Below are 571,025 nucleotides of genomic sequence, written 5' to 3' on the forward strand. Positions count from 1 at the left end.
ACCTGGCTCTGTCCAAGCAGCGATTCTCTCTGTGGGTACTGGTTTCATCAGCCACAGCATTTCTGTGGCTGTGTCCTGCACTGTTTTCCCTCCTGGCTGCCAAAGGAGGAGGTCTGAGGCTGGCTCCTGGAGCACACGCTCCTCTCCCCAGCTGGAGTCCTCTCCCTCTGGGAGCACTGCCAGTTGGGCTGGGATAGAAGAGCCCTTGGGCTTGGTGTGCTCCTCTTTCCCTTCACTGAACCCAGTGGAGAAGCTGCCAGTGTGTGGCTCCATGTGGAGAACAGTGCGTGTGACAAGTGTGGGGGTGATCCTGGGTGATTTGTAAGAGTTTGGAAAAGGATGTCACTCGTGTGGTGTGCTTTATGAGCAGGATAAATATTTCACTCTGAGAGGTCTGTCTAGTTAGCAGAATTATGCATCTAGGCAGCAGCAAATTGTCTTTTTGTCTGAATGCAAGAAGGGCCTTTGAGATACCAAGCCAGGCAAAGAGCAAAAGCTACACAAAAGGGGAAGTTGCAGCAGGCAGGTGCAATCAGTCTGGTTCCTGGGACAAGTGCTTGGGTCTCTACAGCGTTATTCCAGCTAAAATAAATAAATAAAGACTTTTCATTATAATAACGTGTTGATTAGCACGTGGATGCCTGCATCACATTAAACATCCTCCAGTGCTGGCCTGAGTTTTGGGAGCAGTGAGATCCAATTGCACCTGTACAGTCAGGTGGAGCATGAACATGAGCTGGAGCCTGTGCCTTCCAAGGCAGGACAATAAAAAACAACCTGCATCTCTGTGTCCTGGCCCTGTGAACAAAGCCAGGTCCCTTCCTGAGAAAGGAGAGGATTATCAGGAGGAAAGGTAAGGGCCTGTACAGAACTTTGAGGATAAGACTGGAAGAATGACAGGATTATACCTGGGGAGAGGTGCATGGGTGTCCACAGGCTGAGAAAAGGCAGAAGTGAGCAGAGTAGAGCTGCCTGTTACCATGACAATAGGCAACAGAGGATCTGTGTGAGGAACAAAAAGATTAGCAGTCACTCAGGAAAGATTCCCATCTTTACCTTACCTTTTTTGCAGCTAAATGAATGGAAATTTAACCTTTTATTTGAAAGATTGTCAACTCGTTGGAGTCTTGCCTTCCCATCCCACCAGCAACTAATACATTCTGTAGCAACTACAAATTTTGTGTATTACAACATTTTTCACATCCGTCTGAAGGCATATTAGAATTCAGTGGTAGCTGTAAGAGTGATGTGAATGTGAGGAAAAAGTTTTCCAGGAAAAAGAGTCTCTGTGTAGTTCAAAATTTTGCATTCCCACTCTAGTGAATCCTAAATGAATCTATATTTTTAGCTTTGATATGATGATGTGGCTGGTCCATTAATTCATTATTGCCTGTCACATATGCAATCATTTGCCTGACTATGAGGTGGTTGTAAAATACTGTCACCCTGAAGAGGTGATATTTTACCTCCACTTTGCATTGTTACAGCAATGATTCCTGGTTCAGGGCCCTGGTTAATAAAATTTAACAGCTTTTTCCACAGGAGCTGTTTTTGTGATCCTCCAGCTACCTCTGCTCTCATGGGGTGAAGAGAATGATATATCCAAGACTGGCATGTTCTAAGGCCTCAAACTGTCTGCCAGATGCTTAATGAGAAATGGGAGCTTAAAGTCAAGCAAATGGTAGAAAAACCAGTGTGATGGGTTAAGCTTGATAAAGGGACCAGCTAATTAAAAAAAAATCTGAAGGGAACAAATTGTTCTAAAAGTATAATGTTTGAGTAGGTATTGATGCTCTATACTGTAAATTAATTGCTTATTTTCATGCAGCAAGTAATCTTAATTTGTGTTTGTCCTGCAGCCAGGTCTGTATGAACATTATGGAACAAATAAAAGGGATGACAATGCACTTCTCTGGATGTAGAGACACACACAAAAACGAGCAGGTTCATCCGAGTGCATTTATACAAATACCTAGGACAGCCTGTTTGGAATATTCATGGCGAGCTATTAGTCATCTTCCCAAATATTCATTTAGATTTTGTTAGGCTCTTAGAGGAGATATAATCAAATATTTGTGAAGCCTGCGTGCAGCACTGCTGCTGGAATTGTGTTTTGGATTCTCTAACATGAGGGCAGAGCAATGTGGGCTGCTGCTGTGCGCTCTCTAACAGGCTCTGCAAAGCCTTCTAATTTGAAACACAGCTATTATTTCCCCAAAGCCTGACACAGGGAGTGTTCACATCCTGATTTTCATTACTTTCATTTTTGGAAGCCCTTGGACTGTGGGCTGCAGAAGTTTCCTTCTAATCAGACTTTTTCTTTTTTTTGTTGTTTTGTTGGCTTTTTTTTTTTTTTTTTAAACTTTACTGAGCTACTCTTTGCATCTGAAGCAAAAGAAAGACATAAGATTTGTACTTTCAGTCAGGTCCCTTTTCCTTCCATAGCATATCCAAGACTGGTTATTTTCTCTTAATTAATGACATAGGACACATTTGTTGGCGACTCTTAGGAAGTTTCCTAGCAGTTTTAGAAAGACACTGTTCGTCTTTCTAAAACATTGAAAATTTAGAATGAAATTAAAACATTCACCCTGGTTTTTTTACTCTGTAATAGGTATTGAGAGCCTATTTCTTGAAGTTTAGACAAGGTTTTGCTCTAATAAATTTGTAAATATATATTTTACTTCGCAGTCCTCAGCTTGAACTGGATGAAACAAAATAATTACAGCCTTACAGATTAGTATATATATCCTGTATAAAAATCGATAAAACTCTATGAATTATCATAAGAAAGAAGTAATCATTCTGTTTCTCAAACATAAGAATCTTTAAGTACCAGTAGGAGGCCTGTAAACCACATCTAAGGGGCAATTTCCGCAGTGTAAAAATTGGCAAATGCAAAATTTGCCTAGAGATGCTAATATTTTATGAGTTATGATCCATGTAATGTTCTGCAGCTGATTTTTCTACACTAAAGTAAAGGCAGGTCTTTGTGGAATAATGGTAGTTATTGCACAAAGCAGAAGTGGGCATTATAAGCATTTTTAAACACTACTGTGTGCCTTGGAAGTTCAAAATGTGTCAGCAGGAAAACCAAGATTGTAGGAAATTCAGAACCCTGATGCCATCAAAACACGAAGTGGATCAATTAATTTTTGGTTTAAGAACTTAATGGTTTTTAAATACTGGAAAAATTCAAGGCTACTGGTGGACCAGGAGTGTGAGACATGCACAGTGTAGACAATGTCATCAAGACTTAGGTGTTTGACTTCTTGAATTCCCCCTGAAAACCCTTTTCTTGTGTCTAGAGGAAGGAAACCACAAACACAGGGGGTTTTTGTTTTGTTTCTAATGACATTGAGCAATGTCATCTTTGCTGGAGATCTTTAACACCCAGTTTCTCTTAGTGCAACAGAGCAATAATGAAACCTGCTTGCAAAATTAATATTTAAATTTAAGATAGCTAAGTCACTTTTATCCAAAGCATTCAAATATGTAAAACACTACTGCTCTGTGAGCTGCACAAATGTGCCCCATTGCTTGGGGAATGGCTGGTGCCTGTTGTATTGCAACCCTGATTTAATGAGCTGCCCCTATAGTTCAAAACAGAAAATATAAAAACTATTCAGCTGGGATCTTGATTACCTTTTCCCATGTTATAATAAGACCTTTGTGATAAAACAAAAAGTTCTGAACAATGCTGTCTGCATCATCATCACAAGCCAAGATTAAAATAGATGTTCTGTTATGTTTGGGAAAGTCTGGTGGCCTGATTTTCCAAAGCGCTGTGTGTCTGAAAGCAACCTTTGCATTTAAGGTGCAAATGATAGAGAAAGAAAAAAAAAACCAACTATTTACTTGTAAAGAGTAGTCAGATTGGAAAAAGTTAGAAATTGACTTTTACAAAATGAGTCCATGGTCAATAACAACTTTAGCAGAAGGGAGACTAAATTTACTGGCATATATGGAACGAGTGATTTAATCTATTGCTGAACGACTGCCAGTGCTGGGGTGGAATGCAGCAGATGTTTTTCATGGAAACTTTAAACATAATTTTCCAATAGAAACTGAGGCATAATATTGTCTCTAATAGAAATAATAGGAAAAACTTCAGTGGGTCCAGTATCTACTGTCTTGCTCCTAGTGAAATCCTTTGCACCCTTTTTTCTCATTCCAGTTTTAATCCTTTTTCTGCTAAAAAACCATTATACTTAGGAATAAAGGAAAATTATCATACTAATCAAAGGGGATTAATTCTGCATAAAAGCAGCAGAATTAACTAGTCTGAGGTGAGTGAGCTTGAGTACTAAGCAAAGCCTATGTATTTAGACCTTGTTACTCATCTCAGCTGCTCCACAGATGGGAGAACAAACTCTTGAAAATGCTACTCCCCAATGGCAGCACCAGGTATTAGAGGCAATTTAGGTAATTATTAAAGGGAAATGGTGACCTCTGATGTGGCTGTTCTCATTACTTCTGCAGAGCATCCCTTTGGTGTATTCACACAAGATGGGCTCTGTCCCTGCGACTGCGCGATGCCAACTCAAAACCTCCAAAATATTCCGTTTTTAACCTAGAAATGCCTATGCTAAGATGCACAATAAGAGAACACAAAAGATCTTGACCCATAAAAGTCTTGTTTTACCTGAAGTGTTCTAGGATTTGACAAGGCAAGGAATATTTAGTATCCTGCAAAGTTATGGGGAAGCATTAGATGCTAAGGGGAGTCCGCAGAAATGCTTTTAGGAGTAAGTTTTAAATTAACATTGGTATTGCATGATTACACGAAACAGAAGAATGACAAACAACAGTCCTTTAATCCTGTTGGTAATCTTATCAATTTATTTGGATAAGTATCTATTAACGTTTTGCAAGTTAAATACATTCATGAGTTGATATGGATTATCCCATAGCTCATGCTTTGGAGATTTAAGGGGAGTGTGCTTCATTAGTTATAAAGAGAGAGAGAGGAGCCATAAGCCAGTCCACAGCCCCCACAGTGTTCACTGTAGAGCTGTTCCAACTCATTTAAAATGGCTCAGTGATGAGGTTTTCATTACTTCCTCTGGGAGATTATTCTACAGAATTGCGAATCTCAGAAATGGGAAGTGTAAATATTCCCTCAGTTAATTTAATTAAGCTCCTCTCCATTCTTGCCCTCTCACCACCTTGTAATTTCTCTCTTTTCTCACTTAGCATATTCCTTTAAAACTCTATGCTTGAGTGGCTGCTAATCTGGCTGGGGATAGGGAGTAATCCTTCTTTTTCTGGTTCCCCATGTTGCATCCAGTGCTTGATGGTGCTTGGAAGGAAGGGAGGAGCTCAGGAGGGCTTGGGGAGGCCAGGGGAACCCACATGGAGGGGCTGCCTCAGCCTGCACCACCTCCAGAGGGATGTGCTGGACTTCTGCATGGCTTCTTCCACCAGGCTGAGCACTCCAGTACTTTGCCTGACTTTGTGCCCGTAGCACTCCTGTAAGGAAGCAAAACAACCCCATTTTAAGATAATGGAAGTGGCAGAAGCTGTTAAGCAAGTGCTAATGTGTCTCCACCACAGCGTGCAGTACCAAGCTGAGATGCTCGAGATGCACCAGGTGGGGTGCCCGAAGCAGCATCTGCTGGCGTGCTCTGCACAGAATAATTTGCCCTGTAAAGAAGCTAACTTGGGTCTGTTTCCACTGCACTAAGGAGTCTAAGTGTGGTGTTTGTGACAGATGTTAAACGAGCTCAGCTCTTGTTAGGCAGCTAAGAAAGGAAAGATTGAGGGGGCTCTGGTGGAGCCCTGGTGAGAAAGCTGCTGACTGGTGTGAAGATCACAAAAGATGATAGTGATGCAGGACCTTTCTTGTCAAAAGGCTGGGATAATGTCATCTTAGCTCTGTAAACTTAGATTAGAAACCAGAGGGTATTAAAGCTAAAGTTTACATAGCAATAATGTCTGGTTCTGTTGCTTGGCTACTTATTAGGCTGGTAATTTTCTACTTTTTTATATTTGATAGGCTACAATCTCCTGCTTTGTAATAACTGAAGTCAGATCACCTCCTTGATCCGGTGGAGCTATTGATATTTTACTCTGCTGTAAGTCAGGCATCATAATTAAAAGGGAATTAGAGCTTATGTGCTCTCTTCACATATGAACAGAAATGGATCTCCTCAGCTGTCCCTGTCTCACTAATGTTGAGAAAACATTATGAGAAAACAGTATGAAACTTATAGGGAAGGGATTCAAACCCCTCTCTCTCTCTCTGTCTGTAGTCAGAGCAGTAAAGATAAATAGATGTCCAATACCTTTTGTCCTAAATACTTTTTTTTTTTCCCAAGAAATGCTCTTTTTTACTTCTTGACTTTCTGTTTATGAAATATTCATGAATTCAGAGTATCAGTAGATCTGAGGGTTTAAAATAGGAATGGTTTGCTTTATTAAAAAAAAAAAAAACAACAAAAAACAACAAAAAAAATCAGTCAAATTATGAAGGTTGCTATAGTTATGTCAGTAGGGTTATCAATGTTGAGCAATTATAAGTGAAGGAACCAAACTCTAAAAGGACTGTAGGATTTGACCTTTAATGCACAGCTATGAATACTTCAACTTCACTCTTTGTACTTCTCCTCAGATCTTCACTCATGCCTGTTGTCTCCAGTTCCTTTTTCTACTTGGCACTAAAATGTTCAAAACTTAATGTCTTCCCAATGATCTTCTCTACCCACAAATGTTTTTTTTTTCCCTTTTTGCCCTTTATTTATGAACTTTCTTTTAAATTTAGTAGGTGTCAGAAGCTTGTCAAACATTCTCCTTTCAGTCCTTTACTACCTCCAGACCTCTTCCCCTCCGTCTTTAAAATCCTACTGTTCTTCTCTGCCTGTCTCCTGCTGGCACTGGTAGATGTACTCAGTAACTTAGGGGAGGCAGTTCTGCTCCTTCGAGTTCAGTAAATGGATCAGCTCAGCATGGAAGATCAGGAGAATAGCATGGAAGTGTCAGAGAGATGCTTTTAAAATTGCCCAGTAAGAAATGGATGAGTGAACATCTAATGGTGAAGTAAGAGGGTAAAGACAGGCAGTAAATCTCTCCTGGATTTGCTTTATTATGTTAAGAATGTGTTCCTGTGACATGCAGTGTACAATATTTTCTGATAAACTACATCTCATCTTCAGCATTTTCCTCTTCATGCCTGTGAGGCATGCTTGTTGTTTTTTATTTTTTAAATTGGGCTTGTGACCTTTCTGATTCATGAAATATAAAAATAGAAAGTTCTTATGGTGTCTTTTTTTTGGGGGGGGAGGGGGATTTATCTGATGGTGTTGAATTTTGTGAGTGTATTAGTAGTATAAAGACTTTTCTTTGGGGTTACAAGTAGTGTTTACTCTGACATTTAGTGAAGAGGTGTTCTGTTCTCATGACTGCATTTGCTCGAAAATGCTAAGTAACCACAGAAATTATAAAAAAAATTACAATTGCCAACCCTTTAAGTATATGTTCGTATTATCATATTTTGGTTTGGCTGTGATGCTCACCCTTTCAGTAAGTGTTTTGTTTTGTTTTCATGTTTAGGTCATCTTTGAAAAGAATGCAGCTTTGCAAAGAATGACCTTTACCAAGTTTGTAAGAAATGCCATTTTGCTCTCAAGTGAGGTGAGATTCATGTGGGAAAGGCTGCTGCTCTGCAATCCTGGAAACAGTCACTGTCTTCTTTCTTCCTCTCTGGATAAGCAGATGCTTCCTGCAGGCCTAGGAGAAAATGTGGCAACCCCTTTTAGTGAAGACTCCTCTTGGGGACCAAGTCAGGCCTTTTCAGAGACATAATGCTCTCTAAAGTAGTGGTATCAAACAAAATGCTCTCGTGTTCTCACAGAGGTTGCAATGTTGATCTCACCAATATTGACCTCATCAATATTGACCTCATCAATATTGACCTCATCAATATTGACCTCATCAACTTCCCTGCACTATGTTTGGAAGGTATAAATCCAAAAGTAAAAATTACAGACGTTCCCCAGAGGGCACAGATTCATTCTAACCTGATCAAATCTATCTTGTAGAAAAAAGGGGTGCAGCCTCAGCAAGCTGTTTTCTATCTATAAAGGTATATATTCTATACCTTTAGTAAAAAATCTCTATTCAAAATGCTGATAAGATTAAATAAAAATTTCAAAGGAAATTTGCCATAAGCCTTCTAAAATGTTTGCCAATACCCTTTCTTGAAAGAAAAGAAAAAAAATTAGATCTTAAAGCTGTTTGTCTTAATTTGAACATTTAATGTCAGTGCTATGACAAAAAGCTCAAGTATTGTTGAAATGTGGATAGAAAATCATGTAGCTGTTATAATATTAGTTACACATCTCTTATCAGCATGAGTGTGAATGGATCCTTTGTTAATCAACAATTTCAAATTTTCAAATTTTGTATTTCACTCATTTATAGGTGGAATAGTTATTTTTAATAAATGTATAAATATATAGTCTGATTTCTGCCACAAAGTTGTTTTTAAATTGCCTGATTACTTCTAATACTTTTGTTTTTCCTGTATTTAGTCAGCAGTCACCAATGCTGATGTAGTTCCTGATCTTTTAAGGTTTAACATATCCTTAAATTTTGACAATATGAGAATTCCTGCTAGCTTTGATAGGACTAGTCACTGGGTATGTGTAAAAGTCTTAGTAAGAGCTGATGCCAAGTCCTTTGCTGTCTAACTCTTGGCAGGAGAATGACCTGAGGCTGGAAGGGAATACTAGGAAATAAAAAGGTACATAGATGCTGTTACTATTCTCCTGAGTCATACAGACTCTAAAAATATTTTAGAAGCTCTACACTTCAAAATGAAAAAGTGCATTTCAACCTTCAAATAATTTAAGAGATCATGTGTAGATATACACCTCTAACTTTGTTTTTCCATCTTTATTGAAAAGTATTGTTCTTTAAGTGAAAGGCATTTTTGTAGTTAACCTTAAAAGGAGAATATCTGTTTATTAACTAATAGCAAAAACTGTAGTGCTTGGTGGCAGCAGGAGAAGCCTCATATTTCAGTTTGAACAGCTGCTATCTCCATGGCCAGACCTGGCAATCCTTTCTGAACTTAGACACAGAATAGGCCCAGACAAGAAGATGTGATTCAGCAGTGTCCCTAGAAAGACTTTTATGCCCATACTGCAGCCACACCTATGTGGCCACCCGTGAGTCAGCAGAGCAGAAATTAAATTTTCATTGAGTCCAGTGAATTCAGCAAGCAAAGAGAACTCATCATTTTCTGGTAATTCAGGTCCCCGTTGTGTCACTGACCTTGGGTAAGGTATTCAGGTTTCCAATGTTTCATCTTCTATGCTAAATGGGTTTTACAAGACCTAATCATCACATGGTGTTCTGTAGACCTCAGTGGAACTGCAGCCATGGAAATAAAGGGAGAATTTAGCACACAGCCCTGACACAGTATTCTGGGGTTCTCAGATGACTTTTGACCAAAATTAAATATAAATTATTAAGGGACCTGCTAACATTTAATTAAGTGAAGCCTCTTGCTATTTTGAGGACAATTTCTTAAGCAGAATTAGCAGAAGTATTCTGCTGGTGGAAGCCAATAGCCTCTCCAGGCAGAGCTGGTATCTCCCCATCCTCTATAAGCCTGTAAACTCTTTTTGTTTTTTATGAATCATTTATCTCCTGATTTCTCAGATTTTGGGTGCAATTTTCCCTTTGCTTAGTTCTGAAGAAGCCATGCATCTACCAGGGCAAGATGACAGATGTTATTTTTTGTACACCCATGAGCTGAATTGCTTAGTAGTTAAAGCCACTTTGCAACTGTACAAACACATTGTGAGCAGTAGGAATGCACTTATGTCCCCAAGGATGTAATCTGGCTTGCAAAGCTTCCACTAGTGGCACAGATGTGCAAAAAAGCAAAAAAAATCCATCTTCATTCTCTGTTTGCATTTGCAGGATATGGATTTAGCTAGAAAATAATATATTAACATTTATACATCGATTTGTATTCATGTTCTCAAAGCATTTTATTTACATTGAGTGGTAAGAATCATATCAGTTTATATTTCATATTCGGAAACTGAGCCAAAAAGTGACAAAGTGTTTCCTTCAAAATCATGCAGCAAGTCAGTCTTGGAGAGAAATGTGCCTTTTCCACTAGACCCTGTTTGTATATATCTTCCTATTTATGAACAGCTGTGACTATTAGAATCTATTATTTATATTTCCACTAAGCTTACTTTTTCCCCCTTGCAGCAGACACCCTACAAAGGAGAATTGTTGTCATTTTTCTGCAGGTACTGTGACTCACTGGGGTATTGTGGACAGTAATGAAGCAGCACTGCAGATACTGTTCAGCAAGGATCTTTGTAAAGCCATTTCAAATGTGTTACTTAAAACTAACGTAGCACTTTAAAAAAGAATTAGAAGTGGCTGTGGACTTTCACTGGTGAAATAACTCATAAAAACTTGGTTCTGCCTGTATTACTGACCCCACCCCATCAAGAATTTTCAGGCAGTGTCAGTGCTTATCCTCACTGCCAGCATCTCCATTTACATTCACCAACAGCACATGCACTGAGAGCTGCTCCCAGCCAAGAGGGAGAATCTGTCACCTGTCCACAGTAGTGGCCTGAGGTTTACACTGGTTACAAGCAAATTTCAAAAAGCCCAGAGGATTGGCTTCAGGCCCAGAATTTCAAATCGTCAGCGTTTGGCAGCTCACTGAGGAAAACAATAATAAAATGCCAGAAATGATCAGTGGCAAGCTACAGAGGTGTCTAGCACAGAAGAGGTGTGTGTAAGGCACTAGGGCTGCCTGCCCTGTGATCAGTGCTAGAGCTGTGCTTTAGGGAGGTTGTGGCTCTGGGGAGATGGTAAAACAGGTTGTGTGAAGAATAAGTGCATAAACTAACTAGCACTGACTGAAGACGCAGACATCTGTTTTCAATTTGCATGGAGTTGCTAATTTTTAAAGGACGAATTAGCATATATCTAATTTTAACTAGGGAGTTGTAATTGGTATTTTCAGAAAATGTGGTGGTCTCTGCAGGCACTGGAGAGCAATATCCAGGTTCCAATCCTGCACTGGTCACATGGAGGAACAAACCCTTTTGGCCAGCACAAGAGTAGGTGAGACACAAGAACCATCACACATTTTGTTCAGTAAGAAAGAAATTTGAAACCCAGCCATCCCTTTCCTCCCTCTCTCACAAAACAACTTGATTTGCTCTCGGAGAATGCAGCATTCTGGTTTTTCCCCTGAGCAGCAACAGATGGATTTCAAAGAAATCTCCACTATTACAACAGAACTTCAGTCCCTCTGTTGTTTCTTCCTCTTTAGAAAGCCAATAGCTGATTTAATCCAAGGCAGTTTTCCTTCATGGTCTTTCACAGCTCTAGAATGGATATCCTGTTTCCTGAACTCCTCAGCTTTACTTCCCTCAGCCTCAGGGATCCTGTATCTCACTGTAGCCACCTCCCAGCCACCTTCGAGCATCCATCACACACTGAGGGCTGGGGAACTGCTCCTCTGGTCTCCAGTGGCTCCAGGAGCAGGTTTGGAACAGAGTGGGGTTGAAACATGAAAAACCAGCAGTGTAGTGCATTATCCACCCCTGACAAACTCTTGGAATACCTTCCTTAGGCTCTGAAAACATGCCTCTAGCTTGTCATGCCAGTAAGACGTTATTAAAGTGGATTGGAATTGAAACATGAACTCACTTCCCAGAGGGGATGGTTTAGTGTTCTAAGCACCACGTTTAAAATACCCAAATGCTTTCAGTCTTGTGAGACCCACTGAGCCTTTCACTACTCTGGAGTACAGATAGTGAATCTTACAGTTTGCTCACCAGGCTTTCTTCTCAAATGAGACCTTAGAAACCAAGTAATGCACCTTGTAGTAATTTTGGGGTAGAGATGTCTCCTGTTTAGCTATGTACAGAAGGAACTCATACATTTCAATCCTCACTACATTGTTTAGTGAATCACACCATGCAGCAATAGTCACTTTTTAGTGGCATAGATTAGCAAACTGAACCTTGGTCACTCCAGACACAGCTTCAGTTTTCCACCAGCTGCATGTCCTCCAACAGCTCTTTATGCTGGTTGAGCTTGTCCCTATCAGCAATTGCTTTAAAGTGGTTAGGCAGGCTGTGTATATCATTTGTAAAGTAATTTGCAATTCTTTGGAGTGAAAACTGCAATATAATGTAGTATCACGAGCCAGACACTCAGCCTACTTCTATTACCCGAGACCTGTTCCAGATAAGGATGTAGTGGGTTAAATGTTTGACATCCTATGACATGCTCCTCAAAATGGACTTTTCCTAAATTCACAATAATCAAATTCATCCTGGTTTATGGGATTTTTTTATTCGTGAAGTTTTGCATTCCAAAGCCTCAGTGAGCTAAGTGGAGCAGCTCTTTCCCCACAGATGACTCTGTTAATCCTGTGGGATAAGCAAGGGTGGTACTTCCAAAAGGACACTAGGTTCTCATATCTGCCTAACATCAGACAGATTCCAGGCTCTATTCCCATGCCACAATATCTCCATTCATCACACTCTTGTTTGGCTGTGAAGGAATAAAGACAGCTTAGGAGTCCTGATGGGAGGAAATGTGTGACTTAAGTTTTGATTTAATGGCCAGATTGTGACTTTTTTTGATAAGGAACATGGGAAGGAAATTTTTTTAAAGATGCTCTTAAGTTCTTGCAGAGAGAGGCCAAGGCCAGAGCTGTGTCCCAAGCTCTGAAAAGCCTCCTTCTCTGCCTGCCAGGTATCCTGGAGACTTGCTGGAAAGCAGAACACCTCCTCTATCTTCCCACCTTCTGGAAATAACTTTCTTCAGGGCTGCATGTGTTAGCTGAGGGTGCTTTTCCTCAATGTATTGCTGACATGGCATCTCTTCTCTGGTGCAGTCTAATTACCAAGACTTGCTCTACTCTTCCCATGGTTTGTCCCTGGAGGAGGAATTACAGATCACAGGGGCTGATGGGGGAGGAGGAAGAAGAGCTGCAGAGAGATATCTGATATTCTGGCAGAAGAGCAACAACGGTTCTCGTGGGGATCTCTGTGTATTGAACTTAGGCAAAATACCTGTATTCCATTTTAAACAAAAAAAACCCTTCAAACCAAACAAGAAGAAAACCCCAGCAACAAAAAATGCAGTTTTTCAATTTGGTTTTTCTTTCACCTCCTACCTTTACCCATGCTTTCCTCCTTCTCTTCATAATCCTAAATATCATGACCTCCTTTGTTAGATTTCCTTTATATAATGTATTATCTGCAAACTATAGATAGAAATTAATAATGTCAAAATCTAGCCAGACTGGTAATGGGAGGTGTAATCCACTACATAACACTGCTATAGGAATGTCAGCTGTGTTTTTTTAGGAGTAGCCTGGAATTTTCTGAAATTGTTTATTCTCAAAAGAGTAAAATTCATCTTCTGTTGTATTTGCTGTGTTTCTTTTTCTCCAACTTTTTACATTGTGACTATGTGTGTAGAAAGCATGATTTTTTTTCTTCTAAATGTCTTCTACACATCAGTTTGATGAATAGCAGAATAATAATTTTAAGTATCTTGATTGTAATGTATGTGTGTTTGTCACAAAGCAACTTAAATGGCTACTTAAGCTTCCATGAAATCTGGATTTTGCAATTGACAATATTTTTGTCTTTGTCTGCCTGGCTTCACAGCAGAGTGACAATGAAAATGCATTTAAACAAAAAGAATGAAGAAAAAAAAATCTGATTTAAACTTGTTGTTGTTGTTGTTGTTGTCAGAAAAACAAGCATGGTGGTTATACAACAGCCTCAGAGCACACTGAATGAATCTTCTGAAATCAAAGCTCCAAAGGCTATGGGATTATTTTTAAACTGCCTGCCAAGACCCCAAAATATGATAATTAATGAACTTTAGCATATATGACAAAATTCCTAATTGAAGTAGAAGGGGTGCAGGGAGCATTAATGAAATGAAACTGAGTTTTTGAAGCCTCAGTTTTGAACCCTTCAATTTCAAACTTAATTCTTAATTTTAGGGGAGAGCCTTGAGAAGTTCAGTGACATTCATGGTAAAGTCGGAGGTGTGGAGAACCATGGAGAGAGAAAATATTGCCTGGAGAGAGTTTTCAATGAAGTCACCAATCTTGCAGGTCTTCTCTGTGGTTTTTTCAGACTCAGGCTCTAGGAAAAAAAGAGATGGTAAAAAGCATGAGGAGATGAAACAGCTTGGGTGTACTTCACACACAGAGTAGGCAGGAGAGGCAGGAATGGCATCCAGCTGTTCTGATGCCTAAGCCCAAGGCACAACCCTTCAGGCCTCGCTGACTCTTACCCTTCAGCATTCTCATTCATATTTACAATGGAAATGTGATTGCAATGGTGATTAAACCCAAGTTATTTTGGGCAAGTTAGAAAAAGACTAATCCCAGAAATAAATGATAAAGAGCGGTTCGTGAATGAATGTAGCTGGGATCTTGCCCTCTCCCTCTCCCTCTCCCTCTCCCTCTCCCTCTCCCTCTCCCTCTCCCTCTTCCTTTTCCTCTCCTCTCCATCCTGGCTCTGGATTTAGTCCCTCCTGAGGGAAACTGAATCCCTCACACAACATTTCATATGAATGCACACAGAACTCGCTGTGCATATATGTTTGCGTCAGGAAACTGAAAAGTAAGTTTAAAAAAAAAAAATAAAAAATCACAGTTTCAGCTTCTCTTTTACCTATTTGCTTAAATAAAACCCGAAGAAAAAAATGACCTTTACTGCTGTCTTTCATTTGCTTTCAATTAGAAAATGCAATCCTTCTGGCCTGTAAAATTTGCTAATATTTAAAAGGATTCTAGACATAGTCCTTTAACTGGAGAAAAAATATTACAGTTTTTAAACTAGTCTGGAGGAAAAAAATCTTTTTCTAGTGCCTCACATTTCTCTCAGAATCACTGTATGTATTAAAGATGAGAAAAATGCAAATATTTTGTTTTATGTTCTCCTAACTGACCCAGGCTGAAAGCTAAAAATGCTACTTCTCTCTGAGAATATATTTTTTAAATTATAGTTTAAATTATAACTTTTTTTTTTATCAAGATTTTCATGTTCCTTCAGATTATCTTAGAGAATCAGAAAACATGGGAGTGAAAAGAAAACCAAAGATGGAGTGTGTGATGGATGCGTTGTGCACACATGCTCCTCGACAAAGAAGCAAATGCTGCTATTAAGAAAAAACTGAAAAGCAAGGCAGGAAACAAGCAAAATTCTTTGTCACTCTTTGCCTTCCATCACATTTTCTCCAGCGAGAGGCTTGAATCCCCAACACGGACACAATTACCAGTGGCATTTGCACTCTTCCAGGGCCTGGAGGTCTCCGCTGGGGCCGGGGCCTGGAGGTCTCCACTGGGGTCAGGGCCTGGAGGTCCCTGCTGGGGCCAGGGCCTGGAGGTCCCTGCTGGGGCCAGGGCCTGGAGGTCTCTGCCGGGGCCAGGGCCTGGAGGTCTCCACTGGGGTCAGGGCCTGGAGGTCTCTGCCGGGGCCAGGGCCTGGAGGTCTCCACTGGGGCCAGGGCCTGGAGGTCTCTGCCGGGGCCAGGGCCTGGAGGTCTCCACTGGGGCCAGGGCCTGGAGGTCTCTGCCGGGGCCTGGAGGTCTCCACCGGGGCTGGGGCCTGGAGGTCTCTGGTGGGATCAGGACCCTGTTGTGCAGATGCTGTACAAACAGGTTGGGGAGCTCACTGTCAAACTCCTAAAGCAAGAGCTAAGCAGAATCTGAGAAGCAGCAGAAGAGCAGACGAAGGGTGCTGCGCGGTCGGAGGGAGGTGATTGTGATCACAGCTGAAGCAGCAGTCAGTGCAGCCACAGACTAATCATTGCTGAAGGGCTTTTTGGCATTTCATCTACGCAGCCAACGCTGGCTTTTGTAGCCGCCAGCGCTGCAGTAAGCGAGCATCTTTAATATGTTTATCTTCACTCTCCCTCCCTGGGATAGGAAAGCATTGGCCTCGTTTGATGCAGAGTTCACGGGTTTAGCTTGATTGGGGCCCTCTGGCCTTGCAGGAGCACCCCGGGCACGTCCCGGTCTTCTTCCCTCTGTCCACGCTGAGGCTGTCCCAAGCTTCCGGCAGCATGATTCCAGATCCCAAAGGGTTCCAAGCCCTGATCTCCGACCATCAGCAGCACCTTTCCCCCAGGGGGAGGAGGAGACCCGACTGGGATCTTGGCCCTGGGCGCTGCACTCCCTGGGGCAGCTGGAACCCAGCAGCTGAACCCACCAGGCTTAGCCCCTCTCTTTGCACATTATCACAGTCATGGGGTATTTAGAGAGCAAAGGCTGTGTAAAACATTATGACTTCCTAATCTCTCCTTTGAGAGAAATCTATCTCAGATTGCATTCAAGAAAATTAAATATATATACTTTCATATCAATGGCTCCAAGTGTTGAGCTTTTTCATTGATCAGGTGTTTTGGGGTCTTTTTTTGTCTGTTTTGTTCTGTTGTTTTGGTTTTTTTGGTTTTTTTTTAATAACTGGTAAAAACCCTACAGAGCTTGATAAAGCAACCCAAATTTGCAAGAACAGGTAAAACATGAACCCAGCACCTCCCCAAGGTCTCCAATGTTTTCCAGTGCTCGCTGTTTTGAAACACAACCCTGGGAAAATCTTGTGAAAATACACTAGTCATCTACTGAAATACTCTTCAGTTTAATTTTGCCTGCCTTCTTTCAGTTTTAATAACTGATTATCTTCCTAAATATACAATGCAGATTAATTGACTCTATGTTTTAACTACAAAAAACAGAGGCATAATCAATACCCTTAACCAATTTATTAGGCATGCATGACATTTAGGTAATTAGAAAGCAAAACATAAGGATCAAAAGAGCAGAACAGTATATTATTAACTGTAAAAGGGACTTTGTTTTCTTTCCCAAGTGAAGTGGTATTAAAATAGCTTAAAAGAGGTAAAAATAGAAAGTTTGGCAGATACATTTTGCCCTTGGTGCACTGTGGAATCCCTGTGCTTTTGAGGCCTTAAAAAAGTTTACTATTATAATTTAAGGCTCTTATTCCACACTGAATAGGAAAACAAACACCAAAACAATTTGGAAAACTTCATGCTAATAAATAAGACAAAGGATTCTTGCTCCTGCAGTTTGCAGTCAAACTGGAAGTCCTATTGTACACATTTGGGTATTTTTGCCAAAAAATATCCTCAGACTCCCAGCTGTCCACTTCAAACTACTGTAACATCCATTTTACACATGGGACATCTTCTACTGCCATTGGCTCCTCATGGATAATGTTTTTTTCCATTATCCATGGCTAGCATTGGTCACAAAGAAGTGCAACATTCCCAGCTATGGCTGCTGCAGGTGAGCTGATGGTTGCATTGCTCTGACAGCTCCTTGTGCCACTCAGCTGAAAATACCACTAAATAACAGAATAAAGAATCTGTGCCCCTTTGCTGGGCCTCCTTGTTTTTCCTCATCTGGTGTTCCCATGGCCCTTTCCCTGGCAGCCCACTGTACAGTGAGCTATTGTGTGCAAAACAGTGCAGGCTGGTTATATAAACCAGAAAACCTGTGACTGGCTGTCACCAGCTTTGTCACAGGCATATAGCCCCTCCCAGGCTTTTAATTAGGGTTAATGAAAGTGTGGTGAACTCTTGCTTCCCAGGAAAATGGGAGATTTCACCCACTTGTTCCTGTCCCACCACGCCTCAGCAAACAGCTCTGGGAAGCTGCTCGTTGCTCCCTGTGGTTATGCAAGTTCCACACGGGCTGGACTCCTAAGATGTAACAAAATATGGTGAAATAAACAATTATTTCACTGGAGAAGCATCAAACTACAGTTTGGTTTCACTTTCTACACTCCGTTTGACAAATTGGGAGCTTTGTTTGGACTTGCTCAAAGCCAGAGCAGTAAGGAACACCGACACCTCTGCTTGTTGCTCCAGCTTCTGTTTGCCAGAGAGGAAACATCCCTGACACCCAAAATTTGTGTGTGCCAGCCCTCACATTGGCCCTGAGCATTTGTGCAGAGATACTTCCATGTCTGTGATATTTCTGCAAACACACAGCCTTCAAAAGTCTCATATTTGGTTTTATTTGGATCCGCTTCCCTCATGGAGATGGAGCAACCTGGGTTTGCCTATTTCACCTCGCTGCACTTTGCACTCAAAATACAAGGTAAAGGTAGCAGGTCACAGTGACTCCTCCCTCACAACCATGCAAACACACACATTTGCATTTATTGAGCAAGATTTAATGCCAGGATATCCAGACTACTAAAAGTAGGTAAACAAGCAGAGCAAACAGAAGTGCAGCCCTAGGTTCCCTTGATAGCCTGATACCTTTCTAATTGCCCTGTGTCTGTCAGCCAGAGTAACTGAGCAGCTCAGCAGCCTTTAAAACTGGAGGTTCAGGATCTCTGCTAACCCTACCTATATCCTCTCCAACATGAAAGACTTTCTTCCTGCTGGTGTATCTTTGGAGTTTGAATTCCTGCTGTAAATATGGCAATTCCTGACAGCTCCCTGGAGAAGGCTCAGCAGCCCTCTGAGTACTGAGCAGTGATTTCCTCCCTGCCATAATAATTTGGGCACATGGGGGTTGTTACTGAGGAGCTTGGGAGTGTGAAAGCTGAAAAACTTTATCTCCTTTCTCATTTTGGCTTGCTGAACCCATGTCTGCTTCCTGTCCCCACCTGGGCAGGGCCTTTTATCTGGTTTATTGGTACGTGCAGGCACTACTGACACAGGATCACTGCAAGGACTGGCACTAGGGCTGTGCTGCAATTTTTTTTTTACAAAGAAAACATGTGACATGAGACATCCTTGTGACACACTGAAGCCTGGCATGAGCTTTAGGGGTGCACAGCCCTGTGTAATTAAAAACCTTTAACATTTTCACATGTTTTGAAAGACAGTGTTCTGCTTCCCCAAGTAATTTTTTTTTTCTTTCCACTTTTCCACATTGCCACGGGTGGTCAAATGTAATTGTGTAACTACTGAGTTATTTCTGTCAGGTTATGCTTTAATGTCTCCATTTTCCAGTGCTATTCTGAAAGTAAAATGTTATCTGCTAGCTCAGAAGAAAAGAATCCCCAGGATTTGCAGGTGAATGACAGATGAATTGACTTTCAAATTCTTGACTTAGAAGTGCAAATGACTTTTAATTAAGTTTAAATACGTTTTCCATCCTCTGTTTTCCGTTCACTCTTTCCAGAAGCAAGCAGTTGCCCGTGTGATGTCCCCTGTCATTTTTTATTTCTGCTGTTTACAAGGCTATGGCTCTGAGGGCTTTTGGATTGCAAATGTTTTAGGTATTACAGAGAGTGAAAAAAAAAAGGGCCTGGTGAGCATGTTTTCTAGAGTTTAGAGGAAGTTTTGGTATCTACTCACTGTAGATAGCATCCAGAAAAAAGGAATCTGATTGATTTACTAGATACACTGAGATCTCCCTGTGCACTAATTTTGCAGATGCAAGTCATTTCAAAAAACACAAGATTACAGATCTTTCAATGCAGGGCCTTCTGTAATCAAGTCATATGCTGTGGTCAAATAATAGGAGTACCAAGACACTTCAGCTAACTAAACATTAATATTAGGGGTGGGCAGAATTCTGGTGATTCATCATTAAAAAATATATTTAATCACAGTAAATATTCCAGGTCATGAATCACAACCAAGACTTTTTTTCCCCCTCAAAGCTTCAAATGCAAGATGGAGGTAATAATGTTAATGTACCAACATGAGGTAGTGGTGGCTCTTACATCATTTTTAAACACTTGTCCAAATGTGAGAAAAACTCCCTACACTAAAACTTCTTTTGCTTTCAAGTTAAAGCTACTGTCATTTTTGTGACCAGAAAACAAGTGTCATTTCAGGCTGATGGCATTTGGTGCTAAATCCTTTTTTTGGCCATCTGAAATAGTGAATTTCCCCCAGCAGAAAGTAATAGTCTGTGTCAACATAATGAGCCTAACCAGTCTGGGCAACCTGCTTATTGATGTAACTCTATTGCTAGTCAATGAAGACTAAGCTTGTTTGTGAAACACTGCAGTATAAACTCCTAGAGCACTGCTGGACTGCAATTCAGGTACTTATCTTCAGAGAAACACAGAAATTTTAAATAGTCCAGTTTTATTTTGTGTCAAAGTAAAACACGTTTTGCTAATTAGCCACTGGAACCATGCACTGTCCAGTTTAGCTTGACAGACGCAATAAGTGGTTTTCTAAGACACATAGAAAATTCAATTAACTTTATTGTAAGTATTCATGCAATTTATTCCTGTTCTTTCTGGATTTTGCAATAGATACACTGAGTTGTCAGCAAAACAAAATGTTCAGGCGTGTCATAACGAGACTTTTTTGTTATCTAAGAGCGAGCACACTCTGAGCTATCTCTTTCATTCAGGTATTTTATCAAGACTGAATATTTATGAGCTCTCATATAGCTCAGCAAAACGAAAAAGTGAAAGATACCAGTCATTTGATCTCAATTTAGCCTTAATTACACAACGACCCTTTATAATGGTTATTTCCTAAGACAGGTTGCTGCTTACCATGTACCAGACACTGGGGATGGAACATTACTGGTATCCATAAAAATGTTTACTCATTTTTCACAGCCACAAATGTCTTTTCCACATAGCAGCCATACAGGAATTTTTACTATGTGTGGACATTTTGGAGGATGGTGTTGATAATGATACTGAGAATTAGGTTATGCTGTGGTCTGCTAATGATCTGTCTTCCAGTTTTCAAACACTCTTTGCAGTGTCTCATTTAAATACATGGCTCAAACATTCTTGCACAGGTGGGTGTCAAGGTGCTGGATCCCAATTTCAAGCACAGAAATGCTGAACAAGATAAGCCTATTGTACAATCCAGATGCTGCCAGTGGCACACTGGGGTTTAAATTTGAGCTCCTTGTAGCTATCATGATTTTTTCCCCTTTATTTTTCTGTATTTTCTTTGGTTTTAAAAGTGTATGGGTATGTAGATAACAGTGATTTTGAGCTCAGATTTGCTTTTGTTTATTAACAGTTTGGGAAACACCCCCTGAGATTTCAGGTAGAACTGTTACTCTCCCTTATCTTTGTTTTTTATTAAACTAAAAGCAAAGAGCATTTTCAGCTACTCCAAAACATGCCTTTGTTTGAAGATGTGTTGCACAGCAACTTTAACAGCTTCTATGTGGATGGTACTAAATTACTGAAACTGAAGAGTCTTTCTGGATTTTTTTCACGGCCTATTCTGGTTTGGTGATGATTTTATGAAAACAAAAGTGTCCTATCTCATTTTGGAATAGAGAGAAAAAAACAACAACCCCAAACCTGAAAAGGACAAGGAAAAAAACCTCCATAACAAAACAAGACAAAACAAAGCAGAACGCCACAAAAAAACCTTCAAACCAAATTTCAACTTGAAATGAAAATAATAACAATGTATCCATTTAAAAGTATGGGCAACCTGAGAGGAAAATTTGGATTTCTAAACACAATCCAGATAGGACTCTCATCTGGTTTTGTAATGGTAGATTTGCTTTGACTGTAGTTTTCAGTCACTCAGAATATCTGTGGTTCACAGGATGTGGGTGGTACTCGATCAGCAAAGAATAAAAATGGTGCTCAAGCTTTGTGGCAGCTTGTTTGCTTTTGCATTTGCTTGTAACTTGTTTTTCTAATAAGTAAATTTTATCTTTTTTTTTTTTGGTTTTGCTTAAAGGGGTTTGAAGAGGCACAGCTGGAAAATCCCTTGATTTTATAGAGCAGGTTCTCGGTTTTATGGGACGGTTTTTAGGAGTATCCTGACTGATCTGTGTCTTTCTGAGTCAAATGGAAGATCCAAAAGAATTGGTTACATACCAACCAATAACTCCCACACCCCTCTCCACCCCCAGTCTGTATTCTCCAGTCTTTGTGCAGAATTATCTCTTTTCATTTACAAATGATTAGCAAGTCCATGTCCCCAGATGGTGCCTGTGGATACACGTGCTGAGCAATTTAATTTGCATATGTGGTTCTTACACTCTAATGAAAGGTTCTGCGTCTTTTTATAACTTTATTTTTTAGAGTTTCTGCCTGCTTTTCTTTCCTTCCCATCATTTTATTTCCTTCTAACTCCAAAAATACATTTTCTTCTAGATGGGGGAGATACTTGGCAGATCAGGCGAGCGCGTTGAGCGAGGAAATCATAGCGAGGGTAGCGTAGAGCACAGAAAAGTCTTGTTTTTTAAAGGGAAGGTGCCAGGTCAGCCCTTGAGCTGCTTTGACAGCCATGGAAGGCTCCTGAGCTGGGAGCTGTGCCTGTGAAGTGCTGGCTGGGTGGCCCTGGTGTCATTTTCAGGGGTGACAGGGTAATGGGGAGCAATAAGCAGGTCGGGGCCTCGGAGCTCTGGTGTGGAACCACTTTTGTCCATTTAGCACTCCAGCCTTGTGCAGGAGCAGGAGGAACAGACCCTCCCTCCAACTCTGCTTTTCTAGATGTCACCAGAGCATCTGACAATTTGCAGAGACACTTAGCAGCTTCCCTTATGAAATGATTGAAATTCATTTAGTCATCTTTGCCTTCTCTCGAAAAAAACGATTTCTGCAACCTATTCATTGAAAAAGAAAAAAAAAAAGAAAAAAAAGGCAGCTCTTGGTGACTAATGTTGATTGTACTGTGAGGTTTTCAGCAGACAATTATATTTAAATATGTGGGTTTAAGACTAAATAATTGAAGCAAATTAATGCAAACTAATAGAGTTCTTTCTAGACGGAAATAATTTCTTGAGGGAAGTGCTGTGGCAGTTGTTTCTTTGTTTCTACTGTTTGCTTGAGAGTGTGTTTTATACTGTGAATCTAAATAAAACTAATTAATAGAAAAAAGGTGTGAAATTAAGACTGAGTTTATTTTTTGGAATTCCAATGCAGCCTTCAACAGACTTACTTTAGTCCAAAAGAAGAATCAAGGCTTTTGTCTTTGCATCAAAGCAACTTTTGAACCTGATATTTCACTTTGCAAAGGAGTTTTTGATATACCATGCGGGATTACAAATAGCAAAGATGAAAAGCTGTGTTTCTGAACCTCTATAATTGCCACCTATGAACTGATATGTATTCTGGAGCTGAAATGGTTTGGACAGTGACCATATTAAACCTCTCCCCTTGGATTAGCTCATAGAAAAATATATGAAAAACAAGTCAGTTATTGTGGAGTGATTAGGGCCATGCAGAGCAGGGTCTGTGTAAGATGCATTCAGTGCCACCTCAGGACAACAATTCTGCTGTTTGATGCAGAATGAATTTAATGAAGGATAAAAAAAATGAGCTCTCCTTCTTGTACTAAAACATAGCAGCAGGTGGTAGGAATCGCTCTGCCTTGTTTTAGCTCCCAGCAAAAATAGAATTTTTCAAGATATTATGAAAACTTTCCATGTACAGTTAAATTTAGTTTTAATATTTGGTTATTTTTTGTCCTTCATGTATACCTAAAGATACTCCAGCCAAAACCTAAGAAATGAACAAATTCTCATGCTGTTTAGGTTTGAAAAATGAGTACAATATATGTAAGATTTTGATTTAACCCCTAGAGGCTCACACATTTTAAGTTGTTCACACTAATGATCTTTCCAGAATGTCTCTGTTTGAGTTTAAGCTGTAGGTGAAGAGTTTGGTGAACCAAATACAAAAATTTATGATAATGAAACAGTGAAGCTGAGAAGAAAAAAACATCAAGACACCACTGGAAGTGGGAGATGAGACAGACTAGCAAATCTTTTTGTCACATAATGAACTTGTAAATACAACACTCTGTGGACACACTGGAAGGTCAGATAAAAAAATCAGTAATAATTGTAAAAAGCTAAACAAAAGCTTGCAGAATTAATGGAATTATGCCTGGAGTTAGGTGAAATCAAAGGTTTAGGCAATCTAGGCTAACTAACACCGAAGAGTCATGGGTTTAATGTCAGTCAGTCATTATATGTTAGTTCCAGTACATCTGCTTCAAGAGATGCATCCATCCAGACACCCTTCAAAAAGGGAGTGAAGACTTAAAGTTCCTTCTGCAAAGGGAAGAGAAAGTTCACGTTCCCCCCTCCTTCCCCAAAGTTTTTTAACTTTCTAAAGCTCCAAAGACCATTACAATCAATAACTCTCCCAAGACTCAGTGGAAGCTGGCAGGATTGCACAAAGTGCATAGAATTTTGTCATGAACTTACAGGCTAAATTGTGGAATGGTTTGAACTTGTGACACTGCCTGGGTCCAATCCAAAGTGATTGTGGGAGTCCTTCTCTGGACTTGGGAATCTTATCTGTCCTTGTGGCAGGTGCCATTAGGGCTCTTTTACAAAGAGAAGCCAGATTTCAGAGGGGAGGTGAAACAGCCTGAGGTTCCAAAGCCTTTCACACTGCATGTGACTGCTTTTTGTTTTGGATATTGCTTAAGGGTCCTCCATATGCCAAGGCTTTCCTTAATACTTTTAGGGAATCCTCTCCAGAGCTGGCCCTGGGAGTACTTCAGAGCTCATCTCCTGTAGACAGGTACCAATTTTGGCTTTGGCAGCATTTCTGGAGCATTAACCACAGCAATGCAGACATATCCATAAGGCTGGATTTTCAGAGAGAGAGAGAAAATGTGTCACAAGACACAAGAAATGTGTCAGAAACGCCAAAAAAATTGGAGCAAAAATAGATGCTCCTGCCTGAATTGCTAGAAGACAGTAAAGATAGAAAACAGGAAGCTGTGGTTTGGCACAGTTCTTACAAAATGTGCTAATAAGAAATGCACCTAATAATTCTGCATTAATGGAAGGCCAATATCTTTTTAAAATATTGGTTGCACCAAAGAGGTTTTCTGCTTTGCTGCCCTGAGCAAACTTGAAGCAGTGACAGGTATTTCAATGAAGAAGCAAAAACTTTAATAAAAAGAAAGGAAAGCATTCTGTTCTACTTGGAATAAAGACTCCTAATATTTTGTATTCCTCACATTTTTTTGCTTATGCTCCTTATGGATATATAATTAACATTACAGGTTTTTTTTACATACTTCTTTGAATAATAAGTCTTCTCAAATGTGAGCCATGAGACTGAGATATATATCCCCTGCAGAAAAGCACAAATTTGATAGTTTTATTGTTGTGTTGTAAATTATTACAGGATTAACCAGCTTTATTATTCTCTAGTTAAACTTTGGAGAGTAAGAAGGTATGGCAATTCCTGGAAAATCTTCAAGCAGGAAAACTTGCCCCTGTATCAGCAGTGTGAGTGGTCAAAAGGAGAGGAGATTTTTACAGTGGATAAAATTAAACTTAAAAAATTTAAAGCCTAAAGATGTTCCTAAATTGGTTGAGTCTAGCATAGGAAATTATTGTTTTTTTTCAACCAATTTCCAAACCAATTGGTTTTTTTCTGGTATAGGCAGTGCCTGGGAATGTAGCTATGCAATGAAGTCATTGTGCATAAGAAGCTTTGGGGTGATGCTCAGGCTTCTCCACGGTAGAAAAAAAAAAATATCAATGTCACCACTGAGTTTTAAGATAAAAAGCTAAAATCCCTATGGGTGGGATAAATCCCAGATAAATCCTGCTCCCTCCTGAGTAAAGGGAAGGAGGAATGGATGTTGTGGGCAAGGCTGGGGACAGATGAGCACAGCTTGTCCACTTCTGACTGGCCAACACCCATGTGTAGCCTTTTCCCTCGCGGCAGAGAACGTGAACCAAAGCTGAAGGAAGATGTTTGAAATACAAAAGCTGTTGTGCACCAAACAGCTCTGATAACAGAGATTTCTCTCTCCCTTAGTCTGCTGTCATAGGAAGGAATGTGCTGACAGAGCCTCCCTCTCCTTTCTTCTTGAACTGCAGATGAGAAGCTGTGGGGTGAAGCTTCCCTTGAAAATCCACCAAGTATGACCAGAAAAGTGGGCTGAAATCACTCCTTCCCTTCAGTCAATACTTCAAAAAGAACTTAAAAAAAAAAAGGTAGCTCTTGAAAGCAAGAGTCTACTTCCCAGCATCTCCCAGGGGCAAGACTGATGTACTGTTTTCCTGCTGCCTGAAACTACCTTGTGGCTTTTTTAAATGTGTTGGTTTTCAAGGTGCTGCTGATTTTTGGCATGCTAGCTGTTTTAATTTCTTTTATGAAATACCTCATGTTTTCCATGCAGCACACTGGCAACTAGTGTGTGCAACAGAGTTTAGGAATGAGAGGTGCTTAGGAGTTACAGAGCTTTACTTCTGCATAACCGAGTCCTTTATTTGGGATTCTGAATCTTACTGGACCTCAGCTCCCAGCTCTGGAAAGGATAAAACCAGCACATTAATAAATGCTCTCTAATTCATGCAGAAATAGTGTTTGCATCCTCCACAAGACAAAGCTCCCCTAGGAAAATTACCCCTGGTTTTGGAAAGTTAAATTACAGCCCTCATCATAAGCATTTATTACTGAGCCAATGATTGTGCCAGTCGAAGTCATAACCATTTAGGTATGAAGGCCTGGAGCCAAAATGTTGATGCTACTCTTATTGTTGTGTGACCTTTCCTATGTTTCCAAGAAAGCTTTGCTGTGCTGAGAGGAATCTCCTGACCTAAGCTTTTAAAAAAGATTGGCAGACTCTTCTGAGTGGGAGGCTGCATGAGAGCAAAGGATAAATATTTGCAATACAATGGAGATAAAGAGGAGGTTGGAAATGTTACTGCAGCATCAAGGCTTTATTTTACTTTTGAATTTGGGTAAGTGCCAAAAGGACTAAATCAGCACACTGGAAAATGCAAGAATGAACCCTCTTGAAAGAAAAAGATAAGCTACTAGAATCAGGAGTACAAATTTTATTCTGAATATGACTCTTGGAATATTTTCCCATCTGAACCTGAAGTAATACTAATGGAAAAAAATATCGTGTTTTTATTTCCAGCCTATATATATCTGCCTTTATAATTTACATAGGTCTTGTAGTAGAATATTAACTTCCATTATTTATGAATCTATTGAACTTTGCAAGGATGTACTGACAGTTGAAGGATTATAATTTTAAAGGCAGTTCAGTTCACATCATAAATATCCTAAAAGGTCACACACTACCTTACAGTATCATCTGAAGGACAGGGAGCTTAAAGTCAGAGCGGTTTCTGTCAGTTCAGAAAAAGTTCCATCAACATTATCATTTCAGAAATCAACATGTACCAATTGATCACGCTGTGGGAATATTTTTCCACACATTTTTGTGAAATGCTGAGCTCCCATGGAGTCAGTACTTGGAGTCCCTCTTTTTGGTCCTTACCAGGCCTCCTCACTCTGGGGTTAAGGAACAAAGTGAAATCCCGGTGTTCGGGCTGCCCTTGTGCAACGTGGACATTGCAATACCAAAATCAGCTGGATTCCTAACATCTTTGTTCCTTATGCCTACTCACCCTGGAAGTACCAGAAATAAAAAAAGACACTTGATATTTTCTGGCAGATAGGTCAGCTTAGAGGTCCACTGACTAGAGTAATATAATTTCATTTGTAGCATCACAGAACCATAGAAGATCCTCACTTGGCATGGGTGCACAAGGATCATTGAATCCAACTGCTGGCCATATCCAGGGCATTCCAAGAATGGCACTATGAGCCTCAGAGTGTTGTCCAAACACTTCTTGAACACTGTCAGGCTTGATGCTGTGACTATTTCCCTGTGGAACCTGTTCCAGTGCCCAGCCACCCTCTGGATGAAGAACCTTTTCCCAATATCCAACCTAAACCACCCCGACACAGCTTCATACCATTAGTAGCTGTTAATTTCCTGCTTCTTGATGATCCAAAAGCAAATAATGACATCATTTCCAATTACCTCTTTACAGCAGAGAAGGAAAAATAAAGCATTTATTAACTTGCTGCAATAAAACGAATGACTAGATCACACCGAAAAAAATTGGAGTCTTTCATTGCATTAAAAAGTGTGCCTGTAAAATTTCTTGTTAACTCTGTTTTATATACTTGAGTTATCTGCCATAATAAAAAGTACTAGGACAGATTTATAAGAACTTTTCATTATAAAGATGCAAAGGAGACTGACAAATATAAATTGATGCTCTTTGGCTGGAATAGCAAGTTTTTCTAAGAGAGTTTTGAGCAGAGTGTTACATTCATATTCATTGGCAACAACAAAGAATAGGGCCCAGTATCTATATGAGTCACATGCAGACTTATTTTTGTTCATCACTGAGTGAAAGACAGAAAACACCCCATTTTTTTTTATTTAAACAGTTCCTAAATGTGGGTCTCTCACACTGTATCCCTGTTTCACGTGGCTTAAAGGACTGAGGAGAAAAAAAGCAGTAGCTGCTGTCAGTCTGTGTGCTGCTGGGTGATGTGTGCTGGCATCAAGTGGAGAGCCTGTTTTACACTGCCTGCCTTAAAACAAACTCACCTGTTCAAATATGGGGAGCTGGAGTGTCCCTGTTCATGAAAAAAGTTGGGAAAATTCTTTCTTAAACAGATAAATACCACGATTATTTTAGTGTTTTCATTCTTATGGCAAAGACAAATTGCTTTTGTTTTTCAGGAGCAAAACACATGCACAACTGCAAGATTTCTGATTTGGGGATTAATTAAAATGCTACAAATGTTCCAGGAAATGAAAAAAAAACCAAACAAACAAACCTATGGCTTTCAATTTTTACCTCTCATAATGAAAAATAATCCCCAGTATGTTCTCAGAGGTGACAGCATAAACTCCTTGTGCTGAAGGAGTAAAGGAGAGAGATACAGGGCTGTCCAAGTGAAACTCCCAAGGAATTTAGGTAAATAAACTCCAGAAATCAAGATGGAGCCACAAGATCAGATTACTACCCTTCAACATTTCCTTGGGAAGCAGTGTGGGATACACAGCTCTTGTTGGAAGTGTGTGCCTCCTGACTGCTCTTAACTATTTCAGCATCAGGATTACACCCACCAACTTCAGGGAGACTGCTTGTTAGACAAAGGATGACAAATCTGGTCCTAAAGTGGTAGACTCTCTTGATGAATGTGCATCCTAATTCTCAATGACATTTAAGTGAGTGAAACATATGTACAGAGAGAATAAAATGCCAAAATGTGTTGCTTTGCCAAGTTGCCACAGTTGGAAGCTTTCAGTAAATTTCCAACGTGTTTGTTGATAAATCCTTCATTTTGAATAAAACATAATTTCATTTTTAGAGTAGATTCAGAATGACAGGCCCTGAAAGGCTAAGCAATACCTTGGTTGGTTTGGAACACCTGTGAAAGAGGGAAATTTCTTCCCTTTTTCCCTAGATATCTGCAAGAAGTGTGAATTTTCTAGTAGCTAACTTATTTGTTACACAGATGTAAATTTTTACAAGCTCAGAGGCAAATATCAGTTCAAAGGTCCTAAAAGTTTATTGCTAGAGGTAGAAATGAGCTTGGTTAATTGTTAAACAACAGACAATTTCCTGGGTGATTCAATACATCACAGGAGATAGGTAGGCCTGATTAGGACCTCAGAAATTATTGAACAGGATAGGTTACAAAGCTTAAACTGCAAAAGTACACAAGAGATAAATTAATTTAGCATAAATAAAATGCTGTTACGTTCAAATTTCATTAAAGGGGTGGGGTTTTTTTGGGTATCATTCTACAGCATGTTTCAAAGCTCGTTGAAGTTATTGAAAATACAGTGAGATGGCAGCGAATATCTGGAATTAAACCAGGATATTAATTAATTATTTAATTTTGCACCAGTCAAGAGAGAGATCTATGCACTCCAATTAAAATTTAATACCGTAGAACAGCGACAAAACAATTTTAATTAGCATTAGATTGCTCCATAATGCTAGTTAACATAACAGCAGCTAATTCACATCCATAACAAGCGATTCTGTGATGCAGCTCACACAGCACAGCGAGCCCTGAACTAACAATGAATGAACTAACAAAGCTGTTTCCCCTCTGTCAGAGACCTTGTAGAAATCAGGGGGCTCTGGAATGGCTGAACAAGGAAGTCACAACGTTTGGAAGCCAGCAATGTACTTTTCCTCAGGTAGAGAATTAATTTCCATTAACCTCTGGCCCTGTAAATCTCAGTCCTGCACCAACCCAAGCTGCAAAGTCCATCTGACAGGTACCTGGGATGGAAGGGGGAGAGCCAACAGCTCCCAGCAAGGAGCTGTGCTCTCTGTCCACAGCTGCTGCCAGATGTCCAGGCAAGCTGTAAAGACACAGCAAATACACAGTTTATTAAATATACAATTTATAACCAGAATATTCCCAGTATCGACCACTACAACTCAAGAGCTTCTTATTCATTAAAGCAAGCAGAGTCCAGATTCATGCCTGGATGTTGGCTGAATCATCTGGCAGCTTTTGGAATCATCCTTAACGTATTGCTCCTTTCAAATCACGAGCAGAGGACCTCTTGGTGCTCTGAGGGAAACCTCACTGTCCTGTGGGGTCTGTGTCCTGTGAACCTTCCCTTTGGCACCACATTCCCAAAGTCACTCCCTGCTTTTATGCACCAGTACGAATTGTTTGTGACCACTGCCTTCTAACACCAGGTTCCTTCTCCTTTTCACTAGCAATATCTCTAACATTGAGCAGCTCCTGTGTTTTCTGCCCAGCAGGTATCTCTGTAACACCCCAGTTTAGACTCTGCCACGTGATGAAAAACCTTAAAGTTGCATGGAAAATTACTGTAAGGGAGCTTGGAGTTGTTTGCTTTCCAATTGCCTGAAAATCTACTTCATCTCAGACCATGTGAAGGCTCAGCCTGATTGAAAGCTGAATGTTTTTTCTGCAGAAGCTTATAGAAATTAATTGTAGGTAATATAGTTACAGAAAGGAAATCAAAGTCTTTGAAATGTCACACTGGCAAAACATTTTTTTTTAAATGTAATGTGGCTACTATGGATTAATTCAAAATGTCTTGTAAACCGGAAAACTCCTAAAATGTAAATAGATTAATCACAGTTTCCAATTTGTCCAAATATCCCATTAATGATGTGTTATTTTAAACAGATGTAATCACTTCTGAGATCCATATATATTTTCTTTTTTATATCCTTGCCAATATCAATCTTATTAGCATTTAATTCACCAGTATGACTGAAAAAAGCTGGATATTTGCATTACTGAAGGAGATGTTAGTAAATGTAGTAGATCCAGAAGCTCCTTGTAAAAGTCATGCAGTGAACGAGCAGATGAAAGCCAGTTTTACCAAATACACATTAAACCATTAATCAAAATGGCAAATTTTAATGTACATAAGTAGTGAAGAATGATGGTGATATTCTTAAATATTTAAAAATGTTTTCTGGATTGTTCCTAGCCAGAGAGGAAACAACTCTGGGGCAGTTTTATCTACTACTCTGAAATAAATTCTCTTACACTGAGTATTCTGGTTTCCTCCACAAGCCTACATAAAACCGTGCTAGCTTTAATTAATTTAAGGCTCAATTTGTAAAACATTAACACATAAAATAATTTTTTTTTTTTTTAAATGATCCCTATTGGCAAAAAAAGTTTTGATTTCAAGCAAGGACTTTCACAAAGTTCAGTGTTGTCAGAACCAACAATGGTTCAAACCATTCCAATAATGACTATTTACAGAAGAGATGGAGTGACTCACAAAAAGAGCTTTCAAGGCAAACTGTAGCAATATATTTCCAGAGAGTAGCCAGTTTCTTTTCAATTGTCAGCTGCTCACTATGATCTAAAAGGGTTCAACTGCAGTGATTTGTACCACTCTCCATTTTCATCGATGCTTCACAATTCATCAGTTTCAAACCTAAATAATACTGTACCCCACTGCAAACGTTCCTCTAATCTTTTCCTCCACCAATGACCTGATCTGCAGAACTACAGGGTGAAAATCCCCACTGTTCAGCACTAAATATAAATCCTGCATGAAAGAGATGTCTTCCCTTTATCTTTTCCAATGCTTTGGTATTGTATTTAATGATCTGCCTATGGTTTCCCTTATTTCCTGTCTTTTAATAACCAAAGAAGAGCAGACAAATCCACTGCAATACACTGATCTCTTTGAAGTCTCCCATCTGATAATTATAGATAAAATGATGTTAAAGAATGTAAAACCCCACAGGTTTCAGGGAGCAAACACACCATGTACCTATAATATTGTACTCTGTTGTACCTCAGTGTTTATTATAACCTTCCATCTTTGAATGTCATACAAAACCCCTGAGACATCAATTGGTGTCAAATTGTATTCTTACAATTTCATGGTGCAATTCCTGAATTTTGCTAGAGTTACTTTAAATATTGAATATTTTTGGGTTTAAAATGTTATTTAAATAAAAAGGGATACATCCAGGATGCATATCTCCTTTCCCAGTGCTCACCCCTTTAACACTTGATTGATATACTCTCCAGATCTGATTTTTCAAAAGAATTGAAAAAGCAAGGCAGGAATCTAAGTGTCCTATTTTCCCTGAAATCCCTGTTATTTCCTCAGTTTTGCTGAAATTCTCAGCATATCCTACAGAGACTTTCAAGGTGTTGGCTTCCTTATCAATGCCAGAATTCACCACATATCTGAGAATTATCTCCTGCCTCTTGTTCTATACGAGGGTGAGCTCCACAATAGCAAATCGGGATTTCATCCCTCAGAAAGATCCTCTGCATATGTTAAAACTGGGCTTGAAAATCTTGTATTTCCTGGGCAGAATTATGGCAAAGTAGAGAGCTGGATTCCTCGTGTTCCATAAGTGTGGGCTGCAAGGGGACTGGGTTCAGAGGAGACACAAAAATCTGGAAAAGTCTGGAATGGAAATCAGTCCTGCAGAAGCCCCATTGCAGAGCACCTCACACTCTCTCTAATCTCTCTTGTTCAGAGAACAAGGCTGCAGCAGCAAGTCATTTCTAGGTCCTTGAACTTGTGCAGCTCACTATAATTCAGAGATGAATTCTCTATCTATATAACTTAGAACATTACTCTGCTTCCTGTCTTCCTCATGGAGGAGAAGACTTTCCTCACAGCATTCTGATCCTTTCACGTTTCAGTTTAATCCTGTTGTCTCTTTTACTCACACCACTGTGACCTCATTTTCTTGATACCTCCTCCCCTGCAGGGCTGGGTGGGTGCTGAGGAACCCCTGGATCCATCTCTTCTCCAAGCTCTCAGCCTGCAGGGCAGGGTCTCCAGCCCTGATCCATTGTGGCATTCTCTCCACTGGACAGGTGTCACTTTGTCAATGATGTTCTTGTCCTGAGGATCTGAGAATGGGTGTGGCATTCCAGCTTTGTTACCTGTGACACTGTGTCTCCTGACATCTCTTAGAGCACAAATTATTTTCTGCTGTTATCAAAATGTTGTCTGAGCTACTTATTGCAACACAAGGGGGGATGTTTGGCATGATTAATTAGCACTTTAGGTAAGAGGTAAAAGAAAAGCTTTAAAATCTGGGGAAAACCAGCCAGCTTGAAAAGGAAAATTTAGAATGAGTGAATCTGATCCTTGTGTCCAAGCTGAGCATGCTTTTGCCATAGTGCAAGCCCTTCTGTGCTCTTTCTGAGCTGTAGCTGCTCCTACAGGGTCTGAAAGAAGCTCCATCCTTGAGACTGGGGAGCTGGTAGGCTGGATCGGCACTTTGGGAATGCACAGCATACAGAAGAAGAGCTTGATATATTTGATGACATTTCATCTTTGTTCATGTATTTGTTGGACTGACAAATAGCTGTGGAATGCAGATGCATAAGGAAATCTTTTTAAAAAGAGCAATGAATCAGTGTTTGAGACTGATGTTGCATATGATGACAAATCCCTGGCTCTCCACAGTGTTTCTCCTGTCTCAGGCACTGTTCTTCATGTCATGTCCAATAGCTTGTTTTCCTTTACCTCAAGTCCCCTCTCCCTAGTTATCCTTCACTCTGAAATATTCTACTTTGTCCTGTTTTTCCTTCCCTGTCACCAGAGTCCTCCCTCTCACAGAAAAGCATCTTTAACACACAAAATTTTGAAAGTGGGAGCAATAGCTTGGAGGTCAACATCAAACCATTCAGTGTGCTTCCCTGAGGAGAGTCATTGTGAGCTGCACAAATAGAGATGCATGTGAATAAAGAATAAATGCTTCATTACCACTGCAATGGAATAATTGGTATTCTAATTTACATCCTCCCAACACTATCTATCTATCAGGATGTAATGAGATATTTAACATGTTGTTACTCTATGTACGCACATGTTTTATACATAACAACCTGTTATCTGTCAGCTTAAACCAGCACTGTATAGTACAATTAGATTCTTTTCCCCTATAATTATCCCAACATATGTCTGGGCAACCCCAGCAAAGTCAAATAATATGCACTGGATATAAATCATGACAGAATAGGGCCGTGAACACTTTTAGTTCGGCATTTCATATTATTTCGCTTTCTTGAAAATTTAGATACTTAAAGACAAATGGATTTTTAAAATGAAAAATCTATTCATTTTTCTAAGAAGATGGCATAATGCTTACAAATTCCTTCTCTACATTCTTATTCAAAAAAGAATAAAATGAGCTATCCAGCAGGGTAGAATATGGATCAATATGTGTTTTCAATGGCTCGTGGTTTTATTTCCACTGAAGTCAGGAGGTGTTTTGCCACTCATTTCCAAGACTGCAAGATTAGGTTGAAGCTAGAATTTGTATCAATCCTGTCTATATCTTTTTTAGGTTCACAAGTGCTCCAGAAATCTTTAAATCCCATTACATGTGAGTAAAATTGACTCAGAAAAGTGGAGTTCCCCCATAATCTGAAAGTTCTGCCATCACACAAAGTCCTTCCAGTTCTCCCATTCAAATCACTGCTCTTGCAAATAATCTTTCTCAGTAGAATTAAAGCAGTAACTTTTTGCTTGTTCCTATTAAAACCTGTCCTTTTCATCATCAAATACAAGAAGAGTTTTCTGCCTTCTGTGTCTCTTTTGCACTAAGAACTGCAGTGAAAGAGTACCTGTGTTCCTACTGAAGATGCTGCATGGTAATTTCAAGGATAACTTAAGCCAGGATATTCTCTCCACCTTGCCTGGAACCCTCTCCATGAGCAGAAGGTATCCTTGTCTGACAAAGGCAAGCACACCAATTTTCCAAAATGTTCTGTTACTTCAAATTCAAGAAAGAAAAAAATGAAATTATTCAAAGATTCATTAAGAACATAATGAAGAATGTGCATTATTTTGAAAAACAGATGGAAACAATCTAAATTACACTAAGACTGATGGGACTGTTCTGTTCCATGGACATGCTGGCAAGGAGATTTTAACCCTCACTTTAATTTTTTTTCCTTTTTTTCCTGCAGAGAATTTATGATTTTTTTTTTTTTTCTTTTTTTAATTACACCAACTGCAGTTTAACCAGAGTGAAGGGACTCTAGTGCATCCAGTTCTTTTGGATTTCTCATAATATCCTTGTCTGCTAGTTGCTTAGACACCAGCAACTAGCAAACCGTTAAATTATTTTATTTTCTTAAAAAGAAACACCTTTATTTAATAAAAAATATAATCTTCTAAGAGGTATTACATCTGAATTTTTAGGGACTTCAGAGGTTAAATAATTTTAAAAATTAGTGTACACAGTTTTAAACTGCTTTTGCTTTGCAGACAATAGCAGTGGATAAAATACTGGGTGCATTCAGCATGGAGCAGCTTTGAGACAGGATTAGGGAAATGCTCTGGAAATTAGTGCCCATCCCTTTGGTATTTCAGATTTACATCTTAATTTCCCTTTCCTTCAGAAAATATTCAATGTATTTCCACGTGGTTTTGTCCAGCTAACATAAGGGGTTAGGGTATATTTCATGTGCACAGATATTTTTCTGAAATACAACAATCCGCAGCTATTTGATAAATAGGTCTGGAGGCTTTCTTGTGAGAACATTTAATTTCCATTTCCAATTTCAGATCACCTTACTGGCACTTGATTTATTCTCCTACATCAGGAATGCAAGAGAGATCAGTTATTTTCTCTAGACAGTAAATAATTTGGAACAGGGTCTATAATTTACTTAATATTTGTATCACTTTCAAAACAATGTATTCTCAAATTGATTGACTTCTAGTCAGTACCATAATCTGAACGTTAAAACAGGGTTCCATTTCATACTAAAGCACATATTAGCCACTATTTGTGGAACCCAAATTTAATTCTATCTTGGGTGAGTATCTACACTACAGAGTTCAAAGTTACAGTCATCAAATGTCTGAAAAGAAGCAGATCCAATACCTAACTGGGCAGTCCAAACAGCTCCAATTTCAACTATCAGACACTTATGATTAATTGCTCATGAATAAGCAGCAGGCTAAGGATTACTGACAGAAGCTATTCTGAGAGGAGTTTTGTACAAATCCTGGGAAAAAAAAAAAATTGTGCTCTTTCAATGACAGTTCACAAACAGAGAGTTGACATTTGGCAAACACATAATTCAACATGAATTACTCAGTCAAGACTAGTAATAACACCTAGCAATTATACAGTCCTTTACACATTCAGTGGATTATACAAACTCTGACATTAATTAAGTTGAACTGCCTCTTCTCCTCTGCTCTTTCCCTTAAAATTCTCTTTAGCAAAAAAACTTGGTTTGGCACACACAGATTTTCACACAGACTGGCTGTGTGACCAGCAAAATCTCCATCTTCATGGGAAAAACAAAACAAGGTTAAAATCTGAGGTAAAAACATGAGGCTGGCTTGTAAATTTGCAGTCCAGCATAAATTAGGAATAAAGCACAGTTTTGACAAGGCAAAGATGGACTTGAGATTTCTCAGTTATTGTCCTTATTACTGGGAGGAGGAGGAGGAGGAGGAGGAGAGGAGGATGAGGATGATTTGTCTGCTGGGTTGGTGCCAGCAGCCAAATCAGCAATGCAGAGCCTATCCTTGCACAGGATGAAGCAGGAAATATTTACAGTAAAAATTTACCATCATTGCAGGAAATATTTACAGGTTTTTTAGTGTCTGAGCTGTGTGTCAAAACCCTTCAGAGGGTGATAAAGGCATAAAGCCTTCACAGGGAACTTTTTTCTCTTTCCCTTCTCTCAGCCTCCTTTCCCCCTGTACATATAGAACTTATTCAGGAGTGCATATAAAACAGCAGAATTCTACAAAACCAGAGTAAAACCTATTGGAAGAAAACAGGAAGGCTGATAGGCTTGGATCCCACTCATAGCTCAAGATGGTATTTTCTGCTATTTCTTTTATGATTTCTATGAAATTAATTTCCTAAATACTGTCAAATCATGCACCCTTTCTGTTCAGATAGATATGTATGCATGAAGCTGATTAGTCTGTAACAAATATGTCCTGAAATGATATCAGGCTGCTGATAGGGGTATAATCCAAATTTATGGAGGATGCCTTGAATAGATCAGAAATTAGAAATTGTTCTTAATACACTCAGGAGACTGCATATCAATTTATAGAGATGATACATGTTCTAAAGAGACAAAGGAAAATAAATGTACCCCAGCATTTTTAGCTGATGGGGTTAGAAGGCAAACTCATTAGCACATTCATAAGACATTTGCTTATCTATACACCAGCCCTGTGTTGCTGAACAAACCTCCAGAGTATCCCCTGGTTCATTTCTCTGCCTTTGTCAGTGGTGCCATATTTATGGGGTTCAATCTTGCCCTAGTTACTCAGCACTGGTGAGTAATCAGTGTGCCCAGTAGCCACTCAGTCATGTGTAAGAAAATCAAATGGTTCAGAGTCTTTGATCTCATTGCATTTCACTGCTCGTGTAATTTATAGGGCTGATAATTGAAAGTGGTACAGGTTCCCTGAGTTAAATTCTCTGCTCATTTTCTAATGTGCTTTGATAAATGAAGTAGGTTGGTAAGCATAATTACAGTCCTGGATTTTGATATTTCTCTCTCTCTCTCTCTCTCTCTCTCTCTCTTTGGGATTATATTTAGATATAGTGGCAGTACAATTTTTGAAAGAGCTTTTCCTTAACTACCATATGCCGAGTATCTCCCAAAACTCAAGTCTTTTAGGTACAAACTTAGAGAACATATAAGTTTCTGACAGACAACCACCTGTCATGTATTTGAATGTATTCTTTATAAATTGCATATCCCTTCTATGATTATAGAAAGTGAACACTCAAATGAAACTTTCAAGGTTTGCTAATAATCAATAGTTCCATCTTCTCCTGATATTTCCTGCATCTACATTATCAAACCCATCTGTGCCAGATAGCAATTCCTGGCTCTGTGGGCCTGAGACATAACTGGAATGTTTTGTGTTTTCACAGTGAGATAATCTGAAAGAAGAAGGTGAAATCTGTGCTGCAGCCTCCTGGAGCACTGCCCCCAGAGCAGGATGCCAAAAGCATGCATTGCTTGCCCTGCAGCCTGTCCTTAGGGCATGAGCTTGTCTTTGTGGGCACAGGGCCTGCTGGCATCGTGTCAGGAGTCTGTCCAGGGCTAAAGGAGCCCCTTTTGGCACCATCTATTTCATGTTTTCTGCCTGCAGTGAACCCTGGAGCAAATTAGCTTGCCAGCTGTCCCTTGGCTTCCTTCTGGAGCAAAAGGAGTGCATTCAGTCAGCAAGGAGCCTGGGAAGCCCTGGAATACCTGCATTAGGAATAGCCAGCACCTAGGCTGGGCAGCTTGCTCAGCACAGCTGGGCCCCTTAGGACAGATGTTAGGGGGTCTTGCTATGGGCTCAGGGCTAGAAATGTTTCCATGGTGGGATAGATAATAAAATATCACCCACATCACATTTTCCATGACTATATGAGCTCGCAGAACTTCTTATCCTCACGTGTAAGTTGTAAAGAGCAAGCTTTTTTGTCACTCTGTGTGAGATCCTGGGTTTAATACAACAATTCTTATGGAAGGACACTTTAATCTCTTTTCTTCCTGTAGTATGATTCTCCATTGCATAATAGTTAGAGGAAAGGGAGAGAATTGGTGGAGTACTGGGGCTCTGAAAAGATGCTGTGAGCATCAGAGATCTGCCTTCCAAGCATCACACCCTTTTTTTGGACAGCTCTTTCATCTTGCCACTTTCACAAATATTAAGAGTAATTAAAATCACAGAAATAAAAACATTGACTCCTACACACCTGCGTTTCAGACTGCTGCTTAATAGTTACTTAATTTTCATAATAGTATTTAGTGCATCCACTTCTTTAAATGGATCTGTAACCATAGCAACAACATCATAATCTCATAACTCGTTCTTTAAAGTCACACTCTGGAAACAGCACATTATTCCAGCTCGTATTGTTTACTCTGATGCTTTGGATAACAACTGCAGTGATTTGGCTGTTGCTGGAGCTAGGTAGCCCCTTCCAAACAAAGCACCACTCATATGCCACTAAATGTCCCCCAAAACTTTTGTTAAGGACACTCTGCATCATTCCCAAAGGGAGGAAACTAAGGCACAAGTATATGAGCTGGCTTGTTCTGCTGTCAGACAGAATTTCTGGGCAAAAAAGAGGCACCAGAACGTATTTTCTACACTTCCAGGCAAAACATTCACTGGTCATCCACCAAGCAATGAGGTGTCCTCTAGATCTTAAGTGAAAAAACAAAAAAAAAAAAGAGAAAAAAAGAAAAGAAAATATAAAAAAATAGGATCTTTTCATTCAAAATCAGGCTGAAGCAGAGTAGTTCCAGAGGTCTGAGTGCAATGCAGTTTGGATAAAAATTCATTCCAGCATCTAGGTCATTGGCCATAAAACACACTCAGAAAGCCAGTGTGGGATTTCTTTTGCTTACACTGCTATTTGTTTACTGTAACTGTTGAATTTCAAATTTATGCTGATTGGAGAGCAGAACTTGACCTCTTGTTTTCATGCAAACATCCACCACATGAAAAAAAAAAAAAAGAAAGAAGCAGTAAAAACATCTGAAAGAAGCCAAATAGTTTCTCAACAGCATGAATTTCATAGTAGGTTGTAAGGCCTCTCTGAAGGGTGCAGTTGTGCTGCTTTTTGTGTAATATGACATATTTTTGCCCTTCCCCTTTTATTGCTATTCCCATTAGAACAGAGCGGTAAACATTTTTAACGATGATATGTTTTCACCAATTATTCAACAAATATAGAGAATGTCAAGTTAGGGGAAATGAGGCATGAAGTACTGCAGGCAGAGTTTGTACAAAGAGACTTGAGAGCAGCTGCTGAAAGCCATTGTGCTAAAATTTCACTTTGAAAAAGGTACACTTCTGTTCAATAGGCCAAAATATTTCTAAAGGAACCATTCAGAGGCTTTTTTTGTAAATAGTTTACATTCCCATTGTGAAAATAATTTAATCTAAAAATATCTGGGCAACTGGAATGCCACAAACACTCATATGAGTGTCTGTTGGGCCTGAAAATGTGGAAATACAATCCAGATAAGCATTGCAAAGGCTGCAGACTGTCCTTGGTTCCCTTTGCTTTGGAAAGAGATGCAATGTGTGATGAGCTGACCACAGCCCCCATTCCTGTCCCCCTGCAGCACTGGTAGAGGAGGTAGAGAAATTGTGAGTGAAGTTAAGAAAGAAATGGTGGGAGGAAGGTGTTTTAAGGTTTATTTTTTGTTTCTGATTATCCTACTGTGATTTGGTTGGTAATAAATTAAGATAATTACCTCAAGCTGAGCGTGTCCATAACTTTAATATGGTGAGTGGTCTCTCCCTGCCCTCCTCTCAACTCATGGACCTTTCATTATGTTTTCTCTCCCCTGCCCAGCTGAGGAGGACAGTGACAGAGTGGTTTTGGTGGGCACCTGGCATCCAGCCAGAACCCACCACACCACCTTATTAGATCTCTTCCTTTCATGTAATTAATCCTTCTTTAGCACCATTGCTTTTAATGAGACGCAGGGAGTTGTTTATGTTTTCTTGTTATCAGATTTAGAAAGTAGCACAGTGATGTCATTTTTATACTAATACACCTCTGGCCATGCTGACCATGGACTGTCAAATGCCATTTCTGGTGACTCATGCACTTAACTGGTTATTCTCTTGCCTGCCTTTTCCTTTGATGCTCTGGCCTTTCAACTTTGTGATTTCTCTGCTCCTCTGAGCCACTCTGTGTCCTCGTCTGACCCTGCCTGTCTCCAGCCTCTCTGACTCTCTTATTAGGCAACCTGCTTTCCATCATTTTTATTTTTTAATTTCTTTATTTCTGTTTCTATTCATGTATGGAGTTTTTCAGACTCCTTTGGAGGGAAGTTAGTTTCCTTTACTGACAAGAAGCACAGTTTTAGAGCTGGGGATACCATGGTATTTATGGGTGCCGAATAAAAAAATAAGAATACAAAGGACCATACCATGTGATTGAGAAACACTACCTGAGTGTCAAGGAAGGGAAAGAAACTCTATGAAGTTTTCCCTCTCCCCTCTCATTTTTTTTTTTTTTTTTCAATTTAAATAAGCTGTAAAAAGGGACTCAATTTAACTGAGAACTGATATCACCGCCAACGAGGAGTAACGCACTCCAGCAGTTTCCACAGCGCTGCTCTGTGGAAAGAAGAATGGATCACTTTGTCTTCAGTTTTCATCTGCTGAGGGCAGGAAAATGGGAGGTTCTCAGGAACTGCCCCAGCTGGGCCCAGCTCTTTCCCAGATCCTCTTCTGGGTCCCTTGCCTGGCCAAGCTTCAGACCCTTGTCCCCAGCTTCGTGTCCAGATTGCTTCTCCCCTGCTTCCATGCCCTCCACACCTCGTGTTCCCAGCCACAGAGGCTCTTAGGACTTGCTGGGGATGCCCCTTCCTTATTCCCTGCACTATTTCTTCCCTCCTGTTCCTGCTGAAAGTTCTCAGGGGTCCTGTGCTGCATCAGGTTTAGATAATTCACTGCAGCTCCTTTCCTGGCGCCACTTCTCAGCCTCCTCACCCACCAACTCTTCCCTCATGGTGGCAGAACCACTCTTCACAATTTCACTTTCCCAATCAGCATAACTGGAAAAAATATATTTGTTATTATCCTTATTCACTGATACAGTTGGGTCATGTAGCTCAGGCTGTACTTATCATGTAGACTGAGGGAGATATCTATCTACTGTGGCAAATTTTAGCACTTTCAGTAAAAAGCTGTGAGATTAGAAACTGGTATTGGAACAGATAGTGCCTGGCAATCTTAATAATAACCATAATAACCTTAATAATAATAATACCACCAGCAGTCACTCATAATATATGTGTTTTCCTTGATTGTTATGGGACATTTCCCTGCAATATTCTTTTGAAATTATGTTATCTTTTCTCTCTGTGGGTAAATTATAATTGACACTACAATTTATCATTCGAGAATAACACCATAACCGTACATTTTTTAAAAGCTGCTTTTATTCAGATCACACAGTGGGACAGACTCTACCCAGTAGAAGAGATCAGGTGGTGTAGTTTGTCTTTCAAGGTCAGCAAGACTACAGTGACACAAGGAGATTTGGTCTGTCATTGAGAGATTTATGCCATACCTCTGTTTAAAGATGTTAATTTCATTCTTATGTGTTCCTCTGCTTCAACCAGCATCTCCTCTCTCTGTCCCCCTGCTTTCCAAATCAAACAGAAAACTGTAGAAGAAAACAGTTCCCAACTGTTCTGCACCATCTCAGAGAAAAAAAAAAGTGAAAATTGAATGCAAAAATAAAAAAAAAACCAAAAACATATCCAATACCCATTAGTGACATCAAATACAGGTGGCTTGTGGCTCTAGGCATTTGGGGGACTGACCAGAAAACATGTCAGTGTGAAATTCATGATATTAGTGGACCTAATAACTTCTAATATTTCTTTTGACTTAGGAAAGAGTCGCCCAGAAGTGTGCAGGAATCCAGAGGCTCTCTTTACATTATCATTACCTCATTGCTTAGATTACTGGAAGGGAAATAACAACAACTTCAACACCAGTAGTGTAATATAGGATTTTTTTTTTTTAATCTTTAGTTTACCCAGATGGTTGGCAAAAATATTGTCTTAATGGTAGTATTATCCAGCTTTTCTAATGTGTAACCAAAGCCTTAGAGAATATATACCAAATGCCATAATGACTTTCTTTTCTTTTCTTCAGACATTCTTAGCCATAAAATCTCTTATATAGTTTCCCAAACCAAATTAATATTGCACTGAGCATGACATAGATGTTCTCCCAGAGTAAGTCTAATTTAGCAGGCAATGTGTAGAAAAGTTTAGATCTCTTCCTATAGGAAATTTTGCTGAAATTACTCCACATAAATCAAAGAGAAGATACCAAAATAACTTGAATGAGTCTCCTGCTTTCTCAATGCTTGCATGTTGGGCACAAGTGATTCGCTGTCTAGTGTGCCCTGGAGAGTTATGAAATCCAAAAAAGGAAGCCTTCTCTGTTGAAACAGCAGTGTTATTCATTAAAATAAAACTGCATTGAGGAAAAAAAGCCTACTAATTAACATGGGGCTACTGTGAGTAGATCTATTATTTTCCAATATTAAATAATTAGCGTTTTTATTACGGTACCATTATATACACACCACTTGCTTATTTACTGAAGAGATGTAAGGGTTTTTAAACTTTCATTAATATGGTTTGATGCAGCAGAGAATTGCTTTACTGGAACAAACTACTTCAAACCTCTTATTTTTCTCACCCACTCTTAAAAGAATGAAAGGTGAAGAGCCCAGTAAAGCTGAATGTGTTGTATCTTTTCATATGCACGTGTATCATTACTGTGATTTGGCAGTGTGTGGCTCCTGTCATTGTTTCACAATTCTAGTGTGAAAATAAATGAATTCCTGAGCTCCATTACCCTGTGCAGCTCTCTGGAGTTGGAAGTTTCATTTGGAAACCTGTCTTCAAAAGATGCTCCCCAGGAGTCACAGGTTCTGTGGTACCCACATCCACTGACACAAACCTGTGCCCTGTGAAAATGTCCTAAAAATTGGCACAACAAAGAAAACACATATTTCAGCAGAGTCTGAGAGAGGCACAGAGCTCTTTAGGGCTGTGTTTGATTACCCTCTGGTGCCAAAAAGGAATGATGCCCCTGTTCTGCTTGTTGCCTGGAAAATGTTTGATTGTTTTTAATAACTGTGTGTCAGCTCTCATTGAACAAAGAATGTCAGAACAATTGCATGGAGTCTGGTCAGTGTCCAAACACCATTTGGCAGTCTTCTCTGGATTATGATGTTTTACCACAGCTGGGTTTGCTGACCAGCCTAGCAGCTACCTGAAATTCTGTTTATGGAATATTTGGACTCGTTGAGCTGAGCAGTCACAACAGCCACATCAACTAACATCAACATTTGATTTTTATTGTTTTTCTTGGCTCATCTTTCCAAGCCTAGTGCAGCAACAAGGATGAACTCTTCTGTGCAGTTATGTCCAGGCAGGCTAAAGCACTCCAATGACTGCCTGCCAGGAGTGGAGTTTCCCCCCTTTGCAAGGGGACTCTGTTGTCAAAGATTGTTACAGCTTTAGCTTAATTTAGACATAATTAGATATAAATAGACATAAATATTCTTGAGAGAGAGAACTATCTTGCAAAATAGAAGTATAACATGAATCTCACAGATGGAACATATCATTGTAGAATCCAATCATAAGGGACAGCCTCCCCTCCAATATTTAAATATTGACCTGATTTCCAAGTCCTCATAAAGCTAAAAATCATCATTATTAATGATCTCAAATGAAGTTGACCCTTAACTGGCTGTAGATACATATTCAGGTAATTCTGAAGATCCTTATCTAGAATAAAAGTGATATAGTAGTTTGCAATTACAGAATTATAGTTGAACTCTGAAATACAGAGCTTTTCATGGTCTTATCTTTGATATGAACTTCAAACTTATTATTATAGACATATTTTATAGGGCAGAATTTGACCTGCATAGAACAGCATATGTGTGTAATTTTTTTATGAGGGGTTTTTAATTTTTGTCCCCCAAGATGTTTTTAAAAATCTTATATGAAGTTAATAAATACCCATATAAAAATAACAAAGCCAACTAATCTAATATAGCCATTAGGTTATTTTGAATGGAGTGCCATGAGCTGGGAAAGATTTTAAAGAGATTATGGGCTGAAGATAAGAATTCCTCTCTGACAGATCCCTCTGGAGGTCATGCAAGGGAAACAAAGAAGAAGCCATGTGGCCAAAAGATGATCCACTAAAAACAATTAGAGGGTATGTGGGTCAGAGAAGGGGGAGAGGAAGAAAGCAAAATTGAAGGTACTCAGTTCTACAACATGACTGAGATGCTGATGCAAACAAATGTTTTACCCCTGCATTCAGCTCATGTCCCAGTGCTTCAGCTTTCTGGGTTTTTTTTTCTGCCTGAGCTCCATTTCTAGATGCCTTGGTGCTTTGTCTGCTTGTACAGCCAGAAAATGCTCAGAATTAGACTGAAAATGATCAGTAGCCATGATGTATCACACAGGGCTCAGCTGGGAGAGGAGGGGCAGAGTGGTTTCACTCCCCATCAGATGAAAAGTTGCATATGAAGTATGGATCCCTCTGGGGCAAACATCCCAGAAAACATGACAACTTTTCATCAGAAAGTCCCAAGCTAATGTTAGTGCTCTGGCCACTGTCATGAAGAAGGAATTGCCCCAGGAGGAAAATGTCATTGGAAGGAGAAATATCAACATTATAGCTTTGGGGAGAGGCTGCAGATATGGCACAGAGAGACTGAGGATTGTTCAAACTGGACAGTACATGAAGAAACAGCTTTTGCCAATGAAGTCTTGAGCTTATAGGAAAAGAAAAAAAATTACAGTCTCCAGCCCCTGAGATTGTAACAAATATGAATTCTGCCTGAAGACCTCAAATGCATTTAAATAATTTCTAAATTAATTCTGTGAACAAACCCAGCTGAAGTTAGGAGGCTTGAGAGAATGGAAATGTTCATATTTTTTTGATTTTCTTCTCATTTCCTGTGAATTTGTGCTGGCTGAAGTAGAACATTTGAAGTAAGACAGATTCCACAGAATAACTGGAGTGAAGGTTGGAGTGTGTTTTCTGGCTGAAAGCACTCAGAAAACAGCAATGTCCATTTACAGAGCAGTTTCCAAACAGAAAAAGAAAACACTGAAGAGAAGGAAAAAATACAACAGGTTTGAAGCAGTATATTGAAGCTATATTTACTATTTAGGTAACCTCTATGTTTTTATAATATTTTCTGTTAATCTGATATTTTCATTGTCACAATTTTGCCTGGTTTTTGTTTTTTTTTTTAATGTACAATTTTTCCCCCAACCTGCAGCATTTGGGTCAGCTGTGCTGTATGTAAGTGATGCCTTGGCCATCACTCCTAGCACTGCATTACTCAGAAGGAAAGACAACTGCAGAAGTGTTTCCTTGCTATACTTCCCAAGTAATCCTACACTAATCTGTAAGAAAAAAAGATACACTAAAAAGTGTGTCAGGAGTGAAGGCAGAAAAGGAAGAAGACAGAGAAAGAAATACCTAAATTGCTGAAAGAATCTTAGTTTTCCTTGTAGTTGCACAGCAGTTTTTTCCAGACCAAAAGGATCACTGGTTATCCAAGATACACAAGTCATGAACCCCAAAGGATATTGGTGAATATTATCAGAAACACAGAATATTGGTTGTTCCTTTTGTTTTTTTCTCATTCAGAATGATGTTCAAAATCACTGGACTACCTTCTAATTTGCCCTTTCCCCCCCCCCACTTCATTTCATTTTCATTTGCTGTCATGCTGAGATCTATTTAGGGTATCTAATACAAAATTAAAACATGATCCTACTAGAGGTAAATTTTTGGTGCAAATAAATCATACAGAAAACCCCAAACCTTATTATTGTTGCTATTATAAAAGAAAGGGATATTTCTTGTATATAATAACCAAAATGTTATTCCTATTGGGAAATCAGACTTCTGTAACCATAATCCTCAAATCCACTGCACAAGTTCCACTGAACTGATTACACAAAATTTAGATTATTTCATAAGATGCTGCAGGTTTTCAGAACTGTTATCATTGTTACATGCTGGTCATATGTAATGTATCAACAGTTTTGCAAAACTGAGTTTGTCTCTGAGTTGTTTCTCTTCTCCAAAGCCTCTGCTTATGCAAGTATTGCTAATTCCCATTTCTAACCCATGCAGCAAGACTGGCTACAGCAGTGGCTGAGTGACATTCAGTGGAGAGAACAAGAGGTCTGTGTAAAAGGGAGGTGGGTGTATAACCTGGGATGTTGTACCTGCTCAGGATTTAGAACTCTCTTTTCATTGCTCTCTTGATTATCAGTGCTGGGAAGGAAAGTGCTGTGTTTACACTGCTGACTGAAAACACCCTGCGTAGCTGTGAACAGCAAGTGGGAAATCAGTCTAAATGAAACTCCAACCTGTCACAGCTAGGCTCTTTTTATTCCTGAGACAACTCTTTACAGCTGGCCTGGGCAGAATCTCCATGGTAGACATAATCAAAGGAAAAAACTGGAATGTCTTAATGCATCCCCGTGTGGCTAATGAAGCATCTTGACAGGTCGTTTTGTGCCTGAGTTCTTGTGTGGAGGAGGCAACAGTGACTCCACCCTGGGAAGTTTCACCAGCTCCACTTTGCCTACACAGACACATCTCAGAAAACTTTGTTAATTAGTCCAGGCTTCACAGCTCAGTTCCCAGTGAGGCATAATTAGAGGGGCTGCAGGACAATAGGTGTGTGATGTGAATCACTGAGTCAGGTCCCCAGCGTGGAAAACTCTGGGCGACATGGAAATATGACACGAGAAGGAAGAGTGCTACCAGGGAAATGCATTTGTATTCTAAAAGCACAGCCAGGAAGGCAGAGCAGATCAGAAAAAGCCCATGCAGAAGAAAAGCATCACTCAAGGAAAAAGGAAGTGAATAGGTTGTCATGATGGAACTGGAAGAGACAGCTCTCTCAGGGGCTGTATGGAATATGTTTGTGAACGAGCAGGAAGCATAAAAATGCAATGCCATGGACAGGAACTTAGATGACAAGTGAAGAGACAGTGACAGGACAGATATGAGACTGAAAGTAGCTCTAGACTGCAAGAGAAGGAATTATAAGGGAAAAAAACATACTGAAAGAAAGAATAGAACTTGTGACTGTGACTTGGCCATTGCACAAACCCTTTCCCTAAATTCACAGGTGCTGGACATATGATGAAACCATTTTAGGGCAGGCTTTTTTTTCTTTTAATCTGAAAACCAGAATTTGTCTGGTGGAAAAGGCAGCAGCTGAAGTCTCCAGTGCTGATCCTTGGTTGCTGAAATGTCTCGTTCAAGCATAAGCAGCTACACATCCTAAGCAGTAAGTGAGGCTGCTCTCATCTGTGACCAAGAAGTGTTCACACAGTTTATTGCTACCTATCCACATTCTTTTGAGCTGGTCTGCACACAGCTCTTTTTTCTTGGCACGGTTATATTCCTCAGGAAGCATAAGATGCTCTCTAGAAGAGAGAAAAAAACAGAACCACTGTTTAAGGAAATTAGGTTAAGGCAGGAAGCACAGAAATGCCTTTTCATCTGATGGTTCAGACACCAGCAAGATCTTGATGGCTGAACAGGTGGAACCAATTTGCAAAGTGCTTTTGAAATCTCTTACTGTATGGTAAAGTGTTAGTGGTGCCAGAGCAGTTCAGTAGAAATTCGAACAACAGACTTGTTAATGTAATTTCACTCATGTGTTGTATACACACACACACACATTCATATGAGAATGACAAACAGTATTTTATGTGGAACACTGAAAGGAGGGAAAAAGTAAATCCAGAAAGATCAGGACTCTCTATGAGACCTAAACCCCCAGAATTTTGTGCTACTGACTGTAAGGCACTGAGGGGAGAGTGTGATACAGAGCATGGCTAAAACTCCTCACACTCTAGAAGTTTCAGTAGCTAGGGTGTGGAAATATTGGTTGGATTATGCTGCTATTAAAGCAGCATCAATGATATATCTTTGCCTGTATCAAGATTCATTCCCTGAAGATTATCCCAGCACACCCATATAAATCGTGTCATGGATGTCATCAAATAGAGCAGGAACTGTGCTCTAAGAAATGCTGCAGTTGGAGACAATAAAGTACACTAAATGCAGGAGGTTCATTCCTGCCTGTCTGACAGGCATTCATCCAGCAAGAAAATGGGAGGGGGAGAGGGAAAGCCTGGAGAGGATGCAATTTCTTGATTTCTCTGTAATAAGAAATTGTTCTCATCAGTTTCCTGAGGCATTCCTGAGGTTAAAGACTGTCATTTCCACTATCTACCAGTGAAGCAGACAGAAAATTTGACTTCTCAGTGAAGGAGGAAAGACCCTTCCACTGCCATTTTAGGGTACCTGCACAGCAGAGGTGTCCTTTAACATCAGACATTAAAAAAAAAATATTGCTGAAATTCCTATTGAAAAGAGTTGTCTGCAGATATAGGTACAATCTCAGTGACAGCTTTCCCAGTCAGCATAGCACTCTGGAAGAGTATGAGAGGTGACCAGGAATAAACAATCCAGTTTCCAATAGTACAGGTCAGCAGAAAGTGTCTTCACCCTGAGCTAAGGTGAAGGAATGGTGGTTTCTAACGCAGGAATGACTTGTTTGAGTTTGCACATAATCCCTCTAAACACAAGCAGTGTGGCCTTATGGAACTGCAAACCTACAGCTGAATTTCAGACACCAAAGAAAGTGGTGCAGATAGGAAATAAAGAGAATCAGCTGCCAGAACATGATTAGAATTGTGTGCAGTTTGCTTTGTTCGGTTTTTTCCTTCAGTACTTTAAATCACTGTACTTAGTATTAAAACATATCAGTTCAGGCAGCTATTAATATCCTCTGAGATTTTAAAGCAATTACACTTAAAAAGGAATTGCAGAAGATGTATAAACAGGAATGATGTTTTAAAGAAATTAAACAAAGATCTTAATTGCAAATCCAGTCATATGGCTGAGAACAGGAATAAACCTTTTCTAAATAAAGTCTTAGTGACATGAAGAAGTAATAATCTGACATTTTATTGCATGAATTACACTTTTATTCCTAACTACTAAATACTTGTCTGATCTTCACTTGCTGCCACATTTAGAACTGTAAGTTCCCCCAGAAAAAATGGAGTGTGTTCAATGAGATGCATTACTTACTATGGATCTGGGACAACAGCACCAGGGACTAACGTGGTCCTGACACAGGCTGTGGCCATATCGTGTTAGCTTCCTTTCAGTAATTTGTAATACATGATAACAATAAGCATTTGTAACTTTAAAGTGAGCTGAGAACAGTCTTGGTCTTTTTTCTGCTCAGATATTTTTACATACAAGTCCGTGATAAGAAAGAACATTTCTCTGTAAATGAAATTGCACAAGATTTTTTTTTTACTTTCATACTCTAGATAAAAATTGAATCATGTTCAGTTCTGTTCCACTCTTTCCTTATAAATTCCTGAACAATATGTATCACTTACTTGGGTTCAGATCTTGTTATGACCCTGAATTTAAGACCATGCTCATTTCTGTGCCAGAAGCTTCATGGAGGTTTGGGTGAAGCGTGCAGCTTGCATTACATTCAGAGGGAAATTTGGCTGATTGTTTGGCTTGGCATTGCAAAATGCTGATTTCACAGCACAACGACAGCTTGGCAGATGCCCCAATACTTCTTCCCTCAATATTTATCTAGTTTTTCATAAGACTTCTTCACAGTTGTGTTTTCCCAATGATTATTTCTATGTTTGAGGATCCCACAGGCCTTATTTAAATTGACATTATAGTAAAATTAAATTAAATGTAGTCATTAAATTGTATAATAAAATATAGGCAACAAAACACAAGTGCAAAGATCTGTTGAAGCAAATGGGGTAAATGATGAGGATCATGAGGCACAAAAAAAACTAAGAATATAAACATTCATATCACTAGCACATATATATTCCTGACCTTAATCCTTACAGAATGGCTTCACTTTCTGACATGTTACAGCAATTCTTTAGTTTGTAGTTCAAGAAGCTCATGCAAAATGAGGATGTGAAGATGGAGGATCATTCTATTCAGTAAAAACCAATAGCTCAAGTATTAAAACCCACTCAGAATAAATAGCAGAACACACTGCTGTGAAGTGACTGACTTTCAAGAAAAGAGGTAGCCAGCCATATACAATTTGCAATGCAAAAACCATGGAATTAGACAAAGAAGTTAATCTGATTTCTTTTCCCAGCTCAAATTGTAATGCAATATCAAACAAGAGTATGGCAATTATTTAACTTTGTGGATGAGTAATATACCTTGAATTCTACTAATGTAAAGCTTAAATCTGATTCAAAAATATGTTGCTGAATTTCCTGAGCAAAGAACAAGAATTAAAAAAAAATATTCTGTGGGTTTATCAAAGTTTTCCCTTATTTGAAAGAAAGTCCCTTCAAAATCATAAAGACTATTTCTTGCTCTTCTTGTAATAGTAAATTCTAGGTTTTAAATTACACCTTCTGGTACTTCCAACATTTTTGATGCTACTAAATAAATGCTTTCTCAGCCAGGAATATTAATTACCACAATGCTTACTTTTGATTATAGAGGAATAGAAATAAGAGCTTCAAAGTTGTCTGCCTAAGTGGTCTAATTCTTTCCTCAGTTATGTTGGAATCAGAGGCACAGAGAATGTGCCCTTATCTCTGATACCTGGCTCTGACATCCAAGAAAACACTGAATTTCAAATAACACTGTGGAAACAACTGTTAAATAGAAAAACTAGGAGTGCAAGTGTGTAAATTAAAGAGTTTTCTTAAGTCACCGGGTGAAAAAGTTAAAGTTTGGTGTTTAAACTAGCTTAGAGAACAGAAGACAAGATGGAGAATTTAGGGTGTTGTCTCTTGTCCTTCATCTTCTTCTTCATCTTCTTCTTCCAGAGGTTTTTGGGTAGCAATGAGTGATTGGATAGAGAATGCCACAGTGCAGCTCACAGGTGTTGGGTCATTGGGTCACTAAGAAAAATAATTTAGTTGGCATTTGTTAATTGGGTAAATGGACATATAAAAAACCATGAAGAAATTCTTTGTTGGCCATTTTCCACCTTTCTATCTTAGTGCCTGTAGCTCCTTGTACCCTGTACACATGTAATGCTGATAAAAGAACAATAAACAACCAAGTCTGAACAAGAGACTCTCTCTCATCAGTCTCAGTCCAAGGGGGAAAGGAACCCAACCACAAGTGTCCCATCAAGACAAGTTACTGATGGGCATCTGCTGAATTTTCCAATCCAGAACCTCATCTTGGGTAACTGAATTCAATGAGGGATTTACTATTGAAGCCTAAGAATTCTGTTGATGTCTATAATGAAGAGTAAAGTGCAAATTGTTATTTTTCTGATCTGGGCTAGCCAGGACAGGAAGCTGAAATTACAGCTTCAGTTTCCAGTCCTGTAAGAAGACAAAAAAGGTGACCAGGAAAACAAGAGCAGCTGTAATCACCAATATCTGCATTTATAATATAACTAATAATAAATCTAGAAGTTTATCCTCTAGTCCAGCCTCAACTAATTCCTAGCCCTCTACAGATCTTAATTCTGCAGAAACCAAGCTAAGGTATAGCAATGTTGTAAGGCAATCCCCTCACACCTCTGTGTTTGCCTTGTGTCCTTCCTGGTGAGCTAGAAATAATTCATGACTGCACACAGTGTTAGAAATTTCAAAGTTCAAGCATATACTTAGGAGAGTTAGAAGCCTGGCAGATAAGGTGAAAGATTCAGATTGTTTTTTGGGTATTTTTTTGTTAAATGACTGAAGTTTTCTTTACTTGGAAGACCAAGCAAAGCCAAACTTGTGGAGTAACATATGGGCAATCACATTCTTTGTGGAAGATTTCACATTAACATTTAATAAAGGGGGAAAAAAACCAGCTAATAGTCCTGTGCTTATTCTCTCCTTTATACCATATATCACATAGTGAAAAGCTAGAGTGAAAGAAAATAAAGGCCACAAAATTAACTACAGGGAAAAAAAATGGGATTGTGATTACCTGTATTTGAAGTTATTCTTCCCTTGTGTATATTAATTATTCCACAGTCTAATTACACGATCACATATTAATTTCTTCTCTAGACTCCAGACTCAGCCATGCACAGAATGGATGGTTGCCTAAGGATTTTCAGCATTTGGTTCAGTGCACAGCCCCAGGCCTCACATAGATTCAAGCCATGTTCTGAAAACAAAATTTTTTCACTCCCACATGGACTTTTTTACCTACATTGCAATATCAAAGTGCCTAACCAATATTATTTAAGCAAGCTCCTACCACTTTTGTGAGTTAAATGGCCTTTATGGCTTCCTATTTACAAAGGGAAATTGAGCCACAGCAACTTCTGCCTGTGGCAAGGAGTGCAGAAAATGTCAGCCAAAATGGTTTAAATCAGGTGATGTCATGAGTTGCTAATTAGAGGATCTAAGGATAGAAAACATCAGCAAATTTGTAAGTGAAATTGTGCTCTGCACTCTTTAATATATTTCCATCATTTTTCATATTTACTTCCAGCATTCCAGGGTATATCAACAGTAAGAACTCTTTGGACCAGAATTTTAAGAGTAATTATATAGTGCCTGCTTCTAAAGTATTGGAGTAATAGGATCAATGCCTAAAGCTGCTGTAGCTTGTTTATTTGTGAGCTGGGATCTCACAAACAGAGCAGGGTCATTTTAGGCAAATCCTCAGAGTAACTTCAGGAGACGTTTCCAAGGAAATTTGAGATGCCACGGGGGATTGTAGGAGCATGCTCATTCTTCAGTGAGCGATGCATAAAGCTGTACCTTCCATATGCTGAGCGTCTCCGTCTCGCCGTGAATTTCCCAAGAGAAAACGCTCAGAACGTGAATTTCATGTTGGGCTTGTGGTGCTGACATCTCTACACAGGTCTCAAAGACCCCAGATTTTTGTGCCACAAAGCATGCCTTGTGCTACAACAGCCACGAATGAAGAAAGCACTAACTGACCTGACGTTCTTTGCCAGGCAGGAAACTCACAGGAATATACATTTCCCTGTATATTTAAGAGCATGCTAATGTAGGTGTGAGAAGAAACACTGCTGCCTGCTGGAGCTGACAGCAGCAATCATAGCCTTTTCTCAGAAACAGAATATATTTTAAACAATTCAGAACAGAATTCACAAAGCCCCAAGGTTGAGTAGACACTTCCAGAAGTGAGTATGGGTACAAGAGCTGGTGCAAGTTAGGAGCTGGTTGAATTTTGAGTGTGACATTCACTTTTCAGGTGTCAATTACTGTTACCTTCACATTCCCGTCACCTAGAGCAGGGTAATATTATGGCACAAGGCTTCTGTGAAGCTTAATATAAAGCAAATGCTTTGAAATGGCAGAGGGAAAGGTATTAAATAAATATCATAAATACTGAAAACTGTAAGATGCTGTTGATGGTTGCATTCTTATTCCTGGGTAAGAGTGATAAGTTTGTTCATTTTCCTTGTATTGTTTATATTTCTCACAATATGTATGAAACACACGTTTTTACCCTTGGAGGATCTTGGATTTTTATTTACTATAAGACATTTTATTTCTCTCTTTTAAAGGAATGGTGTATATATTTACCTGCATGGAAATTTATTATTTTACTGAGGTACCTAAAGCCTTTGGTAATTGAAGTTGTAAGGTAAAATTTATGGTGTTATTTGTAAAGTAGCTTACTGATAAGTAAACTAAAGAATTCTAGAGTTCTCTGCCTTGAATCTAGAGTAAACAAAATTTAGTTTTCTTGGAATTTAAACCTAAATCTACCTTTCACAGTCTTACTGTAAATCTCATGTATTTATTAATACCAGTGGCCTGAATTAGTAGGATAAAAACAGTTAACAGTTATCTCCTGCTCCACAGTTGTTAATTGTAAAATCAGGACACTCAGGTTAAGATTAATGCTGCTAAAATGCCTACTCCATTTAATTCTGGGACATATCAGGTCAATAGGACATATCAGACCAAAGAGTGTGAACATGATTTAAAAATATATAGCAAAATATGATTTCAAGGTAAGTTATATGTGTTGCTCAATTTATAGCTGGTTTTATTTTTGCAACAAGAACAGGAAATTCATGTCCAGGACACCTCTCCCCAAAGTCTGGGTGTTGCAGCCGTATAATACAGAGCATATAAAAACCTGCAGGAGCCATGATTAACTCCCCACACCTGGAAAAATTACAATTCCTATAATATCCAAATAATACAGGTGGTCTTCTGATGATGGGTTAAGAGAAAAGTACTTGAGAATTTTCAGATGAAAATTAAGGATGTCTCAACCATCCCTTCAATCCCTTCTCCCCACATCTGATTTTCTGGCTAAAACTACTTCTCAGGAAAATTCTTTGGTATCAGTGATAGCTTGAGGAGATTCTGTCCTCCTGCACCTTTGTTTCCTCTTTGGAAAGGTATATTTAACTCTAAAAATTTGAATGAATAGCTTTGAGCCGCCCTTACTAAGAAACATGCAAAAATCATTCCAAGATGAGAGGTGATCCAGTCAACAAAGGTCAGAGCCTGCAATTAGGGAAGCTGTTTTCTGGTAACTGTAATGCATGATTTAGCTCCTTAAAGAGCATTATGGGCTGAGCAGGACCAGCTCTACCTACCCTTAAATCTCTGGATCAGTCTGAACGTGAGGCAAAGCTTTGTGCTTAGAACATTAAAGCAATCCTCCACTTGGCACATTCCAAACTACAAGCAGCTGTGTGCAGGTTTAATTTTATTCCAGCTGTGTGTTAACTCAGGAGTTCTCTGGCCCGTGTGTTTTTGGTGATTGTTTCATTACCCTTCCACGGGCTAATGGCATGATCTGAGTGCTGGATATCTAATCCCATAGGGGGATTTGATCATGCAGATGTCAATGACCTGGCAGAGTATTTATGCTAATGGTTTCCAATAATGGATCGGGGCTCAGGTTTTCCGTGTGTGCCAAAGGCTCTCCGGGTTTTATGGCACAGCAAGTTGTCTGCCTCTTCCTTGATCTGTGTGCCTCTGATCCCAAGTGGGCAGCTTTTCTGTGGAAACAGAGCAGTTCTTGTTGCTGTGACAATGGAACTCCACAAATAAAACATTTCAAGAAAAGCTTTCATTTCTTTATATATTAAAAAAAAGCAATAATGTAAAAAAAAGCTGTAAGTTCTCTATTGATCAGAAAACAAGATGCCCCCATCTAGGAAAACCCAGATGCCATTTTAAGTGATCAACAGTACAGCATTTTTGTTTTGTTTGCTATTTTATATGCTGTAATACATGTCTAGAGGGTTTGAATCAGTTATATCTTCTAAAGCAACATAAGGATAGCAAAACCATACCTATTTCAAAATACACCCTTTTGGGACTGCTCCTGCATTTCATTTAAGGATTATACAATATATATATATATAAATGGAGCTGGGTTTTTGGTTTTCCAAGTGTTATATTTTGCATGACTTGTTGTACCTGAACTGATTTATCTCAGGTTCATTTACCTAGAGCTTTACAAAGAAGCTTTTGGACTACTAAATCCTTTTATTCTAGTACACCAAGGGACCTGACTTTTGTAGGTGTTCTTAAATTTAATTTTCCTGTCACGATACAAAGGTGTTGTAGAAGAAAAATCAGTATATAACAGAAAAGTCCAGAAACAGTGACCTTTCCCTTGTTACAAGAGCTGAAGTCTGTGACTGAACACATCAATTTAATCAGCTGAAAAGATGAGATATGAACGAAAAATAGGAAAGACCAAACTGAATTTCCAAGAGCTGGGATGTGCACGCAGAAGGCATTGCTGCAACCACCACTGAGTGCAGAACTAATGTAGGCTGTTAGCAGATTTGCAAAACGTGTGTGCAAATCCTATTTTTGGATTAAATGAGTCATGTTAACTGCACACAAGCCAAGTGACTCTCTGAGTACAATAGAAATAACTTCAATGCAAGGATGTCCTTCAAAGAATGTTGGGTATAGACATTATTAATTTTATTTATTTATTTTTTTTAAACAGGCAAATGACCTGCTGGTAGAACTGGCACAAGACTAGGTCAGGCTTCTACCAGCCAGCTCAGTGAGTGCCACAGCAATTCAGAATTTGAACTGCCATCATCTTCCTCCAGAAGAAAGGAAAGAATGAAGTGACATTTTCCAAATAATATTTGTCAGGAGGAAACAACTCTCTCCCACCTGGAAGGTTCAGTGCCCTCTGTCAAAAGCTAGCCTCCAGTCCTTTCCAGAAGGATCTGCTCCCTGTGTCAGCCCTTTGCCCTTTCTATACCTTCTGTATTGAACTTGAAATTGCATAAGAGGTGAAAGAAATTGCACCTGGAGTTTACATGTCTTCCTCAAGATTCCTTTCCAGTAGACCCAAAAACTTAAATAACTGGCTGGAGATTAGTAGTTAAGGTGCCAGAACAGCTTTATAATTTCTGATTTGTAATATTTCTACTTGCCTCTTGGGAATAATAACAACAACAACAACAACAACAACAACAACAACAACAACAACAACAACAACAACAACAATAATAATAATAATAATAATAATAAATGTTTCAATTGCTTTGATATCCTACATTTACAAATGTGCCTCCCCCAGTCATTCTCCTTCTATAGAGAACGAAACCAGAGGGAAGACAAGCACGTGTGCTTTGGGATGGTCAGCATGGGATTCTGGGGCTAAACTGATGGAGAACAAGGTAGAAACCATCAGTTTTACTCCTCAGAAAGACAGATCTGTTGGAATCTGGCTCTATTTTCTTGAGCATGTAACTGGCCCAGTTTTAAGCTCTATTTCAGATACAGCTGACTAACAGGATTGACTCAGCTCTGTGCTAACATTCCAACATAAACCAACATGAACCCCATCAAAATTAAGACTTCCTGGCAACAAGAAATTGCAGTTTCCTTACTGCAAGAGATATTTAGTTCAGTTACATTCAGAAGTGATCACAAATCCTCAGTCTATCGATTTCCTAGACTTACCCCTACTTCCAGTTTTATTCATGTCACAGTGAGTGATTTTCACTCCACAACAAAGAGAGCCCTGCAGAGTTACAGAGAAGGAGTCACTGAAGTGCTGCTGGGTTTAAAGAAGGCAAGGCAAGCTTGAGAACTGGTGCAAGTAAAAGGAAGTGGCTTTTTCCCTTAGTTACAGTGGGGAATGGAAGGCTGCAGGGACCTAACCATCACCACTGCAGTGTCCCCAGAGGGTTTGGGCAGGCCCTGGTGGAGCTGGGGCCAGGGTCAGGATTTCTAGGAGCACCTTTGGAGAGCAGACAGCAGAGAAGGGGCTTGGAGCATGACAAGGTTTAAAACTGGTGTTAGGATTAGGACTGCAGCACCTACAAGCTTTTTTTAGTGTTAAACACAGCTAAACAGTAAGATTAGGGAGGAAGCCATTGCTGGCAGATATGGTCTTATATTTTGCTGTAGGAGAGGATCATGTTCTCTGATATGGTATTAGGAGATAAGGTAAGGTACAGGCTAAAGAAACTAGGATTTACAAAACCTGCTCCAAAGCATTTGTGAGCCAGGCCCCTCATGCTGCCAGCTGTCTTTACTGTGTGTGCTTTATGGTTGCTCACCTTTCTGTCTCCAGGAATAATCCTGGAATCCTGCTCTTTTCATTATAACTCAGTCCTTCTGAGGGCTGTGTTGGATCAGCACATGCAGCACCCACTACACCTTCACAAGCCACACCAACGTGGTATTTTTATTCTGTGAATAAGTGTTGAACCATTAGTAGCTTTAGTCAATCCTTTGCCAGGATATTTTGGAAGTTCCCAACAAAAATAAATGCTGCTTCTTGCCAATGCCACCACCTCCACATCCCTAACCATATTTTCAGGATGAAGAGGAAGCTGTTTGTTCTTCCAAGAGGATTCACAGGCCACTGTAATGAAAATACAGGTGATGTGTTGTGGGCAAAATTTTAGCAATTACAGTCTGTCTATCTGAAATCCCCTGCTGAAGCTGCTCACTCTTCAGCACAGCATTGCAGTATTTTCTTCAGAGACCACAAGGGTGTTTTGTTTTGCAGAGAATGATGCAATTCCAAATTATTGCTGTGATTTGTGATAAAATACACAGTGAGTATGGGAGATTTATGGTAGTGAACTGTGCCACTCCAATTAACTGTTGGCTTTGTGGATTTAGGCAATAGTTTAAAGGTCCATCAGCTTGACCAGAAAGAAGCTTTATCCTCTTGCTGTTTCTTTGTGATTGAATCTCTGTTGTATAATCAATCAAGTCTTCCATTTGTTAAGACATTTTCTAGCCTGTGATAGAATGTGAGAGTAAAACCAAGAAATATATTGATGCTACCATTATATTTTTCAGGCTAAAGCTGTTAGAAAATGGAAACATGAATTACTGGGAAAAATATTTTTTCATAAAATGGACATAAATCAGGCAGGAGAAAAGCAAATAGGATTAAACAGATTTCCATAAATTTGATGTACAGAAGTTAAAATTTTCAGTTAGAGTTTTCTCTGCCCAAACCCTGGTTGGCAGTTCTGTGTTTTGTGAAATATTACAATGAGCAGAATCCATGAGCAGAACTTAGCACTGGTTTTCAAGACTTTACTCTATTTCAGAAAATCACTCATACATGTTTGCTACCTGCTGGCTGGAATCTGAATTTCCCTGATCAACACCAAGACACCTCATTAAAAAGCATTTTTACTTTTCCAAAACCCAAGAAATCAACTACTCAAAGCCCAAGCATGGGAGGAATCAGAGCACTTGGTGATGTTTGAACACTTGTGAGAAAACCCCCCCAAAAGAGGAGTGTACATTTATTACTCCTGATGTGGCCTGCAATCAGAACATCAGTCAAGGACTCATTCTGTCACAACATTTACTGTCAAAATGATAATGCTTACCTATAGCTAACAGCTAGAGAGATTCACTGGCGTTTTTAAATGAATTATATGAGAATTCAGTGCAGTAGCTGATATATTTTATTTTATTTTTTTAGCTTTGCCCATAGGAATGGATTGCATCAGATCAGCAGTTGAAATGGGGTACAAAATGTGTGTAAAAATACCAACCAGGTGCTGCAAAACCAGCCAGCAGTTTTGTTCATTGCCTTGCTCCTGCTAGTCCTTGGCTCAGCTCTGTGATTCACACCAGTTTATCTCATACTAACAAATTTCTTGATTTAGTTTCCCAGTTCCAGAATTTTCTGAAAAGAAAGGAAAAAAACCCCAAAACCCTTCCCTGAATGTCTTTTTTAATTCTTTATAGGGGACACCTGATCAATTCCCAGTGGGATCTGATAACAGCACATGCAGTTATCCAGCTCCTTGCTTCCTTGCCTTTGGAGGATTTCTGTAACAAATATAGAACAGACTCATTTAAAGATATAAACCCCTTATTTTTAGCCATAAAAGTTTATTACTTAAGCACATGCTGAATTATATCATTCCAACACAATCCACATTAGCATCATGCATTTGCACACCCATAACCTGAGAATTTTGAAAAGGAAAAGGGAAAAATCAGTGTTTTCTATGTAGTTTGTCTCATCCTAACATGAGGTTTGTAGAAGCACTGCTTCTTCTCCCCTGACATGACCTCTTACCTTGACACTTACAACATCCCAGCCACCAAAATTTCAGTGTGGTGGCAGTGATGGGCAGAGGAAAAGGAAAATTGTTATTGGCAACTAGGAGAAAACTAGACCAGACTGGAATAAAATTGGTGTGATGAGGGAAAAGATGCATTGTAACATTTCTGGGCAGATAAATAATGGTCTGAGGACAACAGCCACATCGTTGTTACAGTCACTGATTTCTCACTATTAATCTGCACTTTGCAATTAGCCTGTCAGAATAAATATGGTCTACCTTTACAAAGCCAAACACCAGTTACATCAGGGCTGAAGGTGGTGTGTGGTGTGTGCCAGTAGCTGCCCTCTGACAGCTCTGAGCCAGTCTTACCCTCCTGCTTCTGAAGAATTCATGAATTTGACCTCAGCAGTTCAGAGCACACACCCTGGATCCTGCAGGACAGAAAGCAGGAGGACATTTGGAGAGACAAAAACACTGCAGTCCTCCTGCAAAGCTTCCTCCAGCACTGAGACTGCCAGCAGAGCCAACAGTGGAACTGAAACACTAAAAAGGATGCACAAGAAACCTTGAAAGAGCTGACACCTGGATACAGTTACCTGAAATAAACTCGCTGCTGTGGCTGAGGTCTGGGCAGAGGAGCTGCCAAAAGTCACCTGTTGGGCACCAGACTCGGTGATTCTGTCACTCAACTGGACATCAGGGGAGATCAGATGTCAAATTTTTTTGCCAAATAACCAAATAATAGCCCCATTTGTCAGCTGGAGGAAGAGCAGAGCTTTCTGAAGGTCTTGGCAGAGCACATCCAGCCTGCTTCCTGCTGTTGCTGGGGAAAGCTGGGGGAACAGTGGTGGGCAGGGCTGGAGGTGTCCCCTGTAGGCAGCACCAGGTTCCCTGATGCCCAAGGCTGCCTCTCATCTCAGTTTTGTACTTTCCTCTCACCTTATTTTCCCTCTGATGACAGCAGCAGTGCTGCTCCTTGTGATAGAGCAAGATTCCAGAAGCACAAAGCTTGCAGAGGGAAGATTGCAGAGGGTTCAGAGATGGCCATAATGGCTGTGACAGAGAGCTGCAGGAGAAGAGCAAAGCAGGTTCTGTGATTCAAGGTGTTATTTTCTGTACACTGATATGGCAGTTTCCTTCACAGTTTGCACAGGGCACACCTGCCCTCTTTGTGCACACTGATTTTGGGTTATTCACACAGCTTGCTAGGCTAGGTGATAACTATGCAAAACCAGAGGCCAGTTTAAAAATTCCCCTTAGAAAATACAGTTGAATATATTTTTTACTATCTTTCTGTACTATTGAAATTTTCAAGAGGCAGTGGTACTAATTCTTGGAAGACAAGATGATTTTTTTGCCTGTGCACTAGAAGTAAGATGACAGGCTCAGACATCTTCAGAGAAGAAATAAGCATTTATTCTCAGAGTTCTATATTAAATTGAATACTACTGCAGATTTTCACAAGAAAAAGAGTAGGTTCGGTGTACTCTGGTTAACAAACAAAGCGAGAATTTTCTGCTGTGACATGAAATACTTACATCCACAAACCAAAATTTTATTTTGAATGATGAATGGAACAGAGGAGATGATTCTGTGATGGTCATTATAAGGGCTTGGAGAGACCAACTTGATCCATGTCCTGATGGGTGCACAAGTGGCTAAAATTTATGTTTGGAGAAAGCTCTGTAACTATGGGGAAAGGTAACACCTATAACCATAAAGGGCAGATTTATTATATTTCCTTGAATTCCCTAACTTTGAAAGTTAAAAGTCTAGCAATGACTTTATGAACACAGCAGTAAATGATCCATAAAGAAACTGCACTTATATCAGAATGTATGGTCCTCCACATCCATAGCTGAAAGTCAAAGCTGTGCATCAAACAGGAGGGATGCTTCCTGCTGGCATTTATTACTCTGCTCTGGAACCCCATTAATCCTAGGAAGCACTTTGCCATCCTGAGTGTCTGCATGGCAAACATGTTACCAAGAAATAGGGGGACAGAGGAACAGCAGAAACTGTTAGCACTGAGGTTTGCCCAAAACAAGAGGCAGGTGACAGAGGGGTGTGGCAGGCTTCTCATTTTGGCTGAATATTAGTTCTGAATTTGTAAGGTTTTTTTATGAAAAGAGTCTCAAAGTACTTCAATGCCAGAACAGCTATCCTGCTTGTCCTCTGCTAAAAACAATTCAAACAATCTTCTCACCTGCCATAATTAATTTTTAATTATGTAAATAAATTTCCTCGCATTCATAACCCTTCTTGGGACTGATCTTCTGTTCCTCTCTTTTTCTAATGCTTTTTTGTGGGCTTGCACTTCCTTTTTTTTTTCCTGCACTCTGTAGCCTGCAAGTTTCCAATTCCCTGAAAAGTCATTTTCTGTACAGCTGTGCTTTCCAGCCCTGTCTTCCACAGCTTGATGGTTCCTGGCATTCACTTTCTTAATTTTCTACTCTTGGCTTTGAGAGCTCTGTAAAAAGCCCAACTCTGAGCAGGGTTTGAAACTTGACTGTACAATATTTGCCCAATTGTTTAATTCCTTCTCCAAGGCTATTTTGGTAGCTAAGAGAAACATTTAGGCTCCAAGATGAGAAATGGCCATGAGTTAATCAAATTTCCTTGTCCCACAATCTTTCTTTCTGTGATTTAATTCTCCTCCAAACAACCTGTCTACCCCATTTCCAGAATTGTGTTTGTGACTTTGCTTCCCCAAAATGTCTCTTCATCACCCTCACATTTCCTAGCCTTAAGTGCTTAGGATTCATTGCAAGGGTCTTGACCAATTTTCCTTGAAGCCAGCAGGAATTTCTGTCCCCTCAAACAGAAGTCAAATCTTGCAGTAACCCCTATGTATTCTAGTATATTCTTCAGAGAAATATGAAAATTAGGTCATATTACTTTCCCCCATAAGGACAAGGAATTTTGTCATTAACTTCTGATTTTAAAACCTGAAACATGGCCTGAATTGCAAAGTATTTATCATCCAGGTAGTCTCATTGAACGTGATTTAAAAGAACCCACACGAGACAAGAGCATGAAAACCACGTGTTTTGAACCTTATTAACTGCTCCTAAAACACAACAGTATAGAAACCAACAGAACTGAAAATACAGAGGAGCAGAGATGACAAAATTTTGTCTCTATTATTCAACTAGCAAAGAAGTTTTCACTGGTATAACCAGGAGGAGACAATTTTTAGGATGGCAAAGATGTGCTGTAGTCAAAGTGAATTAAACTGGATGTGTAGTTATGCATCCAGCAGGGATTTTAAAAAAGAACAAACTAATACACTTTACAGATATTTCAGAAGATAGAACCATTAAAAGGGAAGAGTTCAGTTCAGTCTCTGAGCTGGTGTGACAGGCCTGGTGAAGTATGTTAACCATGAATAAAAATAGAAAACTTATAAGCACATAAATGAATCAAGAGTCTCTTAAAACACATGCCCTACAGCACTTGCTTCCAGCAGTTTTGACACATTTGTCCATCAGTATGTGAATCAAACAGATTAGCTTGAGAAAATTTGCCTTACAGTGAAGAAAAACATAAAACAAAAGAAAAAGAAAAATTTTCTTTGGAGCAACCTCCATTTCTTGCTATCATAGCACTGGAAAACTGTTTTTCATACAATTTGCCAGGCTTACCAATATTATTCCCATGTTGAAGTTTCTCCCATTGTCTGCCACGTTTGAGTGCATGTAAGTATAATTCTCTCATGATGAGAAAGAGCAGGAAAAACCTCAAATAGCATTTTATATGCCAGCAGCAAAGATCTTCATTGCTTGAGAAGAAACACGGTAAGTGGGTGCTAAAGAAACTTCTTCCCCTAATGCAAATGTTACCAGAATATTATTTAGGTTTTTCAGAGTGGAAAAAAGGCTCATTCCACAGGACAGCTAACCACATGAGCAGGGAGGATGGACCAGGTGACCCACTTTGGGTCCTTTCCAACCTTCCCAATTCTGTGACATTGATAAATTAAAATGAGTTTTTTCACCATATCTCATCGACCTCTTATCTCATATTGGTTTGCACGCTAAAACTAACAGAGATTATTCTTCTCATGCTTCCCAAATAGCAGATGTTCAGAATGCAACAAGAAGCAATAACTCATAATATGTTGCACGTTACAAAACCCAAACCTAAATCCCTAACAGGATTGTCAAAAAATTAATCTCCTAAAAATAAAAAGAGACTTAAGATACAGAAATTAATTATGGAAGAATTAATATTATTACAGTATTTAGGGTTTCCTGCATTACTGATCTTTCTGTCTCAGTTCAGCTGCACTTCCACAGCACTTCAAATACTCCATTTGGACTTTCACAGGGCATGAAGCCTGGCACTTCTCATCTGGAGGACATGGAAAATAAAAATATATTGAAGGCAAAGAGCAAGAGACACAGATGGACAAACTGTAATCTTTAACAGTGATACAGCATTGGCTTTATGAACTGCAAAATCTTTTCTAAAAAACCCCACTTACTAATTTACTTTCATACATTGAGATATAGGTATGTACACATGCACATAAAACATATTATTCTCTGATATTTTATTCATTTATTATACTGCAGTGAGTTGTCAAAATATCTTGCCACAGAACAGGAAAAACATCCCACAGTCTAATAAAAACAATGGCAAAGACATTTGGTCACAGAACCGAAGTGTTTGTCATCTGTGCTTGCCAACAGCAAATCCCACACCAACTAAAGGCAGACAAACAGCCTTCTCTTCCACTGTGTTCTGGCAGCTGCCAAAAATCAAAATTGGACAGATCTTATGTGGAAAAAAATTTGGGGAGTTCAAATTTGAGGCATATGGTCACTGTATTACATATAGTTATCTATCATTCCTCGTTTGACAGGAAAATATTATTTTTCCATTTTTTTTGTCCTAGTCTTCATGTACCAACGCCTCTTACTGAAATTTTGAGGTCAAATGTGACCCTTCCTCGCTGCAGGGTGAAGATTTTTTTTTTTTAATGATTAGGCCCTAATCCAGCTCCAATTAAAGTCAATGAAAATACTCTAATAGCTACATTGAACTAGGCACTATGCCAGCGCTTCCAGACTTTGCAAAAGCCCCAAACAAAGGTGCTTATTGTACTGCAGATCCCACATTTGCTAATCCAGCTATCTACATCCAGTGAAGTGGTAGCCAGATTTTTGCACACTGCTGTAACCTTTCTGACAAGCACTGGCTGGCAAGAACAATGGCCAGGTTCACTGGAAAACTACTGAAAATAATATGAAAGAAAACATAAAGCCCCATTTCAGCCCTTCCTGAATATGAATTATATTGTTTGGATTCTTGGTAAGGAGTGCTTGTCAATCTCCATTTGCAAGTGGGTTAAAGTGATTTACAGAAGCAGAACATTGTTGGGAAGCAGAGATGAAAGGGAAACTCAGTAAGAATAAAACTTGGAAAACTAAATGTCCTAAAACTTGCAAGACCACCCCACCTCAGGATAAAAGGAGCAAAAGCAGAAGTAGCCAGCCTTAGCCATCCTCAGCAGCACCTTACACACTCACAAGGGCCCAGATAGGAATGAAACCAGCTCATGGACCTCACTCCTCTAACTTCATAAAGAAACAGATAACATCATCTACATCTTTCTTAGTGTTAAGAGTTCGTAACAAAACTGCAGGCCCCAAAAGGCTCTTCTGGTTTCTAATGGTTAATTGGGGTTATACACAGGGTCGTTCCTCCAGAACAGATTGTTCCTACAAATTCTATTTGTTAGCAGACTGAAAAGGGTAAAAAGAAGCTTAGTTGGAGTTTTAGGTTTTGGTTCTGTTGTTTTTGTTGTTTGTTTTTTCTTTTCTCCCAGAAAAAAAGCCCCCAAAACTCCCAACACTGAATTTCTTTGTGTATCTCTTGAATAAATTACTGCAGCACTTTAAATGTAGAGAGCAGAACTTTTTGTATGCCACGCCAACTGCTTTACAAAGTTTGAGAAGAGTAGGTGCTATATTAAGTCCACAGCACAGTGTTTGTTGTGCGTTTGCCAGGTCCAATTAAGCAAAATTTATCAAAGCTGGCAACAATCAGCTTGTTTCATCTGCTCCTTGGAAGGCCTGATCCATATTTTCTGTGAGAGAATTAATGGTTGGTCTGACTTAGAATACTGATCACCACTTGAGGAAAACAGTTAAAGATAGAGAAAGCTGAAGAGACCAGAACTGTCTGTGGAGTTTATTATTCTATATGCAAAATATTTCTCATAATACTCTCAGTTTTGTATGGGAAAAACATGATTAATTAGCAGGCAACAAAAAAAGCTTGGGTACAAGCATCGTGCATGACATGAAATTGGCAAAATACTCCTTTTTCATGTTAGCTGGAGTCTGAGGTTTGTCATCTTACTGGAAATCTGTAACGAAATCATCGTAACATCAGTTCTGTAGTACATACCTCATCTGACAGATGTTTTACTTGCTTTAAATCCAGCCTTTCTGTGTATCCACTGGCTTTTGTTGATGGCTTTAAGAGAATGTTTAGGAGCCCACTGAGAGTTGTGGTGCTGGGCCAGCAGAGAACAGATTGGTAGAGCAGTGTTAGAACGATCACAGGATAAGTTACTCCTCACACTGACAATTCCACTATAACCCACTCTACAGAAAACATTACATGCCAGAGTGTGGAGTAACAGAGAGATATTGTGCTACCAAAAAAAGTTGTGACAAGCTCTTATCATTGTAAAACAATATAAAACTTGTGCTCTCCTATTTGAGCCACACAGTCATCCAAAACCACTGACAGACACTCTTTTTACCTGTCTCCTTGCCCCCTGGATTATATTGTCTGCCCCTGACACAGCTCAGTCCTTTGAATGGGAAACTGTAGGTCATTCATCTGACAGCCTGGAGAGGTTGATTTCTTCTGCCATTACTCATGCAGAGGCCATCTGGGGACACTTCACTTGCCATTCTGCCTTTAGGGAGAGCTCACTGATCATCTGAAAGCAGATGGAAGTTTGTTGTCTCTGCTAAAAGACAGTTTCTGTGTTCTCAAGCTGCTTGCTAGCAGCTTGATTTCAATCATTAGTACTGCTCCAAAATGAAGACCACGACTGACGTGACACAGTGAACATTCCCTTAACTCAGTGCTGACTGTACTGAGAATTTACTGAGCTTTGTTATCTAAAAATCTAATTAAGCACTTTGGGGCTGGGGAGGGGGGAGAGGGGAAACTGACAGCAGTGAGTTACACTATGGGAACTTTGTTTATCTCCTGAAAAACAATATCTGGAAGAGAACAGAGTCTGATGGAGAAAAAGACCAAATTGGTCCTTTGAACTTTACCAAAGTTGTTTTTGGACTGTTTTTGGACTGCCTCTTCATAGCTCACACTAAAATTACTTTTTGAGATACCTGGGAGAACACAGCAGAGAACAAGACACCCCAAGTGAGGTAAACTTAATTAATTTGGTATTTTATGCTACTCATGACTCAAAGAAACCACTTGAGATAATTTCCAGTACCAGGGTATGGTATTTTTCACAGTAAAATTTTCACAATTTATGACAGTAAATAAGAATGTAAAACTCCCTTCCCCATGAGTTCTCCTTCCTTGTTGGAGACCAAATTTTGGAATTTCTATTCAGTGGGCATTTTTAAGATAAAGAAAGGCCAACCATCCAAGAAAGGCCCAGGTCTATTCCTCCCACCCAAGTAAATCTGACACAGGAGAACTGTTGTCTGATTGTTCCTCACTAGATCTAGTGGAGTTACTGAAATCCTCAAAATTAATCTTAGTTCAGACTCTGATGTGAGCAAATTTTAGATGCCTGGATTTAGAAATATCTTTACTAGACTATTATGTACGACCCACATCTTTTGGGTGTTATTTATAAAGACCAAATGGACTTACCCAGGGCAAAATGGAACTTCTTCTTTCTCAGGAACATTTTTTATTAATTTCCCATTAATTTTTTCCTCAGCCACACCCATTTTCAACAGTGTTGTTATAATTTCCCTTTTTCCTGCTCACTTTTTACTTAATGGCCTTTCTGATCTGTCTAATGATTATTTTTCCTCTTTTACTATACTCTGAGATAACTAGCAAACCCCCAGCATTTGCTATCAGACATCTTCATTTCCTATCCACTGAGCCTGCTTAATCAGCATACAGTCTGCTCTCAGTGGCAAATTGCAATAATTGCATAATATTCACCAGAAAATATTCACCACAAAAATGCCATTTTATTAATAAAGTGAATATTAATGGAGTTAATTTAGATGTGATGTGCTGTATTTGTGTCAAGTAAGCATTTTCCTTGCTTGTCCTTGAAAGGAACTGCATGTGAAACAACAGTTTTCTATTTTATACCAGATAAGAGTCAGAAGTCCTCCTGTTTTCCCATATCAGGCAGTGAATAGGGGACTCTTGGGTTCTATTCTGAAAATATGCATTGAAGTTATTAGGCACGTTGATTGTGGCTATCAGTGTTCATTTGTTACAAAAAAAGAGAATAAAATAAAAAGAAAGAAAATATAAATAAAAATAAAAGAAAGAAAATATAAAAAGAAAATAAGAATAGATAATACAGGCTCTGTCAGAGCATGAAATCTGTATGAGGAATACACAGCAGCCACTACTTGTAGCTGGACACAGAGAGTAAGTTATTTGTATTGTTAGCCTCCCCAGAAGCACGTTGTAGTGTTCTCTGAGCAGAGGAAACAAATGGCAGTGTGAATGGCACATTCACTGTTATACACTCACCATATAAATAAACTCCTCTATTCCCATTTTTCAGGACAGCTGGAGGATGTCCTATCACTATTAAACTGAGAGAATAAAGACCCAACATCATATAATTTATTGCTCTTTTTGCTGAGTGTGGTCTCTTCTGTGTGATTCCTTTAGAGCCATAAACAAACACGGTGTTTGATGCCTCTACCTGCCTAATTCTTGACTTCATGGCTAATCTTTCTATCATGTTTATCTATCAAAATATAAAAAAAAACCCAATTCAACTGAGTTACGAGTATCATGAGTGGAAAATGGGATTCTCACAACCCTCACAGCTGCTCAGCTGCTTCCTCTGAGATATGTGATATGTGGTTGTTGCAACCACGCTCTGGTTGAAAGCAAGGGACTGGTTTTGTGTAAATCTGATTCAGTGCTGTGGGAGTTCAGTTTTGATGTTAAGCTCAGCAAAACTTTGGGATGTGTTGTGCTGTCCTGAGCACTCAGGGTTTAAATGCAAAGTGGCTACAGACTCCCCTGCTCTGGAGAGGAAAGAATGATTCTTTTTCAAAATATTGGGCCCTTACCCACATGACTGCATTTTTCTACAGCTCTGTATGTGCAGCTCTGATACACAGTAGATAGAACCCTTCAACTTTATTTTTTTCTGGAGAGTTTACTAAGCAAACCAAATTGGGATCAACAAATATCAAAAAGAGCATTTCTGTATGACTCTTCTGTGACTGGTTGGGCTTTGTTTGCTTTGTTGTTTTTTTGTTTTCCTTAACAAAACAACAGCGGTTGCCTCCTTTAGCATCTCTAAAATCAAAGCAGTTGTCATCAAGGACAAAATGTGTCCCTGAGGGAAAAAAAAAAAGAAATCAAGTTAAAAGACACACCTCTCCTGGATTCTTGGTTTAAGCCAATGGGCACACTGAATAGTTTAGGATTATGATTTTAGTGCTTCAGTTTTGCCATCACTAAAACAACAGCAAGCCTTGTGTGTGGTACAATAGCTGAGAGACCCCAAAACTAATTCAAGAATTCCTCAAGGCAGGGATGCTCCTAATACAGCCAGAGGGACACAGCTCTGCCTGCTGAAGACTTGCATTCAATATTATCTTGCCCTTCCCCAAAGCCTGAAATCTTAAACCACTGGCTTTGAGCTTTGTCTGCTGCTTGTACTGGGAGAGAAACAGAGATGTGTATCTCCACCCCAAGAGTTCACAAGAATTATTATTTACACAGCATTTCTTAGACACCGAGCGTTGCATACTGTTATTTTTGTATTCTTTTGTACTCTGTTGAAAAAAATTGTACTCTGCTGGCACAGGACAATTGCTAATTCATTTAATTTATGTCCTTAGAAGATAAGATAGGGTAGAATAGGAGAAAAAACAGGCCCTGCAATTAGTGCAGGCAGAGTGTTTTACTGTGCTTTTTAAACCCCTTAAGTTGCCAATGTAGTTATAGCACTTAATTTTACAATACCCTAATCTCTAATAAAAACGTTTAATCTACAGCTTTATTCTCCTTTTGAAAAGGCATTTTTGTGGGTCTCAGAAGCAAAGCATTTATGTTGTCAAATGGCACATTTAATGGCTAAAACACTCAAACATATATAATGCATTAGCTTTGCATAAAAAGTCTTCTGACATATCATAGAGGTGTTATTTTCATTGCTGGAAAAAGTTAGTAAATACTGAATACATTTATGTTTGTAACTTTTGACTGCCCTACAAAAACAAATTTTAGGAAGCAAACTTGCAGTCAAGAGATAGTTTTTAAGATCAGTTTTTAATTTTACTTATCACAGCCATTTTGAATTTTAAATAAATCAAATGCTTTTAAATAATAATAAATGCTTTTAAATAGAGCAGAGCCACTGTTCCTGCTTGTGTTTGCAAGACAGGATACAATGCACAAGACACTGTGTAAAACTTGGACTTAAAGTAACCAAAACAACAGTGAATCAGATTTAAAGTTGTCCTTCCACAGAATCACTTATTTATTCTCTTTCTAACTTTGGCTTTTTCATCCTTCCTGTTTTCCTCACCTTGGTTCCTACTGAATTATTCTTTTTCTTTACCTGCTTAGCACCTTCTTTTCCTTTTCTCTCCCAGAATACACATTGAAATTATTCTATTTAGCTTTAAAGAAAGAGTACCATCTCAGTTAATAAATGCCAGTCTTCCACTCTGTCTACAAAGAATTTTTTTCCCTGTTCTAGAATAAGACAATTTAATTTATAGATACTAATTTTTGAGGGCAACTGGGGACAACATAATACAACAAATAAATAAATAAATTGGCTAAACCAAAGCTTGAGTTCTATTTTTATCTTTTCTGTACTCTATTCAAGTAAATCATGCCCTAAACTGGACTTGTTTTGTTAACACATCTTCCCAAAATATCTGCACGGATTTGTTGGAATGTTTTTTGGGGTTTTTTTGTTATGCAAAGGATCTGTGCCTGTTCATGGCCTCTTGCCTGGTGCTGCCACGTTTCCCACCACCCCGAGCTCAACCTGCAGCTCCTGCTGCACTAAAGGAACTCCTCAAAAACACATTGGTGATCTGCCCTCTCCAGTGTCAGCATCACAGTCAAAATAAAGCAGTGACACCAATTTGATGGCCTTAGGGCATGAAGGATGCAAAAATTAACCTATTTTAGGTTTATCACTACACTGAGCCTGAAAAATCAGTTGAGGAGAGAGAGAGGTGAGTCTTCATAATGGCTGTATTCTCAATTAAATATAATCCAGGTCTGAAATGCAAGGAGTTCACTAGCCAAAAATATGATTATTGCTGAGTTAATGAGTAGGTGTGGTTGCACAGGAACATGTTTTTCCTCCAGTTTTTTTCCAGGGAAAATTGCCTGTTAGAAATCTTTTGCCCTTTCAGTGACTGATGCTTTTGCAGTGTTTATTCAGCTTAATATCTGTCCCTACTCCTCCTGACCCTTGTAATTAATTCAGTCCTAAAGTTTCTCCAGATGAAAAGAGGATCTATAATCTGCAAAGCACCACCTTCATCCCAATCTAAACAGGTGACAAAAGGTTAAAAGGAGGAGTCTGTTTCAACCTCATTCAACAGAAAACTGTGGCCCAAAATGTGTGGGTCATTTTCTCAAGTCTCTGGTGAAACAGTCATTAAATGACATCTCATACATCCCACTTCAAGAACTCTTAATCACAAGGATTCCTTTGTTGAGGATTCTTACTTAAATGAGATAAAAATCAGTTTGTACAGAAATTTTGTGTAATGGTCAAGGAAATGTAATTACCAGCACTTATATCCTGGCACTTATGCTCTGTGTTTGCTGAGGGGAAATCCGTGGCACCACACTTGAGGATGAGACAGCACCAGGGAAAGGAAGGGGAAAGAGGAAAGGAAGCCCTAAAACCCAGGGAGAAATCCAGGGGACAGGAATGAGGGCAGCCTCTCCAGAGCATGACTCAGACAGATTCAAGTGAATCATGGCTGTGACACCGTGCTTTCTCCAAGGCTACATAAAATCATTGTAGGCACCATTTTTTCTGTCCCTAATATCAGGAAAGTGCTTGCTAAAAAAAATCTCAATATTAAGACAAAATGATGTGTTCTGCAAGGCAGACTAATGGTTTGGCAGGGGTCAAAAGCTAAAGTAGCAGCAGTACAGTAGAGCACTCTGAGGACTGGGAAATAAAAAATAAAAACACACAAATACATCTGCTTTGATTTTCTAATGATAGCTCTCAGCTAGACTACAGTATTTGAATGCCTGGTAGCCACTGCAAAGTGCCAGTAGTTATAAAGTGAATCATAAAGACACAGCTATTTGGAGTGACAATAATTACATAACTGGAAATTATTTACTTTTACGCATTTAAATGGAAACAACTTAAATAAGCCTCAGATTTGGCACAATCTTCAGAAACACAGCCCAGAGCAATAAGAGACAAAATGTAAAAAACAACTGTGCATGAGGTAGGAAAACCAGAGAAGAGAGAAAAACTAAAAAACCCCAAACATCCTCTTTATTTACACTTGATAAACTCTCCCCAGATATCAATTCAGAATGACAGTGTCATAAGATGGTGCGCAGGTCTCAACCTCAAAATGTATCCTTGTGTTGATTAGTTTTATACACTCTGATCATGTTGATTAAATGAGAATTTTTTAATGTTTTCCAAAACATAAATAATGTTTATAATAATGTTTTATGCGTCACTAAATAAAGCATTAATATATTTTAGCTAAATTTAATCTTCATATAAAGAATTCAACAACAAGTTGTTGGTTTCTCTCACTCCACTTTCTGCTTTTCTGCCCTGAAATTCTACAGACCCAAATTTTTTGAGCTCATTATTCTGTGGAAGTGTGGTATGGAAGAAAAGGGAAAATACTGTTTGTTGGTACCAGATTTAGCTGTATTTTTTGGAACACACAGGATATTATTGTCTTTTAAGTAGTAACTCGAATTTAGGGATTACAGAAAGGCATTAATTTCTAATTTAATATCAACACATGATTTTGTATAAACCACATAAGAATCAAACTTGTGGAGCAGAACATGCCAAAAAGAAGTGAGCAAATAATTTAGGAAATGTTTGTAAATCCATATCTTTTATTTATTGTGTTGTCTCTGCAGTCCACTTCAGAGTACAAACTTGTGTGCATAATGCACTGATAAAAAAATAATGGGACACTACTTTTTTAAAATATCTCAGTGCATTCTGTGTTAAATTTGGAAGACAGTGAGATTTTATTTAAATACTTCAGAGCAAACTGTGCTCATCACAAATCAAATTCAAGGATTGACAGGATGCAGTATTCTGCAGAGAAGTCATGTAACTTCCCCACTACACAAATATTAAAGGACAACATGTGATTTAAAATCAAGATTTAAATCATTCCCCATAAGTACCTTTCAGAAAAGATTGAATTGATGGCTATTACTGTAACCTTGACACTCAGCTATTCTGAAAAGGAATCATTTGTGTCACAGCTGAAATTTAAGAAGCTCTTTCTTTTCATTTCATGTGCTGTTATAAGGCTGGAGCTTCTCTCACCTATGAAAAGCTGAATGTAGATTCACCAAACTATAAACAAACCAAAGTAAAACACCATGTAAACCCACTGCTAGCAAAGTTTCATGATCACTTTTGATAATTATTGTGGATTTATACCTAGGTAAACTCATACAGAAAACAATCAGAAAGGTGGGGAGTTTTTTTCTGATATATAAGCCCCCATTTCCTTATATAATATAATAGACTTATGTTTAAGATAGTGTATTAGACAAAAGAGTGGATTTTGTTCTTTTCCATGCTGATGAGATCATTGCAATTAATTTGATCTGCTGTTTGTTAAACAGTTGCACAATCTGTCCTTTCACCCTTGCAGCTCAACCTCAAATTAACAACAGCTATTGTTAAAATTTTCATATCTGAAAAACTGACTAGAAACTTTCGGTGGATATAAACTATATTTGCTACTTTTAACATTTTTTCAGTATGAAACAGGCCTACATGAATTAAGATAATCAGTGTTGTGCAGGAAGGTCAGCTGAATGAGGGAGGTTTTAGAAGGAGAATTTGTGGTTCCTGTGATTGCAAGAATACACAGCATTGTAAAATTACTCTGAGGGTCTTACAAAACACACAAAAAATACTGTCATTTAAAAAAACCTAAAGGATATTGGCAAGGGAATAGAATATTCCAGTGAACATGTGCATTAAGCAGGTAACTACTGCCAAGCGTTTTCTAACAAATTTGAGTCAAACTATTCAGCACACCAGCTTTTTTTGCCAGCCACGTTCAAAAAAGAATCAGATTATCTAATTTTAGGCATCAATTTCACTGTGCTTTGCTGCTCTATCAAATACTTATACCCAGAATAATTCTGTACAGAATGGCATAGCAGAATTGTTCAGGATACATATAATGTGTCTGCCCACACATCTGTGTTTGCAAATTGGCTTGTCAGCACTCTTCAATCCCAAGTCAGACCCAGTTATACCCATTACAAAACCCATAACATTTGTTTCACAGTTCCTGATATAGTTCTGTCTATCCAAAGACAATTTTCAGTATATTTAGAGTAATTCTATCGGTGAAATATTGCTAGCAGCCCTACAGACAGTAGCCATCAGGCAAAATACATAATGTTTCACATCCCATCTTATCCATCAGCTTACATTAATTTTCTTTGTATCTCAGAAAGTTATTACTGTAAGTTTAGTTCCAGGAAAATAGTTGTTCTTATAGCAGCTCTTTGAAAAATGTAAAGTATTTCTGTATAAAATTGCTGAGATAACAAGGAAAAAAAGAATAGCTTTTCATTCCTCAATGCTTTATTGAGTTTGTGAGAGAGAAATCAGATACATCTTCATCTATGCAAAATTTTCATAAAATAGCTTGAAATAGGAAATACTAAAATGTGTGTTACCCTTAACAGCCTGTCATACAGCTATTCACCTTTCTACCAAAACCATTCCCTTCTACAGCCAATTTTTGAGATGGTTTTAGGAACAGAAGCTTGAACCCTGCAGAACAGTTTTCTATAAACTTGATCATAGCACAGTTTCTGTCAAGGACAGTAGAACTTATTAAAAAGAAAAATCAATTTCATAAAGTAAGTTGCTTCATTTGGAGGGTTGGATGTAGTAAAATGGGAGAGGAGCTATTGGGGTGTGGGAGGCCCTGTCAGGAGGGTTACAGCAAAGCAGCTATTGGATGTTGGACTGTTTGTGGTTTTCTTGATGAATGTTTGTCCAAATGCAAATGATGTCTGAGAATCTTTTGGGTTGGACAGGTTATTTTTCCTGGCAGCAGCGCATTTCTGTACTCTCTGTTTTAGAAATCCAGGGTAATTCTGCTCATGGCAAAAGGGAACAGACAATTTCTGATGTAAAACTGACTGAATAATATGGTTAATTAGAAATTTTAGGGTAATGAATCAGGGCTATGAAAGAGTGATTGCAGTACAGCGGTTGCATCTAGTAAAGTGTGATGTATTATGGGGCAAGGGCTGATGATACGAGAGAATTAACACCATATTTCCTTGGAAAAATGAGAGATTCTCATATTAAATAAATCTGAGATGCCATAAAGAAATTAGAGAAGACAATCAATTTACTGGGATACAGTCAGAGTGAGTCAGAAAGACACAGGGAAGAGAAGTAGAATGCTTTTAAGATGTCTGAGTTCAACATAAACATGATTTATGTTAGAATAAAAGGAAAAAGCTTCTCTCAAGCAGAAATGATCCCTCTGATCAGATGAGTTATGATAAGGAAAACAGAGCATGTTTATCAACAAGTGAGTTCTTGATGACTAATCACAACAAACAAGACTTCAAACATGCAAATACATCACCACACCACAATACTTCTGAGGACCTCTCAAAAAAGACAGGAGTAAAGGAAAAGTTTTCAAGAGAAACCAAATGTGAACAAAATAATTACTGTTTTTTAAATATAATTTAACCTCAAAAGAGTTTATTCCTTTAATTAATTTTGGTTCTGAATTAACTTTATCTTGGATTTCCTCTGTATTTAGATCTTGAAATGAAATGGTATCTTGAATTATTGTTGGTGAGCAAAGATCCACAAACTAAACCTACTTTGTTTCACAGCACAGAGGTGCTGTAAAAGGGGAAGGGAAGACAAAAACAAGATTAAGGTTCTGCTTCAACCTCCTGTTCAGTATTCAGGGCAGCATGATGTCACTTGCCTTATGAATAGTGGAGACCCATTCACCACTTTGACAGCAGAGCTAGAAAAAAAATACTCTGTATGGGAACCCTTGGGAACTGACAAATTGAAAAGGTGATGGAAGACATTCATGCATTTTATATGGCCTTTGGTAACCTTAAGGACAGGAAATATATTATTCTTGTTATTATTTGATATGTGACTGTCCATAATAAGTGAGCATACAACATTTTGAAGTCTATAGTTCCAAAGATTTGGTGGCTGCTGAAATTTAGTGACAAATTATTGACTTCTGGGATATAATCTCTTGGAATGATTACATTTCTTCCTCCCTAAAAATGAGCACTCCTAGGATCCTTTCAGCCTTTAGTTTAAAATCATGATTTAATTATTTATGTCCTGTTAAAGATGAAAATTCCTGTCTCCCAGGTATCAGAGAGCAGAAAAAACTCGAGATGATTTTCTGGATATCTCAGTATTTTCTCACCCCTCCCTGTACTTTCTGTTTCACAAGGCCAAAGTAAGTCAAATTGCAATATTCTACCCCCATAGGAGAGTAAGAATAAATCATGTCAGATAGCCAACTTCTTAGGAGCATTTGTTTGGTATTTTAGGAGAAGGTGGCTTTCTGTGTGCCAAAACAAACAAGAGCAGAAACAAACCTTAATTGCAAAAATAAAATAAAAAGAAAGGCCAGAGATTTCCAGTTTGTCAATGCAACCAATGATTAGAATAACTGCTTTTAATATATTCCTACCTTAAGAGTTCTGAGCTTTGATTACTGCTGACCTTTCCCAAACACTAATGGAGACTTCTCAGCTGTACCTCCTGTATATAATCAAATCACATGGACAGGTTCTGTGAGCACTCCTACTCCTTGTTTACTTTCTGGGCAGAGAAGCAGCAGCAGAAAGCGATGCTGGGGTCAGAGTTCATGCATTTGCTTCCCCCTTTAGGAGCTGGCAAAGCAGGAGAGGTGCAGCAGGTGGACATGTGCAGCTTGTTGATCAGTTCAGAGCGAGTTTCACAGCAATTCAGAGCATGACCTGGGGCCAGTGGCTGCACCCCTGCTTTCTTTGTGGTAACTTTTGCCTCAGTGCTATTCTGTGTAAAGAGTGAAGCTTCACCTCTAGTTCCTTCCCTCCATGTCCCTAAATGGATATATTTGGAAGCACAGCAAGGCATATAGTGGGGATAAAATTTGTTTTACTTAGCTCACCTGTTTAAAAGAGAAGAGGTAACTTATTGCTTCTTTGCTGTAGTGCATGACCTAACAATCTGTGAAGTTTATGTGTGGTTTTTAACACTGTGTAAAATAAATGTTTCAGTCTTTACAGGTTTTAGATTTTAATCTCTAGAGGGAATATAGATTTTTCTAGTTTAGCCAAAGCAGCAGTCAGTACAGCAGAAGATTCCACAATCCTGTGTATGCCCTAATACAGACCCCACTAATACAGAGGAGACATGCAGCAACATTTAGGGATTTCTGTGATGAGACACTGGCACAACAGGGAGGTTATACACTACAGAATTTGCCTTCAAGGAATCTAGATTTTCAGGGAAACTCATCAGAATTTCTACATCTTTTGTAATAAATCTTTCTGAAGAAGGAGCAGGATATGCAGCAATAGCAAGGTCCTTTGGCTTAAATGAGAACAAAATCGATTTCCTGAAACATATTCCATCTTCTTGAGACTGGAAACCAACATCCAATAACTTAAAAGCTGAGAGTGTGAGCTTCTGAAAGTCTAGTGGTTTAACTTCATTTCTTTTCCATCTGCAATATTCCATCTAATTGATGACAGAAATGAAAATTTGCAGTGACCATTCAAATACACAAAGACATAAACAGTCACATATAGTGAATTGGGGTGGATAGTCTGCTGATGAAGTCAGGGATGCTAAGTTGTGCTATTCTGTTGTGCTGTACAGCAATAATAATCTCTTTAATCTATTTTAAAAATGGCCCACCTCAAAATGAAGTTATTTCTTCTTTTTCTTAACATGTCAAAAGGAAGAGAAAGTGTAAACTGTATCCCAAATTCATCCATGTGAATGAAATAAGGTAATGAAAAAAAGAGAACATTTGTTCAAGCTAACCAACACAGCAGCCAAGCCAGCAGAAAATAACTAATGTGTGATTGAGCAGTTAAAGAGGGTATCAGAAAGTAGAAATACATAAAGGTAAACATCTCACTGCTTTGCTTTCAACATATTTTTTGTTGAATAGAAAATTTAGACACAATTTTTAAAGAGCAATGGATCAAAACAAGAATTCTGAAACCTTGGAAAATATCGATATTTCTTTATTCATAAGAGTGGATCATTTTGAAGCAGAGTGCAGTGTCTGTCACTTTGATAAACCAAGGAAAATGTCATAACAAATTGACATATGGAGATAGTATTGACATAAGGAGATACCCATAAGAAAGGTGGTTATAGTGAATAAGAGGTTATTATGAATTGAATTTTGGAATTATATAGAATCAGCAGAATAAATTCAAAGCTGAACCATAGCAAAATGCAGAGTACTCTTCTGGAGCTATGGGCAAGTCTGCTTCTACAAAATCCATTTTCTTCCAGTCCTTTTCCATCTCCCCTTGTTTTAACTTCTGGTCTCTAGCCGTCCCTCTTTTATCCTTCACAAGATTTTTACCCCTGTGCATCATAATTCACTTAATTCCCGCTTCTCTAGGCTGTGCAGCTCTCTGTCAAAGGAGTACTAAAAAAAAAAAGGAGAGGTTTTCTGCCTGCTCAGTGTCATGTAGATGCAATTTCAGGGGATATTCTTCCTAAAGCTGGAAACAATCTGCTCAGTATTGATGGAGTGTCTGAAGACCTGCCCCCTGCCCAGCACCTGTGAGACTGTGACCATTAAATTCTCCACTATGAACTCCACCTCCTCCATCTGGGCCAGCTTCATTCCTCTCCCACCTAAGACTGAGCTATGACTTGGCACAATTTTATTCCCCTCATGGGTGGAAACTGATTCTCCTGATGCTGTTTGCCCTTGCTCAAGAAGCCAAGTTGTATTGGCTGCTCTGTGGATTTAATTGCAGGTGCTTCTGCAGCATTGCAGTAATTCATTAGGATGGGGCTTCCCATAGGATGGATGCAGGGTACAGGAATATAGTGGTACAAGTAATGTTTCTTTTCAGGAATTTTAATATTATTATATATTATAATATATTATAATATATTATTATTTTAATGTTTTATGCAGGATAAACATGTCTTTAATAAACAGTCATGTACCTTTTGTCTAGGTTTCTACATGGGCATTGCCAAAACTACAAAACTCATTTCATACACAAGCCTTTACTAAGTCTGAAAGCTTTTAGCAACAGACATCTACTCTCAGTGATATTTCACTTGATTTGACATAACTGAGGCATTTCAATGTTCTTTGTATATAAATAACAAAATTTAAATCAAATATTATGTTTAAAGCTATCCTGATGTGTATAAATACTGTCTTTGTAGAAACAGATTAAGTATGAGAGCAGGATAGATTTAATGTGGGATAGATTTTTATCATGAGTAATAGCAAGTTATACATAATAACTCCACTTTTAGAGATATTTACAGTGACCTGTAATCAAAACTGTTTTGTGTCCAAGTTTTTAAGTGATCAGATAGCATTTTCCAAGGCTGTTATACTGAAAAACACAGTAATTGCTGTTTTTTAAAAAAGTATGCAGATACTAATGAATGCTGTGCATAAACCTTCCTTGTTCTATAATTATATTAGATACAGTAGCTAAGTCACTATTTTAAACTGCATATTTGTAAAACTATCTGGCAACCAGGGAAAAAGTTTAGCTGTCAACTAATTATTATATTATTTTCTTTCAAATGAAAGCTTTTATTATCCTGACATATGTAGCATAATATAGATGTACCCAGTGCACTCAGGTTCATTTTGCTTAGATATATTTATTTTTCAATAATTCCTCAAATATTACGTTCACTACGACCTTATTTCTTGTGAGGATTACCTGGAATCTCCATAGACTGAATCTTCAATGATACAGCATTAAACATTGAATAAATGACAGCAACTTGCATCCTGTATGGGAATTAGAGCATACTATAAATATATACATAAAATATCTCAATAGAGATTTCTAGGTCTTCTAATTTTATTGGCTCTATTTCATCTCAAAGTGTGTACATATATGCACACACATGCTCTTTATGTTTTATAATATCTATATATATACATATACACACATACACTTAATATTTTAGGTGCAACTATAGGCTTTTTTCTTCCCCTGAAATATATTTGGCAGGTCTGTCCTGTCCTATATGGGGCATTTCATGGACACAACATGCTTGCAGTGACCCCAGAGTAGCAATGTCAGTTGTACTGTGCAGCACAACTGGGGATTCTCTCAGAGATCCAACATGAATTCCAAAATCAGCTGAGCTGCAGTAGTTCCACAGTGCATAGAATCTCCTTAGCCTGGGTTTTAGCTCTTCAGGCAGAGCAGGAATGAACCTGGTTCAAGAACTAGGCTGATCAGGGTTTGGATATCCCAGTACCAAGATCAGTTGTGCGAAGATTTTAGAAGGATTTAATGCCAACCAAATGTAGATTCATACTTGGCTATCCAAAATTCTTATTTCAGCAATCTGATAGAAACATATCAGCCCCACATTTATTGTATTCTGAGTCTTTTTAAAGAAACAGGCACTACTGTACTCTAAGAACAAACATTATTTCCTCCCCCAGCACACTTAGACTTTTTTCTGCCTCCTTCCATTTCTTTCATTTTCAGATGTGGGTACTCTCATTCACCAGGCTATTTGCCAAGCTCTTTTATTTTGGTGTGTTGGTGGAAAACAGGATTGTCTCTGTTGAGCATTTGTGGTTAGGTTCTTTCTCCCCTTGAACTGAAGTTGATGAGAAGGAGGCAGATTTTTCTCTCCTTCAGACTTGGTTGTTTATTCTTCTCTTATCAGCATTACATGTATACAGGGTACAAGGAGCTACAGGCACTAAGATAGAAAGGCACAAAAATGGCCAACAAAGATCTTCTTCAAGGTCTTTCATATGTCCATTTACTCAATTAACAAATGCCAACTAAATTATTTTTCTTAATGACCCAATGACCCAACACCTGTGAGCTGCACTGTGGCATTCTCTATCCAATCACTCATTACTACCCAAAAAACCTCTAGAAGAAGATGAAGGAAGAAGAAGGACAAGAGATAACACCCTAAATTCTCCAGCTTGTCTCCTGTTCTCTAAACTAGTTAAAACTCCAAACTTTTTCACTCAATGACTTAAGAAAACTTTCTAATTTAAACATTTACACTTCCAGTTTTTCTATTTAACTTTAACAGTTGTTTTCAAGACGTTATATGAAATTCAGTGTTTTCTTGGACGTCAGAGCCAGGTATCAGAGATAAGGGCACACTCTGTGCCTCTGACTCCAACACAGGCTCTTAATCCTTTCCACCTGACACATTGAAGAAGAATTCTGCTGTTAGGTGTGAAGGTGAGCACCCAGAGCTTGCTTTAAAGGGAGGAAGAAGGGGTTGCTTGGAGCTTTGCTGGTGGATGAACCACTAAATTGAGCTTGCAGCTCAGGTGATGTGTGTGCTTGGGGAGAGACAGCACCAAGACCAGCTTCCCTAGGAAAAAGTGCAATCTCCTATTTCATGCCACACTCCCTGACATCAAAACAAGGAGTCCAGATGAAGTGCTCTGTGTGATGACTTTATTCTCCTTCTCAGCAGACTGAGGAAAGAGGTCACCCAGCCTTTAGCCTGTGCACCTGGGCAGGAGCCTCTGAGGTGCCCAGCACTTGTGTCACAGCAGCCTGGAAGCTGACTCCTGGCCCACACATGCCCAAAGCCATGAGGCTAATTCAGCCTGTACTTGAATTTTCTTCAGGCTTCAAAAGGCAGAATGGGAACAGAACAGACTGAATTGAGCTCTCCTGTAAAACCATATATTGGCAGTCAGGGTTGCACAGCTGAGTAAAGAGAGAAATAGCAAAAAGAAAAAAGAAAAAAAAAGAAGTAAACATGCTGAGCAATATATTCTGACTTTTGAATTGTTTTCCTGCTTCTGAATGAAGCAAATAATGCACCCAAGAAAGAATTTCTGCCACTGTTGATATGAGATTGCAGATTCTACATGAGTCTCTGCATGGAATACTTGAAAATGCATAAATTGTTCTCTAATTACATCTTAAACAAACAGTTAATATAATTTCAGATTTCACCACATCATACTAATGAGCTACAAACAACTGTCCTTTGACCCAGAGCTTACAGCCTCTGGCAATTCCCTTTCTACTTAGCACATCATGAAGTCTTTAGATAGCAATTTTACAATATGACATGGTTAATAATTCGGTCCTTTAGAAGCAAATGAAATAGAGAATATTATTCTAGGGAATTGAAATTATCAGGATTATGCTGCCTGTGAGGAGCTTAACGAAACAGGAACAGACAGCATCAAAGTCACTTTTGACTGTAGAATTTTATGATAAATATATTGAGTTCTTTTTGTTTCTACTTCAACTTTTTGCTTATAAAAATATTGTGCCAATATCAGTAGAAATTAGACATGGGAATTGCCTACTCTGTTGCAGGGGTAAATCTGCAAATGCTTTCACCTCTTCTAGTCTGGTCCTATGTCTTCATAAAATTGGCAGAAATTCCCTTTTTATAGGAAATTCTTATAATAAATCTTGCTTTAAAAAAACACAACTACTGGACAACCTAAAATGCTAAACTAAAGATCCATGGCAAGCAAAATTCCAATTTTTTTTTTAACCTTATTATGAATTTAATTTCTAATCTCCTCCCTGTCATCTGAAAACACGTAAGTAGCCCACACTCTTGTAGAATCTCATCAGCTCACATTGCTTTGTGTATTTACTTTCCCAATACACAATGGTCAATTACCTCATAGAAATAGAATTTCACTCTTCTGAATCCACAAAAGCAGTATGGAAATTTTTTTAAAAAATTACTTTTACATCTTCCTGGTGGCAGAAGAAGTGAGCAGAACACACTTCTCCAGCTACTTCCCTGCTATGTCAGGAGTGATGCTAATCTTGCTCCTTTTATGCCCACAAACTGCTCGTTCTGTAGGACACATGAACATTTTCCTACAGCTGTAAGGGAGCTCCAGTGGAAAAATGGGTTGAAGCACACAGCTGAACCTGTAACTTTTCCTTTTTCATTTCTTTTTTCTCTCTCTTGATTCTGCTGCACTTCTGTATTTTTCTTTCCTCCCGGATTTCTCAGTCCCCTTTGGGCTGAGCTCCTTTGGGATCCTCCCTTGTGGAGAGACCTGCTTATCTCAGTTCTCTGGGTTTGAAGAAAAGTCCTAAGCTCATTAGAATCTTGTTTCTCATATTTATTAGGATGCTATCACAAAACTTGGCAGGTCTCTCCAGACTTTCTGCACAAGTTCTATTCACTGCAACCTGGCTCATTTTCTTCTGAAGGTACAGAATGGCCTTGTGGCTCACTTTGTGTTTGAAAGAACAAAATGGCCCTGAACTATGCAGTTGTTTTATCTTTATACTCATTCTTATCCAATTAACAATAGACACATATATTATTTTCCTTAATGACCCAATGACCCAACACCTGTGTGCTGCACTGCAGCATTTTCTATCCAATCATTCACTATTACCCAAAAACCTCTGGAAGAAGAACATGAAAAAGAAAGAAAAGAAACAGCATTCTAAATCCTCCCTCTTGTCTTCTGCTTCCTAAATTATCTTAAACTCTAAACTTTAACTTTTTCACCCAGTGACTTAAGAAAACTCTCTAATCTACACATTCACACTTTTAGCTTTTTCTACCTAACTTTAACAGTTGTTTTCATGTATCACCATGAAAACATGCTCATAAATTTCATATTGCATGAAATTCAGTGTTCTGCTGGATCTTAGAACTAAATATCAAAAACAAGGGCCCACACTCTGTGTCTCAGACTCCAACAGAACCTCCTCAAATTCAGAAGACATTGAACACTCTTGCTCAGATCTTAAATGGACAAGGCTCTTCACTTGAATGTTGTGTTTTTGACTAGAGCAAGAATAAATGCTTAGCATTTAATTTACCGAAGCTTCTAGACTTTTAAGAACATTTCTGGATCTAGTAGTATTAATTTAAAGAAAATGAATCAACTTACATTATATTTAAGACAAAAAAATGCGCAGTAGAATCGTGTAAATTAAGCTATAAAATAGATTTAAGCAAAGGACTGGAAACTGGTCTGTAGCAACTTTCTTCAGGCAGGTCTAAAGTTCACAGTCAAAAGAAGGGAACATTTCTGTTGTTCTCTGTACCCTCTTTATCAAGTCCTTCATTTTGTATGATCAAATTTAACCAACTGTAGCATCATGGTACCTATATCATACTACTCCTCTCAGTGGAAATAGTCACATAATTGTAATTAATCAGACAATTAAGCACTTTGTTGAACTGGGACTTAAACAGAGGAGCCAGAAAAGAGCTGAAGGCAAAATCGAGCCTATGCATTTTAATCTCTTTCTTCCCATGAATACTTCATGGGAAATAACAGGTTGTTTTGAAAGAACCTGCATTTTAAGCACAGTTTGTCCCATAATCTGTATCACACATTTGGCAGCCTATGTAATTTTGATAACAGAAAATAAATTATTGCACACCAAATACCAAAATGTTAATTATGTTTTTCATTGGCTTCATATAAATCCAGATTTTGTAATGGATTTAGGCATATGGAACTACAGCCCAGGGGCTGAAACAACAGCTTGGTTCTTGCAGGGCTTGCAGATCATAGGAGGCATGTTGTGGATGTGTCTTTAAAATGACCTTTTGATGGAAAAAGGAAGAATAAACTATAGTTGCTCAGTGAGTACATACAACGTTGGATGATAATTACTAAAGGAACTGGTTTGAGCAAGAATATATTAGCAGATAATGTTAATTATTGAAGAAAGAACAACAGAATAAATTTGCATGTAGATGTTAATATGGAAAGCAATGGTACTGAATCTTTGTAATGCAGTACCTGAAGCAATCACATTTATTTTATGGACTTGAAAAACTGATGAACAAGAAGGTGACTTCTTACTGCAGATGTGCTTCAGGCATTACTTCATTAACAATACAAGAATGAATAATAAATACTTCAAATAAGCTGCGCTTCTCATATCTGTCTCTAATGACTATGTAATTAAAGTAAGTTGAAAATGGGAAGTCTTGTGTGAAATATAGTTCTTAAATAAAATTAATATCTTCAGTGAGCTGGCAATTGCTTTCTTCTCAAAAATAATCACAGGGATTTGTAAAAGATATTTACTAATGAACTCGTAAGAATTGGAAACAAAAACTCACTTTTTCTCATCTGTTGAATGCTATAAAGCAAGAAAGACAGCATAAGGAAACTTGATGGCTTGGAACATGGCTGATTCTAAAGAGAAGTTATCTATGACATTTGCTTCAAGATCAATGGAGTCACTGGTACATAAAGGACAACACAGCTGTTCAAGGCATGTTCAGGAGTGTTTACTTCTCTGTGAGCCTGATTTCTGAGTGGTGAGTTTCTCAGAGGAAATCCTATTAACAGTATCTTCATTGCAGGGTAAAACCCACAAAACTCTACAAATATCCCCCATGCCCCACCAATAAATGTGTTCATCTTTACTTTGATTATCTTGTTTCAGAAACAGTTTCTATCTGAAACTAAAGATATTTATTGAAACTTTTTTTTTTCTTTTTTAACCAATACCAGTCTCTAGGAGGTTTAGCTGCAAATTCCCCACTCAAAGAGAAGTGGCTTGTAGTGTATTTATTTTTCTTAACCTTTAGAGGAACTTGGACTCTTTCAGCCATTGAGTTCCCATAGTGGGATATGTTCCTCAGTATGCTCTCCTGTCCCAACAGAACCCCAAATTAAACATTCTCCTCCAAGGGAAATAAATGTGAGTAGGTGGACAAAAAATGAGCCATATGGAATGGGCAGTTCACCATGTGCCCAGGTAGAATGACTGGAGGATTAATGCCAAAAGGAGCCACTGTGACAATCTTCAGCCATGAACATGAATGACTGTGAACACATACTCATAGTTTCAACTTAGTTGAATGTGTAGAATTTAGTATGGACTGATCTATGTATTTGGGTTAAAGTCTAACTCCTTGGTGGGCTGGTTGTGTCTCAGAAGTCAGATAGCAGTAAAATTACATGAGCAGCACCATACTCAATGTTTTATCTACCTCAGGCTTCTAAACCTGTGTTTAAGAATAAACAAAATAAATTTAAGAAAAAGCAATGATCAGCTGAATAAGCAAAAACCTTTGATCCTTTGCTTTCTGCCAATGAAGATGAGCACACCTAGAAAGCTGTAGGCTTGCCAGGGGCTGCTGCACTGATCTGTGATCTGTGATCTGTGTAGGTAGATCTTGAATCTTTGCAGAGAAGAAAGCTGTCATACATGAGAACACAGCAGTGTGCTTGAGGATGTAGGTTTGTAATTCTGAACTTCAACCAGGATAGAAAATTTCTTTTCCTAATGCTTTCTCATTTTGTGAAACAAATTTGCATCAGCTATCAAAGAGTTTCATCTGGGATCATGGCTGCCTTGCACACGTGCAATACATTATATATATTAATTATATATTTATATATATTAATATAATTATGTTAATCCCTGCCTAAGGTTTTAAGAGCCAGCTATTGTTGTCTCTAATTTAATCTAGATGCTGGTCTTCCATCCCCTTAATAATGTGTCTCAGGATATTTTCTGGGTATTAATTTAAGGATGTGTAGTAGTTCCTTTTTCCATTCAAGAATAATGGATTACATTAATGATCTAATATGGCATGGGTAATTTATTATTATTATTATTATTATTATTATTATTATTATTATTATTATTATTATTAATGTCTCTTGTTCCCTTAGTTTTGTATGGTGGCAAGTCATACTATAACAAACATGTCTCGTAATTTTGGAGAATCCCAGGATATTATGCTTTGAACAGCTCAAAATAGTTGTTTTTTTTTTTTTGAAATACTGACTTTTTTAAACCATTCCACATCTTTTATAACTCTGCAGCTTTCATTAAAAAGGACTATAAAATCCAATATTTGGCCAGGAATGGCATACTGACTTAGAAAATATCCTGCACTTGGCATGTAATAAATCTGCTTTTTCAGATTTATTGGAACATTTTAAACCATTCTTACTGTAGAAGGGAAAATAATCCTTGAATTTAGTCTTACTATAGCTGCAGCATCATGGTGTTGGTGGTTTGAGCTCAGTGAGAGAGACACTTGACAGAAGGTTCTTTGTATTTCCTTCATTTTTATTTCCTCTGTTTTAAAATCATATTTTCTTTTCTTTCTCACAGTTTGGAAAGGAATGGGAATTTAGGCATACAGTGGAGATTTTAGTACAGACTACAAGCTGGAAGACATACAAGCAAGGTGTTTTGTTTTACAAAAATTGTCTTTTCTGTTCCATGAATGAAGCAAAGAAAGAATTTTTGGAAAATGTAGAGAGGAAAACATTAATTTCTTCCACTGACTAGGAATATTGATAGACTTTGCTTTCTGCCAACAGATAACTGGAGTCTTTATTGCCTGTTACAGATTTATCTATCTATTCTGAAACAAAAAATAAATTAGTTTATAATTCCACATATATATTTGAAAATGTAATCATTAAGCTTGTTTCACTGTTTTCATTTTGACAGGTTTTCCACCTGCTGTAGTGGTAGCAAAATATGAAACAAACTTTAAAATGAACATTAAATATTCAGTCCAAATGCAGTCTTCTCATTTTAATGCAGCTGTAAGCTGACAATGAAGTCCAAGCTAAACTCTAATGTTGCTGGCATAGTAAAAATGATAATTTTCTTTACAGCAAGTTAATGAGAGATTCAAAATTACTATCAGAAATAAAAAAATCTGAGCCAGTTTGCCTCAGGTGCATTTGTACCAACTTGGTGATTCCAATGAGTCTGCAAACCTGAAAAGGGAGGAGCAGAGTTTTAACAAAATTCCCATTTTATTTTGAAAGAGAATTCCATCTCTGTGCAAAGCTATTCTGAACTTATGGAGCAGGTGATCTTCTCCCTGTAAAAAAGATCCATGGCCACTCAGGAGCAACCCAACATAAGAAGAACCAAAAGATACCTGATGATATAAAGAAATGTATTTTTGCAGGCACAAAATAAGTCTTTACCAGGAGAGAGCTATGACTGTAAATAGGACAGAGCTTCAATTCCAGGTGTGCTGAACTCCTTACTGCAGTGGAAAACCTGAATTTTTGTTTTTGTTGTATATATAAATATACATATATTATACATGCCAGTCCTTCATTACATTTTAAAATACAGGGAACTGAAAAAAAAAAATAAAAGAGAGGGGTTCACAATCAGCTATAAGAGTGTGAATGGTTTTCAAAGCATTAGAGAGAACAGGAGGAAATTTCAGGAATAAAAATAATGAAAGTTGGCATATTCCTTATGCAAAAAAAAAAAAATCACAGACAAAAAAGGGAGCGGTTGCAACTAAGTCTCAAAGACATTCAGAGGCACAAAAATGTATAAATGAAAGTTCAGTGAAGTTTTCCATGGAGTTGTACACCTTCAGTTTCTTCTCATAATGTTTATTCTTCATCAAATTTCCACTTTCCAAAAATAAAAATAAAATATAAAATAAAATAAAATAAAATAAAATAAAATAATAAAATAAAATAAAATAAAATAAAATAAAATAAAATAAAATAAAATAAAATAAAATAAAACAAAGCCCATCCTGGAGAATGTAGAGGGAAAATTGACAAAGCCTGTGTTGTAATTACCTTCTTCAAATTAATTTCTTAACATTGCAAAAAATGAGTAGGCATTTTCAGTGAGATCAGAACATTTATTCTGCTGAAATTTCATCCTTCTGAGCAGCTTTTGTTACAAATTCTTGTTTCATAGATCCCCTCTTTTCTAGAGAAAGGAAATTGAAAGAAAATGAGAAGTTCATAAAGGTAGACTGATAGACTGATACTACAATATTAAATACTTTTTATTACTGCACTCCTTGCTACAGTTTTACTATATAGAAACAGCATTTTAAAGTTAAGAGAATTTAATTCTACAGAAAAAACCAATGTATTGCAAAATTGCATCTCATAAGGGATTGATCTGGTGGAATAAATATTGAAACTGAAAGTTGTTTAACTGTTCAAACTTTTTCATCATTCTTTATTGTTCCCTATTATTTGTTCATGCTCAATATTTGTGAAAAAAGTGATTTTTTTGCAATCCAGAATTTCTAGTGTTATATCTGTTTCTGTTAGCACTTACATCTATGGCCAAAATTTCCTCTATTTTCTGGTACTGCAAATATAAAGATATAAACTACACTCCCAATAAGCCATCTTCACTATAGCAGCCCTGGATTGTATAATATTTTAATAAAATTACTCCTACTTTCAATAAAGAAATAATCACTTATTCAGCCAAATTTAATGTAAAGACAGCTGCTTGTTCATTGAATGGTCTCCAGCAGGAAATGGGCACTAAAGGGTTGGATTGGTGTTGGATGGATCTCAGTAGCAGCTGTGGGGTGAAAAGAGAATGACCCAAAGGTAATGCAGCTCTCTTTGAAGAAGGGAGAAGAAGAAAATGCTCTCTGTGCTCCATCTTTCTCTCTATTCAACTGCATTGGTTTCTCTGGGATATTAATTATCATATCCAGATACACAGAGAAAGGAACCTCCCAAATCAGAGGGCAGTAAGTATGCAAAATCTTCATTTGTCATCAGAAGAGTAATCTGAAGATGCCCATTTTTGCAGTTTTTTCTCCTTGAAACCATATCAATGCATAGTTCTTTATGACATTTTAAAGCCAAGACAATGAGGGCAATCATGGCCAGTCAGCAGTGAATCTATAAAGCCACAAATGAGTATTTACAAAAGGGTGTGTTCGACCCATGTGGCACTGCAATTCCCACCAGCTGTGATGAACAACAGCAAAATCTTATGCTTACAATAAAAACATCAAATATGTGCAAGAATAATGCTTAAATGTTTACACCTTATTTTTTTTTAAAGTGTGGTATTTACAGTAGTGCTTGCACTTAAACTTTGTTTCTGTTGAAACTAATTAAAAGTTATGTTTACAGAAAACAGCAAGGATGGTAGGCATTTGTAATAATCTGTGATAAATGTTAGGAAATAATCACTATCATAGTTTGAAAGTAAACCAAAATCACATGCATTCCTTTGACCTTTGTAATAAATACTGGGAGAGGGGAATAGCATTTCTTTATTCTTTAGTGCTGCAACACCCAGCCTACATCCCTGGTCAGTCCTGAAATATCTTCTGCACTAGCTATAAGAAATTTATTCCTCCAGTGTCCTGATCTTCTCTTTGTTCATGAATCTATATAAGGGATTCAGAGATACATGCACAAGCAAAGCCTGAAGGCTGAATTTACAAGGTTTCAGTAGCAATAAAAAAAAATCTAGATAGAATGTTCCAATGTCTTTGCTGATCTTCCTTACTAGATTCCTTATAATCAGTGGTTATTTGGTGTGAAGTTACATAAGTGAATATAATTTTGGTTAAAACTGCAAAGGAAAATAAGAATTTGCTTGCTATCTCAGCTGTAGCACTGTGCTGCCTTTGACATTTTGACCATTCCTGGTAAAGTACTTGAAAAGTACAAGAAGAAAGTGAAAAAAAAAACCAAACAAATTATTTCCAGTCACCACAGACCTGAATTATTTTTAAAGTGGTGATTGACTGATGGAAGTCTCTGTACTCTCCTGAGTGATCCAGAAATAAATCAATTAAACAACTCCATTTTGTCTTTTTTCCCCATTTTTTATTTAGGCCATGGTATCAAAGCTGGTATTTCAGTAAGCATTGAGGCACTTCAGCACCGGAGACCTTGGTGTTCAGATGCTGATTGTTCCATAGTTTATTCCACTTCATAGAAGTGTGAGTAACAGGGAATTCCTCGACAGATTTTCGCCCCATATATCCTCTGACAAAACCTGAATGTTTTCCAGAATGTCAATACAAAACTTGGTGTCCTCAGCTTTCACAAGTTTCATAAAATCTGTGGCAAACTGCCTTTGGTCTGTCACATTTAGAGTCTCACTCAGGCTTGCTGACAGCTACATGGAAGCTGGCAACTTCGAAGCGGTTTGCCTGGGGAAGAATTCCTGTAAAAGGAGTGGGAAATGGAGTCAGGGCCTAAGTCCAGCCTGATTCCCAAGGGCTGTCCTGGTGATTTGAAGGCTGATACTGGTGTGCCTCAAAGCAGGACGTGGACAGCTGCTCTTGCCCAGGCTGGTTTTGAGGACAGAGAAGTTCCCAGCAGGAAAGTGGGAGCTTGGGTGGCCTCCCAGCACTTTGGGGTGGCATCCCACAACTCTCAACATCCACCATCACCATCATCCAACATCCCCACATCAACCTGCTGTGAAGCCAGCTGGTTCCCCAAGGCCCAAAGAAGGGATTTCCCCCCAGGTCTCTGCAGTGGGTTGGTAGCACAGTGCTCCTGGTTATTTGGGGGAAGATGTTGTGCTGACAACCTCTGCCTTACCAGCTTGTCACCTCGGACCGGGACAGAGAGACCTCAGCCAAGCTGGCCAAGCTCCCCTGGAGGACATTGGCATGGCTGGCTGCAAAAGGCCTGCTCTGCCCCACACAGCTCCTGCCAGGACACGTGCTGCGGGTGTGGGATATCCTAAGGGTGGGAGACAGGGGCAGGGCCTGGAGACGCTTTGTGCTGGAAGGAAAAGGCACAGGATGGTGGCAGGGTGGTGGAGCGGTGGGAGATGGGGCCAGGGCCTGGAGATGCTTTGTGCTGGAAGGAAAAGGCACAGGATGGTGGCAGGGTGGTGGAGCGGGGGCAGGAAGGGGCCTGTGCTGGGCGCCTGCAGTTTGTGACATCACCAGAGCAGCATTGGAGCGACACTGGAAGGATGGTGGAGCGAACATTCCATGCCATTCTGTCAGGGCACAGTGGCATGAGGAGCCCACTGTGAGCCCAAGCGAGATGCTGGCTATGCCACTGCAGTGAGGGGGCTGGAGCAGGCGGTGCACAGCCACCATGGATGAGAATAGATATCCTTTTCCTCTTCTACCTTCTCCTCTTCCTCTGCTCTCCCTGCCCTGTGACAGCTGCCATTGAGATTCCCCTGACATGGCCCTTTCCCCTCAGGCCTGGGCACACAGGGGATGCCCTGGAGGGCCTGGGGCAGCCAGGCCCATCAGCCAGGGCCGGTTGATAGTGTTTGGGTGGGCACAGTGCTGGGAGCACTCATTCCCTGGTGTTTCTCAGCACTCCCCACCTTTCCCTGAGCCTGCTGAATCCTCTTGGCTTCTCCATGTTTCCCTCCTCTCACTCCATCCCTTTTTGCACCCTGACCACCCCTTGATCTCCTTCACACCCTCCTTTCGGCCCCTCTGGTCACTGCTCTCTGGGACTTTGAGGACAGAGCAGAAATCTCTTCCTGCACACCTTGGGGCCTGCTGCATTCTCAGAGGGCAGAAGGCAAGGATGTTCTAGAGTATGAGGAAAGGGAAGCACAAGCTTCTTAGGTTTAATGAAATTAAACTTTACCCCCTCCTCCCCTCCATTAAAAGGCAATTTCATTGGCCAGAATCTTCCTTAACCTGACGTCTCATACGTGGTTTTGGAATATAATTCAGAATGATTTCAAGAATGGGAATGTTGATTTAGAGGGTTGCATGAGACTGCTTGAAAAAATGCAAATAAATTTTGATGAAGACCATTTAAAACACATTTTCAAGGTAAGGTGTATGTACATTAAGCAATTAATGGTTTAGAAGTTCAGTTACACACATCATATGTTTGCTGATTTTTTTCAAGTTAATTTTTTGGGAAATGTATTTCAAGCTAGTGTGGTGTGCAAAATCAGCAAAGAATTTTCCTCCTCCACGTCTTTCATGTCTGTGTAAAATAGATAACCCAGGGTTTGAATTTGAATCATGAGCCTTTAGATTGGAAGATATTTTTAAGATCACTGAGTCCAACCATTAATACATTGAAAAGTCCACCTCTAAAACTTGTCCCTAAGCACCACATCTACAAGTATTTAAGTACTTTTGAGGAATGGTGACTCAGACACTTCCCTGGACAGCCTGTTCCAGTGCTTGACAACACTTTCAGTAAAGAAATTTTTCCTAATAGCCTGGCACAACTTGAGTCCACTCCTGCTTGTCCTACTGCTTGTTACTTGGAGAGACTGACACCCACATAACTCTGTCTTTTCTCCACAACAAATTAGTGTAAGATGGAAAATATGTTGGTTTTGATTCCCAGTTTCTTTTGTAACATGTCTACACTTGAGAAAAGTTAAAGCATTCTGGTTTCATCCTGTTCAGCTTCTCTGGTCAAGCTAATGAGCCCTGACATGTCTGTCTGATTCTGGACAGAGCCATGAGAGCAATCTTCTCAAAATCCTCTTTCCAGGAGGACAATAGGGACTTCTCTGAGCTGTTCAGGCTTTAGATCCAGCACACATTCATTCCTTTCTCCACTATACCTCTCCTGTAATATTTAAGAGGTGTGCCTGAATGGATGGGAATCACTCTCTAACTCCCTGGGAATGGATTTGGCCTTGAGAGGTGGCAGTTTTTAAGATATTTCTGTGAAGATTATATGATACAGCTAGAAGCTGGACTTAATTTAGTGTAGGCAAGCAAACTACTGCCAAGAAGATCGTGTCTCAGTGGGCAAATACTACACAAATGAGTGCCTTGGTACATACTGGGTACATATTTTCTTCATGTAATGACTCAAAATATGTAAGATTTTCCCTTTCACATCATTTCCCCCCCAAAAAAACCCAGCTGTCTGGTAATGCTGTTTCCCTAAGGGAATGAAAGAAAGTGTATATATATATATATATCTCTATATAAATACATGTATATTTACTTATTTTCACCTTTATAGATATGATTCTTTTGAGAATGTTACAACCATCTGGCAAATTTTGTCCTGATTTGGCAGAGAGAATTAACTATGGCAAGTCAGAAAGCTCATAAGAAGGAAGACTAAGTTTTCCTCACCCTGTCTTCCTCTCTCATTGTTTGCCTCCTCAAGCCAAGGTAGAACCAGCAGCATGAGCTCAACCCCGGCTAAAAAGGCTTCCTGTGGTTTTTTGAACTTGCACTGCATGGAGAAAGTTTCAAACCTAGAGGATCTCTTGAGAACTTAAAAATATTTCTCATTGTTTCCTCTATCTTCCCCCTACTTTGGTTTCTGGTAGGAATGTGAGAGATGGTCAGCTGTGGGAAGAGAAAAGAAGATTTGAGGGAAGTGACCTGCAAAGAACAAGTCTGATCAAGTTGTATTTAACAACATATTATACCCAATAGCCTGATCTAGTTATTTATAGCAGTACTGTTAGGTGCCCTATGCTATTTGAGAAAGATTTACAGGGGTTCAGTAGTTTGGGGGGGTTCAAATATTTCATCAGTGAAATAATATGTAAAAATCCAAAGCATTCTGGAAAGGAACGTTACTGACATCTTTGTAATTAAGTGCACATCAGCAGTTAATCTAATGGTTATTCATAGCAAAATACATTTTATAGAAAAACTAATTTTATGGAATAATCAGCTTTTTTTCTTGTCTGTTCTCTTTGAGTTTATTTTACTGTAATACTCTTTTGAGCAGTATCAGAATTATGAACATTAAGGTTTTAAGGAATAATAAATTTTCATATAATTTCTCTCAAGACTTTGTCTCTTCTTTTTCTGAACAGCAAAAATTTGATGTGCATTAATAAAAATAGGAATGATAAAAATCTACCCCAAAAATTTACAGTATCTTTTTATAGTGACATGATTTTTATCACTTTAATTTGAAGAGTTCTTTTGTGTAGTATTATTGCCTGTATTTCATCAGGAGGCAACTAAAATAGAAAATTTACTTTTTTGTCCAGCTTCTCTTTGTGCCAGTAACTAAGTGAACATCCTCCAAGTCCTGATAGACTCTTTATATTCAAAATAAGTTGGTATTTTCTTTTCCTGCTAAATGGTTATAAGCAAATTTGCAGCATTGTTAAGAACATTAAAAATTGGATGGAAGAAATCAACCTTAGATGGGGAATTTCTCAGCAGTAATGAAATGTGTATAATTAGCATTTGTACAGAAATATTTTCTTGCTGGTGATTTCTGTTAATAATGATCATTATTATTCTCTTTCTCAAACTCAAAGCAAATACTGAAGCACTCATTTGTAAGATTTTTTCACTAGAACTCCTTGTTAAATTTAATTTTGTACTCGTTTCAGTTATCTAATATATTTTTACTCCTATTGTTGCACTTATTCAGAAGTGCAGTAGGAATTTTACTGCATAGGAAGGAACTGGCAACGGATCTTTAAACTTTTAGCTTTCATGGTATGGCTTCAAAACCAAATTAATTTAGCAGTAATCCAAAGTCTTGATCAAAGAGCAGCCAGAGCTCAAGTAAGCAATTTCCTGTTTATAGACATTTCTGTGGAAGCCAAACCAGCCACAATAGGTGCCATGTTTGGATGTTTGGATGCTGGAACGTGGTCTCTTTGGCAGTCTCACTTTAAGGAGCCAACAACTGAGCATTTTCATCAGTTTACAGTGATAATCACTGAGGCAGTGGATTGCCATTTGTGGTTTTTGTGAGCAATTTTGTCAGAAGATTTCTCTTGATTTGGCAAGTTTTAAGCAAAAATGGCTTAAAATGTTAGAAACATTTGTATTTCTATATTGATATTAATTAATTAATCAGTACATAATTAATTAATATATAACATATAATATATACAATATACAGCATATAGCATATACTATATTTTATTTTATATATTAATAAATAATATACATAGTATATAGTATATAGTATAGAATATAATATGTTATATATTATTATATATACTATTATATATTAATATATAACATAACATAGCATAACATAGCATAACATAACATAACATAACATAACATAATATAATATAATATAATATAATGCAATATAATACAATATAATACAATATAATACAATATAATACAATATAATACAATATAATACAATATAATACATATATTAATGTTTCCATATACTATTAGATATAAATATATTTGTATTATATTTCTATTTCTATTTCTATTTCTATTTCTATTTCTATTTCTATAAAAATGCAATTTATATTTATATATATTTATATATATATAATATTTATATATATATATATGCAATACATATATTTATTTATATGCTTATTTATATATATGCAGTTATTTATTTTAAGTAGAAAATTTTAAAGGAAAAATAGAATTGTTAAACCTGTGAAAAATGTAAAAAGCAGAAATGGTAAAAACCCATTATTCTTCTCAAATTCTTTTGGCCTTTTGACTTTTCTAGTGGCTTTTATACTGAAACACAGAAATTAATTACTATGCTAACATTTTGTAAGCTGTATGAAAACAAGCTTGCAATTCAAGAATTCTGAAAGTGTGAATAATTAATCTAAGTTAAACATTCTGGCTTTTTAAGATTAGAACATGGTGTCATAGGTTATTATAAAATATCTTGTCTTCAAACTTGAATATTGTTTCTTATTTGAAGTGTTGAAAGCTTTGTACCTCTTGATAATTTGGTCATCCTTATTTCATTTTTAAGATTACTGGTTGCTGATTTTGTATGCAAATTTGACTGACAGTCTTTACAATATGGTGTAAATAGCTGTTGGAGAGGTATTATACTAAATATATTTTCCACTTGATAAGTTTTATGCTGCACATTTATTTTAATACATAGCATTTTAAAGATTTTCTACAATGTGTTTGAATATTAAAAATGCATTAAATCTAAATTTATTGCACTTATTTAGATGCTAATTGTGTCATATGGTCCATTTTACTTTATATAAAATATTTGTAGCACACAAAGTGTCATCTAAATGTTGAGGAGTGTAATCTGATTGTAGTCACTGTTGCCTGAGGATTCTTCTATGATGCTCACTCTTATGGTCAGTTATAAAAGACTGTTTGGTGCATAACTTTGTATAATTGCATGTTGTTTCATTAATTTCTTTTTTTTTAAAATAAATTTTGGTTGCTTTTTTCCCTCAGAAAACTGTTGACAAACAGTCAGGAAATATTATTAGCATGGACGACTTCAGAGCAATTTATCGAGCTCTTGTACACAGGCCTGAATTTGAAGAACTATTCAAGGCTTACTCAATAGATGGCAAAATTCTACCTGACAGCCAGCTCCTTAAATTTCTTATAAAAGAACAATTTCAAACTGAAGCTAATGAAACAACTACCTTAGAAATTATTATGAAGTATGAACCCATTGATGAAGGTATGTACAGTTTAACTATTTTATATCTAGCTTTTATTTCTTGTGCTTCTCTCAATGACTGTGTTTTCCTAAACCTCATATATTTATTTCTTTAAAAGCATGTCTTTTCATCTATTTATTATGTTTTCTTCCAGTGTTTTAATTTCTTTTCATGGTGCCCTCCTCTCTCTGCTCTGCTCTTTTTTCTGTCATTTCTTTATCTTTTTATTTCTAGTCCTATAAATTCTGTTCTTCACCTCATTACAAACCATTTTCTATTTGTTTTTCTTAAGGTCCATATCTGCCATTTTTCTTCTCTGCTCATTACACTGTCTTCTCTCCCTTGAGTCATTTAGTGAAAATTCAAGGCCTCAGACAAGACTTTTATGTCCTTGTGACTTCCTTGCAGGAGCACTGTGGAAAATTTTTGTAGGTGCCTGGTCACCTTTTGTGAATCACTAGAACGCTGAGATGAGGAGGGCTTCATAAATCTGTAACATGTTCTTTACCTATTTAAAGGTGCCTCAAGTTGGGGTGTAACACTTCTGCTGAGTATCACTGATTTCAGCTTGTGGCAAAATTTACAACTAGGAAAAGGATCTAACTGCATTTTGCTGCAAGCTGTTACTTTATTCAGTGGAATATGTTCAATTCTTTCGTTTCCTTGGTTCCCAGTTGTTGAAAATGTGTGGAATTGATAAGTGGTTAAGAAAAACAATCCCAAAGGGAAAATATTTCTTCTGGGATAATAGCATGGGATTTTCTATGCTGACCTGTGGTGGAAGAAGAAAATGGAAAATGCCACTTTTTCAATGAGAAACAGAAGAACATTTGGTGTTTCATTTAGAGGCACTTACTGCCCAGTAATAAAAACTTGTGACTCCTTATGCATTTACTCTTAAAGGTTGCCTTTCAAATTTGACTGTATTTTATTAAACATATTCTGCTCTTTCAGAGAAACTAATGTTTCCTAATTGTTCAAATTACCAGCTTAAAAGGTTCCTTTTATTTTGTGTTACCTGTTTTGATGGGAAAGTTAAAACCTATAGCACAGTTAAACAATGAACAATCTTCAGTCCATTAGAAAACACCTTTATAAATATCAACAGAAGTTTCTATGGGTTTAATTTAATGTCTGGTTCAAATTTCAGATGCTGAGACAAATTCTTGTTTGTTTCTTCACCTGTGATAAATTTGTTTGTCTTGTTATTGGAAATAATCTCGCTGAACAAAATAACCTCTGTATTGTTCATGCTCCTTTGAGTGAATTCATACTCCCACTCAAACATATTTATTGAAAAGTTCCAGTTATGATTGACATGAGAGATGATTCATATGGTATTGTGATAGACCATTTTGTGTAAGTGTTGTTCTGCATTTGCTACAGAATATTATTCATCAGGATGATCTGTTGGACTCATCTGTCACCCTTGCCCTCCCTGTGTCTTACAAAAAGGGAAAAGACCAGGCTTTGACATTTGATTGACAGGTTTGCTAATAGTAATGACCATTCTCTCATAAATGTGATAGCACTGGTATGTCAAGATTAGGATGAAAACAATGACTACATTTTACATATAATTTAAATAAATCCATTTATAGCATCTAGTGCATCCCTAACATTTGTGCAGAGAGATTTTCAAAAATATTGAGACAGATAACTTTGAATTTACTCTCTGTAGGTACTGTAGCTAGCTCAGGACAGTATGGAATAAACTAATCTTTAATTTTTGTAATAAAATTTAAATGCCTAATGTCAAAATACTACACTAACAGGTTTTTTTCACGTGTGTGCTAAAACCTTGCATTTTTGGTAGAAAGAGCCATTTCTTTGGAATTGATCACAAAATATGTGATTCACACCTGACAGGTGTGTCTTACTAAAACCCAAATGACAGTTTTATTCTTCCCAAACATTCCATTATCTTCCCATTTTACTATTAGCTTTGAATAGAAGAATCAACTCATTAAATGAGATTAAAGAAAACATGCTAACTAAATAATTTTTTTAAGCTTGGTATATATGTCTTTTTTAAAAAAAAATACTGCTCATTTACATGGATAGGATTAGAGGCACAGTGTGGATAAGAAAGTGCATCCCAGTATTATTTACAGTGTAGAGCCATTCAAGGACTCTACTCCTGCCTATTTTCCTGCTAGGCAATACAAAAACAGGGCAAAAATGCAATCCTGTCTTAAAAAAACCCAGCTTGCTTTGTAAATAACAATATAAGCCTGGTGCATCTGTCAGACAAGGACTTTGAGTAATCCAGAATGTATTTGTGAAGCAAAAAAAAAAAACAACCATTCTCAGTTTATTCCTAGTGCACACAGTCGAGAAGGTTTTTTTGGGATTTTTTGTGTATGTGAGACAGAGCAGGATATAGAGCACAAATTTGCAGAAGAGAGCATTTGATCCCATTGGCCAATGTAAATCAAACTTAATAAAGTAGACATCTCTGCCAAACTCCCACAGATTTCATAGAAAATCATGTGAAGTAAGAAAGATGGCTTAAAAATCTCAACTAAAACAATGGCTGTGGCTGGATTTGTGAGACACAATATATCAGATTATGAAAAGATGTGTAAAAGTCTAGTCTCAGGGAAAATTTTCAAGACAAGGTGATTATGAGATATAAACCCTTAGAAAACTGAACTGCTGTTCAGATAGATAATTTATTCCAGCATGCACCATTTGTAAGTGTGGGTAAGGGAGAAAAATCCTCCCTAGAATATAAACTCAGACTAGAAAAGAATTAAGTGTATTATAACTTTAGTGAAGGAAATACTTCTATCTTTACTGTTCCCTTAGAGCATGAATGTTTCATACTGATGTAGTCAAATTTCATAGTATGAAATTCCATCTGATGATGTTTCTGCCTGACTTTTAATGACTGAAAGATTCCTCCTTCCATTATAGCAGAGTAACACCCTTGTCTCTGAATGCAAGTATTTCTCATGAGTTCACCCCTAAAATTCCCAGCAAATGTATCTGTACCCACTCCCCTGTCTCTGTCCCAAGCACCATTTAATTACTCATTTAGCTCTCTGGAAGCAAAGAGCACTCACATACATTTAAAAACATGGGAAACATCTCTCTCTCCACATTTCCTAGTCTCACATTCAGTTCAGGCTCTTCTCCTGAGTCTCTGTTTCAGTCCAGACCCTGGCAGGGCTGCAGGTTGTACTCAGTCCCTTCAGGAGGAAATGGGTCTTGCAGGAGGGCTCTGGCCAGTGCAGAGTGATTTCATGCTTGTTTTGTCTGCCTCATTGGTACTCTAAAGGCCTTCAGGGCAGCAAACATCTTGTGATAGTTTTCCATTTTTTCTTTCTGAAAAGAAACACTTTCAAAGAAATTCCAAGGTAAATAAGAAAAAGGAATGTAATAAACTCTAAAAATAATGTATAATGTAATCCAAGTTTTTCAAATACCCAGATTATATCCATAATTCTTCTCTGATATGACAGTATTTGTATATATGGCAGAGCTGGATACCTCAACAGGAGGAATGAGAAAAAGAATTTTTTCTTAAATCAGATTAAAAAAAAACCCCTAAACAATATAAAGGAATATTGTTAATAAAATTAATTGCACACTATCCAAAAGAGGAGGGCAAGAAAAAAAAAAAAATCATTGAACTTTGTGAACAAAAAGAGGCAACGAGAAGACAGAAATCTTTTCTTGCCTTCCCTTTCTACAACAAATGGATATGTGTGTGCACACTAACTAGTGCTAAAAGGTCCTAATGGAGAAAAAGACTGAGGTTCCTCCAGGGGAGAAATGTAAGGTCTTGATGAAAGTCTTTTCACTGTGGAATAGTTATGGAGATGAATTCCCATTTCCTTTAATGTAGAAGCAGAAAATGTCTGTAAGTGGTCAGAAAATAGCATGGCTGGGCTATTCCTCAGAAATGTAAGCTCTGTAAAAATACAAAGATTTTTAGTCTGTTGATTGGAGACATTAGCTGAATGTTTTACTGAAGTCTATGAGCTTACATATTGACTAACAAAACAATGCTAGATGTTCATTTTTTGGGATATGCTCATTAGCATATTTGCCTAAACATTAATTTCTCTTGAGAATATTGCAGTTAACTTTTGTCAATGACAAGAACAACCAGGAAAACATCATAAATAATTCAAAAAAAAAGCAAGACTTTGAAAAGCCAGTATTTTTTCACTAATTTAATAAATGCAGAAAAGGTAGAAAATAAAAGATGCACACACACACACAAAATAAAATAGTTACTAGCTCTACTTTTAATTGCTCAGAGAAATACATAGACCATGAAAAATAAAATAATCCAAAATGAAATCCAGACAGTTCATGTAATTCATTATAGGCAAAACATACAGGATGAGTGTATTCTGTTTAAAGTAATGTGAAAAAATTCAAAGTGTTTTTTAAAGATCCAGACAGTAGAAACTTAATCCAGATATTACAAGTATAGAACAATATAACACGTGCATCTGGATAAATCTATAGGATTCACTTTTCAAGAGTCATCAAGTTTGCAAGAAGTCATCCTGCAAATCTCTCAGCTAAAAGAAGACCAAAGAAATTCCTGATGCAATAAGTACAGTTGTCTCTGTGATATTATTAATATTATTCATCTGAGTAAGATCTCAGTCAAAAATATGGATGGAACAGGGTAGGACCTTCTTAAATGATGTAATCAGGTCAGTGGAGACAGGTTGACAAATCCAAGTTCTTAGAAAATTGTAACAAGCTTGACTAATACAAGTCAAAGGTTACTTTTGAAAATAGGGAGGAAATGAATGATGAATTGAAAGACTGGAAAAGATCAAATGTAATATCTGTTATAGAAAGGGAACATCTAAAGGACTAGCCACTGTCAGTGACTAGAAAAAAAAAATGGAGAAAATAATAAATATATAAACCCTTGTAAGATGGTAAAGGTGAGTAGCAGTTTGTCAGGACATTCCATGAAGAAATGGTATCCTGTTTTCTCCTATGAAAGATTAACAGTATGACTGGATAGCAGAAAAATGAAAATGATCAGAAATCTGAAACAGAAAGATGCCCTGGATTGGATTTGTTTTTGAAGAAAGGAGTGGAAAGTGGGAAATGCAAGAGCAGTGTTCATAAAAGAAAAAGTGTGAAAAAAGAGGAGAGGAATAATACCAAACAGAACAAATATTTTGGACAGCAAGGAAGTTTCAGGGTAAATTTCTGTTTCCTGATTATGAAAAAAATTCCTAACAAGGTTATTTAGCTGTTGAAATGGTTTTATTGGGTTGTCTGTGGATTCTTCATCAATGGAAGTCTGGAAGAATAACTTCAGAAAGACTTCTGGTAGGAATAAGTTGTTGGGTGAATGCATGCTTGATGTTTGGATGCCCTTCTGTTTTTCTTTATCATTGTAAAACATTGCAAGTTTTCTAGTTCAAAGACCTGTGTAATTGAGAAACAATTATTTTCTGTAAATTCTCATCCAGGTGTAAAACTTTCAGTCTGTCACACACCAAAGATCGATAACTGCAATTCTAACTTGTACATTCTGATTCTTATAGCTGCAGTAAGAATTACCAGGGCAGAAAAGGGGGTTTTCCTACAGGTATTTCCAGTTCCCAAGTTTGTATCCATCAACTTCTAAGATATTATTAACATAAAAGAATCTTGGATTATTTACTTATTGTTAACTACTAGCCTAATGGTGACAATAAAATTATTTTAGAGGAAAAACTGGGCAAAATCCCTCACTAATTCAAATATTTTGAAGCAAATCTAACTTTTGAGATTGTATCATTTGTAAAATGACTGCATTACAAACATGACATTGAGAGCAGTAGCTGGCAGTGTAATAGCTCTGTTTGCCATTAAATCAGTCAAAACCAAAACAAATGGGATGACTATCACTGGTATGGACTCAGTTAGTTCATTTTGTTATAAATATAGTAGTGTAATAGGCTTGATTTGCAATTCATCTGTGTAGACAGTTATTTCTTTGATTACAATGCTATTTTTATTTCAAATATTTCTAAACATGATTTGATCAATATTTTTTTGGAATTTTCCACCCCTGGTGAAGACATTTGGTGCTAGAAGTCATAGTTTCTGCAAGATTATATTGAGAATTTCTGACTTCTTAGAGAACAATCCTGGTTCTTTCAAAAGAGAAAAGAAGATTCCCTTAACATGTTGTCTGGCATGTTACTTTCTAAAGTAAATGACAAATATTTTATTTATATTTAATTAGGACTACTGAAAATTCTTCTTAGTGCTGTCCATAGAAGAATAAAAGTGTCAAAACACATTTATTTCCTCTCAGAAGTTTGAACCACAGCAATTCAGCTCCAGAGTCACACATATCTGATGTTTGTGTTGTTTATACATTTGGTATGAATTTTAAAATTGCAGGAAAGCGTTGTGCTGTATAACCTTTAGCAGTGTTCAGAATTGGCTATTAAAAATTTCAGGAAGTGCATCAGAGTGGCTTCACAACAGACATTTCTTTTGTTTTTGTTCAGTGAGGAAGAAAAGGCAGTTGTCATTTGAAGGATTTATAAGGTACTTGAACTCAGAAGAATGTTCAATATTTAAAAGCCAGCACAAGACCATCTATCAAGATATGAACCAGCCATTATGTGATTATTTTATTTCATCTTCTCACAACACCTACCTGATAGCTGACCAGCTAATGGGACCCAGTCACTTATGGGGATATACCAGGTATATAGACACAATTTTTTAATATTTTAAACTTTCTTTGGCTTTTTTTTTTTTTTTTTTAATTAATGCTAAGTCACATACAATCCTACTTGGAAATAAGGGACAAAGCCATCAAAGATACAAGTTGAAATGAGAGTGGTATTTTATTTTGTGTGTACACTTTTCAATATATTTGCCAAACCATCTGTTCATAGTCTGGAAGCAATCTATTTTTTTCACTTACATCTCAGAAAATCAACCTTGCAGCAAATGAAATCTATAGTATATTGTACAGTACACGATTAAATCAGTTTTTAATCTCAACACTCCATGCAAAAATAAATAACTCCCTGAAAGAAATGTAAAATTCCCAGGCAAGCTCTGATCTGTTCAATGTAGAGGATGTGTGTTGGAGTTATGTCTGTGTCAAGGATATCTGTGTTCAGTGCAGGTTGCAGTGTGGGCAGGTTAGAAACAACAAAAACAACAAAACATGGGCATTCAAGTAGGCAGCAGGGAGAGGAATCTGTGCAGTGTGTGACTCCAAGAGGATGATGACCAGGATGCCTTATTGCCAAGGCAGGGAAGAAGGAAATTAATTGTGTAGTAAATGCAACACTGAGAGGGCAGGATGTATCAAGAATTAAGAGGAGATGCGTCCAGAATTCCTATTATTTGTACAACTTTAATGAAGAGAAAGCAGTAGGAATCATCATCTATCTGAGCACTTTTTTATTTTTTGTGGTTTCTCTCTTGATGTTCTATAGTGACTTGCAACCATCAGAAACAGTACTGAATCTCTAACAGTATTTAAAATTCCATTATGTTAATGCTGCATTGCTGAAAGTAATTGCAAAGATGGTATAACCCCCTCTCTCTTTATCTCCTATATGTGTGAGGAAAATGCTAAAATCAGCTAAAGGCATATTTGACATATTGTTAATGTGTGAAAAGCAGGATGTAAAAGACAGATTGGTAATTAAGTAAAACAGTTTATAAGAAATGTTTCAGTTAGTTGCAAGTCAAATATTAGAAACCTAAGAATTTAAGGGATGTCACTAACATATTCAGATTAAAGCAGTAAAGTCAGGGTGTCTCAAAAAATTTAGCACTCTTAGAAATGTGGTCTGGGGAGAGGAAATGATTTATGTAAAGACCAAGTGCAACCTGATTCTCTAAGTACAATAGATTTTTAAATATAGCGATTCTCAAAATTCTAAGCAAGTTTGGAATAGTAGCACAAAAGGGCATTTAAAGCATTAATGATATTTTATTATTTATTTATTTATTATTAATGATTTAATTTTATTTATTTTATGTTATTTATTTAATATATTATTTTATTTTTATTTATATAATATTTATAATATTATTTAATTTAATTTAATTTAATTTAATTTAATTTAATTTAATTTAATTTAATATATTATTAATAAATAATATTTATTAATAGAAATAAATTCTTTTATTTTAAGTGGTAAATTGCCTTTGTTCCAAAATTCCTTTATTGAAATCTTTTATTTTTAGCCTTATAAGGAACATAATTCAGGTAAACCCATATTCATTAATGGTCTAATAAAGCTTATTAAATAACACACGCCTAAAATAAGCAGAAACAGAAAGTATGTCTGTCTCATATAATTCTGTAGGATTTATATTTATGGTGAAAATGAGGTGTTTTTTCTGTAATTAATCCCTGTGCTTGTAATCAGAAACACAGCAACTTGAAGGAAAAAGTTTGGTATCTTTCTTTTGGCTGTAAAATTGTTTCTCTTGTTCTTCTGAAGTGCTCTCTTAAAAGGATGCCGTTGCCTGGAGATTGACTGCTGGGATGGCACCAACAATGAACCTATTGTGTATCATGGTCACACTTTAACAAGCAAAATTCCGTTTCGTTCTGTAATTCATGTGATTGACAAGTATGCATTTATGGTACGTACAGATCTCTGTGTGTATACATGACTTGGTTAGAATGGGATGGTGGCTTTAACTAAGTGGGGACATGGCTCTTGTAAATTCTCCAGGGTAAAAAAAAAAATGCAACAGAGACTGTGGCAATGGTATTTTAAAAACTAATTACAGAGCAATTGTGCTATTTGTTCTTAATGTATTTTAAAATCTTTTTAAAGGAATCGTAATCATTTTTCCTGATAATGAATATAAACCAAACTTAGTGCAAAGGATTCAGGTGATCTCACTCAGCTTGTTAGGTGGAATTCTCACCTGACATAATTTAAACAAGAACTGAATATATATTGAAGAACTAGCTCAGAATTGGTCTGATGTTTTCCTCCTTCTTTATATCTTTTAAAGGCTTTTTTGTCACTTATTCTTCTGCTGCTATGAGTCTGTCTTGTATCCTATGTGTGAATTTATAAAATAGACAAAAATATTAGATAATAGATGAGTCTGAGACTTTGTTTTCCATTTCCTCTCTTTTGATTTTCTATGTTGACACTGATAAATGTTAGCAGCTACTGATGCTTTTTAGTCAGGTGACTCATCAGAGCAAAGTTCCTTTCACTGAAAACTGGAGAGTTTTTGCACTGTCTCAGGCTTTTCTATAAGCTTCTGGCAAAACTCCTGCTCAAAGGAAATGCTGAATGACTACTAAGATAAATCTCAGAATCAGGCCAGCATTATGTGTATGAATATATACATCCACGATCATAAATTTATGTGGCTTTTCATGCATATGTATTTATAGCCTTCTCAGTGTTAATCAAAGCTGTGGTTTTTTTCTGTTTTCTATATAAAATGTAATTAGTCTCTGATTTTAAAAGTGACATTAAAAACATGATTTTATTCAATTGTTTTTCAAAACCCACTGGATAAAACTTTCCTATTCTTGCTAACACAGCAAATTGTGCTTAACTCTAATTCAGACTTCAGTTCTCAAGCCCAAGTGCCAATGAGATGATAAAATCACAACAGGTAATGGTTGGTACCAGCTGTCAAAGCAGGCTGAGCTTTGCTTCTTTTAAAAGTCAATAACAAGTGCTCAAATGTAAAGACAGGAAAAATATAAAATGGTGTTTTCCTTATTGACAGTTTAGGTTCTGCCTGAGCAAAGATTTCATTCAGACTATATTTTTGGTATCCACCAGTATTATTGGCAACTTATGAGATTTACTTATAAGTTTAGATGGATGCATTTCTTTTGAGTTATTCTCTAATTTTTACTCATTTTCCCTTTTTCACCTTTTACCTTTAATTTTTACTCAATTACCCTTGCTTGAGTAGTGTGATGAGAAAAGTGTATACTGTCCCTAGAAAAGTTTGTTGTATTGTGAAAAATAAAAAATATCCATAGCTTTTTCATGTAAAGGAAATAATTTCTGAACAAGCTTTGGGGAGACTATCCAAGTCTTGATAGTCTACTTGAAAAGTAGTCAATAAATCTGTCATAAACTAAAGCAAAATATATTTAATTCTACTTTATGCTGTTAATTTTAATTTTAGAATCTGATTTTACCTTTTTAAACGAAAACAAAGCAGTTCTTTTTTCATATATGTCAAGCTCTGTTTTAACTTTCTGAAGGTGCATTTCTTTTTTCTTCTTCAATTGTGCTTTCTTTTTTCCACAAATGTTACCTGTTTTATTGTGTTACTAACCTGGAACCAGTGATCTATAATCTGAAGTTTTTGAAAACGAAGTTAAATACAGATGGCCAAGGGGACTTTTGTAGCATATTTTGGAAAAGCAACTATTCATATTTTTATTTATTAATAATAAAATCCTAAAATTATATTTCCAGTCATCTGCCTATCCAGTTGTACTGTCTCTGGAGAACCACTGCAGCCCTAAACAGCAGGAAGTAATGGCAGACTGCTTGAAAAGTATTCTAGGTGACAAACTTCTTTCTACACCAATTGGTGGTGAAGTGGATATGACTGAACTGCCTTCTCCTGAGGTAAAAAGTTTTCATTTTTCTCTATGAAAGAAATGGAAATAATGGTGGGGTTCTTCATTATTTGTTTTTCAGTCCTCTGGGACTGGATTTATGGATCACATCTGGTGTCAGAAATAGACTTCAGGTAGTAACAAAAATATTTAAACTGCACAAAAAAACCACATGAAAATGTATCTGTTATCTGCTGATTTATTTTTTTGTTGCTTAAATTGAAGGAAATTCCTGAAATTTATACATGTTATTGAAATGGAAACCTGAGCCTACATTTTTTGTCAATAACAGCAATGATGGAGGTTTTTTTTGGTGCTCTGCTCCTTCAAAGCCATTCTCTTAGTGTGTTTGTCCCTCAGACAGCGTTTCTCAGTGGATGGCCTGAGACCCCTGGGACCTGAAGTCAGAAAAGGCAATTAGATGGGTGTTGAAAATTTCATTGCAAACTAAAACAAATACATTTCCTTTGTTCCAGTCTTTGCACATAATTTTCTTTCAAGGACAAAATTTTTTTTCAAGTCTCTTGTAGCACAAATTCGTGCATACATACAAAATACTTATTTCAGCTTCTCGCTGTTGCCAGTAAAGCTATATTTTATTCCTTTTATTTTTTACAGTAGCTAAAAAAAATGCAAATGAAAATGTAGGAAGGAAGCACTGTCAAAGGAAAAACAACACACAAAAGGTGTTTAAAATAATTTTTTTAAGGATTTGTCAAGGGAAAATATTTTTGAAGTGATCTGTCCAAGAAGATGTGCTAAAGTATTACCGTACTCTTATATTTCCATAACAATGTTGTAATATTTAATGTTCATGTTTCTCCACCCTTTTTTTTTAATTGTAGCAATATATTTTTTTGCATCATGGTTTCCAACATAATTTTGAAGCCTTGAAAAGTGTTTTTTCAATTAGGAAAAAAAATTAAACTATATCGAACAGGAGGGCTTGTGGTAAAGCTTCTCAAATCACGTCTGGATTCAGTGTAGGAGATGTGCAAGGATCATATGTCCTCTGAAGCAAGCACAAAATCAGTGAAATGGAATCACTGAATCACACACTTAAAAATATTACTTTCTATGATATATGTCCCTTACCATATGGTTACTGTGATACAGGGAGTTCATACTTCATATTTCCACAGCTTAGAGTTTTCATGAGTCAGCTCTGTAGAGTTTTGCCTGAAAATGGATTGCTGGGTCTATGTATGGAAATGCTGTCAGCTGAGACTAATTCTCCTGAGCTTTTAACATATTAAAGTATTGTGAGACATATTTCCCATCTGTGAAAGGTGTAAGGATTACCTAAATAACACCACTGTCATCACCTGATTTCAAAAGTTTTAATTTAATAAATTATTATCTTGAGAATGAACATAAATGAGGATCTGCTCTGTTTCCCCTAGGTTTTCTGATAAAGCATGTAAGAAAAGTCAGTAGGATTTCACTTAGCAATGGAAATATGTAGCTATGACTGAATTTGTAAATTCAGTTATAAGCTTGACTTTTGCTGGCATCTTTTTGAAGAGCCACTTTTGGTCCATGTTCAAAAGGAGTTTAGTGACATCACATCTTTAAAGTTTGGGACCTTGTGCATTTTCAAGGCCTGGGTAAATTCATTATCATTTGAGAAAGCCGAATTCTGAATTTAGTCTTCAGACTGCTTTACTCAAGCTGTGCAAAGGAGATGTTACAGAACAAAAATGATGAATTTAAAATGCTCTTTGTTGGAAGGTTCCTCAGTTAGTGTGAAAATGAAAAAAGCTGTCACCTATATAATTTACTGGTCCACTTTTTTCGAGGTGGAGCATTATCCAGAAAAGGGAAAAAAACACCTCAGTGTTCTTCAAGATCATAATTAAATGGTTATTTTGTGTGTACATGAAGTGGGAAATAACATAGTTTCTCCAAACACTTCAAAGAAACATTAGACAATTATAGGTTCCTATCAGGTTTTGGAGTTTTGGAGGCTTCCATGGAAATAATTTTCTCTTCTTTTATATGGTCAATCTTCTACTTCTTTCTTTAAGTAGGTCTTGAACTATACCTTTGTCAACTGAGATGATTGTGTGTGTGTGGAAGGAGGTTAAAATGAGGAACACACCCACTCTTAGGTGGTTCCTTGGACCACTTTGCAATGATGTCTCCTACCATTGTAATTCTAAGTGAAAATCACATGGAGGACCAGGAAATAAAAGTGGAGGACCACTGAACACTTCCTCTATCTGCTTTTCCCAACACTTGCTTCATCTGAAAAACAAACCCCAGAAAATTTCAGGAATAAAGGTTTTTTAATTCTTTGCCTTCAGTCATATATTCACACTTCCACCTGACTTTATTGATATTATTAATTCCCTGCAATTCCTGTATTTTGTGGCATCTCAGCACACAATTCCTCCTCTACATATGGAGGAAGGAGAAGACTTTTGCACTACTTCTTTCTTTCCCACAAACCTTATCCCATGAGAAACTGAGGCTGCCTTTAAGCTTCATCTATCCCATCTCTTTCCCGAGCAGATGTTTTGCCACCCAAAGCAACAGACCTGATACAATTCTCTGCTCCCAGTCCTGGCCATCATGGTGCTTCTGAAGAGACTCCATGAACTCCCTCTAATCTTCACTGGAATATCAGGTCCTTTGAGTCAGGTCCTGCACTAAATTAGATTTGACATCAGTGACGGGCGCCAGACATCTCTGCTGGTTGTACCAGCACTCCTGGTGATGTGCTGATGGAAAGTGAAGGAATGAAGTGCCTTATGCAGCAATTTGTAGATGAACTTAGAAAATATCAGGATGCTAGAAGAGATAAGGTTTTACTTACCCTGCTGTGTTCTTCCTCTCAAGAAATTTGACAGCAATTGAAAGGAGCATGTGGGCACCCAATATAACACAGAAAAGAATGTAAGCACATTGATGCTTTGATGAAAGTTTGTTCCTCAATTATTTTGCATTGTAGAGCATCGAACTGCCTTACACTGCTGACAGGATAGATATTTCAGATAGTTAGGAATCTTTTATTATTTGCAGGTTTCCTGTCACAAAGTTGGAATGAGATATTGATGTGTGATTAACTGAAAGTGAAGTGGCAACTACTGTGATTTTACAAGTTCTCTTTAATGTTTACCACACAGCTGCAAGATCAATTACTGTATTGTGGTGTCTCTGAAACATTTCTGGCCAGGATTGCCAAGGCTTCCCTATGGTTGTTAAACCTGTGGTGTCCAAATAAAAGGATCTGTTTAATGATGTCCTTGACAAAAATCAATAGAAGGCCTCCAGTACAACTTCATGGGCTATGGATATTTTAAATTCTGCTGTTATGGGGAAAACCAGCTAACTCCATAAGTCAGGACTCATCCTTCACACTTTTCTTCACCTTTATCTACTCAGTATAAAAAGGAGAGCTTTCTCTACACAGTGAGTGTTTCCAGTGAGAAATTCAAGATTAAGCACATCTAATTCTGTTGCTTCATTTATGAGATTAATTCCTATTTATTTTGACCGACACATTCACATATGCAAATGTCTTGACCAAGTCTTTGCATCAGAAATATTTTTGTTTCTTAGCAAGTCAAAATGTTTCTAGTCACTCTTATGCCTTTTGATCAGTCTATGGCATCTATTCTTTACAAAAATATGACAAAAAATATGAGAATGTGGTATGTCTTGGTGATGACCTCAAAAATAATAATAAAAAAATCCATACTGTTTCTCATAAAATTTCTGGAATCTCTAGGCTGTAGTGAGTACATACAGAAGACTCATCTAATTCCTTCACTATTTTTAGGCATTGCACTCTTGAGGGAACATGGTTTTCCCAGAAATGTGGCAAACATGTGACAGTCATTATCTGTTAATAGATTCCCTGTAGTGTAAAGCAGCTTCAGGAGGTAACTAAAAACAAGACATTGCCATATTTTATATCATTACCCAGGTAGGTCTTGGGTCAATGGCTTATTTGGTGTATAAAAATCATGTGGTTTGTTTGGTAAGGTGTCTTCTTGGATCATTGAACTTTGGAATCTGTGTAAGGAATCTGTGCAATGAAGACTCTGAGCCAACCTGTAACCGTCATTCTCTGCAATCATCTGGACTTATTTCCAATGCATCCAGAGATTTAGTTGCCCATGTAGAATATAATTTCTGCTATAGCACAGCTATTTATCTTTAAATAGACTTACTTAAGGTAAGCAGACTTACCTGAAGTCTACTACAGAGCACAAAACAGAAGTGGAATTTTCAGGGTAGGATGCTTCTCACTGGGTAAATGTGTTGTATGAAAACTTGCTATGAGGTAGCTAAAATGCTGCTCCTGATATAATTAATATTTGTTTGCCTAGAGCTCAGACCTTGCTGGTGGTATTGATTTAAAATATCTGTATAATAAGTATACAGTATTGATATAAAGTATCTGTAGGTAACTGTGATTTATAAGGCTGCCACAAAGACATCCATTCACACTTCACTAAGTGTGATTCGTTAAAGATAGCTGGTGTTGGGTTTTTTTAACAGTTGTACTTAACAAATCTTGTCATTGTCTCAAAACCTTTCCCTGTGTCAGACTTCACAGGAGGTGTTGTATCTTTACCCTGTATCAGTATTTAAGACAGCGGTATAATTCTTGAAATAGAATATTATGTAAAACTCAGAAGATATTTTAACTTTGTTACTTAGCAAGATTTTCAGGGCTTGATATTCCTCTAACTGAGCACCTACAGCTGGTCAGGAGAGAAGAAGGGAGAACAAGCAGCTCAATTTAAACAGGAGAAGCTATTCTGACTTTAATACTTATGTCTCAAATCCAGGGTTTGTTCCTTACATTTTTGGGCACTGAATTTTCACATTAATTGCAGTCATCAATAGGTGGGTTTGCCTGATCCAAAGTGCTTGTGATTTTTATCTTGGAAACTTGGCATTACTTCAGCTGATCTGTGTTATACATCCCATTAACCAGAATGTACAAGAAAAAAGTTTTGTTCATTTAATTATGTAAATATTTGTTCAAGCTGATTGCACTTCGAGGTTTTTGCTTAAGCCAGTCTTGAAGTCCCACTATGCTCTAGGGAGGTCCTATGATGTTTTACATATTTGAATTTTTTATTATGCTTGCAGTTTTTATAGAAGTAAACAGCAAATGTATTTTTAACATATTTTTCCTTTCAGAATAAAACTAGAAAGGAGAAGTTATAGTGAATGCTCAGACTTTCAGCTCATTAAAAGGCTTTTCAGCTCTCTTAGAAGACCTGGACATGTAGAGAAAAAGGTGTCACATGTTTAGCAGTGCTGATTACCAATTAAAGAACTCAAATTTCACAAGTCACTGAATTTGTAACCATACATTTGTAATAGGTTTTTTTGAAGATGTGTGAAGTTTAGACAAAAGCCTATGTCATTTTTTCACTCTGTGTTTCACTTTCAGTGATTTGGGGTAACTATTATTGTCATTTGCTTCTGGCCAAAAAATAGCAAATTCACTGGAGTATTTTTGTAACTGTTTCTGAAAAGAGACATGATTTTAGAATGTTATCTTTGTAGAAAACAAAGCAAAAAAAACCTTAAAAAACTTCTCCTACCTCAGGATGTTTATGTTTTTGCTAACAGCTCGTAAACAGAATTTTAGAGACTGACTGACATCATGACCCATTTTGATATCATTACACACACACTATTGTCTTTTTTTACTTAAAGCTATGTTTGTAGATAGGAGGCAGTAATGTAACCATAGAAAGTTTTTTCTTCCCTTGCATACCAGGTCTTTTTTTCTTTTTATTTTATTTGTATAATGAAGTCTTCCTGTGAAGAATAACAAAATACAAGATCAAAAGTGGATAGAATTGCTTTTAGATATGGGGAAATGTGAACATGCAAAGGAAAATTCAGAACTCTTAAAAAACACGAGTAGCATTAATCATATTAAAACTCTTCTAAAAATATCACAGAAAAATAAAAAAAAGAGTGCATTAATAAGAAATGAAGGCAATGTTAAAGGGCATCCTTATCCTGAGTCCCCAGTGCAGAGAGACTAATCAAACCTTCCAGCAGCATGGCACTGATAGATATTGGGCATAGGATGTCTCATTCCACTGGCACCCTGGCAAAGTACCAACAGGAGATCTGAAGTGATAGGGGGATTATGAGCAATGGAGCTTGCACTGGAAATAAATGGAATGTCTCTATCCTTGCCTATGGCTCTGGTTTCTATTATAAAACTTTGGGTTTATATATTTCTGTTATCCATATGTTTCATATTTACTTTGTGGATACCTTAAAACACAGCATTTCAGTTATCTTTCATTTATTGTGAATTTTTTTGTTCCCTATTCCTGCCACACTCCCAGTTGTGTAATCTTCCTTTTCACTAGAACATAAGAAATTCAAAGAACATTTTTGTGGATCACTTTATTCAAGAGTGACATTAAATCCTTTTACTTACTGACAGCTCTTGTGTACAGATGTGCTGCTACATAATAGAAGCTTTACTGTTAATATAGTTTTGTAAATTGAAGTGAAATATATACTCAGAGGATTCTGTTGTATAGATGAAAGCCATGCTGTTAGAATCAATATAATTCAATGTTTTTTTCCCCCTTTACATTATATATTATGGAGGTTGATACCTGTCCATTTAAAAATAGAGAAACTGCTTAGGCAAAATCACCAAACTTTTATTTCCCTGGCCAGGTAAGACCAACATAAGGTTCTACTGTAAAATAACACAAGTTATAAACAAAAGTTTTTATTTGGTGCACCAGAGAGATATGCACAAAGGCAGTAATCAAATAACAAATTTCCTGCAGGCTTAGTGATAGATGAAAACATTCCAAATTAATAGCAGACACGTCTTTAAGTGTGTATATACACATATAAGTACATTTAGGCATAAAATATAAGTAAAAAAATAAGTAAAAAAATATACCTTCTATATCTTGCCTGGCTATCACTTTTGGCTCTTACTTAGCTTCCCACTTTTATGTTTTCATAGTTTCAGTCTGGGTACCTGTGGCAGAGAGCCTTTTTTCCTGTCATGGTGTTAGATAGGCTCACTCTGTTGTGTACATTGATCCCCAGATTCTGTTTGGTTTATTTGCCTTTGGCTTCTGCCTCACTCATATCTATTTTAATTCATTTTGCAATCTCACGTCATTATATTAAATAAACAACTTTGAAGGTTGGTTAAATAATACCAAGAGATGAAAACTTATGTAATTCTAGTTACTATTGTTAAATCCTCTTTTCTATAGGCATTAAAATTCAAAGTTCTGATAAAAAATAAAAAAGTTGGAACAATTGAGGAAAGTCTGCTCAGGATAGATGATGAATATGCTGGTGAGGTAGAGGAACTGAGTGACTCTGAATCTGAGTCTGAGGATGAAGAAGATGATGACATGTTTCCTCTTCAGCCAACAAGGAGTCCCACCAAAAGAAGAAGAGATCATAGACCTTCACCCCCACCTCAAAAAAAAACAAAGGTAACTTTTGCTGCAATTGAATATAGAGAACACACAGATTATTTTTTTTTTAAACAAACTCTATTATCTTAAAATAGAGACTAAATTGAAAAGTTTTATAAGTTATTTTAAAATAATTTATATTTTAAATTTAGTTTAAAATTTAAAGAGGAAACTTTAAAATTACTAAGATCAGTAATTCAAAACTTGTGCTTGTCCCAGGTGCTTGGTACCACATTAGATTTAAGATGTGTTTTGTTGGTGCCATGGCTCTCCTGGATCTATGTGTAGGGAACACTTACAGCAGTACCTGATGACAACAGACAGAGTTAACTATTTCTTCCCCAGGTCTTCCAGTCTATTTTTGAGATAGATAAAGTCTCCTATTTTCTTCTGTTCTGGATTTTTTTGCATTAAATAATGTGCACATTCCTGGTTGTGCTGAAACATTTTTCAGTACCTGAAGTTGAAGAGGCGTTTTTAGATTTATCACGCAGAGACTTAACATTAAGTACTATTTTTGAAAAAAGTGTAAAAATTGGGTGTTTGAAAGTCAAATTGAACTTATTTTTTTAACCAAATATGATTTGGATTTTCCTCTTCCACGGAAAATCTGTTGCTTCATCAAGGCTGAAACTGCCTTGTTCAGCTTTTTTAAGATGTCAGGCAGCACCTGTCCAGTCACTCTTGCACATCATGCTCTGATTGCCTGAATGTGGCTAAACCAGCAACGCTCCCCAGAGCCCAGCACTCTCACTGAGAAGCAGTGTCTCTTTTTTTTTATATGACTTGAAAGTTTTTTCCTTCTTTCTCATTCCAACTGACATGGAGAAATAGTAAGGAAAAATTCTGAGGAAGGATGGACTCTGACCAGGAAGGACCAACTCTCTAGACAATAGGCTTCAAGAATATGTGTAGGACCATGTTATGAATGAGAATGAATTCCACATACTCTTAAACAGCAGCAACAAAAAGGATCTGCCCATGTTTCACAGGCAGAAGAGAAAGTGGTTTCCAGGGTCCCACTCTGTTGGAATATTTGCCTTGATGTCCCACTGTATTGTTTTATGGGAGGGTGGGAGAGCATTTGAATCCACAGCCAAGATACCCCAGCGATGCTGCTGGCTTTGCCTGCCTCCAGAGTTGTATTTTTCAGGATTTCCATGGCAGTAGACTCCTGGTGTCCCCGTGGGATATAGCCCCAGAATAATAAATGCACTTGAACTTTGCACAGTTTAAGAGCCATGAGCAGGCAATCTCTATTATTTTGTGGGATGAGAATTTACCTTCAAAAGCTTTAATGCAATGTAAACATGATTAGCATCAGCAGCTCTCTGCTGGCTACTGCCCCCAATTAGCTCAGAAGTTATGCTGAGGAAAATCAAGTGGTCACACAGTGCTTCTCTGTAAGAGAGAAGATCCTGGTAAAATTTCAGTCACTTTTGCTTGTTTTGGTAATTGAGCAAGACTAAATTAAGATTTTGGTGAGGGAACTTTCAACCTTAATAAAGAAGAGTTTTCCTAACTTCAGAGCAATGCTTAGAGGAATATGCCTTTGATTAATTTTCTTGGCACAATGTAATATTTTCCTGTTATTCTACATTTTATAGATGAGTTTACTCTGTTGGTCTTTTCTAGTACTTTATATATTTATGAATAGAAAGTTGGAGGTATATTTTTAAGGAGCAACATTAAAAGCCATGAAAAATGATATTATTTGCAAACCACTCTTAGGAGCAGGAAAATTGTAAAGCTATCTAGAAGAACATTCTGCTAAGAAGGATCTCTCCACTCACCCTATGATTACTGTGATAAACGTGGGCACAATAACCTCAATTTTCTCTCAGTTTATCAAATCTCACTATTAAAGGTCATATTTATTAGATTCATTAACTGTGACATATTTTTTCACGCTTTATGCATCCAAAATGATTGTTTCTCTGGATTATTAATGTTAATAATAATGAAATACTCATCATTTTGACTTTTTTATTCTATTATTCATCTGATGATTTTTAGGTGAGGAAGGAAAAGATTGCCCTTGCATTGTCAGACCTTGTGGTTTACACCAAATCTCAGAAGTTTGTGAGCTTTGAGCATTCCTTGCAGCATCAGCAGTGTTATGAAAATAATTCAATTGGAGAGAGTGCAGCACGAAAACTTTTAAGATCTTCAGGTAATTTCTATTGAGTTAATCAGTTAAAAGTTACATTGGTGCTATGATTGGTTCACTGCTTAGGCATTGAAGGGTTAAAATTTTATGAAACACCTGCTGTCTGATTTTATTTGGTTCTTTGTATAACACTGTTTTAGATATGTCCTTTGCATAATATTGTTTTTATTTCTGTTGGCTATGTGAGGAAAACTGAAATTCAACTTTGTTTTAATTCCGAGTATTTTTATAAGAACAAATATTAACACAGTGTACAGAATGTATGTCTGCCTTTTGATTCATTGTTTTCTGCATCAAGTAATTTAGGAATTACAGTCAGCACTTGAAAAAGCGTGGAATAATTTTCACCACCTCCCTCCCCACCCCCATATCTGGGCTGAGAACTCAGCGGAGTTGGCTCGGCAGTCGCCTGGCTTTGGTGACAAGTGCAGATAAGAGAGTCCTCATTAATGGGATGGATAAACCCCAAAGCAGGCAGTTTGCTCCACTGGACCAGACCTTCCATCCCAGCCAAGCTGAATTATCCAAACCATTCTGGGCTGGAGCAGCTCCATTTGGTGCAGCCTCTGCTGTTTGAGCTCCAGCTGCCTGCAGAGAGCCCCGAGGGAGCGTTAAAACAGAGATCACCGAGCATGACAGTGACAATGACAATGAAGGCTGCCACATGCCCACTCACTTTGTGGAGGTGATTCAGTGTCTGGCTGTTGCTAAAGGACACAAAATGATTCACATGAACACTTTCCAGTGGTAGAACAGGAAAGAAGGGACTTTATTTTCTGACCCCAGTATTAATAGGTTCTCGACAATGACCAGGGATTGGATAATTAAGTTGCACCTTCCCAATCACACTGGTCATGAGAAACGTCCATCAAAAGACATTTCTTAGAAGGAATTTGATAAACAATTTATGTTTATAGAACTTTCATGGAAAAGTAACTAAAACTATGAAACCATTATCAGAAGGTTTTAGTTTTCAGGACAACAGCTGGCGAGGTGAATGATGCTGAACAACATCACAAAGTAGGATTTTTCAGCCACTGAGTCCTCTCTCTGGTTCCTCCAGTACTCTAGGGGATATAAAAGTAGTTCTAGAACCTCTCCTCCCCCTCAATAAAACCACCCCCAAACAACAAAGCAAACCAAAATCAACCAAACAAAACCCCTAAACAAACAAGAAATGAGGTGAGAGGAAAATGGAGGTCCGAGAGATGACCCTGGAAATGTAGATTTTTGTTTAATCACTAAAAAGGAATCACGTAGATAGAAGTCATCTGAGGTTTCCCACATCCCTGCAGTCAATGCTTACATATGAGAAAGGAGGGAACACTGCCAGCACAAGGAAAAACAATGTACATGATAGTTATCTTCTGAGGCTTATATAACAAGAATTTATGTGGCTTTTAAAAATGTGTTCTTCCCCAGTCTTAATATTATTTAGCCATTTTATTTAAACCTCCAAACAACAAACAAGCCAAGATCATCTAAAGATGATTTTTTTTCTTTTTTTTCATTTTGAGCTATTATAGAAATGGGAAATTTTTTGTGCAGTTTCCTGTGTCTCAGTTTCCCATGAGAATACAGTGGGCTTTTAGAAATCATAAGCTAACCCTGCAAAAAGGTGAAGAAACAGAATATTTCAGTGAAGGGATGATTTTTGGATAATGAACTTCTTACAAAAGAATATATATTTCTTTATACAGAAATACTGTCAGATTCAAATACACACAAAATATTAAGGTGTCAAAATTAATTATTAAATGAACAAATGAATAATTTTCAAAATCAAATGATGTTAAAATAGAATAAATTGGCATAATATTGTGTAAAAAATTGCTGGATTAAATTACTATATTTTTATTATTTGTTCAAATAGGATCTCTTTAATAACAAAGGTTTTCTTACCAAGATTTTATCCTTCTGTTTATCAGCCAAAGAGTTTATTTCACATACTACAAGATTTATTACAAGAATTTACCCCAAGGGAACAAGAATGAGATCATCAAATTATAATCCTCAGGAGTTCTGGAATGTAGGGTGTCAAATGGGTATGTATCCTTGCAGAAACTATTGCATTCTAGGCTTTACAGATGAAGGAGTTTCTTTCTTCCTATAGTATTTTGGTGTTATGTAGGTTACATATTTTCCCCCAGTGGCATTATTTTAATTTTTTGTTATATAAAATTTTCCTTCAACCCACATATCCCACCAGTTTTTTCTCACTAGTAATTGTAAATATCACTTTGTGTTAAATAGCTGTTTCCTATCCCAGATATTCCATTTATTCTATTTTATTAATTTCTTTAAACTACCTTTTTGAATTGGATATTAAGAAAATCACTAATAACAAATTCAGCATTTTTAAGCTTCCATTACTCAGCAATGGAAGTTTCTTCTGAAGGGTCTGTGGGTTTTCAGTGACACTCTGTGACTTGCTTAGGTGCAGATGTGAGCACAACAATTGATAGTAGTGCCAAAAATTCCCAGAACAGAATATGCTACACAAGGCAGCACTCAAACATTCCTGGTCAGCACAACATCCAGGGACAGCTGGGAGCTGCTGGGAGTCTCCAGTCTTTATTCAGATGAACATACATGTGGCATTTTAATTTCCAGTGCAAAACATATTTGTTTCCTGAGCAACAAAAAAAGTGGGAACTTCTGCTTCTTCATTGAAAGTTATTTATTTGAGTTTTTTCAAAATAAGCATGGCATGACTTCTGTACGCAGCAGGCTTTGGAAAACCTCTTACCTGTAAGCATTTTGTCCTTTTTAATGGCTTTAGAGACAATTTTACCTTCATATATTTATTCAGTTTAAAAGATTCTCAGTTCCAGAACATATTTCTATGTCTGCCTGCTAAATTTTCTTCAACCCCAGGTAAAGTAGAGCAGAATAGTTTTTGTACCCAGATATATATATTCTGCCTTTGAGTCTTTGCCAAGGCCACCTGAGGGAGACTGTGGGGTGAGCAGGGCACTTAGCCCTAGGCTCTCGGTTTTGAGAGGTGAGAGGTGTGGATTCACCTTGTTATGTTGAAATACACACTCATCCAAGGACAGGCACAGATTTCATTCTGTCTGTAGGGCCCTGGAGCTTATGTCACCCTTGTTCCAGGCTTCCTTTTCCACTTGTTTCCTTTCTCAGCTCTCCATATATCATGTGTGACAAGTTACCTCCTCCATCCTGACTGTTATTTTACATAACTACACAAGGAGTACAAAAATTACTATTTAGTATAAATTTGACTTGCTTCTATGTCCTTATAAATGCTTATTTGCAGTACAGATTTGGACTTGTGCTGGACTATCCAAGTATCTTCTCATCACCATACTGTGTGAAATTGGTTTGATTGTGTTGTGTCCTTGTGGTTCATCCACACTTAGTGCCATGTCTGGATTATTTACCTGGGGTGCTGCACTCCCTGTGTGCTATCATTGCTATCTAAACTATACATTGCCATTAAAAACTAGGAAGTTTGTTTCATTCTTAGAGAAAGCACTCACCAGAGGTCCTTAATTTAAAATTGAATTAATCTCCCAGTCTTATCACACTGCAATTTACTAGTTTTCTTTCTAGCCTGTAAATCTCCACACTTATCTCTGCAAAGGATAACTATTTGTTAGATCACAGACAGCGCCAAAATCTTTCAAAATTACTACACTGGCTGTTTACTCAGAGTGTGCTTTAATGAGAAGTCAGTCTAAACATTAATATGCAAAACATATGACTTTTGGTGCATGGGGGTTTGGGCCCCTTCCTAGAAGAATTAAAAATATGCAGGAAGTGGTTAGATCTGCCCTCTTGGTCACTTCATTTGCATCTTCACTTAAAAACCCCTCTATTTTTCACATGGGAATAGGCTGATTAAAAACAATTCTCCACATACATTATTTCCAAGCTATGTTAGATCCATTCTTAATTCCCTAATCTGCTTTAGATAGCTGTTTGGCAGAAATATAGCAGCTCTTCACAATGCAACTCCCAAAGTGAGGGTATCTCAGTGAGTCTTCTGCTGATGTCCTTTCACTGATTTAACACAGACTTTTGATTTTTATCCCTGTCCCATGTCTGTATAATTCACACACCCTTCCTGTCTGCCTGCCTTTGTGCTTTACACCCCATGCACAGAAGTGAACCCTCTAGATCCCTTCTGCCACTTCCCTAAAACTCTTCAAAGGACTCTTGGACTCTATGCCACCTATTCCCCTTCTTAACTCCCTTCTCCTCCCCACACCTGCAAGCTTAAGTTCCTTTAACATCCATAACTTTCCTGGCTGGGCAAAGAAAATATATTAGGTTTTGTTCAAACCTACATATAACACTGCCTTCCAGGCCTCTGCATCTTGTAATTATGAGAACTGAGTTATTCCTTCACTTCCCTTAGTGATTGACTCAAAACAGTGCTCTCTTCTGTACCTTGCCAGCAATTTTCTCTAAATTGCTTGGAACATATTAACTTAGAGCAGCCTGGCACTCAGCTAAAGCAGGATGAAATGGTCCAACAGGCTCAAGATTTTTTGGGGCTGAGGACAAGACATGTAATTGTGTAAACCTAATTTCCAGAGGAAGGCAAGTTAAAAACCTCAGTGAAAAGTACAGAGTTTCCACAAAATAGCTTTTGGATAGCACTGTGTACTCCCTGTCCATTCTCTGAAAATTGAGACTCATAAGAACAGGAGGTTTTGGGAAAAAAGAGGTCTTATGGAGAAAAACCCTCACTTTTCATAGTCTGTGAAAATTAGTATGCCTCCTGCATACAACTGCAGTGAGGCACTGGAAAGAACTGGTTTGGTGTATCCATGTCTCCTTTTTATTTAGTAAATAAAATGAAATGAAAAGATTTATGCAGGGAAATAAAATTCAGGACATTTATTTAAATAAACTGATATCAGTTGTTTTATATCGACTGAAAAAAAGCAATAAAAATCCAAAATGAAAGAAAGCCTCAGTAAAAATAAAAAAAGAAAGACTTAAATAACCTTTTGAATGTGGCATTTGGAAATGTTCTACATGTACCAAAGCACTCTGCAGGAATGACCAAGACATGCCATAAGTTACAGGAGCAAACCATGGTGTTGTAGGTACAGAATTTTATTTCAGAATATCTTATATGTGCTTTTTGGGGTGTGCATAAATTTATATGCTGCTGTGAAAGTTGTATGATGGGTTTTTTTCTTCCTGTAGGTTTTATTTTGGACTGTGACACTGAAATGCAGCTTGGCAATTTTGTCACATCTGTTTTGTGGTTCAATCTTGTGTGCAATAATATGACAAAATATGGTAAAAAATGATGCATGAAAAGAGGAGTGATAAAGAGCTCTCTAACTGGTTCTGATTTTAACCTCTGAAGCAACCAAGGGAAAAGAAACCAACTAATTTTGATCTTGGTATGCCTCACCTGTGCAAATCAAAATTACTCAAATCTGACCCTGCTTGGGTTCTGTGTCAATAACTATATTATTGCTCTCTTCTACTGGCTTTAATAGTCCAGAAATGCATCCTTAGGAAGTGAAACCTAGAGGACTAATTTTATTTTTTTAATGTTTTCCTTTGAATTTCATTGATTTGGTCTTCACAAAGAGTGAAGTGGTACAGCTAATTCAGGTGTAGACACCTACAAGATAGGTGGGATAATATGATTCATCGTATGAAGCTCTCCAAATGCACTCAACTTTCCTTTGGAATGGCTCCAAATGCTGGGAGTGGTTTTGAATGAAGGTTTTATGTCCCTTCTGCAGAAATGCTTCTACTGCCAGGTTTATGAAAAAGCTCTTGGGCTATTCTGTAGCCTGCTTCTTTTTAGGCAGTTTTTGGTGTGTGTCATAGATACTGGAATTTCACTTTAAAGCAAAGAAACATTGAAATTCCATTTTATCAGTTTTTCCAGCTGTCTTCACTGCAGACAACCAATAGAATAGTAAATAATTTATGTGAAGTCTAATAAATTTTAAAGGAAGATGGGGAAAAAATTGCAGGAACACAATTGTTTCTGAAGTCCTTGCTGATCTTGTTCTAAAACCTGTCAGTGACTCCAGACTAAAACAGGAGAGGGAAGCTGATAATATTCACTTTTCTGCCAAGAATCACAAGTTAAGTAAATTTTAAAAATTATTTTGGAAACGTTTCAGGTGTAAAATTGGTGAAATGACAACCAAAAATACTCAGACTTACACTGAAGTGTGACTTTCAGACTGACACATTAATTAGACAGCAAAAATCAATTTCGATTTTTAGATCTGATAATTTATCAGAAATGCTTTAGGTACTTTTCCCATGAGAATCTCACAAAAGAGGATCTCTACTTAAACCCTTTGCAGATATACTTGGATAATGGAGGACTCTTAATCATCTCTTTTCCAGTAGAACTAGTGATATGAAGTAGGAGCAATGTCAGCAGTCATGAACTGTGTGACTGAATTCTTCACATTTCTAATGACAGTGTCTTTAGAGGCACAGTATTAAACTGGCCCAAAGACCATACAAAAAAGACTGACTGCACATTTTAAGGACGTTATGTCATGCAGTTATGCATTTATTCAGCTCTCAGAGGAGCAGTTCCTCCTCCTATGGCAGAATCCCTCACGTTGTAAGCCGTTAATAAATCAAGCTTCTGTAGAGTGAAAACAACCATTTCAAAATGTGTAGGTGAAAAATAAAGACAGAAGTTATCATTAAGATTAATACAATTTAATCTTAATTGGATTAAACTCAATTTGGAGTCTGTTAGGGAAGAGAAAAAAAAAAATTTTACTGATTTTTTTTTTTTTTGACAGGAAAAGAGGTGATGCTTTTTATGCTGAAATGTATATTGTCCATATAATCTTGCTCTGTGTTGTAGGGAAAACAATCATTATATATTTTATAGTTTTTTTCTGATAGAAAAAAGAGGTTTTTTTCTTTATTTTTGGTCTAGTAGACCAAAGTCCTTGCTCATAGAGTTTGTGTGGGGTCTCACCTATTCACAGGTTTATTCTCTCTCACTTTGAAGCTCTTCCCCCCTGTCCTGTTATGCCCCTGTAAATAGTCTCACTCCACCTTTCCTGGACTTCTGAAATATTTCTGTAAATTTGGGCAGTGTTGGATTGAGTGCAGCTGTGACCTGCATGTGAGAAGAAAGCCTAGACAGTCTGTGCCCAGCTTGGAGAGCTGATGTGGAATGAAAGCAGTGGCTTCAAATCCAATCACATTGATCATCTCATAACCAATGGCAACATTCCAGAGCATCAGGATACGGTCCTGTTTGCAATAGCATTTCCCAGGCTGTGTGGAATTCAGCTCAGATTTGGGATATCTGAGGCATAGATTTTCGTTGCATTCATTGTGAGTGGCCCACTTTAAGAGCACAGACAATTGGAAAGAGCTGAGAGCAAGACAAGAAGGCTGATAAAAGTGTGATCCATTATATCTCTTTAGATTCAAATGAGTGAGGTAAACCATGGAGACAGGAACATTGGCACTGTGAGTGCTTTTTGAAGATGAGATTTTTTGAAAGGGCATAAAATGGATACATTTTGAAATGCATTTTTAAATGGCATAAAATGCAATTAAGTAACTCATTTCAAGAAAAAATGGTGACAAATGTGTCCTTATCTATTTTAAAATCTTCCCATTTAAATGGGAAAATGCATTAAACCTTATGGTTGTGATATAGCTAATAGAACCAGGAAGCAAAGAAGAAATAAAAAGCAAAGCAAAAAATAAAAAATTACAATTTAAAAGTCCCACTGGGAATATTAATGAGAGGCAGGATCAAAAATGTGCAGTTTTCCTCAATGCCTTCAAATCACAGTCACAATTCCCATTTTGGTTTTAAAAAGCTTTTGCTTTTAGTCCATAAATCAATTATGTCTTGAATGGTGGCACCTATAGAAGGTGCTGTATATGAATATTTAGAGTGTCTTTAGTTCTGCAATTAGTGGTGGAACTGACTTCAGTTAACTGCTTGTAATACAGAGGTTTGGGGTCAAAAATAGTATTCTTCTGTGTATTGTGGATTGGCTCATCTTTTTGAAGCTAGGCTATTTCCTAACCTCAATTTGCCATATGAAGTTATTTACATCTGGGGCTTACTGGGACTGCCATGGCAGCTTTGGTACTTTGCAAGATGATTTGAGTATTCAATACTCTGATCTGAAAGGGATTTAGCCTCATGGTTCTAGGAATAGTTAAATCTGTTTTAAGTGCAGGAATCACAGTGAAGAATTGCTTTGCTCAGGTTGTTCCCCAAGCCCATGTTTTGCTGTGCTGCTTTGATTCTGATGTCAATATTAAAATTCTTCTGGTGCTTAATGAAAGGACTGAGGAGAAAATTTAATGTACACAGTGTTAAACTTCAGATGCCTTTACTTCCCCATGAAAAACATGCATTGAGATTATGTACTGCTCAGATGGTTTCATTGCAAACTCATTTGGGTTTCTTTCCAAAATAAACTGTCAGTTTAAATCTCTCATCATACATGCATTAAATTTATACTCTTTCATAAAACAAAAGTACAAAGAATATTATTGAACAGTTCTGCTCTTGAATTCACCAAAGCTAAAATGAAACACTGGGTAGAAGTTCAGGATTGTTTGCAAAAAGATATTGCTCAGCCCAAGCTGCTGGGCATAGCTTTTAGTTTATGATCCTTGCCATTTCTCAAGAAGTGTTAGGGCTATACTGCACCTGATTAAAAAGAAAAATTGTATATCAATGCACCATAAAGTAGTGCCCTGGGAGGCTCCAAGCAGCTATGAGCCCTGTAAACAGTTTTAGTAGAGGTTTACATCTCAGAGAATATGACACAAAATCTCACATTTGCTTAATCACCTTAAAACTTGCAATACAAAGAAACCAGTAAGTAAATTAAAGCTACTGTTCTATGCGTTTTTTAACTTATTCTTAAGGTCAGATTAAATTAAGTGAAAACACAGTGCTGATGTTTGGAGATATGAACCCATAATAACATTGCCCTTCACTTGTGTTGCAAAAGTAATTTTCCTAATGTGATAAAATATAAAGTATTCTCGTTTGCTTGTTGCTGTTGTTACATCAGATTTTCCTGCTTAGTCGCCTATAAAGCTTGGTAAATTTAGCAATAGTCTCATTATGTGCAATCATGTAATTTGGTTCATCATGTGGAAGCTGCTATTTGAAGCTGACTGTTCGATGTGCCTAATTTCAGTTGCACTTTCAAACCCACGTATTCTGAAAGTGTGGCCTAGGACTCACCTGAGGACTGAGAGATCCTGGGTTATCTCTAGTCCAGACTCCCAGGGGCCACAGGGTTGCAGCTCCTGTAGCATCCTCTGCACAGCTCGATTCAGTGCATTCAAATATACAAGCATCCTATAGCACCAAATTTGGGGCTGTTTCTGGATGATGTGTTGAGTCATAAAAAGAATATTTTGAACCGCTGCCAAAACCATACCAAGAAAATACCTACCCTGTTTAAAAAAGGCAATGGTGGGCAATGGGCAATATGAACACTCTGAAGTTTGATTTCTGTTGTTAAAGGCAAAACAAAATTCCTGTGTATATTAACATAAAATCATGTCTTTATCTACATTAATACTTAGATCAAAGCAGGAGTGCATGTTGTGTTTTGTTGTTTTGGAGGCTTTTTTTGTTTGTTTGGGGTTTTTCTAGACAAGCTTTCCAGTTATTCCTACTTGCTGCATGTTGGTTCATGATGCAGAGCAATTTTAGCTAGCACAGATGGGATTCCTTTCAGATTAAACAGATGATGCACTCTGGGAGCACTTCATGTATTCCACCCATTAATTGGTTTTGAGACTACAGAACCAGAGCTCTTCAGAAGTAACCCCACCAAAAACTTGTGTTTATATATCATATTATAAATATCAGGTCCATTGTACCAGCTGCTTCATTCCTATTTGTGTTGTTTGCTACAGAACGTTTTAAAATGATCATCAAAGCAGTGAAGGAATGAAAAATTTTTGCAGTGAAAACAATTTTGTGTGTTTTCTACTTGCAATAAGGATTTTTGCATTATGTCAAATGTTCATTCAATACATTCATATTATCTCCCAGGAAAATGTAATAAGGTCCTCTTTATGAATTATTATGAGTCACTTGAACTGCTTAAAGTCTTCTTTTTTCATTCCTACCAAACCATTCTTTTAAGTAAATGGCTTCTTATCATTCTCTGTTTAACACATGTCATGGATTCATAATGTCATAATTCATTGCTGATTTGACTTCTGCATTTTCTATTTTGAATGTGACAAGAATCTCCAATGCACTGGAATAGGGGAAAATTTCATTAAACAAGTCTGTTTCAATGTTGGCTTTATCTCATGAATTACAATATCCTGTTGATGAGAAGTGTGATATTTTATTATTGGTGCTGCAGCAAACTGAAAATGTTTTGAACTGCCAAGGAAAGGAAAAAATCTGTCAGGTGTATTCTTACAATAATCACCAGTACTTGAGGATTAAGCTCCGAGAGAGTGTGCGCTCACATAAATTTAAGAACACTTTTAATATTGCTTCTAGTTCTATAAATTTATATGTATTTTCACTGAGTATTCTAACTAAACTAAAGCTTCTTAATCTACTGGGTGAGATGTTTTTGTGATGAATTCTGCACCATAAGTAAGGTTAGATCCAACCCTGTGGTTTCGACTTCTGCACCAGATCTTTGATAGCAGGTTTGGAGTGCAGGGTCTTGCTGCTGTAGAGAAACTAGGATGTGAATTCAACTCTTACAGAGAGAAGGATCTCTTATTTCATATTCTCCAAGGACTAATTTAGAAAGAAAAGGGAAAAGAGATATAGCAATGTAAAAAAAATCTATAGATTAGTTCTTAAAACAGGGTGCAGTTCTAAACAGTGCACTTTTTTGTGCATAAATAATTCATTATTAAGTATCACTTAATTTAAGGGAAATAACAGGATCCTACATATGAATTGAGAGATGTAAATATCTTAAGCTCATTTGAATTTTTTTTTAACATTTTTTTTTTATAAAAATGTTATCAAATCTATTTCACTAAAATCAATACTGATATAATTTTACAGTGGCCTTAAACTTCCAAACACCGGGAACACAAATGGAATTGCAAGATGGAAAATTCCTGGACAATGGTGGCTGTGGCTACGTGCTGAAACCTGTATTCTTGAGGGATCGCAATACCACATTTACACCCCGAAATGTGGGAGGATACAGCAAACCAATGTCTCTGTCAATAAGGGTAAGATGACTGAAGTGTTGTTTTGTTCCATGAAAATGGGAAAACGAAATTTATGTATTTCAGATGCAATTATTATCTATTTTTTTCCCCCATTTTATTCCTATTCCTGTTTGTTGGGAACTAATGTTTTCAACAAGATGGTAAAACTCTCATAGAGTATCAACAGCTGCTTGGGTGCTTTCCCATCTGTATTTCACTTATGCTTTCTAAAAATATATAAGGGTTCAGAGCCTCCAAGAATCTGTAAAAATACATGGCTTTTCATGATGCTGTACAAAGAAATATAAATAATGTAGTTGACAAAGGGGCCAGACAATTGTGCATGTGGAAGCTGAACTGAAAACACAGAAATCAAATGTGCACTTTGGGTGTTATTTCTTTCACTATCAATAATACCACGTGTACTATTATAATGTTAATTGACAAATGGAAATTTTTTAAGATAAGATAGGAAGCTTTATGCTTCTTTTAAGTCTCATTATCTTTCTATGCATATATAAAAGACTATTTATAATCCTTAAATGGTATAAATAAGTGTGAAAGGAGGGATGAATTAATAAGTCTTTGAATTATTTCTACTTCTCCCAAATTATAATGTGATTTACTTCCCAAAAATACTTGAAATGCATGCCATTTACAAATAAATAATTAGATAAGGCCTTTATTTTGAGGTCAAGTAGATTTGTTATAATTGTTCACTAATTAGAAAAGTCCCTTTTCCCAATGAAAAAGTAATATTTCTGATTACACAGAATACCACTTGCATAAATGCTATTTAATTAGCATATAATTAGTGTGTAATTGCTATTTTGTTTCCTTCAGAGTAATAAATAGCGGAGATAAAACAATAGTTAGTGACAATTATAAAATACTTACATAATGCATACACCTAATCAAGAACATTTTAGTGTCCTGACAGTGAGCATACCAATTGTGAATAGACATTGCTGGATGATTTCAGGCAGACAGGCAAATACATCACTTATTTTAGCCCTAATTTGTATGAAGCTGGAATTGGGATGAGGAGAAACCCTGAATTGTAATGCAGGAGACAGACAAAATCATTGTCAATGCAGAGGAAGTGTCTGAGTTTGGAAGGAGCTGGAGAAGAGAAAGGCTGTGTTTAAGATTGAGGACTTTAGACTGAGACTACAGGCTGGGTAGTGCAGGCTGCAGAGAGGCAATGGCATCCCACTGGCTGATGGAATGAAGGGCACAGAGAGCCCCATTCATAGTCAGCAGCAAAAACCAGGAAATTGTGGTTGAAGACAAAAGGAATTTGGAGCAGGAGTCAAAGGAAAAGCGGCTTCTGCTGAAAAAGTTACTAACCAGATGAATGCAGAAATGACAACAGAAAGCAAAGATAGAAAACATCTAGGGGGCAGATCTCTCTGAATGAATGAATGAATGAATGAAGAATTGAAAAATCACATAGAGCCTGATTTTACTGAAGTCCTTATCCTTAACCCAATGTGCCACAATTCCCATCAAGAGACATAGAGCCTTTGAAGCAGAAATAGGGATGATCAAGGTGCTTCCTAAAGAGTCCTCTCAACCAAACAATTTTTACATCACTCTGTATGTCTGCTTCACCTTGGATCTCAAAAATTGATTTGATTTATAGATTTGGATCATGGTATGCTTAAAAGAACTCACTCTTTTCCCATGCCAGGGGAGCCTTAGACTAGGTCCAGCAGTGGGTCATGCAGGCCTTGGCAATGGCACTCAGGACATGGCAAGGAATCTCCCATGTCCTTAGTGGGCAGCCCACCAGTGATTGCAAAGATTCCTGGTGAAGGAAGCAGCTATTCCTTAGGAAGAAAGAGCTTCAGTGTTTGCCAAGCCACTGCTCTTCAGTATTTCAGGCTAGAACTTCTCTTGGGGCAAGGTGCTACAAGCACTGGAAAATACCAAAGCAAAACATGGAATTTGTGGGTTTTGATTTTTGGGGTGGTTGACAGGGGAATAAGAATCTCTTATGATGCTTAAGCCTGAGACCAGGATCAGGAGTCATATGTTTCACCCGCACTTTCAGGCTTATCTATCTCTCTCAATACATGTTATATACTGATCCCTGAAAGGCTGATTTTACTGTACAGATGTTTACTCTTTCCTAGCTACCCTGAAATATAGATAAAAAGCAGACAAGGTTGTGACTTTCATAAATCCTGTCTTAGTCTGGGTGCCAGATTACAGGACAGTCTGAGACAAAATTTCCTGGTTTTGGAAATTTTGGTCAAAACACATCAGGAAGCTCACTGAATGAAGAGTTTTTGTCTTACTGTGCAAGAGATGAGGCACAGGTGAGGCAGTCTACTGCATACCCTGCAGCACAATGCTGATGTCACGGTGGGTCTTGATGCTGATCCACTCCACACAGATTGGAATTCATGAGCTTGATAGCAGAAAATGTAAAAATCACTGTAGGCTGATTCCAATATGATTATTTTGTACAGTAACAAAATATAATTTTTATGTATAGCTATTGAATAAAAAAACCTGAAAATTATTGTTTAAAATATGATTTAAGTTATTTCTTTATCTATTTATTTATTCATTTATAAAGAGGGTGGTGAAACACTGGCACAGAGTTATAACCCAGAGAGGTTATATGTATCCCATCCCTCTAGCCATTCAAGATCAGTTTGGACTGGGCTCAGAGCAATCTGATGTAGTTAAAAAATGTTCCTAAACCACAATATTTCTAAAACATTTTATATAAAAAAAAATAAATTAGATGGGAAGCACCATAGTCTTGATTGCCAGTTTATGACTGGCATATACTTAAAGTAATTTCTTTTGAAAGCTATTTTTATTATGGCTACTATATGGCTCTGGTGAATTAGTTCATTCCTACAGTTATTTCAATACAACTTTAATTTCCCAGCTGATCAGTGGCCATCAGTTACCACCCAGCAGCATGTCAAAGACCAACAAAGCTGACCCCATGGTGCAGATAGAAATCTACGGTGTGCCAGAGGACCAAACAAGAAAGAAATCTAGTGTTGTAAAAAGCAATGGTGAGCATCAGTCTGCTTCTCTAGGCTGTGAACAAAGCACAACAACATTTTATAAGGAAACACCAACTTTGCATCCCAAGGAGTTATAGAAAATGCAATTATTTCTCTCTAGACTAGGATTTCCTGGCACAAAATCTGTAGTAGAAGTTCATGCTGTGTGCCATTTTTCTAAACTGGTAGATTAAGGAAGCACAAACACACAGCTGGGAGCACTCCCCCTTTCTAAAGGAAGTTGGAATTTTTTTGCACACTGCTGTGGGCTCATCCTGGACAGCAGCTCAGCTCCACAGAGCTGCTTGCTTGTTCTCCCCTAGTTGGATGGGAAGAGGGCTGGAAAGGTCAAAATGAGAAAACCCTCGGGTTGAGAAGACAGTTTGATAGATAAAGCAAAAGCTGCCCACACAAGCAAAGCAAAATAAGGAATTCATTCACCACTTCCCATGGGCAGGCAGGTGTAGAGCCATTCCCAGGGAAACAAGGCTTCATTTTGGAGCTCTGAGGTTACTTGGGAAGACAGACACTGCAATTCTGAATGCCCTCCCTTCCTCCTTCCCCCCAACTGTGAGCATGACACCATTGCTAAGGAACATCCCTTTGGCCATCTGGGGTCAGCTGTACCACTTGTGCCTCCTCCCAACTCCCTGGGTACCCCCAGCCCCCTCACTGGGATGGGGAGGCTGCTCTGCAGTGAGAAAGACAGAAATCTCGATACTGTGGAAGCCCTGTTCAGCAATAGCTCAAACACTGGGGTGTAATCAGTGCTGTCTGAGTCAAAAATCCAAAATGCAGCACCACAGGGGTTGACATGAAGAAAGTTAACCCTATCCCAGCCTTAACCAGTACAAGAGCTTTTCTTAAGAAATTGCTGTAACTTCATCACCCGTCTCATTTCAAGTCTCTGGTAGGAGTAATCCCTTAATTGCTTGACAGGTGAAGTGTGTACTCTTTGTAGCTGTCTTTGAGCACTCCCTTATCTTTATAACACAGATCTTCTTGATGTCTCAGACTACAAGCTTTCTGTGATCTCATTTTGTCTGTGCCTCTGTCTTCTATGCTTCCTTTTTCCTTTTCATAGATAGCTGCTGTTTTAAATCAGCCCCTGAATTTCTTTTCCCTGTATGAACATTGCTAAAGACAAGGCAAACCCCTCCTGTTCCACATTCTCTTTTTGTATTTCTAGTCAAGTGAACGTTTTACTACCTGAATTTATTCATTTCCAACACTGTGAAAGGAGAAACTTTGGCAAAAGCATGAAACTGGTATGGCTATAGGAAAATTTAAGCTGAGCAGAAGTTCTTAACCTGGCTATCCTTGTCCCATTTTTCTCTCTTTTAAGGGATGACACCAACTATCTTAGGCTTTTGCCTCACTACAGTCAGTGGGAGTTTAGTTATTTATTTAAATGGGCACAGATACCTAGGGTAAAAGAAACTCTTTACCAGTTCAGACTAGTGACAGCAGCTCAGTTATTGAGTAGAAAAAAAAGAAATCATATTTTAATCCTGTGTCTTTTCTCCTTTAATTAGCTCTGAGCCCTAAATGGAATGAAACTTTCTCTTTTAACATCCAAGTTCCAGAACTGGCAATGATACGTTTCTGTGTGCAGGATGAGATTTCTCTGTCTAACAACGAATTCCTCGGCCAATACACTTTACCTGTGATGAGCCTGAATACAGGTAATACTTTTATGTTAACCACCTATAACAGCTCAAAAAAATCTGCAACATTCCAGGCTTTTATTGTTATTGTAGCATTGAGAGACTTCAGCACTATGTTTGTTTTCTAGAGCACGATTTTGTAACAAAATGAATAAATGGCACTCTCTCTTTTTTGAAATAAACATATTCTCTGAATGGAAATCCATGATGTTGAAATCAGAACAATATTAATGGCAGGTGATTATTCCCACTGCACTATTCCATTCTAGATGGAAACTGCTCAGGTGGTATTTTAATTCATTGCAAGAAGTGAGGCTAGTCTGAGCTGCTATGAAGACAATGGTTTTGTGCACTTCTTACTCAGCTAAGTTCAAAACCCAATACCAAATTAAAACAAAATCAACCACCAAAACCCCCTCAGGTAACCTATCTGCAACTTTTCAGAGTGCAGAACATTGGTTATAAATAAAGCAAAATATTCATGGAATTTTTCTTGCTGGATTTTCTTTTGTTAAGCCAGTGGAGTTCCTGGAACTTTTGTAATGAAAAGGCTGCTCATAAAGAGCAGACACAGAAGTCAATAGGCCAAGGAGAAAGGCTTATGTAAAATGGCTGTTTACTACACTGGCTTTCCAAAGCTATTTCTGACAAAACAAACAGCTTTTATTAGTGAATAAAAACGGCAAGGCAAAATACTGGAGCTGGCAACAGGCACCACACCTTTTTTATTAAGCTTAACAGGATTTTAAATGGCGCATTTTTTTCCCTCATGTTTGGAAGTCATAAAGCTGCTTGTGATTCTTAGTTGAGGCTGAGGAGTTATACAAGAAAAATGACATTACTCTTAGAGCTCAGTTGTTTTTCTACAACATGAATTTTTACACTGATAACCTTTTAGTTTCCTTTTATTTGTGTACTTCTGGATAATGAAAGAACACTCAACCTAACAATTCGCAATATCTGAGACAAATTCAAATATCAGGCACTGCTGCTTACAATTACTTGCAAAATTATTGATTGAGGCTTTTTTAGATATAAATTTTCAGTGATGCTTAATGTCTTTATAATTTTGGTTACAAATGAGGGATTCATATTATGGAAAAGTAAGAGCAGTAGATTTCTGAGGAAACATTTTCAGTGCAATAATTAAAATGCTAGGGAGTGAGTCTAGGTACAAAAATTATAAATGATGCCAAACAAATTGCCCCGATCCCCACTTAACACAATATAAAAAAAGTAATTTGCTATCAGGATGCCCAGAGGCCATAAATAAAATGTTTCTAAGAGGTAAAGTGATGAATAATTTCAAAATTTATTACAAGCATTCATTGCAGTGCTTAACATTGAGATCTCTGAAACCAGGTCTGGAATGATGGTTTTGCTTTAGGTACCCAAGTACTCTCTAAACAGTGAAATGAGAAAATCATGTTCTTGCAGAGAGAGTCACAACAAGCAGAAGACAAGGCCAGAACTGCCTAATATGCTGGAGAGTGAGCATGGATTTCAGTCTTAGTCTTCAGCATTCCAATTGCTTAAATCTGTACTACAGGACTGTCCCCAGGTCCCTAGGATTCATATCCCTGAGGTTTCCCTGAGGGCAAGTTGCTTCCAAAAGCTGAGCAGTGCTTACATCTTTTATTTTCTTTGACAGCCAGAGGGGCAAAGTTGTGCCATTTCCTCCCTCCTCTGCATTTTCTTTTGAAAGGATTCAAATCTATATCCACACTGCCTTCCTTTCCCCAGCAGCAGACTCCCAACTACTTGTAGACTCCACTGGGGAGGAATGCTTGCTGTCCAGCTGCAGCAGAATTTGATTTTCCATGTAGTGATTATGTAGCTGTACTCAGAGGGGCTGAAACTGAGAAACATTCTCTACCTGGGTGGTTAAAGGCAAATAGGAGGGGGGAGTCCTCTCTCACAATCCCTGTGCCAATGAATCTGGCATGGTGAATACTAATACAGGACAGGAACTCAATTTTAACTCTATTATCATGGGATCCAAGAGTAGTTAATTATTTAATGCATATTGGGGCAATTTCAATAACAAAAAAGAAGTTTTACTTCTCTCAGGAAACTTTGTAGAATATTCTGTAGGTAGGGGCTAGAACACAAGTCTTCAGAAATTAGTCTTGGTCTTTGAAGTGTATCTTTGGATAGGAAATCAACCAAGCCTTCCACGTATTGTGTGCATGCCTTAAAAACTGATCTCAGATGTAAATTTCCTGCAACCAACTTTAATATTTGCTGCCTAGAATCCGAACCTTAAATACCAGAGGATCTTATGTGTAGCATGACAGAACAAGGGGAAATGGCTCAAGCTGTGCCAGGGAAGGTTCAGTTGGACATCAGGAAGAATTTTGTCACCGGTAGGGTTGTCCATTATTAGAAAGAGCTGCTCAGACAGGAGGTGGAACCATCATCTTTGAAGGTGTTCAAGAAACAATTGGATGTGGCACTCAGTGCCATGCCCTGGTTCACAAGGAGGTGTTCAGTCAAAGGCTGGACTTGATGATCTTAGAGCTCTTTTCCAATCTAAACAATTCTATGATTCTGTATAAAAGAAGCAAGAAATTCCAAACCCAGGTAAATGTGGTTCCCAAAGGCTCCACAGATATCCACACACACCTAAAGAGAGATTTTGAAAATTGCAGTTCAGAACATGGATACTTGTACAGAACAGATTTACTTAAAAAGCTGGAGTTATTTACATATATACATAGAAAAAATAGAGAACTTTTTTTAACCATAAGTGACATGGTTTATTATTATGAAATAATGGACATTTAGTCATTTAAAGCAGTACAGGCTGGGGTTTTGAAGATGAAGTTGTTTTGTTTTCTAAGCAGGTAAGTGAATTATGTTTGAAATTGAGAACTATGGCTTTTCCAAATGCTTCAACAACCAGATGAACACGTAGTTTCATGGTGGCATGACCTTGATAAAGTGAATTACTCATATGAAATTAACTTTTTAAGAAATCAGAGTAGAAAGTCTTCCACTTCACTTTTTTCTGCCTCAGCTGCACAGTGCATGGCTGCTGCAGCACCGTTCTGTTGGTGCTATCACTGCTGATTCACAAGTTCTTTCATTTGCTATCAAAGCAATGTGTGCAGCACATAACCTGAGATGTTACAATGAAAGTTTGCCCATGTTTAAATATCACTGGGCTGAAAGTCTTCCATTTGAAAAAATATCACATCCTGAAAAACACTGGGCTTTTTCACTCTGACACCAAAAATACCAGAATTGAAATACTATATATATATGAGAAAAAACAGCACAAATGATATTCAGTTCCAGTATAATTTTATTTTATTTTAAAGAGCTTTTACAGAATCATAAATTATGCCTTGTTTGCATTAGTGATCATAAGAACACTCCATCATAATATTTGTGCTTGTGGTTAATACACTAATAAAGGTGTCATTATATTTACAGGTTACCGTAACATTCCGTTGATATCCAAAGAAGGCATCAAGCTGGAACCTGCATCGCTGTTTGCTCATGTCTGGTACTATTAGTGAAGTTCTGCAGAAGAAATTGTTCTGGGGGATTGTCCCCTGCTTCAATAAAGTATCATTTGTGGCTTTGCAACAGCCTCAGTGGCCTGATTCCCAGAGAGGCACATTCACAATGATTTTATGAAGCCAGAGGGACTTTTATGAAAGGAGTATCCCAAATAAGGGCTGCTGTCCTTGGCCCTACTTTTTCTGTAGGAGAGGACTGGGTTTGAGAAAACCTAAGGAGCCTTGAGGTGCACAGGTCCATGGGACATGATGAGAAACATCCACAGGTCCTGAGGGAACTGGTCTGAGCCGCAATCCCTCACTTGGGAAGTCAGGACAGGCCGGGGAAGTTCCCACTGATTGAAAAAGGGGAAACAGCCCACATTTGCTATCAAAATCAGCATTGAGGGAGGTGGTTTTACACTCCTAGTCTGCTCTCAGGAGATCCTACCTGGAAAGTTGCATTCAGCTTTGGGGCCTCCAACACAAGAAAGAGGTTGATCTTTTGGAGGGAGTCCATAGGAGGGTCATGAAAATGATCAGAGGTGTGGAGCACCTCTGCTGTGAGGAAAGGTTGAGAGAGTTGGAGCTGTTCAGCCTAGAGAAGAAAAGGCTCCAGGGAAACCTTATAGAACCTTCCAGTAGAAGGGTATGCAGCGATTGGAAGAGGGTGGATGGTTTTAAACTGAAAGGTTAAATTGTAATTTACATTTAACTGTAAATTAAACTGTAAGTTTAACTGGGTATAAGGAGGAAATTCATTACTGTGAGGGTGGTGAGGCACTGGCACAGGTTTCCAGAGAAGTTGTGGACTCCTCATCCCTGGAAGTGTTCAAAACCAGTAGGATGGGGCTCTGAGCAACCTACAAAGTGTCTCTGGCCATGGCATGGGGTTGGAATGAGATGATCTTTAAAATCCCTTACAACCCAAGCCATTCTGTGATTCCATTATTCTATGATTGTTTAGAAACAATTAATAAACACTGAATGCTTTTGAATATTTTAAAAATTGAGTTAATGTCACTTGGAGCTAATTTCAAATATATGATTATTTATTGAGTGAGAATAATAGTCCAATACATATAAGAGATCATGCTAATTTTTTAGGATATCAGCATGTGAAATTGGCATCTTTATTGATGTAATTGTATTGAAAAACATTTCTTACCATTGTACCTTTTCTAGGGGACAGGAAAAATTATACATACAATGTTCCCTTTAAATTTATAAAAAGTGGGCTCTGACTGGATTATTCCTCTTTAGTGCCCACTTTCATTTTCTTACCTGAAAAAATAGTTTTCAGAAAAAAATTAAATCATAAAAAAATCATATGCTAGTATTGGTACCTTTCCTTAGCTTAGTCTTGAATGTCCTGCTGCTAAAGCAAGATAAAAAAATTCATGGAGAGTTTGTAAAGAACCATATTCCTCATAGGAGCAGGGAGCTCAGGATACATCTTACTGGGAACTCAGGAAGTTTGAAACACAGTACTCTGAGGAGAACTGGAGAATTTCAGAAAAACCATGGGTTGATTATGTGTGTGAAATCTAGGAGGACAACTACTTGCTTAACATCAGTGTAGATCTTACCCATGAGACACAATTTTCCCGTCTTCCTTTCAGAACTGAAGCATTGTTGACCTTCCACAGGACTACAGTTACACAACTAATGGCAGATTTGTCACTCAAATATGATTTTTTTTTTTAAAAAGGATGTTATATCAACAAGTGTCTTTAATATCAAATAATATTGCTTAAGTTTGCAGATAGTTCTGATGATGCATTGTAATGCTCTTTTTGTTTATTGTTATTCTAAAGCTGTTTTATTTAATGTTGCTCTAAGATGGAAAATCAGGGCATGTGGTAAACAAGGGTTAGAAATGTCACAGGAAATAACACTGTTAGAAAATCACATTATGGTTTTAATAAGGAAACTGAGACAGTAGACTAAGAGGAATCTAAAATCAATATTGAACTGTAAGGTCAGGTGATTCGATAACTTTGTAAGCTGGTCTCAGTGTGTTTTCTGTGCTTGAATGACAAAGCACTTGATTTGTTTCCCATGAGACCCTATAGTACAAAAATGTTTGGTGTCCTGATTTTTGTAGTGATGATATTCTGTGTGCCAGCCAATATCCCTTGCATGTGGTGAATATTTTACAGTTTCTTACAGCTCTGAATAGATGAATAATATTAATATCCAAACAGAGTTCCCCTGACCTCCCCTTGCTGAAGAGGAGCTTAGAACATCAGTTTGACTGGGGAAAGTATTTTTAGATAAAAGCTGATCAAGTCCATTTGTTTGATGCTGAGGAAAACTCCAGTTTCTTTCATTTCCTAACACTCCAAGTCCCACTTCAGGAGCTTTATACAACTTTCTATTCTGATGACTGATGTGGGTGTCCTTTGGGAGAAGAAGGCAATTATCTTCACTTCTGGGATTATTACCCCTCTGTTGACCACTTTTCCACCTGGTAGGACAGATCTGCCCAGTATATGGTAACTTAAAATTTACAGCAGATCAAACCACAAATCAACACATCTCCTGTGCCTTAAAACTGTGTCCCTGGCCCTGGAAAGGTTTATTTACATGGTCAGTGGGTGTGTGCAAGAGTCTGGCAGCAATGGACAGTTCATTGTGGCTGCTCATATGCCAAATGCTTAAAGAGGTGTTTAAGTGCTTCCTCAAATTAGAGAAAAACAGAGCACATAATTAGCATCTGTGAACTTAAAGGAACCACTCATGTTCATTATTTAATATATAAACATATATTTTATAGCTCTAAGTCTATTCAATGCATGTATTGACTTGAACCCATTATGCAGCATAGGAGTGCAATGTAGGAAGACTGCTGAACAAATATCTGTGGCATCATGAGCTTGAATAAATCCCCCCTGAAAGCTCACACTCAATATATTCTCATTATTCATGAACACTATCTTCTTCCTCCTTCTCTCTTCACACAAATGACCAGTTATATCTGCCTCTTGGATGTCAGAATAAAAGAAACAATGATACATATTGTTGACAAATTAATGTCCTGGATTAAATGTTACATTGTATAGAAACTTCTAACATTCTTTAAAAAACCCAAAGTATTGATTGGATAAGATTTAATGTGAAATTTTCTGGACATCTGCAGGGAAATGTATTGGCAGGGAACCATCCCGTGGTCTTCTGGTGGACTCATCACATGCAGTGATGATAAATGACACAATTACCAGCATTGTTTCAACACTGTCAGTGGAATTAATGGGCAAAGAATGAGGCCCCACACACTGAGAATTTTGTATTTTTACAGTACTATTTAATATTAACAAAACCAAGCCCTTCATTGCTGTCATAAGAACTTTCTGCATATTGCTACAAGTCCTTAGCACGTGATTCCTTAAACTCACGCTGTCAGGAATCTGTGGCAGGAACATGGCAGCACTTTTAAGACAATAGCATTATGAAATGTTAGGGTATGTGCTCAGCAGATGACTGCCTATTCTCAAGGGCAACTGAGACAAAATGTACCGTGGGAAATGGGATAAAGAAACGTTCGTGAGTGGGCAAATAATTGAATCATCTTGGAGAGCATTTAAATTACACTGTTTCCCAGGGAGTACCACTTTTCTTCATTGAACTGGACACTGCTCAGTTGAATGTTAACAGCTCCCACAAATGTTCCTTTGCTTTTCACAACAAGCTTCAGTACACGGCCTTGGAGCTCTGTGACTCTGTCATATACAATCTGAAATAGTATATAGTGAAATAGAAAAAAAAAAATACAAGTTTGTTAATCTATTTGACAGGCAAAGCACTTCAAATGCAGCTTTCAGGATGATGATTAATCCAACTTTGTGATAATTGCTTTAAACTTCCATCCAGAATAGTAAGCTATTAACCATGAGCCAAATTCACTTAACTTAGTGAATTTACCTCAGAAATACATTTGACCTTATCTGGTTTATATAAAGAGATTCTACCTTAGAATCACGAGCTTAAGCTCCTGAAATCTGATTACCATTTTAAAATAAATTTGAAACCTGTCTTGAACAATGCTTGAGAAAAAAAACCAACAGTATTCATAATTTTCTGTGTGAAAACCAGGAAAGATTGGACCCAGTTCAGCAAATGGAAGTTACTAAATTTAGATATATCTGATACTCCAGATGTGCTGTTGATACTTCTCAAAATAAATGAGATGGTAGTTTAGCATGTCTTGAACAACTACTAATGCCTATAGATTTAAAATAGCTTTAAATTACCTTAATATTGTGAGAACACACAGGGATTAAGTATGAAATTATAATGGTGTATTTTCTGAATTTTAAAAAAACCCCAAATAATCTGGAGCAATAGCCTAACAAGAATAAATTGCACTTAGAACAAATTCCCGTGCTTCAGTCCCTGCATTAATCAAAAACTGTTGAGCAAACTGCATGTGGGCTGATAAAAATATGAAGGAATGCTCTCAGAGCGGGCCTGAAATGTAAGTTTTCTTAAGAGAAGCTCATTTAATCTAAAATTTGTATGGCTGGAAATGTTTTTGCTATTTCACTTGCAGTGGAAAAATGCTTTAAATTTTAATCTCTCTATGCCATTTAAAAAGCAAAGGTGGTGACATTCTCTCACTGCAGGACAATGGAAAACTGAAACTGCCTTAAATTCATTTGCCTGCTTGGATTTTCCATGGAATCTGAGTGTAGGCTGTTACCTATGGCACTGCTGAGGAAAAGGAGAGGCAGACTGAGCCCCTCTGGCTTGGACCTCTGTGGGCTGGGCTGATAAACCCTCTCTGTTTTTCCACTTGCAATTGCAGGAATTTCACAGGGAGCATGGAATGGACAGGACACCAGATGACCCTCACAGAAAGCACCAACAGGACACCAGGAAAGGTCTTACCAGGGTGTTAAAATTCCCTTTTCCATTTAGAAGCCTTTGGAAAGAATAGATTGGGATGGCTGTCATGAAATTTGCACCTGGTGCTTTTTGGTTTTCATGTTTACTGTGCCTAATTTGCCAGATTGTCCATGAATTACAGATTCCACAGCTTCTCTTTTCCTCACCAAAATAAAAGTGAGATGATGAAGAAAATCTGAAAAGCAAGGACAGGCACAGTAAACATAATATAATTCAGAATAAGTCTGTGATCTGATGCTGAGGTGATGCTAACGTTACCAAAGAAAGCTGCCTTGTTTCTTTGCCAATGTATTAAAGGTACCAGCTGTTGCTTTAAATCACCAAAACCTACACATATCAGCTGTAAATGTTTAGAAACTGAACTGGGGTAATGAGCAACTTTCAATCTTTGGTCAAAAATAGGCTTTAATCTTTGAGCAATGACAGACTTTTGCAGTGCAGGGTAGGTGGTTTTCAAATTATCCCAGTAAACTCTTTCTAAAATGGTATTGCAAATTCAGCTGGAGTAAGGATTATTATCAGGATGTAGGGACAGAAGAAAGGTCTGGAGAAAGCTGAATAAGGGTGTGGATAAAACAAATGACACATTCCAGAATTTGGGAACAGTTAAATCCTGAAATGATTGTGCTGTGAGAATATTTGCCTGCCTTTTACACAGCCAGATCAGATGGAGGTGAGTTATATGTGGCCATGCAGCAAATCAGTGGGACAGTTAGGGCTGGAATTCAACTATTCCTGGCTGCAAAAAGAGAAACACTGTTGACCTACAGGAGTCTAATGACATTTTAATCACAAATGAGGGACAGTTGCTTCTCCATAGGTAGCCATGGCACAGTTCCTAGGTTTGGTAATTAATCCAAGGTAGTTTTGATGCATGGTGCTGGAGGGAGCAGCCGTGGCTCCTGGTGCAGTTCCCCTCCTCCCCTTTCATCAGACTGGCTGGGGCTGCTCTGCCTTCATTTTCTCTTTACACTGCATTCCACTTTTCTGTGTTCCTTCTCTTCTCTACCACCATTTCTTAATGCAATATAACATTAACTGCTCTGAGTGCCACAAATTCCAAAATCCAAATACAGGCACAAGAGGAAAGAAGGATTTGTTTGCTAAAAGCAGCTCCAAAACTTTTGCTGTAACTCATTTTATTGTCAGCCCTCCTGGACTTTCACATCTTCACTCTCACACACATGAGTAAAAATCAAACATAAAAAGCAGTTTTGCAAGGTTGATAATTTGCTGTAGGCAGTCATAAGCAATAGAAGTACAAAACTAAAATCAAAAATACCCAAGAGAAGCGCATTTCAGATTTTTCTCAGTCTGGAACAAAGAAGGAAATTAATATACAGCTTCCTTCCAGCCATTTGGCTTTAATAAAAACTTATGAACTCATAAAAAAGGCTACTACATTTCTGTACACAGTGTTTTGGACAGCAACTAACTTAAGAGACAGCTGACTTATATTTTTAGTAGTTTTGCTTCCCTGGGGCGGCTTCTGCCTCAGTCTACCAGCCTTGGACAAAAAAATGCATCCAGAATGACATCACATATGGAGGAGCAGAGCTGCTAAAGCACAGGCATCGGGTTGGAAGTGGCCAAGTTCAGTGGAACCATATGTCCCCACTGTGATTAGCACTTCCCAGTGAAAAAGATTGAGCATCTGGGAAGAAGGCTCTCCGTTTTGATTAAGGACATTAAAGCTTTCACGGGATTTCTTTCATCGGCAGCGGAATACTCGTGAACCACAATTAAATCTCCTCCCAGTGACTAGTGACTAACTGCAGACAGGATTTTGGATTTCCTTGCATTCAAAGGTTTCTAAGAGCAATTTGAAAGATAATTGTCTTCCAGGGTTGCTGGCTGGCTCCTATCTGTTGTCCATTTTGGATACCTTACAATGAATGTAATGATATAATCATATTATGTTTGTTTGCTTTAAATATCTTTCAAATGTAAAGGAATTTCTTTAGACAGATTAATTAGACTCATTCCACTCTGATAGCGAAAAAAGAAGGAAAGAACAGAAAAAATAAAGCCTAGTTTCTTGTTATTCCACTGCAGTACTGTAGGGAGGGAAATCTATCTCAGCTGTGAGCAGCAATACTACTCAGGGAGCCTTCTTACAGAATGCTGGAAGTCATCAGTGTAAGCAGGCAACTTTTGTAATTAACAGATGTGGGAAAAGAGAAATATTACAACTCCAGGACTGAGAAACGAAGAGATAAGCACTGAGACTCTGCTGACTAACCTAACCTTCATCATATCTTATCTATGAAACAGGGTGGAGTGGTAATATTTTCCACGCCTTCTACTTTATAGCCTGCTGAAAGAGCATTTGTAAATTGCTTTGAGATCTTTAGGAGATTTGTTACATGTAATAATTATAATCTCCAATCCCACCTACTGTTTCAATCTCATCTGCCCTTACAAACGAACACAGTTTATACCACTTCCCATTCTGCCATAAATGCTTCTCCATACAAATGTTTCCTTTCACCCCAGAGGCATGAGCACTTCAGTGGTGTGTGAAATAATCATATATAGCTGTGAACTAATGGCATTTGAACATGAAAAGAACCTGGCTATTCATTCTTGTGTTATCATTTAGGACAGTGACAGCCAATTTTCAAATGTTAATTTGAATAACAGCATCCATTCAATTAATACTTTTCATGCTATTGTGCATATCTTCATTCAGAACTGCTGGGTTATGGTGCAATGATGCTTGATCTCATTTGGCTAACGTGTAACTGTGGTTATGGGGTAAGACAGGGCACTGTGAAAAATCCAACTGTTTTCCTGAACAGAGAGACGTAAAAGACGCTGTTTCATGTCTGAGAAAGATGCAAAGCAGACAGTCATCACCATTTGTGGTTCTCCTTATGGTACATTCCTTCTTCTTGGTCATCCTCATTGCAACGGCTCTAAAAATGTTGCATTGTTGTTTTGTTTCAAGAGAGGGCAAAGCAAATAAAAGAAATTGCACCTGTGTGGGTTGTAGGTGACCTGCTGGGAAGGAGCTCTGCAGAGAAGGACCTGGGGGTTCTGGTGGACAACATGAGCCTGCAGTGTGCCCTCATGGCCAAAAAGGGATCCTGGGGTGCATCAAGAAAAGCATTGACAGGAGGTTGAGGGAGGTGACCCTGCCTTTTTACTCAGCCCTAGTGAGGCACATCTGGAGTGCTGTGTTCAGTTCCAAGCTCAGCAGACGAAGAAAAGCAGGGGACCACTGGAGTGAGTCCAGTGAAGGGCTATGGAGATGGTGAGGGGGACTGGGGCATCTCTCTCATGAGAAAAAACTGAGTGAGCTGGGCTCACCCTGGAAAAGAGACAGCTGACAGGGGACCTCATCCATGTTTGTCACCATCTGCAGGAAGAGGTCAGGGGATGCACCAGGATCTGCTCCGTGGGGCCCAGAAATGGGACAAGAGGCAACAGGAGGAACGGATACCCAGGAAATTCCACCTGAATGGGAGGAAGAACTTCCTTGTACAGTTATTGAGCACTGGAGCAGATTGTCCAGAGAGGCTGTGGAGAATCCCTCACCAGTGATATCCCACAACCATCTGGACACAATCCTGTGCCACGTGCTCTGGGATGGCCCTGCTGGAGCTGGGAGGTGGGACCAGATGACCACTGTTGGCCCTTCCAGCCTGACCCATTCCATGATTCCATGAAACAAGAAGGGGTGGAAGAAAGTGAACAGTACTCACAAGTTCATTGTAAGAAGGGTCAGAGCCTCTTGGAGCTGTTCTTGTTTTCCTCCGACTGACCTCATAAGGATCTGGCAGAAGATAAAATTCAGCGTGTGCACTTGGGGCAGAGCCATCTGGGAGGTGCTGGAAAACAAGAAGGTCATAAATATGAGTGTCCATGTTCTAGCAAAGAAAACAAAAAGTACCAAATGAAATCTGGGCTTTTAGCAGACATAAAAACATGTTGCACTTTCAGTATTCTCTGGGCTAAACTGGAGTGCTAGTGGAATAACAAGCATTAGTAGAATTCAGCTTAAAATGGAATCTGGAAAATAAAAATTAAATAACACAAAGACAAGGTAAAATTATCTGTCTTTAATATTTACATTCTGATGGAAAAAATCCTTAAGCCTCAATCTACTCTAACTCATCTTAATCTGATACAAAGTCTGGCCTTTCCACTTTCCAGAGCAAGGCAGAGGAACTGGATTTTAGATTGTAAGCTCCTACTGATTTTAACCCCCAAGTATCTGTGCTGATATTGGGGAGACCGATGGTTTCTAAGGGTGTTTTGTAAAACATATTGCTATAGAAGAGCCAGGAGCATTTCCTGCAGCAATATGGGCAGAACAGGATTCTTACAGCAGCCTTTCTGATCTCGCCCATCACACAGCTGCAATCTCTCTTTAATTTTCCAGTTCAGGTTACTGAACAATATTCCAGATATTCCATCTTATACGGCAGCAACTCGAGATCAGAGACAATCTATTAACCAGGCTCAGTCATCAACACCAGCCAGTGCTGGTGGGTGGAGAATTTTTTGATAACTTCTGAGGAGCTGTAAAGTCATTCCTAAAGCAGCATCACAATTACTCAGAAAACACATTATATTACTTGAGGCTTCAAAAGAACGCACAAGAAACAAAAATGAAAAACTACGGAGCAGGCACGTGTCACTTAAAGCTTGGCTTATAATGAAATAGAAACCCTTGTGTTGGTTACACAGTGTACAGTCAGAAAGCACAAAATGGAGTGTATCAAAATATCAGTAATTTTGATCATATAATCAGCATTTTTGACAGGAAGTTTGCCTGTCAGCACCCAAGCAATGCAGTGGCACGATGCAAATGAGAATACAGGCAAAAAGAAGAGAACTTAAAACATTTGGAGCCAATGAACCCAAAGGATTATACAGGCACTTGCATTTATATCTCCTGTTGTAGTTTTACACCTGGCTCAGGATGAAGAAATTTCTCAGATTTTGATTATTCACAGTATGTGTCTGGAAATGTGGGGCTTACTACAGCATTATCAACAACATATCCCTGGGATAGAAGAAACTGCTGTCTCCTAGCAATAAATAATTCCTCTGTTGGGAAGGAAAACAGTGCTTGTGTGTGTGAACAACCAGTTCTTGCACAACAAACCTCTGGTTTTTGTTATCTGAAATGATCCTTCAAGGCAAATGATGTGGTCTACTGCAAAGCTGATTCTTGCTACCATTAACATCATACAGCATCAAAGGATGCCCCACTCAAACCATTACATATTGTCAGCACTATGGGAGTGATTAATATTGCTATTGCTAAGTTCCCCAAAGCACATCTGATTTAAAATTCCCATGGGATTTAGATAGATGGGATTCAATAGCCAACATAAGAGAGCCATTAAAGGGCAATGGAACTAAAGGGTATTTTCCAATGTGGCTGCATTGTTAATGCAGGATTTATAATTTACACTGTCCACTTGAAAGCCCATCTCTGTTGATTTAGGACTGTACTAAAACTTCAATTGAGGATTACAAGTAACAGTAAACAGAGCATCTCTTAAAAATCAGGAGGGAGAATGAAATGCAGCCCTGAGTCCCAGTCCAAGGAACCAGGATCCTAAGTGTAATCAAGATCTCCACTTCTCAGTGAATAGGTAAACATCGCTGTAACTTGAAGGTCAACTGATTTTAGTTGTTTCAGACAAAGGAAGGAACCAGGCTGAGGTGACAGGCTCCAAAGGTAATGTGGTTTAACAGGACATGGGTGTGCAGAAGTGGATGTGATTAACTGAAAAGGAGTCAGGTAAAATTGTCACTTTGAACTGCTCTTTCTCATGTTACCTTGCCTTCAGCCAACTAACCTTCCTCTGTCAGCTGATTCCTCCCAAAATTTAAGGGAGGCACTTTGCAGCAGTGTTTTGGCTGTATGAGATGGACTGAAAACTACTTCCTCACTATCTCTTTGAATGTATTTAAATATGTGTTGAAAGAGGTGAGTGGGAGGAGAGGGTCAAGAGAGAAAATTAAAAAAGAGAACATTTTAGCGATTCAGACGGGAAAACTCGAGGGGGGAGCTGTTGCTCTGGATTATTTCAGAACTAAAATAAAGCCACTTTTCATGAATAGTAGCAATCAGCAGTCAGACTGTTAGAGGTAATTTGATGTGCAGCCACCTGAATTCCAAGTAGACATTGTAGTTCTGATTATTGTTTTTTTTCTCCCCCACTTTAGAGGTGACATTTCCCCCCTTCCTCCTCCCTTGCTGAGGAAACGCAAACAGGCTGCTCCAAATCCCACTATTGTCCCAATTTTCCATCTGCAGAGGCACTGTTATGCCACCAAACAATCAAAAAAGCTCATATGATGAGTTTATGTCGGTTTCTCTTTTGACTGGCACAAGAGCTGAATTTCTTTTCTTGTGAAGAGCCTGCTTAACCATAGGATTTCTTGAGGCAAGACTTGCAGTGGAAAGAGTTGTACTTTGCTAGACACTTCCTAGCAGGAACAAGGAGTGATAGTGGCAATTTGACTGTAATGCCAAAACAAGGCTTGGATTAACGTGGCAAAAAATCTCTTTTAAAATCATAAGTAGGTGGAATTTGAAGTAAACTGTTTTATTAAGACAACAGACATAGCAGGCAAAAAAAATCCCCAAGTTTTGGGCAAACTAATCCTCTCCTAGGGTTTCTGAGTTGAGCACTGAAATAAAGGAGAATGGAGAATAAAGGAAAAATGGAGGAAACATCAGAAATATTTTTCTTACTAAGGATTATGACTTCTGTCATATTACAGCATCACATTTAGTGATCACTTCTAACTCAGACTGCCCTGGCTTATTTATAAATTTAGGTTAACATAAGGAATACCTGACCAAAACCACAGAATCCCAGATGGGGTCAGGCTTGAAGGGCCCCACTTCCCTGCTCCAGCAGGGTCATCCCAGAGCATATGGCACAGCATTGCATCCAGATGGTTCTGGAACATCTCCAGTGAGGGATTCTCCACACCCTCTCTGGGCAATCTGTTCCAGACTGTGGTCACCCACTCAGTAAAGAAATTCTTCCTCATATTCAGGTGGAACTTCTCTCTTTGCACCAAAGAATACCTGCTCTGATAGTTCATGACAGAAACTGAGTAAGATTTCTAGCAGACTCATAATAGTCTGAAATCCAGCAAACTCCCTCTTTATTCTTATTAAAAGTTTTTAAAAAAATCACTGATTCCTGTCCATAGTCCAGGCCAGAAGGAAAATCAAAGGGTACCTTGGGAAAGCCATTTTGTACTTTACAAAACCTTTATGGCTTGAATGGACTTGTGATCAAGGTAACAGAAAAATCCTAAAGTTTTAAAATGAATTCTATTTGTGTTTAATTCTGAAGTAATTTCATTAACCCAAAAATAAAGGCTTTTACTTCCTTAAGACGAAGTTACTCCCAATTTAAATTACTGTCTTAAATCTTTTATTGTGTTTGTTTGCAAATAAATCCAAGCTATAAAAATCTGCAAGGCTGTAAAGGTGTAACACCAAGCTCCCAACAAAAATGCCATAGGTTCTCTTGATATGCTTAGGGACAAAAATCCCACAAAACTGATGATTTTGATCTGCCAATAAAACAATCTGAATTTAGAAGCTGGCTCAAATTGAATTTAGAAACTGACTGTATTTTCTTTCTTCAACAGCCAAGTGATGATTGAACTATTTTCTCAGAGAATGACCAGCCTACTTGACCTTGATAATGACAGATGTTTTTTAAGGAACTCAGTTACAATTGCCTGTATTTATGTTAAAAAAAGGAATTTACTTTGGAAATGTTATTTTCTTCTAAAGTCAGGCAGAAGGTGCTGAAAATATTTAAGAATGAGGGAGAATGAGGGAGAGAAAATAATACTCTGGATTTGCATCTTTTCATATGTCTAATTCAATAGTGAAAACCTAAAATACAGAGCCTGCATCTGTTATGACTGTGTTCCACTTTCCACTCTGGTTTTATTTTCCAAAACCAAAAAATGTTGATATTTGCTTACAGAAATCCACACAGATAGGTTACATCCTATATAATTTAATTTTAAAAATAGTAGCTGTGGCTGGGATATAATGGATGAAATTCAATTAATTTTTCCACAAGAAATATTTTATCCTAATGACTTTTCTTCCATGATCATTACTAATGATCCTCAACTCTCCTAACACAATCATTCTTTGTTAGCATTACTATAGGCATAACTACTGAAAAATTTGCCATATATTCAACTATTAAGTGATTTAGCATCCAATATGAATATTGAGCCATGCTCACATGATTTTTAAAATATTCATTTTAAGGATTATTTACTGTAAAACTTTTTAAAACTCACGTCTTCCTAAGAAATGTAAAATTTTCTTTTTACTTTTTGTGACTTTTGCCTCAAATTTAAATCATGTCATCAGTTTCTGTTAGTGTTAGACATGCAGATCACCTTTTGTCCTAGAGAGGAACAGATTGATGGCTCCTGAACATTTGATAGTTCCAGATGCTGTTCTCTTTTTCCCATTTTTCATTTTCAACAATTTTGACAGTAAAAACAAATGATCAACTTGTATTAACTAATGACATCTTTCCTCCTCTATAAATAACTACTTTTCTTCCCTGAAAAGTTAATTTCCTTGACATTTTTAAATCTCAGTTTCTCTCTTCCTTTTATTCAATGGAAAAAGAAATTATATATATATATAAAGATATATATATATATAAAGATATATATATTCAGACATTAGAAAGACTCCCATTTCAGCTACTGTCCTCAAATAAAAATAATTCACTTTGTTCAGTAGTTCTCTTAGTCTTTCTATCCTTTACCATCCTTATGTTCTTCTCTTACATACACTGCTGTGAAGATTTATTTACATAGTGAAGAAAGGACTACAAAATATTTCTTAATTTTTAATATCAAGATATTCATACACCTTTTGAAAGCAAACCACTCTAGTAAGTGGTTAGGAAAAAAACCTTCAACAAGACAAAATATCTATATATTATATACAGACATTAGTTGGATTTGATTATTATCCAATAAAGGAGGATTAGAAAAAAATCCACAGAAGAAATCATCCTTGCACTGCAGTAACCTCTGTAAATTACTGCCTCTAGACTAAATTAAAACCAGTAAGGAACGTGGAAGAGCCATCATTGCTGCTGCTTTTCTCTTCCTCTGAGTCCCTGTGTAACTGAGCAGAGGAAGGCTAAACCCTGTCTGTCAAAGCTGCAGCTTAATTAGCAAATACAGCCTCTGCCTTAGGAAAAAGAGAACATCCTCTGGGCTACTTCTAAGCTTACAGAGCTGAGAAATTAGTATTACAAAGCAAGAGGCTCCTTCAAAAGCAGGATATGTACAAGGATATATAAACTTTAGGAAAAATGGGTGGTTACGGTTACTTCCCAAATATTAATGTGGTACCAAGACCTTTCCTTCTTCTTCCTTTGAGCTATGCATATACCAAAGCATGAACACCTCTCTTCTACCCTCCCACTGAGCTTTTCATTTTCTTCTTGCAAAATAGACCCAAATTGCTTCGAAGAAAATTAAAAATAAAATCCCAATCGCAGTAATTCAATAATAATTACAAAAGAAGATAATCCACTCTATCACTACAACACACCCTGCACTGTCTGCTATTGGCAAGACAAAACTGGAAGGCAACTGGCCAAAAGTGATTGCAGAAATATGGCATTTTTCTTCCCCCAAACAACAGCCTTTTTAACCTAAAATTTGAAAATATTTAACTGCTTCTCTTCAGCAGCAGGTTTTTTTTGTTACATTTCCTGATCCAAATTTTTTTGGGTTATCTGGGTATGTACATGAAGACATGAAGACACACTGACAGAGATCACCGCCATGGAGGTCAGTGACAAGGCAACCAAAGAAGAAATTGCATTTATCTCAACTTAATGCAGGACAATAAAAATATTTTGCTGTCAGGGAAATTCTGGAGAGCATTTTTTTGAGCAGGCATTTTCTACCTTTCAGAAAATCTGGCAGTGTCTGTGGAGCTAGCCTCCAGATGGCTTTGTCATTTACCATGCTAAAAATGTAAAGATGCTCTGTGCACGTTATTGATGTGAATATCCAAATATAGCTTATGTCCAATACCTTCAGCATCCTCATCATGCTGCCTGTAGCAGAGTGGCCAGGACTGGAGCAGCCTGGCTGTAACAGCTGCTTATGGAGCATTCCTGAGGGGGAAAAATTGTGCTGGCAAAAATAGGGTTAGAGCTGTCCTGAGACACAAAATTTCTAAAAAGTCAACCAACAACCAACAATTTCCAAGGGCTCCTGCCTGTCAAATGGGGAAAAAGTATCCCTGTCAAGGGGGAAACCAGCAAGAGGTTCATTCTGTCATACTGGGGACATCTCCTGGCTTGGTTTGGTTAAATTGCCCCCACATTGGTGCCTGGCCCCAGCTGAGACAGATCCTGCTGCTTTGTGCCATCACCAGTGACAAAATGTGTGTATGGAACCAGAAACCGGGGGGAAAATGGTCCATTTTGGGGTGATCACTGGAGGTTGGGCAAGATAATTCATGGTGCTCAAAACAGCTGTGGTCAGGCAGCTGATCCAGCACAGTGAGATGGAAAAGTGATTCCAGCACATCACACAGGTAAGCATCTCAGTTTCAAACTGATCCCAAGGCACAGAGATACTGGGGTTTTCAAAATGAGCAGGAATTATTTGTTAAATATTTAAAAAAAACCCAAATTTGTGGTTTTGTTTTTTTAATTTTTTTAAAGGAGATGGTTCTGGAAAAAGGACTGCATCCCAAAAGACCCAGGGTTTTCTAAGAATTATGCAAAATGCTTCTCATCTGCTTCAGTCATTTATAGAGGACAGCCCATCTACCTCTGCTTAAATGAATTAAATAAAATGAAAGCTGGCCTAGGATACCCAGAAGCTCACATGGGTTTCTCTCCCTTTATTCAAGCCTTTATTTCTATAGTGCTCTGAAACCAAAAAGTTGAAGAAATGCACTGAAATGTTTCTCTGATGCCCCATTTAAAAAGAATAATTTATTGTCCTGATGATCCACAAAGAGATAAGGAGAGACACAATCCCAACTTGATATAATGTTAATATAATAATATAATATAATATAATATAATATAATATAATATAATATAATATAATATAATATAATATAATATAATATAATATAATATAATATAATATAATATAATATAATATAATATAATATAATATAATATAATATAATATAATATAATATAATATAATATATATATAAAATAGTATAATGGAATGGGGAAGAGTCTGTACATCCACAGGATCTTCACTGATGCCTGGGACTTGATCACTGTGTGCTCCACGTGGCACCATGAGGGCATAAAAAAGTTACCAAGGCTGAAAAAAAGAATATGAAACAGAAGTGGGAATGTATGGAATAAATGTACAACTCCCAGTGAAAGAGCTGAGTGAGAATCACATAGATTTTTTTTTTCCTGAATGAAAAGGCAATGTGTTTGCATTGCTATCTTTGAGACAATTAACTCCACTGGTTTTTTTTTTTGGGTTTTTTTTGTTTGTTTTTTTCTAATAGGTGAGAGAAATAAAGAATCAAGGCTCAGTTATGCTATATTATCCTGTGGATCAGCAATGTTAGTGCAGGGTGAAGAATGCAGAGAGTAGATTTCATGAAGAAGACTCAGAAGCTTTTATTTCAGAATGACCACCAAGCCCATAAGGAAACTAAATTCCACTGCTTTCAGCCCTGTATTACTGTTGTGCTTGGAACATGTTACTTTCAGATGAACGTTTAGTCACAAAGTCTATGACACTGGCTGAGATAAGAATGATCTTGTTTTGACCCTTAGAAACACAGATCCCAGAATTTCTTCTTTTGAACAAAATATAAAGGAGAACAAATACTTTAGACAAATCCCCGTTTCGCTTTCCTTTTGAAATCACTCAGGATTAAGAGCACTGCTGCCTGTTAGAGGGCATGAAAATAAATTAGCCTTTGAGAAAAGAAACACAAGCAAAGGCTGCTGTTCTGTTTCTATCTCTCTACCACATACAAATTCTTTTCTCTCCTTGCCTGGGCCCAGATAGTAAGTGAATATAAAAATGTGTAAAGAAACAGTGAGACTGTGATCTGTGTCTTCATTCTGCACTATTTTTCTTCTCAATTTCTTAATTAGTTACAAAAGTCTGTATGTGCCTATCTTTAATTTCTCCAACTGTACAATCTCCCTGCACTTTTCCTTCAATTATTCTACAGCATGCCATCTCCCTGTGTAAGAAAGCATTTCATTATATGAGCCTTGCAATTTCTGCTCCTTAATTAGCTCTCATTACTTCTACTTACGCTCTTGCTCAATGTTCTAAATAATTCCTCTTGAACCTTCCTGTCTTCTCCCTTAAATATTTGCACAATTGACTCGTGTCCTTGTTAGTCTGTCCTTAACTAAGTTTTAGTAACAATAAATCACTCCTGAAGAATCAATCACTCCCCAGCAACCCTACTGAGAACTGTTCTTTGAACTTGTATTCTAGTTAAGAAAACATCCTGAGAGAAATAGTTTACTATCAAAGCCTTATAAAGATGAACTACTTCATTTCTGCCCCATGACACCAGGATCTGGCCTTTCTCATTGGCATCTCTTGTAGCAACCTCATGTCTCACCATGGGCTTGTTTTATCTTCCCATTAATGTGGGATATAGATCTCTCCCTCCCTGAGGAAATATTTTTCATTTGTCTAAGCTGGTTGTAGGGTTCTGGAAATTATTTTTATTCTCTTGATCTTGCTCTGTCTGCACAATTATTTTTAATGTTTTCTTCATTTGCAACCAGTGGCAAATCTAATTTTTGTTCACCTTCATCTCCCAGATCCCTCATATCATTAAACAGAACTCAGTTTGCTGTCTTCTTGTCTTTTTATTTTTTTTTTTTGTCTTATTCAACACATATCAACTATGTAGGGAATTACTTATTTTAAAATGAGCAGTTAGAATTTAGAGCTGAGGCAGTACGGTGACTGTGACAGATTAAAGTGTTTAACAAGAAATAATAACAGAACTTTCTGTACAACATATTTGTCAAACACCTTTCAAAACAAATATGTTTGAATCCAACAGTAATCCCTGTGCCACAAGAACAGACCTCATCTCTTTCCAATTTAAACTACTGCTGAGTAGTAGTACCCTTTGTTTAGAGGTGTTCAGCTAATTTTGAGTCTCAAGGAGAACATAGCTTATCAGAGCTAATTTTCCTTCACTTCAAAAGAATTTTCTATGAATATAAAATTAAATACAAATGCTTTATAAGCTAGAGTTAGTACAAGAGCTTTCTTCCTATGGCTTTTTGTTTTGTTTTCCTGTGCCAGACTAAGGAGAACTTCACCTGAATGTTACCTTTCCTGTGTCAGCCAAGCTGCTGATTTAATTCTGCTACTGATACTCTCTGGATAACTTTGTTCAGCTCAGAGTGATATTTTTCCCACTTGTTTTCCATCCCTGCCTTGCCTACCTGTGCACCTCCATTCCAATCCCTGTTGGCTGCAGTAAGGAAAGCAGTACACATTCATAATATTCTGAAAGGATAATGTGGCTTTTTATTCCACTGGCAGGCGTTGTTGGCAGCTATTCTGTATTTTCCATTTAAATCTATATCATGATAATCACAAAGTGAAAAAGTTAGTGAGCCCATGAGAGGAATGATGGAAACCAGCTAAGACTGAACAAAGATCTCCAACCCTTTCCCAGCTCAAGCTGAAGGAAAACCCAGAAAAGGCAGCAGAGAATCCACCTGTACTGCAGGTGGGAACATCCCTATAGCCCTGTGCTGCAGGCTTAGACTTCATCCCTTTGGACTGGGGGAAGATTGGCTTCCACCTTTCATCCCAACACATTTAAACCATCACATCTCACAAACATTTTTGAAAGCAATTTGTACTCTCACGGCGTAGGACACGAAATGGAAAGAGGCTGGGTGTCTGTGTAAGCCTAAAGCTGATTGCTAATTCGTCACCCACATATCAGCTATCCCAGAATCATTAATCACCAGGAGTGGTACATGACAGCTTCAGAGCTTTTATAAAAGGAAAGCTGGAAGTACTTTTGCAAAGAACTGTAGGAGTTTATTTTTCTTGCAGCAAATTTTCCCCCTGTAAAATTGGTTGTGAATTCATCGCCCACGCACGCTTTCCTGAATTCTAGTAACATTTTACATTTTACTGGCACGATGTTCAGGATATCTTGGCTTTGTTTCTCCTCCCTTCTACCCCTGAGGAGTTAGTCTGTCCACAAGAAGTAATGGGCAAAAGTGTTTGTCAGTGAGGATTGAAAGTTTAGCTGCTTATCTAGGAAAACAGGGCATGCCTGAAGTCATGGCAATGAAGTCAGTGGCAAAAACAGCCTGAGCCAATGCTGAGCCACTGTTCCCTTTTCTTCTCCGTGAAGCAGGCAAGGAAATATGTTAGAAACCTCTCTCTGGATGTCAGCAATGGCTGTTTCTCTTGTCTCTGGTGTTTTTTTGAGGAGTGAGCAAGCCCAGCATTAGGAAGCCTGGCTGTTTCTGGCTGTGAGGAGCTAAACCAGCCCATAGCCAGCCCTGTGTGAGACCTGGTGGGCTCTGGATAGCTCCCACTCTCTGTGTTGGTTAATAAAGGTGAACAGAACTGGACTTGTTCAAGTTCAAACCCTACATGTACTTCAGTGTTCATATATTCATCTCCACATCTGCCCAAGCCTACATTTTTACAGCAGAGCAGCATTCCCCCTGTGTCCTGTTCCTGCCTACTGCTGCTTTTCTGGGTATTGTGCTGCCACAATTGGACTATTCTTGTTCTAAGGTAACAAATTCTTTCAGAGGCAAAAACAAACCTCCCCTGGGGCTCCTTCATATTCCTCCTAAGACCATTCAGTGCCCTTTGCCAGGTACTGTGCTATTGTCTTTAAAAAATAAACCTGCCCTGTCTCACCCCTCCACCTGCCACATCCTCCATGACTCCAGAGGCAAAATCTCCAGGCCTCCAGGGTTTTCACCCCTACACAAATGTTTCCTTCTAGCCCAGCCTCAATTTATTAAGGCAATATTGATGTAAAACCCTATGCATAAAGTGCCCAGTGTTGCACTGTTTGTATTTGAGAGGAGCGAGCAGTGCCCCAGTAAGCTGACTTCAAGTTATGTAATACATGCTTGGAAAATTGCATTTTATTGGCATCATGGCTTTTCTATATTTGAAAATTGAATTTAAAGTTATTTTCCTCAGCAGTCGTGGTGATGCCATTCAAATCATAAGTAGAAGCAGTGAGCCACCTGACTTGCAGAATCTCAGGATTCAAATGAACCTATGAATTGCTGAGGGAAATCTTGAGACTGAAACATTTTTAGTATCTTATAAATATCTGTTTAACAGAACTTGTCTTCATTGTGCACCCACAGCCTTAAACTGTAGGCAAACATTACCAACCAGCCTTAACATCTCTGTGTTCAAACAGTTTCCTTGGCTGCAAGTATTGCCTCAGTGACAAAATACAGCTTTTACTTTGCAGAAGGTTAGATTAGATTAATGGTCCCTTCCAGTCACAAAATCCATAGGGCTGTTCTCTGTTGTTTGTCTTTGTAGAAATCTTGGTAGAGTTTTCCTCAGTCAGGACTGGCTTTTTTCACACATGACTGAAATGTTGCAGCAGTGAGGGAGAGGAGAGACTGCAGCTGATCCAGGGATGAGAGTTGTGCATCGGCAGCAAATCTGGCACGTGTGGATGTGTTGGATCCAAAGCAATTTTTTCTCTAAGACACCCCACGTGAATGGGCAAATTCCCTTCAGGAAAAATTCCTGCAAAGTTATAGCACTGCAGTCTTCTGGCTTCCTCCCTTAAAGAACCAGTGTGACACCTGAGAGTGGCTATAAAAAATACCAGCTCCTTAGGGAGTCTCTTGTGCATTGTATATCAATATAGGATTTGCACAGCAGGATCTAGGTTTCCCATTAAAACTCCTAGAAGTAAACCTGCACAGACACTAAATCAAATTTATTTACGTAGATCAAAAGCCTCTATCACAATTCCTGTCAGTTCTGTGAAGCCATGTTTGGGATTAATTTGGCCTACTACAATTATTTTCACATCTGAGCACATCATAAAATCTCTTTATAGAGATAAATTAAATAGGGAAGAGCAGAACAAAAATTATTTACTATAAATTATGAAATAAAACAAGATAGCAAAGTAATCTCTGCACAGATGAACCACTAAAATATAATTAGTGAGACTCTGCAAAAGACTGAATATACCTGAAACAGCTTTAACATGTCTTGAATAAGATATGATCTTGGCATATTTTTAAAATCCCTGTTGAGCTCAAGCAAAAAAAAGAAGAGGAAAGGAAACGGAAAAAAAAAAGAGGACACATCAGAAAGATTGATTTATATGACTGGGAAGCTGAGAAGATTAATAATGGCATAAAGAACCTTCTTATTTCAGGTTACTGGTCTGAAGGCAGCCCAGTATCACAGTACCCAGAAGCATTATTTCATATTTCAGGTCAGATGACAATGGATGGATGGGCATGGAAGGAATTGGAAGCCCAGGATTTGAAAACATGATTGCCTAAGTTAGGCTGCCACAAGAATGATCTTATTTTCAAGTCATGAATCATTGTTAGTCTTGCTGAATGGGACTCCTACCACTTCTCTGCAAACTCACTAAAATGGCTTTGGTTTAAGTTACCTGCTTTCAACAGAAACACAGTAACTTCAAGTTGTGCTGTCCCTTTCCATAATGAAGTGAACTGACCCCTGGGTTTTATGTTTGCACTGCACAGCTATCTATGCTGTAATTTACTTTCATTTAATTAAATGACCAGAACTTCCTAAGAACACAGTTAGGAACCTACACATTTACAATGATGAAAAAAAAAAAGGAGAAACAAAGACTAATTCCAACACCTGCAAATTGTTTATGTGCATCTGCACACCACCTGAAATCTCAATGATATCATCAGCATGGCAATCACTTTGATACGCCCCTCCCACCAATTAGAACTTTAGCAGAAGTTTATCAAAGTCACTTAGATTTAGAAAGCTGAACACAAAAAATAAAGAGGGTCTTATGCTGCATCCTGAAGGTAAAGTTTGTATAAATTGGGCCTGTCAGCAGAGGCTGATCTCACCTGTCAAAGTGACACACAGGACACAGAAAACAAGCCTCAGGACAGAGAAGAATTGAATGTTATAGACCAGAATGGAGATGCTTGAATTGCAAATGAGAAGCCAGAGTGGCCAGCAGGAAACAGTCAGAGCTATGTAAGCCTCATGTGCTTCATCCCACTAATTAAACCATCAGCCTCATTTTATTTCTGGCTGGTGCTCACATAAGCCCCTCAGTTTGGCCCCATTTAGGAAAAGGATTGTAATCCAGTTTGGGATGGAGGTGCCATAGAGTATGGACTAAGAACCCACAATAGCTCATAAATGCTCTAATCCCCTGGCTAGACAAATAAAGGCTCTCTTGCCACAGATATTGCTGGAGATGTGAGCCATGGGAATTTGAGAGCACATCTAGGCAGGGAATTCATTATGGAGCAGCTGACACGCTCCTCCACTGAGAGATCACACTTCACACACAGCCCCAGCTCCATCTCTGCAGTCACCCTCAGCAGCCAATTCCACCTGCAGGAATTCTGTGCTGCAGGAGCACTGCCAGCTTCCCCTCCCGTAGCCTGGCTCCAGGAGCACTCAACATTTACCTCTCAGCCTCCTGACAGTGTTACAAAGCTGAGCATCACACCTCCAAATGACATTGCTCCTTAAAATACACCACTGCTCCCTCTGCTGAGCTCTTCCCTCTTCATAGACAGGCTGGACTAGAAAGAAATGTCTGGATAATCAACCCAGAGCTCCAGGCTGAGGTGCTGCAAAAAGTCATGCTGCTGCACGATGCCTTATGTCTGACTGCTATCAAAATGTGTCTGCTGAGAGGGCCAAAACAGTATCAAAATTGGTTTTCTTGGAAAAGGCCATTACCAGCCATTAAGGAAACCCAGTTTCTGTATCTGTCTCACACCTGTAACCATTCTGAGTGAGCTCCAAGGGAAAAACCAATTGTTAAATCATGACAGAGCAGCACTATCACTACTTTGAGTTGAAATTAGCTCTCCCAGAAAGGCTGTTTGAAGATTAATGTTTTCACAGTACTCTGCAAATGCAAGGACTTACAGGTTACACATTCTGATAAAAATACTCACGAGGTTCCTCATGTGCTTCAGCATTATTGTCAGACGGCTGTTCTCGTAGGATATGACCAGTTGTACTCCAGGATTGTGACCAGCTGACTGAGGACCTAAAAAAGGCCAGACAGCTTGATTTTTTTTTAGTTAACAACTTAGAGGAAGCAGATCTGTAAAATATTGAAATATATGTTAGCTAACATATTAAAACCTGCTCTGTGCTTAAATCAGGGATGAAATTAGAAAACACGGATAAGGAGTGTGATGGAAGAAAGTGGTCTGACATGCAGTGCTCATTTTCCTTCCTGTTTGTTAACTGCCAGTGAGATTTTCTGTTTACTAATTGCCATCAGTCTGAAATTCAGTGGGAAATTAATGCTTGAGTGACAAATAATTGGGGTGGGTTTTTTTTTTGGCAGTCACTGATGACACTATTCACTATTGTTGCAGTTCTGTCTGGTTAAAAACACTGGATTTTATTTTTTTTTTCTTCCAGTTTCCAAGAGAAAGGAAAAAAATAACAAAGGGAAAAAAGAGCAAGTTTCCTGACCAGCTCCAAAACAAGTTAGAGAAACAACATCACATATAAATTCTCTCTTCCTCTTTCTGTACTTTATGTATTCCAAGTTGGTTTTCATGCAACCCATTGCTTTCATAGATTTTTCTACTAAGATGCACTTTAGGAGTCTGATACAATTCCCACTGAAAAAAAGCTATTTCTCCTTTTCCAAGCAAGAAGAATCAGTCTCATAAGGTGGAAGAAATGACTAAGCAAATCCTGCTCCATCTTTCTGCTGGAGGCACTGAGCCAGCTGTCTTCAGTGCCAGAAAGGTGTGTCCTTGAAGCTGGTAATGTGGTTTACCTGCCCTGCAGAGGCAGCAGGGAAACACAGCAGAGAAAAGATGCCTTTTACCACTGTAAATCAGGTAATGGTGAGCAAAACCTCTCCTCAATGTCCATCTGACCTCCTTATTTTGTAGTGTTTCGCCTGAGCAGGGGCTGAGGAGCTGGGCTTGAGCCATTTTGCACCACCTGGTCAGTGAGGACAGCCCAGACACTGCCCGTGTGAAGTGGCCTGGTTTTATTCAGGCAAATAGGGCTACATTTAATTAAGACCAAAGCTGTATTACAACCACTCATTTACCCCAAAAAAGTAAGAACTCAATCCTGCAAGGCTTACAACACAACAAGGATGTCTCATGAGCTGGGCTCTGCTCTCCCTCCTCCCTGTTAAAACAGAGACCTGAGACAGAGAAGTGCTGCTCTCCTCCCTGCACCTTGGGATCTGTCACTGACACAGCAGCCCTGAACCTGCTGCAGGGTGACATAACAACACCAGACAAGACAATACACTGGTAATTAATTCTTTAAATAGAAACACATCTTCTGAGAAGCAGAGGCAGTGGGAAAGGATGATGAGGACGTAAGAAGAGCCACCACGAGCCAGGGTCATGCACTGCCACAGGAGGCTTTTCAGGGAGTACCAGGACTGTTCCCCTGGGTAGCAGGAGGGTTCCCATGAGTCCCTTTCATCCTCAGCTGACACCTGGGCACTCCCTGTCTCGCTCATGTCCTCTCCTCCCCACATGTGCCCCAGAGCTCTTACAGCCAGGGCGGTGGCAGCAAGAAATGCAACTCCCTCTGCTCAGCCTTTGCTCTGTGGCTCAGCACAGGAGGCAGCATGAGGCTGTTATAATGAATAAGCCACACTGGGTGTATTTTTCTGAGGAAACCAAATGTGTAACCTCTGGAGCGAACAGAGACTAAAATAACTGCTCAGCAGACACAATGACAGTGGTGTCATGTACTACTGACAGCCAGAGAGCCGCTGTAATTGCCATTTATCCTAAGGAAGGGAACTCGAATGAATTAGAAATAACACAGTGTGTACATGCAGCTGCCATAATATAATTTTTCCAGGCAGCCTGGATACCAGCACTGCTGAGTTTATGATGCTTGGAATGGAATTTCAGAATATGAATCCATCTCCAATGCCTCCCCTGTAGAGACTACAAAAATACATTTTTAATCACATCCTAACTAGAGAAGGGCCCGAGATATTCTTGAAGAATTGAAATTTCAGGAAGAAATCACTGAGCTGGGACTTAGAACACCAAGTAGCAGTTATTCTCCCTTATGAACCTTGACAAATCACTTGGCAAGACTTTTCCTTATTTCACTTCTTGTGGTATGCAAATAGGAACAGGGAGGGACAGAGGATGAAAACTCCATGAACCAGACAACACTGAGTTTTTTTCCAGGCTAAGAGGAAGCCCATAAAATTCAATTCCTCTTTTTTTTTTTTTTTTTCATGCAAAGCTACTTTACCTTTTTTTTTTTCTTCTTAAGCTGTGAGTCCTTTTGCCTTGAATTAGCAACAGGAAATGTAGAATTCTAGACTGTTACACTCAGTGTAATACAAGGGAAGTTGTGTTTTAACATAAGGACACGATTCACTTGTGGGGCTCTGTTAATTTTGTGAATTGTAGTGAGTCACCATGAGTGGTTTAGCAAGAGCAACAGATTTTAGAGGCTAAATTACATCATCAGAATCCAGCTGGCCACTGTGCCTTCCCTTTCCTACCAGCACTACCAGTGCCTTTGTTTTTCATTAATTTTTACAGTGTGGTGCTTATATCCAGTGAAGGAGTTTCTCTGTGGGAGTTGGTTTTTATTTTATCCTTGAAAGTAAGAAATGTAAATTAGTTTCTAAAAAAAACAAAAACAAACAACCAAAAAACCCAAAAGAAAACAAAACAAAACCCCCAAAATAACCACAGAAAATTCATTTCTGATTGATTATGCAAAGTCTGAAACATACACTATGGACACAAGTATTACTATAATATTTGCTCTTACTATGAGATAAATTGAGTACTAGTGGAAATAAAAATAAAAGGAAAGGAAATAAAAAATAACAGAGCATGGGAAATCTGATAAACATTGAAGAGACCACTGTTGCTTACATTTCATAGCAAAACCCCGTTACTGTTAGCTACACTCAGCTGGTGTATTTTCAATTTTCCCACACCCAGTGCTAGATCATATCCTCTTTGAAGTCCAGGTGATTTTAGCTTCAAATAATAATATAATACACATACATTAATTACTTCCAATCAATCCAGCTTGAGCAGATGGACTTGAGCTCGGGCCCTACATTTTTGGGGAGTGTCACACCCTACTTGCAGCTGATTTTAGACAAGGACCAAGTGCTGGTCTGCTGTAGGTACTGGGCAAAGTTGCACTGGCTACAGCTGAAGCAAGAATTCCCCACCAGGGATCGATTCTTCACTCTCTGGTGTCCATGGAAAAGCTGTCAAATACCAAATGAGGACCCCTGGAGCATTTGTAATTTTTTTCCTATCTGATTCCTGCCTGTGTAGCCCAGAGTTCCAAGTGGAAGTCAGCCACCAACCCTACTACAGAAAAACCCAAACACTGCCAGTTCATAATCTCTTATCAGGGAACATAAACATGAGGAAACTGTGGGTCCTTTTTGTCTTTTCAAATGAAGAAATGAAGGCAATTAGCATCCAGATTTCTACTGAAGGTGAAATGACCGTCACAGTAGTCAAATGTGCAGTTCTTTGCTTTAATCTGGGTGGTCTTTTCTGGCATGCTGGAGAAGTACCAGCTCCTCATTCCACCATTTGTGCAATGCTTTCCTCAGCAGCATTTCAAACCAAGCTCTGCATTACACTGGGCACAACATTTGAGAAGTATAAATGGCGTGGAAGGTGCTGCTGACAAAATCAATAGGGAAACTGTAACTTAATAATACATTGCATTTCACATGTGGACTGCAAAGCAATGTGAAGAAACTAATTAACTAAGTGTCAACACACTGCCATTAGGGAGCTCAGTGTTATTCTGTATTCTGCACCCTCAGATTTTTCTTAGACCTTTCTTCTTGGTGACAGCCTGTTTTGACACCTGACATCAAAGAGTACTGGAACCTGCTTGGTTTTCCAGGGCTGGGGTTGAATGCCCCAAGCCAACCAGCTGCCTGCTTTAGTTACAGCCTCCAAAGGATCTGACTTCATGCAGCCAGCTCTGAATACACTGACTGTCTCAGGGCTTTGGTCCTCCAGGCCAACCTGAGGTGCTCATGGGTCAATGGGACTAAATCAGGAATGCAACTTGTGGCAAAACTTTACATCAAGAGCGAGCAGCTTCAGAAGATCAGAACACTATGGGACATGAGCAAGAGAGACTTATTCTGCTCAGGGACAGTTTATGGGGACTGTGGATCTCCATGGAGGGGGATATCATATTGAAATCTCCCTGGAAAGCTTGGATCTCCCTTGACAAGGGCACAGAACCTGCTCCCTACTGCACCTCAGGGACAGAGGATCATATAAACACATGGAGCACTATTTAAATGTGCCAGAATTGGGGCTGGGCTGTACTGTGTTATAGCCCATAGCAGAACCAAAACAGGCTGAATTAGCAATATTTTCAGGAGATATAAACTCAGGAGAAGGAAAATAAGCAAGTTTGATATAAAATTGGTTTTTATAGATTTTTCTTTCTTTGTTCCTTTTTTTAAAAGGCTTTTATAAAACTCTGATTGTGAAATCATTCCTGATATCTGCTCTCACTGCCTTGTAGTGAGCTTGGTATACTGAAATGCTGACAATATCCAGTATAATTCAGAACTCACCCCACTGGGAGTACTGATTCAGTATTCATGTCAAGTAAATTTAACACTGATTTCTAATCTCTCTATTGCTGGGAGCAGAGTACAAATTCATAAATTTTAATTTTTATTTTACTTTAGTAAGTGTAATTACCTACAACATTTATAAATTAAAGCACTGTAAGAGAAAGATGCTGGTTTGATCAAAATTCATAACCTGATCCTATTGGGCATTAATCTTATTTCATATTGATCCTTACCAAGAGAGAGATGTTTTTTTTTTTGCTTGAGAGAGAAGTTGCCAGACCCATGGAAAGCTACAGCCCATATTAAACTTGAGTTATTTTTCAAAACAGACAAATATTAAGACCCCTATAACCTCAGAAAGAAATTAAATTTGTGGGGAAAAAAACGTATCTTTTTTTCATGGCAACCACCTGTTTCCTGCAGGCTCAGTGAACTCAATTCCTCCCCAGACTGGCTGTGGTGTTACTACAGAGTTTACCTTCAAATCAAGAGTGTTTCTGGACACCCTCAGCCAGCAAGAACCTCTGGGGTCACTTTGATCCTCCCAGCAGCTCCTTGTTTGCTACCAGACACCTCCTCCTGCCTTGGCTGGGCTTGTGTCTCCTCTGGATGCCAACAGCGTGCAGAATGCCATGGAATAAAGATTTCAGTGAGCTCACTGGGGCATGGCAGCAGCCTGACTCCAAAGAGGAGGTGAGGAATGGAAAAACATCTGTGAAATATCTATGTCTCAACAGATTTCTCAGGTGGGCAGTCAGCACAGGCATGGCAGGTCTCCCTCTGATAGCTGAGCTCACCTGCTTCCACAGCTCACCACAAATGGTGCAGTACCCAGAGCAACTCAGGCCATGATTCCTGTTCCCTGGTTTTACCAGGTTGAAACTCATTGCCTGGACCTTGTGTGCTGCTGCTGGTTTATCAGTAAATGACAGAGATCAATTTTCTAGGCTAAAGAGAGCTGCTTTTGTCTGTGGTTTGGGTTTCATTTGTTACTTTCCTCTGTCTTAAACAAAGGTTTTGCCCTAAGTCTAGAAGTGAAGTATGCAAACTTTAAAAGGCAGAGTTTTGGGACAGGAAAAAGAGAATCCCCCTGTAACCTGACTGCTCAAGGCCAGGGGCACCCTAATCTTCCCCAGGCATGTTGTGACCCTCACCACCAGTAACCACACAGTGAGGAACAGATTGGGTTACCTGACACACAGCTTTCATCAAACACCCACTAAACACATTCTTGCCTCTGTTTCTTCATTCTCTTCCTTGATTTTGCTGTCACTGACAACAAAAATAGATGGCTCATCCTTCAGACTATACTGGCTCAGGACTCCACTGTAGGAATTATGATGTTGCAAGTTATTTCTCAATTTTTTTTATAGATTCAGTTCGTGATTCTGCATAAAACTTTTACACTCAGATTCTCTGTAGTAATTAGGCAGCTGAATATTAGTGACATAGCAAAATTATTCTGTGACTTTGACTGCTTTGTGCCACAGCTCACTCTGACATCTGTATCTTTGCTTAAAGACACCTACAGAAAGATGCAGCCCATGGACCCAGATTACATGTTCCTAACACCTAGGAGATCTTTGCATTATCTCCTCGATCCTTTGTAAAAGCTAGAGCAACCATTAATAATTTTCAATAGTCATAATGGGTTTAATATGATAATGCATGCCCTAATCAAATAAACTCCTCACAGGGGGAGCCTTCCAAAGGCTGAGAAGCCAGAGTGGGATTTATTTTGTTCTGATGGATTTAAAAAAAAAAAAAAATGGTCCCAGCAAAAGAGATAATGAAACCTCTGTCTGTAGAGGGATTAAATTAACTTAATGGACATGCAAACTAAATATGCAGAGATACAATCCTTTCTGAAATGTGGAAAACTGATGATCTTGGAAACTATCCTATCACTTGGAGCACATAACAACCAGCTGAATTGTTGTGGTGCAGAGTGCAGCTGCAGACTCCTTTATGAGGTTTTATTTTGCCTAAAAACTGAGTACAGAAGATTATTATCAGTGCAGAACAAAAGCAGTGGAAGACAATAAACATTCAGAGTTTACTTTTTATGGTTTATGCTTTGGCTCTTAATGCTGTAATGTCAGAAATTAGATTAAATTAGGCACTGGACAGAAGAGGAAAATGGGTTAAGTGTTTAGATAGGCTAAGGGAACAGTGCAGCATCTCATTTAGCAAGAAGTGAATTACCACAGTCATTAATAATGTATGCCTAAGCATTAACATAATGTTCTGTTATTTACTTGCTCCACTCATTGTGAAAATTACTTTAGAAGTCACCCCTGATTTTCTTCGCTTGTGCAAGCACACATTGTGCTTTGTCATGACTCACATCCTTTCCTCCAAAATCTTTGAATATTTTGTTTTGTAAAACAAGGAACTTGCCACAATTTGTGTAAATAAACTTCTGTCTTGCATATAGGCGTGTTTATGCAAAAAGAAATGAAGCGAGGCTGAAAGGAATATGAGAAAGAAAGAAATCTACAGGTGGCATTAGTAACACATTTTCAAAGACCTTGAGAATCAGGAATTATTTGTTGGTATCCTTATATCATAAAAAAAAAATCCAAACCATCTAAACATTTTAGACTCACCAGCTAGCAAGGATTATCATTTCTTAGAGAAGAAATAAGATTGGTAATCCACATACCTAAGGTCACAGATGATGAATCTTCTGCCAAGGTATTTTTGGACCAATTGAGAAAGAAGCTGAGTACAAGCTCATTCTGAAAGAGAATACAAACACTAGAGCTAATATCATATGTTGCACTCTGTTCCTTGTATCATTCCCCTTCAAGAAGCTTGCTGGTAATTTTTAATGCATACATTAGAGTTAGTAATAAAAGAGAGCTTTTCCCCCGTGACCATGAGCTAGGAACCCAGGGAGTGACTTCTGCCCAGGCCCTGGGAGGATGATGATGTCCTTCAGCACTCCCAGGGATGCTGCACTGCTGCCCACCTGGCCCCTTTCTGTCAGCACACTTTGAGACAGCAGTGAGCTGCAGAGATTTGTGCTCCTACTCCATCTCCAGTAGCTCAAGATTTGTATTAGCAGCTGCAAGTACTTTGAGAGAGCAGTCCCTCTGTGAAACAAAGGCAGGAGGCTGTCTTTACTGTGAGCTCTGTAGCCAGCAGGAAACTTGCCCTTGGCACGGGACTGACCCCAAGTACCTGACCCTGTGTGTGCCTCCCTGAGGCTCAGATATTGTGCAAACCTCCCTCCCACGGCAGCTTAATGGATACTCACGCTGAAAAGCTCCATACACAGTCAAATCCTACCAGAAACCCACAGGGAGTGAAAGGCATGATCATATTTCACCATCCTGTTTAAAAGAGTAATCCACCTTATGTACTGCTGTAACTTTTATTTTTATGTACTGACCTGTGCTGCTCTAGTGAACATATATAACAGGTAGTTACATCCAGCTGGAGAGAATTAAAACAATAAACCAAATCCCCAGATTTCAGTATTTTGCAAGGCAATAAAAACTGAATTCTTAAATGGACTCTTATGACTCTGAATCAAAGCTGGACAGTAATTGCATTTTATTAGCTTTTCATAAAGCCATAATTCAGAACGGCCATTCTTTAAGATGGTTAGGATTGTTACACTCATGCTGATGTTACTTGGACTGACACTGTAATGAATGGGTAGGACAAGAGACTTTCAAGATTCCAGCATTAAAATGTCACCATTGTTTTTTTCCAGTCAGTGGAAAATACCATGTCTCTTATCAGCAAGATGTGCTTCATGTAGTATTTGTGTTGTTTCCATTTGACAAGATGTAGCATAATTTGTGCAAGGAAAAAAGAAAAGGAATAGGGTAGTGACAAAAGCAGCTAGTGAGGAGTTAACATGTGGTTACAGCAGACAGAGGAACAGATGTATATGTTCAGTGGAGAGATAAGATTTAGAAATCTGGATTTATTTTAACAGTTGCCTTTCATATTTCACTCTACTGTTTGGAGTTTTTCCTCCCACACTGCTATATTCTTTCAAATAAAAATCAGGGAAAAAATAAAAAAGAAGAAAAGAAAGAAAACCTAACATAATTGTTTTCCTTGAATTGAATGACAGATCCTTAAGTTATTAGCAGTGGACTGCCAATACACCTGTCTGTGCTGAGCACGAGTAATTATTCTCTCATCTGATGAAGACAGCTTTCAGGGGAAAGCCCATACACCTGCCACAGCTTCCAGTAGCTTTAAACAGCAGAGTTATGCCCTAGGGGACCTTCACTCTCTCTTCCAGCACAGCTCCCAAGTGAAGGAAATCTCCAGGGTTGAGAGTATATTTTTGGCAGCCCAGCCTTTATTCGACAGCATGAAAATAAGCAGAGAAACTTAAGTGGCCCTATGAGTTCAAAGACCTTGAGAGAATTAGGCAGGAGGTGGAAATAAAGATACACAGACTGACTTGAAAGAGAAATGAAAAATTCCACACTGAGCAGCATGGCGTTCTTTCTGCTTCCCTCCACCTACTCTTTCTGCAATAAATGGAAATGCAGGAACCAAGAGGTTTGTACATAGTAGGTGCAGAGGTTGTTTTAGGCAATAATTCCAAAATCTCATTCTAAAGGAGAGAATGCTGAAGAAAAGAAGACATTTGGTTTAAGTACAGAAGTGGAATCGTGCAGAGCTTACAACAGGAGTGAACAGGACGGGCATGGACCCTGCTGGTGCCACAGCTGATGGCAAAGCTTTCCTGGCCTGTGGGCCCATCACACTCAGCAGGTCCTGAAGCCTGAGGGGAAGCAGCAAGGCTGATGTTGGGCAGAAGGAATGCAGAAACTTAATGGAAGAGATCAAGTGGCAGGAGCAGATGCAGCAGGTTGTCCAGGGCTAAGTGCTTAAAAAGCAATGGTTGGATGTCTCCTGGGTGTTTGTGGAGATAAGCATTTTGCACACTGTTATTTAAAAGACAGCAATTTTCCCCTGACCTGTGCTAATCTCCCTGCTGCAGGACTCCACCACTTAGATTTCCACCAGAAAATGTGGAAGTGCCTTATTAAGTTCCCCCTTTTTCAGCTGACCTCAAAAAAATGCTCTGAACTTTCAGGTGATTCCTAAACCTGTGAGACCCCAGCTGATGGGGCTGAGGCACAGAATTCAGCCTGCGCCCAAGAACACTGCTAAATAGAAACAGATCTGTCTGAACATATGTATGAGCTGTTTTAAGGTGGAGAGAGCCCATTTCTAACCCAGCAGTTTTTGTTACACAGACGTGACTGTGGGTGAGAATCTCAGAGATGGTCTTGGCAGAAAGGAAGGCACTGAGGATGACCACAAGAACTCACTCACCCTTTTCCCACCTGGAAATTCTTACCTTTAAATCAGCAAATGGAAATTCCCTAAAATACTGCCCACTTGGGGCTTTTAGGAAATCCTCCTATCACTTGTCTTACCATTCTTACCTAACAAGACAGTAATCCTCAATAGGTAATTCTGATATTTTTGCAGTTCACTCAACACATTAGCCCAAAGAGGAGCAGACTGTGTGGTATGTGTGGTCAATCTGGCTAGAACTCACAGACCTTTTTTCAGCCATTTAACTCAAAAGGGACAAATTCCACCTTTACTTGCACTAGGATACCACTGAAATAAAATATTTTCAGCGGCCTTGTGGGGCTGGCACTGCACTACTGCAGCATGGCAGCATTTGTCTGCTGCTCTCCATCAGAGACTAACTAGAAAAACACTCTGCAGTTTGTGAAACACAGCCAGATTTCAAGCCAGATTTAATTTTGATAGAAGGAAAAGCAACCTCCCCTCTGCTTTCTGCTTTCTTTTCAGCTGTGTTAGAGTAGAATTGGGGTCGGAGAACACCCATGTTCCTGTAATACTTTAACAGGATGGAGAATCAGCAGGAAAGAAAGAAACCAGAAAAAAGCTGACCTTGCTGCAGCTGTTATAACTTCAGGAAAGGACAGGAAAAGAGAGAGGACTTTGAACCCTCCCCATTTTGGCTCTGCTGGATGCCTTGCCACAGGAACACAGGAGTGGTGGGAGTTTAAGGGACCTACAAACCCTGGGAGCACTTTGTTCCCCCACGTTATGTAGCCCCATACAGGCACGTGGGAGCCTTTTTCCTCCTCTCTGCAAATCCCAAGGAGCACTAGTGAATAAAACAGAAATGAAATATGGGAAGCTCTTATCAAATTGATTACTTTTACAGTGTAAAACATTAGTCACCCTAGAACAATGCTGTGGTCCTGGTTTTTACTGTGTGTTTGAAGATGAGTGAACATAATTTACAATCATTTTCATTTACATCCTCTTTAAAGTCCTCTTACAAAGCCTATAAGTCACTATAAAGCTGTTTATAGAACCTATCCACAGCTGAAACACCATCACTGTTTGCTTACCTGCCTGCACAAGGTTTATCTTCACCTCTAAAGTCCTCAGTTAATTTGGATACTTAGGAAATCTTTATAGACTCAAACTCCAAAGGACATTTTGTTTGTTTTAGGTTTTTTTTTTACTGAATAATCTGCTGTACAGCTGCACTTACTATTGTGTTTGACACCAAACTTAATTAATAGGGCCTTACCCTGCTCTGTGTCTCCAGGCAGTGCAAAACCTGCCCAAAATACAGTCAAAAAATGACAAGCCACTAGGGCAGCCCTAATTTGTGTCATGAGATTTGGGCTGCAGTCTCCATCCAGCCCATCACTCAGTTGGAGTTGAGTGAAACAGAGAAAAATTACAATGGTCAGCAGCTGTCTTTTGTCACAGACTCACTTTATGCTTTGGGAACATATATTTTTGTCCTCTTCCATGTTGTCAGCCTTCAGTTCAGTATTTCTGGGTGCTTCACCTCTTATTGGTGATGTAACTTGGTTGTTTTACCATTCAACAGAGCAAAACTCAAAGAAGCAAACTCAAAACTCTGAAGACTGTTGAGAATTTTGCCCTGCAGATCTAAAGAACTCAGGTATTTCAGTGTATGCAGATGATGAGTCAGTCAGCAGTGGTGCAGAGGGCCCAGAACTAAAGATTCTTTTGCTGTGATCAGAAATATTGACACTGGTTTGGGACAAGTAGAATGAAATTTAAAATCAAACAAAAAATGGTGCTGAAAGCTGTTCTGCATCCTGTCCTAATAGACTCAGTAGGACAAGGAAGGTGCATCAACTTCTGCATGGTAGTGATTGATGTAATGAATACAGCTTGTTCAGGAACACAGTCTGGTAAAGGAGTTATTTATAACCATGCTAACCTGAATTTAAGAAAGGACTCCTATTCTAGGCAGTTCTTCAATAAAAGTAACTAAGTGAGGCTTATGCTTGAAATTACAGACTTTTTTTTTTTAAAAAAAAGCCTTGAACAGGGATGGACATGAGCATATTTAAGAATTTAAACTGGTCCAAGATGAATATTTCCATCAACTGATGTTTCTGCATTTACTGGATCTGGCACTAAAATTCAGAGACAGAGGAAGAAAAAATTTCTGTTCATTAAAGAAAGGTTTGAAGAAACATTCAGCTCCATTTGAGCTCCAGTGCAAATAAGAAGGCAGCGGTTTTCCACCTCTCCTCCTTTGTTCCAACCATTTAGCAGAAAAGATCAGTGACATTCTGGCTTACTCTTAATTATAATAAAATTTTCATAATCAGAACTTAGTCTGGACTAAAAAGCTTGCATTTATGGCATGACTGAAGAAGGAATTTGGATGTAATTTGATTCTTTCTTCATTTCTAGGATTTATAATTACTTGATTGGTAGAACCAAGCATGTATTCAGTCCTGTGTGGACTGGACTAAATTATTCAGAGCAGAAAACGGTGCCTAGTCATTTAGGGTAATGTGTTTACAGTGATTACAAGTGTTACAAGGGTGTTTTATAACAAAATAAAAGCTATTCTCCCTATCTCAGACAATACTCCAGACTACTACAGCTACAATATATTACAGCTACAATTCAGCATAAAGAAATGACTGTAGCAAGGAAGTAAAAGGAATCTTGATCTACAGGCAACTGATCTTCCTAGATTTCATCACATATTTATGAATTAATTATTTATTCCTACATAGTTTTATTATTTCATAGGAATGACAGTTTGATAATTCTTGAGAGCTGACAACTCACTAAATGGTTTGAGCCAGGCTCCTTAACATTTCGAGGACAAATTTGACTTCAGAGTTGTCATAGGCATGAAAAGGGACAAAATAATTGCATTTATTTTTATCAAGAAAGCCTCATAGCTTGGCTTTCTGCTCAGACTAAAGCCAAGATGACACCACAATATTTTTAAAAGAGTCATACCAAAGTGAAAAGTAAAAAGAAGGGAGTACAAAGGAAATTACCCACCAACTGGTCTCCTTGTTCTAAGTGGGTCAGAACACGTCACTATTTTCTAAATTTCTCCCACCTCCCAGCAGGAGAAGCATAGTGAATTGAAAATCACGATTCAGTGTTTATGGAGTATCAATAACTCTAAAGAACTGCAGGTTGGCTGCATGGGGGTAAGAAAGATGATTTCCCACGTGCAGCAACACTTCACGGATGGAAACAATCTGCTCTTTCCTCTGTTTGTTATCCCTTGCCCTCCAAGTCCAGCACACCAGCAGCAGCACAGCCCTCACAGGTACAAAAATGGCTTTCTTCTCATGGTTCCAGTATTTCTCCAGGCCGTACCAACCTGGAAAGTTGTCCCCCTGAGCTCATTCGGAGCCACGGCAGTGGCTGTCCCTGAGCAGATCCAGTTCCCTCTGAATTCCTCAGCCATGGGTGAGCTCCAGGGCTGGGAGGTTGTCCCCAGCTCCAGGGCTGTGTCTGCAGGCCCACAGAGGCAGAGGGAAGGACACTGGGAAGCTCATGGCAGCAGGAAGGACACTGGGAAATTCAGGGCAGGAGGAAGGACACTGGGAAGCCCATGGCAGGAAGAAGGACACTGGGAAGTTCATGGCAGGGGGAAGGACACTGGGAGATTCAGGGCAGGAGGAAGGACACTGGGAAATTCAGGGCAGGAAGAAGGACACTGGGAAGTTCATGGCAGGGGGAAGGACACTGGGAAGTTCATGGCAGGGGGAAGGACACTGGGAAATTCAGGGCAGGAAGAAGGACACTGGGAAGTTCATGGCAGCAGGAAGGACACTGGGAAGCCCATGGCAGGAAGAAGGACACTGGGAAGCCCATGGCCATGCAACCTGCTCTGGCTGAGTGCTACCCCACGGAGCAGGAGGCACAACAGAGCTTCTTTTCGCGACCAGGAAATGTTCTTACGACTATCCCAGCAGTGGAATTTTTCGGCTGCAGATTAGGCTTCTGCACAGCAGTGCTTGGCCCAAATGGAAAATCCATGTACCTTCCAGCAGTTCAGAGCACAGCAGAGGACACTGAGCTCTTCATTTCTAGGTCAGGGCTTAGATCAGCTTTTCCTCAGCTGTGTAATGGTGCTAATGTAGAATAAACGCGTGGCCCTGATGTGAGGGTCAGAAAGGAATCACAGAATCCTTAGGGTTGGAAGGGACCTCTGGAGATCATCAGCCACAGCTGATGATCAGAACATGTCCAGGTGATCAGAACATCACAGCAGGTGATGCAGAGCATGTCCAGGAGAGCTCAGAATGTCTCCAGGGAGGGAGACTCCATGACCCTCAGTTCAGTGCTCTGCCACCCCCAGTGTAAGAAAGTCCTTCCTCATGCTGAGGTGAAACTTCTTGTGTTTTATTTGCACAACCATCTTCCCAGGCTGGAGCAGATTTTTTGGCAGTGTCAGTCAAAGGAGCCAAGCACCCAAGTCAGCTGTTCATACAAATTAAGTGTAACTCAGGGAGACAAAAAAGATTTTTATCCTCTTTGGAGATCTTCTCAGTTTCAACTCAGGGCTTAGAATTTGTATTCATATTAATAAGAATACCCCTGTTTGTTTTGCATATGGACAATTTCCTCTTTAATCTCCATTACAAAGTCACAGCTGGGAAAGTTATATAGTTAGGCAGCAAACATTTTTTCTTTTTCCCCCTCCTGCAAGATGTTTGAGATTTTGGAGAACAAACATCCTGTCATACAAACATCTTTGTCTGTCCCTGCCATGAAAGCAAAGCAGCCCCAGTTTGTGCTGTGGCCCTGAGGCCATGGGACATGACAGGGCTCACCTGGCAGAGGCCCAGGCTGTGCTGCAGAACGTGCCAGCAGTGAAACAGCTCGCTCAGCCATGAGCTCGTGCCTTGGCTCACTGCAATTTCCTGAGCCTCTCTGTCAGCCTGGGGTCTAGTATAAAACACCACTTTTTCCCTCCCTGACTGCTTTCCTGACAGGAAAAGCTCACTGGGATGCTCCTTTCTCTCAGACCCTGGTGTCACTGTCAGTGATTGACCGTTCAGCTTCTGAAGTGATGCAGCATGATGATTTTACATCTTCCCAGGGTGTCTGTAGCCCCTTTGCTGCTCTCAACCCTGGATTTTGTGCTGCTTCAGACAATGAAAAGTCAATGTTTGTTACCATTTTGGTTTTCCATTATCAATCAGGAGGAAAACCTGAAACCTCAGAGAACAATAATGAATAATAAATGAGAAAACACCAATTTTAATGGACACAGTGCATCATTCTGATATTATTGAAACATTCTGGGTTAGGCTTTATGTTTGCAAAACTATTTCTTCTACCTGTTAAATACAATTTGAACAGGGTACTTCTGGGCTGAAAGAATGGAACTTTTCATTTAACAACTGTCAAAATCAGACTTTTCAATATTTCAAAGCTTACTTCTTTTTTTAGACATTACATTCCTCAGAACCTACTCCTTACTGTCAAAAATTCAGTGAATCACTACTTTTCGATGGCAGCAAAGGAAGAAAAGTTTTACTGAAAAATGCCCTGCCAGGTTTAATAAACTATTTCTCAGTCATACTTGTCTTTGTCTTAAGTTTTGATGAATGTTGCAATGGCTCCATCCCAAAATGCATCATTAGAAAATGTGTCACTTATGTATTTTTTTTTTTGTTTTTTTGTTTTTCAAAACAGGCAGTGGAAAATTTCCTGAACCTTTTTGGTAAAATGCTGCTAGAAATCATGTGCAAATAAAAGAAATACTGGAAATGCTCACATTAGCCAGTTTCCTGGGGCCACTTAATAGCTGCTTCAGATAGAGGTTCAAATCCTTCACTCTTTTATGTTCGAGGTCCGTAAAAGGTAAATGCCACGAGTGGGGAAACCTGCAAAAGAAGAATATTCCTAAGCAGAATTCTTGTACTGTATTTGCTGAAAATATTTCCAGCTCTACTTAACAGAAGAAAGCCAAGACTTCCTAAGAGGTTTTGCAGGTAAGGGAAGGAATGTTTACAGTGTAAGCTTACAGGTCACATTACAGTCACTCACCTTCTTCTAATAATTTGCTGGTAAATTGTCTCATACTGAAGCACTTTTTCTCTCTAAATAATTAATTTAAAAGTAAGTAAATAAACAGAGAAATCCTAAAAGGCACTTCTTTGCATTTTATGGGCTCTAAATATAGCTAAGTAACTGGTCTCTGATGATGCCAAGAAAACACTGCCTTTTTGCACAACAGATCTCTGATCTCAGCCCAGAGCTGACATATCCTTACCACAGAACATTGAGCACCAAAGCCTTACAGCAACAATGTGACATTTGATGAATATATCATTGCTTGCATTTTTACCTCAGCTATTTAGAGTGGAGATAAGGTTTTCAGAGTAGAGTCCTGATCCCATATCTAATTTCAGGTACTGCATAACTAAAATAATATATGAAAACAAATGGTCATCACACTAACAAAATCAATCCCCCCAAAAAAAGCTATAACAATAAAAATAGCAAAAGTAATGTTCTTGCCGAGTTTTTATTAAGATTAATTTAATTTTGTGTTAGTAAATAAATTACACATGCATAGAATGGCCTTATGTCAATTTTCAAATACTTTGGTGGCTGAAAATGTCAAAACCTCCCATTTTTTCACTTGAATCATCTTTGCATTTTAGAGACAATGCATATTAGATGAGTCAAAAGGTTAGAGTTTTAACAACACACATAATCAATTTGTATTAACCTTGCCCTGGCAAAGGGTATTTATCTCCCAGGCTGAAGGAGCATTAGAAAAACTCTCTGGGTTAAATTGCACATAATGGGTTTTGTGATACGGATTGCTAATAGCAGGATGCATAATTAACATTATGCTTTATGTCCTCTAATGCATGAGACAGAGAGAGGTGGAAGTTTTGATCTGGTTGTATTTCATGTCCCTCCACCACCACTGTAAATACTCAAGCGTGTCTTGTTTACAAACCTCTTTTTTTGCTTCTGCTATGAGCTTTTTTATCCACTGGACCTCAACAGGTGCCTGTAGGGTTCAGACAAAGGATCTGTGTAGTTTGTGATACACTGGAAAGGGACACTTGGCCAGCCTTTAGGAATGCAGCTGCAAAATCCCATAGGGAAAAGCTCAGCGCTGGTGTGGCTTAGCCTGCGATTAAACCAGCCAGGGACCAGCTGCCACCAGCGTGCTGCAGAGATGTAGGGACTTCTGGTGATTCCTGCCCATCAACTGGAGGATCAGGGCTCAGTTAGGGGCTGCACAGATGGATGGGAAGAGGTGAATCCTCCCTGGCAAAACCACAGCGGCAGGACACAGAAGGAGGAGGGAAAAGTGACACGACCCTGGTTCACGACACAGACAGAAATAGAGCCCAGGTCATCTGGCACACAGAGACAGCCTGTGAGTGCTCTGGGCTCCTCTGGGGCACAAAAGGACTTCTTTCAAGGGGTGGAAGCAGCCTAAAATGAGTTAGTCTGTGTGACACAACAAGAGGGCTTTGGCTGGCCCTCAGAAGATGCATCCAAAGCACAGTGGCCAAACAGAGGACAGAGGAGCTGCTGATTGATTGCACCAATAACTGCTGGAGTGAAGGACAACATGAACTGAACCCTTCTTTTAAAGGCCTTTGTGCTTTTGATGGATTGTGTCTGTGGCATTGCCCTTGTGTTAGGAAAGGTGAACTTCCCATTCTTTGCATCTACTTGAAATGGATCAGAAAAATATAAACTTGCAGATGTGCTGCACAGCACGTTGCATTTCCTACTTGTCTGAACGTTGTTCTGTGTATAAAATATGTCCCCTTCCTGCTTTGTTGGGTGAAAAGATTTTTGGCATTTTACAAAACAGATATTAAACACAATTAATACCCTCTCAGAAATCAAATGAGAAGGGTGGTGCGGGAGTGCGAGGGCTTGCTTAGGGCAACTGTGTTTCTAACTTTTAAATATGGGCTGAACATATGCATTGGACATATCAATAGCAAAATTTCGGATTCTGAGAACTCTGAGCTTTTGCCATTTATTTCTTACAATAGACTCAGTATTTAGCACTTGTATGAAGCGCTCTCATATTTCATTGTTTTCACCTAATGAGACATGAATATGTACAATTTCACAGAATCATTACAAAGCAGAAACCAAGTCCTTTCTGCGAGCATTTCCAATTATTCTAGCAATATCAAACATTTAATTTTTTTTAATCAGACATTTTAAAAATGATTTTGTGATTACATTGCGGAACAAGGCTTTTTCCTTCCTTTGAAGCATCTGGCATCAGCCAGAGTTGGTGCTTTGTAGCACACAGGCAGACTAATGGTCTGATATGGCATGGCAGTTTCAGTAATAACTTCCTATAAAGAAATAATTAGGTTTTTATTATTAGAATAAAATCTGGGATACATGAAAAACCTCAAATTAATGAAGTTCTGTTAGAACAGAACGCAAAATTTTAACACTGAAAAACGTGCCTATCAAAAACCATCATAAAATGAATTGTTTTAACACAATTTTAGGGAGAGGTCCTGCAGTGACAGGATACTGCTGGGACTGAATTATGGCAATAAAGCACTGGAGCTCCTAGAGACAGCTTCAGTATACACAGATTAACCCTCTGTGAGTTCTGAAGTGCTCTTTAGCAGTGAAAATGTTGCAAAGGATTTTATTAGAGGTAGATTTTTCTGAAAAATGACTAGTATTATTTTTGAAATCCGCTAAAGCGTTTCTGAGGTTTGTGTGTTTCTGAAGAAAAATGTATTTCCTTTCAAAGGGCTCTGCTCACCACAGGAAAAATTCATAAACAGGTACTTGTTAAATATTTCATTTTACAACCTAATGGTTAGCCTGCAAGTATCTCCAAATCAAAAACACGATTCATGCAATTTCAGTATTTGTTTAGTGAAATTTCAGTTCTCACCAGCTGCTGCAAACCAGTTCATGTGAGAAAGCCATAATGAATCAAATAGGAGTCAATAAAACCCCCTCAGGCAGGAGACAGAGTCTCTGGAATTAACTAATCTTAAACCATATTTTTCAGATTGCTTCTCACGAGCTTGGGGGAACATCAGCTCTGGATCTGAAATTCATGGACTTTTAGTTCAAAGCATGTTGTTTGTGACTATTTACTTCATGTCAAATCCAAAGGCCTTTTTCAAGCCTTGAATCTCAGCTTGGTTCAAGTAAGCTGCTTGTATTTTAAGCCAGCTTTTGTTTTTTTTGTAGATTGAGCTTGAAGAAGGGCTTGTACCAGGTGAGTCAGAAGGACTTTGTACTCACTGATGTATGCAGTATAATGTATATGATATATGTAGAAAAAAATAACTCCACTTGTGGTTTTAAAGGCACGGACAATCATTACATAAGGTAAAGCTGGTTTATATAAGGCAGAAAAAAAACATGGGACTCACTACCCCAGGAAACTGTGAAGAAATAACATTCAGAAAATGAAAAGCAGGAATGGACATGCACATGGATACACAGTAATATTCAGAATTATTGCAACTAATGGCAGCAGATTTTTCAAAAGATAATAAACCAAAGGATGTGAGGTACAAAGTATTGGGGACAGGACAGTACATAAGATTATTGTACATTTCTCAGCTGGGGGTATGTGCATCATGCTGTAAAAATGTTCACCATGGTGCTAGAGTCAGAGATTTCTCTTCTGACCCACTGCAAACTTTCCTACATTGCTTCAACACACAGATCTTGCCATAAGTTTTGATAAATATCATCAAGAAAATAAAAACTATTAAAGGCGCCTTTAATGAAGTCAACACCACTTACCCTTTAATTTCAGGAGTAGTTTTGTCAGACCCAAGCTGTTCCCCTTTTCTCCTCCCATTAAAAAAGGAACAATAAAATATAAAACCTAGACTGCCACAATGGTCTGTGATTCAGTTTCCTCTTGGGCTGAACAGAGGGTTTGATAGAATATGTTGCTCTGCCTTTGTGTTTCTAAAAATACATCTGCCATGAATATTCTCACAGATTTATCTGAGCACAGAAGAGAGAACCACTTAACAGCAGAATAACATTCACTAATATGCTGCCTTACTCTGGGAGGGCATGAGATGGGAATTGCTTCTGGAGGTGGCTGTGAAGTTCTGAGAACTGGCTGAACGATTTTTCCACGAAGGTGACCACATTGCAGGTTTGCACCACCTGGATGAGATATACCTGTGTTGGGGAAAAAAGGAGAGGCAGAGGAATGACCAGAGATCCAAATTAAAAAAAGAAAAAAAATGTACAAGAGAATAAGAGAATATACAGGGTGATTTTAACAAAGAAAAACCTTCCTTTAATGTAGTGCCAAGTGCCAGAGAATCCAGTTTGTAATTCACAATGTTTGCTGCACGGAAAGAGAAACTTGCCTGGGTAGCATACAACTCAAACACTGAAAGATCACTGCAGTGTGTGAAAACTAATAGTGCACCATTAAAGCATCATATAACAGCCTCCAATTTCTATTAGGCTTCCTAATTTTGTGCCATGCTTTCCTTCTGGATGCTTTAATTAGCTCTTGATTTATTTTTCACTATAGGGAATGAACAGTACTCCTTAATGGCTCCCTGCAAATATCTGTCTGCCTGGTGTTTTTGCTCTCTGATAGCTCACTGCTTATGGCACCACTATTCATCCCATGATGCCTTTAATGTGGCACAAGCACATCTTCTATAAATGAAGAGGGAGAGCACATAAGTTTTTGAAGGAGTCATTAAAGATCCAGGCAAATGAGGGCAAGCAAGGAACACGGTACATACGGAGTCAGGCTTTCTGCTGAACCCCAAAACGGTGGCCCTTGCGATCGACCTCTCTGTGTCCAGCATCATCCACTCCTGGGGGACAGGCTCTGCAGCTGGAGGCTTTGCAGAGCTCCCCACTGACATCTGCACAAGCGTGTGGATCAGGTTATTGAGTTTGACAGGAAAGCACTCCAAACTTTCCTTTATTTTCCTGAAGAATGAACAAACACAAGAGGCGCTATTTATGCATTTTTTTGTTTTCCGCTCCTTGACCCCTCTTTTTATGGATACAAGTCCAAAAAATCCCAAATTCTGAAGACTACCTCACACACACACACACACACACACACACACACACACACACGTATCAGTCACTGCTATTTGCACTGCAGCACATCCAGCCCCTGAGCTCTGCTGCTTAAAGGAGCGTTCTTGCCACAACCTGCCTCAAGGCTTAGCTCGGAGCAGCTATTCCTCATGAGCTGGATACCAGCCTTCTTTCAGGCATCAGGGACAAGCAGAACATTTCCATGTGTGTTTTGAGGAGTCCCAGGGTTGAACAGCACATGTTCATTTTGCCAAGCAGGAGAGAAGGCGCTAGTTATGATTATATTTATTTTTGGTTACACTAACCTCACATGGGCTTACACGTGTTTGCGCAGGGCTCTTGGATTCAATTTGTGATTTAGCTGAGCAGGATGTGTTGCTAAATCCTCCACCTAGTTCTTAAAAGCTCTCTCCCCGTGGAACTGCTTAAGATGAATTTTTTTTTTAAAAAGAGAGAGAGAAAATTTCTCCTGGTATCTCACTCCATCTCATCCCTGTGCAAGGGGAGCCAGAACACTGTTTTGATTTCCTACTTTTGAGATCTTTCATTAGCAAAGACACAATAGATTAAAAAACCACTAGATAAACATGTACTGCAAATGAGAAAGTGAACTTGACCTGAGAAATAACACTACAACATGATCACAGGTCTCTGATGAGTGAGATGCAGTACTCATTAGAAAACACTTGCTCTCTTGGATTCACTTGCTAATTGAATTCTTAGGACCTATTAACTTCTAATGGTATTTTTTTTTTGGTTTTTTTTTTGTTTCCCTGCTTATTTCTACAGCTATCTGAAGATATCCTGTACCTGTTCTGATGTTATAGCAAAACAACCCATTAGTTTCAAGTCATCAAGTTCAGCGAACCCTCTATCAAAGTGTCAGGAGTTTGCTGTGTTTTCTTTTTCTCTTTATTATTTTTTTTTTCTTCCAGTTTTGGATTATATCTAACTAGGTTACAAGGGCTGACAACACCCTTAACCACCTTCATCATGCCTTTTTCAAAGCTGAGCAAATGCTTCGCCTGTCATTTCAAATTAGATTTTTATTCATGGGTTTCTGTGAGTGGGTTGGAATGTGTAGTGCAATCATTTGAAATCAACTCCATTCATCACATTAGCCTAATTTCCATGATCTCAGATGCTCTGGCTAAAATCTGTAGCTTCACATATGAAACCAAACCAGAAAGAATAAGGATTATTTTACCTACAGGCATCTCCCCAGCTGACCCCCTGAAATTCAGATTTCATTCAAAATACTATGTGAATTTATCACACACTAATTAGGTGTAGTAAACTAAGGAAAGATGAATATGTTCCTCTTAATGTAGTACATGGAAAGGTACCTCAGAATTGATTTAATTATCTTAATTATTAATTACATTCTTCAGAAACAGACACAAGCTATTTAATAAATTAACACTCTGATGTAAAACAAGAAAACAAATCTCATTTCAAAATATTAGTACAAAATCAATTCAGTGACGATTAACCAGGCTGCAGCAGAGGTGAACTCTTCCTTTTTAACTCCTATGTATTTAATTTAATGTGTAGTTTAAGCACTTCCTAAATCACAGAGACATTAGGTTATAGAATCTGTAACTGGCCATATTATAGCAGAGCAGTTAGGGAATTTGCAACAGTACTGGAAGAGGCACGTTAACTTTGCAGCTAAACACACTGCATTTTTAATTTACATAAAACAGGCCTCAGCTTGTAAATTAGTGCTAATTCAGACATCATCACTGCACAGAACTGCCTGATATCAAACTACCACTATTCCTTCCATGGGGCCATTAGGCTTCTAAAACACTTTTAAAACCCAGATTGCTAATCACACACTCTAGATCTGAACAGATCCTTGTGTTGTCATCGGTGCAGATTTTTCCTGTGAGTTATTGGAAATGATTACATCTGAAATCAAATAAAACCAGAAGTAGAAGTTGTTCTCTCCCCCTCTCTGTTCTGTCTGCATGCAGTCCTCTTTGCTAGGATAGGAAACGTCAAGCAAACCTAATTCCATGTAATCAACAAAGAATTCAAGGCCTCTTTGCTAATCTGATGCCACCCCAGAGCATCTCCCCAGCAAGGTGGAGCAGCTCTGCTTGGGGCTCTCTGCACTTTCTTTCAAGGGCAAATTGGCTTAAGGAAACCCTTTTTCCCAAAAACTGGATCCTAACTGTATATGGAGCAATGGGGTACATCACACCCGTGTGCCTTATCTTTTTGTGATTTTGCAGTTTATTTTTGGCCTGGATTAGTCCAGTGACCCAGTTTATCACATTGTGGTACCTGATTCCCCTTTCTGCCAGCATTTTTAAAGTTCATCCCGAGGACCAGTGGTGAAAGTTTCTCCTTGAGTTCTCCCAGATCCCCAAACACCTTCTTTTCTCTGTAGCCACATTAGGCTTAGCAATATTTGAAAGAAAAAAGGTCATGGGTGTTGTTTGTAAAAATCCTCCCTTTCCTCCCTGGCCATTACCACCTTTGCCTGTGCCCAAAGCTGGCTCTGCCTTCACAAAGATGACAAAAAAGTTTATTTATTTCAGAGCTCTGGTCACCCAGGCTGCATAGAAAATGAGTGCCTGATGGTCTAGAGATAGCTAAACTGAGTGAACAGTGCAAAGGGTATTAAAAGCACGGGCTAATCAAAAGAAAAGAGGAAGCTGTCATTAACTGGAGCAATATTAGCAGTGAATCCAAATATTGCCAACACAGTTTTCAGAGAGAAAAATGTTATTTCCCACATGACAATAACTGTTCACCATGCAGATTGGTGTCTGACCCACTTCTCAGAAAATAAAGTTAAATATCTGTGATTGTTGGAAAGTAATGACTTTCTGCTCTCCACCTGCTGAATTGACTTTGAATTTCAGATTTGGCTTCGGTCTGTCTACAGAGCTGTCGAATTACAGTATCAGGTAAAACACGAACAGACTGGCTGGCTGCTCATGTAAAAGGAGATGGATGAAAAGTTTGGCTAATGTTTTCAAGAGTAACAGGTGGTAGTTTGTGACTTCAGCTTTAGGAAGCAGACATTCCTTTTGGGACAGGTATTCTGAGGGCTGGTGCTTAGATTTTCAGGATACATCAGCCTTTATACCCAGCACATACAACCAACTGACAAATCATTAAGATATTAAGATCTTAGTGGATATTTCTTTACCTTTCTTGATAGTATCCTGTTTCTCATTTCTATCTAGGCCTGAAAATCGTTCAGAGTATAGTGAGCAAAATTTATTTTCATGGGATTCTCAGATGTTAATGAACAGTGTTTCATTTGTATTCCACATTTCTATCCATGTATTTACCAAGCTCCATTTTAAAACAACTTGAGTAGTATGCCCCCAGATTAACAGAGTTTTTCAGGATATTACTGCTTTCAGCAACAGACCTTTTGTAATACAAATTCCTCAAAAAACATTAATTCAAGGAGGAGGTCTGCCTCCTGTTCCTTTGGGGCACATAGACCACAGTCTTTACAAACTGCTTGAACATCACTGAAATAAAGATTAGTGTTGTAATTTGGTCCATTCCCTTCCACATGCCACCAACTTTCACTGTGTTTCACCCATTTGGGAAATTTCTTGCTGAAATACCCTCAGCCACCTGAGAGATTGGCTGATCAGTTTGAGGTCAGCATCATGTTTTGAAAGGAGTTACTGTGGATTGTCCAGCTTGAAACTGTTGGAATTTGTGGATTATGGATATGCTTGACCTAGGCAACAACAGGTACCTAAAAAATGAGTCCATTAATAAATAAACAAAGCAGCTGACCCAAGCAGCACCTCCCTCCATCAGGCTGCTGAAGACATGCAATGTGCTCCCCTGGTAATTGTCAGATCCACCCTGCATCTCTTATTCATGGGTTTCTATCAGTGGGTTAGATTGCACACTGCAATCATTTGAAATCAACTCCATTCATTGCATTAGGCTAACTTTATGCTCTTAAAACCAATTTCAAATATACATCCCTGTGCAGGCACATTAAAAATGTCAGGCAGCCTGCCACACCATGCTGACATTTGAAGACATCTGCAGAAAACCATAGAGGAAATTTGTATGCAGAGGTAAGATGGGTTTCCAGTTTCTGATAAAACTGTGTTGTCAGGGGAAGAGGAAAGGAGGGAGGGGCAAGGATCAAATTGAATTTCAAGGATCAACCTGAGTTCAGGGCAGATGCTGGGGAGACAACGCTGTTTCACTTGGCAGTAGGTGCACAGGACTGACAGGGAGACACAGAAACTCTTGTTTAAGTCTCAATTGGTGCATTGTTTATCCAGGATGGGAGGGTGTGACCTTCCAGAGGGCTGCGAGCTGTGAGGCTGAACGCTGCTGCTCATCAGCTCCTAGCAGGGAGCTGACCCTGTGCGAGAAGAACAGCACACAAATGACACCACAGACTGTTGCACATGACTTAAATCAAGAATGAGACCAAAGGGATTCAGTAAAACACAGAATGCTTTACGAGCCTGAAAGGGGTCAGTACATTATATGATTGTTCTGCCGGCCGAAGAGGTGACGGCAAAGAACAAATTAACATAGCTCTGCCAGCAGCATTTGTGACATCATTCATCATTTCATGTTGGTTTTAAACCACACCAGGGCCAATGTCAGCGTTATTGCTAAACCAAACCCAGAAGATTGCTAAAAGCAACCCATTTCTACAGGAATACAGAGGAATACTGTTCTCCTATTTCCACTAGCAGAAGATTGGGATTTTTGGTAGGCACGTTACGTGATTGAATCTGAAAGATTACAATAACTACCTTGTACTTAGAACAAGAAACAACTTTCTGTTGGCAACGTTTAACATTCCAATGACCACGCTCCTTGTCTAGAAAAGAACTTTTAAAAAACAATGAAGTGGTTTTGGAAGCAGTTACAGAGAAAACGGAGCTACAAATTGAGAGGGATTTGAGAACTACTAAAAGTTGTGCTCATAATCACAACTTCCAATTTCCTTGTTTTTCTAAGGGAACCTTGAAAAATAGATACAGAAACAAGCCAGAGATTGACCATGAACCATGAGAAGTATATAACTGGATTTTTTCTTGTATTGGTATTTTGTATAAAAAGGAGATAAGGAATAAAGATGATGTAGGTAACACAAAGCTCACAAAAATCTCAATATATTTAAATTCCTAAAGCCAGGTTGGAAAGTGTTTTTTTACAGACAGACAGTCTCTGCATGCATCCAGGTATCAAACTATCCCAAAGTCTTTATTTTGAAAAGTGCCTGGATACAATTTCTGGAAGTTAAAATCCTAGACATGAGGCCTGATATTATCCCCATGTTCAAACATGCTGAAATGTTAGTACATTTTTTGAATTAACACAAATAATGTACAAATGAATAAAAACTAGAATAACAGGGAAAAGAAGCTCCAAGAGAAATGAGATCCATGGAAATTCATGAACTAATGTAAAGGGATTTTCTTCTTGCAAATGAGCATATATAATACAAACATATACTAAGAATATTAATGAATAAAATATGTGCTCTAGCAAAATCTGGCTTTTCTACGTGATGTTGTGATGGACAATAACAAAGCTTCAGCATTTTGAAGAAAATTGGAACAATAGCTCTGGAGTGAATGAATTTTAGGAGAAAATGCAGTTTCAAGTAAGACCAGAGACCACAGCAAACTGCTTTGTTGGTGTGCAGGAATTGAGTGGAATTTCCTTCATTTCCTTAACACCATCCCCAAAAAGAAATCTAAGAGGAAGAAGGACATTGAGGCCTCTGAGTCCTACCAGGATTTCCTAAGCCTGACACAAACCTCTACCAGGTAACAAAGCACTCCCAAAACATCACTGCCTTTATTCCACATGCTTTGGCTGAGGAAGACTGCAGGTGAATTTCCACTCTGAAGTCCCTGACCCTCAAAAGAAAGCGTGTGGATATCCAGCTCTGCTCTGAATCAAGCCTTCATCCTTACTCCTGCAGCTAAGCAAGGCTGCAGTGATGCCAACCCCAGCTCAGAACTGAGTCAGCTGAAAGCTGATCCTTCCCACCTCCAGAGGGGCACCAACTCTGAGCTTGGCATGGCACTGATGCAATTTTCACCCTGCAGACTCAGATTTTCCTGCTTGTTTTGTACATTCCAGCCCATTTTCACTAACTAAACAAACTGGGTATTTTACCCACGAGAGACAGACACAACCACCTGAATTAGTTGACAGTAGAGACTTTTACAGTTTAATTAGAAACTGTATGTTTCCTATTTGAAGTGGAAATATAAGTCTGTACTTTGGAAATATGTGAAATTTTAAAGGAAAGGCTAAGGTAGGAGTTGATGATAAATGTGAAGCTGTAATTAAATTTTAAAATATAACAATCTTGCTAAGGGGCAGGAGTGAAAAAGCAAGTGTTACAGGAAAAGTGTTACTCAGTGCTATGCTGTGGGTAAAGTCATGGAGCAATAGTTTTGTTTGACAAGTTCTTCTCTTTCATTTTTTTCAAAGAAAGGTCACCCTTAAAGTCTCTTGGTCTCTGCCCCAGCCCTCTCCAAACTTGCTGCCTTGGTTTCCTCAGATCCTAGTACATGGAAAAGAGACATATAAACAGCACACTTTTGATTTCCCAGCACTTTCACAAGGTCAGGAGAGTCAGGGTTGCTTTGCATGTGCAGAGGGTGCCCAGGAAACACGGATTCTTAGTCCCTGGGAAATGATGGTGCTGCTCAGGGGCACACTCTGGCTCTGATTTTGTCTCGTGCTATGCCTAGAATTTCAAAGTGGATTTCCAGTTCTAGATAGGTCTGCACTCATTTCATCTACAGCCTCATCACACCAACAGCTGGAAGGATATGTGATGCAAAACCTGACCTGAAAGATCAGGACTGAGGGTCTTTTTGTGATTTTATGCACATGATTTGTGATTTTATGCTCCTCCTCATTAATCCCCAGCTATTATCACAAACAGGTGAAAGGTTCCATTACCCTAACACAAATGAAGATTTAAATTTACCTATATCCTTTTCTGTGGTTGATCTGTTAATTGTTTAAAAGCAAGAACCAGCACTGTTTTGCAGATGGAGAAATTATGGCTAGCAGAGGGAAAGTGACTTCTCTGAGGTAACACAGAAGGTCAAAAGAGGAAAAGGAATAAAATGCAGAAATTGAAGGCTCTCACTCAGGCTGTTTATAGGTTGAATCTCTTTAAGCAGTCCAAATCCGTTTGCATTTAGCTGCTGCATTTAAAAACAGAGAGAAAATGCTAGAGAAAATGTACTAGCTAGAATGCTAGACACAAATCAGGATGGTTTCACCATGAAAGCCTAAGAAACTTCCAGGCACTGAGTGAGTGACTCATTACAAGTGTACCACAAAGGCACAACTGTTTCTTCCAGAAATTTGAGGAAATTGGTTATAACATGCATAAGGAATGAGTTTTTAAAAGTAAACAGGTGAAGACAAATCATCCTTTTGTGTCTTCTCCCTGATTAATCTTCTTAACATAAGAGAAAAATTGATTAATCCTTGAAGAAAACAAAGTTTCTAGATTATATTCTGGTTTTACCTTGTAAAGTAACTTGTAGCCTGGAGATCTGAGTCCTGAGGACGGAGGTTATCATACACATATTTCAGATCCTGGATGCTGTTTAGCTCAGGCAATCCTGCATGCAGCATCTAAATGTAAAGTAATATTAGGTCATTAGTCCACTGGTCTATTGAAAAGAAGTTTAAACTAAATGGGCCTAAGTAAGCAAAGAAAGTTTTTACACCAAAATAAAACAGTAAAACAGTTGTGCTGATCTGAAAAGTGGTTCTGATGCTAAAGCAATGCCTGGAATAATAAAGTGAATATATTGCACTGTAAACCTTCACACTGAGGCACCTGAAAGAGGCATGGGTCAGCATCCACAATCCATTTTAGTTATTTATTTTCTCTTTGGATACCATAACCTCAAGGTGTGCATTGCTAAGCCTCCTTCAGATCCTCCTAATGGTGATAAAGGGGAGGTGACCAAATCCAGCCACCTGAACAATAGTAACAACACTTCTGTTATGCTCACAGTGTTGCCTTAGCCATAATTCAATTTAGTGCAACATCACCCTCTCATTTGTAATTCCTGGTTCCACCATCACTGCCCTGGGCTCCTCCTGCAAAGGCATCACAGATCAGAGGAGGAGGAAATCTTCTCCAGACACTGATTCCTGGCAGGAGCCCTGGGGAGGGCAGTGAGCACTGCCCTCTGGAGCAGGTATCATTCTCCATTGATGAGGGACAGAACTGTCCTAGTTAGCCAGCCAAATTCTAGTTAGATTAAATTCAAAAACCAAATAATGCCAGCATTCTCCTTGCAAAGTGAAAACTTGAGGGGATTAGACAGCTCAGTGTGTCCAATTGCCCGTACAGCTCTTCTCCAGGCATCTTCAAATGCCAACAACAACAATAAAATTTACTCACTTCAAAACCTACTGATTTTTCTCAGCAATCACAGCAAGTTGGGAGTGAAGCTTTTTTTGTGTAATGGAGAAAAACATCACTCCTTCAGATTGCTCAGATGAAAATGTATCTGAATTTGCAGTCACTGCTGTGGGTTCTTCATTGATATTTATGTCTAGCTCAGACAGAAAGACCCACTGAATTTTTCAAGTAACAGCAAAGAAAAAAAGGAAGCACTGATTTTATTTTAAGGTTATTCCTTCAAACATTCTCTTGTATTTGTACATTTTCTTTCTGGCATTATGAGGAGAATCTTGCTCAGCCCCATTCCAAGATACCACTGTTAGATTTCTGTCTTTGCAGAGTTTTGACTGACAAGGAACAGAGGGGCAGAAATCTCAATGAGGTGAATTAAAGTGGGTTGACAGCAGGGACAATAACAATATTTAGCACTGAAGGACACACAGTGCTTATTAATATACCTTCAACCCAGTTATAGAAGATGATAACAACTCCTGCCCCCTTTGGATTTAATAAAAAAAAAAAGGTAAACAAAAAAGGCTGTAATATTGGCAAAGTAAGCTCCTTGCCCTTCACCAGAAAAGGGAGTGATAAAGTCCATTTTAATAACTTTCTATATGAAAAAATTTTTATTAGGGTAATGGAGTTTGCATTTCTTTAAAGTAGTCAGAAGGTGTTTGTGTCCTGCCATCACCCTCTTTATAATGGTTCACATCAAATCTTTAATGAGAGTAAAGCTGATGAACTACAGGCATTTTCACAGCTGAACTCTGCCAGAAAACTCTTGAGTCTCCCACAGATGTTTCTGCTTTTGAAAATGATGGAAACTTCATGGATTATTTCTTACTCCCAGTAGCAAACGTCAGTGGAGCTTTAGAAGAATGCTGCTCACCGCCAAGAAATAACATTAATTCCCAAACTGGGCCAAAAATCCCTCAATTTGTTCATAATCGTGTTTGCTAGAAACCACTAATTGTCACTGATCACCCAGGGTGCAGTTTACTGTTCTGTGAATATTCTGTGCATTCAGTGTAATATTCTGTGAAGGACTCTGTTTTCTAGAAACAATCTTATTTAAGTTTTTTTTTTTAAACTGTGTTTTACAAATAGCATCTGAGAAAACAGATGGGGGAATAGAATTAAAGATTAATGAGGCAGGTTTCCAAAGAGTGAGAGAAATCTTAGACTTTCACTGATACAAATAAGCAGCGATTAGTTAACCTTATCCCTCCATGATGACATCTGAAACTCTGTATGGAAATGAATTCAAAGCAGAATTTCACAGTCTGGTTATTTTTTACAGGAATGACCCATGGAACTGAAACATTTTGATATTTACAGCTTCTGACCAACACCCCACTTCAACAAGTGCAGAAACAAGTCACCTTTCCAAATATTATTGGCAAGGTGCTCCCAAGCTGGTCTTGCTTGCTTAATTCCTTTTGCTATGAAGAGATTGTCCATGGGGTGTGAGTGTGCTGCCAGTTATTTTTCAATTATGAAGTGCAACACAACTGACTGAGCTGCAGCCCTCTGACAAATATTAGGACAGAAATGGATGAATGGATGCTGACTTTTAGCTCAGCTCTATTACCTCCTCTACAAGATCATCAGAAACAAGAGATGCAGCACGTCCTGAATACAGACAAACCTGAGCTTTGGCCCGGCAGAGAGAGTTATTTCAGATCTCCTGCTAGGAGAATTTCCCAACCACGCTCTCTGTTATCCCAGAGCAATCTGACATCATTATCTGCCACTTGCAGAAAGAGGGACTGCACTCCTGCAAGGAGATGGGCAGGAGAGGTGGCTTTATTTGCAGCACGCAGTTTTAGGCAACCTCTTCAGAAAAGCAGGGATTACTGCTGTGGATGAGAGAACAGGCTGATCCTGAGCTCTCCACAGGCTCTTTAACTTGGACAGGATCTCCTACAACCTCACTCTGCGCTGCTTCCAGAGGAAAATTGTGCTTTATGGTGGGAATGCAGTTTTGTTGCACTTTTGTGGCTCCTAAGCAGCAAGTTCAAGGGATCAGGAGCAATCCCTCCTGCTCCATAATAGGGAATCTCTCACTGAATCACTGCATGAGAATCCATGGACAGGATGGAAGAGGCAAAGGGAGAGATTCTTTCAATTTCTCTTGCCCTTCCCCATTGAACAAGTTGGAGATGATAAAGTAGTGTTTACAGAGCAATTTTTAAGCAATTTCCCAATCTCAGCAGCTCTGTTTATAAATCCATGTCAACTTTTTCATGCACAGACCACTCCCTTAGGTCGTGGGGCCCTGCATACAAATTTTGGATTTATATCTTAGCCAAGCATCTTAGCAAACATTAGTAAATGTAATATTCTCGTTGTACCCAAGATGGGGAAAATCATTAACCTTTCCCACACAAGTAAATAGAGGCATAAATCAGATATGGAATTCCCCACAGCACATGAATCAGTGGGAATACTTAAGGACAAAAACTTCTAGAGGCCTTAAAAATCTACACAAAGTTTTAAAACCAGTGTGAATATGGGCACTGCTCTTTCTTTCCTGTGTTTTCCATCTCAAGAAAAGCCTGTGGAAATGTGCAACACCCCCATTCTAAAGGCATCATTGTGCTGCTAAGGACTGTCAGATCACCCACCATGTGAAATATTTAACTTCCTTTGTCTTGTAGACATGAACAGGAATGGTAAATGAACAGCTAGAAAAAGGGCTGAGTGAAATTCCTGAATGCAAAACTTTTACTCAGATTTTTCTGCAGTTTTCTGCTATTTTGTAAAAAAAGAATGCATTATGAAATGGAAAAACACCAAGCAGCTTAGCTTTCCTTTTCTCAGAAATGGGTACTGAGAGTGGAGAGCTTTGCACAGGAAGTGCAGCTCTAACATTATCAGCTGTGCACCTGAAACCTCTTCAAGTTATAGTGCAGAGAGGTGGAAAAAGGGAAGAGAACCCCAGAGGAAATTGATTTTTGGTTTCATCCTCGAGCTTCTTACCATCTCTAGCAGGTTCAGGAGTAGCTGGCTGTGTTTCCTGACTATATTGTAAGCTCGACAACAAAGCTCCACAAACTCCTGAAAACGCTGTGGGTTTTTTCCACCCTCTGTTATGAAATACTCCATCTCTGATGTGAAGATGAAGGGAGCTCTGTCCCTGGAAAAGAGAACAATTACCTGAGAAACTTCACCCAAAACAGCTAATCATGCAAGACAGTAAATATTTGTAACTCATTATTCACATTTGTGCTTTCCAGTATTACCCTCCTCATTATTTCATCTTTCCCTTTGCCAGTGTGGAAGCCTCTATTGTTCTGTGTGGTGTCACTGACTAATTGGGACAGAGACAGGTTTGACAGCAAGAGTTTCCTGGTGAGGAATCCAACAACTGAGCAAGTGTTTTCTTCTGGCTCTTTGTTTTTCTTTAATTTCTTGACTCCATCCTGAAAGTGAATCTGGAAACAGGTTCTCTCCTGGTACTGAAATATTTAAAAGTTGTTCTCAGAGAGGGTGGGTTATAAATATCGACTCCCTGCTAGGCAAGAAGGGAATTTCAGAAAAAGCCCTACACCTCCACAATCCAACAACAAGAAAACCCCAAGGTATGATGCTATCATTAAATATACACCATCCTGAAGAGATGCTTCTGACTCCAGTTAAAACAGAATATAAATACATTGTCTTGTTTTCTCTACAGTTACTCTGTGTTCACTCTTGGGTAAATAAGGTGCAGAATCTGACAACATGGTTTGCCTTTTTTTTTTTTTCTTATCACCAGCATAGTTTGTGGCTATGGCATGCTATTTCAGAAGAAAACAGATTAGCCAGGCTTCTCCTAACAATCCTATCATTCAGTAGTTCCAGAAAGGCCTGATAAACTGCATCCTCACACAGAAAAACCTACTGCAGTGATTTACTCATCACAACTGTGTACACAGAACCATGTAAACTGATTAGAGGGCTCTATTCCAAGGCAATATTCAGTCTGTTAACTCTTAATTCGAAATAAATTCAAATAAACTCAGTGTTCTTGGTAAGTTCAAATGCAGAAATAAATTCCAGGATGTCTTGCTAAAACCTCAAACATGGGCTGAGTCAACCCATTGCTTCCTGATGCATTCATAAATGAGACAGACGAGCTTTCCTGGAGTTTTCCTCATCTTCCCATAAACGTGCCTGCCTTACATTACTGCAGAAAGAAAAACAAGCTGGCATGAGATTTTAGGCTACAGATGGAAGTTTAAGTCACAACAAAAGCTCAGGTGGTTTCCCACTTTTATATTTGGAAAGGCTTCCATGGTAGCTAACTCTGAATCCTCATCTCCCACAGTTGTCTTACACCTCCAAACAGTCCAGGCCACTAGGGTGGTTTTTAAAAAAAAAATATCAAAAGATGCTCAGTTTAGCAAAGTAGTGCTAGGCATGATGAAGGTCTGCAATAAAAATTCTTTCCCTACACATTTTTCTGTACAATGTAAGATGTGAGTTCATATTTGGAGGGTTTTATTAAAGTTACACAGTTATTGTGTACTTTTGGGCTGTAGATCTCAAGGAACTACAAACCTGTGTCTGTTACTGATTTCTGATAGTTCAGGTTTTCCCAGAACCTTCTTTCACTCACTCATTCATTTGTCTTTTAGCTTATTTTTTATCAGTGATATTTAAAATAGATATTAGATGTTAAATATATTGATACAATTAGAATAATGAAATTCGATGTGTTGAAGCCCATAGGAAAGAGAGAGAGAGAGAAAATTATCAGTGTTAACATCTTGATGTATACGTGACAGAAGGCCAATATAAATCTGAGAATGTCTAAACCCCAAATTTGTTCTTGGGCTAAAATATTCCAAGTCAAAAACTAGTGCTACAAATATGATGCATTTCGTTCAAAATTCATAGTTGATTTCTGATGTCCAGCTGCATCAAGAGACACAATCACACCATGAAAACACAGCCCTTTCTGAGCTAGTCCAAGTCTCCCACACTGAGCTGCTTGAGCTGAAAGCAGATACTGCAATCAGAAATTACTTTACTGGAAGAAATATGGTTTCTAACGTTGCTGGGTTGGGCTGTGGGCCAACTTCCCCATAATGTAATGACTGCAACATTAGTCATTTCTCTTGCTGTTGCTGCTAAAGGATCTGTGTGAACACACAACAGATATTTTAATATTTACATTGTTTAGAGATTAATTTTGCTTGTGGGATGACTGAATGCAGTTTTACAAGGTTCTTAAATTTCTCAGTGTCTTCTGTGAATATGTTCTCGGGCATTAGGCCAGTCCTTCCTTGTCAACATGCAAAATATGAGGTAGGAATTTGATTTCTCCAATTCTATTTAAGGCCTTTTGCTATCAGAGCCTCTCCCACAAGGTAAACCCTGCAAGCCCTGAATGCTGAAGCTCCAGTAAAGAAGGTGGATGTTCACAAAGGGAACACTTTGAAATGCAAATTTAAAAAAAACCCCAAAAAACTCACATAAAGCCAACTTAGAATATGGGAAACAAGATCCACTAGAAGGAACAACACAGTCATTTCTTACAACAGCATTATAAAATAAAGTTTCAGTGGGAAGAGATGCTTACTGTCTGAACAGAACATAAAGGATTCTGCAAAACCAATTGACAGGATGAATGCCTGTGCATGGATGTAAAATGTTCCTTCCTCTTTTCACAGACTCCTTTGGATAACAAAAAACCAGAAGGGAAAATTCTCCAGCAAAATTAGAAGCAGCCAAGTCCAGTCACTGTCCATCATGAGAATTTACATCAGCCAATAGAGGCTCTTTCAGTCTCCAGAAGGAGAAAAGTAATGTGTGCCCTGCTGCTGCCCTGTGCAAATGAACCTCACCCTGGTGCACAGGCTGAATTTCTGTATTTAAACCAGCACATCTTTAACAGGCAGCCTTTTCTGGGGCAGATCACCAAGATCACATTCCATTCTGGCATTTATTCAGAAGATGAGCAGTGCATCCAAAGGCCTGGTAGCAACAGCCCTCACTTGGACCTCTATCTATCACATAGCTTGTCATGTGATCTTATCTCAAATTACAAACATTAATTACTTCTTACCCCAAAACACCCTCAAGATCACAGCTGAGGCCTAGGACACTTCATATGCATGAGATGTTTGATGACCAATGATTGCATTACAGACAATGGGAGCTAAAATCTGTATTGATACAACTTGCTGCCTCCATCAAACTAAAGAAATGCCTGGCATCAGCTAAAAAAAACCTGGGATGATGAAGTACTTTCAAGTAAAAGCATTTTACCATATCTCTGTAGACCATGAGCTTTCTTTTTCTTATTTATGGTGTTCTAAAGAAATGTGGAATTGAAGCATTGTTGAATGACCTCTATTGTGTAATTATAATGTCTGGTACCATTATTTTTAGGAAAAAAAAGCCTCACTGAGAGAACTAATATGGCTTGAGATTGACCAAAGATGAACAGCCAATAAAACCCCCAAAATCATTAAAGCTACCTTATCACATCTTGAGTACTCTTTTCTTTCCTTTTTTCTTTTTCCCCCACTAAAGCCCTAGATGAGATTAATGAACCCTTTGGTTTTATAGTAGAAATCGGTCAAAAAGGAAATATTCCTGTTTATGACAGAGTCTGGTTTAAGTCCTGGACTTTAATACTTTACTATGGCTGTGACAAAAGAGTTTACTCAAACCATTCAGCAAGAAACAAGGCTACTTTATGGTTGTTTTTCATTTTTTTTTTTCTTTTAGAGATTTAAGATTTTCATGGGAATGCGTTTTGCAGTTCCTCTGGAGATTATAAATGTTTGGATGATAAATCATGAGAGGGAAAAAAAAAAAAAGAAAGGAAACCTCAAGGAAATGAAGAGATCAGGCAAAAATAAACTTGGTCTGGGGTGATGGGAACATCTACTGGGACTTCACTGTGGGCTAGAATAATGCTGCATTCCAAGAAAACCAGGATTTGTTATGAAACACAAGATGTAAACTGATTAACAAAGCTTGTAAGGTCAACAGTGGTTTTAGTTTTTCTTGCTCTGAATCTCATGGTGCAGAACATTTAAGAATGATACACAAACTTCTTTTTGTATTAAGTAGGAAAAATATATGAGATAACCAACAACAAAATGACCTTTGCTCTGATCCAGTCTAAGCTTCCTGACAGTGCACTTATGGAAAAGTCCAAGTCACACCCATTTATGCAGTGAGAACAAATCTGTTGTAATCCAAGTTTTCTTATGGACAATGTGTGAGAAACCACTCAGAACTCTGCAATTTTAAAATCAGCTGCTCAGCAGCAAACCTCCTCCCCTCCCCCCCATATATTCTCTGACTGCTTTAAAATCATTTTGCCTGAGTCAAGAGTGACTGATAATATTCAGCATGACCATGTGGAATTTAGATGTATCCAATAAAATAGGAAGTGCTTTTAGGGAGTGCTTGATTGCTGACATCCTTTGCAGCAAAAGCCAAAAGCTTATTGAAGAACACAAAATAAATGAACATGAGTGCTTATTTCTCTAAAGCCAAGTGAAAATATTTAATCACCGTAATCATAGACATTTGTAGACACAGTAAAAGGCCATAATCAATGGCACTCCTTTTATATATTAAATAATGAAACAGGGAACAACCACACAACACAATTCATCACCAGCAAACATAAAGAAATATGCCTGGGCCTCCATTTTTCTTCTTATCAGCACAAGATCATAAACATGCTTCTGGGATTCTCATTTAGCCTATTCTCAAAGATTTTTATGGGACAGTTCTTCTCCAACCTCCCCATCAAATTTCTGGTTTAGGATGTCCCTCACAGTATTTTTTTCCCTAATGCCTAATCTAACTCTTGCTGTGCTTTCATCTCATTAATTCTTGCTCTTTCCTAAGGGAAGATGAAGATCCCATCTTCCTTCCAGCAGCCTCTAAAGTATTTGCAGACTATTACTAAGTCTTCCCTCAATCTTCTGTAGACAACTTCTTCCACCTTTTCTCACAAGTCCTGTATTTCAGATGTCCAATGATTTTAATTGCTTTTTGTTTTCCTGGACTCCTTGTAATTTCCCTGGGCTCCCTATCTCCTTCTTTCTAACAGTAAAATGTTAAAAAATATTCCAGGGGAAGTTTTCCTGGTGAAAACAAAAGGATTACTTCAAATTTCAAGCCCTTCTACCCAGTATCTTATCATCAACTCGTATTTGACTGTGGTAAAATGTCAAGAAGGGCTCTCAGATCCCTCTCTAAAAACTCTTAATCCAAACTTTCACCATAACCAAAACCTTGTACAAAGGGCCTCTACCGAAAAATGAACAAACACATTTTCTATCCCATCAGACTGGTTGCTAATGAAAATTCTGAAGGATGTCTCCTATAAAGATGTTCCACTCAGTATTTATTAGCTCATACCCTGCCAAAACTTGAAAGATGTCACTAAACTGGAGTAAGTCACCAGCATCATGGAGGGGCTGAGGAACATGGACTTGTTTACCCAGGAGACGAAAGGTTTCCAAGGGGCCAAAGGGGATTTTTTTGTATCTACAGGAGGCTCTAAAACAGATGGATCCAGACAAGAATAAGAGAGAAAACTGAACCAGCTGAAGTTCTGACTTGCCATAAGACAAAACCAAAACAAACCCCAAAACCCTCACTATGAGAAAAAGCAAATATTGAAACAGGTTGCTTTGGAAGATCATCCTGGGAGGTTTTAAGATTCAGCTGGACACAGCCTTGGGTAAACTGGTCTGAATTCAGTTCTGACCTCATTCCCATAACAGAGAAAGATTTCTGAATGCCCTGAGCATCCCTGGCTTAAGTAAAACTACACCTTCTGGAGAATTAAAACTTGGACCTAATAGTTTTTTTTACCTACAATCTTAAACTAAATGACCAGGCATATATGAGGTTACATGGTTTTAACTCTATATTGTGCCATTTCTGCTGCTGTTTGAGGTATCTACTGCAAGAAAAGATTTCAAACTACAAATCTGAAGTCTCATTTCTGATTGAAGTTTTACCCACAGTATTTTTTACATTAATGTCTACCTTTAGAGGCAGAAACATTAAACTAGAAAGAATTTCCTGAATTCCTTAGGCAGATAGTTCTTAAACTATTATAGCCTTATTTATTCACTAATTCTTCTTTTATGTATATCAAGTTTGCTAATATCATTTTTTACTACCACAGCCTCATTATTAGCTCTTCAGTCAAACCACTGTGTTGAACATACCCACTATTTTGATCAGCCATAAAAGAAGAATTTCCCACATTGGACTGTCCTATTCTGAAAGATTTGTGTCTTCCTGTCAGTAACTGAATTGGTCTCATGGAGATTTAATCATGTTTAATGGATATAGTGGAAAACAAACTGTAACCCTGGCCTAAGCTAGGGGCTGATTCATCTGATTCTCTCTCATTCTGATTCATCATTCTGTTGTAAACTGAGTCACAGCAGCTGTTCTTTTGTGCCCCTTTGCCTGTGCAAAATGCAAGGGAGTGTTGGAGTCTGAGACACAGAGTGTGTGCCCTTGTCTCTGATACCTGGCTCTAAAATCCAGGAAAACACTGAATTTCATATAACATAAAATTTATGGGCATGTTTTCATGGTGTTACATGAAAACAACTGTTAAAGTTAGGTAGAAAAGCTAAAAGTGTGAGTGCGTATATTAGAGAGTTTTCTTAAGTCACTGGGAGAAAAAGTTAAAGTTTAAACTAATTTAGAGAGCAAGATTTAGAGTGCTGTCTCTTCTTCATTTTCTTCTTCTAGAGGTTTTTGAGTAGTAATAAGTGGTTGAATAAAAAATGCCACAGTTCAGGACACAGGTGATGGGTCATTGGGTCATTAAGAAAAATAATATGCATGACTATTGTTAATTAGATAAAAATAAGTATAAAGATAGAAGAACTGTGTAGTTCAGGGCCATTTTGTGCCTTCAAAGCCAAAGTGAGCCAAAAGAGAAGGATGAATTGAACAAAAAGTCTGTAAAGACTTGCCAAGTTTTGTGATAGCATCCTAATAAACACGAGAAACAAGATCCTAATGAGCTCTGGAGTTTTCTTCCTGACCTGGAGAACTGAGATAAACAGAACTCCCTGTGAGGGAGTATTCCAAAAGAGCTCAGCCCAGAGGGGACTGAGAAATCCACGTGTGAAGAGAAGTGCAGAAGAATGAAAAAAACAGATTAAAAAGTTGCAAGTGTGGCTTAACTAAAATCCCTCTCATTCAGGACCAATGGAAGCTCGTGAGTGGGAAAATCACGGAGATTTGATCACACCTGGTCCCATAGGATTGCTGTGCTGACAGTAAGGCAGCAGGGCTGCTGACAGCTGAGCTTAGACATGGTCACAGGTCCTAGGACAGACACAATTTTTGCAGTGTGCTGCCACAGGGACCCACCTGCAACCCTCCCATGGAGCAAGGAAATTGGCAAGGCTCATAAAGAAACCACTTGGAGGCACCTCTGGGTGGATTTCACTCTGGCTGCAATGCCCAGCCCCTGCTGCAATCTCCAGTTCTGCCACAATCTGACCATAGAATTTATTCTTTAATGTCACAGAATTTCAACCATTCTGTGCAGTTAGCTGGTGGCATACTTTGGAAGATCCCTACAAAGACGCTCCTTGAAAGGAGATCTGCTCTGCTTTAGGAACTTGTCTTGATTAGCTGCAGATGTTGTCCTGTTGCAAACATTGGTTAGGAAGCACCCCTGGCACCAGTGTCAACCCTTTTGGGCTGAGCTGGGCTCTCCTGCTCCGACAGACACAGACAGAGCAGCCTGCACTCAGCCACCAGCAGCCAGACTGCAAAACAACACCCAGGTGGAATCCAATCCTTTCTGCACTTCACCTTCAATATTTGACACTGCTCAGTGCAGCATTCCCCATGCCTTACACCATTTTCCAAGACTATCAAATTTTCTGTGTTTGTTAAGAGTTTATTACTAGCCCTATTGATAAACCACTTGAGAGTTAATTCACAAGGAGATTGGAGCAATTCCTCTTGTTAACAGAGATTGCTGGACAATTGCTTTTTGTGTCTTGACTGGCCCTCAGCAGTGAAGAAGACTTTAAAACTGAGACTTAAAAGGTGCCTTAAAAGAAACTAAACAAGTAGGATTACATGCCCTACCCATGGAATATTCAGCTAACAGGCCTTTTCAGTATGAGATGGATATTTAGAAAACACATTAATAGATGGTTGCAGGGCATTTGTATATCACCAGGCAAAATATAGAAATAAACCAGTGATGAAGAAATTGAATTGCAAAGAAATTCCTCGGGGCAGGGGATGAAATCCTACATGAATTAAATACATCAGTATGCTTTCCAGCTAAGGATGAAGGACAAAGGCGTAGTGTACAGAACAAGAAAAAGAAAAAAAAATAAAAAATAAGAAAAAAAAAGAAGACCAAGAAACAGAGATTAATTTAAAAGTGCTTGATGTATACTTGACTGTGTGTGAGAACAGCTTCCCCTGAATATAAATGTACATTTGAGTGCATGTGAGAACAGCTCCCTCGAACATAAAAAAGTGTGTGTAGAAAGCTTTCAGAGGAAGGGGTGATACAATGAAATGTTTCTGATGGGAGCAGGGAGGAGAAAATACACATCTCTATAAGCAGTTATACTTTGAGAAGGATACAAATAAAACTGTAATCAAAATGGACAGTGACCATGATGTCTTCTCCCCCTTTTCTTTCTGGTTTATTGTTAAACTTCCTATCTCTAGAGCCATGTCCTACAAAAAATCACAGGATGGCTAACAGAACAAGGAGGGAAGAGGAAAGAGGAGGGGAATTTGATAGGAAATCCCTTAAATACCTCATGTGCAGCCAACCTCCCAAAGCAGAGGAGTTCTGATGGCTCTGGAAGCATCGAGCAGCTTCTCCAGCCCACGTGGTTGTTAACAGGAACACCTGAGAACTTCTTCAGGAAAGTGAAGATAGGAAAGCAGTTTATGCCACCCTTGGGGTGAAGGAAAAGCCAAGAAGGATTCTGAGAGTTGCAGCAGACAAGAACTGGCTTCCAGGAAACTCAACCCAACAAGAGGAACAAAGCTCCTGCATGAACAGGGCTGGATACACAGGCACTGTATGGAAAAAAACAGTGCCTCTCTTAATTGTCTGAGTACTTGGAAAAGGATAACCAAAAAAAAAAAATGGAGATTATGTAGTGGGCAGTGAATATAATTTACTTTGATTTCAAAGCATTTCAGTTGAAGTTCCCCCACAAGAGTCTATTACTGAAAAAAATCCAACAAACCAAAAAACCAAACCAAACCATGCAAAAAAAAAAAGGGAAAAAATAAAGAAACAACAATGGAAAAGGGCAGACTATGATCCAGGCTCAATAATTAGAGAAAGCACCAGGCTAGAAAGAATAAACCCCTACCCCTCAGGCAAGACAGAAGTGCACCTGAAGCCCCTGAGTGCAGTTTGTGCTGTTCATGTGTTCTCAGACTCTACTTGTGCTTCTGCTGCTCAATTTGGGACAGCCAGAGGCACTTGAATTTCTAAAGTGATGGACTTCCCTGATAAATTCAAGCCCCTTTAGGCCTTGACACCTTGGAGATGACGCTCTTTCACATACAGATCTTCGTGCATATTTCCATTCTTTATGTGTATGGAAGTCTTTAAACATCTTTATAATCTTATTAAGATCATTTGGGCTACTTAAGGTGCTTTAAGTCATGAAATTAAATCTTTCCAGGGTTGCAGTCAGAGATTTTTTGGAGGGTGGCATACAGGAATTGCTGAAAGTGAATAGTGGCAAAGAATTAGGAGCTACCATTTCACAGAAAATAATAAACCCAGACACATCATGCCCGGAAAATAAATATAAACTGCAGAGAATGAATTAATAATGAGACTTACTGAAAATTCCTACTGAAATCCTTCAGTATCTAATACAGGCATGAGTTTTTGTGCATAAAATTAGAAAACAAAAAGTGATTATGCTTCTAAGTTTTTACTTTCAAGTATTAGACTTTTATGAATACTCTAAATAAAATTTTTAAAAGGTAAAAAGAAAAAAGTAAAATGTATTATTCTCAAATTCTTCCTTCTTCCCCATTTTATCTTTTTTTTAGGGAAAAAGAGAACAAATGTACATACAATACAATCAAAAATGCAGATAAAACTTATTTTTCCATGTACATAAGCCAACATTTCTCTTTTAGAAAGAAATATCTGAATTTTCTTTTTTAAAAATCAACACTTCTAGTGAGACATTAACACACATTTTAGGTTATTAGCACTAAAGATGAAATGTAATACTTTAAAAATAAAAAGAGGCACTTCTGTATTTCTCTGTACTTAGATGTTCTGAAGTACTTCTCAGTATAATAAAAACAACCTAGGAAAAAAGTGTGGGAAACATAATTTTCCCATATTTTTGAAACTTCCCTATTAACTAGAATTTCCCAAAGGAATAGTTAGGCTGTCTCTAGTAATTAACTCTGTAGAAGAAAACCAGCTTAGCAGATTTAAATTCTGGGAAAACCATGCCAAGAGCCAGGATTAGTTTGGCAAAGAGACAAGAGGGTCTCTGTGATTCAGATCAGGGAAAAGAAAAGGCCAGTGAGTGCTGGAGGTAATCAGGATGACTGGGTGTTTAAAGAAAAGAATGGACACTGGTGTTATCAAAAGGTGGATTTACAGTGTGCCATGAGCACTTCGTGTCTTGCCACCGAGTCTCACACTTCTCATCGCTGGAAAATGATAAATGACAGCGCTGGAAGTGGCTGGTAGTGAGGAGGATGTGATTGACTGCTGAATTTTGGATTAGTTCAGTTAGCACAGGATTTAAATAAATCTCTTGCTGCTTAATTCGCCAAGGAAGGAATGTTCAAAGGGAGCTGGTCAGAACTGAAAGGAAGTAAACAAAGGCAAGCAAAGCATGGCAGGTAAAACCATGAGCCAGAATCCTTCTTCCAGACCACCTGATGACTGACCTAGACTTGGATGATTCTCTGGATATGATATATCACATTATATTAAATTTTAAATATAATATATTATAAATTATATATTAAATATTATACATTATATATTATATATCATATATCATATATTATATATTATATATTATATATTATATATTATATATTATATATTATATATTATATATTATATATTATATATTATATATTATATATTATATATCACATATCATATATTATATATTTTAAATTATATATTATATATGACATATATAATATGACATATAATATATGATATATTATATATGATATGATATATGATATATGATATATGATATATGATAAATAATATATGAGATATGAGATATGAGATATGATATATAATATATAATATATAATATATAATATATAATATATAATATATAATATATAATATATAATATATAATATATAATATATAATATATAGTGTATAATATATAGTGTATAATGTATAATGTATAATGTATAATGTATAATGTATAATGTATAATGTATAATGTATAACATAGAACATATTATATAGTATATAGTATGTAGTATATAGTATATATTATATTATATGGGTATTATCTGGGTTACATTGCACCTATTTACCTGTGAGTGAGTCTGAGATGATTACCACAGGACACTCAACAGGTGAAGAACAAGGCAGATATATGAAGAGATTAAACAAGAGTTATTTCTTCCTCCAGTTTGAAGTGTACCTGCAGACTTGTCTGTTTTTGGGGGAATGTAGGGTCAAAAGTGGAGGCTGGGTTAGAGAATGAAAGGCATTTTATTACTGCTAGCAAAAGGTGTCATTCAGTGTGATTAAAAAAAAAAAAATAGAAAGAGAAGATAATGAAATCTCACGGTTCAGTAGGAAAGTTCCCTATGGGACTTTGGGAATAATTCTCCTGCCAAGCTCTCTGTTATGCTATTGGTTAGATAGGTCATAAATCTCCCTGCAACACTTCTGAAATATTAGCTCCAGATCCAAGGAAAGATGTGTTTTTATTACTATTTAAAGTATTTACTGCACTGTGAAGGCACATGTAGAAAGAAAGTTCCTGATTCCTCTTCCCTCTCATATCAGGAAGAACTGATTTTTGACTTGGAATCAAAACTGAGCAGATTTATTTGGTATCATTTAAAGATGAGGGCAGGAATTAGAAAAGTTTATTAATCCCCTTTTTATGGAATTAACAATCAGGAATGCAAGTGTGAGCATGACTGGATGAATGATGTCAGCTTACAGGTTCTCTGTAGGCTCATTTTGGATGTGCTGGGAGGAGCTGCAGCTCGTGTGTGTGAGTCCCTGAGCTGCCAAAGCTCTCCGTGCACTTCACCTCCATCAGGAGAAGGACTCCACGTGCAGGATGCTGCAGAGGACCCACCCTCAGGGAGTTCTACAGGGAATTAAATTTTGGTAAGGGCAAAAAGAGAGACAAGGAAATGGACAGCTGTGGCAAGCAGCTTGCCAAGTTCTGTAAGAAATTATTTACAACCTTCAGGCAGGGATTCCTTGCCTGTAAGCCTTCATTGATCTGCACAGATTTCATTTTACACTCACACAAAAAAGGTTTGTATGATGTGTGTAAATCCCAAGTGCAGGGCTTTGCATCTCATGCTTTGCTTTCTTAAAAGCTCCTATAGAACCCCAGAATGTATGTAGAATATCTATCTACCAGAATATCTATCTACAATACCCCACAAAGGGTCAGCACTAATAATTCTTAGGTTTGGCAGCATTGTGCTGCTGTTTTTTCAATATTATTTTAGAGTATGATATTCTGGGAGCAGAAAAAAACCTCAAATAAAAATCCAATAAGAACTCAAATAAAAGTAAAATAGCAGAGCTGCTAAAGAAACCAGAGGCCAAACCTGTTTCAGGACTTGCCTTGTGGGAATGAGTGGATACAACTAGCACTGAGAGCTTCAAATTTTGAGAGAACCTGAAGTTTGTGATGTGTCAAAATGTGATATCCCTGTGTTCCAAATAATATGTTACATTTCAAGATGGTGCATACAACTCATAAGGACAATGGTCATTAAAATTGTATCACTAAAACATTAATACAACAATTAATACAATGTTAATCTGTTCTGTTGCATGTGGGCTTGAGGGAAACAGTGATTATCCCCTGGTGTTTGCAGCGTGCTCTTAAGTGGGAGACCCAATTTTCCTAAGGAATCATGAGGGCAGTCCATGAATGGAGATCCTAAATATATGATTTTATCCTGTAGTTTAAAAGCAGCACACTGCATTGAGAAATGGGAAAATAGGCTGATGTTTGTGGAAGTGACTCTATTTTCAAGTTTTCATAGACTTAATAAAAGGTTGTAGTATAACTGAGCTGTAAAACAGTAATATTAGTATCTATTTTTTATTACCGCTCTTACATCTTTTAAATTTGGTTGTTGTGCCCCCTCTTATATTTGCTTCATCCTGTTGTTCACTCAACTAGGTAATTTCTTGTTTATGTTAAATTACTACTCAAGGAAATTCCTGCCAGGTTCCAACAGGAGTTTTGCTGTAGAGAAGGATGCAGCACTTGACAAGGAGTGTGCCTGAGTATGTTTTTATTGCTCTGTTCTGCTTTATTCTCTCCACAGCAAATAAGGAGGATTAAGGGTGCATATCTTGAATGATGGATGATAATTCTAAGCACTGCAACTAAATCTTTTCACTGCCTGAATTAGAAGTACTTATTATCCTCATCAGCTTCCCTCATATCAATACTCCCATGCTGTTGTGTCTGTCTAACACACTGAGACAGTCTAGAGCAGGCAAAGGCCAGCTTAACAAAAACAAAAAAGAAAAAAAAAGGAAAAAAAAAAAAAAAAAGAAGAAAATTAGCTCAAACTTAATTCTGATACTTGTTCTGGAAATTTTTAGAAAACATGGATGAAAGACATACACACACTACTCATCTTGTCACTAAAGGGGAGCATCTATCCATTCTTTACCCTGCTAAAACAGCTCCTTTGTGTTCTGGACATGCTGGCATCATCCTATCCTTATCCCAATTCAATTCATTCCTTCCTAACATGTTCACAGCAGGAGCTTGGATACATTATCATGCTATTTCTCCTTAGCATGACACAGGTACATCACACCTACAAAGGTAATCAGATATTTGCAGAGCAGCCCCTGAGCTCAGTGTGGTTTGATGTGGAACTTCAAAAGGTAATGAAAAAGTTTGCAAATTTACCCACATAGTTTAATTATTCTCCATGTCTATTTGGAAAATTTGGTTCCTTCTCTGAATATGGGAAGAAAGTTGTCAAATAGACAGATAAAAGGATTTGGATCCATTTTAGGAACCTTCGTCAGCTGGGGAAAAAAAAAAGCAATGGACATCAGAATTCTATTCTGGTCACTACTGAACTACATCACTCAAATTCCTGACCAAACAAGGATTTGCATTTCTCCTTTAAGCTGGAAAGGGATCTCCAACATCTTTTAATCCTTTTCCAGTCATTCCTACACTTTTTAGAAGTTTCAAATGTGTTGTTTTAGAACATACAGGAAGAAGAAGAAGAAAAAAGTAATCTTGCTTATATTTTTTTTTAAGGGAGTTGAAATTTTAGACCACTGCTTTGAAGTTAACTGTGTGCTATTATAGATACCAACCTTCTTATGCTTCCAAACATCTGTGCATGACCCAAAAATCTTCCAAAATCGATGTGGAACATGTGTCCAGATTTTGTCAGCATAATGTTGTCACTGTGTCGATCACAGACTCCCAGGATGAAGGTAACAACACACCAGCCAGCACAGGAATAAAAGAAATTCCTTATGGCCTAGTGAGCAAAACAAAAGCTCTCACATGAAATATCCAGATAAATTTTTATATTATATATATATATATATATATATATATATATATATATATATATATATATAATAATTAATATAGATCATTATATGATATTATATATTAATATAGTAATTATATTTTATATATCTATATCTATCTATCTATCTATCTATCTATCTAATTTTTTTAAAATGTAATTTTACAAATGCTCTGTTTGCCGGTAAAATTAAATTTTACCATGTTAAAAATTTTACCAGGCAGTTTTGAAAAGAGATTCATGAGACAGGTCTGAGTAGGAATGGTACAGAGATGGCACTTAAGCACTTCAAAGCTACAGCACAAGAACAATTTTATGCATGAGGTTTTCCCCTTGTGTTCTGAAGATACCTGGAAGTCTACAGAAAACTTTAAGGTGAAAGATGTTTAAGGAAAAAAAAGATTCTTGGCAGGAAGGCATTTTCTGTTCAGTGTTCTTCAGGTAAATTTCAAAAACAACTGTAAGGAACTATTTGGAAACACACAGATTTAACCATTTGCTTTGTAAAAAGGATTTTGGCTGTTTTACATCCACTGCATTGTTCTATACCTATCTGGATTTTATTTTATTTTTTTTTCCTTAAATCCAGAACTCAGCCCATGTCCCATGAATTTAAATTGCAATGTATACAATGTAATAAGTAATAAAAATAAACAAAATATAAAATAAATATAAATATTTATATATAAAATATAAACTATACAATATGAAGATATAATATAAAATATGAACATATAAAATATAATATATAATAAAATGATATATACATATATAAAATATATATAAATATAAAAACATATGTTATATATAAAATATATAAAATATAAAAATATAAAAATATAAAAACATAAATATAAAATATATATAAAAATATAAAAATATAAAAATATAAAATATGAAATATATAAAAATATAAAAATATAAAAACATAAATATAAAATATATATGAATAAAAATATAAAAATATAAAAATATAAGATATGAAATATATAAAAATATAAAAATATAAAAACATAAAAATATAAAATATATAAGATATAAAAATATTAAAAAAATAATAATAAAAATATAAAAAATATAAAAAAATATAAAAAAATTGAAAAGATAAAAAATATAAAAATAAACCCCAAACCATCCTAATCTGGATCTTAATTTTTTTTGAGAAAAACTTACATTGTCCAAGGCAAATGATTATTTCAGGAATTCCCTGTAAATGCAAAGTGCCACCTGCAATGGCAAGACTTAGGCCACAGCTCAAGAGCTGGCTGAATTTTATGTCTGACTGTGCTACTTACTCACTTTGATGACCTTGGATAAAACACTTAAGCTTTTTGTGATTTTGTTCACCCAGCTGTAAAATGAGGATATTAAAGCTTGCTCTGCACCAGGTTTCTGAGCACCTTAAATTTGGTACTGTATGAGTAAAAAATTATGGAGGAGTAAAAAAAGATGAAGGTTCATTCACAAGCAGGCACAAAGGGAATGCATTGTAGTAATTTTATGCATACCCTATGTAATCAGATCTGACTGCATTTTATATACTTAAAAAATTGGAAGAAATTGGGTATGAATTTGTTTTAGCATATTCCACATTAATGGTATTCTTTACAAACAGCAGCAGCAGAAAGAAATCAAGTTTTCAATCAATAACTAACAGCACCTCACTTTTGAATTGAAATGTTGTCTGTACTTCTACCATAAAGCTGTAAACAGACTAACTTGTAAAAAAATTCCCATTCTACATAGATTGTTCCTGTTTAATAGAATCAAATGATATATGAGGAATTCAAGTGTTCATAGACAAAATGTGGATAAGAAAATGCCTATGGAATAATTACAAAATTACTAAATTTTACCAAGCATATGTATAACACATCTACTAACAAACTGCTATAAAAGCATTTTATTCTCAGAGTGCTAAATACTCAAAGCACTCCTTTAAATTTAAAATTTTGGCCACTAATTAATTGTTTGGAAATTAAGGAAATTTAGGAAAAGGATTATAAAAATTGTCCCAGAAACAAACAAACAAAAAATTTTCAGGGGCTCACCCTATAAGGAATTAATAGAAAGATTTCCTTTGCTCCTATAGATAAAATTTCCAATTGTTTGGCTCGTGCAGAACAAGCAGTCTCATAAAATCAGATGCTTTACATGGGGTCCCATGAGAACACGTGATAGAAAGAGCATGATCTTCTGTATTCTATATTTTGACTATGACTGGGTGGTTTTGATAAAACAGCTCTGAAAATCTAGGTATTGGCATGGTTGTTCCTAAATACAGGAAATCTGCCAAGACTTTATGTGGTTCATATAAAATAAAGAATTTAAAGAGCTGACCTAAAAACGAATTTTTTCCTGAGTTCAAGACGATTTCTATTTCAATTTCTCTTCCCTTTCTACTAAATTGCTAAACATCTCTATGACACATTTTTATAGAAAATGTAATACCACACACCTGATAAACAGCAATATTTCCTTAGACAGAGAGTGGGATTTAAGTGGATCCCCTGGTTTCTCTGCATGAAACTCGTCTCATGTCTCAGCCACTCATTTTTGCTGCCTACTGTAATTTGGTTCTTTTTTTATTTTCCCCATGGCATAGCATGAAAATGTGCAATAAACTTCATTATGATGTTACCTCTTGGTAACTTGATTCCAGAGGATGGTGATGGTGAAACCATTTCTTAATTGTGTTTTCTTTCAGTGGTCCTATCAGGCCAGACTCCCTGTGGATCTTCGCTAGCGTGGTAGCATCTGGCACCATCTGTACCAGTCCTAATCAGATGGAAAAGAGTTTGCATGAAAAATCCTCAACTTTAAAAACATAGGAAGACAATCAATGCATATTACCTGTAAAAAAAACCCTAAAAACATAGTTTAAAGCTTAAAAATAATGAATGCAGCAGAAAATACAGATCGGTATTGTTTTACTCTGGCTCTTTGGAAATTAGAAATAAAGGGCACTGAATGGAAAGGGGCAGTTCTGTGGAAAAATAGAAAGAAAGAATAAAAGAAGGAAAAAATGAAATCACCAATAAAAATATAACTTAAGTATATAAAGTATATTAAGTAATAAAGTATAACTGCCTCAAAGTACCAGAAAAATGAACAGTTTAGAGCGATTCAAAGTTTGTGCACAAAACAGAGTATGTACAAAATTAAAAAAAAAATTAAGAAGTGGGATCAGAGATTTAATAATAAAGTTGTTTTGTATGTATGTATTGTCTAGAAAGGTTCAGGAATTATTCTGGAGGATGTGATGATTGTCACAGCTTGGAGAAAGGGTACTGGGTAGTGCAGAAATTAGTCTGACCCAGTTTGTCACACACTGGGACTCTGAAGTGCAGAGAGGAGCCAAGAATTCTGCAACTCTGCTTCACCTGAATCCTCTGTCTTTACTGCATGAACTTAATTCCCTTTTTTTGGTCCTGAGAGCTGGCTTTCCAGCCCTCTGTGCCTGTCCCCATGTGTGGTCCCCTGGCATGTCATCCTGCTACTCTGCATTACAGGGAGGACTTTCCCTAAGAATTTTACTTGGTGACAGGCTCCTCTACTTCACCGTGCCTGGAAAGTGGAATTCTAGCAATGCTTAATTCAGTTTTCACTGGATTTCTGTGGAAAGTGATTTGTGTGTTTGCATTTCCCATTCCCCTTGTGTGGGAATGGTGGCCATGGAGTAAGTCATTAGCCTAGGGCTTGGGAAACCTGTGTACCCAAACCTCCCTAAACATGTGTCCTGTGTGACCACAGGCATGCCTTTAGCCTTAATTATTAACTGCAAATCAATTATCTTAACACTGATGTAAACTCACAAGGAAAGACATGTGGAAAAACTGTGAGACAGGGGTTTTTGCTGCTGTGATGCTGGAAGGAAGAGACTGTCAGGGAGAGAATATTATTTGCAGATGATCTCTGTATCTCTCTTGGCAAACATCAAATTAAGTGTTAGTATATGGAAGAGTCTATATATAATGTCATGGCCAGAAATAGTATTCTTGTATTAGCTGCCTTTGAAGCAGAAGCTTTCAAGCTTCTTGACTCCCATCCCTACAAAAAAGAGTTTTTTCCAGGTCACCACAACCACATGCCTTGTGTCTGAACTCATCTATACTTTTCTCTTATTTCCTTTAGATCATTCCTCCTCTCTCATGTTCACTTTTGTGGCTCAGAAGGCAATTATTTTCTTTTTGATTTTTCTATTTTAATAACTTTTGTACAGCAGGTAATCTGGATACATCAGCCTTTTATTTGAGCTAGGATTACTTCCAGTGGAAGATTTGGTCAGGGAAATATAGCCAGCTTACTGCTGTCAGCAGATTTCTACAGCAAGCAATTGGCATCCCTGCTACAGCTCTGCTATAACAACCATAAAAGAGAGAAATAGAGCTTTCAGATGAGTCAGGCCTGCCCTAAGCAACATAAATCACAAGAATAATATTTCAAAATCAACAGCACAAAGCTGCCATCACTTGTCTGCAGGTACTTTCTGTAGCCACATGCATCTAGGCTCATTTAAGCATCTATGTAGGACTACACTGGATTAAAACTTCACTAGCTAGGGCAAATTTTCTCCAAAGCCCTCTTTTTGATATGTGAATTTAAGAATGTTTTGCAAGCTGACAGTGTTGAGGCTTTTGGAAAATTCTAGCCTAAGTAGCAACAAAATCCAGTGAGTTCTAGAGAGGCAGAATAAATAAATTTTATACACCACTGTTTACATGAAATATGAATAATGTAGTACAGGCTTCTTTTACAATTTAAGACTGACCTTGTCCTTTCCCTGTAGATAAACACCTATAAATGATCATTTGCATATCCAGTCCCTCTTGGAGCCAAATCCTGTCCATCACTCGAATAATCTGCAGAACCAACATATCTTGACGTAGATCATCACCTATCTGTGAAAATTGCACATGAAATTCAGTTTTCTCCTTCAATAACAGACAGAAATAATGTCCTATTTAACAGGGACTTTTTTTGCCCACCAAAGCAGCTACATTCACTACAGTAACTCTGTCTTGTTTTCCTTCAAAGTTCCTTCTTACCTTTCTGTGTCAGGAGAGGACAGAGTAGATGGCACACACAGACAGGAACAGTTTGGACAGCCACTGAGATGGTAAGAAAGGATCTCTGCTTAACTGTGGCCTTTCTGCTTATTATTCCTATGTAACTATCAGGGTTTGAAAATTTAATCCTGAGGTAGGATCCTAATTTAGTTACATTTTCAAGTCTACTTAATGCTAGATCCCTCTGCACAAATGACAGCTTTTGTCTAACATTAAGCCTCACAACTTGGTGTTTGCAAGGGAATTTTATTACAAATTTACATTTTATTCATAACATGATTCATATTCAGTTCCAAGCAGTGATGCAGTGATGACCCCTCTCCCCATGGAGTTAGTCAAACAATAATCTCAATGAAATGGGGCCTTAATTGTAGCCACAAGAATTAATGAAGAGATTATTTTCAACCATGGCTGAGTAAATGGCCTGTGAAAACAACAGCCTTGATTTTTTGTTTCCCCCCCCATCTCACTCCACGTAAAATACATAATTTTTACTGGTATTTTAAGTGTTTTATTCTTTCATTACATTCTTTTTACACAACCATTCCAATCTACAGACATTTACTGCCGGGAAATAATTTCTTGGGGCAACATAAACTCATCTTAAAAAGACAAAAACATCTGAATCTATTCTTCTCTCACTGAAAGGTAATCTTGACTCCAATTAATTCTTCTTAGCACCTAAAAATGCAAAAAAAATCTTATTCTCTCCACTTGTACAGCAGAAAGACAATTTACCCTTACCATTTATTGTGCTTATCGTTTATGTATGAGTTATCTGTCACGAATAATCAGTGGAACTCTAGGACAAGTAAAAGATATTTTAGCACAATGTTTTGCTGACAGGAGAAGGTGACAGCAGCTATAATACTTCTACAGCAACTGGACATTGAGTTGGCTGCTCAGCATTACTAGGTAGAAAAGAATAGTTTGAGTAGAACCAATGCAATTATTTAAAAGCCTCATGAGCAGGGGATTGCTCAGGTAGGTAGGGACCTGCTACTTAATATTGATTCTCAGATGAAACAGCATATGAACCAGGTTTCTAAATGTTCAGAAAAAGATTAAAATTGCTAATTTCTCCCCTTAGCAGGCATGGAAAGTGTACTTCTATTCCTGAGAATCACAGCTGCTCTAAAGGGCAAGTTAATTTAAGGCAGCATAGAATCTATTTCTTTTTCATTTATTTATATCAATTTTTTAGATCTCTCCTTTGGAAAAAGATTCTGCAAAATACCTAAGAATGATGCCATTGGCCACCAACCATTTTGTATCCATCAGCCATTTCATGAGCTTGTGTTCTGCTCTAAAACCAATATCCCCTTTTAGGGAAGACTTTAGCTCTTTTGGAAGAGAATTAACTTTAGAATGCACGTATTGCCTTTTGTGGATGGACTGTTCTGAACTCTGAAGCTTTTCTAGGTGATAACTGCAAAATAAAGCAGCTTTTTCTGAGTCAGTTTCTCTAAATAACTCAAAGGAGACAGAGCTCATCTGCTGTCCCCTCCACCTTCATCTTCCTCAGCCCATTCCCCAGCGCTGGCTGATAGGGGCAGAATTAGGTTTGTGTGCAAATGGAGCCTTGAACACTCCAGTATTTTGATTTTTTAGAGACATATGGACATGGCTAAGGGTTCAATCATTCTGAGCTATCTCTGAGACTTGTCCTCTGACTTTGATGTCTTTAATAAGCTAGGTTTAAAATATGAAATTTATATTCCAGTCTAGTTGTCTTCACTAAGGAAAAAATCCAGCCATAATTTGTTTGATTCTCTTAGTGTATTGCCTCAACATATTTCATTAAAAGATCTAGTGTCAAAAATAATAGGAATAAACAAGCAGCAGAGCTAAATCAACTAGTCTTAGGCTCAATTTAAAGCATAAATTAGGTGAATTTTAAATGATCATTTTCCATACCAAAAGACCTGAGGATTAGAGGAAGAACATACCTTAAAAATAACATTGATGTTCCCACTTGGAGCATTCGCATTGATGAAGGAGATTTTTAAGGGAAAGGCATTGGATGTAAAATAAGAACATGACTGCAGGGGAAAGAGAGATGAGACAGAAGAACAACAGTGTCACATATACAAAACACCAGGCCAATACAATACCTCTGAAAAAGATTTCAGCTCTAAACACTGCTCAGTAGCAGTGGCAGCAAAAATAAATAATTCTTGGTGTTATTGACTGTTTCTTTGGGTCTGAAAAACAAGAAATTCTTTTCTCCAGACAGCCTTCTTCACCTAAATATCAGACCATATGAACAGATAATATTTTATGTACTAATTGTTTTTTCATTTTCACCCAGGCCTATCAACAATAAGCTTTGCCTGGAACTGGGTAGATGAATTATATAAGACTGGTTTAATGAGTCTTAAAGTATTGAAAAGCCTTTGGTCCCGTTGTTTTCTGAAGTAAACCCAGCCCTGCCCAATCAGACATGGAAGCAAAGAACCTGCCAGTTTCTTTGATGACCTCACTCTGGCTGAGCACACAGGACATTTTGAAAATCATGCTCTATTTTATGTGGAATTTATCTTAATTAAGCACAAACTCCGACTTTCATGCTCTACAGCTCCTTCCACCTGAAGATCTCAAAGGGCTTCAAAAAGCATTAATGAGCCAAACACAGCAAATCCTACGAGAGTTTAGGGTGGAATTATTACCCTCATTAAAAACATGAGAGGAGGGGTGGTGGGGAAACCCCTCAAAAGCAGCTAAAGACAATGGTAAATTAATGGCCTGGCTTCTGGAAATAATGAGCACCCCACAAGAGCTGCTGCTCTCCTTACAGGCTGTAGTGTGAGGGAGCCTAATTTGAGCTCCAGCAGACACAGCTGTCTGCTGCTTTTCATCTGAACATCCCAAAGCATGGCACCAGCATGAAAATACTGCCCCAGCCACCCCAGACCCCTGTGATGGACCAGGGCCAGCATGCAGATATTGCCCTAGCCACCCCAGACCCCTGTGATGGACCAGGGCATTATCAACGATGAGATCCCGACCCCCCGCGGAATTTTGCTGATTTGAAATGTCTCAGTGAGTGCTTGAAAGGTCCCTGTGAGATAATGTGACTCTGATAGAGCTGGGAGAGGGGCTTGCTACTGGTAAAATCAATAGATGACACCAAAATGAATTAAATTTAAGTAATTATAGGTACTTAAAAGTTCTAATTTGCATGATTATACTGACGTACAGTCCAATCAAGAAACTACATGTATTTATAGAAAGATAATGGCCTATAATGATATAAGAAATATTAAAAAAAAAACCCAAAAAACTCTTCAGATATTACATTTAAACATTTTTGTATCTGTCCAGCCAAGCTGGTGCAGTATAAATAGCATGACTTTATGGTGAGATACCTTTCCATTAGTCATTATTTCCAAAAGCTTGAAAGCAGGGAGAAGCAGCAGGCTTCAAATCCTTCTGACTTGTCTCACACACAATTCTCCCAAGGCTCTGGGGTGCTGGAAGACCTCGGTTCTCAGCCAGATCAAGGCTGAATAGCAATTACTTGGAGAAACACAGGTCAGAGGCAATTGAAGGGATCAGCACCCCTTAGAATCAGGTCTACTACGGATAATGAGCCAGAGAACAAAAATAGAGCACAAATTGCTGTAATTAAGCAGTTATAACTGGTAATATATATGGCTGCTCAGGTTTGTTTTTTCCTTTGTGCTGGGTACATTTGCTTTCTCCAGAGATGAATCAGCTTACTCCTGGCTTAGTTTATGAAGATATTTTTGAACAACGAATAACTGAATCTTAGTACTGCAAAGTCAAGTAACACTGAAGAGCATTGCTGTTTCCTTTATCCTTAAGTCATTTTTAATAGGGGTCCTAAATACAGATAAGCTAATATTTAATATTTTAGCAATTCTCAGCAAACAGACAGCTGGCTCCAGACTTTTTGCTGCCCCCATACCTGAGATGGCAGAGTTTTAGATGGGAAAACACGTGTCACCAAGGGCTACCTGGTGGGAACTGGTGGAATTCCAGGTGTCCTTGCCAATCCCAGCACCAGGCCAGGGCAGCAGGGCTGGGAATGGGCTGCTCAGAGTTGAGATCTCTGGCTGGTGTGACACATGAAGCCCCCACCCATCCTGTCACCTCTGCCTCAAGCAAAGGGCCCTGGTTTGAAGGGGATTAGGCTGGATCTAAACTGACCAGATGATTTATGCCACTATCATCATTTCCCCATCAATGCAGGCATTCTCTCCGTCTCCCCTTGATGCTAAAAACAAAAATTGACAACTGAATTGATCACACTTACATCTGCCTCTATGCCTTGGACAACAAGGGCGGGGTTCAGGGGGAGCCGGCAGACCTTCACCTCCTGGAAGAACTGCTGGAGTCTGCTGAGCTCCACATTTAACACCTCCTGCAGCACATGAACCATTATGGCAGCATGAAAGAACACAAAAGAAGTTGGTTTTTAATTTTCTATTTTATTTTTTGACTGCCTTCCTGTACTTTAAACAAGCAATGCAATTTCTGGAGCCGGCAGCATCCTTGTGACCTTGTAACAGCCAATGAAGCCATACTGGGGTATTAAAAATAAGAACTGTAATTTTACTCCATGCTGATGCTTTTCCTGCCCAGATGTGCTACCAGCTCATAGGTTCAGGTGGAAATGGTCTGTTTCCAATGGAGTGACAGGACAAGGGAGAATGGCTTCAAATTGAAGGAGGGTGGGTTTAGATTGGATGTCAGAAAAAACCTCTGCCTGTGAAACCAGGCTGGATGGGGCAGCCTGGTCTGGTGGAAGGCATCCCTGCCCATGGCAGAGGGTTGGAACTAGGTGTTTTTTTAAGATCCCTTCCAACCCAAACCATTCTGTGATTCTATGATTCAATACTCTTCATTAGGGGTTGATTAGCCTTGTATTGCTCTGCTGTATCTCATGGGGTTTTTTGTCTTCCCTAAGATCTTCCCAACTCATTGCTTGTTGCCTCAACACTGTGATCTCCCTTGCCTGGTTTGGGAGCTTCTCAGTATCACAGTAAATGCAGCCTTGAGATTAATCTCTAAAATCTGAATTATGCATCAGTGATGTATAATGTATTACTACTATTTCTTTTCCTTTGCATGGATTTTCCTTTTGCAAATATTTTTGTCTTTTCACTTCCATGTTTGCTTTGCTGCTCTCAGTAGCAGCACTGAGAGTTTTCTGAGAAACCCTTTGAAAATCTTTGAATCCTTAACAAGGCAGAAAGATTCATGATATCCATGATAACCAGCAGTAGACAGTATAATTTTATTTGGTTTTCCACTCTGCCTTGCTGAGATTTCAACAAGAAGCAGTTTTACACACCAGGTAAGTAACAGCAGCTGTCCTGGAAAATTAACAGTTCTGAACTGGAAATGTACCTATGCAATATAAAAGCTGCACCCACTGGAGAAGACAACTGCAAGTTTCTACTGCCAGGGAGGCATCTCTGCAGATACATGTTCAGTGTTCATTGCTGAGAGCTATATTTGAGATATTAACTATATTCCACTCTGCTTGTCTTTGCTAAGAAATCAGGATATGTCCAGCCTGCCAAGAACAACTCTTAGTAAAGCTTTCAAGAAATACTGCAGCTCTACAGGAGTCAAATATTTTGGGATGAGGTGCTGAATGTGAGCATTCTTCTCAGTGAAATGATAATCAGCCTTGTTGCCATTATTTCTGGCCACCTCTGAGACCATTTGAAAAGCCAGCGATGAAGGAATTTAAATGGCTCAAAAGATCTGCAGACCTCAAGAGTAATAGTGATGAGAGTTAATTAAATATTTACCTGTTACCTGTTTTCAGAGCAGAAAAATATTTACAAAGTTTAGTTAAATCTTTGGTCTATTTATGTAAAGGGAATTAAAGGGAAGAGGTGTTATCCTAGAAAATATAAAATTCCCTACAGAAACTTAGCTGGAAATATTTTTTAACAAACCTTTCTTTTTGGGTCACTGGCAGCTTTCACTTTTGTGGCAATGTCTTCCAGAATTCTGATGAGTTTTTCTTCCTTAGAAAACTCATTGTTCAGGGTTTGTCCAGCACAGAATTGGAGAGCAGCCAGGAGTTTCTTATACCACATTTTGAAATGAACTTCATTCTGTGCATTCTTCAGCAGCCTGAAGGAAGGAGGGGAAAAAAATATCTGTATGTCTAAAAATGAATTTTATTATATATCAGTTCTAGCAGGAACAATAAACTACAGACTAATCTACATTTGGTCACTTTGGGCAGCAGAAAATGAAAAAAAAATCATATTGCTTGTAGGCAATGAGACTCAAGTCCCATTTGATAACTAATGAGATTCCAAATGTGTTGAATAAACAGAAAACTGTCATTTCTTATTGTCATAAATAGTGCAGTGCTTGTATTGCTTCTTATTTCTGCAAGAAAAGTTAACAAAATGAAACAAGTTGCATTTTTGAAGTCCAGTGTTAAATATACATCCCTAAATATTGTTTTTCTCCTGCCAGTTCATTTATACAAGCAAGCACATCTTTCAGCTAGGAATTGCATTTAAAGACTGTTTTAGTCTCAGATGTACCATCAATTCTAGAAACTTTTACTATTTTAATCTAAGGAGATATTTCTGAAATTGGCTATACTGCTAAAAAAGAGTGAAATGAGCCCATTTTATTTCTTTCTTTACTGGTAAGTGCTGGTCTAAAACAAATCTCATCTTTTAGTTCTTCTGAAGCTTGCAAAAGCTTTGGAACTGGAGTTACTGCCAACATAAAAGTCAGAAATAAAACCAAACCCATACTCTTTTTAATAATAATCATCGTTCAGTCTTCTCTAATTACAAATTTATTTAGGTCAGGAAAGCTGGGGAGTTTAGAGGGTTTTTTTTAGTTAATCAAATTGATCATTGGGAAATTTTTTCCTTATGCTGGCCAGAGGTTTTGTACACTGTTTGATTTATTGAGTGTAGATGGAATCACCAGCCCTGTATTGCTGTTAACATCCTGCCCATCCCCTGGGATTTCCCTCTGATGGTGAACTGCTCTTTGCTTTTGTGTGAACTCTTCCCCCTCACAGCTTCATCCTTAAGAACATCTCAAACCTTGAATTCCTTATAAATGTCTGAATCTTAATGCAGCTCCCCTGACCTAAAAAATAATGCTACTTTTCACAGGACAGAAATCAGAGAAACCCCTGACTTTCAAGGCACATCACATGAATGAATATGTCACATATGAATATGTCACACAGCAAAAAAGCAAGAACAAGAAATTATTTGATGCACTGATATTTAAGGGTGAGAAACTTTAGTTCCTATAGACACTTCAACTCCTTCAAATGATATATAAGGCATTGCAGTACTGCTACTGCAGCACATGCCTCTTTTGGTGATGAAGGATCTTTTATAAAACAATGATTTTTCCAGGTCCTCTTTTCCTGTAAAACTCAAGGCATAACAATATCACCTACTGGTTTCTGAAAAGCCTTTCCAGTTATACAAAACCTCTGAACATCTGAGGATTTGAAAATCCTTAAAGAATGAGTGGTGTTTCTATCAGAAATGCCTAGACATGAAAGGGGAGCGATATGAGAAGTTTATCATCAACACTCTCTGGAGAAGTCTGAAATTACTTTTTTTTTTTTTTTTTTCCCTGTAGACTAGCAAAAACAAATAATTACTTTTTGGATCCAAAGGAAATACAAGTTGTCATTGCAATGCCTGGTGGAAGGCAAACCTCAGCACACAGAGGCTGCTGTTCTTACCCTGAACCTTTCACAAACTGAGGAAGGCTGAGAGCACATGTACACATGGCAGTGGATAAACATATTCTTTCATATTTCAAAGTCCAAGATTCCATAGGATGGGATTGATCTGCTTAAATGTCAATAGCTCATGCCATTTTAGATATCCTAGGAAATCCACTTCCTCCAGCTGCTGCCTTGGAAAGGCATGGGTCCGCTAGAGGCAACATCTCACATGTTCCACTCCCATGCAGATGTCTCAGATTCCCTGTGCTGTATATGTTCCCTGTGTTTAGGGCACTGCATCACACTCTGCAGCTGCCTTTTAGCTCAGCTGTGGGCAAAAAAAGACCATTTAAAATAAAGACATAGTCCACTTCAACAGCAAGTCAGGAAGAAGAAGCTTGGTGATTATTTTTTAAATAAAAGCATCACTGGTACAGTCCAAATCGTCATGTGGGCAGGAATTACAGTCTATCAAAGCAAAGCCCAGCCCAACCTCAGTCCACACAAACAGTGCATTTTTCTCAGCACTCAGTCAGATTGAACTTTTCCACTTCTCTCCTGCAAACACAAACACACCTAAACTCTCACTGTGATATCTGTTTTGAGCTGGACATCAAATGCTAGTGCACAGCCTAGTCTGCACTAAGGCTTGCATTGGAATCAGCTCCTGACTATCTAAATCATATTCATTCACCTACTCCATTTTTAGTAGTACATATTTAGGGAATCCATAAAGGCTGCCTCTTCATGTTTGAGATGGCCCTTTAATCCTCTCAGATATAGAGAACATTAAACCAGCTTTTATTTCCCTAAAATGAAAGGCTTAGGATTTCACATCCAGGGAGCAAAATAGCAAAACCAAAATGGTTTACTATTTTAAACAGAGCTACTCCCTGCATAACACAGATCAACGCAGAAGATCCATTTTTTGATTATTCTTGTGGCTGATTATTTACAGAAAATAAGCTTATATACACACATATGATACAACAATTTCTTTTTCCTTTCTGAGAAAGGATTATGGGCCAGATTCAGAGAGCTTATGCATGAGGTGTATACGAGGACAGAGAGGATGTATGGAATCCTCTCACATGTGGCCCATTTTATAAAAGTGCTCCCAAAGAGGAGGAAAAGGACAGTTTTTAATGTGAGGACTCATTGTAGGCTTTCCTGAAATGTTTATTCAGCACCTGAACCAATATGTTGTTGCAGTTCTGTCTTCCCAGCTTGCTGGCACACACGTCTTCACCCCGCCTTGTCGCTACAGGACACAAAGTAGGAAGGAGGGTTCAATATCACAGCAGCAGCAGATTTATTTCCAAAGAGGCAAAAGCCTTTATTTTGGGGTTTTTAACCCTTTTTATAAGGTGTTCTGATAAAGGTTAACCTGATTTGTACAAGGAACACCACCTCTCTCATCCCCATTGGTGGGACAAGAGAAAAACACATTCAGAACATCTGTGCGATGTTGTTTTGAGAACCAAAACCTATTTACAGAAAAACAGTCCTTGACAGGGAAAAGCCTCCCAAAAGACTTTCCCTTGGGAAACACATCAGCCACTGACAGGCTGAAACTCTCTCAGGCTCAGAAAATCATGTCCACACTGCCATGGTAAGAACTCAGTGGAGACAGGAAAATCTGCAGCGTCTGAAGTTGCGGGAGGGAGAACTGCTCAAGATGCTGATGAAATTTTCAAGTTATAGCAAGATGCCTAGCTGTGACAGAGGAAGACAAAACTGGTATGATTTAAGCCCAAGGCTGCCAGTAAAGAAGGGTGTGAAGTTGTTTTTTCCTGATAATTTTCACAGGATTCTGCAAGACAGAACTCAGTATAAAAACCTTTCTTTATCCCAGGCCTAGATGGAGCATCCTGCTCCTAACAACAGAGAGAATTCCTTACTCTTCAGGTTCTCTGATTTGGGACAAACACCCTCATTCTCAGCAAGGCCTGGTGAACTCAGATCCTGTCCCCAGGTCACTTTTGTGAAATAGTATGGAAGGAAGTTGACCTGAAATCTAAGTCAGGTACAGGGGTGCCTTGAAAGATGCCTCTGCCTTCTGCAAGCTGCTTCTCCTCTTTTCTGCACCCTCCTGCTCCATGCCTAAGGTGGCTCCAGCCCCATTTCCAGGCAGCTGCAGGCTTGTGTGTGTGTTCTGCGTGTAGAAATGCAAGAGGACTGAGAGATTTTTGCCACAGAGAAGAAAGGAAGGTGGAATTGAGTCAGGCTGCTGTGTCAGAGGAGGAGAACCAGGGCTAAACCAGCAGCTATAGAGAAAAGGGTAATTAAGGAAAAAAAAAAAAAAATTAAAAAAGAGGGAAAAAAAAAGGGAAGGAGATTGGATGGGTCTTGGTGGAAAAACAGGTGGGCTGGCCTCGTTCTCCCTCTGTGGTGCTGGAAGACAGGGAAGCTGACACAGTCTGCTCTCTGAGCAGGATTTGGCAGACAAATGAAGGAGTGAGGTGGCTCAGACAACTCTGCTGCTTGAACATCTGTTCCTTGTCTCCTTCAGAAAGGGGAGCAGGGTGAACCAGAGAGCAATGTCTGACAGGACAGATTAGCTCACAGGTAGCCTGTCAAACCACATTGCACCAAAAAAAAACCAAACCAAGCCCAAGAAGAAAAGGCCAGGATTTGCAGTATCTTATTGCAGGTTTAGCACCTACCTGTTCCAAAGGAGCAAGGCAGTTTGACTGGGTTGTTTAGAGATGATGTCAGGATAGTGACCCTGGTTAATTTGTTTCCAAGTGCACTTCTGGGATTTATTACACAAAAGTGGCACCAACCAGCACAAACTCTGGACACTCTGCGAAAGGTTTTTTGAATTCAGAGACACACCATGAAAACAAGGTGCCTTAGGGTTGTGAATGTTGAGGTACCTTCTGTTGTTGGTCAGTCTTTGGTAAACCTGACCAAGGAAGTCAATATGCTTTGTTCTGAAGGTGCATTTCATGTTTGTTTTCTTCTTTGCTAGGCTGGAGGCAGGACAAATCACAGAAGAGGAAAACAGTGGTACAAGACTGCTGCTCATTATGGCAAAAATCGCTTTAAAATTATTCTCCACAGCCCTTTGTATCAAAGATTAGCACACAGAAACAATTCTCTACCACTGTACAGCTTCTGTGTCTGAGGTTGCCATCTGTCTTGATTATCCTTAAACATCCTGCAAAACTCCTAATCTGTCCTTTGTGCTTTATAGTGCCACGGAGCTGTGGCACACGCCTGAAGCTTTTAACTGTTTTCATTTTCCACTCCTTGAAGAAAACATTTTACTGTTTGCATTCTTAAACAGGAGGATAAGTAACAGGGCTGGTTTGCCTGTAGGACTTCACTCAGGCTTTGCAGCTCCTTAAGTCTCAGTGCAAGCTCCCCAGAGACACTTGGATGACAGAGATGACAAAAATGTACAGCTGAAGATTAAGAACTCCATCTACCCTGTGACAGGTCATGAGGATGAACAGGCAACTGCTGCTATTAATTAATTACTCAGTTGCAAGTAAAACCTCTCCTTGCTTTTTATTTCCCCACTGGTACACTGGAAAACCAGCCCCAAACTCTAGCAAGGTGTGATTTATGCACAAGAAATCAAAGAAAGGCAAACAGAAACACATAAAACAGCAGCACCGTTGTGGGTAGATCCATTGCAGGCAACAAAATAGCAGATGTAAAAACAAACTAACAGGTGAGAAGCACAAAGTACCTGGCAGGTTGAGAACGATGCAATTTCTGCAGGGGAAAATGGGGAGCAGAGTCAATTAGGCAGAAATTACTGTACAAAAAGGATGGAAGAGACATTGAAATTCCCCCAAGTGACTGGACTACCAAGAATTTTCCATAGATTTACAGAAACACGGAGCAAGGACATCAACTTGACTGGAAGGATGAAGACTGAACTTCCTTTTGCTCTCCCTTTCTTTGACCAAGTACAAAGCCAGCAGAAAGGGAGAGGCACAAAAGGCAAAGCTCTGCTTCATCTTCTGATCTTTCATCTTTATTTCTATTCTAGAGCAAGAGTAGACTGAGTGAAGTGTGGTACATTTTGTCTGAATCTTTGTAACCAACAAGTCTCCAAGATGAAGAAACAGCAGCTGTTCTGTTGCTGGAAGCACCTGTCCACTTTTGGCTCTTCACTCCTCTCACATGAGAAACCTGCAGCCAGTTCCACATGCTGCTTCTCATAAAACAGAGATGCTTTTACAGACTCATTTCTCAAAGCATTACCCTTGAACAGAAAATAACTCTGCTTAAAGTGAAATTTTGTTTTAACACACCACATTGATTAATTTGCTTTTGTTTTTCTGATTTCTTTTAGTAACACAGAGCAGAAGTCTAGCATGTTGATCTCCCTTTGACAGCAAAATGTTGTCGCAGACGTATAAAGTATGGGGGTTAGGCTTGAGAAATACAACATTGCCTTTATTTCCTAACCTCTCAAAGTTCTTTATGAGCAGCACAACACAATCTGCATTCAGACAAATCACTGGATTCAGTAGATTCAATCAAGGCAGCTCCTCCCACTCCCACTGAACGCCTGAACTGTGGAATGTGTGTCCTGCTGACTCACAAAAAAATCACCAGGTCGGTGAAAACAAAGGCTATGCTTCACTATTGCAGGGAAAATGCCAAACCCTGCTGAGTTTGCCTAGCAGAAAAATGTTTTATTTGATATGTAATATAGTTAGCTGCACACACTTTGCATTAAGAAAATGAATCCCAGATAAAACCGGTCATGGCTGGAGGAGAAAGAGCTTGAAAGTGAAACAGAAATGAAATGAACCTTGAAAATGAACAGTATCAAGAATTAATCAGAAAGTATAATGGTGCAAAGGTAGCACTACCACTCCCAGAGATAGATGCTGCTTGGTCTAAGGTTTAAGCAAGAAACAATCATCCTCCTAAGATCTTCTCCAATTTGTTGAATGAATATGATAACATCAATATAAGTGCTACAATTATTATCTGGTAAAAAGCAGTGCTAACAGTGTCCGTCTCTTTCTGCTCCAGCTGGTGGAAAAAAATTAAAATAAAAAAATTGTTAGCAAAGTGTGTCTTTTTTCAGTCTGCTTCTCTGGATTGGGCGGGATCTGAAAGCAGAAATTTATTAACACAGTCTCACAAACAAAAAAAAAAAGATACCTCCAGCAGAACACAAACAATGAAATTTAGTGGGAGTTTCCAAATGCACCTGTGTACAGCAGTACTAACCTTGGGTTACTTCAGAATCTCTGAGCAGGGTCCACCAAGTATCCCACCCTAATAAAACATCAGTCCAAAGCTACAGAAATGAAAAGCCTTCACCCTGAAGTGTCATTAAATACTGAGGGTGACTTAAGCTCAGACTTGCAACTGTAGGTCTGACTGGTTTTGAATATTAATAAAAGAAGTACCACCACTGCCTCCTTAAAGAGAATGATTAAAACTCCTTTCCAGAAACTGCGTTTGGAAATAAGAAAAAAAGAATATTGTTTAACGAAGGTATTGTATTTAAAACCTTCACAGACATTTTCAGTTGGACAGTATTCTTTTCCATTCTATGTGAAACTTGGCACTCAAGTCTGGCATTAATTTTGAAAAGTCTGGTTCCATCTTTGCCAGTGCCTTCTTCACGTGACTGAGAACGTCCCCGTCTGCGCTTTTCCCAGAACTGCAGATTTTCTCCTTGGAACAAATGACGTATTGCTGTCAGAATCCCATGCAGTATCTTACACCAGCATCAGCAAGCCTGAAACTGTCCAACAATCTGTCACTGCGAGAGTTCAGAGTAAATTCATGCACAGGAACTGAAATGAGCCATTCATTCCAGGCATAACAGAAATTGTTGTGCTCTTCCCAGTGGGTAAGTGCACTGGGAGCTGGCAGTGAATGGGATTAGATGGGATAATCAGCACTAAAATAAGCAGACCCAATGGCTTTATTGGGATGCTCTCCAACATGCCAGCAATTAATAGAATACAAGAGGTGACTAAGCTACTCTACTTTCCAACTATATAAATAAAATGCAAAATTAATTCAGATTGCGGTAGTCCATGAGAGCCAATGGACTTGCAAAGCTTTGTACTGTTTCTGAATTTAGGCCACAATTATCACAGCAATACACTGAGGAGAAACTGAAAATGTTTTTCTTCAACTGTCTATTGTTTGGGTAGTTTATGTCTATCAAAATGGCTTTGGATAGCATCTGTGGTTCCCATTAGCTTCACAGCTGAACAGAAAAAAAAATCCCTCATGGCACTGAAAAACACAATGTAAGACACAAAACTAGTTCTGTATGGTTCTGCATGAGCTGGGCAATCCAAATGTACACAAAGATGCAGAATTAAATGAGCTACAGCACAGTACTTTGGTAACTTTGATTGTTGGTTAATTGTTGGGGTTTTATTGTTTTTTGGGGTTTTTTTTGTGGTTTTTTTTTTTTTACTGTTTGGGTTTTTGTGTTTTTGTTGTTGTTTGTTTTATTTTTTTTTAGTTGTGCTGTTTTTTTCTGGGGTAGAGCTCATTTTTTTCCCAGTAGCTCATATGGGGCTGCATTTTGGATTAGTGCTGGAAACAGCTGATACTTCAGGTGTTTTAGTTATTACTGAGCAGGATTTGAAGAGCCAAAGCCTTTTCTGCTCCTCACCCCAACCCACAGGTAAGTGGGCTGGGGGTGCACAAAGAGTTGGGAAGGGACACAGCTGACCTCAGCTGACCAAAGGGATGTCCCATATGGATCATGCTCACCAAATAATGATGGGGAAGAAGGAGGAAGGTGGAAAATTTGGGGTGATGGTGTTTGTCTTCCCAAGCCACCAATGTGTGATGGGGCCCTGCTCTCCTGTGGATGATTGAACACCTGCCAACCCATGGGGTGTGATGAATTAATTCCTCTTTCCAAGTTGTCTATGTGCAACAGCTTTTGTTTTACCTGTTCAACTGTCTTTATCTCAGACCATGAATTTTCACACTTTTCTGATTTCTCTGCCCATCCCACCGCAGGGGACAGTGAGTCAGTGGCTGTGTGGGGCTTGCTTGCCATCTGGGGTTAAACCATGACATTAATATACTAACTCAGAAATAGCTTCAGGGGGAGAGCTGAAATTATCTTTCTACAAGGTCATTAAGGCCCTTGGCTGCTCATAATAGGAGCAGTTCCAGATTTTATTCATATATTCCAAGCCAGTTCTTTATAATCCTAGAGTTTTCAGATTCCTTTTTTTTTATGACTCTGGGCATGGGAAAGAAGGAGTTTGGTTTAGGGAGTGGATAGGATAAGACCCTGACATTGTTTTTCAAATATTATGACATTCAAAAGAATGTGTTCTGCAGAGCTGTTAATTTTCCTATTTGTTCTGCACTCAGTTACAAGAATTTGCTTTGTTTAACAATGTCTACATTCAAAGCTGTTATCTTTCAAGTAGAGTCTCAGATTTTTAGAGACAAGGTGCTCAAGTGTCAACAGCAGCAGAAGGATGTGTGAGATTTGATATGTTTCAAACACATGAGGAGTTAATGTTTCTTTTAAGGCAGCATCCCTTCTACCTCTCTGGAAGAACCTGTCTGTAGATCTGCTGTGTTTTAAGCACAGCTAGTACAGATACAACGAGAACTGATTCCACATTATTTCCTGACATGTCTGTCTTCTGGATCTTTCATCGCCGCTGTAGCTCGCAGACCAGCTTATCTTATTTTCCCAATATCTATCAAAGGGAACTTCATTCAGATCAGTGCCTAACAGGGACAGGGAGGAAAAATGAGCCTCAGCAGGTACTCTAAGTGCTTCAGCAATCCTGGTACCCCAGTGTAATTACAAGACTGCAAAATGCTGTTTGCAGTAGACCTCTCATATCTGACAGAGCGCGCTTTCTGCGAGATGTCGAGCCTCCTTTTTGTGTCAATTTGCAGCGTGGCAGCTCAGTGCTGCACAACAACAAAGGATGCAGGGATCAGACCATGGCATCACAGTGCTCTGTAAGCTCTGAGCCTCTGCCTGGGTGACTTTGTCAATAGGATGACTGGAGACAACTTTCACGGCTCACATGAAGTGGCATCATGAGGACATGTGGTCTCTTATGCTTCAAAAAAACCTCATTTGTTTTCAGGGAAGAGGAGAGAGAAAACCAGCCTTTTCAATGGGGGAGGCTTTAGAGTCCAGATCACACTTTTTCATCTTTTCATGATTCTGATTCCTTTAAAGGAGAAATCTCTTTATACTACAGCTCTCCTTATGCATAAGGCTACTTCGCAATCTTCTTCAAATAAGATGATAGCTCCCATGTTTTAATTTCATTAAAAGCAAGGAGACCATGAAAGATGGTGGCAGGAAAGAAGAACAAGCATTTACATGGTGAAGAAGAATATTTTATCTTCATACCTTTTCTATGCCTGTTTCATTTCTTCCTTTCTGGTTTTATATTTCCTCCTTTTTTCTCGTCCTTTATTAATTTTTTGTTCCACGTGATACACAGCAATAGTGTCTCTTGCAAAGGTAGGACAGCAGAGCAGAGATGGAAATAACTTTAGATTTCTCCTTTTTAAATACTGGTCTGGTTCTGATTTCCCTTTCTTTTCACTGCTTTATTGCCACCAAATACTGGCTTTGTAAATAGAGAAGTGGGAATTTGAAGTTAAGCCCATGTAGCAGGGAAAGCTTGCTGTAAGATATTAGTAAGAGAAAACCTTTCTTTTTTAGATGGCCCAAGGGTATTTTCCTAGTCGACAGCTGGCCTAGTTACCATGGAAAACAGAAGAGCTGGAGGGCAGGCACAGTAGGAAAATGAGGCAGAGACCTACATGAAATTGGGTTGGCTTGGTTTGCGGAGTCTTGCTGAAATTAATCTCTCACTTCAGACACCTTGTTGCTCTTTCATTGCTGGGAATACACATAGAGTTTCATCTTGGTTTAAAAGTCTGTCTCAGCTCTGCTGAGACATGTTCAGCTGTGGGACCAGATCTGAATAAACTTTTGAGTAAAGTAAAATCCTTTTTAATGAACCCCTAAGCAAGAAGGTGCTGCTTCTTAAGCTTTTACCAAGGAAATCTTACATCAGCCCCTTCAGATCAAACTGAATTTTAACCTTGGGGTGAAAATCCATAGATTTTTCATGTCAGAAGAATATAAGACAGATATAAGAATGAAAATCCATCCTGAATTTTACTTGATAGGTAACCTTGGCAAAATTATTTTATTTCTCTGCGCTTCTGTTTTGCTTTTCAAAAGAGGAGAGATTTATTTCTCACAGGCTCTCCACAGAATGCTGTGTTAGTTTCTAAGCTGCTCTTATGCCAGAGGTAAATGCCATGGCAAGAAGGTCTTTTTAATAACATTGCCACCTCCTTCCCATGTGGGAACCCATCTCACCAGCATCTTTCAATCATATGGGAGAAAATAACAGCCCCAGGCATTTTTTTTTTGCTCATAAGAAAACAGAATTAAGATTCCATTGTTGAAATAAAAAGTCCAGGTCCGGTTCCAAGATTCACAATCACATTTGTGGAAATATTATTGCAGCAAGCAGATGTCATATTTCCATATGTCCTGAGTCAGGTAAAGACTGGAGCAAACTCTCCAGGGGCAGTCACTGCATTGGCAGAATAAATATAGATCAGCCATCTGACACAGAATGCTCCTGGGACTTTGAAGCTCCCTGGCTCTGCTGTTGGCATCTTTCTCAGTGCTGTCCTTGTGCTCAGTCCATGTGAGGATGCAGCTGGATAGAGGACTGAGATTCAGGACTCCCATCTTTCCTCTCCCACCACATACATGCTCTGTGGACACCCCTGAATCAGCCACATTTCTCCAAAGATGTGCCCTCTGCTGACAGACCAAAAATTGATAAGGCTAAGTGCCACGTTTTTCCTACCAGCAATACTCATGGGGTGGCAGCCATGGGTGAGACAGGCAGATTAAAATGACCTTTAAATTGCTGGTCTGAAAACTCCTAATAACAAAGCTAGGCAAGAGCTGAAGACAGCACGTGTCAGCTTTGAATTGATGCAAAAAAAGATTTAAAATGGGTTATCCTGCAAATGAGGCTCCATTTTCATGCCATGACCAAGCAATGTCCTTCTGAGAGACACACACAACAAAGCACTGACAGTTCAGGGATATTTGCCACCGTGGCTGCTTCAAGCCACTTTGATAAAATGTTTGATAAACTGCCCTATCCACAAAAGCACATACATGAGATCTGAGAGCTCTGTGAAAGCTGGTGCCTATTAGAAAAGTTTAATTTGATTAAAGTGCTTCTCCTGATAGAAATCATCACACCCCATGAATGACACTGTGGAGCAGGTTAAGTAGGAGAATAAACACTGGGTTTTAATACCACACTTGACAAAGGAAATGCTACAGAAATGTTGAAATCTTGTTTACTGTTTGACCTTCTCCGTGCCCAGTGCTCACAGGATATTGCAAATGGCAGAGCTTTTTTCCCAGACAGAGCCCCACTTCCCTTGCTGATGTACAAACAAGGTATTCCTCCAGTTAAAAATGTATAATATGTTACTACACTCATGATGAAGGACTGTTCTTTCAGTTAATCCAAGCCAATGAACTTGATTGTGGAAATCCCTGTTCAGTCCCTTCTTCATTAGCCAAGATGGCAGCTGCCACACTAAAGCTAATTAGCCTGATTAATATCAATTCATTAAATTAATTTTTTTTTTCCAGACATCAGATAATTTTGTACTAATCCAGACATTTATACTGATTTAATATCAGCTGACATAACATAATTTCTCATTTAACTCTAATTGAAAACTACTGGTTTCTTATTCTAAAGAGCATTTGCTGTCACTTCTAACTTATGGCTTTTTATAAAGCTATATTTCAAATAATATCATCATTGAATTTTATGTTTTCTGCATAGCTGCAGAAACTTTATATACAAGCATGTGAGTGGTCACGTGGGCAGAATGGAATAATCAGGTGATTTCTCTTAAAGGTATTTATTTAAAATTTTTTTCTTCATATTTTCCATTATATAATTGTAAAAGGACTGACTGAAACAAATGAATAAAAGAAAAAACCTCTCCATTTAAGCAGTGTTGAACTCAGGCCCTCTAGCTATTTCTTTTTTTTTTTCCCTTCTAAATAATTTTGGGTTTGTTGAGCTTGCCTTTAGGCTTGGTTTCTTCAGATGCTACAGAAGAAAGAGCACATCCCTACTTCTGTGCCACTTGCTCTTGTTAGAACATAACAAATCCCTGTTCTGTGGGTTTCACTCTCCCAGCTGAACATGACCTGTGTGGAGCCCTACAGAAAGTTGTTGGTAAACTCTCCATCCAAGAGATGGCACCTACTACAAAACTGGTTATTTGGAAAACACTCAACATTCCCAATCCTTCCAGAGGTGAGAACACCCTTTCTGTAAGCCCTCATTTAAGGACTGTCCTGGTGGCTTGAGACTGGAGGGACTGAGGAAATGGAATCAATAAAGAAGCAAAGACAGTCACAGGATTCATTTGCAATGCACAGAAGCAGGTAACTGATGTCAGGAGGTGTGGGAAATGGAAAAATGGAAAATTCTACAGATGCTGAAGGGCTCAATCTGCAGCCTTGGAAAGAGCTTGGGTTAATGTAATGATAAAGGTACAGAAACATTAGGTAAAAAATTATAAATTTATGTTCCTATAGTTATAAGGAGCGATATGTTTAGAGTAAGTAAGAAATTATATTAAGTAAAATAATTGGAGGTTCAAGCTGTAATAATGTGATTTATAGAGCAGGTTAGGGATTTAGAAGCTGTAACAGAGGTGTGTGTATGAGTACATGACCTGTCAGCTTATTGGCTAAGAGACAGACACAGTGCAGCAAAATGAAGCAAAGGTGATAGGTTATTAAATAAAAAAAAGTTTTATGTTAACTGTTTATTGGACCAAAATGTTCTGTATTGCTGTGTGATGAAGAAACCCGTGACTGCCTTGAGCTATGGCTGACTTGTTGCTCCTCTCTAAATCTCACACCTTTGAGACTGAAACCTAATTGGGCTTACTTGAGCAATAAATCATCTCAAAGCATGGTGGTCCCATCCCTCATTCTTCACCTCAACAATGTGGTGCCCCATGTGAGGTCGAACCCCTTTTTTTCCATTTTTTCCCCCATTTTTCCATTTCCCACAAGGAGGGACCTCGGCAGGTCCCCTGGTCTGGCCCCTGCTCTAACCAGGGCTCGCTCTGATATTGGATGTGGTTGTTCAGAGGCTCTGCCCTTGGCAGCAGGATGAGAGAGCTCCTGGGGCAGTGGAAGGAGCAGTGGTGCTGTGTGATGACAGGTCCCCAGAACAAGAGGAGTTTCAAAAGACATGACCCAGTGACAGGCAGGCCTGTCATTTGGCCAGGAACACAAATAAGTCTGCCAAGAGCTGCTTTTCTAAGTTCTGAGTGTCACTCTGCTCTGTCCCATCAACCACAGAAACTGGAGGGCAACTTCTAGCAAGCCAGGGCCCAGCCGTCACAGGAACAGCAAATATTTCAAAACTCCTATGATATAGATTAATTTTAGGGTGGTAACAAAGACTCCACATTATTCTTCACACTGTCTAAACTGTGCCTGTCAGAACTACCCTTGTGTACAGAATAGCATAGTTTGGGGTTTTGCCTATGGCACTGCCTGGACAAAATCCTCTTATGAGTTTGCAGCACACGAAATGTGAGGGCTCCATTCTCTGAAGGAACAGATGAATATTTACCACTCTTTGGCTCTGAGCCCACCAGGTTCTCAGAGAAGTTATGTCAGGCAAGGTTCAGTCAGCATCAGGATTTGTGGGAAACATCAAGTACGAGTCTCCAGGGGCTTTTCCAAAAGGAGACTTGATGTCTGTTCAATTTCTAGAATCAGTAACTTGGACTGAGGCAGAAGCACAGAGAGGTTACATTTCCAGGCAGAAGGGTCTTCATGGGAACATACAGCAATGCAGGAATCAAAATTACACTATACAGGAAGGGTAGAGTAGTGGCACAGGTTATGCTTGGCAATAATGCTTTTTTTATGGAACTGGTCCTAAATCTCCCAGTTCTCCTGGGAAGTCACCTGAATCTAAACTTAACTGCTGGTAAAAAGTATTATTAGAACACAGCAGATCTATGTCACTTACAGTACTACTTATGTCTGCTCTCCTCTTCCTTTTCTGAGTCCTTGCTCCTCTAAAAAGATTTTTCTTGCTGTCCTTTATTCCCTCAGTCATCCCTCTCTGCTCCTTTTTCTGTCTAAAGTGCATTTTGTGTCGCTTCAATCAGTGCCACCCTTGGGTGCAAACACAGGACCAATTTCCTCCTTTCCCAAAGCAGTGAACACTGCTCAGACTTCTGTTTCTGGGAGAAGATTTGGGATCTTGAAGCAGAACAGACAGAAGTGTTTGCAGAGCCAGGTAGAGGGAATTCCCCGTTTCAATCCTTTCCGCTGCCAGAATCCCGCTACTTTGCACATTACATCCTCTACCCACTTGCAAGTGAATCTAGAAGAAGCTTGGGAATGAAGTGGAAGTAGGCCTTGGGGAAACAGTTATTTCAATTTCACTGGATGACAGACTGTGAACAATTGCTGGGGGAGGCTGAACATGAAAACTGAGCACTTATGTAAGGGAAAAAAAAATAAGTATTTTTTTTTTTAATCTGCTTGGATATAAGCCTTGCTACACAAGCTGGAAAAATCAAGAGTAAGAAGCATAAAACAGGATTTTATTGAGAGATATATTGGAGGTGGCTTTGCTGTTTACACTGAAATATTTAAGGGTCACCCCTTGTGTCTAAGGATTTGAACTCTACAAACCACTTATTAGATAAGAAAGGAAATCTCATTTTGTGAAAGAGAGAGGGTTCTGATTTGAAAGGATCATCCACCTGTGTTCATGCCATACACACTCTATTCAAGTAGTCACTTAATAATTTTTGTTCCTATGTTATATTATTATTAATCTTATACTACCTCCAATTCTGACAACAGATATTGGCTTTATTTCCACATTTGTTTATTCACAGGACACAACCTGCACCACTCCAGAGCTGCTCCACTGTGCTTTGCTTGCACAGCTTGCAGCCACTTCTGAGCCAGAAAACACTCAGCCAGAATGTTATTTTTCTACTGCCCACCAAAATCCTGCACCAGAAAAAAATCCTGAGTAGAAAGAAAGGAATGAATATAACAAATTTGTATCCACCATTTAAAATCGTCAGTGGAGGTAATTTGTACTAGCTCTTTGAAAGACAGACAAATGAAAAACAATAGCTGCTCCAGCACTGAGGCTTTGATCAAATTTACAAACAAATAATAATTTCCCAAATGCTGCCAGCAGTTTTTCCCACTTCAAACCCACGCTTCACTTCACTTTTTTTTTTTTCTTAATTTCTTTATAAATTTTTTCCTTAACAAGGTTTTCCCTCGAGTAACAGCCAGCAGTGAACAGCAGCCAGGCAACACACTGCAGAGGTGAGATACCAATGGTATTTCAAAAATTACTGCACCTAAAAGATGGTGTATTTTCAAGCTAAGATGTAAGAGAACCTGTTAATGGGTTAGGACTGAGCAGCACACATGAACACCAAGAAAGGGAGATGTACCTGAAATAACAAACTTTGAGTTTGGGTTTGTCATAAGAAATGCTTTGCTCCTCTAAGCTGAGTTGGAAGCAGCTGGTGACTTGCTCTAGGGTGGAGGGGATGAGTTAAAGAAATGGTGAGGGGAGGATAAGTCACTCAAACACCAGCTCAATGTGGCACTCACTGGGTCACCTCAGCCACCAGTCTCTGCTTTCCCATCTCCAGTGACAAGCAGAAGAATTAGGACTTTTTGACACGCCATCTGAATGTTTGCACCTGAGCTCCATGCTTCTCTGAAAAGCTCTGATTCTGATGAACATTAAAAAAAAAAGTCAGTGAAAAATTCCTTGCTACTTTCCATTACTCTGTCAGCCACCCACCATTGATGCAATATTGTGGTAACGTATCTCTGAATGCCTTTACACAGGAATAAAGGCCTTTTGGAGACAAAATTCAGTTCTAATAGCCTGATTTTCATTCTGAAAAAATAATGTGATGAACTTTACCAAAGAGGATCCTGTGTATTTGACAGACACCACAGAGAAAGCTGAAGGACAATTCATCTGTCTGTCTTTTGACAGAAATGCCTATGGCTTGTATGACCCATTGGGAAAAATTTTACAAGCTTTAGATTTGGAAGGAATCTTAATTCTTTTAGATTCACTGGTCACTTTCTGCTGTTTAATTCAAGGGTCCAGCATACATCAGCTCCAACCATGTGGGCTCTTTGCCAAGAAAACACTGAAGGAGACAATGTGAGAAAATGGTCCCTTGAATAATTCTCTTGCTTAAAAGGAGGTCATTACATCACAGCAACGTTGTTCAAGCAAAATACAAAGACAACTCATCTGATAGCTCTTTCTTTCCTCTCTCAAATGATTTTTAATTTGGTTGCCATCCAAACGACATAATTCTGATTACAGACTAATGTACCATTGAGTTTGGGTGAGAATTCTGAAAGCAATTAATATTTACAGAAATATTTTCAAACAGCAGGGGCTTGATGAGTTTAATCTCGAAATGGCCATCATCTGCAAACACCTAAAAATGCTGAATTACAGTAATTCTGCACTGTTATCCTGACAGGACCTTTTATCAATCTTTACCCTCTCCTGCCCAAAAATATTACCTTTTATTCTAGTTTATTTATTTATTTATTTATTTATTTAAAAATATGTTAGTAATTATGTTTGGGTTTACGTTAGGGAATTCTTTTCTGAGCAAAATTACCCCAAACTGAAGAAAAATTACAAAGTAATTTTCTACTAAATCATGGACTGATGTAACAGTCCATGTATGAACAATGCCTAATTCTAATTGTTCTATTTCTTCTAATGTTTCAGTTATTTAGGCAAAGGTCCAAGGCCCAGTTGTCATGCTAGCAGTGATGATTAAACCTAGAAATATTAACCACAGAAAACACACATCTGACAGCAATATTAAGCCTACCAATAACTCATTACACTGGATGTCCTGCATCCACTTGAATCCACTCTCTGTTTATTCATATTTTTCCTTAAAGTTCTCACTGACAGTGTTCAAAAATAGGAATGATTTGCAAAACTCCGGCCTGCCAGACCAGGCTGTGATCGACGGCCTAACTATAAATGAGCACTCCAAACTCATCAGTCCAAGGAAATCAGGGCCTGAACTGCATTTATTCAAGTCATGAGGCAAAAACTTTGAGTTCCCAGAAAAATGGATTGAAAACAACGCTCAAGACCAATTTTGTCAAAAATTGGTTCAAACAGCTATAGTTAAAACACAAAAGCTTGCTAAGCTGGAATGAGAAAAAGATCTATAACAGAGCAAGACTTATAAAATGTTTTACATAATGTGATGCAATTTTGCAACATCTGCAGACTCATTTTGAGTACTATAATTGCCATCTCTAGCAAAAACAAGAGTTTCACACAATGGAAATTAATTTAATTTTTTCCCCCTCCAAATATTCACAAAACTCAAAACCTGCAATGCAAATTAAAAAAAAAAATTGGATAGTGCATCTGAAAATTTTGCAGTGAGGCATCCTGTCCCAGTATTTCACCTGAGCACTCAGAATCAGGAGCACCACCAGGAGTTCACTGGAGGACCCCTCTCAGCTGCAGGATTGCTCTGGGCAGCAGAGGCAGGATTTCACCAGAGAAACAACACCAGCTGCTCAGCTGAGAGTCACAGGAGATCCTCTCCATGCTGTTCACCTTCCATTCTGTCTCTCCAAAATCATTACAATCTGCTTTGGGCAATCTGCATCATCCTTGAATTGCAGCTACTGTTATTTATGATTTGGATGTCTCAGATCATTGAAGGTGGCCACTTGGTATTGGCCTAGCATAAAGAAACTTTCCATGTAAAGAAACTACTGCTAGGATTAGATCCAGGTAACTTTTCCTAGTAGCTTTACACAATACAAAAAAAATATCAAAATTATTCTACATCCTTTAAATTAATGACTGAAAATTACCCATGTGAAGTGACAGAACTAGATGAACATTCCCTTAAAAATTTTTCTGACTTATTGTTACTCTGGTTTACATCCCCAAATATCCCTCTGGGACAAGCAAGGATTACATGAGATATCCATCAGGAAAGATTCTGGCTCCCCATTTTGGCTGTTAAAGAAGCAAAAATAAAACCTTTTTAATGGGGAAAAAAAAAGAAGTAAGGCACAGATGAAAGCTGTGTGTGACACCTGCACAGAACCCTGCTCTGAATCCCTCTCTGCTTACCCAGAACTGCTCAGCTGCACAGGGAGAGTCACTGCAGCCCATCCCATCCCAGCATCAGAGGCAAAGAGATCACCACAAGGCTCCCTGCAATCCTTCCCACAGAGCAGATCCAAAAGGCAAACCCATCTTTCATGCTCAGCTACATTATTGGAGGGGTTAGGACAGATCTAACTTGAAGCTCGTGGGGAGTTTTCTGGCATAGCTGAAAAACCAGATATGTCAGCTCTAGAGTTTTTAACTGCAAAAGGAGCCAAATGCAAAATAAATCAGACAAGCCGTGTTTGGAAAAACAATGTACTGCAAAACTTTTTCCTTAGTGCTACCTTATAAATCATGGAGCAGCTAAAAAGAATTAAAGCTTTTCAGAGCTCTGTCCCCTTTCCCAGTTCATCTTTGCAGTCCTAAGAAGGTTCACTTGTGCACATACACAGGGGTGAGTTTTTTTCATTACAGTAACATGCACTAATAACTGGCATTTACAGACCTTTTATGCTTCACTTGACAACGTTAATCCTCCTTGACTCTGACTTTTGGCATGGAATTTCCTTTGTTCTAAAGGTGGGACACACACAGAGTTATCTCTGTGTTCAGTAACTTATTGAGTGCAGCTGAATATTTGCCTGCACCAGTAAAATTAATGATGCTTCACTCTGTGCTCACACTGATATATCATCACCAGGGTACCTCACCTCTTCCCTTTTGTGCTTGCACAGGATTTGGGAAAACACCCAGCATTCCTAGATTTCTCAACATTCAGGAACACATTCAATCTATAAATAACCATTAAAATAATTAAAAGCAGACACACACACAACTATGTTATTTATGTCCTTTGTTGTCAGTGACTCACCAGATTTTCTCATATTTACTAAATTACAAAAAGCCATAACTTTGTGCTTTACTAATTTTTAAACATATTTCTTTTTTAAAAAGCTGTAATTTTTTAACAGTGTGGGAAAACTAACTCCCTCTTTATATTTTTAAATGTTAAAATGCCATACTTATATTATTTGTTAACCTTTCCCAGTTGTGTTTCCAACTGGATTTTTTAATTCTTTGGAATTTATTTTCATTGTCCTTTTTGTTAGAATTTTGAAAGTTTAAGATGTGGTCTTGCCCCACAATCCTCTGGTCCTCCAGCTAGTACCTCCTTTTATCAATTCCAGCTCAGGTCACAGCCAGTTCACTCCTCTGTCTTTAGACACAGCAAAAAGTGACTCTAAAGCACAAAGTTGTTTTTTTTTCTCTAAACCTAAAATGCGCTTAATTAAATGTAAGATATGGTTTTGTTGATTTAAATGTTTTCTCCTAAGTGTGTAACTACTAAAGGTCAAACCCAACAGTTGTTACTTCTTCACAACAATCTCCTTATTTCATTTGCTATCATCTTTTTCTGAAGCTGGAGTCTGAGAAAATGGAAAATCTGTAAATTAGGAAACAAAATAATTACCTCTCTGTTGTACAAGGCAATAACCCAAGGCCCACACAGCTAATAATGAAGCACTAAGCACAGAAGTTGGCTGAATCATTATCTCACACAAATAATGCTGTGATGGTGTTATTTACTAGACCCAAAGGTAACTAGAGAAAAAAAAAGGTCTTCAAACGATCGGCGTTACATAAACAAGAATTATGATTTCAGAAATCGAATCCCAAGGTGTGATCTATGGTTGAGGCTCTCTGCAGCCCAAAACATAACAATCACATCAAGTACTCTGCATTCCAATGAAATTCACAATTCACTTGGTTGAATCAAACATATACTTGGACTGGATATTCCTATACAGGCTTAAAATGATACATATGATTAAGTGATTTTTTAAATTCCACTCAATAAAAAGGACCAAATTAAGGTGAAAACAAGAGCAGGCAACTTTTGTATTTACATTCATGTCATTTTAATGGGCTGGGGTTCTCAGGCTGCCCTGCACAGCTATTTAGGAAGTTCATTTTATAATTAGCAGACTCGATAACTTCTGACTGTCAGAGAAAGATATGAAAATGCAGCAAGAAAAAGATCTGGAGGATTGTCATCTCTTTAATGTTCAGATAATTAAGAGTGTTGGACAAATGAGTATCCACTTGAGTTATTCCTTCTTTTGAACACTTTAAGTAAATCATGGCTAACAGAGACCAGTTTTGACAGATAAAAATTTATTTCCTTTCAGAAAATACGAAGCAATTGTTCCAGTGCTGCAGTTCTGAATGAAAGAGTAGTAATGATTTTGGAGGAGAAGGTATTGAGGTACAAACCTGCCAAGAGCAGGAAAAGTAATTGGGGCCTTTTTAAACTTTTATACATTGCTATGTTTTTTTTGCTTCTTATAGTTCTTTTTTTATATATATAGAAAAAAAAAAAATTATGTTCTAGCCATGAAATCAATAGTCTGATTCACATTGTTTCCAAAGTGCTGGATTCCATCAAGTTCCTTTTTAATCTCACATTCCTACTTTTCTATAAGATGTGGACTTGGAAAAGATAGGAGACCATTCCTTTTTCTATTGTCAGTCAACCTGTAGCTCAGAAATGCCAAAAACTGGGAAAGTTCTCCGAAGTTTTTTAGAAGACAAGCTACAAAAGGACATTTTGTCATCAGCAAGGTTTTCACCTGACTTTTCCTTGAGTTAAGCAAACCAGCTCCCCGTGCTCTGGCAGAATTTACAAACACTCCCAGCCTTCCATGACCGTGGAACCTGTTCCTCAGCACCACCTTCAAGCAGCTGCCACAGATCCTGGAGGACACCGTGTTTTTCCCCGTTATTCAATCTTCCCGTGGAAGGCAACCATCTGTGGAGCATTCTCCTGGCCACCTGCTGCCCCAGCCAGCTGTTCCCATCCCACGCCGCAGCTGCCACCTGTGACAGCAGCTAAAAGCCAAAAAAACCACTCAAGCACGAGGGAAACCAGCTGGCAGGACGCCAGGTGGATTAAAAACTCCAGCACAAAAAGCTGACAAAAAAACCCACCTGTGTGCGAAACGTCAAGTTTCTCACCCAGAGAGTTATCCAGGAGATAAACAGCGGCTTTCAGCAGGCAGGAAGGCCCAAAAGGGCTCAGCAGGTTTCTTTTCCTTCAAGCAACTTTTTGTGCTTTGCTAAAAACAGTTTAATAGCTTGTCACCGTGGCTCCAGGGAATTGGGGGAACTTGCTCCAGCCTTCTGGCCTCGCAGGAGCTCTGGTGGCACTAGCATCAGGGAGAATGTCTGGGAGGTGGTGGGATAATTATCATTATGATAATTATAATTATCATGGACACTAGGAAGTCCTGAAATAAGACTAAAATGGGATTTAAGTGGTACAGGAGTCCTGTGCTGGCACAGTATATGCATGGGCAAATTTTAGTCTCCTTGGGAAGGAGAAGGCATTCAGAAGTACCAGTGAGGAGGTAAAAACACTGATGGAAGCAGATGGCCCAGATTCCTCAAGAATTTAGAGAAGGGAGAAGACACAAATGAGAAGAAAAAACCCAAATGTTCAAACAGGGTGTAAGATCCTTCTCATTCTCAATAGCAGAATTAATGGAACAAATCTGCAACAGATACAAAGTACAGACTGAAACTATTCTGGTTGAAGATATGTCCCAAGGGTGAACACTCCCTCTGTTCTGTCCACCTTTGCCAGTTAATGCCCCATAATTTTTAAATAAAATCTTCAGACAAACTTAGCACTGCTTGATGAAAAGAAATTAACAATTGGCAATCCAACATTAATCTTACAAAAGTGGTGAGATGATACACCATTATTGGGTAGCTGCTTATCTCTGACCTGCAGGGAAATGGAGTCATTTTGAAAGAACAGACATCTTATTATAAATAGCATTTTTCATTAAAATAAATTACAGTGTTGACAGTCACCACATTTTCTGGTAATTTCTAAATTTACAATAGTATTGTAAAACATGGAAGTTCAAATCAGTTGAATTTTCTCCTGTGCCTCTGGAAACACCAGTTTTCTATATTGCATTAACCTTATTTTCTAAGTTTTATTTTGGGCAGATACAGTGTGCACATTGTTGTATTATTTAACAGTATTTTTACTGTAATGTCATTCTTTGCAATTAAAAATGAATAAAAAACTTGTTACTAAAGCTTTTTGTACCAGCCCTTGCTTCATGATAGTTAATTTGATAATGAAACAGAATGTGACATTTGAGAATAAAATGTAACCTAATCACATTTCTTAAAAGAAGTTATCTGAATGTACATGCACACACATGCTCCCCACATTATTAAATCAATGAACTTCTTTTAAAAGTCTCTCTAGAAATAACTGAAAGAAAACATCTGCTTTCTCTTACTTTCATAATGACTGAAATTCAATTTGTGAAGGAAATATTAATTATTTAGGACTTTTATTAATAAAAGTCACGAAGTTACTGGTAAACTTTGTAAGTAGAGTTCATGTTTTGAGAAACTGCCTTTTAAAATATGGGAGTAGGAATATCAGTAATTACATAAATTGGGATGTTGGGTAGAAAACAGTTTGCTTCTGAAGAACATGGTGGAGTGGAGTAACCAAAAAACCCCAAATTGTAGATGATGAATACAAACACCAAATTTTAAGAGACATTTGCCACAATTTGTTTATGTTCTCTCTCAAGTTTAGATTGAAACATATGAGCTAAACACTTCAATAAAAGATACCCAGCATGAACAGGGTTAGTACCAGAGGAAAACCAGAGAATACAGTGAGTCTTGAGAAATAACCTGCTTGATGTGGATGTAGTTTTTAAATGTATATAGCTGTGTAGTGTATTAAGCTGTACATAGAACAAATTTATTTTGCCACTTTATATTGCAGTGTGCCAGATAACCATATATATTCAGGATGGAATAGCTGCTCTGTATTTCCCAATATTATAATATTAGACAGCTTGAGCAAAATTTGGGGGAAAATAGGGATTTGCACTAGAAAGTAAAGTGGAAGACTGCAGACTAATTTTTCTTCTGAGATGAAGAGAGGAATTAAAGAAAACACAGGCAAGTTAATGACGATCCCCTGTCCGTTGAACCCTAGATATAATTTCTGATTTTACAGGAAAGCTGCCAGTTCTTAGGGCATATTTAAAACCCCAGACTGGATGTTTTATATGCAGTATGACTAAGGTTAATATTAGTAGAAATCGTCTCAGGCGTATTTCAGGCACTGTCGAAAAATGGCTCGCTAAATGTGGTTCCTCTTTACTTGAAAGATATGCTCATTAAGCACATTATCCTACTCATTCCAGTAAAACAAACACATTAATAATTCTGTTTTACCCCCACTAACACTTCCAGAGACCATGCAGGTATGAAAGTATTATTTATGCTCTTCCCAGCCCCACAGTTCATCAACCGAATGCCTACATTTCAAATTGTTTCCTTTCCTTTGCCGGGAAGAAAGCTCTGGTTAAAGGGATCTGAACCAGCCAAACTACAAATGAAAGCTCAGTTCATCCATCATTACTAAAGATGGGAAAAAAAAAAAGAAGAAAACACACCAGAGCTTGGTTTTCAGATCACAGGGCAGATGTTGAGACATCAGAAAGCCACATTCTTTCTCAGAGAGCCTTGAGGTAAGAGCACAGCAAACAGAGTAATTACCCCATGCAATAACACAGCAAGAGGAGCCCTTCTATTGCAGAGGCAGGTGGGGAATGGCAGCTTCTCCATAACCATGAAAAGGAACTGTTGGAAACTCTACCATCACAAGTCAGACTGATACGAAAACATTTCTGACACACAGGAGAATTCTGACAGCTTCAGGAGAGGTCAAGGAAATCACAAAAGCAGATAGCCTCCTTTTAAAGTGAACCAATGCTTGTAAATTTTGGGGAAGGCTATTTTTGGCTCAAACAAAAAAAATGCTATAAAACCAAACAGTATTTTACTTAAGGGAGCAGAACTTCCCCCTCTTCCTCCTGCCCAGGGGCAGAATGAAGGCAGAGATAAAATCTTTTATACAAGTTACCCATAACCAGCTCTGAAAGGGAAGGAGCAAAACTTAGTTTTTCTGTTGATTTTAAACCAAAAGAGGGTTTTTCACCAAAGGAATCATGGATAAATTTCACTGTGACATAAAATGATATGTGATATGAATATGTGGTAGCAATGGCAAATGTTCTTACCAGTAAAGCTGATGGGCTACTTGGATGCTCTGAAGAGAACGATTCAGCAGGAGTATCACCAGAGGGCTTTCAAGGCTCCACTCAAACTTGAGCACCTTAATAAAGAAAAATTATAATAAAAATAATTTTTATGCTGAATTTGGTGTCTTTTTTTTTTTGTTGTTATAAAACTAATCAGAAAGGACCCAGTGCTTAGTTTGATCAAAGCAATCAGACACATGAGGTTTGCTCTGGCAATGCAATGAGCAGAGAAACTTCAATTCACAAGGACCTACCACCACCTCTAAGGCAGACAGACACCACCCTGGTTCTGTGTTAACATGCATATAAATATGCAGCTTGTCTTCCCCCACATAAAACTATCACTGCTATATTTCATTTTTAATCTGATTATCTGGTTTGGGAAATAAACTTGTTTTAGAACAGAGGTTGTGGAAGGTGAAAGGTCACAGCAGTTTGTGAAGGTTCTGCTGCCTCACAGTAGAGGATTACAGATCATAAACACACATAGAGAGGTTTATCTAGAAAAGCAGATATCACAAACACAGAAAGAAACCCTGAGAAGCTTTGCAGTGTGGATGGTTGGTCACTCATATCCATGGTGTTATGAAGTGAGGGGATAAAGCTTTCAAAAGTTCCTGCTCAGCCCCAGCACAGGACATACTCAATCATTCCAAGTGCTTCAGAAGCAGTGGTGCCAGAACTTGCAAAACATTAATTTCCAGTGAAATGCAACCCTAAAGAGAGAATTCCACACCCAAATGTCCACTTTACTCTGTGATGACAGTAGTTTTCTCAGTATATGTGGTATTAAAAACCCAGTGGTTTGTGGCAACAGCATTTCCTTCCTTGACTGCAATGAAGCCCTGTCACCTGAGCAGAATTTCTCTTGTTCAGATGCACATTTTACTTTTCTTTGTTACTTGAAAATACCTTCATGTGCTATATATGAAAGCCCAATCAGAATGCCAAAACAATTCCATTCTGCTAAGTTGGAAAGAGTCCCTCCCCCAGCCCTGTTTTTAATCCACTCATTGCATCAGTTGGCAAGACTTATTCCTCTTACAATGTCTTGTCCAATCTGAAAGCTTCCAAAGTATTTAATGAAGTTATTGATTTGCACAGACGACTTCCTTGTCTATCAATTTCTTCCTTACCTGAACCAGCTGTGGGAGGTATTCTAACAATTCATCATTTGACACATTTTCTATTTGTTGGACTGCTGCCCTGCGAATATCTTGATCTGGAAAACTAGAGCAAAACAAAGAGGTGTCATTAAGAGCTACCAGGCCACTGCAACCCTCCTGAGCTCTCACTGATATAAGATGTTAGAAAAGATGATTTTCTCTCAAAATTTACCAAGGGAAAAAAAAAAAAATCAATTAATTTGCTTTACTGTAACAAGAAACACACCACAGATGACTTAATTGGATTGACTCTTACAGTCCCACATAGGGGAAAAAAACCCCAAAAAACTGATTTTCAAACACCTTGTTGAATTTGAGCTACCACGTATTGCAATTTCCCAAATCATGAAGCAAATTACAGATCTCTTGCTGCTCTTTCTTACCTGAAATAGGAAATTTCTGAGCCATGTAAACTATTAACAGTCACTTGAACACTTCATTTGTTCTGAGCAACAACATAAAAGCTTGAAATTTCCTGTACAAAAAGGGTTCATTTCAGATAGTTTATTCCCAAATCAGCTCTTCTGTTTTCTGTCATAACACAATCAAAAACACTTTTAAAACAAAAGCAATTTTGAAATTGAAAACATGGTTTGGGTATGTTTAGGATTTTATTATGTGAAATTTGGTAAAAAAATGAACACCTTCCCCAGAAAGGTTCCAAGTCAGTGAAAGAGACAGTTCTGATAAGAAAACATTTGAGAACTCAGTAAAAGCTACATTCTCAACTAATTCTGGCTGAAATCAGGGTGGCTGTAGCCTGGTATAGATTTTGTGATGGACCTCTCATCATAAAAATGATCAAAGAGGAAAACACGGTGTGGCAGCAGTGATAATGCAGGAAAAGAAAGCTGGATATCACAGATGGTAAAAACACTTTTCTTTGAAAGAGAATAAAATTTTAATGTAACCTGATTGATCAAAACTCTCTTAACATTTTCTCCCTTGTAAGAGAAAAAGAAAGTATACAGTGCCTCTTTTAAAATTTGAAAGCCAAAAAGATAATCTTTTAAGCACTTCTTTTGAAAATATAAAAATAATTTCTACCATTTCACATTTTGCAGTTGTGACATTAATCATTAAAGTTTGGACTCGATGGTGTCAGAGGTTTTTTCCAAGCTTAACCATTCCATGGTTTTACACACAGGGAATTTCACATACACAGAAGTTGCCCAGATTGGTTCAAATTTGGCCGTTTTGCTGCGGTTCTGCTTTAACAAGGAAAGGAATGTGCTCTTCTGTGGATGGGTGCTACGTGGGGTCACCCTCATTGTTGTATCAGCACTTGCATGCTCTCCACTGCCATCCCAAGAATATTCTCTGTCTTCTCCTGGAGCAAACTGGAAATGTTCATGGATGATTGAGTTACAGGGGTGCAAGAAGGGTCATCTCTGCCTAAGAGGCAGAAATGTCTTCAAACAGCAGCACAGTCAGTTGGGTGTTGTTCAGAAGAGCTGGTGGGCTTTGATCCAGCCCCTGAGGGCAAGCACCTGCCCCACAAAAGGCAGTGAATCCCTGCCCTCTGAGCTGATATGGCTCTTGGGAGAGAGCTCTGATTTGGCAGTGGAGGCACACCAAAAGAAGTGATGGCTGAAGGACGAGGGTTATCCCCTCAACGCACCCTGAGGAAAGCCCTTTGAAATCAGACCTTTGTCCTCAGCAGGAGATGCCACAGGCCAGCAGTGTCACTGCTTCAAGGGCTCAGCACAAAACCAGACTGCTCCCTTCCCACCCAGCACCTTTTTCCAGTGATACAGAAGGAAAATCCTGAAGTGAAGCAGCGGAGGCAGTACTGTATTTGCAGCAGCGACCGCTTGTTGCTACCAAGATAAAAAGAGAAGAAATTGTAAAGCTAAATGCTCAGCAGTATAATGGCACCTGCTGCTTGAATCTCCAGCTCCTAATTTCAATAAAACCAGCTGAAGCAGAACAGTGTGTACACTTTGAGCAGCAAATTAACTATAGGCCATCTAATAAAAATGGGGATATTTTGATTTTAAGAAAAAAAAAGGTGGAAAGTTGGAGTTGAAAAAAATGGTTTTTAAGGCTGCAGCCATCTGCAACCTGTAACACTTTCCAACACCCTTTAGCAATGCGACTCAGGTCTGGCTTTACTATTTAAAAATTTATTAAAAATACTATTTACTATTTACATTTACTATTTATGTGTCTGTTATGGCACATATTTAATGACGTTCCTAATATGGTTTATAATTCTTTGTATAATGCTGAGAGGGCCTCGATGGGGAGAAGAGGAATGCATTATAAATAAATTATCATCCTAGGCACAGATTAGATCTTTTGCAAGGCTTCTTTTTTTTTTTTTTACTTCTTTATTCTAAGCAACCCATTAGGAATGAGAAGTTGTTACTTTAATATTCACATAGCTATTTAGACCTAAACATATTTGAAGGAGGACTATATATTAAAAATAATAATCCCTTCCATATCATCCTATATTCTAATGATGCAATTGCTCCAAAGGCTTGTGTGCCAGGCATGTGCAGATAATATGGAAATGAGTCTTTTCCTTCCCCTTCTTGCCTAGTTCAACAGGCTACTGAAGAGTGAAATACACTCTACACAGGCACAGGGCCAAGCAGAAAAATGTTATTACTCAGTTACAGCTTGTCCTTACCAACAGCCAAGATCTGAACACACTCAATGCAATGAGGAGAGAAAATCCTATTTTTTTTTCCAGCTAGACAAAGAATGAGAAAATTATTTTTATCCCAAACTTTCTGGAAAATGCAGCAGTTAACGCTTGATTTATTTAGAAATGATTTGATGTAAGTCAAAACCAGGGCTATGTCTAAGTTACCAGAAGCAGTGCCAGGAGGTGTCATTAGGGCAATGACAGGCACTGGGGTGAAATATCAGTTTGCTTCAGGAAACATGGCTCTTGTCATTCTTTTTGAATGAGATTTTGGATTAATTTGTTGGTCTTGGTGACTAAACTGTTTTCTTCAGCTTGTAAATCTTGAGGTCAGCTTGAGGCTTAGTTCAGTCTTTTGAACAGAATGGGCAATTAGAGTATTTTTTTAACTACCTGATAATTTGTAAATCCCAAGATGTAATAGCCATTGCTTTCTTTGTACCTCAGCGTTGTTCAGGGCCACAGGTACAAGTACAATATTGAATTTCTATTTAAATATTATACACAGGCACAATATTTATTTCTGTTTGTTTTCCCCCTTACATTTGTATTTGAGCAAGCATTTAACATCCTCAGAAACACTGGAGTTACAGCAAACTCTTATGAACTTCACCAGTATTACATGGTGCTTATGCTATTCACGCTTGCAGACACCAGTTTATTTTCTAGAAGCCAATAAAAAGGAACAGTTTAGAAGCAGATCTGAGTAAAAAATATCCCTTCACATGCCTGGAAACTATGCCATCTTGTAGTCTGGTACTTAATTAGGGCTGGAAGGGTTTTTTTTTTCTTTTTTTTCCAGTGAATAATCTTGCAAATGTTTGAGTTGCATCAAATCTGATTTTAATAATCCATAAATTAGTCTTGATTAGAGGACAAAATTAATTATTTTTTGACTCTAACTCAATGCAAGAAAAATCACTTCAGGCCTAAGAAAAAAAGCTTTATATTTTGGATATTAGAGGAGAGATGATTTCCAAGGCTTGCTGCAATGAATATGCAGTTATTTATTTACTAATGCTGAAAACTCAAAGCAGAGAAGTGAGACAACTCTATCACAACAAATTCTATATTCTAGTCTTTAAGGGGACACTCCTCAGAAAGAGCTCATCTGTAGCACAGTCTGTCTGTATCAGATCAATTTTTTTAAGTATTTGAACGGACAGAATTCCTGACATGTGGCCTCTGACTATGGCTTCGAAAGGCAGGACCTTTGAGGACTCCTCTTCTTAGCTGCTTCATGGTTGTCACCAAAATATCTGAGAATTTACCTTAAAAAAACCCATCTTAAAATGAAATCTTTTAACAATGCTTGTAAGATTCTTTTATTGCATAGTTTCAAAATGGTAGCTGTCATCCAGGTTTAAGTTTCCACCCACTTGTAGTTGTTTTCTCTTTTTTTTTCCCTCATCAAACAACCTATTGGTCAATAAATAATTGAATAGAACCACTGTGTTGTGGCTCTGGTGTAAATGATTAGAACCCAAGTGCTCCCCATTTATTTGCCTGGCTGCACTGTAATATTTTGCAACTTTCTTTTGGCCAATTTAATTGTTCTCTCTTAAGGCAATGCGTACTCCACAATAGAGATCATGGCTTCTTACATATTTGTTGCAGGTTTACACACAGCAGGAACATCACAGGCTCTACCAAAAAATAAATAATATGTAAATTATAGTTGAGTTTAGTCCTCAGTTACAGGACTTCAAATGTGCCCTTCACAGCTTTTCTCACAATTTGGATTCTCCACAAGTAATGAAACTATTTTCCTCTCATTAAACACTCACCTATTTAAACTCAACACCCTTTTAGCAGTTTTGTTCCTCCCTCTCTGCATGATGCCAGTGATTGACAGCCACCTGTTTTTTAACTCCTAAGTAGATTATTCGATCTCCCTTGGGACTTGAAGATGTTTTTGTAAAAGTTGAATTTTGAGCATAGATTACAATTTGGTTTAGAAATAAGGACAACTTTCAGCCCTTGATTCTTTTCATACACAGCTAGCCAGTCGGGGGCTATTTGTCTAGCTGTACCTTTCAGCTAAATCAGATTCAAACAGACAGCTAAGCACTGCTGAGGTGTCCTGTGGATCTGTGAAATTCTCTTGAGATTTTAGCATCTGCCAGTGGTGAGCTGACTGTAAATGAGAAATAGATGTGCATTTCATTTTTAACAGCTTTACTATTCTAATTTTATTGTGCTGCCTCAAGTAGCCCTATGCTGGAATATATTTGTCAGGTAAGTGAAACTGCTCAGTTCTCAGTTTTCTGGCATGTGATGATCTCTGAAGAGAACAATGTAGCCTTTCACAAGCCATCTTTTAAGGCAGAAGCTTATATCATGCCACTTATTTCTGCATTTCCCTTCACATTTTAAGTTCTGTTGCATTTTCAAAAAAGAAAAACTTCAGTCCATGAAATGCATGTTATTAAGTTTGGCAGAAACAAGGAAAGCTGAGCTAGAAAACCTGTTGGAATAAAGTTACCAACTGAAAACAAAAAACCCTTTTTGTAGTAAAGGGTATCATGTTGTTGATGGATGCTAGTGGGCCAAGAGAGAAAATATGGAAGAAATGTTTAAAAGAATAGACAGGGAAGTTTTGTGAGCCAGTTTAAGTATTTTAAAAACAATTAGACAGGAAGAAGGAGGAAACTACTAGAATAATGACCAAGGTGTATAGTTTTAGCTTACAGACAAGGTAAGCAGGACTTTTTGTTTGTGATTTTTTCATTCCTTTGAAGGCTTCTAAAGAAAACACCCTGTGAGTGTATGAAGGTGAGAAAAGGGCAAGGACTAAAGGAAAGTACAGAAAGACAACAAAAGCCATCAGCAAGAAGGACACCACATTTTCATATTTTTTTTTTATTATTATTTATTTTTTTAAAGAGAAAATTCACTTTTCATTGTGAGAGGTCATGTGAACGCTTCTCAACCCCATGCACTGCAAAGGTCTTGGTGATATTCACTCGCTTTTGCTTTGGCTGATTGATTGGCAGATAGATCTGTGGAATTTACTCACAAAAAAGATACTTTCAGTGCTGCTCTCAGAGATTTTCTACAAGAAATTCTGACTGAAACAACTAAGAATAAGTTTAAGATGTCATGGAGACCATATGGTGAACCATATCCTAGGACAAGAGTAGGAAGAAATTAACAAAAAGAAGTTTCCATTTGAAACCTTTATGATCTAGAAGGTTCTTCCCACCCCAGAGACAAACTTCTCTGTTACATTAAAACTGAAGATGAAACCATGGAAAACATGATTATTCAGATTAAGCTCCCTGACTAGAGTGCACATTTATGCACAGAAAGCATGCAATATTCCACATAGTTGTCTCTTTATCCTATTTCAGCATTCTCCAGTAGTACCCTCATATTTATTTTCAAGAAAGATAAAAATGGTTAAAAGCAGTTAAAAAGAAAATAAAGAATTCATCACATGGCACTGCTTTAAAAGACTTGTCTGTTCCTAGCAATGCATACACATTGCCATCTAAGTTATCACTAAATTTCATGTATATTAAGCATAAGCAGTTTTAAAGCTTTATCAGTAACGTGTTTTGTACATCAAATTAATTGTGAAGTGTTGCTTTGTTCTTATCTTATTTCTTTGCCTAAGCCTGTGTTTGCTCTCCACGTTGATGCATAACTACAGCCAAGCAACAAGATGCAAACAGGCAAGGTATGCTCTGCTTCTCTCTGGTTCTTAAATGCTCTGCTGGGCATTCTGCTGTGAGCTCCGAGAAAACATTTTAAATTCTCCTTTTATTGAAACAATGACAATCTGATTCAACAATTATCAATTTGTTTGGCTTTCAAAGGCATAGGAACAAAATCTGTCCTCATGGTATCACATTCTATTGTAATTATTGGTTAGATATCTGACCCTCTGAAATGCAATAGCCACTCTGCTACGTAAAGTGAGAATCAAGAGCAGTAATGTGACAGTCACAGGCTGAGGGATGCTGTAACCAAAACTGTGTCTGACAGCACTGATTTGGCAAATGGTTTTAAAGGCATGTCCTTTCCTGTGCAGTTGCCCTGATGGAATTAGAATTCAGCAGGAAGTTTCTAGGAAGATTATTAAGCCTAACAGGGAGGTTGCAGCTTCACCTCCACAAATTACTTCAACAAGTTCTCCCTTCAAAATGGATGCAGACATGCACTATGCTGGAAAAAAAAGACATAGCTCTCATGGCTGTTTCCTGATTCTAGCTAAATTTCCTCATTCCCAGCCATGACACCTCCAGGGCTGCAAATGTACTCTAAACAGGCCAGGAAAAAAACCCCAAACAAAACTGAAGAAGACATTTGCTGGTTGGATTAACAAATATGCTTGGACTTTCCTTTGCAGTAATTTGAATAGCAAGATAACCTGACTAAAAATTCCCAATTATGGTTGTCCTAAACATACACAAAACATCATAAATGATGGCATTGCTAACCCTGGCTTTGGCTTCTTTCTGTCATTGAGGAAATTCTCTGAGTAAAGGAGTGTACTGGTGTCATCTCCCTGGCTAGTGTGCCACACAATGTGGGTACAGCTACAGAAAGCTCTAACTCTCTAAAACTTGGCTTTCTACCAAACTCAATAAGCAAAATCAATGGCAAAATGCACAGGACACCAAGAAGCTGCTCTGAGTAGGAGGGACCACCTCTATAACTTTTGCCTTAGGGATGATTTTATATTTCAGGCAACAGCTTATAACCATCCTTCCCTGAAATTAGAGGTAAGAGTGTAAAATCTTTTTCTACACTTCCCCCTCCCATCCTCTCCTTTGCATCTTTATTGATTAAAGAAACATTAATGTTTTTTTAAATTCTCTTTTTTTAAGCATTGGCTTCTAGGGCTCTAGGAATCAATGCACTTGCTCCGAGAACTGGATTCAAGGTTGCAACTGAATTTATCTGTGAAATGTACCATGATTGTGTTTTCCATTTATGAAAAGTTCTTCTTTTCCACTGCATAAATGAGCATGTTATCATTTGCCTGCCTTGAGAGTTGCCTGCAAAGTGGAAGAGCATAAACAAGAGAGACACACTCAAAGAATAAGAAACATCTATTAAAGGGTACGTTTAACTGTGGGGTGAACAAAACAACTTAGAAGTTTCAGAAAGTTGAAAAGAGCTTTCCAGTTCAGGTTCCTGATAATGGGGCTTGATCTGATGGGCTGTGATACCTCTCCTCAAGCTCTGTGATGCTGCTTTGTAACCCAGGCTGTGAGGAAACATCTCCAATGGTTTTCATTTCTCTGTCCTCACCAATGGATGTTTGAGTTTAATCACCAGGACAGATGCTGCTTTCTTTGCTCTGAGAAGGATAATTTAGAGATCCCAAGCCAAGGCTTGCAGAAGTGACTAGAAAAATTTTGAGCACTCTTTCTAAAGAGTGAGCACATGCCTGCAGCAGAGATTCAGGTTCTCCTAAAGGTGCTGGGAACTGAAGTTCCACCAAAGAAAACATCCAGAATCTGGAGTGACTGAAAACTCTTGGTCTCTTTTATGGCATTGATAAATTGTGGTGCATAGAAAGAATACAGCATAGAGCCAAGCTGCAGATCTTGCTTTACTGTAAGCTGAATATTTATGCAGAATTGTGGGAGTCAGCCCTGCTGGGATGCAGGGCCAGAAGAACTTCAGCCTTGATGCCCCAGGTATTAGTTTCAAGCCCTGGGAAACATTTCTTTAGGTTAGAGTGATCTTGAAAGAGCAACACACAATCCCCTAGTGTTATTATGTTAATTAATCCAAATTCTGCTCCCCTATTGGTTACTTGTCTTCTATATATGCTATTGTTTCTAGAATGTACCACCCCAAGACTGTTGTTTCTTCCCTGTTTCTGGTCTTTGGAGCTTGTCCCTTTTCTGTGCATGGTTTATGGGCATTGTCCCTATTTTCATTTCTCATTAAAGTGTTTCTTTTTTGGGCACTCCACTGTACCCACTCCTTTATTTGTGCCTGGGTTGCCCTCAAGTCAGACAACCTTAAGCTTTTATGGATTGTCACAGCCACCCTCAGAATCAATTTTAATTTGGGAAAAAAATCATAGAAGAAAAATGCAAGAGAGCTCTTGCATCAACAACGACAACAAAAATCTGTCTGAGGAAGTCTCTGAGCTGCAGATTACTGAAAGTTGGGAGAGTAGCAGTGTCACTAAATTTGGCCCATTTTCATCATGTTCCCTGGGTAGCTGTTGTTGGTCACGACTGGAGAGAGGATGCTCTAGACTTTTGAGCAGTACTTGTAGACAAAGACCATCTCTCATTCATTTTCCTTACCCAAGGCTTGATAGTGATGGTAACACACACATCCTTAAAATAGACATGAATATATGAAGAGCATTTATTTTATATTCTGCTCGTGTTTTATATGAACTTGGATCTTTCAGCCGTGTCTTAGCAATCAGAAGAAATCAGAGAGCTGTTTCGTGGATGATAGAAGTGAGGAACTGAGTTGATGAGTTGTCAATGCCAAACATAAAACAGGATAGAGTTGAGTGAATGTTCAAAACCAGCTCAGTTAAAGAGCCTGTGATCCAAAGTCAGTGAAGGTAAGGGGGAAGTAAGGTTGGACCCCAGCCAGTGCTACTGTACTTTTTTCAAATGATAGAAAACTGAGAAATAGAGAACTAAGAGAAGAAACCTCAGAAATCCATTTATATGGAAAGTACTCCTCTCCTTCAACCCACTCTCTATATTTGCATATATCCATGTGTCTCTGCAGTTAAATCAGCGACCCAGACATTTTTGAAACCAGGCATCTTTAAGGAAATGTAATCTCTGTGTTTATGAAGGTTAGCTTCCCAGTTGTTCATGTAACAACAAAATATTGTGGATATGAGAGGGGCAGATTTCTTTTTTTAAGAGGATTTGTTCTGTGATCCAGAACTCCTTTCTGCAATATTACCATGAAGCAAAGATACTGGACTGATATTATCTTCTGTGAGAAACTCCAGGGACAAGCCATCTGAGATCCTGATCAGGAGAGAAGTACTTGTTCTTTGGCACAGCTGCAGGTGCCAGCCACTCCCCATGGTGGCATAAGAGACACAAAGTGATGAGATTTTCCTCTCTTTTCCATGCCAGAAATCCTTGTGTGGCCAGAATGAACAATGGGTACGCTGCACCTGACCACACTGAGAAGCTGGGGGACAAACTGAGTAATATTAAATACACTCTGAAGCACCTGAAAGGACTGATATTCTGCACCACACCCTCGTGCAGAGCTGCATCTTCAAAGAACAATCAAGCCCTTCACTTGCAGAAATGCCACCCAGATACAGAAATAGAATCAGGCAAAAGGTCTGATCTAAAAGCCTGGCATGCTCTGACAAACCCTATCGAATTCTCTTTCTACTCTGAAGTCTGGAAGACAACACACTGCCCATATACTCCTTTCTACATGGATCTTCTATAAATTAGAATTGGATCTTAATAATTTAATAATGATAAATAACAATATTATGCTCTAGACTCTGATCTGTCAGGATCTTTGCTTTTTATGCTTACACTTAAAAAGCACATGCCTACAAAACATGTGAAACTGCTAACATTTCAGATGAGAAACCTGGGATACAAGTATTTTTAGGAAATTGCATCCAGAGAAAATAATCAATTTTAGATTATTAAAGATCTATTTTTAATAATATGGCAGTGAGTGTATCAAGTCACAGTATATTTCCCAAGTAAAGCTTTAGAGGAGGTTTATTTTCTTTCCAAAGGTACAGCATGAAACTGAGATTGCAAAACTGGTGCAGCTTGTGCTTACCCAAGACAAGCAACAGCTTGATAAAACAAATTTGCTCAAGCATTTCATCTGCATGTGTAATGTTTTTTACAGGTCACTTGATGCAGAACCCCTCCCAAGTTTTTGGAGGGAATGTAACTGCTGACACAGATTCTGTCCCCTGACATCTCTGTTACATCATGGGTAGGGATATCTCCAGCATCAAGTGGCCTGACAAACAATCATCCCCCAGTGCAAGAAGTGGGGGTGGAACATAAGGCACCACAACAGAATTTATTCAACTGACTTCAAAGTTTCATCCAATCTACTTCAGAAAGATAGCTTACACATGGGACTGTATGTATTTACATAGATTATTGCATGATCTAGAGGCATGTTTCAGTCCTCCTTATCTCCCATTATTCACCTCATGCCTGTAGAGCAGTTTGAAGTTATGGAGTGCTGTGTAAGTGATAAGTATGTGACTGATTACCTGCTACCAGAAACTGCCTGAATCAGTTCTGGAGAATGAAATACTCTTTCCATTATCCTGAAAATCAGGAATCCTTCTCAGCCAAGAAGACATGTCTGGCACACTCAAGGTCATCTCAAGAGCTGGAACTCCATTTTCACTTTGACCCAGAGAGGAACAAAAGCACAGCCAGTGAACCAAACCTGGGTAGTGTGCTGAGCAAACTGGAGCACAGAATTAACCAGCAGGTGATCCTTCTGCTTATCTTCACTTTCCTCCTTGGGTAATTTTCCCTTACCTGAAAGTCAGCAGCCCGAGTGCCTCTAGAGGGTTAGAAAAGCTCCAGCTCCTCAGCAAGGCATACATTTCTGACACAGTGGCTCGATCCCAGCTGGGTGCACTGCCCAGCACCAGAGGAAGGGAGCAGCTTTGATTATTGCAGGAGTAGCGATAAAACCACAAGATTCTTCTCTGTTGCTCTGAGAGTCTGGGAAAGAAGATTAGAAATTCAGTTTGAAATTAAAACCACCTGAAGCTTTGTGTAGCAACAAACTTTATTGTACAGAGGGGCCAAGTCACACAGTACACTGCTTTTCAGCTAAGTACATGTTCTCCTTGGGGTAGGATATCATTTTCTGTAGACCAGCTTTTATAAGAAAAGTGATACTTTTATTCTGGATCTGTCAGCCTTAGGTCATATAAAAATGAAGTGTCAAAAGACACACACACACATACACATATATATATATATACGATTATTTCACATTCCAAGCACTCTTAATTTTCTTATTTTCTTCTCTGCTGTCTCTATTGTTGGAGTTTTTTGTTTGTTTTTACTGGTTGGGGTTTTTTGACAAAGAAGGTACACTTGTCACTGGGTAAATTATTATTACATCCCTCTGCTACAAATCATCTCTAACTTTCCCAAGTAGACACACAACAATGCAAGTCATAGCTTTCATTCTTGTCCTTGCTTTGACTCTTTAATGCAGGTGTTTGTATTTTTAATATATTTGCTTTTAAAATAAAAGGCACATCTATGCACATACACAAAAACATGAGCACAGGTACACACATGCAGAGTGTGATTACCCCTAGTGCTGATATGGCTGTGGAAAAAGGAAGTAAAGCTCCCAGCAATTTTTTAGAAAAGTCTAGCTTGCCATGCTTTACTGTACTCACAAAAAAAAAGAGAAAAAAAAATAAAAATACAGGATGCAATATACCAGACAGAGGTATTAGATATCTAAATGTCATATTGATAAAATGGTCAGTCATCACACTATATTTCACCACAGTGAGAAATGCCTTAGAATAATTTCTGCCTTATATCATCTGATTTGTCAACAATTCAGATGTCTTTGCCTCATGCATATTAAATCTCAGGTTCTGACACATCACAAAACAGGAAAATAAATTTCCCTGGAGAGACAAGCTCAGACAATGGCCTTAATTTGATATCAGAGCCTTCCAAATCAAACTCTGAAAGAGCAAACTGATCCCCAGTTCATACAAATAATGACTCAAATCAAGAAGAACATTGGTTTTCCTGGTCACATTTGACCAATTTTGGTTTGCATCTAGTTAATAGCATAACACAATTGTGACTTTAAACAAAAGCTAAATATTTCAGAATGAGGTGTGAGGGATCTAGTAGAAGGCAGTAAGTAAATAGTTTGCTTCCAGACAAGCATTTAATTATCCAGATGTGCAAACAGCACTCAAAATCCAAGTATTTACATTCTTTCCAAGGTTGTTTTCCTTCTATTTGCAATGTTTTGGGACGTTCTTAGCTGAAAAAAAATCTTAGCCCCACTCTAGCTGTCAAGATTGTGTCATTCACAGCTCATAGAAATGAGATCCTTTGGCTCTGTAGGCACTAGAGAACTTTTTTCCTTTGCGATTTTGAATTGCCAAGTGTTTAGGAGCAGAGAAGCAACAGCACAAAGATGGGCATGTTTTTTCCTGAGTGAATGTTAATTTCTTCCCTTTAGGAGAAGAAACTCATAAATGTATGCAGAAGATGAACTTAACTGTGATACCAATCGTGACTTTCAGTAATCAGTTCAGGAAAAGTGTCATTTCGGTAATGACTTCAAGAAACAACTCCAGAATTCATAGCATGTCTTCTGTGACAATAGAGAGATGCCTTTGTGATCATGCCAAAAAGTCACACACACACAGGAAAAGAGATAAAAGTGGGCCTAAAACTTCACTGCCTGTCTGGTTATCTTGTGCATTTGGGTGACATTCTGCAGGCCAGTTCAGCTAAAGGACCGCTTTTAAATGATAACTTTAAGCAGAGATTTCAACTTTCAAACGGCATCCTCCAAACCAGACAATCTGTTGTTCAGATTAAAGCAGCTAAAGCTTCTACTGAGCTTGCAAAGGGAGATAAGAAATCAATCTTTGTATCATGTTTTCTAAATAACAGATTTCTCCCTCTGACTTTACTCAGAGGTAATTCCATTTTCTTTTTCCATGCTTTAAAGATCAGAGATGAAATGAAAGGGTGGGTGGGGTAGGAGTGCCTTAAGTTTTAATTTAAATTTCTTAGTTGTAACAAGACTTTATATAAACATGTAATAAAACATTTTAGATAGTAAAAATATTTTGCATACATAAGGGCATTTTCTTTGTCTCAATGGGGTTAAGATGATATTTAAACCTCTTTTTGAGATAAAAGTTAAGTTTTTGTTTTTTTAGGTAGTGGTGCATCTAAATTTCCCTCTATATGAGATATATATTAAAATATATAGCCTTCTGCTTAACACAAATAAAACCAAAATACTTTATAACCTAAATAATTCAGTAGTTTTCTATTCAGGATTTGATTAATCCCTTTAGCTAAATGAAGAAAACAGCTTCTCTGAAGGCTTTGTTAGCTGATGTTGTTACATTTTAGGTGGGAGGGGAGAACAGCAAAAAAATGAGTTTAAATGCTTCTGATCTGCTTTTGTTGTTCACATTCAGTACTAAAGGAGAACAAGACAAAAGGCAAAAAGAGGAGAGAGCAGGAAATATATAAAATGCAAATTTCTGTCCCCCAGCTCTGATTTTCACTTTTCTTCTCCCTTCCACGGAGAGACTAGAAAAGACCTCTTCCACTGTTCACCCAACTGGAAGTAGTTCTAATCACACCTCATTCCAACAGGAATCTTGTGACCACTGGTAGCCAAATGAGATCCTTCCCAGGTAAGTGGCAAAAAGGAAAAGGGAAGCTGGAAGAGGAGGAAAAGTAAGATAGAAGGAAAACGATGAATGAAGGAAATAAAGATGGCAGGAACCATCTTTATTTGTCATGGTCCTGGCTTCAAACCAGGCTCCCATCCCTCCTCTGGGACACACTGTGCAAGCAGGCTGCATCAGGTTCAAAGAGCAGCCTTTATCTCAGATGCAGAGTTTTCTGGAGCTTGTATTTCAAACCCAGTAATCCTAAAAGGAATCAGAAGCTCGCATCTGAAATGTTTGCAGAAGTCAGCCAGAGCAGCTGGCAGTAACTAATGAGCTCTCCTCTTGGATCTCTCGTGCCTGGCTCGGTGATGATGCCAAGGATCAGTGCAGGGCTGTGAGTAGCACAAGAGCCTCGTTCACTTCCTTCAGTCCCACTCAACAGCATCTTCATTAACCAACATCCAGGAGATGCTGGCCACAGGGACTGGTGATCTGAGCCACCCAGCAGAAAGAGAAGAGTCTGAGCCACTGGCAAGACCATGTGTCTGGAGCAGATTCACACCCCTGTAACAGGGAGAGGCCCAAGCACCAGCAACCAGCTCGGTGTAGCTGTGGACCTCGAGGGTTTTTATGTCTGGGTGTCAGCAGCTGGGGAGAGCAGGGAGATCTGGGCCCAGCTGCTGGATAGATTAAGCAGAGCTACTGGGAAAATCAATTTTTTGGTACTATATATAAAAATGTATATGTATGTGCATCTATTCCAGCAGCAGACTTGGATCCTGATCCTGCAGAGAGGATTTGCTGTCTATGCTGCCAGTTTTGTGGCAGTGCTGGTCTCACAACACTACAAGATTCAACAGCCTGTAAGAAAGAAAACCATGCAGCTGTCTGATTTTAACCACTCTTTCTTCCTTTTTTACCACTGATTTAAGAACTTTCTGTCTATTCACATATTCCCTCTGCTTTCAGTAGGATGAACTGAAGAATCCTGACAGAGAAAGGTTTCTCCTGTCTTCTGACCACAGACACCCACTTATTTCAAAGTCATATTTGAGGTTTCTGAGCCTAAAGCACCAGCACAGAGTGGTACTGCCACTAAAAAGCTGCCTCCATTTCTCTCTTTTCCTTCATATATGGGAAAAAAAATAAATAAAGAAATCTTCAGCTATCATGGCAATAATGTGTTGGGATACAAACATGCTGCAGTTTTTTAAGGGAAATAAATATCTCATGAATGAGAAAGGTTAAAAGAATTACTCTGATACAGATACAACAAAATTTACAGGCTGACAGATTCCTCTGGATTACAAAGTACCAAAAAATGGAATTGCTTTATTCTACCCCTCCTCTTGATGATTCATTTACAAGACAAGAGAAAAGGAAACAACAACTACAGGAAAACACAGGACTACCACTGCCTTTCCTCAAAGGACCTGAACAGCCTTAACTCCAAACTGGTGACTTTCAGTGGTCTGTTCCCTTCATAATCACACAGAATCCAAAATTGTTGTATTATGGATGTTATAAAATCTATCCTTTGCTGGTCCTTTGTAAAAACTATTCATGAACCTCTTATGCATGAATTTGTGTTTAGCCTTCACAAATATCTGCCTTCACAGCTTTGTCATAGCAGATTTTAAAAGCTCACCACTGATTGTTTAAAGAAGTACTTTATTCCATTTGTTGATAACTGATTTCCTACTTGTTTCATTGAATGTCCTTAAGTTCAAACATTGCAGGATTTGATGAGGCATTTACCTTGTCTATCACCATCATGATTTTACAAAAATTGATTGTAAATGCACAGAAATTCTCTAGTCTTCACTCCAAGCTACAGACTCTCAGCTTTTTTAGCTTCTCTTGGTCAAAGAGCTGCTTAAGCCCTTTCATGATATTTGCTGCCCCTTTCTGCACACTTTCCACATCTACTGTGTCCTTCCCAAACCTTGAAGACAAGAACCATGCAGCATTCTCAGTAAAATGGACATCAAGGTTTTTAGCAGCAGAGAAATGTCATTCACTGTCTTCTTTGACAAATTACTTAGTACTTAGCTAATTTCTTAATGATCTTATTCCTTGCTGAGAATTCTTGGCACAATTTTGCCATGGTAACAGAGGTCACAGGCATTGGGTTTGAGGTTCCCCAAACCATTCCAAAGCATATTTTGCAGGTGGAAATTTCACTCTCACCGTGGCTCTCTATAATAAAATACTGACATCCCATTCCCATTTTGAAACAGAATAATAAAACCTCAAATCACAATTCCTGCTGTTAATAAAAATTATTTTACCTTTCATCTGTCTTTGTAAAAGTTGAGTTAAATATAAAATGCAACAGGAAACTTGTCTCTCCTTTTTTAAAAAAATAAATTAATTTTAAAAAATCCTCAAACCACCAACATAGAAATCAACACAGAAAAATCTTCTTAGCAGATACATCATATCCCACCGAGAGTGCTGAATTAAGTTATTTAGTTATTGCACAACTAATGCACCTTTTGACCTTTGATGGAGGATTAATTCACACAATTAACTGCCATTAGAATAATGGCTCTCTGTAAGCACCTGTGTTCCAAATCCCACTCTGATTATACCCTAAATTATTTTATGTAGTACATAATCCTAATTAGTAGCACAACATTCATATAGCAGAGAATACTAATCTACCTCATTTCAGAGTGTGTTTTGCTCCACTTTATCTACCTTCTGTGAAATCTGAACTTTCTATACTTCTTTCCTTGCTTATAACTTGAAACAGATTTTTCAAAAGCCATTTCACAGCTCTATCTGAAGTCTGAGTGTTTAATAACTAAAGGAAGCTGGTTTCCCTAGAACCTGAAGGTGTTCTTACTAATACTGATACAGATGTACTGCATTACCTGAAAATCCTATGTTTTGAATAAAAAATTAGTTTCTTGCCTCAAAGACATGAAAAGATCTAGTAACAGAAAGGGAAAAACAATCCTTTTGTAAACTGGTAAAATACCCTGCCACCTCCAGGGCCTTATTAGGCCTTGCTGTGATCTATTCTTTCATTTAGAGGTGTCACTTCTCAAATCAGTCAAGCTAGGCTCTTTCAGAGGAAAATTTTGTTTTTAACAAATTGGATACATTTAATTGTGATCGATAAGGTAAGTACAGCACAGCAAGAACCAGCAGGGTCAGGTGGGGACAACTTACAGCAGGAGAGAATGTTTCTGTGAAAGTCTTGCAATGTGCTTCAGGCACTCTGGCGTTGGCTCTACAAGATCACCTCTCCTCTCTTCAGGTTCAGGTTTAATGAACTCCAAGTCAGTTTCTGGGAAGTCAATCTTTATTTAAAAAAAAAAAAAAAAAACAAGAAAAGAAAGGAAATAAAGAAAGATAGAAGGGTTTTAGCAATGTATAATCTCCAATACAAGTGTCAATAAATGTTACCTTGGATTTGTACAGGGAGTATACAATGTGTGACAAAAAGAAGAGGGGATAATTATTTGAGGGTGCTCATTGTATGTAATATATTACTTAAATGTCTTGGTGATAAATTTCATCCACAGAAATCAGTGGAACCTAACATTCCTGGGAGAATTTCATCCACCACATTACAATTTTATTGGAACTGCATAAGATCAAAGGTGAAGCAATTTCTTATCTTTTGCCTCCTCTCTTTTTTTTTTAATGAGACTGTTCTCAAATGGAAAACTTTGATTAATGTAGATTTGTTTTGTTTTTTGAAAAACAAAATGTGTAGTTTGTCACTGCAAGAGATGGAAATTAGATTCCTGATTTCTCTTCTAGATGTTCAATTTATAAATATATTGTACAGCATCTACCAATTTTCCATTCTTACACATGCCTGTCAGAAATTAAGGATAATGTTTTTTAAGATACAGAGAAAATAAACATTCCACCAAAACTACAAAACTTGAGATACTTGATAATCTGAGTAGACTCATCTGGAAATTCAGATTTTTCTTCAAAACTCAGCTCAATTAGCATCCAGCTTTAGTCAATTAATGCACACCAAAATGTCTTATCTATATCTACTTTTTAATATAAGTATTTGATATGCATCACTCTTCGAAAAGTTAACAAATTTATTCCCTACAAAGCACTCAGTTACATCGTAAAACTGGATAACTTTATGGTCTCCTTCAAACCAAGCCTAGGTTTTCTATGAAAATATATATTTATAACATTTCCATCATGTTCACAAATTGTGACACTGCTATACAGCTGGGAGTAACTAAAAACGAGAGGGGGAAGGAATGAGAAATTCTCTTTCATTTCTTTCAGTGGATATAAATTAAAAGCCATTTACTGTCTCAACTTCCCTGAATTATTAATAGGGGGAGCTATTTTAAGGCATGGTCTTTAACTGAACTCCTCAGCCTGGAAAATCCCCATTTGCTCGTCTGTTAAAACAAGGCTATTTTTAGGCCAGGCTCATTTATCTGTATTATCTACTTTTATATTTCATTTTCTGACAGACACTAAGATTTTTAATACAGAAAACAACTGTCTTTGTCCTTGAAATACCCAGCTGCTAACTCAACCTGGAAAGGCGACAAAACTACCGCGCAGACCTGATGTGCATCTTCGAGCGGCTGTAAAGGAAGTAGGATTTTGAGTTTGGGTGGGAACATCCCTTTTTCTTGCACTTTGTTAGAAAACAAGCTTTTTCTTTGCTCTCTGGCTTCCTCACCTGCAGTATGAGTGAGGTTGGTGCCTTGGTGCTGCAGATGCCCGGGGTGATGGCTGCGGTGGGGACTGTGCTGTGCCGCGCCATGCTGAGCAGCGCCGTTCCGCCCATCAGCCTCCTGCAAGAAACACAAGAGAAACGCTGCACTGGGAGCAGGCCTCATTGAAATCCCATAAAATGGAGCTGCAGAGCTTAAAAGACAAGCCAAAGGAGAGCAAACCCTCTATGTGACTAGTTCAAATCTGGCCTCAGCCAGTAGAGGTTGCATCCTGATGGCCTCACTGCCACGGCAGCATCTCTGCATTTGCAGGGTTCATGAAAAAAAAATAAAAATCACTCTGCCAAGATATCCTGAGTCACTTTACCACTGGTTTCATGTGTGACAGGGGTTGCCCTTTAAGCCAGGTGTAAAATAAGGATAATAAATATTTGTCTCAAGATTTAATTTTGAGGGCAAATATGGTAGAGACTGTGAAGCATCGATACCACCGTAAAAGGTGGAGGGCAGCATATTTATTCCACAAAAAGAAGAAACTCATGGCTATCTACTGCATCCATAAGGGATCCTTGCTGATTTTATTTTATACAACTCCCTGTGTAGGTGGCAGGGAGGGGGAAGTATGATATGAGAGTCTCTAAAGAGCTGAAAGAAGTTGGAGTGGATAGTTTGTGCCACATGTGCCACATAGAGTTTTTGGATGGATGAAAGGTTATGGTCTGAGCACTACACATCCACGAAAGTCTTATCAGCAACACAGGCATGCATGTGGTCAGCAGATAAGAAACCCAGCATGATTTGGCAGGTCAGCACAATTTAGTCTAGAGAACCTGAAGAAAATCAGAAAGTTCGGGTGCAAATTCTAAGCGTAACAAACCAATCCAATTTAGATTGCAGCACCTGAATAAAGGAAGATATAATACACTGGGCTTACCCCTTAATTTGTCTATATCTTAATGAGTAGTGAGGTTGGAAATTCAGTTATGTTCAGCATCTCTTCTTTTACTGGCAAATAATTTTCATTAAGATGTCTTTAAACAGTGCTCAGTCAAAACAACTGAGAGAATCACTAGATACTGCAGCAGAAAGAGCCAGCCAGGTAAATGAGGTCTAAATGCCTGCTTTTCACCTGAGAGGAAGATGTTAGAGGTATGAGAGACACCAGATGGACTATTTGATCCCAGCATGAGTTTGCAACATTGCTGTAAAGAGAGTATCTTTTGAATTGCAAATTGAAATAGATTGCTTAAAGTCATCTGAAGAAGATTTAAGAAACTCCCACAAAGTGAGTGTTATAGTCAACATAAATGAGTATAAACCTAATTCAGGACCAATTTTTCTTTATCTTTATTTTTACTTCTCAGGCTGTTTGTGTTGTTAGCACAGACAATTTATTTTATTTTATTTTATTGTGAGAACTGAACTCAGGAGGATTAAAGACAGTTACTTTCTGAAGTTTTTTTTTTGCAGCTGTAGGTGCATTTGCAGGGGAATGGAGGCAGAAAAAGAGCTGTGATATGAACAAGATAGCACTTGGAGGAAAGCAAGTGTGTGATATGAAGTCTCTCTCATTTAGGTAATTGATGTGAATGAGGAAGTGATCAATGGTGATTCAAAGTGGTTTTCCTGTGATGTGTACTCAGATGACCTTTATTAAATGAGTTGCATCTCTTCAACTAATCCTTTGTTGACAAAGATTTACATCATAATTTGAACTAATAGGCAGTTTTGTTAGAAGGGAGAGGAGTAGCTGAGAATAAATGAACATGAAGACTAAATTACCCTTTTGAGCTCTCATTACTGCTAATCACTTACATATTGTGCTCTAAAACTATGGGGGCCTTTAAAAAAAATACATATAGTGGATTTTTTTTCCTGGGAAACCTGTGTAGACAAATATAAGAAATAGTATAGACCTGAGAGGTGCTGAAGATGTGTTTGGGACCTTTCCTGAGCTCATTATTTCAACTCATTTACACCGAGACAGATGTGGCTAAAGACTGTCCAGGAAGACAAAGAAGAATCCTTGAAGCCAGATGGGCTTCTCAGAGATAAAAAAAATGGAAAAGGAAAGCAAAAGTAATGCAAAAAAGCAAAGCAAAACAAGGAATTAATTCACTTCTTCCCATAGGCAGGCAGGTGCTCAGTCATCTCCAGAAGAGCAGGGCCCCATCTCAGGTAAAGTGACTTGAGAAGACAAACACCACCACTGTGAATGTCTCTGCTCTTTTGCCTTTATCCCCCTCACTTTATGCACTGAGGATGATGTCCCGTGGTCTGGAATATCCCTCTGCTTGAATATCCCTCTTGTCCTGGCCATGTCTCCTCCCAGCCTCCCCCAACTTCCTTGCCAGTGTGGCAGCAGCAAAAGCAGAAAAGGCCTTGGCTCTGTGCAAGCCCTGCTCAGCAGTAACAAAACCATCTCCAGGTTATCAACCCTGGGTTTGGCATCCAAAACACAATCCAAAACACAGCATAAATCCAAAACACAGCTCCAGAGCAGCCACTGGGAGAAAATCCATTCTAGCCCAGCCCAAACCAGCACACCCAGCAAACTTTGGGGCACTTACAAGCACAGTCAATATTCCTCAGAACAGCTAGCTTTTGGACACAGAAATGGAACTATTACAGGGGCCAAGTGGATGGGTGAAACAGGGAAAAGATGCATCATTATTTTGATTAAAAGAAGCAGGTGGGAGTGCAGGATCCATTCAGAAAATGAAGGAATGAACATCAAGATCATGATAACCATATCCTTTAGTGAACAGACAGATTATTCTCTGTCCTGCTTGGTTCTGCTGACGAGCCCAGGAAGGTCACTGCCTATTCCATCTACCATTCCAGTTTTTCCATCTCTGAGGTGAGGGTAATGACTTCTTAAAGACTTGTATAATGATTACAGACACAGGAAATGGCTTTCATGTAAGAACTTCTCCACCAGAAGCAGATCAGAAAGTGAATATTCTGTTCTGTGCCTACTGCCATTTATTTATTTTGGAATTACTCAGATTCCCTTTTCTTGTTTATTACTGGAGCTAAAATAAACTTCCCATCTTGCTACAGAAAACAACATTGGTATTTAAAGGCAGCTCAAGTTATCCTAAACTGATAAACTCAGTTTTATGCTCTCAAGTCCCAAGGCAAACTTCCCTCACCACACTCCACAAGAGAAAAGTTTTGCTGCTTGTTCTGTCTGGTTTGGAAATCCCAAAATAAACTGTGGTGGAATCAGTGAAACCAGAGCAATGGGAACTGTGGGGGACATTGCAAGCCCCCAGTTGCCCCAAAATGATGGATTTCCAGTTTGTTAATCAGCTCTGAATCACTAAACTGTTCAGCCCATGACACAAATGCAGTTTCTGATATGGAAGGTTGGAACAAAGGCTTCCAAACACTTTTTGAACTGCCTCTAGCATCTAATGAGACTTCTTGATACAGATGCACCATCAAAGGCTCTACTGGCACTGATTTAGGGCTGCTGTCTAAAGACAACTGTCTGACAAGGCTGAGAAAAGCAGATATGATCTACTGGGCAAGCAGGAATTCTCATTATCACCCTGTTCATTAACAAATGTATGTAACATTAGAGTAGGGTTATTGCTTAGGCTGAATAAAGCAGGAAAGTTAGGACAAAATACTGTGTAAAAATAATGTGTCCCCAAACCTGATATTGTAAGTCTCTGAAGTTCAGAGTTGAGGTTAAATTTAAAAGAAATGAAAATCTGCTAGAATATATATAAAAAAACCCCACTCCTCATATCTTATGACCCAAGCAGTGTTAATTCTGCATTGGAATGAGACTGTGAAATAATTAATTTATTATAATCACAAATACTACAGAGTTCTAGAAAATTCAAAATAGAGACAATTTTCCACCACAAAGTAATGCTAAATGTACCACAGACATTTGTAAGGAACACAACCTCCATCCCCACAGTTTCTAGCTTAAATAACTTCCCTAAATTTGTAGGATAAATTTGTAAATGATAATTACATTGAGTACAAAATCAACGGCTTATTCCAGACTTTGAAAAAAAAAAAAAATTGCATTTATGTTCCTGATTACATCGTAATTTTTGTTCCAGAAATATAAAGTCACAAAATCAGCTTGCAAGCAACAATTTTAGAGTAAACAACTCAATTTAGGCAACTCTTGGAGAATACTTTCAGGAAGTCAGTTTGATAAGCAGGAATCCCAGCACAAGTTTGGCCAAGACTATATCCGGCAGCTAATCGTGTTATAAATCTGCAGACTGCAAGACAACCATCAGAAGAGTGAAAGATAACATTAGAATTCAGGAAATAATGTAAATTAAGCAAATTTGAGGTCTGCTAAACATATGTTCACTGATAAGTTTTTAACACCATCAAAAACCCTAAAGCTAGCCAAATTCTTGAGGGCATTTTTAGCTATTGTGTGGCTTCAAAATGGGCCAGCTACAAAGAGATTGCAATATAAAATAGTAAGTTATATGCTTTAAATAAAGAGCTAGATTTGTTTCTTTATAAATATATGTATATATACTTCTCATAGAATCTGATTAATATTTTTTTATAGGAGTGGTAAACTCAGCAAATAACTATAGGCCCTTGATCTGGCAAGAGACTTTAACATGGTCATATCCAAAAGCATGAGAAAGTTCACACCTCTAGAAACAGGGGAAAAGAATTTGTACACACAAATGTAAATGTTAAAATAAGTTCATGTTTTTTTAATCTTCACTTTGAATTAAACACAAAGCATTAAAATACAGAGAAGAGATTAGACCATACAATGAAAATAATTATTTGAGAAGAGAAATTAGATATAAAATTTACAAAGAGGAGCAAATTTGGAGATATTTTAATTAGTGTTCTTTTGCCTTAACAGATCAAGATTCTAAGTAATACCTGGGAATAACACAAAATTGTTTTTTCCCCCTTCTCTCTTTAACATTAGCCAAATAACTTTGAATAAAATTCCTGTGGTTTTAATCAGACAATGACATAACAGGACAGAAACGAGGAACAGTATTTAAAAAAATGTTAAAATGTTTGACACTCATTTTCTTTTTCCAATGTTTAACAAAACAATTTTTTTTTAATTTTTTTTTTTTTTTATCAAGCATCTGCAGAGGAAACGGGGAGCTACAATCCTTCTTCACACTTATCTTCACTGACCCTGACAAAAAGCCAACTGGGACAAGGATTTGAACCAGGATGTTTGATGACCCAGGAAAATACCTCTGGGCAGCTGGCTTTTTCAAAGAGCTTATTTCTGTCCTTTCCCCAATAAATTAAATTCTAGACATAAGAGTGTTAAGACTTTTTAGAACCCAAATTCACCTCTGAGGAAAGTTTTATTTTGAGAAAGTGTTATTTTCCAAGCTAGAAATGTTTTGTCAAAGATTTTCTGGTCAGATTTCTTTAATCTCTTAATACACATTTACAGAGTTTGTTATTTAAAAACCCTAATACCATAATCTTTGCAGTAATACAAGGAGCTCTTGACATATTAGCATGACACTGGAGGTACAAATCTTTTCTTGGAACATACTTCCAAGTTCAGAAGTACTCTATTGAAATAAGTCTGGAAGTTTAGTTGCATTCCAGCAGCAAGGGGAGTTTCAGGGCAATTCTTATTTTTAAACCTTTCTATCAATTGAAATCCCAGGGAATGAATAATCCTACGGAGCTGTGGTTGGCCAAAGGAGAAAAAGGCATTTAGGCTTCTTTGTGGTAATAATTACTGTAATTGTAAATGACACAGCTATCAGATTAGGGGGTGTTGAACATGCTATTCCTAAATCATTCCTGCAACAACTCAGCCTTGAGTTCTGCTTTGAAGGGTCATTTCAGCAGTGATCTCTACAATTACATAGCAAATGGAAGGAAAGTAGCCCTCTATCCCTTTCACTGTGCTGACTGTGTGTTCCAGGAAGGAACAGAGTCATTTTTGCAGTCAAATTTTTGAAACTGTCAGGCTGGCTTGGGGATCTGACTGATGAAAACCAGTGCGCTTGCTCTGATGGCATGCATGAAAAAATATAGCTCACAGGGAGCTGAGGACATTCAGGTCTTCCAAAAGTCATTCCTTTTGGTCTTGAACGCTGGAAAATCAGAAAACCTGCAGAATAACACAGGTCCTCAAGAGCAGAAATCTCATATAGCCACGTTTGGAGGTAAAGGGGATAAGTGTTCCCTCATGAAAGTTATCATGCCTCAAACACATTTCATGCTTTCTTTAAAAACACAAACACAAGAGAAGAATGAAGTGCTCTTCTTAAGACTAACTACGAAAGAAAAGTCATTGAATAAATTGCCCCAGCAATCCTTGCAGCAGAGATTTGATTCATGCTTTTTTCTTCCTTCAAGCTAAGTGCTCTAAACATGAGGTCACAAAAGAGCAGAGTAACATTGAATTTTCTCTGAAAAGATGGAAAAAACATTTAGCCCAGTCCAAATTATTTCCTACACCTCTCAGATTAAAAGTTCAAGAAAACACAAGGTCTTTCAAATATAGCAAATTAATACATGCAATGAGATTTTTTGTTTTATTTTGTTTTAAAAGGTGATTGCCACCATATAGAGAAGTAGATCAAGATGTCTCAAGATAAGGAAAGAGCTTAGAGAGGGATGCTGATGCAGAAACTTCTGGGGCTTGAATGTATCCCTCTATTGCACAGAGGGCTATGGAGTGTAAATAAAAAATTCATATCACTGCAAAGAATCAGTCTAAATTCAGATGTCTCAGTGCTAATGAAACATATTTAGAGCACCGCACAAAATTCACCTTGGATCTTTGTTTATACATAGCTGCAGAGACATTCAAGCTACAAGCAACTTTAAAACACTGTTATATTGTGTACGGTGTAGAAAGAAGTTGTTAGAAAAGAGAAGAAAGCTTCTAAAGTGGTGTGGAAAGTCAAAAAGGCTCATTGTGGTCACCACTAATTGTCACAACCTAAGCAGAATGAATGTGTGTGAGAATATAAAAACAAAACCAAAACAAAACAACCCAAACAAACAAAAAAAACCAGAGAAGCAAACAAACCAACCACTGTGAAGTAGAAATGGTTTTGACAAAATTACAGGAGGAAGAGAGGGAGGGAGGGAGGGAGGGAGGGAGGGAAGGCAGGAAGGCAGGCAGGCAGGAAGGCAGGAAGAAAGGAAGGAAGGCAGGAAGGCAGGAAGGAAGGCAGGAAGGCAGGCAGGAAGGAAAAGGAAGGAAGGCAGGAAGGAAGGCAGGAAGGAAGGCAGGAAGGAAGGCAGGAAGGAAGGAAGGAAGGAAGGAAGGAAGGAAGGAAGGAAGGAAGGAAGGAAGGAAGGAAGGAAGGAAGGAAGGAAGGAAGGAAGGAAGGAAGGAAGGAAGGAAGGAAGGAAGGAAGGAAGGAAGGAAGGAAGGAAGGAAAAGGAAGGAAGGCAGGAAGGAAGGCAGGCAGGAAGGCAGGCAGGAAGGCAGGCAGGCAGGAAGGCAGGCAGGAAGGAAGGCAGGAAGGAAGGAAGGCAGGCAGGAAGGCAGGCAGGCAGGAAGGCAGGCAGGAAGGAAGGCAGGAAGGAAGGCAGGAAGGAAGGAAGGCAGGAAGGAAGGAAGGCAGGAAGGAAGGAAGGCAGGAAGGAAGGAAGGCAGGAAGGAAGGAAGGCAGGAAGGAAGGAAGGAAGGAAGGAAGGAAGGAAGGAAGGAAGGAAGGAAGGAAGGAAGGAAGGAAGGAAGGAAGGAAGGAAGGAAGGAAGGAAGGAAGGAAGGAAGGAAGGAAGGAAGGAAGGAAGGAAGGAAGGAAGGAAGGAAGGAAGGAAGGAAGGAAGGAAGGAAGGAAGGAAGGAAGGAAGGAAGGAAGGAAGGAAGGAAGGAAGGAAGGAAGGAAGGAAGGAAGGAAGGAAGGAAGGAAGGAAGGAAGGAAGGAAGGAAGGAAGGAAGGAAGGAAGGAAGGAAGGAAGGAAGGAAGGAAGGAAGGAAGGAAGGAAGGAAGGAAGGAAGGAAGGAGTGGATGGGGCTCTTACTGGTACAGCACAAGCAGTTTGCTCTAAGTGACCTTTTCAGTCTTACAGGAGGTCCTGAAATGAATAATTTTGTCTTTTTTTTCTGCCTCCCAGGTTGAGTGCAACACTATTCAAGAATGGTCTTTTCTTAAGGTCACACAAAACCCAACTTACTCTTTTGCATACAACGGGGAGCATGTCCAAGCAAGCACTTCTGTATTTTTAGAGGTGCTGTTTACTCCCAGTAATTTTATTGTCAGCATCGTTTCCCTTGGAAGAGCCTTTATTCGTAGAGGGAAGTTGACCCTTAAAGAAAATCAGAAAAGAGAAAAAGAAAAGTTAAAAAATTTGAGCATTTTTAGAACAAGTGAGTTCTTTCTACATTTTTCTAGATGCTCTAACACATATATTGAGCTATAAATTACAGAAGTTGCACTCTGAAGGAAAATGCAGATCCCTTCAATCCATTGATGAGTATTGGCAGCCTGAGTTGTAGCATTTGAGAAGAGGCAGATAAGAACTCATTCACTTCAGAGGTAACTACTAGAGCTGGCAGAGGCAGGAAAAGCTTAATTAAACTCTGCTTTGGAATTACCTTATCAATGAAAGGCTATTTCAGAATAAACAACCCGTTAAGGGAGGATTGAAAAGCGGAAGTTTTTGGCTGTTTTGAGTCTTTAGAGGAAAACACCATTTAAAAAAACCAAGAATTTCTCCTGAGTATGATAATCATTCTCTTGTTCAGGCATGCTTTGGTGGTGTGATATTTCTTAACCACAATTTAAAGGTAGATGTTGTCTTAACAACGACAGATCGTCATTTTTTAAGTGAGAAAATTCAGTTTTCATCAATATTCATCTCGACTTTGCATTGACCATTAGCTTGCTTGGTCATTCAGTTCATTTATACAGTTTATAAAAATTGATCTAAAATTATAACTCAAAATTATTCCAATAAGCAATTCCAATTCCTGCTGTATGGAAGGATCATACATGTAATTACCCACATGTGTGCATGTCTTTTCCCTGAAGAGATAATCTTCTGGCCTTTTCCATGTATATTCAGTGGAAACTTGAATTTCTCAAGTGGAGAGTAAAATTAATTAGATTTTTTTCTGTATAAACAAAGTCAATATAAGGAGCTAGGAGCTACAAGGATTATTCCACATTGGTAATATAGTCATTAAAAAGACAAAAAATCTGCATAAACTGGAGATTAAGAAAACAGAGTAAATGATAAATCTGAGTAATAGAGTGACAGAAGAATGCAATGCAGCATTTTTAAAAAGATATGGTCACACTTAAACAGCAAGTAAAAGTAGAAACTGCATTTAAAAAGTATATTAGCCTGTAAAACATAGAAATTATAGATGCTAGAAGTAAGACATGGTAATAGTAAAAGGAAAATTCAGCATAAGATTTTGCTCCTAGTTCCAAATCTATCAAATTTCTATTGAATTTGAGAAAGTTTCCTTGAATGTGCTGAGGAGCTACTGAGAGAAAGTAGATGGCTTTCAGCTGAAAATCTGAAGTACTGCAAATTAGCATTAATGTCAAAATTTCAGATCATCAGTCTTCCAACATTTGGAAATTATGCAAATGTGCACACCTCCCCCTTTGAATAACAAAGCAAGGCAGCCATTTCCCACTCTTTCTGATTACCATGAACAGAATTGAGAAGCAATTCTCAACTGTCTTCCCACGTGTCCCTATTTAAAGCTTTCAAGTTTGCTTTCCCTGGCTCATGCACTCTTCTTTACTCATAATTAGTTAGAAACAGTTATTGGGAAACTGAACTGGTTTACCTGCTAAAAATAGGTTGTTCTGTCTTTTTCACTGAGAGGTCAACAACACTTGTTACATAAAAATGTTCGACAGGATTAACTTTAAAGAACCATTAATGATTTGAAGAGACAATAATAAAAAAATCAAGACCTGCATTTTGTGATACAGACAATTGTTAACACTTTGTCTGAACATCAAGCAGTGAAGAAAAGCTCTCAGGATCATCACTGAAGAAAGCAAATGCTTGCCAGAGTTTCCCCAGGACAAATTTTTCCTACTTCTAGCAGGAAAAGAGCCTGGAAACTCTGACAAGTTACACATCCCAAGAGTTAAAGTATGGGCCAAAGAAGACCAAAATTTCCCTTCTGGAGACATGTCATATGCAAAAAAAAAGGGGAATATCTGCTTTTAAGAACTTTAATTAATGCCTGTCTGAATTTACCCAGTTGGTGTCACCCTTTGTGACTGAGGGTGACTAAGAAGAAGGGGATGGAACCCTGGTCAGAAATAAGAAGCTGCTCACTGAGAAGGTGCCATTCACAGATATCAGATAAAGTTATACCACTTGTTTCCTAAAAGAACTCAGCACACAAGAGCTCTGGGGAAACCCAGGATGTGCCCTGAGAGAATGGAAACGAAACAGAAAAGCCAAACAAAATATGGAGAAGAGGGAAACCTACTGCCAAGAAAGGATCTGAGGTGATGAGTGGTAGGCTTAATGTTAATTCCATACTTCGTGTCTGTAGGTTTAACATAAATTATGAAGGATGGAAAAAGAGGAGATGGTGAAATAAATACATTAAGAGTAACCAGCTAAGACCAAAGAAAATAACTAAGAGATCTCAGCCACTGAAAAATGAAACTGATGGGAAAATAAGGGGGGAAATTTGGACTTTACACATTATAAGCTAAATGGTACCAGCCTGTTTGGACTCTGCACCGAGAAGACAATCACACTTCCCAAAGGTAATATACAAGTTCTAAACCAAAACTAGACTCAAAAAATAACAAACAGAAGAAGCACTACACAAAGCAACATTCATAGGTATCAAACTATTCCCATTGTTTCTGAGAACTTTCTGGGGAGGATTAAATATGCTAATAGACTTTAACAGAAGCTCATATTTATACATAAAACCCATCAAGTTCAAATTAAGACATTAACCAGTTAAAGCACTTGAAAATAGAAACTAAATTCATGAAAATCAGTGAATAAAGCTAGCCTTGTCTTTGGCAGAAACTCTCTACCTAATCACCAAAATACTACTTGCCATTTCTTCTTCCTCTGTTCAAATCCATCCTAATATGAGATCAGAACTCATTTTGAATTAGCCAGGTTCATTTTATGGCCTGAATGATCCATAGCAATACAGAGAATATCTGACTTGCTGATGTACTAGATGCTCTTCCTGGTGACCTTTTACCACGTGCATTTTTTACAGCTTCTCTGGGCAACATGTCCCAGGGTCTCACCTCCCTCAGAGCAAAGAATTCCTTACCAACATCTAACCTAAACCTACTCTCCATTTTAGGCTGGTGGCTGATAGAAAATGCTCACCTGGCATGGCTATTTTGACTATTCTTTCACTAAACTCAGATCTGGATACACAAAAATAATGGCATACCTGGTTCCTCAGATTCTCAGCCTGGACCTCAGGCCAAGGGGTTCAAAAAACCTCCCCTCATTTATTGAGACTTAAACAAATCTAGGTCAATCAGTTTGAGGCAGAAAATATGGGAATACCTTTAATGTTTGAGGGAAATATGCAAAATCCTGCCAGACTGATATAAATTTTCAAGTTTTTAATTTCGAATCTATTTGAAATGGATTTTGAAATTTATTTTTTTTGGAAATCAAGCAACAATAAAAAGTAAAAAGGTGATCTTACAAACTGTTACTATTATGTTACACACACTTTTAACTCTGATATTAGGAGCCTCTTACAAGCATCTATGACCTATGAAAGGATTTGGTCTGCATATTTAATTTCTTCTTTTTCCAATAAGCTTTTGGATGGAATTGTGCACATTTAATAATGATTTTGCAAGGGAGAAGTTTCAATGGAAAGCCTGAAGCTTCAGCCTGATTGCTTTACACTTTCATGAAATGGAAGAAGAGCAGAGTTTCTGCTTCAATTACGCTAAAAATGTATTTCTATTCTATCTTTTGTTTTAGCAAATGTTTGGTAACATGCATTCCAGAAAAGCATTAGCCACTTTTTAGAAGCCAAAACTGCTCATAAGAAATATAATCTTCCTACACTTCAATGTTATCTGCCTATATGAACCATAAGAAACTACTTGACCAAAATCTGGATGAGGTAAAAATTCCTATAGAGGGAAAGGGAATAATGTGATTTTTTTAAACACAAGGACAGCAGCTACTTTCTAATCATACAGAAGACTGAGGGTTATGTACTTAAATGTTATGAACACAAATGGGGGCACCAAAGCAGATGTCAAGCCCTAAACTTAATTGGATACTTAGCAGAAGTGAACCCATTTTGTTTCTTAATCGTACACAGACATACTAATTATCCTATATCCCTCCTCTAAGATAAATATGTTTGGCATGAAAAGCTCTTCTTCCATTTGACCAGTCTGAAACTGTCATGTGTCACAGAAAAAGGCAAAGGGAAGTTATGAATTACATTTTGTATTCCATTGTAATTTAAAAACCCAACCCAAAAATCAAAGCTTTTCAGACTTGTGGCCTTTGTTCAGTTCTAATGTAATCAAGCTGCTTTCAGATTTAAAATACAATAAACAGTGATGCAAAATACCAAAATTTTCAAAGATTACAAATATGTCATCCTCAAGAATCTGAAAGAATTCCATATAATCACCAAATCATAAAAAAAAAGCATATTTCTCTCTCATCTATTACAAATATGTTTTATTTTCATGCCATTGCCTTAAATGAATGTTGTTTGAGTGTGAGACACACAGTTAATAGGAATCCTTTACCCTAAAACTCCAGTATCAAATTAAGGTCCTCATTGTAAAACTGTAAATCATTCTTATAAAAAACCAAAAAACAAAACAACAAACAAATAAAATAAACAAATAAAATAGCTCCCACCCAAATCAAACAAACAAATAAAACCCCAAACTAATAAGCCAAACACTTTTTACCTTTTTTTGGTAAAAAAATCCAAACCAACACTTTTACCTTGCTTGGTAAAAAAAGAACCTTGAGGAAATGTTACAGTAGGTTCTCAAGCTGGATTGCAGATGTACTAAAGGTAGATCCTAAAGGTGGAATTCCTCAAAAGAAATACAGAAATACAGCCTTTGGTTGTATCTGCTTTCAGTTCCAGCACTCCTGGATACTTCCAGTGAACAAAAGCTATTCACACACCAGCTTAGTTTAGTTTATTGTCAGACCAGACTTACTTTAGTCCTATTTCCCTTCCTCTGCCTGTTCTATTTCTTTCTCATTCCAATCTCTCTAAGTTTCTGTGAATTCTGTGCAGTTTAATTGGCTCAGAAGAACATCCATAAAAAAAAATGTGTTTTTTTTATTTTTGGTTTTTTTTTTTTAAATGAATATTGGTGTAATATCTGTCAGACAAACATATATCAAGCACAGACCAAAACTCACTTCTCATTCCAGTCAGCCAGGAAGAAGAAGCATCTTTTAACTGGAGTATTTTTGCAAATCTTCACTTGACATATTGTCTTCCCAGCATAAGTTAGTAAACAGGAAAAAGAGAAAACTTTGTAGCTACAAAAGAGAAAAAAAATAAAATTAATTGTAATATACTTTGTAATTTACTTTGTATTACTTTGTAATATACTTTGTCAAGCACAGTATGTTTGGACTTAACCACTCAGGAACTTATGAAAGTCCATTCTTACATGAGAAAATGAATTATAATAATTCATATCATATTAATGTGTGTGTGGAGGGGTTTTTAGTTTTTTTTTTATTTTTTTTTTCCTTGAAGTTCAGAATTAAAGAGAAGTCTGGGTTCTATTCCATGTTTCTGACATTATTTTTTTTTTCCTTGTGGCAGCAAATGAGAAGTTGGACATAAGTGAAGTGTTGGTACTTGCTCATCATAGAGTCAACAAGAAATCTCCCACCTGCATCCAGCCCAACACATGAAAGACATGGAACTGTCAGAGCAGGGCCAGAGGGGAACACAAAGATGCTCAAGGGGCTGGGGAACCGCCCCTGTGAAAACTGAGAGAGCAGGGCTTGTTCAGCCTGGAGAAGAAAAGGCTCCAGGGAGACACCAGAGCACCTTCCAGCAGCCAAAGGAGGGATATTTCATAAAGGAATGCAGTGAAGGGACAAGGGAAGGCTTCAAACTGAAATTGGTTAGATTTAGATTGGGTATTAGGAAGGAATTATTCCCTGTAAAGGTGGGAGACCCTGGCACAGGGTGCCCAGAGAAGCTGTGGATGCCCCATCCCTGGAAGCATCCGAGGCCAGGCTGGAGCTCTGAGCAACCTGGGACAGTGGGGGGGTCCCTGCCCATGGCCAGGGATGGAATGGGATGGTCTTTGAAGTTCTTTTCAACCCAGGGTATTCTATGATTCTATTTATTCTTTCTCCTCCCAATCTGTAAATACCAGATTAATACTCAAGGGAATATATACATTTTTTACAGCAGAAGCATTAAAGCCCTCTGTGTTGGTCTTCAGAAAGTGAATTGAGCAGCTTCAGGGAGAAATTTAGGTCTGGGAATATCTGTTTCATATTATTCTTACTGAAATCTTTTAAAATATTAGTCAAAATAGATTATAAATAACTAATGTTCCTAATTAGTCTTGTGACTTCCAGATCTTCCTGCCAGGCTCAGCTTTAGATCTCATTTTGGACAAGAATGATGAATGTGGGAAACTGACAAATGTGAACAGGAAATGTGAGGCAGTCCCAAATTGAAGGTGCCTGACTTTACCATATTTATAAGAATGATGGTTTATCTCTTCCAGAACATTCTAATATATTTTATAATTATTGAAGCAGATTTGATTTTTCTTTTTTCTTTTTTATTTTAGGTTGAAAGAAAATTATCTGTAATCTGCAGTACTTATGGGGTGCCATTTCAGAGAAGAAAAAATTACCTTGTAGAACTAGGAAGTACTTCCCTTAGAGCCTCAACTTTACAAGGAGTTGGAGGATAGTTCAGGAAATAAAAAGTTTTAATACAATCAAATCATTAAGTTCTGCTACTTAAACAAAAGTACTGATACATAATATATGTTCTAATGTGTATACTTTCTTATAGAATACATTTTATACATTATACATATGCAGGAATATAGACATCTTAAAATACATGTTAAAACAGCTGCAAGGTCATAACTTTTGACTTTTGGAAAGGGAACATGATGTCCATGACACTGCCAGCATAATTCATGCAGTGTAGAAAAATAAGAATGAGGAACATGCATGTGAACAATTTCAATAAAAGAACTTGAGGAAACCAAGTGTTAGAGCAGCAATTTATGGTTAGAAGTCCATGCTAGTTAGGAATATTGGAAAGACTGGAAAGGGAGATTAAGAAGAAGAAAGATTCTCATTTTCATGTGCTTGGACATAGCATTGAAGTCATCAGTGGCCTTTAGGTTATGGATAATATCACATTTTTCTGGTAAAACATAAAAAGCTGTGGGAATGTTATAAACATCTGAAACCAGGAGAGTCATTATAGCTTTGTATTTCTCACCTTAACTACTGCAAAGTCTCAGATTTTTGTTAAATGGCTAATTACAGGCAGTGCTGTAAAGTACAGTCTCTTGCTGACAGTATAATGCAAATGATTCCTCAGTCATTTGGGACTGAAGGTAAAGAGGGAGCAATGGGAAAATTAAAAAACTTTGAAAACAAATTTTTGACTCATAAAAATAACTGTACCAGACTGTGTTCACCTGTCCTTCTTTGATCACACTGGAGTTGTAAGAGAACACCAGTTTTGCTCAGACTAGTTACTTGACAAGACTAGTTGTACCAAATCAGCAATGGAGAAGAGAATATTTCTATTAGCTTTTTATTATGTTGTCTCTTTTTTCTATTCAGGCTGCATCCATTTGTTCTCCTGTGCTATGCTGATAGCAGGAGTACTTGGATCTCTAAAGTTTAATCACATCTCTGAAGGGCATCACCAATTCAGCTGTTTGGCCACATGACATGTTTTGAACACACCAAGAGCAAAATTTGCCGAGGAAGCCTCGCTGAGCTTCAAACAAAAACACCTCTCTGCTTAACTGGGCCTCCAGCCCTTCCAGCTCCTTGTCCTGCAGAGACCACACCAAGCCCCACCCCAAACACCCTTGGTGTGTATCACACAGCCTCTAACATTGGTTTAGGACCACCACCAAAGCAGGAGAGGTGAGCTGGTGTCTGTGCAAAATGACTTCTGCCAAAGAGACAACACCACACATCTTCTGAACCCTTGCTGCAGCTCCTCCTACCTGCTCACCCAGGCTTCTGGGATGTTATGGGCAGCACAAACAGTGAAGCTCAGCTGGGAATTTGGGCTGATGTCTGCACATAAAGGGCTCCTGGGTGTGCTGGCAAGCTGGAAATTGGCATCAAAGCTGCTGCTGTAGACATGGATGAGGCGAGAGATGGCCATGGAGAGCTTAGTCACAGCGGCCTCTATTAACACTGAGAGGAGACAGAGGAATAAATAAAGGTTAGCAATAGGTCATTTATAAAGAACTATATTTATCCTAAACCATCATTTATGGCTTTGAAATGCCTCCTAATAAAATTTAATTAAAATGACATAACGTACAACTGAAGCCAATTAGCCATCTGTGCTTCTGAAACCAGCCTTAGCTCATTCCTGGTGTATCATTAACAGACTTTCACTACAGTGCTTTCAAATTAAGGCATTTTCAAATTAAGGCATTTTCAAAGTAAGCATTTTCAGCTTCAGCAAGCTACTATGTACCTCAGATATGCCATTTCAGTCTCTGAATTTTTGTGCTGGAAGGATTTTTATTCAGTAGGTATTCTGTCATTTCAGCAGCTAAGTAGCTACTTACTTCAAGGGAACTGGCAAGGCAGCAGTAGAAGGGAGAAAAGGCACTGGTTAAATATAAAGCTGTTGCAACTGTAGGTAAACAATTAATAAAACATATAAAACAGCAATCTCAATCAGAAAAAGACAGCATTCAGGTGGTCATGGAATGGTGGTAATATTACACAAAAATGGACACTGAAATACATTACACAAATAGATATGAAATGCAGGCTGTACCCTAACTTATACCACACCTTTATTTATGTCACATCCTCTGGCTTCAGCTCTGCAGTACTGTTATTTTATTTTTTTAAATTTTATTTTTTTTTATTTATTTTTTTCCCCCCCCGCAATTACTGGCATTTATCCATCTTCTCTCTCTGCTTTTGGAGTAGCTTGCCTGATTGCCAGTGTAAATTCAAATCCCCAGTCCTGGCAGCCTCCATCAAGTGAAGAGAGCTGTTAAGGGCACTCATTTCTCAAGCATGGACTAGGTTGAGAGAGAAAGTGTCAGAGTACATTGCATTGCTCCAAGATCAGGCTGATTTGTCTTTTCCAAGGGGAGAACCACAAATTCTCCTTTTTTTGCCCTTCTAACTCACATTTTTCTACATGATCAAGAACATACTCTCACCACCTGTTACAGTTCTTGACACATTCCCTGGACTTGCCTGGCCACTGAAGTCAGCAGCTCTCAGCTCGCAGAGTCTATTAAATAAAACAGAAAAGGAAAGGAAGAAACAACCCAGGAATAGGAAGCCTGAGACTTTTTGTACTTGGGATAGGTGCAGCAGTCCTGCCCAACATCAGATGCAAATATCACCATTCCCTGGACTTAGCTATCTCAGTTTCCTGACAGAAATGTTTCCAAAATCACCCTATCCTCACTCAAGAATTTTCCTCTCCTTCTTTGATACCTTTTACCTTTAAACCATCAACTACCCAGAACTATTCAGTCACAAAATGGCTTGCAAACAGTGCAAAGAAATTATTCATCTTCATTTCATAATAGACAAATTTTAATTATGTAACAACAGAAATACACATAAAATTTAAATAGTTTGACATATACTGAGGTTTGCCTCTGAGAATACTGACAGGAAATTATTGCACATATGAAGGACTGGCTAGAGAACTACACCTTGTGTTCTTGAAAACTGAATCATTTTAGAGATCAACAGGTTAAAAAATCTCAGTCCTTCTGCTCTCTCTGTCCATCACTTGGCTTTAATTTACTTTTTTATTTATCCTCTTTAGTATTTTCAACATTTGTCATCCTTCACCACAAGGGTTTTGAAAGAATCATTGGCCCTACTAATTTTTTTCCCTAGAACACCATTTAATTCTCATTCCCAGTCCTCTTGGATGTGTAAACACTTAGTAACTGCAAACTAAATATTTAATTTGCACTGAATTCTTTTACATGCCAGGAACTTACTCACAGTGATCCACATGGAACCTTGTTAAGAGGTCCAGAAGAGGACATCAGCTGACTATTCTTTGAACCAGCACTTTATCTGAAAAGCACCACACTATTTTCATTAAGGACTAACAGATCCTTGGGAGATTCCATGTTTCCAATCTGTTCAAAGTGGCTGACAGGTAAATGTAGTGTAGTAGCAAACCCCTTATTTATGAAAGTTGGCCTATTGAAGTCAATGATTTCTGAATAGATTGAATAGAATGAATGATTTCTCAGCATTTTCTCCAAAAGAAGGTAAATGGTAGTTCAGACTCTGTGAAAATGTACAGTTTTAATTCAATCTATATTATAAGTGGTAAAGCAACATCTCAGATTTTGTCTCCAGAACAAGAAGAAATGTATTCTATCTCAGCTAAACCACAGAGAGAAGGGGATATTCTGTGATCAAAGCATTCCCAAATAATAAAGTCAGGAGAAAACACACAATGGAGTACTTTCCATAACAGAAAATTTACATGTGCCAGAGAAGGAAGAGATTAAGATGTAAGGTGCTTATCACATCCAAGCTTCCCTGTCCATTGACCATGTTAGCAGAAAAATGATTCTCATGGTTTGCCTGAGTCTCAGAACTGATGTCAGAAAAAAGCAGACAAGCAGACAAAGCCAAACACAACCCCTCAAGCTGCTATAACAACATGTGAGGGGTGAAGGCAGCAATGGAACAATTGGGGGGTAATAAGTTCAGCTGCCAGCCAAGGGAGACAAATCACCTTCAGCATTAATTATCTAATTATTAGGTCATACAGAATGAAGATATTTTCAGGAACAGAGTTCCTCAGGTTTAAGCAAATATCCAAGTATGATCTGGTCTGCAGGTCCAGGAATGTTTTCAACATTAATTTTCTTGTTCTTGCCAGCTCTCAGTTATAAAACAGTCTGTGGTTTCTGTGCCAGAATCAACACTTTTCCAACCCCCATTCTTCAGCCATTAGGACCAGTAGCAATTAACTGAATTAGAGGGAAACATCTTGGGTAGTCTGTAAACATCCATTACTCACAAAACTTGTTCAGCATTTTCTCACTGTATTTTAATGAGCTGCTGAATAGGATATGGTAGGCTGAAATTATATCATCCATTCACGAAGCCAGGGAACTTTTACTGCTTTTTATGCCTTTTAATAAATCTCAGCTGAGGAAGGACTGGTGTTTCACTGATTTACAAAGCACAGGCCATGCACTTCCTACAGCAGATTCACAGTTTCAGCTACATCAAAACCTATTTTCTAGAAGGGTGTCTCAGGCAGACCCAGTATGTAAGAGACAATGAATGGACCGCGTTGCAAAGTGAACCGTGACCAAGATTAATAATCTCACAACTCAAACCTCTTGATTTATTTCTGCTGTGAAATTATTTGCCATCACCCTCTCACTGAAGGTGAGGAGAATTCTGACTTGCAGAAATGAGATGAGAGCAAGGGAAGTGAACTTTAACCCCAGCTGCCAGATATGCTTATTTCTGACAGATTCCTTGTACAGGAAGTCTGAAGGAATACATTCTACCCACAGTGAGAAACAGAACAATCCCCACGATCCTGAAAGTGTTAATGAATACACCTAGTAGCTTATTCCTTACAGAAACCCACTTACATTTTCTTCTCAGTCCAGTATTACAATTCACATATTATTTTATTGCCAGACCTTCCAGCAGAGCAGGGACTTTGCTGTTACTGCACCAGCAGATGATGTCAGTTCAGTACATGTTAAACACTCTCTCTGACCTGTACACGTTTTCTCCAGGTAAAACATGACAAAAATCTGGTTGAACAGAATTTGGAATGAAGGCCTATGACCCTTTTGGCTGATTAAAAATAATTTTGAGAAATGGAGCTTGATTTTTTCCTTTCCAACTTATTTTCAGAGAGAAAAAGAAAAAAAAAAGAGCAAGGTCCTGAATACAGTTTAGGACACACACACACAAAACCCCAAAACCAAAACTACAGAACCCACTTGATCTTTAGGTAAAATGCTAAGCAGCATTCATTAGACTACTACTGCAATAAGAAATAGGCAAAATATGAAAAGACTGTAATTCATATGCTGGTCAGATGCAGTTTCCAAACACCTATATTTACTGGATTGTTTCCTCCTACTAGTTGAAGAATCCTATGGATTATCCCTTGAAAGCAACTTAAAAATCTCCTGCTGTCCTGGTATCAAAAATGTCTCTTCTCCTATATGATTTATAATGCCTTGATAACTTCTGTCTACTTTTTGTGAAGAGTTGGGGTGTTGTAGTTGTTAAAAAATTGTTCTTGATTAAAAAGCCTCTGGATATAGGGACAATATATCAGAATGCAGCACAGCGACAACTTAGAGGTGAGAAGAGGTTTGGAAACAATTCAGGAGAGAGACATAAAAAAATGGAATGAAATCAATAAAAATCCCTTAAGATTTTTTTCATATTGTGAGACAAAAAGAGTTTTTTCCAAAACAAAAATGTAATGTGTTTGTGCTAAGAAAGGAAGAGAATTTTTCAGCTCCAAAGGAAACCCTAACAAAAAGAACATTTAATTTTTCCCTTTTTATCCCATTTTTTTTTTTTAAAAACCTTCCTGTTGTGAATGCTTTTATTATCAGGTCTAGAAATAAGTATCAAATCCCAAGCACAGTTAAAGAAGAAACTTTACAGTCTTAAATGTAATGATGACTACATTACATATATTGAAAGCATTACATTTCTGCATTGACTCTAAAAGATAACAACTCCAGCAATTCAGTTGGAAAAGGTTTTTGACTCAAAATCATCAGTTCCTGGTGCACACCAGACCTTTTGGATGAGTCCCAGAGAACTACTGATCACATTCTGAAAGCTGCTTATTTATGTCTGATCTGGCGAAATCCCTGCCTGAAGTAGCGAGGCTGTGGACACAGAATAAACATTCATTCATCAGCTTTTGAGAGCCACACACAGACTCAGGTCTGTCCCAGCCTGCAGCCTTTTCATACTCTGGATTGCAGCAATCTCCAATGCTAAGTCTCTATTAACATGAGTAATCTTTATTTTCTGTGAACACTTGATGCTGCAGAAAGGTACTGATGTCTAGAAATGCCTATGGTTCCTCCCGTTTAACGAGGAATAAAGAAAATATTTTGAGCACTAAAACTTGAATATCAGCTTCTAAGGACTTCATAGAGAGGAAAAAGAACGTGATCCAGACTTAGGCATAATGTGGATAAGTATTGCTTTATTCACAGCAGCGGCATAAATTGTTCTACAGAGATAACACTGTTCATAGAGGCAGTTATTGGAACACTAAATCAAGGCTAGATATTTTGAATATAGTCTTTGACTTGCTCAGTCCATGGTGAATGACTAATAATGAACCTCTGAAAATCTGTTTTAAGGAGAAAGGTTAAAGCAGTTTCTAAACTATATTTTTTTAAAGTAAGGCTTTAATTTTAATAGTACCTTTATCTTTTTCTCTTTTAGTAGAGAGAAACTATAATGGAGAAAAACAAAACTCTTTTATATACTCAGGGTAATAATCATCTCTTGGGGAAAAAAAGGGGAAAGGAAACTGAAATTATTAGTTGGAGTAACAGATTGCTGCTCTTGCTGTTAAAATTTGATCCTGTTTTCTTCAGGATAAACATGAATACATATGAGAGACAAAAGGGAACAATATAAATGGGAAACCCAGTCTGGCTTTTCCTCAGCTGTCAATCCCAACTTCATCTGCAAATGTGCTGCTTGAGGAAGACAAGCACATGGATCTTAGATTCCTAGAGATCTGGAAAGATTTAACAGCACTGAGCTAAGGCTATGATTTGCCTTTAATTTTGGGTCACAGGCTTGCAGACTTTTGCACGCCTGCAGTCCTAGACAGCTAAGCACAATGAAGTAAAAAAAAAAAGGTGAGAAGCACATGAAGGGGAAAAGGAAACACAAGGGGGAATTTGGCAGGAGCTTACAACTCACCACTTATTTGGCTTTTACTTCTAGCTTCAGCAGGTGAAAATATCATCTGGATTCCTCTCAAGGTTGGTGGTGTCCCTAGATCATGGTGTTATCATGGAGGTGAGCACTGAGAAGACAGGGACTAAGGAAAACTTGTGATGCCCAAAGGAGAAGATGCAGCATGGCTTTCCCCACTTCTGGGACCTCAGACCTACATTCCTGCAGATCAGTTTTGGCCATTGCACTCACACTTGGTTTTTCCCAGACATGTTCTTAACACCAGCTTTGACATGCTGACATGATAGCTCTTTAGCTGTTATTATTATTATTATTATTATTATTAGTAGTAGTAGTAGTAGTAGTAGTAGCAGTAGTAGCAGTAGTAGTAGTAGTAGTTGTATCATTATTATTATAATTTATTATTATTATTAATAGTAGTAGTAGTAGTAGCAGTATCATTATTATTATAATTTATTATTATCATTATTATTATTAATAGTAGTAGTATCATTATTATTATAATTTATTATTATCATTATTATAATTTATTATTATTATCATTATTATAATTTATTAGTAGTAGTAGTAGTAGTAGTAGCAGCAGTATCATTATTATTGTAATTTATTATTAGTAGTAGTAGTGGTAGCAGTATAATTATTATCATTAATTAATTATCATTAAATTACTATTATGACTAGTAGCATTTTTATTATTGTTGATTAATTAATCATTATCTAATTACTATTATTAATAATAATAAAATAAAATATAATATAATAATAATAATAATAATAATAATAATAATCCTTTAAATATTTTTCTGATTTTTAACTTATCTTGTTTATTTATTAGGTGCAGATGCAAGGCATGTGGCATGTTAAAACATACATGAAATGTATATTGCTACACTCAAAAGGACAATTGGAAATTTGGTTACCTTGGACAAATTTCAATGCAGGCTTCTCCACAGAATGACTAATGGCCTGGCAAGTTCTGACTTGTGATCAGTAAATTGCAGTTTCTAATATTACATTACAAAAAGGATTCTGCAATTGTTATGAAATTAGGGTGTGCCAAAAGCAGACAGAGAAATCTTCACAGTTGAAGATTTCCTAGCATAAATAAACAGGTACAGAGGAGTAGGGAGTAAACACTGATTCCTTCACTGTTACTCAATAAATGAGATTTTCCTTGTGAGAGCTGCTGATTCAATGAAATTCAAATCTGGAAATACCTGTAATCAGAGGAGTGTTTTAAATCCATTCCAACAAGATGGAAGATGTTTCTAAGGTAGATGTTTATTATTAATTGTTTCTAACATAAACAATTAGCAGCCATTAAATGTGTTAAAAAAACACATGGGAAATGGGAATATATCCAAGAAGGAAGAGTCCTACAAACTGAATTTACCTTCTTCTCACTTCTGCACCTGCATATTCTCTCCCCACCCTCCTGGCCCTTCAGCTGCTTAGCTTTTCCTGGCAGCTTACAAATTGAATTGCTGTTTCCTTTCCCTGCTGCTCATCAAGTTGAATGATGCTGAAGCAAGCCTGGCATTTGGAAACCTCCATCTGAACCAACTCTGTCTTTGAAAGACTGCTGAAATCACTGCTGCTGATTCACCTTTTTGCTGCTGAATCTCTGCAGCTGACTCACCTTTTTGTTGCCTCTCTGAGCACACTGCAATTGAGGAAAGCAGAGAAAAGAGAGGGAAAGAGCATCTCAGAGGCCACATTTTCCTCAAACAGAATGGACAGAGGCACAACCCTTCCACAGCCCAGCCCAGGGCTCAGCTGGAAGGCCCTTTGGTGGAATCCATCCACCCAGCTGCATTTGGGCAGCCACAGAGGGGTAGAGCAGCACCTGATGTGGCAGGGGCCCCGATGTGGCTGTTCCCTTCTCAAATCCAACCTCTGGCAGAGCAGACCCCTGCTCATCCCTTGGTCTGAGAGGTGCTAACAGTGCTGGGCACCTCTGCTGGAGTCTGAGACACAGAGTGTGTGCCCTTGTCTCTGATGCCTGGCTCTAACGTCCAGGAGAACACTGAATTTCATACAACATGAAATTTATGGGCATGTTTTCATGGTGATACATGAAAACAGATGCTAAAGTCAGATAGAAAAGTTAAAAGTGTGAGTGTGTAGGTTAGAAAGTTTTCTTAAGTCACTGAGTGAAAAAGTTAAAGTTTAGAGTTCAAAATAGTTTAGAGAGCAGAAGACAAGATGGAGGATTTAGGGTGTTGCTTCTTTTCATTCTTCTTTCTTTTTCATGTTCTTCTTCCAGAGGTTTTTGGGTAATGGTGACTGGATAGAAATGTCACAGTGCAGCACACAGGTGATGAGTCATTGGGTCATTAAGAAAAATAATATATGTGTCTATTGTTAATTGGATAAGAATAAGTATAAAGATAAAAGAACTGTGTATTTCAGGGGCATTTTGTGCCATCAGAGCCCAAAGTGTGCCAGGTTGCAGTAAATTAAACTTGTGCAGAAAGTCTGGAGAGACCTGCCAAGTTTTGTGATAACACCTTAATAAACAGGAGAAACAAGATCCTGATGAGCTTTGGAGTTTTCTTCAAACCCAGAGAAATGAGATAACCAGAACTCCCTGTGAGGGAATATCCCGAAGGAGCTTGGCCCAGAAGGGACTGAGAAATCCACGTGTGAGAAGAAATACAGCAGAATCAAAAAAACAAATTAAAAAGTTATACACCTCTGAGCCAGTGGGATTTTTAAAAGGCAGGGTCTATAATTTTGTCCATTATTGTTAATTAATGTACTCTTTTTATGACAGTCTACCATTAGACAAGACATTATTTATACAGCAAAAGATCCCAAAGAACTAAAGCTTACAGAGGGTGGAATTAGTTCTTGGAGTCAGATGGAAAAGTCATACAGAAAAATAATTTTTCAGGCTTCAATGAAGTTCATTATTTTCCCTCTTCTCCACACAGAAAGTTGTGATTAAAGAAAACTACCATGACCACCACCACCTGTACTCATTTCTTTCACTCTGCTATTCATTCTCCATATTTGAGTCTCCAGATTATTTTGTGGAAATGCTGTTTTATTTACACTTTCAGATCATTTCATTTTCAACTTATCATAATTACCTTATAATAAACCTTAACATGTAAACATCTGCAATATGCCCACTCAAACAGTTTAGTAAAACAAACAAATAGCAAAACATGTGTTTTCTGGTGATACATCTTGAATTAACATACTTTCAAAATAACACCCTACCTTTGCCTGGTGTTTCCACACTTTGAAGAGAATTCTATAATGACAAAATCAGAGGAAAAAAAGTAATCAGTCACTTCAGAAAAGAAGTGTAGAAGTTATAATGGTTGTAGGAGCAGCACTCATGGAAAATACAGTGGAAAAGGGGAAGTATTTAGATTTATCTTAATGTTGTGATGCCACGAGACATGACTGGGATTCAGAGCACCAGGACCTGCTTCCTCTGCCACCTCAGACAAGGCACTTAAGACCTGATTTCTGACAGCATTTGGGCATGTTAAGGTACAAAGAAGCACTTACCCAATGTGCACACACGTTCTCAGCCTCTGCAGTGCTACAGCAGAGATAAGAATTCCCTCTCAAGCCTTACACAATCAGATGTGAAGCCCACAAGGGCAGAGTCTTGGCATCCTTTCAAAGGTGAGGAGCAGCAAGCCTCCCCTCAAGTGCCCTCCATCTCACCTATTCCTGTTCCAGATGAGTGAAAATAGCTGTGCTTTTCGAAGGCCTGGGCTCAGGCAGCTGACCAGAGGTGGCCAAAGGGAAATATCAAGTGAGGGGAGACCTCAAAGTGTTCTCCAGCTTCCTCCTGAGGGGAAGTGATAAGCACTGATGTCTTCTCCCTGGTCATCAGTGACAGGGCCCAGGGGAATGATACAGAACTGAGATCAGGAGAGGTTAAGGGGATATCAGGAAAAGCTTTTTCTCCCAGAGGGTGGCTGGGCACTGAACAGGCTCTCCAGGGAAATGGTCACAGCCCCATGCTTGACAGAGCTCTGGAAGCACTTGGATGATGCTTTAAGGCACAAGATGTGATTCTTGGGGTGTCCTGTGCGGGGACAGAAGTTGGACTTTGATGATCCTTGTGGATCCCTTTCAGCTCAGCATACTCTATGATTATGTGAGCCTGTGCTCAGACTTGAATCCACCAAAGCAACACAGAAATAAGTAGCAAAAATCTTGACTAGAGAGACTGGAAAGTTAATTCTGCATTTCAGTATTGCCTGTGGCTTGCACTGTTTGAACCCACATCCCTGTAAGGTTTTCTGCCCTTTAAAGTCATTAATCCCTTTGCAGTGGGCTGAGAATGCTTTGTGTTAGTACATATGTATTCAGCATGATGCTTCTTAAAAATTACAATGCATGCAGAGGTGGCAGAAGAAGCACAATGCTGGATGTACACTCTCCCTCTGGCACCCAGCTTGGAGCTGCCAGCATTTGTCTGCTGAAGATGAACAGAAGTACTCAAATGCTTACTTGAGGGGAGAAAAGCAGCATCCAGGCTGAGAATTATGTTTTCACAATCTTCCTAATGCAGTGAGACAAATGGGAACAGAGACCTTTGTTAAATTCCTGCAAATTTTGGGAAGTAAACAACCTTTTGGCACAGTACTTATAATTTCAACATAGTATAGCACTCTTAATATATAGTGGATTAGTGCCTGTTCTGGCAGGATTTGATCTCCTAGGACTTTTTGTGAGCTGCTGTAAGAAAGGAATGGAAAAAAATAAAAAAAAAGGAGAGATGAAAAACATTTATTGTGCATCAGGCCCAGAGCCTCCCCTGAATGGATTTTAAAATCCCAGGGTTAGGTTGGTTAGAGAGTGAAATAATCACATTTACAAAGAGATGCAATCAGTTCAGAAGAAACCAGCACTGGTGCCAGTTGCTTTCATAATCTCTTAACCATGGCACAGGAATGCACAGTACTGGCAGTGAGGAGGCAGTAAGGAGGTAATAAGTACAATTTAATTAAAGACAGAAGATTGAAAGTAAGTTTCTTTGTTCTGCTTTGTTGTTTGTTTTTTTTTTTTTAACCAAAATTAAACAGAAGCACATTCAATTTTTTTTCTTTCCAAGTAGACAAGCACACATGTACAGATAGGTATAAACAAACATATACTGGCAACTTATGTAATTCACACTGGAAGAAGTAAGCAGAGGTTTCCCTGAGGCTCTACGTGCACCTGTGCCAAATGGACGTGTTAAAAAAGATTCCACACAAAACCACACCATATATTACACTAAAGCATCAGGAAACTATGTGAAAAAGCAATTAGAATGTTTTTCTGGCACTTCTTCCTTAGCCAATATGTTATGCTGCAGTGCTTGAGATATAACAGCCTAAAAAATGTCATTTAATTTGTGGGGCAGTTTATTCCTGCTTATCTGGAAATGGCATCTCTCCCTCCTAACAAAATATTTTGGTACCACACTGATAAACATAATAAAAACAATTCAAGCAATTTGGTAAAATGCAGTAATATTGCAGTATTTGCCAGTACCCAAAATTCACAAAAAAAATGATCCTACCATTCAATATGAGTTAAAATCAAAAAGGGGTTTGGGGGAGTTGGTACTCCATCGAATAACTGGCTGCTGAGTACTAATTTTGATTACATATGTTGTTACAGACAGGAAAGCTGGTCAATTGTCTTTATTAATATTGAAAATATATAATATTAATTTAATATCAATATTTATTAATATGGACAAATAGAGATGCAATCTGATTTGTTACACTCATATACTATTCTACATGTGAGATAGTTGCATATAATGTGTATGACCATTTTCAAAAAAATGGGACAGTGTTCAAGTTACAAAACAGGAATATATTTTACTGCTTTTATGATTTTTATAGTTCAGCTGCTGAGAAAGATGAAGCTCTTTATGGCATCAAAGCCAAATCTTTTCTAGATTGCTGAGGTCCATCGACTGTCCTAGCAGCTAGATCTCAAAGGAGTAAAAAACCAGCAGCAGCAGCAGCAGCAGCAGCAGCGTTTGCTGGTGCAGGAATAGTTGGTTTATTTTTTTCCTGCCCCTCCACTTGTTTGAAATCAGTATTTAGTCAGGTCTGCTCCAGCACAGAGGGAGGCAGAGGGACAGGGGGGTCAGCCAAGGTCACAGGCAGCTTTTACAGGAGGCCTTCAAGGGACAGACAAGCAGCTCAGCCCAAAACTCAGTGCTAAGAGAACAAAACCTCAATAACTTCAAAACTTTAAATCATGAGTGGCAATCCTGTCAGTAGTTTTCCAGAGATACGTGCAGCAGCTTCTTATTGGATATTAGGACAGAAAAATATTTAAGACTGTTCAATCAGGACCCAATCTTTTTACCATGCAGGAGAGGCTATTGAGGAACATTTTGCTCATTAGAGAGGAGCAAACAGGATTGTTATCATCAGCACTTATCAGCTGTAGCCTCTGGAGATCACAGCCAGGACCAGCACTCTGCTGTGATGGAGACTGTACACACAGATAAGGAGAGGATAAGTTCCTTGCTCTGAAGAGCTTATAATCTAAACAGGTAAAACAGAAAAAGGGAAGTGTGCTACTTTCTCCATGTGAAGAAGAACATGGGAATTATTTTAGGAGAACCTATAAGTATTGTCAATTCACTGGAGTTGGAAATTTTGCCATGCTGGAAAATGAGCAATAGGAAACAGGGAACAGTTGGAGCAGAGGTTTTTTGTTTGTTTCTTTCCACAGCAAGACAGATCAGCTCATAATTTAATTATTTCCCTACTAATAGCCACTGCATCTCAAAATAAAATCAATATTTGCATGACAATGACTCTGAAGAGAAGCAGAAACAAATGTGAACATCCACAAAAAACCTAAGACATAAAAAAGATGGCCTTTACTCTTTGGATTTTATCCCATTATGTAATTCTGCACGGGATATGGGGTTTTCTGACTTAGGATGAGCCACACTAATAGGAACTGATTTGACTCTGACCACTTCACCTATTTCTCTGCTCAGATTCAGAGAGGATAGGGCTCAAAATGGACCAAAGGATATATGAGCCAGTTATAAGAAGCAGTTTACACATTAGGTTCACAGGACTGACCTGAAAACTAAAAGAAAAAATACACTAAATTTTTCTTACCTCAAAAAAAGAACCTAAAAATAAAATAAATTAGTCTTAATACATCTCTTCTGCTCTATTTCCTTTCTAAAACAAAGTTCTGTTACTTTCCTCCCTATCCTTTAACTGGACCCAGCTCTTTGTCTATCTCTTAAGAAATATTCTGGATGGACAAAATACTTGTCTCAAGGACAAGACCCTGATCATCCTGATGCCTCTTAAGAGAGTCTGGAGCTTAACTGAAAAACAAATCACATGAATCCCTTGTTACTTCCCTTATTCTCTGCAGTATTTGCCCTCTAATATCCAAGAAGAGCTTTTCTTAAATTGATATTCTTATTTCCATTTGGTTCCACATCGTGCCAGATAAAATGTGTGGCAAAACAGATTCATTTATGCAGGAATTTTCCCCCAGTAGTGACTTCTAATAATTGATGCCAAAGCAGACATTAAAAGATTTAGGATAATATAAAAGCAAGGTTTGCAGTGAAGCATGAACTAGAAGGGAAGCAAAAGAAGGGACTTAAGTGAATCAGCTGGTCAGGTCTGAGGAAGAAACCAAAAACCTTAGAGCTACCTTGGCTCTTCCAGTCTTTGGTGTTCTTGCACATATCACAAGCTATGGGGAAAAAAAAATCATCAAAACCAACAATAAAGAGAAAGGATAAAAGTCTTGGAGACAGGTAATGGTCTGAATGCAAGCATTCCATACAGTTTGGCATGTTTTTCTAAATAGTATTTGCTATGAGAAAGAATGACGAGACCATGCAAGGGCAGAAGAGAATTCCTCAATAACTTTATTTTTTTATTTTTTTTTTTTGTAAATTATGAAGAGAGAATTTCCTTAGGGTGTGAAAAAAATGATCATGACTCACAGTTACCCCAGATTAAATCCAAGTGATTAATGGCTTGATTTTCAGGTTTGCTGAGCACCTGTATCTCTAAGGTGCTGACTTCAAAAGAGCTTTTGGGTGCACAGAACTTCTAAAAATCAGGTCATAGTGGCTTGTCCAAGGTCATAGCAAAGCAGCTGATGACCAAACTGAGAAGGGATGCTGCCCTCCAAAGTGCCAGTTCACAAATATGCAGAAACCCCTGGAAAACCCATTTCAGTATTTTAAGAGTATTTCAGCTAAAATCAGAACTTTATGATGCTGGTACTCTTTTGCATAAATAGCAGGGACATTTCAATCTGAAAAAACACTATTTAAATGACATTTTTGGAAGATTTTTTTTTTAAATTATTGTGACCATGACCATGTGTGATGTGGCAAAGAAGAGATCTGTATATTGAAAAGGAACAGGAAAGAACTGGAGGAGAATATCAGTTCCAGTTAAACACATGGAGAGTCTTATGTTGCTCCTGTCACATCACACATGGTCAACATTCCTGTTTTTACAGTGCCTCCACCCAACACTTGTCAAAGGGAAAACATGTAGCAAGACAGAAAAATGGACTTGATCAACCAAAAAAATTAGTGCTACCCCTTCAAATTCCAGTTTTAAAGAGAAAAATAGGAGATGAACGTGGATTTTTTACCTGTGCCTTCACCAAAGCACGGAGTTTGCTGACTGCATCAGCAATGTCTCTGGTTTCCACAAAACAGAGGACACTGCAGATGGCTTTAGCTGCTTCAATCACATTATCAACATTATTCTGTAGCAAAGAAAAGGGGGGAGAAAAAAAGAAATATCATAAATTTCATGGCAGTGAGGGTGTAAAAAATCCTACTCCCTCAAATAAAATTCAACCACCATGGTTTAGTCTGGCCACACTGAAACCACCACAGGCCAATATTTTCCTAAGGATGGCATCATTTCTGCTGAAGTGCAGTTATCTCCCACAAAATGTGTGCTGGTTAAAACTACAACAAATTTGGTATCAAAGCCTGATTTTAAGGGAAAACTTTGGTTTGTCTGAACTCCAGAGTGTATAAGCGCTGTAAAGGAACTTCTGAGGGGACTGAAGCCAAGTCATTAATGAGAATTTGGAGGTTTTGTGATTCTGTGAATTTATCTTCACTATTATCTCCTGCTCATTTCTCCAGGAGTTGGAAAACAGCCATGTTCCTCCCAAAAACAGATACTGTGTGGGAGGCTGCACAATCTGACACCTGTGGACTGAGTACTTTTGCAACAAGTTTTCTGCAAAATTATATATTTAATTAAAACTATGGAATCTTATTGATTGTAAATTTAGATATTTGAATATCGCCATATGGGGGGAAAAAAGAGTTTCTAGATGAAATATTTCTGGGAAATTTTAAAAAAAAGATAAAAAAAATTGATCCCCAAGGGAAGGAAAAACACAATCTTTAAATATCAAATACTCTATGTGCAGGAAAGTAAATAAAAAAATAAACAAACAAACAAATAATGGGTTTTCTGCATGGTTATATCACTTCATTAAACCTTAAAATGCATTCTCTGAACCAGCAGAAGCTCTCCTATAAATATTCTCCATGTTTCTGTACTGATAAACGTTCTTTTAGTGCACTAAAACATGTACATGTCAATGTAGCCACAAAACCATTTCTCTAACTCATGCATTTCATGCCTGAAAAATAAAAATTGTACCAAGATGAACTTTGTTTTCAGGCTTAAGGTCTATGCACAGACTGTACTAACACCTGCCATCATTTCAAATAAATATAAAAATATATTGAATTTACTAATTCCACATTAACTGCTTCTAGCAGAACTAAAGCAGGAATGAAATACATGAAATATCCACATGGTCAGATTCTTTTAAACATAAATTTTTGGGGCTTTTCATAGTAATTAAGGACAGGAACACCTTTTCACACTACAGGTTCTAGAGAGGAAAGGGCTGGCTGTGATCTCTTGAGAGTTTTACACCCTCCCTTGGGCTGAAGTTGATTGGTATGGCTTTGCTCTGTGTAACACTGACAGCTTCAAAACATCATAAATGCTGGTTAAATCTGAGTTGTTGAAGAAATAAACAAGTATATGTGTCTGTGTATATATATATATATATATATATACACAGTATATATATATATACATATACATATATATACATATATACATATATATATACACAGTATAGTATATATTTACTATAGAGAGCATGTAATTAATATTAAATATCACTCCAATCTTGCATTTGATTTAAAGAAGTTTTAATTTAGCGTTTTTCTTCTTCACAAGCAGAGATGTATTATTAGAAGAAGGAATTTTGTGTCTATAGATACAGTTATGCAGGGTAATTTCTGAGCAGTAACAAGAAATAGACAAAAGTAACCCTTGAGTAGAGAAAAAGCTCTCTGGATGGAGAAAGATAACACAAAAACCCAAATCCACCCACAGTTTATATATTTTTGTATGTACATATAAATGCTGTTCCATAAAGAGAATTGGTATCTTGAGGAATGTATCAATTTCTGTTTAACACACTATTCTGTTTATAGATAAGCTATCAAAATATTAATGTTTATAGAAGCTATTTTATCATACACTTTATTTTTATGGTAGCTACTTCTAAGGAGCATATTACAAATGAAGAAGAGCAAGCACATAAAATTATGTGATACTGAATACTATGCATGATGTTTTCTTACACATTATATCTCTGCTGGGATATTACCATGTAAAGAGGTTTTTTTTTCATGTGTAGATACATGGCACTGATTTTTGTCCCAAAGAAGGGAAGATGAGGATTCATTTATTACATAAAATTTTACATTTTCTGAAATTCCAAAAGGACTACAGTCAACATCTTGTAATTTTTTTCTCCTTCTACATATTTAAATACAGCAGAACCTTGGAAGAATATTTTGGTGTTTCAATAATTTATATGGTAAGAAAAAGTTATTTCACTCTACAACTTCTACACTCTGTATAAAAAATTTACAAAGCCCTCTCTCCAGAAACAGTACATTTTGAAAAGATTTCAAAATGAGGTGCATATAAAGTGGTTTTCAGGCCAGTCAAAACTGGCTGCTTATTTGACAGCAGGTATTGTCTGAGAATTACATTTCAAAACTTACATTTCAACCCTAACAGCACCAATCCTGTCTTTGTGCCAGACATCTTAATTATCCTTTTAAAATTTTTGTTTTATAAAGTCTTTACAGATCTCAAAAATAATTTTCCTTTTGTTTACAATTATTACTAATTAGGTTAATAATGATAGTGGGTTTGTCCCATGAATCAAAACTACTGATATCTCCATATCTACAGAATAATAAATTTGCAAATAAATACAAGAATGTGTAAAATATTGCTTTATTTTTTTTTTAAGCTGAGGATGTCAAGGTGTGTCTGGTTAAAACTGAATGCTTTAGGAACTTCCAGCTGAATACAGACCTTCAGCAGTTACATGGGTACTTAATTTACAATATAAGAGTAGCTCCCAGTGTCTTAAATTCCAGAGTGTGCTGAAGGTGGATTGTGGTGAACCAGAGAGGAGTAACAACAATCCCAGCAATAATATTAATCCCAGTATGGGAATAGCTTGGAAAAGTGGCAGAATTACTCCTGTGCAGACCTGGGGTAAGGGACAGTTATAATGACCCCAATTTCACACCTTCTTTAAGCAATCTAATCAGAAGTCAGAGAAAATAAGTAAACAAGGATTCAAAGACCAAATAAAGGGTTCTCATTTTTTTGCCTTGTTTACTACATATTTATAAATATTACTGATTACATTAGAGCTCCATAATTTTTGGAGCCACTAATTAAAGCAAATCATACTTCATGACTCCAGGTTTGAAAAATCTCCATACACTGATGCCTCTGAATGAAAATATCCATGCTATGACCTACACCATTAACTTTCAATCCTGCTCTTTTAAGCAATTCCTATGAACTTTATTGAGTGTCCCTGAGTAAAGAAGACCTTATTAAAAAAATAAACTACAGAGAAATTTAGCTCCAGACACACACATATTTGTTGGATGGTATGAATATTTGAAAAATGTACTTTCTTCCCTTTATAAAAAGTTAATGGTTTCAAGAAATTGCTTACTCAATGTAAAAATCTTTAGAAAAAACAAATTTAGGAACGCTTCATTATAGGCTTGAGGAATATCTGCACAGGACCAGTTGCAGAGGGTGGATTGCAAAGTCTCATTAATGTTGAGGTTATGGCTTTTTCTGAATTTAGAACCCTCTTACTTTAGGCCCTAAAATTTTAAGTGAATGTGAATAACGACCCTGGTGGGTCTAGTTCAGTAAAGAAATATACATGTGCATTTGAGCTTGGGGACCTAACTTTTCCAAATGGTTATGACTGCATCACATTTTATACACTAAACACTTCCCTTTGAGATGATGCTTACAAAGGAAAATTCAGCAAATACCTGCACAGTATCAGAGCCAGAGCTTTACTTTGTAGCTGGGCAAAGTTCAACAGCCTCTAAATTTGTATTTTGCGTTTTGAAAAAGTGTCAAAGAGTTCCACAAAACAGAAAATGTTTGTATATATCTATATTATGTATATCTATATATCTATATATCTATATATCTATATATCTATATCTATATCTATATCTATATCTATATATATATATAAAATATATCTCTATCTCTATATCTCTATCTAAATCTATATCTGTATCTATTTATGTATTCATGTATGTGTCTGTATGTTTACATGCATTTCTATATATGTATATGTATAAAATTTGTATGCAAATGTATGTTTTCTGGCTATTCAAAATAGAAATAATAATGGATCAAGAATATCCAGGGATATTAAAATCTGAACTTAAATGTAGGTGACAGAGTTCTGAAGCAAAATGTTCATTTTATGTTGAAATATAGATTTCAAAGAAATCCATAATTTAGCATAATGAGTTATAACTCTGGAAGGGATGCACTGGAATATCTCCATGCTACATCAGTATTCTTTGATTTTTATAAGTCTTTTGTTCTTTCCAGTTTTAAACCCTAGAAAATCAGTTATCATGCCAGCTTGAAAGTCAGATCAAATCAGTTATCATGCCAGCTTGGAAGTCAGATCAAATAAACATGTGGTTTCTTCCAAGCTATGACTCAATTTGTCCTTTAGACATTTGTCCTTAAAACATTGGGCAGCAGAGAAGATTTCCTAAAAGATTTTTCTTTCAAGCACGTAACATTCAACTGGCAGCCCACAATGCTTTAAAATAAAATTCTTGGGAGTTTTGCTGGCTAAACCTAATCTTTCAAATGAAAACATGCTTGCATATATATCCTAAATATGTAAACATTAGGCTTGGGGGTTTGCAAAATCAGGGACAAATTTTGCAGGTCCATATAATGCATTATACCTGTACTAATTCCAAGTATTATACTGCCAACCCAAACAACTCTGGCTTTATTTATGAGTTCCTTGACACTTACAAACCTTTAATATTTTAAATTTGTAGCACTTTCTTCCTAACCTCAAACCAAGTTTTATTAAGAGAATTTATATCCTTTCGAAGTCAGATTAAGCAGACTTAATTAAAAGTCTTCCTTAATTGCATCTAAGACAGATGAATAATTGGATACCTTTCATGTAGAGGTTAATGCTTTTCTGGTGTAACAAGCTGAGAACAAATACCTCATTTTGCAGCAGATACTCCACTTGAACTCTGTAGTTCATAATAACAGAGACAAGGTTCTGCCTGGAAATCAGAAAGAAAAGCAAACAACATCAAGTTAATATGAATTAGATAAAGAGAGCAGGTTTGGGTTTGTTTTCTGTTGGGCTTTTTCACATTCTAGACATTTGAAATAATTTGACAGTGATTTTATGTTAGTATAAAATAATGCCAAGTGTGTATGTAGACATCATGCAATTGAGCCTGCTTTTTTGGTAGACATTTGCCACAAAGAATAGCTGGAAAAAAGTCTATTATACATGAAGATATAAATTTCCCAAGTTAAAGCACTCCAGTAAGTGATTTGCTGTTTCAATGTCTATTGAAATGAATTTCCCATTTATTTTAAAATTTATGGTTAAGCAAGTGCTTAAAAATATTACCCTAAAGAAGGATGGACTCGAGTACATGCTGCATTCTTACAGCTAGATTTGATGATCTTACAGCTCTTTTCCAGCTTATATGATTTTATGACCCAATGCCTGCTTTTTTCAATCACTTCCCAGACTGAAGTTGCATAGAATCAGATAAAACATCTGCACAAGATCTGGAAAATCTCGACACATCAAAAGTCCAGGCTAAGTCACAAGTATAAAAACATGTTATGAAACAGGACAGTGTTGCTACATAATCCATGAAACTTAATTTGCACGCAGATCTCAAGTTTACATGCTCAAACTGCTTCAGCAACTGCCTTCTCTGTAGCATTTCCTAAGCTGGGAATTATTTTTAATTCTGTAGACAGCCATACACCAGTCTGTGGCTCCATGCCTTTGTCATGCTACAGAAATTGCCACAAAATTTGGACAGGCAGTTTGCTGAGTCTTACCAAAGCTTCACTAAATTAATTAGGATTATGAAGAGCAGCATACACCTCTGTACACCAAACTCCTCAACTGATGTTTCAGCTGTAAATCTCACAGTTTTAGAACCACAGGCTCCAAGTGCTATCCCCAACAGATAACCAGATTCACATTTTTACTTTTAAGACGCATTTGTGTAATTTTCTGTGTTTCAAGAACTGTGAAATTCCTGCTGTTGTTAATTTGTCAGCTGGAACAAAACAAAAACAGGTGCCTGTGAGACAGTTGCTAAGGTATCTTCCTGTGTCAACCTCCTCTGTAGGGTGAAATCATCAGGAAAGAAAAGGGAAACTCAATTCTCAGTTTTATACCTTGCCTAGCCCACTGATCAGTAAAAGACACATTTTTATCTTGATGGCCACCAGAGGTAGTTGGTGTTTGCACATGCTTATATGAAAAACTGGAAACTGCAATTTAAATTCTTTCTTTGTTGTTTTGTTTTGGTTTTTTTTACCCTATCACTTTATTCTTGCCTTTTAAATTCTATTCTTATATCCCACAACGATCTTTTATTAAGGTTCTTCCTCTTCAGAAGGCTTAGAAGAAATTTCCCCCAATCTTCCACCCCCATTGCAGTCTGGTAGCTGAAAAGTCCCAAAAGTATTTTGATTTTTTTCAGAGCTTCACAGCAAATCAACTACTTACAGAGAAGCTGTGTGTGACTTCATGTATTTTAGCTAGACTAGCTGAGCAATCAGAATTAGAATTGCAACTACAGCCCAAAGTACAGGTTTCATGGCACATTATTAGATTTTCATTATCTATATTGCATGGCAAGAAAAGGAGAATCATTGCACTGAAATAACACACAGAATAAAGTTAGGTGGCCTTCCCTGGGCACACAGGGGATACCACAGTGCATTTCCCTGCAGATGCCAACTATTCCTCCCACAGGTAGTTTTGCCTTTACAGCTTTTTATTTCCAATCTGCACTGGCTTTATCTAGCCAGGCAGTTTGTGAGTAGAGCAGCTGCCTGGAAATTCCTCCTGTAATCCTGTTAAATCATAGCTAATACAAGTTGTCACTCTGCTTTGACCGAGTCTTCAGGCATAACATCTTTTCCACAGCCTTACCCAGCTTGAAAATATATCTGAACATATGAGCTTGCCTTGGTGTCTTTTTGCATACAGGTGAGCATGTTCATTAGCATCCTTGGTCAAAGTGCAGGTTACAGAATAATTTCATAAATGACAATGCTAGTTCATAAAATTAGCATATTTTCCATTATTTTATTTTGCCCTGGAGAATTTTCGGTATCAAGTAATCATATTTTTACCTCATTAATAGGAAACAAATCCAACAAGTTGTAATAATGATTGAAATGCCTCTACTAATGCTATCCTGAGTCTTTGTCTGCTAGATAACTAATAATACCCATATCCTATCACAGAGACATCCTTCATACTTTTGCATCATTATAGCTGTGCATAAATGCCACATGCTTCATAATTCATAACCAACCCATGAACATTTAGTACTTCTTTGATGTTAAGGGCATTTTTTTAGCTTTTAGCAAGTCAATATGGTGCAAGAATTTTGAAAAGGATATAAGGAAGGCACAAACATGAGACTCAGCTCCCAGCTGGTCTATATGTGAGGAGGATGACAAGTACGTAGCATGTACTTGCAGCTTTCACTTTTCACTGAAAAGTTTCTCCTGGCAGCAGCACCTAGTATGGAGAAATGCTAGGTTCCCCTTCTAAAATGCTGTTTGTCACCATTCTGCCTCACTAAACAGCGCCCAAATGCATGCCTGGCCCCAGAGAGTTGTGGTGAATGGAATTGTTGGGAGCTGGTCCCATGATTGTGGTCAGGCTTCAGAGTTGGGCCCTTCACGACAAGAAAGACATTGGGGTGCTGGAGTGTGTCCAGAGAGTGACAGAGCTGGGGTTTGGAGCACAGTGCTGATGAACAGCAGCTGAGAGAGATGGTTTGTCCTGGAGAAAAGGGATCCTGTCCTGCAGACATCCTCTGTGCTCCTGAATTTCACACACTTGTCATCTATAACATACATGTCCTCTTCTGATCTCTTCATAGCAAGGACCAGAATGGAAATTTGGGCCATGCTCCTAGGAAACCAGATGGGTCCTCAGCAAGCACCAGAATGCCACCTCAAACGAGGCAAACCCCTCTGTTTTCCTCCATCTGCTAAATGACAGGTGCGTCATTTACGTTTATTATTGTTGGCAAAGTGCTTTATAACACAGTGATGAAAAACATCGCAAAAAGCGTCAACAGCTTCTTTATCTAAAGTGGAATTTATCTAAATGGAATATAATTAAAAGTGAATGAGGAATATATCTAATTTCAGTGTTTGTCCATCACAGGTTGGCTTTGCAATCAGCTTCACTTGACTGCCAAGTTAGAGGCTCATCATGGCTAGCTTAAAAAAAAAATAAATTAAAAAAAGGTTTAAAAATCACTGAACTGTGAAAATATAGTCATAATGAAGAGAAAACCTATTATTTTTACAATATTCAATATCAAAAATTCTCTAACAGCAGCACATGGAAGAAAATTATGACTCCTTCAGTCATCTTTGGGAAACCTTTAACAAAAACTTCAGTAATATGAAAAGGAGACAATTGGGAGAAATTATATGGATCCAGAAAACATTGATTTTTGCTAAACAACAACTAAGGTCTGAAAAGAAAAATTCTGAAGTATTGAACCAATTGTCTTTCTCTTTAGTGTCACTCCTGTCCCCAGTAGTTCTCAGAACTGTTCTTTGGTGCAAGAAGGCTTTCTGCAAATATAAACAATTACAAACATAAATACTGCTGAATACCAGCTTACCGAATCAGTCTCCAGGTACAAACATCTTCTAACAGCTCATTCACACAAAACCTTCTTTGGTCATCCCCACACTGTGGAAGAGAGGTGTATGGTGACATATATTATTCTGATAAGAAGAATGTATATTGGAGAGATCTACATGGTATTTTCCAAAGTCAGAATGTTCTCAGTTGTGTTCAGGATGTTTTGATCTGAAATTTTATTTGGTGAATATTTTGTGTTACACTGGGTGGTACTATACAGGTGGGGGCAAGAGTGTTCAGGAAAACAAGGTAGCTGGACTTAGAAAGAGGACTTTCGATTCAGTGAGGGAACAGGATGTAGTAGAATCCAGGCAAGGAGAGTGGAGGCAGCAGCATATTCCAGTGCCCTGTCTACATGGGAGACATGAAGAAGGCAGACATCGTGGCCTAGGGCATACATCAATTCTGCTTTGGTTTCACACTGAGGTGGGCCAGAGGGAGAGATGATGCAGAATTAGAGGTGAGCTGTGAGGGGAAGCATCACCCTGGGCAGCTGAGAGGCTCAGCCACTTGAGGGACCTTGAGGTATTTCTTCCACCAGCTTTTGTTGTGCCAGAAAATAAGGTGTTTAATTAAGTATGTCAGTAGCAAGTAGATGTCCAGAGAAAATATCTTCTGAAGATGGTCCATTGGCAAATAGGTTTACAGAAAAAGCAGAGGGATTTAGGGCTTGTTTTGTCTCAATCTTTAACACTATTGATAAACCTTGGGCTTCCCAATCCTCTCAGCTGGGGGAGCACAGCTACAGCAACAGTGACCTTCCCTTTGTGGACACTGGAATTGTACAGGGTCAGCTGCAGTTGTTGAATGTTCTTAAGTCCACAGAGCCTTGGTGGGATTCATCCCAGACTTCTAAAGGAAGCAAAGAAGAAGGGAAGAGAAAGGAACACAGTTCCTTTGCCAGAGATCTAGTGCAACAGCTGGATTATGACATCACCAATTATGGATCCAATCTGATGAGGGATTCACCTAGCAATGGGTTGTAATGTCACAGATGACCCAGCTGGGTCAGCCCAGGATTCTTCCCAGCCCTATCACATCCATGCAGTGTGAGTACCCAGGAGGTGCACTCTCAGCAGCAGAGGGGGACTGGGAGGGGAAATTTCCCCCTGGGCAAGTGGGAGGCTTTCCTTCTCGAAGGACCTGGGCATTTCCACCATTCACCCCCAGGGCAGGCTCCGTCCCTTTGCTTGTGTGACACCCAGTGCTGCAGCACTGGCGAGAGGGAGCGGCTCAACCTCCTGAGCAATCCCCTCCTGCCAGACAAGCTCCAGCACTCTGCACATCTCTCCTGGCAGGACATGGCATCCGCTGCCAAGGCAGACATGGGGCAGAGCAGCTCTGCTGCAAGCGAGGGCAGCCAGAGCCAGCCGCCCCGGGCAGGACGGCCGGAGGCAGCAGAAGACCCGCAGTGCCCCATCTGCCTGGGCCCCATGAAGAGGCCGGCCTACGTCACCTACTGCATGCACAAGTTCTGCCTCCGCTGCATCCGGCAGTGGGCCAAGAGCAGAGACAACTGCCCCGTGTGCCGGCAGCCCATGGAGCAGCTGCTGTACTCCGTGAGGGGCGACAGCGACTACAAGGAGTGCGCCGTCGGCCTGTCCGCCCGCCTGCAGAGGAGGGTGGCCACCGAGAGGAGCCTGCAGCCAGTCACCACAGTCATGATACGGGTGATGCAGGTACTCCATGACCAGGAGAACATGGCTGGCAGAGACAGGCCCGTGGCCACCCAGAGTGCCCAGAGGCAGGAAGCAGCTCCAGGGCCCTCCAACGCCCATTCCCAGCAGGCTCCCGCGGCCTCACACGAGGTGACCCCACTGAGAGAAGATGAGCGCCCGGCTGGCCCTGCTGCTCCTCTGGAACCACAAAATGGCACCGAATGACTTTGGCTTCTCAGCATCCCCTTGTACTTCATCCAATAAACTACATGGTCCTTTCCGGGACGTGAGTTTCGTGACCAAAGAATGTTTCTAGGTCCACAAGGCCTCGGTGGGATTCATTCCAGAGCACTAAAAAGGACCTAGCTGATCTCATGGCTGGATCCACTCAGTTCTCTACCAAAGGTCTTGACAGTCTGAGGAGGTCCCAGCTGACTGGAAGTTAGTCAAGTCATTTAAATTTACAAGAAGGGCGCAAGGAAATGGAACAGGATGCAATGGAATGGAATGCAATGGAACGGGATGCAATGGAGTGGGATGCAATGGAGTGGGATGCAATGGAGGGGAAAGAGGATATAGTTTAGCTGGTGGGTACCTACAGTTTTCACATAGTCCAACTACCTCACCTCATCAGGGCTGACCATGAAAGAAAAGCCCATTACGAAGGACATTTTCCAAATGCCTCTTCCTGAGGGCCTGGCAGACAGGAGGCATCAGCCACCTTTCTGGGAACCCATTTCTTGTGTTTGACTACCTAGACTGTAAAGAATCACATATGTGTGATTGATAGGATCCAAAGAGGATTTGATGGAATACTGCAACAGGTGGGTGTACATGAATCATTTACTATCTGATTACATATGGATGATTACTATATAAAAGATCTGTTGAGATATTCGTGTTTCTGTGACACTAATTAAACTATAAACTTAGTGGAGACTTCTATAATGAAACATATTCCACATTTCAGGATTTAGAAGGATCATTTAGATAAGAGAAGTCCTCCAGAGTACACTGTTTCACCAAAATAAACTGTAGCTGCGTTATGTGCGTAAGTGTCTGAGATAGCTGAAGAATCCTAAAAGTCCAAAGGTCTGCCTATTTTGCTTTTTAAAAGCATAATTTTTGCATCTTTTTATATGAGTTTTGAGGGAAAGAATTTTTTTTTCCATAAACTAAGTCTGTGACTTTCCAATGCATTTTACAGCCATGTCTTTCAGCTAACAGCAACAACAAAATTAACTGTGAGCTCAGTGTAGACTACACTGGATCCTTGAACTCACTGTGGCTCAAGCAGGTTTCTGTACACCTAAAGAAATGTACAGAACTAGGTCCAGAGTGAAAGAAACAATGCAGGTTCAAGGCACTGCACTTGCCTTCTCTCTGTTGGGATTTTTTGTGATCCTGATTGACTTGCTGGCAGTCCTGGCTGTGAGCAGAACTTCTCCTTTCTGTGCCCTGTCACAAGCATGCCCTGGAGCTGGGGGAAAGCTCTGAGTCTGTGACTTATTCCACCTCAAGAGCTGCTTGTGCTCTTTGCTATTATTAGCAGCATAAAATAACTTCATGGCCTGAAGCTTTCAGAGCCGTGTCTGTCCCTGTAAAGGGGTGATCAATAATTCACTTTGAGATCTTAAAATGTCACCCTTCCCACTTAAACCTTATTGTAGGGTCCACAAATTCTTTGAGATGTTGAATGTTTTCTAATGGCCTGAACTACACAATCCCTCTAGAAAGCCACAAACACTTAAATAATGGGAAAGTCTCCACCTTCTCATCATAATGGGCCTCTGACTTCTATCGTCTGTGATTATGCTCACAATGTTAACTCCTTATGTCTGGCAAAATATTAACACTGATATAAATGAAAATAAAAAAAAAAAGGTTTTGAACTCTTAGGAAGTATCACTTCTTGTCTGCTTTAGTTCAAAGATTCTTTTCTGGAAGCAAGTAAGGCTCTTGTTAGAATTCTGTATGTATTCTTTGCTGCCTGCCCACTACACATCCTGAGATGATCAGAAGGTCTGAAATTCTGAAACTGAAAAAAATAGGATAGGCAGAGCATTCCCTGGAATTTCAGAGAGTGCTATGGCTGATAAATCTCATACCTTAAAAAAACCCCAAAATCTAATTAAAGGTTGCCCAATAACTGAAATAACTGTGATTCCACATAAATCCCCTGGCCAAATTTCTTGCTTGTAGCTGCTCAGCTGAAGAACATTTCCTGCTCAAAGTACATCATAATAGAATGCCAGCTTCCCACAAAAGGAAAGAAAGAAAGTATTCACCTTTATTTTCTTTTTTTTTTCTTTTACAAATGAACTGTGAACATTTAGTTATTGGACAAAATTCAAAAAATGTCTGAGAATAAAAAAAAAACAAAACAAAAAAACCCAACCAAAAACCAGTTGCTCATTACTTGTAAATATCCACTTATATTGGTTATTAAACATAATAGTAACTTGCATGTACAACCAGATAATTTTAACTATGCAACCAGAATTCAGCAGTGTTATGTAAGGTAAGCAAAAGTCCTGAAGGCAACCTCCAGGTGCCCTTGGTGTAGAGTTGGGCTTCCTTAGCACAGATATCAGCTTTGAAGTTTCCTAAGAGACTCCTAAACATAAATGGGTTCCAGTTTTGAAGATCTGTAGTAGTAGACGCTGACCTAGAGAAGGTGAATAACTTTTTTGTCTATAAACTGGTTAAAATGTTAAATATCTCTATCTATGTATCTATATCTATCTATCTATCTATCTATCTATCTATCTATCTATCTCTAAATATAACACATATTTATATATTTTGACCTCATCTTAGTCCTTTTTTAATGGTCCAGGTAAAATGCTGTATTGAGCTTGATGTTTCATTTATGTTTTCCTTCTGAGAAAACAAATATGAAAAGGAAGCCCTTACCCTTTTTTTTTGCTGCCACCTGATCCCCACACTGACAGACTTAAGTTATTATTGGAGCCATGCAAAGCAGGTAATTGTTCCTATCTGTGAACAGAGACAACGCACTGCCAGTGAATGCTGCCCAGAACTCCTGCTGGACCACAAACTTTGGGCTGGGAGTAAATTAAAAGTAAGAATTGTCTGACCTCCTGAAATAAAACAACATTAAATTCTGACAAAATGGATCTTTTTTTCTGAAAAAGTAACCCTTGGTCTTTTTCGGTCGTGTGTTCTCTACAGTTTCTCACTAGGTGTAAGTACGGGAGCAAAACACAAATTCTCCCCAGGACATTTCAGCTTCAGTTCAGCAATAATATATGCATTCTCAGGAAAGCAAACAATCTCTCTTTGATTATTACTTCAGGTTGCTATGTAGAAGGATTGTTGGAATTGCTTTCCTTCAGGGATGCTGAAGGAAAGGGGAAGCAAAGAAGGTTACTTACCGTTCGAGCCAAACTTTGCTTCAAGTTACCAGCATGGTGCAGGCGAAGCTGAATGCAGGTGATTGCCTTGCGGAGACTTTCATGGCTTCCCAAAGTACAGTTGCTGCAGTGTGGAGGAAAACAACAAATAAATGGTTCTCTCTGCTTGCAACTTCCTTCTTTTTTTTTTCTTGCTACCTCTCCTAAAAGCACCAGGAGTTTAAATTCTAAGAGTAAAGACTGAATAATACAAAACCAGTTCTTGGCGCCTACTTCTGTGGACACTGATGGGGTTGGTTCTGGTATGCTCTCTAGTAAAACAAAAAATGATTGCTTGGTTGTATCATTGACCATTAAGTTCTGGAACAGAACAACAAGGATACAGAGAAAGAATACCCCTGACAAACTGCACATGCTCCCAAACCTTGAGATTATTTATGCATATTCTTTAAACCCAAAGAGTGCAGTATCCTGGTTATGAATGCACCACTGCAGAATGACTTGTAGTGTCTGATACCCAACTCAAAAATCAAATGCTAGCTGTAGGTCTGAAAATCACATCAAGACAGGTGAGCCTTGATTCTTAAGGAAGTGTGTTTTCACCCTGTGCAGCTCGCACAGAGGTGGTAAAAGCAGAGTTCATCTTTTTCTTTCTCAAATTATGTGCCAGCTACGATCACTCACTCAGCTGGAGTGGATCCTACAAAATAAGCTGTTGGTCAAAAATGATCCAGCAGCCCATGACAGGGGAAGTCCTTAAACTTATTTGCCTCTTTCCATTTAGCACTCTTGGCAACCTTTTCTGTCAGAACACAGCCTTGGTTTGTCACTCTTAAAATTACCTGGAGCAAAAATAATTTCATTTTTTTCCCATTCACTTCTCATTTTAAAGAGGTGAAATAATCAAAAAAATATTTCAGAGTTGAGGAAAACATCTTTTTACATTTGAAAAAGTCCTTTGAGATTAATGGAAAAACAACAATGACTTTTACAAAGGTAAATTCATCATCAATTAAGTCAGCATGCATCATCAGTTACAACCTTGGTGTGCATTCCCTTAGATTCAGGAGGCTTTGTTGAGCCTTCAGCCACAGAAGCACAAAAAAGGGATATATCATATTTATGCAGTTTTACAGCATGGCAAGTTGTTTCAGAACTCCCTGGGCCATGAAGGAAAGATGATTTTTTTGGGGTTGTCAAGGGTCATGAAAAACTCAGAATTTAAATGTAAACCATATTTCTACCTAAAAGGTCTTTTGATGGAATGCCTGAATAAAAATGACTGGATTTAGTTAAAAACACAAAACCAAAGTGCTCACCTATGAATAGATCATGGAAAGTGTGACTTAGATGAGACTCATCTCTCACACGGCAGCAAAAGTCTTCAGAGTAAATGAATGGATAAATTTAAATGTAACTGCCATTCAGCACAATTACAGGGAATTTAAACATCTTTTAAACGTTCTGTGCTCACACTACACCGTAGCTATGTAAAATACAGACCCTCCATTGAGGTTGCAAAAGCTGTAAATGTATATATAGAATTCCTTTTTCAAACAAACCTATTAAACATCACAAGGGACAAGCTCATTTCCATCTGACAAAAATACCTAAAGCAAGGATCACTTTTGATAGCACCTCCATACAGCTGCAAAATTTCTTGATTTCAAGAGCAGAAAGTAGAGATGTAAGAGTGGGAGAAGTGAACACCAACACAGTGAAATACCTGTGCTGCTGAAAATCATATCCCTGTTATAGCTAAACCCTTCTCAAATCCCTTTTCAAAACTAAAGTCCAAGTGGCCAACCCCCAGTTCCTGGGGCATATGTTCTCTTCTGTTTCTCCTCATCTCGTCTCTGTGTTCTGCCTACCCACAGCTTTCCTGAAAGTTCTTCCTCTCCTCTTCTCACCTGATCCTGTTTTCCTGGTGTCTGTAATGATGAACTACATGGTTTTTATACCCTCTGACTGGGGAAAACAGTGTAGTGCAAGCTGCAGATTGTGCTCTGGGGGTTGGAAAGATCAGAAGCCCAGGCAAGAGGCCATGAACAGGCACAGACTCTTTTCACAGCAAAGGGAATGTGACTGCCAGAGATCCCTCCTTAACTGGTCAGACTGGGAAGTTTCCTTAATATTTCAGAACTGCCCCAACATATGTTTTTTACTTAATGCCTCACTATTCCTGCTCATTTCATTCTGCCTCACCTTCAGCCTCTGGACAGGCATAGTAACAAGAATATTACAGAGGCACATCTGTGAGTCCTGAGTCACCTTTTCCTGATTCCTCCAGGATACAAATTCCTATTGCAACTCCAGTGAAAGGAACTGGTATAGCTAGACCAGTAACAATCTTGAACCACAGATATATAAGAACTGTCTTTTCCAAGTATAATTTTTCCTTGTTACCATGCTTCCAGGCAAAACAAGCTACACCAAGAGAAACCTAATTTTGTTATTATAACTGCTTTTACATCAGTGGTTTGTGTTAGTTTCTGCTGTGTCAAGCAGATCCTATCCATCAGCACAGTCTTTATTGACATAGCAATGCTGCCTGAAACCCTGCAAGCAGAAGTGGCCGCGCTGTTGACTTCATGAATGGATTTAATTTGCACAAACACAAAGAGAAAAGTTTTGACAGCTATTGTTACACAAGGGACTAGACAAAATGGATTAATGCCTCAACAAAATAATGTGGAAACCTGGTGGAGATGAAAAGTGTGCTACAAGAAATAGAAGTGTAGCTTTGTCACAGGTTGACAAAGTACCTTTCAGCTGTACCCCAGGCAGATTTGTTACCAATACCAGTACTACTAAGATAAAAGTAATATATCCACTTTGGAGGATAACAAGATTATTAGTAACTGCTTTACAGCACTCTGAGCTCTGTAAAGAAAACAAAAATGAAAGTGTTACAATCTTGTTAACATTTTTCCCCTTATTTTTTTTTTTTCTGAAATTATATGGGGAATACAGCTCTGATGAGAATGCCATGAAGAGAAATGCAGCCTTTGTCTTCAGGAGATGTGGCAATGACTGATCCAAGTGACTTGCCTGTGGTCTCCCAAAATATCTAAACACAAGAAAGGGAAAATCCCCATCACCTGAGACTCCCTCACTGCTTGCTTCCCCACAGCAAGGTTCTCTGATGTGCTATAAGCTCCAAATCTTAATACAGTTCAATCAGACTATTTTTTTAAGTAACTCAGCTAGTAGCATCTTTGAATGAGAAATTTAATCTGCAGTGACAAGAGAAAATTAAGTTTATTTTTCACAGAGAACATATACATCCAAAGGTGCTTGCTTCTTATGATTTCAATCTGCATGATTATGTCTATGTCAGTCTATAATTAATAGCTTAAATTTCACTTTGAGTGAAAACCAATTTTTATTTAGGTTTCAATTCCCAGAGAACAGAATTAGTAAGACAAAAAAAACGTCATCAATAAGGTCACAGGCAGGCATGTTAGAAGCAAAGATAAGCATTTAGATTTTTCAATTCCATTCCTCTGCTCACTGTGGTGTCTGAACTGCAAAGCAATAAGGTAGCTGTGCAAATTTTACCATGTGAGAGTGTGGATGGGACTTTAATTACTCTGATAACTTAGAATAAAAGGTTGTTTAGAAATAAAGCTTAAAGCTTATAATTTTGTCCTACATTCCTTTGCTGATCTATATTACTGCAACCTGTTGCTAGCACAAACATCTCTAAAATAATATTATTTTTTATAAACATCCACATTCTAGTACACACTCATAGGTTTTCTTTTATTAGGCATTTCAGGATGACCTGAGATTCTGGCCTGCTTTTCTAAAAATGGAGGGGTTGGTTTTAGCTAGCTGCTGCCATTAAGAGCCAGGAGTTATTTCACACAAGGTGTTTAAGCACAATTTAATTTATTATTATATAATATTTTTCATGAAGCGCATCATAAAATCATATTTAGGGGCATCCATTTTAAATATAAGGAAAGATAGGAAAGTGTGAGAGCAAGATTTAAAGGTAGATCTAGGTTTGTTTGATGGGGATGAAAAGGAAATCCTTCAGGTTGCAGCAAGACCAGGTTTCCCATAGTAAACACAATGAACTTAAAGACCAGAAAACAGATTCCAAATCAGAATTCTACAGATGGCTCTGTTAAATACAGACTGACCTGCAGTCTGTATGCTGTCTTCTGGTATCTTTAAAATTTGGGTATTTGGAATCTGATGTTGTATGAGTCGGGCAGGATGTGAGCCCAAGGTTCTCAGCGCAGGAAGGGAAGGATGGACGATGGAATGTAATGTCATTGTGTAATGGTGTAATGGTCATTAGCACAGAGGTATTTTTCCTTCCCTGTCTCATTCAAAGCTAAATGGATTCTAAAAACCATCAAGTCTTTCAGGTGCTTCTGCAGGAGGTGGGCTGAAGCACTCATTAATACAATCCAATATAACAGTAAATGAAAGCTTTTGACAAATCTTGACAGAGCTGTCTGCTTCACTAAAGCACTCTGTTCTGAGAACAATTCACCAAATCACCTTTTTGGCTTCACTTCAGTTTTTTTCTGGATTACAGTACAGCAGGAGCAGCAGAGTATTTATTCCCTTTGCTGCCTTAGAACTTGAGGAACTTCTACTGCAATTCACCCGTGAACAGACTCCAAATACTTTTCTTGGGAAGAGATGTGCACAAGTGCATCAAATCACTCTGCTAGCAACATTGGGAGGAAACCAATTTGCACTTGAAGATAGCCCACACAGAGGAAAAATTTCACCCTGAGGCAACTCCTCAGGCCATGTTAAACTACCCAAGGGATCCTTAGGGTCTGGGGTTTCACATTTCAGATGCAGGGCTCTGTTGAAGAGAGGCAGAAGAAAGGGAGCTGAATTTAACAGCACAATATAGAAATACAAGCTGCTGAAGTTAGAAGTGCAGCTCAGTGTTTCGTGGATGACAGTGAGGGAGCAAAGAAAGAAAGCTGAGAACATTATTGACCTTGTTTCACTGCTAATGAGACGTGCAGAGATTCTACGAGTGCAGGAATTTAAAGAGTCTGCTATCGATGTATTCACCCCAACAATGAAAACAAAACTCCTCAGCACACACTGCACCGAGCTCACTATAAATACAGTGGTTCATTATTTCCATTTTTTAGTAATTTCTTTGAAATCATGACAGCATCTTAAAAAAAAAAAAAAGTAAAAATATTTTTTAAAATTTTTCTTCTGTAACTAACAGATCTATGCATGACCTGGTTCTCTGCTTAGTGCTTCTGGTATTAAAATGATTAACACAGCACTTTCCTGTTCCAGCTCCTGCTTTAACTGAGATTGGAATGAGAGAAGAGTGGGCTTAGCAGTGTTGAAGGGGAAATCTTGGCATCTTTAGCTGCCAAATGTAATTCACTATGGACATATGAACATTTGGCCTGTGTGCCATGTAAGGGTAGAGATGCCCAAGATGGATACAGAGCAAAACTAACTTACATTGTGTGATGTTTGCTCTCACAGCTACTTTGCTTTCATTAATCAAACTCACTTGCTCTAGGCTACTTCAGGTAATTCTTACACTCCCCTGCTAATATGACTGCTTCTAAAATCTTCCCTTTCAATTGTAGACTGTTTTATCTAACACTTTTTACACCTCTGACAGGTGAGCTATGATTCCTGCAGTGCCATTTTAACGTGGTGTTATAGATACATATTATAATATTGGCTTTTCGCAAATATTAAAATTAATGTTATATGTATAAGGTTAGAAAACTTTGTTATATTAATATAATTCCTTCTATTTCTGTTATTGATGAAACTTAGAAATAGTGGTATAATACACATAAATTTTGATACACATAAATACTATGGCATAGTATTAAAGCAAATCTACTTTTGTTTGTATAACCCAAAGACTAAAAAAGATAGTTAGAGACGCCCCTCCATTCTTAAATTATCTTATCCAGATGAGGACAGCAGTGACCAGAGCTCTGGGGGAGGAATTTATTGCATTTCTGTTATCAGGGAATGTGAAACTCGGTGGATGCAAGATTGTTCTATTGGGAAGGGGGCAAGTTAAAAACTAAACACAGAAACATCCAAAACGTAAGAGGAATGTCTGAATTATGTATAAGAATTTATGGATATGTAGTAGGATTCTGTTTTTAAGGGACAATCCTTTGTTAGCAAGGTGTGCACTCTTGGCTGAATGCAGAGACACCCAACCATATCTATAACATTATCACCTAATTGTCTTTCTATTAAACTTTTAAAGTCTATATAAAAATATGTGAACCTCGTTTTTTACACGTGGTACCACAAAACTTCTGCTGAGAGCTAGGTTCCACAAAGCCCAGCTGACAACTGCCTGCACTTTAGCTGCTTCAACACAGAACCTGCTCACTTTTGCTCACACCTCAACTTAAGCTGCCACAGGGCAAAAAACAACTAGCTGAGTCCAGTAGTACCTTCAACTACCAGGAGAGAATACCTGGATTAATGTGAATAAGAGCATTTATTTCCCTACCTGTAAACTGTGTGCATTCAGAAAGACCTGCTGCTTGTATGTTTAATGTGTTTTTAACTTGTAGTCAGCACCACAGTGCTGACTTAACTTGCTTTGCTGCTACTGCAACTGGATATGAAGAAAAATGACCTACTCTGCAGATGTATAATACTGTTTCTCCTCTCTTTGGTGATTTCCCCCTTTGAGGATTTGCTTGTAACACCCCTATGGGATGGAGGAGGCAGCAGCATCCTTGTATCACAGATGAGAAAGACCAGAAGGACAATGGAGTCAAACAAAAGCTGCACAAAGCTTCCATAGAAGAGGATTTGAATCCTCACACTGGAGCACACCATCAACTCTGCAAACAAGCACCAGGAGTTCCAGAAACTACTCCTGGAGTGTTTGGAAGCTGACACCCTACCTCTCCCCGTGGCTCTGTTTACATGGCTCCTGGCTTAATGAGCTACTTACTTTTGTAAGAATTCATCAGAGCCATAAACACTCAGGAGGCATTCCTCCCGGGCTGGGTATCGATTTGTGCAACGGAGGATCTCCACAATTAAGTCGTGAGTGGTACAGCCAGCTGTAAATAAAGATAGCAAGGAAAATTAATAGTAGCTTGCTAGAGAAATGCTGGCTATATACTTGAGCTAAAAAAAATAGTTTTTTTTTTTCTCTAGTTCTTAACAACTGCTGCAGACTAGCTCCATCAAGAGGAACTAGATCAGGACACACTTGCTTTTATTATTATTATTTTTTTTTAAATTTTGCTGCAAATATTCTACCTGGCATGGAATCTATATCCATTTGGAGTAAAAGAGCAATTTGCTGGAATGAAGAAGAAGTGGACAATATTCCCAGGAGGAAAGGAACAGACAAGTGGCATTTTTATTTTTTCTTTTTTCATTTTCCTGATTAACATTTTGGTACATTTCCAATGATGCAAAAGTTGATTCTGTATCCACTTATGATACAAAAAGGCTCCAGAATGTTACTTGGCATTGTTTCTGCTATGCACACAGTTTTAGCCATAACAAAGAAGTAAATTAATATCAAGAAGTAAATTAATACTCTAATGTATTTTATATATGCAATACATTATATTATTTATGTGTGGACCCATAGTAGTATAAAAATATACATAATCCCTATAAATCAGGAAGTTCTATGTTAGTTTGTACAACCTGCTGTTCAGAAACATTTTAACATTTTGAGAATTTTCTCCAGTTCCACTTTTTAAGCCATTTTCTAACACTTGCCAATGCGCTTTCTCTCTGTCTGTTTTAGAAGAATTGATCAAAAATGGAAGAGTTGCATAATTTAGAAACATGTCTGATAAATTTGGTTTTATGTTGAAGGGGATGGGAAAGCTTCAGAGAACAGCTGCCCTGTCTAGGGGAGGGGGTTATGACAGAAAGAAAACTGAAATTAAACAGTGTAGGTTACCATAGCTTGCTTTTTGCTTTGGTTGGTTTTCCCCAGGGAAAAACAAATGCCTGAATGGATTCAAAAGCTCCTTCTGAAAATGCTCTTTTCCCTTTGCAAAACTGAGTGTTTTTGTTTTTTTTTTTTTGGTCAAAAAGACACTTCAATTACACATTTTTCTACTGGTTTTACCAGTTTGAATCATTTAGCCTTCTGAGAACTCTCCACTGTAAACTGCAGTGCAAACTGCATTGCTTGTTGGTGGAATTTAGACCATCCAGAAAACAAAGAGCAACACAGAATCTTGAATTAAAATTGTAGCATGCACTTTTTTCAGGTCACTCACTGGAAAAAAAATCCAAAACTTGCTAGTATCACTCATTTCCACTCTGTAGATCCATCTTCCTTTCCTTGCTCTGCCAATAGTTCTTGCCTAACTGAACAATACTTTATATTAAATGGGGCAATAAAGAGTACTTCTTCCTCCTACTTCAACCTTACTCTTTACTTAGTCTAAACAAGTTTAGGATAATTAATACTCAGCCTTTTACAGTCAAATAATTCCTTGAAAACTAAAGAAATGATTAATTAAAAAAAAAAAAGACAAAAAAGACTATGACTTAATAAAGCAGCACAGGAAGAGAGGGGGGAAAGAAGATTTATTTTCTTTTATTTTTGCATGTTGCAGAAATAAAAGTTACTAGAGCTGGAATTAAAGATTCTCCCATTAACCACAGGATGCACAGGAGCATCTCTGTAGCTTCTCTTAGTCATTAATGACAGAATCATTTAGGTTAGGAAGGACCCCTTTCCTTGCAAAGGGAATTCAGTGTCAACACTGAGTTCAGACCACCTTGTTCAAGATTTTTTAAGACCTTAAAGATCTCCAAACCTGGAGACTCCACAAACTTCATGGGTAAACTCTTCCAATTCTTAATTACTGTCTTTTATCCTTTCCACCTACTTGAATTTTCTCCTTTCATTTGATGACTGAAGTGCTTCCCCAGACCTGTACACAGCCTCGATCACCTTACCATGTTGTGTAAGAAGTAGAGGATGTGGTGAAAAATCTGTCCAAATGCTGATTCTGAATTTTGTTCCACCAAGGATATGCTCTGGGAACCTTGTTGAGATACTCCAGATTTTTCCAGTATTTGTCTTCAAATCAAAAGCAGGATAGGCACTTCTGATTCTGAAAGAAAAAACACGTGAAGAAACTGTGTCTAAAGAGCTGAGCATTTTTGGCCTCTTCTAAGAGCAAAGCAAAAATTCTTCAAGGTACATATGATGATGCATAGAGAACTGTTAGAAATAAAATTGTGTGGAGAGAAATGGTAGCAACACAAACTCTGTTTTCATACATTAGTAAGGTAACTGCGTATCAGCACACATAACTACATCTGTTATTTTAGGGAAACCATCAGCAAAATCCTCCTGAAGTTGACAGAAGCACTGCTGAGCTTGACCTCAGTGAAACCAAAAGGAGTTTAAACAGAGACTTCAGTGCACCCTGAGCTCAGGAGAAATGACAGCACACAAATATGTACTTAAATAACAGAGTTTTAACACAAAAATGGCCAAGAGCACATGCACTGACAGCTGCAACTAGGACATCTGGTCAAAATGAATACAGGAACATGCTTCCTATGCAAAATCTTAAGGAGTCTCAATTTCCACAACTCTCTCAAATCCAATCTGAAATCCTCATTACTAAAACCCTGGGTATTTATGTAAAGGTCTGTAGAGTGCACTAACAGTGACAGTCAGTGAGTCCCTCTGATACACCATTAACTATAAAATACATTGCTCTTCCTTCCAGTTACCACAGATTTGCAGAAGCTAATTCCTCCTGAGGTCCCATTTCCTAATGAACACTGGTCACAGGTATTATGTCTATCATCTGGGATTAAACTTGCTTTTTAAGCAAATACACTCTGCAGCTGCAGGTAAAGGTACATACTGCACCAGCTGAAGCTTTACTTTTCACTAATTGGCCTGAATATTTAGCAGCTAAACCCAAACATCCTGTACTAAGCATCCTGAATTCTCTTTTGTTTGTTGGTTCACGCAGCATTTTGTAGCTTCTGAGCTGTGAGTGCTTTGTAATGTCTCTGGTAAGTGTATTTTGAGCTCTCTCACATGAAAGTCTCCATTCCTGTGTTACCTCCTGCCCCAGAGCTGCTGCCCAAGTCTCTTAAACAACCACATGAGCTACTCCTCCGTGCCCTGCACTTCTACAGCTTGAGAAGAAAAAAAAAAGAAAGAAAAAGAAGAAAAAAGGAGTCTAGGTTTCCAAAATTACTAACCCAGCCAAGCAGCCCATTTCTTATCATGAAAAGCCAGGGGCTTGATGTTTCAGTGGGGTGGGAGGAAATGAGCCTTGACAAGAGTACCTCCAGTACAAGGTAGATTTATACTCTTGGTTAGAAACCATTACACCACAGAGGCTGTTTGGGTGACCTGTGTAGCTGGTGTCAGTCTATTTTCTTTGTGCACAAGGTACTGCTTTTCCCCTGTAACATGGTTCTGCAAGAAAGGCAAGGACTGAATGAAATGAAACTTCACTACCCAGCCTCAAATTACCAGGCTATGTACACATACAGTCATTCCAAAACTAAGCCAGCCTCATCTCCTTCCCTACCCACACACTGCTCATATTTTAGCAAAATGTGGGGACACAAATTTGCTTTTCATGCTTTTCAGATAAAAACCCTATATGGTTTATGAGAGTGTTGCTCATTTATGGCAATCTACTGTTCTCATGTGATTTAAGGGCTCCTGGCCTGGGCAGGTGAGCAAAACACTGCAAAACTTTGAAAGTTTGGGTCTTCCAAAGCATAACTGATGTACCATACAAACACTGTACAAATAAAATCTTGTGCTACTTGCTTTCTGTGCTGCAACAACTCAGAATGTACTGACATTTACGGGGATTTGCTATTTCACAGTATTTCATAACATGATGTGCTCCTCTGCAGTGCAAAACACATCCTTGATGACACTGAGAGCTGGAGGAACTCTGCATTTTGCAGCACTGAGCCCTGAGACTGCCAGCTTGGAATCTTCTGGTCTGAAACTCTCTTTAGGATGTGCTCTGAAACCACCCAGGGATGACTGTTCACTACAGCTCTGTTCATAACCATTAAAGTAACCTGAGAATGGGCTTTTGAACACTCATTTACAATCGTGTACAACCAGATGCTTCAATTATAGACTGCTACCTGCGCAAGTATGACCTAGAGAAAACCACAATGGGTTTCTATTTGAGCTGCAAGAATGCATGACACAGAGTCTGAATTATATATCCTGCCTCTGACATGTGAAAATGCCAGCAACTGAGATTCACTGGGCACTGGGAGGATGCTCTTTTGGCAGGATTGAAAATGTAAGTTATTTGAAAATTTATGACATTTTTTTTTTTGTTTTTTGGTTGCAGTGACATTTTGTCCTAAAAATGTTTCTCTACTTATTTAATAGAAGAAAAATAAAAGCTGTTCTTATTTTCTTTAAGAGCATTTGCTCATGGCACACACAAAACAAGTTCCTGCAAAACAAGAATGGCTTATTAGTGTTTATCTTTTTGGCCCTGTAAATAAGCTCATCTATTCAAAAATCAATAGAAAGCTTTTCCTATAATTAGAATGTTTAGACAGTAAAAAAAAAATCTGAATAGCTGGGAGGAAAGCAGTCCTGTGGAATGTGCCTTCATACATCTCATGGTAGAACTGGGTTGGGATTCAGGCTGATGAAATGTGGAAAAGGAAACTGGGACATGTGACTGAGCATGTTTCAGATCCGACCACCCCATTTAAATATATAATGTAATCTCTCTTAATTTCAGTGCCACATCAAACTGGGTTTTTTTGGTTGGGTTGTTTTGGGTTTTTTCTTTTAAGAGAAGCAGCCTTGGCTGACCTTGAATAAAATCAATTCATTAAAGTCTAATAAGAAAATCAGGATTCCATTTTCCAGCGACTTTCCAGGGGGGGAAAGTGTGCATTTGTGCTAACAACTTGACAGTGTGATCCGTGAATATCTACAAAAGAAAAATCAATCTGCACAGATGGTCTAAATACTTGTAAATTTTTGTGTGCTTGGATTTCAACACAATTTAGTTTTCTGCAGAAGATTAAGAAAGTAAAATATGTTCTATCCCATTAAGTCAGGCTATTAAGTGTAATGGTAAAATATAATTAAAGTAGGTTTTGTCACTTGCTAAGTCTCACTTTCCATCATGACAGTATGGAGCAATTCTGGTCTCAATCAGTTCCTCTAGCTCTTATTTTCCTGCTCAGGGCTGCACAGGCACTAACATTGTCCAAGACAATGGAAGAAAAAGGATGGGAACCTTCACACACTATAAACCAGTAAAGAGTTAAATGCACTTTTCACTAATAAAGCAGACAGAAGATAAGATATTTTTTGAATTGATGTTTCTTTGTGATTTTTAATATTTAAACCAAAATGAGAAGTGTTTCCTTATTGAAGTGGACACTGGAATTACAGGATTGTTCAGGACTGCAGGGTGTGCTTGGTTGACCTTAGGTGGATGCCAGGTGCCCACCAAGCTGTTCTCACCACTCCCTTCCTTTTCAGTACAGGGGAAGGGGGAGAAAAGATAGGGAAAAACCCTACTGGGTCAGATAAAGATAAAGGCAGTTTAACTAAAGAAAAAAAAAATCACACATGTAATTAAGGGAAGACAAAATATCCTCGACTTCCAATCAGCAGGCAGTGTTCAGCCTCCTTCCAGGAAGAAGGGCTTCAGACAAATGTCACAATGATGAGCACTGCTCAGCAGCAGCCACAACACTGGTGTACCACCCACACCTTCCTAGCTGCCAATACACAGCCCAGCCCTGTGAGGGGATGATTAACTCCATCCCAGCCAGCCCCAACACACAGGGATAACCAATCCAATTAATGTAAGTGAAATGTGATAGTTGGCTGAAAAGAGCTTTTTCATTACTTACTTCTCCACTGCGTTGCAAAAACCAACTGTGCTTTCATTACTTCCTTGATCTGCTTCAATCAGCTGGATAGACCAACTCGTAGCCTAAAAACACCAAAAAGACCCCAGAAGAAACAGAGTTGAGTTATTTAGATATCAGAAGCAGAAAGACCATAAGGCTAACCTTGAATTTTTCCCCATGAGAGCCTATCACTCCTCCCCTGACTTGACAGAGCTCCAAATAAACACAAATGACCCCATTTTGACTGCACTCTAAATGCTTTCAGAAGTCACAAAGCATCAGCTGCCCTGGGTAACAACTGCTTTACCCCTCCACACACAACAGGAGGAATTTCAGACAAAGCTTTCACAATCCACCTGGCTCAGATAAATCCAAATTCAGATATTTCCTTTACAAAAGGGAGAAGGACAAACTGAAGCTTATGCTTATTTAATCCTTATTTTCTTTCTCTCTGCCCTGGCAGGAAGCTCAGCATCCCCTCAAACTCCATAAACCTGTCAGGTAAGTCCCTAAGGCAGAGAAGAGGGAGCCAGTGGGTTCTCCTGAACATGAAAAAGCCCCACATACTTTCCATGAACTCGGAGAGCAGAGGTCTGAGCCACTGCTTTGGGCCAGGCATCCCTTTGTCTGTTTGCCTGAAGTATTCTTCAGCCAGAACATTACCTCCAGGAAAGAATTTAATGCTACTACATCTGCAAGTCTTTTCTACTCTTGTAGGTAGAGACATTACAAGGCTTAACCATATAGAAGAGCTTTTAAAGCCCTTCAGAAAGAGAAGGGGTGTGTCACAGAAGAGGAAACTGAGATGTGGCAAAAGGTTTCTTTTATAATTTGAATAATAGCTTATATAAAAGTGTGGAAACTTATCAAAAAATAACTAATAAACTGAATTTAAGATTCTTTTTGCCTGGACAAGGAAGTGCAATATGCATTAAAAGATGCAGGGTGGGAAATTTAAGTTATAGTTTAAAAAGTGGGATGATTATAAAAGATGAGAGATCTGCTGGGAGCTGAAATCACAATGGCACAACTGAAAGTTCAAAAGTCAGAAACCTTATGTTGATACAATGAGATCCAAAACTGATGTTATGTAGCATTTTCATCACCCACAATACTACATAAAGCATTAGGAGAGTGCATAAAAAATTTAAAGATACTAAGAGGGAATCATCAATAGAGGGGAAAATTGAAATTGTCTGGTAGGAAGAACAATGGATAATCCTGAGGGTGTAAATAAGAGAGGAAAATTAAATTTAGCAATTGAAATCAATAGTCCATCATTCCCTGGTTCTAATAACTGCTGAAAAAGTCCTTCAAAATCCAGTGAAAATAGAAGACCTCCACTGGTTCATTCTTTCCATTCTGGTTAGGCACCTATCTTACAATTTGTTTCATCAGACAGTAATAAGAACTTCTGGATGATGTGCAATATTTAGAAATTATGAGTGATTTAGTAACAGCTTCCCACAATTACCTATTAATTAAAAAACCCCATAAAAACAAAGGCTCCTTTTTCTCTTGCAGCTCTGTCCTTGCAGAGCAGGTACATGCCATGGAAAAAGTACATGGAAAAAGAGAAATAAGTGGAAAGCTAAGAAAATTAGTTCATGGGTAAGAAAAGGTGGGGCACAACCTTAAATGGAACTGAAGGTATTGAAAGAGCAAAACCACAATGGCAAACTAAGCAAGGAGAAACAGAGAGGAATTGAGCAAGAAGAAGGACAAGCCTTGGAATGCATAATATGCCACAAGGACATGGGTATGAATCCCCAAATCCTCATGGTCTGATTAGATCATTTCTAAAGGGTGGAAAAGAGGAGTCTGACAGCCCAAAGCTGCAATCTGGATCTTTCCCTGCAGGACACAGGGGTGACACAGGAGCCCTCTGCTTTTCTGGGCCTTTGCTGGCAGCATCTCTGAGTGATCCCTAATGGCAAACGAGAATCCTGTGCAGCCTAGTAATAGTCTACACATCTGGAAAATACCACTGCCAAGTCACTCAAATTCATTCCGGTGTCAGAGGTATATAAAGGAGATAAATAGCTCCAGCTCCATCGATGAATCATAAGGATGAGAGATTTAGCTTGGTCATGTCTTCTTTTCACATGTCCAGAAACTTTACTTTCTTCTTGCATATAAAGGTAAAATATTAATTACATAGTCACAATATTACACATTATTTTTCAACAGGACTTGAGCTTCCTTGCACTGAAAATATTAAAAGAGAGCAGTGAATGAGACAGAACTGCCTATGGAGAGAAGTAATGACAACAGGGATGAAGCAACCAAATGCAGCCCTTAAAAACTGGAATCTTTTTCCAACCACAGACTTCTTACATTATGCTAATCAAGTCACCTAAACCATCCTTCCAACAATCATAGTGTATTTCTCATTTTTGCAGCACCTGAAACAAAATCATGATGTTTGGTCTCATGATGGGACTTGGGTGAAGATATGAGTCTTAGTTCCTCTGAAAACATTGGAATCTAAAATTAGATGTTAAATATCATAGATAGAGTAGTTAAATAGATTAGATAATTTTTAGGTTTTATTTCAGTTTTCTTTCTAATATGGAAAAAAATAACATCTCCTTTCACTGGGATGTTATAAAGATAGTATTTTTGAACATCCGACCTGAAATGACAAGGCCAGAAAAAAATTAATGATTCCTTTATTACACTGGGAATATTTTGATTAGCACACATTAAATAAAGGCTAGGACCATAAAACTGCATCCAAGAGCTACAGATCAGAACACCAGTATGATTTCAGTAATGTGAATATTTCATCTTGCCTACCTATGACCCAACTCAATTCTAATCTCCCTGTCTCAGCATCCTCTGTATTTCACTCTGAAGTCTTGGTTCTCATCTCCTACTACTTGGATGCATTATTTACTTGTTCTGGACCTCACAAATCCAACTTATTCTCATTCTTTTGCTGCGGCGTTCCACTTTTCCAACCCTTCTGATTGTCTTACTCAGCATCAGGTCTGTCACCCCACAGCACTTTTTTCCAAAACCCCCAGCAGCAGTAAATGCTTTACAGGCTTTTTTTTTGCTCTTCCCTCTCTCTGAGAGTTTCTTTAACTCTTATTTTCCCTTATCATCTCGAGGTTCACCTGCCAGCCTCTTGCCATGGCTCCTTCTATCCTGACATGGCTTTTTCTCCCTGAAGGAATTCCTGTGACCACAGTGATTTTTATGCTGCAAATCAATTCACTCTTCTCTCCCATTTCTTCCTCTCTGAGCTAAACAGCTCAAATACTTCCCTGACTTAATCAAATCCTCCCACACATTCGATTGTAGTTGCCCTTGACTCACTCAGCTCTTCTCTTCCCTCCCCTATAATTCTCTCCTCCTCCGTCACAGAGGCGTTTGTGCCTGTTCTTAAATGCTCGCTTCCTCTAGCACCTCTTCTTCCCATCCCATGATTTAATCTCCTCCTGCTCATTTGTATCCCACTATTTTCTGCTTTTCTCCTGAGAAGGTTTGTTCTTTTCATCATCATGTCAGCGTGCTTTAGTTTTCCTATCATGAGTAAAAAGCAACAACAGCCTTTTGTCTCTCCACCTATTCTTCCCCTCCTCTTTTGCATTCATCACTGAAATTCTAAAATGCGGCGCACAAGATTAGTCTTAAGAGTTCTTGTCCTCAGATATATTTTCCCCCGCTGCCTTCCCATCTGTCTGGGCCTGCATATGTTTACTTTTATAGTTCTCCTTATTCAGAGACAGAAACAAGTCAATCAAGTGCCTCTTCCCCTTTTGCTGTATGATACTGTAATCACTGGCAGCTAAAGGCAGAAGGTGAACCTAAACTGTCTTTTAATATTCATGGTGCAGAGGTATCCTGTAGGCTATTTCAGGATTCCTATTCAGAATGCTAACAAGGACTGGAGGAAAGGAAGGATTTAACATTTTCTTCTCCCTTCTTCATATCAGGATTTTGAAAGAAAGAGAATGAGGGCAGATATAACATCATAGAGATTCATGGGAGTCCCATAAGACATGGTTATTAAAAATGGCAAAATCATGAATAGAGCTATGAACATCTGATGAGGGAGGAAAAAAGATAAAGGGTTGGCTTCAGACAGACAGCTAAAAGACAGAGTGTGTGTCATAGGATCCAGCTTCCAGCTAGACTAGATGTTTCTATTTTTAGAAAATAGTCATATATGCACACGGAATTTCATGAAGAACATTGTGAAGGTAGTATGTTTCATCTCTCAGGATCAGGATGTGTCAGCCAGTCTAGACACAGAGAAAGTAATCTGTCTCGACCCCCAAAAAAAGAACCCAATACTTCCACCCCAAAAACAAACAAACAAAAAAACCCCAAAAAAAACCCAAACCAAAATAACAACAAAAACCAAACCAAGACCAGATTAAACATAATGTATTGTTATTTTGAATCTCAGATTTCATATCAGACCATAAAGATTTGTCATCTAATCTTTCAAACACAACTTTACATTTCTGTACTTACCCTTCTCTGGTAGTTTTATGGTTCAGTGAGCCATAAAATGAGCCTACTGGAGCATTCTAGACCATAATCTAGATTCTCTTCTGGCATAAAATTCTTTTGCTTCCCCTGAGGCATAAATGTTTTATTTTTCATGAGGTCTTTAAATAAAGTGCTTCTAATCCATGTTGCAACAGTGTGAGTGAACACACAAAGTACAAGGACACAAACAAGAACAAAAAACTTTAAGCACTGCTAATATAAAACCATTTAAATACCTCTCTGTTATGTCCAGAGCCCTGGGAGTGGGTAGGTCCTATGTTACACCTTCTGGAAGTGTTGGTTAAAGAAGCTTCCCCATTTCCACTTTCTTCTCTCACTTTTGGTCCAAATGGATAATTGTCTAAGAAGACAGGACTCAGAGCATCCAGATTGTCAAAGCCTATCTGAAACTCCAGGTTTGTGTTGCCCCTTTCCACATTTGGAATTGAATTTACAATGTGTTCTCTCTCACAGCTGTAGGGGTGGGAATCCACCACAGAGAAGTTTCTGAAATCGGGTGGTATTGAAGGTCTGAAGCCAACCATTGGTGACACTGTGCCTTGCTGCCAGTGAGGGATTGGATCTCCAGGGTAAAGCTCTCCATAAGCAACAGGAGGGTGGCTGTAAAGATGCTGGTCAGGCACACTCAGGCTGAAAAGGTCTGATGGGAAAAATATTTCTTCGTGATGATGTGGATGGGATGAACCATAAAAAAAAAATTCATTGCTGACTTCATCAACTACTTGATCAAATCCTAGGGGGATCTCCCCATCAGAACCAGAATGGCACACGGGGTAAATTGCTTGGTCCTCAGGCTGCTCTTCACAGAGTTCACTGTGTGGGAAGGGTACCCTCCCAAAGTGTGCCATGGCTGATTGTTCACTTCAGTCCTTTTGGTCCTCAGGAAAGTCTCATAACAGTTCCAAGGGCAAGAGAGCAGTGTTCAGAGCTGGAGCCACACTGAAAGGAAGCACAGAGTGGAAGTTAAACCCCAAAATATCTAATATAATGAGAGCACTACACCGCTTTGGTCTTTTTTGTTTTAGAGCTTTCTCCAGAGAGTGGAAATATTTTCTTAATGTGGAGCTTGATTATTCTTTTGTCTGATCCTTATTTTCAAATATATTATTATTACTGTAGTTTTAATACTAATAGCAACAAATTACTACTATTATTATTATTATTATTATTATTATCCTTGACTCCTAAATAATGACAGCAGGTTGCCTGAAACAACTGATCTAAATACTAATTCTGACAAATATTAAATAAAAGCTCTATGTTTTTTCCTATCATTTCTACACTTGCATAGCACACAATGCAGGAAAGCAGACTTTGCATTAATGGTTGTCAGTTTCATTCACATTTTCCTCTTTTTTGTGCCTCCAACTCCTTCACATCCCACCACTTTTTACCTTAGTGCAATCAGGTGAAGAAAGTTAAGTCAAAGAATATAGAAGACATGGACCTCCAGTTAATATTCCCCAAAAGCTAGGATATGGCACATATAAAGGGAAGAAAAGATAAATAAAATTTCAGCCTTTTTTCGTTTCTTGTTTTACAAAAGAAATTTCTCTTCAAAGCCTGAGGCTGGCCTTTTTTTAGCAAATTAACAGGCAAGGGCACAAGCTTCTGCAGCTCCATCATTAATGTTGTTACTAGCAAACTTCCTGATCTGATTTTGGCATGTGCCAAATGCTTCAGACAGGCAACATGCACTGGAAACTGCTGTCAGTATGAATGAGGATATATTTTTTAGGAAGGGATTTTAGTTCTACAACCAAAGTCTCTTCTGGGCCATTTTCATTTACTGATACAGATGTAGCCTAAAACCCACAAATGGCACAGAACAGCAATACCACACACTGCACACAGTTGTGCTGGAGTACTTTATCACCTAAAAGAAATAGAGACATCTGATTTAATAATTCAACAAAAAAATGTATCCCTGAGCAGAAAAAGAAAAAGCTACTGAGATAAAAAAAGCGCTCAGAAATTGCTAAAGCTTAGCTGCACAAATAGATTTTCCATTAAGTCCCCAAGGTACTGTATTAGTTTAGATAATAGCACCTTGCAATGAAAATCTATGTTACAACAGAAGGTATTCATCCCAATTATATTTATTTTTGTTTCATTCTAAGCCAAACTCCAGGTGACATTAGCTTCTGTCACCCACAGGGTGGAATGAGAAATGAAATGAAAACTTAAACAGGCTGAAATAAAACCTGCAACCCAGAGGTTGAACTACTGTTTCAAACACTCCACTTAGTAATTCCATGTGTTGCATGCTTTGGTTTGCTTTAACAGTGTTGAAAAAAAACCCACATTTATGAAATCACACTAGGCCAGAAAACCAAAATGATGCACACCACTTTGAATGGTGATCTAAAATGCAATCACAGTTTTGCAGCTTTCTCTCAGAATGAACCCTGAAGTTAGCTATGTTTTTAGATAAAAATGACACCATTAAAAAAAAAAAAGAAATAAGCATAACAACAGAAGTTTCTTGCACAAAATTGTCCTAATTTACAACTTTCTCTGTTTTTCATTTCTACAGCAGGTAAATAAAAGAAAGAAAACAAGAAAGAAAATTATATAGCCATTAAATCAAGAAGCATAAGGTCTTTCACTCTTTTTTTTAGCCCATCTTGAAAATTGGAATGTTTCAGGAAGAAATAGAAGATAAAATAATAAATCTCCCTCCAGTCCCACTTAAAAAAGGTTTGCCTGTCTGGAAGACTAAAAGGCATAGAAAGTACAATACCTTTTACACCCTTTCAACTGTTTCTAAAATATTTTCCCTGCATTTCAAACAAATTCTGTTTATGATGGCACATAAATGTCCCACATAAATCCGTGCTCGTTCACCGCTGTGGCTTTCTGTAACCTCTGCACAGAAGCATCTTGTGTCTTTCATGAGGGCTTGGATTTAAAACTGACCCCTGAGAGTGGAAGCTCAGCAGGCCACGGTGCAGATCTCCATCATGGAAGTGGTGCTAGTTTGGTCAGAACCACCAGGCTCTGTATTTGGGCCAGCTCCTCATCCTTTTCAAAGCAGCATAAAAAGTTCAGGCAAGGGTCTGGCTCTTTGCCAGCCACCGTTTCACCTTCTGAGTCTTGTCAAGTGCATTGGTAATCACTAAGGAGGCAAAATTTATACTCATTTTTTTTTATAAAACACCTAAGTTTATAGTTTGTGTTTTTTTGGCTTTGTGGTTTCTCAGTTCACACTGAATTTTGGAGGGTTTGGGGTTTTTTTCTCCTGCAACTATGAAGCCCTCCTTGTCCATTTGAATGCTGCATTTTCACATAATCATGCTGTTCTGGCATCAGGGTTTTTAAGGGAGAATCCCAACCAATACTGTAAAATATCCCCTACAAATCAAGAGACTTGAGACTCTCACAGCATTGCAAGTGCCACCCAAGCACACAAAAACACTTTCCACGCTTGGACATGCACAGGAATCCTCGTTAAAAAGCTCAGCACAAAAGCTGTGGGCTCAATTTCCCCTTTCACCGATCCCAGGAGGAGATGACTGGGGCACTTGCTAAGCAGTAAGAGCATCTGTTGCAACTCCTTACCTGGAACACAATTTTTTAGAAGGATATAGAGCCTCCTGTGCCTTCCTGCTCACAGACATTTTCAGGTGACCTATGTGCTTTCAGTATCAAGGAGGCGTAACTTTTCCACCAGGAGCTTTCCTTCCTGTTGAACCGGTTTATGGCGGTGATGATTCTCTTCCCAAGTCATCCCTCAGGGAAAATTCAAACTGCTGTAGCAATAAAAAGGTAACAGCTTATCTATCCTCCTTCTCCATTTGGAAACCCAACCATACTTTTTATTTTATATATATAGTGGCAGATTATCTCACACTTTCAGTGCAAGTTTCCAACACGCTTAAAATAAAAACTTCATTAAAGGGAGAGAATTGCCTCTTGGGAAGACTTCTGCACAAGAGCAGGATTCAAACTCCATCTTCACACAGCTTCCATCTGTGTGATCCAGGAGGAGCTCCCAGCTGCAATCACAGGGGAGGGGGACAGTACAAATCTCTGAGGGCCCTCTGGCTTTGGCTCCTCAAAGCGTGCAGAGCTGGGATGGCACAAGGGTGGAAGAACCTCCCTCATGCTGGGATATTTCCCAGGGACCAGCGAGGACCTGGCTGTCTGCAAAGGGCTGGAGTAAACACAGCACTGGCCACATCCACCTTCCACAACCTCAGAGAGCCCAGAACCTTCCATAAAAGGGAGCTCCAGACACAACACAGAGGGAGTTCCCTCAGGGACCACTTGCCTTCACACTTCATACCATTCCTTAAAAAGTTATAAATTGCTCCACTGAAGTGGCTGTGCAGAAATGCCAAGGTCGTAATAGGCAAGAAAACATCCTCAGAAACAGGGAGGGAGGAAGTGTCAACAAAACAGTATTTCAGTTATAAAAAGCCATGTGATAAGGCCGGGCAGGTTAGGATAAAGCATATAAAGTTAATAAGTAATATCTGGCATCTTATATCTGATAAACTGAAGTTATAAAGCACTAAGGGAAAAAAGCCCTGGCCTTTAAAGCATAAAAGCTGTCAGTGATGTCACTGTGGTTTAGAAGCAGTTAACCAAGGACAAAACTTATTTCAGTTGGTGGAAGGTGATGCATTTTTTTGTCATATATTCGTATATTCTCCATATATTCCCTTAAAATGCCAACTTGCTCTGCGAGCTGTTTGGTGGCATTTGTGCCTCATTTCCAGTGATTCCAGTGAGGTGATCCTGAGAGAGAGGAGCAGTTTTAGGAGCTGCCATTTCAGAGGTTATGTGGTGTTGCTTCACCTCACGGGGACTGGACACAGCTCAAGGAGGAGGAGAAAACAGGAATATAACAGGAAATACTCATGGGAAGAGCTCGTATTACCAAACACAAACACAAAATACAAACTGAGCTGGGACCCCCTCCGCCTCTCTCCCCGTGGTGATTTCTAGGAGAAGGCTACGAAGGCTTTTCTTGGGAAAATCTGAATATTTTCAGAATTTTCCCAGGCTTTTAGGGTGGCCACTATTTGTCAGTTTCGTGCTTCCCAGGAAAGGAGCAGACAGGGAGCTGCTGAGTCACTTTCTACCCCAATTCCTCCTACAACTACCAAGAGTCGTCTCCGCCTCTTCTGCCGGAGAGTGGGACAACATCTCCAGAGACAAAGAAAACTCGACAATCCCTGAGATATTTTCCTTTCCCTCTGTTAGACACTCTCGCTGCTCCACCAGCCGGCAGGAGAGGCAGCTCACTCCCATCAAGGAATAATCACGGATTTCATTTGTGCTCTTTGGGGCCAGGTCTGATACAGAGCTGCAGGGAAAGAGCTGCCAAAATAATCACTCCACACCCCCCCAGAAAGAAACACGGTATCTTCAGCAGGTTTTTACTCCCAGTGCTGCTTCACAGGCACTTTGGAGCTCTCTGAAACATCACTCTGGCGTTTGAAGCCTTTAGGCTTGCAAAGGGAGTGCAGCAAAGTGTTTTTTTAGCAATCCGTGGGGATGGAAATGTGGCTAAACAGAGCGAAATTGCTCCATTTCGGAAAAAAAACAAAACCATCCTTCTGTGCTGCTATTCTCCAGTGCCACCTACTGTCATTTCCCCAAAACTGTGAGGCACGGAACAGAGATGGAGCACAGCGGCAACTGAGATTTGTCAGGCTCCAGGGGACACCATCCTATCTATCCACCTATCACTTATCTATCTATATATCTTATCTATATTATTATATAACAATATCTTATAGACACACATTATATTGTTGGCTTTTCGCAAATATTGAAATGAATGTTATATGTATAAGGTTAGAGAACTTGGTAGTATTAATATAGTTCCTTCTATTTCTGTTATTGATGAAACTTAGAAATAGTGGTATAATATACATATATCTTGAGCTATGGCACAGTATTAAAGCAAAAACTACTGAAAGACTGAAAAAGATAGTTAGAGACCCCCTTCCATTTTTAGATTATCTTGTCCAGATGAGGACAGCAGTGACCAGAGCTCTGGGGGAGGAATTCATTGCATTTCTGTTATCAGGGAATGTGAAACTCGGTGGATCCAAGAAGATTGATCTATGGAGAAGGGGGCAAGTTAAAAACTAAACACAGAAACATCCAAAACTTAAGAGGAATGTCTGAATTATGTATAAGAATTTATGGATATGTAGTAGGATTCTGTTTTTAAGGGACAATCCTTTGTTAGCAAGGTGTGCACTCTTGGCTGAATGCAGAGACACCCAGCCATATCTGTAACTTTATCACCTAATTGTCTTTCTATTAAACTTTTAAAGTCTATATAAAAATATGTGAACCTCGTTTTTCACACCATCACCAACAAACGTGGTCCCTTTCAGAAAGCTGCTCATTGAGGGAAAGGCTCATGTTTGTTGAGGGGGTGATGCTTTTCCTGGGACAGTGCACCAAAGTGATGACAAAGCGGCAGCAAAACTGCAGGGGCACATCAGGGCTTTTCCATGTGCTGGCAATGCCAGGATGTTGTGTTTAAGCAGCAGATGAACAAAAATACTGTTGTTTTTTTTTTTTTTTTTAAATAAATAAATAAAAAGGGGTTGTTTTGTATTACAGGCCCTCACTTCTTTCTCACAAGTTTCATCAAGCAGGGGTTGTGCCCTCCTACCTGTTCAGTAAAACCCAGCAGAGCAGATGCTGCTGCTGGGCAAAGAAAATAAAAGTTGCAACAGACACAGTAGGGTGGTTGGTTGAGTCATTACAATGATTCATCAGTAAAGGAGACATTTGGTGTAAAGGGCAAGAAGGATATTTCAATCCTGAAAACATTCCTCACCCTCTGTTTACTCACATGCGACAAGTAAGAAAAAGGACGGAGAGGAAAGAAGGGACTGGAAGCAAAGTTCCACTTTTCTGAGAAAAAAAAATTGAAAAAAAATAAAGATTGACATAGAAAACATTCTCACAGGCTCTGCTGACACCTACATCTAATATACAAAGTTACTAAGTTACCAACACCCTCCTGAGGTTTGAAATAGGCTGCTGTGAAAGATCAACCTCCACAGCCTGCACACACTGACTGCAAAGCTAGCTAGGACTAAATCTAGCCTACAGAATTTAATCTCTCCTTTTATTTGAACATCTTTTGTACTTTGATCCTCTGAAAGGAGCAGCACCCTTCAGCAGCGCTGTTCCTGGCAGAAACAATTACTCCAGCTTTAAAAAAAAAAGTCAAATTGCTGAAAAAAAAAAATTAGGTGCTGAAATGGAGAACAGTCTTAATGTATATTAAAATATGCAGTTAAAATAAGACAAGCAGGCAATTTCTTATGTGGATACACACAGATACAGCCTTCATAAATGAGTGTGTGTGTGTATCTAAACACACATGTATATGTATACACAGATCTCTCTATAAAAGCCTAAAATAAGTATATAAATACAAATGCCTATTAAATGCTAAGTGACCCAAGAAGAGAGCTTAACTTATTCAGAAAAGAAGTCAACCTACAAGAGTCAGCTGAAAGTCAAAAACCCCCAAGCTGAAGAGTGGTTAAAGCCAAAGCTCTTGCTGAAAAGGCTTCATAAATTTCACTTTTTTTTTCCTTCCATTTCTCTTACCTTCTCTGGTTTTTCACTGTTTTCTTATGCTGTTCTTTTCGTCTTCCCAGTCCAGTGTGCCTGCTCGGTGGCTTTCTGGGAAATTTGCTTTGTCATTCTGGTGTGTTCAATAGGGTTTGTTGACCTTCAAGAAACTGTTCACACCACAGAATGTACAAATATAAAATCACTCCTGTGATCCTGGCACACTGCTGAGATAAGCTCCCCAGCCACCACAGCAGCCTTTCCCTAAGGGAAAATCAGTGAGGGGGCTCATCCCTATTCCCAAGACCCTTTTCCATTGCAGTTCATGAGCCTGGACCCTCTGCAAGGGCAGCAGGAGGGCAAAGAGCCCCTCAAAGGACAGAGCTCAACCACTCTGGCACACCAGAGCTCTACTGCCTTTACCAAAGAAAACCAATTAATAACTCTTCAAGCATAAGAGCATCTCTATTTGCAATATTGCCCATATTGCAGTATTACAGCAGCTGAAATAATACAATATTTCTGAGTTTTCCCTGAACTTCTTGCACATGGTCAGCTTTTTATATCTTTTTTCTGACTTTAATTTTGCTGTCACAATTTGTCAGAGTACAATTGAAACTGTTGCTTAAAAAAAAAAACCACAAACAAACAAATAAACAACCATATGGCTTTTATAAAAAAAAAAAAAAAAGAAGTTTGTGGGTGTATATATAATTTTTAAACCAACTGAACAGCATTCCTTATATGCAATTCAGGATATAAAGCATCTGCTTAGATAGCTAATTTGGCTGCATACTTAAGTTGCCTGTGCATGTCAGCAAAGCATTCATTACTGTGTTCATTACAACTTTACCTGCAGCATGAAAGCCAACAATAATTTACTTAAGTTTTCACATAAATAATGCAAGGGAATGGCTTACCTGCAATAAAACATATTTCTGCAAACTCCTGCGTGGAAATTAAGCTCACAGCAGCCCTCCACCACAATTGGAGCGGCCCATGAAGGAGAGCCTGGCAAAGAGAGGCTTGCAGAGCAGAGAATACAGCTTCATCTGTCACCCCAAAGTACCTTCCCCATCTATGGGACACACACACATTATTCTTAAACAGCACCTGCTCTCTGCTCTGTCAGGCCTTGTGCTAGGCTTCTGGTGGTTTAACCAGTGATGTTTTTTATACATCAGCCAGGAGGGCAGCAAGGAGGACCCTGCTCATTGTCTGTCTAGAATTACACAGGTGAGGTGCATTCCCTGGGGCTGGACAGGACACTCACACCGTGGTATTTATTCAGCAACAGACATCCACCCTACCCTGTACCAAAGGCACTCATCCCACTGCAGCAGCCATCACTTGGATTTGGGCTCTGTCTTGCACTACTTTGGGCAGCCCAGCCAACCCTTATTGCTCCCACTCCTCTGGCCTCCCCACCTTGCTCTGTGTTCCTCCCAAGAGCAGGAATAGGTGGGTGCAGGAAGGGAATCAGCAGCACTGCTTCACATCAGGGGTGAGCTGCTACCCCTGAGCCCCTGGGGAGAACAGGCAGGACAAAAATCCTGCTGAAGCAGATATCTCACAGAAGATAAAGGAGAAAGAGTTAATATCCATGCATGATGGTTTCTACAGGTGGCTGGTGTCCTCCAGGGACAGGTTCCCAGTTCACAGTGAGGTCAGATCATCTGGCAAGCATTGGCTTAGGAAAAGAAGAGAGAAAAGCAAGAGAGCTCTACTCATCTCCACCCACCACCATCAGCATCATCACCCACCCATCAACAGCTCTTGAAAAACCCTCATTCATATTCCCTGCACAGTCAGTAATTTCTGGTACTTTAGGGTGGGGGTAATTTCTATAAAAGAAACAAAGAGCAACATCCACCACTGTGGCCTACAAGACAGCCAAAATCACCTGCACTGCCTCCATGAGCAGGGATAGGAAGAGACACAGCCTTCACCACATTACTGGGGCAGGTGAAGGAACCAGGAAGCTCTGGGTACATTCCCTACATTCAGTGGTAATGACTTGTCACCCCTGTCCCACCAGTCTGTGCACAGCTCATTTCACCTTCCTTTGTGGCTCATGCCAAATAAGAAACCTCAGCTCAGGAGAAGCTTTAGTTTTGGGGTGGTGTTATGAAGAGCTACATCACAGGCAGCTCAACCATCTCCTTCTTTCCCAAGCAAGTGCTGACTTTACCAGACTCACCTGATCCCAAGCTTGGGAACACTTCCCTGCTCCTTCCAGTTCTGGCAGTGGCAGTGTGGGAGCTGTCCTGATGGCCTGGACACCTGACTGCAAACCTGCCCCAGCCAGGTCAAACACAACCCTGGGCTATGCCTAAAAACAAATTAACCCAGAACTCTCTGCCATTTCAGGTCTCATTTAGGGCTGGTTGGGTGTTTTTGAGGAGGAGGAGACAGAAATTTCAGAATATAAAACAAAACATCTGACACTGTAGGTTGGGAGCTATAGAAAAAGAAAACAAACCAAACCCAAAAAAACCCAAAACAAACAAGAGAAAAAAAGCAGGAAACACGAGGAAACTTAAATGCACCTGACATTCAGGTGTCATCTCAGAAGGCTGTGCTCAGGCCTCCAGGACATGGTCTAAAATAAGATATCTGTTATTTCACAGCAACATGCCCTTCCTTTGTGGTGTAGTGTCACAGCAGGTTATGGGCACTGAAATTTGAGACTCTAAGCATGATTTATCTTGATCTTAAGCCAAACCTCCTCCAAAGGGCTCCTTGAACATCTGCACTTCCTTACAACTGCCTCAATGAACAGTGCCATTATAGCACTGAGTCCAGGAGAAATCCAGACATCCTGGGCTGAGATTTGAGCCCACTCATAATAAATAGCACACTCATAATAGATTGTTCGTGTCTGCTGCAGACTAGGAATAGCCCTCTCATTCTTCACTTGGATGATCTACTTTTATATCCTTGATTCAAATGGAGTTATGCAAACTTCATGTTTGCTATCAGGCTATGAAGAAGCCTGTTGTAACCAGGATATGCTTTTCTTAGATGTAAATGTAGTGCAAAATAGAAACAGCTTTGATACTGAGGTGTTTTTTTTTTTCCCTCGAGGTTCAAGTACTTTATCATTTTAATAATATTCCATTTTCCTGTTGCACTCATTTTTAGAACAACTTTTGTATTAGCTCCGAGTATTATAATTCCTTCAAAATTCCTCTGGAGGGCACTATTACCATAACTATACAATTAGCTACAGATGGCTGTAATAGAGATAAACACTAAATAGCCTTGTTGGCAGGAGGCAGAGTGTCTTTTAACAGAGATGGTTTCTATACTGCTTGCCTGGGTTGTTACTCTGCTTTAAGGAGTGTGAGAAACCTTAGGTACAAAGGAGAAGAGAATTTAGAAATTTTAATTGTGGAAGTTTGTTTTGCAAAAAGGTGCTGTGGATTTGTTTGGCTTTTTCCCCCATCTTTGCTAGCAAGTACTAGAATTTGGTATAATCACTCAAAGGCTTTGTAAAAGTGATATTTTCCAAGATGTGGGATGATTTGTGATATTTGGGGAGGGAGGGAGGAGCTGATTATCTTGTGGATTCTCCTGTGAGACCTGTGATCCAGTCTCTCTCCACTCCCTGTTCCACTCTGCAGAGCCAAGCTCATCTGTTCCTCCGGGATTCAGAAAATCACAACATAAAGCGAGGGAAGGATAATATTTTGGAGCCAGGAAAGAGATTGGGACACACCAGGGTTTCTTAGAAGCTGCACGTTTATTTTTCCAGAACGGAGAAGGAAATCAGAAGTGAGCCTCGCAGCTCACAGGAAAACTTTTTTGAGACAGGAATAAAGTCTTGAAAGCTTGGAAAGGTCAGGCTGGAAGGGAAGGTGTCTGTCTGATCCGGCCGCCCTCTTGTGATCGCAGAGTAGATTGCAAGAATCATTTTATCTGAGTGCCCAGAGATTTCTTAAACTAAAATCAGTGATGAACCTCAACCCCCCAAAAAGTTCCAGCTTTGACTTGTTTTGGTTGTGTGGGATCACTCCTTCCTGCCTTTTCTAGGAAGCAGCATAGCTATGTAGAGAAAAACTATTTACTTTGATTTTACTACTTCTTCTTGTTCCTTTTCTCTTGTATGGCTTGCACAGGTAGTTAGTTCATCTATTTTCCAATTAGAATAGAAATTATTTGGGAGGGTGAAATACTTGTGTGAGAGTTACGAGGGTCTTGGGATATTATATAATGTAGGAAAAAAATATACTGATACACTGTGGTTTTAATTAGGCCATGAAACAAAGAAAAGAAGTAAAGGTATATTTCAGTTATGACAGGAATTATGTACAACAATCTGCTATTACTTTTTTTATTATTTTAGTAGAATAAAAATAAATAGAGGTTTTGAATTGTTGTTAAACTACATCTGTATTAGTATTTTCAATTCATAAAATTTATCTTTGCTCACTTTCATTGATTCCTTCCACATTTCAGTCTGAATTCTCATCTATTATTGTTACCTAGTTCAAAGACAGTCCCCATACCCACGTTTTGTTTCAGGATCTTTCTTCCTTCACAATATCTGCATTCCCACACTGAACACTCACAGTTTTTCCTTTTAATCACTACCCTCCAATAGCAACTGGAGAATTTTGCTTTAGATTAAAAGATTTTTAAAAGCATAGAAACAAATGACATGAACTTTGCAAATAGATGTAAGAGAGAGAAAGGGAAAAAAAAAAAAAAAGGTAGGTCAGATTTTGGGTAGACCAACCTTGACATTGTCCTTTTAAAGCACTCCCCAGGCAGCTTTAACTTTTGCAACCAGCACTCGAGCAGCCTCTCACCCCAGGGCCCAGTCATCTTGGCAGGATGACAGAGGTCACCATTTCACATGAATGAACAATTTCTCTGATGTAGAAGGCAAGCATTCAGCTCCCTCTCTCTCTTTTCACCTGTCCTTTAAACTGAGACTATCACAGGTACTGGGCACAGCGCAATGAAAATCTCTCTATTAACCCTTTGAACCCTCAGGACAGGAGTGGCACCCCCAGAGAGACAGTGGGCACAGAAGGGCTCCTCTTTCTGTCCCCCCATACCAGATTTTTTTTGCAGCTGCAGTACCCAGATTCATTTTTTTTGGATGATACTTTTCTTTCTGCTTCAAATGTGACTGGCATTTCTAACCAAGGCACCAGGCAAGACACATAAATCTCCCCAAACTCAAAGGGGCTGCAAGTGGTCACAGATCTACAAGCTGTAATCAAAGATTTAACACTTTGGCCCTAAAATCCAAGAAAAAGGCATCTTACCTGTTATTAGCTGAATGATCCAGATGGGTATGGAAGCACAGTTTTCTGCCCAAATTCTCTGGGCAGCACTTAGAATGCAACCTCTGTGACTTTGGTTCAAGCTCAGGGTTGAAGTAAACTGGAAAGGAGAAAGCAGAGGGAATTCTGGATAAGGAAACCTGAACTGGCTCTGTTGTGCTCTTACCTAAGCAGTCAACTGCTGCACTCCCAAAATTCCAAACTCAGATCCCATTCCTCTGGGTTGGCCTAGCTCTGCTTTAAACTGGTGTGCAATTTTTTTTATGGAAAGCAAGCAAACAAACAAACCAAAAACATTCAGAAACAAATCTCTGGGCACCTGTTAAATACTAAATAATGATTCAACAGGAATCAGATTTGATGGACAGGTTAGACAGATTAAGAAGGCTAAGGAAATAGTGAAGAGAAGTTTAGAATTCACTTATTTTCAGCATTTAGGATAGCCATAAAATAATTTTGTGGTCCCTGGAGCCACATGCTGATGTCTGCCACCTCACATAAGTGGAGCACACAGCAGGCTGAGTAGAAACTGAGTTTCAACTGAGTAGAAGCAACTGTGGCTGTGAAACAAACCCATTCCTCCTGACTTCCAAATTTTAATTCCAACTAAGAGCCATTACAGTCACTGCTTTTGTAACCCAAAGAAAAGATTTAAGCAGATAAAGTTATCAAAGGGCTGTGAGACCTGAATTTATGACAAGAAAGGATTAAGAAATTCTGAATTTCTGAGTACCCAACTTGCCCAATCTTTTTGAAGACTGGGTGACTAAAATGCTAAAATGTGCAGGATTGAGCATAAACCCGAGATTCCACTGCCCAGAGCATCACTTTGGCTTTTCCAGGCATGAGACTGCAACTGAGTAGAGTACAGCTGAGCACTGGATATGCATCTATTGGACAAATAAACCAAAGGAAGAAACATGGACTAGGGCATGGTGCCCCTTTTAGATAACAAGAGAGAAGCTTAAGCCACCCTATTGCTGATAAGCCTATAGAGACACCAGAAAAAAAACCCCCACAAACTGTCTTACATTGTATTTTATTTTATTCAAGCATTTCTGTGTTCTTGTCACATTTCTCTTTCCCTCACATCTGAGCTGATAAGCTCCATGAACTTAAGAAACTTTGCAGGAAGAAGTGCAGATTTCAGGGTCCCCTTGTTCTTTTATTTGCCAAAAGGCAAAAGCTTATGATCCATCTACATCTCTGAGGGCTGAACTGCAGATAGAATTCCCTGGAGCCTGGCCTGAAGGGGCTGTTGCTTCAGTGAATTCAATTTTTCAGGGTATTAAAAACCGAGAAAGTAAAAGAGATGACAGGCACTGAGGGTGGAATTCTATCATTCTATCTCTAGAGGAGTTTAATGGGGCTTTCTGCCACTGTCTTCAGACAGGCCAAGATTTCACCCCTGCTTCAGGGAGCAGAGCAGAAAAATGCTACACAAAATTTAAACAAATTAAATGTAAAAAAATGAAATTAAATTTAAAAAACTTTTGTAAGGCCGAGCTTGGTAGTAAAATTCAAATGATGATTCTGACTTTTCCTGAAAACACTTTTGACACACAAGAAGTTTTTTATCCTCTGTCTTATCCTCAGAGAAGAGAACGAGGAGAAATGCAGAAGAATTTTGCACTTAATTTCAACTCGCATATAATTTCATTTTTTCTGAATATTTTACCTTGATCACAGTGACATGATTAGCATATTAAGATATAAGCTGTCTTAATACTGGCAGATGTAGGGAAGAAGGGAAATTAAGAAAGAAAAAGGGAAACAAATAAACCAGGCAAAGCTTTGTGGCAATGGATCACAAAATCCAAAGCAAAAAACAGCAAATAAGTATGGCAGCAGAGGAGAAAGGCATCAAAGAGGGCAATAGAGGATGGAAAAAAAAAATAAGCAGAGGAAGGAAGGCATTATCTGAAGCAGAAGTGCAAAGGCAAGAAGATATTAAAAGAGCAGAGACACCACAGAAATTGAAAACAAAGTTGTGGAGAGCAAACAGACAAATTATGGAAATGGCAATCTGACAAGAATAAGGGAAGCAAAGGAGCTGAAGCAGGGAAAGAGAACAGAAGGACATCACTTCAGCCCTGGAAATACATTTAATTGCAATCAGGAGGTGACTACACTTAGTGGACTGAATTCCAAGGGAATTAAGGGAAAGGAACACCCCACTTCCCCATCCCACAGCACCACAGCTCCTGAGTGACAGCTTTACCAGCTGCCCTTCAACACTCTCAGCCTTTCTCTGGGCTAGCAGGATTTCTCTCTTCTGTGTTTTTCTCCAGCATTTCTGCCAACCTCTCTGTACACCCTCAGCTGTCTCCTGCAAAGGTCCCTTTGCACCTTTTCTTGCTATTTCACACCTTGATTTAAAAGGACAGCTGCAACCAGTGCTTGTTTCCATCCAGCAGTAGCAGAACCAGGGATGACAGCATATCCACAAAAACTACAGAGCAATTCTAATGGAAGGAAAGTGCACCAGGAAGAAAAAAGAAGTAAAATTCAATATTTTGAAGGAAGTTCAGGCCCTTAGCAAGAACTCTTCCTGGTCCTTTCTTTGCTGTAAAGAAAGGGGAGCAAACCAGGCTTGGAGCACTGATGAAACACTTAAAGAATTCGTGGTGTGGTGGCCTTTGAATGCAATGCTGTTAAATTTATTGGAGCTCCTGATTAGCAGCCATCCTGCTAAAAACCAGGAACAGGACCATGACACTGGGTTTGGGATTTTGTGCTGAGCAGTGCTTTATCAATTGATGCACTGTACTCATGTAGCTTTAACTTTCACACTGTATTTAGTTCACAACAGGTGGATTTAAGGGGTAGGAGTGGAACTAATTAAGACTTTGTTTCCTCCTTGAACAAAACCCTGATTGGGGTGGCTCATGCTGGGGCTGTGCACAAAATGGGTAATGCTCCCTGTTTCAGTGACATCTGTTATGCACTAGTACAAATAAAATTGATATCTTCTCATGTGAAAGCAGCTTTATAAATAGAATAAAATCTGTCTCTCTCACTGGGCAGAGTTCTGGAAGGACAGGAAGAATCAGCTTGGTGATGGGCATAGCTGAACTTGCACCATTCTCATAGTAAACATTCCTGGGTGGAGATAACTACACATTTTTCCACTTATGTGTGTTCTCTGATTAAATTCTTAATATTTCAAACCCCAAACTTTTGTTAGAATATAGAACTTGCTAGACTACTTGTTCTGCCATGAAAGTTCCTGAGTTCTGTGATGGCTTTCCTAGAGAAAAAACCAAACCAACCAACCAAAAATGTAACAAACACACAAAAAGCCACTAAATCCAACCCAAGAAAAAAAAAAATAAGCACCCAAGGTGATGACATTGGTTACATTCAGCCAGAGTGTGAATCAGCAATGCACTATATTATTCTAGGGGACTTTAAAAGGAGCAAACAAGGAAACAAAAGCATGTAGAAAACTACTTTTGAACATTTTCACATCAATCAAGCATTTCCCAAAAAGGAAACCAGAAAAGGACTGCAGTCCTGACCATTGAACCGAGGATTAAACAGGAGAAAACTCAGGCAAGTGAAAAATTACAAGCATGATCCGTAGAATATTCTGATGGCTGAACAAAAAAGGAAGCCTCACTGCTCCAAGTCCAAGAAGAGAGTCCAACTGTGCAACCAGAGCTTTTCAAATTTCCTGGCAGGGATGAGGCAGTGACCAGTTTTTCCCACAAAGGAGATGGAAAAGCAGCATCCTCTCACACTCATTTCTCCCTGTGCTGCTGGAGCTGCCCAGCTGGCCCACACGTAGCCCCTGAGCTAAACACTTACCACACTGTAAGCTCTGGAAATATTGCTGTTTTCCAGTTAAAACATTCCAGTGAACCATCAAAGCAATGGACAAAGGGAACTGCTAAGCATGAAAACCAATCATTGCTAAAAACATGGCTTAACTTAGAGCAGAGGAGGGGGTGGGCTTTAAACATCAGGGATTACAGATTTTAAATTCAAGTGAAAAAAGACTGTTCATAGGACTTGAATAACTACCATCTTTATACTCCATGATTTCTACATACAATTAAAAGGACATCTCCTGAGTACATGCTGTGTCAATCAAACTCACTATAAACTGCTCTCAGTGTTTAACACAAAAAGCAATGGACATCCAGGCAGCTGAGCACCAGGCAAAGTTTTCCCTTCTCTGCCAGGTTCACCTGACTTTCAGCAAGTTTCTGCTTGCTCATCCACATTTAAAATTTCAAATTTACCACCTCCCAAGCCTGGCTAAGGGTGCAAACCACACACCAAGGTGTGTGCTCTGTGAAGTGAAAGCCACTGTGTGAGTGCAATCCTTTCCTGCAGAGAAGTCTCACTGATGTCTAAAAGCTGTGTTTACACACACCTAAAATGCACACAGGTTAGATCTGGCATAGGTTTTTAAAATCCTGGGAAAAAGAATCCCTTTGGAATGCACTGTCAATTCAGAAATAGTGGTTGAGGCTGTTTTAAAAGTTACCATGAGAGCTGCAAGAGGAAGCAAAGTGGCCACAGCCCAGCTCTCTGGCACCAGCCAGATGCCAGAAACAGACTTTCTGTTGCAGAAATAATCATCAGTGCTTAACAAACAAAGAAGGTACAAGTTCAGCAAAGCACATCAGGGCACTCCATCCCTGCAGTGAACACTGAGGTCAACAGCTTGGACACTTTCCTAAAAGTATGAATATTCCTCAGCTCTTCTGCTGAATAGGGATGAGCTGGTCCCCCATCCAGCAATCCATTACGGTGACAAAGTGGCTCTTAGTATGCCCAGCAACATGTGTGACAGCAGCAAGTGTTGAGCAGCAGCCAAATTCTGTCTAAGCGAGATAAAATCAGATCCAGGAGGCTAATAAGATAAGGATCAGTGCTCTGTGTACATCAATTCATTCATCAGAGCACCGATCTGAGTGCAGGGAAAAATAAAGGTTATAAGGAAAAAGGAAAGGGGGGGAGGTGGGGGGAGAATAATTCTCCTTAAATGTTATTTATGTTTCAGAAATTTGGTGAGAACATCGAGTGGTTATTGTCATTGTCAGCACCATTTTTCTGAAGGTGCTGACTGGCACGAGGAAGAAGCTGTGTTAAACCAAATTATTTACTGCCTTTCACTCAAGCCCCATTCTACAACAGAGTTCCTCCACAAGAGCTGCAAGGAGCGAGTTTATAATTGTGAGTAAGACATTCTCTGTCACATCTTGTACATATCCCTATTTTTTTACTGTAAATCCCTTAAGGCAGAGACTATTATTAATGCTAAATACATTAAAATTCAACTCGAATAGCAGAAAGGAAAATAAGCAACAAGTTAATTAAACTTGCAACAAACACTTCGTTGGAAGATGTTGCAAACACCCCCAAGGAAAATTTGGAGCGTGGAAGAACAAAATGAAATTGATGAAATGGGCAAAAAGAAAGTTGGCAACTTAAAAAACAACTGTCTGACATATAAGTATGAAATCAAGTGTTTACTGGAAAAAAATCTCTTAACTATTTTTAGGAGACTCAGCCTGTTTTTACCTTTTTTATAAGGACACCCACACATTTAGTGTGGGGATTAAAGAGTCCTTTGCACATGAAGAAATAACCTAGAAATTCACATTTGTGAGGGGAATACAGGCTGATAGATGATTACAAGTGACTTCACTAAAGCACAAAATATACTTTCTTCTTATGATTGTACCTTATTAAATCTCCTGTGAAGACAAAGTCTGTATTACCAGGGGAACAGTCATGATATAAATGCATAAATGCAAAAGTCTGTCCCGTGGGTCTGACCCAAAACACACCTTTAGACCTGGTTTTCATAACTGGAATTTCTAAATGAAATGTGACTGTATCTGTGTGCCAGTTAAATTCTGTGTGTGCTCCAGGCAGGTTCTGAAAATCTGCTGCAATCATCAGGATGCCCACATCCACCTCCAGCTTCCAGAGAGGAAATCAGGGTATGTCTTAATAGAACATTCGTGGCTGGGTTCTTTTCCCCCTTGGACTGAGATTGATGAGAGAGAGGCAGTTTTCTCTTGTTGTTTATTCTTCTCTAATCTATATTACATATATACAAGGCACAAGGAGCTACATGCACTAAGATAGAAAGGTACAAAATGGCCAACAAAGAACTTCTTCAAGATCTTTTATATGTCCATTTACCAAATTAACAAATGCCAAGTTAATTATTTTTCTTAATGACCCAATGACCCAACACCTGTGTGCTGCCCTGTGGCATTTTCTATTCAATCACTCATTACTACCCAAAAACCTCTGGAAGAAGAGGATGAAGAAGAAAGAAGAAGGACAAGAGATAACACCCTAAATCCTCTAGCTTGTCTCCTGTTCTCTAAGCTAGTTTAAACACCAAACTCTAATTTTTTCACCCAGTGACTTAAGAAAACCCTTTAATTTACACACTTGCACTCCTAGTTTTTCTATTTAACAGTTGTTTTCAGGGTGTGATATAAAATTCAGTGGTTTTTTTGGATGTCAGAGCCAGGTATCAGAGATAAGGGCACACTCTCTGTGCCTCTGGCTCCAACAAGTGTACACCTCATATTGCTGCTGACACTATTAAATCAGCAGACAAGTGATGATCGTGGCATGAAAGCTTTGAAGTTCACTTAACAGGAATCTTCACAGTTGTGGTGCCTTAGCTAATTAGTTGTGTCTAATTCATTATATAGAGATACCAACTTTCTAAAAAAAAAAACAAAACAACAAATAACAGGGCTTACTATTTCTTTTGTTACTTTCAGTAAAGCTGGAAAATTATTTCAGGGTTTTCAGAGCTTGTGAGAGTGCAAATTGGCCTTGCCCTCAGAAGGAAATAAAGTATATTTTAGGCAGATACCAAGAAGGTCCTTTGAAGTAAATTCCTTTACATGATAAATAATGAAAAGATGGTAAAAAAATCCTTCAGAATGTTTCTTACTTAGCAGAAATTGAGTATTTATAAATAAAGGACCATGTTAGGCCAAGAGCTGAAGGGTTTTCAATCCACTGAGGAGGCATGGTATGGACAATATGCCCATATTACTGGCCATATATCAACACTTCCTTAATATTGATAAAATGAACTCAGGCCAGTGCAGAGGAGAATCTTTTTTTTTTTTTCTGTCCTTCCAGTCTTTGCCCTCTCTCTCCTGAGATTTCCAGCACACCCCTACTAATACCAGACTTAACAGAGCACATGGACAGGACTAAGACTTCTGACTCATTTTACTCAGGCCTCCTGGCAACTAAGTGATATATTCCTTTATTGCCCTTCAGAGAAAGGCAAATCACATAAGGGAAAAGGGGTGAAATCCTAAAAATCACCTCAGTGTTGCCATCCAAGGCTTGCACCCAAAACAGGCTCAAGAGATCAGGGCTCAACTGGATCTGCTCTGAGCTCGAGTCACTTTCTCTGTGCCTAAACTCCTCCTCTATCTCTTTATTCCTGGAGAAGCCTCTAGCCACATTCATCCAAGAAAACATGCAAGGAAAGAGCTTTGTCATTTCTTTTTTGATACTCACAGGTGTACAAGGCAGAACTTGAAAGCAGACAATTTAACAATCAAAACACAAGAATTCTTCTGTGTTGGTGAGAAAGAATTCTGTGTTTTGCTCTTGAGATGCAGATTTTACTTTCCCAAATGAGAACAATATATATATTTTTTTCATGCAGTAGATTCCTTGTGCAATAGTGGTGATTTTCTTGTCCTATGTTTTCATTTACACTAGTACTTCTTTGTGGTTTCTGACCAAATAAGAAAATTCCATTAAATACTGCACCACTGTGAAATATACTTAGGTTAACTTGAGAAAAAAAACTTCCTCAAGAGCAGTTAAGGCAAGAAACTCCTAGATCATGTCCCTAATTCACTTATATCCAGTTCTTCTTTCTCATGCCAAGCAACTTCAAGTTTTTAGCTTAATTTTCTCTCGCTCCCATTTTCCTCTGAAGGCTCAGAGTATGCTTTGTGATGTTACAGATAAGTGCCTAGCCCTTCCAGCCTTCTCATTTACACCATTGTAATTCTGATTCAGAGCCTGCAATTCCTTTCCAAAGGTTGATATTTGATCCTCCAACTCTACAAGATGTTTGTGCGCCTGATATTTCGCATTAATCCCACCTCCTAATTCCCTAATCATCTCAAATGCCACATGAGATGGAACCTCAGAAGATAAATTCACTGCTAACATTCCTGCTGGCTTGTGAGTCATCACAAGTTAGGGACTAAGAAACTGTAATTGAAAAATGCTTCTCTGCAACTTCCTCCCCTGAAACATCTCACCCCATCAACAAATGATGCTCAGGGGACTTCTGTCTTCTCAGCATCATCTTACATGCCAGAGATAAAATATTATTGAATCCAAAAGTTCAAGTAAACCCTAATTTTAAAAAAAAAAAGAAAAAAAAAAAAAAATAAGAAAGAACAAGCATATAAATTCCTAGGAAAGCAAACTCACATTTATCAAGCTACCAGAGTTTAATTCTTATTATTATAGCATTCTGCAATGGCACCTCGATGTCTCACCTGAGATTCAGACCTCATTCTGACATGTGCTGCATGAAAACATGGTGAAAACCAGTCCTTTCCCTCCTGTGTTTAAAATCTATATAAAACCAATACAATACTCAAAGTAAAGGCATTTATATATCACATTCCTGCTCTTACACCTGCTTATTTCTGCAGCAGAGTTGAGGTGATTTTGGATGTCTCTCTTTTACCAGGAGTCAGGAAAGAAACCAACACCAAAGAAGGTTCAGAGGTTGCACGACAGATGAAGCGATTCAGGTGGAAGGTGGAGGTTAAGACAAGTGTAACTTTTCTCTAAAAAGTATTTTTTCTGTTTCTTTGTTTCTGCTGCATCTCTTCTGTATTCTTCTTTTTATTCTTGGATTTCTCAGCCTCCTTTGGACTGAATTCTTTTGGGATCCTCCCTCGTGGGGAGCCCTGCTTATCTCAGTTCTTATGATTCGAAGAAAGCTCTGAGCTCGTTAAAATCTTGTTTCTCATGTTTATTAACAGGTGATCACCAAAATTAACAGGTCTCTCCAGGCTGGCTACACAAGGTTAATCTTTGCAATCTGGTACATTTCTTTCTTCTGATGGTACAAACAAGGCCTTGTGGCACACTTCGTGTCTGATGCACAAAATGGCCCCGAAATACGCAGTTCTTTTATCTTTATACCTATTGTTACCCAATTAACAGTAGACATGTATATTGTTTTTCTTAATGACCCAATGACCCATCACCTGTGTGATGCACTGTGGCATTTTCTATCCAATCACTTACTATTACCCAAAAACCTCTTGGGGAAGAACATGAAGAAGAAAGAAGGGACAAGGGACAACAACCTAAATCTTCTATCTTGTCTCTTGTTCTCCAAACTAACTTTCTCACTCAGTGATTTAAGAAAACTTTCTAATCTGCACACTTACACTTTTATCTTCTTTCATCTAAATTTAACATTTGTTTTCATTTATCACCATGACAACATGGTGATAAATGTCATATTATATGAAATTCAATGTTCTTCTAGATCTTATAACTAAGTATCAGAAACAAGGGCACACACTCTGTATTGCAGACTCCAACAACAAGGACCTCAGCAGGTCCATAAAAAATACCCCATTGTCCATCTTCCCATGGATTCTGCTGCCTTTGCTCAGGACAGGTAAGGTTGATGTTGGCCAGTGCAAAGTTCATTTATGTGGGACTGTTCATGCACTGTTGAGCAGTGGGGTAAAAGAAAGAAGAATCTGCCCAGCCTGTGTTGTCACACAGCTCTTGTTCTGAGCCTCATCTTTCTCTCTTGTCCTCAGCCCTGATATTCATTCAAACTTTTGATAAAATACCAGCACTGAGACATGAGTGATTTGTCATCTTTATACCTTGTAAATGCAGCATAAAAATAAGTTAGACTGATTGAGATTACGCTGTTGAGGCAAAACAAAATAGGGATCAAATCCAAACTGACAGCTACATCAATTTTATTAGTTTGAAAAGAAAAATTTACAAAAAAAACCCTAATCCAAAAACCAATAAAGCACTTTGCCAAATATGATGTTATCTGAGACTCGTCATATTAAAAAAAGTTCTATTAAATCTCCCACTTTCAAGTTCAGCATCAAAAACACTCAGTTTAAATGATATTTCTGTCATTTTTTTCTTAACCTTCATGAAAAATTTACTATACCATGCTTAGAATTACTTGAATAATACATATCTTGTTTTAAATTCCAGTTATTACATGCACTTGTAAAATGCTATTTGATTTGATTTTTTCCTCCCACACCTTAAGCAAAATATGTGACAATTTTGTTTTCTCTTGGGTAGCATGTATACGAGCTAACCCATTCCTGAGGGATTTTCAATTGCCAGCTAATCCAAAGCTATTTCTTTTAGAATTGCATCCAATGAAGTTAATGGACTCAAGGGGCTTTTTTTTTTTTATTTATTTTTTTTTTAACTGAGTGTGTGCAGGGTTGTTTTTCACTTTGGGTAATTTGGGTTTTTTTTAACATAAAAAGGTCCATAATATATTTTCTCTTTCCTATTCCTCACACAAATAAAAAGTAAACTACAAGCCCATAGCAGCATGGGCAGCAACCTCCACTGCCATAAAGGTTCTGGTCTTCCAAGATTGAAAATGGTAATAAATCCTTTTTCAGAGTCTCTTTGTTTCTATCATAATAATATACAAGTTCAATGATGTTTACCACATCTTTCACAGAGAAATTGTGAAACAGATTTGTTAAGTAAAAAAAAATAAAGAAATAAAACAAATATAGAATCTCCCAATTCCATGTGCTTTGCTGTTCCTTTGTCCCTCCCACCACCTCGCTCATATGGACTTGTTCTCAGAATAAAACTTCACTTTTTCTTTGCCTTCTTCCAATGCCTTTACATCTAATTTTTTTTTTTCAAACCAAACCCTTGAATTGATTTTGCATTTTGTGTGTCTGACTCAGTGGATTTTTGAGAAATAATGGAGCTTTTATCTCCATGTTTTAGAGCTGACATCAGCCATGGCCCTGGCTCTAAACAGTAAAGTAGGTTTCATCCTTTTGATGCCCCAAATATCACAAGGTCAAAATGATCTGGGAAATATGGAGGAGAAATCTCTCATCTCTACTTGAAGCAGTTCTGTTCAATTCCTTAACTCTTAATGAACCCCACAGAAAAATGTGAGCATACAAAAGTGTTCTGACTGATTAAAAAGAGGATATCCCAAGAGGAGCTAATTTAATATTAGATCAAATGAACTGGAGTTGAAATTACCGTGTTTTTGTTGACTATTTTAACATATTCAGGGGAAGGCACAGGGATCTTCACATATTTCTGAGTCTCTTTGTAGTATCATTCTTCACACGTTACACCAGTCAGTGTGGAATACATGGATTTGAAGGGATGAGGGGGTGGGAGAACTTGTGGAGTAGATTACTGATGTACCCCAGAGAAGTTTATTAAAGTGATAAAAGAAAAATCCTATCATAATTCATTTTCTGGTTTGTTTTTTTTCTGTGTTAAACTGTGCAAGCCTCTAACAATGAAGCTCCCCAGAATGCTCGCTGCTTTTGTAAGAATTAGTAGCTCAGCTTAATACATAATCAAATTGTCAGAGAAGCCACAGTGCTCTTCCCCCTCCTCCTCATTCCCTGTGTTGTGATCTCTGATTAAAGAAAAACTTATCCAAGACTTCCAGGAATACTTTCTGGCAAATTTCTTGCCAATGAAGAAATCATTATAAGGAAATGCAACTCTGCTTTTCAGCTTTGCTCTGTTTTCTGCTTGCAGAGCAACAGCAATGCTTTCTCATGTCAAGCCCACAGATATTTTGCAGCAAGATGGGAGAAAGCAGAAACTACTTTATCAAAAATTTGACAGTCAGTAATGCTTTGGGTGTACTTTAATGGTACAAACAACCTGTGAGCTGAACCACTATATTTCAGCAGCCTTAATTTGGGCATCCCATCATGGCTTTGGATGTAGAATCACAGAATGGCTTGGGTTGGAAGGGACCTTAAAGCCCTGCCATGGGCAGGGACATGAGCTAGAACTGTGTGTTTTCAGTTTAATTCTGTTTGAAACCCAAACATTTCACAGCAGCCTCATTTGTCCTACGTTTCTTGAATTGGTAAACAAAGTTGTTCTATAATTAACTAAGAAAATACCCATCCTAAATCCATGGACTATGGTTCCAGGAGAGCAGAAATAATGATGAGCAAAGAGCACAATTATTCTTTCACTCTGAATGCCCTCACAAGACCTCAGAACCATCCCAGACTAACATAGCAAATAAGTGTTAATGCATGCATGTAGCACCAATTCTGTTTGAAGGTAATGGAAATGTTTGGGTTTTTCAATTTCATGTGTTTCAAGCAGCTAAAAAGAGCTTTTTTTCTAGAAGACTGAAAGATGATGGGCTAAAGTTCTTTTGATACAGTGATGGTTCAAAATTCAAGGCAAAGATAAAAAATAACTGCAGGTATTGGAGTCATTTTCGTAGGTAACAGTGAGACATGGAGCCCAGCCATGGAACTATTGACAAACTAGTTCTCATCTTTGTCACATCAGCAACAATAAGACATTCCCAAAACTGCTTCCCAAAAGCCACAAAATTTACCCATCAATAGGGCAACAAAGCTGAGCAGTCAGGCAGGTCAGAGGTGCTCAGTCACCTGTGCTCTCACACAAGAGATCCGTGAACTGGAAGTGCTGGCACAAGATGGAGTGGAAAGAAACATTTCCTTTTTGGGTCCAACATTTCCTTTTTGGGGCCAAAACACAGAGGAATTGCTGAGGAACTTAATGGACATTAAGAGTCAGTCTTTGCACAGTGTTAGAAGAGAGGACAGCCAACCTGAGTAGCAAGTGTGACACGTGCCTCTAATCAAAAACACAGCAGAGAGAATAAGACAGCAAGGCTCATAGACAGTGCTAGAAATGCATTTGCAAAAGCAATTGGCACTGAAAGGAAATATTTCAGGTGCTGATATCAGACCTAAAGTAAATACAGCTCATTTTTGAGAACACAGAGTGAGAGATCACTGAGGTTACATGACAGACCTACAGTGCTGGAGACCTGGGTTGCCTCCTGAGGTACAGATTGAATTTAGAAAAAATAAATAGATAACAGTATTAAAAAACTCCAAAATCTATGAAATTATGAACACTGATACAAAATGTCTGAGGTTTTGACTTCAGAACTATGAAGCATTAAGAAGTAAACTATTCTAGACAGACCTGTGAGTTGTAACACAGCTGAGAGTTTACTGTAGATGGTTGAGGACAAAATGCTCAAAGAAGGAACATGCAGGATTTAACATGAAAGAGAAGTCACCCTGAAAATGTCTTCCTTCTAGTGCTGATCCAATTTCATCACTTATCAGAGTATGGTGCTGCAACCTGCAACACACATTAGAAAGATACTTAACCTTGTGTGAGATACTGGTTAACTTGCTGGTTACTGACCCAAAAAAATGCTGTAGACACGAGGGAGGAACAGCCAACAAACAAAAATAATGTTGGAACAATCATGCCCAAGTTCTGTTTTCTTTTGTTTTGTTTGGTTCTAACACAGAACAATATTTTAGACTCTCTGTCCCTTCCCCACACCTCACTGAAACTAGAGGAAGGATTGACACAATTTCACTTTCTTTGGCATCCAGTTCTATGTGAGTCTTAAACCATTAATGTTACCTCTGATGGAAACACAAAAACATGACATACAGAGAAGATTTTTCAGCTCAATATTATTACATATCCTGTAATTTTTTTGAAGAATCCGTGGTGTACCTAGTGATTATCAGCCCAAGGAAGTTGTTCTCCAAGGGGAAACAGAGAAATAATTCTCAAACCTGTTTTTGGAGCTATTCAATGTACACATTGTGGAGCTATTCTTCCAGCTGTGGAAAGCAGATAGGACACTGTCAGACTTAGTAAAGCTTCTGCTGTTCTGCAAAGGGTATGCAGACTCTTCTAGCAACATCCTCAGCAGGTTAATAGCTTATTTTATATCTCTGATGTGACACTGCTTTAGTCATAAAGCAAAATAAACAGATGCAAGTTCACCAACTCCCCTCTCAACTACCTTTACTGCCTTTACTCCAGGTACTGGAGCAGATTCCACCACACATGTCTGTCCTCATGGTTTTATTCAAACTCCAAATGCATTAACTGATACTACCAAATTTTGGTGCCACCAGAAACTTCTCACCTTTGGCATCATCCTCCAGAATCCTCTTTGGGGTTTCTTTTTTGTTTACAGAGCAGTATCCATAACAATTTGGTGAGACAGAGAATATAGACCATAAAAACAAAGGGTTTTTTACCATTTCTGCCATCTCCCTGTCTGTATCCAGCATTTTCTACTCAACAACTTGCTGTTAGCAATGAGTCTGCCAGGCTTAGTAGGCTAGACTATAATCATCAACCAGAATTTAGAACTGCTAATTCCCTGCATTTAACATGTTAGTCTGTTTAAAAGGTGAACAGAAATCTTGAAATGTAAGAAATCAAGAACATCACTGCTAACAAAGGGGCAGGTAAAACACAAAAATTCCCATGAGAGAGAATGCAACTGGAAATAATTAATGATTTTTTTTTTTTGCTGGGGCCTAATGGAAAACATGAAATTACATTCAATGACCATATTGTCCATATCTGAGTAAATGTTTTACAGATAAACCAGTTTAACCTGAAAAGCTTAAAAAAACATCAAAATTATTTAAACAGGGGATAATAATGTGACACAGACCTTGGGAAAAATATGTAATGAAGATTTCCAGACCAGGCAGGTCACAGGGTTATGTACAGCTTTACAGAGAATAAATGTGATCTCATTCCCCAAGGAGTGCAGATATAGACCTGATGAATTATTAGAACAACCATAGAAATCTGAGTTCACAATGGCATTTGAACCAGATGGCATTGGCTGATACCTCCAAAGAAAATCTTTTTCACACAGAGAAGGCTCTGAATTCAGGACAATTATAATTTACTTGCATTGATCAGCTGAGACACTCGTCAGGCCACCAAGAATATGCAGCTCAAGACACACATGGTACCATGATCTCCAACGATTGATGAGGGGATCACAAAAATTCTGTAAATAATAGCAGCAAGGCTCCAATAAAAAACAAATCAAAAAGGGATGACTGCAAACCTCGACATGAATGTGGCCAGGATTTTAATGGATTAAGACTAGGCTACAACTGGATAAAACTTCTGAGAGATAATGGCTGCAATAACTGGGAACAGACAGAAAACAGAACCGTGAATAAATTACATTTGACCAGTTACTACAGGCACTGGTGCCTCTGTTTAAATATGATAATCATGATAGTTCTACTGACAAAATTCATCAAAAGCAGACTAGGAATAGAGAGGAAGAAAAGAGCTTGGTAGAGATCTAACAGAATTCACCTAGCCAGGGAAGCACCATGTCCACAAGCAGTGATCAGAGAACCCCACAGAGCTGTTCCATTCTCAGGGCTAGCAGCCCATGTGGATAATGAAGAACCAAGAGTTCCTCACCCTACAGTCTGGCTACACAGCTGACTAGGGAAGTCATGGAGAAATACACTCCTGAATGCAGAAAAAATACCAGGGAGGGATAAAAAATGTCCAAAGTACTTCCTGCTGTCATCCATTTTAAATCAGTGAGGCATTGTGTCCCTCCCTCTGTTTGACTAAGCCAAATTATTCATAATGACAGGGTACAGAGATGAGTGGCCTCTAGGAATTCTCTTTTTCAGTACATCATCATTCTAATAATAACACACTTCAGTTTTTTCCCAAAACCTCCTTATGTGGAGGTTGAACCCTCCTTCTCCTTCCTCTTTTTGCCACAGGGGGTGGAGCATGAAGAATTTAAAGCTGTGCAACAGCAGCAGGGGCACACTGCTGTTCTCTAGAGAACATAACAAATGACACTAAGCTGATGAACTCTGTCTCCAAAAAAACTCTCCTATTTTGTAGGAATAAGTAAGTTTCTATCACCTATTTCTAATAACCTATTTCTATTACCTATATCTAATAACCTATTTTTTTTTCTAATAGGTTAGACAAAAAATAAATGCTGCAAGTGTCAAAATGGTAGAATTCAGGAAAAAAAACAAAAAACCCAACAAAAACATAGTGTTGCCACTAAAACATACAACTCTTTTTTCTTTAGCAGAACTTTTCACTTGAGGGTTTTCTGGCATTTCAGAGTTACAAGAGGCTAAATTCACTTGTGAGGGTGCAACTCCTTGAGGCTCCTCAGTGGGAGATTGAGCACTTTTAGCTGTTCCAAGTGTCAGGGCACGCAGGGAGCAGCAGGATTTGGGATTCTTTCAGACAAAACAGCAGGGGCTGAACCCTGTGTGCTGATATCCTGATAGGAGCAATGTCCCTTGGAAAAAGATGGGCTCTAAAGGGATGCACACTGTGAAAGATGCATTCTCCAGCACGACTGTGCTAAGGCAACAGAGTTACCTCAGGGATTAATTTGGCATTTACTCCTCTGATGGTTTTTTTGTGTGTTTGTAGCTATTACTGCTCCTTTGGCACAAACCCAGATTAGCCATTAGTCTGTGGATTGCCATTACTCTGCCAAGCTTTTAGAACATAAACAAAAAATAAAAGCCACTTTGCTAAGATGACAATAAACGTTTAAAGCCCAATAATATCTCTGTGCAACTTTGGTAACAGTAAAAATATGGAGCCAGCCTTCATGTACAAACATGGAAAATGGGCTAAAATCATTATGGCATTAGGGATGTTACATAATTAGAATTGTCATTTTATATTTTCTACAATAAAAAAAGCTATTTTACTTAGAGTAATTACCATCAGTGATTGGTGTTATTGTACATGCTGATTAAAATGTTTATTTCTGTGAGGAGAAAATTAATTGAGAAGTGGCACAAGAAAGCTAAGGATAAGGAGTAGGGCTTTAACAACATTTTACATGGGACATGGGACTTTAAAGAGGGCCTTAACCTATTCTTAATTTGATTTCCTGGAAAGTGTCTTAATCTAGACTGTGGCTGCTGTTGCTTTGATTTAATTAGCCCAAAGAATCATTATTTCCATTTTATCTTCCCCTACTCAGAAGGAGCAAAAACCAAATCTTTTTGTTGTGTTCATGTGGATCATACAAATGTATTTGATGAAGTGAAGAATATTACAATTAAAAAAAAAAAAAAAAGTTAATTTTCAAGCCTTATCTTTCAAAAGGCAGGAGAATTTCAGGAATGTGCGAAGGAGGAAAGGGGTAACATGCAAGATATTTTAGGAATGTGGGATTACTCGGGTTTCTTAAATAAAAAACACACCTCATAGCAGAAAAAAACTAACACAATTTGTGATGCACCAGTGGCCTTAATAGATTTGGATACGAATAATATATGAATATTTGTGTGAGGAGAAAAGAGAAAAAGTCCCTGTGAGTCTACAGGAGATGGACAGCCTGCTGGCTAATGACTGGATAGAATCAGCCTCCCTTTCTCCCCCACCCCAAACCAAAACCACCTCAATGACACCAGAGTTCCACCCTGCACAAGAACTTCTGGATCAGTGATGTTTCTTATTTTAATGCTGCATTACCAAAACAACCTTTTTCAGAGTTAGTTTTACCAGAAGGTAAAAAAAAAATAAAACACAGAGCTGTTCTAGTTTCCCCTTCTTGGCTAACTTCCCAAAAAGCCATTTGATTTTTCTTTGCAGCACTTCTAGCCCAGGCTGGGTTTGTTCTGCTGGAGGAATGGTGGTCAGAGCTGTAGGTTCTAACACAGCTGATTTCTGCAACACCTGCCCTGCCTCTGGGGAAAGAATTGTTTCCATTTCACTTTGTTTGTGTGTTCCTGTCCCACAGACACCTCACAGCAGTGCTGGTCAGAAGGTCTCTGGAAATGCTTGCTCCACACACGTTTTTCAGCTCAGCTTTCTTCTAAAGTAGCAGCCTGCACATGACAACAGAAATAGATGCTTTTAATCCTCCAAAAAAGAAAAAAACAAAAAGAAAAAAAAACAAACCAGACCAAACCAAAAACCAGCCTGCACTGCTGAACCTCAATTTCTTTTTATTACTCGCAAGTAAATAAATATAAATAAAAAATACAGCATCACAGTTTTCATTCCCTCTCTCCCTTTTTCTTTCTTGTCTTTTCCTGAGACCTCAACACTCAGCCTCATCATCCTTACCAATTGTGAGTCACATTATCTATTTTGCCATTTTGCCTCTTTATCTTATTCCAAATTAAAGCTTTCTTTCGTCTCTTTTTTTTTTGTGCATGTACCTGAAGATAAACTCACCTATTTGTCTTGACTTCTTTCACAAAGTCTAATTCAGCCTGACTTCTATCAAATCTTATCTGTCCACAGCCTGTGCTCCAGCATCCTGGGATGCTCAGTGCTTCTTCCAACCTCCAAAGGTGTTTTCCTCCTGGAGGCTTTTTTTTTTTTTTTTATGCTGGATTTGAAACTCTTCTATAGTTGTGGTTCCCCCTGCTCAGTATTCTGATTTCTCATTGTCTTTTGTGTCTCTGATGAAGAGAAGTGTGAAACTCCTGCATATTCAAGTCTCTGAGCTTTTCATGTCAGGTTACTTCTCTAACTAGTTTGTTTTATCTTCTCCTTTCCCCTTTTGAAGTAACAGCTGAAGTAACAAGAGACCTGAAAGTCCAAGGAAATCTCTTCTTTTGTTATGGTCACCATATCCAGTTTATTTTTTAGCAATCAATATGAACCAGAGAGACTTCTGGTAAACTGAGTTTACAGTTGTATTTATTTTTTTGGCACTTGTGCAAATGCAACATCTTTTTTTTTTTTTTAAATTAAACTTAACTTTATAAAGCAAAATCAAGGAAAGATTAAATGATTTCTCTGAGATCATACAGAACACCTTTCTTAAAGCAGAAAAGGGAGAATTTTTGTTTTCTCTGCTGAAATAATCTGAATCAAACTTATTCTCCTCCTCTGCATTCTGATATAGGCCCCTTATAGGCCTCATCAACAAGCAGGCACTTGTTTCTACACTTATTTTTCCAACTCCCCTGAACTTAGTTTCACTGGTCAGGAGGCCTGGTGAGGGGTGCAGGAAGAGCAGGAATAGGGGAAGGAAGCCTGGAGCACTGCAGGTTTTTTTATTGGTAAATAATAAATTAAATATATATTTATTTATTATTTTATTGGTAAATAAGCATTTACCAATTTTATTTAGTCCTGCTGTGGTAAGGATACATAAACAGGCAAAATCCAAAGAACAGGGAGAAGTTCCTGTGGCAGTGCTACTTAGTGTCCTGTACCCCATTCAGCTTCAATAACTGCTCTGATTTTCTGAAAACTCCCTTTTCCAGGACTGTAGAAACAAACACAGCAATTTGGGGCAATGCACCTCAAAAACTCCACAGTGGCACCTCTACCTAGGATAAAATGCCATTTTAGCACAGCTCAAGTGAGCTGAAGACCTCTGAGAAAACAATTCTAGTGCAACACAGCACTGTCAAGACGTGTCTGGATGGCTGGAGAACCAGAAATGTATCTGAGCCTTGGCATCAATATGATTTAAAACTTAATAACTTTCTGTTTCCAGAAATAAAGCAAAGTTTTTATTTAATGGCTGAAATACTGCCATTTTCTCCAAATGCCAGTAATAATTTAAATTCATGGCTCCTGTATTATTCATGTGGTCCAATTTAATGTGAACAGTATTTCTGGTGCTCGGTGTTTATGAAGAGTGTCTCTTTAGGGTATACCTCACTTTATGTCAAACAGATGCCAGAAATAACTACCTGGTGTTCTGCTGCTAAGAACTGGGGATTAAAAACAGGGCTCATCATTTTCTAACCTGAACAAGGGAAAACATAAGGAACTTTTCTTGACAGGACACCAATCTCTTTTTTTTTTGTTCCTTTTTTTCATCTGTCTCTACTCTCTCTCTTCACTCAGAAACAATAGCTGCTACTAAGCACGATTCACAGACTCAAAGAAAACCCCATTTTTAAAATTTCCTTATTTGCTACATCATCCCCTAGGCCTCTTCAAGATAAAAGAAGCCAACCACTTCTTATTTATATATATAACCACTAATTATTGCAAAGATGTTGAGAAGCAGTGGGACAACTGGACTGAGCCACCCCTTTTCCCCTTCTGAGAACACACCTGCAAATGCTCCTGAAAGTCAGGGTAGGGTAAATACACAATCTAGTAAGTGTGAAAGCAGTTTGCACAAGAAACACAAAGTAAAATAAATGTTTATTTATTATTTATAAAACTAATTACTTTTTGAAAATTAAAGAAATAACAGAAACAACCTTGAGAGATTCACAGAGTCACAGATTCCTTCATCTCCTTAGTGTTTTTTGATTTAACCAAGTACTTTGAGATCATTTTCACACCTGTGTTTTTCCATGGAGTACTGTGAAGGAGGAAAAGTTATTTGATGTTCAATTATCAGCAGAAATCACTAACTTGAATAAATACTTCATAAAACAGTGCAGGATATTCAACAACAGTTCAAGGTACTTCACTTTGCCTTACTGAATGTCTCAATGTCACCCTGAAAGTGAAAACCTTAATTCAACTTATGTTTAGCAAAGAAAATTTACAGACTAAGGTCAGAAAAACTTCTTTATGTTATTTACACCATCAACTATCCTACAAAGGAACTTCTGTGTTCTGACCAGGGTGTTAAAATCTGTACATTTGTTTGTTCTCCCAAGATTTGGTTACTATCTATAAACATAACAAACATTAAATGTTCTTCTGGTTCCTGCTGACATGGGCTGTAATTCATCATTTATTTCTCCTTTAACTAACTGAAATAGAGCACCAGTATTAGGATGTGACTCTAAAATGAAACTGAGTAGGATGCCAAGGTTAAAACCAGAATAAAACAATTAAGACCAAAGATTGACTCTTATCAATAACCTTACAATAACAGGATCACCAACCACTGCATATTGCTTTTTCCAGGATTTTTTTTTTCCTTATTAAGAGAAAGTTAATTATATCTCTGCAGATTATTGAAAGCAAAACCACCAAAAACAAATGGAGAGACAGGTTGTAAATTTGCCTAGATAGATTTCCATTAGCTTGCTTAGAATTATCTCATAAGATTTGCTTTAGGGACAATCCAGAATTAGTATTTTATATAGTGTATGCCCATGCTAGGAGAAATAAAGATCCATAAAATACCCATAAATTGGCATTTCTTCACAAAAAAAGCCATTATGGATGTTTGGGCTCTGCATCATTAAAGATAATCTGTGTATTATCTCTATTATACATATCAATTTCATCATATTTATAATTCATGCTGCCATGTACTGCAGGCTTTTTCCCATTCACTCCCAAATTAGCAGGCTAGTGTGATCATTCCATTAAACACAAAACAAACAAACAGACAAACAAAAAGAAAAAAAAAAAGCCAAAACAAAATGAAAAAAAGCCCCAACAAACCAACAAAAAAGCCCTCAAAAACCTCACCACCCCCTCATTGGTTTTTTTTTCCTATCACTGAAGAGGAATTAATTTCTTTCCCTCTAACACTGTGTGAGATGGATCAAAGTTTCTCTCCTGTAGCTGGACTGGAAAGCAACAAAGATTCAGAATTTTAAAAATAAGGTCATAATTATCATGATGCATTTAAGAAGAGCACCAGAAAATTTCCATTCCTATATAAAAACACGCTTAGATACAAACAGGCACCCAGATAATTCTGTGTGATAATAGAGAACAGCAGGGATATGAAGGGTGATCTGTGTGATGACACCAGACCTCTGCACTAATAAGGAAGATTTGTGCTCAAAGCTATGAAAATAAATTAAGAATAATGCATTTAGATAGAGTGACAAAGTTTCACTTGATGTTTTTGCTTTATGGTATAAAATGCTTTTGACACTAGTCTTCACATCTTTGAGTAAATCATCATTACTTATTGTGTATTTCTGGATATTAGTATACTATCCATGAAATTTTTTCTCAGTTAGCTTTCTGCTTTGCCTGGCAAAGAGGTCTTTCTTCCCCAAAACAAAAAAAAATCCATTGAAAAGTCCTTGTCATTCGATTGCTCTATTGTTCAAGTAAAATGCTTGACAGCTTTTATCAAATCCACATTTCAATTTACTCCAAAGCAAGAGTTAATAGGCTGAGATTGCAGTGGGTCTGATGGGTAAACAAAATAAAAGACATTAGAAAAGAAATGGGTAACAATATTTCTGTTAGCCATTTTTTCATAGAGAACAGTAATAAGAGAAACTCAGAATTGTGATACTAAAATTATTTATTGAAGACATTGTGTAGTCTTTATAGGCTTTTCTTTTACCATAATTTCACTGCATTTTTTTTCACATTCCACATTCCTGTGGAAAAACACAGATATTTTCTCTTGCAATCTACACAACAAACTTGTGCAGCTTGTTAATAAACTTTGTTTCCTTTCTTGAATTTTTTTTCATTATTAAAAAAATTACTCTCAGAAACTTGGGTAGCCTAAATGAACTCATGATTGCTTCTGTGAAATCCAAAGGGGCAGAAAGTGATGCACAGGAAATTCCACTTGAGCATGAGGCAGAACTTTTCCAGTGTGACCATCTTCAGATCAGGATTTTTATTTGTTTTAAATGAGCTGTGGTGTTTATTCCAGCAATGATGTGTCATTCATCTGTGGAGACACCAGTTTATTTTTTGTTTTGTTTTTTCCAGCTGCAGCTAAAGGAGACAGGTAGGAAGAATATCAGATGAGAAAGAGAGAAACCCCCATTTTCCAGTCCCAGATCAGCTATTGAGTAAGCAGAATTTGTATCTCACCCAGGAGGCTCAAATTAAAGCAGTGCCTGGAAGCTACAAAGCTGTGAATTAACAAAAGTAACACAAGCTGGACTTCAGTTCAGCTGCAAACAGCAAATTATTGATACATCCACACCTTTCACAGACAAGCCAACTTCTGCTCTCTGAGGGATTCAAACTGAGGTTTTGTTTCTTTGGGTTAAAATAAAGGATAACTTTGTTCAATCCTTCATGACAGATATCCCTAAACAGGAGGTAGAAGGACCCAAGTGAACAACACATGTAAACTCTAACTCATCAAGATCAGACAGCTCTGTGCTTGTCTGCTCATCTCCTCTGTAAAAAATAAAATAAAAATAAAAAAAATAATAAATTTCTATTAAAAACTCTATTGCAGCCTGTTGCCCTGGACCTATTTCTGATTACACAATAGGGAAATGTAGAAATGCTTCCCTCAAACTCTGTTCTGAATTACAGTACCTGTTCAATCAACAATGGAAGCAATGATCAGAGAAAAGAGGGAATAAAACTGTTATTTATTTACATATTTATTTATAAGGATCTTAAAATCCTGGATGAGAAACCCAGCCAAATCCAAATACACCATCAACTCAGAGTATTTATCTGCCTTGTTTTCTACACATGCTGTAGCTGAATACTCAGCTGAGATTAGAACCTTGTTTGGTTAAACCAATGGAAATAGATTCTGCTGTGGACAATCTTCTCCCAATTGGCAAATAATAGAATTCAGCTCCCCTTAAACTGGCTATAAACAGCAAAAGCTGTAACCAAAATAAACTACTCTCTAAACCCAAGCAAGCATCCCTCTGGGAGTTTGTGCTCTCTAACAACATCAGTTTATTGAGATGGTATCAGTGGCACCTCAGCCTGGGGCGAAAGCACTGAACATTCCCTTCCTGTGTGGAATCATTTCACAGGCTCCTGCAATTCAGGATAAAGCACTTTAGGAAACATCTTGTTTAATTTGGTTTATTGCAATGAGGAATATTGTTCAAGCACTTTTCTTGTTTGATAGTCATTGAAAAATTAATGAACAATACATCAATAATCATTTACTATGATTCAATGCACTATATACATATATTATTATTTTTTTTTTTCCTCAAAGGTAGGAATACAATACAACAGAAGCAGTTTTTCCAAAATGCATGGATGTTGGAGATTTAACCTTTCTATGCTTTGACACACAAAGTGGAAAACTTTATTCCATCATTGCCTCTGTAACACTGTGTTTTTAACGTGTCATTTTTTGTCTGGAGGTATCAACTTCATATGAAATATGTTTTTTTAAACTAACTGAAAGGGAACAGCCACATAAGCTGTAAAAAGACTGCATAATCAAGAGTGTCCTTAGTCTAAAACAAAGCTGTGTCCAAAATACAACTTCCAATTTTTCAAATGCTTATCTTTGAAATAATTATGCATGTAGACACTCGGATTAGAAAGGAACAACTAGATTTTAGGGTAAAGCAAAATTGAGATTTTACATCAGGCCATGGAAAGTTCCATTTCTAAATTCTCCCAGTTCTTTGAGATTCAAACTAGCTGGAGCTTTTCATCATGTGACATTGATTACTATATTTATGCTGAGCTAATCTGTATTTATGAAAAATTAATCCCACACTGATAATTAGAAATCATTAACTGGGCTCAAGAGAGGAAGATTTCACAGACTTGGAAGCAAAACTATTTGTTCCTCACACGTTCAGTCTATGAACAAATAGACACTTAGCTGGAGGAGGAGGAGGAAAAAAAATAAAATAAAGAGCTTTTGGGATATTTTAAAGACCTCTAGCAAGGAGAAACAGGCAATACCCACTTGAGCAGCAGACAGCTATTTAGTCCTGCCAAAGGACAGGCTCCCATGTGACACCAGCTAAGAGGATGAAAATATTTCATCTCCCACGTTTAAAACGTTCTGGTAGGGCACAGTATCAGCTAGGACAAGGGGAAACATCTATTAGGCAGCACAGACTTATGTAAGTACAATTAAATTTGCTTTTCCCTTGCACATCAAGGGTTCTGGGCATGGCTGGAATCTAAGGACTACCAGGTATATGCTGCTTTTTCACACATCTTGTACACAGCATCTACTGAATAACTTTTAATGTGCACTGACCTGCTAAAGTGATGAAGAGGTCAATGAATTATGCCTTTATCTGAAAATGGAAAGCTACCTTCTGGTGCTTGGCAGAACTACATCATGGTTATCAAAACCACTGTGGCATTATTATTCTCACAGAAAGAGAGAATATTTCTTGTAGAACAAGAACACTTTTTTTCCCTTTACAAGTAGTGCAACCCTGCTTTAGCACAGAGGGTGGACTAGAGAATCTCCAGAGGTGCCTTCCAACCCTCATCATTTTCTGATCCTGCAATGTGCTCTCAGTCTAATTCTTTTGACTGTCAGAGGCAAAATCAAAATGTGTAAATTTAATGTAACTATTTTATGAATACTTAAAACATAATCGTATCTTCTTTATGGGTCTTCTGCTAGCTTAGTCTCATTAAAATTCATTCTTCTGAATGTGCAGAGCAGAGGAAAGGCTGCTAACATGTCACAATAAACCAACTGTCTGAAACCCTGCAGAAGGGAAAAAAAAAAAAGATGTAACATTTGCCTTGTACCTCGTAGTTTACGAGAGAAGATATCTAGAAGCAGCTGTAAAATAGTCATAAAATAAAATTGGAATTTATATCAAAATCACTCTTAATACCTCAGGGCTTTTCTATCTCTGCATAGTTTACCCTGAGAGATTTAGTGGTGGAGTTTTATGTTAAAGGGCTGAAAGTTATAGTGGAGTTGTCAGTAATGCTGCCTGTCTTGGTGTCTCTGCCTATATATCAGTCTATTTATTTTTAAATAGCAAGATAGCAACCCCCAAAAGGTGCAATATGAAAATGCTTTTGGCAACAGCTGAGCAGTTATAGACCTGTTAACCATCCTTAATGAAAATGCTACTGAATGCAGGCATTTTTAGGTTTTGTTGTTGTTTGTGAGTTTTTTTTGTTTTGTTTTACAGTAAAGTGTTTTCTTTTTGGTTTTCCTTTTTTTAAAATGGGGGTCATGAGAGGCAGGATGAATTTTCACACCACCCTTCCCAACTTCCTCTGTCAAGAGATATTTCTTTAAAAGAAAAAAACAACAAAGCAAAACAGCATGAGAAAGTGCAATAAAATTCCCATACATTGTGGATGAATGATGAAGCTTTTGCTTTATGGTGGTGTCTGGGGCAGTAGTGAAAAGCTGTTACCATAAAGACATTTGAAAAAGATAATGTTGACCTGAAGTCCTCTTCTAAGATAAGGAAGATATGTATTTGTATACATATGTGATAAGGACAGTACAAGAAACAGGTTTATCAAAGTTGAGGTTTATCAAAGTTTTATCAAAGTTGAAGGAGTCACATAAAAAACACAGAAAATTTATGGTAAATGCAGGCATCTCAGTCTAGGCCCTGCCTCATGAGGAATAATAAAAGCCCTAATGTTTTACAGCTGGGGAATAAAAAAAAATATCCACATAAAATGTAAGGTTTGTTTGACACCAACACCACGAGATATTTGCTTTCACATTCAGACATGATGCTTCAGCTTGCCTGCTGAAGTCTCACAAGAAAAGTTTGCACAGCTTTACTGTCTTGTCAGCTGAGCCTCAAGTCTGGCCTCAATATTTATCAAGCTCAGCTTTTATCTTTTCTCTGTAAGCTTGTAAAAATGTGTCATTACAGAACTCAATTAAAGTTCCTGTTCCCAGATGCTCCAGTATCCCAACCCAGAAATCTGTACAAGGAATTTCCAGTTAAGGATTCTCAGGAATAAAATGAATATCAGCTGGCACAACCAAAGTACAGTCTGAAATTATTTCTTATTTGTAAAACAAAACGAAGTGCAAATGTTGAATGTATTTCCATTTCTTTGATTACTACTTTGTATAGTGATGTATAACACAGATCAGTGGAGAAGGCTGAAATGAAGAAAGGAACAAAAGAAAATAAAAAACAATTACCCACAGTTGTTTACTGTATGGCTACAAAGGGAATTGTCAGGCATCTTCTTTTGATTAGAAAGATAAGATTAAAAGAATCTTTTTTCAGCTTCAAGAACATTAGAAATGGAGAATTCTGCAAGGCACACAAGCAGATAATGAGCTACCAAGCCTCAACCACTGACCTGCTCCAGAGCAGCGCTGCTGCTCCCTCCCTGTGGAAAGAGGCCACTCCAGGGTGGATGTCCAGACCAAGGTGAGCACAGCTCTGCTCCCATGAATGTGGAAAAACTTCCATCTAATTCTTCCTCTTTATTTCCTGTCTCACCTTTAAACCTCCATTTATGGCCACACAGTGCAATGGCTCTTCCATCAGGCCATGCTAAGGCATGGAGATTCACTTTGTGGCTGTACCAGTTCTGCTTGAGAAAATTGCAAGTAATTAAAGAACTATTGGGGTTTTTTAAGTGTTTCTGGCTAGGGGAAAGAGAAGGAAGTGGAGAAGGAAGCTACAAGAGCAGCTGGAAGCAGAGTGCAAATGTTTGCTGCCACATTTTTCACCACCACTGAGAACCCTAGAATGGTTTGGGTTGGAAAGGGCCTTAAAGATCATTTTCTTCCACCCCCCAGCAGCGGGCAGGGACACCTCCCACCAGACCAGGCTGCTCCAAGCCCCATCCAACCTGGCCTTGAAAGATCTGAATTACTGTGGTAGCCAGCAGTGCAGGAGAAGCAGCTCACCTTGTGTCATGCACAGCCATGAATAATCTCAGAGTCTTTTTAGTTTTGATGGCAATATCAAGTTCTGTAGCAATATCAAGAGCAGCAGGCATTGCTACTGTAGAAAATATTTTAGAAGCCCAAAGACACAGTAATTAGGCTGACATAAGACTTTATCAGGGAGAGCTGTAATCAAATATTTCACTATACTGGGCCTGGCTTAGGGTCTTTAAACACTGTCTAAAGTGATGAGAGAGCTACAGGCAGTTTAAGAAATAAAGCAAGAACAAAACCTGCACAGCTTTCTGTGTGAGAGATTAATTTCCACTGGGAGTAGAAAGGCTGGGTTTGAGTTATCCTAATCCTCTTGAGCCACTACATGCCTTTAATGAAGTGTGGACAAAGCCAGGCAGAGCTTAAGAAGCCACAGAAAAGACTTTGTAAAACAGTTTCAAGCCCACAGAGGACGACACACTCCTTGTTAGAGCAAATAGGTTTAAAAACTCTGAAAAATTAATCAAATCTAAATGGGATTTATATTTGCCATGAGCAAAAAGTCTAATGACTTTGGCTTGGCAACATGGTGACCAGGCCTAACCTTAGCTAGAATTTGATGAAGCCTAATAATCCAGGATTTGCAACCATTTGATTGTCTTGGGACCAAAGCCAGATAAGTAATAAATTCCTAGGGAAGAGTGAATGTAAGTGTATTTGGTACCAGTTGACCATCTATTTATGACACTATCTGGAAGCAGGTTGACAGCTTTAAAAAAACCCACTAATATTCAATTAAAGAAAAGCTGTTAAGCTGGGCTCAGCATGTACACTAAACAATACAAACCTTTTGTTTAAAAACCTCCTGTTCACTTTATTATGGGCTAACTCTATATGAAAATAAATTGGGGGTTGGAGCAAAAGTAATGACTTTTAGTAAGAGGTTTTTTGTTTGTTTCAGAACAAGATTAAGGTAAAAATATAATCATGATGGAGAGAAGGTAGATGCCACCAGTCTCATTTGAGGACTAAATCAGCAAGGAAAACTTGGGTATCATGCCTAAACAGTGAGGTACCCTGCCACCCAAAGAATCTTGAGCTGGGGTCAGTGCTCAGTGTCTCAGAGAAGTGGAGAAGTCAAGGAACTCACAACAGGAATTACATGTTTGTGTGGGCCAGGTCCACCACAGCCAGTGCAGAGAGCCCACACAAACTTTTAGACTTTGGAAATAATTAGGCATCAAATTCCACACTAATAGGTAAAAAAAAATGTATTTCCTCTCCAGGATCAAGCTGCTGTTCCCCCTGCTCCCTCTCCAACAGAAGAGTGAGAAGGAAATCATGCTCAAGCCAAGCTGTACCTCATGCCTCAAGAAATCAGTGAGGCCACTCCACGATTTCTAAATGTTAGAAAGCACGACAGACTCTCCATAAATCTGAAAATCTCCTTCAAACATGCTGCTAAAAACCAAGTTCATCTGCAAGTAATTTAATTTAGTTATTTGCAAACAGCACAGAAGTGCTCTCTGCACAGCATCAGGTGTCTGAGGCCTGTCACAAAAACAATCAGATGGCTCTGGAGACCAGCTGTGCATCACGGAGATCACTTTTATCTGGGTGATAAAAACCTTGTAGGCTGTGAACAATACGGGGCATAAAACGTCACATTTTTAATGAGCAACATAAAAGATGAATAGAATGAGCACAAGAAACGGCAATTTAGTCAGAAGATGGGGGAAAGGGAGCCTCCAGAACATGACATTTTATAGCACGAGGGGTTTGCAGTAAGCAGAATTTAGAGGGGGAAGCAGTATTTTTCTCTTCTAATTAATCCAGTTGGGGTACCTTGCAAATCAATCACAAGTGTTCAAGCATCAGCTAACTGAATTTAAAGAACAAGTATTAACATATTTTGGACCTGTTTCAGATCCAAAACAAGTTGTTGAAACTCCATTAATTTCAATGAAGATGCAAAATTGGCCTTTTTACTGTAATCTTCTACATCAACATGAAAGAAAAAGCATAAACCATTAAGCATTAAACTGCCTTTCAATTTTATTTCTTTTATGAGGCTCCTAGCAGGACATTAACAGCAGATTACACCTTTTGTGAGCCATCTAACAGGATATTAACGACAGAAGGGTGCCCAATAAATAAAATGATTGTTATTACTACTATTTATAGTTGGCTTGTCAGTACCAAGCAATAAAACTTTAACACTTGGAAAGTCAGGAGCTATTCCAGCACTCTGCATTTCCAACCATCCTCTTCAACAGCATCATTTTTTTCAGCCCAACTTGAACACAACTAAAAGTTCTTTTCAGCACCTCAATTTACTTTAAATTTTAAAATCCAAAAGCTGCAATAACAGCCAGTGCAGGCACAGTCTAGTCCAGAATAGCCACAAGTGGGAAGAAAATAACCAGGTTTTGATAAGGAATAAGGAAAAGTAGGAGTTTTAATTCACTCTGAGAGAAGCACAACTGGACATAGACTTGGAAAACAAGTGTTCAAATGTTTCATGCCCCTTCTCAACACTCTTTTTTTCATCTATGGTGCCTTTCTGCCTTCTGCTGTCCTTTCTCATCACTCCTTACATACCATTAGATCATTTCAATATATCTTGCTTACAGACAATTACAAGCATTTTTCAGTTCATTACAAAAAGAAAGCCAACTGTAAACTTGGAATAAAAGTTTATTTTTTTCTAGAACATCCTATTTAATAATAAAAGCTCTAGCCATCAAAAACTCAACCATTTCCAGGAGAGAGGGTTCCACACCTGAAACTGAAGTACAAGTAAATTTACACTCATCTACACACAGACCATTTTAAGAGTTTCAGCTTTCTAGAATCAGTCTACATGTCTGGGTTGTGGGGGAAAAATATAAAACAAACTACTTTTAGAAAATGTTCTCTTTGTCCCCAACTTTCATTTCTATCTTTAAGGAAAAAAAATAAAAAAATCCACAAGCTTGACAAGGCTCTACCAGAATTCACATCTGAGTAATCTTATTGTATTTACAGACTGCACAGGAACAAAAGATCATTTGCCTGCAGAAACTTCAACATTTATCTTGTTTTTAAAATTCTGAAAAGCACATATTAGTCCTGATATACCAGGAATTTGTCCCTAGTCTACTCCTACACCTGCTAAACTCCCTGCTATGGGAAGACAAACTTACACATTTCTGGCTTGGAAAACCTTTTCATTTAATGCATTTTAAAAACCCAGAAAGGACTCAAAGTAAAATGTTCAAACAAAACACCACACTTACATATAATTTATTTTAAAATCCAGTTATTAAAAGCTTAATGTTTTCTCACAGCTCACACCTGTATCTTGAGCATTTATTATTACTTGAATTCTCTTTCCTTTCCTTCTTACTCTCTTTTTATTGCCTTATCTTTCTTTGCTCCTCCCATAACCAGAGTAAATTCTCTGTCTAATCAAATAGGGAAATATTGCAGGCCTGACTTCTTCCCATGACAGTTGTTTTAGTAGGTCTTAAAAAAATCTGTGATTAGTCCTAATAAAGTACACTAACCTCTTGGAGAGCAAGCCCTACTCACCCATGGTAGAGCAACAAAGCCAATTTTCCAAGAACTCTCTCAGATCACTTTTCCCACTGCAGACAAATTTATTTTTAAGAAAATAGCTCAAGTTTCCATATACAGCTGCTTCTTGGCTACCAGACTATGAAAAAAAAATGAAATATAATAATACTATGAATGGTTTGGTTTTTGTTTCCATTGCCCTCCCCACCTTTTTCTTTTCCCCTCTGTATTTTATAAAAGGGTTGTTCTTCAGTGTAATTGCTTCTATGGATTCCTTCCTTTATAAAGATGCAGAGCCAACTGTTCTGACTCATGGTTCAGAGCAGCAGAAATACTTGAGGACTTTCACTCAGTGTTTACTACAGACAGAAGGACATTTAACAGCCCTGCCAAATACCTTCTTGTTTTGTTCCTTCTACCTTAAGCGCTTGTGCTTATATTCCATCCCTCTCTGTATAAACTGTGTCATAGAAGCAGATAGAAGCCAACAGAAGCAGAGTTTTTGATCCAAATGACTTCTAAAACACTTCCAATGGCTTCAACAAACTAAGAAGGTGAAAGAGGCAATGAAGAGAACCATATTTTCTATATTAAGTATCCAAATACATGCCCTCCCCTATGGATGAAATGTGCCAGTGGAGCTAGTCCTGGAGCATGAAGCCTTCAGCAAATCTCCTTCTGCTAAAGCAGTAGTGTTTTTCTGCACCTGCACTTATGAAAGAATGGGGAACTTTGGAATGGGATGCACTTCTAGGGTCTCTGGCTCCTGGGCACAGAACACTAAGCCAGGACATGTAGGATGATGTGCTTCCATGGGTTAGCTGGGGAGAGCTCAGAGGCAGCCTGCATCTGCAGGGGACCAGGTTTTCAAACCTGTTTGACCAGGGAGTGATTACTGTCATTGATCATCAACAAACACAAACCTCTGCCATGCTGGAAAGCTGACAGAGAACTTCTGTGCCGGAGTTGATACAGACAGACTCTGGAAAACGTGAAGAAAAAGGCAGGGGGCAAGGGGGATAAACTTTTGAGGTGCACACGTTGATCACCTTGATGGCTGGTTGTGCCTGTGGCTGCAGAGGAGCAGACACAGGAGGCAGGCACTGGTGTCCCAAACACATCCATCATACCCAGCTCTGGTGTCCCTGACCCACTGCTGCTGGCAGGACCCAATCTGCACGCAGTGTTTGCGACTGCATGCCCATCTAGGGCCTCTGCACACCCTAAATCTAGAGCACAGAGGATGTTTTGGGTGACAGCCAGCCCAGAGACCACTGGAGATGCAGCTTCAAGGCCTCCATGAGTCACTGACCTTGGCAGACCTACCAGCACTCATCTATTAAGCCATGAAGTATTAAAAATCACACGTGGACAGCTTCCAGAACCTGACGCTGTCCAGAAATGTTTGTGCTGCTTCTGCACGTCTTGTCAGGTCATAGAACAGATCTCATACCCAAAATAGAAAATCTGCCACTGACAGCCCACATTCCAACTGATTTACTGGTCTCAAAGATGCTGAAGATATGTGTCAGAAACTATCAAATCACAGTGGTATCTGTTTTCCTGGTGGCAGACTCAGCTCACCAGCTATGGTCTTCAAATATTAGAAAGCAGATGAAACATAGTTGTTTTTTACAGCAATCCGAGGATCATAGGCACAGAGATAAACATAATGATGCTTTTGCATGCCTTTCTGGTTATATAATGCCTTTGTTCTGTTCAGGATGAAGTTTTCCATTAGTTTTCTCTTGTCTTGCTATCCTGACAGCCAAACTATGGCAATGTGCTGGTGCAGGGGGACAGCTGTGGACAGTGAAAAGCAAAAGGTCTCTATTTCTTAGCTATGACTTCCACTGCAGGGCTGGGAATAGGGCAAGCAGCCCAAGGAAAAGCTAAGCCATGTCATAAAATACACTGGCTAAACACAAATAACCACACAATCAAATCCAGGCTTGTTTATGCAGAGTAAGACACTGGTCTTGACCTGAGCTACAGATCAGCAGCTGTGGCATCAAGGCTCCTGCAGCAAAGCTTTGGTTTAAAGCCACCAGTTTTCCTCCTGGAGGATCATATGAGCACAATAAATATCAGCTCCAGCAGAGTGCTGAGTCAGATTGGTTTGGTTTTTTTTACTCACGCTGTCAAATTACAGAATTCTACCCACAGTGTCAAGGCTATCAGATTCTGTCATCTTATGTAGCAGAACAACGTAAACAAAACATTTATTTTGGGAAACCAGCATCAAAATTACTGAGGATAGAGATATAATAAAAGTCTCAGCTTAACTGAGAGTCCCAGGAGCTGCCCTCATTTCATTAAAGCACTGCTGTGCCAGCTTTGAGATAAAATAATGATTGTGAACTTCAGCCGTGCCCAAATAGTAGCTGCAAAGCTGTAGCCAAGGATGGAAAGTTTCTCCAAAACAATAGGTAATAGCTTTTCCAATTCCTTGTAATATGGTAAGAGACTGTAATTAACTTTTATTTGTTAAAAAACAAACAAAAAAAACCAAAACAGAGTTCTAAATCCATCTTTGCCACAGGTAGAAGTGCTGAATTCAAGGATGCAATGGTGCAAACTTGAATCTGTGGTGCTGTCTCTCACATCTTGGGAAGGCAGGCCACGACACAAGATATCTTGCAAACTGGGAAACTTAGAACTGCACAAAAGTTACCCAATTCAAAACAATTATTCTGCCATTCCTTAAAACCAAACAAACTAAAAATCCCCACCAAACTCGAGGGAATGTGATACCTGAGATCTGGATGTTGTTCAGTTTGGTTAAAAAAAAAAAAGATGCTGCAGGCAGCTTCATCATTAAGAAGTTTTTCCAAGAGTCAAATTTTTTACAACACTGATCCATTTGACAAGTCTTAGATATTGAATGGAGACTGTTGTGTTTCCAATGATTATTGAACAAAACCAAAATCATACGCTTTGCTGTTGTATGATTCTGCAGGAACTGGATGAAAAACATTTGGCTTTATTAACACTGACATGCTAAATCCAGTACACAAAAACTTACTGGTTTGATGGCCAGCAAAAATTTGAATTAGAAAACCCAAATGTAAGGAAATCTTCATCACTGGGATAGTCAGAAAGGGAAATTTCCTGGTTATCTGAGAAGATAAAACTAACTAAGCCCAAGCTCCCCCTTAACACATATGGTGATTTTTTTTTTTCAGTACCAGTAAGATTTCTGTATTTAAAAATGTACTAAAAATTTATCACAAGAAATTCTGGAAGTCTGGAAGATAACAAAATCCATTGTTTGGACTAGCAGTGGATTGATTATCTCACACAATTTTTGTAGTTGTTCTCTGCGTGCATGTGTTAACCAAATGGATTTGGTTATTTAATAAATGCACATCTACAAAAGTTAAATTTCATTTAAAACCCTGGAATGAACAAAAAAAAAACCAGAGAGAAATGTTTAAGGCCTTTCATTTCTCTTTTGATGTTATTCACTTAATTTCTTCTCTTTTAAGGAAGTCTTTTAAAGCCAGTTTCCCATGAAGAGAGACTGCCAGACTGGGCTCACTTCATGTGTTTTCATTCTTAATGATGGTTTCCCTTTTAAAAAAAAAAACATAGATAAACTAAGGCAAAACTGCACAGGAAAAGGACCTTCAAGGAAAGAATGCCTTAAGGAAAAGAAAACACTGAAAATCTCACATTTGAGTTCTGCATGAGGGTTGGGGAGGAGGTAAACAGAGAAAGTTTAGATATGTGATATGAAACAAAGACACACATAATCCTTCCCTGCCTCTCCCCTAGGAACTTTTGAAAACTGTGGCTAACTTGGCACTTGGAATCTTGTGCAGAATCATGTCTGATCACACAGAAGCCTGATGCACTCCAGATGTGGATCTTCTCTTTATGGAAACAGAAAATGAGGAAATATATGTCACAATTTTATCAAGGTATTGGTGCGATAGGCACAAACAACTAAAAAGTTGCAACAAATGTATTATTTAAAAAATAAACAAACAAACAAAAACCCCAAATTAACAAAACCCACACACATGGAAACCACCCTCAAAAAAAACCCAAGCTCAGAAACAGAAATCCATAGGATGGTTTAATCAGAGAAAAATGTAAAAGGATAGTTAAAAGATGCCTGGATGTTTTGGAAGAAGACTGATCCATCAGGTAAAACAGGTGTTAAGGGCAGATCAGGGATGGTGCTGAAGATGCAGCTAAAATTGATGAGGACAGCAGGGACCTGAAAGTCTCCTTCACCTCCAGGCACTGCAGGACAGCAGGGTCAGCCCACCACGCAAGCAAAGACATTTCCATCATGCATGTGGAGACAGAAAAGCTTCTAAAATATTTTAATTAGGTTTTGCTAACTGTCAAGTAGATGTGCCATTATCAGGCCCAAAATTTACCTGCAAATGCCTCAGAACTGCCTCAGTACTGCTCACCTTAGCAGCTCCTCTTTCCCAAGAGCTGGAGGTGTATTTGAACTTTTCTTGTATTTTTATTTTTCTTCCCAGCTCTCCTGAGGGATAAACCTGCTGCACACACAGCACATTTACCAACCAGGTAATCAGATCTTGACAAGGAACAACATATCCTCCACATTTGTTCAAGTGAGATTGGGGAAATAGGGTGTGCTACAGTATGTGCAACAGCAGTCAATAAACAGCACACTGTGAACATGGAAAACTCCAAACAAATTCCTTTTTTGACCTGTGAGAAGAAAATTGCCTGTAAATTTAAATACATTCCAAATTTTTATTAATTAATGATTATTTATTATTTATTTTATTTTTATCATGCTAAAGGACCTAGCCTCCAGCCTACTGTTCAAGCTGTGCTGCTCTGCATGGAATAATTAAAAAGCTATGGGATGGGATCAGAAAAGAAAGACTCCTATCCTACTGGTGAAGGCACTTATTTGAAAAGAGGATTTCTTTCCTTCTGTTGCAAGGAGTGGTTAAAGTATTTAATGCAGAAATTTCTCACTGTGCCTTTAAGTTCTTCCACAGTGTTAGACTACAAGATAAAACATTCTTCTGAGAATTCTGAGAATTTGGGCTTGCTTCTTCTGGGAAAGGAATAAGCAAGGACTGTGCAACACAACATTGGAGGGGATGCATGCAACCTCCATCTCTAGCTGTTCTTCACAAAATTAAAAAAAAACAAAAACAAAACACCAAAAAAACAATTCCAGATCTTTTGCTGTTTTTGGAAGAATATGCATTTCTCTCTTTCTTGCTTTGGGAGATTTTATCAGCCCAGAGTTAATCATCCAAGTTCCTGAAATAAGGATTTACCTGCTTGGTATTTTTTTTCTGGCAGCCAGAAACAATCTTGTGCTCAACCTCCTGAATAAAAATCCCATTATAAATATGAATCCCATTAAAATTAATAAATATTATAAACATGTTTATTCCTCTCCCTGTGACTGTGGGAAGCATGAGTACCATAACATGTCCATCAGACTAGAATTCCAGTGTGATCCTGGACTAGTTAGAAGTTACAGAGCCCTTCAGTTTTATCTGCTCATTAGGCCAGCTTTCAATCCCACAGGAGACAGAGCACAATTTAGGTTTTTTTTAAACATTAAGACTGAAAAATTTGTGGCAGATATTTTGAAATAAGCTCAGGAGTTCAGGTTGAAATCAGCCTTTGTCCTTTTACTTTAAGTGAACCAAACTAAGAATTAATAATTTGTCTATCAAAAGGAGCAAAGCCACTAATCTCCATGACAGCAGTTTTCCAATGTAGACATTGAAATGTCCAGCCATGAGTAGTGTTTAGGAATTTGACACTGCCTGTGTAAATCATAGTGATTGATATGACTGAATCATATTCAATTTAATGCAAAACAAGAAATAAAAAGACATCATTTACTGTGGCAGGTTACTTCTCTTCCTTTAACCTACAGCAAAGGAAGGCTGGGTGCTATGAAAGAATATAATGAGTTCACATATTCAAATGTTCTAGGCTCTTAGAGATGTAGCAGGCAGGTGAGGTTAAAGGCTTGGAGCAGTGTGAATTTCATGGTACAGAAGAGTCACCATCAAGAACTGTGGTGGTGTGGTTTTTTATTGTTAATTGTTTAATTGCTTATAGCAATGGTTGTTCCTGAATACTTTTCCCCCAGAAAATGGAATGGTTTCTTCCTAAGTGCTCCCCACCTTTCTCCTGTGTCACTCACCCCAAAGCCCTTCCCGATTTTCCAGAATGTTCCCTGTCAATCCCCCCTTTTGTCCAATCCTGGTTGCCTGTCACTATATGACCTGCCCCTTATTCCAGACCCTTCCCTGTCCATCATTGTAAACCCTGTCCCTTATTCCAGACCCTTCCCTGTCCATCATTGTAAACCCTGTCCCTTATTCCAGACCCTTCCCTGTCCATCATTGTAAACCCTGTCCCTTATTCCAGACCCTTCCCTGTCCATCATTGTAAACCCTGTCCCTTATTCCAGACCCTTCCCTGTCCATCATTGTAAACCCTGTCCCTTATTCCAGACCCTTCCCTGTCCATCATTGTAAACCCTGTCCCTTATTCCAGACCCTTCCCTGTCCATCATTGTAAACCCTGTCCCTTATTCCAGACCCTTCCCTGTCCGTCACTGTAAACCCTGTCCCTTATTCCAGACCCTTCCCTGTCCATCATTGTACACCCTGTCCCTTATTCCAGACCCTTCCCTGTCCATCGTTGTAAACCCTGCCCTTTGTTCTAGACCTTTCCCTGTCCATCTCCTGGCCCTCGAGGCCCCATTGGCCTAGGTGACTGGTCCTTTCCACCCTCTCAGCCCTGTTGGTCCCTGCACTGTAATCCACCTCCCCTTGCTCCTCCCTTCTGGGTTCCCCCATTGTTTGATTGTTATACCCTCCCATCACTTTTGAGTTGTATAAAATCCTGAGCACAGCAGTGCTTGGGGCTCTTTGGTCCCTGCTCCCCCTGGTGAATAAAGCTCTCTGGGATTCACACCAAAGGCTCCTCTCCATCCTTTACCCCTGCCCTTGGTGCTTTCTTTATTACCAAAAGCTGTAGAGCATGGCAGCCTGACCCACACAGCTCATCAGCCGTACCCCTGATTGTGCAGCTTTCTGGGGGCAGCCCCTACATCTGCTGCCGTGTGCCAGGGGCTGGCCTGGCCTAACCAAACTGGGGTATAGCGACAAAGAACCTGGTTACAACTACAACATTCACCAACTGTCTCATTAGGGACTTTTGGATTGGGTTCTTTTTCTCTTTGAACTGAAGACTGACGAGAGGGAGGCAGTTTTCTCTTGTTCGGTCTCAGTTGTTTATTCTTTTCTTATCAGCATTACAAGGTACAAGGAGCTGTGTGCACTATGATAGAAAAGGGTAAAATGGCTTACAAAGATCCTCTTCAAGGTCTTTTATATGTCCATTTACCCACTTAACAGATGCCAACTAAATTATTTTTTTTAGGGACCCAATGACCCAACACCTGTGTGCTGCACTATGGTATTTTCCATCCAATCGCTTACCACCACCCAAAAACCTCTAGGAGAAGAACATGAAGAAGAAAGAAGAAGGACAAGAGACAACACCCTAAATCCTCCATCTTGTCTCTTGTTCTCTACTTTTTCACCCAGTGATTTAAGAAACTTTCTAATCTGCACACTTACACTTCTATCTAACTTTAGCATTTGTTTTCATGTATCACCATGAAAACATGCTCATGAATTTCATATTCTATGAAATTCAGTGTTTCTTTGAATCCTAGAACTGTTAGAAACAAGGGCACACACTCTGTATCTCACACTCTGTATCTCACATTCCAACAACCAACTTTGCCAAAAGATATCCTGCCTGACAAATTTCAAGAAGCTCTTCTCGTTGGGTTTGACCATGAGCTGTTGTCACACAGATTATCTCAGCTGGCTTCTCTGCACACTCACACTCATCATGGAGTGTCATCAGTGCTTTGTCACAGCTTCAGGAAGTGAAGTCGGTCCCATTTGCTCTGTTGTCTGGGCGAGCCAGTTCACACGTTTTTGATTACCCTGTTAAATTGCTGTCTTTTGAAGGACTAGCACCTAAATTTAAATCTCCTTCAGGAAACTGCATTACATGCATTGCATGCATTAATGTACATCTGTACATTAGACTGTAATCTGTCTATAACAACAAGTTTCATTCTTGAAACAAAGAAAGGAGGCTTCAATTAGTGAAGTTATACCATTGTCAGTTTGCTCTACTGGAGAAGAGTATTTACTGTGTGGTTGAAAATTCTTCTCATCAAAACTAAAAGACTTCCCCAAAAAACTAAAAATTATTGTTTCCAGAGAGAAGCTCTTCACCTGTTGAAATTATTATGATTTCCAGTTATATTGTCATGGATTTGAGAATTTTAATACTTTATGTGTGAGCTATTTATCTTGGAATTAAATTAGAAAATTAAACTGTTGTGAAACTTTTTAATGTTCCAAGCAGTAAGACAGACTGTTGGACCAAATATGTATCTTTGTGCCCAGCAAAAATTCACATCAGTGCAATTAGCAAAAGACAGAAGGGTGTACTGTGAGGGAAAAGAAAATAAATACTCCTTTAATCTGCCTTCTCAGTGAGATATTTGAGTGGTGCCCATCTTCTCAGAACTACCATATGCCATATCAAAATAATAATCAATTTACATTGCTAGGAATCCCTTTCATCTATGGATTTCAAAGCATTGTTAGTCAGAATTAGGGCTGCAATTAAAGGCAGCTTCTCAGGGCCTTTAGGATTTCTTGGCCTTCCAATACCTCAGTTTTGTGTTTTTAGATCTGCAGCCACACTCTCTTTCTTCTGTAATGGAAACAACACTTTTTACAGGCTGCACAAACCAATCCTGCACTGAAACTTCTGCTGGGAAAACATCAGCCAGGTGTTCCTGAAGTGTGAAATGTGAAATTCCTCAGTTTTCACATTTCCTCTGGGTCATTCCAGGGAGAGCTCCTCCTAACCATCCTTCAGTGGCAGAAAGCTCAGCACAGTCCCATCCTACCAGAACAGGCTCACCTGAACTTGGTATTCCTTGCTGTAAACTCAGTTCCCAAAGCCTTACACTCATTTAATGAACCCATCCACAGTCACAACACTGGGGCTGTCTGCTCAGCTCCTCTGCTTGGGAGAAAAATACCAGGGGTAAGGAAATCAGTCCTTTTATCTGTGAAATTTCACAGCTTTAACTATGAACATCAGACTTAAAAAGAAAAAAAAAACAAAAACAAAGAGCAAAAAAATTGCTCAGCATTCTTAAAGTGAATACAAATCTCTGAGGTGCTTTGAGGTTTAGTCAAGGAAAGTAGTTTGTTCTCGTTCCTATTGTGCTACTTTTACTCAGTAATCTGAGTGAATCCTTATGACAAGCATGGTGAACTGTTTTAAAGAAATATTTAAAACAAAATAGCCATTTTGGAGACCTCACTTTTAGATAGCTTGACTTAGGCATTAAAAAAAAAGAGCTCTGCTGAGCCAGCTGTAGACAACTACATCCTGCTCTTGATCTGGTTGTCTAGACTTCCTTCAGTCAAGTGAAAGAAACAGTTCAGGACTGGAATCCTGACATGCAAGTGTAAACATGGTCTTGTGTTCACTGGGCACAGAGAGAATCCAGTCTCTGCCTCCACCACAGGAAAGCACAAAGCAGAATGTTAATTCAGGCAAGATGGATCTCCCAGCCAACACTTGCACAGGACCTTTTTCTTCCAGTTCACACACACCCACTGGAAATATTCAAGTGTGCAGCATCTTTATAAAGGCCTTGGAGTATTTCAGTCTGGAAATTCCCACAAAATGAAACACTTAAAAAGATGTAATCAACTGATATTTTTGCAAAGTGTTGGTTCAGCTTTAGAGTGGAATATACAGTAGACCTTTTCAGATTTAGAACAGACTTTTCCCTCTTGAAATTCAGGCTATTCATATGGACTGGTTATTTCACTCATTTTCACTCACTTTCAACCTGCTGTAGTTGCTTGATGCTCACTTGTACTGAGGGCTTGATTCAGCAGTTCTTTGCGACTGCAAGTGGTCAGAAGGAATTTAAAATTTAAATTTATTGTACATCAAATTAACATCACAGCAGATGCTCACAAGACCCAGCCTAGAAAATCTTGAAACAATTTGCACCACCAATATTTTAAAAAATATTTAGTTTTTTAATACTTTAATTTCTTAGAAAAACTTGCAACTTGTTTTGAAGTTTGAATTTGTCCTCCATTGAATGCAATGAAGACTAATTTCCCTAATTTATTTCTTTAGATGATCTCAGTTTCATGCTCTCATTTTATGTTTAATCATTTATATGAAATTATATGAAATTTATATTAAATCATTCATATGAATTTATATGAAATTTGTAGAGATGAACTAAGAATTTATGCTTTTGATACTTTCATAGCTCTTAAACTTCCCCTAAAACTGTGCCAATAACTGAGATGGTACTCTAGAAAAGAATCTCTCCCTATATAACCTTCCTGACTTTTGTTTAGTCAGTGCTTAGAAGATTTGAAGAGTTGATATCTGTTCCTGACACAAACTTCTTTTTTCAAATTTGTGATGATCTCAACTTCTCAAAATTCCTTGTAAGTTTTCATCAGAGAAATTAATATGCAAAAATACCCTTAAAGTAATCTCTGCTAGTTCCTTTAAAGCATCTGTACTTACAGATTACGAAAAATTAAGATAAAGTATTAAATTCTATAGTAAAACCACTTAATTGTGTCCTGTATCTCTCACAAATACGTAGATTTAACTAATGGAAATCACAGTGGATATGTTCACTCTTCAGGAAATGGAATAAGAATTGTCAGCCATGGTGCTGCAGCTGCAAAGACAGATGTGCAGTACCATAAAATGACAGAAGTATTTCCCCTCATTTGATCTTGCTACTCTTTTTCATAGTGCAAGAGTGCAGTGAAATATATTTAAATAATTACCAAGAAGTCTCATAAGCATCAACATCATCTGTCTTCCCCAAGCAATGCAAGAAACAGCACATAAGCCCCAAAACTGACTGTGGAGCAGAATATTCTCTTTTTATGACATTCACCTCAAACTTGTATTCTGAAGGTATTAATTTTGCAAGCTAAAACCTTCATTAAAAACAATTCTCAAGCCAGACAAGTGTGGGCTTCCCCCCTCCTTAAGAACAAAAAGTCATTGAGAAAGTCTGGTGAACACTGAGCCCAGGACCTGAGCCTGAGAAAGGTCAAATCTGTTCTAAATGCAGAGCCAGTGATGTTCCAAAAGAGTCCAAGAATCCACATCCTCTGCTCTCCCACTCCCAATATAAACGCTGAATTATTTAGATAAGCTTTTTGGGACAAAGGTTAATGAGCCTTTAGGTCAAAACCCAATAGTAATCAGCATTATCAAATTAAACACTATTCTTTTTGTTGTGGTCCCCATTTTTTTCCCCCCTCCCAGGGGAAAAAGTAAAAAAGTTGTTAATCCAAATTAGAAACAAGCAAAACAAAACAACAAAAAATCCTTTCCCAAGAATTTTTTCTAAGCCTGAATGCTATATCCACACTGAGCAGTCTCTATAACCACAGACCTTTTTGTTAGATACATTTCTGATTGATTTTTCCAAACTACAATCAAGATATTAGTTTGTTAGATACTTATGAGAGACACAACCTTTCCTGCCTCAAAAAAAAAGGAGGTTTGCAACTGAAATGAAAAGATTGTGCTTGTAATGAAATAGACACGATAAAAACATGTACAGAAAATAAATTGAGCACTTGTAAGTCTGAAATTAATCAGCAGAACAATAGCTACAAGAGCTCAGGATTCCAGGCAGTAAGTGAATAATGACCATCACAATTAGCAGACACATTCTGCACTGCACTTGGATAATTGTTCAGATTTGCTGAGATAATTTGTTAAATGCCTGCATCACAAACACAACTATTTTCAGTTGTCTCCTACTGCTCTGCAGTGTTAAATTATACTACAGGGAATGGGACAGCACAAGATTTAATAAAAGGGCCTGGGAGTCCTAGGCAGACATGAATTTCCCTGCTCAGTTCACAGTGACAAGGAAACATCTCCCAGGAAAAGCTTTCTATGAAACTACAAGGGCAATAATCCTGGAATAAATCCTGGCAGATGGGGCTGTGTTAACACCATGGATTTGTACCCCAGACTGGATTAGGCAAGCTAGCTGCTATCCCAGGACACTGGGTCACACCTCACACTTGGAGCTGGTCCTGGAGGTGAAAATCTGAAATCTCCTGCTTAGCCCCCTCTGACAGGCAGAGGAGGCAGCACTGCTTCTGCTGGCCCCAAATCTCCAAAATCCTGCCTTCAGTGCTTATAAAGCTTTACCATGCTGTCCATTTTGGTTCATATTTTCAAGGTATTTGCCCTTTTGTTTTTCTTAAATATTTTCTTCACAGTTTCAAATAATAAGATGATAAAGGGGAAAAACAAGCAAACCAACCAACCAAACCAAAAACCCCAGGTGAAAACATTTTAATGGGGGCTGTGAAGTTGCCAGGCTATCAAAGAGGGATTTAAATTTGGCTGGAAACAGCAAAGGCTTCCACTTCAGAAGGAGTTTTGCTCCCATTGAGCTTTGTACAGACCTAATCATAGTTCCCCCCTCTTCCAAAATCTGTTCAATCTGACCCTGCACAGCTGGTTTTGTGATTGTATATCTAATATGATTTTATAACTTATAGATGTAGATAACTTGATAGCCAGCCCTCTAGAAGACCCTTGTCCATTCTTCTTCCTCTTGCCACTGTTCTATTAACAGTGCTACTATATAACTGTTCTATTTACAGATGCTATTACTTTCCAAATAAAAAAAATATGTTCAGAGATGTGTTAACATCTTCAAATTATTTTATAAGCTACACCAGGCATTATGGCTGTGCCTTAGACACATTATATCTGCTGTTTCAATCTTTTGTTCTTATCAGTGTGGCAGGAAAATGTTTATGGAATTTATGTATTAGGAAAATGCTCATGTTTAAAAAAAAGCTATGAAACTATTGGATATTTTGTAAAAAGCTAAAAAAGCTAATTCTGATTTCAGGTGATAAATTAGGAGAAACTCCATTGTTACTGCAATGCCAAAAGTTGCTTGGAACCAGCATCCAATTCTAAACAACTCTAACTCTTCTAAGGAGAAATGTTCAGGAAATATCAAACTGCTGGAATGGCACAACAGATTTTCTTATGTATTTTAGTAGCAACCTTTGGGATTAGAAGCACTGAAGTATCAAACATTAAAATACTTTGCATCCTTTGCATCTTCTGATCAACTCTCATCCATGAATTGTTAAGTCTCATGGAGGCATTGTAATTAACATGCTTCCTTCCTTGCTGGAACCATGCTGACTTTTTAAAGGGAAGTGAAAGACATTCTTCCACTTACAATCGAATGTAAATTGTATAATTTATTAATTATTTCAGTAGCACTTGATATTTATTTTAATTAATCTTTAAGTCAGACATTAACACTGGGGAGTAACAGCAGGACATCAGAAGCAGCAAAAGGTTTTTTTTTTTCTTTTGCTTGAGTGCATTTATGATGAAAAAATAGATAATGCACTTTTTTTTCTTATTTTAAAGTACGAAAAATAAAGTTGGATGACACTAAACCATGTACAAAGGATATTTCCAAACAAAACAGAAAGCTTTTTATGAATGGGCCATAGGAATTCCTGCAGGAGATAAACCAGCAAGGCTTTCCATGCCCTGCAGGGTTGATGGGAAGAGCAGCTGATGACCACCACAGGCACAGGTTGTCCTCCCTCCATCTCATGCACACAGCAGCAAGCCCTTGTCTATGCCAGGAATTTGGAGCTGAACCACAGACCAACTTTTTCCACGACACTAATAACTTGAAGTGGCAATGGGAATGCACAATATTTTTTTTTTTTTTTGTTCTCTTTTGGCTTTGTTTGTTTTTAAATTAGGAAGAGTTTTTTCCCTGTTCAAGCTGAGCTTCAGCGACCTGACATTCTGCTGAACCTTTTATTGCAACTGAAAAATGGGAGTTTGGCCCCTTAAAACACTGAGTACAAGATGTTTAACTCTTAACCCAATTTTTACCTAAACATTATTCCTGACTAAACTTCTATAGGATTTACATGAATACAGCCAGTACCAGCTGCTTTATTTCTCTGCATTTGGCCTCTACAGACACCAGACATACAGCAACATAAATATAATTTCTGGGAAAAAACCACAGGCCCTCTTTTCTTAAAAAAAAAATAAAAATAAATCAGAATCAGATTAAAAGAGTAGACAGACCTGTCTAAAAATAGTGTGGGTTTCAGTGTTTTGGTTTTTCTAAGATGATAATAAATCTGCTTAAAAATTTTGGCTGTTCGTGCCCCTAAATATATCACTTAGTGTGCCATTTTTCTTCATCCATCTAATTGCAGCTGGAACAGGAAGGAAAAGAGAAAAAGAAAAGCAATTTTGGCATGACTTTGGTGTCAGGGTCATTCAGGAACACATTTGGTCCATGACATGGGCAGGATTAGTTCTGTGCTGGAACTCCAGTTCATGGGAAGGGTGCACCGTGCTCAGCTCAGGGGTTTCTCATCCTCCTGACACTTCTTTCCCTGTGCCCACACATGCCCAGCTCTGGAATCAAGGCAGACACAGAGTTTTTATCCTGCTTTACTTAGAATTGATGGAAGAAAGTTCTACTCTATGCTGCCAAACTGTAAAAAAAAAACCCAAAACAGAAAAAGGAAAGAGCCACAACCTGCACCCCTTGCAATCTCAAGATTGTTTCACTTCAGAAAAAAAAATTATGTCATTCCATCTATTTTAGGTGACTCAAATCAGCACTGAACAAGATAGCTGATTTTTTTTAGGCAGGAATTACTTCTCAGCATTTTACACAGCTTCAGATATTAAATATTTTCACAACTCACACAGGTCCATCCTCCAAAAACCTCTCTCCACCAAAGGCAGGCATAATCCAAGAATAAATACCTTATTGTAGTGTAAAACAAGATGAGAAAAACCTCCATGCTGAAGTAATCAGAGACATGTGCTTCAAGGAGGTTGCTCTGCAAATCCCACCCCTTCTTTTTCTAATCAATGCATGGAAAAATGCAGTGGGGAAAGCAGCTGCTTTTCACAGGCAGGCAGTGCAAACACCACTTTCAAGGTCACAGTCCAGATAAGAAGTCACAGGGCAGAAACAACATAACTTTCCTTTTCATAATTGTTTTCTGAATCTGTCTGGTCACTCTGAGTTCTTGCCAACATTTGCCTCTTTTATATCCCTTGCTGCTTTGCACATTTCAGTGAATCTTCACACACAATATCAAGTACAGACAATAATGGGAATTAAAGCTCTTTGAAAGCCTATGCCACAAATTCAATTAGCAGTATCAATAATCCAGTAGTTAGCAGCAAGTCCAAAAATTATAATAGGATTACTTGGGGGTTTAGTGATGAATCAAGTCCTACCCAATTACCTTCTTTTTTGGCTTTCTCCTCCTCCAGAAGTGAGCATACAGAGACTGATCTTCATAATAATGCCTAGAATGACACTTTTGTTTAGTCTTTGAAAGATCTACTTCACTTCAAAGTCCATGAGCACTGCAATAAGTGTCATGGACGGCCAAGGAATTTTGTTTCAGTGTCTGCAGTTTGAAATACACAAATTAATCTCTATTAACAGAATATATATTATTGTATTTGTTGCTGCTTCCATTCAGGACACATTCTTTACCGAGAAACATGGGGAAATAGGGGAATAAAATTCAATACTCTGCCACTATATAAAAGAGCTTCTTCCAAGGCAGGAATTATCACTCCCAGCCTTATGAGCAATCAGTTCCAGGCAGAAAACTCCAGAGCAGTGGAGCCACCCACCAAACTGGAGTCAGTCCCAGGAGAAATGGAGAGTTAAAGTGTGAGAGAAACAAGTTTTAAATATCTGCTCCAGGAATCAGCTCAAACCAGAGCCCATCTGTCCTGAGCTATGAGAAAGCCCATAGCTAGGCATTTATCCACCACATAATTGCCACCACTGGATTTTGGGAAGTCAACTTTTCCATCTCCTTTTTTGCTCTGGTTTCAGCAAATCAGTTTCAGAGATCTTTATTGCCTACACCCCAGTGGGAAGTTGGTTATCTATGAACTATATTCATCTGAGAATGTGCTTGCTATGCCTTGGAATTTCCCAGGGGGGCAGGTGGAACACACACACCTATTTGCTACAGAGGAAAGTCACTCATCTTCTGCTAGAAGGCTCCTCATAACACTGATGCACCCAGAAAAATTCAGCTCTTTGGCTGGAAAGAATTCAAAAAGCTCTGCAGTATTAGCACACTAGAAGGGGCAAAAAGCTTTGATGTAATTATTGCCAGTAGGTGGTATGCATTAACTATTATTTTCAAGCCAGCAGGTTATTCAGCAGCTTTAGAAACAATAAAACCCTCAAGACTTGAGGGGAAAAAAAATAAAATATTTTAAAAAAATCATTAACCAATCTTATGCATTCATGATAAATTGCAATTATAAGAAGGCATTCATGCTGGGAATAATTAGCAGCATATCTCAACATTATTGAATGTCAATGAAGTCAAGAATACTCTTCATGAAAGAACAATACAGAGGAGGTGGCTAAGTTGTATTTAAAAGGAGGCAGGAGCAATTTTGTTAATTGCAGGGAAAAATGACAGCTATAAACAGAATAAGCTCTCAGTTTGTAGCATTTCTTCAAAACCAGGAACCAAAAACACTGAAGGGCAAACATTTTTTTGCTAAAGTTTAATAGAGGATAGACTGCTTGCTGGCCAGATTTTTTTTTTAAATACTTCTTGCTAATAAAATATTGTTACTCTAAATTAGATCTCTGGTGAGTATTTTGAGTTCTGTCATCCACAGGAGTCTCCCAAGACTGTAAAGAGTTCATCTAAGGGAATGAATAACTTAACATAAAATGAACTTCCAAGGAGCAGTAACAGGAATCCAAAATGTGCATCTCAGTGCAATATGGGCAGATATGGGAGCCTGCTCAGCTCCTGCTCTCTGCAGCAATTCTGCTAATTTTGGACAGTTGTCCCCCTAATTTTAGTAACTCCAAAGTCGAGTTTCATTTCTTGTATCTTCTAAATAAAAGAATTTCTTACCAAAGTTGTCTGTGACAGTGTCTGAGTAGTGGTTTAGGCTGGGTTTCTTTTTCTCTCATAGTAATATTCTGTTGTCTGTTTTTAATAAAATGGCAGAAGAATTATTCTTGAAGCCAGACTGCAAGAAGCTGAAGCAAACAAAACTCCATACAAATATGTAAACCCTCAGATCTGCAGCACCTTGACTCTAAATTAATTGCCTCAGACTAACCAGAAGCCTGAGTAGGAGCCACAGATTGCAGATCTTTTAATATCTAAGTTTATGCTGCTAAAACTTGGCTGACAAATAAAGAATTTCTGAGCAACTAGAAGAATTCGTAGCTATATGGAAATCCCTATTTGAAAATATTTTTAATGAAGCAGAGAAGGCAAAATATTTTTTCTGGTATGCTTGGAGAGAAGCAGAATGGTGGGATATAGGTTATCATAACTGTGGGTTATATACACAAGATAATGAAATACTTTGTAGTCCATCAGTAACTAAGGAATATGTTAAACAACACCTTAAAAATAAACACAGTATTAATATTCCTGGATAACTCGCAGAGAATACTTGAAATATATTTACAGATTATTTCTATTGCTTATCTGTATCCAAATACAATACAATTTATGCCTTAGTCCAACCTTCCAATTTAAAGGGGGCTTATAAGAAAGGTGAGGACAGATTTTTCAGTAGGACAAGTGGTGGTTCTAAACTAAAAGGGAGTAAATTTGAACTCAGTACAAGGAATAAATTTTTTACAATGAGGGTGCAGAAACACTGGAGCAGGTTGCCCAGAGAGGCAGTAAATTTCCCATCCCTGGAAACATTCAAGGTCAGATTACAGAAGGTTCTGAGCAATCTGATCTAGTAAAAGATTCCCCTGCTCATTGCAGCAGGGCTGGACAAGATGATCTTTAAAAGTCCCTTCCAACTGAACTAATTCTAGGATTTAAACTGAATATCCTTTACTTCCACACCACATTTTACCTAATACCCCAGGGTATCCCGATCAGTACTCTAAAAATACCAGTATTCTTAAATAAAACTATTCTTATTTTTAAAGCTATTTTAAAAGGGATATAAACTTTATTAAAAAACTTTGAACAGCAAGATTGTGCTCAGAAGAGCCCCAAACTGAAAAAAAGAACTCCAGGTATGTTTTACTAAAAGACTTTTTAGATCCCCATCATGCTACAACACACCACACAAACGCTTTCACAGACAGAAGTCAGCGGAACTAAGCCCACCTTTAGGAAAGGCTTTGTTTACATGAGCAGGACACAGAACTTTCCATTAGGAAAGGCTCTGCAGGGTGCCAGGTGCCATCAGAGGGTTGATGGAAGGGAGGAGGTGAAGGCAGGGACGTTTCATCCCAGCCATGCCCACCTGCCCTGCCCCAGATGTGTCTCCACAGCTGGAGCGCATCAGCCACGCTCCCGCCGCCGGAATGCGAAGGAATCTGCCAGCTCCAGGGATCTGTGAGGGGGATACAGGGGTTTGGAGGGATGAAAAAGGATCAGCAAAGCTGCTTCAGTCCTGTTGCACTGTTGGGAATGGTGAGAAGCACGACACAAACTCTTGTGAATTGGAACAGGAGGGTTCCTCCAAGGTTTGTTACCTCAGATCTTCTTTTATAGATCGATATGTGAAAATACAGAAAACTCATATTGGTCAGTGAACTAACACATCACCATCATTGGTCAGTGGGGTTCACCACCCCTCGACCTTCTCAAAAACAAGGAACAGACAAACAGCACCTGCAAGGCTGTCTTCTATCTCTGAGGGTTGTTTTAATTCCTCCTTATGAATTCCCAGGCCACTTTCTCAGATGAGACTGAGACAGTTATGCAGCCTGCTATTCCCCAGGCACTGTGCTCCCTGCTTTTGCTCATATTTAACATCCATACACTCCCATTCAACAGTGACACACTGATGCAGGCACCCCCAAAATCCTCCCAGGAAACCTCTGGAAGTGAAGGCAGTCAGGTTCAGACTGCAGTGAATGCTTGATTATTGTGATTTCTTTCTTAACAGATTTGTTTGTTTGAGCCAGCTAATCACATAAATACTCAAGAGCTCCATTTCTGTCCGTCTCCAAGGCAGAAAGCCTTTCTGTTTGACCAGCAGAAGTCAGGGGACCTCATGGGACAGGGAAGCATTGTCAGATTGAGGTGACCATGGCATTGTCCATAAACAAGATATAGATGAGGCTGTGCCAACCAAAGGACCCTTTCTGGTTTGGAATGCCCTGAAATTAGGAAAGCTCTCACAGAGCTGATAATGAACAACTGCAAATCCAATAGAACTTGGCAGAAATGGAGGCCACTTCAACACCACAGAGAATAAGATGAAAAATACCAGTTGACTTCGGGCAAGTTGTGGTTTATATATTTTTCTAGTAAGAAGGTGGGGCATTTCCCACTGATTTATAAAGTGTTTCTATAACAGGTGTTTGTCCATAGAGTTCTTTTCATACACATCTTCTATAACTCTGGTATATTAACAGTATTCACCTGAGTTTGGAAGGGAGACGAGACTTAAAAGAAGGTGTAAAATACAAATAAGGTAAATGCATTTTTTACTGTATAAAAATAAAACATGTTACTGTTAAGATGCACAAATTGGAAATAAATAGAATTTCTGTGCATTTCTAACATGAGCAACACCACAATCACAAATCCAAGCCCTGTATTTATATATATTATGAGAAAGGGAGATGTGACATTCATGGAAAATCCAAATAGTGCTGACTTCTTAGGTTTAATTCTCTTCCTCAGGAGAAATTTGAGGGTGCCTGTTTTCACTCCTAAACTATGATGATACTTCAGCTTTACTGAGGTTGTGTCCCTGCTCATAAAGAAATTATGTTAGCAAGAAGCTCCTGAGATCATATTATCCTCACAGCACTTATTCAGAAGAACTTGGGGGCAAACACAGCTGGATGAACAGCACAGACCAGGGGATGGGTCATTACAAAGTGCTAAAAAAAGGCTTTTTCCAGAACAACTTCAAGCATAACATTTTTCTGATGAGGTCAAACAGCTTCTTCTGGCTCGTGCACTGCTGTAAGAGCACATCAGTTTTGTACCACACACCCCACAGCTGATGTTTGTACTTACACAAAGCTAACCACACATTATCTTCTTTTGACAAAGTCTGAGAACCTCCTGCTCCTAAATCATGAGCTGTTTTCTGAAAGATTCAGGGGTTCTTTTGGCAAAAAGAGAAATAATTGGATTTTCTATTACTGCAAAAGCATAAGAGGCAGAGCTGAGGTTCCTATGTCTTTAACTTGAGTACTTCCATACATTCCAGTGGGTTGGTTTGTTTTCCCAAATGGGGATGGGAAAGGATATTGTTTTCCCTGCTGGGTTAGTTTTGGTTTTTGTTTGTTTTTTTATTTTTTAATTTAAGACCCAGACTTTTCCAGAAAATGTTTAATTGCTTATACCAAGAAATCTGAGCTATGCACTTGCAGCAAAACAGTAATATTTTTGGATTCAATACCTTGATCTCTGTGCACACACAGCTCAGTTCTACTTTGTGTTTCCACTCAGGCTTTTTTACATAACTGGAAAGAGATCACAGTTCCTGAAGAACCTATGTAATTCAGGAAAAAAAGAAAGCTGGATCCATGTGAATGATGACCACACCTTACAGAATTTAAAAAGTAAGAGAAAATCATTTAACTTTTTTAAAAAAGAGAGCACTTGGACAAGTACCAGAAACTTCCAATTTCTGACACTTGAAGGAACAACAAAAAAAAAAAAAATGAGGAAAAAAAAAATGACAAAAATAAAGGGCACTAAACAGAAAGGCTTGAAACCAACCTGTAGCCCTAGAATGGTGTTCCTCAAGGAATTATTTTCCATAAACCTTTATCAAGTAGAAGCTCTGGCTGGAAGAAACCTCCAGAGCTTCACAATTTCTACCATCTCCAAGACAGTGCAGCAGCTCCTCTGCACAGAAGTTTTGTACTCTTCTTCATCCTCTTCATCTCCAAACTTCTACCTGCCTGTCACATCCTCTGTCCCACTCTTTGCCCTCTCCAGCATCTCCCTAACACATTCCTCACCTGTGCCTGCTCAGTCATTCTCTGGGGAGGAACAACCTTCCCCTGCCCTTCCAAGGCTCATCAGACACCAAGGATGAAGAAAGGGATCAACAAGCAGCTCCCCACCATCTAGCCCCATTTTTTTTTCTCAGAAAAATAAAAAAGTCTCACCTGCAGATTAACAAACTCACTAAACAAATGACAGAAGAAAGGGGGAACTCTAGAGGTGAAAGCAAACAGCAATATTTTTGTGGCCTTTCATTGAATTTGAGGAATAAAAAGACCCCAAACCTAGAGAAGGTGTGAGAAAAATCTCTTGCAGTAAAAATCTGATGAGCTTCTGTAGCATCCAAGGAGTTCATTTGAGTTCAAGGAGTGCAGTGGATGCTCAGACTTACAGAAGAGTCATTAATACTTGGCTTTAAAAATAGCTGCAGTTTCAGGCAGCAGGCTTCCATTAAATATTATCCAACATGGTATGTGTGGTATAAAGCATCATAAAGAAATCAGCAAGCCACATCAAGATTCTGAGGTCAGGGTCAGATTAAAGCACAGATTTGACAAGCCAGCATTTGCTGAAGCCCCACCTGCAATTAAATGATATTAAGATCTCTTAAATCATAAACTGAATTACCTCTTCCCTCCGTATTCCTGATGTTGGTGAACCCTTGAGAGTAAATAAGGAATTGCATGATCGGGGAAGGAGTCGCCTCTTTCCGATTTGGCTTCTGAAGTTTTAAACTGACCTTGAAATGAGCTTTATCATAAAAAGCAGGCACTTCTGGAAAACATATTTTGCAATGAAGACAGTTTAGGCTGCAGCCCCAGACTAAAACAATGTGAAAACATTAAATCCTTATCATGGCATGAGGTTAAGGACTAAAATGTAGGTACAACTAGAAACAAGGTATAAAAGTGGCCCTTACTTCCCCTTATCTCTGCAAGCCATGTCTGTTTGCTGTCCTAACAAATACATTTTTCCTGTAGCAGCTTTCAGGACAGGCACAGGAAGGCAGGCTGGATTCAACCATGCATCAGTGCCACGTCAACCAAGCTCTAAATGTTTCATCTTCTGCAGGCTGAAGCAGAAGTAACAGCTTTGATTCTCCAGACTGAGGCTGACTTTGCAGTTCTGGAAGTCAATAAAAAATGCTTGACTTGTAAACTGAGCAGATTTGGTCTGGTTGTCACTGAGAAAAAAAATAAATGTAGTGCTCTCAGCATGTCAGCTTGACAGGGTCACTTTGCTTTTCTGACCACAATTCTGCTTTAAAACTAACCTTTCAGCAGCTACTCAGTTCCAGTCATCAATCCTGCTACTGTTGAAAAGCAATTGCAAAAACTCCCATTGACTTCAGCAGGAACAGGATGAGGCTCTTATCTTATAAATGGTAGTCTTATGACACACAAAGTGAACATAAAAAAATCTCACTATGATTTAGACAGACAGAAAATATCCCCATTGACCCAGCTGGGATCACTGGAGACCTACATCCATTTGTTTTCAGTTCAACAAACAGAAGGGTTTATGTATTTCATTTTATTTTTTTAATAAATCAAGCCAAGGATGTGATAGAAAACAAAACCTACACTCTCTCTGTTGGAATCTGCAGATCACTTTTGTAATAAAGTGGAAAATCTCTGATTTTTAACCATATCTAGAGGGTATCTAGAGCCCCTTGACTGAGTCTGTATTTTATAAATTGTGATAGGTCCACACTCAAAAAAACACTCTTGCCTTACCAAACTCAGGACTTTTACACTGAAGATATTTGAGCCCTTTAAATGGAGCAGCAGCATTGTAATGCAAATCATCAAGTTGCAGGACCATTAAAATTCTCCTATTTCATTGCCCTCTGGGCAACAATTGATTCTGAGACACCAGCAGGCCTCCAAAGGGAAGCAGAACACGAAGACAAGCAAAGACATAAAATCCAGCCCTATGAGAGTTTCAAATCCAAAATTCATTACCTTCACTGCAGCGTTTTTACCACAACAAAAAGTTGTAACATGTTAAAATGGATGTCTTTTCTCCTGTTTGGTTTGTCTGCTTCTGCAAACCCATTCAGTAACAACCTGCTTGGTTCTTGGCTCTCAGTGCATCTTTCCCAAGGTGTTCAGCTCTACTGGAAACAGAGATTCTTCCCACCCCACCCACTGAGCTGCCATCACTATATCAATGTGTTATGAGAAGTTACAGTTTTCTATACACTAATTAAAGCTTCATATAGAACCTCAGCTAATTAAAATTCCAATGAACTGATTCTGAAATAAACTGTCTGCAACTGGGTATTTACATGAAAATACCTGCTGATGAACCTGTTTCTATTCTTCTTTTCCCTCCTGCTTCTTTCAGCAGCAGTCAACAGCTGTGGGCACACAAAGCATCTAAAACAATTCAAGATTCAGATGTTAAACCCTGAGGTATTTTTTTCCTCACAGTCTTAATCCCCATTAGTGCCTCTACAATATGCTCAGCAGTGTTATATTCCTGGGGTTTGTTCCTATTCCTGAATTTCAGAATCCTACAGCTACCTTTGATTTATTATTTTTTTTTTCACTACCATTATCCTCACTGTGTGCATGAAAATAAAATCATTTATGAATTTCTCATAAGAGAAATTCAGAGTTCTGCAGGAACTTCTCACAGCCAAAGAAAGTCCAAAGAATGTCAGTAATAAATTTACACATTGCCCTCAAGAAAAAAAAAACAAGCAAAACAAAAAGAATCAACCCTAAACAAAACCAACTAAATGCAACCTAAAAGCTTTCTGTGAATATGTTGCATTTTTCTCTTTTTGTTTATAAATCAGAAAGGTGCAAGGTCTCCTATGCTGTGAATAGGTCATTGCCAGATACATTTTTAGTGTGGTACAATCAAGATGAACTTGAGTTGGACCAGCTCCTACTAGATTTGTATCTATGTTTTATTTCTATAAATGTTTTATATTTCTATAAAATGTTTTATTTCTAATGGTGACACCTCTAAATTAGTAATTCTAGCCCTGAACTGTTTGCATTATCTACTGCACCAAGCAAAACAAAACCCTTAGTGAGAACCTGAGAATAAAACTGGCAGTACTCAACTGCAACAATTTCCATTGCTCAGAGAAAAGGCCAAAAAGTACATAAACAATATAATTATTAGTAGGAATTATGATTATAAAAATCACTTCAGGATCTCAGTTTTTATCTATATACAAAATTTAATCAAAATATCTACTTGTTACCCTTTTTATCTGCAGTAGAACTCTATATCTGAACACTCAGACTATCAGCACCTTACTCTGATCAAACTACACTTACTGGAACATTAAGTAGCGTTAAATGAAAATATGATGTATTTAATTAGAAAAACCATAAAATTTTAAGGCAAATCATAGCTTTAGTGTCAGAGGCTTATTAAAAAGCTCAGTAAGTGCCAGTTTTCCAGGGGAAGTTCTGCTCAGTCACTGGAGTGTTCTCACTGGAGTGACACACCACAACACACTAATAAATAACTCTAATTATACTCTACTTGCAGATTCTCTGGGACTCTTTTAAAAGGCTACAAGGGCATTACAGAATGTAAACAAAGTCACACAGTGTATTATGAATTGCCTTTTCTGGCTGATGGATTTTGGAGTGCTCAGCACCTTTTCACACGGATTACGTCTTGCAGCAGCAGTACCTTAAAGAACTTCCAAGATCTTTTAAAGATGTTTTCTTGTGGCTCAATAATCATAAATCAAGTGGGAATGGACTTAAAAGGATATTTAACTAAGTTTACCATCAAGTAAGGGTACAGGAGGATATTCTGTCCTATCATCCAGGTTGTGATTGAGCATGTTAGACAGCATTGGCCTCATTATTGATGAGTGAGGGACAGCAGCAGTGACTGGACCTCTTCTGGACTTTGTGACACTGATCACAACCCTTCCAATGGTCCAGTTTTGAATTCATGTCACTGGCCATTTGCCTGTCCAGTCTTTGAGGATGGGCAATCTGTTAGGCTGGCTGATTGTCCTCGTTGAAGGCAGGATTTCCCTAATATCCAGTCTGAAACTCTCTCTTTTTAACCTGTCTTGTCCTGCCACATCAGGACAAGGTTCCAGCCTCTCAACAAGCTCCTCATGTGTGCTGGGGGCTGAGAGGTCTGTCTCCTCACAGGGAAAGTGCTCCCTTGTCATCCTGTCCATGCTGCACTGCCTCCAGCCACTCAGCATTCCTCCAGCACAAAGGGATGGCAAAACCAAAAGAGGTTTTCCAGATGTGGTCTAATGAATGCTGAGCAGAGGAGGGGATCCCTTCCCAAAAGCTTCTGTCCCTTCTGTGCTTTGCCTCAGGGTGGGTGCACAACACATCTTTTCTCAGTCATCAAAGGCTCCCTGACATCAACCTCCATGATCTTCCAAAGACAGAGAATGTTCCAGAAACCTGGGGGGCAGAAAAGCTGTTCCCAGAGACTTGTTCAGCTGAAATTTGCCCAGCTCTTCTAAAGCTGTTCCAACTACAGTCTACTGTAGAAAGGTGCAGCTGTGTCCTTCATCCTGCTCATGTTTACATATTCCCACATCCTTCTCTGTCCCACTATTTTTGGGATGCAGTGCTGGGTCTATTCAGTTAAGTGACTGAAGATAAAACCAAATGCAAAAACCTTTTTATTCAGTTTATTTTTATATCATATCAGCAAACCAATCTATTCAGTCCAGGGGCTGCAAGAGCATGAGATTGAATTCTACGGAAATCACAAGAATCCACAGGAAGAAACAGGGGGAAGAGTTGGATGTAAACAACTTTTTTATCAGCTCAAGATGAACATTAAATCTTTTCCTGAGTGTTTTCCTGGATCTAAACCCACGGCAACCACAGAGCTGGAAACAGCTCTATATTTTCCTGCAATGTTTAGATTCTGATGCATTTAACATATTATATTTGGAGAGTGAACATCTCCTGCAGAAAAAGTTATGAATAAATGTTGACTATTTTCATTTTCTACTTTATTCTTCTAATATGTATTTGCCTTAACACAACTTCTGCACTCTGAACTTCACTGTAATAATCTAGCAGAAATTAAGAGTTTAATAATTGCTTATTTATGCTGTGACCTAATAAAAGCCTAATCTGAAATATACTGGCATCAGATGCCATGTAAATCACAGACAAACATTTTAACACATAACACAGGCAAGCACAAAAAAATACATTAAATATATAGTAAGAAAACATAAAGTCTTTAAAAAGAAGCTGTGTCCCTCCTTCTCACTTCCCATAATGATTCAAGTAATGGATCTATAGCAAGATAAGCCTTACTGGGAAAGAAAAAATAAAATCCTCTGCTTCATATGTACTATTCAGAGATTTTTCAGGATATATCTACAATCAAAAAATGCACAAGGACTGATTCTGAGAGTGGGGAGAATTGACAGTGACAAGGAACAAGCTCAGCTGGAGTCTCCATCTCTGAACCCATGGAGACAACCTCGAGCCTCTCCCACCCATGGAAAGAGCTGACATTAAACCTGAAGGGCCCCAAGCAGAGGGCAAGACATTACAGCTCAACACTCCCAGCTAAATCCCAGTGCAGAAAGACCTGGCTTCCCTTGCAGATCAGCTTATCTCACATGTTCACTTGAGATAAGAACATTTGTGCCAGCATTTTATTTCAAATTCACACACCGGTTTATCTCCCTGTAACTTACTGAAGAATTTTCAGCAGGGCTTTCATCACGATGCAGACTCACCAAACATCAGTGAGCATTAAAAAACATTCACCATCACTGCAGAAATAGGTTGGGTGTCATTTTCAGCCCTAAACTTTAGTAGTGACTGGCTCTTCAATCCATTTCAAAGCTCATTGTGGTCTGGTTTTCCAACTTCACAGTCAGAGAAAACTTCTATCTAAAGCTTTTCTTGGATCATGTTTCCTTCATTTATTCAGGGGAAAGCCATCAGTTGTAGTTCCTGCAACATTTGTTTCTAGATTGTAGGAAAAAAATTGTATAAATACAGTTTGTACTAATTTTCTGATATACTAAATCCTCTAAATATCACAACCCCCCCATATTCTTTATTCCTAATTACTTACTAAAATAAAAAACGGCATTAATTAAATTAAGCACTTTTTTTTTTCTTTCCTAAAAGAAATCAAATTTTAATTGCTTGTGGAATGCAAGTTCACATTTTTTTCTCCAGCTGCTGAAATGATGTAATTTGTTTTCACTATGTATTTTTGTGTCATTTTTCTGACAGCTCAGTAGTTTTTTTCATTCTTTTTAATTTTTTTTCCTTCTCTCTTTTTTTTTGTTTTTAGATGTGAACATCCAAATGGGAAAACCATCCTTGGTCATAATTTTTACCACATTGGAGATGGAAATTTAGGTGGGAAAAATCCCCCAAAAAACCCCCAAAAATGTGCCAAATAACCTGGTGGTAAAGGTTAATCTTCCTTGAAATGTCATAGTTTCTTGTAGCACTTTTTACCACAGCTGCTTTTGGTTTGTGAGATTCTTTTTGGAGGGGTTTTGTTTGTTTGTTTTTAATTTTTTGTATAAATAATATCAGTGACAAGGAACAAAAACTTGTTGCATCCCTTAAGAGTTTTGCAATCACCTGGGATGGAAGAAACAGAATTTTAAATTGTTATTTGATTCAAGTCATGTACTTGAACCTGTGTTTTTTAAGCCTTAAATAAATATTTCTCTATCACAAGACTGTTTAATTACTTTAAGAAGATATTTCCTGTCTTATTTTAAAACTTTTGGTAAGCATATCTGGAAAGTAACTCTTTTTCTTCTAATGCCAAAAGAGGGGAAAAAAACCTCACAAACATGTAGAATTATCTCAATAAGAAATATTCCTTTCTGACAAATTCCATTAAAAAAACAGATTACTTTTATTTTTTTTTAATTTCTGCTGAGATTATCAATAGCTTCCTCTCTATATGCATTTAATTTTTAATGTAAATTGCAAAAAAAAATAATTTTAGTTCAGAACACAATTAAAGAATACAATAAATTCTGTTTTGTTACAAATAGAGTTCTGTAAATTGAGATAAAATTCCCCTAAGCACTAAAAGTAAAAATTGTTTTCTTTGTGCTGGGATTTGGGTATCAGCACCCTTTGTGAACATTTAGCCTTGCAACTCACATTTTTCTGAACTTGGATTAGGTTAAATGTTTAAGGATTCTTGTTTTCTGGGAAAAATCTCTTACATGAGACTCAAGCAAAGCAGAATTCTGTCTAAAATTAGAAGGTACAATATTATATTGTATATATATATATATATATATATAAAATTATATATAAGGAAGATATATACAATTCAAAATCCTTTGCATCTTGTCATTAACACCTTAATTATTCAAGCAGGATTTTTTAAAGCTTTCATATGACCAAGCCATATGATGAGACTGTTTTAATATACTTTAAATGCATTTTCAGGGAAATGTAGAGGTCTTTATCTTGTGCTAGTCCCTTCATGGTTATACACTCAAAAGATAATCTGTATCCCAAGGTTTGTGTAGAGCAGATGTCAAACAAATGGTTCAGGTGTGTACTTAAAGTAAGAAACTTGAAATCAGCCTGGTGCTTTAACTTGTGCTCTAGGAGTACTTTATCACTGAGCAAATTTGTAATTTCTGCTACAAAAACCCCAAACCAAGCACTTTCCCATGGCCTGCAAGATAAAATTTCAGTCCCTTAATGAAACAACCTACCTCTAAGAGCAGCTCAGCATTTTGAGGAGGAAAATTGCATTTTTCATCTATTCCATTGCACCACACAGAAAGAAGTAACTGGGATTGTGTTCTATCAGGTTTTCTTTGTGTTGTGAATAAATACCTCTGCAGATTCCACTGAGGAGTGTATCCAAGCCTGTAGATGATGAAAACATCAAATTTAGCTGAAAATCCTGTGCTTCTAGTTAGTTTTGCTGTGGTTTTAGACACAGGCCTAGTTGGCCAGTTGGTGTTTTCATGTTAGAGTAGCAGATATAAAATTTAAAGCACTCCACCTGAAGATCTGGTGGAAAACAGACTTTAAAAGATCTTACCTGGAAGACACCACTCCATAAGCCAAAAGGGGACTAATTCTGCAGGGACACAGAGCTCACCCAGTTACAGAAATTCTCTGCCATACCCAGCAAACAGCAGGCACCTGCTTCAGCCAGTGGTTCCCAGCTGAGCTTTTTGGATTGAAGCATTGTTGTGGTTCACAGAATCCAGGAATATTGTATATTCCCAATTCCACCTGCTTTGCAGCAGCCAGGCTGCATGGCTAAAATGGAAAGTAAATGTTTTTCTGATATTCATTTTCTCCACAAGCAGTTTTGATTCTCAGAGGTCATCAAGCCATGAACATCCCAGCCTACAAAACTGGGGATGAAATAAGTGACCACATTTGACCAGTGACCTGCAGAGTTCTGAAAACCTTTAGCCTAAGCAGTTCAAAATGAATCCTTAACCATGGTCACTGAAAAAAAGTTAATTTCTTTGGTTAATCATCTGTTTTCATTATGCCTACTAGAAGCCTGTTCTCACAGCAGAGCCTTACACATGTAACCAAAGTTTACTCATTTGTCACATGAGCAGCACAGATTTCATTCCTTTTTCACCACCAGACCTGAAATTCACATGTAATGTTCAGCTCACTGGAGAGATTAACTGTTTTCTGTGCACCTCTAGCCTTATTCAGATATTTACACCCATGGGAAATGAAGGTAAAACCATTCCAGAACAGACAGATTTGGTGATGGAGAGAACAGAAAGTGACAATTTTACAAGTTGCAGGTAAGGACAGTCAACACTCAAAGAAAGCAAGCAGCAAATTCAATTTAAATTGGCTTCACTACAACATCTACCACAAACTCCTATACAAAAGGCCAAATCTAAGCAGATAATTCATAAAAAAGCATGGTCATTTTTCAGCATTTCTTCTAGCAAGTGATACTTTCTTAAGCTTCATGGTAATCAAAACTTTTCAACAAGCTGATCAACAAAAGTATTAATTACAACTTGAAATGATGTTACTTAGACAGGTGAGCAGCTTTTGCTGTGAAGTTTTGTGTGGGTGTTGATGTAGAAGAAATTTGGTGTTTGTCTTATATGTGTTGAAGGAATTAAAGAATATCTGTGTATACACTTGTAAAATGAAAATGCAGCAGTACTAATGGAAAATGGGCAGAAAACTGGATATTCAGGACTTCCTTCATAAATTTTCTCAGTTCTAAGAAACTTTTCTTAGAAAGTTTTCTTTTCAAGAAAGTTTTCTTAGTTCTAGGAAGGGCTGGAGAAAAATAGTCTTTGAGAAGAGAAATGTTCCCATTGCTTAATCTTCAATTAAACTTAATTTCTCTAATGCTTTAAGTTATGCATGTCAAATACACACAACAAATCATCTCAGTCTTCTTAACACATTTTTGTTTTGGTGTTTTACTAAAAGAAGTAAAAGTCCAGGCAGTACATTCTTTAACATGTGCAACACCCTAATTTGGTCATTATATCTCTGTTTAGGCAAGGCATGTGTTTATGTAGTTAAGTTCAAATAATGGGAACAGAGACCTGGATTCTGTTCTTCCCTTTGAAGAGGGTATAAAATAAGAATTTGGACAATTCAGATCTCAAGTACAACACTTAGTAACACAGCATTTGATTTTCAGCAAGCTGCCATATCCTCAATATTGATGCTAAGCTTCCTGTAGTCTCTCTGTCCTGTTGCAGTGGTTTCAATGTATATGAAATAACGAAATATCAAGTTGTGCCTGTTACACTAATATTGGCTAGTGATCACAGCATCCTGCTATTTCAAAAGCAAATGTTAAAATAGCCAAAAAAAAGTCAGACTGAAGTTTTCTTTAGAGACTTTACTAGCTTTTGTCTTGTGAGCAGGCAATGGCAGAACAGGACAAGGGGGAATGGTTTCAAACTGAAAGATTGTAGGGTCAGATAAGATATTAGGGCAAAATTCTTTACTGTGAGGGTGGTGAGACACTGGCACAGGGTGCCAGAGAAGTTGTGGATGTCCCACCCCTGGAAGTGTCCAAGGCCAGGCTGGATGAGGCTCAGAACAACCTGGGGCAGTGGAAATTTCTCTGTCCAAGGCAAGGGGGTTGGAAATGGATGATCTTTAAGGTCCCTTCCAATCCAGACCATTCTATGATTCAGAGAAAAAACCTCCACAAAGCAAGACAGATGTATCCTGTGATCACCCCTCCAGCCCTGAGCAACTTTTAAGCAGGGACTTTAGAGCCAAGTTCATCTGCCTGCTCATTTTAAAATATATTTTCCTACAATAAGCATTTCCATCAGCTGTAACAAACATATATTCAAATACCTCACCTGCCTGTTCTCTTGAGCTCATGTAAATCTCATGTACCTGTAATACCCCTAGCAAGCATAGTGCAGCAGTGCTTTATTGAACAATTTATAGAATTCACAACAGCTCCATCAGAAGAGAGTAAAAATATCAGAATAAGTATACTACAGTTATATAAACCAAATAAAATAAACATGAACAGAACAAGTGTAAAAGTGCAAACAACCTGGATGTTCAAGCAATCTCTTATTTCAGTGGACTAGGTAAACCTTTGCACAGATGTAACCTTTGCTCAGAACCAAACACACATTAGAGATCACTTGAGGAACCTCAAGAAAAAGGTACAGCAGACACAGGGTGTCTTTTCAGGAGGGTGAGCCCTTTCTACTTCACCTTTCACATCTTTTTTTATTTTTGCTATTTCACATTTTGCCTTTTCACAGGTGTGCTGCAAGTCTCAGCTGAACACCCTGCACCACATAACTCCAAATTTAAATTCAAGAAAAACATTCACAGGCACAAAAAGGCAAGCCCACAGAAGTTTTTTACAAGATTAGAGCTTTAGTGGGAATTAGATGATCATTTTAAAACCCAGGGCAGAGAGCAGACAAGTGCAAACCACTTTTTTTTTATTTTTTAATATATATAGCAAGTTACCCCCAGAATCACTTTAAAAAAAATAAAAATCACTTTAATTTCTTCACTTTCATATTCCTGATATAAAATGATGACAAGCCTGCAAAACAAACTTAGAGCAAAACCAAAGACACACAGAGAGAGTTTTTTGGGGTTTCTTTTTCTTTTTCTTTTTCTTTTTCTTTTTCTTTTTCTTTTTCTTTTTCTTTTTCTTTTTCTTTTTCTTTTTCTTTTTCTTTTTCTTTTTCTTTTTCTTTTTCTTTTTCTTTTCTTTTTTCTTTTCTTTTTCTTTTTTCTTTTTCTTTTTATTTATTCTTTTATTTTTTAATTTCTTTTTTCTTTTATTTTCTTTTTCCTTTTTCTTTTTCTTCTTTTTTCTTTTCTTTTTTCTTTTCCTTTTCCTTTTTCTTTTTTATTTCTTTTTTCTTTTTCTTTTTCTTTTTCTTTTTCTTTTTCTTTTTCTTTTTCTTTTTCTTTTTCTTTTTCTTTTTCTTTCTTCTTTTTTCTTTTTCTTTTTCTTTCTTCTTTTTTCTTTTTCTCTTTTCTTTTCTTTTCTTTTCTTTTCTTTTCTTTTCTTTTCTTTTCTTTTCTTTTCTTTTCTTTTTTCTTTTCTTTTCTTTTCTTTTCTTTTCTTTTCTTTTCTTTTCTTTTCTTTTCTTTTCTTTTCTTTTCTTTTCTTTTCTTTTCTTTTCTTTTCTTTTCTTTTCTTTTCTTTTCTTTTCTTTTCTTTTCTTTTCTTTTCTTTTCTTTTCTTTTCTTTTTTTTCTTTTCTTTTCTTTTCTTTTTTCCTTTTTCTTTTTCTTCTTTTTTCTTTTCTTTTCTTTTTTCCTTTTTTCTTTTTTCTTTTTTCTTTTTCTTTTTCTTTTTCTTTTTCTTTTTCTTTTTCTTTTTCTTTTTCTTTTTCTTTTTCTTTTTCTTTTTCTTTTTCTTTTTCTTTTTCTTTTTCTCTTTCTTTTTTCTTTTTCTTTTTTCTTTTTCTTTCTCTTTCCCTTTCCCTTTCCCTTTCCCTTTCCCTTTCCCTTTCCCTTTCCCTTTCCCTTTCCCTTTCCCTTTTGTTGTTTTCCCTCCCCCTGGTTCCTGGGTGCCCTGAGGGAGGAGGAGGAGGCGAGGGGCGGCATCAGGACCTGCACAAAGTTTGCTCGGCAGGGACGGCACCGGGGCACTGCAGGGGAGGAGGAGGAGGAGGAGGAGGATGAGGAGGATGGGGATGAGGAGGAGGATGAGGAGGAGGAGGATGAGGAGGATGGGGATGAGGAGGAGGAAGGCGCCTCTCCGGAGCTGGAGAGGCCGGGGAGCTGCACCTCCCTCTGCGCCGGCGGGCGGGGAGCCGGGAGGAGGCGGGATGAGGGATGAGGGATGAAGGATGAAGGATGAGGGATGAAGGATGAGGGATGAGGGATGAGGGGCGGTGTCGCCCGAGGCGCTTTAAAGGCTGGCGGGCGGCGGGGCCGGCGTGGCGGAGGAATGGCCGAGGTGAAGGTGGCCGTGCTGGGCGGCAGCGGAGCCGGCAAGTCGGGTAAGGGGGAGAGAGAGCCGGGAATGCCTCGGGTTTGGTGCGGGGGGAGAGAGAGCCGGGAATGGCTCGGGTTTGGTGCGGGGGGAGAGAGAGCCGGGAATGCCTCGGGTTTGGTGCGGGGGGAGAGAGAGCCGGGAATGGCTCGGGTTTGGTGCCGGGGGAGGCGCGGCCTCGCTAATCCTGGCTCTGCTTCCCTCCCGCAGCGCTCGCAGTGAGGTTCCTGACCCGCCGCTTCATCGGAGAGTACGCGTCCAGCGCCGGTGAGAGCCCCCGCGGCACGGAGACAGGGATGGCAGGGTACAGGGATACAGGGTACAGGGATACAGGGATGGCAGGGTACAGGGATGGCAGGGTACAGGGATGGCAGGGTACAGGGATACAGGGATGGCAGGGTACAGGGATACAGGGATGGCAGGGATGGCAGGGTACAGGGATACAGGGTACAGGGATACAGGGATACAGGGATGGCAGGGATGGCAGGGTACAGGGATACAGGGATACAGGGATACAGGGATACAGGGATGGCAGGGATGGCAGGGTACAGGGATACAGGGTATAGGGATGGCAGGGTACAGGGATACAGGGATGGCAGGGTACAGGGATACAGGGTACAGGGATACAGGGATACAGGGATGGCAGGGATGGCAGGGTACAGGGATACAGGGATACAGGGATACAGGGATACAGGGATGGCAGGGATGGCAGGGTACAGGGATACAGGGTATAGGGATGGCAGGGTACAGGGATACAGGGATGGCAGGGTACAGGGATACAGGGTACAGGGATACAGGGATACAGGGATGGCAGGGATACAGGGATACAGGGATACAGGGATGGCAGGGTACAGGGATACAGGGATACAGGGATACAGGGATGGCAGGGTACAGGGATACAGGGATACAGGGATACAGGGTACAGGGATGGCAGGGTACAGGGATACGGGGTACAGGGATACAGGGATGGCAGGGATGGCAGGGATACAGGGATGGCAGGGTACAGGGATACAGGGTACAGGGATGGCAGGGTACAGGGATACAGGGATACAGGGATACAGGGATGGCAGGGTACAGGGATACAGGGATACAGGGATGGCAGGGTACAGGGATACAGGGTACAGGGATACAGGGATGGCAGGGTGCAGGGATACAGGGTACAGGGATACAGGGATACAGGGATGGCAGGGAGTCAGGGATGCAGGGAGGCAAGGATGGCAGGGATGCAGAGATGCAGAGAAGCAGGCATGCAGAGATGCAGTGATGCAGAGATGCAGGGATGCAGGGAGGCAGAGATGCAGAGATTCAGGGATGCAGAGATGCAGGGATGCAGAGAAGCAGGCATGCAGAAATGCAGAGATGCAGGGATGCAGGGATGCAGGGATGCAGAGATGCAGAGATGCAGAGATGCAGGGATGCAGAGATGCAGGGATGCAGGGATGCAGCGATGCAGGGATGCAGGGAGACAGAGATGCAGAGATGCAGTGATGCAGAGATGCAGGGATGCAGAGATGCAGGGAGGCAGAGATGCAGAGAGGCAAGGAGGGATGGAGGGTTCCCTGGGGAGAGCAAGATGCAGCTCCTCAAGCACTGCTTTGCTGGAGAAATTGGGTAAAACCGCGGTGCCGCAGAACTTTTGGGTTGAGATTTGAGTTTCCGCTCGGGTCCTGGAGGGGAACAAGCCCTGGGGAGGGGAAAGGCGATCCGGGTGCCGGGCAGAGATCGCTCCGGAGCACAGAGAGGTGATCCTCACACAGCTGGGGACAGGGAGAGAGCCGGGCTGCCAGTGGGAGCCAGGCTGGGTTGTGGTCAGCTGGACCTGAGAGGAGATGGGGAGAGCAAAGACTGAAAAACCCCAAAATAACACCGGCTCTGCTGATGTCCCCTCCTGGGCTCCAGGGGAGAGGGAAACAGGTTGTTTATGTGGCACGGGTGCTTAGTGAAAGCACAAGGCTCTGGTTTGATGGCTGGGTGGAAAACCTCACCAGAACATGCCGATGCTTAAGACACTTGTAAATCTTGGAAGGTGGCAAAGCAGGACTTGGACTTTTACATCCCGGGTAGAAATACTGTTCAGCCGATACACAAATAACTTTGGAAGGCTGCTGCCACCCCAGCTGATGTGGCAGAAGTCCCAAAACTTAGCGAGGCACAGAGACTGCCATCTGCCTCTCTTCCTGCTAAACTGAAGAACTCTCTCCACACTTTTTTCCTTTTTCCCTGCAGGAGTCAGAGTAGCTTCTCCTGATCTCTAAATCACAAAGAGAAAAATAAATACTAATACTGAATATATCCAAATGAACTTATTCTGAAGGAAGAGCTACAAGAAATTTGTACATGTGTTCTGTTTATTATTTATTTATATATTTATATTTTAATAATAATGTATTTATATACTATTATTAAAATAAATATATGTATTTATTATACAAACACAGACTGAGCAGGCAGTTTGTGTCCCAGCTGCTCTAGGTCTAAGCTACCACGTGTAAATTACGTGCTCCAAGCCACCTGCAACCAAAAGCAGGTTCTGTTCTCAGCCTCCAGTACTGCAAGTCCTGTAAAAGGCATGTCAAACCCCCAGAACATTTTCATTTTTTAACAAATGTTTGTTGGAAGGTGAGTTCAGCGCTATTTCTAGAGATGAGGAAAGTGGTAATAAGGGTGGTAAAATAAAGACCACGCTACTATTAGTGGAGTCAAAATAATGATTAAAAGTTTGTTTAATTAAGGAAACAAACAAGGAGCTGTAGATTTTATACCCTTGAGATGCTTGGGACTGCAAGTTTATTCTTATAAATAAACTTTGAATTCTTAAGATAAGCATGAAGAATGCTGAAGATGCTGAGTTCCAGAGATCACAGAGCTATGCCTCGTTTTATCCCTCACCTACACAATTTTAAGTGTGTTTTCTGTAGTGTCAACAGCAATCCTTGTCCCTGTAGTTCAGAAAATGACAAATTAAAGTGTAGAAAGCCTGTTGGCAACCACAAACTGGTTGCACTTAGAACATCCTTCTGCTTTAAATAGTACTGATGGTTGTCTGCAGTAGAGTTCCCAGTGCTGCCAGTGGAGAGTCCTAAATCTGAGCTGCTACAGAAATATTTTTGGACTAGATCCTAAGGACATGGTCCTGTAAATCCTCTCAGTCTAATGCTGCCTGGTATGGGAGCTCTTAAAGCACCAGAAGCCATGGTAAATAAATATTATTGCTAAATAGCGACTTTTGTGCAGAATCAGAGCTGCACTTAGTCTGGCTCACTACTTTTATAATCCTGAATGATCAGCAGCATTTATCTGATTGAGAGGATTCCTCTCTCCTCTGTTTTGGAAGAGGAAATTAGGGTCTGAGAGTATTCATTCACCAAGACTGCAATGGGAACACCACAGTGCAATGGTCCTGGTCTGCCTAAGGGTGATTGGTGCAAAATTAAATAGGTTTGTTTCCAGTGTGTGTTCAGAAAAAAAGACAACTTGTCAACAACAAAACCAAAACCACAAAACAAACAAACAAAAAACCCTCCCTAACAAACATCTCAAACCTGCAAAAAAACAGATCAGAGGCAAAAAAAATCTAAATGTCTTGAGAAATCAATCAAATAACCAGTACTCAAGGAATCCTCAGTATTATCAAGTTTTGCTGTTGCCTCCTTTTCTCTTTCTCTTCTCTTTTTTTCTTTTTTTCTCTTCTCTTTTCTTTTCTTTTTTTTCTTTCTTTTATCTTTTTCTTTTTCTTTTTCTTTTTCTTTTTCTTTTTCTTTTTCTTTTTCTTTTTCTTTTTCTTTTTCTTTTTCTTTTTCTTTTTCTTTTTCTTTTTCTTTTTCTTTTTCTTTTTCTTTTTTCTTTTTCTTCATTCCCAGTCAGTAACACTGATATTCTTTGGATAATATCTCTTAGAATGCATCTACACGAAGCTCTTGTGCCTGGATGGGAGGCAGATCCACCTGGAAATTTATGACCCTTGTTCACAGGTAAGAATTTAGCAGGAGGAGGGTAAAGAAAAGCTGTTCTTCATTACTTTTGTATATGGTAAAAAGGATCAAGTGGTTACAAACTTTTGGCTGTTGGAATTTGTGCCTGTTCTTTTGGTTTTTGGTGGTTTCTTTAATTATATATTTTTTATATAAAATTTTATATAATGAAATTTTATAGTTGCTTGGACTTGGAATTACTGAGTACTTTCCCATTTCATCAAAGGAACCCTTCATTGCTGAAATTTTCTGGAAATGCATTTGTGTTTTGGAATAATACTCACAGAAATAACTTACCACTTTTGCCTTACATAAGTAAATAAAGAGATAACTTATCAGATTACGTGCAGTTGTCTCAAATACCCTGAATGAACGAAATTTAGCTTATAAAGCAAACAGCTTATTAAATGGCTGCACAAATGGTCAAAGTAGACAGGCCTGGAAGTAAGGCTTGCATTCACAGAACAATTTCCTTTTCCAAGGAAAGCCATAATGCAGCTTGTGCACATCGACAATGAAAATTTAATTACAGAAAACCACTCTGAAATAAAGTTTTTGTATTAATTTACCTAATTTCCAGGAATAGAGAAACTTGGGTACTGTGTAACATGTGCAGACCTAGATCTGGCTGATCAATCTGGCTCTCCAGGTTCCCTTTTGGGCAGCTGGGGTAAGGAATGTTAATGTGAAAGCCAAACCACTGAAAGTCTGACCCACACTTAAATTCAGGGACTTAAAAACCAAACAAACAGCACTGCTTGTTCCAGGGCACTGAGGATCCTGGAGCAGCCACTGTGCCATGGAGCAGGATGGAGTCTTCCCTTGCCACACTTTTATTAGAGGCTGCTCCTTTCCTGAGCTTGCCTGCAGCTTCCAGCTGCTGACATATTGAATCCTGTGGCACTGGGGGCTGCTTTGCTGCTTTTTATTGAGGTGTTGAAACATTGGGAGTGGCAGCTGGGTAGGATTAAACAGGTTAGAGCTAAATTACGAGAGACTTTGGTTACCACAGTAAGTTTGTGCCAGCATGCTTTGAGCTATCTTGTATTAGTTTTTTCCTTAGGAACAAAGCCTAACTTTAGCTGTTTAGCAAAGTAAATTTTTATTTTTATTTTTATTTTTTCTGATCAGCTTTTAGGTCATATGGTCTTGCTAGCTGCTGCCAAATCACATGCAGGGATGAGCTAATTTTAAATTGTTTTCAAATGTCCCTTTGCTCAGTGGGACAGTTTACAGCTGTTGCTTTCTGGAGATCAGAAGTGTGGCAGTTTCTTGGTGTGAAGAGAGTCAAGGATTAGTATTACCCTATTATCACTCAAGTGACTTTTGTCACTAGTTTTGTTAAAATTAAAATTTGTTAAAAAGTTAAAAGCTCCAAACTGGAAGAAGATTTTTTTTTTTTCCTAGCTCTTCAGAAATTTTACATATGGATAATTAGTGTTTGAAACCTGAACAATTCAAAGGGGAAATGAAACAAATGAAGAAAATCATTGGGAGCACTGTAGTCAGAATAGTGTAGAATATTAGGAACATGCAAACCAGAGCTATAATGACAAAACACAGAAATGCTGATGGCTCCTGTGGGTTTCACTCTCATGTCACCCTGCAGAACACTAAGCATAAGCAATGGTTGTGCAATTTCACAGCTTAAACAAAGTATGAATGTTCCATAATTAATTTTCCAGTGATCCAAAGTGCCATTTTTGATGTTGGTGATTTATAAGGCTTTTAGAGCAGTACTGGCCTGAATTCAGTGCCAGCACCTAGACCTATTAAATATCTTCTGCAATGAAAGTTACCATGTTCTCGCATTCACAGTGACAGAGAAAAGGCTCTGAAGTGACAGGAGTAACATTCTTTTTCTGTGTACCCTTGAACTCCTTTCAGCCACAGCAGGGGAAGCTTTCCCTCACAGATGAGCTCCACTGGGCTGATGGATTTATCATTGTTTACGACATCAGCGACAGAGCATCATTTGCATTTGCAAAAGCCCTGCTGTACAGGATCCGGGAGTCTCACATAGGAGTTTGTAAAAAGTAAGTGGCATTGTTTATTTTCTTTGTTTATTTTCTTTCCCCTCAGCAAACCCAGAGAAAAGCTGAGAACACTTCTGTGAGCTTGTGAGCAATTAAAATCCAGCAGCATGGAAGTGAAGTAGCACAATGCCAACAACAAGGTACCTGAAGGTAAAATGTGTGGCAAATTTCAATATATTTTACTGTATCCAAACATCAGGATTTTTCCTCTTATTTCTTACAGAACTAATAGTTAAATGATTGCCATAAACATTTCTGCTGTGATTTATGTGGGTGAAGAAGCCTGGCATAGTCAGTCTGTGCTTTTACTCTCCCACTCAATTACCAAAGGAGATGCACAAATACAGGGCCTGAAGAAAGCATTTCCCACAATGAAGGGAAGTAATACCACAAATATCTCCTAAACTGCTTTTAGCAGTGACCCCAACACCATTTGTGCACATGGGTGACCATATGGTAAAAAAAAAATACTTTAAAAAATCAAGAATCACCAGAACTGCAGACATGAGTGTGTGATGGTATTGCTGCATCAGTCAGCTGGGGTGCTCCCTAAATAAAAGAGTGAAATCCTTTACCTATATCAGAAGTGGAGTAAAAACCCCATTTTTTTCTGTCTGTTTTATTGCTGACCTTTCTTTATTAAGGCTAATTTCTGAAAGGAATAATTTTAGCAGAAGCTTGGAATCAGATTTCCTGTGTTTCCTTCTGAGTTATGCCACCGACACTGATGTATCTCTTGGACTCTGTTCTGTTACCTGCAAACAGAGATAATGATCAGCTTGCTTCTTCCTGAAGTGCTGACAATAAACTCAGCAGCAAAGAGCATGAAAAAAACAGTTGATTAAAAAATACATTAATTCTTTGAGTAGAGAACACAAAATGAAAATCTACTGGTGGAGAATAGCTTGTCTAGAAAATTCTTTGCCAAATGGAAAACCAGAGTTCTTCCTGGCAAGGTGAGGGGGCTGGTGAGTTCATTTTGGAATTTTTTGCAATGCCTGTTACATATTTTCCTACACACTGAATACAGTTCAATGTATGACACAGTGTTTTCTCTTTTTCATTTCAGAATGCTTGAGCCATCAATATTTTTGGTGGGCAATAAACAGGATTTATGCCACATGAGGGAAGTTGGCTGGGATGAAGGACAGAAGCTGGCAATAGATAACAAGTGCCAGTTCTGTGAACTGTCTGCAGCAGAGAATTATCAGGAGGTTGTGGCAATGTTCACCAAAGTCCTGAGGAATATCACTTCCAATTTCAAAGTCAAAGAAAAGAGAAGACCAAGTGGTTCCAAGTCGATGGCCAAATTAATCAACAATGTGTTTGGAAAGAGAAGGAAATCTGTGTAACAGATTGTTATTCTTGAAGTTGGAACAAGCTGAAATAATGGAGCAGAGGCAGCTCTTGGGATTCACTGAATTTCCTCCAAAGGTCAATATCTGGAGGAGTGAGACAGCAGAAACCAAAGGTGGGGGATAGTGTGGTCTAGACCTAGAAGAGACCTTCTGTTTCAAGCTCTGCTACAGATTTACTGTTTAGGGCTGTGCCACTTTGTAAGCTGCTCCAGAGGAGAGGTTTAGTCTGTATTTATTCAACACCAACATGGTCTTGGATAGAGCTTCTAGGTGCAACTGAAATATAAACAGTTATTTCACAGGTTCACTTATATCGGAAAAGACCTTTAAGATCATCAAATCTAGCCATTAACCAAACACTACCAAGTCTGCCACTAAACCATGTCCCTAAGTGCCACATAATATCCAGTAAACTCAGCCTTGCTGATCAAAATCTTACTTCAGAATTCTGAGTTTTGCATTTTTTTAGTATTTTTTTAATTTTTTTTTTTGTGCAAGAACATTTGCACTAAAGGAAAGCAAAATACTGTGGCTTCATGTGGTAATGTTATTTGCATTTAACTCAGGTCCTTGTGTGCCTTACACTTGCTGAAATTCATATGAATAAAATTTTGTTTTGACACCAAATCTACAAAAGGTATTTATTTACCTGCAAAGCCGCCTTGCAGGGGCACCAGAAGCAGGGAAGCAGATACATAAAGCAGTATTGTCTTCTGTTCAGTATCTTTTTTTTCCTCTGTTCCATGAGTGATGAAAGAAAGTAGAGAGGGTTGAGGAGTGTGGGAACTGAAATGTTAGTGAAATGTTAGTCAGTGACTCTGGACTCTTTTGGCAAGGTTGTTGTTGGGTGAAATAATTTCACAGCAAGGGCCAGCATAAGGTTGGTCCCTTTCACAGAAGAGTTTTTGTGAGCTTTAACAAAAGTTTCATTAGCTGTAAGGTGGATGTGGCTGCTCCATCTCAGATGGCAGCAGAAGCTTGGAAAGCACATGGGCTGGTAGAGAGCACAAGCTCCTTAGGATGTCTGGCTGGATTTAAAGGTCAGAGCTGTGCTCACAGAGAGTGTTTTTCCTAATAACCAATGTCCTTACAACTACTCACGGCTGTGGTATTGAAATGCCACTGGAGAGAGCACAAAGTGCTGTTAGCTACACTCTTCAGATGTGGATATTAAACATCAGATGGGTGTAAATATGCTGTCAGCTGGCAGAGTTCTTACTCCAGACAGCTAAATAAGGGCTTAGCCCAGCATGTTTGCAAGTGCTGTGCTCATACAGGAATTATGAAAGGGAAGTGATCTGAATTGCTGCCTCCTACCCACTCCAGGGGACAGCTGGGGTTCAGTCTTTGTAGGATGCTGAGTTGAAGCCTACCTCTGCTCTGAAATTTTACCTGCATTGAGACTAGAAAGGTTATTTTCAGTTTTTGCGTGGTCACCCATAAGACAACATAAAAAGGTCACATATAATCTTAGCACTAAGGTTGTGAAACAGTACTAAAGCACATTTTATTCTATTGACCAAAGATCACATTCTTTCTTTAAGCAAAAGATCCTGTTTATTTCACTTGTTATAAGACTACAAATACTGGAACATAGTTCTCAGCTGACAGGCCCAGCATTGCTTTGTTTTTTCTGTAGATGCTGCTCTGCCATATCAGAATTGTATTTTAACTGTATGGTCAATACCTATGAGGCTGAACGTGCAGATTACTCATGCACACCCTTCATCTTCCCAGCCCACACAGCATTCCAGAACCATTAACAGACAGCTGTAGCTTTATCCTGCCCTAGCATTGCCAGATTCCAGAACTCTTATTTGTATTTACTGCTCTGGTATTAAATAAACTGGATATAAGATGGATGTAGTAATGACTTTTTTTTTTTGGTTCGCCCTTTACTCTGGTATAAAGCTACAGATTTTTTTTTTTGACTGCTATAGAAGGAAAGCACTGTGCAGATCTGAAATTCAAACTGGAGGAGGTAAATCTGGGAATCAGCCACTTGCACTAAAGAAAACCTCTGGCTGTGTTTGCTGAGCACAATGAAGAAACCCTCATGTGCCTTTAAGCAGAAAAGAGATCCTTTAAAAAAAAAAATGCTTTATCCTTAAAAATTAGTCAAAATAGCTACAGAGAGGTCAATTCCTTCTGTTCATATTCCTGGGAATGTTTCAGATAGATGGAACCTGTAGTACAGCCCATAGTCTTTTTGTCTGGATGGAGTGAGTGTTGGAACAGAGAGTAGCTGTCACCTGGGCCATGTGCTCACCTGAAAACCACCTGAAACAGCTGGATGACTTAGAAACAGGAAAATTAAGACTTCAGCATACTAAATCACCCAGCACAGACATAATTTGGTGCTCTTAGCATTGGGATTTCACCTGTCTTTTATTGGTGGTAAGTGAAGATGTACAAGAATGCAGAAGTTTAAAGCACATACACATTTTCCCATTCTAAATGTATTTTTCTAATAACTTTTAAGAAGGAAGGCCTTTAAAAGTGCTTAAAAGACTAACACACACACACACACACATATATATATATATAAAATATGTTTTGCTAAGTGTTTTTGGAGCTCTAACAGACAAGGAAATATATTAAATGTGGCACAGCCACATTTCAAACAAGAGATTTGCAAGAACTCTGCTTATATAATGCAGTAAATGATATAAATGTTGTCTGATGCCCAGCCTTGGCAGTGACATCACCTAGAGTATATCAGACTCATCCAAGTGTGGAAATGAAGCAACAATTTGTTGTCACATATTGCTTCTGCATACAACCCCATTCTTTCTCACTAAAAGATTTTGAAATTGCTGTACAAGAGTTAAAAGTTTCTTGCTGCCATGCATAGAAGTCCTTACTTATATGAACTTTCTAGTTTCAGTAAAATTTTGCCCAAGAAAGGCACTCAGAATTTATATTATTTCTCCCTGTCTTCAGCACATTTTTACATTAGAAACAGGGACACAGAAGCAGAGATTCTACTGAAGTATAGAGGCAATAGCCCCTTGCTCCTAAATGCTGTTTCTCAGAGCACTTCCAGGGCTTTTTGAAGCTCTTTCACACAATAGTTTTGCAATAAACAATTTAGACTGACACCACCTCAGCTCCTTTTCCCACTGTCTTGTCTGTATGCGTTGAACTCTTTTAGAAAATCCCACTATAGTCATGTTCACAACAGGACAGAGGGGAAAATGTCACAGGGAAACTTAGAGCATGACACTCCTGGAAAAAAGGAATAATTAAGTATTGAGTGGACCAACCACACAAACCATCCTCTGCAGACAAAAGTAACTACCACAGGCTTTTTTAGCCCACTGTTAGAAGCTGATTTCTGAAGTGATGTACAGGAGAACATTGAGTCATGTGGGGGGTGTTGATGCTTTTCTTCCTATCTGACCACACTGCTTTGAGGATAATATCTGGTCCTGGCACTCTCTCTGTCCCTGAGACAGAGAAAGGAACAGATGCTGTGGCCATTGGCTTGAATAGTTGTGATCCTTTCACCAAGAGTCAGACCCAAATCACTCAATGGTTTTATTTTCAGAGTGTACACTAAAAAGAGGAATATGAAAACTGCCCAAAGCAGAACTAAAGCACAGTTAGCATCCAAGAACACGTGGGTTTTCCATCAGGATGCCTGTTGGAACAGGTGCTTTAGGTCAATGAGGTTTCATAGATTGCTTATGGATAAAGGAACAAACTCCAGTTATGATTCAGCAGGAAAGCAATCCTTCCCTGTGCACTCTGAAGCAAGAAATACATAAAAAAAACCCCCAAAAAACAAGAGAGACAGACTACTAGAATAATCTACAGCAATATTAAACTGTACATTAGGAAACATGAAGCCTCTACGTCCTGTCCATAGGAACACAGGCCTCTTCATACCCTTAATGTGCCCATGGGGAATGGAAACAAGGAAAGCTGATTTTTGATGTGCTCTTCAGCCTGTTTGAAAAGCAAAGACTTTGTTTACATGCCTGAAAGTGCATCTGGGCACCTAACTGTCAACTTCTATTGTTTTAAAACTTGGGTTTGATATTTCCATAAAGAAGGGGTGTTGTAAATGCCAGAGTCTTCTGTTGTATTGGTTTGGATTCTTTTCTCCCCTGCCTCCCCCCCCATAATTGATATTATGTGAGACAGGCAGACTATTCTGGGCAGAAAGTTATTTTTAAACAGGCATTACTCTTTTCCAGAAACAGACTGTAAATTTCTGTCTTCTTTTAATTGCTTTGCAAAGTAAATGGAGTCCCTCTGGTTATATAATTAATATCCACATTTAGCCCTATATATTTGACATGACTTGAGCCATTTACTGCTACATTCATTTTTCAGGACTGGCTAGGAGTTCAGATATGCATTTAATTACTGCTGAACTCTGGGAAATATCCAAAGTTTTTTTTCTAGGGAGGTGTCTTAACAGTAGTGAGAAATAGATACTACAAACAAGCTAATTGGAAAAGAGTGATCTCTCTGAGCTGGCCTTTCTCCTTGTACACACATCTGCTGATGCTGAGCAGTAAAGTGTCATCATATCTATCCTATATAATGCATTTTACAGCTTGAAATAAATATAAAGGAAGGAGAAATTGAAACATCTGCCCTTAAAACGACAGGCATTGAGGTGTCTGGTGAAGATTTCATTTTTAATAAACACAGCTTTTTAAATAGGCTTCACACAGATTTTTGGTTGCTATGTGCTTGGTTTGGTTTGGGTTTTTTTTCCCCAAAGCTATTTCAAGCTTTCCAGACAATTCCCTCCCACAATTAACTTTATTTTAAAGATGGCGTGAGCTCCCTGAAAGTTCAACAAACTTTTGTGGAGTGCCTTTTGAAAAGAACCCTCCGTGTGAGGATGAGCAAGCTGACAGCTTTCCTGCTTCCAACATCTCCCTCTCGTGGCGTTTTCCTCTCACTTCATCCCTGCTCTGCCGAAACATCCCTGTAAATAAATCCGAGAGCACTGATCATAGAGCACAGTGATTCCCTCCTGCCTTCCTGCTGTAAAATTTCCCAGTGGAATTTTCTGTCTTTAACAAGGTGACATCTCATAGGCTTCGTTTGAGAGGATCCTTATTAATAAGAGTGCAGGTGTTGGTGGGGTTTTTCCTGACTGGCACTTCTGAGCTCAGCTTTTTCACCGAAATAAAGTTCAGCTGTCTTGTCTAAGGTGCTGAGAGGTTTCCTGTTCTTGCACCTTCCATGTTATACCTTCCATGCATATCAAAATCCTCAAGAAGGTCCCCAAAGTTTCTACCCTGTTTCCAGACACAATTGGTCTGAGCACAGGTTTGACTTCCACCACGTCTTTCTAGGGCTTCCTGAAGGTATTATCCCCAGAGCACGACAGAGAAACATGAGAAGGAGCAAAGCTAGACTTAGACAGGAGTATTTAATCTCTTATCTGCAAGCTGTGGTACAGATAAACTCCATCAACCTTTAAATAAGCAAGGTCACTTCCTGAAAAGCCCCTGAGGTTGGGTTTGCCCAGCCCAGCACAGAGATCTGCTTCTAGATTCCCCCCTCGTCCATATGTTCTACAAACAGATTACTTCATCAAGGTGGTGCCTCAAATCATGCAGATGAGTCGCTCTCTGAAAGGCTTTAAAGTCTCCACCAACTCTGAAGGTAATTAGGGTTGGGGATCTCTAAAGTTAGGTGAGATGAATCGTGTTCCAAATTCGGCCTCTTGGGGCTCTTTGCTGGTTATTTTGTCCTTCATCTTCAGCACTACAGAGCCCATCTGTCCTACTTTACAAAGTCAATTGAGTCCCTATGGTTAGACAATTAACATCTAACTTGAGATGACCACCGGGTCATTTAATGCTAAATTTATTTCATATGATTGATCAGAGTGCTGGATTATCTTTGATCCCTGCTGAACTTCACAGAACACCCTGAAATCCGAACTGTCACGAGTTAAATTAATGGATGGACTGGCAATGAGGCTGAGGATAAGTTAACTGAGTACTGCCACAGACTGCTTCCAAGCTAGCTCATTAAAAACTAACTAGAAGACCTTGATGCTTCACTGCAGTCTGAAGCAAAGCCATATTTTAAATGCTTGGCTGTGGTAACTCCAAAAACCTAAGGTGGAGCAGAAAGTCGAATCAGGTCTCCCGACTCCCAAGCTCGTGATTCAACTAATCGGTTGTTTTCTGACTTGGAAAATATGTTTCTACAATTTGTGTGTGTGAGCAAAGCCATTAGCTCACTTTGTGACTTATCCTGATAGCAATTACCAGCCATATGGAATGAACCAAGCTCATTACTTGCAAACAGCATAAAATCTCTGCACCACTCATTAATGCCTTCATTTGCTGCTGCGTGTCCTTCTCTTCTGCAAATGGAGGATTTGGCACCAAACGGCTCTAATTCACATTATTTCATTAAACAGGAAGTTTAATTACATAACAAAGTTGTTCAGTGAGCTGTTTCCACAGGGACACCGGTTTCTGAGCACATCCCCAGCTATTAGAGCTCTACAGCACCCAAACATCAGGATGAGAGGCCCAGCAGATGCACGCTGCTGCTTGCCTTACTAAAAGTGCCAATCAGGGATTCTGCCTTATATTCTGAGACTTTTTCTTCAATAATCTCAAAGAAAATGCACTTTGGAACTTTTCTGCCTCTTTCAAATTTCACTCACAGGTTCAGAACTCGTTGGAGGAGAATGGGCTGACAGGGCAGTTCAGAAATTATTCAATGGTTATCTAGGCTGAAATGTTATTTTTCCATTTTTTTCACCTCTATATATTTAAATTGGGAAACTACAACAGAAATTGCTTCATAGTTTCGTTGACATAAGATATCAGCAGTGTAGCATCTTTCCTTTGGAGTGAGGTGGGTGCATACTGAAAAAAATCTAATTTAAACACGATCCTCACTGACAAAATGGATTATTAGCAATGTCTCTTGCTGGCACACAGCTAGGCCTTATTCTTCAAATTCTCTGCCTGAGAGTGCCCTCTGAGTGTGCTTTCCTACTTATTAACCACGAGTCACATAGGTAAAGGTACTTGTGGATAAGGGTTCTTGTGATTGCTGGGCTGATCTAAATGGATGCACAATTATATGATTAAATACAACAACATTTTTTACTAACTACATATAATTTTGGCTGTCACTCAGAATTCAATTGCATTAGATGATTCACTAAATGACTGAGACAGTCTGGGATCTGTCCTATACAGACCTTAGGGAATACTGCAAATACTGAACTAAATCACATAAATTATCTTAAATGCAAATGGGAAGGCTTTACAAAGAAACTAATCTATAGTCATCTTTTACTGTATTTGTCGTCTCCTTCTGTTTGCTTACATTTTGAATCATTAATACAATTTTATTTACAAACCTATACTGTTGTTCATGGAGCTTTTTCTAAGCACAGAGGGTGCATGCAGTTAGGCCTATGTGGAAAAGAAGGCCAGTGTAGTCAAGTTGGTCTGTCCTGAATGGCCCAGTTTGGCTTCACAGAACAAGTTAAACTAATTTTTTTTTATATTTTTTTTCCTATATCACCTTTTAAACTGTTCCTCCAAAGAGGTTTTCTCTTTATTCTCCTGTAAATCTCCTAGGAGCCACACCAGCTCTGCTCAGCTTAGCAAGTCACTCTTTCCTCATTTCTGTTGTTTCCTCTCAGCCCTGCTTCAGCCTCTGGGTCTTATTGCAAAGAATTTAGTGGCACTAACACATAAAACAGATCCAGTACAGTTTAGGAGTGCATCCTGATCCACATTTGACATAATTTGACATAATGACATACATGTCTGGGAGAAACATTTCCCTCTCTCCTCTCTTTCCACATGCACGTGCAATAAATCTGCTGGGGTTTTGGAAATCCATGCTAAAATATTCCAGTGCAGATATACCCACACAGGGGTTTGACTGGGGCAAAATATGCAACACTTTATGTGTGAAAACCAGGGCTTGTGAGGCTTGCAGAGATAAACAGGTCTTGCTTTGGAACTTCTGCATTTCCAGTTCTGTCTTGTTGGCCCTGCCCTGCTTTTCTGAAATTGCCATTTCTCCAGACCCACAGAGCTACCTTGTACCTTTGGAAGGAACACACACACAGAGCCTTTAGTCCAAACCTTCTTTTTTTCCCCAGCTAACTCCCTCCCTTTACCCAGCTGATTAGAAAAGATGCAGGTCTTTGTTTTTAATTTGATTAAACCCCGGGGTCAAATCCTGCTTGCTGTTATTCTGGAACAAACAGAATGACTCCAGGTTTACTGTGCTACAAGTGAGAATTAAATTATGCCCCGAAAATTCATTTGAAAATCTTTCAGACACTTAAACAGATGGATAAATCAAGCACAGATTCTCAGGTCAACCTCTACCAGAAGGCATCTCTCATCTGACTTACGGTAGAAGTAAGATGCTGTGATAGCAGCTAACAATAGAAAGAGAGTTACAGGAAGGGCGGGGAATATTTTTCCTCACCAAATTCACTTGATTTAATACAGGGCTTGCAAAATTAATGGTGGCTTTGAGTGATACCTGTATGTTTTATAGGTTTGTAAATTGATTGTAGTAAAATCTTATACGTCCTATATCACTAGGTATTGTTTCAGCCTATTACAGGAGATATCTATCTAGAGTTGACTGAATTGTATTAATCTGATCCTAGTTTAATGATGCCTTAACATTTTTATGGGAGAATTTAATGTTTGCAATATCCATGTTCCTTATTTGAAAGTGTGACTTATAGGTTCTCATCTCCCTTAAATTATGAAATCCTTCAGCTAATAAAGGAAAATGATTATGGTTTGCAAAAAAGGCAAAGTCATTTAACAATCCATATAACTGTCTATTGTAGGTCTTTGCATAATAATTGTAATTTAGCTATTAGAAGTTCTAAAGGCAGTTATCAGTCATATGCTGCAATTCTGAGGAAATAAGTGAAAACTCAAATTATTTAAGGACTTTGTGCTTTCCAAAGGCAGGGAAAAAAACTAACAGAAATCAATAATACTTTTAATAATGAAAAAAAAAAAAAGAAGAAGGTTCTGTTGAAATAACCAGTTGTTGGTGGCAATTTTTCTAACTATTCAATATTAAAATTTTCAACTTGTCCCCATTTCACTGTCATAAAAGGAACTTCATTTCATAAAGATATTTCTGTGAGCAAGGAAATCCAAGTTAGGAATGGAACCTGCAATTCTTGATGGCCAAGATTTCTCATTTTCCTCCTAGGCACTTGAAAAGAGGCGAGCAAAGAAAGCGGACGGGCTGTAAACCCGGAGAATATTTCTTTCGGAATTTTAAATGACAATCTAAAGTTGATTTCATATCTAGTGTACACCTTGACTATTTCCTTCGAGGGTGATGACACTGCACACTTGAATCCAGCTTATCCAGCTGCTGAAACAGCTTCGTGTCCCTGCAGAGAACAGACAGGAGTTAGCTCAACACAGGGCCATGGAGATGATTAATAAATGTGAGCAGAGGCTGATGGAAAGATTTAGCTTGAAGAAGAGAAGGGTAAGAGAAGAATTAGGGATTAAATTGCCCATTTCAGCTGCCAGCTAGGGGGCTATAGGGAATCAGCATATTCTGAAGTGGAAGGGTACAGGCCAACAAATACAAGTGACACTAAGGAAAATTCCACCTGGAGGTATGGAAATAAGCTGAGAGTACTTTAAGCATTGAAACAAGTTTTCCAGAGAGTCTTGAATCTCTGGTCTTGGAAGTGTTCAAATCTTGGCTGTGAGAGGCTCTAAATAACTTGATCTAACTCTGAGCAGCCTGATTTAGTGGAAGGCGTCCCTGGCCATGGCAGGGAGGGTTTGGAACTTCATGATCTCCAACCTAGGCCATTTCATGGTACCAAATTAACCTCAGATGGAGCAGGGATTGGATTAGATGACTTCCACCTCTCCTCTCCTCTCCTCTCCTCTCCTCTCCTCTCCTCTCCTCTCCTCTCCTCTCCTCTCCTCTCCTCTCCTCTCCTCTCCTCTCCTCTCCTCTCCTCTCCTCTCCTCTCCTCTCCTCTCCTCTCCTCTCCTCTCCTCTCCTCTCCTCTCCTCTCCTCTCCTCTCCTCTCCTCTCCTCTCCTCTCCTCTCCTCTCCTCTCCTCTCCTCTCCTCTCCTCTCCTCTCCTCTCCTCTCCTCTCCTCTCCTCTCCTCTCCTCTCCTCTCCTCTCCTCTCCTCTCCTCTCCTCTCCTCTCCTCTCCTCTCCTCTCCTCTCCTCTCCTCTCCTCTCCTCTCCTCTCCTCTCCTCTCCTCTCCTCTCCTCTCCTCTCCTCTCCTCTCCTCTCCTCTCCTCTCCTCTCCTCTCCTCTCCTCTCCTCTCCTCTCCTCACAGCTTCCAAGCTCCAAGCTGCTGGGAAGTTTCTGCCAGTCTAAAAGAAATCCTGTGAGAGAAGGAGACTTTCTGTGCTCCCCCTGGTTGGACAATGCTGACAAAAATTGCCAAGTCCTTGGGAATAGTCATGGAGTTGTGTCTGGCCATGTGACAGCTACAAATTTCTTTCTCTTCCTTGCAATTTCCTGTTGCAAGGATATTTATAAAGAATTTCAGCTGTGCTCTTAGTGGAAGCTAAGGTGACCAGATGAAAATTATCTAAATAAGTATTTCTTACAAAAATACAAAAATAAGAATCTGTTATTGCATGATATTCAGAATCCATTGCAGTAGGATAACTCTGCTTTTACTTCAGCTCTGACATTTGTCCCACCCTAGTCACACTTGGCATACAGCACATTTTTTGTAGCAGACCCAGAGGTCAAGACACAAAACTGACAGAAGTGCCAAGCACAGAGCTGTTAACAGGCACTGTAGCATGAGATATCTAGGAGAGCAAATCTTGATATTCACCACCTACCTGTAACACAAAACACTGTCTAACAGACCCAGATATCATGCAAAGACATATTTTCAGTGCCTCCCTTAAACCCTGTATTTATGTATCTGTATTTATCTATATATATTTATATATTATATATATTTATCTGTATTTATCTATATATATTTATCTATACATTATGTATCTGTATTTATCTATCTGTTGTCAGTAAATGCTGACCACCTTGCACACCAATTGATTTCTGTAATGACATCTTTCCATGGATCTGCAGAACATGCTGAGAAAACAAGTGGTAATGGCCTGACAGAAAATGCATTACTTCTGTGAATTGCTCATCTTTAATTCGCTTAAAGTAGGTGTAAAACACACAGGCAAGTTACAATGAAAAAGATGCCAGGTTACTAGAGGTGAAGGAAAATAAAAGCTCCTTTCATGCATCCTTAGGATGTTAACTCCTTTGAGAAAAATGGCTTTGAAGAGTCAATTAGTTCCTTACCTCTTAAGAATAATTTCATTTATTGTTACAAAACGGTTTGATCTATCTCTTTCAGTGATATTCTCTGCTTAGATCAAATCCAAGTATATTTTCTGTAAATTGTTCTGGATGTTGTATGTCCTTAAAAAACCCCAAACATCAACAACAAAAAACCACCCAAAGAACAGAAAACTTTTTACTTTGAAATTAACATTTAAACTATTTAAAAGAACCAGTTAATGCTGTCTGTGTGAGTATTAAGAAATGAAACACTTTCTAAGGAAAGCCTTTGATAAAAGCATGATTGCAGTTTAAAAAGAAATAAAGGGCTCTTAAAATGTCACATTTCTATTCAGAAAAAGCATTCCCAGTGACTTCTTAAAGCACATCAGCCCTTGTTGCATCAAAAGAGCTTTTGTAGGATCCTCAGATAATTTAAAATGACATGAAGTTCTCAAGCCCCCAGCAGACGTGACAAGGACACAGACAGGCACTCCCACCCACCGCTCATTTCTGAGAGGACTCTTCCAAACTCTCCTTTGCTGTACTCATTTTTCATCAGCCTCTCCTCACCTGCATTACTCTTGTTGCTTTGAATCTCTTTTTTTTTTTTCCCCCCCCTCTCAGATGACTGAAAGCAGGATTCCCAGCAAAGATGTCAGGGCTAAAGGAATTATTGGTGGTGCAACATCAAGAGGAAGCGTTATGGGAAGTTTGGGTGGTGAGACACCCAATGCCAGGGTGCTGGAATGACTGAAAATCCATTAAATGGCACAAAGGTGCTGTGCTTTGGCTTGCACAGCTCAGGTTCAATGGAGGTTCACAAAAAGCCACAGTCCTTCCTTCAACATTGTGGAAAATTGCATCTGGGTTTCAGTGGGGCTTTCCATTAGTGACTGATGAGCAATTTTTGGGTAAACCATGTTCAGATTTAGTTTTTCTTGCTCACAGCATCATAATATGTGGTAAGAGAGAGGTACTGAATGCACATCTTCTCACCCAACTGTTCTCATTTAGGCTAAAGCAATACACAATGGGAAGTTGATTACTTTAGGTAGTTGAGCCATAAAGCTCCATTTAAATATGATGAGTAAGAAACTGGGTTATTAATAATAATTATTGCAAATGTCACTGATTTCAGATTATAAAACTTAATAGCCTATCATCATTAAGCATGTGCTCTCCATAATTGCACTGTGTACCAACTTGTTCTAGACTTTGTGAATCACTTCAACACGCTTTTCAAAGCTCTTCCTTACAGAAGAAAACATGTTTTCCATGCTCCTGGGGACAGTTTGAAGGGTAGAACCCTTTTTATTTCCCAGGACTTTGGGATACAAACAGAGGTCTAAATATTCTCCTCCGTGTAAATATTTGTGTTAAGCCTTGATGCATTCTTTTTTTTTTATCAGACAAGTTTTATGAAGCAAAGCATAAATCATTTTATGGGAGATATCTAAACCAGTTCTTATGTCAGACTTTCAAAGCTTGATAGCCTGAGAATGAAAGATGCTTTTGGCATTTGGGCCACATTTCACTTCAAATCACAGCAAAAGAATTGGCCTGACCAGGTTCCATCAACCCATCCTTTCTCTTCTTCCTAATTCTTTCTTCCAGCTTCCTCTAAGTCTCACAGCTGGGCAGGTAAAGGTGAGCCAAAATACCTAAGAATATTAAATTATGAACTGGGTGCTTATTCCAGTTTCAAACTCAGAAAAAACTATTCCAGAACAAAAAGTTACAACAGGAAGATTTTCCTTCTGCTTTCTGACTGCTCACAGGAGAGTTACGTAGGAGCTCCCTGTGCAGAGAAAGAGCTGAGGGAAATATTCATTAGTTAGATTGTGGATCCAGGTTCTGGAAATCAGGAAACACATATTCCATATAGATTAGAAGTGTTTCAGAAATCCTGACTACGTGGAAGCCTGCTTTGCAAGTGACTAAGTTCTCCCCCTTTATGAAAAGGAGGTTTTAGCTGCTGTGAAAACCTGCTACAGTGAATCCCTTACAATTTTATGCCTCAGTTTCCCAGTCTGCAAAATTTGTGTGCTAATTAAAATGTTTCTTTAAACAAGGCTTGGAAATGTTCAGCTCACAACATACCTCATATATACAAACACTTGCCATGTTATTACTCACAAAATTGGCAAGTTGTTCATATAAAATAAATGAGGCTCAGAATTATTCCATAAAGCCAGAAGAACCTAAAAACCACAGCGACATTTTAATATGGAAAAGATGCCTTGACGATGAGCAAAGCATCTAGAAATAAATCTGAGGGGTCTTTGGACAAATAGCTGAGTTTGTCAATTTAGAACATTAGTTCACCTAGCAAATCATGGCTGCTAATGTTAACATTTCATCCTGGTGCAGGGGCCATACAACAATAAATGAGATGGTAAATATTTTCTGAGGAGAGGTCAATATTTGCTGTGCTTGATGCTGTTTAATTCCTCAAATCCATTAGTGCATAAGAGGCCAGAATGCAGAGGTGCTCTAAAGCCCTTGCAGCTTCCTGACTTTGGATAGAGCTCAGGAACAGAGCACCCAGCAAAAGGATTTATTGTTGTCTTATACAACAGGGATAAACCCAAATTGATTTATAATACGTAGTAAATAATATTATATTATGCATTACAACAAAATATTATTATAATGTATATTAGAATATTTCGTAATTATGATTATAATACATGATATTTGTGTAGAACGGCTCAAGGCACGACTTGGGGACCATTTCTGATCTCTTTTGAGGGTTTGTTTTTAGTCACATTAGATTTTGTGATGGGCAATCTCCATTCACTAGGAGGAATCTTACTTCAAAAGAAATTATGGATTTCATACATATGATGTCACTAGAGGAGAACATTTATAGCTGGGGTTGGTGTTTTCTGGGTTTATTTTTGTTTGTTTGTTTTATTTTTGTTGTGTTTTTAATTTTGTTTTTATTTTTGTTTTGGTTTTTTTTTGGTTCTGGTTTTTTTAACAACAGGTTATTGTTAAAGTTCCCACCTGTGGAAAGTTTTATGCACTTGAAACAAGCTGTAACTATATTATCTGGGTAGGATTATGTGAAATCTTTTCTTTTAGGATATTTTATGGGGATAGAGAGAGTACTATATCCAGTATTGAATTAATAAAACTTCCAGGAAACTAATCATTAAGTTTGATAAAAAAGATCAAGTTTTTCTCAAGCCACATTTTACAATTCATATCCAAATATCAATTGCCTCAAATTATCAGTATTTTCATATTTACAAGCATGAGCTCATGTCTCTTTTATAGTATTAGCTGCTATATTAGCAATAGAAATTCAGATTTATGGGGTTTTCCTAGGTAGTTTTCTTCTCTCATCCCAAATACAATTATAAAAATACACAAAAAGTCATCAGTTATGTCTATGTAGTAACTCAGATCTTGAAAGAGCTGCTGATACAACTTCCATGTGTCTACTTTTTTGGGGGGGAGGGAAGTAAGCTGATATACAAATTGCTACACTTTTCAAGAGGCTTGATTTGCCAAAGTACCAAACACCTGTGCTCTGAAAAATTTGCCTCAAATTGCACAATCATTATCTTCAGAAACTTGAGAAAAATACAGCTGAATGCCAGGCATCAAAGTCCAACCTAAGACTTGTCAGGTTTTCATACATTCAGTCACCTGAATTTCCTTCTGAATTTCCTTCTGAAACAAGGAAAACTTCAAATTTTTATTTTCCACCTCCAGTCATGCTGGGCACCACTGCAGGATGTTTTCCTGACTGATAAAGGGCAGGCATCACTGCTTATGTCATGATGAGCAGGCTCCTCATGATGTGCCAGCTTTGTCACTTCTAGTTGTTGGTGTGTAACAGCTCAGACTTCCCAGGAGAACTGAGAAAATGTTAATTGTTAACACTCAGTCCAACAGCTCAACACAGTAATCTCCTCAGAGAAGTAAACAAATTAAACTGAAACACAGAGAGTGACCTTGGAGAAGTCACCTGAGCAACCTGTGCCACTCTCTGCTCTCAATCTCAGCAGCTTTTTCTGTTCTTTTTCTGGCAGCCCAGGGCCAGGTGCTCAGAAATTCACAGGAATAACTCAGAGCCCCCAGGTGTAAGGATGGGCAAGGAGTGATGAGTGATGCAAGGTCCTGCACATAAAAGGCTTTGCAAACACCCTTTCTCTACAATTTCAACACAGCTTCATCAAAGCAGCAACAAATCTCTTGATGCCTTGTTGGGACTACCTAAAAACAGAGGGCAGCCAAAATTAAAGGAATAAAACTTATATTATAAGCTTTATATAAGTTATAAGTTTATATAAGTTATATTTATTATTTCAGGTTATTTCAGGTTTATTATTTCAGGTACATTTCAGGCAGATGAAGTTCACCCAGGGGCTACACCCAAAATGGACCACAAATCACAGGTTTTTATACTTTTATGTTTGGTCCATTTGCATATTGTGGGTTAATCTTTCAATTACAGCTTTGGGTAATGAAGAAATTTAACCCAAGTTTCCTCCCCACAACTCACTTTTGTTTCCATCTCTCAGGGCCTGGGACAGTGAGGTGTCCTTGATTCCCAGGCCTGGAGAGGAATTGTTTGATCAAAATGGGAAAACAGCAGCTGACACTCTATGTGGAGTTAAAGCTGTACACTAAAGAGCTGCAGGATAACAAATATATGAAAATATAAAAGCTAAAAAAAGGCACAAAATTTACAAGTGTATTAGAAACAGAACAAGGGACCAAGGAAACGAAGGTCTGAATGGTAAAGAACCACAACATATCAGTTGAGATGGTTGTTGACATGGTGAAATTCTTCATTGGGCCTCAATGTTCACAGAAATACCTGCAGAATTATTCACTTCAGTGCCCAAGCTGGATTGTTTATACTTTTCCACAGTAGCTTAAATTCTGTGCTAAAACCCCCTGCCTCTCTTTTAAGTCATTCAACCACTTCAGACAAACTTGGTTTTAAATACAAATCTGACTGACCATCTTCAATAGTTTTGAAATAAATTAAATTTATTGTCTGCTGTCAGCAGCAACCCCAGACTCACCACTGATCAATCTTTTTCTTCTGCCTCTAGTTATGTATAACTTGATATCCACTTTATTATTTTTTTTTTTCCCCTTTTAACAAAGTGTTTCAGGGAAACAGGTCCTACAGTTGGAATATTTTTCTCTCTGTTTTTGACAGGCTTATACACGAAGATAAGAACCCTGTTGGGGATGCTGAATAGCCTACCTGTGTATGGTGTTGCTCTAAACACATGGCTCTAAAATTCAGAACAGATATATCATTGGTGAAGTCCAGATAATTGATTCATAAGTCAGCAGCATCAGGCAGGTTTTTGATGGTATCTTTATAAATAGGTTGGTGCTTTCAAAGTGCCTGATGGTATCTCTCATACTGACATGAAAGGCATTTGGAGGTTGGAATATGCTAGTTATACAATTTGTATTCTTGGTGCAGTTCATGGGAGTTATCAGGTTCTTAGAAGACTAATACAAATATTTGGGTAAATATCTTTTGCATATTTATACTCGCTAGGATTTGACTTTCAGTCCTTTTAGTGACTCACTGCATTTAAAAAAATTATTTCAAGATCTGCACTTCCTCATTGTGAAGAAAAAGCATGGTTATTCTTCAAAATTGACATGACTACACACAGTTTATGACTGAAAATCAACAAAACACAATTCAATTCAAACAAGTGTCTTTCAGACTCTTATTTTTAAAACCCTCAAAATAGATCCCCAAGTTCTTCAGAAACAACAGCTGAATGGAGCCACATATTCCTGATTCAGTGAAACTTTGGGTCAAATCATAGAGACAAAAAAAACCAACAACAACACACAAACATTTGGTGTGGTTCACTCCAAGCACACCAAAGTACTGGGCAAGACAAATGAATTGGTTTACAAATTTTAAAAGTGGAAGCAGGATCAGCAGCTGAAAGGATCCCTGAACTTAGAGGAGGAATTGCCTTTCAGGAGATGTGTGTTCAACATTAGCAGGCTAATTGAAAACCTATTAATCTGTATTTTTCATTTTAAGAGAGGGAGCGTCATTGGAAAAAACTGATGAGGATTTTCTTCCTTCTTTTTAAATATAAGCACTTAAAAATTGATCACCTTTATATACTCTCTCTGCTGTATGTACATTTGCCTGCATTTAAGGCATAAGTATATTGAAGCTGTTCTCTATTGTAATAGAAAAGAAAAAAGTATTAAAGAGAAGAGGAGCTAATAAAAATGAGGTATATCCACACCTTGCTGGTTGATTAACTGAAAAAATGCACATCTTTAATAAAAGATGTTATTCCCTAGATGTCCTGGCTGCCCACATTGCATACATCACATCAATGACATTTTCAGTTACTCTGCCACATAAATAAAACGAGAATATCTGGTACAAACTGAGACATCTTACCTAACACTTTTCACACCTGCAAATTCTCATGACTACTTTGAATTGTCCAGCTGTGGTGAATACTGAGCACCAACAAACAATCCAGGAGTCCAGAGGGCTGTGAGGTCTCTCCCACCTCACTGTGTAAAATAAACCAAAATAACACCTGGAGCTTTTGGAGAAGCAAGATGTGGTAAAAATCCCTGGTGAAAGGCAAGTGGTGTCAAACTCTGCCCAAGGGAAGTGTTTGGTGATGCTGCTGAGGAACCTCAGCAATGCCTTGGGTGGAAGCAAGCTGTACTTATTTCCTTTGTTAATCTGCTTGTCTTCCCAGTCTAGAGCTGCAGACAGTATTTTTCTCAGGATGAAAATTCACTTTTCAGTTTACTCTTAAACAGAATTTGTAAAGGGAGTTTGACACTATTGCATCAAAACTGATGGGGGTAAAACATAGTGCTTTAATTACTATATATACCTATATCTATATCCATTACTATATATATTATTATATATATATCTATATATATATTATATATTAAAATATTTCTATATTATAAATATATATCATATTATATATTAAAATATTTATATTTTAATATATGAAATACTTATATATTATATAATATAATATACAATACATAATATATAAAATATAATATACAATACATAATATATAATATATAATATATAATATATAATATATAATATATAATATATAATATATAATATATAATATATAATATATAATATATAGTATATAGTATATAGTATATAGTATATAGTATATAATATATAGTATATAGTATATAATATATAATATATAGTATATAATATATAATATATACAATAATTATATATATTTCTATATATAATATAAATATATATTAATATGGTTATATATTTGTATATAAATATATTACAATATAATAATTTGCATAATATGTTACAATATTACAATATTATATTATATTTATAATATACATATCTAATATTACAATATTTAGATAATATTTTATATTGTATTTATAATATTTTATATAATATTTTTTACATATAATATTTTCTGTTTTCATCACAGAGTGATATCCAGGTACCCAAACAAGCACACACAGAGGTGAACCTCTTTCTGAACAGCCTCTTCCTTGCTCTCCTACCTTGCATTTATCACATGCATAGAAAAACACAAATTTTAACTCAGGAGTATTGATGCAACTATTGAAATCTTTTCACAATGTAATGAATATATTTCACAATATAATGAATTTATGCCACTCCTGGCGTGCAGGAAAAAAACTGCTTGAAGTGTCAGTCCCCAGCTCCACACTCCAAGCTTAGGAACAGTAGGAGAGGGCACATGCTCTGGTCCTGGTGGGAGCCCACTGCTCACTCCCAAAGTCTTCCCAAAGTGCCAGTATGGGAATTATTTTTCCCTGTAATTATTCAGACTGATTGAACTTCCCATCTGGGAAAAAGTTCATGGCCAAAATCTGCTTTGAGCAACCTGGTCTAGTGAGAGATGCCCATGGCAGGGGGATTGGAATGAGATGGTCTTTAATGTCCTTTCCAGCCCCAAACCATTCCATGATGCTGTGATAAAGCAGAATGAGGCGTTCCAGGCTCTGCACGGCTGCTGCAGGGGGATGGAGAGCAGCACCAAACCCCTCTGCTGCTGACAGCAAGCAGGTGCCTTTGTTTGCCACTTGAAATTCCTTCTCCCTCCCTTACAAACACTTTGGAAGTAAGTCTGCCTCTTCAAACCCAACTTAAAAGGATTATCCTCAGAGCTGGAGACAGGCAGGAGAGCTGAGCCCCAGCTCAGCTGCCCCAGCAGGGGGGCAGAGCCAGAACTGCAGTGTACTTAAGCAGACTTTCCATTTTGATACAAACAATAAAGAGAAGGCAGAGAGGGAAATTTTTATTTACACAGATCAAACCCAGATATGAAGTTATCTAAATATGAATAGGCAGCTGAAGAATATAAGAAAATAAGGAGAAAATAAGGACAGATGAGAAGATTGTAAAGGCCCCCTCTGCAATGTGAATTTACATATTTTGTATTTTTGCTCCACTAAGACCACTGAACGGTGCAAAGGACAGCTCATTTACATTCTCCTGTTTTATCAGTGTCTCACAGATTTTTCCTTTTTGTAATAGTTGTTGCCCATTAATTTTAAAATATTTCAAACAAAATTCAACCAGCAAATCCTCAGCCACTCGAAAGCCTTAAAACTAGGGGATGTCTCAAATCTAGAAGAGGTCTCATGGAGTGACACCAGTGGAGAAGAGTAGTCTACACTAAAGTTTGTGTGCTCCTGCTTTCTCATCTGCCCCCAATAACCCCAGTGACACACAGTGCTCAATTCTGCAGCACCAAGCCAGAGTAGAACAGCTTCCCAAAGAGAAGTGCCATCAGCCAACATCCTCATCTGAGTTGCCAAGTCAGCTCTCTGAAGGGGGAGAAAATTAGGGGTAAATGAGTTGGATATCATGTTGGGGGATTTGCATGTAGCAGCAAACACACTTTTTCTTTTGGTGGAGACTGCAGAGAAGTTAATCATCTAACCCACTCTGTCTCTTCTGAAGTCAAACTTTTTCTGCCTCCCAACCTTCCCTCCTTTCTTTGTCTGGATCCTCACCTCCTGAGATCCTGAGTGGTTGCTTCACTTCATCAGAAGAAGAGGAAATCTTTCCCCCTCCTTTCAGTGTTGTTGCTATCAGAATGGTGGCATTCCTTATCTTTTGGATCTGTTTGTTAGTGGCTTGCTCAGCCAAGGCCCCCAGGGATACACACTGTTATCTCTGTGGTCTCCCTGTATCTCTTCTGAATTTATGCATCTTGAATTACTGGAGTTCCTGTGGGAAACTTTTCACCTCATTATCCAAAGGGCTGGGAAACCTTTCAGTCACTAAGACTTACATTTGTCCTTAGAATATCCCTCTATTAAAGAATATCCCTCTTAAGCTTTTTATACTTCCTTATAGGTCATCCAGCTCATATGTCAGTCAGGAATCCTTCCACTCTCTCCCTCTTTAAGAATTAAAATCAAAGCATCAGACACAGGTGGAAGCCAATCCCAGCTTTCCTTCTGCCCCACTCTCCAAACTCTGAGAAGGACTCAAAGCTGGAAAAATTCTCATGAGAACTGGGCCAGTAACAGCCAAGGCTCAGTCTGAGCTCAGCTGGTTGCATGCCATGGGTTTGACATGCCATGATTTACAGAGGCACACGTTTTCCCTTCTCTGTCCCTTATGGTACTTCCAGGACTACATTACAATACCTGAGTGACTTCAGTCCATAATGCATTTAATCCTAATGGCATCTCTGTGAGGGATGGAGGTGCCATAATTTTCATTTCATAGATGGGTAACTGGGGCACATTACAGCCTCTGTTCTTGTCTAGGAGTTTTATTGGCAGGTAAGATTCCAGGTGGAGCCTGCTACAGCAGAATAAGGATATCCACAGAGAGGATTAGATCAGTGTTAAAGGATATCAGAAAATTCCTCACTGTAGTCACATACCCATATACAGTAGTCTTCCAAAATGTAAAGGGTGGGTATTTGGTGGGTATTTTTTTTTTTTTCCCAAGAAAAAAAATAATGTGATAGTGGGAAAAACTATTTGAAGCAAGAAGAAAAAAAGAATTTTCCAAAAAGCCTGGTTTACAGGGGCCTGTCGTGTCTTGATGACTGATGGCCTTAACTTCTGCAGATTTGTACACCCTAAAGAGGACCCAGGTCTCAGACAACTCCTCCTCTTTCAAAGGATGGTCCCTTTAGTCCCATTAGGCTCTGCTGATTTTTGCTGGCAGATATTCTCCTATTCTGGTCCAAACCAGATTTATGCTTTGGCCAGAAATAGGGAAAATCTTCAAAGCTAATACTGCTGGCACTAGCCCTTCATAATCTCCCCTGGTATGAATATTACATTTGCTGTTTTCCAGTCAGATGGTACCACTGCTGGCTCAAATGATTTATTAAAACAGTTTTCCACTGGACCTGCTTGGTCATGTGCATCATTTCCTTGATTTTGGGACAGAGATTGTCTAGTCCCACTAACCTGATATTACCTTATTCTCTTCCAACCCAAATGAAATTGCACCTTTTATTTTCTTTTGACTCCACATTTGTGAAAGCATCCTCAGTGGAAACTGCTACAAATTATTTATTAAAATTTTAAGAGCAAGACAGAGAAGCTTCTGGGTTTTCTTAAAAATGTATGTTTTGAAACAATTTTAATCATTTCTTACCAATTTTCTTAGACAGGGTCCTGCAAAATGTTTTGCTAGTAGGCATCATGTTAAGCACACCATCTCATAGAGTTCAAAAGATATTACTGCTCCAAGTTAATCAGAAATACAAGACTTTCTGAATGCTTTCTTTGAAGCAGTGTCTGAGAAAAAAAGACACAAATTTTAAGCTTTTCTGTTACTCAAAATACTAAGTTGGATCATCACTCATGATCACAAGATTTGGTTCTGTGTTATTTCTCTTTTCAAATTAAAAAAAAAAAATTGAAATAAATTTGAGAAGGGTTGAATAGTGGATTATAACCACCTGAAGCAGAAATCTGACAAAGAATTAAAATTCATCTTGGGGTTACTACAGGCAGCCTAGCTAAATCTGTTGGCTCAAAACTTTCTAATACTTTCCAGAAAATATCTCAGGTCTCCATCTGCAGAAAGTAAAATATCTTTTTCCTGAACAAATGTATGAAAACACACCTTGCTGATGTTACCTGTATTTAATTCAACTACTTATTCTAAATATCTGCTTCAGATAGGAAAATAAAATATTTCTACTTAGAAATATGCAGTAGTTTGAGGAAAGCAATTGAAATAAACTTATATTAAGAAGTATTAATGGCATGGTGCATGTCTATGTAACATCCATAATTCTATGGATTATATGGTATAGAATCCAAGGAAAATACCATTTTATAGCCAGTCTTTATTTATCAAAGAAACTGAACAACAAGGCATCAAAGGCTAAGAGTCAAAAAAAATATTTGTTACACTTACATATATGTCTTACAGATTTTTTTTTTTCCTTAAATAAATATCAGTAATAAAAAAATCCCAAAGCACTGGACACCAGATTTTCTTGAGAGATTCATGAACCTTTCGTAGGGCCTGATGTGATTTTCATGTTACAGACAAAAAAGAAAACTCAGAAGCGTTTCATGTAGCTTCTTATTTCATCACAAGCCTTTCTCATAGCCCCAGCAGAGAAGTAAAAACCCCTTTAGCATTAGTGTTCTTAATCAGACTCCTACACACATATTGCAGTTTGGTTTTCTACAGGAATCTCATATATCCTCTCAACTATTTCTCTATAAGTAAACTAAGTTTGGACACTTACACCAATACCTTGAGGCCCCTGGATAAATAAAACTGACTAGGTATTCCAGAAAATAAAATTAAAAATTAATGAGTCACGAAGCACCTGGATATTTTAGATAAAATGCAGGGGCTTCTATGAATAGATCTTTGCTCAGTGTTGCACACTGGTTTTTTTTTAGGTGTCTTTTATGACCCTACATGGAATTTCCATCCCCAGGAGGGACACAATAGAAACCCAGTATTTAATACAAGCCCAGCCAGGGTATTTGTAAACCTTGAAGTTTACAAAGTGGGCTACAAAGCAAGCACAGCCCAGAGATGTGCAGTCACAGGGAATCTTTAGTGACAGAGACAAGAGTGGGGCACAAACAATTTCAGCTGGAGCACCAAACAAGTTAAAGCCACATCACAAACCCACAGGAGCAAAGCAGAAACCTCCTTTATTGCCACCACTTTTGAGGGAAATGCAGTCAGAAGTTCACCTGAAGCCTTTGCAGTCTAAAGCTGTGCAGCTCTAGCCCAGTCTGGGTGTTTTGAGTGTTTTGGGAGCATTCTGTCTGTCAAGGATGTTGTCCAGTTCTGCAATGTTTGTGGCACAATGTGCTGGCCCTCTGTGCACGCTGCTCTTGGTTAGAGGGGCTGGGCTTCCAGCCCTGGGTGCCAGTCAATCCAAGGGAGCTCCAGTCCCCATAAACTCCTCACAGATTATTCTGGAACCTTTTAGGCAAGCTTGGATCCAGTTCCCAACTAGCCCAAGATGTGTGGCTGGGGGAGAAAGCACAGTAATAATTCCAAGTGATGCGATCAGTGCCAGAGTGGGAGAGTTTGCTGCCACCCATTTTGACATTTTCAACACTCAAGTTTATTACCAGTCCAGTTTTGTTAGCTTGGATATTTTAATAAACCTGGAGAACCAAAACAAAAGCAAAAGTTCTGTGTTTCATCATAATTTTGTGTAAAGGCCATGTCAAAACAGAGGATTTCCAGGATAAAAAAAAAATCTATATAAGCAAACTCAAAGAAGTTTGGAAAAGGAACTTAGATACAATTAAAACAATATGTGTAATTACAGAAATCAAGTAAATCTGATCCAAGTTTTGTGCTTATGGCACAAAATATGCGTAAACTTAAGAAAATTCTGGAGAAAAAACTTAAGGACAGATAATATATTTTATCAGAGCAAATAGCATGGGTGGAAAACCTGGATGGATTGTTGGGCACTCAACCTTATTTGGAACTGAGACATAATAACAGCCTATTCTTGCTTTACCAAAAAAGGAGGAAAACATAATCTCAGAGATTCTTTCAAGCACCTTTATATAAACTAGTCCTGCAACAGCCTCCATTTCCTTTAGTTTAATTATTTTCAGGGAAGGCTGAGACCTTGGCTGCTCCTTGAACTTGTTCTATTGAGTTTTCACTGAATGGTTTGAGTTGAAAGGTTAAAGATTATGATCCCAGCCCCCCTGCCATGGATAAGGACAACTTCCACTAGATCAGGTTGCTCAAATCCAAGCTGGCTTTGAACACTTCCAGGGCTGGGGCATCCACGAGTTCTCTGTACAACCTGTTCCAGGTTGCATAGTAAAGAATTTCTCCCCTAAACCTACCTGCTTTCAGTTCTGAAGCCATTCTCTCTTGCCATTAAAAAACAAACAACTCCTCTTCAGCTGACTTGTAGGACCCTTTAGGAATTGGAAGGGGCTCAAAGGTGTCCCCCAAGCCTTCTCTTCTCCAGGCTCAACATCCTTGAGTCACAGATTTGGTGGCAGGAGACCCTCCCTTCTCACCTGGTGAATGAGAGCTCTGTGGATTTACCCTTGCCAAGCAGAAAGGGTGCAGCCCATGTGCCTTGGTGGGTGATTGCCCATGAAAGCAAAGATGTTTTGTTCTGTTAAGGGAAAAACATGGATGTTTTAATCTTCACCTGCTTTTGCAGTTCTGACCATCTAGATAGGGAAGGGATTTGGAGTAAAAATAGCAATGATTCAGCCAGTACATTAAAAGCCACAAGACCCATTAAATGGAGTTTCTAATAAAAAGTCTTCCTAACTGGTTAATTGGAGTTGCTAAATGATTTCTTTTTATAGTAAAAGCTTTATAATTAACAAGCCAGACATTGATTTCTAGTCATTATCAATTTCTCTATGATTATTATTGCTTCTATAATAATCTTCACTGTATTAACATAGATTAAGAAGCTCTTTAAAATAGAGCAGCTTCATTAGCTCCTGCTATCACAGGAGGACCTGCAGAACTCTGCACTCCAGTTAACCACCACACAGGAACTGAAAATAAATGCTGCAAGTCTCTCTTCCTGGGGGCTGATATGCACAGAGAAGAAACCTCAGCTCTCAAGCCCAAGCACTTGACTCCCAGTCAGTAAAGCTTCTAAAATCATTAATTTGTACAGCCACACTAGCAGTATTTCTTTGTTAATCTTTATTGTTCCATTAATGAAACATCTTTTATGCTACGGACCCATTACTTTTGGAAAACTTTATAAATCCACTTGCAAAACCAGAATAATTGCAGCTGAGCAAATGAAAGTGAGGTAGAAGAGCCTTAAAAACACAGCAATGTAATAAAGCACATTTAGTAAGCCTGGGGCTGGATTGCTCTTGACTTTCATTAGGGTGCACTGAGTGGAATAGGGATGGGACCCAAAACACACAATTTTGCTTCTCTGAAACGTGCCTGGGAGTCTTAGCAGACTAAAGTTACTTTTCATCCAGAGAGAGCAGCCTGCTAGCTGAGCTTTGCCTGATATTTTCCATGGAGATATGCTGAGATAGATAATAGTGATGGCAATTGGACACACACTGACTGCTCATTTCTACCTGCAAATCACTGAATTCAATAATAGAGTTTACCACACTCTGAATGTGTTTGTTTGTGAATTTACACTGACTGCTTTGCACTCAGATTTTGGTGTTTGACTCGTGTGGCTGCAAAAAACTCACAAGAAGTCTTGCAACAGCACATTTTTCTGAGCCATGCAGGGGTTTTATCTCAGATATAGTTCCCAGATAAATTAATTTGTGAGATATAGAGTATCTTATAAATGTTTATATTTGGGTGAACTATTATTCTCAGAGAAGTGCAAGTGATCTCACTCAACACTCCATGAATTTGCAGAGGATATCAAAAACAGAGCTCCGTGGAAAAGGTTTTTTTTTAAAATATTGTGTAATGTTTTATACAATGGATGGAAGAGGCAGAAGAAGAAGCCATATTCAAGTCCTCCATGTCAACACTAACTTACAACCCATGAGTTTTTACAAACCCAAAATATGTCAAGTGTGATGATATTGTTTTTTCTGTCATGAGGCCTGACAATAGCTAAGCACTGTAGAGCTTTTTAAATGCTGAAACCAAGCTGGGCTCACACCTGTACTATCTCATTTTATTTGAATGCTACAATTGTGGATGAGAGAATGCCAGAAGAAACAAATTGTAAGGGAATTATACTGGTGGAGTGAAAAAAAGAAGCATTAAAAAATAAATTCTCATGTTTGAAACATTGCCTCTATTTTTTAACACGGTTCAAAAAGGAAATGTATTGAAGCTGCTTTCTCTTCTTAGCTACAAAAATCTTTTCACCTCTCAAGAGGTGAAGAGTCATAGTAGGATTTTAAATAAAACTTCAGAGATTTACTTTTACAACTCCAGCCTAAACTTTGCTCAGTTTTCTCTGGCTTTCCCAGGAACCAGTAGCTAGGATTTCACCTCTCCTGCCCCCAAGGTGGTCAAGTGCTGAAGGAAAATTTTGTGTTTTCTTGTAATTTGGCCTATTTCATTAATATCTCTTAGACTGACACAGTGCTTTTTATATTATCAGAAATACCTATCCCTCCAAAAATGAAGACAGAATCCTTGCTCTTTTTATAGCTCTGCTCCATTCAGAGTAGAAAAATATGAAAAATTATAAAGTAAGTACAAAGTGATGGAAGATCAGACTCTTGGAGAGGCTACTCAAAGAAGTACCACACACATGCTTATCTTTAAGGTAAACCTGAGCTAATTATGTGGATGCAGAGGATGATTAGGGGAAAGAAAGAAAAGAAAAAATATAGAAGAAGCCTTGTTGGATAAAGCTTCAAGCTGGAAGATCATTGACTTATCCAAAAATTTTGGTTTGTGGGAAAATAGAAATAAAATAATCATTATCATCACAGTATCTCACAAAGAGAATACCATCAGATGGTGATAAAGGTAAAGGAAAGCAGAACCCTCTTTGTAAATTCACTCTTTATAGTCCTTTCAGCACCTGATCTTTGTACAGCAAAGCATTTCCTCATACAGGCAGACCATTCTGAGCTACCTTGGAATTTCTAATTATATATATATATATATATATATATATATATATATAATGTGTGGTGTAAATATACTCAAACATCCTTTGCCACCTGCCTGCTTTTAAAATTTTCAAAGGGAGCTTTACTTCCCTGCCATGAGACTTGGCATTTCATATTTCATGCTCTTTATTCATGAGGCTTAGCTGAAACTCGATTTAGGAAAAGCGAAACTTTACTATGCAACAGTACAAAACTATTAAAATTAATTGATCTGACCGTAGCCATCAGTGAATAACTGGGGATGTAACCATGGAATCATCATGCCTTTTGAAAACTGTCTAGATAGATTTAATGGATATGTACAGCAATGTGATCTAAGGGAATATATGTATTCATTTCCCTTTTCCACTCACCTAAGAGGGTATTGCAATTTTTATCTGATGCCACATTAAGGTATAATGTCCACTGATATGCAACAGATAAGGAATTGCCAAAACTTTCTTTGATGTCTTTCCATCAAATAATTCACTACACAAAGAATACACACAGAAATCACCAATTACTTTGTAACTTTGTAACTAGATGGTTTAGACAAAACCATCCAAGTTCTTTTACATCTTTAATACAAATCTTCTTTCTTTTTTGATTTTTATTTTATTTATCTTGTCTGGGGGTTGCTTTGCACATACTCATCTGAAAAAATTATGGAGTGAGAAATTAAACCCAAGAACCAAATCCAACTCCTTTTGCAATGTTGGGAACATCAAAGGGCCACACCTAGGAAAATATTATTTTTCCTCTAGACTTTTTTGCCCCAAGGCCATCAAAAATCTCTCTGCTCATGTCTGATTTATATTTCAACAATGTTTTCAATAACCTCTACAGCTCAATGCCTGGTGATCCAGCACTCTGGAAGCAGAGCAGAGGATTGTTATGTTCTAGTAGAGAATATATAGAACAATGAATATATTGAAACCAATCTATTTTCTCAGATATGAAGAGCACATGAATGTAATTGGTATTCTAATTTATGACAAATATCTCGTGGCTACAGCCACAAGGGCTCTGAATGGTAACATAAAGAAGGCATAAGAGCTTTGCATCTTCCAACACCCTGTTGGATGTGGCTGTTCAGTGCCTTCTCTAAATTCAGTGCACAGCTGGTTTAGATACACACTCAGGACAGAAGTATTTCTTTTCAATGTTCCAGAGCAAAGTCATCTTGGTCCAATTCTATTAATTCCTTGAGAAACATTTATGTTTCCTCAGAAAGTGGATGAAAGCAATTAAAAAGCCAAGGCATACAGTGGCACAGGTGTCCCCTTTATGCTGTGGTCCTACCCCAATCCTGCTGTGATATTCCTGCTGCCACAGGTGGAAGCACTGGTGGGAGTAACATTGCTTGGATTTCTCCTTTCTCCAATCCTTTATAATGTTCATCACTGTTGTGTGAGAAGACTTTGATTGCCAAGACTGTGTTGGTTATCCTCAGGACACGTTCACAATTTCTCCACAACTCACTAGAGCAGTAAGAAAAATTGAGATGAATTCCTAACTGTGTTGAGTTCAAGTAGAGTTGATGGCTTCAAGTAATGATTAAAAAAGCTCACAGACCCAAAGTAGACTTAGGTTCTGATCTGGATCCCTTATACCTTTATACCACCTCCAAGGTTCCAAGAGACTGAGACAGCATCCAGACCTTAATCTAATCATATTTCAAGTGTACATATCCTCTGGTATTTGTCCACCTTTCTTCAGTTCTTATTTATTCCAGACATAAATTTTAATGCAAACCCAGACAGCAGAGTGAAAGAAAACACCTGCAATGTTCAGAATTTCAGATCTAGATTTACTTTGCCAATATAGAGTTCAAGTCTGCAGCACATGAGCTTTGGGGAAGTTAGGTTCAGCTGTGGCTACCAAGTGGCCCATGGTTCATGAAAGTTACTCACCCATACTCTCCCCTCCCCTTCCTAATCCTAATTAGAACTGCTCTTTATAGAATGAAAATGGGAAATAATTTGCAAGATCAGAAAATTAGGCCTTGTGCACCAGATAATCTTTGTCTCTAGGTATTTGCTTGAGAACTATCAGAGCATGCTATGTGCAAGACTTGTGATAACAAACAATAAATTATTTTATAAGTCATGAAAATTTTATTAAATGAAGTTAATAAAAATATTCTATCAGTCTATAAAAGATTATTTTGAACATGAATCTTGAAGTAGGATCAAAAGTTGGGCCTGATCATTAAAAATTGTAAAGGAATGAGTAATAAAAAGGACTAATCCAAAGGACAGGGATCCCTAAAATTCTATCCATGGATTGCAAGTTAGTTTGACTTAACAGCAGATCCACAAAAAAGTAATTATGCCCAGAAATACTTTCATGTCTTGTGCTTCTCATGTGAAATTACACATAAGCCCTGTCAACTCAGTGCCTCTCAAAGAGGTGTTGCAGTAACTTCTGGTGTGAATTAAAGCAAGGAATGAAAACAGCAGGCATGTCACTGAGCTTTACAACAGAGGAGCTCTTACAACTCCTGGGTGGCAGGGCACTTTGGATCTTTATTCCTTGGCAGATTTATCCCAACATTTCCTTTATCTCTCACTTCCTCTTTCTGTCCACCCACCCTGAATATTCAGCCCAGTCCTGGTTCATCTGAGACAGATCCTGGAGGTGCCTCTAAGGACAGCTTGGGATAACCATATAAAGAATTGCAGAATACATTAGGATGCTGGGAGAACTACTACCCTACCCCCAGGCTGCAAAGACACAGATATATGGCACAATATCTCCTTGACATTATTTATACTGATGGAAGGAAATTAATTTAAACTGCACGAAGTTAAAGTGACTGAATTTTGCATGAGGAGTACGAATTGGGGAGAGCGAAATCCATGCTACAGTTTGGTACAAGGACTTTTCCTTTGCATTCCTGAGAGTACCTTGGGTGCTCCAAGTGCCTCCTGGCTGTTTGCAGAGTGTGATGGTAAAGGAATCAGCACATTCCATTGAGGGCTGGGTCCATTCCCCTGGTGCTGTGCATCCAAATTCCCCTTCTGTCACTCAGTGGTCACACTGAGTGTGATTTGTTCCTCAGAGTTCCCTGTCTATACCACATTCACAAAAGGTCATCTTCCAGCTGATCCTTTTTTTCTCCTTCTACAAAGGTGTGTTTAATCTAAGGACTGAGTCCTTTTTGTCTGGTGGTTAGATATCAACATCTTTCCCAGTGTTAAAAATTCTAGGAAATAATATTCAGTCTGAAAATTTTGGATGTGTGTATTTAATGGAGGAACTAATGCAAGCATGAATTAGCAGTGATACAGACATTTTCATAAAAATACAGAAAATGTCTTAGAAATAGAACGGCTGTCATTTCTTAAGTTTTACAGAACTACCTTATGAAGTCCCAAAAGAATTGAAAACAAATGATGTTATCAAGATGACAAGCTCAGAAAAGAAACAAAAATAGTTGATTCAGCCATATTTCATTTCCTTTACTACCTCTGCATCTTTTATTTTTGACAGCTTCACAAAGATATAGCTAAGTATTTCCAATAATCTTCTTAGACTTGGGAATTGAATATTTTTATTTCCAGAACATAAAGTTGGTTTAAGTGAGACTTTAAGAACAACAAATAGTCAGTCATTACTTTTAGCATGAGCCAAACCAAATGAAACCTATGTGAAAGATATTGAAGATGAGAGGACACTTAAATGAAAAAGTAACAATACATATATATATATATTATATTACATATATAAATATATATATGTGTATAAATATATACACAGATACTCAAGAATCCAAAAATATTTTGCCAAAGTGTGTAGATATTTTTTGAGTCTTTCTGCTCTTGTGCTGTGATATTAATTCTGAAGCAGATTTTAGCCCCACAATAGAACTACAGTCATTATTTCACTAATTAGTCCCATTTCTGCTCTTAGCACTGAAAACACTGGCTTTTTTTCCCCAGTTTGGCTCCTTCAAAGGCATGTCAAAAGAGTTTGGGCTCAGTTTGGAGACTGTAAATTAATAGAAGTATTTTGATCAAGCTGCATTTAAAATGACAATGATCACTTAAAAAGCATGTTAATTCTGAGCCACTGAAATGAATGGCTGATGCTCTTTGGTTTTCTGTTTTCAGCTGGAATCAGAGCCACAAGACTGTGAACAAAAACCAGATTGAGGATTTCTGTCCATGGAAATGTCAAGCAACAAGTAATTTGGTTTCTGTAATATATATATATATATATATTTTTTCTAGAGTAAACACAGGATCTGACAGTCTGCTTTGCTTTTCATTTCTTCTCTTCATCAGCTGTAAAAAAAAGGAAAGATCTCATATGATGCATATGTCATGTAGGGTCACACAGTGCTCTGAGAACTCTGCCTGTACCTCAGTGTAACAAGATGAGTTATGGATTGAGTGACAATTTCACTGAACTGAATTTGCTTTGCTTTTTCGGTCTTCAGACAGACTCTTAGAGAGGACACTGTGTGCATGCAGTTTGAGATACATGTGTGGAAGCCATGGAAAAGGTAGGCATTATTTTAACTATTAAAAATTACCAAAAGTTTGGAAAAGATGAGAACAAATATCTACTATAACAGAAAAAAAATCTATGGCAGCAGAACTGCCTGTTCAGTCAAATATTGTGGCAGCTATCTATCTTTTCCTTTAATTTTTTTTTTAAGGGAGACAATGGAGAGAAATTTTTGAAGAAATATTTGAGACTTTCCTGGATTTTGTATTTGCCTTTTAAACAATCAGCATTCTTCCCCAGGTGAGGTGTTTTCTCTTCTTGCTTCTAAAGTATTATTCTTTAAAAAAACCAACCCAGAACTAATGAAGCTACTGCCTCCTAGCTTTGCTAGACAATGTAGAATTTCTTCTTGTGCTTTTGGACTATTTGATGTTGGAAACTGCTACATAATGAATAGTGTATTTGAGAAAACATGCCAGGAAACCATGTAGGGGTGGTGGGACTTTTAGGATGCAAACACCTGAGATTTTTTCTTTAATGCAGGATGCCTTCATCTGGTAGCATACTTGAGTTCCACTTAAACCACACTTTGAGGTTCCAGGAAGATTAATTGTGAAGCAATTCCTAAGCCATCCTTTTGTTTTTCCTTCTCTCTAAAATTGGCTTAATCCTTCTCTGGAGTCATAAACTAAAGGAAATTCTTGCCTCTAAGAGACAAACTAATGGTGAGGGCCTGGGGGAATAACTGAGAGACAGAAATTATTTAAGGTGTTTATTGTAGTGCTTTTTGTAGTGTTTACTTTGCCTCCCATCCAGCTGAAGTTTTACCTACAGCTTCATTCCCCTTGCTTTTAACTGAATTTTATTATTTTTTTTTTAATATTTGAGCTCACATTGAGTCCTGGAATTGAATCCTAGCGCTGCCAAGCCCACCACTAAACCACGTCCCCAAGTGCCACATCTCATGTCTTCTAAATCCCTTCAGGGCTGGTGACCCAAACACTTTCCTGAGGAGCCTGTTCCACTGCTTTTCATGAAGAATTTTTTCCTAATGTGCAACTAAACCTCCCCTGGCCCAACTTTAGGCCATTTTCTCTTATCCTGCCACCTGTTATCTGGGAGAAGAGACAGACTCCCACCTTGCTTCCTCAGCAAGAAAATAGAGCTACACCCATTTGCAGTCACCTCATGCTAGAATTCAACAGCCATGAAGCTCTTTTTAGAGCTTGCTATAAGCTGTTTGTGTGTGACTTCCCAAAGAAAACACCACCTTTCTCCTCTTGAAAATGCTGGGCCTCTTTAAGAACTCTGAAATGTGGTCAGTTGTTGTTTTTTGTTGTTTTTTGTTTTTTTTTCTTTTTCCTTCCTCAAATTGTTCTGAAGCTTAACAGCAGTACCACATTTCTAATTAAATGGACAGATAGGATGCTGATAATATCTGCTTTCTGTAATAAAAACTATTGATATTGTTGACCTGACAGATTATCTGCAATAGACAGAGCACAATGGCCAAATCTAAAAAGCAGGGGAGGAAGAGCAGCTTAGCACAAGAATACATCTATTATTATCTGTCCTTCTGCCTTTTGGAATTATTAAGAATGATTATAGAAATTATCAGTCATCTCTGCTTCTTGTTCTGGCATATGAAACAGAAAGAGTGATTGAATGTCACGAAGAACTGACTTTGATCTTTTTTTTTCTTGATGAAATGACTTTGTAAGGTGCTTCTTATTTTCTTATGGTAACGTTTCTTACAGGAATACCCAGGATTTATAACAGCAGCTGCCATTTTTCAACATTTTTCTCCATGTTGTATAGAGCAACACTTCAAACAGTGATCATAGCCCAAACCTGATTTCTACTTAAAGTTACTGTGTTTCCTGGGGTTTGCAGTAAAAATCTGCCCCTCTGTGAATTAAGGCCATACAATTGCCTAGTGAATACCTATTCAACAATTTCACTACTCTGCTTAAAATCCCAACATTCAAAAATGTTGAAAGTATGTGTATACTTTCCTTAATTAAAGCGTTAATTGTGACAAAAGCATTAAAAGTGGCAAAACCACTGGTGACCCAAGAAAAGAAGATAACTAAAATATCAACTTGACCTTTCATGCAAGGACTTAACCCTAGGAACTAAATTCTTCCACGTGGCTTTTGATTTACAGGGGGAGAGAAATGTCTGGGTTTCACTGATTTTAGGGCAACTTGGCTCGGTTACACCATGGAGGTGGCTTTAATTCAACCTGTGCTTTCCTCTCCAGGGCTGCAACATCAGGGATTTACCCTTTCCAAGAGGAAGCACTGCAAGGTGCCTGTGCCACTGAGTTTTGCACATGTCTGGATGTTTCAAGGTAGAGGCAACTAAAGCCATCTATTGATCCCTAGCTCCTGAATTTCCACAGGTAAACAAACAAGCAAACAAAATGTTACTGTAGTAGATTTAATCTCTTCTTTTTGTTCCCAGTGCCAAACAGCAGCACCTTTATTTTCAGAAGCTGACCTACATCATTTGCCAAGTATTGAATATTCAGGACTTAGTTAAATACTTTAGCCTGACTGGTATCCAGTTTTATTTTTCCAAGAAGGGCTTGATGCAGAGTTTATCTGCATTTGCCAGTAATCACAGGAGTCAAGGAGCATGGGCTTTAAGAATGAAACAAAACAACCAAATATCTTGGTGGCTGGCTATGTAGAACCCTTATCTTTGGGTTACAGTTTGATTTTCTTTGTGCAGTTTTTCCTATGAAAAAAAAAAAAAAAAGTACTGCAGAGGGAGAAATCAAAATACAAAATTAATAAAGCCTAGAAACTCACCATATATGCTTAAATTACTGTGCCTTAAGGAAAAAAAGTAAACAACAAAGTGCAGAAATGTAATGAAAATGTATTTAACTTTTACAAATTTTTCATTAACCCTGAAAAAATGTTCTCTTTTCACAATATGAACAAAAACCATTAATTTTAAATCAGATGGGAGCTTCCAACAGCCATTTCACCTTAATTGTCTGTAATCTCACTCATATTCCACATTAGGCTCTCCTGCCACCTAATATGTATTAATTTTAAATTAAGCAGGACACTGATAAGATAATATGCTTGGTCATGGTCTTCAGTGAGCAAGGTTTTTGTCACAGCTATTTTTAACTGATGTGATGCCACTTCTCCTAAATTTTATCCTAAAGTGAATTTTCAGGCAATTTTTGGGCTAAAAACATATCTACTCAGGCTCTTCTCATTTCAGTGAGCTAAAACTCCAGTAAATTACCTCCAAATTTTCTCAGCTTCCAGAATTTTGCATAACTGTTTTCTGCCTCCATTCTGATGGGCTCTTCTAAGATGAAAGTTTGCTGTCCACCCACCCCTATTTTTTTGTCTCTGGTGATGTAAAACTACTCATGTGCTTATAAAAAAATTTATTAATTTTTTGGGGTTTTTTAATTCAAAAATTCCCTGTTATTTAGGTGAAAGCATCTATCAGTGGTGCAACAGCTCGATCCATACTATTATTAGATATTTTTCTTAGCTTATGTTCATGTTCCAATTCCAGGGAATTTTCAGTTCCAGGGAAAAGGAGAAGTCTGTCAAGCTTCTCGGTAGGAACAGGCAATTTTTTTTCTGAGAACTATTCATAGCTCTTAAATCTTATTTTTCTTAATAGAGGGAATGTTTATCAGCAGCACCTTCATCTCTGACAACTTTCTTATTACAGCTTTTGCTTTCTACTCCAAAGGCCTTGGAATATGCCTAATAACTAAACTCATGTTATACCTTTCCATCTAAATAGCAATGACTGCCATTAAGGAGCTCTGACAAGCTTGAAAATCCTTCTAACTGAATTTTTAGCCAAACTAAATTTTTTCAACTTATTTATGCAACCAGACATCTTTTCCCATAAATAACTTCTTTTTCCCTTATTTTTTTTTAAGTTACAAAGCAAATTGGCACCATGTATACAGTCCAATGCCCAAATGAATGAAAAGCTGCCATGACAATAAAATATACAAGGGAGATTTAGAAACATTTTGGGAAAAAACCAGATAAGTTTCCTGCTCTTGAACGTGTGGCCCATCAAACCTTGTTTTGGCTTTTAAGTCTATTAAAAAAAGGGAAGACAATCCAATACTCTTGGTAATCTAGGAGTGAAAACAAAGGTAACAAATCTGAAGTGAAGCAGGAGGGCAAAGCTTTTCTTCCCCCACTCTATGTTCTACCTTGGGAAAAGAAGCTGCCTCATGGGGGCTACAGTATGGATAAAGTCATGGAAGAAACTTGAAGATTATTATCTTCAAAATGTAGAAAATGAAAGGGCAGATTTAATGAAGCACATAAGTTGCTTACAGAGTAGCTCCAATTTTTGTGGTACCAGTGGAAAGAAAAAAAAGAAAGTTGGAAATTTGCTCTATGTTGCATGGGGAGACATTCCTGAAATCCTTTTTGAAAGGCACACTAGTTAAAAAAACACCTTTTGAATCCACAATCATTTAATTTGTTTAGTTTTTTAAACTTCTCAAGCTTGAAAAAAACATTTCCTGATACAAAAAATTGTCCCCAGGGGTTCTACATGGATTTTTTTATGGGTTCAACTTTAAGGCCCAGGACTAAAAGAGTTTTGCCATTCCCTGGTCCACGTATGAGTAATAGTCAGGGAATTGGAAGCTTTTCTTCCACCCACATCATCTACTCGTGTTCCTGCCATTACATCATCTGTAAAATATCCCCAAAGGTAGTTTCAACCCAGAGGTTCTCTCTGTAAGAGAACATTCTCACACTCTGCTCTGCCTTTTGGTGCGTGGGGAATCCCAAATGGTTTGATAGAGTCACGTTAAGGCTGCTCTTTCTGCTCTAGTCAGACCAGAAGCAAAATTGAAACCAAGTCTTTGTATCTCTCACAAACACATGCACCCGCTCACACAGACACGTGGGGGCTTTTTAATGTGACAAAAAATGAAGCTAAAAAAATATTTCAACTGTGAAATCACCTTGGATATTATTTATCAAGGCGTAGGGTGCAGCAGGTTACCCACCAACCACAGCTTCAGCAGGAATTGTGGTTTGGCAATCAGTGGGAAAGTTAACAAGTCAACTCTCTTGCTTCCAGCAGAATCTGAAAGAAATCCTGATGCTGCCACATCAGCAGCCCTGGTAGCCAAGGAGCCCAAGTGGGCAGTGGCCAGTGTTTGTGTGCTCTCTCACACCTCGCCCCAAGCTCTCTTCTCACCATTACTGCAGACTTTGTAGACTTGATAGGACTTAGGGGACTCCACTTAATGCTTTCCTCAGTTTTTCCTCTGGCAGAAGCACACACTGCAGCAGGGATAGGGTCTGTTTTTCCCCCCTTGGCTTGCAGAGCTCAGCTCTCCACAGCCTGTGCCTGTGGCGCTCTCAGCCACGCAGGATTGCGTTAGGAGGCGAACCAAAGCCGAGTGTGGATCACTGAAATGTAGGCATGTGCAATCCCCAAAGAGAGCAGAAGATGTCAATACCATCCATCTTAATGGCTTATGTGCTTCTCACAGCACAGTTGCCAATCAGAGCTAGCTTAGGGGGGGAGATGATTTTAATGGGACCAAAAAGATCTCGTGATGCAGGCAGTGTTCCCCAAGATCTTCTCAGCATGGGACAGAAAGGGCAGTCCTTGATATGGCATAAAACTGGAGAAAACATACATTGAAGGTGAAAAGGAAGAACATTTATTTGTATAAGGAGAGGAGAAAAATCTATTTTCCAGCAGCCGAAAGAAAAGGAAAAGAAGAAGAGAAGAAAATAAAACCTGGAGGAGAATTGAAAATTACTTCTTTATTTGGAAATTTGTTAATCACAAAAGTAATGGAATTGTAAAATATATTACCTTAGTATTGCCATTATGATTGTTAAATAAGGGATAGAATGAGAGCTGTTTGTTTATTCCCACAAATTTGATTTTCATTAAGTACAAGCCAACTCATTAAAATAAATAAACCCTCAGAAACAGTTAAACAAACAGAACCCTGCAGCATTCAGATGGAGGATCATACCAGAAATCTGTGGGAGTACAAAGAAAAGGAATGGAAGACTTTGTGGACATAATGATGTTTACAAGCTGCCATTATCAAGTGGGATAACTGCAACACTGCAACATTATGTTTGATGAATTAAAATGGGGAAAGAAGCCAGGAAACAATGCAGCCATTCCATACTCATGGTGGTTACCCTTTGATAGGATGAGTAAGCTGTCATTAATATCAGTGTGTAGATACCCACTATTGTGGCCCAAATTAAACCAGAGTAAATTTAGGCCTAGCCTTCCTGAAAAGTTGCAAATCTCAGGATTGCTATATAATATTTTTTATAGTTATATTTTTTATATTTATGTATCTATATTTTTAATATTTATATTATATTTTATATAATATTTTTATATATCTATACCCACATGCTCTGGGCATTTCTAGCCTGTGAGGAGGGCTTCCAAAGCAACAGATCACACAGGTCTTAAGTTTACCTACTTGAGACAATGACCCTGAGGATGTTTTTCATCTGATCTCCCCACCAGCACCATGTGAACAGCAGAATCCAGTATGACAAGACTGGAACAATTCAGATGGCACAGATTATCCACAGGAGGTTTGGATCAGCTACCAGGCAGCCCCTTTTGCCATCAGCATGTGGCTGCTTTGAGCAGGACTGTTCTCCTTCTCCCATTTCTGCACAGGAGAGAAGCACCATTCTGCAGAAATAGTGTGGCAATATTTAGATGAGGCTTTTAGCACTTCCAGGGTGAAATCCATGAGGCAGTTTCAGTCTGGAGTACCTCATTCTCATCTGCAATGTGTCACGGTTGAGGTGTACTTGGAGGGGCTCTATCCCACTCTGCACTCCTGACAACTGGGATTCCCCTGCATCTCAGCTGTGCAGAACTTATTTATCAGTCTTACAGCCATATATTTTTGCACCAAAATCCCCAGATATCATGGCCCTTCAGGGAGTCACACCTCAGAACCTGCCCTGGCCAGCCAGCAAACAGTGGATGGGGAAAAAAGGCTGTTCAGTCCGATTGCAGCATCTCCCCCCTGCTGAAATCAGTGACACTGGCAACAGCATTTTGTATGTGCATCAAAACCTCCCAGTTTCACTGTGCTGAAATTTGAGGATCCTTTCTGCATCATGTATCTCTCACATTGTGGAACTGTTGCCTTAAGTTTTAGCTTTCATAATTTCCAGATTCTGTACTGCATTGGTGTGTGACTCTGAACTTCATATCAAGGGTTAGCAAGTTCTCCTCACAGTGTAGTCAGACAAAACAATCCTTTTCCAGCCTGGGAAACAAGGACACTGTTGCAGCTTCAGGCCCCAAAATTGTAAACAACAGTGAATTGAGGAGAGCAAACTGAGAGGATGGGATTTCATCACCTGAAGCTGTAATTGGACAATTAACCCCAATATGGAAATGGCCCAAAACTTATAAAAGTGTGAGAACTCCTGACCCAGGGTCCATCTTGGGTGGAGCCACAGCCAGGCTCTTGCACTGCCCAAGGTGCATCCTTTGAAGGCCTTTTAATAAATAAATATCCACTTTATTCCTTTATCTCTGTCTGGCATCTGTTCCAGGGAGCCTCTCTAGGCATCAGAACAGCCAGAAGCAAATTCCCATTTTATCCAGGAGGCTGAAGCTGGACATCTGGGCCATCAGCAGCACCTGGTGTACGTGGCTGTGTGACCAGACTGGAAAAAACAATGTGCAAATCAAGGTATAATGAGGTCTCTAAATCCATGTTTATGCGGGCTGGAATTGTTTGGAAATGCTCCTGGAAGCATTGAAACTCTTGTGGATGTGACCAGCACAGAAGTGGTGGCAGAAGACACGCAGTGTGAATCACAAGTGAGAGGAGGTCACTCACACAAGTGTAATACCAGGCAAGCAAACATTCTTTGCTCCACAGTGGAAATGTTCCTTCATCTTTGAGCATAAAGCCATCAGGAAAGTGACCTCTTGTGTTCAGGCCTTTCTTGAGGTATGGATTTTTCCATCCTAAGCAAGAGTATTACTGTTGCTAAGAGGAATGTTACAGGGAGCTTGAAACAGGGATTACTCTTTCACTCAGAGAACTGACTTTGTTCCAAGCTGTAACGAAAACTAAAACAAATGAAAACATTCATAAAACATTTTCAAAAATAGGCAGAAAAAGGAGGAGGTTCATCCTGGGGAAGACAAGGTTGTGAGCAGACCTTCCAGCATCTGGAGGAGGCCTACAGGGAAGCTGGAGAGAGACTCTTCACCAGGAGCTGTGGCAATAGGGAAAGGAGTAATGGGTGCAAACAGAAAAAAAGAAATTAAGGTTAGATACATGGAAACAATGCTTTAATGTGAAGGTGGTAAAACACTGGAACAGCTGCCCAGAGAGGCTGTGGATGCTCCATCCCTGGAAGTGTTCATGGCCAGGTTGGACAGGCCTTGGAGCAACCAGGGCCAGTGGAAGGTGATGAAAATTCCATGATCCTTACGGTCCCTTCCAACCCAAATCAGCAGGTGATTCATCTCAGGATTTCCTCAAAACTGAGGTCATCCCACCTCTGATTATGACTCTTGAAGAAAAGACAATTTGGAAATATAAAGTAACCTCAAAACAAAGGTTTAATTTGGTAAAAAAAAAAAAAAAAAAAGGCAAACATTTTGGTTTAATTTAACGGGAAATATCTGAATTTCCTAAACACTATCCTATTCCCAGAAAATATTTCAGTTCAGCAGTAGATGAGACAGCATTTTCCAACTAACTGTTTTGATGAAATTTTTCTAGCCCCCTCTAATTATTAATGCTACAGTCTTTTTATGTTTGAGGAGTTTTCTTATTCTTAATCCCATTTAACCCAAAATCTGAAGAATAAATTTCCATTCATAATCATATTGATGTATACAAAATTTTTAGATCATGCTTCCCACCAAGCAAGGTAAAACAGACAGTGCTTAAATATTGTAATAAAGAGATTTTGTACTGAATGACAGTTTTTCTCTTTATGACCTCAGCACTGAAGAAAAAAGCACTGAACTGATTATATTTCTTGTTTTAAATATTCATGTGACAATGTTGAAGAGAGAAATGAATATCAGAATGAAAAAATGACAAGAAAAAACGACTACAAGGAATCTCTAGACATTTATCACAGGCCTAGAGGATACAAACCAATCAGCTTCTAAAATCTGCTCTTTGATCGAGATGCCCAGTTAAAGCCTACATTATTAATATATGATTCTGTTTAAAAAGTCTATTAATCAAGCAGGGATGAATGATTAAGTGGATAAAGCACTAGCCTTTGACCTAACAGGCAACTTTCACAAATCTCCTGTGAATTCAATTCATAAAAAAAGGAAAAAGGATGCTTCAATGTCTGTATAAATTATCTGGAAACAATGGTTCTCACTGTTTTTCTCTGTGTCATTAAACGATTTTCATTTGCATGCAAGGCCATCTCCATTATCCGATTGCCAAACTGATAGCTTGCCACAGGATGGGGGGTGATCAATAAAGCCTTGTGGCTGGTTGTGTTCTATCTAATAATATCAGTAACAGCAGCAGAAAAATCTTTCAGCACTCCACCCTTGTCTTACAAGTATTCTCCAGACCTTTGGAAAGATTGGTAGGAAAGGCCTGGATCCTGAAGACAGCTCTGTGCACAGGAATTCTTGTTTGGGTGTTTTGGTGGGATTCTGGGTGAGGAACCATGGAACAGTCTGGACACATCCATGCTTTAAGGCCTAAAGAGTTCAAAACTAAGCTCTGTCCTGCACTGGCCCTCTCCAGGAGCACTGGAAACCCAAGGATTTCAGCGCAGTGTGTATCCAAGGGGGTATTAAGTAAGGAGCTGAATACATGGATTTTTTAATAATTGACAGAATCAAGGTATTTCACACTCTACTCATGCTGCTTTTTTTAGTTTTTTTTTAAACATGCATCAGATTGCCCAATGATAATTAGTGTTTCCAGTACCTTTTTACTCTGGCTGTAGAGATGAATTTACTAATTCTGGTCAAGGGCAAGTAGGGGTCTGTCTCATTTAGCATCACAAATGAAATCCTGTTGACTTTGGGCACCCAGGAGGCTGAAATCTGTTCTTTTCCTCCTTGTTGAGAAGAAGAAAGTGATTTTTATATAGGGCTTTGAGCACTAAACTACTCAGTATCACAAGCCCTATCTGCTGTCACTATGCACTTGATTTGTCACCATGCAATATTTATTGAACAGTATTGTGAAATATTTCTCAGAGTTTTTGTATTCCACTGCAGTGTTCTCCCCAAATGTGGGGAACACTGACTTTATGCTGATATACAGCAATTATGGGCTTGATGCTGGAATTCCTGATGGAGGCTCTGTACCTGGTGGGTTAGGTTGGATCACAGAATGATCCTCCTGTCTTCAGATGGGGGAAAATATCAGTACTGTCTATAAAAACATCATTGGAAATAGAGTTTCCCAAATATATCTCACAGCTGAGGTCAGTGTAGAATAACATTGTGTTTAGCATGCACATTTTTCCCTTAATGAAGCAGTTGGTCTGGAGTACACAAAGAAAATCTTACCTAATACATAAATTATTAAAAATTAGGGCTTACAATTCCTAAATATTAATAGTGACAACTAGCAACACAAGCCATAAAAGTTCTGCTGACAAAATAATGTTTTGTGTATTGATTTTATAAATACATTACCATAACCAGGCCAGTTTTCCAGGTGATGACTGAAAATTAATAATCAATTTTGTTGTTTATAAAGAGGAAAAAGAAACAATGCTACCACATGCTCTCTCTCTCTAGGTAAATAGTTTCTGATAGGAAAATAGAATGAAATATTTTTAAATGTCATTAAAATAAGCAAGAGTGTCCCCTGATGCACACAGGAAGAGCTGTGCTTTATGTTTGTGGTTTCTTTACAAAGCTGAAATATAGATCAGCTTTGTAGAGTGGGTTTTTTTTTGCTTAGAATTGTATGGGTAACTTTCAGCCTTTTTAATGGGTTGAAAAGAAAAGGGTTTTTTGAAAGTGATACAATTCTTCCCACAATAGAACCAGTATTGATCTTTACTCACTTTAGGATCAGACTGTTATATTGTCCCCATCCACATAAAATCTCAATTTTTTTTCCCAGTCTGTGAGGTCTCAAATGGAAACTATTGATTTCTGATCCTATTGGTGCAATTCAGATGAATTCCAGGACCCATTCAGAAACCCTAGAGGGAATGACTAGAAAATTTCCAGTGTTACATTAAAAATTCAAGTATAAGTGCTCCACTGACCCTTCAAGGCACTTCACTGAAGTACTCTGAAGTGTCCCTTCTCCCCAGGAATGCTGTGAGGTGGATGGAAAACAGACACACACTCCCAACTCTCTTTTGAGAAAAAAAAAAAATAAAATAAAAAAGCATGAAAAAGTCCAGCTTGCAGCAGAAACTCATCTCAGACATTGGAAGAATTTAAAAATAATACTGTTCTTAACAGCTTGAGCAGAGATTTGGTGCCTGCCTTTGTGACACAATTAAACCACATTGTTAAAGTGGGAACTTTTACAAGTTACACCTGCAGACACTGCACAAACATCACATCTTCCTTAACAAATGTCCCACAGGGCTGGAATTATTATTATTACTGGAATTAGGTGGGCACAGAAAAAATACCAGAATATTCAAGCTTTGATATGAAGCATCTGCCAGAAGGTATCAGGCTTCTGTTGATCACTGCTGAATTCTGTAATGTCACACACAAGAACCTGCTATAAAAAACTACCTGGAGAGGTGTTATTGTTGGAATAAGAGTGAAAGCTGCACCTACCACTCAGATGGGAGATTTTAATGATGCCAGAGGAAATGTGAGGACAGCAGCCATCCCCAGTGGGTTGTTTCCATCTCCCAAAAACCTCAGTGAAGGGGCTGGAATGGAGAAGATGACCTGGTGAGAAGGGTTACAGTCTTTGCACACACTGGGATTTAGGGGAATGTTTTGGACCAGATGTGTGGAAAAAAAGAAGTTGGGTTCCCATAACCTTCACCTAACAAGGTTTGTCACAGAGAACTGAATTCACATGAAAGGGAAGCCATGAATTCACACTGGCCATGCAGATTCCAGATTAGCTGAGACCAAAGCAATTTTCCTTGCATTCTTCATGAGATGAGCTAGAGCTGAGCTGTTCTTTCAGCAGATAACATCACTGAGCTGTCTCAGGCTAGGTGTTCCAAAGATGTAAAAACTGGGGAGCAGAGGCAGGAGAGAATGAAACATCATTTTACTGATCTGCTTTTGCTGATGCCCTTCACTGGGGTCCTGTGCTGGATCCCAGTGCCCTGTGTGATGTTTTGGGCAAGAGCTCACTGACTGCTTATGTAGGGATAGATCTTTAAAAAAAAAATAAATTATTTAAAATAGAAGTCTCCTAGGAGGAGTTTTGTAAGGCAGTTATGTCTGGAGGAAAAGGACTGAAACTTTAGTCAATTCTCCATGATTAGTTATTTTCCTTTTTCACAACATTATGTCTCAAGAGATTTTTTGCTAGTCCCTAACTAGCTAATGGGTTCTCCCTAATTTATTGGGGAAGAAGTGGTCAATGCCTCCTCATTAGAAACAGACCTATGCCAGATAAAATCCTTTCTTACTGTCCATCACAAAACCCAGAAAGTTTATGCCCTTACAAACAGAAAAACTTTCTGACTGGATATTATCTCTGTAAAAATCCAGTCTAAATTCTTGATTATAAATCCTGCATGCTCCAGAAAGTTTCATATCTGAATTAATTCTTGTCCTTTATAGCTTAGGCCTACATTTGATCTACATCCAGATGTATTTCTGCATTAAATTGTTTGACCATGCCAACATTGTCACAGTGAGTAGGAACATTTGTAGAATCTGTGAAATGGATCTGTTGTTGAGAGATGAGGGCTAAGAACTCCCACTGGGGAGAGCTGTGCAGGTCAAGACTAGGTGCATGTTATGAACCATCCTCCAAATTTGTTACAGCCAGGGAAAAAGCCCTCCTTTTCCCTTGGAGAGCAAAATTGACATTTAGAAACAAATGTAAAAATGCCTTTGGTGATTTAGAAGGATGAACTAGGAGACTTTTTCTTTTTTTTGGAAAAGCACCGGTCTTAGGGACATAATGCCTGGAATTCATTCATGTTATGGCTGTTTACTGAGCATGTGTAAAATTATACATGCTCAGGTCAAGGGTGACCATCTACCTCAGCAGAGACTGTCTATTAATGTCTTTTGGCAGGGCAGAGGACACACCATGACTCCAATCCCCTTGTTGTGCCTACATATTCCTAAGAATTTATTTGCTTACTCTCTCGACTTATGAGAGCCATTTCTAGTTAAATGTGTAAGTAGGTAAACATTTTGTAAAAGAGTACACTCAATATTCAGAATTCACAAATGCCAAGAGAAGCTAAAAGACAAAATCCTATATTCTTTAACCATCAAAAGTCCTGAGTATATTTGTAAGCCTCTATGTAATCTTGAAAGGTCAACAGACCTGGATTTTTTTTTACTGCCTGAAGGGAATACAAGTTCCAGGGGGTAGGTTTTTCTGCTCCTTGCCCACTGCCTGCAGTCTGAAACCACAAAAATGAATATCAAATTAGGAATATTACTCAGGTTAAGTAAAAGTTGAAGTTCTGTCTACCTACAAATGTGAGTGGCACTTCTTACAAAATTTAAATGTCTACAGGAGAGACTAAAGCCAAAACACTTTGGCTATGGATCCAAACTTCAAGCAATTCAAGAGAGAAAGTAATTTCCAGATTGGTTTTTGAGGACAGTATTTAACAAATTTACTAAACTGTTTTATGGTCTTTGCACAAGACTTGTAAAATCATTTCAGTGGCAAGTATAATGCTGAGGTTATTTTAGCACACACAGAAACAGTTCCCAACAACTTAGGATGGGATAGAAATCATGATGTCAGGTCTGATTTATAATAGAAGGGTGATTAAACTGAATTGCACAGCAATGATTTGGAAATTCTAAAATCTTTATTCTGCAAATATTAAGGAAAATTTATAAAACAGAGGCAAAAGGATGGACTTCACGTTTTTGTACTAAAAGGGGGCACTTTGAGGTTTTTTTGGTACCAGTTTGAGTTTTAAGTAAAAATCAGCTTTGATCAGCTTTTATGCATTTGATGTTTCTATACTTTTTGCTGAGCATGTTTGCTTCTCTGTCATTCAGCAATCTTTGAACTACATTTCCTATTTTAAACCTACTTAAATGTATGTGTATTGTTATTAAATTCCAGTTTCACTTTGCTCTCTTTGCCTTTTTTCTGTTCAGGGCTGAATATTCTTATTGTCTCTGCAGTATTTACATATATCTGGTTGTTTCAGACACATTGCAACAACAAATTATTGATGTTTAAAAAAAAAAAACCCTTAAAATAGATATTACTATAAATATTATTTGGTATTGTTTATGGTTACATGTCTGGTTTCTATCTAGTCCAGTTGAAAAGAATGAATGGAAATCATATTTAATGCTTGCCCATGACATAAGCCTGAAGAATACATGGTAAAAAAAAAATCTGTTTTTTGCAGCAGAGTGTTTGTCCTCAGTCTGAGTGCTGCTCTGATAAGGCAGGCTTAAATAATCACTTCTCCTTGCCTGGTTTTAATTAAAGTGACAGTAAGCAAACACTGACTAGAAATCGATCAGAATCAATGGCCTTATGGCTAACTGGCAGAGAAAAATCCAGTGCATCACTCAAGATCAGCCCAAAGAGCCAGGCCTGGCTCTGCAAGGGAACAATTTAGGTCCTGTAACACTCACAAAAACAGGGGAAAAGGCCCTGATTCAGCATGGGACTGAGCCACACTGGTAACAGAGAAAAAGGCAATAAAAGGGTAATATTCCACCCTCCCATTTCTATCTTAGAAGCCTTTCAAAGGAAGAACAAGTAGCAAAATGTTTTGCTATCAACTGTTTGATTTGCAGCTGTAGAGCCACTGCAGGATTTGGGGTTTGTTTGGTATAATCTGCTAACAGAGCAGATATGTGGCAGCACATAGACAATTGTTTTGCTACCTGGTCATTTCACAAATAAATATATATATTTTCCCTGTATCTGTCTCCACAGTCGTGCCCAACCTCTGCACTTACATATTCCTTTTCTCTAATGAGTCTTTGACAACCAGCAAATATATAGATATAACTTATATAGAAATAACTTACAACCATGTCATGCATGTCTCACGTTTCTGTTTGACTGACGTAAGCCTGGCCTCAGAAATGCTGAGGTGATTTTTTTTCAGGGAGAGCCAAAGCTCTGCCATTTGGACCTCTTTCTTTGCCTCAGCCCCAGGATTTTTCCTCCCTCCTACAGAATTACTTAAACATTTCTTCCCATCTCTTTCTCTGCCCAGAGAGGAGGCAGCCTATCTATTCCTGAGGTAGAATATCGTGTTTGTCTTAAAGATAAATGAAGGTATATTTAAAGTCTAATGATTGGATTTTACTCCTTATCAAGGTACTTTTATTTTTCCTAAAAAAAAAAAAAAAAAAAAAAGTTGGATTTTAATTTTCTTTTTAATGCTTTTAATGTTAAGGAAATTACACTTCCAAGTAACTAGTTTGTAATTTGTGATCATGCATGATTCTGATAGTGAAGGAATTTCATTACAGGTACGGTAAAAAGAGGAGAATGCATGTACATTTGCATGTCCATGTGCAGGTAAATAAATAGTAAACCACATTGATAACAGAGGCCATTATAATTTGAATAAGATTATATTCTCTCTAGGAGAGATAAAGGGTAATGAAAGACAATTCAAAGCTAGTTTGTTATTACTTCATCAAATACCTCAGCCTCAAGCTGATAAAATTCCCTTGTATAGCTCCCACGAGACATTAACTGCAATGATGCTGCCAACCATTTGTAGTGATCTCTAAAAACATTAATATTACTATTTAAATGAGTTTGTGGTGTAGTATAACAGAGGGTAAAGCTAGAGGTGAAACTGCTACATAAGCTTTCATAAAATGACTACCAGTGTGTTACTGGGCATGACAAAATGAATTATTTTCACAACAGACAGGTGCTCCAAAGAGACTTTAAAAGACTTATGAAGAATAAAAGTTGGAAAGCATTTTCTGTGAAGTAACTTTCACTGTCCTCATCATCTCCAGTGAAAGACAGAACTTTTGTTTTCCTTTCTTTTCGAGCAAGTAAGGAATATCAGACTCCAAACTCCAAGGAGTTTAACTCAAACCTATCTGTTCTTTTCTTTCCCTAACATTCTTCTTTTTTTTCCCCTCATCCTTAATTGTTTAAGGGATTTTTCCTTTTGTGGCCCAGCTGTTGAGCAGGTTTGGGTGAGTGATTGCCATGTGTCTGTACACAACACAACATTAATTGCATGTTGGTTGATTGCCACGTGGCTTTCTGTCCAGAGAGTGGAGAATTATCGCAGGGTGTGATTCAAAGAGCACAACTCTGAGGTCAACTATGGTTTTGCACTAAGGGCTTCAGAGGAAAAAGAGTTTAAACCCATTATATTACAGATCTGCACACTTTTACCGTGTTAATCCCTCCCTAACAGAGACTTTTCTGCAGGGTTAGTTTCTAGGACTGTTGTCTTGCAAAACAACTTGTGAATCTGAAAAGCAATTAATTTACATCTTCTGAACTAAGGAAGTGATGAGGAAAATGAGACAAGTAAGGCAGTTGTTTGTCTTATTTTAGATCAAAATGTTTGTATACTTAAAAAAAAAAATGTTCATGCTTGACTACAGACTTATGTTAAAATCTTCTCGTTGCGAGCCTGTTAACTCAGACTTTCTCAGGGGGAGTATTTCATTAACACTTGGAAAGAAGAGGCACAGAAGCAAAAAGTGCTGTTGTCAGAGTGTGTCACTTGACAGGCTGTGAGGGAATTTAACAGTCCTTGGTAGAAGTTCAGCTCCTTACAGGAATGCTCTGGAAAAACCAAAGTAACTTTGTAAAATAGGCTGGGCTGAGAAGTTGCTCCAGGCACGTGTGAGTTACACACAATGTTTGGGTTGGTAATTTTATTAAAATACAAAACAAAACAACCAAAAACTCCACCCCAAAACAGGGGTCAGAAGCTTCTTTTAAAAGTTAATCCCATCAGCTATCAAGGACTACCCTGTTCCAGCATAAATAATCAGTTCATAAATTAACCTCTTGTCTACAAAGACTAATATTGTGGCTGCTGATCAGGTTTTAGTCACTGGCCACAAACTTTGTCTATGAAGCCTTTGGATATCTTAGTAAAAACAGAATATTTTGATTTGAAATGTTATGCAGTAGATCAGATTTGCTTAACAATAATAATAATAATAATTATTAAAAAAAACCTAATAAAAAAACAAACAAAAAATCCAGAAAAACCCACAAACAAACCATGAAAGAACAAAAAAAGAAAGAAGAGGAATTATTCAGGCCTTAGATAGTTAAAAAAATTCATTTACAAAGCCTATCATAGAATTTAAGGATAAATTTTTAAAGAACTTGTACTGTCTGGTTCACTAGAAAGTGTCTTTATTTTACTATCTGAAATAAATAGTACATAATGCACAAGTGTTAGAAAACATTATTGAGTTTCATTCATACCCAGACTCAAGGCAATTTTTTCCTCTCTTCTTTTGCCTATCTGTGATACCTATGATTTGTTATTATATAAAATTATTGATTGTGCTTAAATTGCCTTCAAATAATTTTTTTTTACTATAATCAAGAGGCTTTTGCCAGAATAAGGTCAATGAGAATGTGAATTAATATGGATGTTAACCTGATTATTAATTGGTTGTATTCACACAATGGGTTATTTTCCCCACAAGAAGGGACAGTAGAAACATTCAAGATTATTTTGAATGTTGTATTTTATTTTATATTTTTTTGAGGTGCTTTATTTTCTTAGAGAACAGAAAAAATATTTTTATATTTATCCACATTATATCTTTTCTATCCAGAGTGAATGCAGCCACTAAAAATACCTGGTAGTAGTGAAATGGGATTTTCCCATTTCTTCCAATCTGTTCTTTGTCCTCTGACAGTTACCAAGTGATGGAGAATATTTCAAGATAAATGCAAGTGTTTTATGATTTTGCATTCAATGCTTCCCCTTGTTCTGAGCTTACAAAATAATGAGGATAAGAGTGAAGTTGCAGGTAATAGCTTTCAGTAATAAATATTTTTTCTTTCCACTGTAGAGGTTTCTTGAAGATACATTATCATGGTGCTTTGTATTTGGCTTTTTTGGTGCATTTTGTTCATTTGTTTGCTTTCCTTTACACCATTTCCTCAGCTAAGAGCAATTCTAACACTCACCAATAAGCAGTGGGCCAGTGTGATACATGCCCATCTCTTCAAGAACTGATTTTCCAATCCCTGTCGTTCACACAGGCAGATTTAAGAGCTTGCTTGTCAAGATTGTTGCTGTCAGCAGCTGAATCTCACCCTTCTGTTGGGGACATCTTGCAGCAGGACTCAGGACTGTTCTTTTGCAGCAGAGAGGTGACACTTGCTCTGCTTTCGCTCTGCTTCCAGGCTGCTGGCACGAGGAGTGACTGATAAGTGATTTTTAATGCAATATGTTTAAAGATATGGGCCTGACCCACCTAAGGAACCTCCCTGCTGCACGAACCAAGAGAAGCAGGAGGAAGAGCCCTGTGGAATACAACCCAAACTGCTGTGAAACCAACCCTAATTTCAACCTGCATAACTACCTCAAGGTGTATTTTTTACATAGACAAGAAGAATCTCTTCAACAGGTACTTTATCATTTCACTGATCTTCACACTCCACAGAATTGTGTCCAACAGGACATAAAACGAAGCCATGCCCCCCACCACAGGTCTGTCCTCACCAAAATCATCTGTAAAATATTTCCATCCACCTTAGTGAAAGCAGAACTGGGCACATAGTTAATATCAAATTCTAGGAGGGAAGAACTGACAGAAATATTTACCACAGAACTGGCTTTGTAAAGTTTAGACTAGAAACCAGGGATTAAAAGATTGTAATTTCAGCCACAGGAACACAAATGGAAAATTATCAGGTTTGTGACAGTTTCTAATGGTCTATGACTTATTGAAAACATTTTTTAATGCATCTTCTTCAGATATGCAGAAATACTCTCCTTTGGCATCAGAGATGACGTGCAGAGTAAATCACACACTCACGACAAAAGTCTCACAAAGTCAGGGTGAAAAAAGCCACACTTAGGTCATCAAGAGCTTTTCTCAGTTTTACTCTTCAGAAAAATATGTTATGATGCATTTGGAGAAATGAAACATTTTCATTTTCCAACACAGGACCCTCTCCTAGCACCTTTGGGCAGGGTAAAAAGAAAACTGCTTTGGTGGTTTAGCGGCAGGATTAAGGAGCGAGATTGAGATCAGCCTCAAATCCTGCCTGAGCTGTAAAACTCTCAGGAGAGGAAATTTGGATTTCAGTGTCTCCTTTCCCCTGGTCAACAAGTGGGCAGTCATGGCAATCCAGGTGCTACCAAAACCCTTCCCCTGTGAGATCAGGATCCAGCTAGGGGAGGTCTGTGCATCCCATCCCTCTCCCAAACACGGGACCCAGCAAACAGGTTCTGCTGCACATCTTGATCTTGAGTGATGCTGCATCACAAGCCTGCCACAGATGGTTTTAACAAAACTATAAATGGAAACTCCAAGAAATGCTTATGAATCTCATCCCCAGCTGGTGATGGGGCTTTCACAATAAGAAGTGGATCTGCAAAATCAGCACAGATCCACGTTTTCATGAAACAGTTCAAATGTTCTTGGTGTTTTGCTTTTTCTCTCATATTAATCTGCAAAGCTTGATTGCTGACCCAGCTCCCCAGACTTGATGGAGATTCAGCAGTAGCACCTCACTCTCACCCTTGGAGTCTTCACAGGGGTAATATTATGGGAAAAAAAGGTTAATGCACATTTTAATGCCCCAAATAAGGAGGATTGCATTATTCTTTTGAAGACTTTGTTCCCTGGGGAATAATATGGGTGAAGGTTTTCCAGTCATATCCCAGACCTTCTTAAAATCACAGCAGATATAATCAGTTTTTGAAATGCCCTTTATACCTGTCAAGCTAAATAAGATTACAGATTTGTCTGCTCACAAAAGTGTGATGTCATATAGTCCCATTTGCTGCAGTTCCAGTCATTATCTGTCTTGTCTGAAAGTGCAGCGTGCATGATCTGCAAGATCAATGTTGGCTTTGTTAGAGGGGGAAAACCAAAGGTGACGGCTGCTGAATCCTCAGATGGAAAAGCCAGGATGTGATAAACCAGGGCTGTCCCTGGATGTGTCAAAGAGAGACAGGGAATTTTCAAATCAGCAAGAGGCAACTACTTTAAGGCAAATACCAGGAAAGACAACAGGAGAGGAGAGCACTGGATCAGCTTAGTGTGCTTCATTCACAGGCTGATAAGCAAGATCAAAGGTGCAAGTGTGAGAGAAAAGAGCACACCATTTTTGCACAGGTAATCACAGATGCTCTTAACTCATCTCTCCCAACATCCCTGAGGGCTGCAGGATTCAGAGAACCATTTCCCTCCCTGCTACTCCCACACTGGATACACCTGCCTGCAGGAGACTATACCATCCCTTACCAGCCAGCAGCAGAAAGGGCACAGCTTGGCCTGTGGAGGACAACTGGAAAGACTGGATTCAAAGGTCAAGAGAATGAAATGCTTTTAGGCCAAAGCTCTGAGTATTAGAAGGGTTTTTCCACGAGCAGAAGGAATTCGGGGAGCCGCGATGTACGGCTTTCAGATGAGCACGTTCCCATTGCTGTGCCTGAGCTGGAAATCTCAGCCTGAATTTCATGAAGCTGGGATGAAATTCATATGTGAACCTTGCTGCCAAATCTGTTCAATGCTCAGGGTCTGTTCCATCCTCTAAAATTTAACGTTTTCAATTATTGCTGGTTATGACCTATAATATTCCCTTACCAAAAAAACTCTCTTTTGGTGTTTTTGAGGTTTTTTTTCCCATGTGTCTCAACAATGCTTTACAAGCTGACCTAATCTCAGGTAGCTGTATCTAAGTGTTAACTACCAAACATTATTTTGGAGAAATTTGAGTTAGAAACCCAAGACAGGCACAGATTTACAGGGGGAAAAGAGAAATGGTAAACCTTGGAGACAATAACACAGACATATGTTCCTGGAATAAACTCCTAAACTGAAATCCCATGTCTCTCCTCTCGGTTCTGTCAAATATGGAAAGAAGACAGCTCTTCTTTCTGTACTTGACACAAGCATCTTCAAGAATTGCAATATTTTGTTAATTTATTGGCATATATTTAAATCTCATGAGCAAAGACATAAAGTTTGAATCAAAAACCCAGAAGAGAATACTGAGAAGGTTCTGGTTTTTAATGTAGTGAGCACTGTGTCTTCGTTGGGGTTGAATTCTTCCTGGGTTGTTGATTAGCAGAGCTGTGAGTGATGATGCCCTGCTTAGAACTGGGATGTATTTTACCTATTTTCTTAGAGACCAGGGTATTCCTAAAGCAACTTCTCATCTGTTTCTACAAATAACACTTCCTGAGTGCTCAGATACACTTGACTAGGTAGAAGGGAATCTCTTAATTCCTGCTGTTCAGCATGGACTTGGCTATTTTACAGTGCATTAACCATACAAAATGTTGGGGTTTTTTGCTGTTAAAAAAAAAAATTACCTGCCTGCTTTATTTCAACTTGACTTCAAACTCTCTACCCTTGCATGTGACTTTCTGACAGTATTAATCTCACAGGCTGTATGTGCTGTAATATACATATTTCTGGTTGTTGGACTCCTGAATGCAATTCCAATTTAGTTCCTATACACCTGTGATGGTTTTCACTTCAGATCAAGCATGAGCTATAAGCTTATCTTATATTGAAATCTTATATTGGGTCAAATTGTTTACCAAAATCTCTATCTTTTGTTCCACTAAATAACTAAGTCTATATTTGTATATAGTTACTTTGTATCATAGAAAATGAGATATTTTATAACTATATTCAGTGTTAAATTATCACTGACACTTAATTTAATGAAAGCCAAAGCTCATCTGTATCTCCCTGCTTGTTCCACCTTTGGAGGCATAACTGGTACAGGGAAGGAGTGCTCTCACTGGAAAATTCCAGCATTTTTCTTTGTGCTGGAATATTTAGCACTTAGCTTCAGGGAGTGATGACCTCAGTATTCCAGTCCTGTAAGTGGGACAATGTGAGGAATCTCAAAAATGTAGAGTTGGACAATTTATCCAAACCTCCCGTTTCTGACTGAAATAACAAGTGCAAACTTTCTATGCAAAGATGCCCCTCATGCAAAATTGATAATGAAACTTTTAACGATTCCCTGCCAATGAAAACATGAGAGCAGAAATTTCAAACAAAAACATTTTAAAAAAAGAGGTTTTTTCCCTGTCTTGATTGCTGTTGTTAGCTCAAGGGTTTTTTGAGAGTACCCAAAGGGCAGGAGGGGGACACCTAAGTTATTTCATCACCTGAGGATATAAACTGATGTTTTGTTATATTTTCAGGGATAATTAAGCAGCCAAAGAGACACAACACTGATTTTTGGTGACATTATGGACCCTGTGGTCAAGCTTCACTGGCAACACCTTGGCTGAAGTGTCTGTAAGAACCAAATTGATTTCCAAGCTATAGTCCTGTTGAGATTAAGACATCACTTCTCCTTAAATCTGGAATTTACTGCCTTCTAGTGATTCCCCCTCCCAACAGGGCCAAAGCACAAACCCCACAGCTGCTCCTCTTCAATGCAAAGTTTTAAAAATTTTTAAAAACTTTTAAAGTTTTTAAAATTTTCTTTAGCTTCATTCATGCTTAGCAGCTGTTCTTAACACAAGTGTGTAATTCCTCAGTGTATCAGGGGTGAGGTGATCAACTCAAACAACAAACAGGACAAGGAAACAAGGAGATGGAAGAGGTAGAATGTTCTTCAGAGGGATCATGATGTTATTGAAAGAATATCCTTCTTCTATATCTGTTTTTCTCTTCCAGCCACTATGAATTTTGCTATTTCTAACTTTTATTTATTTTTATTTAAAAAAGAGCAAGTCCTTCACTGGAATGACTCAAAAATGCACTCAGTGTTGGGGGTGCTGGCGAGGCGTTCATTAAGAATTTTGTCAGGTGCACATATTTTAGAATAGGTGTTCTACTGATGTAAACACTTCAGTCAATGAAATTTCATGTTCATGAAATAAAGCTGTAATTAATGAAAGTTCAAATTCAAATGTGCAATTGCAAGAGATAGCTTTAAAAAAAAAAAAAAAAGTCTGGCAAAATATAAGCCAGCCCTGACTGTATGATCAACAGGATCGAGTTAAGTCACTCAGTCATGCTAATTCATCCAGTTTTATTACTAGCTCTTCATTAACACTCACACTCTGTGTAATTATGCAAATATCTCTGAAGAAAAAAAATAAAAATGTTCTTTTCAAATCTGTTTTTTAGTTCTGGGGGAAGTGTAACAACATATGTTTTTCAGATAGTGAGAGATGCTTCCACCACTAACAACATGTCATTAACTTGAACTGAACAGCTTCCTCACAGCAGTGTGGCCCAACCTTTTTGTGTACCTGAATATGACTTTGGCCCAATGCAGGAGTTCACTCTCCCCCAGTGTGGGGTTGAATCTGACGAAATTCCTTTTACCCATGATTATTCTGTGATATCTCATGGCTTAGGAGATGCTCTGCTCTGTTGGAATCTTCATTTTGGGGAGCTCTGTTGGCCTTCTGCTTATAAATTACATTTACATGTGTTTACATGTCTTTCTGCAGGTGCCAGACATGTCAGGGATGTGAAGTCAAATAATAAAAGAGAGAATAGATGTCCTCTTCTTTTGGAGAAAGAGGAAAGTCTGATGTGCCAGACTCCTCCAGCTCTGTGCAAGAGGAGAAAGCACTGGAAGGTTCTGAGCGTGGCACACCAGGGATCAAGAGGCATTGCATGTTTTAAAGAAGGATATTGTGTCTCCACACACTTGGTTGGAGGAATAGTCAGATCAGAGGCATTTCTATTCCAAGTCTGAAACCCTTGGATCTGCAATGATTTGCTGTCTGTGTGTGGTGGTGCTCAGGTCCAGCAGTCAATACACAGTGCAACAGATGAAAGCCAGAGGGATAAAACCAAGCCTTTGTGAGCTCAGGCTGGATCCACCCAAATTCCAGACTTCAGAGGATGCTCAAAGGTCAGGGTCTATTTCATTAGTGAAGAGAAACAAAAGGAGACCTTAAGATCCTTTACTTCCAACTTGTTTTTACTAAAACCATCATGGTAATTTGCCCTCTGGGAACCCCCAGCCTTCTGCATCCCCCTTAGAACCCACATTAGATCACAAATCATAAGGGCCAGTGAACAAATCATGCACCTGTGACTCCACTTAAACACACAGTCAACCTTGGCCTCCAAAGGTGTTCCTGGAGAGATGTTAAAGCATTGATCCTTAAAATAAAATTTCTGTTCTGTTTGTCACTTGTGAATGGCTGTGTCCATTGCTCAGCACATTCAAAAATGAACCTCAGGAGCAGCCCAAGTAATTCTGATTAATACAATGATGAGAAACATTCAACATCACATTTCATCTCCACACTTTTCCTTTTCTATACAAAAAGGCAAAAGAGGTGAACATAATTAACTGTTCTGCTCACTGAAGGGCTACAGGACCAGGTTCAAGCTTGACTTAAATTTTAAGGGTGGCTTGGTTGTGGGGGATTTTCTTTTCCAGTAATAAGGAATGCAAAGACTGATGTCTTGGTCACAATGAAAGGGGACAAAATAATTAAAAAAAGATATATTTCTGCATGTCATGAAGGTGTCAAGTGGAGAAAAACTTCAAGACAGGATGTCTGAATAACAGGTGCTAGCAGGTCACATCAGTGAATGTGAGATGGGGCACTACTTGAACAAAACATGCATGAACCTGAGTCATTTCCTCCCAGCTCTGCATCCAGCTCTCTATATACACACATCTGACTGCCCAACTGCCAAATATGACAAATGTGACAGAAATTTGTAGTTATTTGCCTGTTGAGATTGACTGATAACATTATTTAGGAATATCTTTTTCACCTTATAAGTCACTGAGGTGAGGAACTGGTTACTGCTTTGGTCATGCTGTTTCAGCTTCTTAGCACACCCTCATGCATAAAATACACACTGACTCCTCTCCTCCCCCAGAAGGGCCAGTGCATGGCAGTAAATTCCAAAATAAATGAACACATTATAATAAAGACAAGATTAACATGAAATTCTATGTCTCTGGGCACGTGCACACATATACTTCACTGCTTCATGATCTCACGCCTCACAAAAAAACAAACTGTTTAATTCTGATTTTTAAAGAGCAAAATCATTTGCTATATTGAAACAGCCCATTCATCACATAAAGCATTTGATTCTGTCACCTCAAGTACTTGTTAAATCACTTCCAGCTGCTACAATCAAGGGCTAGGTACTTCCAAGGTCTGACACTTTCTGAGCTCTATTACACCTTTAAGTATGATTCTTCAATCCAATTCTAGCCTTCATAATAATCAAGTGCCCACTCCACTTAACTTCAAGGCAACTAGGGAACCTGGAATTCTCCATATATGCCTGTGTCTGATTTTCAATCAGATCTCTTCAACCCAAGACTGAAAGCTCCTGAATACCAGCTAAGTACCAAAAATGGCATCATTTGCAACTTGCAGCGGTGTCATAAGTAGCGCTTCCATTGTTAAGCTCCTGTTTTTCCCAGGTCCAAAGCAGTGTGTTTAGACTGAGGCTGAAATTAAATATACAGGGCAGAATGTAGCTGCAAGCATGCGTGGTGTTTGCCAGATAAACAAACTGACTACTCACACAATTTGGGGTCTTAACTAGGCTGCTGCAGGTTGCTAAATTATGCTTTGTGTGCTGCAAATGGGGGTGTCACACGTGGCAAACACCATGAATGCAGGGCTGGTAAGAAAGTGGGACTCTGGCTGGTTGTGGGTTGTGATTCCAACCTCAAAGGTGAAACACCAGTCTGAGTCATTCCAAAGGAAGCATCGTTATATTTAGGAATTTTCCCCACTTCTTTTTAGGAAGATCATCTGTTGTTTTTTGCCTTTTCTTTCTCTCAAAGGATCAGCTCCTGTCCACCCCATGGGAAAGGCACTCAGAGGCATTATTGCACAGCAGTTGCCAAGACCCTGATGTTGTTATGACAGGAAGTGCACACAGATTATTACCCAAATATCCCTGCACCCTGCATCCCTGATCAGCATCACCTCTATTTGCCTGCTTGTGCAAACCTGCAATTCAACAGCCCTCACAGTGTTCTTTTTCTTTCAAAGAAAAAGAAGATATTCCTGTTACAATACCTGGTAGGAAAGAGCAAGAAAAAAGGGACAGCAAGTTTTGCACAGACACAGGCTAAGGAATCCCAACTCCCCCAGAACTTCAGTTTTTGCTTCTTCTGGCAGGAAAGAGAAAAAACTGCACACAGGAGTACACATGACATTTAGCCTTGCTTTCTCTAGTGCCAGCTAGCAAACTGCTGATATATTTATATCTTTAATAATAATAAAAAAAATAAATTAAAAAAACAAACAAAAAGCCCTAAATCCCAAAATACCCCTTAAAAATGCTGCAGCACAAGTCAGACCTTGCATAGCTCCATTTTCTGTGGCTTTGTGTGTTGTGTTTGGGTTCTCTCCACCAATAAGGCACAGAGGAGGTTTAGTATTTTCCTGTGGTTAATTCATTCCTCCAACACTTTCAGGTATTAATTCTCCAGGGACTTATAAACATCAAGTCCCCACTGTGGTCTTTTCATGGGTGAGACACTTGTGAGACTCTGTTCACTTTCTTGAAACTTGTGAGACAAAAGTTGCTAATAAAACGGTTCCACTGCAACATGATTTAAATTAGACAGTGTATTCAATTGTTGTTAGCAGGGTCAGACAGACAAATGGGAATTCAAAAGCTCAAGTTTGCCAGGTCAGCTTAAACAGGGTCAAGATTTACCAGCTTGTAGAAACATTTCTATTTGGTTCAAGTCTTCCTGTTACACTGGTTAGAACACCTCACATAGTTTTCTGTGGTTTTACTGAGAGCATTTTTTTAAACTCTATTTTTCAAAATAAATATTTCTTTCCTTGTGACAAAACCTTCCAATTTTACCAATGCAATTACCTTAGGAATTTAGTGGCCTAAATACTCTCGGACAGACTTAATTAAACATCAGAACCAATTCCATGAATGATTCCTAAGAAAGAGGACTTTTCCTTTATTTAAAAAGAAGCATTCCTATACTCTTAATGAGTGGATAGATTCTAAATGCAAAGCTGAATATACAAAGTATATTTGTATATAATACTATATATATACACAATACTATATATATATAAAATACTATATATATATGTATATATGTATATATTTAAATATGTGTGTGTATATATGTGTGTGTGTATATATATATGTGTATATATATGTATATGTATATATGTATATAAATATATATATGTATATATGTATGTATGTATGTATGTATATATGTATGTATATATGTATATATGTATATATGTATATATGTATATATGTATATATGTATATATGTATATATGTATATATGTATATATGTATATATGTATATATGTATATATAACCAGCTAACATACAAGGTGTTGAAGAATAGTACCACCAATATTTTTTGAACTAAAGGCTCTCTGTGTTAGAGAAACACCCAAAACACTCTTAAAAGCAAGGCACTTTTAATGAATTGGGTATTTTTTTCCAGGCAGTTCTCGATGAGCACTCAGCCCAGTCCTGCTGCTGCTGGAAGAGGCAGTGCTGCTGACTTGGGGAGGGGCAGGAGTCCCCTCAAGTGTGGCTTTAATCCTTTCAGACCAGTCAGAAATTCCAGATGTGGCACTCCTCAGAGTTAATGGGCACTCAAAAGCTGCTCAGTGACAGCAGAGAGAAAGAGGAACAGGGGTATGGACACCACGAGGCACAGATGAGAAGAGCTAAGGTTTGACACAGATTCTGCCCTGAAAGAAAGGGGGAAAAAAACAAAGCAATATAGCTTTTTCTCATCTAGTGAATGAATAAATAGAAGGTGACAGAAAGTCTTTTGGATGCTTATGAATGTCAAATACTTTTAAGTGGCTGCCTTTCCTTGTCACTTAACATTAAAGAGCCATCTAAAAATACACTTATGCTCAGTCATTTGGTTAGGGACATAAGGCTTAGCTGACTTATAACTTCAGTATTGATTAGGTAAAAATGTTAAGGTTGGCTTTTCTTTTAGAACAGCCCCCCTTGATAGTTTATGCATTATCTTTGTATAATTTCCCCACCATCTGTGTGTATTACTTAAACAGATTAAGAAATAGAATTGTAAATTAGTTCTGCAAGAAACCCTTTCAAACTCAAGATCTTCTGTTTGCCTTTATTATTATTATTATTATTTTTCCTTCCTCAAAAGAAGTGCCTGTATATATTCAAAGTATATTTCTCCACAAGGTTTTGCAAACTAAGCATTACAACATTTTATTGGTGCATGAAAACAAAACAGGGAAAGCAAGAACTAATCCTTCCTAACTAGAGATGCTCATTTTGCTTTCTAAGCACAAGGAGTAACTGATCAGAAAAAGGAAATCATTATTGCTTCCCATTCTCCTATTAGAAATTTCCATCCTTTCATTTATGTTAAAATGTAAATTAACTCTTTGGTGGCTATTAACAAATCAGGAGTAGGTGCTCCTAATGAAAGCAGCAAAGGCCAGAAAGTCTGTAATTGTATCAAACAGCTGGACCAGATCTCTGAAAGTTGGTTGGGAGGTTCAAATTCTACTTCAGTGGGTGGGAAAACTCAAGGGGAAACCAAACAGCACCATTTGTACCTCTAAGGAGTTAAAATTTTCCTCCTTGTAACAGTGAACTGTGCTACTGCTAATCAGGGAAAGGAGTTATTTTCAACTCCTCTCCCTGTGCCAAGAAGGCATCATTCAGGTGCACCATTCAAATCTTTCTGTCACTGATTTTTTATTTGTTTTTCCCCCCTTAGAAATTGCTCATCTGCATGACCAGATTATTTTCCTTTTTGCACTCAGGCTCATCTCTGCACTGTATCAATAGCTTTATACTAAAATTGGATCCCAGTGAAGGTTTTCAGGCAGCTGAAGTCATTTTGAAGGCATTTCAAAAAACCAAACACCAAACAGATGGACCAGCTAACCAACAACAAAAATAACCATCCGCCCCAAAACACCACCACTCCTGGAAAACTCATCTTGCTGAAAGTTTCTGACTAAAGATGGAGGTTCAAAAAGTCTTTAAGGGAACAGAGAAAAAGCACAAGTCCTGCTGTGATCCTGCACAGATATCTTGTTTCAGAACACTCTAGAATTGCAAAAGATTAGTGCATAGCATGATGGCAGAATGAACTCCTCACAGCCACCTTACTCCTTCCCCTTTTCAATCAATTCTATTAAAACATAGTAGCATAAACTCATTTATTTCAAGTTTATGTCATTCAGAGTTCAACTGAGTTGTAATTTTTAGGATTTTTAACCCCCAGTTTCAGTTCAGTTACAGAGAGAGGGGATGAGTCAGAAACTCACCACAGACATGGCAGCTCTGGCTGTTTGCATTGTGCATCAGAGAACTGATTGTGGGGGTAAATAGGGCAGGAAAAGGTGTTCAGTACTGCCAGAAAATCATGTTTTTGATGACTAGTGAGGTAGCAAAACCAAAATAAGCTGTAAAGATTTCTGGTAGAATTTCATAAGACTAACATTTGAATAGAATAGAATAGAATAGAATAGAATAGAATAGAATAGAATAGAATAGAATAGAATAGAATAAAAATAAATTCAGTGCACATGGTGAAAATAAGCCCTCCCCTCAGCTTACAGTATGATTATATACTAGTTATTATCATTAAGGAACAGGATCTTGGAGCTATTTTAGCTAGTTTTGTAAATATACCACATCAGAGATTACTAGTGATCAAACAAGGAGACAATGTTAAGAACGAGTAGGAGAGGAACAAGTAAGCAAACCAGAAAATATTTTCATGATATTCAATGACAATAAAATATTGTCATGATATTTAATGACAATTTAAATATTAATGATATTTAATATTGACATCAGAAATACTAATAAAAGATTAGAGGAATACTATGAAGGGTCACCCTTCTTGAAGGAGGAATAATCCAATATTAAGAAAATAAAAAAGTGGGTTTGATTTTTTGATCTCTAGGCAATGGGTATTTTGCATTCATTACAATAATTCTTTGCTGTGCTCAGTGTACACTTTTGTCTCTTTGAGATCAATCCTATGAACTATAAAACCTGTTGAAGAGAACTAACCCCACGAAGAGACAATGGGTCTCAATACCCTGTGTAGAACAGGAGGGGTGCAGACCTACCTGTGCCACTACAGAAATGCAGGACCATGCACAATCACCCCCTGTGGGACATTGCTTTCTGCCTTGGACCATAAAATCCAGTTAATTATGCAGTTCTTTCCTCTGTTTTCACAGATCCCTTTGAACTGTGCTGCTGAAAAGCCACTGATGAGCAAGGCATTAGAGATCAAAACCAGCCTAGAACTGCAAACACAGATCCATCACCCATGGAAGTTTTGACTGGGACCTCAACTTCAACTTTTGCTCCTTTCCATTCATTGCACTGGCTGAGGGTATAAATATCCCCACAACAAGGTTCAGAGACAAACCTGAAGGTGAGCTTTCTGGATTCTGTCCTTATTTTTGACTTTAAAGTGCATCTCAGTGGCAGCCTCTTGCATATGGTACATTCTCATTGAAGTGCTCATTTTTTCATGTAATACCAAGCACTTCAAAGCACACTCCTCTGTTTCTCTACTCCTCATTGGCTTCAGCAGTGAACAGCATCTAGGTTGGGAGTATTATATCTGACTTCTAATTCCATACAACATCAAAGGGACATATGTATATTTTAAAGAATTACAGCCAGAGCTGTGCAAAACTTGCCTTACAAGCCCCAAACCTTAGTAGTGTGTTTGTATCTTCACCTTTCTTTATATTATCCTTTTCATGCTTGGTGTTAGGATCACAGAAAATCTGTTGATAGAACAACTCCAATTATACCAAATAAAACCAAGATACTTTAAAGGTTCAGATAATAAATTATGTCCTTGGTGTTCACAGGCACAGGGGAGACTAACTTCTTTCAACTAAGAAGGAATGCCAAATAATTGCACAAATAATACATGCTTGAAGTTTGTCATATGCTTGGTCTCCTTCCTTTTTACTCTGTCTGATCTGTATTCCCCCAAGTTTTCTATTTCTCTCCAAATCAATTGCATGACTACTCTGCCTCCCTGAAATAATGACACAAAAGGACTCCCCACCCTGAAAAAAACAACATCATGCAAACCACTTGTGAAGTTTTTAAGCGTGCACTTGACATTTTTGAGTTTAGGGATGCAAGTGGATGTTTGTGCTGAAGTTGTTTACCCAAAGGCACTTTAGGTGCCCCCATTACTGGGTCACCATGTAGCAGCTAAAGCTCTCTCAATCTATCATGTACTCATGCTCCTAGCACCCCATGGGAAGACAAGAAGTGCTATTATCTCTGGTTTGTAATTAGGACAATGAAGGCAGGAGAAGGTTTCCGGAAGTACTTCAGATCCTAAGTCACTTAACCCTTATTACGAGCAATATTGTGGAGTGTGGCTCAGCCAGCAGCCTTTTCTGTGCTGGAACACAGCACAGGGCTCCTCTGGGAGCAGCCTGCATGCTGCTGCTGGAGAAGGAATCATTAGACATGTTGACTTGTCACTCCACCCAAACCAGAGAGACCTTTCTGAGAGCAGCAGGCTGTCTCCAGGCCTCCATGTGAGATGTTTGCAGTGTCGCAGCTCTCCTGGTAGCTCGCGATCCGTGCACCTCTCTGGCTTTCTGCTCCAGAGAAGCTTGTTAAGAGATGCTCTTAGTTTGTAAATGTCATTTAGGCTCCTGCAGCAGGAGTGTTCATGAAAATTTTACCTTTATTTGCTATGAAGGGTACCTGAATCTCCAGTAAGCCAAACCCCTGTCCTGACTGAAGGACCATCCTCAGACAGACCGTGTTCATGCCTAAGTGTGCACATGTGTAGCTTTGCACATGTGTTTAATGTCACTGGATACTTCTGCCCCTGCTTACAGCTCAGAAGTTTACAGAAACAGCTTGCTTGCTGGATTTTAAAGTACTGACCATTATTAAATACCAAAATTTAAATGATAAGCTTGCAGTGAGCTTTGGAATCGTAGAATGGTTTGGGTTGGAAGGGACCTTAAAGATCATCTCACTCCAAACCCCTGCCCTGAGCAGGGACACCTTTCACTCCATCACTGCCCCATCCAACCTGGCTTTGAACACTTCCAGGGAAGCAACCACAGCTTCTCTGGGCATCCTGAACCTCACCAGCCTCCCTCCAGCTACTTATTTTTACCCATAAAACCCACAAAGTTGATTTAACCAGTGAAACTTGAAGCATATTTTTTTTTTTCTTAATAAACAGGAAGACACTATGATAAAAAAAAAAAAATCAACTCAAGAAAAGCAATATCACATAAAACATTCCCCTCCTGCTGGTATTTTCTAGATGACAAGGCATGAAATGATTGATCATACACTGTAATGACGGATAAGGACAATTGGCTGAAAGGTCAAAACTATTAAGTAAATAGTAAAACAAAAAAAAAAAAAAAGAAAGACAAGACAGTATATTTCTCTCTGAGGCATAGTAAGTTTAAATGGCAGGAACTCTTCGTGTCATAGCCACACTAGTTCCATTTAAGCTTAAAGAGTATTGAACCGAAATATCAGCAATTAGTTAAGCATTTTCCCATGTTCTTTGACAAGGAAAATTTGAGCAGGGTTAAGATTGTTTGGATTACTTCAAATGCATATTTACATGGACAGATAGTGATAAGACAAGGAGGGACATTGTTAAACTAAAAGAGGAGAGATTTAAATTGGTTGTTTCAATTAAATTCTTTACTGAGGGCGATGAGGCACTGGCACAGGTTGCCCAGAGAAACTCTGGATGCCCCATCTCTGAAAATGCTCAAAGTCAGGTCAGATGGGGCTCTGAGCAATCTGGTCCAGTGGGAAGTGTCCCTGCTTATGGCAGGGGCTTGGAATGGGGTGACTTTTAAGGTTTCATTCACCCCAAGCCTCTCTATGATCATGATTACAGCATGATAGCCAGAATAATTCCTTCCCCTTAATTTATGTGTGCATCTACATAGACAAGAACAGATTTAAAAAAAATTCAGGGTTTGTGAACCTCCCTGGATTTAACAGTTTTTCCATGTCTGGATTTAACTTGGCACAGAGGAGAGTCCTGAGGAGGTACTGGCTACCCTCAAAGACTGTGATCCAATTCTCCTGGGTGTGATGCTACACATGAAGAATCTCTGTAGGAAATCTCAGTACCCCCTAACACAGCAAGACTGTGAAAGCAGTTTTTCACCCTTCCAACTATCAAATTGATTTATTTCAATTTTCTAAAAGCAAAAACATTTTTTTCCTTTTGTTTGCATGTAGTATTTTTTCTTTCTTTATTTTCTTCCTAAAGAAACCTCTGCAAACATCCCTCTTACATCCATAAATCACTGAATCTACTTAGCATTTCCTGAAGAGGTGCAATTTTAAATTTTTTTCACATGTGACTTTTTTGTGCTAGTGCATTTGTCAACATTAGAGTAATTAGCTCAAGTTTCATCAACTAGCTGGTGCAATCTGTTCAGAAAGCAACTTGGAATGTTAAAAATCCTAATAAGCTTCTCCAGCTTCACAGTTAAAGCCTGAGGGATTTGATTTCAGTTGTGTCTAAAATCAGAGAAAGTATTTTAGTAGATAAATCAATAACACTAAAAAACATAAACAAAAAAAAAATAGACTAATTAAGAATGATACTATTAGGCAGAATTATTTTTTATGATATATTAGTTTGCAGCACACTTTAAAAAACCAAGTAGTATTCTACACAGGAAAATCTGAATTAAAGCACATCTAGAGATAGAAACCCACAAAATCTTCCATCCCTCAGTAAACTCACATTTTTGAGCCACCCAATTGAAATAAAAATATTTGAACCACAAATAAGAAGTTATCCAATATCTACTCCTAGTGGAATAGATACACAATAATAAATAGTTTCTGTACTGCTCTTGGCTCTTGCTTTTCTTGTGGATGTTTTTGTCCCAACATACATTTGTATGTTTTCAGTGCAGATAGAATCAGTCAAGGCAGAAACAAGGGAAAACGTGTTTTTCAAAGCATAAAAAGTATTTACTGATAGGGGTTTGTCTCCACCAAAAGGCAGCACAAAAAATGGAGCCTCTGGAAAACATCTTTAACAGCTGCCTGATCAAAATCATTATTTTTTAAAACACCAAAGCAATCTCTCTTCCTTGGAAGCCTTTTACTTACACAATTCAGGAAAAAAAGTGGCTTGAAAAACTTTCAAGTAGAGAAGTGAAACAACATAAGCAGCACTGGATTATACAGCATGAATGATGTGGGGATATAAATTAAGATACACAAACATGTGATTTATGTGGAGGGTGACTTCCCTGAGACAGCTGTAGGAAGAAAGAAGACAAGTGAAAATGCAAAAGAAGACAAACACAACTTTCTAATATGGAAAAAAGACAAGTACAAACGCCAGCTTGGTCACCTTCCTTCAGGAAAGTCCTGCAAACCATGTGGGAAAATTCATGGCTGGAAATGTGCAATAAAACCAGGAATGTGCACATCCACTGTGGCTCAAATTCCCTTCTCTCCCTGGTGCACTGTCCATTGCACTCTCTGATAGATGGCATGAGCTATCTTCACAGTGATAGGACCTGCAGATGAAGACCAGAGAACTTTTCCTGAAAAAATGAAGAAATAGGAAATTTCTAATGAAAAGGGCAAGAGATTCCAGGGATGTAAAATACGAGTATTGTTCTTCAGCAGGAAAAATAAAAAAACCCCAACCTGATAATGACATCCTCCTTATTTGATCACTCCATAGAAATATCTTCCTAAAAATTGCCTTCTCTGAGAGATCAAATTAGGCCGTAATACATTTACTAATTAGCAGTAATGTACTAGAAATTATAATTTGCAGGGTTTTAGCTAGTACCGATTATTTCTCTAGCAAACAAAATTAAACACGCTTTTACAATCTGTTCCCTGACAATTTTCCTGGCTTTCCTTCTGTTTTGCCTCACACCAACAAAAATATAGGGCCATGTTTTGATCTTTAGGCAACACACCTGTGCACCCGTCTTCTGAGCCCTGCTGGGCTCCAGAGCTGGGAAAGCAGGGAGGAGATGCTTCATTGCAGTAACACTGGGTGAATTCAGGCATAAATTCTGTGTCCCATTTTGCTCCATGCCATGTTTGTGTGGAGTAGAGATCCCATCAATCCAGCCCTCGGTGGTGATCCCATAAAGCCCAATCTGCGGCAGCCACTTCCCGAGCGCGGCGCCGGGCTGCCAGCACCGTGCTGTTCTGCAGGCTGCACAGTGCTGGCATCTCACAGGCAGCCAAAGCACTCTGGAACAGCTTTAAGGCTGCTCTGGGTTTAACTGGGAACTTGGGGAGCTGCCAGGGGCTCTCAGAGACCAGGAGAAACAAAACCTCTGTGTCTCCATTGTGCTGCGGGTAAGGAGTTGATCCAATGTTCCCAACATCGCTCCCTTAAAGCTGTGCACAGGTGATGAAGTTTTCTCACTCCTTTGGCTGCTGTCCCACCCACCAGCAGGCCCCAAAAAGGGATGGGGATGTAGCTGAAGTCCTGTTCTAAAGCAGCAGGAGGGATTACTGGGGTCATCCATGTCCCTTGGGGGAATTCTCAGGTGCTTGAGTACCATTGAGTACTGAGGTACCTGAAGTACCATTCCTATTTCACATTACCCTAATTGAATATTGGGGTGGCAGTTTTACTTCTCAGATCATAATAGTTGCTGCAGAAATGTTGTTTTGATAGTTTGCAGTTTAATTATTATTATTAGGCTTTGTTTGTATTTTTCAGCATAATACAGAGCCTAGAAATATTGATAATGAACTTGATCTTTCCTGCTTCAAAATGCTGGCTTTTACCACAATTTTTTACTTTTTTTTTTAATTTTGGCTGTTTTTCTGGCTTGTGCCCACTTCTTGCTCATTCCTTTGCAAAGCATAAACCATCATCTGCGTGTGTCTGTCTCTTCTCTCTCCTCTCCATGTAGTTTATGGTGAGTTCAACAGCTCCCATTTTGTCTTCCCCCTTTTGTGGAAATCAAGTGAGCTTTGACCACCAGTCCCAGGGCTGGCACTTTTTATCTAGTGTGCTGGGACACCAAGAAAAGCAGTGGGAGCAAGCATATACAAGCTGAGAAGAAGCAACTCTTGTTAAGGTCTGTGTTGGTTTTGTTGCTCTTTGTCTTTGCAGACCTGCCAGAATAAATGTCTATAACTTGTGAAGCATTCATTCCTTATTACACAGAGAGTATCAATACATAAATGTCAATTTTCCTAAACTGCATTTGTTGCCTGAGCTTGTTTAACACGCGTTTTTCAATCCATTGTTGGTTTTTAATGAAAATTGTGGTTTATATTACTACTTGTGCTGCTCTGGCTGTCTGGGTTTCCTTGCATATATGGTAGTTACACAAATAACCTCTTTTTCCTCTTAGCTGGTAAGCACAAATGCTATTACAGCTACTTCAGTGCAGAGCTCTGCAAGGCTGAATGCATTGAATGCTCTCAAAGCTCAGTTTGAAATTTCCTTTTCTATTTCAGCCCTTCACTGCTGAATCCTGACCATTATGGAGTACCTTGAGAAAAGTTTTATGGGATCCACAGTAATCAGCAGTTTAAGGATGGCCACAGTGTGAGATAAGAGCAACATCTAACAAAGAAAATAAACTAAATATTAAGGTTGGTGTTCAACAGGGTGATCCAGTCTCAGGATGTGGCAAGCAGGCAATACTCAGTTGGTCTCATTTCAGGTCTGGGTGTTTATCAGACCTCAAGATTGCTCCCAGGGCTCATTTCCCTGCTAGAAAAAGGCTGCTTTAGATGGATTTTAGAGGGTCTCCCCATGCAGCAAAGGTCCAATGTGACACTGATACATCACCTTGGTGCTGGGTACAGGACAAGCTGAAATGCCAGATGGGGTAGGGAAGGAAGACCTGCATGGTCTGCAACCCCTGGTTACAGAGACAGTGTGCAGACAGCAGTAAGAAAAATTTTCATAAGAAAAATTGCTCTGATTTTTGCTTTTTTCAACAAACCAACTCCCTTGCAAAGAGGCCAGAGACTGAGGGGGCTTAAAATATTTAAAATTCAGTTTAGCAGGTCTGAGAATCTTAGGAACAGAGTGGCAGATACACATATTCTACGGCAAAAAAAAAGAAAGTTGAATGACAGTCTTAATATTCCTTTCTAATATGATGTATTGTGACAATAAAAATCTATTTGTAGTCTTTTAAAGTGATACAGCATGCTGTATTTCAAAAAAAGTTGAAGTGTTGACAAAACAAATCTTCCAACAGTTAAAGTGCTATGGCTTTTAAGATACCATAAAATGTTGAGTTTTTTCCATGTGGGCAAAAGGTTTTTGCTTTTTGAATACCACATCATCTATCAGAAGACAGCCAAGAAGATTGGATATCCATCTGCTGTTAATTTTTAATTTCCACTGTAATAAGCTCATTATTCTAATAATAAAACTACTATGCAATAATTTAGCAGCAATCACCAATGGATTTTCAGCTGTTTGTGTAGGCAGAGGCTAAATCTGATATGCAAGTAAGCAGCAGAACCAGACAAACAGTACACACATTTCTGAGCTGATGTTCGATTAAAAAAGAATAAAAATAAAATCAGAAACCCTTAACAGACTTCTTCAAATATTATTTTTCCAGCAAAAAGCTACCTTTGATATACAAATGGATCTCACTGGGGTGAAAAGCACTAATTCAATCAAGAAGAATGTGGTGTGTTATCAGATATATCTAGTGATTTTCTAGTTGAAGTGACTTGTAAAACAGAGAACAGCTGGCTTTTACGTGGGTTTTTTTTTGTTGTTGTTGTTTTTTTTTTTTGCTTGCCTGCCTGGAAACAATAACAAACAGAGTATTTTACTTGAAGTACTGTTTGGCATCCTCACTCCAGCAGCAGAACTCTCCAAATTCCCAGAATGTTACCCTTTATTTATATTACTGAACTGCATGCTATCTGTGGGCCTCCCAGACTCTAAGTGCTGCCAGGGTCTACCTTGCTCCCAGTACAAATCAGAGCAGGCTCAGAGAGCAGCCAGGCTGCTGTAAGAGGGGGAAGAAATCAATTCTTAGCTGTGCCATTGGCTCTGTGCCAGTGGAGGATACCCCACAGATATTTTCAATCAAAAAACTTGCATCATTGTGGCAGCACAAAATGTCTAGGGTAAAAAAAAACACAAATTGGGCCCTCTGGTTCCTCCCCTTTAGAGATACAGATATGAATCCAAGCCTGTTTATCAGCTCCAAAAACACCGAAACTTTGAGGAAAGTTTGGATCTATAGCTGTATTTTATAACATGAGCTATTCCTACTCCTGACATATCTCGCTGTGCCTGTGATTAGGAAAGGTTATGACTGTGAATCATGGCTTGAGGAAATGTGTAGTACACCTGTGTACAAGAGTAAACTGAATTCAGTTTGCTATTTATCTACTGTATTTATCTCAGTTAAGTAAACTTCGAGTTTGTCAAGATTTCCTGCTGGAAATTCTCATGATAATACGAGTATAATTGCCTTTTTATTGCCACAGACATCTGCTACAGTTTTCAAACAAAGAAAATACTGTGGTTTTTTTTTCCCTTCCCCTCCCCAGGCTTTCTCTGTAATAAGATCCTCTCTTATTTTGTGTGTGATAGATTACAAAGCCAACTGAGGGGGCCAACCAGCCAACCCTTTCTTCTCCAGATCCTCTTGCCCTCCACAAGGACAAGAAATAAAATAGAAATAAAAAGTTGTACAATAAAGACTGTAGTCCACTAAATGCCAAGTCTGCACACTGGGATGCAGAAGAAATCAAACAGTTCCCCCCCATTCTCTTAATTTTCTTTCAAAGGGTCTTGAATACTTCCAAAATGCCTGTGTCAAGGGCAATATGGGCAAAAAACATTTATGTTAAACCCCTGGCTCTTCTTTATTCTGCAGGGAAGTCCCTAAGGTGTTCCCCTGGCATTTGAGCAGATCAATGAGAAAGTGCATGGCCACTTCAGGCAAGGCTGAAGGGGTCATGTCCCCCCCTGTCACCTGGTCCCACAAGAGAATTTGTGCTCTCCCCCTCACTGAGGGAGAACAGGGGGATCACAGCTTTGCTCTTGTTGGTTTTTGATACATATTGATACGAGAAATAAAGAAATTGAAATAAATAAAACAATTGAAATAAATATGGTGCAGTACTGAGGAAGGCAAATACTGTCCTTCATCTAAAAAGCATTCCAGAAATGTTTTGGGGAAATGTGCATGATGCCCATTAGAATTTGTCTGAACTTGATACATTTCAGTACTTTGAGGGATGAAGAGGAAAGAGGTTCCTCAGCTTTCATTCAGAGATATTTCTAGAGAGACCTGCAGTGAGGATAGTCAGAAAAACCTGTCTCTTGCTTCAGGTCACCATCTGCCTTAGCTCATCATCCAGGACCAAAGTTAACTTATCAAACCACCTGAACCAACTGAGAAATATCAGAGCAATCCCCTACCATATGGGGATGGGCAGGAGCTGGGTGCTGCTGCAAGACACAGCTTGAGAAGAGAAAACCAGATGAGCAGAGTGAAGGCAATCCATGGCACAGAAACTAAACCAGAGAACAAAGAGATGCATCATTTAATCAGTTTTTGGTCCCAGGCTTGGGTGATCACCTCTGAAGAAGTGCTGCCACATTGTCCTCCCACAGGTGTCAGCTCCCATCAGTAGCTGTGTGCCCCCTGAAGTGTTGGTGGCAGCAGCCTCTCCCCTGGTTTGCTCAGACACTGCAGCACAGAGTGATATCGAGGTCCTGCTGCAGTTTGGCAGGACTGCTAACCCCCCTGCTCCAACAGGATAAGCTACAAAGGGCTAACTCAGGGTTTATAAAGTCCTCCAGCTGTAGTGGAGGGTTTACAGCCATGCCCAGAGGGAGGAGGAACACACAGCAGCAGTTCCACTCTGAGTGTAATTATCTATGGGCTCAGCATAAACGGGGGACTTTTTTATTTATTCTTTTTTAAACACAAAAAAAAAACCCAAATCAGAAATCAGATCTTCAAACTAGGAGACAAAAATTGGATTTTGAACTTCTGATGTCCACACAGATGCTGCCAAACTCAATAGCCTTACTGCTGAAAGGAATTTGGAAGGATGTTTCCTGACTCACATGAAAACAAAGCGCTCAGGTTTCATTTGTTTGGGGACACACAGCAGGGAGGCCAGGAGCAAGGAGTGGGCCTTTTTGGCATCCAAATGCTTTCAAAAAGTGGCCAAGAATTAGACACCAGTCTTCCCTGTCCTAGCTAGCTTGATGTCTGCTGTTAGAGCAGTGGAAGGATGTGTGCTCAGAGCAAATGGGAAAGAGCTAGCACAAGACAAGTAGGGAGGTGTTTGGTCTCTCATTCTCCAGATTCAGATTCTTGCTGGAAAGTTGGGTCTTCCAACAATAAACAGGAAAGATTTCCATTTTATTGGAAAATTTTTATTGAGTTTTTATTGCTATGTTAACATAACAATATGTGTTGTTATTGTGCTATGAAATGTCCATTGTTCTCACACAGACCAACAGCTACATTGTTAACCAAGGTGACAAATCCTGATGGTTTGATCTGTACAAACTTGTAATGAGTGACAACACACCTTGAGACACTCAGATGTACCCTAAAATATATTCAAAGCTTTGCCCAACTTGATGGGCTGTTCTTGTTGACGCAGGGCTAGAGACCATGGCTCAAGAGGACCAGATGTGACATTTTTTTTGCAATGCTGTGTGTGATGAGAACAAGGAGATTGACATTTACCTGCTAGAAAAAAGCCTAAGTTTCAAAGCATGCCACTGAGATGCACATCTGTGTAAAGGAGATAAGCACAGGACCTAGAATATGATGGACTACACACTTGTAGTCCAGTGCAGCCCCTATTTAACAGAAGGCCAATGGGTTATTCCTGTGAAGGGTTTCAAATTATTGGATCACAAAAAAGTGTCTAGAAGTCTTTGTAATACATCCCAGGGAATTTTGCTCCAAGCATTTCACTGTGTAGTTAGAAATATGCTATGGAAAAGTGTAATTTTACCTCTCCCCCAGCCCCAGCATCTTCAAATTCACAAGAAACTTCCCAGACAACGTGATCCAGCTGGAGTCTGATATGTGGAAAGGCAAAGATCTGACTCTGTAGTCAGACGGAGAAAATTCAGACACATAAATAAAAAAATGTAATAACTTGTATTCTTTTCCATGTTCATGTCTTAATGTTTGTTCTGTTCCTCACACGGGGGAATGTTAGTGATCAAAGAAACTCTTTTCTGGATTATTCAATTTATTTACCTTAACATGTAACATATTTAAAATGAGATTGTCAGAAAGACAGCAGAAAGACTCTTTTCAGAGGCACTCAACTCTCAAATCCCTCAAACTCCTCACTGTGTTCTCAAGGCAAAGCTCAGGATACAGACACATTGGCACAGATGATGATCACCTTTTGCTGTGATAGACTTCATGGGTAAAGTCTGTTTAGGTGAATTATATCGCTGTTAAGTTCATAATATGTATTAATTAGGTTAAAATATATAAAAAGATGAAAGCTCAGCACTTAACTTTCATTAGTTAAGCTTTCCCCCATCTTTTTATTAAAAAAAAAGAGTTTAAATAAATACATTGGAATATCTAGTGACTCAAAATGGTGCAATGTTCAGATGAGTAGCTATTAAAAATCTGGGAGCACACCACTTCCATTAACACTGCACAGAGGAAGAAAACTTAAGTGAAGTTTTCATATATTCTGGGTTTAAATCAAATATATTCCCAATGATAAGAATCATTCTTACAGTCAGCTACCAGGGGCAGCAAGATAAGTTAGACAGCTAGCTGGTAGCATAATTATGCTCCAATATAAAAATATAACCATTCTCTTTGCTTTGTTAATAGCTCTGGCAATTTGAACCAACTCAATAAAAAGCAGAAAAGGTATTTGGCTGTCTGAAAGTCATCACACAGCACTCTTGTGTAATGCTTACTTTGGATAAAGGGCTGACACTGTGTTATAACATGACACACCAGTCAAAATTTTTCAAAGGACAGAAGTGATTTTTAAATCAGGAGTGAATGTGTGTTTAAGCTGCTTTTCAAGACATTTTTACTGCTGTCCTTACGAGTGGCATGACTGTTCCAAAGTCACAGCAGCCTCATTAGAGATGTGACCTTTGGGCAATTTCATCAAATTAAGAACTGAAATCCAGGGACTGGCAAAGGGTCTCTGATAGAGGTGCAAAATTTTCCATATAAACGAATAAATAAAAAAAATAAATTAAAAATTGTTAAAAAAATTATGAATCACAGCAGCCATGAGTGGAGCCTGCTCTGCCTTTCCATTTGGATTTTTGGTTTGCTTGGTGAGGAGAACACATAACCCCACAGACCCAAACACATCAGAAACAGAGATCTCAGTTTTTCAGAATCTCTGGGGATTTAGTTCTAAGAAGGAAACAAAATCCATCAGCATGGAGAGCCTGGCTCTTGTGTGTTATCCTGTACTGCCATGAGTCTCTTCCCTTTGATGTGAAGAGTTATTTCTACCCTTCAGATTTAGGAATTTCTTCACAAAATGGTGAAAAAGCTGAAAAACTAAAAAAAAAAAAAAAAAAAAACTGAAAAAAAACCCCATCTCAAAAATAAAAAAAAAAAACCCACCAAAAAAATCCAAAAAACCTAAAATAGAAAAAAATAATGTATATGCACCCCCTCAAGTTTTCCTTTCGTTTGAGATTAGAAGAAATTATCACTACCACATTTCCCTGTGCACTTTTCCAGAAAAACTTGGTGCTGGTACACTAAAAACTAAGCCTGAACACTTAAATCAGTACAAGTTTGATTTTACATACCTGGGAAATAAAATGTACAAGTTGAAGGGCTTCACAAGCGGTAGTCTCACTTCTGGACTGACACACAGCAAGCCCTACCTGTTTATTTCCCACACACTCAGCTCTGCCAGTACAAGACTCTAGAACTGCAATCTAAACCATCTCCATGGAAAAACAAAAACCCCCACATGTCCCTCGAATGTTGCTTTTAATTAAACAGCAAATGGATCAAAGAGTATTTTCCTTTTCTTGCCCATCAGTGCAGTCCTATTCAGAGCAAAAAGCAAAACCAAGAATATCTCCTGACCCTTTCTCCTCAGAGATAACAATAATGATAAAATCACACAGTAAGGCAATTAAAAATCACAGATTTGAACACAGACCTGGCTGCTTTGCTATCTCTTTTGACAGTAAGTGTCTTGATCAACTACTTATAAACAATCTTAACAATCACTTTTCCCTCTGCTGTCCCCCTACTCCTTCAGCAGCAAAATTCAACATAATTTTCTTTATATGGACTCAAGCTCTTTTTAGTAACATTAATATTAGAGGACTGGATTGAGTGTGGTTGCATAATTTCTAGCACAGTGAAGTCCTGAACTAGGACTGGAATTACTAATATCACTGAAATTCTCCCATTCCTAATAATAATAAATTGAAAATGACTGCTTGGCTTATCTCTGTAAGTAATGGGATCACATTAAGACAAGTGCACTGAAGATAAATATTGGATATAAACTCCTGACAGGAAGACATCTTAGAATGAGAGATGGGAAGAAGTTCTTTCCCCTCAGTTATATTGATTTAGAACAAGGGAAAAAAGAGCAGAAGTAACACCAGAGAAAGCACTGGACTGGCCTAAAGCACAAGTGGAATGGTGGAAAGAACACCATAACCTAGATTACTTACACTCTAAGCCTGCAGCAACTGAAAATAAGTATTGGCCTAAAATATTCTGTGATCCTAACTAGAACAGTGTTCTGGAAATTTGTGGCTGGAAAAAAAATGTCAGGAAAGAAAAAAAAAAAATTAGGGAAAGTATTAACAATTAATCCAGACTGTCTTAATGATTGAATTTAGACTGTCATGAACAGAATCTGCCTCTGACATAAACTAAATATTCTTGTAGAGTGCATCTATAGTCCCTGCTATAGAGGTTCTCTGAATTAAAGGAAAAAGGGCATAGATTAGTTCATTTGTTTCTACACAGAGCCCAACAGTTGCAAGAGAAACTCCCTTTCTTGTATGAAGGATAAATTTTTTTAACTTCCACCTCAGAGGTGGAGGATGGAGCACTGTGATGGGCAGGTCAGGGCTCCTCTGCATCCTGGCATTGCCCCACAGGGTAAGGAATGCTGAAAATGACATTTTTACTGATCAGATGGCAACTGCCAGCCCCTCTGTAGTCAGCAAAGGGAGGAAAAAGAAGGGAAGAAGTCTTGTGGCAGGAGCTGAACTGCATGCTCCAAATTACCTCAGAAATCCCCTCCATCTTTTGGGGTGGTGACCTTGATCAGGACCTGATGCTACAAACATTTTCCAACCCAAAGAAACACAGCACATCTCCACATTCAATTAGATGCCACATAGCAAAGCCAATGTGGATATCCAGAAGTTAATATTGAATTTCCTTACCTCTGCCAGGGCTCTGCTGCAGGGATGGCTTCCCGAGCCAGGGGAGCACCAAGAATAATTTGTTAAAGCTGCATGGCTGCAGCAGGGTGAGGGAACCTCACTGCTGGGCTGCATTTCTCTGTTCATGTCTGATGACAGCTCCCAGTGACTGTGGCCAGCCTCTCTTCCCCATCTTTTGAAAAAAGCAATTAATTGTCTTAATGTCTCGCTGTGTTTCTGCTCTCAATAAATAAAACCCTGTGGGGGCTTGGTGTTTTCTCTTGAGCAGCCATCTGACACCTGGGGAGGTGGGAGCTGGCTCCTGCCAAGGCCAGGATTCTCCCAGCAGCACCAGGGGGGAACAGAAAGATCAAAACCAAGGTTCCAGCTCTGCCAGGCTGAGCAAAGCTAAGCCTGGCTTTCCAAGTCTATTTACATTGCATGTAGGAACCTCACTGTGCTGACCCTGCAGGGCGCAGCAGTTCTCAGAACATCTCAGAGCAAAGGAGCTCTCAAAACTGGTTTTAACAAAGTCAAGCAAGTTCAGGCCTCAAACCCAGCAATGTCTGAGCTTCACCTTCAGTGTAAACATGCCAGAGAGGAGAACCCAGCTGCCTAACCTTTGGGTAAGGCAAGCAATCCTCAAACCATGCCTGCTTTTTATCCTTGAAATTCTGAAGCGCTGAGCTCCTTTTGGCTTCCCCTGGAGTCAGCAAGGCCCCCCCCGAGGATGCTGTGCCTTCCTGCAGGGCACAGGGGCTGTCCTGGTGTGAAAGTAAAGATAATATAAAGATATCTGTAGCTACCCATATTTCACACCCTTCAAATCACCTGGTCCCACACCCCAAGGTGGGAGTGCTGCTGGTACTCTGCCTGTGGTAACTTTGAGTGACTGATACCTTTAATCAGAGATTGTCAGCAGAACAATGGGTAACAACCTGCTGTAATGATCTTTTTGTTCCTTTTCCCTAGGAAAAAAATCAGGATCACTGAATATTAGTTTGTTCCAGACCCACAAACACATGCCTGCCACTCTTTAGCTACTCCCAGCTCTCACTTATTAGCTGGGTCACAGATAAATAGAGAGAGTAAGTGTGTGTATATATTCCATTTCTGTCTTCCTGCATCACAAAACAAGATCATTGCCAACATTATCTGTGAGAGCAAACCTGTATCAAGAGTTATTCACACGGTAATCACTGTAAAACAATGCAACAAATCCAGATTTCTAACTTGAGCCGGGTCAGAACAGAATAATGCTGATGAAAGAACATCCAATATGGCTCTGCCCATTACCTGCAGATAAAAAATAAAACCACCTCTTTGGCAGGAAAGATGTTTACAACTGCCCTAATCAGAAGCTTCTCACAGATTTTTATTCCACCCTGCACCTTCTGTTGTAAATCAGGCTTTAAAAAGCAGATAGCAGCACTGTGATCTCATGTCAAGAGTGAGAGATGTTTGTTTAATGGGCCTTTAAATTGTTTGGTTTAGAAAATACACATACCACTGCCAACACAATAACTCCCCACCATATTTTTTTTAACTTGCTCTGTCTTTATGCAATTAAAAAATGAAAAAAAAAAAAAAAAGAGAGAGAGAGAGAGAGAGGAAAAATCAGCATAAATAACAATGACTTTTCTTTGCATTTTTCCAAACTGCTCTTTTCTGGTTTCTTTGTAGACATCTTGTGGCTGAAATCAGGTTTTGAAATACACCCTCTTCAACAATTAAAGAAAAATAAAAAACCACTGATGACATGGGTCTGAGCTGAATGGTCACTCTCCTTTGCAGAGGAGTGTTAGTGCATCTTTGAGGTGCAAATGAAAATCAGAGGCTATGGAGCACACAAATCTATTAAAGCTCTGATTCTAAAACACAGATAGGAGGCTTAGGCACTTGGGGTTTTCATTTCACTTCTTTCTGGGCTTCTTTGAGAAACTCAGCTGTTTTGTTATTAATAATTGCTTGACATGTGTTGTTTAAAACACAACAAATTATCTTGCTCAAAAAGTGCGTGTCTTGAACCCTTTATAGATCTGATGAAATATAGTTTATTATGTACATGTATAATTTTTCAGAGGTCTTTTTTTTTTCCATCTTATTGTGTAGACTTCTGCAAATATCAAAGAGTCCAACTAGCTTTTGTTCTCCTTACCAGGTGACAACCAAAATGAAAATAGGTTTTCAGCTTTTCAACAAGTTTGAATATTTTCCCCCTGTTAGGTCCACTTTGCAGGTCTTGAACATATGAAAGCTTTAAATATAATTTGCTCCTAATGGCAGAACAACTTGTTTTCTATTTTTACTTCCTGTGGATACATCTATGAAAATTTGCTCCAGTAACAACAAATTATTTCAGGTCATAAAAACACTGAGCAGGGGGATAGAAAAAACAGTTGGTTCTGAGGGTCTGCTACATCTCCTAGTTTTCCTTAAAAGACACAAAATTAGAGTGCTGATTAACTTAATAAGCTGGGCTAATTGCAGAAAGTTCCAGAAGACATTGGAGAGCCAGAAATTCCCTGAAACTAACAGCAGGTGATGCTATTTATACTTTGTTTTTATAAATTACAAAATGATTTAGAAAATAAGTGCATCTCGAGTGATAATAAACTGATTAAACATAAATTGAATGGAAGAAGCAAACACCCCTCCCTCCCTGATCCATAATTAAGGTTTCTGGTTTCAAAAGATTAAGAAGGTTGAACTAGTAAACAAAATCTGGACTGAGAAGGTAAGAAATTACAGAGTGCATAAGCTTTCTCTACTTGTAGCCCCAAAAGCACACAAAAATGGATAGAATCTGCATTTTGCACAAGGGAAGAATTCTAGAGAAGGGCTCTGAGCACAACAGGAGTAGAAGCAGTGTTTTTAAGAGTGCCAGAAGGAAACAGAAAGCTTTCAAGGAGAGGAAGAAGGTATTTCTTGGAAAGAAGGGTATTTTCCTAGCTGACAATAAGGATTAAGTGAGAACAACCAGAGTCCAACAGACTGCGAAGTGATGGAAAAAAATCGTAAGTGATCCTTCACTCATATGAAGCCAAAAAGAAAAGATGCTGCTCTGTAAAGGAGGAGGAACAGAGACTGAAAAAAAATAAACATCTAGAGACTTTTCCTAAACTAGACTTTATTTTTTGAAATGAGTCATGTTGGCAAATTACCTATTGTTAAAGTTAAAAGAGAAAAAAGAGGTAAACTTACATAGAGCTGAAGAAGGAGAAAAACAAAGGACCTAGGTGTACTCATGTTAAAACCACAGCTAATGTCTGTACAAGTGTTATGTTAAAAAAAAATAGAACAGGAAGTCAGAAATTATTTCTTGATAATTTGATTGATTTGATTCAAAGAAATATCTAAGTTCAGGCAGCACGATACACCATCAGCAACTCTGGCATCTTATGTGCATTTAAAGACTGGGGAAGAAGTGAGCAACTCTTTTCCCTCAGTGCACCACCTGGCCTGACTAGTACAGAAAGCTTCAGGAAAGAAATCTGCAGTGGAAAATGTTGACAAGAGAATTGCAAAATATAAAAAAAAAACTAAACAGTGACATAAGCAGAGAGTAAGATAAAACACAACACAGGTTTGCTAAAGGTAGGAACTGACAAACTTGACAACCTCCTTTGATACAATTTTCTAGACAGGGGCAACACAGCAGATCTAATCTATTTGGCATTGAGGAAAGCACTGGATTTTGTGTTACATATGGCATTCCTGGTTAAAGGGAGGGGATGAGGAATAGAATTGCATAGTTAGTAGCTGTGCAGCTAGTCCTACACAGATACAAGCGTTAGCAGGGCTGGCAGGTCCAAGTGGGATGTCTGAAAACACTTTTTCAGTGGCTGACCTCGTAAAAACCTTTATTTCCATTCAGTACCCTGACACACAGTAAAGACACCTGCTGAAGTTTCCCAAGAATCACATATTTCAGAAAATACTGTCAGTATACAGGAGGATCCAAACACTGCAGGGCTGCATCTGCATTAGTGTTTTCATCTGGAGCAGTAACTCTCCCTGTAAGCAAATATTTGAGGAGTCAGTCCAGTTGTTAGTGGGGTCTTTGCCTCTCAGGATCAGGCTAGGTCTAGAAGGAGTTCCTCCCTGCTTTCATTGTCCAAAAAGCTTGGAACACAGGGGCCCTCAGCACAATGAGACAGAAGCAGATTTGTTGGGTGGAACAGCCTGTGCTGTTTGCTGATGCAGATGTAGCACTGGTCTCCTCGAGGACTTCAGTCACAGAAAAGATATGCAATGTACACAGTTCCAGGTCATACATCTAAGATTAAGAAAAAAACCCTGCATATTTGGAAATGCCAGAGGGGAAAAGAGGTTATGGCTTCATCAGAAGATGATTTTGAAACAGGAATGTAACAGATTAGGTGTGCCAGTGAGGAGAGGGAACCCCAGAACAGACTAACCCAGAGGAACCCACACCTTGGCTTGCCTGAATTTATCTCCTATGTTTGGGCTACCACATCCTCTGTTTCAGAGCCTCTCTGTCCCACAGCAGCTCTCAGCCACCTCTTCCCAGCAGGACTGACTGTAAAATTGAATCACAGTGGCAGGACCCAGCACCCAGCAGCCCCAGTCCAACAGGGATCAGTTCTTGCCCTCTTGGAAGAGGGGGGAGAGGGACACTGCCACTGCCCTGGCTGCTGCAGCCTCCTGGGGCAGGTGCCAGAGGTGCAGGAGGCTCAGCTTTTCCCACTGACTGCCCATGTGCAGAGCTTGGCAGCTCGGCTTCACACACAGGGGCAATCACCCAGGGCTGCTCCGGAGCATGGCACAAGTGTGGGCTGCCCCCCACTTCACTCCACGGCTGGTCATCCTCCTGCTGTCTGCTGGAAACACTCTTTTCAGGTAATTTTCCATAAGGAGAGGGGTCCAGGACTGCCTGTACTACTCAGCAGGGAGATGCTTGTGAAATTTCCTGTTCAGAGAGACTGACACCTGCTGCCTTCCACCTGAGACCCAGTCTGGGAACAGCCAACAGCCCACACTAAAGCTCAGAAATAGAGTCTGGGTTAAAACACACACACACTCCCAACATAAAAAATACAACATAGATGTAATGACAAACCGAAAAAATACTGCCATGACCTTTCCCCATCAAAGGCCTGAGCAGACAAGAAGTGGAAGGCATAAATGTGGTGCAGAATTAAAAGGGGTCAGTCTCCCCAGGCCCCCTTCCCTGCCTTTGTCTCTGAGCTCGGGGTCCTACTCCATTGGCAGCAGGAGCTTGTGTTTATCTGGAGCCCCTGGAATCAGCCTGCAGAAGGAGATCCATCCAGAGATGGTATTTTGAACTGTTCAAATTTACCTGGCAAATTTTTTTTGCTTTTTTTAGGTATTTTTCTTCAGTCAAAGTGAAGAATTTGTCAGGGTGGAAACCTCCCTGAAATCCTCTCTGATTCATGGAATATTAACCTACTTAAGCTACATTATGCTCAAAAGCTATGGTGCTGGATGACATGGAAAATCCAGAGGGAGCTAGATCAATCAGAAATTAAGACTTCCAGATGTCATTTTATAAATTAATGATTTGGTTTCCCATTTGCACAAGTGCCGATGTAAACAACAATTCTCAGAAACCTCCTCGTATAGGAAAAACCAAAGGGCCCAGCAGCATTATTTTAGTCTTACAGTAGTTCAATAAGTGCATTTATTGCAGTTCCTTGGAGGGTTGTGCAATATGTATCATAGACAAAAATATGTTTTATGGGCCAAATCCTCCTCTCAAACTTCATTAGAGGCTTTAAACTGGCATAATGGAAAATGAACATGCTTCCTCTGAGATCTCCAAATCTCTTTTGAAATAAGGACAAAAATAGGAACTAAATTTATTTACCATCTGGAAGGCACATATAATCTACAAAAGAAAAAAAAAAAAAAAGATGCAAAGTAGCCACCTACTCATTAGAATTGATTACCTCTTCTAGATATAGAAAGCCCTCCACTCAAGTTTTCTTCTTCTGGCACACTCTGCCACAAGTTAAAACTGCATTTGACAATGATCAAATGAGTGTTGACACTTATTTTTTTTTTTTTTTGCTGAAATCTCACCTAGCTGATTTATCTTTGTTAAAAAGAAAAGAGCTGTTTGTTCTAATTGCACTAGAAATAAATCTCGTGGTTGTTTGGGAGTTCATTCTAAGGAAAGGCACAGACACCACCCCATCCAAAATTTTGGTTGCTCCATGCTATCACTCTTTATGTGCTCAGGTGTGTACATGCAGGTATTTCATTGGCCCTGCTATATGGCTGTGAAGGGATCAAACTAGTTAGAAAAGCCCTTAAAAATAAAATAAAAATGAATAGTTAAAAAAAATATATATATCAGAAGGATCAGGCAGCTGAAGTGTCAAAAGAAGTTCACTGATAAAACATGGTGCTATGTCTGTATGCACTCAGCATCTAAATAAAAATTTGGACTGAAGTTTTAGGAAAAAATCTCTTCCTCTTAAATTTCTTCTTACTTTAGTGCCACCTGAGAACCTACCTTGCAAACTCCAGCTCCCAAAGGTAGAGCAAAGTATACTAAATAAGTTTTTTTTGCTTTTCTGATAAAATGCCTTTATAACAATATTTTGGGAGCATTCAGTTACTCCCTGTGCTTAGAGCCCAGCAAACAGTCTGGAAATCACAGTGCTCTCAGAAAGAATTATGGTTATTTCAGTTACTTACCACAATCATTCAAATGGCTTTAAAAATACATTCTTCATTTTGCTTAATATGTTTAAGACCACAGTGAAGGGCAAAAAAAAAAAAAAAAGTATCCCAGCTTCCCAGGAAAAATAATTGCCAAAGCTGAAGGGTCAGTTTCTTTCCCTCCAGGCTTGCAACAAATCAAAGGCATTGCTTGAGAAATGACTATGGATAACTAGGGAAATAACTAGGAAATTACTAAGAAGCTATTTTATTATGTCTATGAGAATCCAGTTATAAAGCGATTACCTAAAGAAATAATCTGTTCCTGCACCCCAAAAGTGGGCTGTCTGTTCATTATTTTGGATAAATCAGGGCAATCCCAGAGTGAAGGAACATTGTGTTGCCATTTGTACTACAGGGGCTCAAAGATGAATTCTGGCAAAAGTAACTGTGAGCCAATCCTCCTGTATCATCCAAGGGGGAATGAAAACACTGCTTATTTTTCCTACACTGCTTGAGACAAAGTACCTGGGGGAAAGGGATCTTTGTGCTCTCTCTGAGGGATGAGAGGAAATGGAAACTGCTTTTGGGGAGGTTGGAAACAGCACAAGCCTAGTGCATGGCCATGTTATGTTTGGGATAACTCTTTCCATTGCAGGTTAAACTACTGCTACTTGCAGGTCTCCTGAAGACAAAAGGTTGCTCCATTAGGCTCGCCTCCACAGACACTGATATTAAATAAATATCAGTATATTTATTATATTATTATTAAATAAATATCAATATATTTAATATAAATATTAAATCATACACAACCTGGAGGAAAGAAATGCAGTAAAACAGGCCAGAATACTGACCAGAAGGTCCACAGGGCTTCTTATGGGCTGCAGGCGTTTCTACTTGGGGGCACCATTTGGAACCAAGCAAGAATCAACAGCATGACATTTACTCAGTGAAAAAATAAATGCAATAATCTCAGCACGTCAGAAAGAGCGTCCACACAAACACATGAGCACATCAATCCTGTGTTGGCAAGCCCTGGAACACCTGGCAGGGAGAGGGCTTCTGCACAGACAGAGATGGAGAGAGGCAGAGCAGTAAATCCTGCTGTCAGCTCCTGAAGCAGATCATAGCTGGCATACTTTAGAGCAGAGTTTGGAAACAGGCTGGAGGAAGCAAGCTAGGGATGGAGCCCAGCTCCACGTAATGCTCAACTAATGGACAGCTACTCAATGGTATCCAGGTTCCAGTGGAAAATTTCTGAGATGAACATGATAAAACCAGCAGGGTTGGGCCAGTAATGAGTTTCTTACTGTTGCTTTCTCAAATGTGATAATGCAGCATCCCTGCTTCCCAAGGAGATGGGAAGAGCTAATCAAGAAGTCCAGAGATACCACCTGTTTAATGCCTTAATGAGTTGAAGGCAGTCCTGGTTTATGGTCTGAAACCTACCCCTAAAATTGCCCCAAGTGTAGGTTTCTCATTTTGTTTCAATGGAATTTTACTGGATTAGAAGAAAATTTTGGTTTATTCTGTAGGTAGTCTTCTATTTATACCATCTTCTGAAAGCTAGTTTAATACTGTAAATTGTTTTCATGTTATACTTTGCATTACAGACCTAAAAACATAATCCAAAGACAAAAAAAAAATAAAAATCTATTTTCCTTACCCACCCTTCTTCAAGTGTTTATTATTTTAGTTTCATGTAAGCTTTGCTATGATAATTGCCAGGGTCAGACCTTCAGGACTACATGAGATTTAGACAGGAACACCATTTTTCTCCTCGTTTCCAGATTCTCATGCTCACAAAATAGCCAAAGCACTTTGGCTAGAACTTTTCAGCTCCACATGAAGGCACCAAATGAATTACAGTACACACTGTATTCAATAACAGTGAATACTTCAAAGCTTCCTAATAACTAGGGCATGAATGTAAAATGTGTTTCTCTGCACATCTAAGAGTTTTCCCCTTTCTCATCATGTTCTTTGAAAAGGTGGCTTTATTCAGATTTTTGTGACTGTTCTTGTTCTACAAAAGCACTTTTAGGATTTTATTGAGGTTTACATACACCAGTGTTCAAGACGAAAGGCTTTCATGTCAATTATTAATAACAAAATCTTTCATCTGTCTATTTAAAAAAATAAAAACATGATCCTTTTTTTCCCTCATTTTGATGTTTAATTTAGAATGAAAATCAAACTCTTTAAAAAAGTTTTCCTCACTATCACAAGGGAAACTATGATGTTTTTAAGAATTCTCTCTATGAAGATAATGCCTACTAAAAATAAAATAAAAAATAATAAAATAAAGGGCTTAATCCTTTTTTAAAAAACATTGAGCATATTTAATGATTCCAACAGGAATGGAAATGCAGTTAGGATCTCATGGAATCAGAACACAAAATGCTGTTCCTACTAATGTATTTGGGGATAATCGGTTCGTCGGCTTAGAAAGCGACTCAACGGGGACCTCAAGAGCTGCAAAAAAGTGGAAATATTCCTGATTTAAAGGAAACCCTCTTTGCTTTGACATCTAGTCCTTTAAAACAGCAAGACCACAGACTGTCCCCATATTAGCACAGAGCAGGAGGGCTTGTCCTGTGATGACCTGGAGTCCTGGTGCCCTTGCCATGCTGCAGTGTAATTGCTCACTGACAGGCACCTAAGCCTGTAGTACAAGCAATTAAAGTCACTGGTGCTCTGCAAGAGTCATTTCATAGCCCTTAGTGCAGCACTGCTGCCCAGACCTGTGTCTGTCACATTTCATGGCATTTTAAAATTAGAACTGCGAGTGGATTCTATTTCATCCATTTTTATTTCTGCGGCGCTAACTACCGCGGGAAAGCCGCGCTTCGCTGGAACACTCATCAGGTGTCACTTTGTGCAGACTTCCCTTCAAAATACCAGGTAGACCTACAAAATTTCATATTTAGGGCTCGAAATGAAATGATTTTGTTTGAGACAGCAGTGCTTTCAGTTCTTGAATTTAATTGTAACAAGTTTTTGCCCTTCTAATTACATTTATATTTCAATTATGATTCAATATTTCTAGCCTGATTTCATGTTTCTAACAGATTTCATCACTGAATTTCAAGCTATTGGTGGGTGTACCTTTGGGTGCTTTCTTACAGCCCCAACACAATGCAAGTGCTAGAACAAGCTGCACAACAAAAGTCAGAAGGTTTCACACAGTGTCTTGATGTTATTCCCATCAGCTCTAGGAATCACACTTATTAAGGTGTCCTGTTTGCAATACAAGCAGAAAAGGATGCCAAAATGCATTTTGGAACTCATATTTATAAAAGGTGACTAGATTATTTTTTTTTAAGGAATCAACAGATAAAATACCCCAAGTATATTACTTCTATAACTTTTTTCTCCCTGTGCACAATGTAGCTGCACTTCAGAGCAGTTCCACATTGTGTTCTCTGTACAGAACTGATAATACTTACTTAGACTGTCTTCTTTATGACACAAGTTCCTATGACATTATCTCTCTATGATAGCAGCTCCTATGACAATTAAAGCTGAATTTGTTTCATGGCTTTCACAAAAAAAAAAAAAAAACCACAAAAAAATTGAGCCTCTAAAAATTTGGAATCCATTCCAAAACACTATTGAAAAAAACCCACAGAAACAAGTTCATATTATGCATTTGAAAATGTAGAGAGAGGAAAGGTAAAAGCAGCATGAGTTGGTGCTTAGGTCTCATTTCAGGGAGTAAAATATTTGAACTGCCATTTCAGCTTCAGTACTGATTAATCAGATGATCTCTGACACATTATAGCCACACCATGCCTCACTTTTACCTTCTGTACGTTGAGGACAACAACATTCACCCCCATTTCTGAAGAGGTTTAAGAGTTTTGTGAAAAGAACACCAGATAAGTATAAATAATTATAATCATCAATTTTGTTTATCAGAGAGCTTAAGGGGCTCCCTTCACACATGACTGATGGGTGCTTTGGGAGGAAAATTAAGTGTTTGGGCAAGATTCTGCCTTTTGTTACCTTTTCTGCCTTTAATTATTACTTTTCATCTTCTGATTAGGCTAGTGCTGATGTGGAAATCTTATCCACACTCTTAAGTGAAATAAACCCCTCATCTTTTTATCTGACAGCATTGAAGCTCTTTCATTGTACATGGAGGTACATTAATTACCTATTCTTACTTTCCTTCCTTCCCCCCACCACACAAAAGAAGAGGATAATCCTGTTTTACTCGTCAGGAATGATAGCAAAGGTGTGATTCATTTGCTCTAATTTAGTCACCATCTGCCCAGGGTCTGAGGCAGGTACCCTCAGCTCTGTTGATTATCAGAAGAGGGAAACAGGTATCTCCAGAGAGCAATTTATCTTATCCCAGGATGGGGGTGTCTAAAATAGGTCAGAAAAATCACACTCTGGAAATATCTATTGTATTTCTGGGGGAATTAAGGGAGCCTGAGGGGTCTGGCTCAAACTTGGGTGCGTAACTTTCAGACATCCCACACAGAATATCCACAAGATCTGCTGAAATGATACAATAATTCTCACTGCAGGCTGATACCATCTAAATGGGACCGACATCTCCCAGCACAGATAAAGTCTGGCATGGACAGTCATAGTTAGCAACTGTGAATTTGATGCCTGACATTAATCAGGAGATAATAGTGGGATTGTAGCTTTGAGAGCCATCAGATGAACTCGACCCCAGTCATCATTAATCAAACATGGTTTGCTTTCACATCCCATACTTTGGGGCCTCCAGCTGAAATGTGCAGCTGAGCATCTCTTTTCCTGGGACAGCAACTTCCTTACTGCTAATAATAGTAAATTAGTTGCTATTGATTCTCAAACACCGTGGTCATCCCAGGCTAATCATTAACCTTCCTGCAAGGTGGGAAGGTTCCCTATCAAAAGGAATCAATTTTAAATTTGGGGCCTCACTGAAAAGAAAAAAAAATAAATTAAAAAATGGGATACTTAAGGTTTGTCGTGATTGCTGGGAAGATTGATTAGAGGCACTTTTGACAAAGTAATAAAGATGTGGGAAGATTTATCTTGGCACATAAATCCAAAGACAAGACCCAGCTCTCCCAGGTATGAGGATGATCACCACAGCAATGCAATTGTCTCTCAGGGGACTGTGGTACATCTTACAGGGCACGCTGCAACAGCTCAGAACAAGAATTAGCTGAACATATTGAGCTGCTGACACTCCTTCCCAAGAAACATTGGTTTCTATGCTATTAGCACAGGGGCCTCAAGTGAAAAGATAAATTAACAAAGAAACTGTCAACAAATTCAAAATCAGAAAGGAAAAAAGGTGGTGCTTCTGTCTGTAAAAGCCTAGTGGTACCTCCAGAAAGCTGTCTGTATCTGTCCCTCCCTTGAGTGTTTCTCTCCTGCAATCCTGCTGCCATCCTAATCACTTTTGAATATTACAGTTGCCTGTTTTACTGATTTATTAAATCCCAACTCTTCAGATTTGAGGTGTTGGAGGTACTGAACATAAATTATGTTCTGCCCTGGGAAGGGACTCTACTCTCAGCAGCATGGATTTTCTTTCCTTAGAAAGCTGGCTTGAGTTAATTCAATGTGACACCATCACCCTCCTCCCCAGCAAACAAACAATTACCCTGTTTTGAACTCATGCCACTTTTATTTCCTCTTTTCTTAGTTTCATCTGGCTCTCAGTCTTAGCAGCAGTCCCACAAAGCCTCAAACATAATTTTTCATCCCAACAGGAACATCACAGAAGGAAACTTTCCTCTCCCAGAAATGTCTTTCAAGGGGCCTTGCACTTCAAAATCAATGCAATTCTTGAAAATTTGACTTTATATCTTTTCCCTTTTGAGAGAGTATATTCCCCATCACATATAAAAAAGATTAAATATAAAAAAAACTGGAGTACACACAAGAGTGAAGAGAGCACAGCAACCAACAGCCCCTCTGCCAAAGAACTGTTCAAGCTGCAGTTCCCCACCTGATCCAAGTTCAAAGGTTGGTCTGGAAGTGGAGTGGGTTGAAGAAATACTCAAACTTGAAGAAATGCCTTTTAAAGAAGCTGTAACTTCTCTGCATGAAATGACAGAAACTGTTGAGCTCTTCTATTGACAGCCTTGCTCTTTCTTTTATATAATTTCCCAGTCAACAACATTTTATATTTTATATGTGTTGTATAGAATGATATAGCATGCACAGCCATGACCCTGAGCAGAAAAACCCATATCCAAACACTCTATATTTTCAACAGGAATCAATATTTTTTGAATATATATAAAATAGATATAAAAATATCATGTTTTTTAAGCCAGCATTTTATTCAAAGGATCCCCAACATGCAGGAAATTTTACCCAAACAGAGTAAAATGAGCAACAGGCCATTATTATTCTTTACAAGGAAAAAAAGGGTGAACAGACTTACAGTAAAATATCTATATCTATATCTATATCTATCTATATCTATATCTATCTATATCTATCTATATCTATATCTATATCTATATCTATATCTATATCTATATCTATATCTATATCTATATCTATATCTATATCTATCTATATCATCTATATCTATATCTATCTATATCTATCTATCTATATCTATATCTATATCTATATCTATATCTATATCTATATAATCTATATCTATATCTATATCTATATCTATATATCTGTATATTTGTATATCTGTCAATTAACCTTGGAATTCCCAAATTCAAATGGGCATTTGTCTATAGATATTTGGTACAATTTTGTACAAAGGCTTCACTTGCACATCCACATCTTAATTTGCTGTGTTTATCAAGTTTAGCTCCACAGACACATCCTTGTCTTGGAGTCAGCAATAATCTTTAATTTGCATTTTAAACTAGTAAAATTGTACTGGAAAGAGGGTACCAAGGAATAAAATTACTTCTACAGGTTTGCATTTTAGGCCAGTATTGGAACTGGCAATAATATCAAATTCTCCCAATCCCTGGTCTAGCATTATAAACTCAGGCCCAACTTATTTTAAATCAGAGTTGTTGGAAATCAGAGCAGCACTGAATCTAAAATATATGTGTCTCACCTGAATGGAAATTTGCAGTCAGATTTTTGGCTTTTGTACAACCATCCTATAGCAACATACAGCTTTTTCTGTGTTTATTGTGTACAAATGATAATTGTGATAACTGGAGATTAATGCCAAGCTCTTGCCTGAGTCTTAGGGAACCAAACTGAACTGGGTACAGATGTACAAAGGCTACAAGCCTGCACTGAAGGTATAATCACCCTGACTAGTGGAATAAAAACGATTTAGGTCACACCACAGAAGTACTCAAAAATCAACAGTGCCCTGAATGCAAAATGAGACTGAAACCAATAGCTAGCCTGAACTTTGTTCACAAATTCAAATTTCCAACAGCAGCAATGTCAGCTCTCACTGTTTTCTTTGGGACTGTTGTGATATTTGTTGTTCTTCTTAAAGTCCTGGCACCTGTGGTCAAGGGATTAGGTGTTGATCTCTGCTTTCTTCTAAAACAAAAGTAACTTTTTCAAGGTGGGGGAAATGCTTCTAAATGTTGCCTGTGCATGGCAGGCTGCAGAATAGCTATTCCTGTGCTCCAGAGCAGCCTGACCCAAAGCAGCTCTGAAGCAGAAAGCACAGGGTGAGGAGTGACTCCTCTGGAGGTCTATGGCCTCGAGCTGTCTGCTACTAAGATTTTTTTGGCAGAGCAAATTAATGTTTAACTCTTCGGGCAAAAAGATAGAGAAAATGAATGAAAAAAATTCCCTGACCCCCATATTTGCCCCAGGATTTGCTCCAACATCATGATTTTCTCTCCAGGTGAGATGGATGTGGGATGTGGGATGTTTCTGTAGCTTAAGAGGTTGTGAAGACACACTTGCACGTGACAAAGCTTTCCAGAGCTGGCCTTTCCATGTCCTGCTCCAAGAGGACAAATCATGCACAGGATATGGTTCAGTTTTTAGTCTTGAAATTTCAATCCACTCCCACCTCTAGTGGGACTAAAATTTTTCTAAATTTAGTCATTTTTCAAATCCTAAGCAGCTGTTAAGGAAGAGGAAGAAGATTTTGGCTATCATTTGATAGGCACTCTGATCAGGTGATATTCATGAGCAATTTGATTTGTAGACAGGAAAATAATATTTGTGAGCAGCCACAAGGTAAAATTTGCTGTTATTGTTAATTTTGCTAGGATTGGTGAGGCAAAAAAAAATAAATAAATTACAGAAATCAAAGACTTGACATGGCCATTGGAAGGAAGAACAAACATCTTCATGTATTTTCTGTTTTACATGGAGTTTTCCTGGAAGGGCCCATCTGAATCAGAATGGTATTGGTTGAAGAAATGTGAATTCTCCTTTCAGTGTGTGAACAGGGCTTCCCCTAAACCCAGAAAAAACTTCTCATTTCTGATGGTTTTTTTTAATCCCTCTTTAAAACAAAAGGTTTAAAATATGTGAAGCAGAAGTCAAGGATACAAATTCTAAATATTTGACTGATTTTGCTATCTGTGGCTTTTGCTTACTCTCACAAAAAACATGTGACACTGGTGAAATTGTGCTGGGTTTCCATCTTTGGAAGGAGTTCATCAGCAATTCCTGCATTAATGAATAATGTTTGTTAAATGTGATCAACCCTGCAAAGCTTTCCTTCAAGATATTCCTGTTCAAGGGACAATTATCAACACATTCCTAGCTCCCAAAGTTGAAATGACAACATTCCCAGTGTTTGGGAAAACCATAATATTTACCAATCACCTTTAAATTTTTATTTTTTCACATACATCTACATCCTGGCACATAAAGAAATATTCCAAATACTTTATGCTTTTTATAGCTGTTTATTCCAAATGAAATAAACCAGGCAATGTACAGACTAGATAACAGGGGAGATTTTGCCTGCTGCTCTGAGGCCAGATGTGCATATAACCAACACTGGGAAAGCACATTTCTAATTTTGCTGAACCACAAGACTGGAAATTAAATGAGAATTTCCATTCAGAGAGAGCAGGCTTCCTTTAGGGGCATGAAGGGAAGATGCATGAGGTAAGAAAAGTATATTTAGGTATTGTCTGCCTTGATTATACCATCTCTTTTAGTTTTTCAAAGGAGTAGGAAGCTATCTGGCTTGCATTCTCAGCAAGTTGGGCTTACAAATGTTACTGAAGTGTAATAGCTCCCCCTGCCAGGTTTAGATAATAAGCTACAATTCATACATGTGGAGATACCCTCACACACACTCCAGAAATAAATTAACACCTATGTTGCCATTTGCTGTCACTGCTTTAATCTTCAGTGATTGTTAGATCAAAAGAAAAAAAAAAAAAAAATATGTGCACCTGATACCTAATGTGTATTAAAGTAATTTTGTAAAACTTTCAAAGAAGCAGATATTAATATTAATTTGAATTCAGTGTGGGTGAGAGAAATGTAAAGCTATTCCAAGCAGTAAGGGAGAAATGAAGTAAATTACAAAATTTTAATTTTGCTTTAATTTACTGTTAACTTTTCAGTCTTCTATTAAATTAACCTATTTTTTAATCTCAAGAACTTAATTTCATGAAAGATAATTGTGGTCTAAAACTGTTGACTGCTGGCAAGCTAGGACCAAACTCTTTTTGTGCTGCACTGTTTGGTCTATTTTTGCCTTCAATAAAGTGCTCAGAGCTAACAGCCTTAACCTTCAGAACCTACATGTATGACTGATGCCAAGAAATCCTCTAGGATGATTCTGAAATATGAGCTATTTAAAAAAAAAATAAATGTATCTGAACAGGTAGAATTCAAATATCTCATGAAGTCCCCATGATGTCTTAAAAACACTCAAATCTATGGACACATGAAGGTGTCTACATATGTCTCTATCTACAGAAAACATAATAGTAATGACTAGGCTGAACTCTTGAAAATCTGAGTGTGAAATTGTGTAAATACTAATACTGATACTAATACTAATACTAATACTAATACTAATACTAATAATAATTTCTTATTCAATAAAATATATTTTTGGCATCCTCTGCTTCCTCTTCCATCTCACCCCCGCCCTGGTTTATGCATTAATTTAGACCCAGCAATTTTTTTTTATAATCTTGCAGTTAATTTACAATGAGTCAGTCTGGCATCCTTCACCTTTAATGCAAATTACCAGTGTATGTGATTAATGAATTTTTTATTGCTGGCTGTTTACTACAGTCAGTTCAAAATATTGAGGAACTCTAAATTAGGTCCCATGGAAATCGTGGAATTGTTTAGGAAAACGTAGACATAATGTAGTAAAAAATTGTTCAACTTTTCTTTTTCAGCTGCTGATATTTGAGATCACCTGTTTTCAAAACTGGGACAAAAGATTTTCCAGTGAGTTCACCAAATCCTAAAATTTAATGTTCTCTTCTGGAAGGAGCTGGAGCAGTAAATGGGAGGAGAGGTGTGCCCTGGTACCTGTGGGAATCAAAAAGGTGCTTGGTGAAAGAAAAATTCCTCCAGGAGTCATCAGTGATGGCTTTAAGAGGGAAGGCACTGGCAGAGCCAAGTGAGGCTGGTGCTGGAGTCTCTTTCCTCCCCCTGTAAAATGTGTTAGAACAAAAAGTGTCTGCATGGAACTAAAAGATGGCTTTGATCTCACCCTGCTGATGGAGTTGACAACAGCAGTAAACAGTTGCAGAGTCTATCTGTCACCATTTGAGATGCTGAGCTTTAGGAATACACAAGAGGAGATAAAATTGAGATGAAGATAAATTCACTTATTTCCTTATGGCTACTGCATTTCACTGCCATTAGCACGAGAATTCTCAGGCACAAAAAGCACCAGAAAAAGTCATTCAACAGACACCTATATTTCAAGATTGTCCATTGCTAAGTGAGAAAGACAAGGGTACACTTTAAATTTTTTTTGCCTGTTGTTTCACCCTTATTCATCTCATAACTTCCAAGGAGAAAAATAAAGAACAAATTCCTATCATTTAATGCTTTGATATTAAACTATTGAACACTTCTGAGGCTGTGATCAAATCCAAGCTCATATCCTGTGCTGCTGACAACTGTAATAGTATCAGTATGGACCCCAGGAAAAGCTGAAGTAAATTGAAGTTAAGGAATATTTGCAGCTTGAATTCTTGTGTCCTTTATAAGTGAATTATTTTTTGTAAATGCCTGTTTGTATGGAATCAAAGCTAAGTCTCCTATTCAACACTGATCTACAAATAGGGACCTATTTTACCCGTTTGACCAGAAGCTTGAGAAATGAATACTTGGTTTGAGAGACACCAAATAAATACAGGAACAGGTCAAAATAAAGTTTGAGAGGCAACATTGCAGTTTCCATAGATCATTAGTCCCTTTTAACATCTTATATTTCCTTTCTAGGGTATGGATTCAGGAATCTATCAAAATTAATCACACAACAGAGAACCTTGTCAGTTAGGCATTTTGTCTTTCATAAAAGCATTACAAAGCCAGAAAATAAAACAATACACGTTGATTTTTGGGAGAGTACGTGTCAAGAATAGAGAAAACCATCTAAGCTTTCATGGTGGACATGAAGGTGGAAAAAATGCACAATAATTTTCATGTTTGGAATGGTCTGATTTCACCATAAGAAGACTTTAAGTCTCTTTTGCACGATTAAGGTACACAGGTCTTAAAACAGAGGAAAGTGAAATGGTCAAGAGGTGACCAGGAAGAATAAGCACACTGGTAAAGGAAAAAGAATTGCTGTCCATGCCTCAAAGAGATTGCAGCATGGTTTGATTTGAGTTTATACCTGTTACTGAGCAGAGAAAATTTTGTAAATGCATAATTAGCATGTCCATTTGACAGCCTACATGATCTGCCAGTACATCTGAGGGAAAAGATCAAAGCAAAGAACTCACAGACTTGTGCACGCAACTATGAAGTTATTGCGTGACGTTTTTCAGTTTAACTACAAATCCTACTTGTATGTAAAAATGTCATCTACATTTTTGCAGAAGTTCTTCTAAATTAACTTTCATTATTTATTAATTTAACCTGATGATGTCTTATAATTAGAACTGCTGAGAGATTGACTACAATGTGGCACTTCCCTATAATTAGAACTGCATTGTTCACAACTGTGCAAGTTTGTAATATACTCACTCACATCCCTGCTTGCTTGAGGACTGGAAAGACCTAAAGACCCTGAAAAATATGGGCACATGTAAATGCATATAACTATAATGTTACAAATCTAGGCTAAGAGTAGTTTATTTTAAGTGATTTAGACGGCAAATAGTTATTCTGATATGGAAAGAAGCAGTAGGAAAACGAATGGTAGCCCAGAAGTTGTTAAATTATACATACAGGTTCCTTGGAGGTCTGGTTATATAGCTAAATATATGCATTTTGATATAGGAATAGTGGCAAATGATAGTTGCATACCATAATAATAATTACTTTTTATTTGCAGTAGTATGAATTACCTCCATTTTATAGTGGAACAACAAAGACATAGATCTGGCCACTGACTTAGCCCAACAGTTCTTTCAGCCAAAGAGTGACAGAACCAGAAATGACTCCATTCTCTTCCAAAAGGAAGAGAAATGAAGGAGTAAGGACATCATCAATCTACATGTTTAACTGATTCCCTTAATTTCACGTCAGCAATTTGCATTGTGCATCTGGGTCTTTAATGAGCCCACCAAAGACAAAAGGAAGATTCTCTGTTCTCACTGACCTCCCTGGCTATGGCAAATCCCTGAGGTGCAAGGCAGGGAGAGCAATTCGAGTTTTTCAGGAGAGCTAAAACATCGGGATGGCAAAGCAGCAAAACCTTCCACTTTCCAGATGGAGCGTTGTTAATATTCTGGATTTGTGGCGCTGCGCTATTCTGAAACAAATAAAACAAAGCAATAAAAAATGAAGTTCATTTGCCATATGGCTGTTTATTTCTCTGTGCTACAGCTCAGAGATAAGTAATGTATGGTTTCTCAATATGGCACATCCACACACTCCTCCCAGGTGCATACGATCTAGCACACCTAGATTAACACAAGCCAAACTCCTTTTGATTGCATTGAACATGTGGCATCGTGGCTTAAGGGATTTTCTCCTTCAGCTGAAGTATAAGACACATTTGACAGCCAGCATGAGGAAAAGATACATTTAGGACTGAAAGGAAGGGTACAGGGGGAAGAGGCAGGTGGATGCAAAGGCACAAAAGATAACGAGGTTGGTTGTTCAACGTTTTCTATGTGAAATTAGTGCTCGGGAACTGGGGATTCTGGCAGCCCAAACAAACAAAGATTTGTCTAAAAGGAGAGTGAGCAGCAGCATCCCTGGCTCAGCACCATCAGGAGATTTGAGCAGATACAAATTTGAGCAGATGCAAATTTCTGGTACCCATCAGAGAATGACCAGAAATGTCAAAATTTCCAGTACACCTCAGACACTTAGAGGTGTGTTCAGGGAAGGAGTGGTGCCCGCATTACAGGCATTTCATGGCATTTGACAGTAAAGATAAATAGCATCTACAAGCATATTTATAGGTATATAAAATACAGAAAGCAATATCTAGCTAATGCTGACTCAATCTCCAGAGTTTTCCTTTGCAGCATAGGGCAGCCACAGCATGCTGGCCTTTCTGCCCTCTCATCTCAGCAGGCACACCACGAACTTTAAAAAAAGGAGCAAAAATAAAACTTGCTAGGGATCTTAACATTGTGTGCTATTTAATTTTCCTGAATTTGTCAAAGCTATCAAAGGAAGGCCAGGTCTGCCACAACCAGAAGCACTTCAGAAGTTTAGAGCATCTGTGTCAGTGTGTCTGTTGTAGGAGAGCACAGATTTGTGTTCTCTACTCTGTTGCAGGAGGATAAAAACACTGGCTGAGGATGCCAGTGTTACACTGCAGGTAATATTATCCTTGCAATAGGACAGTTCAAATCTGGAATGGGCAACTTAGAGAGGCTAGTCCATTCCTTTTACCTCCTTTGGTCCTGGTTTGAGGTTTTCTCTGTTATTTCTAGGACATGACTGAAGTTTGGGCTAGAAACTCTGCACCACTGCATGTAGAAGTGAAGAGCATGTAGACACAGAAGAGTTCCCAGTCTCAAAGCTCAGTGATGACCACATAATGCTCATGGGGAAAAAAAACACCACAAAAAGTGTACTGAGAAGCTCACTCTCAAAGCAATTATTCCCACACCTTCCCCTGACTGTTCATTTAGGACAGCCATTTAAGAAAATCAATGACAACATGTAGTATAATTTTAAGTTACTTTGCAACCAATGACATTCCAACCAAAGGTCTAAACCAAGGAAATAATGATGTGGTAGCCATAGAAAACCAAAAAAATCTTTTTGTTCATTTGCTTTGCTTTGTTTTAATTGAGATGAGACCTCAGAGTTCCTGCAGGTTTTGCTGTGCAGAAAGTTCTGTGTAGGCATCGAGAGTAACTTGAGGGGGAAAAATGTGGTAGCTTATTCATTTTAATTCTGGATAACAAGGCAAAACTTATCTCCTGATAGCTCTCTGTCTATTCTGATGATAGGAACTTCAGTACAAAGCACTTACGCACACACTTAATTTTAAACCCAGCAGTAATCCTGATTGAATCAAGACTTCTACCTTTGTGCTTAAAGTAAAGCATGTGCTTAAGTACCTTTTTGTATAGGGGCCTTAATTACATTATGTGTGTGAGAGGATATGATAATTTTAGTTGGCTTTCCCAAGAGAGCCTTTAGTTAATAAAATAACTAGGTTTAATACTCCACAGAGTCGTACGGGAACAGAATTGTGCTCCTCCTCCTGAAGCCCAGCACAGGGTAGATGGTAATTTAATTGTTGGAAGCACAGAAAGTGCTGAAATGCTGTATGTCTTAATATTGTACTGTAGGAGCATGTTTGTTTTTGTTGTGGGATACCTTGGGAAACCACTGTGCAATGCTACCACCAGTTATTCATAACCATGTTTGAGTTTACTGATGTTCAATTCCAGACTTTAGCTCTTTTACTAGATGAGAGAAGGAGGAAAAAAATCCAACAGGAATTTCTTTAAAGAGGAGGAATGGAAAAAAAGCAAAAATAAAACTTGTCTTCTTTCCCAACAGAATTACCTGTTCCAGTGAGGAAAATTTAGCACAATAAAGAGAAGAGCAAACTGAAAGTGGGGCAGACCTGTTTGCAAATAGTTTCCTCCAAAGTCCTTATTGTGATTATTCTGTGGTGCTGCTCTGTGTGAAAACAGTGGTGAGCAGACTGGTGAACTCACTGCAGATCCTCAGACATCCTACTGAGGTGTTCCTTTCAGCCTTTCGTTCTCCACAACACATCACCAGAACCTTTCCTGCACAACCAGCTGCTCCCAAAAAGGGGTGAAGGCAACACTTCAAGGTTGTAATTTGGGCTGGGCAACTGCAGGCAGGTGGAACCCAAGAGCCAGGATTTCACCTGAGCCTTACACTGCACAATTTATTTTGACAGCTATGGAGTCTGGGAGGGATTTTTCCTATTTGTTGGGTATATTTCAAGTGGTTTTATATATATAGAATGAGTCTTTGTATAACATTACATTGAGCAGTGCAGACCAGAGCTTCTTAAAAGTAGTTTTCCATAGTGATTATTGACTGCAGAAGGTGCAAACTGCAGTAACTCTTGTGAAATAGCTGGAGCAAAGCTGACTCACATCAGGATCTGAAAATTTTTCATCACTGTATTTGTTTGCAGCAGCAAAGCTGATTTTGCTTAAATGGCAAAGAACAACAATTTCTACTAGTTGATTAATACATACTGTGTTTTTATGCCATGGACAGGTTCCATGTTATGTTAGTTTGACAACATCACAGTGTGCTTTTGCTCAAAAACAGTCCTCAGCTGGGCAAAGAACAAAAAATATTTTGAATTAACATTAGAAAGACACATAAAAATAAAATTAAATAGAAACAAATAAGCTTTGTTTAAAAACAAATAAGAAGGCTATATTATATTATATATTATTATATATTATTATATATTATTATATATTATTATATATTATTATATTATATTATATTATATTATATTATATTATATTATATTATATTATATTATATTATATTATATTATATTATATTATATTATATTATATTATATTATTACGGGTTTTTTTTAATAGAAAAATTATCTTTTACCTCAAAGCAGAGAATGCGATTTTAGCCCACTCTTATAATTTAGTATATGCAGTAATTTAGCATTAAATTTTACAAAGCTAAAGATTAAAAAAAAAATTATCCATTAGAAGTGTTAGCTATAAGTGGCTTCCAAGAATTTTCTACTCAGTTCTCTTTGGGATTGACTAGCAAGAGGGAGTTATGGAGCTAAGTACAACTTCATGCACCCAAATTACACAGGTTAACTCCTCATGGTCTATGGCCAGATGCCACCTTTTGTAGTTTGTAGTTTTGTAGATGCCTGTTTGTAGTTCTGTGGGATCAGATGTTCCACACATTTCCTAATGCTTGGAATGTAGCAATCCTTTTGCACCACCTTCTCACGGAGGGAGGAATGGATTAACAGCAGTGACAAATCTGTGGGGTTTTTCACAGTGACAACCCTCAGGTGTGCAGTGTAAATGAAGGTCTGCAGTCCCTTCCTGGACTGCAGAGCAATAAAGAAATTAGTATTTTAATAGGTACATGCTCAGGAGTGTCCTCCCCAAACGTGGGCAAACGAGGCTGGCTGCTTTTCCAATCCTGTGTTAATGGCTGTGTGGGTGAACAAGGCAGGATTTTCGGGGAGAGGTTGGATAAAACCAGCCTGGGCGTTAGGAAATTGCAGTTTAAAAAGTGATTTTCAATAATGTTACTATTTACAGGCTTAACCTTGCTTCCATCTGAGTCAGCAGCAGACATCCAATGATTTCAATACTGGAGGCTAAAGCACTCAATACCTTTCAAACTATAAGGTCAGAACACAGATTCTTGATGTATAGACCCCCAGCCAGCAAGGGAAAGAGGGGAAAAACTCATGTCTATAACAAAGATGTTCAGAAATTTGAGACCTCAGTTCATCAGCATCAAATTTCAATTTGAATATGTATAAATTTCTAAGTAATAGAGGAACTAAGTTGGCAAAGTACGTATATATTAGTCTAAACTCAGATTAATTTCAGATCCATGTAACAAACAGCAACCAACTTCAATCACTTGCATAGTTAAAGTATTTGAATGGCTTAAACTTAGCCATATGCTTAAATCTCTAATGAACAGAGACCAGACTGCCTTTTTTAAAAAAAGCTCTTACACTTAACATTTGCCTAAATACCGATTTAGGCTCAGGGACTTAAATCTATGGAAAAATTTTAATTTGGAAAGACAGAGGTAAAAAGGGGGAGGAAATTCCTTCTTCTGAGGTGGAAAATCAGACAGAAAGAGCCTCTGATATTTCATATAACACCCCACAGCATCCTCCTCCTTCTATTTTCACTGTAAATAGAAGTTCACTTACTGCCATTCACTTCACAGGAATCAACTAATTTGAAAACTGCTATTACATCTCGCCTCAGTTTTCTGATCTTCAAACTAAACAAGGCCAGTCCTCTCAAATTTGCTTGTAAGACATTTTCTATAGGTCTTTGATCATATTTGTCATCTTCCTGTGGACTGCTCCTGCTTTCTTCATATCTCTCTTAAAATGTAGTAACTTGAACAGGAGATCAGAGTTGAGGGCTTTACCAGGAAATTGAAAATATTACTTGCTCGGATTTATATGTGAAGCTTCTTTTTATACAGGGTTGCATGAGTGGTTAAAATGATTAATTTATGTACAGATTATTTTCCCTTATATATATCTCCAAAATTATTTCTCGCAAATCTGCTGTGTCCTCCCTCGTCTTATATTTGTGCAGAAGTCATTATTTTGGTCAGAGGGAATAAAATTAAGCATAGCTGCTTGGCCTCTTCATTATTTAACCACCTCTTATTTTTCCAGACTATGATTCTAATTTGCTAAAATTTTTTTTAATTCTAATTTTCAGGGTGGTTGAGAGTTGTCCCAGTCAGATATAATCCACAAAAATTAATAAACATGCTCAATTCCAGCCTTCATTACTAAAAATGGGGAATAATACCAAACCCAGGAGAGGTCAAAGTATGACAACTCCTTTTCTGCATTGCTCCAGTGTAACAGAAACCCCATTTAGAACTGTTGTGTTTTTTGTTTTTTTTTTTTTCTCTTTTGATTCAGTTTTCTAACTGGATGTGCATACAACAGTTGCCCATTTTGCATTTTCTTGGTTTATTTATGGTAACATCTTTCAAATCATGTCAGAATCAGATGGTGACTCACAACTACTTCATTCTATGAATGCTGTTACCCTGCCATTGAAGGAAAAGTGATTGGTTTGACAGCTTAGTCTGATGTATCTGTCAGTTGTTACTTATCACTTTTACATCCTTTGCTTACAGGTGAGTTGAGTATTGCTCCTTATCTATTTGGCCTAGAATTTCTTTATCTGCAATTCTCCCCTGTTTAAAAATCAGATACTACATTCCCCCATTTCCTGTATTCTAGATTTCCAATCAGTCTCTCATTTTCTTATTCACCTGTTCTAGATTATTTCACCCCATCCAGAAATAATAGAAAAAGTTCATATTTTTCAAACTAATCTCCAATTATTCTTTGCATATCAGTACTTTTCTTTTTTCTTTTTTTTTTTCTTTTTTTTTTTTGTGGCGGAGAACTGAACTTTTTTTAAGTAAAGAATGCAGAAAAAATCCCTTGGGAATTCAGCATCATCTTTATCATCTTTTAAGCAATCCAATAGCTAATAGTGGGGAGTTCTACTGGGCAGAATCAAAATTAGCAGAATCAATCCAAAACATACCCCAACAATGTAAGCAAGGAAATGGGGTTTAGTTTAATATTTTTCTTATCCTAAATGGGTACACATCGACATAAATATATTCTATTAAATTTCATACTGAGTAATTGAAAGGTCAAATTAGCAGGAAGATGAAATAGATTGAAAGTTATTTCAAAAATACCTTTCAACACCTGTAAAATTATTAAAATCTTGGGAAAAAGCTACCTTGTACTTTTTTCATTGAATCGAAAATAATTATAGTTCTGTGCCATGTTGTTCCCAACCTATTATAATAAATATTTTGCATACATTTCTTTTTTTGCTTTCTCATCTATAGATTCCTATGCAAAAGTGAATTTAACATGATGCAGAAACATCAGATAGGCAAGGTTCCCCTTTGTCTTTGGTGGGAGCAATTTATACACACTTTATTCATGCATTCATGTGAATATTGCAGTTGTTTTAGTATATTTTATGAACAAAGGAAGAAGGCATGTAAAAGTGTTGGGGTAAACCTGGTGACATGGAAGTACTTTTACTTTTTCAGACTGATGAGCAGAGAGCTAAAAGAATAGGAGGGAAAGCATCCAAAATAGTCATCTGACACCTGGAAAGTTTTAAAATTGCCAGAGGTAAAACCAAATAACCATGACTGTAACTTTGCATTATCACCCTAAGTTTCCTGGCCCACTTAAGGCTGCACCCTGGAAACGAGGAGTTCATAAATGTTAAATTAGACAGACTTTGCTCTGTGATGCCAGCCATGGCTGTGACCTAAAGCAAGAATATAGAATGCCTTTCAGTTAGAGAGTCTGTCACTCTCGTTTCCTTTGATGCTCTTCCTTCACTTTCAGGAAGAGAGCACAGGGAGTTAAGGTTTGTGGCCTGCTCCCCTGTTGTCCCTTATTTTACAGGCACTGAAATCCAGATGAAACCTCGAGCCGCACGAGAAGCGCACACACAAAATCCCCTTCGCTTTCATCAGTAACTTTTTCCTTTATGAAAGTTTCTATCAGAGAGCCGGTGAGCCTTATTATACAGTCAGCCAGCTCTGGTTACCACACAGCCATTCGAGATGAAGCATTGTAGAAACTCCCATAAAAGGTTCCTTCATCCTTTCTTCCTCGCGCTTTGAGGTGCGGCAGGAGTGAATGAGTCTCTGCGGGTGCTCTGGCTCCTGCACATCACAGGGGCTCCGTGGCCCCTGTAACCTCCCCGCTTGTCTTGGCTCTGGCAACAGCATCCCCACAAAGACAGGCAAGGCTGAGTCAGCAGCCCAGGCCTGCTTTTGTCAGAAACTTGCCCATAAACATTAGCTGTAGGCCTGTGCTCTGGGAATCTTCTCTGTCTGTCGAAATGACACATATTTATCACGTGCCCGGAGTTTCGGGAGGTGGGATGAAGCTTGCAGCCTCTCCTCTGGGTGAAAATGGTGAAAGCCAAAAGAGGAAAGCAGATTGGATCTGGTCAGAGCTGCCTGAAACGTGTGCAGCCCCAAGGAGAGAGAAGTGGTTCACACCCTTCTGTTCCTCACTGGGTATAAAAAAACTGGGCCACAGTTAACATATCAAGGACATATCAAGGCTGATTTCTTCTTAAATCAGCATAAGACTGTAGATTTGTTTTAGACTGATTAGACTGCTGTTGGGAGCGTGTTTCAAGAGTGACAGCATGGTTTTTTAGGACTGATGGCAGTCTCCTCAACAGGGTTAGAGCACATTGCAAAATGTCTGGAGCTCAGACTATGCTAATGTCCCTACTGCTGCTCCTGCTTCGAGGAAGCAACTGGAGACGAATTACTGGTCTTAACTTCCTAATTAAGGAAGAGCTGGAGGGAATACATCATGGGCAGTAGGAAAAAAGAAAAAAGAAAAGAAAAAAAAAGAAGAAAAGGAATTTTTTTTCTGGTTTATGCTTCAAATGATTCATGACTTGAAATACATCATATACAGTCCTGGTTCAACAAGAGTCTTAGGCAAGTGTATTGCTTTAACTTGTAACCTTTTCTGAAAACTATTGGAAAACTGAATAGAGTTTCATTTCAAAAATGAAAGACTAAGTGAGGAGAGAAGTTAGACCTGAGAGGAGCTGTGTTTGTCCTACTGTTTTCAACACTTGCTAGGGATACTTTTTTCACATTAGTCTTGTAGCTGATCCCCTTTGGTGGGACTGAAGATTGATGTATCTATCACTTCAGAAACATGTCTTGCTTCACTATGACTTTAACAAGCCTGAAATATCTAATAAAATTTCTAGAGATGCAGAATTCACAAAACTGAAGCAACCTACCCTTAGCTTTGCTCAACTCCATGTCCACCTGAATAAATGACACCATCTAAGGGTCCTTCATACATACATTTATATAACGTTGTTCATAAAACAACACCCCTAAAACTGAAATAGATTAATGCTTTCCTTCTCTTATTTTCTCATAATTTCTATAAAACTGATACTTTCCCAAAGAAGGCTTCCATTCAGCACCCCTACCATCCTATTTCTTCCCTAAAAAAGCATCAAGAAATATTTATGACATGCAAAAAGGCTCCCATTTCTAAGGATATGAAAGTGCTCAAGTTCTCGTAAGAAATAGAACATTACACTTGGGTTTTCATTTAAATACGATTTCTGAAAACTAATAAAAAAATTAGAAATGTTGGTGGACAGAAAAATGACAAGTGAGAAAAAAATGCATATAAAAATATCCACAGGATAGCATGGGGAACTAAATGGGGGAAAATTGCTTTTGCTTTGGAGAGAGCATTATGTAGGCAAGGCAATTTTATTAACACGGTTGGATAAAATATAAAGGGTTTTCCTAATCTCAGAGACTTCAAAAGAGAATTTTTTTGAGACAATATTAATATCAAAGCCAGTTGTCACTATTATTAAAATGTTCTTTGCTCTTCATTAGTCACAAATGATCCCCTCGACTCACAAAAAGGTACTCGGTAAATTAAAAGCTTTTATGTAACACTCCAACAAAAGTTGAATGACTCCGGAGTTAAAAGGCAACTCTTGTGTCTGTCAATATTCAAAGTGGTACCCAATTTTTTTTCCTTTTTTAAAGTAGCAATTTCCTTGGGGTATTTATTCATTTATAGATCTGTTAAGAGACTGATGAGGAATGGACGATTAATGAAAAGCTTTGTCATCCCGAGTTCTCACGAGCAATCATTAAAGGCCTGATTTTGCATTGTGGGCAGCCTGCTAGTGCCATGTAAAATCCCTCTGGAGGATAAACAGGTCTATCCATCTCCAGGGCTGAGCACAGCTCGGATTTATGTTTGTGTGAGGGCAGAGTGGTAATTCCTCGTGCTGGGTACCTCTCCTAACGCACTGTGCCTAAGCACTTCAAAAGAGTTTGTTTGCTGATCGCGTTAGCCAGGACACAGCTCATCCCTCCCGTGGGCTGCATTGTGAGACTCTTAATCGCTGTTTAATTGCAGTCTCACACTGCTGAACTTAATGGGAGCTCCTCACCCACTTGCGTGGTCAAAGACTGGAGGGTAGGATTATGGGATTTTCCTAATGTAGACCCAGAAATGCCACACAGGGTGTGGGGAAGCCGCTGGAATTTGCCCACCACTGGATTTGTGTGGTTGCTTAGAGTTCTCCCTCCACTGAGCCGTGTATGTCTCTCTGAGGCTGAGATGTGGGGAATGAGGATTCGCTGTTGATTTCCACTCTCAGGTCACCCTGCTGGTGGTACCATTTATCTATTGTGTCTAGTGGGAAGGTTGGTGCTGGAATGGTGGAGGCAGCACTGAGAACCAGATTTCCAGGATTTTATGCCTGCCCTGATACTGATTTGCCTCGTGCCTTCAGTTGTATCACTTTTCTCCTTTGAGCCTCAATTTTTCTATTTATAAAATGGGAAAAGAAACGGTGGGCTAAGGCTGAATTAATGCCTTTAGACTGCAATAGAAAGGTAATATAGTAGTACAAAGTATTAATTATTATATTATCTCTCTCTTTTTAATGGATTTATATTTAATTCACTTACAGAGAGACGCTTTGTTCGCATAATAACATTTTCTACTGCCTTTGAGGCTCATAGGAGCAAGCTTGTGGGAAGGAAACTGGTAAGTGTTTGAATTTAGAAATGCTGCTGGTTTCAGTGTATTTAAAATGCTGTTGAAGTCAGGACGATTTAAATGTGTGAGATTTCAAATGTCTCATTGACACACATCGCAAATTCCTTCATTGCCTGAGGGAGCTACAGCAAAAGGAAAAGTTGGAGTCTTTTAGTTTCACAGTTAAGGCAGCTTTTTTTAAAGTGAGTTAATGATGGAGCATTTGCCTGTGCAGTTGTAACAGAGCAATCTGTCACTGTGAGAAGACTCCTGGGGTGACTACCAAGACATGTTAACTAGCAGTGGTACCTCCATCCTACATGACCCATTGCTCGCCCCGCTGTTGCAATATATCCCAGCCAGATTCCTGAGTGAGAAGTGGGAATGGATTCCTGCTTCAAACAGAGGCTCGGGCCCAACTCAGCTTGTAAAAACTGAGGGTAAGGGAACTCTGCTGAGGGAAGCAAGCTGAGGGTCTGACCGAGGTTCTTTTCCTACTCTTGCCCCCAGCGTTGAGAAGCGTGTCTGTTGTGTTTGTCACGGAGCTGGCTCCTCTCGTGGTCCCCTCGCTGCACACCCCACCACGGGACATGTTGTAAGTGCACACTCATTGATCTTTACTCCATCTGATGACAGATACAAATCTTCTGCCACTGCACCTTATGCTAATGTTCAAATGAAAATGAAGAGTATGCACTGAGGCACACCAGGCTGCACTTTACCTGCCTGTATGCATTTGTTTGGGAACACCAAGCTGAAACCAGCCTTCTGGGCCCATCTCCATGTCTCAGCTCCAGAGCAGCATGAGATTTTCAGGTGTGTGAGTTCCCCTACGTTAGGACTTGTTTTCTTGGCAGAGGAACCAAGATCTCTGGGCTGGAAAAAGCAACCAAGTGGTCTGACAAAATTTTTGCCCCGGGCATAGGACGAACAGGACCATAGTTTGCTCATGTGGTTTGTTTCAAGGTCATATTTTGTGTTATGTGAGACTGGATCAGGCTTTTATTTATGCTGAATAGAACACAGGCTCTCCCATTCATGTCATCCATGATGATGGAGCATCAAACTGGATGCACTGGACATTTTTAGCAGAAAAAAAAGTCAAACTGAAACCACAGGACTGGTTTCCTACTTTTCCACCTTCATTCCGCAATTCTTAGTGGAATATGGCTGGAAGAAATATGTCACAAAAATAAGCAGTGATATTCCATGTGAAAGTTTCTGTAACAGTCAACAACCAAATCCTCCATTTCATTCTCCAAAGCCATGATTTCAGCTGATGTCTATGTTCAAATAAAAAAGTGAAAATATGAGTGAAGCAAATCCAATACATCTCATATACTCTTCCAGCTCCCAGAAGATAACATATTCCATACATCCAATAAATTTTTCTGGTTTTGAAATGGAAAGTCTGGAATTACAGCTGCTGATTGCGAATAATGTTTGAAATGAGAAATCCAATGCCTGGAAACTCTTTCAGTGAAGAAATTCATCCTGATGTCCAGCTGAACCTTTCCTGACACAACCTGAGGCCATTTCTAGTGCTCTGTTGGAAATGTGAGGGTGTACTCTCGTCCCTACAAAATGAAACTCAGGAGATTCTGTGTGGAATCACATCTACTTTATTTCTGTCAAGATCCTCTTCAGGACTGGAAAGTGACCTTATTTCCATGCCACAATGCTCTATACCCAAAGAAATTATTTTTTTTCCATTATTTGTACAGAAATTAACAAAATCTCATTTTATCTGGAATTTTGCCCCACAAGCTCTGCAGATACCGACCTCAACAAGTTCTTTTTCTTTCCACCTCACTCTTAAGAGTCTGCTCTGAACTTATTTGTCCATTTCACCCAACTTCCCCGGTTCTTCCCCATGAAATGATGATGTTTCCCCATCCTGCCCTTAGATGAGCTCTTCTTTGTGTGTTCTACCACAGAATCTCCATCCACTCTGTGTCCCTGAGCTCCTTTGTGGCTGAACAAAGGACAGCACGTGCCAAGGCTGATCTGGTACATTGGGTACCCTGACCGATCGATGAGATGAAAGAACAGGGGTGACTGCTGTGTTCCCTGATTTTCCCTCAAAGAAATAATTTAAAACCACTCTCTTCTACCACCATTTGTGGAATATACCAGCTGCCAGAAGACCTGAAGGAACTGAGACTCCTATCCAGTCTAAGATTTGACTGAAGTTGCCTCATAGGTGTGATTGACAGGCAGATGGAGCTATTTTTATTTTTAACTAAGTTCCTAAGAAAAAAAATATCAAGCTGTAGTATGTTTCAGTCAAATGGACTCTGAAGAGAAGATCAGGAACTTTTTTTCCTCAATTTTTTTTATACCCTCCTTAATCTGACACATCTAATTACACTCTATGTGTTCTGATACAGAGCTGGTAGAGAGCATTTCTTTTTGTAAGACAGGGTATTAATGGGCCCTGAACACTGCTGGGACTTCCAGATGTCACTGTAGTAAAACTAAGTAAAGGTAACCTTATGAAAATTTCTCTGAGCTGTAGTACATTCCCACACCTGCAGGGAATAAAGATACCAGAGGTACATTACAAAACTACCCAAAATGTAGAATCATAGAATCTTGTGAGTAGAAAGGGACTTACAAAGATCATCAAAGCCCAACTCCTGGCTGTGCACAGAGCACCCCGAGAATTACACCATATCCTTGCACTCTGCCAGGCTTGGGGCCATGACCACTTCCCTGGAGAGCCTGTTCCAGTATCCAGCTGCCCTCTGGGTGAAGAACCTTTTCCTGATATCCAGCCTAAACCTCCCCTGACTCAGCTTCATGCTGTTTCCTCGAGTCATGTCTCTGGTAATGAGTGAAGATCATCCGTGCCTACCCCTCCTCTTCCCCTCACGAGGAAGCTGTAGACAGCAATGAGTTCTGCCATCAGTCTCCTCTGGAAGGAGAGAAGAATCTGGGATGGGAAAAAAAAGCAACATTGCAGGGAAACCTGCTCTGTCTCGATCTTCAGCTCTCCCAGCACGAGTTCTCTTATCACTCTGGATGGGCACATTACCTGGGTGTTAGGCTTTGCTTAACTAGCAAAATCATCCCTGCTTTTGCAAGAGCAGAGCCACTTAGTGCCTGTTCACAGACTGCTTGGTTCAGGCTATCTTGTGTTCTAATGAACATATCACAGCAATAGCTCAGAGCTCCCCATATTTCCAAAAAGCATATGTTAAACAATGTAAGCAAAGAGAAACCGTAGCAGGCTTCACTTGTCCTAACAGTCCATCTGTTTCCCACTCCCCACTGAGCACATCTCTTTTCCTGGTTCCCTTTCAGGTGCACTCTTACCTTATGTAACGTGCTTTTTATTGGAGATTCATGCTGTGACCCTGTCAGAATTGCTACAGCAGGGGTGACCTCGGTAATGACTGTCCACAGCCTGCCAAGCTAAGTTGGTCAGTGTTAGCTGATTAAACTTTTAACAACATCCCCTGTGCGAAAAAGGGCAAAATGACAACTTTGCCCATCGTCAAGGTGTCTGTATAATAAACTAATTAGTAAACCACACAGTCTGTGGAGCTTTTAATGAGTGCTATCGTCTGGCCTCTGTAATAAAAACCCAGTCTGCCCCCTTTTGGGATTCAATTAAGGCACAGACTGTCATATGCTTGGCCTGGCTGATCAATGAATCCATTCCGACCTTTGTCGGAGCTGTTTGCAAGGTCACTGGCAGCAGAGAGGGAAGCCAGCCTGGTGCTGGGGAGACAAACCCAACAGGCACCAGTATCAGCTGCTAATGTCCTCCAGCTCCTTTGACATCAGCAGAAGTTTCTCTCACACAAAGGTTAGCTGAAAGAGAATGTGGCAATATGCATATATATATATATATATATATAAAAAATTTAAATGTATGGATGCCAGCTCTTCTGCACAGAAAGGTTTCCCTGTTATTTAAAAATTTCATTAATTCCTTCACATCTGCATATATCTAGACACCTGTGGGGTTTTTAAGCACCAAAATGTTAGCTCTCTAAGCTGCATGTATTGCTGTGATCCAGATACACAAACAAAAAAACCACAATAAAATAGCCCTAGGTTATATGAAACACCCCCCTTTTCAGGCCCTTGCATACAAATAATACTTATCACTGTACAATTCCAGAAGGGGTTTATAGCACTGAAATAATTTTTATGGTGATCCATTGCAATTTTACAGATGGGAAAATTTCTTGAAAAAGAAAACCAACAAATTGTTGGACAGACAATGACCCAAGATACCCATGGGCTGTAGTGAAGGCATCTCTAAAGGTAAAGATTTCAGGTTTCAGTCCTTTCACCTCTGACTTCCACCCTCAGGAGGATAAACAGGAATCAGGGGACTAGTAGAGTGAAGACAAGAGCTTTAGTGCCATCATCATCTGTCCTGAGCAGTGGCTGGGTTCTGAACTCCAGGCAAGCTCTGCTCACAGTCACACTGCCACCACAGCCAAGCCAACGATGCACTTGGTTTTTATCACTGCTGCAGCAGCAGTCTGGAACATCCAGACCTCCCAAACATCACTTCCAACAAGAAAGCATTGCATTAGGTGATGTGGCAGGGTTCTGTCCTACTGTGAAATTTGTGTGCAATCAGAAGAGCAAAAAGAACTGGATGGAGTTTATGAATTCATTCTGCAGAGGTGGGAACACTAATCTCCAAACAGTGGGCTTTCTCTTCAGCCCTCTTCTTCCTTTTTTTTTTTTTTTTTTTCATTTGAATTGAATAATCTCACTTCTGCCACTTCAAAGTGTTTTATGGCCTGAGGAATAAGGAGGTGTCTGAAAGGTGATTTTTTACTGCTGTGATGCAAAGAAAGGGAAAAAGGAATCTGGTCACAATTGCCCTTCTGATTCAGAAGCTGAGCAATTTCTGTAGGCAAAACCCATGTGAATTTATATCAAGAGATCAAGTTCTGTTGGTCTCTAAATACCAAAAAAAGCAGAAACACGAGGTGATTACAGTGGCACAATAGTGATTCCTAGTATTTGCATTCCTGCTCTTTGCATTCCATTAGAGGTGGAAAACAATGGAAATGCAGATCTTTGCCTTTTCTAATGTAGGCAAAACAGCACTTATCTGCTCACCCTTGACTCTTCAGTTACAGTAGACACTTTACTTAGTTCCCTAACAAAATTTCTATTTGTATTTTTTTTTATTATTATTCTTCATTATCACTACTCCAGTGACCCCATCCTACACCTCTCTGAGTCTCTTTTTCTCTGGCACTTCTGCATGTAACCAGTCTTGCATTGCTTATTGTGATTCCTACCTGTACCTCCACCATGTTCCTCTCTTTCCAGAACTGCTGCAAGTCACAAAACCCCCCTGGCATTTAAGACACGATTTTCTGAACACCAACACCTTTCAGCAGCAAGTCCCTAATCCCAGCTTTCTGCTAGGGCCCCCCCACTTTGCCAGAATTTGGGGGTACTGTGCCTTATTCCTTCAGCTGCTGCCTCAAAACCTCAAAGGAAAAAGTGCCCAGAGCTCAGGATGTCTCATGAAGCAGACAACAGGTGAAGCAATCACTAAAGGAACACAATTCTGCATTTCTCAGGGAAGTTCAATCAGTTATTTTTTGCTGGGGCCAGCCTTGCTCGTCCACACCAGCCTCTAAGGCACCAGCAGGAGGTTTCTGTATCTGGTAGGTGTCACTCTGCTTTCCTCCTTCCAAATTCAGCTCTAGCAATTAGTTTCAGGATTCAGCCTGTTAAGATGATTGAGAGGTGAGGAGTTGCTTGAAGGGGAGCTATACAAAAGAGAAGAAGAAAAAGCAAACACCAACTTACTAAAAATAAAACTGAGAATATTCTTTTTGTTTTGTTTTTGAATTTTGGAATGCAAGTAGGAAAAGCGAACACTTAATTAAATGTTGTGATTTCTTTACTCTTCTCTGGGTCATCCAACATTTAACCCATGAATATTATCTTAAAGGTATTGTTTATTAAAACTGTGTCAAATCTGAATTTAGATTTCAATGTCTCAGATTGAAGAGAGACCAACCTGCATATGTCTCTGTGAATTTTTCACAGAAAATGTGCATTTTGGTACTGTCTTCTGCTGTTTCTGAGATGAGTACCAGGCACTGGAATATGTTGTTGTATTATTTTTACTTATCTGTTGTATTATTCTGTTGTATTATTTTTTCAAGCAATAATCTGTGACTTAAGGTAACGTATTTTGATAATTTTGGTTATGTTGCTCTGTGCCATTGAACTAACCCTCAGAACTTTAGAACAGGCTATAAATTGTGCCTATATGGTCTTACCAACCTCAAGACTCTCAGACATATATGTAGCTGTAGCAGTAGGTCACATGTATTAGAGAAAATCTTCACAATTTTTCAAAGGAGAACATGAAAAAGACATACCTAGATGTAAAATACATTTAATATTCAAAGAGTTTTTCATTAAAGAATAGCTTAAAACATCCTGTGTGTTATTCTCTCTTCCATTCTGTACCAAGAATTTAAAACTTTTGAGTATATAAAATAATTAGTGCTTCATTGTATCATTTCTGAATTTCCCAGCTGTCCCTTTATATCAGCTGCTTATTTACAGCCCTAAATTTAGAAATAACAAACATCATACACTTAGATGTTATCAATCTAATTCTTACCAAATGAGCAAAGGTGTTTTGAAAATTTACTGGCCCAGACCCCAAATGAAAATCTCGTAGCTTTACTAAGGAAGTTACTCTGTGCAATCTAATTACTTCTTTTCTGTGGTTAAATTTACTTTTTCTCGGGTTTGCTGATGGCTGGAACAGTACTCAGATTAATATGCAAGAAGGCATTGTGAAGTTCAATGACTTGTGCTTCACCTGAAAGTCATGCACAGGCTTTGTGCAGTTTGGTTTCTTGGGCAAACTGGAATGGAAATTCCCACTATGGAATTCCCATCTGCAGCATGGCTGCACCCACTGCTGGAGATGGAAAGAAGGTGCTGTGAATGCAGGTTTTCACTTTATTCCATCATTATTCCCTATGGATCTTTCCTTCCCAGCCCCACAACAACCAGCTCTTCTTCCCAGCTGCATGAAGTGGCAGATGACTGAAAAATATAAAATTTCTAGCTGCCCTTTTCCCTCACCTTGCAGAATAATGGAAAATATTTTAGGGAAACTCTCTGTAGATGTATACTAAAGATCAAGACAGTAAAAATAAATATCCCATAAGCTAAATCTCTCTCTTTTTTTATTCTTTGCAGAGGCATTTTGCATCAGCCTTTAAGCAGCTGTGGCTGTGCAAGATGTGGTTTATCCCCAAGGCTCCTCTCTGCTCAGGATACAGCTGGGACAGGCAAAGCAGGTCCAGTTACATTAGATCTTAGCATGGGAGGTGAGATGTAGGAAGGAGGCATGACAGAGCATCCTGACTCGAGAGAAGGCAAAATATCTTAGCTAAATATAGATTAGAGGAAGACTTGAAGCTGCTCCATCTTTTGAGAAGGGCTGGAGAGGCCTGGCTGGCGCCGAGAGGGCTCAGAGACTGCTCCTGGTGTGCCATGCACGTCCTGGGGACAGGCTGTCACTGGAACATCACCTGGTGATCAACAACATACACACCTTCCCTTTTCACTGCTCTATTCCTGGACAGACAGGCACCCTAACGAGCTAACATTTGCTAATAGCCTCTTTAGGTAGAAACCAATCCAAACATCCCCATGAATATTCATGACCATTACTAATTTCACCTGAGTTTGTTAATTTGGCATCTGAGTGGCTCTCTAGTTCAGAAGTAGCCATGAGAATTGCCCATGAGTTTTATCTGTCAGAAGGTTGGTGAATTGATATATTATGAGCATGTCAACACAAAGATTTTGCTGCATTTATTTTAATTAAATATTATTATTAGTCATAATTATAATTACATATTTTAATAAGTTAATATATTATATTATATTATATTATATTATATTATATTATATTATATTATATTATATTATATTATATTATATTATATTATATTATTATTATATTATACTATATTATACTACATTACATTACATTATATTATATTACATTACATTACATTATATTATATTACATTACATTATATTATATTATATGCATACAATATTTATTATAATTATTATATTGTAAATATATCATATTTAACAATTATAATTAAATATTAGTATATTTTTATTCTTTTATGGAAGAATACCTGGTATTTGATATGAAAGGCTCATTGGGAAACTGTAGCTGGGTAAAAGGCACAAAAAAAGAAAAAAAAGCAGAAAAGTATAAATGAATTAAAACTTTAACAAACTCTTCACTCTAGTATTTAAAAAAAAATCTCTGAAAGAGGGCTGCTCACATGGATTTACTGATAAAATCAGGGAGTTGAACTTTTTCTTAAGTCAGCTACTGCTTCTTTACAAGAAAGCTTCAGATTTTGCTACTTGGGTTTCAGTATGAAGGGAATGCTTATAAGAGATTAATTTCTTAATCAAGGTTTTATGTACAATTCTGATTTAGCATTCTTGAAATTTCACCAATCATAGTTAAATTATATTCATCAGTCTGCTTTTTAGCTCCTTCAAAATAACTCTAAGTACAAGAAGCTGTGAATTTCTAAATCTTCAAGAATAAAGGGCTGCTGAGAAAAGATTTGAGCTCTGATTTTCAGTGGTTTTATCAACTGGAGTACTAGCAGTTGCCTTTCTGTTGTAAAGGGAAATGCTTTATAAAAATTGACCGTTTTAACTTCACACCACCTCACCAGATCATATCGCTGTCATCCTTTTAAAATGGAGATACCAAGACTAGATTTTTCACGGGTTTGACAACGTTTTTTCTACTCCCGTGCTCAGGCTTTGGAGGCTTGATTTTAAAGAGTACAGAACACCAGCTCCAGCACAAATCTGCAGTTCAAGAAGCTGCTCAGTGACCATGTTAAAATCATGACCTGCAGACGCCCTTCAAACACGGCCTTGGTGACTTGCCCAAAGCCAGCTAGTGAGATATAATTACTGCTGAAACAAGAGTTTGTGACATTGAGAGGTTTTTTTTAATGCTATTATGTGTTTTTATCCTGATAAAATTGAAAAACACTGTAAAGAGTAGGTCACCTCCCAAAGACATTTTCTTACTGTTGTCCCAGTTTTCCCCTACATTTTTCCTTGTGCATTTAGAGCATTATGGCACTCGTGGTAGTGCGAGATCTGCAGCTCACAGGAAGATGTTTGCCCAGAAATCTCGGTTTTGCAGGAGGATTTATGTCCCTTTTGACCCTTTGCAGGTTCCAAACTGATCCAGCAGGGCTCTGTAACCTCAGACAGCATTTTAGGACACATTTAATTAACAGGGAGCTTAAAATTGCTTTTAAAATCAAATACCTTGCACTCAAATGTGTTTTTAAGTGCTTACTCGAGCATTCAGGTCCTGGTATTTAAATTTTGTATTTAAATTTAAATCTACATCTAGAGGGTGCATATATCTATGTACCCTTCTAGAAAATGGAAGAAAGGCATTGCAGAATATCCATATCACAGAAAAGTGATGCGTTTCTGTCACACAGATTTTATTTTTGTTGTGAGCAGAAGGCAAAGCCCATTTCCTTCAGCCAGCCTTAGCAGTCCCACTGGCATTGCAGAGCAAAAGGTTCAGACCCAAGATGCACACACAGGGTGTGCTGCATTCCATGGAGCTCATTCCTGAAGGTTTTCCCAAATCAGGCCCTGGAGGAGGGAGTTTCTTTTTTCCTGCCTCTGAAATGACCAGCAGACTTTTGTAGGATTCTCTCCCTTCTCGTGTTTAACCACTCTCACTTTCTTCTGAGCTTGCTCACAAAGCCTTTATCTTATTTGTCAATGTTTGATATTAAAATAAAAAAAGGTATTAATCTCTGCAGTGACCTTTCTGCTTTATTTCTCCTGGAAGGGGATGCTGCATCTTTTGTAAGTAACTTCAAGGCAAGATATTATGCGGCATTCAAACATATGGCTTTTATCCAGTTAATCATTGTGCATTACCTACTTTCATCAATGTTCAGAAACTTAATTCCAGGATTACTCGTTCCCCAAAAAACCCAAATAAGAAAATCAGAAGAATAGACCCAAACAATAGAACTTTTATACCAGGATAATTAGAAGAGGAACCTATTACCCAGGATTATAATTACTGACTAACATATTAAATGACCTTTAACATTTACCTTAAGCCCCAGATTTCTAGAAAACCAGAAAGGTTATGAATGCCATATTAGTAATCTTTAATCTTTATTACTGCTGTGGACAGAATTTTAATGATTTTTAAATAGGCAGCGGTCACTAACATATCCCTATTAAAATAAAAAAAATCTCATAAAAAATTAAATGGATTAAGACTTCAAATGTACCATCATCAAAAGTATTATCTAATTATGGAGTTCAGTGAACAGGCCAAGTGAAATGGTTGGTAATATTAGTTACTTACCACATGGGAATGCCCGGGATTTATGCACAAATAGATTCTGCTTCTGTTGCAACATAGTAATTAAGAATTTGTCAGGGAAATTTGACCCTCTAGGGTAGATATTACTTTGTAAAATAAGAATGGCAGAGCACTAGTCTCCTTGCTGCACATAATTTAACTTGATTATTTATACATCAAAGGGAGTCTGCAGTGACTGCAGTATAATATTTAAGTAGAGGGATATTAGAGAAAGAAGCATCTAGTGAAATCTTTTTCCCAAATCTCCGTGAGAAAATAGAGGAAATTTTCATAAAGCATTTCATTTTGCATATAAATTGGTGCCTAGATTGTGCCTGTGAATTTACTGCTGTCAAATTTAATTTTTCTTTAATTCTTCAGGCCCAGATGTGAAAAGCTCTGTGTGCAGGCTGCAATTTTCAATGCTTACAGGTAGCACCCAGATCGATAATGTGTCTTTATGAGAAATTACCGTTAATGTTATTGAGTATGCATTTTGCTTTATAGGATAATAAGGCAATATGAAATGCCAATTCATTCATTAGGAGAAAGCTAAGTGCTTAAATGAAATGGGTGACAGGTCTGAAAAAAGATGTAGTTGTGGGCAGGAAGTCAAGAATGGATTTTTAATGACCTAATACCAAAAGGTTTTTACCACTTATTTGCATTTGCTTCCTATAAACAATATTAACTTTAAAATAAAAGTGCTTGAATATTTAAATTGCAGTAAGTGATTCCACTTGAAGAGGTTATTTGGAAATGCTGGGTTTCTGGGAAACTCTCTGCCTGGCCTTTTTGAAGACCACAATGTGAACTCATCTGGTACAAAAATTAAAACAAAACTTATTTATATTGACAGGCACAAAGTGAGCATATTGTGAGCATGGCCAAAAAGCCAGAGGTTAGTATGTGAAAAACAAACAAGCAAAAAAGTGCTTTAGCTCTTTGTTCAAAGTACAGTGTTCTCCCAGCTCATAGGTACTGAAAATAAGGCAAAAAGAATTTGTCAAGAGAAAAAACCCCAAACTAAACCCAGATCCCATTGTTATTGTTCAAGATTTCAGCCTCCTTAGAGTACAATATTTTTTAAAAAACACACCAAAAGCAACAAAAAAGTGGTGCTGTTTCAAAGTCTGCTCATAAAGAAATGAATTGATTTCTAGACACACTCAGAGTTGAAATCATGATCACGAGGAGGTTAATAGACTTTTTGCAAAACCTCACTAGGTTCTTTTTTTTTCCCCCCAGGTCCTGCCTCACTTTTCTGAGTTTTGCAGTTTTCAGTGAGCTGTTTGCCCTCTTTCTCTCTGGACTGGATTCTCCACAGGGGATCCCTGGGGCTCAGGCTGTGCCAGGGGATGCTGCTGTCGTGGTTAGAACCAGGGGGAGCCTGGCTTATCCCTTATGTTGGAGTCTGAGATACAGAGTGTGTGTCCTTGTTTCTGATACCTAGTTCTGAGGTCCAGAAAAACACTGAATTTCATGCAATATGAAATTTATGAGCATGTTTTCATGGTGATACATGAAAACAACTGTTAAAGTTAGATAGAAAAGCTAAAAGTGTGAGTAAGAGTTTTCTCAAGTCACTGGGTGAAAAAGTTAAAGTATAGAGTTTAAAACAGTTTAGAAAAGACAAGATGGAGGATTTAGAATGTTGTTCCTTTTCCTTCTTCTTTTTTCTTCATGTTCTTCTTCCAGGGGTTTTTGGGTAATAGTGAGTGATTGGATAGAGAATGCTGCAGTGCAGCACACAGGTGATGGGTCATTGGGTCATTTAGAAAAATAATATATGTGTCTATTGTTAATTGGATAAGAATAAGTATAAAGATAAAAGAATTGTGTAGTTTAAGGCCATTTTGTTCCTTCAAAGCCCAAAGTGAGCCACAAGGCCTTGTTGTACCATCAGAAGAAAATGAGCCAAGTTGCTGTGAATTGAAGTTGTGCAGATAGTCTGGAGAGACCTGCCAAGTTTTGTGATAACATCCTAATAAACAGGAGAAACAAGATCCTAACAGGCTGTGGAGTTTGTGTCCTGACCCAGAGGACTGTGATAAGCAGACTCCCCGTGAGGGAACATCCCCAAGGAGCTCAGCTCAGAGGAGACTGAGAAATCCAGGAGTGAAAAGAACTGCACAAGAAGCACAGCAGAATCAGAAAAAGAAACAAAAAAGAATTTTTTAAAAAAGTTACACCTTATCCCTCTCCATGGGGACAGCACCAGAACCTTCAGGAGATGACTTGCATGCCTGGAAGCAGAGCTGGCTTTTCCTGGAGCAGTCCTCTCTGTTAGGGACACGGCCCTGTCCCCTGATCCTGCCCGCTGTGGGAATCCTCCACCAGCCAAAGCCTCCTTCAAACCTCTGCTGCAGAACTGCCAGGGCTTGCCTTACTGATAAAATTTATTGGGATGTAACACAAGATGTGACAAGGAAGCAATTCACAGGCTTACCCAGGGAAAAGCACATCCAGGTTCTCCAGTTTTCCTCACTCCCACTGCAAAGTGTTATTCCAATTACAGCTAAAGACAAGAGTGGCTTAATGCTAAAGTTTCCAAAGCTGGTCTTTTTTTTCTGCAGAGATACAGGGACCTAACTTCCACTAAAAATGATGGCATTCTCTTCAATTAGGTCAGAATTCAGAATTCCTCAGCAGTGATTTTCCTGAAGTTTTCATTTGGTCTTTTATGAACTTGACATTTTTGCTCTTCAGCGGTAAACAAGACACTTTATTTACTATCAACACCTTAATACAGCAGTTTGAAAGCAGACAGCTTAATCTTTTTTTTTTTTCCTTTTGAATAGCTAACATTGTAAAAACAAAAGACAGATACCAGAAAAAGCTTTAAAGTTTTATTTTTATTTCTACTTTAACTTAGCAATGGCTGCTTTGCCTAAACTTTTTTTTTTTTTTACTTTTATGTAGGTCTCTTTTTTTTTTTTTTTTTCCCTTGACCTTCAACATCTCAAACTACAAAGAGAAAACTTTCTCTAATGCTGTTTGAATATACTGTATTTTTCTTTTAAGGAGCCTTCCACTGATTTTTATCCTTCAGGGATCAATGGTTCCCTGAGTTCCATAATCTGACAAGCTACAGTGAAAGCAAAAGGCCCCCACTTCTAGAGCTGTAAGTGTTAACGTGAGATGGCAACGGATGTATTTTCACACTGAACTCACAACAGCCTAAGGAGAGCTTTAAAGTATCTTAGCCTAAGTCTCTCTCTTTGGGAGGACTGAGATATGGGAGGAACTTTAGTATTATTGTTAATCTGTATTACAAAAGCACCTAACAGCCTCTGCTGAGTTCAGGGCCCCATTAAAAGCAAGGCTGGATAAAGCTGGTTCAAATGTGTGTTCATTTCAGCATAACCTATGAATGCCTTTGCTTCCTGGTAATGTCTGACTCTTTTCCACAAAACTCTTGTTAAGTTTGGAAAGGGGGAAAAAGAAGGACAATGGAAGTGCTGATTCACTATTAAATTAAGCACTGCTCTTTTTGCTGCAACAGTTACTTGGAAGAAACAAAATGTATTGCTGTAATGCAGCATAGTATGTTGATTTTTAAGGGACATTTTGATCAAAATAATCTACATATCATCACATAGTTCTCAGAAAAACTCCTTCCCCAACATCTCCCTGTGGTTCTTTCTAGACCACACTCCCTTCTGCTCAGTCAAATGTTATGGAGTGAACTCTAATATTCTTCAGTACTTCAGCACTGTTTGTTTTGTCTCACTGGCATCCAAACACCTTTGACATGATGCCAGTCACTCCTACAGACTGAGAAACCAGGCAGGGGGTGAGCTTGGAGCAGCATCCCATACAGGGACTGTGTAAGGGGAGGATGGATCTGTGAGCTGAGATGTGGTGGAGGAGGAAGCTGGGAGGAACCAACACTGGTCCTCCCTCAAAAGAGGCTCAGCAGCCTGGCTGGTGAGACTCTGGGTGCTGTTCCCTGAGGGACAGCAGCCATCAGATGCCAAAATTCACTTTATGCTGCCAAGTGTGCAAGTCAGGGAAGTGGAGATGTGCCCCTGTCACACCTTGCTCTGCCACTATTCTGCTGCCTGTAGAATGTGCTGACTTTGAAAATCAGAGTGGCATCAGAGGGACATTGATAATTTAACAGACCTTTGATATATACCAGTGGTACAACTGAGGCAGAATTGTCACCATTTCTGATTTGTTAGAATTGATGCTGGAGTAGAACAAGTAGTACTTAGGGTTCAATGTAGAACAGTTAATGGGATTCAGAGGGAAGATAATGGAATGTATTCACAATGAGTCATATATTTATGTCCATATTATGTAGAATATAACAACATATTGCAGCCAGATTGTGACAGGCTTAATTTACATATATGTTTCTAACTCCTGTCTTCGGTACTCAAACTGCATGGGAACTCCAGGCACTCAAATTTCTACTTCTAGCATCAAATTATACACAAGCCCTTGGCTGGGAGTGCATATTAAGCAGACACCTGGCATTATTAAGGATATTAAGCAGACCTGGCAAAAATGAAAATCCATATGACCAACAGCCCCTCTGTATTTCCTTACTTCAAGAATTCCACTACTTCCCCCCCTATCTCCTGTGGACATACAGGCACTGTTCTCTACTTCTTTGACCTTGCTTACTCTGTTACCATTGTTTCAAGAGCATCATCCTCTGCTGTAGCCAGGGCTCTGACATTCCAGCTGTTGTGGAAACCTCGTGCATTCTCCTTCCCTCTGTAATTTTGAATCAAACCATCCCTGAGCTGTGGTTTATATGTCACATCCAAACAACATTGCTCTGAAAAACACAGTCATCTTCTAGCAATCAAGCAGTCTGGTGAAATAAAGGAAGCTGAGAGAATGGATATTTACTCCAAGGAGCTTTGGATCAGGCTCTTGACATGCTTCATCTTCTATACATTGTCTATATCTCAAACATATTTACAGCCAATTACCAACAGCAAGGATTGTAGAGGTTACTGATGATCTATAGAGTGCAGTGGGATAATCACTGAGATAAGACATTCCTCTCATCACTGACATCTGGATAGCATTGCTACATTGCTACTGTTAAAGTGCAAGTGATTTCTCTTAATAATCTAGCAAGTGCTTTAGGATCTTTCTGAATAAATGGATTTCTAGAGCACATGCATTGCTCTTATTGTTACTTACCTGAGTACTATCACGCAGAAATAGGGATTCTCTGTGTTTGTTTGGTTTTGAAAGAGCATATAATCAGTGCAGCTATAGATCTCAATCCTGTCCTGGGAAGCAAAGCACTATCTGTTAAAATATATTAGCCAAATGTATGCAAACAAATGTATCCAGCAGCACCCAACCACAGACAACAAATTCCTCTAGTCCTTTAAGAATGCAGTGGAGTATGTTGTTTGGTGGTTTTTTTTGTGGTTTTGTTTGTTTATTTTGCTGTTTTGGCTTTTTTTGTCTTGTTGTTGTTATAAAAAAGCACCTAATCTCATATACAATATATCTACAATATATATATATAAAGCTCCTCTGTCTCATTTGCACAGGCAGTTACTCAGTCTCTTCATATATTCACCTGTTTGGACATCGAATGCAGTTTCAGACATTCCTTCCCTAAAATGAGGCCCACATTAAAGATATTTTCCCTAAACTATTATTATCTCCTATGTGTAGTAAACAGAAAACAGTGCAGCTAGTTTGAGTATAATTATCCATAATATGTAGAGCACTGATGGCATCCATCATTCTTCTGGCAGGAGCAAACTTGATTCCCACACCAAAAAGCTTATCAACAAAATCAAGAAAATTTATAACATAACTAAAAATATGAGCACTGCATACCTCCCCAGTAATATCTGTGGTGAATTTTAATTTTGACTGATATTTGGCCTAATTTCCTAATTTAGGCCAAATGAGCCTCATATGCTAGGGAAATTCAAATTTAGACCCTGACTTTAGTTTATAACAGCATTTAAAATACATGAAGCCTGGGAGTTTCAGCGAGGGGGAAGAAGTCTGTCAAGGTAACTAAAGTTCAGTGTATGCTGAAAATTTGGAGATAGCAGTACTTATTTCTTCTTTGTTTCTAAAACCAGAGGTAAGGATTATACAAATATGCAATCTTACCCTTTTCTGCACTTGTGTATCTATATCAATACAGACATTCAATATTTTATATTCATGTTGCAAGTCACATAGTGATTTATTTTTTTTTTTGTGGGATATTGCATGATTCTGGCCCCAGAAATGTCTTCCCCAATGATTTAAACTTCCAAGCACTGTCCTAATGCCAATAAATACATGAGGAGAGGAGAGGGGGAAGAGAAGAGAAGAGAAGAGAAGAGAAGAGAAGAGAAGAGAAGAGAAGAGAAGAGAAGAGAAGAGAAGAGAAGAGAAGAGAAGAGAAGAGAAGAGAAGAGAAGAGAAGAGAAGAGAAGAGAAGAGAAGAGAAGAGAAGAGAAGAGAAGAGAAGAGAAGAGAAGAGAAGAGAGAAGAAGAGAGCTGCAAGTGCAAAAGGCAATATATAAAGCTCACTAAAAGAAAATAAACTCTTTTATTTTAAATTTAGTCTAAATTTTCAGTAGATGCCTAGATTCCTTTTCTCCTTCCTCGTTTTGTACTTTAGCGGCTTCAGGAATGCCAAAGGGTGCAAAGGTATATTTAATGTCAGTATATAACAAAAAATATGATGGATTATAAAAGACCCATAGATGTGGCACTTAGGCACATGGCTTGGTGGTGGTTCAGTGGTTGGACATGGTGATCTTAGAGGTCTCTTCCAACCTAAATGATTTTATGGGTCTGTGCACAGCTGTGGGTTTCTCACTGCCAGTTTTTGTGTGTGCATAATTAGCTATTTCTAATGATCTGTTTGCATGAGACCACAAAGATTATCAGCACCTAACCTACCACAAAAGAAAAAAAAAATAATGTTGAACTAAGAGTCAATCTGAAAACCCTGGAAAGTCTATTTCATTTCAGGGAAGAAATAAACAGAAAGTTCTCATCAAATTTGTACCCTCTGAAGGACATTGAAATCTCTTACACAAAATCATAGCTCGCTTTTGGTGTCTAAATATTTTCACTTTTAGTCTTGCACTTGACTTAAAAAGCTGAGATTTCATCTTTTCAAACAAACACCTCATGGAATAAAGCAATGGAAATTAACAGGCAGAAAAGAAAGATAATTTTTCCACTTAGACAAAAAGTTCATCTTGGCTCAACTTTTATTTAAAACAGCTTGTCATCTGCATGAAATAACATAATTTATTAGCATCAGTAAACAGGAGTCATTGCCTTAATAACTGTTGAACCAGCAAGTCTGTAAGGCTTCCAAACCCTCTCCCAATCTCCATCTTAACAAAATCTCAGTCAGATTAATAATAATGCCTGGGGATTATGAGCTGAGCTTAATTCAGACTTACAAAATTTAAATCCAACATGAAATTCAGTGGGAAATAAGTTTGCAAGACGTCACACAGTTTTCGACTCGTGTTTCGAGAAACAAGGAGCAAAAGGTAGAAAGTGAAAAATGTATAATGTAGTCTCTTTTTCACAGCAAAAATGTGAGAGTTTGAGACAGCTGTTAGTAGTCTCAAACAATTTTGTGAGCAGGCCTTGTGGGGTCTGACTCTTCAACAACCAAGAAAGTACACAGACCATTTTTAGTGTCATTTTCTCAATTACTTTGGCTAGAAGGAATGGTTTCTTGATGCTGAGAGGTTTTCTATATATTACTCTGGAGTATCTACTTTTGAAACAGGACAGGGCTCAGAAACATCAATAAAATATGAAATAGATATTTTTTCCCCTACCTCCTTAATTCTGCAGCCCCCAAAGCATCATTCAGGTTTTAGGTGAAGGGTTGAGTCGTGTCCCCTCCACCAACACTTCTGTAGGTTTGTTTTCATGCTTCTGCAAACTCTTTCTCTTTCCATCACACCAGAAAACAATCACAGAGTTGGGAGAGTTAAAAATATGCTGCTTCTCAAAAGAATGGTGTGGCTGGAAAGTAATTACACCGAGAAAGCCGTTTTGGGTGGACAAAGCCAACCAGGTCACTTAAGAGTGTGACAAAATGCTAAATTGGTCTGAGCTGCACAGTATAAAATTTCTTCCTGGGATGTTCTGTTTCAAGACCTTATTACTGTAACTTGTCAGTGACTGTGTGTCACGATCATGAGCTACTCCATTTCAATGTGTATTTATTTTCTGTTAATGTTATAACTTAGGAAATTCAAAAGGATGGAAAGGGTACTTGGTTCTATCCCTAAATGTCAACCATGTAAGTGCTTTGACTTTTATTTTCTATTTGCTTTGGTCAGTGTAAATTTCTATGGGTTTTGCTGGTTGGGGGAAGGGGATTTGGAGATGTGCAGTTCTTGGTTATTAATATTTGACTTTGTTAGTGCTATCTGTTTACCGTATGGCTTCTGGAAAAAGATGGGAAATATTAGCTGGTGAATCCTTAAAATGCACGATGTGTGGGCACACTCCTTGTGCCTGCACATTCTTTGCATTGATGCTGCATTTAGCCTGTGACTGACCATGCAGGGGGGTTGATATTGCTTTTTGATACTACTCTGCTTTTACTTCATTGTTTCACTCTTTTTACTGTTAATACATTTGTGTGGTTGAGTTCGAGTGAGTTCCATATGCTTTACACAGGCTGGTTTTTCTCCTTATTTCTGGAATAGAAAAGATGAAGGCTGTTTTTAGCTGCTGTTTACATTCACAAAGCTGGATCCCGCACATAAATGAGTTTTTATACAAATGCCTGGGATTTTATACAAATCCCATTCCTCTTTCGCTTAGAACGAGTTACAAGGCAGCTGTCTCCAAAAGCAGAAAAGGCTGTTGTTAAAAAAGCAATAATAGGCCAGGCTTAAGATCCTTAGCCAGGCTCTTTTATTTTGGGACTTTTATCAAAGGCTGAGAGGGACCCAAAGAAAATATCAATATCCACTAATATTGAGGGCCTGGTACTCACACTTGGCAGGGTATGAAATTTGTTTCTACAGGAAATCACCTTATTTTACAGAAAATTGAAGATGTGTGAAGACTTTTTTTTTTTTTTTCCCTTTTCTTTTTCCCAAACTGTACATGAAAACTTTTGGGGGTTGGAGGCGATGGCATATTGTACAGTGAAAAATTGGTTTATGCTCAAATGCCTTTTGTGGTCACAACACGATTCCTCACCTCTTCTTGCATGAAAAGGCAAGAGTCAGAGGGTGCTTCTCCTCTGGGTTTTTGGGGTTTTCTTCCCTGAGATCATTTATGCTTTCCAAAGCTGGATCCAGGTCCCAGCAGATGGAGCAGGATTGTCACAGCCTGGGTGCTGTCCTGCAAGGCAAACAAGCTATTTCCCTCGTTTTCCTTATTTTTTCCTCTAAAAAAAGGTGATTAAAGAGGGCGTCGATGTGAGTGAGATTGGCTGAGATTCCTCGGGATGCTGCTGTGACTCCCATCATTGCAGCTGAGCTTGTGCAATTGTGTTGGGAAGCCACTGGGTGTCAGCAGCAATGTGAAAGCAAGGCAGGGAGGCCAGCCTTGCCTCTCCTTTAAATACAGCACTTGGCACTGCATCCCTAAATTCCGGAGGGGAAATGCCTGGCACAACTTGTGCACCCTGGAACAGGAGAGGGAGAGTGGTGCCGGCATGGAGAGCAAGAATCTCTCAGTGTTTCTTCATCATCCTCCAGCTCTGAGAGGTGATGAGGGAAAGTTTGAGGAGCAGGGTTTCAAGACCAGGCAATGAGTTCAACCCAGGGACTCAGCCAGCTAAGCAGGGCTGCTCAGGTTCAGGGCAAAATCGTCACTGACAAGGCTCAAAGTCCTTTTAGCACGTCTGCTTTTCAGATATTAACACAGAGTTTGGTTATATTTATAGTAAAAACAAAGTTTTACGCTGCTCACACTGATTTTTTTTTATTTCAACATTTCAACAGCACACAGAAATCATGTCCTGCTCTGTCTAAAAGCTGTTATAACACTACAAAGTAATCCTCTGTTAATTTGGACCTCAACCCCCCCTAAAACTCAAGGACTTTGTGATCCCAAAGAAAAGCAAAATAATTAAGGTCTAAAAGTGTTCTTGCCTCTTCTCTGTTATTGATACAATCATCTGGCTGGCTGTGAGAGACAAAAACTGAGACAGACAACACACTCCAGACAGTAAATTCAGAATAAACTCATCTGGTTTTGAAACATGAGCATTAATAAATTTTGTAGACATATTGTTGTGGGTCCAAGTGTATGTCTTTAAATCAGCAGTGGAAACAGCAGGATGAAACAAAGAAGCAGCAGCCACAGACACTCTTGGATTTTAGGAGAAGATGTATACATCAGGAACATTTTGAATACTTTTCTCTAGAGAATTTTAGACTCACTACTGCTAAGTACCACCTGAGGATCAGAACCCTGTGAATTGCAAAGTGTCTTGAAGCTGTGCAACCTTCAGTGAGAATGGAGAACACCTCTCTTGTACAAAATCAGCATTTACACTCAGACCTGTTCTCCATGTATTTCTCTGCAAATAACACAGGGATGCTCCCAGAGTGGATGGCTACTAAAAAAAAATCTCTTCCCCTTGAGAAGCCAGGCTTTCAAACTAATGGCAACGAAGTTATTAGCTCATGTGATGCTCTGTGGAGTGGCCTGATTTAAATAAAAATACTTTATTCATAATTAAGGGAATGCACCAATTTACTCTCTCTTTTCCCTCTCCTCCCTTTTCATTTCACCCTTTTAAGGTGCAGAAGGTTTTAATTCCACTCAGAATTACTCCTCTAAAAACATTGGTAATTCTGACAAAAGCATCACACTTTAAAAGCACCCAGTGAGCAGAACTATGAAGGTTACAGGAGAGCACCAGCTATAGCTCTGTTGTTTTCATTTGCATACAAATTTTCAGCCAGAAACAAACATTTTTGAACACTGGGTTATATAAAACCATCTTTTTTTGGACTGAATTTTAATTTTGTTTTTGTCCACAAGAATTTCTAAAGAAGTAACTATTTTGTTTTAGGGGTTTTTTTTGAGATAGATATCGAAACTCAGGGTAATTTCTCCAAATGACAGATTTTTTGATATTGTTTTATAAGTTCTTTATAATATAGAATTTGAGGACTAACAATCAGAGATTTAGCTTCCATTATTCCAGGTGGGCTACAAATGAAGACACTCTTTGGGCCACAATTGCAAAAAACATATTTATGACGAGAGAAAAAACAGATATCATGGAGACAGCAGGTGGGAAAGTGGGGAAAAAGCAGAAAAAAAGTGGGGTGTGCTTTTACATAACACACTCTTTGTCACCTGTGCTGAAACTGCCAAATGATAAAGTAGCAAGTGGAGATTTTAGATCTTAGAGGTACTGGAGGAGGCTGAGGTTTTACCTGGGAGTTTAACAGATATGTCTGTGAAGCTGCTTCTGTTTCTTTCAGACTACAGAGGAAAAACTACCAGCTGAATTACTTCCACTCCTACCTGTGAGCTTCACTTGTACATCCTTAGAAGTGAGAAAAAAACATAAATAGCAATTGATGTGAAAGAGCAGAAGGCATGGAATAACAATTTTCCTGCAGTTATAGTAAGGGTTATATAAGTTATTCAACTTACCCGCTTCCTCCCTCTCCAATGTGGTGTTATACCTCTAAGAATTCTCACCAAAACTCTCCTGGCCCCCATGAGATAACAGGAAAAGGGATGTGCCTGGTTCCTAAGCCACCTGACACCCTTTGTGGTGATGGACTTCCAACTCAGCTGGGGCAGCTGACACTTTTAGGGGGTCAGGGACCCCCTGATACTGTGTAAAGTGGCAGACTGAGGCTCCTACCAAAGCTGGAAACCAAGATTTTGTGCCTGGGGATGCAGGCATTAGGTTTGTGGTAGGGGGCTGGCAATAAGGTTTTATGTTTACTGAGTATTGTGCAAGGTAATGACATTTTGCTACTGCTATTTTTCCTCAACAAAAGTTGGTTACCCATGAAGGAACTGAACCAAACTGTAGTGTTATACAAATGAGTTTACAAATATTTATTGGCATTTGTCCTGTGACAAATGGTCAGCAAAGTTTCATGTTGTATTGCCTTCTTTTAGCTAGAATTCTAACAAAAATATCAGTGAAATGGTAATTTAAGTGGTTTTAAAAGCTTGCAGAATTTTGATGTTTTACATTATATTTTCCTTGCTCCTGGACTGTGAAAGATTAGTCACACCCCCATTAAACAGATAAAAGTTTGCTTGGAGAGATCTTATTGTGGTTCTTTTTTCTATTTGTTTTTTCCTGGGGAGGACATTCTCAGCTGACATAAACTGGCAGAGCTCTTTGGTTCCAGAGCAGAGCTGTGCTGGTCTACAGAGATTCAAAACAAAGCCTAGAAATCTGATAGCTACCAAACACCTGGATCTGTCGGATCTTTCACAGCAAGGTATCTGTGCATGCACACTCATTTTCTCTTTCTCTCACTCTTTGAGGTTACCAGGTTATTTCAACTTGACTGTGGCTGCTATCCAACTCACCTGATTAATCCAACTCACCTAATTAACTGAATTGTTTTATGATGTTTGTAAAGTTTGTCCCACTTGCTCACAGTGCTCCCAAAGATTTCCCTTTTAGTGTGGCATGCTGACTGCAGTGTGTATCCAAACAGGCCAGGATGACTTGATTTACAGAATAAATTATTTTTTTAGGTTTGATGGGCCACTGAGCTCAGCTGTTGCACGTCACTGTCTCAAATGAGAGTGTCTGTGTGCACATAAAATCCAGGATCTTATTTGCAGCAGCACGTAACCTGAATGTGCTCATTGGCTGACCATGACAACATTTGGAGGCTGGGAGAAACCATTCATTAAGATGGACTTGTTATAGATTGCTCTGAAAAACTTCTATATCCTCACCTCTGAGCTGAGCCCCAGCAGAAAATTCATTGTTAGGATCACATAATTGGCTAATCAAGTTTTTTAAAAGGGAACCACGCAGATTTCACTTTGTGGAAACTGCTTCCCTGTAACTTGGAGTGGGATCACTTTAACCACTAAATGTAACAATTGCTGACCCCTACATCTGATACAGCCACTTAGACTAGTTTTATACGGAGTGATCTGAGGGTGCAAAGATTGGAAATGCCCAACACAGGTCAGATGAGTTCGGAGCTAAATTTGCCTATTCTTCTTTACTGAGTAGAAAGGGCACTGAGGATGCCCAGCTGAGGTGTAAAAATTTATGCTGTGGCCATCTAAGTCTACATGAGGTGAATCTCACACTCCCTGTCTTAAATAAACTCATCAAAATAACATTGCAGGACTGTCCTTAACACCGAGCGTGAGCGAACGTGCGGCTCTGAACGGCATCTGTGTTTGCTCAACTTTTCATTTCAATTTGAGCACTCCAGTATAGCATCAGCTGAATAAAATAAAAGATTGGCCCTGCTAAGAAGTATGTTTCATGGAAACATGCTAAGATTCTCGAAAAACAGAAATCTTGACTGATGAAATGGAAAAATTCATGACATTTAAGTTACTATTCTTAAGGCATCTTACGAAAGGAAGAGATTTCTTTTTTTTGGTGGATATTAGAGGGAGTAGAAGGAAACACATCCACTGTGTCCACATGACGTGACTACAAACTGTGTGCAACTGCCTTTACAATTTCATTTTACAAATTAATTTTAAAGACCCAGGAGAGAGGTCCTGTGGAACTACAAACAGGCTCATGAGTGAAGAACCAAATTGCAAGGGAAAAGCATCTCTGAGCATCATGGAGCCCATTCTCTGCCCTGGCCACTTCTACACACATGAACTGGAAGCTGCTAGAAAATCAGAAAGGCCACAGTCCCTCCCCCCAGCTGTAGTGCAAGGAATGATTGAATTTCCAGTCTTTTGACTGGGACACAACTCTCCAAGAGCACTCTGGGTGGGCAAACAGCAGCACGTGAAAAGTGTGACACAAATACTGTCTCACAGAGTAAAAAAGGTGTGTTGTCTGACTCTGAATTCCCAGCTATGAAGATGTGAAGGGAGAGGGGAGAAGAAGGTCACTATGTAGTAAAAGACAAACATATCTGATGCTTGCAATCAAGCAGGGCCCGTAAATTAATTTTCAGCTCTAAAAATTGACTATCTCCTGGGGAAATTCTATTATCGAAAAACAAGATATATTCCAATTAGGAGAGAGGTCATATAGAGGGCAGGATAGAAAAGAGAAAAGGAAGAAGACAAAAAAAAACAACTTTACATATTAGAGCTCTAAAGGTATCACTAAATGGGACAAAGGGGAGGAGGCTGTTAGGAACCTTAATTTGAAATGCCCTTGATTTCTGTCATTTTAAGTTAAAGCCTGCATATTTTAACTCCGTGGTGCCTTACAGTATTCTGGCACATTGTGTGTACTGCTACCTGCTGTGGATCTGGACCTTGGATCACTGCTCTGTCTCTCAGCATGACATGAAACACTAAGGGGTACATTTTCAAAGCAGTAAGTGGGGATTTCACTGCAGGATTCCCACTGAAGTCAATGTAAGATATGTAGCTGAAGCCCTGTGCGATGATTTGAATGCTTCCCATATCACTTAGAGTTGCCAAAAAACATTTCAGGTACTAGAATTTTCCAGGGAGTGCTGTTTGACTTCAAACTTTTTGCTTTGTAAATTTTGGGCTTCGATAGGTTTTTGGCAGTGGCCAAATATTGTCACCATCTGTTTTCTGTAGGTGTTGTCAGCTGATCACCTCATTATGGAATCTGCTAATTGTTAGTGGAGAGAATAGGTATCCATAGAATGCTCCACTCTTTTGCTGAACAAAATCCATACAAACAATGCACATTTCAGTACCAGGATTCCTGTCAAGTTTGTCTTGCAAGATTTTATGGTATTTTGGGTCACTAGTATAGAATATACTTTAGTATATTTAGTTTAGAATAGTAATAAAACTTCTCTGCTAATCTGAGACTTTCTGAACTTCTGCAAGGAGGAATTATTATTTATCATGTAGCTTCTACTTACATACCAGAATGCATATTTTTAATTTTCCGGAACAGATTTTGTTTTTCCCCATAGAGAATCAGATATTCTGAAGTAAATAAATTTTTTATTTCTGAAAAAATAAATTAAAATTCAGTCTATCAACTAAGTGAGAAGCTGTCATCAGCTCTGAGTAATGGTAAAAATATTGAACAGGTAAGGGCAAAGCAGGATGCTGTGGTTTTGCACAGGCAGGAAAAATAATTTTTATGTATCTCCCTGATGCAAAATTAAAGATGTTAATACGTTCAGATAAGGAGAACTGCAGGATCACTGGAGCAGACTCCACAGCAACCTGGTACATGGAGTGGGCAATAATGTAAACCTCAATTTTTACATAGAAAATAATAAAATTACAATCTGTATAGGAGACAAGTAACATGCTGAGTGAGCTGAGAAACTTCCTTCCCTTTAGACTGGAACGCAAGAGCAGCGTGGCTTTGAGACAGAAGTGGGAAGCATTTCCTACCAGCACAGTGCTGTAGACAAGGTTGTGGCTGAAGGCAGGACTGCTGTGGCTTGTTCTGCTCCTTCTGCTTTAAGCTGGTCCAGTTTCCTGCTTTCCCTGCTGAACCCAGCTTAATAACAAGAGCAAAACACCAAGGAACGCTGATGATAATTTTGGGAGACATGAGCAGTACGGAACAAGATTAGAACCACATCTAGAACAAAAAAAAAAGAAGAGTGAGCAAGTGGAAGCACGAGGGTTTTAGAAGCCAAAAACTCCCCAGTTGCTCTGTATGCTGTGCACCAAACATGACCAAGAGAAGGAAGAGTGTGAAGCAGAAATGTGAGGCAGCAGAAAGGCAGACATTTGAGCTGGAAAGGTGATTAATGACACCATGGTGAGACCAGGAATGCTGCACATAACTCAGGTCATCCTGGTACAAGAAATATGAATGCAAATTGGAACTGATAGAACAAAGTAGCAGTAGGTTGGTCAGGAGAAGGGAGACCCTGCCTCATAAGAGAAAATTAAAAATTCTCTGAGCAGCTGTGTGTCTGTGCTCTGAGCTGCTCTGCAGCACAGCAGCCACAGCTCAGGACAGTGCTGCTAACATGTCCTAAGGCCCTGAGGTTGGGTACAATAAGTTGAGCCTATTGTAGTAGTTGGATACTTTTCAATTAGCTTGACATGTGAGAAGTTCCCCAAAATCTTGAATTCACGCTTGTCTAACACTGTGGGTAAAAGATTTGAATATTTCTGTAGATATAGAAAAAGGATGAATGTCAAAGCACTAAAGGAGCTGAAGTTCTTAAGAGTCAGAGTATTCTGGTAAAAGGCACCAAAAAAAAAAAAAAAGTTACTAATATTAGTGAATTCCTAGCTATGAAGATGTGTAGATATTAGAGGGAAAACAGCCCCTGGAAAAACTTCAGCTGAAAAATTACAAGAATCTTTCTAAACACTGGTAGGAATTGTTGAAAGAGGTTCCAGTAAAAGTGGTGGAGTGCAACTAACATGACAAGTTTAGGAAACTGAATATCTAATCCCAAATGACTTTGTGATGCACCTGAAAAAGCTTCTATGAACACATACCTGCAAAACAAGGCACAGTCCTACATAGGTGTGAAAAACTTCAAATATTTTTCTCCAATTTAAATAAATTTTACTTTATATAAACATTCTCTTTTGTTAAAATCAATCAAACAAACAAACAACCCAAGAAAAGTGGAAACCCTTTTTAGTTTTATCTCTTAGACGGAAGTGACTGATGGGAAGTTTGCAGCAAATCAGTATTTGAACAATGGAAGGTATTCCACCAGAGAGTGTTGACAAGCTCTGGTTTCCTGGCAGTAGATGTAATGCTAATTCCTACAGCTATTTTGAAACAAATATGCTGAAGGGAGTAATGGGAAAAAGCAGCAGTGTGCAGCAGATGCTCTGTCTACCCTTGCAGTCTCTGCAGCGAAGAAAAATCATGTAAGGAGGGTCAATTCTTACATGTTGCAATTGCAAAACAGTCTGTTAACCTTATTCAGGGAAGGAAGGAATGATCCCTGATCAAAGCATGGAATAAGGGTCAGGTTCAGTAGAAGGCAGACACCTTAGTCACTCTTCTATGTATCTGGCTGGCAGGACCTGTCCCATCACTCATTTTCTGAGCACTCCTGCTAGATTGGCTCCATTCTTCTGTTAAATGGGTTCACTGATTAGAGCATTCATATGGGAAATGTGGGTTCAATTCTTTTCTCTCGCTGAGCATAAACAAGCCTGCATCTTCCAGAGGAAAACTCCAACCATTATGCTAACAGGTATTCGGGAATTATGATCTTGCTCAGTCCTTCTTGTTGAAGCTTTGTATGGAATAATAAACATACATTAGGCCAAGGAGGAAAACGAGCCCTGAGTAAGGATTTGTAGCCTACGGGGAGCAGACTTGCACCAGGCTAAGGTGCAGTTACACACCTGTGTGGGTCTGTGAAACAGACATTTTCACTGTCTGTGAAAATGGGTATTTCCTGGAGTAGCCCTTGGGTTTCCCCACTTCCCAACAGGTCCCACTGCCAGCAGAGAACAGAGTTGTGCCAATCCTTGTGTTTTCCATCCCCCACACCCCCTTATTTTTGTTACTTTTAGTTCTTACTCATGGCAGGCAGAGTGGGACGGGCCAGTGAGAGATTCAGCCAGAAAGACACGTCTGGCTGGGAGGTCCATGGAGAGCCACAAGTTCACCCTCTTTTTTTCACAAGGCAGGAATGAAAACCCACATCTTTCCCTGCCCAGATTAAGTCCTCTGGGCATCTCTCAATGTGATGGAAAGAAAGAAGCAGAAGTGGCTTTCTCCTTCACCGTGCCTCGTGAGGTGGGATGGACGTGGGTACCAAACTCAGCAGGGTTGCACAAGGCAGGGCAGAGGATCAGGGTTTGACACTTCTATATCCACTGCTGGTTGAGGAGGCAGCTTGGGATGGCCCAGCTTCCTTTACACTTTATATATACATCTCTGGACCTGTTTAAGGACCCAGTTCCCCTCATTTGAAGCAGCCTGCCATCCAGTTGGGGTTGTATCCCTGCAGCAGGTGCTTGAGGCTGGAGGTGCTGGAAGCAACCAGCACTGTGATCTGTTGTGAATTTAGCTCTTAATGAGGGCTGTAGATCTAGTCCTAGGCACATATCCCATTTTGAAAATGTTCTAAGAGATTGAATAATAAGTCAGTAGTTATCAGTTAATTACTGAATTGTGAAAAATGTCAGAGCAGATGAAGAAATACTCACACAAAAGCAATGTATTCATCTCAACAGCTACATTTGCCTGATAATGCAGTTCAAAATTATTTATTTACGTTCATATTTGCACTGCAGAGCAATAATAAATGTTGTGAAGTATTTTTTTATAAAGAATCAATCTCGTTACATTTTGCAAGAAGTCAAGAAGTTGCAATAATGTGAGGCCTTCGAAAATACTGTGACTGCTATTAAATATTTGCTGAGAAATGGTAAAGAAACCATTGTTTTTTGTGTCAGTTTTATGGGATATGTGGATAGGTAAAATGCAACTTAGTGAGCTTTTACTGTATTGCTTACTGATTCCAGGCATATAATTCACAGGATCCGAGGATGGATTTGCATATGTTTGTCTTATTACATAAACTGAACAGAGATTTCTTGTAGATATCAAACAAAACCTGCTTGAAATATATTCCTATAGCTGCCAAAAGGGGGTTTGTAATGTGCTGCTAGATACAACTTGTCAGTGGTAAACAAAATTCAAGAAAACCCCGACAAATACGTAGAAAGGAGATTTGAAGGTGCACTCCCTCGGTTACAATTACATTTTACTGCTTTGTGGACTTGCTGGAGGATTTTTTCCTAGCAGCTGGTTCAGGGAGGCCTGCCCTGATGATCCTCTCTGACTTGCAGTGTGACCAAACACTTTATCAAATCAGGACAGATGGCCTGAGATGTGAACTTGTCAACAGGAAGAAAATGCAGGAGGACGGTGTATCTCTGCCGTGGCAGGGCTGCAGCAAGAATGTTTGACAGTGGGCAGAGAATCTTTTCCCAGCTCAGCTTTGTAAGGAATAGCTGTAAGCCATCTCTCCATGACATATTATATTCTGGCACAGAGACAATAACAGGCAAGGCTTCAAAGGGGTGTCGTGATTTCATTCACTGAATTTAAAGAAGCGAGGAGAGAAAAGCCCTGAGATTGGGAAGAGGAAAAACGAGCAGGAGTTGACTGTGATGTTAGGATTTTTTTATGCAGTGAGGTAAGAGGCTGGAGTTACCCACAAATCACACCACTTTGGGAAACATGGGGTTTGTCCTCACTGATCACACAAGTGCTCTAACTTCTGCCTCCAGCTGTGACCAATACCTGATGCTGGGATAAAAAACCCCACAGTACATTTAGCTCAGCTGAGTAGAGGGAAACAATTGAACCTGGCTGTTACAGCCCAGAATGTGAGGCCAGAATTCCCTTATTTATCTCCACTGCCAGAGTTACATTGGCTGAGTGCAATGTGACATTTTTTCACATCCAACCCTTCCTGTTGAAGTCGTGGGAATATTGAGTGCACATGAACTGCAATGATCATAAAATTAGTCAGACTTATTAAAAATCCACTCACAACATTTAAAACTCCATGACCATCTGTTGAAATGCATTCCACACGCCAACTAGGGAAAACTGAATTAAAAAAAAAAAAAAAAAAAAAAGCAAAACAACAAATTAAAATCAAAACCAAAAATCCATTCCTTAGTAATTCCAGTCAGAGACTGAAATTTTGAGCTTAGCCACAGCTACAGGAGGTATGGATGGCAAGTGGGGTGAGGGAGTAGAGAGCAGGAGACACAAGAAAATCTGATGCCTAAGTATCATGTCAAAGAACATTTCTTTCAGCAACAGGTCAGCATGAATGGTCTGTGAACCATCCTTCATCCCACCATTACCACACACTGTCCCTCCTAAATGCTCATGCAAAGTGATTTGCTTTGGTTTTGAGTTATTTATAGGCTGAAGAATCCTCTGACCTAGTTCAGAAGTAGCCCCAGAAACACGGGGTAGAAGGGAAAGCGTGAGGGAGAGATCAAATGGCCTGGGGGCCTCTGAGGTTGTTGTGACCTTGATTTCTTTGATTCATTAAAGAACTCAGACCCTGATGGAGCATAGGAATGGTCAAAATGTGTTTGAGAGTGTGCATTTATTTTTGGTTGTTTAGCATGGACAAAGAGGAGCCTCTGCTGTGCTCCCACAGCAGTGATTACAAATCTTCCTCTGTGCTGAGGGGCTGTGACACCTCAGTTTGGGTTGTCAGATGCTGCTGCACCTCTTTCCTCAAGAAAAGTGCCAATCAGCTTTTCTATTAGTTGTTTATAGCCCTATATTACTTGTTTATGTTACTGTATTAAGGTTGGGGTTTTTTTCTCTTTGTTAGGTGCAGTTATTGGTTAAATCTCTTTTCCAAATATTTTTATTTTTAAAAAAATATAGAACAAAAAGAGCTTACCTATGTGGCTGTGAGATGCCAGCTCTATCAATGTGTTATCAGGTGTGTTAGCATCTGGGATATTTTTGGTTCCTGAGGAGATTCCTGCAAAAACAAATGTGCTTATCACCTGAAGGTTTCTAAATAAACCAATACAAGGAGTCACATACACCAGCAAGGTGAATTGATTATCTTCATGCATAATAATAATTTTTTTTTGTTCTCCTTACCATACCCTCTATGCTCCACAGACACAGAGTACAGGAATTTCCTTTAGAACAATCTACAAGTGTTGTTACACATTAAAGCATGCTAGATGGAATCTGAGATACTTGTATGCCCCAAAGGTCTGCTCCTTGAGGAATGTACAAATCTCTAATTGAAATATTTATCCTTGTGACACCTACAGAAACCAGGAAGGCACAGTTGGGAAGCTGAGACAGGCAAGGTTAGCTCCAAGGAAGATATTTGTTCTTCTGAGGTAGGGAGTAAGTTCATGAGTTCACAAATCCTCTGCAGATTCCAGTTTGGTGCGTGAGAAACTCTAGTAGGAAGCTGTGGTTTGACTCATGTCTTTATTTTTACTTAGACTTCTGAAGTTTTGTTATTGACTAAAACAAAGCTGAATGTCCCTGCTCAAGTGAGCATCAGTATCAAGGAAATCCACCAAGGATCACTGAGCCCCAAGGAGAACCTTCCAGTCTGTCTGTGCCAAGAATCCCTGACCCACGTGGAAAATATTGAGTGAAGAAGACATGACCTGGTCATCTATGACTAAAAATTCTGGTCAGAAATGTTGGGAGAGTTGTCACCACCACTTTCTTTTTTAGTGTCTCAGTGCCTGGGTAACTATCTGGAAGGTGTGAAAAAACTGGAGTTGTCTTCATCAGCTCAAGAAAATTCAAACCCACATCACCCACGTCCCGTCACAAACTGTAATGTAAATATCTCATGTGTGTGCACTGTGGAACTGGAGATCTCTTACCTCCTGTTCTTGAATCAAGGGTTCCTCAGTCTGTTAAATAATTTTGGAAATGAAAATAAAACCTGTAAAAGTTCAATTGTCATTCTTTTAATGAAAAAAAAAACCTACAAAAAACTAAAGATAAATGATACCTCTTTGTGCCAGATACTTCCACTGTGAAATAAGACTTGTGCCAGCATAAACTCTGAAGAATACACTTGTATGCAGGCAGCATAGTGAGAAACTAACATCCAATTTTTTTGAAAGTTTTTTGTAATTGTTTTTACCTTTATAATAGTATCAAATATTTATGGAAACTTATCATATTCATAGAAAATTTTGTTCTAGGAACATAACTGTTATTGCACTTATGAAGAAAGGTTGAAAGAAGTAAATTTCAAAGACCAGAATAGAATATTATGAAAAATCAAAGTTCTAGATGATCTTGCCAGGAGTAGAGAGGTAAAGCAAAGGACAGATATCTGCTGTGGAGTGGAGTACCTCATGGCAGAATTAATATTTGTTGCACTTTAAAAGGAAGTTAATATTTTTTCATAAGATTCTCATTCCGGTAATTTAAAGTAATAATTCCACTTTAAAATTAATGACATTTTCCCAAGTTGTTTTTTTTTCCTTCCACATGAAAATTATGTTTTCAGCAAGATGAACCTTTCAGCATTATTTTTTCCTCAGTATCAAAAATGCAGTTTTTCTTACCAGGTAAAAATACTGATCTTTTCCATCAGAGACCTTCAAGGGAATTTTGTCATGTTTTCTGTCACTCCAAAGACTCATGGTCACTGTCTTTTCTCATCACATGTTATAACATGGAATTTCAATGAAGATGTATTACCTAAGAAGGAAACTTGGGCATTACAGCAGATATTTTCTGAAAAGAAAGTTGATTAGAAGTGTTGGAAAGGAATTCCACTGTGAGGGACTGCAGTGGCATTTCTAAATAAAAATATTCTGACTAGACAGTATGTTCTATTTTCATCAGTTAAAAACAAATCAAATCAACCATTTTGGGCAAGTGTCAACCATCTGTATATTTTTATTTTCATGAATTAAAAACAAAGCTAAGCAACAAAACCTTTTTGGACAAGTATTAACAATCTGTATGCATGTATTTTTTTTCACTGAAATTTTCTGTGAAGTTAAAATTTGACTCCCTCTTTGTGTACTTGAAACCCAAAAGAAAAAACAGTGTTTGGGTTCCTTCTAGATATATACATATTAATAAATTCAATTCAAAGTTCCTCTGGCTGAAAAAGATGATAAGAAATAGGTGAGTGAATATAGTAGAGCAGTGGAAATAGATATTTCATCTGAAGTAAAATTTAAGCATTGTGTGGGACTGTTATGTAACGAAATCTAAAGGACTGAGGCTTTTTCTGCAGCTGAAGAAAATGAGCTTTGCAGGTTTTCCGAGGTCACATTAGCTGCTGGATGAAAGGCTCTTTATTGAAGTGGGAAGAGATGTTTTGGCAAAGATGATGCCACCATTGTGTTGGAATTTTGTGATGTCATCTAAGTCCTTGCTTAAGCTGAGGACAGCGTGCTGCAGCCCATTTCATCTCCCATGGAATAACCCAGGGAAGCCTCCAGGAATCCCACCTGCAAGCTAAAACACGAGGCAGCTTCTCAGGGACAGGCCTGTGGAGCTTCTGCACATAAAATGCTGAAAATATTCCCAGGGAGGGGGAAATGACAAGAAAAACCCCACACATTCCAGAGCTCTTCCACAGTTTTCATTTTGGTTTTTTTTTTTGCTTTTGTGGGTTGACAAAGAGAGATGCCCTGCATTCAATGGCGCTTTCTGCAATCCTCCAGAAGATCCTTGTGTGTTCTCATGCAATTATTGACCTTCACAGAGGGCAGGAGGAGAGCTTCTATCAGAATGCAGCAGGCATCCAGCCCAGGGACTCTTTAAGGAGAATAGGAAGGCTACATAAGCAATTAAAGAGGGTTTTTAGGAGGGCTTGACAGATTGCAGTCTGGTGGCACTACTGTTACTTTCTCATTTACAAGCTGGCTTGATCTGATTAACAACTAAGGACTGGAACAGCATAAAACCAACACTGAAATATGTCTCAGAAACAAAGGAGCATTATAAGATTTCTTTGTTTTTCTGGGAGAAAAAAAAAAAAACAACAAAAAACCAAACAAAGAAGAAGAAAAGAGTTTTACAGACTTAAGTGAAGCACAAAGTCATAGTTCATTGCTAGCTGAGATCAAGATCCTGGACTCTGCTCCATGGTAAGAAATATCACCAGAATGCTTTTCATTCAAATAAAGTCCATCTACATAAAATACTGCAAGAAATCATGGCAACAATGGTATATCCCACATTAAGGAATCTTGAAGTTCCAGAGTCATGGGAAGAAGCCTAATGGGGCACACAGAACTTTTCTATTTACAGGGAATAATTTGTGCAATGATGAGAGAAGTTTTATGTGGTTGTCAGACTAGCAATTAAAATTTTTAAAAAAATATTTTATTTGTAGACTGAATTTTTTTTTTACAGGGAATAACTAAAAAATATGAAGCCTGCTGTTGTTTGAATGGAATCCAATTTTAAGGTAGAATGCTTAATCTAAGTTACTTGCATTATGAAAGAAGTCAAATAAAAATGCATAGTGCTCCCAGGTATATAAAACAACAACAAAAAAAAAATTACAAGACAATTTGCATATGCATCTTTGTCATCTGCAGAGTCAAGTCTGAACCTGCTCCCAGCACAAGAGACTGAAGTTCTGGCATTAAATTCAATGAGTGTGGATGTAACCCCTTTAGATCTTACAGCCAACACGTATATTTTAATAGATATAAATTCACACCATCCACTGGTTAGAAATCACCTTTTCTCTGTATAGATTTACTGTCTGATGCTGATCAACTTTATATAGATGAAAACCAATGACCTAGAAGCAGAAGAGCTTCACCAGTTTAATATTTCCCCGGGCTACTTGCAATAACTACTAAAGTAGAAAACAAATAGATAACAAGAAATACAAGATCAAGAAACTGATTAAATAGGGCAATATGTTTGTGTTTAAGCAGGCTCAACAACCTCCTAGGAATAACTAAGCAGATTCTCCCTTTGGGAAAAGTGGACAACACCACAGCCACTTCATGGCAAGAGCCACAGGAGAGGAAGAGATTTGAAATATCAAACAGAAGAACATTAATAAAGTTTTAAAAGGCCATAGAAACATCAAGATATTAAGGTGCTAACAGCATTATTAATAATCCCCAGGTTAAAATTTAATGGTTGAGATAATCATCAAAACAAAGTTCTGTGTAATGTATAGAAAGTGGCTTTAAAGCAAGTCTTCAGGTATATGAATGGAACATTTCTAGATAGGAGCAAGATTTGGGCACAGTGCTCATATTAGCAAAAATAAAAAATCTTTGACAAGGCTTTACTGGGAGGCCTTAAACTTGCAGGGCAGAGCCACTGCCTTATATACATATTTGCAAATATGTATTTAATTTATCAATTTTTTTATTTATCAAATATATAAAAATACAAATATTTTTCATATTTGAAAGAATACTGTATATATTTTATATATTTTTATGTATTACTGAGAGAATATAGAGCATAGAGCAGAATGTGAGGCCAGTCAGAACCAAGGAGGTGCAGAGAAACTCACAGAGCAAGTCCAGGTGGTGCTGCTGGCCAGGAATTCCTAAAAGAAAAAATAGGAAAGAAAGGTCAGTGGGATAAAACATTCATATCCTAATCAGTTTCCCAATCTTCAAATGAAAATCAAAGAAAGTATCTTACACAAGGAGATCATAACAGTTAAAACAATAAAATAAGTAAACAAGGCCTGACATAATGGAGGATTTTCTGCTGTCCTTTTATCTTTTATTTCAACCCTGGTGAGTCAAGTATAGGTGGAAGTCAGGTAGAAAAACACACAGAAAACTAGGAAAAAGTCTTTGAAGAAGAAATTGATCTCAAAAATGAAAAAGCACTTCTGAAGAAGATGCTGATGTTTGTTTGCATAAAGTTTAAGATGATTTTCAGGGGGGGTTTAACTTGAATTTTTGATAAAATTATGGCTTGCCTTCTTTTTTTTTAATATAATTAAAGATTTATTTTCAGTAAAAACCTCAACATCTATTTCAAAAAAAAATGTTGACAAAAAAAATATCAATCATTGTAGATTCCACAACAAGAATTTTGGAAAAGATGGGAATTCTGTATGCAAATATATTCAGTTTTGAAAAAGGTTCAGGCTGATTGTTTTGCAATAAGCACACACAGTTTTTACTGCTTTTATTTTATTGGAAGAGCTTCAGACTATTTCAAAATTTGGATCTATATTTGCATTTTTGAAATTCAAGACAGCTGTCAGTTTTCATATTTAAAGCCCACCCTCCTCTACTGAGAACAGTTTTTTAGAGTGAAATAATAAAAACATGAGGAATGTTTGATTAGGCACTTTCTCCTTGTATCTGCCACAATGTTATAAATTTAAATATATCCAGTATTGATGAGTTTGTGCTGGGTTTGGTTACAACCTTAATATAATTGAAACAGCCAGATATTCTGGTGAAGTCAAGGAAAACTTTGCTTCCATGACCTGAAGCTTCAAATTTTTACAATGTTACTGACCAAAGAAATAAACCCAAACATATTTATTTATTTCATAAATGTTCATTTATTGTGAACATAAAAAGAAAAATTGAAATTTTGATTCTTAAATCTCTGTAGTACTTAGAAAAATGCAAATCAGTTAAAATTATATAAAGTTTAAAATTTCAATGAATGGAATTAAAAAGGAATATCCTGCACTTTCATACAATTGGACATTTAAGAAGTGAGTTGTGTCTAATATGTGTTCAAGCCTGTGTTAGAGTTGTTACTGGAGAAAATAATCCTTTGTAATGATAATTATTCTCTATTTAATCTGTCACGTTTCATAACCATTTCCAGGCTGCCAAATTATTTCAACCTACCCCAACTCAAGTTTGCTACTGCTGTACACCCATCATGCACCCACAGAGCAAACAAAAATATTAATGCAAAGCAACACAGGAATAAACCCCCTTTTATCCCATTCAGCTTTATTAGTTAAAAACTGAATTTCTAGCAAGCTCATGGTGAGGAAAACCTGAGCTGGGCTTTCATTTCTTTGTTAAAAACTATTATTATTTCTATTTTTTTAAAAAGGCTGTGCGCAGTTGTGTGTTTCTTGCAAGAATTTTGCCTTTTTTGATTGTGGTAAAAAAATTAAAAATAATAATAAAAAAAATGTTGTGGAAGTGAGAGGGATCTCCCTGAACAACTCTGTGCTTGGATGTGAGAGGTGTCCACAGACAGGTCTCTGGTGCATTGTCCCTCTCACCTGGCTCTGCCTGGTCGGTGTGTGATTGGTGTCACAGAGAAAGGGCAATATAAAAAAATAAAAATAAAAATAAAAATAAAAATAAAAATAAAAATAAAAATAAAAATAAAAATAAAAATGAAAAGAAAAAGAAAAAGAAAAAGAAAAAGAAAAGGAAAAAGAAAAAGAAAAAGAAAAAGAAAAAGAAAAAGAAAAAGAAAAAAGAAAAAGAAAAAAAGAAAAAGAAAAAAATAAAAATAATAATAATAAAAATAAAAATAAAAATAATAAAAATAAATAAAAATAAAAATAAAAATAAAAATAAAAATAAAAATAAAAATAAAAATAAAAATAAAAATAAAAATAAAAATAAAAATAAAAATAAAAATAAAAATAAAAAATAATAAAAATAAAAAAGAAAAAGAAAAAGAAAAAGAAAAAGAAAAAGAAAAAGAAAAAGAAAAAGAAAATAATATAAACAAAAAATAAAAAATAAAAATAGAAATAAAAATAAAAATAAAAATAGAAATAAAAATAAAAATAAAAATAAAAATAAAAAATAAAAAGAATAAGAATAAGAAAAAGAAAAAGAAAAAGAAAAAGAAAAAGAAAAAGAAAAAGAAAAAGAAAAAGAAAAAGAAAAAGAAAAAGAAAAAGAAAAAGAAAAAGAAAATAAAAATAATAAAAATAAAAATAAAAAATAAAAATAAAAATAAAGATAAAGATAAAAATAAAAATAAAAATAAAAATAAAAATAAAAATAAAAATAAAAAAATAAAAATAAAAATAAAAATAAAAATAAAAATAAAAATAAAAAAAATTAAAATAAAAATAAAAATAAAAATAAAAATAAAAATAAAAATAAAAATAAAAAATAAAAAGAAAAAGAAAAAGAAAAAGAAAAAGAAAAAGGAAAAGAAAATAAAAATAATAAAAATAAAAATAAAAAATAAAAATAAAAATAAAAATAAAAATAAAAATAAAAATAAATAAAAATAAAAATTAAAAATAAAAATAAAAATAAAAATAAAAAATAAAAATGAAAAAGAAAAAAAAAAGAAAAAGAAAAAGAAAAAGAAAAAATAAAAATAAAAATAAAAATAAAAATAAAAATAAAAATAAAAATAAAAATAAAAATAAAAATAAAAATAAAAATAAAAATAAAAATAAAAATAAAAATAAAAATAAAAATAAATTAACCCCTCTCCAAATCCCACCACAGCAGGGACACAACCTCCTTCCACAGCCCCTTTCACCACCTTCCAGCTCTGTGTGCAGTGGGCTGGGGACACAGCCTGTGAAGGGCTTGCTGTGCTGGTGGTTTGCAGGGCACTGGGGGCTCTCCAGTGAAGGTCAGAGAGGATGGGAAGCAGAGATTTAGTGTGAGCAGGTGATTTGCCAAGAGAAAACGGGGGACAGAGACAGACAAGAGGCAGATGAGCCATCCCCACTGATTTGTAAGAATGAAGAGCTTCCTTTACACATAAATGTGGTATTTAAGTTACCCTCACCAAACGAGGCCCCTGATCTGGTAGAGATTTAAGCACATATGTAGCCTGACACACAAGTAGTCCTTTAGGAGATGAGCCTACAACAAACACTCCACATTCAACAAACGAAGCTCTTGCAGAGCAATTCACCCACAATATATTCAAGCCAAATTGAGGAATCTGAAAAAGAAAACAGCTGAGATATGAATATTTAAAACTTTGCTGCAGCAGTGGACATGTGTAATAACTTTTCAAAGGGATTTTCTGAGGATTTTTTTTTTTTAATACTGTACACACAGCACTTGTCCTAAATACATATTTACATTATGGTCTGGAAAAGCTCTTTTAGAAACTGTTCTGGTCTTCTGGGTAAATAATATTCCTTTAAAAAAATTATGAATACATATTTAACTGATAAACTAGAATGGCTCTATTAGGCACATCATAAACAATTTTTTTTAACTGTCTGGTGAATATGTTTACTGCAGCACAGAAACGAATCCAGATTATTTAAGCTCTGTAATTTATTTTTCAACCTGCAGCTCTTTTGCCATTTTAAATCCCCTCCCCAAACAAAAAATTCTCTTCCCTCCCTTCCTTCAGTACTGTCCAGTATGAAGCTTTGTAGAGGTAAGTGTGAAGGAAAACAAGTATTTTTCTGTGAGCAGTATCATTGAAGCACTGTGTTCCAAACCATACATCAATCACTGTTGGGTCCTAGACATGATTTTATAAAACTTGTGATCCAAACTGTTCTGTCAATGATATGGGTGCTCTGCAGAGTTAGAAAAAAGGATTGGAATATTTTTTTTCTCTCTGCCCCCAAATAGAAAATATAAAATCCTAACTGATCCCAAAGATCCTAGTTAAGAAATGAACTCAGTTGTAGGAAGCTCTAAAACTCACTGCCAGTGTTGGTTAATGCATGAATATTCAACAGAATAGAGACAGTTTTGCCTTTTCCTACTGAGAAAATATCTAAATACACAGATTTATAAAAATGGTGACTGTCTATAGGAAAAAAAATCCTTGAATTGACTCTTCATCCTGATTTATGCACTCAGTTTTGTTCAACGTCTGCACACTTTGTAATAAATAATATTTGTATTATTATTTGTAATAAAAACCCTGGCAAGTTTGTCTAGCTATCCACCTTACCTGTAAGCATCTTTTGGCACCATTCTTCCATTATTATTAATTACTTTTAATGTAATTTTTGATGCTTTACCAACAGTGTAAAGTTTGATTTTAAGACTTCACTTTGCTTACTTATAATTAAATGGAGGTTTATAGCCTAACAGATACCACTGATCTTAATAATGTGAAATAGAAATAGAAGGTGCTGAGAAAGACTAACAATTTTTCATCTATAGGAGAGATTTCTTAAAGGTATTGGAGGCAGATATTCATTTGCTCAAGATTTTTAACAGCACCACATTTTTAAGAGTCCCAGCTTCATTTAGACACCTACAAGGGAGAAAATGTTCCAAATGTTCCTTAAGAAGAAGTTCCCATAATGATGTTTTACAGCCATAGTTTTAAAAGCTCTCAGCATTCAAAGTGCTTTTGGAAATCTGGCCCCAGCTGTGAGCAGTGACCTCTCCTGAAAATCTGTAGGGATCTGGCATGAAGCCATATGGAACATCCTGCTTTTAGTTGTGGGAATCTTAATTACCAAAAACATATTGACAAATTAGAGAGAGTTCAGAGAAGAGAAACAAAAATGTTCAGGGGACCAGAGGAATTTACATATGAGGGAAGATAAAAAGAGCTATCTGTGTATGGCTCAGTGATGATATAATTAAGAGAGGATATATATTAAGACTCCACAAGTGTTCCTAATCTTGTGTGGAGAATGGGGAGGAACAAATTAAATAGGATATGAGGTTCTAACTACAGTAAAGAAGGAAAAAGATAATCTTCTGGATCTTCAAAAGAGCACCCTGGCAGTGAGGTCAGGCTCTGAAATGTGGTCTGAAGGGACCAAGTTCCATTGCTAGGGGTGTGTGAAATTTTACCTGTGAGACGAAGCTCACATCTTCAGAGAAGCCTATTCAGATTCCACTTTCAAACCAAATAGTACATTGGAGTGGTTAAGCTGAGTGGAAGCCTTTGGAACAGCTGAAACAAACCCATTTGATAAAAAAATTAAAAAAAAATAAAAAAAAATTGAGAATACCTTTTACAAAAAAAAATAAATATTCAATTAGGTGTCACATTTTTTAAGAGAATACAATTACCTAAAGAGTTAATATGTATAGTTGTTGTGGCCTTGATGTCTGAGGAAATAAACACGAGTTCTTGACCATAAGTAGTATTTCAGAGCTGTGGGAATAAGAACACAAGAAGAATTGTGACCCATGAGGTCACAAGGTTGGCTCAGATGAGGTGGTTACCACGTGATTTGGATACCTGTGTGTAGACATACCCTCGTACAGGCAGCAATTAGTCAATAAATCTATTAATCACTTCATCTAGGTTTATAATTTAGGCAGTCACTGTTAAACTTGATGGAGGGCTGGAGGAAGCCAGGGAGGCAGGTGAAATGAAATTATTTGGGCTGCAGAGGGACCAGTACGAGTCCTGCTGCCCCACTCCATCCTACTCTCAGAACATTTCTGAGCACAGTGCATGATCAGCCACACAGCAGGCATGGGAGGAACTGTACCTCTGGATGTGCAGAGCCACAGCATCTTTCCTCAAAAATTGTAACCAGCCCTCCAAAAAGCCTTAAGGGCTTTGTACCCTTGAGATCCCAAAGACATCCTTGAGCCACAGGAACGAGGGAACCCTTCTCTGTGAGAGTCTCGTTCCCCTCACTGCCACAAACCTCACTGTACAAAGAGAAGGGCTAAAGCTACATGTCTAGAAAAGGAAAAGAAGAATCTCTCTCCTGATTCTATTCTATTCTATTCCTATTCTATTCTATTCTATTCTATTCTATTCTATTCTATTCTATTCTATTCTATTCTATTCTATTCTATTCTATTCTATTCTATTCCATTCCATTCCATTCCATTCCATTCCATTCCATTCCATTCCATTCTACTTTTCTGCTTTCTTCTTGAAGCAGAAAGGTTTCCAGGGGTGGCCTCCAAAAGAGGAGATCTGATTCCATACCAGCCCCTGAGGGACCAATCCTGCCACCAGCAGTGCTCCTCAGCAGAGGTCAGGGTGCCTGTGGGCATTGGTGGGGCTCTGCAAGGAGGCTGGAGCTGTGTGAACAGCACTTAGAGCAGTGTGGTGGCACCAGCTGTGCTGGGATTCACTGAAAACCCCTGCCACAATTGAGCCAGATTAATATCTGCATTATGCCTGCTCCACCTGGGAAAGGAGAGCAGACCACCTAATTCAAACTCAGGGTAATTCTTTGTTTAAAAAGTGACTTTGGGCTGGAGGATTCCAAGCTCAGCCTTTTTGAAAGGCTTTACTTTCTCTGCATCTCTCTCCAAAAATGGTCTGTGTTGGGCAGAGCCATTGCACAAGAAACCAGTGAGGTCAGACTAAACAGAGTCATCAGAAAATTCTGAGGCAATTTTGACAGTGAGATTTTATTCAGCTCTTCTTCTCCTACATTGGCTAATTTTATAATCAATATGAATAAATTTTCCTCACCAAAATGTAGTCCAAGCCCATGGAACCCACTGCTGCAGGAGGTCATCGAGTCAGATACTGCAGTTAGATTTAAAAAAGGACTGAATACATTTTATGGCCAAACAACATCTGTACAGTCATCCAAGCTAAGGTAATGGTGATGAAATTTCATGCTTGAGTGTGTAAAATGATTGCTACATCACTCAGAAAGGATCTTTTTTTTTTTTCTTCTTCCCAGGTAGAGGATTGCACAATTGAGAAGATGCATTATAAGATGCTTGGGTTTTTTTAACCTTCCTCCAAAGAGTGAAAGATCTGCTCATGGACCTCACCAAATAATAACTTAGACTTCTTCTCTTCTTAAACATAATGAGGCTCTTCAATGAGATGTTTCATTTCAGGACCTCCAAGTTTCTTTCATTTTTTTCCCCAATAACCAATCTCATGTGCAGGTAAAATAACTGAAGCAAATCTTGGCGGCTGCCAGGGTTATTAATTCACCCTCCTGACCTCAACAGGTGAGAGATGTGAGTTTGCACATGAGAACAGAGAGGCCTGAGCCTGATATTTGATGCAACAGCTGGCTGCATTTCTCATGCAACTTGCACTTACTGTACATCTGGCTTCGTTTAATTATAAAGCAAAACAAACAAAAAAAATTGATCTTCCTTCAGTAGTCAGCAACTTAATGATATTTTTGACCATTTTTTCCTCTTTTCATCAGCTCAATTCTCTTTCCAGGACTTAATCATGGAATGAATTAAGCAGGGACAGAATATATATCTAGCTGAAGATTTTTGTGCTAACTTGCAGCAAATTTAATTCGCTGGGAGTACATAGGGGAGGAAACTGTGGGGTGGAACGACTGCTGAAACACTTAAAACCTCATTACCACATATCCCCACTTCACCCTGAGAGCTCCCAGCCTGTCCATTATTGTCCTGCCTCTACTTTCTTTGGGACTTTGAAAAGAAAAGGTTCAAAGAGCAAGACTTTCATGCTCCCCTTTCCATGTCAAACACTTTCAACTCCTGATTTCAAAGTGCCACTAGCTTGCTGTTCAAAGGCCTGTGGACACATAGGGGGTGAGATAGGAGGGAAAGGTTGCACTACAAAGCCTGCTGCATTCAGAGCAATACCCAGCTCGGAGATACAAATGATAATATGAACCCAACTACCTACCAATAAAACTGCCAATCTGCCATGGGAGGGTTGGGAAAAATCTAAATGGCCCCTTTCTGCCCCCTCTCCTACACTGGCATAGTGTCATTATTGGTTTGGATAAAAGCCTAATTTATATTTTGAAGTGAAGCTTTTCCCTCTGTTGCAGCAATGACCAGGGGACTGCAGAATCAGGAGAGAAGCCCAGACCCCAAATAAGTTAGCTAAGAATACCTAAAGAAGTTCCTACCAACATCTGAAAAAACCTGCCTTGCTCTCTTTGAGTATTCATCTACCTCCCCTTCTCTATCTGTATCCTTTTCATCTGCCTGCCCACAAGATTTGGAACACCATTAATTGGTCCTCAGGGAGGCTGGCAGGCCTGCGCTTTTATGACTTGATTCTTTGTATTGTACACATGTGGGCATCTCTCAGGAGATAAACAAAGGGAAAATGTGCTGAAAAGGGGGGCAGAATTTGTATAAGACTAAACGCAGAACAAACCGCCTTCCCAATTTGCTGCTAATATCCTAAATTGCATGAATAAATCCATCCCCCCCCTCCCCATCTTCCCTCTTCCCCACACCTGCTTCTCTTAATCTGCTTTTCCTGATCACTGCAGGCTCATCTTCTGGGGAATTTCCCATTTGAAATCAAACAGTCTAACTCTTCTTTTGCACCCCCTGCCCCATTCTCCCTCCCCCTTTGCCAACAAAAGAGCGAGGTGGTCTTATGGGAAGATAAAAAGAATAGTTGATCATAAGAACTAACCTGGAGCCAACACCTTGGTCTTTCGTCCCTTCAGCAGTTTCTAAACCCTAAGCACCTGCAGCTAATTCTCATGGCTTCCAGCCTTGGTCTTGGATTTGCTGAGAGACTTTCTGGAATAACTTTCAGTGCACAGTTAAAATAAAACCTCAGTCAGTCACCAATGCACCAGCACAAGCTTTAGAGCCCATGTTTGCTTGTGCTTGTACATGCCTGGGGAGAAGGCAGCCTGTGCTATAAAAAGGCACCAAAAATTTTTAAAAATGGGTACTAGCACCCTTGGCTGCTGACCAAAAAACAGGCCAGAATTCCTACAGAGATTTGGTATTTACCAACACAACAGGCATGTGATGTGTTTTTCCCTGAGCTGGACACTTGAAAAGGAGCACTGGATCAAGTCCTCCTGGCCTTACTTACAGAAGTTTTGATAGAAAGACAAGGATTTATCCTGCTTCCAGACCTGAAAACTACTGTGAATTTGTGGGCCAGATTCACAGCTGGAAGGCAGGTGTGTGAGTGCTTTTATATCCACCCCAGCACATCCCAAAGATCTGGTCATTAGTGTCTGTGCCTAGAAGCTGAAACAACACAGGCAGGGCACAGGACTTGGGAATCAAAATTCAACATTTTCACTCTATCTTCTCCCCTTTCTCCCTTAGCCTGCCTGTATACCAGAAAACAGATGTATACTTGAAATCTTCAGCAGAGGAGGAGACATGGGCTTACATATTCCACCTCTGCAATGGATGCTCTGGCTCCTAAAAACCTGTGAAAAATGTGGCCTCTTCTTTTCCACCATATTCTTCAAAGACAGAAGTGGTTGGTCTGATGGAAAAGGCTGAGGAAACCAGAGCACTGAGTATTGCCAAGGAAGGCAAGAAAAGCAGAGAGAAAACTCTGAGAAAAGCGGAATTGATCACGATCTTGTCCTGAACTTTTTAATTCCTTACAATAAAGGAGCTCCTAGCTCAACATGTCATTTTTTTTGTGAATTCAAGGCAAATAACTTTTTCTTTCATGCAGGGACAATGTGTATGGTGAATGTATTTTGGGGGTCAGACCCTTAATTTGAAGTTGATGGAGGCAGACTCTGTTGTAATGATATAAGTCAGGTTTTAGATGTTAAGACCTCAGAGCCTGTAGGACTATTTGAAGATTTTAGCTACATGAGGAGCTTAGCTATACCTCTGACTCAGTTTACACATCTGAACAAAAATCCCATTTGCAGCTTGATTTCTTTTTTTTAGCCCACAAGGAAGGTTTTCATTCTTAACCTTTGATTATGTACTCAACATTGGTGCATTTTTTGAATTTTTTCAAGGAGAATCATATATACATGCCACAAGCTAATTTTTTTTTAAAAAATTCTTTCTTTTTTTCCCCAGAGGCTAACCTCTGAAGGCAAATTTCTTCAGGGGAACTAAAGGAAAGGCCACAGTGAACACTTCACATATGTCAGTTCTTGTTCTTCCAAACTTTTACTGAGGCATGGCAATTTCTACCTGGTTTTCATACCATACTCAACAGCAGGAATTTCAGTGTGGGTTGTAAAACCTGCTTAAGAGCCTGTGTAATTTACCTCATGTTGATTACTCTGTGTGGAACAGCTAATGGTACATGAGCTAATTAATCTATAGCTGCCTGGCCTGTCTGTGTTAAATAGTTCCAATAGTTGCTGTATCTCTGAAAATCTTGAGATGCCATTTTTTTAATGGTTACCAGTGGCTTTGTGCACCTGGCAGAAATAGAAATTTAAATTCCAGACTAGGTCTGATTTGAGCCAGGGTCTAAAGTCATCTGTAATGGGACAATGTCCTGGAGAGAAATACATTCCTGCAAGACAAACACTGCTCTCTGGAAGAGACAGCAGCCAGGCAGGGCAGATTTTGGTAAAGGTGAAGGGGAGCTAAAGAAAGGATCAAGCTGGAAGATTTTGGCCTTGTGTGGCTCCCACTGTGCTGGCCTGAAAACTAAAGGGCAGTGGGAAAGGCTTATGTGTTAATACAGTAATATCAAACACTGTCACTATTAATTTCCTCTAGTTCCCCTGAAAATGAGCTCAGCAACCACTCATAAGCAAGGTTGCTATAAAACCAAAGACACACTTTAAATCTACAGTTTGAAGACTGTAGTTCAAGGCAGAGCAAAATTGGAAACTTTTTAGGTTTGCATGCTCACTGTGTTGCTCAGCCGTGTCTGTGGGCACCAGAGAGACGCAGAAATTCACCTTTAAGCATGACAGAGATCATTTAAATATAGTTGTTTGTCACTGCCTTATAGCCTATCTGGCATCCAGTCCTAAAATCAGTGACTGGAGCCTGACTTTCAGAGATTTTGTTACCACTTTAAATGAATAAAGGACTTTTCCTTTTAATGCTTAGGAATACATCGTTGCACTAAAATAGTCACTTTTCAACCCCAGCTGAAAATGCCCCTTTGGGGATTCTCAGCGTATGGATAGTTACATTGAAAATCAATTCTTCTGACATTCAGAGCTTTCTTTTGGAGAGGTTTATTTGCTCTACTAACCATTTTCAGCCTCTGTGGCACCTTCTTACTCACCATAACTGCTGTGCTTAGTACCTGGCTCATAAGCATTATTTGATTTCAGTACCTTGTGCACTGTATCACCTTTTAAATTAATAGAAAAATTGCTTCAGCGGTCTCCTTGTTTGTGCTGGTGTTAAACCTCTCCTGTAGAAATGTGAGTGGTGATGGGGAGTGTGGGGGATTTGGGGTGCACAATCCCCATCTCCTCTGGAGTTCTCCCCGAGCCACCAGGCACCAACCAAAGGCACTTTCTTCAATGATGGTTGAGGAACGCCTTCAAAACAATGAAAAATATGCATCCCCTTTATTTTCTTTTGTATAAAGTCTTCAATTTCTCAATCAAATTACTGGAGCTAAGAAATACTACAATACTACAGGTGATGGAAGAGGTCTGTGGCTCAGCTCACAGTTCCAATTCTGCTCCAGTGTGCAGGAAAACTCACCTGAGGAGAAAATAAAGAAGCTGAGCATTGAGAAAGCTGAATAAGAGCAGTTGTGGACTGTCACACACAAGACAAAAGCACATGAGTTGTTTGAAACATGCAATTTCATACCAGTAAGCCATAGAAAATATAATTATTGCTTCCATTGTATGTCTTACAGCAATAGCATTTTTGGCTGCAAGTTTCTGCATTGCTCCAATTCTGTTAGGGGCCAAAAAAGTCTGGTCTTTTAATTTTCAGTTAAATATTTTCTACTAAACTTATTTTTCTGTTGACTTTTTTATTGGTGTTTTTGTGGGGTTTTTTTATGGAGAACCTCATCTGAAAAACAAAGACCTTTGTTTGGGGGGTTTTTAATACATGCTTATTCTTGAAAATTCTCTTGGAATAAATGATATTTCAATTTACTTCTCTGCAGAAGAGACTGTTGTTCCATGAAACTAAACCCCCCATTTCAAACTCTAAAGTTCACTTCTTCTGCAGATTCTCAAGGCTTCTTGCCTGCTAGAGTAAAAATATGGTTAATTTTTCTGGAGGTAGTGCTAAATTGCTACAATGCCCTGAAAATGATGCTAAGAAATAATGTCCCATACAGCAGCTATTTTGAGACATGCTGGACAGACTAATTTTTTTTTTTTTCTCATTCAGATGGAGTATCACCAGCAGAAGAAAAATTCAAGCACCTGTTTTGGAACATTTGTTTTATACAGCAACTGTTATAATTTTTTTTTTTCCTTGCCAAACTGGTCTAATAATTTCAAAGAACAGTATCCATAGAACAACAAACTATTTTTCTAGTTAATTTTTAAATGTCTTACTGTGACCTTTTTCCCTACTGCCATCACTACCCTACTTTTTTGGCTGAAGTCTCCTTAAGATGGGGAAGTTACATCAGCAATTTCACCTGCTCTGAAATCACCTCATTCTGCCCTGATTTATACCCCATGAAATCCTACTGCCCTCAGGGGGGTTCTGCAGAGTGTAAGGCTGGGCAGAGTTTGATCCAGAATGTTAAATACTGGAGCATCAAAGTTATAGGTTTATTGCAATTATTATTGGTCCCCATTGGTTATTTACTTATGCTTTATCTCAGCTACAGTTAAAATTCTATGCTACAAGGTATGTGGGGAGAAATAAAAGCACAAATAGCAAGTGAGTGCATTGATTTGGAATGGGCTTGAACCTGTTTTTATGCCCCAGGACACTGCAGAAAAGGAGGGATTTTCAAGGCTCCCCACAAAGTGACCTGAGAGTTGGGATTCTGAGTTGTCTGAAAAAACTCTGCTGTGAAGTGAGGCAGCTCTGGCACTGGTACACCAGAAGCCAAACTTTCTCAATCTCAGGGGCAGGATGGATTTTGGGAGCCCCATCTCCCTCCTTGCCATGCCTCTCTCACTGAGGAACCTCTTTAGGGGTCTCAGTCCTTTGAGCATCTTCACTTAACATCTTCACCCAGCAACATCTGGTTCCTTCTGCACCCCTGGTAATGCTTTCCTGAAGATTAAGGGGCAAATCTCAGTCACTTTCTCAGTTAATTGTGGCTGGAGAAAGGCTCCATGCTAAATTGCCAAACTTTTGACTCAAGATTTCTCATATCTAATCACAAAGTTAATAACCTGGTATTATATCTACCTCTTTCTATCTATATCTATATCATCTATATCTATATCTATATCATCATCTATATATCTCTATCTCTATCTCTATCTCTATTTCTATCTATCTATATCTATATCTATATCTATATCTATCTATATCTATATCTATCTATATCTATATCTATATCTATATCTATATCTATATCTATATCTATATCATCTATATCTATATCTATATCTATATCTATATCTATCTATATCTATATCTATCTCTATATCTATATCTATACCTATATCTATATCTATCATCTATATCTATATCCATTTATCATCTGTATATATATCTATATCAAGCCTTTTACTACAGATTCCCTCAATCATGCTCCAGAAGTTAAAACAGATTTGTAAGACCAAAATCATACTTGATTATGCACCATTTCCACCCTCAGAAATTTTTGTTCTGGTAAATGTGCCAAATATCAATATATCACTACAACTACTACAGGAATTCTCCTTTAAATGAATCAAAGATGATGAGACATATCACTTCTGAAGTCAGGTGCTTAGGTGAACATTTAAAATCAAATATTTACATGTCAAAGGGATATTCTGTAAAGATGGGCTAAAATAAAGCCCATCAGGCCACAGTATGAATACCACTGTCCCTGAATTCCAGAGGATTTTGCATTTCAAGATTCACAGAGCTTTCCCTCAGCAGCATTTGGGCTGGCTGAGATGGTCTAACCATGGTATGAACACCACAGACACAGACTGTTCCTGAGAGGGATCAAAACAGATCCCACTTTCCACTAATCTAACTTAGAACTAATTACCATTACAGGAAATCTATTGACATACAACAGAATTTAAAAATTAAACCACACTGATGGAGGGGCCAGAACAATAGACACCAGAAAAAATTACTGGTTTAAATTCACATTTTTTCCTTCCTCACACTCTGCAGTGTGGAGTCCTCTATGGGTAACCATACATCTTACATCAAATGACTACCCAATTTTTCCTCTTCTAGAATTTCTGGTCTGGCATGTAGGCCTTCAAAACAATGAAAAATATGTATCCCTTGTGTTTTCTTTCATATAAAACCTTCAATTTTTTAGTCAAATAGCTGGAGCTAAGAAATACTCCAAATTAATCATTTTTCTCTTGCTATGAAAAGTCATAAGAAGTCAGACTTTTTTCAGTAGTTGAAAAAAAAAATACATTTTTCAATCAGTCCTTTAGCAGTGAATTTTAGGTGAAAAAAAATTTCTAGTTGAGTGTGAGATGTTCTCTGTTACATTGTTTTATGCATGTCTTCTCCATTTGGCCCACACTATCTTGAATTCATTCTCACCAAAAAAAGGAACTTTCAAATTCAGCAGTTAGATTTGTTTGTCATAATAAATAGAAACCAGAATGACATAGAAAATGTTTGTCCTAACAGTTATTACCAACCAGCTTCTCAAGACTCTTACTGGTTGACAAAACATTTTTCCTTTCTTTTTTTTTTTTTTTTTTATTGCACTCACTAATCAGGATCTAGTCTGCCTCACAACAGTCAGCTGCCATTGTAACAAGTTACAGGAAAATTATAATGCTTCCTAAGCATTTCCACAGAAACAAATTTCATGTGTGTGTGGGTGGACAGTAGGAGGAGAATAACCTTGGGAAAAACACAATTATAAACAGCTGCAGCATGCATTAAATGTAATTATGATTGATTCCTATAAATAATTCTTTGTGTAAATTTCCACTTAAGCTGGATTTGCTGTTCGGGTGCAGTGGACATTTCTGCATTAAGCGATTATGTCTTTTTATTATTATTAAAAATACAGATTTATTTTTTTTCCCCACTTGGGAGAGAAGATGGGGAAAGAAAACTTACTGTACCAGCATGAAATGCTGAAAATATGGACTATCACAATGATTAGTTTAACAGCCTGGACATGATGAAATTGTTTGTGCCTGAACAACAAAGAAGGATTAAAATGAAAAAGAGTGCATCATCCAAAGTTATTGTCAGCAAAACCTCATGACACTATTTCAACAAGATAATAAGTGTATAATGATAGATAGCACCTGATCAACCACTATGGAACAGCTGACTATATTAATAGGACTTGACATTTGTTCTCTTTAATGGAGAAGGTGCTGAGCACCTAGGTTTCTGCTATGCTAATTGCTTGGTCATTTGAAAAAGAAATCAATACCATACAGCCCTCACAGGAGAAAATCTTGACTGATTCCTTACAGTTCCTACAGCAAAAATACACTAAATCATGGTCATTAATTCATTTGACTAATTCAACACTTAAAATTTCATTCATTCTCGTATAAGATTTTACAGCTGTCTATTACATGAAGGTTCAGCGGTGGTAATGGCAGGAAAGATCACATAAAATGACTGGGAGAAGGAAGGATGGTTCCTCTGGAAGCTTTATGCAGCACAATCCTGATCCTGCTGATATTAATTACAGCTGGCCATTGACTGGAGTGAGAGGAGCCAAGGGCTGTACATGGGCTTTGGGTGTGCCCAGCTCTCATTCCATGTGTGGGAGCTACCAAGAGCTGGAAAAAAAAACCCAAAAACCATCTTACTACAGCTGCAGCACTGATGTGCCACAGCTGACCCCCCTCAGAAGGCTTTAATCACAGAGCAGGGCTGGAAGGGACCTCTGGAGGTCACCCACTCCAGCTGTCCTGCCAAGGCAGAGTCACCCAGAGCAGGTGACACAGGAACACCTCCAGGTGGGTTGGGAATGTCCCCAGAGAGGAGGACTCCATGCCCTCCCTGGGCAGCTCCTCCAGGGCTCTGCCACCCTCAGTGCAACAAAGTCCTTCCTCATCTTGAGGTGGAAGTCCTGTGTTTTAATGGCCATTGCTCCTTGTCCTGTCACTGGGCACCACTGAAAAGAGCCTGGCACCACCTTTGAGATATTGTATTCATTCTTGAGATACCCTCTCAATCTTCTGTCCTGAGCCCCAGCTCCTGGGGTCTCACCTTCCAGGAGAGATGCTGCAGATCCTCATCGTCTTTGTGGCCTCTTCTGGACCCTCTCCAGCAGCTCCTTGTCTTTTTTAAACTGTGGAGACCAAATAGAACACAGCACTTCACATGTGGCCTAAACAGAGCTGAGGGTCACTTTCCTTGACCTGCTGGCCACACTCTCCCCAATGCACCCCAGGGTAGTCCAGCTCTTAATCACATTTCTAACCACCTCTCTCCCACAGAAGCCAATGGCACATGCTCAGGGTTGAGCTATTTAGCCAATATGATCCAAGATCTGTCTTTCTACTCCTCAACAATTTAGATTTTGATTTAGACTTCCTTTCCAGCTGAGATACACCCTTAATTTTTCATACAGAACATATGGAGGTTGCAAAGTACATCAACATCTGTAAGACAAAATCAGAAATACAGGGGCCTGCTTTTCTCACAGAGATTATCTAAAGGCTTTCATGTCTTTTTTTCACACCTTTCATCACGCCTTTTTTGTTTTTCTGTTCATCTGCAGAGAACTTTATTAGCTAATCAATCCCTCTGTGTGTAGTAGCCATGCTAGAGGCTGATATCTTCCAGCTTAAAAATGTCACTTGGGAGGTTTGTCCAAATTAACACAGTGTCAAAGGCAAACCTGGATTCCAAGGTGAGCTCTGCCTGTGCCTCAACATGGAGCAAGGTTTCCTTAAAAAATTGCTGCCTGGGGAGCCTCCAGTGCAGAGCTAAAAAACTGCACAGCTTCTTTATTATCAGATCCATGGAATTTTTTTTTTTTTTTTTTTTTACCATTTCGACCTCCTCTGCATGGCTGTGTGATTAGCTTGATTTAAAATAAAACCCCTCTTTCTTTATGATAACATGATTTGGTGGCACTACAAACGAGACAGCTTTCACCTGACATGAGTTAGGTTATTTTTACAGACTTTTATTGGAATTGCTGGCAGTTCAGGAGCTTGAAGCTCTGCATGGAAGAAAAAAGCATTATTTGCTCCAAAGTTACAGTAAATTAATATGAACAGCCCTGCTGATGTTCAGGTTTCATTTAGCAGGTAGCAAACAGAAATGCTGTTAAGACTCCACAGAACACTGAAGATTTGTCTGCATGCTTCTCAAACAACAACAGAAAAAAAAGGATGGTACACCTAAACCCTTGTGTTTAATGCCTTTTTAAGGTATGCCACTAAAACTGGATCAAAATATTTTGTGAATGCAGTTCTTCACACTTGACCTCCATTTTGGCATAGAAATCAGATGCAGTACAACAGACAGAGACTCTGAAGTTTTTTTTATCCTTTTGACCATAAAGACGTATCTTTATTTTTATTTTTCCTTATGAATGTATTTAATGAGATTTTGTTAAAGATTTCATTGCCTTTTTTTAAATAAGACAGGAACAAAAAAGAAAAAACCAAAAAAAAAACCCAACAAAAAACCAGCTAAAACCTCCAACCAACAAGGGCTGTATGTATTTTGTAAAAAACATTCTTACATCAATCAAGCAAATATACATTAGCAAGAAGGAAACACATTAAGACTCATTTTCCTTTTTCCCGTGCCAGGTTGTTTCTTTTGTACTATATATCAGAATGAAAGTAATTCACCTCTCAAAACAAAATATTAAAGAACAAAATATGACTGTGATGCACTTCTGCAGAATACAGCCAAATTTCCATAAAATGTCTGCAGGGTTTTGCACATTAAAATTTCTCTTACTAAAAATGTTTATGGAAATAGGTCATTATGCACATTACTAATAGAGAGCAATTTGTTGCTTTTAAAGGAGCTTTTATACTAATAGTTGTGAATAAACACATTTATCAGACACCCTAAATATAAACAATGTATGCACTGGTAAGCACAGTGCTCCTCACACACACAGACCTGGATTAGAGCAGTTGCTCATCTGGGGCCCAGTTCTGCTGCCATGGAGTTTGGGGAAAATTCTGACAGTTTTTGTTATGCTGATAGGAGATAGTGTCTGAGCTGTGGAAATGGGCTAATGGAAGGAACCACAGGATCCAAAAATCCGAGTCCTACCCGCTTCCATAGAGCTTGGCCAGACCCATTAAGGCTCTTCCTGTGTTTAGTGGAGAGCAAGGGTTGGGATGTCCAAGGAAAACCCATCCTCTGCAGCCAGAGCTGCAGAGTCCAGGCCAACAAGCCCAGGCACACAAAACCATCACCAATTTATGGAAAACAAAGCAGATTTTAACATCAGCAGTAGCAACTGTGCTCATGTGACAAAAGAATTCTGCTTGAAATTATGCATATCCCATTATCAGCACTTGGAAAAAAAAAATAATAATAAAAGAATGATAACAGCTATTGTCATTTTAGTTGACTTCTGAGGAACAAAGAAGATCCAGCCAGGCAATTACACTGTGTAGGTTAT

General features: G+C 38.5%; 4 protein-coding genes and 3 long non-coding RNA genes across 10 annotated transcripts; 4 read left to right on the plus strand and 3 right to left on the minus strand.

Annotated features, from left to right (window-relative positions):
* Positions 1-12,852: 12,852 nt before the first annotated feature.
* LOC147653815 (uncharacterized) lies at positions 12,853-15,394 on the minus strand. Its single transcript, XR_015285809.1, has 3 exons — positions 15,304-15,394; positions 14,098-14,165; positions 12,853-12,937 (listed from the first exon to the last, which is right to left on the minus strand). It is a non-coding gene; the product is annotated as an uncharacterized LOC147653815 (long non-coding RNA).
* A 74,257-nt stretch (positions 15,395-89,651) lies between these two features.
* Positions 89,652-92,445, minus strand: LOC147653816 (uncharacterized). The gene is made up of 2 exons (XR_015285810.1): positions 92,356-92,445; positions 89,652-91,972 (listed from the first exon to the last, which is right to left on the minus strand). It is a non-coding gene; the product is annotated as an uncharacterized LOC147653816 (long non-coding RNA).
* Positions 92,446-92,556: 111 nt separating this feature from the next.
* PLCZ1 (phospholipase C zeta 1) lies at positions 92,557-137,775 on the plus strand. Its single transcript, XM_023925704.2, has 13 exons — positions 92,557-92,879; positions 93,446-93,569; positions 97,899-98,133; positions 104,605-104,806; positions 106,573-106,717; positions 108,544-108,699; positions 115,928-116,155; positions 118,154-118,310; positions 120,236-120,352; positions 129,331-129,503; positions 132,391-132,523; positions 134,050-134,199; positions 137,620-137,775. The coding sequence occupies exons 1-13, from the start codon at positions 92,866-92,868 to the stop codon at positions 137,700-137,702; spliced, it is 1,917 nt and encodes a 638-aa protein (XP_023781472.1). The 5' UTR covers positions 92,557-92,865; the 3' UTR covers positions 137,703-137,775.
* A 3,197-nt stretch (positions 137,776-140,972) lies between these two features.
* Positions 140,973-391,734, minus strand: PIK3C2G (phosphatidylinositol-4-phosphate 3-kinase catalytic subunit type 2 gamma). 3 transcript variants are annotated; one of them, XM_086885513.1, is made up of 38 exons: positions 391,646-391,719; positions 338,804-338,921; positions 335,099-335,214; positions 334,445-334,535; positions 333,561-333,694; positions 329,526-329,716; positions 326,180-326,903; positions 321,438-321,520; positions 317,499-317,656; positions 315,511-315,622; positions 308,583-308,685; positions 303,504-303,574; positions 299,804-299,867; positions 294,794-294,910; positions 289,385-289,418; positions 280,201-280,396; positions 277,379-277,501; positions 272,165-272,296; positions 264,037-264,151; positions 262,533-262,663; positions 256,477-256,665; positions 245,296-245,389; positions 244,139-244,233; positions 219,017-219,197; positions 217,360-217,467; positions 215,030-215,122; positions 212,783-212,912; positions 210,653-210,789; positions 207,788-207,957; positions 193,202-193,358; positions 189,326-189,435; positions 181,491-181,683; positions 180,785-180,906; positions 176,507-176,615; positions 168,107-168,182; positions 160,793-160,887; positions 146,303-146,428; positions 140,973-141,423 (listed from the first exon to the last, which is right to left on the minus strand). In XM_086885513.1, the coding sequence occupies exons 7-38, from the start codon at positions 326,810-326,812 to the stop codon at positions 141,271-141,273; spliced, it is 4,410 nt and encodes a 1,469-aa protein (XP_086741639.1). In that variant the 5' UTR covers positions 326,813-326,903; positions 329,526-329,716; positions 333,561-333,694; positions 334,445-334,535; positions 335,099-335,214; positions 338,804-338,921; positions 391,646-391,719; the 3' UTR covers positions 140,973-141,270. The 3 variants fall into 3 exon arrangements, with proteins under 3 accessions (XP_086741639.1, XP_086741638.1, XP_086741641.1); XM_086885512.1 differs by lacking the exons at positions 333,561-333,694; positions 334,445-334,535; positions 335,099-335,214 and having other exon boundaries at positions 391,646-391,734; XM_086885515.1 differs by lacking the exons at positions 333,561-333,694; positions 334,445-334,535; positions 335,099-335,214; positions 338,804-338,921; positions 391,646-391,719 and adding an exon at positions 331,356-331,783.
* LOC111928286 (uncharacterized) lies at positions 303,912-305,469 on the plus strand. Of its 2 annotated transcripts, none has more exons than XM_023925694.2 (2): positions 303,912-303,986; positions 304,825-305,469. In XM_023925694.2, the coding sequence occupies exon 2, from the start codon at positions 304,828-304,830 to the stop codon at positions 305,407-305,409; it is 582 nt and encodes a 193-aa protein (XP_023781462.2). In that variant the 5' UTR covers positions 303,912-303,986; positions 304,825-304,827; the 3' UTR covers positions 305,410-305,469. The 2 variants fall into 2 exon arrangements, with proteins under 2 accessions (XP_023781462.2, XP_023781453.2); XM_023925685.2 differs by lacking the exon at positions 303,912-303,986 and adding an exon at positions 304,506-304,575.
* LOC147653817 (uncharacterized) lies at positions 321,332-323,038 on the plus strand. The gene is made up of 3 exons (XR_015285811.1): positions 321,332-321,389; positions 321,901-321,938; positions 322,962-323,038. It is a non-coding gene; the product is annotated as an uncharacterized LOC147653817 (long non-coding RNA).
* Positions 391,735-403,085: 11,351 nt separating the features above from the next.
* On the plus strand, positions 403,086-412,676 carry RERGL (RERG like). The gene is made up of 5 exons (XM_086885516.1): positions 403,086-403,456; positions 403,660-403,716; positions 407,347-407,420; positions 409,308-409,456; positions 410,526-412,676. The coding sequence occupies exons 1-5, from the start codon at positions 403,339-403,341 to the stop codon at positions 410,806-410,808; spliced, it is 681 nt and encodes a 226-aa protein (XP_086741642.1). The 5' UTR covers positions 403,086-403,338; the 3' UTR covers positions 410,809-412,676.
* The last annotated feature ends 158,349 nt before the right edge of the window (positions 412,677-571,025 follow it).

This window comes from Cyanistes caeruleus, chromosome 4 (genome assembly GCF_971803275.1).
Source record: "Cyanistes caeruleus chromosome 4, bCyaCae1.hap1.1, whole genome shotgun sequence".
NCBI lineage: Eukaryota > Metazoa > Chordata > Aves > Passeriformes > Paridae > Cyanistes > Cyanistes caeruleus.

What these genes read in the sequence shown, in the direction of transcription:
- PLCZ1 (XM_023925704.2), top strand. An exon ending in GTATGAACCCATTGATGAAG is followed by an intron (nt 98,134 to 104,604) that starts GTATGTACAGTT and finishes GTTTTTGTTCAG; the next exon opens with TGAGGAAGAAAAGGCAGTTG. An exon ending in TTGACAAGTATGCATTTATG is followed by an intron (nt 106,718 to 108,543) that starts GTACGTACAGAT and finishes TTATATTTCCAG; the next exon opens with TCATCTGCCTATCCAGTTGT.
- LOC111928286 (XM_023925694.2), top strand. Translation starts at nt 304,828, where the DNA reads ATGGCATCCGCTGCCAAGGCAGACATGGGGCAGAGCAGCTCTGCTGCA.
- PIK3C2G (XM_086885512.1), bottom strand. Translation starts at nt 326,812, where the DNA reads ATGGCACACTTTGGGAGGGTACCCTTCCCACACAGTGAACTCTGTGAA. An exon ending in TTCATCATCTGTGACCTTAG is followed by an intron (nt 160,888 to 168,106) that starts GTATGTGGATTA and finishes GGCCTTTTTTAG; the next exon opens with GTCCTCAGTCAGCTGGTCAC. An exon ending in TGAAGCACATGAGGAACCTC is followed by an intron (nt 146,429 to 160,792) that starts GTGAGTATTTTT and finishes CTTGTTTTCCAG; the next exon opens with CACCTCCCAGATGGCTCTGC.
- RERGL (XM_086885516.1), top strand. Translation starts at nt 403,339, where the DNA reads ATGAGGGGCGGTGTCGCCCGAGGCGCTTTAAAGGCTGGCGGGCGGCGG. An exon ending in AGAGTACGCGTCCAGCGCCG is followed by an intron (nt 403,717 to 407,346) that starts GTGAGAGCCCCC and finishes AATATCTCTTAG; the next exon opens with AATGCATCTACACGAAGCTC. An exon ending in CACATAGGAGTTTGTAAAAA is followed by an intron (nt 409,457 to 410,525) that starts GTAAGTGGCATT and finishes TTTTCATTTCAG; the next exon opens with AATGCTTGAGCCATCAATAT.